The following is a 468,296-nucleotide window of genomic DNA, read 5'->3' on the forward strand; positions in this document are numbered from 1 at the left end:
GGGGAACTTCGACGAAGTTGGAGGGCTCGCTCCGGTCAAATCCACTCGCCTCACCTCCACGTTGGGGCCCCTGGGACTCTGTACACCACGGTACAGAGTGCGAAAGAGCGAGTGGTGAAGAAATAGGACCTGGCAATCGAAGATCGATAGGACGTTCGTCAAGATTATTCGTTCTTCGCGCTATTGATTTCTTCTGGAGAACAATCGGAAGACGACGCTCCCAATTGTAAGTTTACATAAGTAATAGAAAGTCACAATGGCGTTCCCGTGGGCTTCGATGATCGATGTAAGTTTTGGACATCGAACCAGACCTAACCCAAACCTCAATGATCGATGCAAGCAAGTTTTGGGCATACGGGAGTGCGCAGGTCAGTTCGATTTCGTTCGAGGTGGCCAGAGTCGAGGACTCGTAGAGAGGAGCTCTTGCAGGGGGAAAGGGGGGGGGGCGAAGAGAGAGAAAAAACGGTAAAATGTCACTGTTCCCTAATTACGCGAAGTAACTAGCCTGCGTGGTGGCCGCGTGGACAGAGAGAGGGACACGAGGTAAAGACGGAAAAGAAGAGAGGGAGAGGCACGGAAACATCGTGGCTCGAAGAAGCGAGAGATCCACCTCGGATGGAGCCACGGGTACCGCTAGATCCCGCGTCCAATCGGGGGCCGCGTTTACGCGAACGCGACCAATGGTACGTCGTGTTTGACCGGCAAGCAGACGCGACCACCACCCGACCAGCTCGGTTTATAAAGTCAGCCCGATGCGCCGCCTCGAAGACAGACCCGTGCCGACAGTCCAGCCATCAGGAGCGTTGTTTTGTTTTTTTTTTTTCTACGTCTTCCGGCCGAGAGAAGTGTTCCGTCGCGTGTGATCGCGGTGGACGAATCGGTGAACGTTTCTCGGTATTCTCTGTCCACCGTCTCTGTCCCTCCCGATTTCCGGTACCGTATCGAATCCCCGAAGTTCGCCAAGTTCCGCAGCCGGGAAACGTGGTGATAACAGCGAGTGATTAGAGGAACGGAAGAGCCCGGGAAACTCTTTACCAAGTGGATAAATCCAACCAAGGTACGTGCGATGCGAAAAGTGCTCGAACGAAGATTCTCAGACCGATCGAAGGAACAGTGTCAAAGTCCCGCCGCGAGTTCCTCGGGTGAGATCGATTAACGGTCCCGCGAAGATGTCGAGAAAGTGATAAGACCGTGGCGGACGTCGCCGCGATGAGAATCCTCCGATGTCTGTCGAAGTTATCGCGACGTCGATCCGCGGAGGAGACGATTTCAGGTACCGTAGGTCGACCTTGCGGAGAGTAGATCGAGGATCGATCGCCCCTGGACGAATAAAAGTCGCGGGACGATCGGTGCATACCAAAGTGGCCGCCATTCCCACGGTGAGAGTCGAGCAAACGCGGTTCAAAGTCAGGGCCGTAGCCGGCGTTGAGCAACAACCGAGGCCCGTAATATCGAACAAACGCGAAGCCGCGCGTAAAACCGAAACGCGTTTCTCTCGGCTGAGCTCGTTTCGCCTGGCCGCCGGAGCTAAATTGCCACCCTAAACCCATCCAACGAAATTGCCACCGATGGCGAACGTTCCCCAGCGAGGCTAGACCGGGAGAACCAGATACTCCGGTAAAACTGCGCCGTTATCGTCCAACGATTCCATAGACCAGCGAAGACGTACTCGGCCACCGAATCGTTCGTATTCCGCGTGGACGATCTCGCGGACGCCCATCGAATACATATTCATGCTGGTACCGCGTCTCGACCATCGAGTCCGTCGACCTTCCGAATAATGTGTGGGCCACATAGCGCACGGACACCGTGTATCCGTCTACGGAGACAATAGAACCTCTTGTACTTTGAACAGGGCACGTTGGACTATGGGATATGGGACATAAGAGACGTAGGAAATACCAATCGATGGGCACAGGTCGTTCCTCGAATCCATCGATCACAGATTCATCGAAACGTGGACGATTAGAATTGCTAGTAAATAATAATCACAAATTCTGTAACTTTGAATATGGAATCTGTCACGAATCGACACGTTCCATAAATCTGATGTCAAGCTTGCCTGTCGAGAAAGTTATGGAAGTTCTATTACTCGTAACTTAAGAAATCTCTGTTAATTTAGAATATTTCGAAACGTGTTCTCGCGAATCCCACGTCTTCGAGACGTTTGATTATCATTGTATCGCGCGTAGTACGATATTGCGTATATCTGTCGTCGTAACGACGAGTCGGGAGTACGGTACGAGGCGTTTAAAAGCGGAAGCTGATTCTGTCGCGAACAGGTGGCCGCTGGCTCGTTTTCCAGTGTCGAAGTACGCTGGAGGCCGGTGAGTTCAATGCCAGAGAAGCGGTAACGTCTTCCGACACTCGTCGCGTCGTCGCTATTCCGCGTGTTATTTCACGAGCATTACGAATCGTTCGCTCCAGGAAGCGCTCGTGTACGAACGAGGTTAACGTTCCCAATTATCGACACGATTTCTAACTATCGTCGCTTCGAATCATCTCGAATCGAAAATAGTTATTTTCAGTACGATATTAATTAGGAATAAAATGTACTCGACGAAGTATCAATCTACCACGCGAAACCTGTTAAGGGTTAATAAAAGGATAAGATCAGCTACAGTGTATCTTCCCTGCCATAATCGAAAACGAAACGTCGTCAATACCAATTTCTCCATTCAATTAGCAACATATCTAGATAATAGTTGCCGTATCGATAACTGGTCGGGTTACAAATTAACCTATAATTATTTCGAGCCTCTTAAACGAAATAAGAGCCGCGCCGAACAATATGATGTCGATAATTAATCGCGAAGCATTCGATCTTCATTGAATGCTCGTGTTTCTCTAAATACACCGCGATCTAGATGCTTGTTTCATGGTCGATGCGTCGAGCGAACAATGGCGTCCGAAACGGCGTTATCGGAAAAGAATTTGCCGTAGTTCGCAGGGGAGGTTCAACAACCATTAAATCATCGGGCCTGTTCGTATATTTAATTGCGTAATTCGTGTACGCCTAATTACGTTTGTGTCACGCACGTCTTGCGCCGCGCGAAAGGGTTTCCGATTAAAATCTGAAAACAGCAAAAATAGCCTGGCTATCGTGTACGTATTCAGTAGGCGTTACGCGATTCCTGTAGGTACGCGTAGGAAGGGTACATAAAAGATGAACTGTTCGCATCGTACAACGTTACACTGTAGTTTTAATTTTATGCGTTACGAGGGTCGCGCGGAAAGCTGATTCGATCTGTTCTCTCGTTAAAACCGAGAGTTCGTAAAACTGTGAAGCTGAAAATCATTGTTGTACGCCGAGTTAATTGTACACGTGTCGTTTATCGTGGTAGAGATACTCCTCGTCGTGGTTGATTCGCAAAAATATCGGTGAATCGTGACCCTAAGACGCAGCGTCTCGTTTCCAAAGGATGTATCCGCGGGATCTAGTCGCGGACGATATAAGCCTCGTATTCCATACCCGCGTGCAAGCCCACCACGCCGTGACGACGAGCTCTCTTCTCCATCGCCGGCACCATCATCATCATCACCATCATCATCCTCATCATCATCAGCCCGATCGTCGTCGTCATCGTTCCTACGCTTTTCTTCGAACAGCCTGGCTTTTTGCTTTATCGTCTGTACGAATCGTTGCGTTACCAGGGGGGAACAAGGTTGAACGAACTTAAAAACTTTAATTGAAAACCTTCTCCTTCTTCGACGCTTTCGTTCTCGCTCGCGAAACCGGCCGGGGCGCCTCCGTTTACTCGGAAACCTTCCTTTCGCGATGCCGAGTTCGGGATTCTAGATTAATAAATGGCTAGTCTAATATAAATCCCGCGTTTCCTTCGCGTTCTCCAACATGGCCGCGGCAAAGGCTATTAGATTTCGCTAACAAAAAGTCTTTTAGGCGTTATACATTCCCAAAATCTTACGACGAGGAAGCCTCCGATCCAAAAACGGGAGAATAATCATCTTTTTCGCGATGTCGAGCACAGTTTCAAGGCCAAGATAGCACAGTACCTGTCTTCCAAACGCATTAAGCCATAAAGCTGTAGATGCAGTCGATAAGAAATGACAGGATCGCAGGATCTAACGATTTGCAATGGGCCTCATCGACGCGGTAATAATTCCGTCGTTAAGTGGTATTATCCGTTCGCGAGCGCAGAAGAAAGTTGTTCGTCAACGATCCCCGAAGGTGGCAAACGAACGTTTACTCATTTCGCCGCGGATCTGCCATTCGACATGGCGCACTCTTCTCTTTCCTCCTGTCCGTGTCTTCTCTTTTTCCGTGGAGTTGCAGCCGCGACCTGCCCCACTATCTCGCGTTCAGCCGATGGTGGATCTTCCAGGCGCCGCCTGGCCGTTGACCCCGGGGCTGCCTACGGCCCTGACCAACACTCCGCACGGCTCGCGCGCTTCTTCCATCTTACCAACAGGCTCCGACCAGCTAGATCACTCCTCGACCCGCTCCCGAGAGACTTTGGAATTTTATCCGCCGGAATCTTTTCCGTTAATTAACGTTTCTCCACCGTACACCCCCCTCTGGGCCCGCGAGATCCTCCATAGTGACCTCGTCAACAAACTAGACGCTTATTAACACTACCAGAGAAATCATCTTTGGGCAAAACGTGACAATTTAACCCTTAAGTGGACCCTCAATCTCAACTGAATTATTTTACGTAATAGAGCATTTAAAAAATAATGAAATGAGGGTTACATAAATTTTCAAATAATTACATTTACATGTATTAAATAATTGTTAGTTTAAACTTACGGAGGCCCCAATAATCCACTTAAGGGTTAAGCTCCCGAGTTACGCGTTGCATTTTGTTTTGTTTTTTAAACCTCTCGCTAGTGTCTCTGGCTGGCAGAAATTCAGTGTGCACGCGATTGCAAATTAAATCGGAAGGCGAGGATTTAACGAGTCTATTTTAAGCCCCGTCGGTGTTTCGAGAATCTTGAAAAATTCTATTGTTCTCGCGTCAGGTAGATACACACCGTGTCGTGAGCAAGCTTCAAGAAGGATTTTATTAAAATTGAAAACGTCGAGTTCACTGCTCGTTCTTCCGCGTTAACGATTTCGTTTTGGGCCCTGTAATTTAATCCGTACCGGAATTATGGCCTCGGTTGTCGTAACCAATTACGTCTAATTGGAAGCGAATAATGTTACTCTTCTATTCTAATTACGCGTTATTTGAATTTGAGATTTATCGCGCGATCGCTGGTTTCGTTACTGCATTTTATTCTTTTTCGAGGAAGAATTCCCGCTCGTCGCGCTTTTGAAATTAATATCATATTTTCTCGAGAGTCACTGGCGAAGATTTTTAAGTAGAAGCACAGGATTCCTAAGAGTTAATTAGAACATTTCGCGGATTTTTAAAAGCAGTTACTCGGTAAGACTTGAACGTCCAACCGGGGAACAACGACCATCGTCCGTCTCGACTATCTAGTAACAGTCATCCTTGCTGAATCGCCATCTGTGCTGCACCCGGCGAGCAAAGACGAATGTAGACCGCATAACGGACGTCGCATTCACAAATGACGTCCATTGAAATCTCGTTAATAAACGACTCGTTTGCGAGCGATAAACGATTCCCCATTTGCAAACAATGAAGACGGAAACGTCATTATCGTGGTCGGTCGAAACCAGTACCGGTGGCAGGCGAATTACGGTTGCATCGGTTTTCATTTATGGCAATATTGACCTGTTAAAAGATCTTGAGCCTCGAAGCAGCGTCGAGGAATTTTGTCGAATTGAGGGGTTGAGGCGCGTATGTTTCGAAAAGTGCGTTTGTTTGAATCGTCGATCGATTGGCAGTCTGGTTGAACCGAGTGCCGACACGTTCGCGGAAGACGGACGTTCGCTGCGAAGGTATTTAAGGTGTTTCATTATGACTAACGATATCCTCGAACGCGTACCAGCTATTATCTCTTCCGCCCTTAATCAGTAACGCTCAATTTCTAACTCGTAATTTGCGCTGCTGTGTGTACACGGTCGAAAGGAAGAGGCGGCGGGTCGGGAAGAAAAGTAAAAAGGATGAGAAACGAAGGGGAAACCAATTACTCGAGGCAAACAATTATCTTTAAACCCTTTGGCGCCCGTCGAGCGAACGAAGATATCAAATTCGATAGGAAACGCGAGGAGGACGCGAGGGAAGTCGATCGTAATGCATCGATGTATCGAGGTGCGTAAAGGCGAACGAACTCGACGGAGAGGAGGCGAAACAGTAGGGGGACGGGGGAGGAGGAACGACAGGAGCTCATTATCGAACACTTAGCACGTTTTAAAGCTACTTCCTGGCCATACCGCGCAGATACGCGCATCTCTTTGAATTCACGCTCGGGGCTTAATGATTTCGCGTTATCGCGCCGCGTTTCCTCGCGATTACAGCCCACGGACTCGAAAATAAAACGAGATCTCCGCGAGCAGAGGGGAAATCGCGCATTATTATTTAAGCGATCGTCCGGATCTCTCGTCGACTGTTTTTTCTTCGTCGGCGCCGGGGATGGATCGTTTAATAGAACGCGGCCGCAATAAATTTTAATTCGTTTGAAATTAAGAGTTGAACTAAGGCGCGGTGCAATAAATTTTAATTTCTTCGTCTTGAAATTAAAAGTAACGCGTTTCCTCGTGCGTGGGAACGGTTGGGATGGATTCAGGGCAGTTAGGGCGCTAATAAAACGTAGGGAAGCCTTGAATGGATTTGCCTTGATAACATTGAAATACCAGCTGTTGCAATTAGTACAGAGAGTTTTTCTTCTCTATCGATCTTCTATCTTCGTTTAATTTTAGAGGCTCGATCGTCCTTCCCTTGAGACAATTCCCAAAAGAAGAAGTGGAATGTGCAATTTGCGTCCCGTTTCTGATCGGTGTGCGAGCTCCTATGCGTTATATTACTTTCAAATGCACCGCTATCTAGTTGGCATACTTGCATATGGTTTTTATACGCCATATTAGTCAGCATTGTACGTTCGCAGTTGGAGTAGAAAACACGTTTGCTCCGACGTGTATCCGTTAGAATCTGGCTTAACACGTTTGACTTTCAATAATTCGATCTTGCCTACTTCCAGTTCTTACTTCGGGGATAACCATTATAGACTGTAAGATCGAATTAATAATGGAAGGAGTAAGAATGTTCCAAAGTACCCTAAAATGGTACTCCAAGCTTCGTGCGTCGATCTCAGGCCCCGAATTAAGAAACAGCTCGTATAATTTTACGAGAATTACCGAGAAAAAATCCCATCTTCTCGGAGAGTCTTCCGGTGGATCGTAAGGGCCGATACAGGAGGTCAGGAGCAATTTAGGCCCGATATTCAATTTACCATGTTGCATGGGTGAACCCGGCGGAAAGGCCATCCGTGATCCGTTTAACCGGTCGTAATGAGCCGGTGCCGTTGGATCATCGATCTCGATCGCGGAGAATCGCCGGTAGGTAGTCGGCATTAAGAACATCGGCGCGTATAAATCACGAATCTGCCCCCTTTTGACCGCGCAACGTCGGAAGGGGAGGACGCGAAGTTGGCCTGGATCCGCGATGGATCCCGAGATCGCGTCGCTTGCAAATTGATCGATTAACGGTACGGCGATCGACGCTGCATCCGTCGCGGAAAATCAGGTCGTGCTCGGCATTCTCGATCGAAAACCAGGAAAAAGAGATCGACGATCTCGTGGCGACGTATGCCGATTAATAAACGTTCGAGTAATAAATGACGCGACTAAACGTAAACATCGGGACCAGTATCGATAAACTGTTCGCGTTCTAGAATCGCGCGACAGTTTCAAGCTTCCGGCGAGTTTCAAGACACGGCTCCACCCTCGGCGACTTTTTCGTGGCCCGAATATATCTCGATAAAACGGTTCTACCGGTCTTCGATCCGGTTCTCGGGTCGTCCTCGCATTTCGATGGTCCGTTTGCTCCACTGCGCTGAAAACACACTTCAACGCGTGCAACCAGTTCTTCCTGTTCACCAAATATTTTTCGACCTCCAAACGCCTATCGTCAGCTATCTAATACCATGATGTATGGATCTACAAAAAAGTAGATAGCACTCCGAGACTATAAATCCATATCATTAAATTCAACGAGTGTTCGGTCGATGGTGGCGCAATAAAATGAGTTTACGATCGATTAAATCGGTTTTGTCGCGAGAGGATTTACTTTCTCGCCGCCATTCTGTATTCTGTTTAAAGTATTTAATATTTGGCGTACGAGGGGTGCAAGCTAGCATATTGCAACAAATAATAATGATTATGGATGTATTGACCTGGTTGCTCAGCACGTTGGAATACCTCGGAGCGACGAGACCAAGAATATCCGTTGGTAAATCGATTCGATTCAGTTCCCTGGAACGCTGAGCGCTCCGAGACCGTTTCGAGCAGCCCGTTAGAAGGCCGGCCATCGAAACCGTGTCGTTCGCGGAAGGAACGCCGGAAAAAAACCACCCGGTTCCTTCTCAGCGATCACGCTTGCTCATTAACTGCAAGCGTGGCAGGAAGAACTTCTGTCTCGAGTCTCCTGCGAATTAACTACCAACGACTGTCCAATGTCTAGGCTAGCGAGTCCATGTTTGCTCAAATCTGTAGATCCTAACGCGATTCGTCACGGTCTACGAGACGATAGATCCTTGGAAACTCTACTTTCAACCACCTGCTCTCCTCCTTTCAGATCCCTTAGGCTTGCTTTCATCTCGAAGCACTGTACATCTTAAGCCCTTTGAAACACAAGATATTATTGTTTTAAAGCGATTATACAGGACAAAATACATAAGCAAGGAATGTAAACAAAGATATGTTTACTTGGAATATTTAAGAAACTCGAGTTAGTGATAGATGATCGAAGAAAAGTCTCTGAGTGCAAAGGGTTAATTTAGATAGCTAGATGCATTAGCAGGTGAACAATCTTTCGTAATTTTGCAATTTACAACGAATAATTTTGCTTTATTTGGTGGGTAGTCGAATAGAGAAAATTGGTTAGTTGTTTAGCGTGTAACCGTGAAGGGTTAAATGTGGCTCAGAAGCGCGATGGCGGAAAAGTCGTGCGTCGACCGGTTGAACCCACGGGATTCTTCCGTATTAGGTTTATCCGCGGATCGGCCTCTCGGCCCATAAACGGCGAATCAGTAATGGAGGGAAGGAGTAACGGGAGGGAACGGACACGGGCGCGCGATTCGAGCGGCCGCGAGCTGATATCGCCAGGCGTGTGCATCTGCGCACCGAACGGTAATCGCGTTTTTTGCGGAATTAACGTCGTCGATCGCGATACCCGGAGCTCGCGTGGGCGTGAAAACGCCACGCTTCCGAAACTCTTTCCTCCTTTATCGCCCGAGTTCCCGTTACGGAATCTCGGGCAATATTTGAGATTTATTTTTTTAAAAACCACCCAACGCATCAATCTCCTGGACGTTGCTTCAAAGGCAAAAACGTTTAGGAGGATTGAATTATGCCTCGCAAGAAACGCGCGCTCTCCGACCGTAAAGTCGAAAGAAAAACATGTTACACGCGCTGGAACACGAGAAAGAACCACGCGTCGAAGAGTAGAAGACAGCATAGGCGACTGATCTCCATTTATATTAAATAGACTGCTTGTAACTTGGGTGTACACAGTAGAAACAGTGCACGGACCTGTTGCAAGTAAATATTAAAAATGTCTCTAACCGGAATAGAGGTTAATCGGTGTTCAGAGCCGAGTCGTAATGGCGGCAGTAAATCGACGGACGAGGGTGGCAAAGGCTCGCGATCCGTGCTTTGACGGTATGTTAAGTAGCCTGGGCGATCGTTACGGCGTCGTAAACGTACGGAAAAGGCAGTTGCAAGAGAGAGGACGTGTGGGGGGAAAGCAAACAGGGACGCGCGACTCGATGGGCGAGAGGGAATATTGGCCGCTGGAGTTTGTGGACCGCGCAACGGTAACCTCGCTCGCTCCTCTTCGGCGCCGTGAATCGCGTTGCGTCCGAACACCGTTACACTTATGAGCACGGACTCCATAAAACGCTACGACCTTAGTTATCGGAGTGGCTGCGAGGCCACGGCCGAGAACGACGCCCACCGCTCGCCTTTATTTCCACCGGTTCGCTCGACACGACTTCTCAAACCCTCCTCGTCCAATTCCCGTTAACTTATCCGCGAGTCCCGATTATTTCTGCAAGCTCATTCCCATCGAAACCACATCTGTTGACATCGACAGACTATATTCCATAACGTAATGCACGAGTTTTTAGCCATCCAACGAGTGACGACTCTTAAAATTGAACTATTCGTAAGCTGAAATAGATGGAATCCTTCATTGACATTAAATTGTACATTTTCGTTATTTCACGTTTTTCCCCGTTACACTCTCGTCCATTCTCCCTTAGATTAAGCTCATCTTATAATAAATGTAAGCAGACAAACATAACATATCTTAATTTCTTATCGTTTTATGCCCAATACAGATAGAATCAGTTTCAGTTGTTACTCGATGCCCGTCGTTTAGGGGGTTAAAGTTGGTATATCGTGATCGTACGACTCTGTTTAATCACGGAGGATCGATAATAACGCGAAGATGTACGACCTCGGCAGATTTACGGTTTCCTCCTGATAACTCGATCTCTTCGAGTAAACGTATCGTCACGATTTTTCGTCGTCGATCGCGAACGATCATCGTGGCTTCCTGGTTGCAGCAACGGTGCTTCTGTTTCCGCGCGTTCGCGGCATTCACGGTGATATAAATATTAAGCGATCGCGAATGGCGAACCGTCTCGTTCCGACTGGTGAATTACGCCTGGAACGTCCATTAACGGTACACGGGTATGGATACGCGATAGTCGTGGGATCGCGATCGCGAATCTCGATCGCTTGGCCACGAATGCCTCCGTAGAGTCTACTTTCAAAGAGCCATATCTGCAAAACGTTCGATAGATCGAATTTCGAAAGGATCTTCACTCTTACTGCAAGAGAATTTCATTTCATTGTAGAGCCAGAAAAGAATTAAATTGATACTGCGGTGAAAATGGCGCCAACCATTCTCGCGACGAGACCAAGGTAAACGGATCTCGAGGTTTACCGCGACTCAGTCGCAAATTACACTTTCCCGTTTTTCGAGAAGGCAAACAAGCAAAATTAAATGCAATCCAACGAAATTATCAAAGCCAAAACTTTCCCCCGAAACTCCGTGATTAAATAATCATTTTCCACGGGAGGTTTGTCGATTAAATTTTGCTTCTTACCGTGTATTGCGATCTAGGCCCTCCCCCCCGGGGACGAGGTTAACGCACGATCGCGTTTCCGAACGAAGCATCCGCGCGAAACGATGGCAATCAGCGGTGTCAGGTGTGCGCGCGATTCCATGAAGAGGAGGCTTAATTAACAGGACTGGCTCGGTAACTGTATCAATTAGAGACACGACGCGGTCGATTGTTCCGTCCTGCGGGAATATTTCGTGATTTACGAGCGTCCGGGACCGTTAGCCTTCCTCTCTTGGCGACCGAACGAATCCGCGAACCGAGAGCGAAACGAGCAGGGAACGAGGGTGAATCGTCGATTCCGATTCCGCGGGGTTCGCCTAACTGTACGCTATAACTGTGGCACAAGGTGAGCAATCTTTGTCGGCTGTTAACGCGATTTTAACGACACAGCCAGACGAACCGTTATCGAGCGAATGGATCCCTGAGAATCGGCTGCCCCGAACAGCTATATTGTTCTTTATTTACCTTGCATTACGCACTTTCATATCGTGTCGCGTTGCACCTAACCCGGGGAGAACGAGTTTCAGGCTTAAAAGGTCAATCGTGCACCCTTTTATCCCTCTCGACCTAGTAACTGTCTGACCTAAACTTTGATTTTAGACTATTGTAAACCACGTGAACGTTCGTTGATTTCTTTCGCGTTTCAATTATTTTAGCACAGCGTATTCTTCGTGAAACGTACTGGTAATTCTGGTTCTTAGGGATCGTCGAAGAAACCGGAGAGAAGCAACCAATTTTAGTTCGAATCGGCCATCGTTCTTTATCCCAGCGAGGTTCCCGCTCTTCTCTTTTCTCTAGTCTTTACGAGCAGCTCCACCCACCGTCTAGAGGCTGTTTATCATCCCCTGGAACTTTTATCGACCTTATTCTCATTAGGAATAAAAAAAGAAACACCGCCGACCCCGCAACGTGTAATTTAGGCCCGATCGAATCTGCGGAACACAGCCGCCAACCTGTTCTATGCATCTTCCAGAGGCCATTCTCGCCAGGGCACCGCTGGATCGTTTGGAATTTTATGGTCGACCATCGAAATATGGACCGAACTCCTGGGTCCTTCGGGTACCATTAATATTCAACGAACGCTGTCGAAACATTTCACTCGAGAACCCTTTCACGATCGACTCGCGTCCAGAAAACATGCACTGTCGTTCGTTTCGCGGTATAGAAAGCATATTTTTATCAATCGATAGGGTTAGCGTGACGAATTACTCTGGGAATAAGATGATCGATCGCGTGTTTAATGTGATAGTCGATGAAACTTGCACGGATCGAAATGATCGACGACTCGGACACGCTCGTATGAAAGTAAAAAGTAAAGAGTAAATAGACTTAGGCCGCTCAGGATTAGAAATCGACGGTATGTTTTACGATTAACGGTAAATCGCGTATCAAATCGAACGACCGATCAGAAGTGGTCAATGAAACGCGCGCCGCGACTAGTTCGGTGGCTCGGATGGCCAATTTAAACCGTTGCTTGGTCAACTTTTGTCCGTCCCCATTTCTGCCTGACCCTGAGCAAGGTTCAAGGTGAAACTTCGGGTCGAAAACGGAACGTGGACTCGTTTACGTGCAACCTACAATCCTACCCAGCCATCGAGGCTAGATTACAGATTCGAGATTTCACGTTACAAATCTCGTAAATATTATTCTAATTGAAAGAAAAAGGTTTCGAGTACATCGAGTACTGTTGTTTCAAAGTTACAAACATTCTCCTTGCTGTCGAAAGTATATTTATCCGCCAAAGCGTTAAATGCAATAATTCTTAACAATTTTAGACACCTGCCAAGCGTTTCAGGGCTGTAGTATTTTCCAGTAACGTCGATCGGAGATTTTCCAAAGGTTAAGGGCCACGATCATCCGTGCTACCACGTTCCTTTCTCCGGATATCGTGGTCCGTGGTCCGTAATTATGAGATCTCGAGATCGGGAAGCTTCCTTCCGGGGGATAAAAATGGCTGGATGAAATCGTCGGGCCCGCTGCCGGTTTCCCCCAGCCTTGAGCGGGTCTCAGGTTCGCGTCACGTCTCAGATTGCCAGGACGGGACCGCGCTTCGTTCCGCATCCACGCGAGGCCCGCGTTATTATAATAATTTCCGCCACTTCTCATCGCATCTCGCGATTCTTTCGCGAGATCGTACGTTCCTGCCCGGGGGAACAAAGAAGGGACCCGTCGTCCACGGGGATCCGACGAACTTGACGCCGAGATTGCCTGTCTACCCTCCTGCATCCTCGACCACCCAGCCGGAGCAATCTATTAGCTCTTATCTACGGGATTGTGTTCGGGGAACGTTGTTTTCGCTAAAAACGACGGGGATAATTGTTCGCCGCGAACACGATCCGCTGGAATTCTTTAAACGTGGCTAGATTTCATTAATAAAAGCAGAAACGCTCTTCGTCGGTGATTTGCCCCGCCATTCGATCTTTCGCGCCACTTCCCCTGGGGCCCTAATTACCTACTGTTGACTGCTACGCGTCCTCGATCATTCGTCAACCTCGATGGCGGATCTAGAACTCGAGGCTCGCAAAGTAGTGCAATGAAAATCTCAGACTTTGACCTCTCGACATTCTCACATTCTTCGATCAAAATATTATATTTAAAATTACTATTATTTAGACTATTATTTGAGAGCCCCGATTGCCAAAGATTCCTCGACCCATCGTCGAGTCTGTTTATTTAAAAAACTAACGCTCGTCTATTTGCCCGGTTGGAGTGGCTCGAGGACGATATATCGTTTCCTCGGGAGCAAAGAACGCATCGGAGAAGAAGCGTTCCAGCGAGACTGCCGGTTCCGTCTGCGCGTAACGGTAAATTCTGGTCGAAAAGAGGTCGAAAGCGTTCGAAAAATTTCGGGGTTACGCAATCGCCCTGGGTACTCCGGCGATTAATCGTTTCGTGAACACCCATTCCGGTGTCCCCTGTGACTCATGATACTCGTGAACCGGCGTATCTCATTTCCGTGCTCCTTGAGCCGGCGCGTACCGTTACTCCCTCGTTTAGGCTCTTTCGTCGGAATTCTATTCTTTCGTCTTCGATTCGAGGAAAGATCTCGGTCAGCCCGTGGGACGATCATAATCCACGGATGTTATCGTTCCGAAACGAACCGTATCTGACTATTGTGATCTTGAGAACGCTCTTCGCCTTCGTGCTCGCGTGTTTCCCTATTAATTCGTTCGAGACAGGTTACGTAGTTATTCTTAATTAATCACAAAGATAAGAGAATTTACTAGGGAATTTTTTCCCCCCTCGGTTGGAGACGAGTCAAGGTCGTTTCAAGGTCATCAGGCTCGTGAAACAAGTACGACGACCCATAGTTGGTCGTCCAAACTGTCTAAAGAGTAGAGTGATGGTTTAGAAATTAGCGTCTCTCCAAAAATTGATGGCTTCGAACAGCCATAGGTAAATCTAGGACATCGTCGATGACTTTTACATACGAATTTAGGTTGTCAAATGGCGCCCAGGGGCACGGTGCCGCCATCGCGTTACAATCAAATCTTAATAAGCGCCTCTATGCGAATACAACAGAGTTAACCTTAATATTTCCACGCGTCAAGCAACGAGGCTATCTCGTAATCCTCGGATAATTACGCGCGTACAGGCTCGATAATGTACAGTTCTCCAGCATTAATGGCGTCTATGACCTGGGTGCGACCCGCGACGATCAGTTTGTCTTACTCCCCAGCGCGTCATTAATATCTCCAACATCGCGAATAAATTGCTAGGTTCCATCAACCGTGGACGTCACGATCTCTAAAAATTCGCGTATCTCGAAACATTATATGACTCTTCCACTCGACGTATGCAATATGCAATCACCGCGTTAACCGATGGACAAAATTTAATCTCAAGTACAAACCAATTCCCCTCTTTTTAACCCTTTGAATACGGTCGATTTTCACGCAAGCACATAGCTTATGGGCGCTTTTAGTAGTCAAAGGATTAATTTGATACACCTTCAAATCCATTTTCTTTTTACAATCGTTAACTTAAGAGGGGTACTATATTCCGCGATTACCATATCCTGGAGCCTCGCGCTCCTAATCGCGTTAAGCGATAGTTGGCGCTTCTGGCGAAGTTCCTAGGAACAGAGAAGCTTCCTCGAACCTCTCACTTATCGTGGGAGAGATAGAAGGTGACGTCTTGTTCCCCGGTGGCGGGTACGCGCGAAAGAAAGCGTGTTAATCTGGTAAACGTTGAGCCACGGTACCGTTCTAACGGGTCGCGAGTCGGTAGGCGCGTCACGTCGATGGGCGCGCGCCAGAAAAACGGCAACCGGCGTTGTCCTGGCGGTAAAAATCGCGCGAGGACGTATATCCTTGGGCGCAATAATGGCACCGGTGTCCCCTTTGATCCGCTCGACGACCAAGGAACATCAAAGGAGCCAGGCTCCGCTCGTTTTTTATCGAATTCTAACCGTAGGGATCCGTCGATGCTCGTTTAACGAAGCAATTAGACGATTCGAGTGGATCTGGTGGACGCGCACCGACGGAAACGGAGCTGGACACGAGCGATACCACGCATTATTCATTCCTCCTGCTGCAGCTACGTTTGCACGGAGGTCTCGTTTACGTCCGCGACGAGGAAGTCCCTGGAAATTCATTACCCGCCGAGGCTACCGAGGTTGATGAATCTTTCGAGTTTCCTCGACTCCGAGGAATCTGGGTAGCCGAGTCTGCCGGAGCAGGTTTCACTCGGGGGACAGAACCTTCACCGTGTCTCGGTCCACTGAACCGTGGAATTTACAAGACGTCCCAGCTTGCTTTTCCGATCCCTTTGTCCCTGTAACCCTTGGCATACCAAGATCTCTCGGGGTCGTTTACTAAAATGGACGATAAGACACTTTATTTATGTAACGAAGACACGATACTCTCTCGTTTCACTGCCAAACACGAACACTGAGCTATGGCACACGTTCTTTTCCAAGAAAACGTTCACTATCGTATCTTCTCAACACATTTTCACGTCGTCCCGCGAACGCTGGGCGATATTAACGGTGAGATTAAAAGCAGCAGAAAAAATTAAACGTCACGGAGTCCGGGACAAATGGTGGATCGAGGGAGATGGGCGACCGCAGGCTGTCGGGATCTTTAATTAAGCAACACGCTGTACAATTCCGCGGGCAGACCTTCTAATTTAGTATTCGACGGGCAGGAAGGCGGAAAGGGTTGCCGAGGGAGAGAGTACGGAGCTGATGGAGGATCGGTTGGTTATTTGCAGCTGGCGGAGGCACGAAACGCGCCTGCGGATTGATTACAAGGTATGCGGCCGTGCAGCAGTAGCGAACCGCAGCTGCATCTGGCGTAGGAACGACAGAGCAGGAGGAATCGGGGCAATCGTGGTCGCTGGATGGCGGTACTGCGCGCAATTTGCCGCTGCGTTTAAAAGATCGCGTTACCCGCCTTCCCAACGGAATGGCCAGATTCCTTCCTCCCGTTTATATTCGAGAAAAACAATACAGAAACAAATAGTGCCGGAGATACTCGCGAAACGGATTTTATTTTCAACTGCTCCAAGTTACGGATCGATGGAGTTGCGTAACGTTATTATCGCGAGAGCGAGAAACCTTTCCAAGCGTTTTTACGATTGCCCGCGGCGCATGCACCAATAATAAAAAAAAGGAAATCGTGCGTATCTTCCGCAGCCGATAAACTTCGTTTTTTAATGCTCCCCGAAGGAAATAATCGAGCCGCGTTAAATATCTGACGGTTGGGAAATAATCTGTTCGACAGCTGCGTTTTCTAATAACCGGAGCGCCTCCGTCGAGATCGTTGATTGAATTCTTGTTGACATTGTTGACCGGAAACCGGTATGCGACCGGTATGCGGCTTTAGACTCTTCCTCGAAACGTTCGCTCTCCATTTGCCTCGCTTTTTCTGACGATCGAGACTAATAGAATCGTTCCTCCGACCGCAGAAGCAAACTGAAAAGAACGAGGGGAATTTCTATTTCGATGGTGTGGAAAATCTGGTAACTCTCAGATAAAATCCAATTACGGGTATCCCCTTTCCAAGATCACCGTAACATCGAAGTAATTGCGAAACGCGATCGTTGTAATTGATTTGCCGTTGGTAAACGCGCAATTAAAGTTAAGCCCATCGGAACTAGAAGTACCTAAGCGCGAGAGTAGAAGTCGAGATCGGTTCTACGATCGGCGCATCCGCCTTTCGTGCGACACGCACGCGTCAACGGCGTCCAGAAAGTTGCGTGTTCAGCCTCTGCCTCCTGTTCATGCGAGCTTCGTCAACCGGTGCAGAACCCTATTAACTCCAAATGATTTCTCATTACACGGGGCGTCGAGTCGAGCACGGGCCCCGGCCCAGTCGAGATTGAGTCGTTTCTTTTCGTCTCGCGAACGAGTCGCTCGAGGTTAGCTTCGTCTTCCTTTCTTCGCGCGACGACCCGATACCAGCACGAACATTCAAGAGGAAACGGCCAATTTCGCGTAAACGGCTCTCTACCCCTTCAATACCGTTCGCGTAATTTTAATATCGGATAACGTTTCGCTTAAACTTGGGCCCCAATATCGGGGGAGAACCTCCCAGCTAACTAGCATCGTCGATTTTAATCTCCGGACTCCGCGACTCGTCCCTCCTCGAGCTCTTATTTATTTATTTATCGCGTTTATCGTAAAGCAAAGTATAATCCCTGGCAAACCCTCTCCTTTTCTTATAACGCAAAGCCTTGTGAGACGTATGCAAACGGAAACAACAGTGTAACAAAGACACGACTTAACCCTTAAGTGGATTAATTCACTTACCAATTTGGTAGCAATGAACATCAAGTAAAATAACTCGGTTGAGATTGAGAGTCCACTTAAGAGTTAGAGACTAATATTCCATCTCAGAGGAGTGTATATGTGGTCGATGGACTGCTTGCGAGAAAGGTACGGTCGAGCGTCTCCCTCTGCCGGCCATTGCGGGTAGCGTGGCCGCAAAAAGGGGTTTACAACCGACCAGACATTAATCGTTCGCGCTGTCGTGGAATTATAATAGAGAGAAGGAGAAGGTAGGCTACGTAGATGTATGTAATCTCGCCTTGGGGCTTGATGATAGAGTCTCGTTCACGCTTTCGCAAACCCGAGAATGATACCGTGATCGCGTGGCGATTCTGCGGCTTTCGCGTTACGTAAACGCGATCGCGATTACCTCGAACACTCGTAAGCGCGGTGAAAGTGCATCTTCTCTACCTTCCACCCGACATTGACCCGCTTTTTCAGCGACCGTGAAACAGACCCCGGGAACTTTCTTTCCGAGGAACGCACGCGGTTTTGCGGGACGATCCTGAAAGCTTCCAGATCACCAGAGCTCCTCCTTTGCATCGTCATAGACAAAATTTGAAACGGATCGGAGACGCTTGACCAGCTCGATAACGAAACGTTTAATTCTCTGATGGAAATCTTAATCTGAATTTGACGTTAACAGATCTTTTACCGATCTCCGTAGAAGCCTGCCTCGATCGCTAGGGCATTGTGTACTCAATCGACGCGTACGTATCGCGATGATCGTTCGTGTCGGCGGAGTGGATCGCAAAAGGGTACTCGAATCGTCGGGGCGATCGCGTCGTCGGTCGTTCCATCGATCCTTAGATCCCCCGGGCGCTATGCCCGGCAGCCGCGTCTGTGAAATAAATTTCATCGATCGCGGATCGAAAGGGGGTAACAGGCACGCCGGAATGCAACGTTAACTCGCTTCGCTACCGACTTAATGGTCATTATCCTTCCGCGAATCCGTAATTGCGCGAGTTAATAAACGAGTTGGCTACCGATCGGACTGCCCGCGAGGTCGTCCCGGAGTCTAATCGAGGATTCTAACATCGCCAGGAACTGGACTGCCCGGGAAACATTCTGCAGCGCTCAGAGAAATCCCTCGAGCATGACTAACCCATCGACGCTCCCGTATATTCCACGGCGCGGGATCGATCCACGTTCGTCCGCGATCGCTTAACATGAATTATGCAAATTCCCGCGGCTCGCCAGCAAATCAGCGGAAAACAAGCCCCCGAAGAAAATTGCACGGCTAAGGGATAAATAACACGGGGAGCCCGGGAGACCTGGTTATTTGTTATCGAGCGTCCAAGATCTATCGAATCGCAGTCGTTCCATTACTGGGGATCGATTCGATTCGAAACTAACGCGTGCAATTAAACGGCCACTGAAACCTATTATGAGAGAACCCGTGGAATTCTTTTTCAATTACCAATTCGATACGCTCGGGGTTTAGATATTGGACGCGTTACAGGTTATTACACAGCTTTTAGCGTATGTGTACCTAGTTTAGAGTCCGTAGAAATTTCTCCGAAGCGTCCCCCGAGTCGCATAATTTCCCGGGCCCTCGTTAAATCGTTGCGCCCACGAGGCAGGCGTAGGGGGGAGATCCAACCCCAGGGATCATTAGTTTCGAATCTCCGCCGGTGGCAGAGGCTGGAATGGCGAATTTAAAAGAAATCCCCCGGACAAGCGGTTTCGTGTAACCGAGATCCACGGATCCTCCTCCTCCTCGAGCTCTGGTCTTCTTCCTCCAACCCCTTTCACCGCCACCCGCGCATCCTTGTCACGAAGCTCGGTGTTGCGGTAGATCGTGTCCTTGGGCGGTACATCTCCAGTTCTCTTCCTCGGAGTCCTTTTTCCCTCCTCGTCTGTTTCTCCTCTCCTCTCTGTCTCGCGGCTCGCCTATTCCTGGCCACTCCATTTGCATCGGGCCAACAAGAAGAAGACAAAGGGAACGTGGGTGGGGGAAAACCGGAGGCCGCGGAGATCCGCTTAGACGGTCGGAAAAATCGCGGAACACGAAAGCGAGCCGCTCGTGCATCGAGGGAAGAAGACAAAATGTCGCGGGGGACGGTTTTACATGGCCGTGGCTACGTAATATCTCCTCGTCGGCATGCAGCCTAGACCGGATGCTGCGTGGCGATCGTTTCGCGGCGAAACTCGTGTCTTGAATTTGCAACCGGTGGTCTCTTGCGCGTTCCCCAGCCATCTGATAAGACGCGGACCCACGGATGCCCGGTCGTTTGCTTTTTTACGCCGGATGCTTCGTGTTCCTCTTCCTTTTGCCCCCCGGAATAATCCGTGGATCGATCATGCAGGCAATAACCAACCAACTTTTTGCCGTTCGTTTCCACGCGCTGAAATCCCGACGTCCCCGGTGGTATCTCCGATAGCGCCATTTTATTACACGGAAATTTTTTATTCAAATCCACGAGTCCTATCTAGATTTATTTCCCTCGACGTTTCATTCGGTCGAAGATCGAATCTAAAGTTTCCACGCGTTGCACCGTAATGGCGGAACTGGAACCAGCACCCCCGATGCGCGCGACGTCGCGACACTTTTATCGCGTGTAACTCTGGCATAGTCGCGTTAGATCGTCGCGACAGGCAACCAGCGGTCGTCCTGGCGAGTCTACGTATCGCGACCAGCAGCCCTTCCTCCTCGCGACTCGCTTTGCGGTTCCTCGACCGGAGACACTGCGCGCCATTGTGTTTCCACGAGCTTCCGCGATTCTTCGGGACGCCGCGTAACGGGGCCTCGTGTTCCTGGACGGTTACAAAGTGAACAGTAATGTTCGACAAACTCCTGTTACGCTTCCTACGGCGTATCTAGCGTGTTCCTTCCGACCGCGACAAGGTCGGCTAATGGTACCCAATGGAAATCCTCGTTTCGCGCCAGGTTGCCTCGGAATAAAACGTTCTTACGAAATTAAATCGTAGCAATTTATGCACCGTAATCACCAGCGAAAAAATATGCCTCGTCCGTGTTCGTATTATTTCTTTCTGAACCGCGGGTACCATTATTCATGGAATACTTGTTCCCCAAAGGTTTTTTCCCCCGGGGATAATGATGAGTAACGTATGTGCGTTGCTCTTTAACGTGACAGCTCGTTGGTCAGTTTTTTCCATAGTTAAATGATAACTGCAACGAAAGATAATTTCAAGCACGACGATCTGTAATTTTCTGCCATCGTTTTCGACGTAATTGCATTCCAACCGCCACGCCATGGATGCAAAAACCAACGTACACGCGCGCTTAATGTCGTCGGCGGATCGCCCCTCGAAAAGTAACACAAAGTCTGTACGCTGGTCACGATATTAAATATAGAACCGTAGGCTTATTTCCAATAACGATGGTTTATTTTTAAAATTGAATTTCGTGCTAATAATACTGTAGATCGCGCGGCGATATGATGTGCAATTTATTTAAATCGCCGTTTAAAAAAGCAAATTGTCGCGTGCACTTTACCGTATTAAGTTCCCGTGGATGCACGATGGCCGCCGCGTAACTCGAGCGTTCGTTAAAGATGCAACGGGTTCCCAAGTACTCGTCGCAATTTGTTTGTCTCTCGGTGGCATTAAGTGGTGCCTACGGCGAGATACCTGCCCATCGGCTGTTCCTTAAAGGCTACTTTGTTGGATGGACGCCGTTCGGGGCCACTTTCGTCTTTCCAGCAGTCGCGTAAACGCTGTAATTCCATCGAAAAGAATGGTCCCGCGTCTCCGGAGCTGGACTACCGTAACCGCGGACCGAACTTCTCTCGAAAGAAACTGGCAATTTGCCACGCCCTCGAACGGAAATAATCCAGTTGTTTCGTCGTTCCGTCGGGGGAAAAGAATTTTTAAACATCGCCACGTCGAACCCTCGTATCGCGGCATCCTTGTGGAATGTATACGAGAATAAAAAATTTAACAAAAACTTCTCCGTCGCATTTAGACACTTCGTCTGGATCTTATTAACATCGATTAACTTTCGTAACTATTTATTTTGAAATTATTAGCGTCAATAGAATTCCAAGATGGCGAAAGCGCGTCAAGGGGATGGGATCGGTAGTAATAACTCGTCGTTCGGCGCAACGATCCCACAGTTGGGAGTCGTGGCTCGATTTTCTCGGAAAGGAGCATCGTAGGTCTTGGTCGAACGCCGACACGATTTTTGCAATCTGTCATTCTTCCGGTGCAACGAGGCGTAACGGGTTCGCGGAGCATCGAAGAAAGACTTCTGGTCGTTTTCCTGGAATCTGGTTGAACCAGGGCACCGTGAAGGGTTCCGCCGAAAGAATGTTCATCCTTGGAAGTTTTTTGCGGTCTTTCTTGCCCGATTACGGGGCGCGGATCATCCGGAGTTCGCCTTGGGAATTGTGTTCGTCGTCCGACAAGAAGTACCTCGCGCGGTTTTCGCCATTTTAAAAATTCGAAACAACGAATTAATTCGGAAATTAGAGTTTAGAATAACGCCAGGGGGTGTGGGAGTTATTTCTACGGTTGATATTGCTCAGCAGTGGACGAAAACGCTTCCGAGGATGCGCCGTCTGGTCTGAGCGGACGTCGTCCGTGGCGATGATTAAATTTGCATGAAAAACGAAGACGACGCGTAGACAGGCGGACGTCTCCGCGTCCCGCGGATGTTGCAACAACGTGGCGGCACGGAGAGGAGCTGACAGGCCGGAATAGAGTTCTCATTCTTGCTTTTAGTGCTCTAACGGACCGTCCGTTTCGAAGAGGATCTTCCTTCCACGTTGGATCGCCGCGAGCCGCTTCCAATTAAAGTATTCTCCCGCTAACGATCCGGTGCGTCCGGAATAAATCGAACGAACGTCGATTAAGACCGTAATTAACCGATCTGGGCAGGCTTGTTTATCGGATCCGCGCGAATCGCGATAGAGCGCGTATCAGATACGCAAACATCGCGAAACTGAGTAAGATCTGTGCCCCTCGATCGATCGCGCGCCTCCAGGGAGCTAATCCGTGGATCTTGGGTAAATTTCGTGACGCTGATCGAGGTTGAGAGGTCGTACGCCGGTGGTCTCTCCTAGATCGTCGCGATAGCTAGAGGAAACAGAAGGATCGATGCGTGTTCTGGTTGCCAGCAGAAGGGGTATAATCATATTTCTTGCATCCTCCCTTTCGTCCTTCGATTTCTTCCTTCGGTCGTTCGTCTGCTCTTCGGAGACGACGACGTTGCAGCCGCTAATTACTTTGGGAGGATTTATCGAGATCGGTCCGCGGGACTATGTTCCTACGGCGGATCGATCGTTATCGTACGTCTGGGTCCACCGACCCTCGACTTTCTTATTCGGACAGGGATGAACTCGTTCCTGCGCGAAACCACTCCGAGCACAATAATTAAGGCTCGTTTACGCGGATGACTTTATCGCTCGACGGACCGTACAGCGTCCGTAGTTAGTTACTCGTTCGAATTAGCCGTTCGATGGACGTTGCGTGCTCTGTCAACGCCGAAGAGGCCAGATAACTGAACCGTCTATCCGCTTCTACTGAAACAGCCAGATGAAATTCAATCGGTCTTATCTCTCCTCGAAGGCTGCGTTTATATCGCAGAGGTGGAACAGCGAGAGCAATCGAGACGCGGAGTGAGTCGTTGGATATATTTTATTTAATTTATTCGTTCTTAGATCTACTTGCAGGCATCCAGAGATGCGCCAAATAGATACCTCGACAAAGAAGTCGTTGGAAGCCTTGCAAATTTAGTAGCCTATATTTTCCGTTGATATTTAGAGAGCAACTAAACAACGTTTCGTTTAGATCGAACAATATTAGTAGGAGGGATCGGGAGTTTGCAGGGTCGGTACGAACTTTACGGAATTTTATGACGTTACCTGACGCCGAGAATGGGTACCGTTTCGCTGCAAAGTTGGCTGTTTAGCGCCTAGAGTGCGCTGACCACTCATTTAAGATTTATATTATTTAATATAAATATAATCGAACCCTTACGAAACAAATATTCGTCGATATTAACAAGGAAGTTCCAACGAGAAAGAAACGAACGAGCTCTGGTTTGCTATCGTATAAATTACAGATTCATCGGTTCGTAGATGTTGGTTTGCTAGGTTCAGCCAGAAGTGGAACGACTTCGAGACGGAGAAACTGCTGTTTCTCACGGAAGGCGAACCCAGATTCCGCGCGGAATCCGTGGTTTATGCGATCGACTGAAAAATGGCTACGCGCGGTCATCGAGGATCCTCGATGGCCTGCAGAAACGAGATCCATTCCGCGCGATCGGTCTCGGACGCCGATTTACGTGCCTCCGTTGTTTATGAATCTCTTATTCTCCGTAGGGAGCCTCTCGTACCCGAGCTTGCTACATTTCCTTCTGCTTCTTCGTCTCATTACTTATGAATCTGCTCGACTACCGTTCGCCACCGCGGAGACGCGCTCGTAAATCAGATTCTTCAAGTTCACCGTTGCGGGTGAACGCGCCACGATAACCTGCTCAATGCCCAGTCTTACTCTGGATCGATCTCGATACTTATTTAGGATGTAGGAAGTACACAGAGTCGCTAGAAACTGTCGAGTAAAACGAGCGATCCTTACTTTATATCAGGTTAATCCAAATTAGAAAATGATCCACGTAGAACCTCCAGAATACTTGCAGATAAAAAGTGTAATTTTACGGATATAAACACGGAATAAATCCCATTGGAAATAAATAAATAAAGAACCGAGGTTTTACCGTTCGACCAACACGTGGGACTCGCCCCTAGCCGGAGGATGAATTTATTTCTCACGACCGGTTGCGTGGGACTAATCTTTACGCTCGTGCAAACGTTTCCACCACCCCCGAAGGTGATCGATCGATCAGGAACACGGAGGCGCTGTCGCGATGGGAAGCATCGCGTGAAACTGGCCCCAGAGCCGAACGAGTCCCGTGGATCCTTGGTCCCTTGGCCTCTGTATCGCGGGAGATCGGGCCTCGCGCTCTTAAAATATGCAAATCACAATCGCTCTGCCGGAAATAATAGGTGGAGCGAAATTAGCCGACGGAAACGATACTATCTCGTCTGCTTAATCTGCCACGGAATCTTTTCCTCCGCGAGGATTCCTCTGGAGCTTTTCTCCTTGGGGCACCCACTCCGTTCGGTGCCCCCGTTTGATTCCGAAAACCATAAACCACAACGCTGGTCCTCTTGGACGTAGGATTAGTCCACGAATTAAAAATGTTTATTCGTCGCGTGGAATTTGGCCTACCTGTGCACGAACGCCTGGCGTTACCTTTTGTGACGATATTGTGGGATCGAGACCCCCTCCAAGAATGAAACAACGGGACAGGAATTGTTCGTACCCTTTCCCTCCACCCCTACGATATTCACCGTTTTTAATTTGGGATCAAGGCTGTAAACTTCGCATTATCCCTAAATTCTTGCGCGTTTATGGCTAACCCATGCGGGTCCACTGTGTTCCAGTACAATACTGGCCCAATTCCATATCGATAAATACGCGTGAAAGTGTTTCTACAAAAGAATTTCACCGTAGAATATTCCCCTAAAGGTTCCTGAAAAATATAACTTTGATCTTTCGAAATCAATTTTGAGAATATTATTCGATTCGTGCGTTGCGTCGTGGATTTTTTCAGGAAGCTACGATGTCACCCAAACGGGGCCCAATTTTCCTACGGTCTTCCGCGCCACGTGCACGTACCAAGATGCCCCGGGAATTTCCCACTGCTATCCCACGAAATGACCATTCCTCGACTTCTGGTTGCAAGCTTTTAAGGTGGCCCTCCTCCTGTGAGGTCAAGTTCAGATCCGTTGGAGTTCCATTGAAAAATTAAAATATATACAAACCTATAACACATCAAATGGAGTACCTGCACCGTTTCTATGCAATTATGATGCAGTCATCCGGAAATAAAATTTGCCCAAACTTATCCATGTCCTGGTAACGCGTCGAGAGCACGTGTCCCTCGTATCTTGGACTCGTGACGGTCCTGAATCGGCAATCTAAGCGCGTCCCTTCTGAATCGGCGTATCGACCGATTGATATACGAGGCGGTATCGATGGGATCGGGAAAAGGGTCGAACGGACGTCTGCGAGGACTCGTTAGCGAGTAGCCAGGACGCGGCTTGGACAGGACTCGCGGCGCCGCGGCGTGTTGGTCGCGGAGAAGGCTACGAGGGAGCGTAGCCATTAATCCAAGGCACGGTGACGTTCCAAGGAGCATAAATCTGCATGTTCCGGTAGCGGTGCGCGCGCAGGACCATCCCGCCGCGTCCGGGATCCGCGATCGCGATCGCGATCATACGCTCCCCCGAGCGTATCTCGCCGAGAGGATCCCCGCGGATTTATTCTGTTGACCCCGCCGCGAATATCGTTCGAATTACGCGCATGGGAACGCGAGGAACGCGCTCGAAAATCCTCGAAAGCCGTGGGTGAGCAATTTACTCGGACACCGTACGTCACCGTTAACCCGACGCGTAATTTCTCGGTAATCATCGTCGCGGATAACCGTCGATCGACACACTTTTCGTCGCTACGATTACACGAGGAACGGGCACGGAACACTTAGGATCAATTTGAAGTCAGAGACCCCCGAGCCTATCCACCGTGCGTTGTTCCGTGAGAAATGCTGCGTCAACGCTGCTTCCCTACTTTGCATCTCGATACTAAAACAACGAATTCTCAAGTTGAAACGAGAGATTTCTGTCTGGTAAAAAGTTTCACCGTCTCGACTCGTTCGAGTTTCAAACGCAACACATTATAATTTCAAATTTCGAGAAGAGCTATTCGAGTTATTGCTTAAGTGTCGCTCGACGCGGAACAAACGAAGCGTGTTATAGGGGGGGGCATATGTGTCCGGAACGCGTCCGTTTTCAAGGGACGCCGGTCCCGGCGATCTGATAATTGATTCTTCACGGGGCCCCGTGAAGATCCCATCGCGTAATTGCGCGTACGAATCGCCATTAGTGCTCGGCCATAATCCGATCGTGACTTTGTAATTAACCACCGCCCGTGGAATCCGCCGGATTCGAATAAGTACGGGTAATCCACGTTTATCTCCTCTAATGATTAACAATTTACCGGGATCGGTTTCATTAAAACGACGCCGGGACACTTGCGTCTCCGCGAAGACGTTACGGGAGCCATTAACTTCGAATCGGTTTTATTGGAACTGCTTAAACGGTTCTTTAGAAACGATGGTTCTAAGAAAAATGAAGTCTTTCGTCGAACGATCGAACGTATCGATGATTATTTTCCGCAAATCAATTACAAATGATAATCAAAATGCAATCAATTACCGGAGCGGTGGCTGTTCGTGGCCTTCTGCGTTCAATTCCACGCGTTTCCAAGCTGTTCCATCTCCTTCGCTCGTCATTATGATGCAATGAAACAGGTTCTCCTACGATCATCACGGTTACATTTATCAAAGTTCTGTCCAGGCGCCGACGAAAGTCATTCGCCGCGTAATGCAGCCTGGAAATTGGATCGCCAGCTTCCGTGTGACTCGAAGGTGTAATGGACGAGCGCGTAACACGGCATTCCGAGCGTGTCGTGATTTTTCAACTCGCCCCGGAGTCTTCGAACGAAGCTGCAGGGACTCCATTGGCTCAACGACGCGTTTACAGTGGTCGTTAACACGTTCGCTATCCCCCGTTCCTAGAACGCGAACGAAACGCCCTGAGAGGCGATGAGACTTTCGTAGCAATAAATATCCCGCCACGATTTGCGTTGCTTCTCTACAGATACCAGCATCAATCATCCGAATATTCTTTTATTTCAACAGATTTGTGATTCTCAAAATGAACATCACTCTTTTAAACAAAAATCTTTCACCCGTCACTGGCTCCTAGGAAGATCCACGGGAATAACATTCATTATTTCATCCAATGTCGACGAAATGCAACGAAAAAAATATATTTGCATCTCGAAATGTTAAAGAATATACGTGGAAAGTTACTTACGCTGTAAAAAAATTGTCAAACATTGCTTGTCGTTTTGTCCTCTCAGGGCGTTTCGTTCGCTATCCCCAGTTCCTAGAACGCGAACGAAACGCCCTGAGAGGCGATGAGACTTTCGTAGCAATAAATATCCCGCCACGATTTGCGTTGCTTTTCTACAGATACCAGCATCAATCATCCGAATATTCTTTTATTTCAACAGATTTATGATTCTCAAAATGAACATCACTCTTTTAAACAAATATCTTTCACCCGTCACTGGCTCCTAGGAAGATCCACGGGAATAACATTCATTATTTCATCCAATGTCGACGAAACGCAACGAAAAAAATATATTTGCATCTCGAAATGTTAAAGAATATACGTGGAAAGTTACTTACGCTGTAAAAAAATTGTCAAACATTGCTTGTCGTTTTGTCCTCTCAGGGCGTTTCGTTCGCTATCCCCCGTTCCTAGAACGCGAACGAAACGCCCTGAGAGGCGATGAGACTTTCGTAGCAATAAATATCCCGCCACGATTTGCGTTGCTTCTCTACAGATACCAGCATCAATCATCCGAATATTCTTTTATTTCAACAGATTTATGATTCTCAAAATGAACATCACTCTTTTAAACAAATATCTTTCACCCGTCACTGGCTCCTAGGAAGATCCACGGGAATAACATTCATTATTTCATCCAATGTCGACGAAACGCAACGAAAAAAATATATTTGCATCTCGAAATGTTAAAGAATATGTAAAAAAATTGTCAAACATCGGTTGTCGTTTTGTCATTTTACACGAGTCTTCTGACCCACATGTGGATCGGAAGGCAGCGTTGTTGGGCTGTTATCCGGCGATATCGTCGACGGAAGAACGCGTACATAATTAAATCGGCGCACGGTACGTTCGTTAAGCGATCGCCAGGTAGCATTTAATTGCCCGTCGCGGTCCTCGCTGGAGGCTTTTTCGTCGACGGGCGGAAAATCGTGGTCACCGTTTCTCGCGGACCCTATAAATCACTTCCGACGCGGGGCTGTTTAATATTGATGATCCGATCGGTTCCTGGCCTCCGCGTCGTCGAGGCCTCGGATCTCTGAAACCAGTTCGTTACCGGCGAACGAGTTAATAAGGATAGGATTCGCCCGTGGCGATCTCGTCGACGAGTCCCAAGGATGCGGGGGAACGCCTCCGCTAAACCGGAGCGCATTTGTTACGAGATCATTGTGCCTAGTCACGACCACGGGAACGAGAGCCAAGACAAATGGAAATCCGTGGCGAGCCGGGACCAGAGTCGACCGTGATTCACGAAGCGATTTCGAGCTCGTGGATAGCCTCGACGATAGTCCCGTGGATCTCGACCTTTCATAAAGGGGATAATTAAGTGGCCCCGGGGGCCTCGGGCCTCCGGATATCGCTTACGTTCGCTCCAAAAGAATCGTAACGTCGTAGGCGACGTCGACGATGTATCATTCAGGCGTTGGCACCGCTCTTCGAAACGGTAGCCAGCCTATTTGCTCGAAATAGGTTGATCCGAATAATAATAATAGCTTTATGAAGACGTCGTAGCGCGGAGGTACCTCGAATTGTTCCCGATTACCGAGGCTCGCGTCCCCGTTGAATCGGCAAGCGACGAGGAGTTTCTCATGGCTCGATTCGCAGGATGTTGGAGGAGATCGCGTTATTAAAAACTGTGGCTTCTAATAAAAAGGTGGCGGCGCGCGAGGGCTCCGGAAGCGGCGTAGTTCGCGGAACGAAGCACCGGAAGCCACGATCCCCGCCGGCCGTAGCCTTGAACAACCGTGGAACGTCTCTCGTGGAACTCGTCGGGTTACCACGCGAGGTATCGCGTTAGGGGACCGGTTGTGACGTAAATCCCGGGTTTCCTGCGCCCGTGACCACGCCGAGCACAATGGCGGACAAGAAATTCGCACGTGTGCCGCGTTTGGACGTCTCACGACCGCTTTACGCGGATTTACGCGGCGCAAAAACGTACATATGTTTTATCGTATTTGGTAGAGGAAGCAGTAGTTGCAATACCAGTTCGTTGGAAACACAGAAGGAGCCGACAACCAGAGGAAAATTATTGTATTCTAAACGAAACAAGTTCCTTGTTGTTTAGAATTACCATCGCAGCGTACGAGTACGAGTAACTGTGATTGTACAAATTCTTCCAGGGTCGTGAACGAACCATAATTAATCACGGTCGAGCACCCCCAACCGTTTCTGGCCTTTCTCCCCTGTGAAGATTTTCACGCGGAGGAAGCGTGAGCGTCCACACGTGTTCGTGGAAATCCCAGACGCGTCACGTGACGCACCCACGACGTGTAGGCACGAAAACGCGAAGAAAGTAACATAACTTCGAACGGTATCGCGACGACGAAGCGTTCGACCATAGGTCACCGAAACGAACGCAAAAGGAAGAGAAACATTTCTGGCCACACGTTATATTTTCGGTAAAGAATTTTTTTTCTCGAATGTGGATAGGATTTCGGGGGTGTGTGTATTCACCAAATATGATTGTAATTGATCCCCGGAACTGAAAATAATTTTTTTAGAACGATTCGAAATTTTTTTTTATCGTCGACAAATTTAGGCTACCCCCTGTCGATTTTTCTTAAAAATTCGTTTTTGCTTTTTAATAATTTTGTTTGACGTCCTACAGAAAAGTTGTCTAATACTTTTTTGTAGATATCCATGAGCTCTACTTTAGAAAAAAGTTTCATTGAAATATATTCACTATTGTAGGAGTTATGGCTGTTCGAAGATTGGACCATTTTTATGGGGTTTTCTCATTTTGCGGGGTCAAGAATCAACTTCTCGAATATTTTTATAATTTCTACATATTCTCCACCAAAATACACGTCGTTTGCTTTTTTAAACATTAAAATCGTCCAATCCGTTCAGAAGTTATGACGTTTTAAAGATTCGCATGAAAATTCGGGCAGAGATTTCTCGCCTAAAATTATGTTTTCAGTGAGGAATTTTTTTCTCGAAAGTGGATAGGATTTCGGGGATATGTGTAATGACCAAAAATTATTGTAATCGACTCCTGCAACCAAAAATAATTTTTTTAGAACGATTTGAAATCCTTTTTTTTCGTCAAAAAATTTAGGCACCTACCCCCTGTCGATTTTTCTTAAAAATTCATTTTTGATATTTAGTCATTTTGTTTGACGCCCTACAGAAAAGTTGTCTAATACTTTTTTGTAGGTACCCATGAGCTCTACTTCAGAAAAAAGTTTCATTGAAATATATTCACAATTGTAGGAGTTATAGCAATTTGAAAATTGGACCATTTTTATGGGGTTTTTCTCATTTTGCGGGGTCAAGGACCAACTTTTCGAATATTTTTACGATTTCTACATATTCTACACTAAAATACGCGTCGTTTGCTTTTTTAAACATTAAAATCGTCCAATCCGTTCGGGAGTTATGACATTTTAAAGATTTGCATGAAATTTCAGGGAAGCATTTCTGGCCTCATATTAGATTTTTGTTTAGGAATTTTTTTCTCGAAAGTGCGTAGGATTTCGGGGGTATGTCTAATGACCAAAAATGGTTGTAATCGACCCCAGCAGCTAAGAATAATTTTTTTAGAACGATTTGAAATCCTTTTTTTTCGTCGAAAAATTTAGGCACCTACCCCCTGTCGATTTTTCTTAAAAATTCGTTTTTCATTTTTAGTCATTTTGTTTGACGCCCTACAGAAAAGTTGTCTAATACTTTTTTGTAGGTACCCATGAGCTCTACTTCAGAAAAAAGTTTCATTGAAATATATTCACAATTATAGGAGTTATGGCTGTTTGAAAATTGGACCATTTTTATGGGGTTTTTCTCATTTTGCGGGGTCAAGGATCAACTTTTCGAATATTTTTGCGATTTCTACATATTCTACACTAAAATACGCGTAGTTTGCTTTTTTAAACATTAAAATCGTCCAATCCGTTCAGAAGTTATGATGTTTTAAAGATTCGCATGAAATTTTCGACGAGTATTTCTGGCCTCACATCAGATTTTCAGTAAGGAATTTTTTTCTCGAAAGTGGATAGGATTTCGGGGGTATGTCTAATGACCAAAAATGGTTGTAATTGACCTCCGCAGCTAAGAATAATTTTTTTAGAACGATTTGAAATTTTTTAATTTTGTCGAAGAATTTTCAGTTGGGTATGGGAATCAGATCGGTCCACGAAAGCCCATAAATTGTAAGGGTCTACTCGTATACCTCGTAGTTCGACATTCCGAGAAAACTGCAGTTTTCTCAGGTAACACTCTCGACCCCGCCGGAAGAGGTCCGCGGTTCTTCTCCCCCGTTTCTTTCGCCCCGAGAGCATTAATCTTCGTAGCAGTGCATCAACCCGTCCGCCAAGTGAACCAAAGCGAATTCCTCGTTGTTAGCGGCTGCTCACGCGCGACCGCGACTTTGCGGGGGCGAGTTCGACGCGCGTTCGCTTCCATTAGAGTCGAGTTTGCGAGTAACTTACGATTTGTCCCGCAGAACCACCGGTCAACATCGTTCTGGACCACTGTATCCAACTGGTGAACCAGCATCGACTCCTATAATTTAGTTATTTGTCAAGCTCCTGACCCTTGAATTCTAGATTTATCATCGATATTCCAATCATGGATCTGACGTTACTCTATTACTATTAGGTGCTATAAAAATTGTTCATACTCCCGAGGAACGGAGGCGTCGTAAACCAAAGGATCCCACAGAACTCGTCAACACCTTTTGTTTGTAATACCTCGCACCTGCTACGGTACTTGAGTACCGTTGGCTTTGTCTCGCGTGGTAATTAATTATTTCCTACCATCAACGCATCCCTAAGAACGTTTTAGAGGCTAATAACTCAGCTGTTTCGATGCTTGTTGATTTATGGCTGAAAATATCCACGAAGACCGAGTACTAAAATAATAGAAATTATATACGAACCGATTACCGGCAATATCGTCGGTATTCGTCGATATCGACGATTCGATCGATCGTTTGCTGGTCGATTTTAGAATCTCGCCTAGGTCGCGGAGCAATTCGAAGCTCGTTGATATCCCCGTCCGCGGGGAGGTCCGGGATAGGCGTTCTGGCGAGAGATGGGGGAGAAGGCGGGGGCACAGGCTGAACCTCTGACCTCGGTACGAGCCACGACAAAGCTCTCTTCCTCTGTTACACGGTCCTCGGTTGCTACAGGCTCGATGACCTCGAACCAAGGCTACAAAACGCCGCAGCCTAGACCATCCTCCGGAGGTCTGACGCTCCGTTATTGCATTACGTTAATTTCAACCGGGCAATCTCGCGTCATTTACCTGCTGCCGCAATTACCGAGGGTGTACGTACGTCGCACGACCTGGAACGTGCTCCCGGAGTCCCTCGATTCCCTGACCTGAGCGGAACATCTTCCAAACAACGCCATCTTAAGTACGTACACTATGTTTCTCCAACTGGAACTAACGTGAATCGAGTACGTCTGAGGTTGGATTTTAATCTGTTAATCCGGAACAAAATGCAAAGGTTTTCGACTATTCTTAAGGCAGAGCCTGTGCAATTTAACTCTTCCAGACTGTATAATCCTCCGGAAACACGGACGAGACAAGCTGCTCGGCACAGCGAGCGACCAAGATAAACTGTTTAGCCCCATAATCTCTCGGTTCGCTAAACAAATATACAGGGTTATTCTAATAACTGGGCCACAGCCCTGTCCCGAATAAAGACAGACGAGAATTCTGACGGATAATTTCGTACGTTAGACTGGTTTGTTTCACGGTGGAAAGATTCGCGGAAGCGACAATCGGTGCATGGAAAAGGCAAATGGTCGATGGGAGTAACGGGGCGATCTCGAGGCTGGTTTACGCGGGTGCGAGCGGGTCTCCGGAGGATCGTGGCGAAATGTCGATCCTTACACGGGCAGCATACTTCGGGCTGAATCGCTCAATCGACCGCGGGGAAAAACGGACGAGGCAGAACGAGGAGGAAACGATCGATCGTAAATAGGTTTCGTCGGGAAGAGAGGCGGCTCGGGGCGCGGGGAACAGCGGGGTGAAGAAATCGGGAGGTGGCAGCTGTGGAAACGGGGCAAAAACCGAGGAAAAGAAGAGATCCAGGAAGCGGTCGGACGGAGAAACACGAGCAAAAGGCACGCGGGAAGACGGTGACTTGCGTGCTTCCAGCTTGCACGAGCGAATTACTTCGCTGGACGCCGACGAGATCTCTCGAGCGACTTCCACGAGGTCGTCTTTTAGCACTTTCATGGACGGGGCTCGCGCGATCGCACCGTCAAAGATTTATTCCGCCGTGGATTGATTCACGGACACCTTATGCGGCTCGCGCTAACGATTTATGGCGAGCCTGAGTCCCCCGTACGTTATTAATTCCGCGGAACGACTTTTGAAATCGAATCTGGGAAACAAACGCGTCCTAAAATGGCAGTGGCAATTATACAGCGGTGTTAACGTCTATGAGGGCGGCCATTTTCTTAGGTACTGGTCATATTGGGTTAGGTCTGGGTTGGGACTGCATTCGAGGCTCGTGAAAATATTTAAACTGCGTTATTATACCGTTACACTATCTAAAATATAGAACAATAGCATATTACGATAATATTTTACTCTATAGAATGTACAATATACGTGAACGTTACTGATGGTTATTCTGCGGTAGGAGGGATGATAACATAATAAATAACCCCTCGTACGTGCGCTGTTTCCTCACCGACACCATCTTCCTCGTAAGCCTTAACTCGTAAAAAAGGGGAAAAATTGTTGAGATAGTTAGGAAATAATGATAGTGATTTTCTGTTCTTCCTCCTAAAAGGTCAGTTTTTTCTAGAGCTAGTTTCTTCGCCCTGACACGTTCTCGGCTCGCGCGGATCTCCGGTTGAAAAACCGTTTTAGATGCGCGAACACATTTCATTACTCGTGCCGGTTACGCGCGCGTCAAGCGTGCGTGCACGCGAAATTCATTAAGGGGGTAGTCGAGCCTCGGAATCTTAAATATCGACCTTTCTCTGACCTTACGTTTACTGGGAAGCAAATAACCGTAATCGTTTCGATGTTCCAATGTTTAATGGTCATTGAATTTAATCCCCTACCCTACAATTACGAGTCTGAAAGTTTCACAATTATGAAATCAACGCGTGTTTACATTCACGAGGTATTCGTAGAACAAATCTATTCTTTTAAATTTAAATAAAATTAAATAGTATACGTTTGGAAAATTGCATTAAATCGTATGTCAAGGGGTTAACGTTCATGAGTTAGAAAGTTATTGTTGGAAATAATTGTCTATATTTCGAATATAATATCGACACACTTGGTTAACAACACTCGACTAATGGCGGTCTTTACATACGCGTAGTCAGAGACACATCGCAACACAAAGAAAAAAAAAACATACATACATTCCGATGTGAGATGTCGCGATTTGGGTAATAATTCGTCGATGTATCAGTGGATAAACTAGATTTCCATATAATATCCAACAGTTATGTTGCTATTTTATTTGAGAAATCATATTGGGGAATGGGGATCGTACGTCCATGATAATGGAATATCGCGCACGTTCGAGCGACCGTGGCGAAAGGGTTGGACGTAAGAATCGTGTCCAGGCGAGATCGAAGGACAACGAGGGGTCAAGCCGTATCTAATTAAGTTTCTAACCGAGATCCTTTGCTTCTGTTGCAGATGGGCTCCTCCGCGATCGGCACGATGGCGACCATAGTCGCGAGCGTGACGCTCCTGACCTTGGTCACCGTCTCCCAAGCTGCTCTGGGTGAGTACGATCTCTCGATGGACGACGACCAACGGAAAACAGCCTCCTCGAATCGACTTTCAAACAGTTGGAAAGCGAACTCGAGAGGGGAAGAGAATTTCCTAGAGACGCGGGGATGCTGACTATCTTTAAGGAGCCTGGTGTTTCCCGTTTCAGCCAGGACAGCGTTCGAGAAGCTGACGGACTACGATTATCGCGGAACGACTTATTACAGCGTGAGGAACCTGTCGTTGTACGAGTGCCAGGGATGGTGCAGGGAGGAGGCGGAGTGTCAGGCGGCGGCCTTCTCGTTCGTGGTGAATCCTCTGGCGCCGATGCAGGACACCCTCTGCCAACTCCAGAACGAGACAGCGGCCACGAATCCTGCTGCGCAGCCCCAGAGGGCCGCGAACATGTACTACATGACGAAGCTTCAGATCAGATCGGGTGAGACCCGTTAAAACAACGTTAAAAAAGGACAGGAATCTACGCTTTCTTTAAAATATTCTCGGGAGAAAGAAGTCTAATAACGTCGGGTTAATATTTAAATTTTTCTAGAAACCCATCGTACCGGTATATTTATCGCTCTCGAACGTCAGAATATTTTATGCCGCGAGCAGATGCACGCACGGGTGATTTCAATTATAAATTAATTGACCTGCCCGTCCGGAGAATGATTTATCAGTCCTTAGGATATTGTCGTTGCATCCGTAGACTTTATAGGCTCGATCGTAAATAAATTTACGTCGCGATCGGAAGGGGATGCTCGAGAAGCGTCGGATCGGAGTAATGGGTGTTAATGAATACACAATCAGTCCACGGACGGAACTTCGTTATTGCGATATTCGATCGCGAGATAGCGGACGCCGTTTGTTAGCGGGTTTTTTTTTTAAGAGTAATTCCCGCGCACCTGTCCAGGATGGTTCGTCCTTCGAGGGCTCGAACGACCCCGGCATAATCGAGGCACCAGCACGACTTCGTTAATGAACGTTAATACCCTCGCACCTCCCGCGCCACCGTCGCAAACAGGACAGAAACCCTTCCGTGGAACAATGGCGGCGAAAGAAAAATCCCGCAATAAGCGGGAGGACCTTTGGGGAACGGGAAGGTGCGATAATCCAGGTTTAGACGCTGGTGGCGAAGTCGACCGGGAGCAGGTAGGTGTGCAAATAAACCGGAGAAGCCGGTAGCTTCTGGTCGAGAGGAAGGTTGTTTGACCACGTTGCATTGTGACCGAGTTTGATGATAACCTGCAAACAGCGATTGAATTTTCCCTCTCGAGTGGCCAGGGAATTTCTATCCGCGCTTTGGAAGCTGCTATAACTGGTTGGAAACTTGGAGAATATCGTCCTATGTAATTATGATTTATTTAAGATTGCTTCGAAGAGTACAATTTATTAAATTTGATATTCGAAATAGCCTTTCTCCCGCAATTTTAACGTTTGTCGAGGGCCGTGGGTTAAGCAGGCGGTCCTGAACGCTTCAAAATTTTCGAATCGACAAAGTGCCACCTTTTGTGACAAGTTTCGCGCGATGGCATCAGGCCTGAGCACAAAGAGGCCTCCCTTCCGAGGGCAGATTTTCACGCGGACAAGAAAGTCTACAAATTTGCCAAGGGGGGACACCAGCGGGTTGGTGTCAAACAATGGGATCTACTGGTACCTTTGAAACGGCGCGAAGGATGCTTTAAGCACGGTCGTCGGCGGTAAACAGGTATCTGCAGGCGTGTCGGAGGTGTCGAAAAGATCCCAAGGGGGTCTAAGAAACCCCTAATATTGGTTTAACGAGCCTGCTGGTGCCTTCGACCCTTAGGAGTGTCTCGGGGCTGGTCGTAAAACCCGCTCGAACAGCCCGCAAACACCTCCGGGGGACTCTTCGCCCCGAAAGGACCACGAAGGACTTCGAGGAAGGTCTCCATTTCCCTGAAACGAGCGTTTGCCTCTCCGCCAGGCGCCTCCAGGACGTCCAGATGGGACACCGGTCGGGATAACGCGTTTGGATTCGTTCCTCGACTTTGGGGAAATTAAAACGACGTGATTCGCGTTGACCTCCCGCCGGTCTTTTTCGTCACACCTGCTTGTTAGGGTCAACTGAAATTAATTTGCCTTGCTAACATTCCAGAATCAATTGTTTCGTGCAATATATGGCAGTCGAAGCGTCGATGGAAAGAGTTGGAATGGCGGATGGCAGCGGTGCAAACACCGAAAATCCTCCTTTTCTTAAAATAACCATCGGGAAACGATAGAGGCTCCGTCATCGAGGTGCCGACTCGTTAAGAATTCGCACGGGCAGAGAGCGTTTAAAAGTTGGCTCGTCCCGAAATTTACGTAACCGAACCCCCCCCCCCCCCCTCCCCGCGTGGTTCCATCGTTTAATTTGAGCAATAAAACGGCCCGTGACGATGATTAATTTTAGCCCGTTCCGCGTGAGTCACGGATGACAGGGTTCAACGTCGGTTCACTGCCAACTAAAACATTTCCAGCGAAATCGCGAACCCCTCGCCGTCCCTCAGGATCGCCGTCGCGGGCTCCAGGACGTCTAAGAATAGTCCCTGTCCGAGAGGAGCTGGTTTATTTTTAAAGACACCCGGTGCACGGTTCTCGAAACGCCTCTGGAGCCCGGACCAGTCTTCGAATCTTCGTGTTTTCGAGGGTTGCAGAAAATCCGGGGAGGGATCGTTCCCCGTGGAGGCGGATGCCAACGTTTTCGAGGCAAAATGGTCGGTGGCATTGTATCGGCGGGTATTTCGGTGGTCGTCAATCCGTCGGGCGCGATCAGGAATTCGCACGGTCGCGGTGAATCATCCGTGTCGTAGTCACGCGTCGGTTCGTTGGCACCGTCCCGTTCTTCGTCGTCGACATTAGCGCCGGTTTCGAGGGCGGAACAAAAGAAATTGGAGCGCGCGCCGAAATATACGATCTGCTAAAATCGTGGGTCTAAGATCTGGACACCTACGGCGCGGCCAAGGACGCCGCCCCCTGCTCGGAACAAAGTAATAATAAATTCATTCGGGGGCTCGAAACGGACGAAAGCTGCTTTAGCAAACTTCCAACGTGTCGATAAACGCGTATTTTATTTCCATTTTTGAAGGATTTCAAGATCGGGGTGTCGAGTATTCGTATCGTACGAAATCCTATTCTTCTAAAGTACAAATTACCATCGAGTGTTTCTACGTGTTATTCTGCAAAACATTGTCGAGGACGTCCCTAGACTGAAGAAGCTAATAAAGTTGCTCGAAAGTTTTTGAGGAATTTTGTGTTATTTCGGCGAGCGTCGGTCCAAGGTTTGGGGCATAAATTTTACCGTGGCCTGTACGATCCCGTTCCTCTGCCAAAAAGTCGTGCGTCAGAGATCGGATCTAGCGGCAGCGGTCGATCTCGGGGGATGCCAAGTCACATGGCCGCGTCCGCTCGTGATTTCGGCATCGCCTCGAGCAGTTTTCCCCGTGCTCGTCTCGCGTTGCGTTCGCGTGACCGACCAACCGTGGAATTCGCCACACTTCCTCGGATATCTGCCGGATATATAACTGTTTCTCGATCGTCGAGATCCATGCCTCGGCCGTATCGCGAATGCTGACCTTCTTTTTTCGTCTTTCACGCCGCCATGGCCACCGATCCCTCCCATTTATCCCGGAGAGCCGATGAACGCCATTAAGCACGCGTTACAAGTCGAATTAAACTCCCTGCCTGAGATCGATCCTGACAATAAAGTTCCAACTATCGTTGGGGAACTCCCTTCTGCTCGATCTATGCACCAAACTTATTAAAACAATTTATCTTACGTAATAACTCGGGATCACAACACAAGATTTTCGAAGCCCTTAAATTCGTTAGAATAGCAGTACAGATGATAATATTATTTGCTTCCTGTGATTTACCTACGTTTTGAGATATCAAACTGTTACACCAGCGTTCAAGCCCGATAAGATCAGATTCTAAGGTCTAATATCGCGAGAAATATCGCGAACAAAGAATCCATGCGATAATTCTGTGGTACAGACGATGCGTTATTTATTCTGGAAATTTCAGTAACTATTTAACTATAGATACTTCCACGCATTCTCGCGTTATCCGATGTTAAATAATTTCGAGGAGCACCGTGCGATCAGCTTTATCAAACGCCTTTGTAAAATCAGTACAGATAGCATCTGCGTAATATCCTTAATCTAAAGATACGTAGTGAGAAAACAATGTGTGATTCGAGGCTACTAATCTACTAGTAACAAAGCCACATTGTTCGTCGCGTGCTACATTCGATAGACAAGACACTTTGCGAGCGCATATTTGTGCCTTTAAATTCCTCGGGCGTTTCAAATTTTATTTACGCTTGGAAAGATACGGGAGATAAAAATTCGATTCGATTCTACGTTAGTACGCGTAAACGGAGAAACGATCTTGGATACTACCGTTAAATCGCGATAGTTGGATTGTCGTCGTCCCTTGAAAGACATTTTGATTACTGGATATGGTCAACCATGCGAAGCAAATGAGTCGAAGCATGTACCTTGCCATCTATTGGCTTCTTCGGGCTGAACAAATATGCGATGATATTCGAACTTAGACGTAAACTTATTAACCGGTAGACCGTGCAATCGTAACAGCCCACGTGCGCGTTTTACACGCGAATAAACAGTGTTTAATAAATCTTGGCTCCCCAGTAAATGCGAATATCATAGTCTATAGTAATTTAAACACCTCGAATGGTGTAAAATCCAATAATATTCACCTCTACGTCGAATAATATTGAAAAATATGGACTAGTAAAAATGAAAATTCTTTTCGAGGGTCGAGAAGCGATCCTTACGTTTATAGATACGATGGGATAAATAGAAACGAGGTTACGAAGAGCGATAGATAGTAAGTTCTTTGGTAACGCGGTGAATAATGGTATTGCTGTTCTCCTATAATAGAATTGCACATAATGCACGCCTCAGTGGCTCTGATAATCCGGAAAGTAAGTCGATTTTATCGCAAAATGAGTTAGCCGCGTTGCCAATGCGATTAAAACAACTGAAATTACGATAGAGCGCACGGTGGTGCGTATCGGTATGGAATAGTTGCGGAAATATCTGACGTGCATATTGAAATTTATGCGACATTAAATATCGGAGGAATTCAGGGCCTCAAATAACAAACGCAAGGTCGGAAATTCTTCTTCCATTGCTAGGAAATTCCTAATAAATATGAAGATTTATTTCTAAATAATTAGAAAGGATCGAGTGACCCGTTCGCCACGTCCAAGGTACGCCATTGTTGGCTCGAGACGTTAACGGATAAAAAAGCTGAGAGCAACGAGGAATATGTTTATCGTCTAGATGCCAAATTGCACGGCAACGACACCGACGTTGTATCGAATATCTCGTGCGTGCTGGCACAGGTGTCGGCGTCTGAAATTCATATCGCATAAATAAGTATTACGTAATCGAAAGCACTCCCTGCAGCCTGTGCACGCTTCGTCAGGTGTGCAACCGTCGCGTCTGCGGTCAGGCGTATCCACGTGTCCCTGCCTCTCTGTAAACAAAAATCCCTCGCGCGTCATAAAATTATACAACTCGATGAGGTGATCGGTCATCCACCAAAGTTCAATTTCGAACCAATTACGATGACGTGCGTTCGATTAATTGCAGAGGATCGAATCGCTCTTTCTTCCGCTAGAAAATTTTATCAAAGCTCCCAATCCATTCCCAGATATTTCGTTAGGAAACGAGGATGGCGATAAAATAGATTTGCATCGAAAGAATATTATTTCCGACCATTTATCAACGTAGTTTCGGGGGTCGTTTTTCAGAGAACGTTTGCCTGCGCCCGTGGTCCTTCGAGCGGGTCCCGAACAAGATGATCCGTGGCCTGGACAACGCGTTGATTTACACGTCGACGAAGGAGGCCTGTCTCGCGGCTTGTCTGAACGAGCACCGTTTCACCTGCCGTTCCGTCGAGTACAATTACGTAACCCTGCAGTGTCACCTGAGCGACTCTGATCGAAGAACCACCGGCCAGTACGTGCAGTTCGTGGACGCCCAGGGCGTCGATTACTTCGAAAATCTCTGTCTGAAAGGTATGGCGGACGAACAGGTATCAGAATCTCTTAATTTTTTATGCGATCGTCCAGAGATCGGGGGTATCCAACGACGAGAGATGGCCAGAGGCGCTCTAAGGGGTAAAATCTTTCAGGAAAAGAGGCGTGCAAGTCACAGAGGATCTTCCAGATGCCGAGGATCGGCGTGGCCGACGACAAGGTTGCGCAATACGCGGGTTTGCACTACTACACCGACAAGGAGCTCCAGGTTCAGAGCGAGTCCGCGTGCAGATTGGCCTGCGAGATCGAGAACGAGTTCCTCTGCAGATCCTTCCTCTATCGCGGCGCCCCTCAGGGATCGGCTTACAACTGCCAGCTGTTCCATCTGGATCACTGGACTCTTCCCGATGGACCCTCGACGTACCTAAACGCCGAACGACCTTTGATAGACAACGGGGAGCGGGTTGGAACTTACTTCGAGAACTACTGCGAAAGTGAGGACCCCCAAACCTCATAAATCTCTCGTTCTGACCAGCGTTGGGTAACTAATATTCGTTTGCAGAGGGTTCAGGGCCCATCGCCGATCCGCTTCCGATCGTCTTCGAGACCACGGAGGACCCCACGATCAACAACCTCACGAGAAACGACATTAATTGCGACAAAACTGGCACCTGCTACGATGGTACGTTCGCTAGATCGCATCAGGTAGACGTTTAGCGAGTAGATCGTAACAGGAGATTGTTACAGTGTCTGTGGACTGCAAGGACACGCGTATCGCGGTTCAGGTACGCACGAACAAGCCCTTCAATGGCCGGATCTACGCCCTCGGGCGATCGGAGACCTGCAACATCGACGTGATCAACAGCGATCTCTTCAGGCTCGATCTGACCATGAGCGGGCAGGACTGCAACACTCAGAGCGTGGTAAGCGATCCCCAGGGCCATTCTCTTCGTACCATGTTCCATTCCACGATCGTCCACTCGAGACCTCGATTCTCCGTTGAAACACTTTGTTTACCATAGCAGCGTGACGGTTTTCAGACTGGGATCTACTCGAACACCGTCGTCCTGCAACACCATTCCGTGGTAATGACCAAGGCCGACAAGATCTACAAGGTGAAGTGCACCTACGACATGTCCTCCAAGAACATCACCTTTGGGATGATGCCCATCAGGGACCCGGAAATGATCAGCATCACCAGCGCGCCGGAAGCCCCTCCTCCGAGGATCCGCATCCTCGACAGCAGGTCCAGGGAAGTCGAGACTGTCCGCATCGGAGACAAACTCACCTTCAGAATCGAAATCCCGGAAGACAGTGAGTTCCGTTGTTCGCGACTGTACTTTCAGTCGATATGAAGAGGAAGGAAAGGGTGAAACTGACGTGGAGGATCCATTGTCAAACCTTAAACTAACTCGCCTTCCTTCTCCATATTGATTACTCGCGCCATCGAAGAAATAATAATTATCTGCTTGATCCCTAGCTCCTTATGGCATCTTCGCTCGCAGCTGCGTGGCCATGGCAAAGGACTCGAAGAGCACGTTCCAGATCATCGACGACGAAGGGTCAGTGACTTATTTTAGACAAACTACAGCGGTTCAGAATAAATAAATAACGATTGAATGTTCAGGTGCCCGGTCGATCCGTCGATCTTCCCCAGCTTCACGCCAGACGGAAACGCTCTGCAGTCTGTGTACGAGGCGTTCAGATTCACCGAATCATACGGGGTGATCTTCCAGTGTAACGTTAAATACTGTCTGGGACCTTGCGAGCCGGTAATCCAACGAATTTGATAGACAGAATCGCCATGAATCTTTATTTCTTTGGCAAGATACGAAGGGGTTGGTTGATTCCAGGCTGTCTGCGAATGGGGTCGCGAATCTGTGGAGTCGTGGGGTAAGAGGCGTCGAAGGAGCCTCGCGAACGCCACGGAGGAGAAGTCGGAGGACATGACGCTGTCGCAGGAGATCCTGGTCCTCGACTTTGGCGACGAGAAGCAGTCGGAGTTCTTGAAGAGCGACGCCAGCATAGACTTCAACGAAGCAGGTAATTGCAAAGACAACACAGAGTCAACAGTCACTCGTCCCTGCATACTTAAGCAATCAAAATGACTCCTGGACAGCTTCTATTCCTCTAGATATCATTTCTGTAAGTTTTCTCGTATGTTACGAAATCTATTGCAGACAAAACGGTGACCATAGTGGAGCCCTGTCCGACCAAGACTTCGGTGCTGGTGTTGGGCGTAACGTGCGCCCTGTTGGTTCTGATCTACATCTCCACGATCTTTTGCTACTACATGAAGAAGTGGCTGTCGCCTCGTAAAATGATGCCGTGAAACCTCGTCTCGGGAACCTCGGGGACGGGTGGTGGGAGGAGGAGGAGGATCGCGATGGAAAACAACTCCGTGTAAAGTGCTAATTCGCCGACTCGCGTGACGCTTTGTACGCGTTACGAGACCACTCGCGTAACCAACTAACCCGGGAAACACACGCGTTCGCGTGGAAAAATCGCAGGACCCGGTTCCGGGTGGATTTTTCCGCGCGAACGGCCTCGCGCGTTCGCCCCTTCGAACGCAACGATTTCGGGTTAAGTAATCGTCGCGTTTCGAAACGCGTGCAACGCGTAGAGCAATTGATTCGTTAAATTTTACTCGGAGAGAAAAGAAAAGGTAAAAACGGTGCGTTTAAAAATGGCGTACGTTTGGGTAAGTCGCAAGAGTCGCTTGTGCAACGCTCTCGAAGAGACGTGTTTTCATCGATGATATTAAAGATGGCACTCATTATAGAACACTTTAAATATAATTTCACGCGGACATGCGACCATCAATGGTCGCGGGTGATCACGAGGCTTGCCTGATTGCGCAACGCCTCGCGACGGGGGAAATAGTTTTAAAACGCGTTTACAGCCGCGGATCGACTCCGCGGAAGGTGGATAAATGGTTAATACACACGGTCGGTTTCAGATAATCTTTTACAGGACAGAGCTCTACGCTTTACGCATTTTTTTTACGTCCGATTCATTCCATTCCTTTATACATAATATTTATCGCGCATATCGGATCTTATAGATCGCATAATGGGACGAAGATCGCAGGGATCTTGCGTGCAATATTTCGTGGCGAGTCGAGGAACACGAGTCTTCGCGTGGACGACGGAAACGATCGAAGTCTACGCGAGATCGTTCGTCGTCCGGCCGAACGAGAAAATTGTTCCTCGATCCGCGGATTATTAAGTTCTTGTCTCCACAAGACGACCAGGGACACCCTGACGACAAACGTTGTAATAAGTACACTTTATTTAAGGTCATCTTAGACACAGCTAACCGTCTTATCCCTCAAGGGCTATTTCTGATCGGGTTGCAAAGAGTATTTAGCAACCGACGACTTCGCGGTCCGCGTCGTCGGTGAACGGAACGCACGACACGGCCCTGGCCACCTTTTCGTTTCACGGAAATCGACTTGTAACCCGTATCAAGACTAGCGATATTTAAAGGTTCACGCTTCACTAACGTCTCTAACGATACAACGTAGCGTTTAAGGTAGGAAATAAGCGGAGCATGTAAGCATAGATAAAAGGAGAACGAGGGAACGAGCGAAAGAGGGAGAGCATTTCCCGATCAGGCGACGAGCAGTCTCGATCTAGAGGCGACCGGTGCTTTTATCGAACGTTCGAAAAGCCTCGCTTCGACGAACGATTCGATCTTTTCGCAGATACGATCGCCGGCGCAAAGTCCAACGAGAGATATCCGCGACTGAAACAACGCTGGAAGGTTAACGCGCCAAGTCTACCATGAATTGACCGCGAAATTGAAATCGGTGAAAGTGCCAGTCGCTCGACTCTGGCTGCCAGAAAAGTCTCCCTTTCGCGACTCTTTGATGCTAGAGTACTTCGATTCTCGATACCGAGCCACGAACGCAAAGAACTGCAAACGTGTTCGATCACACGATCGGCGACGCGACGTCGAAATGACGCGTCTTAGACGAATACCTTTATCCTGTGTCCGACTGAATACTTTTCGCGACAATAGTTGTTTGCAATTTAAGAAAATAAATAGATCTCTGCGTTAAATCGGCGGGATGTCGTCGGTCGAAGGTCGAGTCCACTCGAGACGTTGAATCGAAGTACGAGAAAGGAGCTGCGGTCAGGAACACGACTATAAATTACGCAAACTGTGTTGGTCGCTTTATTTCTACGAGTGTAGCTATCATCTACTTAATTAACCCTCGCATAGGCGAAGACTGGGCCTTTCCGGACCCAACCTTAACGTTCGAAACGAGTCAAATTTAGAATAATATAAATCTTGTCGATAGAATAATGGCGATATTGATCGAACGACGAGTAGAGTAGCGAAGCAAACTTCTACAGTCTCGGTAGATTGAATAAATATCATTGCAACAGCCATAAAATTCTTTAATTTCTTCTATAAAGAGTCGGGAATGACCCAGTCTGAGCCCTCAGCGATCCGCCGTCCAAGGGTTAACGCGTCGAGTGCCACTAAAAATAATTACACCATTGAAATACTAAATATTTCTAATATTGCGCGCGACGCGTTAAACGGGCGAAAAGGAAGCAATATTATGGAATAAATCTAGACATTTTCCGTCGAACGTGCCTAACTGCATACTTTGATATGGCGATTAAAGTGGATTTTGGAAAGAGCCACCCCGTCGAGGGTAGAAACGAACAAAGCAAGTGTATATATATTATTGGATCGTAGTATTGAAACGGAGACACGCATACACGCATCAATATCACATGTATTTGTACTCTATTTAAGTACGCGAATGTTTTAATAATTAAACGAAGAACAATTTCGAAAGTACTTTCCTCCCTTTTCTTCTTTACCTCGAAAACAGTTCTATCCGACTGTGTTTGCGCATAAACGTCATCGACTCGTGATTAATCGATCCGCGCGTGCAATCGCGTGTTAAAGATGCACGTGTGAGTGCATTTATTATTGCGACAAGTATTAATATGAATCACTTGATGCACGGCTTACTTAGTAGAGAGAACAGTCAGTTGACATTAGATACAAATAATTGCAGCAACGTCGTTTTAAAAATAGTCGACTGGTTGCATCCGACGTCCGAAAATATACTCTTTTAAGTCCGTCTTAATCATCGTCGTAAAAACATCGATCGGATCGATAAAGATAAACGTATGTTTGCTCGAAATATACGGGACCGATAAAAAAAGTTGGGAATCGAGTTGCAATTGACGCGTGACTCGACGATGCATTCTAGATTTCTGGGGAACCGTGTATCGGCGACGAGTCATCATGCTTTTAACGAGGTTTCAAAGGCTAGCAATAATCGATAAGAAATTTAACGAGCTTAACTTCTCTCGACCCACGAAGACAACGGTTATCTAGACGATAAATATTTTCAAGCATTCGTCAAAGGAGGTTTTGCAATAGCGATGAGACGACCGAGGCGAATATCTTTGGCCGCGTTTCATTTCAGTCGGCGTGTCTAGACTAAATTCTTATTCGATGCAACCTTCGCGATTCGAGGAAACCGCGTATCGTTCGACAGAATCGTAGTCTTTTTGCGTTTCCATCGTTATTTTTCGTACGCGACTAAGACAGGGGTCAACGTTACGCGATAAAACTATTACCAACGATTAAGTACGGTTATCAATCGCGTTCCTCATTTCTTTCTTAAGATTTACAACTGTCGTTCTAACGAAGAATAATTCGCATGAATATTCAACGCGACCGGGAGTTACATAAATCAATAGCGTCGATGAATCGTGAGGAGAAAAAAAGACTCGGTGCAAAAAGTCGGATCAGAAATAGCGTTTGAGCGTCGATAAAGCGAATCGCGGATAACACGGCGGTTTTTAGCGGCCCTTTAATTTTTTACCGCTCGGTCGATAAAGCGAATCGCGGCCACCGGCGTGTACGTCGAGGTCAGACGCTAGACCCGTAACGATTTCGTGCTCGAATTCAAGGTTTCCGCGTAAACGAGACACGGCACGATGGTAGCAGTCGTTTCGAGTCATCGTCATCTGCGTCGTCGTTGTCTTTCATCGTCGTCGTGCCAAAGGCGAACGCATGGCAACCTCGTCAACCTCGATACGCCTTCGCCAATGATAAGATAAAAAGGTTAGCTTGTGTATGTTCTCTGGTAGAGACGCGACGTGGGCGTTGTTGCATTTCGCTTTGCTGGTGTGCACTTCGTTCCTCGCGTTCGTTCGCGATAACGTTTCTTCTGTTTCTACGCCTTCTTTTCCCCCCCTCATTGCCCCGCGTTCGTATCGCGAAAGAAACGCTCGAAGGGGCGATCGCCACAGCGACGGAATCGAACGAAATTTCGGTGGAACGAACCGTTTCGTGCTGCGAGGTTAGCCACGAGCTCGCAGGTATGCGCAGGTATGCGCGAGTAGGCGCCATCGTGCGACCGCCCACGGAGAAGGTATATTTCTGTATTCGTACGTGGGCAAACGAGCGATGCGACCAACTGTGACGCTTAACCTACGTATATTGCACGATCAGGACTGAGTCGGGTCTCTGGTAAGTCGTCGGGGACGCCGTCTGTCTCCTAAAATTTTAAAACGATCGCGGTGAAGCGCACCGCCACAAAGGAGACGCTAATCTACGCGTCGATAGCTACAAACAACGACTGGAAATTCTAACCGTTCGTTTTAATTTGTGTAGCAACCGGTCCACTTGGGTCGGTGGACGTTCAAAAGTCAGTGTAATACCAGAATCCTTACGCAGTCACTGATCCGCTACTGTTTATGCATGCGATTAGATTTGAAACTGTACAGGCACACACGCACAGGAACGTGTGCAATGCGAACACTACCACGCACCAACGGAGCCGTATACGTGCGCTGGTGCACGTGTGGCGCTCTCCCAGTTAGCATGTACGTAAATAAACTTAGGTTATAAACTCGAGCCTACGATTTCAGCGAGCGTGGCTGTTTACTTCGAACAAAAGGATACCCATCTTTCCGCGGCGGCCACGAAGCCGCGTTGCGATCTCTTATTTTTCTCGATGAATTTATTTTTTAGGTTAGAATAGCATATGGTAGAATATCTATTTAATCGACCGTACGAACGTACCTATGGATACGATTCGATTGGCTGTAACGGTAAGCATAAAGTGTACTGTTCGAAGTAATTCAGTGACTACATATGCATATCGTTTAGCGAACGAAAATATGTACGCGAATAAGGTGCGTTCGTTCGAGTACAGTAATAAAGCAAGCTTTGACAGACGTATGGTTGGATGGAACGCGCATGGCAAACCTATAGCGCGGGTTGGACAGGAGCCAACTGCACGAAAACTTGAACAATTTCAGTCCCAGTCCCGACAAGATTCGATCAATCGCCCCCACAAAGCGAGCATAGTAGGCGACTGGCTGTCTCGTACGGCGAAGAACCCTCGAACGTTGCCTCCATACTGGAGAGAAGTTTTAAACTCGAGGCGGAAAAGGACGGCTAGAAGAAGGACCGTCTAATGCACTTTTTGCCAGGAATCACGCCCGCTGACGGCCCTTTTCTTTCACGCTCGCATTCTCACGTGGCTCTTACCGCACGAGTAAGGTAGGTAAGGGCCACAAGTAGTATGGCATAGGACTTAAAGGTGAGGAGGTGTCGCAAGTCGTGGCTCTGGTAAATAGGAGCACGGTGTCTCGCTTGCACTCAAACGGGCCGACTCTGTCCCTCGACTTTACGCGGTGTACCCAGCACACAAATACGTGAAAAGAGAGCAAGGAAAGCGAAGGCTACGAAGCCGAAACGAACGAACAAGAAGGAGAAAGAGAATGGTCGGCATACATCATTTGGGCGCCGAGAAGTCTGGCGCGACCAGGCCAAGCCAAGCCAGGCCAGGCCAGAGGCGCGTCTCTGGTTACGCGACCATTTGGGGCGCCAAGCATGGAACGCCGGGACGTGGAGAGGAGCGAAGAGAGGCGCAGATAGAAGGGAAAACCATAGGAGGGCAAAGAGAGACAGAAAGAGGGGTCTACGGTGAGACGTAGGTAGGCGTCCGAGGCATCGTTGAGCGAAACGGGGAATCGCGTAGGGTGGTGTAGAGGAAGGAAAGGTGAAAGAGAGGGAGGGAGGGAAGGAGGGGAGGGGAGGGAGAGATCAACGAAGGGGCCCCTGCAGCTACATTCCAGCAGGACGCGAGTTTTCAAACATGGCTACCCACGTGAATGTAGGTCCACGACCGATCCTATGACACGCACACAATCAGCCTTACGAGCTACAAGATCTCTGCTCGAACGATTTCCTCCCATAGCGCGCTCTTTCCCCCTAACGTCTGCTCCGTCACACGCTTATACAGACACACCAACCCACGGAATCCCCTTGCCCCTGTACACCATCGGGTTCTTGGTCTCCTCTCCCCCCGCGGCAACCCGGACGGCCTGGCCGACCGAGCTGGCGACACCCTGTCTGGCAAGACCGGCCGGCGGACAAAGGAGGGGGAGCCTGGTCGCTGTGTTGCCACGTCCTCGGACTTCGGGCTGCGCCTACCTTCGGCCCCAAGGACAAATCCGATGAACGTGCCAGCCGTCGTGGCGTACTTAGGCGACTGCCGGTCTGCTACCGCCGCGACGCTTTCCACACGATATGCTTCGTACCGATATTATTCTCGACCGCTACCGTTACCCCCCGTGCTCCCGTTTACGCGAAACTCCGATAACGATCGAATAGGATCGGTAGGATCGATCGTTACACAAGTCGAATGCGTACGTCAAAGTCGAAACGAAACCCGACTGTTTCGAACGGAGGCGCGAAATGCCTGAACGATGAGTCGTATCTATAGAACTATGCGAAGGTCGAATCGTGCTCGGAGGCAGGTACCTCTCATCGCGATATTGCTGGTCGCGTCGGATGTGTTTAGAAGGGACTCGGAGTCGGCGTGATCGACAGAGCGAGAATAGCCAGCGAGATTCTTAGAAATGCAGTAGGGTGCTCCTTCGAGGAACCGCAGGAGAATCGGTCGGGTCTCGCCGTTTCTGCTGGTGGCGCGAATCGTGGAAATTTACGAGGCCTCGCTCGTTTCTTTTTACACCGACCTATCTCGCTCGCTCCCGTTCGTCAAAGTATGTACTAACGCACGGTTTGCGTCATTGCTCGCAGGTCTCTCCGCGTCCGTATACACATACGTTGGCGGCCTACGTGCGAGCGAGCGAGCGACATGGCAACCGCGCGAAAAGCTAAACATATTAACTGTCGGCTCACGCCACAAAAACAACATGATCTCATTCCACGACGTATATGCAAGAAACTCGCGATTCGCATGCACGCCTGGAAACCTCATCCACCGATAACTCCGAGGGGATAGGCAGCAGGCGGCGGCGCAAGAAGCGAAAATAAGAGAGTGCACGGAAAGTAAAGAGAATAACTGACCAGCAATGACTCGTAACGGTAAGCCGGCAGAATGCTGGTAATAACCGGTAAGAACAATGCAGATCGCATTACCCTACCGAGTTATAATAGGGACGACTCCAACCCTAACGAGACTACCATTACCGGTAAGCCGACACGGCTACGGCCGTTTTTCCTGGAAGGCAAAATCCCCTTGCCCGCCCGGCCTTTCCCCTTATTCGAGTGCCAATAAAACTTCCTAGACGACAGTCGTCGGTGTTGGCGCTCGGTACGGCGAGCTTTCAAGAATCGTATACCGTATGCGAAGCCTGACGTAGGTCTTGAACGATTTAACCTAGATAACGCGCCTAATCTCGGCGAACGAGAAAACATCGTAACCCGAGCCCGCCGCGAACCATTCTTACGATACTCTTTCGATCGCGATTGCAACAAAATTTGCTTAGCATATGCGAGCGTAGAGCTGCTGCGAGGAGACGAGAAAAGGCACGGCCGTGCCGAGGAGAAAGGCGAGCAAAAATCGAGGCTCCATGCTGGCTGGTACGGCTCGTAGCAGCAGCAGCAGCAGCAGCAGCAGCAGCAGCAGCGAGAAGCGAACGGGCAGGCAGACAGGCAGTCGGACGAGCACGGCAGACAACATGGCGCCGAGAGCGTCGTCACGCCGGCGTGACGTTTCCCGCGCGCGTCATTAACGGAAGTGAGCACACAAAATGGCGGAGTTTTATGGCGCTGAGGTGTGAAAGGGAGGCTCTCCTTCGCGGACAGAGAGAGTGAGAAAAGAGCCGAGGGGGGGCGTGGGGCGGGTGGGGCGCCTACGTGCACGGGTAGTCAGGCGGGATGACGAGAACGTAGAAAGAGAGGAGTTGGTAGTTGGTGGAGGTTAGGTCGGTTAGGCGTAAAGAAAGAAGAATGACTGGTGGCCGGCGGCGGTGGACTCTAGCGCCTGTGCTGCCCGAGTGGGATGTTGGGTATGCGCGAGGGCCGCTTGCTGGATAGAGAGAAAAAGATAGAACATTGAGAGAGTGGAGGGGGAAGCACGATGAGAGACCGGGAGTGCGGCAAAGAGACGCGCGAGGCGTCGAGGGGCTTCTAGAACAAGCGAGAGGTACCGTTGGAGCGAAAGAGCGAGAACCGAACGCGGAGGGGAAGGTGGGGAAGGGAAAGAGACCGCTCAGTGGGAAGCAGCCGCAGTCCTCGCCCAGTGGTGGGGATGAAAATTAGTTACGGCATCCACCAAGAGACCTAAAAGGAACTCCGTGCGCGGCGCGGCCAGGCAAGCACTTCGTGCAATGTTACGCGTTAAGGTACCCCCGTGCGTCGTTGGCAGTGCCCGGTTACGAAGTTCATCGTCGTTATTGTCGCCGTCGTTCTCGTCTCCGGTGTTTGACGCGTGACGGTCATCGACGTCACGCTGAGAAAAAAAGTTCGTTCGTTCGGTGGGTGCGTGAAACGACACGTTATGGCTCACGGTGTGAGCGAAGTGCTCGGTGAGGGGAACTCGGTGAAAATGGTGCATCAAAAGCAGCAGTCGGTGGTGCATCAGCCGCCGCAACAACAACAACAACAAAACGGCACGAGGAAATCGGTCGGAGTGATGGGCAGCAGACGCATATTCGCGCCGGCCTTCAAGCTCAAGGTTCTCGATTCCTACAGAAATGACATCGACTGTCGCGGCAACCAGCGGGCCACCGCGCGGAAATACGGTATCCATCGCCGTCAGATACAAAAGTGGTTACAGTGCGAGGATAATCTGAGAAACAGTTGCGCCGAGAGTGGAAACACGGGAGTCGTATCGTCGTCGGTGATTCCTTCCGCGGGTGTTTCCAAGCCGGACGGTACCGTGACGGAAGCCACGGGGCCTGCCGTGACTCCAGCAGCGCCGGCCTTGAACCTCAGCCTCGCCAGACTGCACGGCGACGAGCTGGCTACGCAGCAAGGGCCCCCACCTCTTCTTCCTCATCCTCATGGTGGTTCACCCTCTTCGCCCCAATATGCCGGTCAATCCACCACGGTCGCCTCGGTTTTGCCCGTTCGAATCGGTTATCAAGAATACTCCGGTAATCAGGAGACGCCGGCGCATCATCTTCGTCGCGAGGTGGACGATCGCGCCCAGGTAACGGACTCTGTTCGCGATTACGCGGAAACACGCGTGGATCAGGAACAACAGGCGAGCTACTACGTTCTAAACGCGGACGGTCAACGAGAGATCGAGACCTCCGTGTCGTTCGACGGTCGAAACGAGGCGAAGGTGTACCAAACGCTCACGAGTTATCGCGTGTCTCCTCATCAGGCGCACCGATACAAGGAGAACGAAATAATCGGTGCGATGGTTCATCACCAGCAGCAGTCCAATCGTCATCGATCGCATCAGAATTACGGGGACGTGGATTCTTCCGTGGACGGGAAATCGTCGTACGGTTTGCTACTAGCGCCGTCGATGATAAAGACGGAACGAGCGAGCCCAGACTCGGCGGCGACGCCAGGGCCGTGCGAGTCTACGTGTTCCCCCGGTGCCACCAGAGTCCCACTCTCGCCCGATTCGCATCGCACAACCAGCACCAGCAGCACCAGCTCCACGATGTCCGTTCACTTCGATTCCCCGCGGGCGTCCGCGAGTCCCTGCTCGCGCGTGCACGTGCACGAACACGCACACGCGTCACCGACACCGGATTCCGAGAAGCCGATCCGACAGTCCACGGAGACAACGGCCCATATCGAAGAGAAGGGAACGGAGGAGGAGGAGGAGGTTGCAGAGGAGGCAGCAGAAATCGGCAGGGCGGTGGTCAAGGAAGAATTGCACATAGAGGAGGAGGAAACGATCGACGAGGGAAGAGAGGCCGACGCATCCTCGTACGTCGATTATCAACGACCACCTGCCGACCTGCGTCCGGCGAGCCCGGCGCACGATCGAGAAGGATATTCCTTGCCCTCGAGCCCTCGAGGGCCCGCCAGTTCCGGGAGATCCAGCACCAGTTGCTCGGACAGCGAGATGGACCCTCTCGATTGCTCTTCCGGCGGACACAATTCGTCCAACGATCTCGCTCGTCGACGGTCCTTCTCCCTGCGCTTCAAGCTCGACGTTCTCGACGCTTTTCACAGGGACGTCGGCGTGGCGGGCAATCAGCGCGCCACCGCGCGAAAGTTCGGCATAAATCGACGACAAGTACAGAAATGGCTGGGCCAGGAGACGGAGCTCCGTGGCGAGATCGCCGTTCGCGGGAACTCGCGGCAACGGCTGGGCCCTATCCAGGATGCCGCTTCCGGTGAGTCACCGGTCGATCTGAGGACGTCGAATTACGTTTCCAGCTTGTCCCACGATCGGATCGAACCCGAGTACAACCTATCGCCACCGCCTCTTTACTGTTGCGACGTGGGTTCCTCTTCCTCGCAGCATCTTCCGTACTACCACCACTCGATCGTCGTGGATCCGTCCTCGGAGAGCGAGCCAGCGACTTCTTGCAATCTCTCCTGCTGCATGGACATCCACGCGACGACACCGGCGTCCTCGTGCTACCAGGAAACGTCCTTAAGAGGATCTTGTTACTCGGAGCCGCAGAACAGGCTGTACTGTTATTCCCCCAGAGAGTACTCGTCCGAGATCGCCTCCGTGGAGGAATTCTCGACCTCCAAGAGACCGCACTGCACGCTATCGTGCTGCTACGAGCCTCTGCCCTCGCCGAAGAGGCTCTGCTTGGAAGCGGACGAGCCCATGGCGATCAGTCCCGTTTGCCAGGAACCGCCTCCCCAGGACACGCCGCTTTGCCTCGTGAAACCGAAGAGGCTCCACGACGGTGACCCCTCGAGAACGGAGCCAGTGACCAGCACCGTCCCGACGCCGCCAGCATCCGCTGCGCCCCCGCCCCCGGGACCAACCTCCAAGAAGGACGCCATCCTTTTCAAACCGTACCTGGACAATCCCGTGAGCAAGCCCGCCAAGGAGCACGCGATCCAGAGGGGTCTCTCGCCCCTCAGCAGCCAGAACGTAATCAACAACAACAACAACAACTGCCAAAGCATCTGCAATCTGAACGAAGGCAGGGGCCACGACTACGCCCTCGAGCTTAGTTTAAGACTGCCGGTATCCTGGAGGACTCATCCGAGTTCGTACACCGAGTTCCCGCAGGTCAGGAGCGCGTTCGTTAGGTATCCAGCGAGTCCTCATTACAGTTAATTCGAGAACAGTCGAATCGATCCTCGACGCGGCGAAACGGAAATCGTGGTATCGATTTGAGGGGAAACAAATTTTTTCTTCTTTTAAGATCTATGCTACTTTGAACACATTCGTCGAATTTAGATGCTGGATGATTTTAACGCGAGAACCGCGAGGAACAGGATTCGAAAGGATTCGGTCGAGGAAGGATCGATCGATACGTGATCCGCGGCACGTCGCGCGCCACGTAAGCGGTTCTTTTTTTATCGTTTCGGTGCCACGTTACACATCGCGATAAAGTCTTAACCGGCCATTGGTCGCTCTGTGAACGTGGAAGGAGATTATAGGCACCGTCGCGTCCTCGCTCGGCGTATTTTCCCTGCTCGTCCAGACCGTAGATCTTTTCCCCTCCACGAAAATCCGCGCTGATATCCGGCGAGACTCTTTTTCGCGCTATCCTATCGCCGAGATTACCGTTCAGCTCCTATCGGCTAGGCCGTTTAGAGGTCGCGTAGATTCTCGTTATTATTACGGAATTATGTCAGCAGCGACAGTAGATACCGATCACGTGGAAAAACTCTCCCGCGACGAGTTATGCAACGATCGAACGATACCGAAGTCGGGCAAATTATATTCTACGAGTGGAAACTTTTTAAAAATTCGCGGTCGATTCTTCTGCGAGCCGCCGTTTTCTTCTCGTTCCGTCTTCGTCGAGGATCGATCGTCGTCAGACGTCGTTTAATTGCTCAAAGAATTTCTTCCATGCGCGCACCTGTGTTGCACACACGGTGCGCAAGTATTACGACAGGGTTCCGTCTCCGTTTTCTTCTCTCTCATTTTTCTTTTCTTCTCCCCCGCCTTTCGACCGGCGCGCAGTTTTCCTCCGTCGTTTATTTCCCTTCCCGTTGGATCGATGGCTTGTAAATAGTTATGTAAATACGCAACGAGGGATCGACGATGGCGTAGGAGGATCGAGCCGATTTCGAGATGAAAATTACGATCGGTTCGTCGGTCCCCTCGCTCGCGACAATTTTGCAGAAAGAAACGGAACAACGACGAAGGATACTCGCCAGGGAAATCCGTCGCGATGGCTTCCGTTCGAAACCGCTCCGCGTGCCTTCTTTCCTACCGATTTTGGAGCGAAAATATATTTTGTACCGATCTGTGCGCTCCTCCGGACCGTCAACGATTCACGAGACTCCTTTCATGGCCGCTGAAAATCGTCGGGCCGGAGGAGAGCAAGAAATTGTTAGAGTCGAATAAATTTTATTTCGGGTGAATGAAATTTGTAATGCGATGAAAAAGCTAATTCTCAAGAGGCTGATTGTAGGGGGAGAATTTTAAAAAGACAACACACACACACACGAGAACGCTTCGAGATAACTCGCGTGCCTTATATTCGTTATTCGTAGACAGAGTTTCGCCTAATTCGGGTTTGAGAATCGTGAAAGTGTCTTATTTTCTGTTACGTCGACGATACAATTGTATAGAAAGAAAACCTCGAATTAGGCGAGTCGCCCTGGGCAAACGTAAAAGGGATATTCGTTCTTTTCGGGGTCATGCGATTTTTTAAGTAAAAGAGTACAAAGTATTTTAATCCACAGTTTTGCTTAATATTTACCCATCTTCCGGGAAGATTTACAAATTTTTATACGAGAAAAACATAGTACAACGGTAACGAATATCAATTTTTCAAAACATTTCTCAATTTTAAACACAAAATATTTTTATAATCCTAGTAGAAAATATTTTCTAAAATACTAATAACTTCGTTCGTATTTCGAATATCATTGTGAAATTAAACACGCATGTTCAAGATGCTATATACTTGCAAAATATCTATATAGAAACGAAGAAAATCGATTCGACCCCGGGGGGAAGAGAACGAGTGGCCCGTTAAGACTATAACGTAGAACGCAAAGTCGTTTAGAGATAGAATTTTTGATCAAGTGTTCTTAAATGTTATAAATTATTCGCGTGGCCGTTCTCGGGGTTTGTGGTATCGTCCCAGCGCGTACCGATTCTCCAGGCGATAACGCGTTCTCGTTTTTATCGTCGAACGACCTTCGCGTCGCCGCGACGCGATGACAATTTTCCGTGAATCCGTGACGTTGGAAAACGCTCCGGCGAAACTCTTATCTGGATAAAAAGTTTCGAACAACGGCGAACCGCGATGACACTCCGTTGCAAATAAAAGTTTTCGATTATGCAACGGAAACGTTTCGAAACCGGCGAGCAAAAATATCACCGATAGGGTCGGAATAAATCGTAGCTCGGCAATAAATTGCTGCTTATCAATTGTTCGAAGCATAATACCGGCCATCTCCGTTATCTACGCGTCGATTGGGAGCAAATAATCTCGTAGGTGGAGAACATCATCGACGACGGTTCGTCTGCGCGGCTGCCAAAGGGGACGACGTCCCCGTGGGAAATCGAAAATAGCGTTCCGCGAATTCTTGGACGGATCCGGCAATTGAGCTCGAAGAAGAGCAATTTTGTAAATGAGCCTCGCAGACGGACCGGTTACGTCAATGTTTCAATATTCAGGCCCAATCGAGCTCGTTCCAGGCGCGCGAACAATCTCACGCGCGTTGCGACAGCGTGTTTTATCGTCCTCGAGCGAAACGCGTTTACCTGAGATGGTCTTCGAATTACAGATGACGTACGAATACGTTCCATATTCTATAATTCTACTCGGGCCTTTATTAAAATTATCTAACGTTTTTCCAATTGGTTATTCGACACTTTCAACTGGACGAGAACGTTGTTCGAACTTCGCCTGAAGAATCGGGAAACGGGAAACACCGTATTATTATATACATATATATATATATATATTATAGCCTTGTCCGGCGTTGCGTCGATGGGGTCAAGGCGGCAATGTACAATAAAATGTAGCATAATCGTAAGCCATAATGAATTACATAATGCCATAAACGTTTTACATAATGAAAGAACCGTGGTGCGTCGAACCGTTCCCGACGAGAGTAGCGTGGCGGTGCGTGCTCGATAGCGCGAGAAATCTATGCGTGGCTGCGTAAGTGCGTGCGTGATTGCCGTGTGTTTCCGTGTGCACAGCCCACAAGAGTCTATTAAACGAGGCATAAAGCGTATATAAGCAATATATTTTTTAAGTGCGCGGAAAAGTGTGCGAACGTAGCGGCGTACCGGAGAGTGGGTTCTCGGGGACCACGGTGAAAAAAGAAGGGGGGGGGGCAGTTTCGTGGGCGAACCCCCGCGTTTTTTAAGTCCGTACACACGAGTGTAGGCAGACGTGTGCGTACGGGCACACACAAACACACACACACACAGAGAGACAGAGAAAGAATAATGTCGTAAGCATAATGCTCGTGTATCGTATGTGTACAAAGAAATTTATATGTATATATATATAGCGTTGAGTGCGAGAGAGAGAGAGAGTAAGAAAGAAAAATCAGAGCACGTATATATATAAATACATAATTATATATATATATATTATATTTTAATACGATCAAACTTGTATGTACCGACGAAGCGCCTCTTAACTCGCCCGGTGCCTTTTAAATCGCTCCGTGCCTTATAGTTTCGCACGAGGCGAAAAATCAAGGACCAAAGTGCCTCGCGTCCTTAGAACGAGCCACACGGTATTATTTAGTTTTCGAGTCCTCCGGCGACGTACATGCGTTTTCCCCGGCGGCTCTCTCGGCGAGGATACTGTTCTCGCGATAAGCGAACACCGGTGACTCGTCCAAGCGTGTAATAATAATAATAATAATCATCATCATCATCAGTATTCAAGATATATTCGGTTTTATTTATTGGTCGACGTAACGACCGCCGTTTCGAGACACGGTACGCTCTATATGTGTTTTTATCCACTGTTCGTCGAATAAAAACGATCGAAAAGAATTTGCGTACATCGAACCGACGTGTTTGCTTTCATTTTTTATTTTATTTTTCCCCCCCTCACGTTCCCCTTCGTTGCTCGATTTTTATCTGGCCGAGAAGATACGAAGTAACGCGAAGAAACGAGAATTTTTGCTCGGCTGCGAGTCGACGCAAGAATCCACGGGTGCCTGGAGGCGCGATAATCGAACAATCCGCTTATCTATTTTCTTTCCGTACGACCGAGGCTCCCCAGCGAGCGCGAACGGTGGCGAAAGCAACGATATTATTATTATTATTGATTCCGTTATGTACGAAGTCGAGCCGCGCGTGTTTCCTTTTCGACGGGAAAATTCGCTCGATTACCGACCATATCCGTTATTGTGATTCATCGAGAGGAAGACGGAGAATGAGAGGGAGAGACTGAACACTGAATACGACAGAGAGAAAGAGAGAGAGAGTGTGTGTGTGTGCGCGCGAGTGAGTGAATGATCGACGATTCCAACGTGCGGTGAGACAGACAGGCACCGTCGCGTCGACGAGTCGTTTTCTTTTGTACGCTCAGAGAAACGAGAAATAATTGTATTAAATATTGTATTATATACACACGCGTAGATTATACGAGATAGAACTTTAACGAATTTGAGAGAAAATATAAGAGACTATTTTAAAAGAATTCCCGTTCTCAGTACTTTCGTTCTGCAACCGTCCTTTTTCCAAGATGGCCGCCGCGACGTTTCCTTTCGAGCGACGTTGCTCGGCCAATTCCCATCCTTTCGTTACACGGGCTCTGTATCCCCGTAAATTTCGTACAGATTACAATTAAATTTCCATCGAGTGGCTTCGAGGCGCGAAAGCGCATGCAACGAAGTCACGCTCGCCTCGAGTTGCGCGCCAAAGCGTACGAGCACCACACTGTACATACATAAATTATCTACCTATAACAAATTCTAAGCCCTTCCTAAATAATTAACTAAATCGTGCGTGAAATTTGAGGAACGTCGGACGTTGTGCTACCGTTGAAAAAAAAATTCTCAAAGCGGAGTGAAACGTAAAATATTCAGACGCATTATCGGAAGTAGAGCCACAAGTTAGAACTTCCGTCGATCGATTTCGGATAATGGAGTATTTTACTGTATGCATTCAAGACGCGCGTGGCATGATAACGGCGTGGCTGATAATTTTAGGGAAACCGATAAGCTCGGACGAAGGCAGGATGCGCAATTGATTTTCATTCAAGTACTTTCTTCGATCCGAATATCGCGCGATCTGTCGATTCGGTCACCGATAACAGCCCACGGGACGAGGGAACGGCAGATAATAATATTTATTGCACAATTATTTCTCACGCTTTAACGAATAATTTATCGTACCCGCAACGACGAAAAGAAGCGGTCGCTTCCGTTCAGGGTATATTGCTATCGAGCGTGAAAGTTGAAAAAAAAAAGAAAAATGTCCGGCATCATCGACCATTGTATCAACGAGTGTTTTGCTTTCTTCGACTTTAATCTTATCCGATAAAATCTTCATCGAGACCTGTAAAAAACTAACGCTCTACCGTTACTAGAATCAGTAACGATTCGTGCCATCATGAATTGAATACCATGCACAGCAATTAATATAAAACAAAAGATTTGTAAACGCCTTCCTGAGTTTCCAAGAAAATTCTACAAATTTTTAATATATTAAAAGCTAGCGCGGGGATATTTTTTTATTTGATACTTCTGCTCGATTGGAAATTAATTCGTTATACCTAAATGCATAATTCCGTGACGGTGGTACGAGGGGCTGAAGTCATACGGGAGATAAGCAGAAGCCAAGTCAGAGTGACTGGTCTACCGAAAGCAGTCACGTCGGATGCACACACACACATTGCGGCTCGCAATCGATGCGAGCGACGCATTGTTTCCGTTATCGCGGTCGATTGGCAGTGGCCGCGGATCGACGATCGCTCACGTACTCGCTAAACTTTCTAAGCACGCAACCACGCGCTCGCCCGTGCTCTCCGCGCAGTTCCCGTCGACCACCGATGCACTTGCGTCGACAAATGACGTAAATTATGTTTATTAGCCTTAACGAGTATCCAACAAAGTTATCAGCCCTTCGAGTTTTCGGCCATTTTCCAATTTCACCGAGGCCACCGGGAAACAACGATAGGTTTCTCAACGAAGCACAAAAAATTAGAAAAGCCAGCGACATATTTTCATTACAGTTTCATTTCAATTTTGTTAGCGTCAATTAATCTGAACGTACACGTTACTTGCAAGTCTATATCGACCCTTCTATCATTTTATTTTATAGGACAATTTCTACCTGGGGGTTCAATAAAAGAACCGAAACGTTTGTGTAATAAAGAATATCTTGTACCTTCGTCAGAGGTACTTGCTCGTAAAAGGGGAAACCTTTCTAATCCCTACATGATTTTATTTCACAGTCTCGAGCCGTGAATCAAGGATTTGGTTCGTCCCAGTTTTAGCAATAAAACCATAGTCGAACTATGATCGATTGAATTTTTAAGTTTTATCTACTGTGCGTTCAAAGCACCGATGCAACTGAATGAAATCCAAATGAATTGCAATTTCTGTCGTCTGCTTTCGACGAACGGTGCGGCGCGTGCAGTTGCACACGTGCGTATGATGCAACATATTCTTACGTACCACGAGAGGTACGGTATGACTAACTAATTGAACCCTAACGAGCGACGATTACGCCGAAAGCATAATTAGCGACGCCTAACGAATTCCCAAACATCAATTAAAGAAAAAAAAAAGGAGGAAGTGCAAGGAAATAAATAATAAATAATACTATTTAACGAATTCGTTTTAAAATCGTGCAACGCCAGGAGAAAGTAGATTAAGAAAGCCGTTGATCCCTCGTCCGAGCCACTTCCTCCTCTGTAGATTTACGAAGAACTCCGAACGTTCTCGTACGCTACAGATACTCGAGTTATCGACGGTGGCAGCGCAGCTACACTGATTTATCGATATTTCCCTGCAATTCCTGTGAAAGATTATTAAATATCTTATCGTCCCGGTTACAGTCCGTGATGCGATCTCGGAATCTAATTAACTTGAAAACATTTCAGAATTGCAAAACAACAGGCATTTGCACAGTCATATATAACATGTTAATGGCAAATATTGTTTCGACGACGACGTATATTAAAAACTGAATGTTTGTCGAAAGTTCTCTACATTAAATGGTAATAACAACGCTGTACGTTTTTATTGAGGCCATCGCGTACGCGCAAAGCAGACCTTGAATCGAAGTATGACTGATGCAACGCTTCAATCAGAGCCAATAAATGTCACAGACTGGTGCAATGCAATTAGGAAAGGGTGCACTGGTACGTAAAAGCAAAAATTCGTAACGTCGAAAAATACGGCCAGTATTATCAATATACAGCAGTACGCTTGCAGAAACCGAGAAAGAGAGAGAGAGAGAGGTCTTTTATTAATACTATTTGCACTAAAGACGACAGAGTGACACGATATTAAAAATAACGTAATTCGCGTCCAAATTCCAAGGCGTCAAAGGACACTTGAAAATACGATACAAAAGAATGCGCTAAAAAAAGACGAAACAAATATGTAACAGAAGTAAAGGAAAATGGAAAGAACCAGTTAATCGCTACACGTTGAAAGTTTGCGTCCTGTTCGTGCCGCGCTGAATCCTTTGTTAAATTGTCCTTGTGTACGAGAATTAAAGAAACTATTGTCCGTGACGCGTGAAAAAAAAAACCTCGCGACAGAATTCCCCGCGTCTGGCGTCCTCAACCGGAAATTCGAAAAGGATACCAAAAAGTTCCTGGCCCGATTCCAACAGTCGAGCAGCGTGACTTCTGTTTGCGAGTCGAAGATCAGCGTAGCTACAAACACAGACGAGGTATACGAGTAGACCAATCACCTTATGGACTTTCGCGGCCGAATCTGACTGCCATACCGACCTGAAAATTCGGAGGTGATTTTAGAGGCCTCTTCTCATGGATGGCGATCAGTTGAGAAACTATTCACTGAATTAGTATTGATGGGCAGAAAGCTGTAGTGTGTGCGTAAATACATGTGAGTTGGCAGTGCAGTATTATCAGACGGCAAGCCTGTGGCCAAAGGAAACTGCCCCTCCACTTACACACACAATGCACAACCACCTTGTATATGAGTTCTGGCGTTTCGTATAGCTTCGGAGATTCGAGAAAGGCGGCGAATGTGAGTCTACCCTTCTTGCTCTCAACACAACTGAAATTCGACCTAGCATCACGGCATGCGATATCGAATCTCGACTGCCCAGGCATTTTTTACTTTCCGACCTATGTATGCGCATATAAGCAAAATACCATAATGTAAAAAAAATTTCAAAAATTTTTTTTACGGAAATACACGTTTCAAGACTCCCTAATCATATTTTAACTATTAAAAAAAAGACATTTTTTTACTATGCTTATGGACGTGCGTTCATATATTTATACTATTTATGCGATTGAGTCTAAACAACCGAATGAATTTCAATGTAATTTTAAATTTTAAAAATCTGAAAAAATTTGGAAATACTGTCCTATTTGTCCTCTTTGTTTAGCAATTTAAAAAAACGCTGATTCGTTGAAATCAATCATATTAAAATAAAAGACTGGAAAATTTTTCTTCTTTCAATGAAGGAAACTCTTTTACTTAATCTTTTTCGAAGGCGAAGGTGAAAAAGTCGATTTCGCCACGGCAACAATGGTTGGACGCGACGCATGGACGTTCCCCCGAAATAGGGGATCGGTTTTTGTTTTCTAAAAACGCGAGCGAGGCGATCGAAAACGCGAAACGCGTTAGTTGGATAGCGAAGAGAGTCGCGAGGTTCCGTATGAAATAAAAAGACACGACCCCTAGCAACAGCATGCGTGTTTTGTTTGCGCTACATAGTAGTCACCCAAAGGCTAAAGCTTGAAATTAAAATCAAAATAAAAATTAAATATACAATATAAAATTTTTCTATATTGCAGAAGATAGGGATAAATTATAGTTAATTGTATTATGTAAAATTTATTTCAAACACTTGAAAAATCACCTTCAGTCTTCTCCATTCATCATCAAGCCTTTCTTTTTTGAATGTAGATTAACTTGTTTTATTTCCAATTAATTTATATTTACAGGCATGTTTCTATAAATTTCAAATCCATTAATCAATTTGAATTTGTGATATTATGTCAGCCAGTTTCGAAAAAATGGTTTCAAGAAAAACGCATTTAAAATTTCTGATATGATTATTAACCGCTGGGTACTCTTCCCTTTAAATGACTATAACTTTGTTACTTCTACGAATTTTAATGAGTCTACGTTTATAATAATTGCTAAATAAGGAGGACGAGTTGCAAGCCAAAGATCAGTTGCAGGGTTTTTAAAAAAGACAGATTGGCATTTTTCTTCTCATTGTTTGCGGCGTGTTTGCGAGGGATGTGTCCGATATATACATATGGATATAATCAATTCATTTTCCTTCAATAATTCTCCATTGCAAAAATTCTACAGTATTCTTATATTTTTTTATATTTTAAAATTTTCCCATATTATTAGAAAGTAGGTATACGGCGAAAGCTATACAACCTTATACATATACAGGGTGTTCGGCCACCCCTGGGAAAAATTTTAATGGTGGATTCTAGAGGCCAAAATAAGACGAAAATCAAGAATATCAATTTATTGATGAAGGTTTCGTTAAACGGTTATTAACGTTTAAAGTTCCGACAGTACTGAATTTTTTTCTCAAAAATGCGCAAGATTTCGGGGGTATGTCTATTCACCAAAAATGATTGCAATTGATCCCCGGAACCGACAATAAATTTTTCAGAACGATTTGAAATTTTTTTTTTTCGTCGAAAAATTTAGGCACCTACCCCCTATCGATTTTTCTTAAAAATTCCTTTTTCATTTTTAGTATTTTTGTTTGACGCCCTACAGAAAAGTTGTCTAATACTTTTCTGTAGGTATCCATGAGCTCTACTTCAGAAAAAAGTTTCATTGAAATATATTCACTATCGTAGAAGTTATGGCCGTTTGAAAAGTGGACCATTTTTATGTGGTTTTTCTCATTTTAGAGGGTCAAGGAACAACTTTTTCATTACTGTTAGAATTTCTACATATTCTACACTAAAATACGCGTCGTTTGCTTTTTTAAACATTAAAATCGTTCAATCCGTTCAGAAGTTATGACGTTTTAAAGATTTGCATGAAAATTCGGGCAGACATTTCTGGCCAGAAATTATATTTTCGGTAAGGAATTTTTTTCTCGAAACTGAGTAGGATTTCGGGGGTATGTCTGTTGACCAAAAATGCTTGCAATTGACTCCTGCAACTAAAAATAATTTTTCCAAGACGAATCGAAAGTCTTTTTTTCGCCGAAAAATTTCAGCACCTATCCGATTTTTTTTCTCGAAAGTGGATAGGATATCGAAGACATGTGTATTCACCAAAAATTATTGCAATTGACCCCTGCAACTAAAAATAATTTTTCCAGAACGATTTGAAATTTTTGAATTTAATTGTTAATAACTTTTTAACGAAGCCTCCATTAACAAATTGGTATTTTTGATTTTTGTCTTATTTTGGTCTCTAGAATCCTCTATTAAAATTTTTCCCAGGGTTGGCCAAACACTCTGTATATAGTGCATGATCGCTTCGTATGGAAAGTCAATAAATCTTCAAAAAGCGTCCAGGTCCGATTTCGAGAAATGTAAGGTCTGTCAGTCACGATGGCTTTTGCCGTTTACTGACGATCCGAACGTGTGGCGATTGGCGATGCCAGGCCTGCTTTCGAGGAATGTAAGCGACGTCAGCGATGCAAGAGCGAGAAGGAAAGCGAGTATCAGCCTGTTCTTCTCGCCTCTTCCGAAACTTTACGAGCTCACGTATACGCAATTGGGCATAGTGTGCGAAAGTGGAATGAGGAGTTCCTGGGGCCCCCGATACGCGGTTTGATAATACTGATTTCGAGTCGCAAATACGTTTTTGCCGAGTTATTTTTTAAATAAATGATGTATTACAATTTAAAATAAAAAATAGAAGATTTGCGGTGTACGTATCAATGAGATACATTCTTAGATATTTTAATAATCTTGAAATTTTTAAATATCCTTAATCGATTGATTATTCCAATGAAATTAATCGATTAATGTCCAATTATGGACCGAACAGCTTTCATTTCGTTAAAAAATAATACAATTTCTGAAATTTCATTTTCTGTCTCACTTCCTCTTTTGTTCATTTCCAAATCTGTTGGTAACGTTGCGAGTGACACGGAAATGGTAATGGGGCTCTAGAGCCCCAGAGAATCGGGCCGAAAAAATACATTAGGTGATAGGTCTACTCGTATACCTCGTCGGTGCTACAAAGTCTCGAGTTTCGTTGATTATTCTCGCCGTGTGCTTCTTGTCCATCCGTCGATATCTGCTCGAATAGCGATTACGAATTGGCAGAGACGTTGGCGAAAACACAGGTGCGTATATATATATATATATATATATATTGTATATTTTATCGAACATCGAGGGGAAAGCTCTCCGTTCAAAAAAAGTCGAACAGCGACGATCGACTGGTGTCGATGCATCGCGTTAATTGACGCTAAACTATTTTTCTTCGAAAAATATCCGAGACACGGTTCGCTAAAGATTAAACGAAACGACACGAGATAGCGCGTGGAGTACGGAACAGACTCGCGTAATAATTTGCATCGCAGTGTCGAAATGATCGACGCATCAAACCGACAACTTGGCCTCGAGAGGCCCTCGAGTGCCACACTTTCGAAAGTCACTGGTTTTCGAGATAGCGGCTAATTATAAAAGGCATTCGCGTTTCGTCGAGGCAGGGAACGCGGGGCTCTATAGAGACGCGTGTCGAACAAAAAAAAATCAAACGGGAAAAAATCGTGATCCTCGAAAAATCACTGTTTACCGCGTTGTAAACGTCCAGGGCAGCGTTTATTTTTACCCTAGACGAACACCGTGATCCGTTCTCTCCCAACGTTTCTCTCAGACGTCCCCCAGTTGTGGTCAGAGATGCCAGATTCAGCACCCGGTGCCCTACTCACACATACCAGATCACGCGTACGTGAGCTCGTAGAGTTTCGGAAAGTCGACAAAGGCAAACTGACACATGCCCTCTTTCTCGATTATTCCGAAGCTGCCCGAAGTAATTTCGGACCGCCTCGTGGGAGTCGAGAGAGAAAGGCTCACATTTGCCTTCTCGCTCTTAACAACTGAAATCCTACCTCACGTCTACGACATACAATTCGGAATCTCGACTGCCCAGGTATTTTTACTTGCCTTTCCTAGAGCTCATTACTGAACTCTGCAAATTACTCCTGGCTTCTATTTGCCTCTGATGACCTCTGATGACCAGTGCTGACAAAAGTACAGAACTCCCGACAACTTTTGACACCATACAGCGATTGTTACTGACTGCTCCTGATTACTGCTTGCCTCTGCTGGACTCTGCTGACCATCGCTTGTATTTCTGACAACCTATAACGATTACTACTGACTTCTGCTAACCTCTGTTGATCTTTGCTGATCTCTGTCAGCGTGTGCTTGTCTCTGCTGAACTTCCCTGGCCTCTGCCGAACGCTACTGACCACTGCAGGTATTTCTGATAATCTATAACGATTAATACTTACTACTGCATGCCCCTACAAGTCTCTGCTTGCCTTTGCAGGTTTCTGCTTGCCTGTGCATGCCTTTGCTGGCCTCTGCTGAATACTGCTGACCACCCCTGATGCTTCTGACATCGTGTAACAATTACTACATGCTACTGTTCGCCCCTGCTGACCTCTGCTTGCCACTGCATGCCTCTGCTCGTCTCTGCTGACCGCTGCTGACCACCTCTGATGCTTCTGACAACATATAACGCTTACTACTTGCTACTATTCGCCCCTGGTGATCTCTGCTTGCCACTGCTGGCCTCTGCTGACCACCGCTTATATTTCTGGCAACGTACAACGATTACTACGACTCCTGCCTTCCTCTGTTAACCTCTGCCAGCGTCCCCTGACCTAAGCTGGCCTCTGCTGACCACCGTTTATATTTCTGGCAACGTACAACGATTACTACTGGCTACTACCACCTTCTGCTGACCTCTGCCAACATCTCCCGACGTCAGCTGACCATCGCTGACCATCGCTGACCACTGCTGACCGTTGCTGACAACTTGTGACATGATGTAATATAATATAATATGTTTATATGTATTAAAGTGTTGTATAATGTAAATCTATGGCAATAAATGATATAATTTCAAAGAATTCTATGTGTTCTCATCATTTTTACCCCTCTTTTCCTATCGAAATTATTCCCTTAGTTATAAGACACTCCGAATTTTTCCAGACACTTTTCAAGACACTTGGAATTCCTGGAACTTACCGGCGTCCCTGAAATTTCTCGGAATCCCTGAAATTTCCAAGAAACTTCAGGCAACGGCAAAAATTCCGGCCTGAATTTTTCGGCAAAAATTTTAAACAGCTATTACGTAATATTACGTAATATTACGTAACATTATGTAATATTACGTAATTTTTGCCGAAAAATTCCGGCCGCGAGAAATTTCAGAGAGCTATTACGTAATGTTACGTAATATTACATAATGTTACGTAATATTACGTAATTTTTGCCGAAAAATTCCGGCCGCGAGAAATTTTAGAGAGCTATTACGTAATGTTACGTAATATTACGTAATATTACGTAACGGCTTTTTAAAATTTTTGCCGAAAAATTCAGGCCGGAATTTTAGCCCCCGCCTGAAACTTCTTGGAAATTTCAGGGATTCCGAGAAGTTTCAGGGACGCCGGTAAGTTTCAGGGATCCGAGATTTTCAGGAATTCTTAGAAATGACGTCATTTCCAGGAATTCGCAGAAATTCCTGGCGGCGGGAAATTTGAAGAGGGACAGAGGGGTAAAAAATGATGAGAATACATGGATTTCTTTGAAATTATATCATTTATTGCCATAGATTTACATTATACAAAACTTTAATACATATAAACATATTATATTATATTACATCATGTCACAAGTTGTCAGCAACGGTCAGCAGTGGTCAGCGATGGTCAGCTGACATTGGGAGACGTTGGCAGAGGCCAGCTTAGGTCGGGAAATGCTGGCAGAGGTCAGCAGTAGCCAGTAGTAATCGTTGTACGTTGCCAGAAATATAAGCGGTGGTCAGCAGTGGTCAGCAGGGGTCAGCAGAGGCCATCGGAGGCCAGCAGAGGCATGCAGAGGCAAGCAGAGTCCAGCAGGGGCAGGCAGTAGCAAGTTGTAATCGTTATACGTTGTTAGAGGTATCAGGAGTGGTCAGTAGCGGTCAGCAGAGTCCAGCGGAGGCAGGCAGAAGTCAGTAGTAATCGTTATACGTTGTCAGAAATATAAGCAGTGGTCAGCAGAGGCCAGTAGAGGCTGGAAGAGGCTAACAGTAGCCAGTCGTAATCGTTATACGTTGTCAGAAGTAACAGGAGTGGTCAGTAGCGATCTGCAGAGTCCAGCGGAGGCAGACAGAAGTCAATAGTAATCGTTATACGTTGTCAGAAATTCCAGGAGTGGTCAGCAGCGGTCGGCAGAGGCCAGTGGAGATCTGTTGACGGGAGGTCGAATGTTAGTGACGGATAATGTCTTTTTTTTCAATAATTAAAATATGATCAGGGGGTCTTAAAACGTGTATTTCCATAAAATAAATTTTACAAAATTTTTTTCCATTATGGGTACTTTGCTTATGTGCGCCTACATAGGTCGGAAAGTAAAAATGCCTGGACAGTCGAGAATCTCGGCTCGAGATTCCAAATCGTATGGCGTAGACGGGAGGTCGGATTTCAGTTGTTAAGAGCGAGAAGGCAAATGTGAGCCTTTCTCTCTCGACTCTCACGAGGTGGTCCGAAATTACTTCGGGCAATTTCGGAGAATCGAGAAAGAGGGCATGCGTCATTTTGCCTTTGTCGGGTTTCCGAAACTCCACGAGCTCACGTACGCGTGATCTGACATAGTGTGAGAGAGCACCTTCGGTGCCTTTCTGGCATCTCTGGTTGTGATTTTTCTCTTCCCCCCCCCCCCCCCCCCCCTCGTTCGCCGTCTTTTGGTCGACGTCGTTTTTGGGCACGCGGAACGTTAATCTTCCTCGGTTGACGGTTTTCCCGGCTCGTCGACCGGAGGTGCATATCTTTACGATGATCGAAGGTCGCCCGATCCGCGGACTATAATCAGATAAAGAGGTTGCTTTAGATCGTAAAACGATACCAGCCGTTTCTGGTTACAGGTTCTGCAGTTAGAGCACGCTGGAGAAGCATAGTCGGTAGCGTAGCTGTAAATGACGGAGCGTTATGAACCGCCTGAAGCGAGAGTTGCACTGACCAAGGAAGAGATTCATAATCGATACCAAGACACGGCCCTGGTCATATTCAAAGTAAACGTTTGTACTTGAACGTAGCGTATTTAAGTAGATTAATATTAAACGTTAGTTCGTTTTAATCGATACCATCTTGAAAGCAACCATATTTATCGATAAGCAAATTGCGTTTTAAGAATACTGTGTCGTACTCTGTTTAATGCATTGTAAATCTCTCCCTTGCAGGAACAACAAAATAAAGGGGAAACCGTTAACTACCTGACTTTTGGTACCAGTCGAAGGACCATGGAATATAGTAGCTATGGAAATCAACCCGTTATTGTACGAAGACCGGCCGGATCGTTGGCGGTTCAAAACACCGAAGACTTGTCTTCGCAGATATTAAGGATATACAGAAAGCCTCGGGACAGTTGTGTAATAAATTAATGTATGATTTAATCGTTGCTTTCGGTCGTGAATTCAACACGATCGTGTTGTTTAAATGTATCGTTATTGTATTTGGCATTCTTGATATTTTTTACTTCGACGCATCGTACCGATTAATCGATCTATTTATCGAACCTCCCGCCATTGCCTTAGCTTGTTTCTGTTGCACATGCGCGCGTTACTTTTCTAATATTGATTACAATCTTGATTGATGTATTTACATACGTGTAATTGTTTAAATATTTATATAACTATATTTATACAATATATATTCTTTCGGATACATTCTCGATGATCGAATTACAACTTGTTCGACTGATAGCATACGTGGTCCGACATTTATCCGAGCTGTGTACAGGCCCATCACTACAGTTGAGATAAAGTTCAAGACACCGGCTTCGAGGTTATGATAAATTCGTGCGTTACGAGAATAAAAGCAACAACGTTCGCTAATGCAAGGAATTAACCGATGTTTCGTTCTTTAAATCAGAGAAACATGTACAATTTCATATAAAATAAATATGCAATAGAAGGTGGATCACGTTCGGAGAGCTAGTAAAAATCGGCAAAAAAAACAGAGCGCGAACTCAAGCTTTATCGAATTTTCAGATAATCGATTAACGTGTTGTTTCGATATGCGTTATGACACCAGAACTAAATGCAGAAAATTGTCAGGGTAGCTCAAATGTTCAGACATCCACTGAAGCGGCGTTTCCAAAGGTGGAACTATGCCATGGGTGAGCACAGTGACTGTAAAAAAATTATATATATTCTCTAATAAAACAGAATATTTCCTTAGTAAAAGAGAACATATATTTACTCTTTTCCTGGTTTGGAAACACTTCGTTCAATAAATGCCTTAGTGTTTTCCTCTGACCCTCTTCGTTGATAGGTTTCACAAGTTTCTGAATATATTTGTCCTCGCTTGTGTAACATCTAAATGGTATATATTTGAAACCTTCTTCGCTGTTGCTGGCCTCCATAAGTTTTCGATTCACAGACCAAAACTGATCGAATTTGTCATTGAGCAAACCAGACCACAGCTGATTGTGATCTTTCTTTTGCATACTGGACACAACTTGACTTCTGTGCTTCAATACATCAGCTTCTTTTATACAGGAGAGGAAATAGGACTCTGCTGCCTCTCTAAAAGATCAGTCTAATCGAATTCAATTGATTCATTGCCAGGAATAATTGAATTATGCCTTGATGTACGTACTTGTTTTGACAATGCATCAATACATTTTCTGGGAACCTTTCAAAGTGAACAACAATGTTCCATGGTAACTGAATGTCGTTAGAATAAATATCCATGAGTACACCGATCGGATAATGCCATTTTAGGGGAATTCCATTGAATTCTAGCCACATTTCGTGTTCCTGTTTAGTGTCGCTTTGCACATGTCGTATAAAATGCTTTCGTACCTTTCGCACGGAAAAAGCAATTTCAGACGAGGTAACATTCATTTACATCGAACACTATTGGACTTTTATTGATTTACCTTGTCTGTGCAGAGTGGAAAATAACTTAACCTAGGTACCATTAGATAAAACGGATCGGGTCCTTGCAATTCGCAAATTTCCTCGGAATCAAGTGTAAAACAAACGGGAATTTTGCCATCCCAAATTTCTCTGAGCACCTCCCTGTCATTTGCCATTATGCATACGAAGACAAGCAACGTTTGTTTCAATTCATTCGTGCCTGCGATGACACTTAGCTACCCCTACAGCAAAGAGGTTATATTTTTCGTCTGCTACAAAAACTTGTATATATATCTACGCGACAGAGCAGAGATGTAGACGGAGCCTCGGGTACACTGGGGGCACCTCATTCCACTTTCCCACAAGTGGAGAAATTATTAAATTCAATTTGAAAAATTAATAACAGTCCTATTTGCAAGTAACTCGGAACAATCGTGGTTCACGTACACATAGACACTTACGAATATGAAATCTGATAGGAAATGTTTTGTACGAATAAATTGTAACACAGTAATATAATTATTTGTACCGATATTACATTGTATATAAAGACTCAAATATAATCACGATGAGTAGATTTTCTGTGTCATTTTTATTATATAGCCACAAATGGGGTACACAAATAGGTGTTAGAACCAATGTATTTCTCCGACTCATTTCTCCTAGGCTATAGAGCTTCAATACCATTTCGGTATCATTCGCGACCTTACCAACGAGCTATAGAAAACGACCATAGCGCTTATTATGGTAGGAAATGAAATTAGAGGAATTCCATTATTCCTCTTCTTCTTCTTCATCGCCCTCTCCACCTCTTCTTCTTCATCGCCCTCTCCTCCTCTTCTTCTTCATCTTCCTCTCCTCCTGGTCTTTCTCTCCTGTTCTCCTGTTCTCCGACTTTTCTCGCAATTCCGGTTGAATATCTAATAAGTTTAGAGACTATTCTAATAACGGAGACTACTACGAGCAATTCGGGACGTTTGGATGACAATAATTAAAAATTACGTACCTCATTAGACGCGTAGCCTGTCATCACACCAAATTTCCGAAGGATGAGTGACGACCGCCGAGCAGACTAACCGTTGACCGTTACGAAGGAACGAGTGAAGGGTGGAGTGGGGTAGTCGAACGTCTTGACTCTCGATGTATATTTCCGAGGGAAAAATTAAACCTTATATTTTGAATAACATTGATGATATACATATTTACGATCTACGGCTGTAAAATAAATACAGAAAGATATCAGAGAAACAATTACTTAAAGATTATCGTTGTATTCTTGTGACGTCATAATGCAAGCTTCTCATTGGCTCCGCTTAATCGAATATCGACCTGTTATTGGATACATAAGTAACTAGATCGATTGAAATATATTAATTCTAATCATAGAAACATATGTGTTAATATTAATTTTCAATGCAAATTTTAATCAGTTCCTTATATAAATGTTCCTTTTGTGTATAGTATATTCTCCAAAATTGTTTATTTCAGTTTTCACTAGATCTACATAAAAGCCCATCGTGATTCGTTGTGCAAGCATAGATGTCAGCAGCAATAATTTTTTCGTAACACACGGATTAACGACACAGCAATGCATCGTGTAGAACGTGTAAAAAGCACAGTTTCCCGTGCCACGCGACCAAGGAGCCCAGCTCTAAGGTGAAATCGAGAAGCCGGCGAGCAAAGTTATAAACATGGACAGATCGAGTTTCCAAAGCACAAATGTCTCGAATCGCTGACCCTGGCTTACGAATGCTGGAATGGTAGGAATAAAATTATTTTTAAGAAATATTTTAGAATATACAAGAAATAGGTACAGACGAGTAATAGACTAGAACAGTCATTTAATCAAACGTTATGAACATTAATATTTTTGTGTATTCTATGCATAAACTACGAAATTCATATGAAAAGCATTGATTAATTTTTCGATCAAACATTAATATACTTACATGTTATTAAGTAGATATTTCGATCGACTTAATTACCCATAAACAGTATAATACATCGATATGTCATTTTTAAGAGACACTATCGAATATATCGAATATATCGATGTTCAAGCAGAGCCAATGAGAAGCTTGCATTATGACGTCACAAGAATATAACGATAATACATCATTAAGTAATTAATTGTTTCTCTGATATCTTTTTGTCTTTATTTTACAGCCGCAGATCCTAAATATGTACATCATCAATGTTATTCGAAATATAAGGCTTAATCTTTTCTTCGGAAACAAACACTGAAACTCGAGACGTTGGACCCCCCCTCCCCACCCTCCACTCGTTCCTTCGTAACGGTCAACGGTTAGTCTGCTCGGCGGTCGTCACTCGTCCTTTGGAAAATGGTGTTATGACAGGCTTCGCGTCTAATGAGGTATGTAATTTTTAATTATTGTCATCTGAAAGTCCCGAATCACTCGCAGTACTCTCTGTTACTCTTTGTTGGTGCTTTCATGTAATATTAACACGTATCTACTAGAAATTCTATCGGAATCGCGAGAAAAGTCGAGCCAGTTTCGCGCGTTTTCTTACATGTCTAATTGACATCAATTATGATATCTCTAAACGTAATCATCAACTCATAGACCATATTTCGGGTTCAGTCGATCTTTAATTAAGGTGTGAATGCATTTATTTTAACGCATTGAATCGTAATTTTTGTTTTATTTCTGTTACAGACTTTGCTGCTATTCGGCTGGAGGGGACGCTACCGGCATGCAATGGATGGACGCCATTTGCTTGCAAGCTACCGGCAAACAATGGATGGACGCCATTGATGCTTGGAAGTCGCAGATCGAGGAAATACGAAATTCAATATTGGTAAACTCAACTTCACTATAACATCTGATTATGTATCTATATTTGTTACATATTTTTGTGTTTTTATCGATGAAATTTAATACTAAATCGATAAATAGACAGATCTGTGTGTTTACTGAATTACTTTTTATTTCTAATCTCGAATTTTCATTTTATCTTTTAGAAATTTTGATGACCGCGCGCAATGCGGTCAGTAAATTCAGTGCTTTTGTCGTTTAGAGTTTCTTGTTTTTCGAAGCACAGTGACTTCGAGTAGATTATTGTTTCAATTTTAGGGACACGCGGAATTCGAGTCAGTGTGTATTGCGTTCTTGTGAATTTTGTTCAGAGCACCGGTGCTTTCTCTCCTTTATGAATCGCGATTCTAGAGTCAGTGCATCACTGAACAGTATTTGGCGATGTCTACGAGCAAAAAATGTAAGTATCTTTTTTATTTTAAAACAAAAAAATTGTTTGTTTTAAATTTTGCTACATTAAATTTCCAATATTAGCAAAAGTTTTTTATTAAAATTAAAGTTTCGATAATTTAAGAAATAGAGTGTTATATTTGCTGTTTCTTTTTTCAGGATCCTAACATCCCATCAACGTACCTACTTACGGATCCAGGAACCTCTTGATGACTTCGCTGATGACTCCTACTAACCAATCTAGTCGTGCGGGTGCTTGCACTCTACAATTGGTGAGTTGCATGCCAAATTTTATTCCTCTGGTCCCCAATCACGTCGTAGGACAAAAAGGTCCGAATCGACGCGGGTGACCAGTTGTATACGTGCTATCTTTGACGAATGCAGTGACTTGTACTTTTTTATTATTTAGTTCAGGCTAGGGCCTTCATGTATCCCGCGTGTTTTAATATGATAAATGCTGCATATTAAATGAATATTTGTATGTAACTGAGTAATGTTAAAACATGAATAGTAATTATAATGAAATTATATGCTTTTACTTTTTATTGCATTTACTATATAATGATGTTAGTATTGATATTATTATGTCAATACAAGTATTGAATATTGATCGTTTTTTATATTTTTCTTATTTCGCGTTAAAATATAATTTGATAAGTGTCTGTAGAAGATACTACAGTCTTTTGTTAGTCGTTTAAAAATATGATGTGGCATTTCATGTACAGGAAGGCATTTCGCGGCGGGTAGATTTCCAAGTTAAAGTAACATGCAATGTTTACTATTCTCATCTTTCAAATAAATCACTTTAACAACGAAATCGACCCAAGGGTAGTTAGATATTTTAATTAATAATTCAGTAAATGTATTTCAAATAATTATCTTAAATTTTCAAAGTAATTTATTTTGTCTCAAAGTCTTTTCTTCTAAATAATTAAATTTTAATCATAAAAATTTTCTGTAGTGCTAACATTTTTTAATATTAATATTAATACCAAATTTTTGCTCCTCATTTATTACAAATAAAAAGTCCATTCATTGCAACTGAGAATAAAATACGAAAAAACAAAAAAAATATTATATTGTCTCGTTATGATTTACTAATCAGTCTTTCTAGTCAGGATTTTCAGGTTATTTTTCCGTGTTCATTGCCTAATCTCACTCAAGTGCCTAGGTGCTACTTGGGTGAGCAAAGGCAATGGGTACGATGATTTAGACTGTAAGATTTGTAATAACAATTTATATGTATGCGGCTGACAATGCTAGTGTATCGTGCGCGACGTATTTCCATATGTGTGTGTGTGTGTGGTTAGGCTGTGGAAGTGCGTCGTTTCAAAAGATCATTATTTTGAAGTTTAAAATGTTGTAACACTAGATTTTAATAAATTGCAATAACAATGTTCTCTAATTACTATTTATTTGGCAATAGTTGATATTGCATACACGACAGTAATATTATAAAATGCTTAATAGATTAACTTCTGATTTTACATATATTATAATTTATTAAAAACTATATTACATATATTCAAACATTATACAGGGTGTTCGGTCACCCCTGGGAAAAATTTTAATAAAGGATTTTAGAGGCCAAAATAAGACGAAAATCAAGAATACCAATTTGTTGATGGAGGCTTCGTTAAAAAGTTATTAACAATTAAATTCAAAAATTTCAAATCCTTCTGAAAAAATTATTTTTATTTGCAGGGGTCAATTACAATCATTTTTGATCATTATATATACCCCCGAAATCCTACACATTTTCGAGAAAAAAATTCGAGTAAGTGCTGAAAGTTTTGGGTGAAAAAAAAGACTTTCGAATCGTCTTGGAAAAATTATTCCTAGTTGCAGGGGTCAATTGCAAGCATTTTTGGTCAATAGACATACCCCCGAAATCCTACTCAGTTTCGAGAAAAAAATTCCTTACCGAAAATATAATTTCTGGCCAGAAATGTCTGCCCGAATTTTCATGCGAATCTTTAAAACGTCATAACTTCTGAACGGATTGGACGATTTTAATGTTTAAAAAAGCAAACTACGCGTATTTTGGTGGAGAATACGTACAAATTGCAAAAATATTCGAAAAGTTGGTCCTTGACCCCGCAAAATGAGAAAAACCCCATAAACATGGTCCAATTTTCAAACAGCCATAACTCCTATAATTGTGAATATATTTCAATGAAACTTTTTTCTGAAGTAGAGCTCATGGGTGCCTACAAAAAAGTATTAGACAACTTTTCTGTAGGACGTCAAACAAAATTACTAAAAATGAAAAACGAATTTTTAAGAAAAATCGACGGGGGGTAGGTGCTTAAATTTTTCGACGAAAAAAAAAATTTTTAATTAATTCTAAAAAAATTATTTTCGGTTGCGGGGGTCAATTACAATCATTTTTGGTGAATAGACATACCCCCGAAATCCTACCCACTTTCTACAAAAAAATTCGAGATGTGAAATTTTTCGACGGAAAAAAAAAATTTCAAATCGTTTTGAAAAAATTATTTTCGGTTGCGGGAGTCAATTACAATCATTTTTGGTCAATAGACATACCCTCGAAATCTTACGCATTTTCACGAAAAAAATTCAGTAAGGTCGGAACTTTAAACGTTAATAACTGTTTAACGAAGCCTTCATCAACAAATTGGTATTCTTGATTTTCGTCTTATTTTGGCCTCTAGAATCCCCAATTAAAATTTTTCCCAGGGATGGCCGAACACCCTGTATAGTATGCATATAGTAGAGATACGCAATGAGCGCTAGTTTTTGTCAGCCGATTTCAGCAAATGGTACGTACCTTAGAGTGTGAATGTTTGCAATGTTCGGGTGTCGGAGGAACCCCGGGGCGTCCTCCCTAGTTTAGGTTGCGCCCGAACATTATGCATGAGAATCGTGGAGTGTTTGTTTTGGCGGGAATGTGTTTTGCTATTTTTTAAATATAGGTTTAGGTAGGTAGGTCACTTAACTTCTGGTGTGCGTGTTTAGATCTAAGTAGGTAGGGTCAGGGCAGGGCTGGCCACAGTCTTTTTCGGGTAGGCGCGTCTTCGCGTGGCAGTCCTGTACCTGTAGTTGGATTTCGAGAGTGGAAGAGTTAACCGATTCAAATGGTTTGCACCGTTTGTTTTGGTGTTACTTTCCATTCTTGGAATCGCTGCGACTTCAAAGTCGCTCTTCGCGTACGCGGCCGTGGTTAGCCCCTCACGAAACGCTCGTCCCGCTCGAGTTTCTTCGCAACTGTTCCGATAACGATTCGTAGAATTGTTGGAGGACTGTGTATTGCACGGAATCTCGAGCCTAGTATTAAGTTTCAGGCTTCGGCAGGACCGCCGAAGAAAGAAGAGACTCTCGGGAGTCGAAGGGGCCCTGACAAACTGTCGCAAGAATGGGCTGCAACGAATGGTTCTCCATCTTCATCTTCGGACGAGGATGGAGAATCATTATTTGGTTCTACTGTGTCACTGTATTCGTCTGTAATTGTAGTAGTAGTATTTGTTGTAGTATTTATAGTTTTTCAGATGGTATTTGTACCACAACGATCAGCTGTTTTGGAGAAATCGCGGTTTGCATTAGTGTTGCGAAATACAAATGATCGCGTTTGCTTCTAGGGTAGTGTTGCGACTAATAAAAATATGTCATGATTAATGTTAGAGTTGCGAATGCTAAGAATTTTTCGCGTTTGCTTTTTCAGGGTAGAGTTGCGTGTAAACTAATCGTGGTTTGCAGTAGCGTTGCGAAATATAAATATTACTCGCGTTGTAAATATGATAATATGAATTTGATCGCGATTGTTTTAGTGTTGCGATTATTTTTTCGCGTTTACTTTCCAGGGTAGTGGCCATCATCACAGACGAGTAATACGAGTAGACCTTACACCTTATGGACTTTCGTGGCCCAATCTGACTGCCATATCGACCTGAAAATTCGGAGGTGATTTTAGCGTCCTCTTCTGATGTATGGCAGTCAGTTGAGAAACTATTCACTGAATTAGTATTGATAGGCAAACAGCTGTAGTGTTGCGTAAATACATGTGAGTTGACTATGGAAGGGATTAAAATTCCTTACTGAATCTGTTGGTAACGTTGCGAATGACGCGAAAATGGTAATGGGGTTTCGAGACCCCATAAAAATGAGCCGAAAAAATACATTGGTTGAAAGATCTACTCGCATACCTCGTCTTTGACAATACTCTAGAATCTTTGATGAATCAATGAGAATCAAAAATAATCTAGCGAAGAAGCTCTATATTTATGATGACCCATGCAAAGCGGATCGCAGCCAATTTGCTAATATTATTTAGCTTTTAATTAATAATTGCATTACCCAGCTAAGAGCGATACAATTATTAATTAAACGCTAAATAATATTACCCAGGTCTCACCACGAGGAGGTTGCTGCGAGTGGAGACCCGAAGGGAGATAGGTGGAATCCAAGTTCCATCGATCTCCCTTTTACATCCTTAGAAACTAGTCATGCCAAGTAATTATTTTGTTTAAAAAGGGATGAAGCTAAATTATGGGAGACGCGACGCGACCGGATGCTGAACCGTGCAGCAGATCTTCGGATCGAATCGACACTACCCTTGGTAGATTGATTTCTATTTCTAGAAATCGATCTATCATTGGCAGGCGACTAGATCTTTCGGACAAACTGGACGGCCGATCACATGTTTCGTTCGACGAAACAGTGGTGACCGAAGCAAGAAACGAGAGAACGAGTCGAGAGAAGCTACTTGTTAAATAATTACTTGGCAATATTGGGAGACGCATACACTAGAGACTTAAAATTAACGTCGAAGCTAAAGTCTAGTCAAGTTGAAGCTAAAATTCGGACGATAGAAGGAAACAAAGTTCCTTGACTTAGTTGTACCAAACAATTATTTGGTTAAAAAGAGGGATGAAGCTAAATCGTGGGATACGCGACGCGACGCGATGCTGTACCGTGCAGCGGATCCGAGGATCGAACCTACTGCCCTTGCTAACTCGATCTCAACAAGAAAACAGAGAACTGCAACTCCGAATCGAGGTCTCCATTTCTCCAACGCAACCCGCCGGGAGCCCGAAGGACCCGACTTAGGCTGTCTGACAAAGAGAGAGTACCTGAGACAGAGTCGACTTCCGCTGGAAGGTATGCGTTTCCGCAGAATACGGAAACTCCACACCTTCCAGCGAAGTGCCGTTTTCCCTCAACCAAGCTTACCAAGGGAAGGCGATTAGATCTTTCGGACCAGATACACGGCCGATCACATGTTTCAATCGATGAAACAGCGGTGACCGAAGCTAGGAACGAGGGAACGAGAGAACGAGAAGCTACTTATTGAATAATTGCTTGGTAAGACGCGAAAATATGTACAATAAAGAAATCTTCGACGTTAATTTTAAGATTCGCGACGAAGCTTAAATCTAATAGACTTAGAATTATATGTCCCTCGGCGGATGTGGTGTACTCCCTCGATGTCCCTGCGAATAATCTGAAACTAAAATTGATACACATATTAGTGACATACGAAAGGAAATTTAATAAACACCATGCAAACTAGACAAAGCGATGGAATAATTTGTCGTGCTGATGTACCTAAGAGTGAGAATCTATAAGATTCTCGATGTTAGACCTACCTACGGAAATGTACAAGATTTACACATGATACAAACAAAGTATTCTACCTATACTTGCGTAACGAGAGTATAATATCGAAGTAAAATAGCAAATGATTCCAGAATTATCCGAAGAACCATACAAATTTCAAAGACGAACAGAAACAAAGATCGAAAACCCAACGCAGAATTGAAAATCCAACGATGAAATCAAAGAATGAAAATACCCAAGAATTAAACAAAATTTCTTAGCGAAATAGAACAAGAATAGAAACCTCATTCTAATTAGTGACATCGAAATTCATCAAATAATATACAAACAAAATACATAAAATAATATGCAAACAAAAATGGTACATGATCCAACACAATTATGCCAATTCAAAAAATAAGGCAGAAGTAGAAATAGAGGAGGAAAACATAATAATCAGAGAAAACCAGACAGTCAAAGAACATTGAATTATGACCAAACAAACAAAATAAACTGGTCAATTTTGTGATAATAATATAAATAAGTAAAGTGGGCTTACTACTTGTTGAGCATTAGTTACCATTACCAAGGAAACACCAAGGGTCCAGCTGTAACATAAGAAACGATTCGTAATTTAGCAAAACCGATGAACAGTTCCATAACGTTGAATTGGTATCAAACGACAAAATAGAAGTGGGGAGAGCAATTTTAAATAGTTCTTACCAGTGGTCATCACGGTCCGGCACTGGTCAGTAGTGGTCAGTAGTGGTCAGTAGTCGGATCTGCACTGGTCAGCACTGGTCAGTAGTGGTCAGTTCTGGTCAGTTCTGGTCAGTCCTGGTCAGTCCTGGTCAGCCCTGGTCACTCCTGGTCCCCAGTGGTCAGCACTCCACGAATGGCCTGGCTTTGGCCCGCGAGACCCGATCCCCCTGGATGCTCCAGGGGTACTGAAGAATTTGTCCAGCGGTAGTCTTCGAGAGGGGAAGTCGAAGAGTGGGGAGACAGTGTCAACGTGAAGAGTTAAGAACCGTTTGAACTAAAGAACAACGCTATTTCGATTGGTCCCACCTCTTGACCATTTCTGGATCTTCACTGGACCGCTGACCTTGATGTCCACCTCACTATTGACCACCAGTGACCATAAGCTAGTCATTGTTGATTATCGACCCATTAAAACTATTACGAAGATTAAAGTCTTCTTACGAGAATCCCCTTACAATATGATGCATGGTCTTTTTAACATTTTTTTCCACTTTGGAAGAGTGTATCTCATGTTATAAAACACTCATGGTACAGCGATAGCGTTCATCCCACTAGCGATAGGTCTATTCTTTACCTCGTTTATGTGTAATAGGTATGTATGGGTCGGAAAATAAAAATGCCTGGCCAGTTGAGACTCAAAATCGTATGCAGGTTGACGCAAATCGGATTTTAGCTGTTTTGAAAGGAAGAAAGACTTAAATTCGCCTTCTTTCTTGAATTCCCGAAGCTGTCCAAAGCACCTAAGCTCACGTACACATGGCTGTGAATTAGTGTGTGTAAATGGAGGAGTAAGCTTACTCTGGGCAGCGGTCTGCCGTCTGATAACACTGTTATGAATCAATTTTTAGATTTATCAAGACACATATGTGTAACCTCCGTATCTGTAGTATTACTCATTCTCTATTCGTTAATTTTTGTTAATACGTGTCTTTTTGTACATCAGTTCGAACAATTGCCATACCGAGCGAAAAATTCGGAGTCAGTTGAGAAACCATTCACTGAATTAGTATTGATGGGCAGACAGTTGTAACGTGTGCGTAAGTACATGTGAGTTGACTATGCAGGGATTGAAATTCATTTCTAAATCTGTTGGTAATGTTGCGAGTGACACGAAAATGGTAATGGGGCTCTAGAGTCCCAGAAAAATGGGCCGAAAAAATACATTGGGTGAAAGGTCTACTTGTATACCTTGTCTGTGGTACAACTTCAGTTCATTAAAAAATAATGGAATTCCTCTAATTTCATTTCCTACCATAATAAGCGCTATGGTCGTTTTCTATAGCCCGTTGGTAAGGTTGCGAATGACACCGAAATGGTAATAGGGTTCTATAGCCTAGGAGAAATGAGTCGGAGAAGTACATTGACTGTAACACCTATTTGTGTACCTCATCTGTGGCTACATAACAAAAATGACACAGAAAATCTACCCATTGTAATTATATTTGAATATCTTTATATGCAATGTAATATCGGTACAAGTAATTATATTACTGTGTTACAATTTATTCGTACAAAACATTTCCTATCAGATTTCATATTCTTAAGAAATATTTATTACATATTACAATTTATTTTATTCTTCTATCCTTTTATCCTGCACTGTATCAGTACATACGGTCAATAATACTTCAAGTTATCTCATTTACATAAACTATATGTAGAGTCACTTTTGTCTTAAAACTAAGTCATTAACGCATTGTTCATTACATGTTCAAATGGAGATGCTGAGCAGCGGCGATAATTTGACTCTTTTGTAACTCTAGTTTTTGCTCCTTCAACTTTAAAAGCCTTTTCTGAACCTCCAACTCATTCTGCCTCATTGCCATTTCCTCTTTGTGCCTTTTCTCTTTGTTCTTTTCCGCGATCGCGAAGTTCTTGGACATTTCGTCGAGAAATCTCTCGACAAGCATGGTCCATGTTTCCTTCAAGTCCGACTCGTCGTTTTTATTGTTCGACGAGTAATTCGGTGCAGCTGCCGCGAGAGGGTCTTCCAGTTGCTGACGATCGATGGTGTTGCTTTGTTGCTCCTCGGTCGCCGGTTTCGGTAAAATGAACGCGTACTTAGCGGCCTCAGTTGGCGACATATCGTTCTCTTCGAAATACATATGCCTGTTCTTTTCGTTAAAAATTTCGTCCAGTGCTCTTTTGTGCTCCCAGTGACCGTAATGCCTCATTCTACCGGGCTTCTTCAAGCGTTTGCGGAACACAAGATTCTTATACTTACGCTCGAGTACGCGCCATTTGTTTTCGCATTTCTGCGGACTGAAGTAGAACCCGTAGTTTTGCATTTGGTGCGAAATCATCTCGAACATTTCGCGCAGGCTTCTGATCTGCGTCGATTGCCCCACCATTGATCGATATTTTTTATATTGGCTAATGAGGCAAGCAGTGGCTTTGCTGGTCCATAAATTCAAAGCGGCACTGGACGGCATCGTGCCATTGTCGAAACCGGGAAAACCATTTTCGTGTTCTTCCTCGACGTAACACTGTATCGGCGGTTGTTCCACCTTGATTTCCATTTGTGAGTCGAGCATTCCCCCTTTTAAGAATACATTTACACGTTAAAGTGGTTCAAGCTTGTACTATGTGTTATCAAGGTCAAACGAATGAAAGGAGTCTTTTTATCGAAACGCTACGTGGTTCTGTGAATTTATTCGGGCAAGAGTTATCGACGGCGTTCGAAATTCCCGCGGAAACGGTCGGAGATTCGTCTAGACGCTTATCGCGTGCTTGTAGCGCTTACCGTGCAACCTTCGAAACATATAACGTGAACGTCGAGCGGTCAAAGTAGGAGAGAACTCAGGCAAAACGTAGCTCTATTATACGATCTGGCCATGTTTGAGAACAGTTTTTCTTACCTTTCTGCTCCGTAATATCTGCCATATTAGCGTGCACTCGTAACATAACCTCCGTTCCAATCTCCGAGAGAAGTCCAGCACGAGTGCCAATCTCGGTCGTGGCACGGTCTCACAGGAGGCCGAAAAACCAATGGAAACTAGTTTCTTCCAGTTTCTTTTAGTTCGAAACCGGTTTCTTTCTGGAACTGGTTCCGTACGCGTCGCGGACTGGCGGCCATATTACCTCGTGTCTCTTACGAACACCAACTGTATCTTACTCCGTGTGCGTACTACGTCGAATCGAGTATGCAGTACGTGTTTCGAACACATTCGACTACCAAACCAATACGCATACTTTTGGGGTTTATATTTTATCAGCTTCTATCTCCGTGTCCATCTGGAAAACATAATATTCTCACAATACTGCCTACACAAAATATATTATACAACAGAGAAACAATTTTTATTCTTTCGTAATAGATCGTCTACGTTCCGTCCACGTAACGATTAATCGACAGTATGGGCCGCGCATCGAAATATTATTTACGTTAATATCGAAGAGAAAGAACCGTTGCACAACTGACGAACTACTTTGCGCCAATTTGCAACCAAGTTTCGATCTATGAAAAAAAAAAATCATTAAAGCCGCATTCCAGATTTATCGATAACGCGAATATATTTCATTACTCGTTAGATCATGGTAAATAGTTGCATAAATCGTATGCGTTCCATCTAATGGTTCTTAGGCATTTCTACGATTCGATGAAGCTTACGATTCTCTGTGAATCGTTCCAAGCATCTTCTTTCGCTTTCATCGTATAAAACACGCTTCGTGTCATAATTAGTAATTAACTTTAGTTTCCCGTGTTATTAACATTCATACATATATGAATATTCGTGCACGCGCGGCTATCGCAAGCACGAGAACAGTTCGGTAAAACCTACGAGGAATTATAATTCCATCGAATCGTACCTTTCACCATTTTTGTCGATAATTATCGACCATTGCAGATCGTTCGGCGATAACGAGCGATCCGGTCGATATATTCGAGATCCGCTGTCGATCGTGGCGCAGTTACGCGATCTCTGTAAGGCATTGATCTCGATACAAAGGCTGCTCGATGATTTACTTTCCCTTCGAGAAGAATCGAGAAGCGCAACGCTCGAAGCTATGCTTTAATCGATCGATTGTTTCGCAATAGTTTCTGTCGCTCCTGGCAATCGATGAGGGATTTATCCTGATAACGCTTTTAATTCGATCCACGACGACCGCTTGTCTTCAGATAACACGAACTAATTCGATGTTCACGTTATGTTCGTAATTAATCTCCTATTCGTATTGATCGTTATTCGAACGACATCGAATTTATTCTTCGCCTTGCAAAGGCTACTGGAATAAAATTTTATTCGATTGAATCTCTATTGGAATGCTGTTCCAATAAGGATTTATACAATTCTAACTCTGCGTGTATCTGAAAGTAGGCATTCTAGCCTTGAGCGCGAAAATGACTAAGCACGACCCCGAAGGTCAATGTTTGTAGGAACGATCGAAGGTTCTTTGTTTCGTCTAGCGAATGTCAAAGTCGTCAGAAACGCGCTTCGGTACGAGTGCCGGGCACCGGAAGCGAACTATTTCACGAACCAGTCGGGACTGCATAACCTCGCGCGTGTATAAAACAGTCTATATAACGGAACAACAACCGCGTGCAAGCATTTCGCGTTTAGCGTGTAATGAACTAACAATCCGAGCCAGACTCGTGGGTCACGGAACACGAGGAAACGCCTCGGATGCTCGGAATTCCATGTTTTGGGTCATCGTTCGTTCCGATTCTCAGATCCGTCCTGTTTTTCTCGTACTCGTTATTATCGTCCGCCGGATGCGCTTCCCCCTCGCTCTAAACGTGCTCAACACGTGTTACATTTTTTTCATAGAGTCCGTTTAGCGATAAAGGGTACGGGGACGCGATAAATCGCGGCCCAAGCAACGGATCGTTCGACAATTTTTTTTTTTTTCAAACCCCCTTAAAGCCAGAAAGACGAAACGGAAAATTTCAGATTTTCTTACCGATTACACGGTCGAAATTATTTCTATAAGATTGGTTTCAAATTGATTTCCATTTTACTATAAGCGATTTCAGTAACAGATTGTTAGAAGTTGGTGACGCTTTTTTTTTTAAATTTGAACCGCGAGCAAACGCATACGGCGTACATCGCGACGGTTGGAAAATGTATGCAAGAAAACTATCAAGATGTGATTTACGAGAGGTCCGAGAGGTCTAAAGAAGCAAGACTGCACGCAGAGAAGGACAAGAGGTTCTAAATGAGTAGCTTTGAGAAGGAGGAAGGACTGCTTCGTGGTGCTGGAATAGGAGATTAATTACGGACAGCTCTTATTACTACCTGAAACTTTAAGTCGTCTGCCTAGACACCTCATTTTTCAAGCTGGTCCCATATTATTTTTCGTCTCGAACGGATGACCCAAAGTCGTACGCGAAAATCGTTTATTCTGCACCGAACGCCGCCATTTTTTAAAATTTATTTCCCTAGAGAATCTATATAAATAGCTTCCGGAAGCTAGATTTGAATCCAATCGAGAATTTCTAGAGCGTATTAGTTCCTGAGGTTTCGTTTGATAATCGGAGTAACAAAGCAGTATTATTTAACAGCTTGCAGATAGTATTTGAAAACATCGATAAAGATTGCACTGGAAAACTAATAAACAGTATCAGGGCCATTGAGAACGTCAGTTGTGTTCAACGACAGAATCGGTAAATAAAAAGAACGAGTCGTTAAACGGTAGAACCTCACCCTTCGTAGACGGTGGCCATCCCTTCGTATTTCGTATTTCCCGCTGCACAGGAAGCGAGGGTCTGATCGCGATATACCCTCGTAACAGGGAGCGTGCGATTTCGATATTAGTTTGTGGCATTCGATAGGAGCGGTTCGGTCCATGGCGTGACGTCAGGGTGGCGGATCGAGCAGTCGCAAAGGAAACGAGGGGCAAGGAGCGGCGTGGAGAGTGGAGAGGGTCGGCTCGGATGGGTTTTGGCGTGCGTGCAGCGCGAGGGGGCTGGTGCATAGGAGATGGGAGGGAGAGAGAGGATATCTCTCTCTCGAGCAGACAGGCAGGGGCAGGAGCGGAGTGCGAGCGAACGAGCGAGGACGGCCGTGCGCTCGCCTTTCGTCGGCGTTTCGTGTGGGTGCGCGGTGAGTGCGTGCGTGAGTGCGTGCTCACGGGTTGGTACTTTCGATTTCCAGCGATTGGCGAGCCTTTGCTTCGCCGGCCACCACGCTGCACCAGGAAGCGGACACGATAGTTAACCATGGAGTGAAATAGTACGCGCACGGTACGTCGAGAGTTACTGTGTTCCCGTCCTGTCAGTTCTGTGCGCGGTGTGTACGTTCGGATGCGTGTTCGGAACAGGTGCCTTTCTCGATTCTTCCCGGTTATTCGTTTTCGAAAGCATCGTCTCGTATCGATCCGCGGAACAACGACCGATCCGTCGCGTCGTTACGATCCCCGGCGACGACCGTTCAACGACCGTTCAACGACCACGGGCGTTCCGTGTCTCGTGAAGCACGAGGAACGAGATAAACGTGCCTCCTGTCAACCTCGTGCGCGCGCGATAACCGTATATGTCGCGTCTCGCGTACATCGATTTTTCAAGAATCGGTCGTCGGCTGGCCGTATCCGCGATCGCGGGATGAATTGTCGTGCGATCGCGATGGAAACCGTGCGTCGCGTCTAATCGTGAGATATATATACCCATCGACGGAATCTGCGAACGAACCGAGAGGGGAGAACCACTCGTGGAGAATCGGCCCCGCGTTTGCGAACGCGCCCATCGCGCGTCCAACATGGCTACCGCCAGCAACGCGACGACCAGCGCCGGCGAAACGGGCGGCAACAATGCCGTGCCCCAGTGGAAAAGGGACTTGATTCAACGGCGTAGACAACAGAGCAAGGTTCTAGCGAGCAACGGGGCGAGCGTGAAACTATGCACGGCGATGATCGGATCGTCCGCGACGACGGAATCCATCGATACGTATTGCGTTCAAGATCAATGCGCTGCCGGGAATCCGTTGTCCAGACCGCGATCGACGTCCATCGGAGAGGACAACATCGGTGTCAACAGTGTCGCGAATATCTCGTCCGGGAACGTTAACAGTGGTGGTGGAAACGCCATAGCCGGTGTCGTTGTGTCGTCTTCTCCGTTTTTCTCGAGAGGACCGGCCAGTGGCGCCACTGTCGCCAGCGGAACGACCGCCGCCAACAACCAAGCGCCGACAGTCGCGTGCAACATGCGTCTCGAGGCGGATCTATCGCTCTGCTCCGACTCGGAGGATGTCGCGAACGGCACGCTGAGCAAATCGTCGACAACGGACATGGAACGTAAATCGGAACACGGCGACGGATCCGAGAACGAGGACCCGAAGGGAATCGTCGACCCTCTGACCGGATGCGACGAGCACCGCACGGGATCGTCCACCTGTAGGACCGGCAACAACAACAACAAAGCGGAGAGGGACGTTCTCGCGGAACTGTCGCGAACCAAGGCGGAAATGTCGAGGAACCGAGCGGCCAGCGACGACGGGGAGAGCGACAGCTCGGAGGAGCTCCAGTACGGGCCGGGAATCGTGAACAAACTGAAAAGCAAGTACCTTAACCTCACTTTGAGAGAGATGAACAAAAGCCGCGCGACGGTGCAGCGTTTCCGGCGCGCGGCCAGCCTCGAGGATCTGCTGGATTGCGACGACGAGCCGGGCGAGAAGAGCGCGAGAAAGTACGCGAAAAGAGCGACGACCGGTGCCAGCGCGAAAACGGACAGGTACAGGAACGCCTCGCGGGGCAACGAATCGATGAAACGTGCCAGAAGCGTCGAGACTTTGATGAGGTGCAACGGCACCGAGGACCCGGGCAATGGCCGTTTGGCGGCGAACGGTTTGAAGCAAGAGCTGGCCAACGACCATATAATCCTGATAGATCGTACAACGGTGAAGATCGAGAGTCGATTGAACGAGCTGGACAGGCCAAAGCCAGTGAACAAGCCGAAGAGGATCAAACCGTTGCTGGCGGAGACCGAGAGGCCCCCGCCGGATCTAGTCAAGACCACCATGAGGATCTTCGAGGGCTCCGCGAAGAAGCTGAGACCGAGGGGCGAGGTAGCCGCCAAGGTAGCCACATTCAAGACCATAAACGACACCTTCAAGGCTCAGGCGCAGAAGAAGATCGTGGCGAAACCGCCGGTTCAGCCGAAGCCTTTCGTAAACGGGAACTCGAGGCCGGCTCCTGGCTCGCCTAAGAAGATCGTCCTGCCGCAGAAGCCTACCGCCGAGCTGATCGAGACTCAGCTGGGCCAGGAGGAGTACCACATCGACGGGGTGATCACGGATCCCATCGTGCAGTCGGTGTCGTCCGTAGTCAGCAAGTTTCAGCAGATCGAGAAGTCTCACTCGCCGTCGCCCTCGCCGGAGCCGTCCTTCAAACTCAAGTTCTCCCCAGTGGCCAGCCCGGAACCACCATTGAGCAAATTGAAATCCTCCCTCGAGATCAACGTCAAGTCACCGCCCGTGACGCCTGTCCTCTCCCCCAGAATAGCCTCCCCGAGGCTCCAGAGTCCGTCGTCGCCGATGAAGGACACCGGTTTCAGACAGTACGTGCACAGCCCTCCGTCGCCGATCAAGGACCCGCCCAGACGGAACTCCAGCCCCGTACACCACAAGCCACCCGCAAGTCCCAGCAGGGAGCTGCTCAAACAAATGTCCTCGCCGGAGACACCGAAGCCTCCGCGGCCACAGACGGAAGAGACGCCGACAACGATGAACAACGGCACCGAGCATCCTAGACAACAGTTGCCCGAGAGGGTGCCCAGCCCTACGAATCGAGACGCACCGGAGGAGTCAAAGTCCCTGCTGGAGGACCTCGCCCCCAGCGAAGAGAGTCAACCATCGGAGGAGGAGGTCGACGCGCCGAAAACCATCTCGAAAACGGCGCTGGAGAACATCGCGAGAACCGGGGTCACGATGCAGTTCAGCTTCAGCGACAAACCGAGTTTGGAGAAGAGTTACCTGCCCGGGTATAAGCAGAACGGTCAGAAGCCAACCGACGACCAGCAGCCGGATGCTCGTAACGAGACCAACTCCTCGGAGCCCAGAGGCAAGTCGTTTCTAGCCGGGGACGATTCGATGAACGTCGTTGCGGTGGACCAGGAGGCCGTGTCCAGGCTTCAGGAGAGGCTAGAGCCGGACAAGTGCGATAGGAAGATCGAGGACGCCAAGGAGGACGTCGAACCGAAGCCGATCGTCGAGAGCAACAAACCGATCGGGGCTATATGCAGCTTGGGGTTGATCAAGTCATCGACGACCGCCTCTTATCCGCAGATCAACGAGTCCAAGACGATAAGATGCCAGAAAACCAGCGAGTCGCCCCCTCAGAAGCAAATAGGCATCATCAGACCGCTGGTGTCCACCAAGACCCAGCATCTGCAGCAGAATTTGAGCAATCGAGAGTTGGAGAAGAATCTGATAAATCGCGTGAAGAGCATAGAGCAGCCCACCAAAGTGGTGGTCAGCCTGAAGAGCGCCGACGAGATTCAGCCCCCGAAGAAGACCGGCACAGGGGGCGGCGGACTGTGGGAAACGAAGCCGTGGAATCAGCAGAACAACACCATGGTGTTCAATTTCAGTAACCGGAAGGACGTGCCCGATTATATCGAGAACGACGGACTCATCATTAAGAGGAAACGGGAGAAGCCCAAAGTGAGTCATCGATTATTTTTAATCTTTTGGTTCTTGTTATTTATTACGGATCATCGCTCCGGCGCGATACGACGAATTCTTTCAGCCGAATTGCGACCCTCTCGCTGCTCCCACAGTATCTCGTACTGCGTAGTTCTTATTCGAACTCACCCTGTCGCGACGAAAGGGCTGAATCATAATGCGAGACTAGCCCTGCCTGGTAGGGTCGCACCGTATATTTTTGTTTCGTGTAGGGTGAGTCGGAGTTATGTAATTTTATACGTTCGTTGCTAACTTAGCGGAGGAAAACCAGCCTTGTAATTACCATAATTGGGGAGTACCTTGAAACATGTTAAATGTGAAAAATGGTAGGTTAAATTTGAGAGAAACGGGCTGTCAGGATTATTAACGATCAGCTGTTGGAGTAATAACGATTGCTTTATATATTACGAACGATCAACTACGTTGGTAGGGTAAATTTCGAGCAGATGTGTATCTCTACTTGGTGTGTAAAATCGCCCTAGCCAGACAAATTATAATAAAATAACTTTGCCGCGGTAGATTGAAGTATTAGGGCTTTGAATATAATCTGGTGGAAAGCCTGATCGTTCTTATGTCGATGGAATACGTAATTATTAACACGCTGGACGATTCTCATTCATGAAAACGTAAACAATTACGTGCTTCGCGGAATTCGTCGTTTCGCGCGTAACGATCTATATAGTACATTCTCGTGAGTTAGGATCAAATAATGTTTTAATTTCAGTCCTCTTGGGTACACAAATAAAAATGATTAATACCTAAAGCTATGCGGGTGTGTATTTTAGGAAGAATAGTAAAACGTTATCAGATACATGTAATATAAGTTACGTGTATCTCTAAATATGTTGATATTTTTAGATATTTTATCTCCCCAACTAATCTTGATCGATTCACTATCGACTGTATCTTTGACTTTCATATTTATCTAACTGCGTATTCTTCTATATACATTTCTAGATATTTACGCTTAAAATGTTCGTACCCAAGAGACCTCGAGTTAAAAAATACCGCGAATCTAATTTTCGAACGCTTCTTCGTCCAGGTGCTTCCTCGACAGTATAGTTTGAAAGTCCACCGATTACGTAAGACGGTCTTAACGCGTTGACTCCCTCGCCAGTTTTCAATTTCTAGAGATACCTCGTGCGATTCGTTGAAATTCCAGAAATATATTTCTGTTATTTTGCAAAAAAAAAGAGTATCAGGATTTGAAGTACCGGTCACCGGTGACCGCCGTGGCAGTTAACGCGTTGAATAGTAGCGAGAGAACGAAAACGGTCGCAGCAAGTCCCCCCATCTTGAGATGGAAACTTGGCAGTCCGTGATTTGGATGTAAGAAGTTCGCGAATCGATACGGTTCAATAGGGGCCTGGTACGAGGCAACTTTCTTTTTTGTAGGTATACATAATTCAAGCACATTTCACTTTCTTTAATATCGCGCGTTAAACAAAAGCGTCGTTGCTCGAATTGTACGTGCTCGGGCGCGGGCACACGCGGAATTTTAAACGACACCCGAGCATTCGAGGCACGCGGCCGCGTTTAAGCAACCTCGTGTACACCGACATTTATTTGTTTTCCATTCCATCGTCGACGCGTTTAAATCATCGTAAACTCGCTCGAACAGCTGATGTCCCAACCCGAACCGGTGACAAATCGCGTTCGATCGCTCGAGCAACTTTCAAAACAACCGGAGCAAAACCTATTCGCAGTTTGACAATTATCCACGTAAGCAGCGTCCAACGTGTCGTAAGTTTTATTTAATTGCATAGAATTACAGAGATACCGTATTTTTATAGAGTATTACGTTCGTCTCTCGCATTTCCTTTTCGCTCTGCATCTTTCGACTCTCGCTTTTCGAACTTTCATACATTTTCCGGTCTGTTCTTTTTTCGATCTGCCTCTCAAAGCGTTGGGATTATTCTCGTCGTAAGAACGCCATCGATAAAGCAGTCTTATAATTAGAAAATAGGAGTATTCGTACCCCTACAAGTTAAACGATTGGCATTTCTTAACGACAGACACTCGTTAGAATACCTTGAAACTGGTCCTGGGACGCAAGTTCAGGGTGAAACCGGAAGTGGCTGTCGTTCCGCGTAGGAACGCTAAAAATTGGGATCGCGATCGGGAAATTGAAGGTGACCGGGCTCACTTTCTCGTATTAGATAACCCCGGAACTCGGGGTTGTCCGGTCGAATACGGATCGTTGCACAATTACCTCGGGTCCCCCGTTATTTGCCAACGATTTGCCCCGACGCGAACGACGCTCCACGCGAATTTCTCGCTGCACGATCCTCGTCGGTGCTCGTTCGAGAAATTGACCCTACCTTATCTAATGGTCGTAACGGGGTTTGCGCGACTCGTTGGCAAAAATGAAGAATAACCACGGCGGACTCGATAAAAGACGACCGTTTAACGAACCGGAAACTGGAGCGTGCATCGAGACCGCGCGATCCTTTGCCGAACTGTACGAAACAAGCACAATGCCTAGTAGCGTTAGTCGATAACGTTATCCTTGTTCGCGTGCAACAGAGAATTCTCTCCGCGTGACACTTTCCTAAGCCCGTTCGATTAGCTGGAAAAGATTGCCCGTCCTTGGATCGCCTCGACGGCCTCCCGGAATCGCGAAGGCGACATGTTGTTTTGCACGACGCTGGAACGCTGTTCCCTTCCATCTTCGAGCCTTCGAGTTCCAGTTTTGCATTTGTTCGTTTCCTAGCTGATTCCTTATAAATTATTGCGTACACGTTCGATTCATTCCTCGCTCTGTACGAGTCGGTTTTTGCGAAAAGCGAGATAACGGGAGTATCTAAAATGTTTGTCATGTGCAACAACAGGTGGTAAGTTGCACGAAGAGAGGTTTGGACCGCAGGGAGGATGCGGCGATGCTTCCTATCAGGCATCTTTTATCCTCTGACGGATAACGGAAACAACTCGGGCCCAACAAAAGTACGTCTTCTCACGCGAAATGCCTTAGAGCAGATATCCGCAGCGATAGTCTAATCGCGTGAAAGGAAATCTCCGGGCGAATAACTCCACGCGTAGCCCATCAAAGTGCGATTAACATTTGCTTTGGATCCGGTTTCGATGTTCTTCTCGGACCTCGTTAGCACCGTTCGCTGGATCGACGTGTATCGTTTCTTGTCGCGAGTTAAAATTCTACCGATGGATCGGTGTCTTGGAGGAAGAAAAAAAAAGCGCGACCGAGAATCCGTACGACAAGAACGTAAAATACATTCCGAAAGAAACGGCAGCTGAATCGAGTGAAACGATCGAGGCTGTCGCGTTTCTATCCATCATTGCTGTACGACGAACCGACAGATGGCTATCGGGCTTTTTCCTCACTGGATACTCCATATTTCCGTTCTTGCTGCTCGCCTAGAACATATCGGCAATAGTATGCAGAGCAGGAAGAATAAATACGGAATTTTCACGGCGAATTAAGGAAACGTGCGTTCAACGACTCTTGAGACATTTTTCCAGAAGATTGCCGCTCGAAAGTGTGTTAAACGCACCAGACGCAATATCCGACGTTTTTTGTTATCGCAACGAGATGCAAATGGAGACAACTTGCCAAAGAATTTTATATTTATTTCCAATATATGATTATAAATTTGATCAACGAGTTTTAAAGAGATATGGAAAGGGACTCGGTCATCGATGCAAGGGCTCATTTACCATGATTGGCCATCGTATAATTTCGCAACCGAATACCTGGCAGCCGGGGAACGCGCGCGCCTATGCGATTAGGCGTTATCGCGAGATCTGAGGTCGCTTAATCTCTGTTTAATTGCTGGAGAGAAGGCACGACTGCGTCGGAAGCCAGCAGCAGCTGGGCGCAGCTCGCGTACACGCCAGAGCCTAGTGTTACATGGAATCCGATACACGCGACATGTCATCAATCGAATTACGCGTGTCCGCGCGAAATTTTATCTGCGTCGCCAGAGGTAAACGTACACGAGTAACCGTACACCGTACCGGCGACCAGAAAAATTACTTATTTTTAAAACGGCGTCCAGTCTCGAACAGCGAACTACGGTCGGCTGGCCGAGGATCCCAGTGGCCGTTAATCGGCTGATTTCATCGGACGTCCCGACCTTAGACTAATCCAATTGTTTTGGAGACGAACAGGGGCTTCTTAGACGCAAACGTCTCTGTGACGAAGCTGGTTAGAGTCAGCTCTGGACACTTTTGAAATTAGCGTAATAATTATTGCGATGTGTCGCCTGTACTGAGACGTTCAGATTCATTCAAATTAAATTTCCAACTAATTTCAAGTCAAAATCTATCTTTCGACACCTTCAGTTTTCTCAGTTTCTAATACCACGTACGAAAGAAGATGAGCTATCTTTCAGTTCCGGGATGTAATCGACTCTCAGTTCGACTTATTGATATCTAGACGATGCTATCGGTGTATCGTTAAGTATCGATTGGGTATCGATAATTAATAGTCTCGACTCTAGGAGGACCCGAGGTCGCCTCTTTGAAGAAGAACGGTCGTCGGTGGCGATCGTATCGCGCGCCACCGTCCGTCACGTTAATTAACCTTCGACGACCTCGTAATAATTACGCAATCCCGAGCGTTGTGTCCGTTCGGCAGCGTACGCGATTATCGCTAGCTTTGTAATTGAACGTCATAATCGGCCGAATTAATCGACGAAAATATTCGTCGGGCTCGTCCGCTCCGTAACGAGGTAAAAGGCCCCCTTCACCGGGCGATGCGCTCGCGGAATTAGGTCGTGGAACGATTCTCTATTCGGTAGACCGTCGTTCTCCTCTGCTTTTTTTCCTATACGACGAAAATACTTGCTGCGTTCGATACAACTTGCGTTGCCCTGCTCAAAATACGCTTTTTTCTGGCCATTTTACGAGCACACCTCGAAAGATGTCCATCGACGATATCCACGCGTGTCGTGTTCCATATCTCGCGATTCCACCCACACCCATTTACTCAAATGATGGAAGTTATAATTCAGGCCATTCTTTGTTTCCTAAGTTACAATCTGGCTTGTATCGCTGAAAATCCAGAAATCCTGATCGTCGAATTTTGGACTGCATTCAGGTTTTGTTCGGTATACCTTGAAACAACGGAAATAGGAGTAAAGACCGCGCGATACGACTCAGCCAAAGGAGAAAAAGGAAAACGAGAGAAAATTCCTGAGGCTTCCCTACTGGAATTCCTGGAGGTAGCCGACTGAAACGACGCTGGTTTCGTAATGCAGCCGGAAAGAAATTAATTGCGGTGCCGTAGCGTCAGCGGCGATATGTATTACGTCGATCGAAAGCATTCGTACACGTGGTCCTGACGCGCGAGTAATTAGGGGGGCAAACGAGCGTGTCCTAAGACAGTCGGATGTCTATCCCGATTATCATTCGATCGCAAATCACCCAACTACCACGTTTTGCCTCGGTAAATCCGCCATTAACGACGATAATATTGTATCCTTCCGCGCGGTTCCCGTCGTTATTCCTCTTTATTCGCCATAGAATCGTTCCTCGAAGATCCCCCGTGACGCCGTTATACTCGTAGATATTTTCAATTCCGCGTGTCGCATTTAAACGGTACACCAACGGTAAAAATCTTTCACAATCTTTTGAAAGTTTATCCCTGGGTGAAAGCAGAAATTACGTGGCGTCTCTACGCGTCTTAATTGCGCCGCGGAAGCGACGAAAATCGAGAATCCACTCGCCAAAAACCGCGCTGTTGCAAGCTGTTCGTTCTTCATTTTCATGGCTCGATAAGTACTGCACTCGGCTACCCTGTACATCTCTACTTCAATTATCTATAGGCTCTATGGGGTCGACAACGTACGGTGCCTCGCTTATTGCAAGGGTACCGATCAAATAGAGGGGTACGGTCGCTAAGCAACTAGAAAGGCTCAAAACGCTAAACATAAGGCCACAAGTGGTGGATATGTGTTATTTCTCATTAAACGAGTCGTATACTCTACGTTTGGTTAAAATTTCGTAACTCTTGGAATCTTGCTTCTAATATTCTGCTGGATGAGGTGGGAGAGGGACGTTAGGAACCCGATCGGGGCAAGACGAGTCTCGAAAGTTTCGTTCGCGCGATAATTGTGCAGGAATGTCGACGTTAACTCGTCCAGTGAGAGCGAGACTGGTCGAGGGCTCGTTTCCTTATTATTACTGTTATTGTTGTTGGTACAATAGGCCGATATCTCCGGCTTGGCGAACGCGCGACCAATGGACAGGACGCGGCCATACAAGGACGCGAATACCGGAAGGGAAGCTCTAATGGTTATGCATTATTGCGTAATTATTAAATGCGTTTCTTCGCTTTCTGTGTTATTACTGTTATCACGAATTCACTCGGCAATAAATGCTCGTAGCTGATGTAACTTGGCGCGCGCGTAACGACCAGAAAGGAAAACCGACCTCCACCATCCTCCCGCCTTTTCCTATCTTTCTTTCCAAGTGCTTTAAGTTCCCTGTCGGCGTCGAGCCTCTTTCTCGAGAACTTTAATCGAGGAAGTGCCTCCTTTCAGAGACCAGTTCAAGGGTCGTCAGACGTTCTCCGGAACTCTTACGAACCCGGAACTCGGAACCTTTCCTTCGCCTTTCTTTCGCTGGACGATTGTTCCGACGTATTACTCACCTGCAAACGCGTTATCTACAATCATAATATCGGTTATTTACGAGCCAAAAAGCGATATCGATCGTTGGTATCCAATAAATCAAACGGGGGATTATTTCTTTTATTATTTTGGTGCTTCGAAGGCATACCGATTTCTTGGATTTCGCAGTTTTAGAAATTAAACGAGTTAGTAAAAATGTCTCGAGAGCATATTTCATCGAGTCGGTGCAATTTCTATTATTGCAAGCCGAGTACGATCTCTTTGTTCAAATCTTGGCGCCATTAATCACACCTCCAGTTTGTCTTGTACAAATACACGGTGCATGTGTGATTACAGGTGTCGGGTTGTCAGCTTCTGGATTACATCTGTGTACATCTCAATCTTTACACGATTAAATCAACTTTTATTTTTCCTCGTTTGGCATCGAATCAACGTAATTAACGACGTATGTAATTCCATTCGTGTTCGACGTTGCAAGCATTAAAATAATTAACCTTGTTTGCATTATCGACTCGGTGTTACGTAATTGTTTTATACGCATTGAAAACGAAAAGACTCGTTACATCGAGGCTCTGGAGTCGAAGTTAGAAATACCAAAAGTCGAAATAATCCCACTGGTATTACGGAAGCAACGTATCGGAGTTCGAATAAGAATTCGAGTCGCGTCCCGTGGAATTCCAACGCGTTCGTCGTCGAGCGCCAAACATCGCGTCAACTATCACCGGACCGAGATAAACACGCAGCCCAGAGCTTTATCCTCGTACAAACACGCGTTCCTCGGCCAGGAAGTCATCGAAGTTTAGGGTATACCTAGTTGACTCAGTCTGTTTATCGATTGGTAATTAAGAACACAGACAACGCCTAGTGTCCCGATATTGGATATCGCCTGTGCGTCACGCCGTTCTCTATCCACGTGCTTCGCGTTCCCTTTTTTCATTTTTTTTTCTGCGGAATCGTTCGATAAAGAGTTTCTATGCGAGCGAAGCGGTACGAGCTGAATCACGCCAGGGAAAGGAATCGAACACGAGGCCCGCGAGTCGATCGAAGAACCACTGTTCTCTCGTTTCGTTAACAGGTTTACCGTATTACAAGTGTACTTGGGAGAAGTATAGTACAGTGAGGCAAAAACGAGTGGTGGAAAATGGCAGTGACCTTGGGTGTAACGTATTTTACGCGAAATTAAATTAAATACGCAGCTGGTGGTTCGTTACTCGGATCATTAATGGTAGATTTTGATTCAGAGTCGTAATTCAATCAGCATCGCCCGGAACGGAACGTCAATTGTAATTTGCGTAACCTTTCCCATTCGATGTTTCGAAACGTGGAATTAATCAATTAAGGGGGCACGGTCTTGCTTTCAGAATTCTTGTCGAAAGTTTCCAAGTCGCGTTCCCAATATAAATGCTCCAATTACGATTGCTTTCTTAATTGACAAAACCGAGTGCCCCGGAGTTTTAACGAACCTCGCATTCTGAAGGATTCGATACTGCACAGAGAAATACGGTCGATCGGGCTTGAAAGTTGTGGAATCCAAAGTTGTTGCAACGATTCGGTGATTTAAAGGGGCACAGCAGTCCGATATAAAGTTTTATCGTTGTAGTAATTTAAAATTTTACTCTTAGCATTTTATTACGGAGTAAATTTAATAGGATCGTAGACCCGGGTTATCGAAAGCTTGGATTGCAAGTACTCGATACGGGTGCGCTACTAAATGGAGTAAGATCCATTACGGGCGGCCCTGAATCGACCAAGACAGCTTTTCACTAGGGAAAACCACATTTGGCGGTTCGAGCTCTGGCAAGAGTATCGCTTAACAAACCTCTCGAGCGCGCCTCGAGCATCTCGCTATATTCCTTCCACCGACTGCACTGTAATCGAGTTTACTCCTCGAGAAGGTATCCTTGACCTTCTTTCCTTCGATAACTATTACCGTAGCCTGCCCCGTTCGCGTTCGCACGGAGACGTTTCTCGAGCATTCCTACGAATTTGCGACGCAATCTTCGGTGCCGTTTTCCAACCAGATGGCTATCTTATCTCCCTCGTCGACGATTCTCTATCGCGACCGATAACTCCTCGCGGAACGACTCGACCTCCAAACACCAATGGCGAATTTAGACTTTGCACTTTGGATGGCCATCCACGGATGATTCACGAATTTCTAGCGAAAGACGAGATCTGGGAGCTCATCGTTCGTTTCAGTTGAAATGTGTCCGTAGTGTAAATTTGCGTGTCTATACAACGATGATTCTTAAAATGAACACGTGATTCGTAAAGATGAGCGCGCGGAGCCCGGGGCGACGTTCATCTTAAGAATCATTACTGTACCGATCGTCTGGCGGTCACGGGAGGTCGTCGGTGCTTGGAGAAATTGCGAGGCAGAGGTTTAGATAGCCGATCAGCCGGCTAAGAAATGGCATTCGCGCACCGTGGCCGGGGTGACATTCCGTAAGATGCTATGGGAGTTTCTCGTATATGGCCGTCCTAGAGCCACGCGGGACGGGAGAAGCTGCGCGGAGGTCCGTTATCGTGCTCGCTCCTTGCGTCGGCCTTCTAAGGAGCATTGCGCTCTAACGATCGTGTCGCAACTGAATCAACCGCTACGATTTTTGGTATGTAGGCCGCGCGACCGTAGCCTCGTCTCCTTTCTTCGCGGTCTCCGCTTCTTCCGCCCCATCGCGAACAATGCATTCCCCTATAATTGATAACAGAGTCCTCCAACAGCCGCTGAAAACTCAATCTCTTCCTTTTGCAAACCACTACTCAAAGTCCATCCTCGCTTTACGCCAGCATACGGTTCTAATAATCAAGTCAATCTCGAAGCCATCTTCACGGAAATAATAGAATCGTAAACTCCATATTTTTAAAAACTAGACTTTGAAATACGGTCGGTCAGTTCCCTGGGGAAAAAGTGTATGTTTTCATCGAGAATTATCCCCGTGCTAATATTTGAAACATTTCAAGCAAATTGGTATTAAATTGGATGCAGCGGTAACATATACTCATAGCTTTCTACTTTGTTTTTTTGCACGACTGTTAATCGTACGAACGCTTTAGACATTTCCAAGCGCTTTCTCCGGTGTGCCTCGGTATTCTCACCTTGGCCCTCTTATGTTTAATTTATTTATTAACGACGTAGTTTCTGTATTCGCTCGCCTGCAGCTTGACGCTGTACGCGGCTGACCTTAAAATCTTTCGCAACGCCGAATCGCGACTTAATATCTCGACGCTCGTAACGCGATCTTGTAAATCCCGCCGATCGGGGCAAAAAGCCGCGCGTCGTTGAACGTCGATGGAAATGTCATGTTCTTCTACGCGTGGTAGAAAAGTTTCCACGTTTTTTTGCACCGTTAATCCCAGACATTCTCTAGGAAATTCGGCGGCGTGAATCATCGGCGCGGAACGACGAATCCACCCCCATCGCGGGAAATTAGCGACCGAGGCGGTTAGAATTTTTCGCCGACCGGCAAAACCGCTTAACCGAGGCTGATTCATACGATTTACTGCTGTCGCTGACTAAACGTGGCCGCGGTTGCAAAGCTCCGGAGGCGACTAAATTTGTCAAGACTGGCAACGAACGCGGAACAAAAAGAGGGCGTGGTTTATCGCGTAATTTCACGGATTTTTCCCATTCCTCGTGACGATCGTGTCCCGTAAACGATTCCGGCGGAAAAACAAAGGGGAGAAAGTTGCGCTTCGAGAAACCAACCGCGAAGATAAAATCGGTTTCGCATTGTCTCGAGATCTGTGCTGAACTTTGACCCGGGTCTTCGTCGACTCCTCCCGACACTCGCAAAATTCACCTGATCCGTTCAGGGGTTTACGAAACGTGTTTCGTCATTTTCTTTCGAGAACTCTTAATTTCCGTTATTATCCCTTTCGTCGGCGTCGTTTCATTTTCCTCTGTGTCATCATCGCATAATAAGGTGTCACGCGAGTCGTCTGCAGACTTGACTTCGCCAAGGACGGATCATTCGCGTTAATAAGCAGGATGAATGTATTAAAAAAATATACGATGCAGCTTGTCGTTTAAAGTTCAGCGGTGTTTTGAGAAATCGCGTCGCAGAAAAGATGCCAAAATATAAATAGGCAGATACGTTATCTGCTATGCTCTTTTTAGGCGATAAGAATTTCATTCGTAAACAAAAAAAATACCCGGTGAAATTTCGATAATTCTTCACTCGATACGCGGTACAGACGCGTGCAAACTTGGTCGAGAAATTAAATTACGTGTCATTCGGTATGCCGAATGAGAAGATATAAGAAGGACAAGCTTCCTCGCGCATTATCGTGTTTATGCGGTCATTTTTCTATCGTTTACCAGTCTTCCAAATAATTCGTGCGTCAAAACTGCCCTTCTTCGGATCGTTCTCTTTGAGAATTGTTAGACTTGCGGGAAGATATTATTTTCTAGACGCCCTGTATAGCTGTTCCCGCCTTATTCGAATCGATGCAAGACAAGGAACGGACGCATGCGGGCCTACGAACGACGCGTGCACACCTTCGCGGATGCAGGTGTATTCCGCGCGGAGTGCATTCGCATGCAATCGTTAGGCGACTGTCGTGGACTCTTCGAGGGTTCAAGGCCCAGACTGTAGGAGTGATACCTCGGTGCGCTCGGAATAATGGAAAGAAACGTCCTGGGAATTTCTCATGGTGTCAAGGACCTCGTCCTTAGGTTCATTGCCGCACGTTCCTTCGTCGCTGCCCTTAAATGGGCCCTCTACCCTGCAAGTTCAAACAAATCGATCCTTGCCTTTGCGTTCTCAATTCAAAAAACTGACGAGGTGTATTTTCTGGTACTCTCATTCTTCAGGGAAGAATTAATTATTATTAATTTGGTGCTGAATTTTAATTCTGAATTGCACATTGGTAACGTGTTTTAACTCCTCGCCAGCGGTTATTTTGCGTCCAGAAACGACTAGACTCCGTTCGATCGTAGGATAACTTACGCTATAATCTATGTATTTTCAACGAATAATATTTACGACTCGAAAAGTGATAACGCTGGCAATTTCTGACCCGATTCCGTCAAAGTGGGCGAGTCCGGTCAGGGGATTAACACGATACTCGGAGTCGCGGAGATTTAGGGCCGTAAATCAGCCGTCTGGCCAGCAAATTGGAAACGTCGCGGTTAGGAGAATTAACCGCAACTCGAGGTGTTAGGTTTATTTACCGATCCGGCGGGTTAATTCCAAGTTGTCCGGGGCTAATCCGCCTACCTGTTTCAACGTTACGCGAGATTACACGGTAAACGCCGCGCGAGCGATTTTTCTCACGGCAGGCGTTATCTCCGCGGAATCGTTTGCATAATATGGCCGACATAACAAAGAAAGAGAGATTAATCGCGCCGGTAGAAGCGGAAATATTGAATTACTTTCTTCTCACGGGCGCCGTCGATAAATATTTATTACCATCGCGACGATACGACGTCGGATAAATTATCTCGCGGCGTGATTTATCGAGCACACCCGGTCGATTTAATATCGCCGATCCGCTCCCGTGGCCGCGTGAAAACCGGCAGAGTCTCCGTCGGCTTGTTTTCAAAATCAACGACTCGTTCGACGACCGTACGTGTTTCGTACGATGATCAATAACGCGTCCAGCTAGCGATCGATGTATCCTCGTCCCAGTGCGTCCCAGGCACGTTACATTCAAATCCAGACGTATTGCGTTACGCGGCCCCGATCTCTGCTCGTCCGTAATGCGGCTTCCTCGCGTTATGATCCGTGACCGCATTTTTTCCTTAGATCGTCGCTGAGCCCGAATTCTCGTCGCGCCGGAGAGAAACGAACCGCCGTGAAAAAGGAAGCCCGTCGCGAACGATAAAAGTCACTTTCGAAAATCCGACCGCCGGGCCGGAAGTGGACCGGAAATCGATCGCCAGCCGTTCGATTTCACGCGTGACTATTCCACCAATTCCCGATCGGCCGGAGAAATTGCGGGGAAACCGTAAACGCGTCTCGATCCACCGATCGATTGCACAATATAACGTACGAGGGAAAATATTTTATAATACAACTTAACAGATAGATTTCCTGCGTATTCTAGTTGGTCGTATCGGGATTGGATTAAAAAAACATGCGTGCAGAAGACGCGTTCGTGTAGCTTCTCATCGAGCTCGGTTTCCGAATCGACAGGATGTTCATTCACGAAATAATTGAAAGGCGGTGGTATTCGAGGACGCGTGTCGTCCCCTAACCACATATTCGACATCCAATGTCTCGAGGTTTGTCTTCGATCGTGCGTGAAACGATTCTTTCGAGTCACGCGAATTTTCGCCTAGTCTATCCTGTTTCTCGAGGACTTGCAGTGAACCGGTTTGTTTACAGATTACTTGAGAACATCAAAGTATAGAAAATACGCCTTTTCTTTCACCTATCGTAAAAGATTATTGGTTCAGAGGATATTTCGATTTTAATATCGATGACGCGAATCGCGGACGAGCACGTGGACGTCGCGTTTAGCGCGCGAACACGCACGCGAAATCCTTGGCGAGGAGTCGCGGCCTCGCGATAATGGACGGCAGTTTTTCCGCGTGAGAATCAATAGTCCGTGACGAATGAATTTTTCGTGGTTCGAGCGAATAATCGAGGAGGAACGCGGCGCGGTCACGCGTTTCCACGGAACTCGGTCGACGGGACTCGAAAGCCGCCTCGCCGGATTCCACGCGTATGACGTTCCGATTTCAACAATTTTTTTCTTTTCCCGTTTGGCAGGTCGGCGATGGAGGCATCATAGTACTCGGCGCCACGTTGGACGCCTCGACGACCGACGACGCGGAATGGGAGCTCGCCGGTGGCCCACCCTCGCCATGTGACGTGTCGTTTTTCAACGACAACGTTCTCATCAATGGGCGCAGCAACCTCTCGAGGACGCCTCGAAATCACAAGGTAAGCTCTCCGCCTTCCACGATTCGAAATAAAAAATTGCTCCATGTACGAAGGACTAATCTGAATTATTGTTACGAAGAATCAAGAAGTAGCTGAATTGGGACCAGTGTTGGGACCTGATTCGATGGAATACTTACAGAATCGTTTAACGATAGATAGAAGATCCTCAAATCTCTGCGACGATCGATCGCGTTAATCAAGCGTTATCTAACACGTGACAAAGTAAACGAGCCATGTAAAAGTCGTGAAAACGTGGTGAAACCTTTCACGTTAGGTTTTTCGTTGCTCGTAACGCGATAACGCGAGATCTCGCGAACCGGGAACAGCCTCGCTATCTAATCTAATCGGTTGCAGTTCGCCGTGGAATCTCGCGCCGCGGGAGCTTTGTTAAGTGGAAAATGAAGCTAATACCGCCGGTAACCAAGGCCCTTCTTCGTGGGAATGCACTTTCCCCCCTGTGAAAGAGACTGTAAAATATTCAAGGGCGGTCGGCGCTCGCCTTTCAGCCTTTTTCCCTTGGGTCGTTCGTTATTTCGAGTCTCCTTTCATCCAAGGAATTTTCGATGCACATTTTGTCCTCGAACGAAAAGGCACGAGATGGGATTAACCCTCGCGTTCGACCAGCGGGCACGTATCGTCGTAGATCAGCCCGGATTACGATTTGAAAGACTTAGATCCGTGTTCGGTTCGAAAGAAGAACGATAATTCCTCTGCGGAGTCGTAGATAGGAAACGGAAACGTTTCTGGTGTTTGTTTGCGACGAACACGAACCGTACATAAATAACAAAACTTGTGTAACTACTAGTCGCCGTGATAAGCTATCTGTGCGTCGTTTTGCCAAGTAGTTGTGCTCAGTCATCTTTGATTATATGCAGTTAACGCTTCGCGTACCGAACTACGCGTATTTTTGCTGTTATCCTTCGTATCAGTTTGTCGGACAAACTGTTACAAACTGTTTGCAGGAATTTTCAATTGGAGTCAGAAGTCGTTTGCTCGTAGTTTCTATTTAAGGGGTTTGAAACATTGGGATCTTTTTCGGAATATATTTGCACGGTCCCAGAAGTTCAACGTACCCGAAAACTTGCTATTAACGAGATTCGGTGGAACAGGTATGCATCCCCGGAGGCACGTTTTGCGTACGGTGCTCGAAAGCGGATTAAACGATACTCTCCTTTCGAACTATAGATAAACGTTCTAAATAATTAATGTGCTATAACAGTGTACAAGGCGCGTCATTAATTTTCACGGCTCAACTTCTCCCACGAGCCGCTATTACGGATAATGTTGCTCTCGAAGATCAATTTGCCTCGACTCCGTTAATTAAGCCGATCGACTTTTAAAACGTCACCGGGGACCTCTTAATTTCGCTATAGTCGAGACTACGAGGCGTCTCAGAAAACGCTCTGGTACGCTAAAAAAATTCTCCGCTTAGAAAATCGCGATTAGCAGGATTGGATCTACGATCAAGCGTCGGATCCAATTTTTCAAAATTAAATTCCTCGCGTATGAGTGACGCGTGAAAGTCGAGCGTTAATAAAGACGAACGTTTGATCCGTCCATTAACGAAGCTAAAAAGAAAGATTAAGTCCATTACTTCTGCGATCCATCAATTCTGACTCGTTAAGTACATGTAATATTGGAGCAGAGTCGTGACTCAAGTAGGACATATTATATAATAATTCATATGATGCAAATGTTAGAAATGTATACTGGACTCTCTCCAACGTTACTTCATACTTGGAGCACGCAGGAAACCGACCGATAGAAACGTATTCTAAACGAGGTTTTATGGAGTGGTTTGATCCTACGGCGAAATACCTGTTTTTGAGAAAGTACACCGACGATTATTCAACGCGAACGGGATAATAGTGTCAATGAGCGCGGATCGCGTGTCCCGATTCTACGGCTGGAGGCCGCCTAATTTCCCATTATGCGAACGGAGGCGATAAAGGTTGCCTGGAGCGTCGATAATCGTCCCCGTTAAAAGATCGAAACACTCGGACGAGCGACTTTCTCACGGGCCCGAGCTTACGCGGATTCCCGTGACGACAGAACGACCAAGGCTCACCCGTTACCGATGCCGATTTGCAAAGTAAAAGTAGACGCGCGAACCGCAGCAACGATTTTCGAGCAGCTTGTCGGAGGAGTTAATCTACCGTGGTTCATGGGAACGCGGCAAAACGACCGATTCAGCTCCACGCGCCTCCCTAAACGGCGGAACGATATCTCTTTCGCGCGAAAAACGCTCGACGGTGGTCGCTTCCGGGTTCGACGGATATTTTTCTCGGTTTACGCAAGAAGCCGCGCGACGAAAGGTCGTGGGTGAAACGATCGTCGCGTTTGTTTTCTTTTTTTTTCTTTTGTTTACGAGTCAACAAAACCCCCGGGGACAAGCAACGACGCGTTTACGACGGTCCCTCGATGGAACAAGAGATTGTTTCGAGCGCTAACGAACCGTTCACGAAAGTAATATAACAATAAGCGGAGAAGTAAGCTATAAAAAATTAATGACGGTAATTACAGAGGTTCTGATCGAATCGGCGGAACGATTCAGAACGGCTATATCATTGCCGTATAAAGCAACGATGATTGCCCCGAGATTTCTAACCGGGTAACGTTAAATTCAATTCGTGGTAGAATGGCCGTATACGCGATCTTGTAAAGGAAATGTTTGATAACGTCTGAAATAGAACAAGTAACACAGTTAGAATTTGTTTGTCGTATATCTGGAGTGTGTTCAATTTAGAAAAAGAAGCGTTTTTCGTATAGAATCGCTCTTTATCGCTACTTCCGGTTGCGTCGACCTCGGTTGATATTCTCTGTCGTGTAACGCGAATGGAAAACTTCAGAGGCACGCGCATATTTTTTTAAAATGTTCTGCTTGCTCGATTCTTCGATCGAGTAAATCGCTACGCAAATTTCTTGGTATTCGAGTAAAGTTTTAGCAGTTTTTGGCAGGGAACGACACGCCTCGCGCGTGTCACCGTCCGGATTCGTCTTTATTTCAGTGCCCAATTAGCGGCGCAAACCCTAACCTTTAATAACGTTGCGCAACGTGCGATGCGAAAAATCGAAACCGGTAAAAGGTGGAATTTACATATTCGAAAGTTCCGTGGTACGGGAGAAGCGATTCCAGGGAAAACGACGCGAGGTATTCCGTTCTACAAGCGTCATGGTTACTTATTGTCCGGCGATCGATCTTCGAGAGGGACCGAGAGAATCGATATCTCCCGGAGTCGATTGTTCGCCGATGCGTCGTATTTCCTTCGGATTTACTTCGGTCGACCGTATCGGATCGATAGAAACGCTGGACAGACTATTATACGACGCGGAATTCCGTGACTGGAATTATCGTCGAATAATTCTCTGGATAGAAAATGCGGGCGTTGTTCCTCGCTCGACGAGGCGTAGTCGACCATTCGGGCTCGCTAATGCGATCGTTGTCCTACTAATTCCTTCCTCGATCGGACCACCTCTGTCTGGGCGAATTTGGTTCACGAACCCGGATAATTGAATGGCCCGAGACCCAATTTCGTTACAGTTATCCGGGGAATTGTTCGCGAACTCGGTTCTCAGCCTTAATAGCGGACGAACGTTGTAAATGTTTAACAAACTCGACCCAGCCCGGATAACTGAATGACTCGAGACTCAATTTCGGCCATAATAACGAAAAAAAAAACTAGGAAAGAAGATTGGTCGCGAGCCTAAGGAGAGTCAGGCTCGAATACCATTGCCTTAAAGCGTCGTTGGCCGAAAGTAAAGGCTGCGAGTACCCAGCCATAAAAGTAAGCATTTATAAGCGTAAAGTTTATCTTCCCGACGCGAAAGTACGCGTTTCCGTGCGCGTTCGCTTAGAAATTTCTCGGCCTCGAGGAGGGGCCGCACGGTCGCTTCCACGCTATATATTTTAATTTTATTGAAGGTAAAGGAATTTCTAACGGTGAAAAATTGCGCGGTTGAAAACGCCGGGGACGACGAGAGGATCGTTGCTCAACCCATTTGCATCGGAGGGAAAATAACAAAAATTGCTTCGACGCCGACTCGTTGCTTAACCGTCTGACACGTTCGTGCGCTCGAACGTTTTTCACGGCGCGTTTTCGCGGAAAAGGAATTTTTTGCGACGAAAACGACGCGATCCGGACGTGCCCGGGATTCAAACAGGATTTCCATTAAGTGTGACGCGCACGAAACGTCGGAAAATAAAACTGTTTTTAAAAATCATATCTGTGTCGAGTAAAAATTTTTTGCACAGAAACTGCAACGCCTTTCGCAGTCAAATTAACGAGGTTTATACTCTCCTTTGAAACACCGCCGCCTTTAAAGTCGATCGTTTAATTATCCTAATATAATTTGATTTATCTACGTGAAAAAGTATTTTTCTATTACAAAAAACTAAACGATAAAACCTTGGATTGTACCGTTTACCAGGAATAAATTCCTCGAACGCGGGTATTTACCATCGGGGAAAAAATTCAACCGACCCGTTAACGCATAAAGAAGGAAACTTTCGTCCGTGGATTTTTGTCGTCTCGCAATCTACGCGAGTTGCAGCATAGACAATTTGTTCTTTACGATTCGCCTTGGCCCGCGCGCATATTGTACGGTTTTGCCTCGCAAATAATCGGTTTTATAGCCGATACCTGTCTCGGCCGGAGTCGTTGAACAATAAACCTCACGTGTCTGGCTGGTTTCTGGCGCGCAGCCTAGCTAGGAAGACGGGAGGAGAACAAAGGGAACGCTCGTGCGAAATTCTGTGACCCTGTTCCTGCTCGAATATTTCAGCGTGCCGTAGATTTCTCTCCTGAAATCGAAGACGCTCGAACAATAACGACGCGAGCGTCTCGCGGGAACAGAATTTCGCTGGTCGCGTAACACCGGAACGAGCGTGTAAACACACGCGCGTCAGAGGCATGAAATTCGACGAGCAACCGAGAAGATCGTCGAATAAATTCGCTTCGAGTACAGTTAATTTCCGAAGAGCCCCCGTAACAGCTTCATCGCGATGTTCCTCCTCCGGAGGCTCTTTAACGATCTTGTTAGGGATCGTTACGATCGTAATAGGTCGCGATAAACTTACGTTGATTTGTAGATTTGTTTCTCAACGATAGGGGCCCCGAGATACGCGGAATCGGCAATAATCGTAATAATTACCGTTCCCCTTACGTAACCCGATTTTAGCTTATTAACATTCCGGGTACGCGTGCTAAATACCGAGGATTCCAATTATTTTCTACTCGATGCTCGATGGGATAACGCGTACGAAAACTAAATCGATTATCCCGATCGAGTTCGATGGAGTCGTAATCGGGTATCGCGAAGATAAACGGTACGATAAGGGATTCAAATTTAATCGTGTTTCGTTAATGGTGAGTTAGGACGTCGAGGTTGTATCGAGATTGTGGGATCGGCTATAAATCGAGGGACTAGGGACGATAAGAGTTAGGCGTATTGTAGCAAATTGTAACGGATCGTGGAGTGTGGACGATAGATGTGCTCCCAGAGTTGACTCGGTGTAACGGGTACTTGAAATGGAAGTACATTTACGTACGGTGATGTTCCGCGAGCTATTTACCACGTGTTTACTCCAAGCACGCACGCGATAAACAGAGAAGAGTTGAATGTTAAACGGATAAATAATTGCTCTCGGGGCGACACGACTCGACGACACGATACAAATTCCATTAATTAAGTTTTACTTTTCGAACAACTTATTTCAAACCGAGGACGCGATATACTTTTTGTTTTTTAACGTTTAAGTTTCCTTATCTCTTTGTAATACCTGTCGGGTGTTTTTGTAATTATTTCTCGTTGTATCTTAACAAGATGTCCGTCCATGTTCTTTAGATTGTCAAGAATAACATTATTAGTAATTTGAAATAGAATACAATTATATTTATCGTTGAACGTGTTTGAGCAGTTTTACATTTCCCAGCGGGGGCATATAATTTAAATAATTTGAGGACGTCGAAGCTCTTTTTCCAATGGCAACGCAAGCGTGAATTCTTGTTCGTCGACGCCGTTCTCTAATAATAATAATAGCCATTTGCGACAGGTATCGGGCGTCGAGCAGGTGTAAAGACATTAGGAAAGACATTGCGCGTAACATCTGATAATTCGAACAATCGCGAGCCTAACTCGCGTAGTCGATCGCGCCTCAAGGCTGCGGTCTTCGAATTTTACGAACAGTCGACCGACTGACACCAATCTTTCATTTGCATCGCACGAGGATAATGTAAAATCTGCCAATTATTATATCGTTATGTTTCTATGAATCAAAGAGTTAAAAAATTGATCCCACGAATCCAAACATAAATCATTAAAATCTGTTTACCAGCGACTGCACTAAAATGTTAATAAATCCCCACTCTTGCGCAAGCGTGCATAATTTTTCGTACGTTTCCTCTTATTGTCGAAGCCTTCTCCGGTCCTATAAATAGAAATATCTCCAAAAAACGATTGGAGACTTAAAATTTTCTTGTCCGACCACCGAAGCCTAATTTATGAAATTTTAAAGCAATTCCGCGTGGTATCTGGCGTATTAATCACGGTTGCAAAATATTTGACGGTTAATGCGTCTGAATTTCTTCGCGACGATTTATTCCTTGAACTTATCTGGCTTAAAAACGTCTTCGGAGTCGAAAAATATGATTTTACTGATAACCGGTGTTCTCGAAGCTTCGAAGACGTCGAGGCGCAGAAAGTCTGGGCTCGTAAATGTCTCCGGAGTTAATCCCCTTTAGAAAACAGTTCGTCCATAGAGTTTGCATGGCAGAAGAAGCGAAGGTCGACTCCGGGGAATAATTAACGCGGAATTCGCAGAAGCGACGATAACGAGGCGTCGTGACGACGACTGGAGTCGATTGCGTAATTGCCTCGCGCGAAACAAAAGCGTGCGCGCGGTTTTCTTCTAAATGATCGTTACGTTGGGCGATGATGCGACGCCCGTAACCGCTGAATTAGCGAACGTCATGCTACCGATGTACTGGTCGCGAATGTGATGACAGTCGTCAGCGATTCGGTAATTATCGTTCGGTCACCTGTCCTTGGCCGAAACTGGGTCGAGAATTTGAAATTTTCACACCTCGTGATCGTGTCTCGTCATCGTTTCGAAAATAAGTATTTGAAAGACATCGATCGTTTGCTTTTCTTTAAGTTTTTAGCCTTTGTGGAAGGGCAATATTCGAATTCGAATAAATATAAAAATGGCGTATCGGAAGAACGAGTATCCAATGGTGTGCGTCGAGGCGCCATTGCCACCTCCGTGTCCGCCCGCGGCATCTAAAAATAACCAGAGATTTATAAAGAGCGTCGTCTATTGGTAGACGCACCATTTTGTCCCACAGACGTGTAACTAATAAATAAGTCTGTCTTGTAAGTCAGGCGTACGCTCGCGCTACCATAGATCGAGGCTAGCGGTTAGGCTGTTCTAAAATATCGCCGTGACGGTACTCCGTGGCAGCCGCATATTCATTCTGTTAGGCCAATGGCACGGTCGGGTAGAAGACGAATAAAAACCGGGATCCAGATGAAAATTAAAAACTGAACTCGAAAGAAATATAAATTGTATCGGCTAAAACATGATTTTAAGTATAAATAATCGAGAGAACAAAAGATCTACCGACCGGTTGAGCAGGTCCAGGATATACCCTGCTCCGATTGGCGCTAACGAACAGATTGCGAATTCATTTACGGTTAAACTCCCTGATTTGTTGCTACGCGTTGCTTTATAATGTTCTTCATTATTCGATGGCTTGCTGCCTCGATTAAGGGGGGATTCTCGCGCAACAGCTCCGAAGGTATCTCGTATTTATGATTTTTTTTTTTTTTTTAATCATCATTAACTCGGATTATAAATTTCTCCGAGGCATCCTCGTCGGGTATCGATAGGTTTCACTAATGCGTTTATCGATTGGTAGCCTAATAATCGTCGTTCCGTTGATTCCAGTAATGGCGGCGGAGGCTCCTCCGTCGGGTTTTAGTTCGTTCGCGTGACTATCGTGGCCATCGACCCCCCCTCGGTGCCGTCACCTCTCGCAATAATTGCGAAATCGCTTCGTTCCCGAGAAAATTGCCTGCTCGGTGTAATTCTCTTTCTTGATTGTAACACGGTTGCGGGCCGCGGGAGAAAATACCGGGAGCCGATTCTAATTCTCCGGAGCGAAAAGTCCGTCGAGTTTTCTTCTCTCTCTTGGCCGGTCTCGCCGCGAAGGAACGCGCTCACGACCGGCAAAAAGTGAATTTGAATTTCTAATTTCGCTTCGTTACGGAAAAATCAGCGGGTAATTGCGGCCGCGGACCGTTACTCTCTTGTCGAAAAGCGCGCCGCGCAGGGTGGCTGATTTATCGTGGCCATCGTGCCGTATTTCCTGCGCCTCTTAACGCCGCGTTTCCAAGGTCGTACGAAGGTCACGGTTTCTGGAACGTCGTTGAACCCGAATACCGATTCCACGGTTGGGCGCCACCGTTCAACCGTGGACTCGGTATTCGGGAAAAGCTAACGGCCCTTTCGATTGAAAGATAATGCAATCGTGGTTTCATTTCGACCACGTTTGTTGACATTACCTACGAGATAAAATATATAAACGACCGCGAGGATAGCACGGTGCTTGCTCCGAGATTGTCGACAGTTTGTGGTTCGTTGGAACAACCATGGTCCCGCGGGAAGAAGCCTGATACTAATGGCGTCGTGTCGCAAGATCTCGGTGTCTGCGTTTCTCCTAATAATCTTATCGTTGAACTTCGATCTTAACGAATAGTTTCCACCGTCTTGTTAACGCTAGATTTACGGAACCCGTCTTACAAAATGATTTCCCAACTGTCTCTCGTCCGGGATCACGTTTAACAGATCCTTCGAATCTTCGCTTAGACGCGAATTAATGCTGATAAACGAGTAATTGGAGATTGGAAAGATTAATAACGCCGAGATCGATGCAGTCCGGTCAACGAAGATTTCAACGAACGGAACGAGTGACCCAGGCCGCCCGCGTGGACGCTGAAAAATTTGAATACCAGACGGCTTTCCATTAAATTGAATCGAAGAACGGTTCACCCCCCGATGGCGGGCTTTAATCTTGTCAGCGAGAAGAAGATTACGGGTTTCGCGGGACGTAACGGATGGGTTCGCGTCTAGTTTTTACCGCGTTGAACAAGCTTTATGCGTCCATTTAACGCCGTCGCTGCGGCGAGACACGCGGGTGGTTCGAGGGACTAGGGCGTCGCGACGATAAATTCCTGGACGCTTTTATACTGCCTACCGTACAGGCTGGAACGACTCCCCGACACCGAGAAAAAGCCACTGCGCGGCAAGTCTCGTTTCCCCTCTGCGAAATCGTGTTTCAAAGGCCCCAGGTAACCCCGGGTTCACGGCTCGTGTCGTTAAACTTTATGCTAAACGTTCTGGACTTATTGTCCGTGGACGCGTTTCAAACGTCTGGCCATCTTTCGCGTAATACGCGAGTCTCCTCGACGATCGTGCGATTAAATAAACTGGTCGCGACGTGGACTCGTTTATTTCACACAAATACAATCTCTGGTATTTCTATAATATTATCATCGAAACTCCCGCCACATAGAAATTTCGTCAGTCTTCGAAGTTAGCGCTGGGGATAAATATCACGGGACCAATTATGGTCGCGAAGGCCAACGGGAGTTTTGCAATTGTCGCGGTTGGAATTTCGGAAAGCGACCGCATTCTGAGCGTAACGCATAAATGCGGGGAGACCCGTTTAATTTTCTGCGTTTCTACAAATATTTGAAATAAATACCTACAGAAAAGTATTAGACAATATTTCGACGAATGAAAAACGAATTTTTAACAAAAATAGACAGGAGATAGCTGCCTAAATTTTTCGGCGAAATTAAAAAATTTCAAATCCTCCTGAAAAAATTATTTTTAGTTGCAGGGGTCAATTTCAGTCATTTTTGGTCAATAGACATACCCCCGAAATCCTACTCAGTTTCGAGAAAAAAATTCCCACCGAAAATCTAATTTATGGCCAGAAATGTCTGCCGGAATTTTCATGCGAATCTTCAAAACGTCATAACATTTGAACGGATTGGACGATTTTAATGTTTAAAAAAGCAAACTACGCGTATTTTGGTCAAGAATATGTAGAAATTGCAAAAATATTCGAAAAATTGCTCCTTGACCCCGCAAAATGAGAAAAACCCCATAAAAATGGTCCGATTTTCAAACAGCCATAACTCCTACAATTGTGAATATATTTCAATGAAACTTTTTTCTGAAGTAGAGCTCATGGGTACCTACAAAAAAGTATTAGACAACTTTTCTGTAGGGCTTTAAATAAAATTATCAAAAATCAAAAACGAATTTTCAAGAAAAATCGACAGGGGGTAGGTGCCTAAATCTTTCAGCGAAAAAAAAATATTTCAAATCATTCTGGAAAAATTATTTTCGGTTGCAGGGGTCGATTACAATCATTTTTTATTATTACACATATCCACGAAATTCTACGCGTTTCCGAGAAAAAAATTCCTAAACAAAAATCTAATATGAGGCCAGAAATGCTTCCCTGAAATTTCATGCGAATCTTTAAAATGTCATAACTCCCGAATGGATTGGACGATTTTAATGTTTAAAAAAGCAAACTACGCGTATTTTAGTCAAGAATATGTAGAAATTGCAAAAATATTCGAAAACTTGCTCCTTGACCCCGTAAACTTAGAAAAACCCCATAAAAGTGGTTCAATTTTCAAACAGCCATAACTCCTACAATAGTGAATATATTTCAATGAAACTTTTTTCTGAAATAGAGCTCATGGGTACCTACAAAAAAGTATTAGATAACTTTTCTGTAGGGTGTCAAACAAAATTACTAGAAATGAAAAATGAATTTTTAAGGAAAATCGACAGGGGGGGCTGTCTAAATTTTTCGGCGAAATTGAAAAGTTTCGAATCGTTCTAAAAAAATTATTTTCAGTTGCGGGGATCAAATACAATCATTTTTGGTGAATAGACATACCCTCGAAATCCTGCGCATTTTCGAAAAAAAAATTCGAGAAGGTGAGAAATTTTTCGACGAAATTAAAAAATTTCAAATCCTTCTGAAAAAATTAGTTTTAGTTGCAGGAGTCAATTTCAGTCATTTTTGGTTAATAGACATACCCCCAAAATCCTACGCACTTTCGAGAAAAAAATTCAGGAAGGTGGACAAATTTTTCGACGAAATTAAAAAATTTCAAATCCTTCTGAAAAAATTATTTTTACTTGCAGGGGTCAATTTCAGTCATTTTTCGTAAATACACATACCCCCGAAATTCTACGCACCTTCGAAAAAAAAATTCTTTGATGTTGCGAGTGACACGAAAATGGTAATGGGGCTCTAGAGCCTCAGATAAATGGGCTAAAAAAGTACATTGGATGTAAGGTCTACTCGTATACCTCGTCTATATCAGAGGCGATCAAGGTCAGCGTTTCCGGAAGTAAATTAATTAATGGCACCAGTTAATTACCAGCCACCATTCGTCTCGGGTCATCAGCAACGAAGAACTTGCATTCTACATACAACCGTCTGTTTTTAGAAACGGCTTAACAACTTGGCAAGTTCGCGGAACAGCCTTTCCTGGAAAGAAATTTCATCGACGCTAGTTCGCGAGTTAACGATCGTTAGGTACGGCCTGGTCGACGAAGAAATTTCTATACACTTGGACGCGGTACGCGACAAACCGAGTTCGTCGTTGATAATTCGAACGTTCGAAACGGAATAAGTTCGCAGCCGTAAAAGACGGTAGGAAAGGCTTTGTTGGGCGCGAAATTCGCACCGATAAACGGTGTATGGAGGCGAGCAGTGTTGGCCAGAGGCAAATATCAAGATGGAAAGTTGTGCGTCGTAGGACTCGCGAGGACGAGCGTGCGACGAGTGTCAAATCGTTCCCCGAACCAGGATGCATGGAAACCATCGGGACCTGCTCTCATTGGCCGACGGTATATTGATTTTCACGGAGAAAACGGCGAACCGGACTACCCTCGAAAGAGAGTAAACCTTTTGTGTCGCTTGCGTGCTTTCTCGGCTGTAAAATCAACATCGACCGCTCGCAACTAACGGAGTTTCCGCGCGAATTTTACACGTGCTCGACGACGCACCTTTACGGGAACGCACCAGAGCCATTCGTGCATTCGACAAAAGAAAAACGGAGTTACCGACTCGACAGGATGGATTTCTTAGCGAAAGTTCGACGCTACGAATCGATTCGTTTCGAAAAACGATCGAGCCACGATACCGGCCGTAATGAATTTTCAAGACGAGTAATCTATTCGACTCGCCTTTCTTCTCCGCCTCGGAGTGCCGGAGGGTCGAGGAAGAAAGAGAGACGATCCTCGAAGTTTCAGTGCCGAGGTACCGCAGGATAATTGCTAACTCCTCAGCGGATAGAAAGCCACGCATATTAGTATCTTGCCTTTTTAAAATGGTTTCACCTTTCCTACGAGCCGTTGAAATGGGTTGCAGTCCACTCTAACGCAATTAGAATAATCGATTTTACCATTCGGGGCAACGTCTCTCGATCAATCAACGCGTTAATGTCGATCTCATCCTTTAATCTCTTTAAAAGGTTTCGTATCGAAAAACAATGTTCTAAAATGTACACCAAATATAGTATAAATTACTGTGAAAGTAAATCGAAACAGACGGTCGATACTATCGTCCACCTGGTTCGATTAAATATTATCGATAGCGGTCTAGCTTGTTTCGAACGATCTTCGAGCGGAAAGTCAGGTTTGTTCGCGGTGCGATTTAGCGCGAAACCGTACGCTATTGTCACGTTTCTTCGAGCGAAAATGCTGATTGAGATTTATGGGACACGAGGGTCTTAGAAAGTAGCGTGCTTGAACGATTGACCGTAACCACATTTCGTTCGCGTAAGTTCAAGACTCCCGCCACAGGGGCGGGCATTTTAATCTTATTTTTATTCAAATCTCTGATTCATACACAGCTGCGAAGCTCGCGAATATCGCTGATATCACAGTTTCCGTGTTATCAGAACTGTTTCTTTTGTCCCCGAAGAGACGTCGAAACCGAATACATACAATTAACCGAGGCGGAGTGGTCAACGCGTCTAGTTGAAATAAATACCGGTACTGTTACCTCGTCGTACACAAAGGCTTTAAGGATTTATTCGCACTAGCGGTCTAATCGCGTTACGATTCCGGTCGCGGTGCGCTCAGATGTTATCCAACGCCGCGAACCTGTGAAATAACCCATGATCGAACCGTGACCGGACTGCGTTTGCAAGTTTCAAAGAAACGAAGATCGATGCGGCACTCCCGCGTAACTGCAATTCCAAATCACCGAAGCGAAATCCCAGTTGCGTCCAACAAGGGAAAGGAACCGACTCGTCAATGAGCTTTTGCGCTGGAAACGAGGGTTCGGAATGCTCTAACCAGTGACTATTCTGAGATTATTCTGTAACGCGCAGCGGTTGTTCCCAAGTTAGGAAAACATAACATTCTATCAAAGTACGATTTGAGCAAAGGAAAAGATTTTAATCTTGTAAATTATTATCGATCTTAACTATCGAGTTTCGTCGTTCCGTAAAGCTCGCTGGTTTTCTTGCGTGGGTGAAATTGTTTGGTTCCCGCGGTTGGAAATATCAGATCTTGCCGATGACTCCCCCTCCCCGATGACAACAGATGCAGGATGAACAGCGAACGGCAAGTTCCAGCGGCTCTCTAGAAAAAGAATTGCTTTCTCTTTTGATCATGTTCGTCGACAAGGAGCGAACGAGGAGGCGATGTCCTCGCTCGCAGTCGAAAAAGCATCCAGTGTGACGGGTTACTGTTATTCGAGGCTGCATGCCGTCGCCGTTGTTTGTTCTTCCCGTGTCTTATTTGTACCTGGCCACGCGTGTTCCGCGATACACCACGGAGAACATGTGGCTCCTTCCGCCGTACGCCTAACTGCCTCGTCAACAATGGTCGCGTGCCGCGAACCTATTCGATCGCTCCCGAACTTGTTCGTTTCCCGACACAATTTCCGCCACGAACACCGACTCGAAACCATTGCTAAATGTTACATAATCCGTAATTTGTTTAGCTTCATCGCATTATTAACAGAAAACAAGAGGGTTTGAAAATGGGAATAGGTCACAAGTTGAAAAGGAAAACTCAATACTGAATTATTCGTACATTTAATTATGTTCAACAATTCGATAATTAATTATTGTGGTACGTTGCGATTGTTTCAGCATCGAATACAGTTTGACGACACAGCAACCCGAACCTTCGAGTATCCCAGCGAGGGATCGATGCTGGAGGGCGAGAGCAGCGTGGACGACGAAACTTCCGGTTCCGTCGAGCAATCAGCTCCGATTAGCAATAAAACGTCCTCGAGCAGCTCGCCGACAAGCATGCCGACCCTTCTCGGTAATTTTAATCGTTATTTCTCGCTACCAGCAGCGTAAATCGCGTATCTTTTTATTAGTACTCGAACAATAGACGCGAATCGCTCTTATCGATACCATCTAAAAGATACCTTTTCGTCTTGTTTCCGGTCTTTTACAGAGGCAACGATCGCGCAACACGTTCTGTCCCGCGCAAAAACCTATAATCGATTGCAGCTTCTTTTGAACGTCGAGCCTGGCAAAGAGTCGCTAGTGTAGATTAGATGGATCCTAGAAACGCTTTTAATCCTTGCTGCATCCACCGAGTATCCTATTCCTTTCGAAGCTGGCGATAGAGTACATCTACATAAGGTCGAATCGATTCTAACCCCTTCCAATAGAAGTAACAAGCTCTGGTACCGTTCTGTGGCGACACTTCCCGCACTCGCCAGCAGAGGGACGCTCAACCCTGGTACCTCTCTCACAAGTACTCGACCGATCACCTATTCCTATGTACACTCTCCTCGATCATTGAATGCTATCTCGCTTACTCACTTCCTCCATACCGTAAGCCGTCGCAGATAAAAACTTTGTTCCATAATTGTTGCTAAGGGCAAAACTTCATTTGACCTCCAAGTGCACACGATATTCTAAAGCTCCAATTGTCGTCGTAGTATGTTCGCATTCGTCTCTTCAAAACGTGATTGTACTTCCGGGGTGCTTTGTGTTGTTGACTTCCTATTGTCTGGCTAGCATAAACAGGAATCGAAGAACAGTTAACTTTCTTTTCCGTTGGAACATTCTGTTGGTTAGATTTAAATTGAAACTTAAATTGAGACTGTTTCGACTCCTGGCATAGGCGGCGTAGTGTGCTGAAAGCTAGTGCTTGTTCCCCGCAGGTGGTGGCGGCCTAGCCAGTTATACACCCAGCAAGGTGGATTTGACGTCCGAGGGTTTCGAGCTGGGGGTAACGAGAGCCGTGTCCTCGAGTTCGACGCCGACGTCGACGTCGACGACACCGAGCCAACCGGAGAACGAGATCACCGAGGTCGACTATCTGAAACCAGCTCAGGACGCGGGGGCATGGGGTTCCGAAACTACTGGTGATCTCCTCTACTGACGAGGCCAAAGTTCGAGGGAAGACGCGTGATGCACGCGAGAAGCTCAAAACGCGAGGGCTCTTTTAGTAGAGCCACGGGAATCCCGAAGTTCCGTGAACTGAGAAAAGACTAATTACAAAGTATTCCACTACACTCCCTCATCCTCTTTTTTCGCAAACACGAAAGAACGAGCAAACGGTCCACCGAAGAGACGACCGGAACAATAGTTTCTTCGCTCGAAATAAGTCTTTTGTTTTTTTTTTTTTTTTAAAGAACGCATCGTCGCGAGACGCGTTCACGATCGCGGAGGAAGAATCAAAAGCGCGCGAAAACACTTGGTTCGCGAACGCGTCGAGACGGAGGCGAAGTTTTTTCATAGGTGATTAAGCGAAGGAAAAGAAACGAAACGGATAAACAGTATCATTCCAAGCATATGCATTTACTTTGTATTACTACGATAACGAAGCGAACAGACTTTCCTGAATAACGAGTAATTTAAAACTGCCAAGGTATGTCAGTGCTTTTCTTTCTCTTTTTTTTTTTTTTTTTGTGCGTGTTTTTCGTTTATTTGAGCACTCAAAACGGAGAGCCCCGGTGATCTGTTTCTAGGGCGGAGGGGAACAAACAGAAAGGATATAAACGAAAGCATATCACCTTTTTGGCGCATTTTTATAACAAACAGAGAGAAGTCGACGATGGAACTGAACGTTTTTGTAACCTTTTTGAGATTACTTTAATGCTAAGCCGTTAACGCATATGCGAGTTGCCAGTCAAAGGTCAGAAATTTATGCAAGATTTTTTTAGAAAAGATATACAAAAGAAAAAAAAAAATCACGATCCTGCGTATGGGAAATAATCGATCGATGAAAAATGAAGTGAACGGAAACGGTCGAGTTTAGATTTGTAAAAGTTTTTGCCAAAGTAGAACGTAAGTCTACTTAGTATACTTAATGTATATGTACAATAAGTCAAGGTTTCAGTCCAGGGATAATTGTAACAATTGTAAATTCCAAAAATTCATTATTTATACTGAGAGTATGTTAAAACCATACTAATATTTCTTACGGATGCTCAAGGTTCGTTCATACTTCAGTGTAGATATACATATATATATGTACGATCTTGGTTCGTTGAGTTTATTTCTCATTTTGTTTCTTACATTCGGACGAGGACCAAAAAAAAAAAAGAAAATAACAAACTATTGTCAATTGTTTCTTTGGTAAACTATATTCATTCGTTAACGATAAATGTTAATTTTAAGCGAAATCAAATTTTGTACATACTAAATTATTGTCGGTCCCGAAGTTCTTCGTCATGGAGTTGCTTCGTTCAAAGAATTCGATGGAACACGGAAATTCAATTACTTCGGGACCGAATCTACGTGTACTTTTTGTTTCTTTTTGTTGTCCGTAATTACGTTTGTGGCAGTAACACGCTTCGAAAATTCCGATTATTATGTTGAATCGCGTTTAAGAGTATGATTGTGGCAGTATGGGTAATTCGATTAGGATTTAATCGCGTGATCGCGGACTGATTCAAGGAAAAAACGTGCGATACGATAATAATAATGATTAAGGTGCATTTATACGCCGAACCAATTGCTGTGTTCTAATTTCCGTCGCTGTATTTAGATGCTATTTCCGGCTATTACTCGCGCGTACCGCGATACAATGTCGCTTTTCGTTTTAATTCCACGTTATCGTTCGATCGATGCTTGATGGGTCTGTGTCACAGCGTTTGCATTTTACACTGTGATATTTTTATTATTTTTTTTTTTCCTAGTATCGATATATAATTGCTTCCCAATTTTTTAAGGAACCAGTACCGTGTCGACCGCTCAGTTTGTATTTCTACAGTACTACGTACGGAGCAAACGAGATTACGATCATAGAACATTCCGAGATTTCAAACGTCGTACCGTTTATTTTTTATTCCCATCTGTCGATCGTTCAAGTATCGATGTAATCTCGCTGCTCCGGTTGAGGGAACTCCGTATTAATTGTAAATTATCGCTGTACAGTATGGAAAGGCATCGTCATACGAGAAAGGATTAAAAAGAAAATAGTATTACGCTCTAAGATTATTATTGTCACTATTCTCATTATTATTATTCTTATTATTATTATTGTTATTATTATCCGAAGCTTGAATCCACATTACCTTATCGAGTATACTTACCAGTTAGAAGTATCGTGTGATGTATCGTCTGTGTGTTACAAAGTATTCAAGTAATAAAATGAAACAATTACGCCCGAATTATCGTCGAGCCTATCTTCCCACGTGTCTTGTCAAGCACTCGATTAAGAAGTAAGAATGTACTATCAAAATTATTCTTATTTATTTAAATAAATATATACAGTTTACCAAACAAATCACATTTCGGTTCAAGGTACGGTCCATGCAACAAGTACACAATTATGCATCCTTGAGAACAAAAAGTTTCTGTTATTTGTATATAGACGTATAATATTCTTCTTCCAAATCGTACAAATCGGCAGCCATATCGTCCCTCAATGATGCTAATTTCTGATCGCATTCCGCTTGTTTCGTCCTAAACAGTTTGCTGTTTTGTGCTATCGCTTCGTTTACGGAGGGAAAGTCGTTCAGTATCAGGTATTGTTTTATATCGGAAACAAGTTTCATTAAAGATTCTCCTGCACGTACGATATTCGCTGCTCTTACGTGCATTTCGTACGTATCCTGTTCGCACTGTGTCATCCGAGACAATTGCGAGTCGCTTTCTCCTTTGGCTAGTTTTATGATTTCTGGAATTACAAGGAACAATTTACAACGAACGCATTTATTACGCGTAATTGTACGTTGTAACGCGGTTTCACTTTCGTCTTAAAAATTGGATAAATACTTGGCGCCGCGTAAAAAGTGAGGTTAGGGAACCTACCTTCGAAATTCTCCAGCATCGACTTCACGTCGTCTTTTAATCTCGTCGTGTAAGATTTTAATAAAGCTTCTTTGCTTTGTGGCAATGCTCGTTGTGCTGCCATGATTTTGGAAAAATAAGCACTGTTTCTTCATAAAAACGTACCAATTGCACTATCAAAACATGGGACCCAACATGTACCGCTTTATGACAGAACCACCAAAGAAGTATACAATAGGCCGGGCATTCGATAAAAGGTTCTATTTCACGAAGTAAAGTGTAACTTGTACGGAATAAAAGATATCAGACTTGATTCGTTTCACAGACTTTGCGTGTTGTGTTAGATGAATCGTTTCAGTCAGTATTCGTAAGATTCGTGACTAAGTAACAATTACACAAATGTCCACAACCTACTCATAATTCGAGACTGTCTTTTATTCTCCTTACAACACATTTCGTGATAGTTTCGTGCCATATAAAGGCAAATTTAACCCTTCAACACAGTATATACGGCTCTAATTGTCGCACACTGAAACCTGGTCTAAACTTTGTAATAGGTTATGAATCCATTAAGCAGATTATTTATCAAATACTAATTGTTTCATTTTAGCACGCTTGTGTATACATTGTTCGAATGAAATATGCAAAATAATGGTACTAATTTTGTTTCATAAAAGTTTGTTCGTTCGATTGATAATTCATCAAAGACATATCGTGGAACCACTAAAGCCGCGTATTCATCGTACTCGTTGTTTGTTTTTTCTTCTGACTTTATACGCAACGAGCGACTGGCAATTGCGCGGGAACTGAAAACGCGGCTTAACAGTTTGAAAGCGAAATGGAACTTCCATCTAGCGGCGAACGAATCGAATTACGTTAAAAGATAAAAAATAAAGTTTAATAATACGTATTAGGTAAATGTTAGTAATTATTTTGACTAATACACTCGTATGTCAGTAATTTAAATAGACAACATGCGAAAGCATATTCAATTACTTACCTTTATTTTAATATTTTCACATTAAAACGGTGGACGTGCATATTTAAAAATTGTACCAGGGTAATAATAGTAATTTGATTCGTTCGTAATAATTATTTATCTATTATAACGGTGTTCGGATACATGCTGGTCATATATCCGAACGGGTGGATTTCCGAGAATGCGATTTTATCGACCGAACAGGGGAGGACACGCGCATCGCCCGATTCAAAACCACTTTTAATCGCCACGGCAAAGATTGATCGACGACCTTCGAACAATACTCGAAAACCTGAAATTCGATAGTTGGCGTGTCGGTTGGACACGAACGAAGCACTAGATTAGATAAGGTCGGATCGATACGGAGTCTTTCAAAATGCATTGTACAGTCTCGAAGGCTTTCTCTTTTAAAACGATCAACTTAAAAGCGCACGTTCGTCGCACGAGCGGCGGCCATTGAAACAAATCGATTCGATGCGCGCAAAGTCGATTTTCAAAAAGGAGTGCGATATATTTTGGATACGTATCCTCAGGAGAGATATCGTTCGTTCTCAAATTGTGGCGTGCGTTTCGAGACACCCTGTATATTGATTTTTCAGTCGAAACCTAGGGGACGGAGCCGCCACATCCCCACTACGATTCTTGGTAGCCGGGATGAAATCAATAGGAAGCTCGCGCGAACGCGCTCCGTCCTCGTTGAATCCATTCGCACGCTAAATTCGCGGGGTGTCGAGCGCGCGAGGAGGAGCGTAGAAACCCGGTGAACGATGGAGAACGCGGAGACGCGGTTTTGAACGTCGCGGATCCTCGTCGAGGGTTAACGAAAGCGGGATCCGTTGCCCGTCCAGTCCGTCGTGCTCTCGACTCGGGGTAATCGTCGTTCCCATGAATTAGTGATCGTGACTCGGTAAAGTGACCAGCGATCGACGACGATGGCTGCGAGTCACGTAAGGAAAGTACGATTCTCAGCGTTGCGGCGCTGGGGTGTGTCGTAGGCCGACAAGGAAATAGACAAATTTTGTCCGAGGCCTTCTACGCAGGTACGCGAAAGAATCTCTCGAGCAGCGCGATGCTAGAGCTTCTAATAATAATTCTAACGTCGACGGGCGCGATCGAGGGTTCGTTACCTCCCGACGACGCGGACAATGTGTTGCACATCGGTGGCATATTCCCGATAGCGGGGGAGGGTGGGTGGCAAGGTGGTCAGGTGAGTAATGATCGTCCGTTAAATGTTGATAAGATGATCGACGGTATCGCTCGTCTTTCCTCTTTTCAAGAAAACGATGCCATGTCGCGAATCAATTTTTCTCAACCGAGTTTCAGACTGGGTAGAAACTTATTCCTTATTTAACAGGCTTGCATGCCAGCCGTAAACCTGGCCTTGGACGATGTTAATCGCGAGAAGAACCTGTTACCTGGCTTCATTCTTAAGCTCCACTCGAACGATAGCGAGGTACTCCCGACTCGACGAAAAATTAACGATAGATTTATCGATCGCACATAGTGTTATCGAAACTCTATAAATCTAGCGTTGATAAAGTTTTTAAAGGTTGTAAATTTCTTTCAGTGCGAGCCAGGACTCGGTGCCTCGGTGATGTACAATTTACTGTACTACAATCCGCACAAATTGATGCTGTTGGCCGGGTGTAGTACAGTTTGCACGACCGTCGCCGAGGCGGCGAAAATGTGGAACCTGGTGGTGGTGAGTAAGATTACTTGATTACTCTCCGTTTCGAAGATGGACGAAGTCTAACTGGGATGTTTTCAGCTATGCTACGGTGCATCGTCGCCAGCGTTGTCCGATAGAAATAGGTTCCCTACCCTCTTTAGGACGCACCCGTCGGCCACGGTGCACAACCCCACGAGAATCAAACTGTTGCAAAAGTTCGGCTGGTCTCGAGTGGCGATCCTGCAGCAAGCCGAAGAAGTGTTCATATCGGTAAGGTTACGTTAGATCAAACTGTCGGTTTAGATCCCCGTTTTTTTCCACGAAAAATTCTTCGACAGACCGTAGAAGATTTAGAGGCGCGCTGCAAGGAGGCAGGGATAGAAATAGTGACCCGTCAGAGCTTCCTGTCGGATCCGTCGGACGCTGTGAGGAACCTGCGTCGCCAGGACGCGAGGATCATCGTCGGCCTGTTCTACGTGGTGGCGGCGAGGAGGGTCCTCTGCGAGCTCTACCACCAGAACCTCTACGGCAAGAGTTACGTGTGGTTCTTCATCGGATGGTACGAGGACAATTGGTTCGAAGTGAACCTGGACAAGGAGGGGATCACCTGCACGAAGGACCAGATGAGACTGGCCGCGGAAGGACATTTGACGACGGAGGCTCTCATGTGGAATCAAAATAACGACACGACGATCAGCGGGATGACGTCCGAGGACTTCAGACAGAGGTTGAACAAAATGCTCAAAGAAGACGGCTACGATATCGATAACAACCGGTATCCCGAAGGATACCAGGAGGCGCCTCTCGCGTACGACGCGGTTTGGTCCGTCGCGTTAGGTACGAAAGGAATTCGAGGCTTTCGGGCGCGGGCTACGTCAGGGTTCAAAATGATTTTGACGAACAAAGACGCATCTCACACCCGAGAGCCTCGACTAGGTATCGAAGACCCTCGGTTAAGTAGGATTCAATCGCTCGATTACGTTCCTACCAGCTTTCAACAAGACAATGGAGAAGCTGAGCAAGCAAGGGAAGAGTCTGAAGAACTTCACCTACGTCGACAAGGAGATTGCGGACGAAATTTATTCCGCGGTCAATTCCACTCAATTCCTGGGCGTCTCGGTACGTGTCGCGAATAAATAGAAAGGAAGCTTTATTTCGAGTGGCGGATCTCTGATCGATTTTATGCGCTCTAGGGATACGTTGCGTTCAGCTCGCAAGGTGACAGAATTGCGTTGACCCAAATCGAGCAAGTAATCGATGGAAAGTACGTAAAGTTGGGATACTACGACACGCAAAGCGACAATCTGACCTGGAGGAACATGGAAAGATGGATAGGCGGCAAGATTCCGCAGGACAGAACCATCGTGAGGACCGTATTGAGGACCGTCTCTCTGACTCTGTTCATATGCATGGGGACTATATCATCGTTGGGGATCGTCATCGCCTTTGGACTGATCATTTTTAATATCTGGAACAGGCACAGAAGGTACGTTAATTTTTCTGTGGACAGTTACCAGCTGGATCGTTGGAAAAGTTGCGACGCAACTTGATGGAGAATAATTTTCCAGCGTGATCATGTCGTCCCATCCTGTGTGCAACACGATAATGCTCGTGGGGGTGATAGCGTGCTTCGTCTCGGTGTTCCTTTTGGGCATCGACGGTAGATTCGTGTCCGAGTGGGAGTATCCGGCGGTCTGCCAAGCCAGAGCCTGGATGCTGTCCACAGGGTTCACGCTGGCGTTCGGCGCCATGTTTAGCAAAGTGTGGCGGGTCCACAGACTCACGACGAAAACGAAAGCCGACCAGGCGAAGGTGAGGTAAACGGACGGCCCAGGTCGTTCGATTTTTATCGCTTTAGCTAAGTCGATTCGACGATTAACCACGTGGCAACTGTTTCTAGTCTCTCACACGCAGTCTGCACCGCCCCTGCATGGTTCGCAGATCCTGCTCGTACGACCCTGGTCTTTAACGTATTCTCGGTTCTTTTTAGTTGTTCATGGCTAAACAAAAAGTTTCGTCCATACAGAAGAAAATCCAACCGTGGAAGCTATATACGATGGTAAGTGGATTGTTGGCGCTGGACATTGTGCTACTAGTCTCCTGGCAGGTGCTCGATCCTCTGCAGAGGAAGATCGAGACTTTCCCGTTGGAGTCGTCACCGTTTGGCGACGACGACGCGCGGATCAGGCCCGAATTGGAGCATTGCGAGAGCATCCACAATAACGTTTGGCTCGGTGAGTTTCGCGTAGTTCTTGAAGCTAGTCGGTCAAAAATAAAGAAATTCTCCCCCCTTCTTTCAGGTTTGATTTACAGTTACAAGGGGATCATCCTGGTGTTCGGGTTGTTCCTGGCTTACGAGACGAGGAGCATCAAAGTTAAACAGATCAATGATTCCAGATACGTCGGGATGTCGATATACAACGTGGTGATCCTATGTGTGATCACAGCGCCCGTGACGATGGTAATCGCGAGCCAGCAGGACGCCAGCTTCGCGTTCGTCGCGCTCGCCATAATTTTCTGCTGCTTCCTCAGCATGGCGTTGATCTTCGTGCCCAAAATGATCGAAGTGATCAGGCATCCTAAAGACAAGGCCGAGTCCAAGTACAATCCGGACGTGGGCGTGTCCAAGGAGGACGAGGAGAAGTACCAGAAGCTCCTCAGCGAGAACGACGAGCTTCAGAAGCTCATCGCAGCGGTGAGGGGGTTTCTCGATCTTCCATAAATTATTATTTAAAACGTTTATAGGGAAAGAAAAATGTCACGGGGCGATGTTGAACGGTTTAGAGCATGTTTTGATATTAATTTTCCATCGCTGCACCTAACGAAAGATTAGGAGTTTGCAGAGTGTTCTGTTTTCCAGAAAGAGGAGAAGATCAAAATCCTGAAGCAGAGGCTGGCCGAGCGGGACGCATCCAAGGGCGATGGCATGAACGTCCCCAAGGACTCACTGATCGTGGCCGATTTCGTGACCGGCGAGGGGACCTCGGACAGCGCAATCGGTGGGGGCATTTCTGTTTATACACGATCATCTCGAGCTTCTGCCTCCGACTTTGAGTTCTCGGAGTCGTACTTGTAGAACCCCGTGAGCCGGGAATCGTTACTAATTTAAGCAACCTTGGGACCTAACACGGACAAGCTACGTCGCTTCTTTCTTACGAATATCGGTTTTACGAACAGCCTCTGGAATCTCACACGCAAATTTCTATTTTCACCGAGCCCGCGCGATACGGTTTTCTCGATCAGGGTCCTTTTACCAAACGCAGGTTTCGGTAAAATGGCCGAATCGTTCCAAGTATCGTACGAAGGGGCTGCAACGCGACCATATCCGGGGTGGTCGCGCCGAACGACACTAAGTCGCGCACTTTTTAAATCAAACTACCAAAACGAAACGACGCAACGTTGTTCCGAGGAACGGCTTCGTTTCGAAGGTTTCGTCGTAGTCGGTACGGCTCTGTGTTAATGTATTCGGTGTCTAAACGTATAAATGTCCTTGAATGTATGTGTATACTAATACGTGTGCGTATGCGTAGAGAAAATCGTTAACTAAATGTGAGCAGTAGAGTGTCTCGACACGAAGATCGACCCAGGAAACCCCGCGGTACCGCACGTTTATCAGTTGAATCGCGGATCGAAAGCTGGCCTACGAATATTGCGCCCCGGTTTACAACGACAATTTTCGTTACCTCGAGAGTTTATCGCACAGTTACGCTAAATCGCCGATTAACGAGATTATATTATACGATATATTTGTACAGAGAAATTTTATCGGATTCTACACGAAGTCGCGAGTAGGCGGAGTTTGCGCGAGAACGAATCAATTACGCGAACATTGAACACGGACCAAATGCCACGTGAAACGTTTACTGTCATTGGTTTTTAAATATTTTACGAAAAACGTCGAGATCCAATGCAAGAGGGAAACATTTCCATTTTTAAACATTTCGAATCGTTACAGTTCCACGCGAGGTGTAACGCAAAAGGTGTTGCATAAAGTTTTGCCGCTCGCGATTCGCTTCGTCCAAGCGTGCAACAAAAGACACCACGAACGTTCATTTCGTCTCAGGCCTAGAGGTCTTTCTTTCCCCCATCCCCCATTTACTGTTCACGCATGGTTTCCAGCAATTGCAGTTAAATCTCGTTAGACGACAACCACCTGGTCGTTTCCGAATCTGCGAATCGATGTGAACCTCATGAAGTCTGCTCCCAAATTGTACGGAACTCTCCGCAACGGTACGCGAGATTGGCGATTATCGCGTACAGGTGACGTTCGAGCGCGGGCAAACGAGATTCGTAACGTGCTAACGAGATTTAAACGCTTTCAACTGTTGCGCCATTCATAAATAATTTGGGAGTCTTGATGAGGTAGACCAACGCGATTAGGACCACCGGGACCACGCTCGAATCTAACAGACCGTGCGTCCTCGCGATTCGAAATCAAACTAGGACGAAAAAACACTGCTCGAGCCGATCGAAGTAATTATTTATGAATGGTAAAAAAAACAACAAATTTTTGAACGCTTGTTTCGCATAATATCCGAAGGATTATCGCTTTTTCAATTCTTCTTTCTAGAAACGGACCAGGTCGGCTGAAAACACAAGAGTCCCGTCGATTAGGACGACGAAAGCAATATACATGTGTGAACGGGCTAAACGCTCACGACAAAGCTCTATTTGTCTATCTGTCTTACTTCTTTATTCTAAAACTAGCATTAAATGTACACGCGTGCAATCTACCACGGAACATCGGACTCTCAATTTTCTAACCAGAAGGAAACGTCGGGTGATTCCCAGGGATATTGTTTTAAAAGTATTGCGGGCGGACTTTGGAATCGGCTGGTGTCGCGTCTTAGTCAAAACACAAGACACCGTATCAAAAAAGAAATATTTCTGAAGTAATTTTCGTTCGGATCACGGAGTTCAACTTTTTCTAAAAACGTTAGACAAATCGAGACGTCGAGCTCGAGAACTGCTTTACATTATTCAGGAGAAGATAATGTGATTTGACTGCAATTCAAACTTTATCAGTATACAAGATGATTTATGTATGTGTATAACGTAGATTGGATAAGCCACGGAGCACAAGTTTTTCGTACGTGCATTTCAATTTCGCCACTCTACGTGTACATGGTGTTTAGGAAGACTCTACGAATGTTTTTGTTGAAATTGTTTCTAGCATAATTCATCATCGTCGCGTTCATCCACGGTATTTTTTACTGTACTTCTTCGATCGACTGTCGCGCGCACAGCGCCTGACTAAAATTGCTATACGATATACATATATATATATATAGTCTTATCGAACTGTTAAAGAAAGTATCATATATATGTACGTTAGAATATGGAGATATATTTATTTTTAAGTTTTTAAATTATAAAATTCGTTAAAAATTCATATATTGTATCTGTTATTAAAAACCCTGCGTTTATCGGTGTCCCGCTCTCGTATCCCTTGTATCGATATCGAGAAATCGAGCGACCGCAATTAAATCGATTAAATTTTGCAAGTTTCAAACCTCTCCCTTTATTTGAAATATCAAACACAAAGAATTCTTTAAAGAAAATCATATATTTGATACATCGTAGATGCATATGGCGATTACGAATATATGTAGTACAAATGAATATACGATTGTATTAAAAAAAATAGTCGAATAAACTCAGTTACAATTTAACAGCGAGGTTGTAACGTGTATTGTGGAAACTTGAAAATTTCAAATGCTCTGCGACGTCACGTGACGCGAGTTTAGCGCAAAAGCGGGAATTTGCGTTCGTGGCGCATGTCAGCCGCCATGTTCGCTGCACTGTCGTTTATACAAAATTATAAGGCGCGCGCGGTAAATTGTGTTTTCGACGTGTGTGGAATTTGGTTAAATTACAGAGATGTCATTTGGTACGGGATTCGGAGTGGCGACTTCGACGCCTGCTCCTGCCTTTAGTTTTGGTTCCACGGCGTCTACTGCTGCGACGCCAGTAAAAGCGGGTATGTCGACTTCTTTTAGGTTATGTTACATTTCGAATATCCACCTGCTACATGTGACTCTTTAAGAAATTTTCTCGATCGTGATGCTCATTTTGTATTGTGTCGATACAAACGTTATCGCGTACTTTGTATTTGTTATGGGAGATATCGTTGTAAATATTTGTGGAACGTCAGTTCGACCAGATACTCCAATTTCTAATACGCAGTTTCACCTTGATCCGCGTTTAAAATACACTTTACACCCACATACATAATCATATCGCGATCTGCTATATCTTAGACAGTATCTTCTTTGATAAAAAGAATTTCCAGACTCTATGTAGACTTATAAAGATCAATATGCTTTAATCTCTCAACGAACCAAGACTAGTTTTGTTAGTACTATCTGACATTTTATCTAGTAGAGGTTGATTTATACCAGAACATCCTGGTTCACATTCTTTGTCACCTTTCCCAAAGAAATTTCTTCTTCTTTTTGATCTAGCTATGAGACAGGCTGTGATACAGCACATAAACAATATAACCACCAGGGCACTTAATAAAGCAACTAAAACCGACGAATGGCTTTCAGATTCACCATTAGACTTATTAGTTGTTTCTGAAGATGCCATGACAGCTTCTGCATATCGAGATGTAGTCAATAGATCAAGTTTAGAAGTTACAAATTTTGCTTTTGGAGTTGTATCTTCTAAATAATACATTTCATTTGGAATTTTACCTAATGTTGTAATCATAACTTCTGCTGTAGCATCCTTAAAAGAAGTTATTACAGTAGAATTGATTGTATTAAAATGATGTGTTTAATCTATTGTAACCTATTAAATATCTTTGCAAAATATACCCCAATCGCTACATCCGTTGTACCCATTACGTGTAGAAGTTCTGTAGCAGTTTCTTCGGGTTGTTTGGCATGCCGGATAACTAACTTACTGCCGGACATTGTACTTATCTTCAACAACTTGCGTGCAAGTTGACCGTACTTGTTATTCTGTTAAATTTCCTACATATAATTTAAAGTTTCCAATTCTTGTAAACAAATATAATAAACTTACCTCATTATACTGATCTATGTATGACATGATTTTAAATTTTTGTATTAGGTAATGCACAATAATGTATAATTTAAAATATTTCAGAAAATTTGTAGGTATGGAAACCCTTCGTATATTATAATATTGCTAAAGTATTTAACGTACTCACGACGCGCGCAATTAATAAATTCCACGAATAAAATGCAAATTATTGTCGCGACCGTACGCAAGACATTTCTGTCATTTACTAATTTCCCTGTTCGCGGCATTTTCAGATCGGTGGAAACAAAAACTAATTTTTGTGACACAACATTGCACAGTTTCACTTTATACGTGCATTATTTCATAGTGTCCCCGTACGAATCATAAGTATATTCTTACATTGTAATAAATAAAGTACGAACAAACTTGTTAATATTTATTTCCTGTAAATACAAATATTTAGATCGTTTAAAAACTGATTTTAGCAGGATTTGGAACGCCATCTTTTGGATTTAGTACGCCGGCGACTTCGGCTCCGAGCCTTTTTGGTTCGTCCTCGACTCCAGCAGCCGGGGCATTCGGAACTGCTACTGGATTCGGTACACCGGCTGCTACTGGTTTTGGTACTACCGCGACGACAGGTTTCGGTGCAACGCCTGCATTTGGTACGACTCCTACCAGTGGATTCGGATCCACTCCAGCCTTTGGTACTACACCCGCTGCAACGAACACCGGATTTGGCACAGCCTCCACTTTTGGCGGCGCGCCTACTTCCACAACAGGTTTCGGTGGATTTGGCACCACTGGAACCACGTCTTCTTTAGCTTTCGGTGGTTTCAGTGGATTTGGATCCGCGACTACCTCGACACCCTCCTTTTTCGGAGGATTCGGTACTACAAGCACACCGTCTACCGGTTTTGGTACATCCACTGGGTTCGGTGGGTTTGGAACCAAACCAACATCCACAGCCACAACCACTGGTTTTGGTGGTTTTGGTACAGGTCAGTTCCGATAGAACGACGTCCTTTTTTTAAATAATAACGGCGTTGATGGACGTTAAATTGTTCATCCAGGTTCAGGATTTGCTGGCTTTGGAACTGGGTTAGCGCAACCTCAACAGCAACAGTTCCAACAGCAACAGCAACAGTTTCAACAGCAGCAGCAATTGCAACAACAAACTGCTAATACTATATCAGAAGCGCTATATAATGCCGTTTTTAATTGTCAATTGTACAGCGATGAACGCGACAATATCATTGCTAGATGGAATCTCCTACAATCGCTTTGGGGTACAGGGAAAGCTTACTATTCTATGAACATGCCCGCTATTGATCTTACTCAAGAAAACCCACTATGTAGATTTAAGGCTATCGGGTACAGTCGTATGCCCGAAGCCGACAACAACGACGGACTGGTTGTACTTTGTTTTAATAAAAAGAAAAAAGATATCAAAGAGGGCGAGATACAGTTGATCGGTTTTATGAACAATATCTTAGGGAATAAGCCCAACTTAACGTTGACGGTGGACAATATAAAAGCTGTCGGCGAAGAAAAGAGTCAGGTGACCATCATTGTTACCGAAAAGGGAATCACTGGGGCCCCGAGAAAAATTCCCGCCAACGAGTTGGTCGCGTATTTATCGCAACCGATGCAAAAGCAACAATTGGTACAAAATGGCGTGGAAGATATATTACCTCTAGTAAAACTAGATCCCGCTCAACTCAAAGAATATTTAGACAATCCACCGTGTTCCATCGATCCTAGATTATGGAAGCAGGCTCAGTTGGATAATCCTAATCCGGAACTTTACATACCAGTGCCAATGATTGGGTTTCAACAAGTGAAACACAGATTAAAGTGTCAAGAAGAAGAAACGACCAGGCACAGAAACTTCTTAGATATGGCGGCGGAAGAAATACAGAAACTACAGAGACAACACACGGCGATACAAGCTAGACTTAAAGAGCATAGGAGAACCTTATTGGAACTTCAACACAGGGTATTGCAAGTAAGTATATTTCCATGATCTCGTTCCTTCGATCGTTGTCTCTAGTCGCGTCTACATATTTTTACGCCTGTATTTCTGGTGTAAGGTATTGGTGCGCCAAGAAATTACGCGGAAGGTTGGGTTATCTCTACAACCGGAGGAAGAAGTTCTGACGCGTAGGTTCGAAGCTATGCACTCGCAAATTAGCGCGCCGACTCAATTTAAAGGTAGAATTAGCGAAATGCTTTCTCAGTTGAGAATGAGAAGTCACGTAGATCCTCAAAATCAGGAGAGATACGCGATGGATCCTATAGCACAGGACGATATAAAAGGGGTACGCAAGAAACGATATTTCTGAAATAAATATACCTATCAAAAAGCACAACTATATCTTTTGTTTTTATTTGTTTCAGTACCTCTCGATGGAACAACAGGGCATGGCACAACTTATAGCAACGATAAACGCTGATCTAGAAAGTTTGAAAATCATTAAAGACGGCATGTCGGACCTTTTAATTAGTCATAGTATATCGTGAAATTTATATTTAGTTCCGTAAATTATTAACGTTTTTTTCTTTCTTTTTTATCAAAATTTTTACTACGATACGCGTACCGGCGCTGACTGTAATAGAATCGCGAGAACTAAAAACGAGGCATGGACCGTAACAAGAGAATTTTTGCACCCTTGATATTTGGTGATATATTTATTATTTTTGTCCGTTTCAAATCTATCGATGTTTGTGTTCTACTATTATAGATCGTACGCGTATCGACGGAAGACTTGATTTGCCTCGGTAATAATTTTGTTCTCACGTTACACGGTTGTTAATGACAAAGCGATTGCCTTTTCCAGTGGAAGAAAATGTCGAGACGCGTTTATATTTCAGGTACCGAAGAAGAAAAATAAATAGGTATTCGTTACATACAGAGAAAAATAAATCATTTTTACATAAATAATGTGCTTTATTGAATCGTTTCATGTCATCGAACACACTCTTCTCATCAGAAACGCACATACTTTCCTCCATACGTCTTAACTTTTTGGATGACTATATCTTATACATAATATATCTTTATATACATATTATACATAGGCGTTTAGCATAAAATACCGGGATACTTTCGACCGCGTTTGATATTTCGAAGGCGTTATTATACAAAGGTTTTCCTATCGTAACGTTACGCTGGGCTTGCATGCGACATATTCGACCATTTTGGTCGAATATGTACAGGCACATTGATAATCGATTAATCGAATAACCTGTAAATCTAGATCCGAGACTCTTTAATCAAGTCACCAACGAATTAAGATTGAGCAAATCTCGTTCGGTGTTAAACTGTTTCTTCGACGGCTATTATAACGTTCTACGATATATTTGGTTTCGCACTCTAATCAAAACTGACAACTTTCTCGCTAAGATCAATCTCTCTTCTCACCGGTACACGTTTCATCGATGTCGATCTCCATTATCCACTTTGGTCCTAAGAAATTAGTGAGTAACGATCGAGTAAATTTTGTATCGAAAAATACGGGTTCCCAAACATTCCATGCATCCTCGACAATCGCTTCGACAAAAGACTCGAATCGCGGGATGCATAAACCAACCGTGGCCCGGGCAGAATTTCACGCAATTCGCGAACGCTCGAAGTCGCCCCGTCGCGTGTTTCGTCGGAACGTTTCCAGATTTAACAAATATTTTCGGTCGCGTGCCGAGAAAGAGGTCAACTCGAGGACGACCACGAGAACGTTTAACGCAGGCCACGGCGGGTAGCTTGAGCTAGCCACCGTCGGAATCTGAAAAATAAAATCCACGATTTCCGGAACGAGGACGTTTCGTTACTTGTTGACCGTCAGGTCCAGAGGAAGATCTTGCTCCATTTCGACGACGTTCTCGTTCTTAACACGAAGGTCTTGTCCGCAGGTGTTGTTCGTGTCCACGATGTTGCCCCACACGTTCTGCAACCCGTACTGCAGATCCACCGAGCCGAGTAGGTGTCTGAACAGAGGATTCTGCGCCTTGAGTATCAAGTCGGAGAGGATCTTGGTCTTCTCCAGGATGTTGTCGTTGCTGTGCACGCAACACTTGCGACGGCAACAGCAGTCGGTAGTGTCGTTGCATACGTCCTCCTTGATCGGCGTTTGCTCGACCTCCATCTTGATATCGTCCGCCCGTTTTATCACAGAGTTCCTCACCGGCTCGCAAACTGACGCATTTTCTTTTTTGCAGGGCGTGCTGTTGACGATCGACTCGATGTTCCTGTAATCGACCGTGCAGGCTTTGCTCTGGTGCTCGACGGGTTCCTCGGTCTTGATGGGCGTCGACTGCATCCCGATGCGTGGCGGCAGGGAGTCAGGAACGTGGCGAGGACTAGTTTGCGGCGATCCTACCGACTGGCTCTCGCCGATAATCGCGTTATTCGATAGGTACATGGGATTCGCTCGAATCTTGTCCGCCATTATATAATTCTCGTCGTAGATCCTCGGATGGATCTTGACGTCCTGTTCGTACGGTTTTCTCGGCATGATCTGGTCCTGTTCTTTGCGTTGTTCTTGCAGATTGTACATGTTGTTCCACTCGACGAAACTCTTCTGCTCCTCGAAGCTGTAGCTGATTTTGGGGCTCGAGCCGGATATGCTGCTCTCGATGCTGCTGTCCTTCTTGTCCGACTCCGAGTGAGTACTGCTGTTCTGCTTCTCCGGCGAGACGGCGTCGAACCTCGCCTTCTCCTGGGAGTTGTTCTCGTCGAAGCTCTTCTCCTGGACCTTGTCGTTATTATTTACGTAGTGTCTGTAAGTCTTGACGTGTTTGCGCAGAGACGAGGGATCGGTGTACCTCTTCGGACAGCCTGGAACCTTGCAGCAATACGGTTTGTCCACGGCGTGGGTCCTGGTGTGCTTGAACCTGTCCGAGGAGTTTGAGTAAGCCTTGTTGCAACCTTCCACGGGGCAGACGTACGGCCGCTCGCCCGTGTGAGAACGAGCATGGATCTTCAGGTTCTCTGCCCGGCTGAAACTCTTGTCGCATTGGAAACAGTGATGCGGTTTCTCGTTCGTGTGCGTCCGGACGTGGACCAGCATCTTGTATCTACGGGGGAAGAGAAAGCAAGGTGAGACTGAGTATTATTATCCAATAGTATCTATATAATTATGATGGGGACATAATCGGTGAGACGATTCTTTAGGGTAGCGGTTTTCAAACTTTTCCAAGGACAGTCTCCCCGAGGAAAAGCAGACGGATTGACACAGACGGAAGCAGACTACTATAATTGTGCTCACCTAGCATTAAATCCACGTTCGCCTCTCGCGCATCCTTCCCAGCCGCAATAAAATAGTCCTCGTGGTCCTGGCGCAGCGTGGAGTCGCGCGACGTGTCCTGCCAGTTGTTCCAAGGACGTGAACCATCGACCACAATTTAGCCATCTGCAATCACAACGATACAAGTTAGTCCCCGAAAGTACAATTATTTCGATCTAATACAAATTCGTGAAATTTTTCATGGTACTTATTCTTGCTCAACGCAGTGTTAAGGGTATTGATCTTCGATCGTGCGATCGTTCCGATCAACGTGGTCGTCAATGAGATCGCGATCGTTTAAAGCCAATATCTCGAATCTTTCTCTCATTCTCTCGCGGTCAATTATTGATCTATTTATACCATTTATTTCCCCTGTCGCTCATTTACCGAGAAATTCTAAATATAACCGACACGCGCGACGGGACGATTGTTGCATATTGATCGATCGACGAGTCCTCGCGTGCGCATCCTTGCCCGAAACTTCACAAATCGAATCGTGAAACCAATGGCTGTGAAGGTTCTCGTTCGTTTAGGAATTATCTCGATTCTTCCTTTTTCCTGCATTCAGGGTTAAACGTAGCCCCGTAACGATCGAACGGCTCGTCGTCACGCGAACCAGGCTCGCTCGGCGCGGACAGTGGTGGCCAGCTACTTAAAAATACTGATATTTTGCGAATCGAAGGTATCCAAAGGGGAATAAACGTGCCAAGTAAAGAATTAACGTCAGGTGACGCGACAGCATAGGTGTTAAGTAGCTGACCATCACTGGTAAATACAGCGTCGATGCACTGTATGATCTATCGACGCGCGATTTGCGTCAAGAACGTCCGTTCGACCGACCAATTGATACCAATTCCGATGATTGTGCAATTGGCGTCGCTTGACACCAGTTGCTATTCCAGTCAACGGCATCGCGATCCACGAATCGACGTTCACGAACAGCTCGTCACAGGGGTCGCGGATCAAGGTAACGCCTCGGCGTTTTATCGACGATCCGTTCGATACGACCCCCTGTCGAATCATAATAGAACGTTGTTTTCATACTCTTATCGTTTAACATAGCTTCCGTCTATTACGTTTCCGTAACGCGTGCAACCAAAGATCCCCGGAGTCGCGTTCCTGGATCCGTAATTCGACCAAGTACGAGCGGATCGTACGCGTATTCCGGTTTTCTCGACGATAAGAGAACGTATCCCGGAGCGCACGAGGCGGACTCGTGCAAAGCACGCGCGCGTAACGAGTTCTTGTCGCGCGCGATAAACGATCGCATCTCTGCAGCCACGCTCAGTGGGCCAATCGCATGCCACAACGCGAATGAAAGCTATTTTTAATATGCTGAAAATTAATATTTTTCAACGTCGTCCTCGAAATAATTTCTCACAAACCAAACGGTAAACGATGGAATTAAGTAAAAGCAAATAGCGACGTTAAACTCTTGGTATCTCGAGATGCAAGAATGGACTTTTTTTTAATTTTAGTCCATTCATGGACACGCCATGTCTCGAAACAGAGCGTGACGGTCCCTTTGCCACCCACGGGGTTATCGAAACGTGACTCGCTTCCGTGATCGTAAATATTTGTACGTGCTCTGGCGAAACCCGAGATTCGTCTCTCTTTTTCGCGCAAACTCTGAATCAGCGACGAAGAAGGCCAAGGGTATCGAGGGTTCGTTGACTCACTGCGAAGTCGACGTTGAATTTCGCGCGTTCGTCCCGAACGGATCGTCTGGAAACGCGGCGGGTGGGACAGTCTACGACGCAGTAACTTTAGAATCTTGGTTGGACGCGGCGGAGCCGCTGCGCGTTTCCCGATATCGCGACGGATGCGGCAAACTGGTTGCAACCGGAATACGCCTCGTGACGCGATTTCGCGAGCCCTCGCGCGCGCCGGAGATAAATTAGCGTCACTTAGGCGACTCGCGCGAGGCGCTTCCGGAAGCGCGTTCGCGACCTCCTCAATATCTCGCGCGTACCAGTGGTTCTCTCCAAAAACTATTATAATATCGACTCTGGTTCCACGCGATTGTAGAAGAACTAAAATTTTCATATCGGTTTCTAAAACAATCCGGATATTGTATTTGTAACTCGCAAAAGAGCGAGTTCGAGGAAGACGTGATATTGGTGGGGGCGTAGTGATAATTCGAGGATCTGCTTACTAGTTTTTTCGAAACGGAACAACCAGTTTTTACGACAGAATTCGATAGAGGTTTATCTCGTAGATAACGGTTCCCGAGATACCCGACTCTCCGAGGCGACGTTGAAATATCGTCTTCTGTTTGTTTACATCCGAGGCCATAACACGCAGTCCTCTTCCACGAAGAGGTTCAAAGATTACGATTATTAATACTTCGGTACAGTGGTGGGCAACGGGTTGTCCGAGGATTAATTGGTTTAGTGAAAAGTCGAACGATTCGATCAGGAATGTAGTTGCTAATGAACTTTGTAAAGAAAAGAAGGAAAAGTTGCAAATTACCTGCATTTCAATTGGGCGTTTTCCCCGCGCCGGATGGAGCCGAGTTCCAAGCTGGAACTGGAGGCGTCGGAGTCGCTGTGTGCAGGACTCGGTGGACCACCGTTCGCCAGGCCACCCGGGGTGACGGCTAGTCCTGGCAACGCGACCGACGGAGATGTTGCTCCCAGTTCCTCCTCGACCGGCATCCTTCGCGGCCAAACCGGAAGGTCCAGCGTCGGCTGCTGATGCAGGCTGAGACTCCCGTAGTAGCTGGAGTTCGGGCTGGTCGAATAACCGGAAATCGGGCTGTAAAAACCCGGGACCGCTCCTAGCAGGGTGCCCGGGTAACGAGCGGCGCCGTACGGACCAACGTGGCTTGGCATTCTACCCGGAACGTGAACGATCATCTTTATTCCCGTTGTTCGTTTCTTTTTAGGCTAATTCGACCAAAGACGCGCAAATTTCGCCCGCGATCCTCTTAATTGGACGCTAGTTTTAATTAGCCCGTTTAATACCCCGATAATAGAATCGTGGAAACTCGGTGGCCGTGTTTCTCCACCGGCGTGGTAAAGAGAAAGAGGAATTTACGAGCGGATTTCGTGTTCCCTGTACCCCGATCGTATCGCTGAAAGGTTTAAAGCCTTGCTCGGCGCGCGTTCTTCGTCCGCTTATGAAATCTCGGAGGTTTTTGGTTATTTTCATAAATTTTTAGTTGGGATGTCTGGTGATTCGGTTTCATTCGCGGCGTCGATTCGAACCCTTCGTCTCCTCTTCTCGCGTCCTCTGGCTGTGTACGACGCGAGACAATCGATTCACGCATCGGCGAGGATCGCGAACAAGACGTTCCAGGTCTTGCCAGCGCAGGAGTCGATATCCTTTTCGTTTTCTCGATCTTCCCCCGGTAATCCCTGAGCACCGGTAGCAACAAGTCGCCCACGGTAACACAGCACGCTCACATACACACAATCGCCCCCAGCGCGCGCACCCTTTTGTCACTCAAAGTCCGAGTCCGTATCGTCAGATGTATTTGAACCGGTTCGACTTGAGTATACGGTAGCTCAGGAACTGTTTGCTGTACTCGATCGAGAACATAACTAGGCTGGTCAGCGACAAATTCATCAAACACGGGCACTCTCTTGTCGAATTCCTTTGCGCCGTGATCGTTCGGCGTGCGTCCTTTCCCTCGTAAAGTCCCGACCACCCTCTTTAACGATTAAGGGGAACGCCGATACGAGCCCGAACAGATCGTTTACAACCGATGCTAGATCGCCGCGGTCTCCATTTTTCCGCGTTTATCGTGTTCCTCGATCTCCGCGGCGTCGAGCGTCGCTCGAACCTTATCTGTGACGCGTCGACGATCGGAGTTCACCCTCGAGGGACGTCTATGGCGTATCTCGGTGGTCAACTACCGTTCTCGATTATCGCTGCTCGCCGCGGGACGCTCGTCGGAATTCAACGATGGATCGAATCGAAGCGCCGGGAGGAACAGTCTGCGCGCGAAAACACTAGCGACGAACGTTCAACTAATGTCAACGACGACTCCGCGTGGCCTTATATATAACCGTCCTATCGTCGCCGATTACGCCCCGCGTACCTCCTTGTCGTCCCACTAATACACCGACGCTGATAACGCGTAATCTCGTCGCTCCTCGTAGACGATGCGTCAGTGGACGAACGATCCAACAACTCTCGCGACCTACCGATCCGTTCAAAACCTGCGGTCGCCAGTCGCCTTATCGCGACCAAAACGCCGATCCGCGCGTGCCGGAATCCGCGATCATCCGCGTCATCGAGTCACGAAATACGCGCGAAACTGTTCCCCTGACGTGGATTTCTTGGAATTTTTGCTAAAAAACGATGGGTGAAATTCCTCCACAGCGATTCTGGATCGCTGGTATCAGAGACTCGACAAACTCAATCTCTGAAAGTAGATTCCGAAAAGACTCTAATATTAAGTGGACAGAGTTATTGTAAAATAGAATTACATTCCCAACGGGTTAATTATTGACACGTTGCCTGACTTGGTGGTCATCGGTGACCGATGCTTCGAGCTTACGTCGTTTCTTTCAAATACTCATAAATTTTACGATAAAATTAGTCATTAGAAACGACGTGAAATATCGTTAAACTATTAAATATCTCTGTCTTTCCCTGTTTAATCAAGCATTGACGACATTCCTAGATATGGAAAACAGATGTGGCAGTCGACTCGTTAAGAAAAATGGTCGTCTCGTGTTTAATAACTGACTCATTGGAATATTCATGGAAAAAACAGGTCAACAGTGTTGTGCTCGCATTGACGTTACGTTTAACTTCACTGAAATATATTTAAGAAATTTTCTGAAGCTAACCACAATTCTAACCTACGTTTGATAACCCTCGAGTGTTTAGTCTAAACTTCAACTTCTGTGTTTCCTACCAAGCAACGATCTTCGATAGAATTTTTAACATCGGAGACTTCTAGTTGTTCGAAAGAGGTCAACATTTATATAATATCGAAGCGAACGCTAAATCGGTAAACTAAAATACCTAGCATCGATTTTGATTGCTCCACCTTCTTTTGTCTTCGCAATTTATCTTTGTTTCGTGCAACGACTTTGAACTACCCTGTACAGTCTAGACGAGATTAAACGTTCGTAGGACTTTTTCCATGCATCGTGCTCCAGATTCACCTCTGGAAGGCATGAGAAGGATCGATCCCGATTCGTCCGGTTTCGCTTTCACTCCGATCAAGCAACTTCGCGATAACGTTTCACAAATAGTTTCGAATCGTTTGACCAGCGTCTGGTTTGCAACTTCTACGATTACTTATCTCTGACGCGCGTGCGCTCGAGATCGTTTCGACGGTCCCCAGTCCCCGTCACGACTAGAATCCCGGTAGCAGCTTCCGAACCGATGCGGTCCTCGATCGCCCGGAACATTATCGTCCACCGAAAAGAATGAAAAGAATGAGACATCATAGTCGTTTGGCCCCCCGGCGAGCGTCGTGACGCGTCGAATTCGGAGTTTACGAGCGTCACGGTACTCCCACGAAAATCGTAGCTGCCTCGGGACCGACTTATCGCCATCTTCTCGGAGGGCAAAGTAGTGAAATTTGATCGTCGTTATCCTCTGCGGCTCGCTCGACATTCTATAGGGTTTTCTAACGGGAGCATTAGGACTTATAACCATCATGGCCGCCATATTGGTCACTCGTATTTATGAATCGTCGTCGATATTTTTCGAAACGAAGGTGTCTAATTAGCTTTCAAATAATTGGAAATCGTTCAAAAAGCCTGGGATTAATTATTCTAGTTCCGTAGCGTGGTAAATCCTGAGTGACGTGGCGGTCGAAGCGTTAAGATCCGCCTTATCGAGGAATTCAACCGACAGATGCGAGACGAAACGCAACAATATTGTTGTTCCGAGCAAAAAAATGACTCGTTACACAAAATATCGTCTCTTTTTAATGCGCTGGAAGCCTCCGAAAGATGAGTGATTCTGGCCCCTTTTTATCTCCGAGAGACCTTGATCGGGGCGAGCGCGAGGACGCGTGGTGGGGATAACTTTGCGACACGACGCGAGACAGCGGCGTATCAAGGACAAGTGAGGTGCACGATGCTTGTCGTTACGTCACAGGGTCCTGGTTCCGATTGGTCGAACCGATGGTTCGGATTTGTACAATTGGGGAGTCGGAGTGCTCTCGCGTCCGTGACGTAATCGGAGACTCAAAACGAGGAGAATTTCTCGGAGAATATTGCACTTGTTCCCGACCCCCAAGCGACCGACACGACGCGATTCTCGACAGAGAACAAAGTCCCGCGTATCTTTGGAGACTCTGTCGCGTTATCGCGGTTGCATTAGCACGCTGGCGCGAATCGATGCTCGCGAGCAGAGTCAACACGGCTGGAATAATTACCATCGAGAGACTTTGGCGTCGCTACGAGGACGCTGGTCCACCGTGGGTGGGCCCCCCGGGCACGGGAAGTCCGGTTTCGAAACGTCACCGGACCAAGGTGACCAATGGCCGCTCCCGCGATCGAACCTTCGCGGGCGATAATCGCCGATGGGAGATTAGCGACAGTCTGGATCTGATTTACGATGGTTGCGTATCACACGATCGAATCTCCTTGATTAAAATTAACGCTCGTGGGCTCGAGTGTCCACGTGGTGATGGGGGGGCAACGTTATGTCGAAGGCACGCCGAAAAATCGGAACGTTCTCTTGGAAAGATACGTCGCTCTTCCGAGAATTTTCTAATTTAAAACGGTGGCTCTCGAACTCGTGACGCAGTTTTCAATTCTGAATAATTCAAGTAATTGACGTAACGAGTGTTCGATCCCCCCTTCGAACCACACGAACGAGGAAAATTTGTTTTGAATGGAAGAAATGCAACTAGTAAGAAACGACGGAAAAACGTTTGTTTATGTTTACATAAGGCGAAATGTCAAAGACGAAAGTTGCTTACGGAATGATACAACGTTGTGCAATGCAAAAGTAAGACGTATCGAGGCGTAATTCGTACGTACGGTACGCGATAATTAGCATCGCATAAAAACACGTCCAAAGATAAAGACTATGTAGCCCGATCAACTTTTACAATGTTTTATCGCAAAACACATATCAGGGATGCCTATGAACGTTCAGGTTGTTCTCTCCTAAACGCGGGAAGCAAATAAATTTTTGGCGAGACTTTTATTTTTGTCGCAAAGTCTCCGTTTTGTTTATCGAAGAATATGTAAATGACAAACTCCGTACACGATAAAAATTGAGCAAACAGCTTACAAAAAGAATAACGCGTCTACCGCCACTGTTCTCTAACCTATGTGAGATTTAAAAAAATTAATCCCAATAGAATCAACGCGTTTTGAATTGTTATACTCAATTGTTTGGAAGCAAATGGATATTTTTTTCGGTAATTGTATCGATTGCAGATCGAACGACTTTGCTCCCGACGCGGTTCGATTATTTAGCGCGTCCAATAATTGGCCTTGACTTTATTCCGGCTCGCAGACATTCGATCGTCGATCGAGGAGCCTTGCAAAAAGATCAATAGGCGATCATCGGTAGCCGCGTGTCCAATCGTCGGGGCTCGATCCAATGTTCTCCAATCGGAGCGCTTCTCGGTCTTTTTCCACGTCGACTGCGACGTTTAAGCCGAAAATATCTGCGCTCGAAGAAAAAAGAGCGATTAACGATAGTATGCCAAGGTTACGATTACGAGAATCGATGCTTCCAGTGGACGACAACCGTCTTATTTTTACACTAGCCGAATTATTCTATCAGTGATCGTCGATCTTCCAGCCTATGGGAGTTGGTTATGTAAATATCACGAGGCTTCCATCGATCGCAATAGAAAAAGTTGTATAATTTTCTGCGAAAAAATTACGAAAGAAGACTGGAAATTACGCGTTTTACGGTAGAATGATCCCTTAGAAGGAAAGTCTTGCTGAAAGCATCGTTCTGCGCAGCTGGATACATTTTCAGTATCAAAGTTCACGATAGGGAATGAAATGAATTGAACGATAAAGTCAATTTTTCTTTTTCCCACATCGAGTTGACTCGTGATCGTCGGGTTGACGACCATTGTTCTACATTGTCCCGGATGGAAATAAAAAAAATTCTTGTACTCGAGCAATCGGGGCTTCTACTTCCCTCGTAAGATACCGAAGAAAAATTTCCATTAGGATGACGATTATTTAAATAATTACTACAATTTTTTTTTAAGTTTCTACGCGCGATCTTTGAAGTTCCCGGTATTTCTGATAGATGACGAGTAAAGTCGAAAACTGCGTTTCATCTATATAAATTCGTGCGAACGAAAAATTGCTTTTCGACGGTCCTCCTCTCTAGGAGGTAGCTGATTGGAGAGGAAAGACGCTTCCTCCGGACGTAACAGGTGCTCCGTCAGGCTGTAGACATCTGGATAAATGGGCTCGTCTCGGCGAACGAGCCTTCACTCGTCGTTTGCCCTACAATTGAGGCGTCGAGTGTATTAACGACGAACTACAAAGACACGATTACAGAAAACCGCGTTTAAACATTTTTCATAAATCCAGAACCTTGAAATATCTTTACACGTTTCCACGCTTTTCTTCGAAGACATTGAATAATATCCACTCTCTATTTTTATTTCCCGAGACGATCGACGTTTCGTCACCGGAATGCAAAACAAACCATCAATCTAATCTCGACAGGAGACGGAGTTTCGTTCGTCTGAATGGCAACGGTAAACAACAAGCTCGCGCAGAAATTAAGATCTACCTGTTGCTATCAGCGTCAGTGGTTCTCAGTTCTTCTTTTAGAAATACGTCGCCGCGTGACTCTTTCCCCCCCGTTCGCGTCGCTCCGCCTAATCGTCGTTTCCGCTTACTTTTTCCTGCAACTTATCGGCTTGCGCCTCGCGGATAAAGTTTCCGATAATCAGAAGTGCCTTCGTAATCCCGATAAACGTCGCGGAAACGACAACGATTTTTATTGCGTGTGATTTTTCCGATTCCGCGAATCGTGCCAACTCGACGTTCGCGAAAACGAAAGCAACGATACGAGCGTTGCACGACACGGTGAGCACCAGCGTATTCACGCGTCGTTCTTGTGACATTTCGATAAGACGATCGAGGGGGTCTGCTCGGGACGGGGATACGAATAAATTTTAACGGCGCTCTGCTGTTATTTTCTGCCGTTATCAATCCGCGATGTCGCTGATAGATCCGGTTCTTAACGTGCCCCTCGGACCAAGCTGGTTTTTTTCTGTCCTCGTCAGAGATACGCGTGGCCTGGCGATTTACGAGCGTGTCGTCCCTCAAATTAGACCGATCCGAGGCCAATTATCGCGAATTACGTAAGGGGGGCCATATTGTAAACGAACTAGACCAGAACGGCGCTCGCTGGAAGATTAAGGAACGATCAAAGAGGCATTAGAGGGTCGGTATAATAAGGCGACGCAGAATAGAGGCGCACGGTATCCTTGTGGCGACACGGCAGATGCCAGACGGAAGATAGACGTTTAAAAAAATAAAGGATTTCCCGAGGAACACGGTCGCCATTGTCTCCCCGTCTTAACTCGAAGATGATCAACCACCGGAGTCTCGTCCTGCTCGCTCGAAGATAAAGATACCATCGTTCAGATTTTCCCCGGTTCCCGTGGCCACCTGATCGAACTTTCCGCTCTGTCGATCCTCATTTTCCTGTACCAAAGACGAAGATCCCTCCACGCGTTTCAACTGTCGGTGAGTCAGATACAAAACAATGATTTTACTTTAAAACTAGCTCTAAATTCTTTCCTTGACCCCTACATACGTACTAACGATTATAATATAATCTCAGGCTTAATAAATTATCTTAATACGCGTAAAAATTCGAATGCCCGGGTCTCGCGTTCGTATTTCTATCAAGATCGTTCGAAAGACTGCGTTAGAGAATGGGCCCCGGGTCGATCGGTGGAACCGCGATGCTGCCTCCCGTGTTCGAGTACCCCCAGCGGCCCTACCCCGAAGATATATTAATGAATATGGTACCAACAGCTTTCACTCCTCCCTTTCTTCTGGTGCGTTCCCACCCCCCGTCTCGCATGACACCCCACGAACCGAACTGCCGGCGTCGGCTCGCTTTGATCTCGTGGAACGCGGCGAACAGGTAGAGGCGACCGAGAAGAGGACGAGAACGGACGGGAAGGCAGGAGGAGAAAGACGAATAACCGGAGACGGAGATTCCACGACGACCAATGAGAGATCCAAGCCCGGCTCTAAACTCGAGAAAATATGTTCGGAGTTTTTAGATTGAGATCCGGCAGAGATAGCCCTTTCCCTCTTGCTCGATCTCCGTCTCGGTTCCTCTTCACCTGCTCGCGGTGCCCTCCATGGAACGCCGAAAGAGGTTTCTCGCCCCCTCTCTCGACCCCTCGCCACCTAGCATCTCCGATCTTTCATTTAGATTTGATTTCGGTATACCTTGGCCGGAGTGTCGTCGCGCTGGGATTTTTCCAGGACCCCACTCGCCAACGAGTCGCTCGTTTTCGGTAGCCCAAGTCGTTTCTTTTATTTCGTTAACCCCTTCGCCACTAGGACGACCGCGTCTTCCGTGAAACGGAATAGATTCGAGTCACGTGACAATCGTATTAAGGAGTTTACTAGTTTGGATAATCCAGGTTTTGCTTTGGAAGAAATGGCTAATCGAGAACGTAGACGGAGGGGGAGAACGTGGAGCAACCCCCCGAGGTTCAGGAACCTCCAAGAATTTACACGGCACCCGGTGCGCCGTTCGTCGTCTGAAAGTTTGAACGAGACGACCGGAGAGTCGCGTATATAGAACGCGTGGCGCTTTGCGTGTGGCTGCCACTACAGAAATACCCTGCGAAACGAGGGTGCACGATCCTCGGGCTCGTCGAGTGCGCAGCGGGGGTTGAAATTCCCGCGGTTCGTGCGCGGCACCGCGTCATCTAGCGTAGACGTTCTCGACGCGCATTTTTATTCGATCGCGCTGTCGGGGGGCCGGCAGCGTCGTGGTTCTGCTCCTTTTTTACCCCCGTCGCCTCGACGGTAACCGATACGCGCGAGCCTCGAGTGCCGTGAGAGAAACAGACTCCAGAGGGAAGACCGACCGGTGTCTTTCGCGAAACCCGGCACGACGAATTCCCTCGAAACCCCCGCGGCTCCCTTCGATGACCCTCCAAACCTACTTCGATTCCTCTCTTCGCCCGCGAACTTTCGCCTCCGAGCTCTACGGATTCTTTCCCACAATTCTCACAAAGCAATCTCCAAGTGGACCTAACCCGTCGACAACCCTCGAGTGTCACAGCCGTCTTGACTTGGTAGTTCCAGGGTTAATAAAAGAAATCTGCGATCGCGAGAACCCTCGTAATCGCGAAAGATAGTTGGCGGCGACCTTGCGGGGTAACGCGATAGCGGCGGCGAGGTCGCTGCTGGGGATGAACGACGCGTATCCTTGGATGATTTATCACGTTTCAGGAGGGAATATTAATATCGGCATGGCGTGCGCCTCCGGTCCTTTTCCAGCCACCGCGACCGTCCTCGATCGCACACCGAGCGACGAGGATCGTATGTGTGCGTCCCGATCTCGATGCAGGCACGCACACCGATCCGATAGGTATTACGAACGGGACAGAGGATGGCTACCGGTCACAGCAGGAGAGCACGCCGGGGGTCCTCTACCTCTCCGCCGACTCGAACCTTGCTACCGAGAAAGAAGCAAACTTTCGTTTCTCTCCTCTCCTCTTCCTCGTCTTCTTCTTCTTCTTCTTGTCTTGGTCCCGGTTCGCGTTCCTCGTGCTCGCCCGCCACCGGCGGCGCTACCGTCTCCGCTGATTCGTCCAGTTCGCGCAGTCACGTGACCAATTTATAAAGAACGCGGCGCCCAACATCGCGTCACTCGTCCGCCGCACTTCGTCCCGACAGTTACTGCTTCGCAGTTCCCCGATACTAGATTTACGAAAATCCACTGCAGATTTTTAGCGAAAATTTTCACAATTAGATCAATCAAATCCTGTAATTTTAAATATGAAGTCTCAATAATCGATTAGGATTAAAAGAGAGTTTGCCTAGCGAGATAATAAATAAGCCGTGTGCAATTTTAATCTGTATGATTTGCAGAAATGCACGCATTGTATGATCGCGGTTGATCGCCTTCGGGGAAAATTGCGAAAGCAACGATCTATCTTATCGTTTTCTCTATGTACACACAACAAAGCGGTAATGATTCCTTGTTTGCCGTGTTCGATCGTTTACCGAGGTATCTGGAGTGCTCGATCGAAAGATAAGGCTTTATTTTTCTGGAACAGCGTGCATTTGCGTTGCGGCCGAGACGATCGACGCGAGATAAAATGCGACATGGAAATCGACCGGTGTCCCGTCCAAACTGCGGACAATGTCGATCGGGAAAACGTAGATACTCTGAACGTTACTTTGTTCTCCAAAGATAAATGAAAACCGCTCCGCGTCGGTGTTTCCGATCTCGCGGTTCGACGGGGCGTTCTTCTAACGAGCTTCTCGGAAATCATGCTGACCTTTCCAGGTCTCAGATTATTACGAGATTGCAAGAAATCGTTTACGATACGCGAGCGTGACGCTCGCGAGGCACCGCAAGCAACACGCTCGACCGTTAGATTTTCTCACGCGCGATGGCTTCTGTGTTAAATATCGCGCGTGAACCGAATCGCATTATCGGAACGCTTTGCTCCGACATCGACGCGAACGTGGCCAATGATTTCTATGTCGGGATCGTAAAACCGCGTAATACTTTCGTCTCCCTTTTACGTAACAGTTCGAGCAACTGTGGCTATGTAACACTTTTAGGTGATCTTTCGAGAGATCCTAGTTACGGCTTATTACGACTCACGTAACGTTATTTGTATAAAACATTATAATATTTCGTCTCAAGTTTCGAGCGTGTTTTCTCGATTCGAAGATCGAGAGCAGAGACCGGAGGAAAAAGATCGTACTCGATCACGTGACGGGTCCCGATGTACAGGGTCGATGCAGGAAGGAGAAGAAGCGTAGGACCCCGCGGCGGGAGGTTTTAATCTTCAATTCCGAAAATCAACGTAATGTATTCCTCCCCGAGGGGCCCGTCCAGTTCCCGACTTAGATCAGGGAGGGGAGAAATAGGAGGTAGACGAGCGCAACCTGTAATTTCAACGCGAGCGGACTAAGTCGCCGGTAATATGGGAACCGAGAGCTGGTATAACGGCTCATTTCCATAATTCGTTCTTTAAGCATCATTTTTAATAGGCCCCTGGCGCCGACCGAACGGACCCGGTTCACCGTCGTCGGCTTGGGGTCCACCAGACCCCCGTCGAGACTACACGGTGTCACTTAAACTTCCGTTGCCCTTTATCGCGACCCCGGTGACGTCTTCATTACGCGTTTAATATCCTCGATCAGCTCGCGGCACGCCAGCAGGAAGTTGTAAACCTCCTCGCCGTCGTAACCACGTGGCCGGTTAACGGTTCGCCAATAGGTTATTGCCGATTCGTTAATTTTCTCTAAGCATTGCGAATACTCGAGGATATTCTCGCGCGTAACCTCGCGGTAACGAGAAAGCAAATCATTGGAACTCGTGTTTCTAAATAGTAAGTTGTTTATTAACGATTAGAAAAGTGGAACGCTCTGCTATTAAGTACGACTCGATCGAGCATATTTATCGTTGCATTAGAATGTACTGTTTGGTTCCACGCGTATAATTGGCAAATACTGTTTTGGTGATTTACGGAGCCGCGTTCCGTAGTTTTCAAAATAGAGCCCGGTCGTCGAAAATATTCTGTCCGCCGGGAACGTTGGTCGACGATCCGGGGGAGGGCGAGAGTTTTACCTTGTCCCAACCTGACGGGACCCCTTGGATGGTTCACGAGGTCAAAAATAAACAGGCCGCCGGGCGAAGTTTTACTTTCCTCAAACACGTTTCGGGGCCCTCTGTTCCTCCGGGCCGCTATGACGCGCCCTTCGCACGTTTCTCGATTTCTGGAAGGAACGCGGCCCCGCGCGAGCCTCGATAGGAAGGAAAATATTTGCGGACTTTCCCCTTGTTTGTCCACTGTCGTCGCGCAGAAATTCCACGACGCCGGTCGCCACAGAGACGCACGAAAATTTCCGCGAACGGACCGAACATCTGGCAAAAGAGAATCGCGGACCCCCGAAAATAATATTTTATTTAATCATTAAACGAACAGAGACAATCTTAAGACGCCGATAGATGAGACGTTGAACTACTACGCAATTTATAATATAGTAAAATAATATGTTCGAGTCCTCGGTTTCTGTAATACCAGGAGGATCGAGAGCAGGAAGAGCGCGTTTCTGGGAATCGACTCGGACCTTCGATCGGCCATATGGGTCCGAGGGCAGTCGCGGTTCTTTAATCTCGGTTCCCCGCCCCGCCGGGGCCTGGATAATTAATCACGAATTTCACACCTCGATTCGACCGCGTGAAAGAAAGGAAACCGTCGAGGATTCACGGACGTTTCTTTCTACGCGGTCCCGAACAATGAATGGAACGCGCGGTCGCGTCGGGGGGAAACGTTCCGTGGCGTTCAACAACCGTGGAAGTTCGGTGCCGGTGAAACGAATCGCTAAACTGGGCTGCATTGACAAATGATTCGAACGGTTTCGTAGCCACGAAACCGAAGGACCTCCCACGTCGTGCGAGAGCGAGCTCGACCCGAGTAGAGCTTTCGGTGGTTCCTCTCCCGTCTTTCCTTTTCTCCTTTTTACTTTACGGCCTCAAGGTTGCGGACGTTCCCGGATGACACGGTCCTCCCGGATTAAAAATAGCCCCGGCGACGAACTCGGACTCCTCGTCTCGCTATTCCCGCCTCGTTCCGCGCACGAATAGAAGACCCGTGTACGCGATATCTGTAAATTTCGCGCGATCCGAACAGGGGAAACCCGGGAGCAGGAATTCATAAATTCGCGCGACACGCCGGGGACTCCTTAGATCCTCGCAGCCTCTCCTTAGGGGTCCCTGCGGATGAGCTATCTCCTACCACTGTTTCCATCGGACGCCTACGGAGAGCAATCCTTCGACTCGCGGTGTCCAAAGAAACGTAACAGCGCTTGTAACTAGCAAGGATTTATCGAACCTGAATCGATACGGAGATTTCAATTCAATAAATTTAGAGGAACCACGAAAGCAAAGCTATCGTTTTGTCTCTGATTTGTTAGACTCTGTCTCCCGCGGCCATGTTGGAAACATCGCGTTATCGACGAGGCACAGCGTGATTTATGTGGGTTTATTAGGGAATATAAAACAACGAACACCAGATTACCTTTCGTAGTATTCATTTTATTTAAACTCCATCGTACATATTAATGGTAGCATTAGCCTAGAAACAAATTCCAATCTGCCTGGCACCTCGGATCGCGAATCCCAGTTTCGATCAGCTCGACGATGAGAACGGCGTGCCGTAAAGAGGTCGCACGCCAGCTGGCAAGGTATCCGTAACCAGATGGGCTTCTTCTCGTTCACCGGGTGCACGTTTCGACCGCGGCGATTTTTCGAGAGCGTTTCGTGCGAATCGGAGAGTTCGATGCGCGACGAGGATTGAACGCAGACGCGGTCCGGGCTCCGCAGGGGGTCGGTGTGCGTAGCGAGGGACGAACCAGGACGCCGGTTGCGAAGCATGCGAGTGCATCGAGTATACCGGGACATAGAACTGGCCGAAGTTGCTCGATGCTTATGGCGCTTCACGTGGGACGACTCGCCGCGACGCAAGACACCGTGGCGCGCCACACACAACGCGACACCTCGGCTCCGACTCGAGGACTCCACGAGGACCACACACGAAGGACGCCCCCTCCCTTTTGGTCTTTCTCTCTCCGAGCAACTTGGCCTTCCTCGTTCCTCCTCCTTCCGCGCGAAACTTACGAAAAAAAAAGAGGAGAAAAGGAGGACCAGAGGAGGGAAGGACGACGGCAAAAAACGAGGAATCGCTTAACCGCCATTAAACGCATTCTGGAAGCAGCGTCGCTCGTTACGAAATCGGTCGCGACATTGGGCGTCGACCGCTACGGAGAACACCATTTCCAGGTGAGACGGTCCTTCCAACGACGCACGGAGCTTCGAGACCGCCGTTTCCTGACAGCCTCTCCCACTCTGGATCCCGTTCGCTCTCTCGATCCTCTTCTCGGTTTCCTCGTTTCGTCACGACGTGCTTTATGGCCCCTGTTTTTCTCGACTATCCTTGCTTGTTCGGCGTAACCGAAAATCGTGTTCGTTATTCGTGCCGGTCTCGTAAATTCGACCTCGTTACTCCACCGTTTCGACGTTCTGGCTGGCTGAATACACGCCAGATTATTCTTCGACTCTGTTACCTTGTTTACAAGGTCCTTTTTGCCCCAAAGTCTTCCGTTTGCCTGCCCTCGCGTACCAATAATTCTGCAATTATCAGGGCCCGTCTAAATCTTTCCGTGTCCTCTCTACCCAAGTTTCCTCTCGTTATACGATCGCTATTTTAATATTTTTACGCTTCTTTCGACACGCTGAGGAGCATGTATGGGGGCTTGGATGGATTTCGTTTTCATTTTCCAATTTGGCGAGTCGATTAAAGCGAGTAAAAATGCAACCCATGCTGCTCCTCGCCGGGTTAAACGGAGGTCGACAAAGGAGAGATACCGTTTCACCGATTCGTAGAGTTCAACCGGTCGGGCCAATTTCCTTGCCAGATGGTACGCGTAACGCTCGACGCCGAAATTACGTGCTCGCAAGTACTGGGTCGTTCGAAAAGTAATACTCGAGTCGGTGTACACCGTTTCTCATATATCAGGTAGCTACGTCCACCGCCAGCAATTTCAACTTTTTTTTAGCCCCGAACAATGTTAGTTTAGAGACTCGAAAAAGCGAAGGAACCGTAGGTTCGAACGCGTTTCCTGAACACTTGCTATGTTGGCAAAATAGAGTCGATGGGGGGCAGAGGACAGCGTGTTGCTGGTAGAGATCGAAGAGACGAGGCACGGAACAGGCTTCCCCCGTAAGATTTATGCGGGTTAAAAAGGTCGTCGCCTAGCAGCGGCTCTCCTGGCGGGGGGTTTCCCGCATTGTTGCTAATTGCGCGTCTCGACGGTGAAAACGTCGGCTCTGTGGTGGTCCATTATGCCTCGAGACTATAGAGAGCTTCGCCGGGCGTCAATGACAACGCTCTACGGCCACCTACGACAGAGGAACCAGCCGCCATCCTCGAAGGTCGTCCCGTAAACGCTCGACAAAGGAGCTTCTCGACCGCCGCGGACTTGGTTTTTGCGGGACGAAGAAAAGAGGAAAGGCCCCAGTCGCGAAAACACGTCATTGTTCGGTTTATGGTGTATTTTGGCAGTTTTATGAACTCCCGGAACTCTGTGCTCACCGCAAAACCAGTACCTAGAACTCGAATAATGCTTCACCCCTTTGTCGAGACGCGACATCTTGGCCCAGGTGAAATTGCTTCCGTATTCTTCAAGATTTTATCTTCGATATCCCTGTACTGTCAGTCGTTCTAGGGTTCTTCAATTTCTCTCTTGCAAATAGCTCAGAAAACTGGCGTAGAATGGAAATTGTATTGTTTCGTCTGTTCCAAACCGCCGCCATTCGAGGGTCGACCGACAAACTCCGTAACAGAGGTAAACGATCGAAAAACATTTTCCTGTTTTCTGGATCGTCCGATCACCGGAAAGAAGAAAGGTCGGTTGGCACATTGTTTCGTTCACGGTGTGTTTCACGACCTCCGGCCGCCGCGAAGGCCACTGCAGGCCGAAACTGCATATTCGAGCGCAATCGACGCAGACAGCGCGCAAAAAGTCACTGGAACGCAGGATGCGCCGCGCGCAATCGCTACTCCGAATCAAACAAACCGTGGGCAGACCGATTCCGGCGGTGAATTTCATTTGCATCACGCGATTCGGAAAGGAATCCTCCTTCGATTTTATCTTACATCGCGATACGACGGAATTTGTAAACCAGCAATTACCCAGATAACCGTTTCAATAAGGAGCAACCCCCTCCACTTACGCGGTATATTGTCCAGTTATGTTTCGCCTCTTACGATCTCTCTCGCCCACTCGATCACGGTACTAGTTTCTAAAGGTGTAGATTAAAAAAATTCGACGCAAGTTGCTGGTGAATGGTAGTTAGATGTAACTTGGAATATGGAAACTCGAAGAATACTGCGTTTCCAAATGATATACAAAAGGTGAGCCTCGTAGTCTCCTTGTTAGAGATAGACGGGGCCCCAGGGTACCTGGAGAATGATCCGTAGGAAGCAAAGTATGCGTAGGCAGCCCCATTATTAAACGGGGAAAGACCGCGAGGACCGAGGATCCCCGTGACAAAAGAAACCGTTAAAACATCGTCACTCTCCTCACGACTCCGCCAGCACCGGTTAGCCAGAAGTTCGTGGATTCCCACGTGGGACGCGAGTCGAAGGATGCGGGCCGAAAATATGCAAATTTATATGCGCGTACCGGGACACGATTCCTCATCCTGCCCGACTGGCTGCCTGCTTTACCCACTTGCACGAACCCCGGAACACCTATGCCGAAGAGAAAGAGAGAGAAAGAGCACTCGTCTTTCCATCGAGTCATTACCATACGTGACCATAAATGAAACCTGTCTCCTCCAACCCCCCGTAACAATGGAACAATCACGGCGAAACACAAAAGGGCTCCTATGAGTCTACGTGGACATACATATGCATCCTCCGGGACCCAACTTTCCTTCGATTCCCTTTCCACGCGCTCCGTTATCCTGCCTTCGAGAGGAGCGAACTCCTGCCAACGGTCCTGCGACAGGATACCGGTTCCTCCTGTATTCCGGAGCGGGACGATTCGTCCTGTCGGGGACACGTGAGGTGTCCTTTTGTCTAGCGGAGATTAGGCCCGTGAAACTGACTCCCGAAAGGACGGATCTAACGGTCCGAGCGGGTCTAACTTCGCAGCCGATCAACTTCCTCGATCCGTTCGTTTTTTCTGCGACCGGCCAACGGATCCGAAGACTGGACTCGGATAAAGTACGTTAGACGATTTTTCTGACGGACATCGGTCCGTGGAAAGGCTTTGCGAGCTTCTGGCCAACGGTCGACGGGCCCAGGATCGCGTCCGGGTCTGGAAAAGTACGTTGAAAAATGCTCCAGGCGTCCTAGGTCTCCTGGATCTTCCGTTTCACGGTTCGTTTCCTCCTCGAAAGAAACGACTGATCCGGACTTTTTCACACAGCGAATCGCCCGTTCCGCAGGCTGCAGGTGTCGAACGATCCTTGGTCGGTTTCCGGTGCGTCTGTTACGGAGGAGGTCGCGGAAAAAAAGTACGTTACAGGAGCTCGGATCGATCCCCGCCCTTTCGTCGTTTTCCTCCTGGTCCTCGACTCGAACGCGCACGGTCCCCGGGACTCCCACACTTTTCAACGCACCGATTCTTACGCAATTCCATTGAACATCCCTGCGGGTCATATTGTTGCGCCGATGCAACGAATCGGGCCCGGGTCCTCCTCTATCCTCCTACCTGACCCAAGATAATCCCATCCTGGGAGCATGGGGGCATTATCCCGGGATACTTTGTCCCCCCCATGGACTCGAAAATACGCGCGCTATATAAGGGTGGGTATCCGTCCTCCTGCCCCGTCGACCGATTTTTCTCTTTCATCCGTCCTTTCGCCCGTCATTGTCGCCCCGTAGCGAATCTCACGACGCGACCACGATCTTTCTCACCCCCTATTTTTCTCGCGCTGGAACACGAGGGGGAAGATCGTCTCCTTTTCGGATTCGGGTGAATGGTCCCAACCGGGGTTGCACGGACGTTGCAGCGGACTTTTCAGAAACGGAATTTCGATACGCGATAAACCGCGGTTCCCCCAGATGCCGCCAACCTAAATATTTATCAACGTTATTCGATTATCTTGGAATTGTAAGGATATATCTGGCCTGATTAACACGTGCACGATACTTTTGAATCGTAAGGAAATATCCGACACTCGACCTGATTAGCACGTGTGCAGAAATGGCGTATCGCGGACGGTCGTTTATTCGGCGGTTCGCTTTCAGGTCGCCGCCGGGATTCCCGTGAATGTTTACGCTTACCCCGTGGTCTCGCAAAGCGACCGAATCGTTCTAGAGATTAAGAAGAGAAGAATAAAACCCTTAAGCCGTGGATCGTTCAGTCCATTAATTCCTTACAAACGATTTATCAATTATTTGCAGTTTTCTAATTCTAGAAAAGCAATACGAAGGAACAAATAACGACGAGGTTCGCATATAGAAGCGATGTTAATGGATTCGATTCTTATTATATCTTCTTGAAAGCGAGGTTCAGCGTGGTTATTAGATCTGAGAAAATCGTGGGGCGTATAACCGGGCCGGGACGCAGTGTTTTCAAACTGATTAATACGCGGGGGAGATTCTAGATCACGATCAAACGCGTAGGCGCTGCGGCTCGTATATCTTTGGGCCGCTTGGGTCTTTCCGTCTTCGGTCTCGGTCGTTTCTTTCCTCTTGTCTTATCTCGAGGAGCGCCGAGGGCGAGGCCGGAGGGGTCCTTGTCAATCTTCATTAATTAAAGCGGGGACACGATCGGGTCCAGACCTTCGTTCGTTCCCGTGGTCTTTAAAATCTAATCCGAGATATCCGACTCTCCACGATTTTATTCCTTTTTCTGTCGAGAGGAGCATCGCGTCGCGGTAAAACCGAATCCAACGACGGGATCCCTTCGAAGCAAATCCCCCCCTTTCCCTGGTTTTTAATTCGTACGACTGCCTCGGGAGTATTTATTCGCAGGCGATAAATTAAGCACCGCGTTGGAAGGCGAGCGAGTATTATAATTTGCGCGTCTCTGGTCGATTTTTGCTGGTACCGCGAAACATTTTAAAGGCGATTCGTCCTTCGGAACCTTTCTCACGTCCGCGAGAGTTTAGGAAACTGGTTTGAAAGGTCCTTCGAAGCTGTCGTTTCGTAGAACCTGCGGGAGATCGATAGCTCCTCCCGAAAATTCGATCGCGATAAACTCCGTGGATCATTTTTAGAGCATCGGAACAACGGACAGATCGAGGCCGAGAAACGACAGCCTCGATGATCTCGATCGGGGGCTCGATCCTCGGGAACTTTGTCGAGTTGTCCACCGTGCGGGACAAAACGATCGAACACTGTGTATTTCGTATAAAACGTATGAAAAAGTGGTACGAATATGTTGCGGTGCCTCCTTACTAATATATATCATTATAAATTAGCAACTGACAGGTAATTCGAAAATCGCGAAACATTCCAACGTGTCCCATCGTTTGGCCTAACGTCAACTTCTGCTTACATTTTTTTCCTCCTTCCCCGAACACCGTATAAACACGAGATTCGGCGTGTTTATTCACCGGGAAGTGTTCGATGTACAGAGTGTGCAAAATGTACAGTTCCATCGTTTTGTCCCGCACCGTTCGACGAGAGCCCTTAAGGCCCCTGCGAGAGAAGAATCGCGGTCCAAGGTTGAGAACACGCGAATTCGGAATATTTGCACGTTACGCAATATCGTGCAACGTGCTCGTTTGAATACGACGAAAACGGAAGTCGGGTAACCCAACCTTCGCGCGGTATCTACAAACGGGACGAGTGTTCGAAAAAGTTCCGTCACCTCGAGCCGCGACCTCGAATCGCCGGAAAAGGAGGCGCGCGTGCGCATCCCGCGAACAAGAAGTGTGGAAAATCGTGGAAACTCACCAACGACGAGTCGACCGGTTCGCCGGTATTCCCAGGCTGACGAATCCGCGTCCCAAGCCCGAGCAGCAGCGAGACCGTGGCGAAAAATCCCTCGGCCAGTCGAGTGGCTAACGTCACCGTCCGAAACAGGAAGTCACTCGAGTCGCGGTAATCGTCGACGATAAACTGATCGGGTTACACGGCACACCGGTCACCGTCGACGACGTCTCGCGGCCACCACGTGTTCCGAGTGCTGAAACTTGGTCGCGAGTGTCCGGGTAAACGGCGGATTTCACGGCTCGCCTCGGAGAACACGTGCTTGCGCGACCGCGCGACCGTACGAGCTGGCGAGAAGAAACGACGAGAAAAATAAAAAGGGACGATGACAAGAGGAGGAAGAAGGAGGAAACGGGGGAAAGAAGAGCGCGACGGGCGTGAGTCACGGGCGAGTCAAAGTCTCTGAATCGAACCGCCAGTTTCCAAGGATGCTCGGTTCGAACTGAGAGCACCAAGAGGTTCCTCGCGAGTCCCTGCCTCGGGTGTGGGTTTTCGGTTCGTTTTTCCCTTTTTTCCCTCCGTCTCTGTCTTCCTGCGCTCTCGATCCGTCTCTCTCTCTCCACGTGGGTCTCGTGGGTTCCCCGTCTCTCTCTCGATCGCGGTCTCGCTCCTTCCTGTCGCCTCGATCTTCGTCCCTCTCGCGGGCTCTCTCTCGTCAGGGCCGACGATGGTGCGGCGTTTGTGGGCCCCCAGGGCCCCTGGGAGGCGGTCGTCCAGCCGCGAGGAGTGGGGAGGCCCCTAACCTAACCTAACCCGGACCAAACAGCCCCCACCACCTCACACCCTCAACCCTTATCCCCTCCGCCCTTCTCGCGAGGCTCTTTCTCCTCTCTTTCTCCTCTGTTTCTGCTTCTCTCACGATGGCTTAGATCCCACCGAAAGCCGAGGCGTTTCTACGTGTGTCGCGTGTACCGATCGCGATCGCGTCTCGCTTTGCCGATGCGCGGTGCAGCTGCGACGACGGGACCACCTCTTCTTCTTCTTCCTCTTCTTCTGCTCCTTCACCGACGATGAATCATTTCGCGGCCGGAACCATTTTTCGTGACCCGAACGCCCCCGGGAACCGAGAACGTGGCAATCACGCGCAATTAATAGAAACGCCTCGCACCGGACTGGTCCCTGGAACGAGAACAGAAGAAACGTTGCGCTGCGCTAAACGCCCGACTGTCAACGGTCCGCGGAACGCAAAAAGTCGTCGTTGACCCTGCCTACGGTAAAGCTACCGCTCGTTTCTACTCTTTTCACCGTCCTGCAACCTGTAACTTCCGCTTCGTTCGATTCTTTCGACTCGAGTTCTCTGCCAGAAGCGTCGACTAGAAAAAATACATCCATTCTTTCACCTTTCAACCGCTTAAATAAACGTTCTCCCAGACGCGAATAGAAATCCTTCCTCTTCGAGACCATATTTGGATACATTTTCTCGGGCGTCCGTGTAAAATATCTGTCGTCGAACGCGATGCTGTCTTACGGACAGTCGAGTTGCGAAGCATACCTCCAGTGAAGCAGGGTTAAAGTCCGCCGAATCTATTTACATGAATTCCAAGTTCACCGGTCATTGTCGCGGACCTACCGCGAGGCAATCGTTCGATAGTGAACGCCGTAGCGCTATGCTCGCCAGACTCCGTTCCATCCAGTCGACTTTATCGCTATTATTATTATAATACGCGTTCATCGCTCTTCGCGGATCAGTGTTCGTATTTTCTTGAAATTTGAAAATTGTTCCACGACCATTTTACCCAACAATTTTTTAATAACAGGGAATTCGATAAAAATGAGAATATAGAGCTTGTTTGTCCTCTTTGTGGACAAATAAAAAAAAATGGTGACCTTTAAAAATTGTTCGTACGAAGATTAATCGAAGCGAACGCTGCGTGTTCGCGCATACACTATCGTTCAAAAGTATTTTATCGCCCCATCAAGCACGATAAAAGTTTCCTTTTATTCGCTGAAAGAATCGAGTCCACGAACTCCTATTCTTACTACAAATATTTATATCTGCGAAGGCAGCAATCGTCTCAAAAATAATTCCTTCTTACTTATCGAACGCACATTCTTATACTCCGAATCTCTTGAAAAGAAACTCTTACTCTTTCGAGCGATCGAATACTTTTGAACGGTACTGTAGTTCAATTTTTGCGCAGCAGTTCTGCACGATGATAAATGAACTCTATGATCACTAAGTAACTGAATGTGACAGCATGTATTTTTAACCCGTTGCTAATAACTCGAATACATTTGTCATTGCTCGGAACTGCTATGCAAAATTAAGCTACAGCGCCGCTCAAAAGCGTTTTTCCGTTCCACGTACGATTCGTAAACGAGTGAATGGAACGATGCAGGAACGTGAAATTATCGGTGAGCGTTCGATAGTTCGGAATAGATTATCCAACGACCGGTTAAAAAGCGAGGCGATATGAAAGATTGGTACGAAAGAGAATAACGAGGGTTTAATTCGGGGGCGGCGGATGGTCGAAAAACGGGCGGCCATTGTCCGGTAGAGCTACTCGATTCCCCGGACGAAACGTAGACGGCCGCGTTCGCGGAGTCGCGGCGAAAGAGTTATTGCGGTTGCGCGTTCTTTTTCGAACGCGGTAGTAATATATTCGTACGAACCGGGAGCTTGGCTCGCACGGAGTGGCTCGCGCACGCACACGGGGATTATTCGCCTCGGACGTCTCCAGAGGAGAGGTCGCCGGGAGAGAGGAAGGAGCAGCAGGAATAAGAAAGCTCCGAGGGACTCCCACAGGGCAACCCACACGATCGAAGCGAAGGGACATCGCCTTCTTGCGTTCGTTTCGAACGTGATCGTGTGCGTGCGCGTGCGCAATACGGCGTGTATCGCACACGCGGACCGTAACGGAATCGGAGGAAATTTTATTCCGTCGCCGAGTGACGGATGAGCGCCTCGCCGGACTTTGTATGCGCCACGGAGATTTTTGTTCGACGGTGTCCCCACGGCGGCAATTTGAATGAGAATTTTAACGAACGACCGCGGGCCCGATCACTCGGAAATGGGACCCACGAGTCGCTGAATTCGACCGAAAACGTAAGCACCGTGACAGATTTGCCGGTCGAGTTTTTGGCGTTGCCTCCTATGCTCGCCACTAGAGGGGTTCGCGTTCTCACAAGCGCTCGACCGATCCCTCGGTTGCTATATATGTATAGGGTGTTCGGTCATCCCTCGGAAAAATTTTAATGGGGGATTCTAGAGGCCAAAATATGACGAAAATCAAGAATACCAATTTGTTCACGGAGGCTTCGTTAAAAAGATATTGACAATTCAATTCAAAAATTTCAAATCGTTCTGGAAAAATTATTTTCGGTTGCGGGGGTCAATTACAATCATTTTTGGTGAATACACATACCTACGAAATCCTACCCACTTTTGAGAAAAAATTCGAGTAGGTACTGAAATTTTTAGACGAAATTAAAAAATTATATTTAGTTACAGTGGGTAATTACAATCATTTTTGGTCATTATACATACCCCCGAAATCCTACGCATTTTCGAGAAAAAAATTGTTTACCGAAGATATAATTTCTGGCCAGAAATATCTGCCCGAATTTTCATGCGAATCTTTAAAACGTCATAACTTCTGAACGGATTGGACGATTTTAATGTTTAAAAAAGCAAACTATGCGTATTTTAGTGTAGAATATGTAGAAATTCTAAAAATATTCATAAAGTTGTTCCTTGACCCCGTAAAGTTAGAAAAACCCCATGAAAATGGTCCAATTTTCAAACAGCCATAACTCCTACAATTCTGAATATATTTCAATGAAACTTTTTTCTGAAGTAGAGCTCATGGGTACCTACAAAAAAGTATTAAACAACTTTTCTATGGGATGTCAAGCGAAATTATTAAAAATGAAAAACGAATTTTTAAGGAAAATCGACAGGGGGTAGCTGCCTAAATTTTTCGGCGAAATTGAAAAGTTTCAAATCATTCTAAAAAAATTATTTTCAGTTGCGGGGGTCAAATACAATCATTTTTGGTGAATAGACATACCCTCGAAATTCTGTGCATTTTCGAGAAAAAAATTCGAGGTGAGAAATTTTTCAACAAAATTAAAAAATTTCAAATCTTTCTAAAAAAATTATTTTCGGTTGCAGGGGTCAAGTATAATCATTTTTGGTCATTACACATACCCTCGAAATTCTACTCAGTTTCGAGGAAAAAATTCCTTACCGAAAATCTACTGTGAGGTCTGAAATGCTTCCCTGAAATGTCATGCGAATCTTTAAAACATCATAACTTCTGAACGGATTGGACGATTTTAATGTTTAAAAAAGCAAACTACGCGTATTTTAGTGTAGAATATGTAAAAATTCTAAAAATAAACGAAAAGTTGGTCCTTAACCCCGCAAAATGAAGAAAACCTCATAAAAATGGTCTAATTTTCAAACTGCTATAACTCCTACAATAGTGAATATATTTGAATGAAACTTTTTTCTGAAGTAGAGCCCATGGGTACCTACAAAAAAATGTGATACAACTTTTTTGTAGGGCGTCAAACAAAATTATTAAAAATCAAAAACGAATTTTTAAGAAAAATTGACAGGGGGTAGGTGCCTAAATCTTTCGACGAAAAAAAAAATTTCAAATCGTTCTGGAAACATTATTTTCGATTGTGGAGGTCAATTACAATCATTTTTGGTGAATAAACATACCCCCGAAATCCTGCGCATTTTCGAGAAAAAAATTCAATACTGGTGAAACTTTAAACGTTAATAACTTTTTAACAAAGCCTCAGTCAAGAAATTGATATTCTTGATTTTCGTCTTATTTTGGCCTCTAGAATCCCCCATTAAAATTTCTCGACGACTTTCCAATATACCAGTCGTCTAAGGCAGGGCCTGCTAGGAAGCCTTACTGACGAGTCCACCGGCAGGCCCGGATGAAACGCGCCTCCTTTCCTCTTCTGTCCTCCTACGATTCTCCAGAGTTCCCACATCGCAGCGTCACAAGTTAAAATTCAAATCGACGCCAATTTGCCGCCGCGTTTTCGAAACGATCGCGATCCAAGAATCGATCAGTCAGCTCTACTGGTCTCTTCCGGCGAGGAAACGTTGGCTCGTTTCTCTTGGGCCGCGTTTCTGCGGACGAGATCTCGTTCGATCGGGCCCCGCGGGGCCCCAAGTCGATTTACGCGGTCGATAATGGTACCGTTAGTCCCCGTCGTCCGTGCCCCCCTCTTCCTCGTACCCTTCGCGTGCAGCGCGCCTCGCGTCTCGGTAGCGCGACTATTTGTTTATTTTAATTCGATCCGAGAGTCACGGCGCAGCGTTCTGGATCGATCCCAGGCATCGATTCGCCTGGTCGATCGGGGAGAGCTCTCCCTTTTTATACGGTCGCGCATTTGTCATTCGCGAACCAACGACGATCGCGGTACCGGAGATTTATTCCGTCTCGAGGCTCGTTTCACGGCGCGGCGCATCCGCGCTGACGAAACCGAAATTTATTTCTCGACTTTCGCTGTCCGTGGAACGCCGTAAATTATCGGCCGGCCGCCGCGTATCTCCGACCACGCCTGGGAAGCTAATCTTTATTCAATAGTCCAGAGATGGTGCAGATCGACGACTAGGACAATCCGAGAGCCGCTTGGGGCGCGGCTGTGTCCTCTTCGTTGGAGACAACGCGACGTGGTTGTCTCAGGTTTTGTAGCGCAACCTTTATCGTTGGAGCGATAATAGATTTCAGTCGCAATCGATAGAAATTTTAGTAACGTTAGCTTATAACCTGTTTCCAAATTATTATAAGAGGGGGCAGGTAATCGAGAAGTTCATCCAGAAAAAATCGGCTCGAATTCAGCCCGGTCTCGGTTTGTATAAATGATCCTTGATACGAAGATCACGAACCCGAGCTCTCCCACCTCAGTGCACGATTACAGAGGGACAGGGGGAGGGATGAAGGGCTCGGAATAACTAGCCGTCTCATCGTTACCCCAGTCACAAAGGTACGAGTCTCTGAAACCCCCCGTTTTCTCTCGGGGTTCTTTTCTGCTATGACTCGTCCAGGAACAGATCCCGAATACGTACCATATACAGAGTGTTCGGCCACAAAATTTGAATGGGAGATTCTAGAGGCCAAGATAAGATGAAAATCAAGAATACCAATTTGTTGATTGAGGCTTCCTTAAAAAGTTAACGTTTAAAGTTTCATACCGACCGGAAAATTTGTCGGCGAAAAAAAAAATTCTAATCGTTCTAAAAAAATTATTCTTGGTTGCAGAAGTCAGTTACCATCATTTTCGATCAATAGACATAACCTTGAAATCCTACGCATTTTCGAGAAAAAAATTCCTTACCGAAAATCAAATTTCTGACCAAAAATGTCTGCCCGAATTTTCATGCGAATCTTCAAAACGTCATAACTTCTGAACGGATTGGACGATTTTAATGTTTAAAAAAGCAAACTACGCGTATTTTGGTGGAGAATATGTAGAAATTGCAAAAATATTCGAAAAGTTGGTCCTTCACCCCGCAAAATGAAGAAAACCTCATAAAAATGGTCTAATTTTCAAACTGCTATAACTCCTACAATAGTGAATATATTTGAATGAAACTTTTTTCTGAAGTAGAGCTCATGGGTATCTACAAAAAAGTATTAGACAACTCTTCTGTAGGACGTCAAACAAAATTACTAGAAATGAAAAAGGAATTTTTAAGAAAAATCGACAGGGGGTAGCTGCCTAAATTTTTCGGCGAAATTGAAAAGTTTCAAATCGTTCTGGAAAAATTATTTTCGGTTGCGGGGGTCAATTACAAGCATTTTTGGTCAACAGACATACCCCCAAAATTTTACTCAGTTTCGAGAAAAAAATTCCTTATCGAAAATCTAATTTCTGACCAAAAATGTCTGCCCGAATTTTCATGCGAATCTTCAAAACGTCATAACTTCTGAACGGATTGGACGATTTTAATGTTTAAAAAAGCAAACTACGCGTATTTTAGTGTAGAATATGTACAAATTGCAAAAATATTCGAAAAGTTGGTCCTTAACCCCGCAAAATGGAGAAAACCTCATAAAAATGGTCTAATTTTCAAACTGCTATAACTCCTACAATAGTGAATATATTTTAATGAAACTTTTTTCTGAAGTAGAGCTCATGGGTATCTACAAAAAAGTATTAGACAACTTTTCTATAGGACGTCAAACAAAAGTACTAAAAATGAAAAACGAATTTTTAAGAAAAATCGACAGGGGGTAGCTGTCTAAATTTTTCGGCGAAATTGAAAAGTTTCAAATCGTTCTGAAAAAATTATTTTTAGCTTCAGGGATGAATTATAATCATTTCTGATGAATACACTTACCCTCGAAATCCTACGTAGTTTTGAGAAAAAAAATCGTGTACATGGACAAATTTCATTAATAATTTTTTAACGAAGCTTCAATCAACAAATTAACATTCTTGATTTTCGACTTATTTTGGCCTCTAGAATCTCTCATTATAATTTTTTCCAAGGGTGATCGAACATCCTGTATAAGATTCTTTCAAGTATGTGCACATTGAATAACATTGAGCCATTCTTTTAATACCTTACGAAAATCGATAGCTTTCGTTTTTGTTTCGATCCCATACTGGCCAAATTGACTTCTTTTATCAACATACCGTTGCATAGAAACGCAGCGATGGTTGTTCTACAATTGAATTTCCTGGGCGAAAGAAACACTGCGCAGCTGTCTAGGTAGAACGTTCGTTCGATGCACATGGTGCCTACAGTTCTTATGTTCCGCATGTTTTTATGATAATTATCTTCCTTCGTGCAATTCCTGTATCGAAAGGAGGGATTAAATACCTGTTTGAACAAAAATATAGAAAGGTTAGTCGTAAATTAAACATACGCGTACTTGAAAGTACCAGAAACAGGATCCAAACCCAGCTTCATCTTTGAGATTTGTAGCGATAATTCATCAAGCATGCATCAGAGAAACCGTAACCTCGAATCGATAAGCCGTCTGCCCCCAAAAACCGGGCACCATTAACTTTAGTACCTCACCACCATCGACTGTGCGAAAGCGGATCAAAAAGTGTATGTCACACCTTGGGGACCACTCCTTGTGAATATTTTCATAACAGTCAGGAACTAATTATTACTCATAAATGTATTAATCATAACAGTCACAATCCCTGCATTGCAGGAACTTCGGATGATTGAATCGTAAAGTACAGTTCGCGGAAAGTCTGTCAATCTATTAAGCAATCTCGTACTCTTTTACTCTTAATAGCTATCTAACTACTAGCTAGAGCTTTTCAATTGTTTTTTAATCGGCCATATACGGAATTGACAGGAAGCGTTAATGTCCAGTCGTCAAACCGGGTTACCGTTTCTTGTCTAGAGGGATTCGTTCGCGAACGATCTCGAAGATAGTCGCCCGCCGTGTCGCTAAAAATTTGGAAAGACCTACCGCAGCAAATCGAGTTAATTACGCGAGTTGCGGCGTGCTGCGATTGGTGGACGAGCGGACTCGACCACGGTGGTCCCAATTAGGTCAGTCGAGACGCCGAAAAAGGACTCGCGTTACCGTCCTCCGGGACTGTGACGAACCAATTGACGATCGGTCAACGGTATCGGTTCACCAGATTTTCTGACTTCGGTCAACTTTGAACCTCTCAAAATATTCTTGTTAACAAAACGTCCTCTTGCTTGGAATCCATTCGAGCGAAGATGCTTGGGACTTGAAAATTATTTTTAAAACATTTACCAGTCGGGAATGATCGAGTTAGGGTTCTCGATTGCAAATACGTTCGCGGGAAGAGTATCGTGGAACTCGGGCGGAGCGTACCGTAGCAGCGTGTGGGACAAGACGCGCCACGGAGGCTGCTGGCTCTGCTGGGGGCGGCTTCTTGCTCCTTTGCTTCTTCCCCTCGTCTTAATTTTTTTTTTTTTCATCCCGCTGTTCCGTCTTTCTCTCGCGTCTCTTCCCTCTGTGAGCCCTCTTCGCCTCGAATGAATAAAGCAACGAAAGAGCACGCCGGACTCTCGAGATGCCCGTGAAATGATCGATTTAGGTAGCCTGAACTCTTTCACCCGGCTCACGAACGCGCCGCGATACGTGCGGAGGATTAAGGACAGAGAAAGCACGAAGGAGCTTCCTCGGAATCGTCGATCGATCGGGAACTCGCGGTAGAAGTTTTGTTCGCAGCAGCTGCTCGATTAATGTTTATCTGGAATTAATCGGGGCGCGATTATGGCCCTGGTTTTCCTTAAAAAGCAATAACGTCTTATCGATCCCTGATTCCGTTTTCTCCTTGCGTTGTAAACTCGTGACGTATCTTTCGTTTTCGGCCCGGTTTTCGACCAGGAAGTGCAAGTACTCCTAAATTCGAAAGTACAAAGTCTAATCGTAGCGTCGATTCTTGGCTTTGCGAATGATCGATGTTAAAGATAGAGTGACAAATTTAGCAATCGATAGGCTAGGAAAGAATCTGAATCTGTCCTTCTAAAGTGTGCCGCGAGGTCGAGAGAATATTAACCATCTCCCCACGAAGCGTACCGTAAGCTTAAAAAGGTTAAGAATGATCAGATTAGAGAAAGGAACTCGGCTCGAGCGGAGCATAGCCAGGCGTGGGACAGGACGAGCCACGGAGGCTGCGTGCTCTGCTGGGGGCGGCTCACTCATCTCTCCCCCCTCCAGGTTCCTCTGTCTCTCCCCCTCCGTGGCCGTCCCTCTGGGCCTGATCGTCGAGCGGCAGTTCCCCCACCCGAACGGCTTTCTCGTGGTCCTCGTGGACGTTCACTCGGGCCCAGGACTCGCGTTGCCTCCAGGAAAGGAGTCTCCTGGTGTGCGTGCGGCCGAGAGGAGGGAGCAACAGGTGGACGAGCACGTACGTGAACCGAATAATAGGGCCGAGTCGCGCAACTTGTGCCTTTCGACGATTTATCGATCGATGCCACGATTAATTCGACATTGCTCTCGGTTTCTGCGGAGACGGCCCTGACGCGCCGATCGAGAACGATCCCGAACGGCATAGTCATCTCTCCTCGCGTCTAATGGACTCGGACAACCGCGGCGAATTTAATCAGTCGACTCGTCCCACTCCGCGTATCCGGTAGCGATCTTTATTTAAATATTAACCGCGTTATTATTCTCGCTATTTATAAACGACGTCCCTGAAAAAGCTTCTCCGTGTCAGCTTGGATTTTACGAGCCACGAAACGATCTATTCCTATGCGATCAACAACTCCACTGTTCCAAATTTACTTATGGAAGCTGCTGGCACATTTTTCAAATTCACGAGTACTAGTTTCGTTCTAAGGCTTTTTCCAGTGCCTAGCAGTGAACATTACCCGGTAGAAATGCGACACGCAACGGAGCATCTGCGACGTTTGATATCGCGCAAATAAATTACGAGAAACTTTACCGTCTCTCGGCGTCGCTTCGAGATTCGTTGGCGATATCGTCGAAACTCCGGCAATCGTTGCGTTTAATTGCAAGCAACAATCGCTTTAAACTGCGTCGCCTCCGACCGGTAAATCGATACACTTGTCGAACGACATCAATTTACTTTCGATGTCTCGCGACTATCGACGCGAATTTATCGTAAACGACGCGGGAACGGTGTACTTAACAGCGGAGGCGAAACTCGCGCTGTTACGCGACACCTTTCCTTTACCGTTATTTCTACCTTTCCTTTCCGTGTTTTTTTTTTTTTTCTTACGTTTCTTTCGTTTTGGAAAAAACGTTGTACCGCACGCGTGGGTGCGCGCGAAGACGCGAACACCGCGTATCCTTTTCGAGATTCTATTCGAGGAGACTGATCCTGAATAGGGATCCCAAGGGCGCCTACGTAATCCCACCCGCCATTGTACGGTGACGCCAACCAGTTCCCTTCCAGAGGCTCTTTTTCACGGTCTTCCCGTCGGGTTGCCGCAAACTCGAACGCAAACGCCGCACCCGTCGGCTGCATCCTGAAATTTTGTCGCGTTTTACCAAAAGATCTGTTAGATTGAACTTTAAAGGATTCGAGCACCATCGGTAGAAATAATCGTGTTAAATTGCTTGCTAACAGAAAAAGTTTTCAGTTGAAAAGATGACATAAAAATGTCTGTCACCGTTCGTGCACCTTGGAGTCGTCAAATTTTATGGACTCGGCGAGGCGATCCCGCAGTTTTAGTGTCGTCTTAAAAAGACACCATTTGCATTTTTCTTTAACGATCCCCGCTACAAACCGAATAATTATATAGGTCGCGTGGATGAAACGTTTCTGCGAATTTTGCATTAAAAAATGAAATACCGTCCCGCCGTCGATCGGTGCCAATTTTCTGTCACACGAGTAGGAATATCGCAATATCGTTTGATGCGCGACACCTGTTCCGGTGAGCTTCTCGAACCTGCCTCGTTTGTTTTCCTCGATATTCACCGGGATCCTCTCTCTTTCTCTCGTCTGCGTTCGCAAGTCGACGATAACCAGTTTGTTTCAATTATAAAAAGCGTTCTCAGGGTCAAGGAAGCGCGATGGTGTAACACGTTTCGAACGTCTCCCTCGCCTTTTTTCTTCTCGTTACGATCGATTCCTTTCGCGGGCGACGCTTTCTTTTATTCGCCCGGGTCCTCTTACCTGTCATCGAACGCGATCGACGATTACTCGGTAAACGTATCCGTCGAATTTGTTTACAGTTATCACCTGCCACGATGCAAACAAGATAACCGAACCGTCTTTAAATAAAGAGTCCACGGGCAAAAGGGAGCGGGAGATTTCAATTTCTACGAACACTTTCTCGTATACGTAATAATAAAACTTATATTTGGGAACGCGTCTGTCTTCCATTAAAAAGAAGTTAGAGGAACGTGTTTAGGAATCGAACGGTCCCAATTTCCCGGAGCTCGTGGAAAGCCGGTTCCCGTAATGACAGTCCTCCTTCGACCGCAGAGCAGAGCAGAAGGAAAAATAAAGAGTATAATTGTACGTCAAAACAATGGTCGAAAAAGGGCTGTGTATACTTGTAAATGCGATCTGGCCGGTCGGCGATTATCAAAGACCGGTGTCCCGAAGGTCCAAGCCCTTTACCAGTCATGCTGAAGACGGGAGCCCTGCTAGATCCTATCGCGTACCCTTCTAATGCACTCCCTTTCCCCTCTTTGTCTCTGTTCGTTTGCCCTTTCTCCCTTTAACAGGCCGCTCCCTACCGATCGCGTTATTTCGTTCCACCGATTCGTCCGGGCCTTCCATCAACCGCAGGATTGCCGGGGACAATCGACGGCCCTGGCCTTCCGTGGCTCCTCCATCCGGAGGAAGAACATATTGGCGCCAGGTAGTTAACCATCTGATCTTGGATCTTACGCAGTCGGAGGCTGAGGTCGTTTTTTCGGTAAAACCCGGTCTTGCTAAAAATGCCGAGTTGATCACCTTCGATCCTCCGCCGCCATTTTTGGCTTCCTCGTTCGCTGACTCTGAAATCGCTGGTGGACAGAGTGGCAAGCGGGAATTATTTTTTCAAGAATTACGTCGACGATACATCCATTTGTTTATAATTACTCTATTCTAGCTAATCGTGATAACGTGAAAACGATTTCCAGGAATATCAACAACTTGTTTATACACTCTCTAGCGAAATGGCCAGTTTCAGTATACGATTATTGGCGTTGAATACCAACAAACTGTTGGAGTAATCACGTTGCATGGGAATCACACATCGAATTTTTCCGTCTTGGAAATTCATATTCCTCGAACTGTTTCCTTCGCCAACAGAATACAGTCCAAGTCAAGAAGTATCGCAAATAATTTTATTAATTAAATCGTACAGATACACGTAGATAAAGATTTATTTGAAATTGCTCGAACGATCCTCGACTCCGACAGCGTCGATGACACCTGCAATAGAATTGTATCTGGCCTGGAACGACTGTCAATAGGTATATTTAGCTAACATCGACGACAGCTCGTTTCGAAACCCGTTCGAGAATCTACACCTATCGGAATTAACGAGTACGTACGTCGATGGATCGATCCTATCGCCAGCGAGGACATAATTGACCCACGCCTCGCGGATCGCGGTCGACAATGAGGCCGACGAAACGACGAGCGTTAAAAGTAATTGCATAATAGTAGACCGGATTGCATAAAGGCTCGCGAGGCGACCGACGATTTCTCCGATCGACGCGCGACGCGATTCGTTTCGCGGTTAACCTTTAACGCGAATTCCGCTGAAGTTATCGATAGTTTTTCCCGCTGGCTTGTCCTCCTTCTTCCTCCGTCTCCGTCTCTCCGGCGACGGTCCTCGTCGAGAAAGTGCAAAGAAACGCGTCGCGTTCCTCGGGGTAAAATTCACAGGGACACCGATGTTTTCTAGCTTTTATGTACTATTCGCCTTACGTAACCGGCGCGGGGACATTAAACGCGACGATCTTTCATAATTTGCATACCGTAACGAAGCTAGAAAAAGACAGACGTTACGATTTAAGGTTATTGTCAGTATCGACGGTTCCCCAGCTGACGGACGTCTGCATTCCGCGCGGATATCTGCTTGAACTTTGACGAATAAATACTACGAAGACGTTGGGAGGGTACTATTATTGATACAACATACTCGTTACGCGAATAAACAAAACGATTCTGTTTGATTTCCTTTCTTAAATCGAAGTAGTCGAAAGTATTCGAGGGAAGACCGCTCGTTGGCCGTTGCCGTGAAACTACCGAAACGCAAGGTGGTCAGAGGGGGGAATCTGTGAAACTTAACGGTCGAAGACGGACAGAACAAGTGCACGCACTTGTGGGAAGAAGGCCAGGGGTGTTCCCTGCGCACGTTGCGGCGTATAGGGTGCCCCCGGCACGAAGGTGGCGGCGGTTCCTTCGTGGCCGTCGAATTAATAGGCCATCTGCCGTTTCTTGCCAGCTCCTTCGAGGAAGTCAATGTTTAGGAAGTTCATGGGAAGCGGCGACAACGGAAAGCCCCATAAACGGCGGAGGACATGGGAACGAGCGTTCGCAAGGAAGTCGTACGGTCCTACGCGCGACCTCCCCCCCTCCTTACCACCTCTCTCCAGACGGGGGAAAAGGCGTAGGTGCGAACCGGTGACCACCAGGAAATAGACGCGAGTAGATACTCCCTCGAGATTCCTTTTCCGGGGCCCCAGACTCCCACAGTGGACGCTTCGAGCGAACTCTTTGACTCTTTTGGTCCTACGTTCGGAGCAAAGACCCGTGACTCTACCAATTTCTCGAATTCCTCCTAAATACTTCGCTTCGGGCACGATTCTCGAAGGAATGCAGAAGAATCGATCTTTTTACCCGTGAAATTAGCCCTCGATTGTTAGGAACCGCAACGAGCTTGGCGTCGACCGCGCGAAAGCCGCGATGTGGGAACGGCCTTTATCGTCGGATAAGCGGACGTTTATTAACTCCCGGAGAAAAGGTTCGACTTCCATTTAAAACCGTTTCTGCTCGAACGGGACGCAAAAAGAGACGAAGAACGCGGGGCACCCGGGGACTCCGACACGCAACTCCGAAGGGGGCTCGGTGCATTCAGTGGCCGCGATTGCGTAACAGATAAGTTTCGGAGCGATACACCGTGGGGCCAGAAACCGCAACCGGGGGGGAAAAAGGCTTCCAGGATCGGCGATCGACGCGTTTTCTCATCCCTGCGCGCGGCTTCGTCCTTCGCGACGTCCACGGAAGACTCACGGCATGGGAAAGAATGTCGTTGATCGAGTACGTGCACGCGCGCCCAGAGCGTCCAGGGCCTTTTCGCGCCGCGAAACCGGTCATAAATTCATCAACGTGCTCGCGCGAGACGCGTATTTCATTGAACGCGACGACGCTAACGGGACTGCCGACGATAGACGCTCTCGGGGGTGCCTTTCTTCCTGGGCGATTGTCAAAAAATGATTCCTCCATTACGATTTATTTTCTAGCAAACGTGCTTGCTCTTAGCAGGTATATTTGTAGAATCGTGTACAGGTCCAGGAGGTAAGGACGTCAGGGATGGTTACAGGTGTGTGATCAGATTCAATGGTTCGGGCACATTAAACTTAACGATAGAAACTATATTATTTAATGTTGCGATAATCTATTTTAAAGTACATGAAAGACATAAGCGACTTCTCTCGATCAAAGTTCGACGCAGCGTCTTTCTGCTCTGCAAGTCGAACCCTCTGGACTCCGGGGATAAAGAAATGGCTTTCCTCCGGCTGGAATTCTGAACGACGCGTCCGTAGGAAAGCGCGATCCGGGTAAATTAGCAGGTCGTAAAGCCGCCGGACGGACAATTTTCGTTGTCGCCGGACGAGATGTAAATCGAAAAGGATAAGCAGCGGGGTGCTGTTCGGGGCGTTGGTTTCGATTGGTCGGTCGGCACGGCGAGAACCCGTTGCCACGAGAACAAGATTAATAAATCCGTAGGGACCTGCAGCTCGCGCGCGCCTGGTAACAATAACGAAACACCTTTTATGCACGCGTGGATTCCACCTCCTCGTCCTCCTCCTCCGCAGGGCCAGCGGCGCATCTACCGCAACTACCAACCCATCGCCTCCTGTCTCGCTCCGTCCAGCAGCGCAAGCTTCTTCGCATTCACCTGCTGCTATTCGAAGATCAGCTGCCCTAACCGCCACCTTGGCAGCACCTTGCCGCATCGCTATCCTCCTTCACCTCCGTCGGCCTTCTTCCACCGCGTCTTCGCTCGCTTCTTCTTCCGTCGGTTCCCCGGGCCCCGGGTACTTGGCCTTCCTTCTCCATTCGTCGCCCGTTTCTGCCTCCTCCTCCTCCTCCTCCCCGGTGTCTTCTCTTCCTCTTCGTGACCGTCTCGAGCCGACCACATGCCCCCGCACACACGGCCGGGATTTTTTCGAAAAAAACCCAGCTGCGCCGCTCTTTTATGGGGGTCCGTTGACTGCTCTCTCGTCCCAGCGCAGCTTGCGCGCTTCTGACTGCGTTTCGCCTCGCCACGGCTTGACCTTGCCTGTAATTAGCCGACGCTTAGCCCTCGCGAACGCGGGGGAGTCGGGAGGGGCCCGGCTCCTTGATCGAAGACGCAATTACTCGCGGGCGTATTGGTTTAATCTCGGAACGTATCTCGATACGCGTCGGACCACCGCGCGACGTCGTTTTTCCGCCGATCGGTTCGCGTTGCGCAACGCGACTACAGACTGGTTATAAATTGGCACGCTTTAGGCGGCTCTGTAACATTGTCGAAAAAGATGGAATGGCACCTGTGTTGGTTCTTTGTCAGGGTTTCCTCATCGGGCAGCAGGTGACCGACGACGGACAATGAGCCGCGGCGTCGTTCGATTCGCGTGCAACGGACGTTTATGCCGCGCGGCGGTCGCGTTCCTGCGCACCGGGACGGTAATTCGGGCCCCGTCCAAAGAAAACCCACGGAATTTCGCTGGAGCACGCGCCCGTTCCGTAATCGTACCACCTTTTTAGCCCTCGGCCGATGCCCATTCGCGTCGGTGGCTCGAACGGGCCCGTAGATCCGATCTTCGCGCTCCTTACGGAATCGACAATTAGCGACCAGGCGAAAATCGACCGCTTTCACGACCGTTTGCCCACGACTTCATTAAACGTTAAGTGCCACGCGCGTTTTACGCAGACGATAGCGGAACTGGACTATATATTTCCGTCGTAAAACGCTCCTTGTAATTTACGCGCGACAGGGTACGCGACAACGACGGAACAGAGGGTACCAGGAACGTTCGATAATAATGATATTGTAGCCTCGATCGACGACTGCACGCGAAACGCATAATAAGCGTCGGGACGATATTTTTTATGCGCGCGTCAGTCCGGTATCGATAACTCCCGTAATTTCGAGTCCAACAGTATTTCGTAATTAAGCACTGGGCGATTATTATTTTTTGCTACCCGCGGATTTTTTTTTATACTCGTAAACCGTAGAAATTACGGCGCACGACTTTAGGGCAAAAGTAATTTGATCTTCTCGCTGTGGGCTAATAAAAATTAATGGAGAAGGTATCGAGCACTTGGAATGCGGAATATAAAATTTTTTTATCGAAACTGTCCACGTTTCGTGAAAAGTCATTCTCAGTTTTGAACTTCGGTCGGCGTCTCCTTTCGGTCCGCGCTTTCCCATGCGAATTTTTGCTCGTCTAACTGTTCGAGGAAGACCCGGTTAGCGAATTCCTGGTCGTTGGAGCGAACGGGGCCCGGTGAAGCGGAATGGATCCCGAGGTGGCGTCAGCGACAATAATGAAATTCAAACACGACCTTACCAAGCGTATCAATTACGCGTCCACCCCCAGCGTCTCTGGTCGGCGTCTTGAAAACGGTTGGCGCCCCTCGACTTTCCCACGCATCGCCGACGAGACGACTTTCGTCGCGGCCGACTCCTTCCGGGCCCTTGCCCAGCACGAGACTCTCCAACGTTTATTAAAAGTCGAGGTTTCCCGCCGCATCTAGACGAAACGCGGACGTCGCTCGAAATGAAATTCTTGCGTAGCAATTAACCGATCGCGGATGGAGCGGCCATTTAAATTGGATCTCGTCGCCGGGGAGAACCATTTATCGGTTTAATTGCTCCGTTCTCGCGATCTTCGTTCGGTTACCGGACCCACGGTTATCCAGAATTTCCACAGACTTACAGCAATATTCTTCTGTCGTTCTTGTTTTAAAAATTCGTGAGAATCGGTAGGATGGCTTTGCAATCACCGGTGCAGGTTAATATCGAGAATAATAGTGATCTGTAACGGTCGAGCGCTCCCCGCGTAAGATCTAAGCGGCCGACGTAACCGTCACGATCGAACCCTCGCTTCTCGATCCCCGAGAGACAGAGAGACAGAGGGGGAGGCGGGCTCGAAAAAGGATCGGTCTGTGTGTGCCCCTCGCGGAAAAAAAGACGAGTCCACCACTGTGGGAGATCGCGTACGCAGGGTGCAGGCCGGTCGAGGAGTCGTGAGAGGAAGCTCGCCCGGTAAGAGAAGGACGAGCAGAATCACCTGCGGTGCACCTGCTGTGCAGGGGGCTCCTTCGGTCCCGTATTAAAAGTGTATCAGGCCTTCCTCCTCCTCATCCTTCTTCTTTTACTCGCTCTTCGTCCTGATCCTCGCGATCCTCCCGTCTTCGTACTGTTAAATTCCAAACTTCAACTTCCCGTGGATCCTCCCCCTTCCTACAGAGATTCCTCCTCTTCTCAAAGCTTCTTCAACGTCCTCGAAAACACCAGATTCTTTTAGCCTACGCTTTTAACCCCTTCGCAATCGCAATTCTATTCACTCGTCATCGAGTCCTGTGTATCAAAATCGACTTTTCCATTCGCGAGATATTCGTAAAACAAATCTATTCTTTTTCGTGACAAATTTAAACAAAATTAAATAGTACACGTTCAAAAAATTACATTAAATCGTGCGTCAAGGGGTTAATATTAATTCTATCTTCTCGTACGTCTACGCAACCGAAATTTTGCTACCAAATTTTACGTATATAAAGGCGCTGTAATACTGACGATATTAATCTTCCGTTTCAGGGAGCTGCTCATCCATGGTTCTCGATTAGGAAATACCTGACGGCCATCCAGAGGATAATTGATCCTCGAAGCGACTGCTCTTCGGGTGGAAACGGTCTAAGAATGGGCGCGCCTGCGTTCCGCGGCCGGAAACCACGGGTCATTACGGCCCGCTTTCGACGGCGTCCTCGTCGAGAACAGCGCTAACACGGGAACCGGATTTTTTGCATTAATCTGGTCCCGTCCGTTTTTTAAGATCTGACGCGGGACGGGCTGTCAATCGGCGGAATGGACCGAAACGAAGCCGTGGATAACTCGAACGGTAATTGCACTATCATTGGTATGATCGGGCATTTTGGAATGCGCTCCGGACTCGTTCGTGCCATCGAGAGCAAGTACAGGGTTGCTTCTTTGATTCGAAGTTGGTCCAAGTATAATTGCCCCGTGCGGTTGCCAACGACTTCGACTTCGATCGACGAAAATCGACTACGGATGTAATAATGCAGATAAAAATTTATTTGCGGTCGTAGCATTTGATATTCCCTTACATTGTGCATGCAAAGCAGAGACGACCGCACGATTACGGTTCGAGTTCAGCGAAGGTTCAACGATCTATCGACGAATCCTCTCCGCGGTCTCCGATCTACAGCTTCGGGGAACCTTGGAAACGTCGCTAATAAACGTAGCGATAACGAATAAAACTTGACCGTGGCGAGATCCTTGCCGTGTAACTGATAATATGGAAATTTTCCGAGTACTCGTTGTTGGACGTAACACCATTGTTAGTAAATACTTTAGATAATATCCAAAGGTCCCCTTTGATTGAAAATTTAGCTATTCCAGAATCAATGACCAACTATATTATAGTTAGCGAAAGACTGTGATTTGCTACAGCCGATTAGCGACGCAACACCGTTAGAATCTGCGGACCGTTTCCAATCGATACCACTCCCCGTTCGGAGTTCGTCCAACCGTTTTAGAAACAAAGGTAAATTGTTTGAAAAATAGCGCGTGTCGCGTCCACCGTAGAAGGTCGGTGCGTATTTCCTTCTAACGGACGGGCCTAGAAGTCGAATACGGTAAGACGCCGCGGACGCATTTGTTTCACGGCGGCCAGCAGGAGCAGCAACGGCCAACAGGTGTATAGCAGGTGCACACCCTGAGCGGCTTCGAGAGTGCCGTGGAGAGCTAAAAAGTTTCACGTCCACCTGAAGGTCCCACACGAGAAACCGGGCGACTTTCAACCGTCGTTTTCTTCGAGCGCCACCACCACCACCCCTCGGCTCCCACCCCACGTAGCTGGCCCACGCTCGGCGTGCACACAGGAACGGGCCCGTCCTCCGTCTTCCCGCGACAGCACAATGCCATACGGCAAGAAAGAAACAGTCGGTAGACCCGGCTGGAATATTTCCGAGCCGGCGAACCCGCTGCCTCCTGCGTCAACCGCGACGACAGCCTCGTCCTCTTCGTCTTTTAAACGCTTCTCGACGTCCTGGAATCGTCGGGACCCGCACCTCTCGGGACCAAACGCGAATCCCTCTGATCGTACCTCATACGGGCGCCGAAAAACGACCCAAAAGACACGGACCCCGGGAATCTTAATCGACGTCCCACGTTTAGAAACCAAATAACGATTCTAAAGTCCTCCCAGCGACGATTACACCTTGATAGATCATTCCTCGTACCCTGGGGCTGGAAATAAAACGGAAATCGCATTGAGGGGGGCTTCGTTTTCGAGAAAATTCAATTTAAATGTCGCTTGTACTTACACCTTGCAAATTTACTACTACAGTTCTTTCGACGAACATTTAAATCGCGAAATGTAGGGGAAAGTAGGTGAAAGAATAGAAGCGGTGAGAGGGCGGAGAAGAAAGGTGTACGAAAAGAGCGCGCGAACACAAAGCGTCGAAGCACCTGCGTCTCATTATCGATCATCTATCGAAGAGGGCCTCCAGTCGGAGCTACCCTCGGGAATCACTATGTGCCGGTACGTTTCCGACCGTTGAGAATCCACCCTGTGTCGTGGCCGCTGTCAGGTGCTTCTTCCTGGACGGCAAGTGCAGGCGGCGCAAGTGTTTTCTCGATTTAATGACACGTTGTCCCACACACACGCGCACCTCACGACTCGTGCCTTTCTTCTTTCGCGGTCTTCCCGGATTTCCGTTCGTCGTTCCGTTGCACGGCGTCTCCAACGCCCCCCGGTATACAAATTCTGCGTAGGAAGTTGCAAATATATTTTTTTAAAGACGTTCTAATCTATACAAAATGGCTGACCGATTGTACGCGTTTTGTAAATACCGGAACTAAAAATTTGCATTGTACGATAGAATACTCCAACGAACTTTAACCCTTTGCACCTGGAGACTTTTCTTCGACCACTTACTAACTCAAACACACATTAAAACAATATTATCGTGTCCATTCAGAGGGGCCAATCGAGTGCAAAGGGTTAACTTTCGACCTAAAGATTGCAAACGTCTCGTCGCGAGGTGCCATTTGGCGCAGTCTAATATTCCAAAGGCCACTGATTGTATATCGTCCGGGGAATGCGTGGAGGAACGTGTCCGGTTTTGACGAATGGCGGTTCGTAGCTGATAATTGATCGCGTCGACCGGAATGGTAACGGACGACGATGATAAAGTTGTCCCGTATCGCGTCGATAAACCCGCGTTTGCGAGTTTTTACGTATCAAAGTTCAATTGAGTTAACGATCGCACCTGTACGTTCCTTTCTCCTCGCGCTAGAACGCGGCGAATGGCAGCTGGGAACGAGCGCGTGTCGCACACGGTACGCCAGTGTGTACGTACAGGTGGGACGGAGCCATCATCCTTCTCTTCGGGCAGCCCGCTCGATCTTCCCGTCCTTATCATAAATTTTCTCTCGTTTCCTGGGCCCCCGACAACGGCCACGAACTCGAGAGGACCGCTGGACCGCCGTACAAATTAGAAGCGCGGCGTCCGCCGACTGACGGCCGTAACGGGCCCCTTTTTCGGGCCCGCAATACTCGCAGAACGCGACGTCTTCGTTATCCTGACGCGAGACTGTTCGCGCAGATGTCGCGGGGCACTGATTTCCGTCCCCCTTCAAGGTGCACGCGACGCAAAGACACCGTCTTGGTACCAGGCAATATTTTATTCGAACGATAATATCCAAGGAATCGTTCAAGTTACGATCGAAAGAAGACTAAACGGCGAACCCTGATCGCGTGACGCCATCTTGGTACCCAATCACATTTTATTCCGTAGATCACTGCTGATCTAAGCAAAATTTTACGACGATGTGGAAGTCTCGAGCTCGTTAACCCTTAAATTTATACGATCCTCCATTACTTTTTAGATACTTTAAAGAAAAGTTGATTTCCATTTACCAATTTGGTAAAAATAAACATTAAGTAGAATAATTCAGATGAGATTGAGAGTCCACTTAAGGGTTAAACGACGAAGTAAATTACGCGGCAGCTGCACCCGGAGCTGAATAACGAGTCTTCCCGAAGTTTTTCATTAGAAGATGCGCCCCCCGGGTGGCGTATTCGGTTTGGAGGCCTCGTAAGCGCGCGTTTCGCCGCGGATGGCCCGCTCGAAGATCGAGATAATTACAGGGAGGAACAGTCGTTCGTGGTTCGTGGCGCGTCCAAGTCGAATCGAGGAGCACCGATTGGTGGCTGGTTCGATGCAACAACGTCCCTTTAAACTGTCCCGTGTCGCACGATGCCGCTCTGCTCAACACTTTTTTACCATCTGCCCCTTGTCGGGCATATGTTGCGGGGATAACATCGAAAATGATCCGAAACAGGTAGAGGAGCCTCTAAGTCTCGACACTCGCTACCCGTCTGTCGGCGGTCACCTGTTGATTTCCTTTAAATCAAAATAATACACGTGGCTTTCCACGGTTCCTCGGTAACCGGTACTCCTGGGCTTTCCTTCGTGAGAAGCGTGAACGTCACCCACCATGGGAACGGTCCATTCCGATATTCAAACGTCGATCTTTTTACTTCGAATAGGAAACAAATGGGCGTCGAGAAATTTATCTAAAACGTGAGGGACAGGAGGGAAAATCAAATATCAAAGGGCTGGAAAAGACTATCGAGACTCGATTTAACTTAGTGCCGCATCAAAATTGTATACTCGAAACTCTATCATTTCGTATTCCGTTTCCAAACGATGCAACGACGTGTTCTCGTTTCACCGACGTGTCTCGATGCATAAAACCACGTACTTTGCTCGCCGGAAACTGACCTACAAATGCCGAGCGAGGATCCAAAGACATCTTGCATGACAACTAACGATGAAAAGATAAAGCACACGAGTTCCGTTACTCCTGTGTTCGGATGATCAATGTTTTACTGTATATTTCGTGTCCTCCATTGTCGGGACTAATAAGGACGCGTCCGTGTTGCAATAACGAACAGCTTTCCCCGTACTAAATTTGATTCACCGTCACGGGGTCGATATTGTTTCGTACTGGTCGCATTTGGTTTACCAAATGGTTGGTAATCCGGTAAATTTCGTGGAAGTTTAGACCGCATAGAGCCCGGAGCCGCTTTCTCTCAAAGATCTCGGACTCACGCGAACACCGGGCTCACGCGACTTCCGTTTTCTCGGTTTCGTCCATATGGCGCGACGGAATCGCGCCGTGATTCCAACCCTTCCGTTTCCGGTGTATCGGCGATTTCCATGCGCGGCCACGATAGGCGATTGTGCCCTGAATGGCGGGGGTCAAACCCCCCGAGGGCGAATCGAGGGGGCACTGAAAGCATCAAAGCTTGCTAGACTTGATTTATGAACGAAAATCTCGAGTAAACGCCCGTTTCCGCGCTCCGCCGGGCGTGAAATGACTTTGGGCGAGTACCGCCGCGAGCGTGGCGACCTCGTCGCGACGGCGAGTCGGCCGTGCGTGCAGTTCCGGTACCGCGGAGACCGGAAATGGCGGCTCATACACACCGCGGTGACGTTCCTGTCGCGTCCATCGCTCGTTCTGACCCCGTTTTCACTCCCGACGACAGAAAACTGCTCGATATTTCCCTTCCCCTTCGATAAATAAATCCTATTCTTGCTCTACGATCAACCAATTTGTTGATATACAAAATAGCGTAGAGGCACTAGGATTAATTTTAGCGTCTGGCAAGGTATTGCTTGCGATTGTATTATAATATATTATCTCAAGATCGAATATAATTAGACCGATATGACACGTGCATTGCTTGACGCCATTATACAGGGTGTTCGAAGACGAAAATCGAGAATACCAATTTGTTGATGGAGGCTTCGTTTAAAAGTTATTAACAATTAAATTCAAAAATTTCAAATCGTTCTGGAAAAATTATTTTCGGTTGCGGGGGTCAATTACAATCACTTTTGGTCATTACACATACCCTCGAAATCCTACGCACTTTCGAGAAAAAAATTCGAGAAAGTACTGAAATTTTTCGACGAAATTAAAAAATTTCAAATCATACTAAAAAAATTATTTTCGGTTACGGGGGTCAATTACAATCATTTTTGGTGAACAGACATACCCCCGAAATCCTGGGCATTTTCGAGAAAAAAATTCAGTACGGGCGGAACTTTAAGCGTTAATAATGTTTAAACAAAGCCTCCATCAACAAATTGGTATTCTTGATTTTCGTCTTATTTTGGCCTCTAGAATCTCCCATTAAAATTTTTCCCAGGGGTGGCCGAACACCCCGTATATTGCCCGAAATACGTATCCGATTCGATCATGTATCGCCATATACTGATAATTTTTGTATCTGATCGTACAGGACGGTTGAAATATTCGAACGTATACGGATCGAAGGGATATTTCATACGTTACAAGGTAGTAGAAGGACGCGAGAAAATACGATGGGACGGAAGTAGATAAGGGAAACCAGTAATGGAAGAGATAATGATACCATAGGACTTGGTACGAATCGGTAGGCGTAGCCAAAAACGGAGTTTCTTCGGCGCTAAGACCTTCCTTCGGGATCGAGAGTCGATATCGTTTGCTATTGCGCAAGCGACGTTCCGTTTTCTTTTACGTCGCAAGCAACACCTGTCAATTGTTCTTCCCATCGGAAACACATTCTTCGCTACGCCTACCAATTCGTAACACCGGCTTTATCGTTCTCTATAGTATAATTATCTTTTCCCATTACAGGTGTCCTCATCTATTTCCGCTCGCATCGCATTATTTTGCAAGACAATTTACACGTTCGCGTCTTTCTGCCTCCATATAAGCATCGCGTAATCGATGCGTCGATAAAACACCGTCGATTTTTCCCTATCGAATGCTCCGACGTCGTTGCGTAATTCGTCGACGATCAAGTCGTAGCTTATTTTCGTATCCTCGCCTTTTTCCCAAAAGTCACGAGTCGCAGCATGGATCCCGTATCTAATAAAAACGTAAACGTGGAATTAAAAGAAAAGATGGCGCGTAGACGCGTGAAGCATTTTCTCATTACACTAGGAATTCATGAAATTGGAAATAATGAAAGGAGACGATTCAAAGCGACTGATTTTACAGAGAATCGTGCATCGTATAAACGAATGCGTGAATACAGGGATTCGAATTTCGATCCCAGCCGGAAACTCGATCCTGTCACGATCGAGGAGTTCGATGGGCGCGGCCATTGACTCCGAAAACATCGGGAATTACAGCGAGGAACGTCGAAAATTATGGTTGCCGCGTAGAGACCACGCCAACAGATACCGCGCGTCCGACAGGATTCCTGGCCTCTCCGTTTCGGCGTGTTAATTAACCGCTGCTTCCCTCGAATCTCCAAGAAGATGGCCTCCCCTTTCTTCTTCCGTCGAACATCATAGATTCCCGTCGTTTATTCCCAGCCGTCGCGCTGCCCGCCGTCGAGACTTACGTAAAGATAGCTGCGAGTCATTTACCGAGGTCGAAGGTTGCCGCATAACCTAAGCTTTTATTGCAGTCGACATCGTCGCGGATGAAATGCCTTTTATACCCGGCGATAGTTCCTCCTCATCTCTCGCTGGCCCCGCTTTTATCGCGAAAACGAGGACGAAACGAGGTCAAAAACGGGATAGGATGGAAGAAGAGACCAAGACTATACCAAGCTACTATCCAGTGATGACTTGATGGCTAGGCGCGCTGATTGGCCGTAATAGCGACGCCTGCTCTCACACGTATTGTCATTATTGGCTGAGCCGCTCGCAACTACAATTCCATCGCGTGACAAAGGACGTGAACGCGAACAAGACTGAGAGGCACTGGCGTAACCGTACGCTCAAAATACTAGCCGTGAATAGGAGAAAAATGTATCTCTCGTGGTTATGGAGACCCTACTGCTATGCAGCGTAATGTCAGAGAAGCGTAACGCCGCGAAGACCTTCTCTCCTTGCCCTTGCCCCGTTTAGTTTGCGGGTGCCTAGCCAACAAGTTTCTCACTGGATAGTACACTGTTACATCCGAGTGTGTTTCATATGGGGAAAGAATCTTGTAGTCGAAAGGGAGGATCCGTGGAGCATTTCGTGAAGGGGCGTTGAGAAATGCTAATCCAGACGATGATCTTGCGTTCTCTGACCTTAACGTCTCCAACCTGCTCGCCTCCTACTTTAAATAGCCAATGGCTTGCTTTCGTCTTAAACGATAGAAGAGGACTCCGAATCGGTTTTCCAAAGCTCACGGAGACCGATAAACGAATGAAATTTTGCGAGAACAGGCCACGATAGCTTATCGATTTCTGATCCCCGAAAATGCTGGGGATTTCAGGCGACTATAATGGAAAGGTGTTATCGCCAGCTCGAAAAAGATCGAAAGTGTCTTGAACCCACGATAAAACTGGCTCGTACTCGTTCCCTCGCGGTCGTTCGCTAATTAACTTCGGCACCGACTCCGATTCGGTTTTGTTGCGCGCAGATTAGCACGACGCTCTCGAAAGATAGCAACTGCTTCTCCGCGGAGTCCTCTTTTGTCTCCCGATACCAACCGTTCTCCTTCTTCTTATTGATCCGCGATTACCAGATCGTTTTTCCCCCCTTCTTTCCTTGACCGTTTATCGCCCTGGAGACGCTCGCCGATCGCGAACCGCCTCCAAGAATAAACCCGTCGAATCGACGACCCCAGATTAATTCCCCATTGGCGCGTGGGAATTCTTGTTTTCCTCGGCAATCGAACATCTTGATTCCCGCGGCGAACAGTTTTATATAAATAGCCTTTCGAAACGACGCAACGGCGAATCTTGTACGTACATATGCAGAAACTTAGCTGAGACTCTCGAAGCCAGGGATATTATTTGATCGTGGGTGGTCGGGTTGCATTATACTTGCTAATAATCGTTTTAATTTTCACCCCCTATCGGGAGGCTGGCTGGTCTCCGGGCGGTGTTTGCAACGCAAATTTATCGCGGCCTCCCGTTTATCGGGTCAGCCTCTGTCGGAGAAGACGCGCAGTCTTACACACGTGCCACCGAGTGCAGCTGTGCGCAAAATTTATGGTGTATATCGGCTAGCAGTTAGCAATTTCTACGTAACGCGCGCTAGTTATTACCGGACCGACCGATAACGAATACCAACCGCCGGAGAAAAAGGTGAAACCGATAGGGAGGCCGTTATCGAGCGACCAACGCCGATTCTTTCGCCTTAGAAAGTAAATAATCGCGCTCGAGCTCCGCCGATTGGTCCAGTCGAGCGACAAACGATTTTTCCGCCGGTCAGATTACGCGAGGACGCGCGCCATCTTAGATTATGCTCGATCTTTGCTCGAGAATTTCATTTAATTTTAATACCAGGAAACGTGGCCACTTCCTAAATCGCATTTTGTGATTGTATTTGGCGAGATCCGATCCAGGACAATTAAAAATTTCAAATCGTTTTGGAAAAATTATTTTCGGTTTCGAGGGTCAATTACAATAATTTTTGGTGAATAGACATACCCCTGAAATCCTACCCACTTTCTAGAAAAAAATTCGAGAAGGTGTGAAATTTTTCGACGGAGAAAAAAAATTTCAAATCGTTTTGGAAAAATTATTTTCGGTTGCGAGGGTCAATTACAATCATTTTTGGTCATTACACATACCCCCGAAATCCTACCCACTTTCTAGAAAAAAATTCGAGAAGGTGTGAAATTTTTCGACGGAGAAAAAAAATTTCAAATCGTTTTGGAAAAATTATTTTCGGTTGCAGGGGTCAATTACAATCATTTTAGGTGAATAGACATATCTCCGAAATCCTACCCATTTTCTAGAAAAAAATTCGAGAAGGTGTGAATTTTTTCGACGGGAAAGAAAAATTTCAAATCGTTTTGGAAAAATTATTTTCGATTGCAGGGGTCAATTACAATCATTTTTGGTCATTACACATACCCCCGAAATCCTACCCACTTTCTAGAAAAAAATTCGAGAAGGTGTGAAATTTTTCGACGGAGAAAAAAAATTTCAAATCGTTTTGGAAAAATTATTTTCGATTGCAGGGGTCAATTACAATCATTTTTGGTCATTACACATACCCCCGAAATCCTACCCACTTTCTAGAAAAAAATTCGAGAAGGTGTGAAATTTTTCGACGGAGAAAAAAAATTTCAAATCGTTTTGGAAAAATTATTTTCGGTTTCGGGGGTCAATTACAATCATTTTTTGTGAATAGACATATCCCCGAAATCCTACCCACTTTCTAAAAAAAAATTCGAGAAGGTGTGAAATTTTTCAATAAAAAAAAAAATTTCAAATCGTTTTGGAAAAATTATTTTCGGTTTCGGGGGTCAATTACAATCATTTTAGGTGAATAGACATATCTCCGAAATCCTACCCATTTTCTAGAAAAAAATTCGAGAAGGTGTGAATTTTTTCGACGGGAAAGAAAAATTTCAAATCGTTTTGGAAAAATTATTTTCGATTGCAGGGGTCAATTACAATCATTTTTGGTGAATAGATACCCTCGAAATCCTGCGTATTTTCGAGAAAAAAATTCAGTAAGTGCGGAACTTTAAGCGTTAATAACTTTTTAACAAAGCCTCAGTCAAGAAATTGATATTCTTGATTTTCGTCTTATTTTGGCCTCTAGAATCCCCCATTCAAATTTTTCTCAGGGGTGGCTGAACACCCTGTATAGTCGAATTACGACTAATAGCCGTCTAATTGACGTCACGGTTCGAGCATGGGTGTCTAAGCAGACGGAACGATACGACTGGATGACCATTATCGTCGACGAGGGAGAAAGAGTATGACTGTTTCTTTCTGCCCTCTCAAAGTTCAAAGGTTCGACCGATAATACGTTCGCTAGCCTGACATCCAAGCTTAACAGATAAGAAATCAGCCTTGGTTGTTTTTCGTTTTATGCGAGCGCGTGTCTTGGATACTTTCACGCGTTATCTCGTTTCCTTTTCTGCCAGTCGATCGTCGATGATCCGATCGCGAAGCAAACCTGGATGAAGCTTATGCTTTGCTTAAATAATTGTAAAAGATTTCCTGTGGATAAGAACTTGGACGATAAGTAATAAACACTTACATAGTAACACAAAAAAAAGAACAGGGAAAAAGGAATATTTCTATTTACTACCGATTATATAAATACTTGTTAACTATTTCAGCATTCGTTACCAAATTCTAGCTTATTTCCGTGTGGAAATTTACGCGCGTATTCCACAGGATAATGAAATGGTATAACCATCTAGCGGTGACTGTACTGTACTCCAAACTCATGTTTCCTCGGTTGTAAATAGAGATCTCAGGCTTACAGACTGAGTTTATAGATCTAAGTACAAATATTATATAATTGCAATAGTAATATGCAAGATCGGGTTTGGCAGATTTCAAATTTAACAAGATTATTTTTATGTTAGAAAAGGATGCACCGCTGCAAGAGAGATTCCACTGCCATCTATACACAGAACGTCCAAGTTTATCGAGAAATAGTGCATAGTACACCAAACATATGTATAGATGACGGCGCAATCTCAATCTTGCAGCGATCCGGTGTGGACAAGATGGAAGAGACTTATCGAAACGATTTTTATTTTCTCGGTATACGACCACTTTATTCTTCTTTGTACATTTTTACATTTATCGTAACCGATCGCCACGGAGTAAGCGAATCTTTCGAGATAACAAAACAGTATGAATCTTCCTAAAACTAGGTTTACCAACTAATGATCTTAAAACTAACTATCCTATGGCTAGAAACTATACCTAACTTAAATACCCTAGGGCATATAGGGAGTTTTTCTCCGCAAGTGTCTTGGCGCCACATTACGGTTGCACCGCTGCGGATCGTCGATGCGCGCGAGTTCTGTTTTCTCGACCGTCGAGCCAAAACTGTCGTAATCGTTGCTTCGTTTTATATTTCTTGAATCTGGAATTTTCTAGACATGCTAAATTAAAGGTCGGCGGTGTAGAGACAAATTATTAAATCGGAACAATGACTTGAAAGTTGCAATTTAGTATTGCAATTTCAAAGCGTGTCCAAGAATATCTCTGGCCGCGAGGACTCGACAAAGAAATGTACCGCGTGTGCTATACATATACTCGTACATCATGTTACAGAGCGCAAAAACACGCTGGTTTCTGGTTTTATTGTTAAAACGTTGCATCGCGATCGCTGCTGCACAGCGTCGGGGATTACATTCGCTATGTGTTCTGCCTCGTGCTCCTAATGACTCAATTTATTAAGCGGCGATTCAAAAGCTCGCCTCCCTAGGCTTCGTCGCATTGATATTGCACCTTCAAAAGATCATGCAACGCGCAACCCTCGACAGAGATTTATGACGGTTAAACGCAATTTCATTATTCTATCTTATCGGATTAACAGAGATCGCGCCTTTTTCTTTTTCTTTCAAAGCTTTCGTTTTATTTATGGCCGCACGCAGACGGTGATCGTAAATTATTAAGACCCACAACGGAAACATAATAGCGGCATAATCGAAGCCAAATTGTTCCACGGCTCCAAGTACAGCTTGAGAATTTTCCTAAGAACGCGCAGTGTCTTTTTCGGCAAACAAATTCCGAGACTTTGTCACTCGTAAAAGTCGAAGCCGCGTACGCCGAATCGAGAGCAACAGGCTGCCGGTCGGGGAAAGTCGACTCGAAATTCAATCGAGCCAGTGAATCGTATAATTTTCTGCAATTAACATTCTCCGTACAAAGCTATTCAATTCGTACCGCGATTAATCGAAACACCGTGAGAAAAAGTCCCGTGGAAAGTGAAATGGGGGGGTTCGATGACTACGGAACAATTCCCCGCGTTGCGTTCGTTCGATAGAGAGGTTTCCACGCTTTGGTAGAAGCGGGAATCATTTTGCTTCTCAAGTAGAGCAAATTGCATCGAACTTCCTACTTTTGCCGTCGACGTAATCACGCCGGGCTTCGTTGTTACGGTTTTACGGTGCCGACGGTGCTTTTTATCCCGGAGAATTCATTACGTAAACGTTACGGACCGAAGTTTGACAGTGCATCGAAGCTGGGAAACTCTGTTCGATCGCGCTTGGTCACGGCGATATTGCTATTGCATCTCGATTCCGTACTGGACTGCCTTGGTGTCACCTTACATCATCCAGTGCATGACGATTATAGGTTTGGAATTTTGAAAAATTCATTCCTGTTACGCAGCTTCGAACAGGTAGCCACTGTTTTTCCTGCCTCTCTAACGCATTTCACTTACCTTTTCACGAGCCAGGAAACGTCGGAAATTTACGTTCCTACGATATTTCTATATGTAGTTTCCTCGAAAGAATATTAACCCTTCGTTGAAATAAAGGGAGGAAAAGATTCTGGACTCGATGTTTCCCTCGTTCGAGGGTCAAGGTGTATTTTCTATCAGCGAACGCGCGCTCGAAGAAACGACAAAGGGCGAACAATTTTACAAACGGTCGCGAGGGCTTTTCGGGAAAAAATCGGTGAAACCGGTTACACCCGATCGTTGAAGTATCAGTGGTCACCGACGACACGTACGTGGTGCATATGACACGCGCACAGGTAGGAGTTAAGATGCGAGCACGTTGGGTAGTAGTGCGTTAGGCGGGGTGCGCCGGTTCGGTTGGTACGGGTGTGAGCACGGCGGGTAATAGCGCGGAGGCGGCCAGTCGTCCAGTCGAGCCGCGACCACCGAGCGGTGAGCGTATCTTTCGTACTTTGTCTTCCGCTTCGACGGGGAAAGAAAGTCACGGAGAAGCAGGGAGAAAAAATAATAGGAAAGGGATTCGAAATTGTCACTGTACCCGATTATGTATTTCCGTTCGAGCGTGCAGGGCTGTGGTGCTATAGCTGGCTGCGCGAAGGTCTGTCTACGTTTCGCCGAAGTCTCGCGTGCACAGAAGTAAACAGAGGGTGAACGAGGACACGCGATTCGTCGGTGCGTGTCCACGCACGCGTACACGTTCCATGCGATACGTTTATACGCAATGTGCATTCTAGCGATCGTACGATTCGTTTCGCGCGACCCGACTTTCACGAGTTTGGTAATTCGGGGATAACACGGTCGCATCCGTCGTCGTCGGACATTCGGTGTAGACCTGGAGACGATACCGGATCCATCGGCTGGAAGTTCGTAATAAAAAAAAAGAAGGGAAACGAGTACGTCGTAGCTGTATATCGAACGCATCCTTGAGCACGGTGGTCGAAAAGGGAAAGACGGGAGCGGATCGGTTACCAGCTCTGTCGATAACGCACGGTCCGTGTCTCGGTTGGTACGCGAGCGACAGTCGCGAAAACGGTCGTGTTTTTGCATCTGCCGGGCGACGTCTCCGGAATTATATGCACCGCGTCCCTGGTCTGCATCGCGTTTTGCAGCACGTTGTGGGCCCCGAAGGCTCTGTCTAAGTAACAGTACTTCCTCGCGCTCGCTGGAACAAGCCTCTCTCCGAAGAACGGGACCCACACTCCACGAGTCCGCTCTCCACACGCTCCTCCGGCCCCTCCGTCGTCGCTCGGCCGAACACTCTCTTTCTGTGTGCGTTTCCCCTCTCCTTCTATCGTGTCCGAAGTAGTCTGGCCGGTCGAGCACGGGGAGTCTCGTGGAACCAGTCCTCGTACGGTGGACCTCTCGGTTGGGACCTGGCGAAGAGTGGTGGTCGCTGATTCTCGGTGTAAACCGGCACCTTTTGCACCTGCCGCGAGATTCCAAGTTTTTCGGCTTTCCAAACCCCCAAGTCGTTCTGCTCTACGTATTACGCGGACCGTTCCGAGAAGCGCTCGCCTGGATTTACGTCGTGGTTGTTTTCCATCGTGCCGCGAGCCTCGAATCGATTTCTCGCGAACCGGGGCCCGCCGCGTGTTTATCGCGTAAACCAGTCCTGCCGGTCGGAAGGACGCATCGGTCATTCGTTAAGTGGCACGCTTTTGCGTTCGGGGCAGAAGCTTTTCGAGCTCGATACCGGCAGGAATCGAGGACAACGATCCAAGCGTCGGGGCGAAACGAGAATTTCGACGATAATAACAAACCGATCCCGTACACCGTCGCGCGAACGTCGTGATGCTCGCGTCACTCGATTTGTCGCGATCTAGTTTTCGGAGGACACCGAGGTGTAAAGACGAAAACGATTTCGCGAGTGGCGAGGACAGTTGTCAGTGAATCAGTCGAGTCGGTGACACGTGCCAGTTTCGATCGGAACCATCTTCTCCGGGGCCAATGCCAGTCGTCGAAGCATGCATCGTGAAAATAAAATGAACGACAGAGTCGGGTGTTTCGACGGTGCGGAAGAGTTCGTCGCTGACGCCACGGTCGCAGGATCGTCTGGTTGGTGAGAGAGAGGTTATGTGGCTCTCTCCGTGCTCGACCTAACCTCCAAGTGTCTCGGTCGCGAGTCCCACTAATCTAATTCGTGCGTCTTATCGTTGCGCACTCGATGGAAGTGCAATCAGCCTTTGCGCCGTGTAACGTGTAACTGTCCGGTGTCGATTTGGTAAATCTGGGAACGAGAACGATCGACGGAAGGTTTCGATCCGTCCTCGTCGAATCCGGAGAAGTTGTTACGAGTGATCGATGCAGTTTGTGGTCTCGTCGGTCGTTTCGATCACCGTCGTTATTCGATTCTCGCGAGGGTAACGTAGCAAAGTGGCTTTTTCCGCGTTGTGCGTGCCTAGCTGTGCCCCCGTGTGTGCTGTCTTTTATTTTATTCATCGATACGGCGAGGTGTGTGCTCGGAACGCCTAAACGAACCGATGGATCGACGCTGAGGGGGACCTTCGTTCGAAGAATTTGCGGGGAAACAGCCAGAAATGAAGACCACACAACGCGCTCTAAGGTAATACCACTGCGAATGTTCCTCGAGGAGGATCACGCTATGTATCTAGTTACGCTTTACGTTCTCTTGTACAGTTAACGATAACAGTACGCGTCGTAGTTCGCAATAAAAGCTCGTTCGTTTAACGAGGAACGTAACGAGCCGCATTTGTTCGGGCCGCTGAAAAGTTACGGCGCGTTAATGCTCTAACGGGCATATATAGAAACATTCTCCAACGATCTGTTACGGGACCATTTCCCTCGGCGTTCGCGTTAATCTTTTATTTCTTTCCCGCGCGAACACGCGCCGCGGCGGACATATTGTTTCCCGACAGGGAGCAAGAAAAATGTTGCCATAGAATCCGTCGTGAAAGAGGCTACGCGTGTCGTAGGTATGCTACACACGACGGGAAAGCAGCTGGTTTCCAGTACAATTTCTTTTGCCTTTTCCACGCCGCGGACGAGACACCTCATTTATTAAGAATGTCTGTAGGTGGCGGTAGTCACCGTTGACATTTGCATCATTTTGTAACCTCTCCGGGATACTTTTTCCATGGGTTCGTCGGCGCACGTAGATGCAATTACAGGGGCGTGTAGCGTCCTGCGTCTTCGAAAGGATTCCGTCAACGGGTTTTGTTTTCGTTCTATTCGGGCTTCGTTAGAAAGAGTACCGACGAATGATTAATGCGATCGTTTCGTAAGAACCGTCCGGGCTCGCTTCTTTTGGTTAGCAGCGAACCGCGAGCCGCGTTCAATCACAGGATTAACTCCGCCATCTGCTCGTAGCTCGCGCGCGGGTCCATTGATAAATTAACAGGTAGCCGGGTTACAATCGAAAGCCAATTACGTCGGTGCGTCTTCGTTAGGGCGTGGAACGGTTCGCGGGGCCTCGTAAAAGCTTTGAAAGGGTATAGCCGAATAAGGGGGTCAAATGTGCCCCCAAACCGAATTGAACGAATGATAGGTCATTCGATAGCTTATCCAAAAAAAACCATGTGTGCAAATTTTTAACTTGAAATCTCGACCGTGGGGGTAGTAATGGGGTGAAAACGAAAATCATGTTTTTCAACAATTTCTCTTAACCTATTGAGTAAAAAAATGTAAAAAAATTCAGAGACACTTCGGGTACTGGGACACATATTTTGGGAGATTTTCAGATTTTTTGATCGAAGAACCAGGTAGTAAAAAATAAAAAACCGCAAAAAATGCCGAAAAATGCCAATTACGTATCGAAGGAGGCCCGGAACTACTTTTATACTTTTACAGTAAACACGTATTGCTATTACTATTATTCTCAATTTTTTTCAGATTTTTCATTTTGGTGCGCCGCAGTGAAAAAAAATAAAAACCGATTTTTTCCTCATTTTCTGCATATTAGAGTAACTTACACGTTGAATTTTTATGCATTCTTCGATATACGAGTGTTTTGTACACTGTTTAATGTTTCTACACTAAGCAGAATTACATAACAATTGAAAGAAATAAAATAAACCAACCGTTGAGCGCAACATATCCTAAAAAATCAACGATGTTTTCAACAGGGTCGTTGGCGTAGCGTTAGAGTGTCCGACTGTGGAATCGCTGGAAGTTTTTTTACCGTAGGTTCGAGTCTCTCTTTGGGACTTAGAATTTTTTTTTATTCGTTATTTTTTTTTCCAAATTCTAACTATATAACAATGGTTTATATTTATTTATAAATATTCTAAAGGCATTTTACAAATATTTTAACCTGAAATATGTATAAATATAATTTTGGAGCGATTTTTGCATAGGATGATTTTCTTATCTCCACATCATTTAAAAATAACTTCAAAAAAATTAAGGATACATATTGTTAAACTATAGCAATATTTAATATACTGTTAAAATCCAAAGTGATTTGAGAATTCGGTTTATGACACAGTTTTCTGGTATATTGTAGTTATTAGGAATCGTTTTTTTCGTAAGATTATTTTTCGTTATTAGTCACTCTTTAGCAAGTTACTCTGTAGCAAACATTCATATTTATCAAAGAAAGAGAAAAAAAAGGAAAGATCTGCTTGATCGAAGGGGGAGAAGAAGTAATAGTAAGCCAGTATAGAATCTTCTGTTCTAATCCATTCACAATAGTCAAAGGTAAGAGATTTGAAAACTAACATTTCACATTAATTTCAGTTTAAGAGATGTTAAACAATAATCGTGGTTGGCAAAAAAAATAAGGACGCAAAGACGCTCCAAAATTATATTTATACATATTTCAGGTTAAAATATTTGTAAAATGCCTTTAGAATATTTATAAATAAATATAAACCATTGTTATATAGTTAGAATTTGGAAAAAAAAATAACGAATAAAAAAAAATTCTAAGTCCCAAAGAGAGACTCGAACCTACGGTAAAAAAACTTCCAGCGATTCCACAGTCGGACACTCTAACGTTACGCCAACGACCCTGTTGAAAACATCGTTGATTTTTTAGGATATGTTGCGCTCAACGGTTGGTTTATTTTATTTCTTTCAATTGTTATGTAATTCTGCTTAGTGTAGAAACATTAAACAGTGTACAAAACACTCGTATATCGAAGAATGCATAAAAATTCAACGTGTAAGTTACTCTAATATGCAGAAAATGAGGAAAAAATCGGTTTTTATTTTTTTTCACTGCGGCGCACCAAAATGAAAAATCTGAAAAAAATTGAGAATAATAGTAATAGCAATACGTGTTTACTGTAAAAGTATAAAAGTAGTTCCGGGCCTCCTTCGATACGTAATTGGCATTTTTCGGCATTTTTTGCGGTTTTTTATTTTTTACTACCTGGTTCTTCGATCAAAAAATCTGAAAATCTCCCAAAATATGTGTCCCAGTACCCGAAGTGTCTCTGAATTTTTTTACATTTTTTTACTCAATAGGTTAAGAGAAATTGTTGAAAAACATGATTTTCGTTTTCACCCCATTACTACCCTCACGGTCGAGATTTCAAGTTAAAAATTTGCACACATGGTTTTTTTTGGATAAGCTATCGAATGACCCATCATTCGTTCAATTCGGTTTGGGGGCACATTTGACCCCCTTATTCGGCTATACCCTTTGCGTCGAATCGTTAAACCCGCTATTCTGGCGCGGCGAGCGAGGCCGACCGCGATCCGATTTTTCGCCGCTTCGGGAAAAAGGAATAACCGACGGTTCGCGTGCGCGAACGTAATAACGTTCGTTCATCGGTGTAGAAAGGCAGATAAGATAGGATAGGAGCGTGCAGGCGGCTATGTAAATGCTATGCCTCGAGTATTGTGTGCGGAGGCTTTGCATTGAAAATGTCAGGTGCTCGCCGGCTGACGACTCGGCTCGACGCGACGCAACACGACACGACTCGTCGATCGTCGTCGGCTCCGCGTCGCGGTTGCAGCCTGCGAAACACCTGCGCGGACAAATTGAAATGCTAATTTCGAAGCTTCCACCGCGGAGTTCCCGTTGTTTCGGCTCGACCCCCCTTTGTCTCTCGTACCGATTTTTCGCCGCGCGCTCGTTGGAATATAAAAACAAAAACCCCCGATAAAAATTCGTCGCGAGGACGCTTCGCCATTTTTTACCTCCCGGCGAAGCGTGGCTATCGGTTAAAATTTGACACCACCGTTATTGTTACCCCCCTTTTAGATTTTTGTGGCATTTTTTGATTTATATGTAAAAAAGCTTTACGGTATACAGGGTATTCGGCCATTCGTGGAAAAAATTTACACGAGCGATTCTAGAGGCCAAAATAAGGTGAAAATCAAGAATACCAAATTGTTGACGGAGGCTTCATTATGAGGTTATAGAAACATTTACGCCCATATGGTATATTTTAGGTTAGGAATTTTTTTCTCGAAAGTACGTAGAACTTCGGGGGTATGTGTATTCATAAAAAATGATTGCAATTGGTCCCTGCAACCGAAAATAATTTTTCCAGAACGATTTGATATTTTTGGTTTTGGCCGAAAAATTTGTCCACCTTCTGGAATTTTTTTCTCGAAAGTGCGTAGGATTTCGGGGTTATGTGTATTCATAAAAAATGATTGTAGGTGGTCCCTGCAACCGAAAATAATTTTTCCAGAACGATTTCAAATTTCTTGTTTTTAGGCACCTAACAACTGCAGATTTTTCTTAAAAATTCCTTTTTCATTTTTAGTAATTTTGTTTGACGCCCTACAGAAAAGTTGTCTAATACTTTTTTGTAGGTACCCATGAGCTCTACTTCAGAAAAAAGTTTCATTGAAATATATTCACTATTATAGGAGTTATGGCTGTTTGAAAATTGGACCATTTTTATGGGGTTTTTCTCATTTTGCGGTGTCAGGGACCAACTTTTCGAATATTTTTGCGATTTGTACATATTCTCCATCAGAATACGCGTAGTTTGCTTTTTTAAACATTAAAATCGTCCAATCCGTTCAGACGTTATGACGTTTTAAATATTCGCATGAAATTTCCGAGGAGTATTTCTAGCCTCACATTAGATTTTCAGTAAGGAATTTTTTTCTCGAAAGTGGATAGGATTTCGGGGTTATGTCTAATGACCAAAAATGGTTGTAATCGACCCCCGCAGCTAACAATAATTTTTTTAGAACGATTTGAAATCTTTTTTTTTCGTCGAAAAATTTAGGCACCCCTGTCGATTTTTCTTAAAAATTCCTCTCTCATTTTTAGTAATTTTGTTTGACGCCCTACAGAAAAGTTGTCTAATACTTTTTTGTAGGTACCCATGAGCTCTACTTCAGAAAAAAGTTTCATTGAAATATATTCGCTATTATAGGAATTATGGCTGTTTGAAAATTAGACCATTTTTATGGGGTTTTTCTCATTTTGCGGTGTCAGGGACCAACTTTTCGAATATTTTTGCGATTCGTACATATTTTCCACCAAAATACGCGTAGTTTTCTTTTTTAAACATCAAAATCCTCCAATCCGTTCAGAAGTTATGACGTTTTGAAGATTCGCATGAAAATTCGGGCAGACATTTGTGGCCAGAAATTAAATTTTCGGTAAGGAATTTTTTTCTCGAAAGTGGGTAGGATTTCGGGGGTATGTCTATTCACCAAAAATGATTGCAATTGATCCCTATAACTCAAAATAATTTTTCCAGAAGGATTCGAAATTTTTTAATTTCGCCGAAAAATTTGTCCATCTTCCTGATTTTTTTTCTCGAAAGTGCGTAGGATTTCGTGGTTATGTCTATTCATCAAAAATGGTTGTAATTGACCCCCACAACTGAAAATAATTTTTCTAGAAGGATTGGAAATTTTTTAATTTCGTTGAAAAATTTGTCCTCCTTCCGGAATTTTTTTCTCGAAAGTGCGTAGGATTTCGTGATTATGTGTATTGACCAATAATGATTGCAATTGACCTCTGCAACTGAAAATAATTTTTGCAGAAGGATTGGAAATTTTTTAATTTCGTCGAAAAATTTGTCCATCTTCCTGAATTTTTTTCTCGAAAGTGCGTAGGATTTCGTGGTTACGTGTATTGACCAAAATTGATTGCAATTGATCCCTGCAACCAAAAATAATTTTTTCAGAACGATTTGAAAAATGTTTTTACGCCAGAGGATTTCAGTATCTACCTGAATTTTTTTCTCGGAAGGGAGTAGGATTTCGGGGGTGCATGTAGTCACCAAAAATGATTGTGATTGACCTCCGTACCCAAAAATAATTTTTTTAGAACGATTTGAAATTTTTTAATAACTTTGTAATAAAGCCTCATTCACGAAATTGATGTTCTTGATTTTCTTCTTATTTTGGCCTCCAGAATCTCCCATTAAAATGTTTCCCAAGGGTGGCCGAACACTCTGTATGTACACGGTGCCTTTTCCCCGTCGCCCAAACTTGTCCGCGTAACGTTTCATCGGGCGAGGAGCAACCTTTCTCCGGACGAAAGATTAAATTCCCGAGGCACGCAGTGGCTGGACGCTCGTTTAGAAACAATAACAGTATCGCGACCGGGTCTTTGCATACGAAAGAGGCCGGTTATCGCAAACGATCCGAAAGTGGGACTCCCCCGAAAAAGGGAATAGAAAGCGGGGGAAAAATATCGGATGAGAATGCAGAAGCGGACCGACGATCGCGTCGACTCGGTGAACGTCCACTTTCGTAAAGAAAATCTCGCTAATAGGTTACGGAGCGGTTTAAACATTGATTTTCTAGATCTCGATGCAAAATCGAAGAGAACTCGCCGTCGAACAGGACGTGAGCGGTTATCGGGCGTGAATCTCGAGACGTGTAAATTCCGCCTTCCGAATAAATTATCGGACTCGCACGCGAATCTTGATTACCTAATTACGCGTTGTACGTGCACGGACGCGGTGTATTCGGTGGAACCTCGATAATTGCACGCGTGACTTGTTCGTTGCGTGGCGTTGACAAGTGGAATGAGCGGTCGCTTAGCAACAAGTGAAAGTGGAAGTCTTCCGTTTCAGATAGAGGCAGATCGTTGCTGAGACAACGACGATTGCGTAACACGGTGTTTTTCAAAATTAGGGGCGTGGCCAGTCGGGAGGGTGTCACGTTGGGATTAGAGGTGTAAATGAGAATAATTTGAACGTGGAAAGGGGTTGACTCCCAAGTTTGGAAACCACTGGCATAAAAAGGTCGGGGAAACCACAGACAGTTGGGGTACGTAGCGTAAGTGGGGTTCCTTTTCATCGGACCGGTTGTCTCGATAATTGCGTGAGTCTCTATACCTGCAGGGATTTGTCAGATTGTTTGTCCTGTTTACGTCAGCTGCGTTTAAATGCCTTCTCGAGCTCATTACGCAAATTCCCGTTATTTAAACCTACGCAGCGCGCCTCGAGATACGAAATAGGCGACCATTTTACACGGGTTTCCAAGGTTACTAGCAATTATCGCGATTGCTTAGATTTTCTTAACGCCGACCGTGCGTTTTTTCAGACTAAAATTCTGTACCTCGTTTCCGCCAAATGAATTTTTCGGGCACGTTCCCCATATTTGCTCTTTTTGTTTCGTTAATTAGTACGAAATGCAAGCATTAATTTTATCGATAACGTTCTCGAAAAATGCGTGATTATTAAACCGTGAATTTTATGCGCTCGCTGAGTGTACCAATGCGAAAAATATTCATACCGTATGCAGAATATTTTATTCGTACTAATAAAATACACTCTGCATATTTGCTCTATTAGCGTACGCCATAATTGCGTAAAATTAACAGTTTATTGGTAATGTATTTTTAATGAAATATTCGTAGAAATTACAGATAGTATCCATGTAAAGTGCGTTGCATATTAAATTAGATTCTTGATTAAGAGGACAGTAATTAAGGTGTTAGTGATTCCGTCGGATATATAAATACAAACGCAGGGTTTTGAAAGTCGCGATGTTTCTTTTTAATTGATAGCTCGGGTCACGGTAATTAGGATTTCTCTTTCGTGGTATTTTCTTTCGTTTGTCGAAATCCGTTGGCGTTAATTAATTGGAGGATATTCGTAGCCAATTGTCGGATTTTGCCACGGTTGATTGTCTTAACCAGGTGGCAGGAAATTGCAGCGAATTTGTTCCCTTCTCGAGATCATATTCGCCGATGAGGGGCCGATTAAAATTAAGCATCCGCGTCTAATGAACGCGGGAATCTGGCCCATTGTGGAATCCGTTGAGCGGCGCCTGGGAAAGAACTTTCTTTTTCCTCGTTTCGCGAAAAAGAAGCTTCGACTGTTCGTGACACGACTCCTTCGATCCTCCTCCCTCTCTGTTTTTCCTCCCCCCCCCCGGCCCCCTCGTTCGGCCCCTCTTTCTGTTTCCTTTGTGTTCTCTCTTCGGACGAGGCTCTAATTAAAGCATTTCAATTAAGGAGATCAACCGGCCATTGTGCCTCTCGAGCGACTCGATTCGATGAATTTTCCCTCGACGTCTCTTCGGGGCCTGGGAAAGTCGTCCTTGATGCGATTAATTGCAGAAAGCGGATTTCTCTCGCTCCCTCCTTCTCCTTGCGCCGCTCCTCTCGTTCCCTCCGCGGCCATCGCGAGGAGAAACAACCGAGTTTCTTCTTTCTTCGTTAACTCTTAATTGATCGAACTTTGTTGCACATTCTTGCACGTAGAACAGCCACTCTTGTCTAATTTTATTCCCCATCGGTCGCGGCCCTGACTCGTTCCGCGGAATATTTCCGTCCGCCCCTTTCGCCGAATTAGCGCCGTAAGGTCGCCGGAAAGTCGAGCAATTTCTGACCCCAAGGGCGAAACATTTCAATTCTTACTACCACGTTAACGCTTTGAATCAAGCTTTATGGAAGTTATTATGTTAAATCTAGTAGCATTTTTTCTATTTTCACAATAAGCGTTGGCGAAAAATCGTCTTTAAAGTACTATCGATCGTAAAATTGCTTTACGTCCGCGGTCGGCGACACGGTATCAAAGTGCAAACTGGTTCTGGGCACCATAATGAGTTGCACGGGGTACGAAAGAGTCAGGATCACCGTTGTTCGGTCCGTTAATCCTAAATCATAGGCGCTCTCGGGCAAATCTCATTAATCCAAGTATTTCCACGTGGCACGATGAAGGAGAGTTAAGGGCCATAACACGCGCAAGTTATTGCGCGCGTTACTTTGAACGTTGCGCCGTGCATTACATTTTACTGCGACCCGTTGCCGCTCTCGTCATATATTATTTAAAGAAAATCCGACAACAGTTTGCACGGAAATTATCCAGCGGATGACAGTTACTTTCGTTTGTCAACGGCCAAACGAAATTTTTCGCCGAAAAATTTACGCATTTAACCCCTGTCGATTTTTCTTAAAAATTCGTTTTTGATTTTTAATCAATTTGTTTGACGTTGTACGGAAATATTGTCCAATACTTATTTGTAGGTATCCATGAGCTCTACTTCCCCCCAAAATTTCAGTGAAATATATTCACTATTGTAGGAGTTATGGACGTTTGAAAATTGAACAATTTTTATGGGGTTTTTCTTTGTTTACGGGGTTAGGAACCAACTTTTCGAATATTTTTGGAATTTCTACATATTCTTCACCAAAATACGCGTAGTTTGTTTTTTTAAACATTAAAATCGTCCAATCCGTTCAGAAGTTATGACGTTTTAAACAAATGTATGAAATTACAGGGGAATCATTCATTCATGGTTGGTCATATTTTTAATAATGAATTTTTTTCTCGAAAGTGGATAGGATTTTGGGGGTATGTCTATTCACTAAAAATGATTGTAATCGATCACTGAAACTAAAAATAATTTTTTCAAAGCGATACGAAATTTTTTCTTGTCGTCGAAAAATTTTAGCAGCTACCCCTTGTCGATTTTCCTTAAAGATTCGTTTTTAATTTTTAGTAATTTTGTTTAACACTTTATAGAAAAGTTGTCTAATACTTTTTTGTAGGTACCCATGAGCTCTACTTCAGAAAAAAGTTTTATTGAAATATATTCACTATTGTAGGAGTTATGGTTGATTGAAAATTGGATCATTTTTATGGGGTTTATCTAACTTTACGGGGTAAAGGAACAACTTTTCGAATATTTTTAGAATTTCTACATATTCTACACTAAAATACGCGTCGTTTGCCTTTTTAAACATTAAAATCGGCCAATCCGTTCAGAAGTTATGATGTTTTAAAGATTCGTATAAGATTTCAGGGAAGCATATTTGGTCTCACATTAGATTTTTGTTTAGGAATTTTTTTCTCGAAAGTGCGTAAGATTTCGGGGGTATGTCTATTCACCAAAAATGATTATAATTGATCCCTGCAACTAAAAATAATTTTTTTAGAACGATTAGAAATTTTTTAATTTCACCAAATAATTTGTCCACCTACTCGAATTTTTTTCTCGAAAGTGGATAGGATTTCGAGGTTATGTCTATTGACCAAAAATGATGGTAACTGACTCCTGCAACCAAGAATAATTTTTTTAGAACGATTAGAAATTTTTTAATTTCACCAAATAATTTGTCCACCTACTCGAATTTTTTTCTCGAAAGTGGACAGGATTTCGAGGTTATGTCTATTGACCAAAAATGATGGTAACTGACTCCTGCAACCAAGAATAATTTTTTTAGAACGATTAGAAATTTTTTAATTTCACCAAATAATTTGTCCACCTACACGAATTTTTTTCTCGAAAGTGGATAGGATTTCGAGGTTATGTCTATTGACCAAAAATGATGGTAACTGACTCCTGCAACCAAAAATAATTTTTTTAGAACGATTAGAAATTTTTTAATTTCACCAAATTATTTGTCCACCTACTCGAATTTTTTTCTCGAAAGTGGATAGGATTTCGAGGTTATGTCTATTGACCAAAAATGATGGTAACTGACTTCTGCAACCAAGAATAATTTTTTTAGAACGATTAGAAATTTTTTAATTTCACCAAATAATTTGTCCACCTACTCGAATTTTTTTCTCGAAAGTGGATAGGATTTCGAGGTTATGTCTATTGACCAAAAATGATGGTAACTGACTTCTGCAACCAAGAATAATTTTTTTAAAACGATTAGAAATTTTTTAATTTCACCAAAAAAGTCCGCTTTCTTGAATTTTTTTCTCAAAAGTGGATAGGATTTCAGGGGCATGTCTATTGACCAAAAATGGTCGTAATTGGCCCCCGCAACTAAAAATAATTTTGCACGCCCCTCGTATTCTGGCTGTCGAACGCTAACCTGTTGCTTCGCGTAGAGGCCTTCCACGTTTAATTTGTGTACCGTCTTCTGTTATTTATACCTCCTCTAACGACTATATTATAATTTACGCCCTGAACGAACGTAAGAAGGTTACGTTTTTCCAGTCGAAAGAAGCTATTACCGCTTTCGGATCGAAGTCGAATTCGTTTCGCGGCGATTTCCGGCGGATAAAAGGCAGGATGCCCAAGGCGCGATAACATTGTGTCCAGGTTGTTCGAAAACCACGGACCTTCCAACTCTGTTTCGCATATGAATTCGTGCGTGAGTCATAAGTGATTCACCTCGTCGAGGGAACCTGTTAGCAGAGAAATCACGTACGTGCTACGAGGTTGTTCGTACGTAGTCGGGGTCGAAACAATCGTGTCTTCGATGCGTTTGCAGTTGTCTCCGGGTGTCGTTCGCACGTCGAGAGACTCGAATTTCCTTAGTTATTGCAAAGTCTTTGCTTCACGACGTTTGATTACAGTTTCTTTGTTCGTTTCGTAGTTCTATAAAGCGGCAGACAAAGTTTACGGACCATTTAATCGTAAAATGGAGCACGAAGAAAATCCAGAAGGCATCGCGTCTATCCTCGCGATGAGAGGTCAAGAATTGTTTCTGTTTAGTGTCATCGGCGACGATAAACGCCGAACAATGCGTTCGAATTCGACGCTTCGTCGAGCAGAAAACTCGGTGGAAAATGGCTGCGCGCGGATAAAAGACTCGCAGCGGGCGTTGATTGGAAGTTGGATCGAACGTATCCCAAGGAACGAACATTCTACGGAGGAAGGAAGGCTTGATCGAGCGTAATTTCCGTTCGATCCAACTTTCATGCAGTTTGCGCAAATTTAACTAATAGATAATTCAGCATTGGCGTCGAACTCGCGTCGAAACGATCGTATTGCGTTAGATTCCGAAATTTTGTAAATATGACACGGTTTTATAGAATCACTCGGCCCCGGAGGGATTCGTTAGGGGAGCCTCGTCGACGCAGTATCGTTGCATTGTTCGCGAGAACGTTTTCTGCTATCGATTTTCACGGTCTTCTACTGCCTCGCGTAAAAATGCCTCGGAAAAGCCGCCCGGGGGCTAAGAAACTCTCGAATCTTTCGCTGTAATTAGAAACATGGAACCGTTCGACCGAAAGAATGCGTCGTTAATTCTGATTAAAACGGAATCGTTCCGCAGTCGATCGGATAATGGCGAGACAGTTTCATAATCCGATGGGCTAACCCGATACCGTACTAATAAGATACGTCTGATTAGGCGTCGAACGAGGGAAACGGTTCGTTAAGATGATCCGCTGTGTTCGTTATGGGTAGCGTCCATTGGAATTGTAATCAACGCGGGAAGTTCGATATGCGTCGCGATTATATCGTTCGATAGCCAATCAGGTCCGTGAAATCCTAACGGATACACTTTCAGCGTGTGAAATTCGTTCCTATGCGGGATTCTGTCTGGAAAATGTTAGAGAAATGGAGTAACTTATTTCTCAGGCACTGGATGTCTGGTCATCGTCTGCTGAGAAGCAATAAATGAGTTCGTTGCATTACATCGTCAACTGTAAAACGGAACAGTCCTGTTCAGCCATTTTTTACTTTTACATAAATTTCCATTTTTGTTCGTCCATTGTATCTGAGTGTATTATTTCGTATACAGTTCATTATTTCTTATCCCGACCTCATCAACAGAAAAATTCTTTCGAACTTTAAAAAGAATCGACGAGGTCTTCGAGTAGCCGTGTTACAATAGTTCCCTTGCTAACGAGGGATCAGTATAACGATATAACGTTATATGCATATAAAAATTGCACGCCGCGGGGACTGGTCGGATTTCAGAAAGTTGGCTAATAAGATTACGTGTTTACCGGTTTAGGAAGGCATCGGCTGGCCAGAAAAAGCCGCGGCGCGAAATTACGTCGTCGTGAAATAACCGTTTCGACGCGAAAGCGCCGCCAGGACGCTTCCTGTTTCTCCTTTTTCGTCCTTGGGGCCCGCTGATCCGTGACGGGCGGCGATTTCAGCGGCGATCCCGCGATATCCTCGACGTGGAGAAGTCTTTCGCAGGACACGCGGCGTGAAACCGCGTCCTCCGCCTCTCACAGGTGCCCCTCGGACTCGAGGCCCGACCACTTCCGTTTCGGAGGACGCTGGCTCCATTTTACAAGCATTCCTCCACCCACGTCGCCGTCGGTTCCTCTCAAGTCGCGGCACAAATGTAAATATACATTCTGGGAAACACGTGTTTGGACTTGATATACTCTGTAAATTCTTAACAAAGCTTTGCTTTCCTAATTTTTGTAAAATACAGCGTGTTCGACCACCCCTGGGAAAAATTTTAATGGGGGATTTTAGAGGTCAAAATAAGACGAAAATCAAGAACATCAATTTCTTGATGGAGGCTTCGTTAAAAAGTTATTTACAATTAAATTCAAAAATTTCAAATCGTTCTGGAAAAATTATTTTTTGTTGTAAGGGTCAATTACAATCATTTTTGGTGAATAGACATAACCTCGAAATCCTAACCATTTTCGAGAAAAAAATTCGAGTATGTGGACAAATTTTTTGACAAAATTGAAAACTTTCGAATCGTTTTAGAAAAATTATTTTCGATTGCAGGGCTCAATTACAATCATTTTGTGTGAATACACATACCCCTGAAATCCTACCCATTTTCGAGAAAAAAATTCAAGAAAGTAATGAAATTTTTAGACGAAATTAAAAAATTTCAAATCATACTAAAAAAATTATTTTCGATTGTGGGGGTCAATTACAATCATTTTTGGTGAATAGACATACCCCCGAAATTCTATCCATTTTCTAGAAAAAAATTCGAGAATCAATCCAACGCCAACCAGACGCACGTTTGCGTTTCCGACGACATTCTTTGCATCGATTAAATTTAAGTATCGATTAGGGCCAGCATAACTTTATTTACACAAGGTGAAGTAACATTCGATTCGAGAAGAAAAACTTTTCAATGGATTCCGACATATACTATCCATCAACATTTGTTCTCCCCATTGTAAAATAGCAACAACAATAGAGTCAAACGGATCCCAGAGACGTATCCGTGCACTTGTACAGTCACGTTTTAATGCCGTGTCCAGCCTTGACACAGTCACACGCCGACACAATAAAAGTTACGTGGCCAATCGAACGTTATAATCGTCAGATTTTTCCATTCGATTCGACTCCACGAGCTTTCTCGCGATAGTTCTGTTTTTCGATTCTGCGACGTTACCGTCGAATCATCCTTTATGAATTCGTAACGCTTATCTTGCAATCTCAGATAGGAGTTTTTAGAAACGATCAAGCTAAGTGGATAATTCCGGTGTTTGTAAAAGTATCGACCATTTTTCTACCATTTTTCCACAACATCGTCCAATAATCTTGTTTGCCTTTGATACGATATCGCATTCCGCGAAACTTCCGCTTTTTTGTGCGTATTTCTGATATTACTCGCTCTCCGCGTTACTAAAGGTTTCTAATTTTGATAAATAAGCCAGTACCATGAGCCAGACATTTCTAGAAAATCCACGTACACGGTGGAAAATTGATCGGGAGCCGATTTGTTGCTGATCCCGGAGCGCAAGGATTTTTCCCCCGGCTTTTCGAAATCCATTGTTTCCATTTACCTTCCGTTCCCCTTTTTGCCAACGTAATGCTCGAAAGCACAAGCGGAAATTTTCACCCTTTCATCCGTGGGTGAAAATTTCAGAGATTCCAATACGTTCTTTCGGTGCAATTCTGGTGATATTCGCTGCCGGATCCGGCTGTGCGTGTGGATGTGTGTGGAAACCGTGAAATTTCGCGATGACGTCAATCAACGTCGATCGATTCCCGGAGCTTCGGCCAAGTATCGCCCGGCGCGAAACGTTGATCGTCGATTCGTCTCGCGATTCAGATTCCGGGGGCTTGGTGATCGATTCTTCGAGTACCCAACGCGACCAATCCAATCACGTAGTCATTAATCGATAATCAATTTTTCCATATATTATATTCAGGCGTTGAACAGGTTTCGAAACAAATTATCATTGTATTCTAAATTATTTGTAATTTTTTTAGAGATTACTTTGTGGGATTTAAAAAATTGCTTTTTTTTTGCGTTTTCTTTTAGTATGTAGTCTCGAAAATATATCTATCAAATATTAAATTAAAATCAATATAATATAATAAAATTATGCAAAATATCAACATCAAATTTATGCAGTATCTTTAGAACTGGTCGCAATACTTTTTCTTTTATTAACAAAAAAGCAACCGAATATATGAAAATACTCTGCAATTGTGCCATTTTTCGTTCTTTTGAGAAGATCCTAGTTTATCCATTTTATCTATATCAAGAATATCTTTGATTTCTAGATTACGGATAGCCTGTTCGCAAAATATTACCTACGCAGTCGTGCGCTATTCGTTGATAAAAACTTAATGTTCGTTGTTCAACAAAAACTGCGTAATCAATAGACTACATGCGTTGCAAAAATTCGTAAATATAGTTAAATATGTAATAAATATATCCACAAAACCCGGAAGTAATCGCTCTTTAATAGCCCGCACAATAAATTCACAAAGAAGCATGTATTTTCCTTGCCAACAAAGTAGAATGGCCACTTAAAGAGTAAAATTCTGAAATAGGGGTATTTTCCACCCCGTTAGGTACGGATATCAACCCATAAAAATTGCCCCAAATGTATTCCCGACGCTCTATCCGCGCGCGCGGAATCGTAGATCGACGATTAACGATCCTCGATCCCCGCGGCGACTGTTCGACGAAAAGAGCGTCAGACGGTAAATCGGATTAAATCGAATTTGCGATATTCGGAATGTCATTGGGAATTACGCGTCGCCAGCCGGTCGGTAGGGCTTCCCGTAATCCACGTATCGGGTGTACGTTTAGTACGCGCGAAAAATTGAACGCGAGCGGCACATGTGCGACTTCGTGCCCCGTCGATCTCGCATCGGGGACCGTAGGGGATCCTTCCGCGTGCCGGAAATTAGGTATATCCGTGTCGCGAGACACCGGAATGCCGTGCTCGATCTCTGGGTATCCGTCGAGCTTCGTCCGGTTCAAGGAACAACTTTTTCCTCGGACTTCCGTCGCCGTGCACCGCGTGTGTTTCTCTCGGAAGTCGTTGCTCCAAATTGCTGGCACATCGGTTTTCGATAATGAACTTTCGCCAGCGTTTCAAAGGTTCCTCCAGCCCGTTCTTTGTCTCCGATTTCGATCAAGATTCCATTAACTATTTTAAACATCTTGTTTTCGTTCAAAATCGTGTCAACCATGAGTGTCGTGCCAGTCGATGCGTTAATTGAGCTATCGGGGACATCGAGAGGACCCACGGTCTACATAGAGTCCCATCACTGTTTCGCAGATCCCGAATTCGAGATCTCCGGAGGTCCCAGGGATCGTAAAAAATGAAGCAGGTAGTCGGGAGTGTTCAGCTCGGCAGTAATTACCGGTCGATCGCGAGGTCGGCCGCCGAGGAACCGTCGTTTCCTTCGGAGCCTTTTGTTTCGAGTCCCAATCCTAGACTACGATTATATGCATATGTGTAGAAGGCGATTAGGGGCATCCCGGGGCCCCGAGCAGCCACGTTTCGGCGAGATCAATCGCTGGAGGCTCGCGAATTTCTTTTTGCCCTGTCCGCCCCCTCGTCTTTTCGTTCCAGCCGAGGGTCCATGGCCTACAGGGCGTTGCAACTTCGAACTCGCGTCCGAACTTCCTTCCCGACGACAGAAATATTCAATAATTCAGTGTACCTGTTGGTTTCGCAGCACACGCCGTAAAAATGAGATTTTACGCAAAAAAAATCATTTTTTAGCAAGCTATTTCGCCGAAACGTTCCGAGCGCTGTTCGTGCCCTCCATTTTGAGCCGCTTTGTTCTTTCCCGTTTCTATTAACCGTGTTCACGACGCTAGGGCCGTTTCGCGAGGGGCAATACTGTCCCGCATATTTAACGATCGGTTCTGAAACGGTATGCGCGCCGGTTTAACGATCCACGAAATTACGAAACGTCGCTCGTTAAACGCTGAAAAGCCGATCCGCGACCGTCGTCCATTCCTTCAAAATTTGACATTTACGAACTTTGGTGTCCGGTCGGTTTCGGGCGCGAAAACTTGCACGAGCAACCGCTGCAACCTAAATTCCTAACGAATCAGCGATCGTTCGATTAGATTTTTGCGTGTACAGAGTCAATGCAAGTATTCGAAATCCATACATTGTACCGTAATTTACAAAATTAAGGGGGGAGTCTCATGTGAGACTTCAAAAATATCAATTCTTTTTTTTTATTCCATTTTTTGAGAGTATACACCCCTAGGAAAAATTTTAATGGAGGATTCTAGAGGCCAGAATAAGGCGAAAATCAAGAATACCAATTTGTTGATGGAGGATGTTCCGCCCGTACTGAATTTTTTTTTTGAAAATGCGTAGGATTTCGGGGGTATGTCTATTCACCAAAAATAATTGTAATTGATTCCTGCAACCAAGAATAATTTTTGCAGAACGATTTGAAATATTTTAATTTCGACGAAAAATTTGTCCACCTTCCTGAATTTTTTTCTCGAAAGTGCGTAGGATTTCGGGAGTATGTCTATTCACAAAAAATAATTGTAATTGACCCCTGCAACCGAGAATAATTTTTCCAGAATGATTTGAAACTTTTCAATTGTCAGGGTAACAGACAGTTATGATCAGACATTATATTTCCAGTAATGAATTTTTTTCTCGAAAATTGTTAGGATTTCGAGGGTATGTCTATTCACCAAAAATGATTGTAATCAACCCCCGCAACTAAATATAATTTTTTCAAAATGGTTTGAAATTGTTTAATTTAATGTATAATTAATTTAATTTTAGCGCCCATCTGAATTTCTTTCTCGACAGTGGGTAGGATTTCAGGGGTATGTATATTCACAAAAAATGATTGTAATTGACCCCCGCAATCGAAAATAATTTTTTCAGAATGATTTGAAATTTTTCAAATTAATTTTTTAATTTTTTTGACGAAGCCTCAGTCAAGAAATTGCTATTCTTGATTTTCGTCCTATTTTGGCCTCTAGAATCTCGCATTAAAATTTTTCCCAGTGGTGGTCGAACACTCTGTATATATCTTAGTAATAGTAGGGAAGAAGGGCCTTAGACCTAGTGTCTAACGAGCCTTGTAACTAACTCAGGATGACTCATCGATGTTTGTCCTATCATAACGTCAGATGTGACATTTCCTTAAAAAAAAAATAGTTCAATATTCTATCATTCACACGAGACTCCCCCCTCAAACGCGTACTTGGGGGGACAACTGTGAGAAAGAGACGTGTCTTGGAATAACGTACCTGGAGAGCTCGATTATCGAGCAACTACGATTTCTATTATTGGCGCAAGGGTTGATATCTTGGGTGTCCAGGAAAGGTTTCGCGAGGCGCGCGTGCGCGTTAAGATTTAATTAACTCTGTACCGGGGGTAACGAGACGCAGTCGCATCCACGAGCCCCTGGAAATAATAACGAGGCGAGCGTGGCAACCTCGCCATGGTCGAACGGCCATACGTTGCCACCGGCAATTAATAATGGAGCAACCTGGCAGCCGTGTAACTCGTGCGATATATAATATATACTCGGGGTTAAGTGGAACGGCGGAATTGACTCGCGATCAGCTGCCTTTGAATTTCGTTTTAACGCCGTGTCGAGGCAAACGTAAAAAATACGCCGGACAAATCGGCGATGGACGGGCGCCGGACGTAGGCGAACGATCCCCTCGATCCGTGGACCGCAAACACTCGGGACCGTGTCTATCCCATAGACGCATTAGGCTCCGCGGCATAAATGCACGCGCGATTCGCTCGCGGCTGATTGGTTTACCACCTGCGGCTACTTGACTCTTTGCGCCTAGAATGGCCTTTAACGTTTCCCTCTCGTATCTCCCCTCCCCCACGACCGGTCGACTTCTTTCCTTCCTACGCCCTCGGAAGTCGTTCGATGGACAGCGATATCTCGATATTGAATCGATTAATTTCAGGGTCGAGCGCCCTCGCGCTCATTGATTTCCTCCGGGGCCGCTCGCCTCCGAGCCAAGCTTTTTGCAAACGCTCTTATCGGTCCCGCGATGTTTTCGATACTTAATGACCCGGTTCGCGGCGATATTTCTTCGTTAGAACACGACGTGTCCGCCTGACAATCTCCGTTGTTGTGTTCTCTACCCTTCACCTTGCAACTGTACCTTGCAACGATCGTTACGCGTACAGTTACTCGTATTCGTACGCTACAAATGAATCACGAACGTTTTCGAAACTATTGCACATAGGTGGTGGAATAAAAGAATTTGTTTGATATTACTTTTAACTAAGTTTTAATGTTATTAGAAACACTTGGAAGGCGCGTATGCGCGATTTGAAAGAAACATACAGAATGAGAAAGGTCAGTGAGGAAAAATTCGTCCCATACCCTCAGACCCAATTGTCCTATTGTTTGTCCAAACAAGCCAAGGGAGGGACACAGCTGCACCCTCTTGACTTGTATCTCGAAACGCGAAACGCAACACACGCGGCTGTGGTTTTTGTCAGGGATAGAAACCTTTCTCTTTTGGAAGAGAAAAGTCAACAGAAACTGATATATAACTAAGTTTTAATGTTATTAGAAACACTTGGAAGGCACGTATGCGCGGTTTGAAAGAAACATACAGAATGAGAAAGGTCAGTGAGGAAAAATTCGTCCCGTACCCTCAAACCCAATTGTCCTATTCTTTGTCTAAACAAACCAAGGTAGGGACAGAGCTGCACCCTCTTGACTTGTATCTCGAAACGCGAAACGCAACACACGCGTCGATGGTTTTTGTCAGGGATAGAAACCTTTCTCTTTTGGAAGAGAAAAGTCAACAGAAACTGATATATAACTAAGTTTTAATGTTATTAGAAACACTTGGAATGCATGTCTGCACGGTTTGAAAGAAACATACAGAATGAGAAAGGTCAGTGAGGAAAAATTCGTCCCGTATCCTCAAACCCAATTGTCCTATTCTTTGTCTAAACAAACCAAGGTAGGGACAGAGCTGCACCCTCTTGACTTGTATCTCGAAACGCGAAACGCAACACACGCGTCGATGGTTTTTGTCAGGGATAGAAACCTTTCTCTTTTGGAAGAGAAAAGTCAACAGAAACTGATATATAACTAAGTTTTAATGTTATTAGAAACACTTGGAATGCATGTCTGCACGGTTTGAAAGAAACATACAGAATGAGAAAGGTCAAAAAGGAAAAATTCGTCCCGTACCCTCAAACCCAATTGTCCTATTCTTTGTTCAAACAAGCCAAGGGAGGGACACAGCTGCACTCTCTTGACTTGTATCTCGAAACGCGAAACGCAACACACGCGTCGATGGTTTTTGTCACGGATAGAAAACATTCTCTTTTGGAAGAGAAAAACCAACAGTAACTGATACAAATCCATTTTTTGTGTCTGCAGAAGGTAGAAATTGAGTAAAGCGAACAGAGTCGTTCGTATACAGGGTATTCGGCCACCCCTGGGAAAAATTTTAATGGTTCCAGAGGCCAAAATAAGACGAAAATCAAGAATATCAATTTCTTGACTGAGGCTTCCTGAAAAAGTTATTACAATTAAATTAAAAAATTTTAAATCGTTCTGGAAAAATTATTTTCGGTTGCTGGGGTTAATTACAATCATTTTTGGTGTATAGACATATCCTCGAAATCCTAACCATTTTCGAGAAAAAAATTCGTTACTGGAAATATAATGTCTGATCATAACTGTCTGTTACCCTGAAAATTGAAAAGTTTCAAATCGTTCTGGAAAAATTATTTTCGGTTGTGAGAGTCAATTACAATCATTTTTGGTGAATACACATACCTCCGAAATCCTTACCACTTTCGAGAAAAAAATTCGAGAAGGTGTGAAATTTTTCGACGGGGGGAAAAAAATTTCAAATCACTTTGGAAAAATTATTTTCGGTTGCGGGGGTCAATTACAATCATTTTTGGTCATTACATATACCTCCCAAAACCTAACCACTTTCCAGAAAAAAAATCGGTTAGGTGCTGAAATTTTTCGATGGAAAAAAAAATTTTTCAAATCGTTCTAAAAAAATTATTTTCGATCCCGGGGGTAAATTACAATCATTTTTGTTCATTACATACACCCTTGAAATCCTACGAATTTCCGAGAAAAAAAATTCCTTACCGAAAATCTAATTAGGTGCCTAAATTTTTCGACGAAAAAAAAAATTTCAAATCGTTTTGGAAAAATTATTTTCGGTTGCGGGGGTCAATTACAATCATTTTTGGTCATTACATATACCTCCCAAAACCTAACCACTTTCCAGAAAAAAAATCGGTTATGTGCTGAAATTTTTCGATGGAAAAAAAAATTTTTCAAATCGTTCTAAAAAAATTATTTTCGATTCCGGGGGTAAATTACAATCATTTTTGGTTATTACATACACCCTTGAAATCCTACGAATTTTCGAGAAAAAAAATTCCTTACCGAAAATCTAATTAGGTGCCTAAATTTTTCGACGAAAAAAAAAATGTCAAATCGTTTTGAAAAAATTATTTCCTGTTGCGGGGGTCAATTACAATCACTTTCGGTGAATAGACATATCCCCGAAATCCTGCGCATTTTCGAGAAAAAAATTCGAAACGGTCGGAACTTTAAACGTCAATAACTGTTTAACGGAGCCTCCATTGATGAATTGATATTCTTGATATTCGTCTTGTTTTGGCCTCTAGAATCTCCCATTAAAATTTTTCCCATGGGTGGTCGAACACCCTGTATATCTCGAAACGCGAAACGCAACACGCTCGTCGATGGTTTTCGTCACGGAAAGAAAACTTTCTCTTTTGGAAGAGAAGAACCAACAGAAACTGATACAAATCCATTTTTTGTGTCCGCGGAAGGTAGAAGCCGAGTAAAGCGAACAGAGTCCTTCGTACCCGGAATAATGGGCGAGAGTAAACGTTAATATCCTCGGAAAATGTATGGAAGAAGCTATCCCGCGAAAGTAAAAAGCAGAATAATCTCGAGGACGATTTAAGTGTCCGTTCGTTCTGCTTGTTTCTGCGATCGTCCGTTAAAAGATTGCTCGTAAGTCGGGCGTCGTAATCGAGCGAGAGAGAAAATGTAGTTGGATTCAGGCGTTAGGCATTTTCCGGTTTGGTGGTTTCTGCGGTACGCTTGAAATCGTTCGAGCTCCCTGTAAATTCTCGTCAACGTTCCCCCGGACCGCGCCGGTTATAAAGAGTTTACGCGTATCCAGAACGAGCGTCCGTGACTGCATGAAAAATTTATATTGGAGGTTCGATCGCGACCGCTGGGTTCCCGAGGATAAGCTACCGGAACATGCACAATGGAACCGGAATAGGGAAACGAGGAAAACGCGTGTCTGGAATTTATGGGGCTTTTCCATGGCGGAGAACAAATTTTCGAGCCCGGCCTTGCGCCCATTTTTCGCGGTCCTCCGGGTACGCGTATTCCCCGGACTTTCGACGACAAATCTCGCGGCGGTCGTCCTTTTTTCGATAACTTCGAAAAGTTCTCGAGGAAAGGTTCGGGAAGAACAATAAATTCTGTTCCGCGTCGATGGCACCGGCAATCTCGACGGCTCTCTCTCTCTCTCTCTCTCGCCGGAGTTTTATTCCCGTTTCAGCGACAGTTCGCGTACTTGGAATGCGTTTGTGCAGGGGAGCTCCTGGGACGCTCGGCGGCCAAGTGAAACCAGAAAACTGCGCCAGCCAGCTTCGCTTTCGAGTGGAATCGATACGTCGACATTTCGCCTGGCTAAAGTCCCCTTTCTCTGCGCCGCCTCTCCGCCTTTATAGTCTTTAACGCGACTCCACTGAAAATAGGCAGACCCGGTTCCGTTGGAACGTCGTTTCATCCCTCGAAATCCCCGCGATACGGGAGAGAACGATTCGGATTGGAAAGTTCGTCGATTTGGAATCGATTCGACCGGTCAAAGTCCAGCGATCGCTAATATACGATATTAATAGAATATCAAAAAAGATATCCGTACACCGATGGGTGTCGATCGTCGATCGATGCGTCGTTAAAAAGCAAACAGAACCCGTCGCCGAGCTGCGGTATCCGACGCACGCGGAAATCGACGATCGAAAAACCGAACAAAACGCGGCGCGCGTCGCGCCGGACGGAATGCAATCGTTTTCAGGAAATCGCGTTACGCGGGAGGCATACTTTTCACACGCATCGGTGGACGCAGGAAACGCCAAACGTTTTTCGCATCGATGCTCGACCTCCGCCGCCATTATCCGCAAATTCGACAGAAGCACCTATTCCATTAGGCCAGATTAACCCCGCGCCCTTTCCAGCGTGCAAAAATTATTCGATAACAAAATGTGACGCTTTATTTTTCTCAGCGCGTAGATTCAATTTCGCGAGTATCTACATACAGGGTGTTCGACCACCCCTGGGAAAAATTTTAATGGGAGATTCAGGAGACCAAAATAAGACGAAAATCAAGCATAGCAATTTCTTGACTGAGGCTTCGTTAAAAAAATTAAAAAATGAATTTAAAAAATTTCAAATCATTCTGGAAAAATTATTTTCGGTTGCAGGGGTCGATTACAATCATTTTTTATTATTACACATATCCACGAAATTCTACGCGTTTCCGAGAAAAAAATTCCTAATCAAAAATATAATTTATGGCCAGAAATGCTTCCCGTAAATTTCATGCGAATCTTTAAAATCTCATAACTTCTGAACGGATTGGACGATTTTAATGTTCAAAAAGCCAAACGCCGCGTATTTTTGCGTAGAATATGTAGAAATTCTAAAAATATTCGAAAAGTTGGTCCTTGACCCCGCAAAATGAGAAAAACCCCATAAAAATGGTCCAATTTTCAAACAGCCATAACTCCTACAATAGTGAATATATTTCAATGAAACTTTTTTCTGAAGTAGAGCCCATGGGTACCTACAAAAACGTATTAAACAACTTTTCTGTAGAGCATCGAACAAAATTATTAAAAATGAAAAACGAATTTTTAAAGAAAATCGACAGGGGGTAGGTGCCTAAATCTTTCGACGAAAAAAAAAAATGTCAAATCCTTCTGGAAAAATTATTTTCGGTTATAAAGGTAAATTACAATCATTTTTTATCAATAGACATATCCTCAAAATCCTACTCACTTTCTAGAAAAAAATTCGAGAAGATGTGGAACTTTTCGACAAAGTTGAACAATTTCAAATCGTTCTGGAAAAATTATTTTTAATTGCAGGGGACAATTATAATAATTTCTGGTTATTGGACATACCATCGAAATCCTGCCCACTTTCTAGAAAAAAATTCGAGAAGATGTGGAACTTTTCGACAAAGTTGAAAAATTTCAAATCGTTCTGGAAAAATTATTTTCGGTTATAAAGGTAAATTACAATCATTTTTTATCAATAGACATATCCCCAAAATCCTACTCACTTTCTAGAAAAAAATTCGAGAAGATGTGGAACTTTTCGACAAAGTTGAACAATTTCAAATCGTTCTGGAAAAATTATTTTCGATTGCAGGGGACAATTACAATCATTTCTGGTCATTGGGCATACCATCGAAATCCTGCCCACTTTCTAGAAAAAAATTCGAGAAGATGTGGAACTTTTCGACAAAATTGAAAAATTTCAAATCGTTCTGGAAAAATTATTTTTAGTTGCGGGGGTCAATTACAATCATTTTTGGTGATTACACATACCCCCGAAATCCTATCCACTTTCTAGAAAAAAATTCAAGAAGATGTGGAACTTTTCGACAAAGTTGAAAAATTTCAAATCGTTCTGGAAAAATTATTTTCGATTGCAGGGGACAATTATAATAATTTCTGGTTATTGGACATACCATCGAAATCCTGCCCACTTTCTAGAAAAAAATTCGAGAAGATGTGGAACTTTTCGACAAAATTGAAAAATTTCAAATCGTTCTGGAAAAATTATTTTTAGTTGCAGGGGTCAATTACAATCATTTTTTGTGAATAGACATACCCCCGAAATCCTACCCACTTTCTAGAAAAAAATTCGAAAAGATGTGAAATTTTTTGACGGGAAAAAAAAATTTCAAATCGTTTTGGAAAAATTATTGTCGGTTGCGGGGGTCAATTACAATAATTTTTGATGAATAAACCTACCCCCGAAATCCTACCCATTTTCTAGAAAAAAATTCATTACTGTCGGAACTTTAAACTTTAATAACTTTTTAACAAAGCCTCCATCGACAAATTGGTATTCTTGATTTTCGTCCTATTTTGGCTTCTAGAATCTCTCATTATAATTTTTCCCAGGGGTGGCCGAACTCCCTGTATATTCCGACCGGCCATCTTCTATTTTACGCAGACTGGTTATTGTGCCAGTATCGTTACAAAGAATTTAAACTTTTTCCTTTGGTTTTCGCGAGTCCATTAGCCACTTAAAACTTTACCTATGGTCCCGATTACGCTCCTCGTAGCGATATCCCATCGTCCCAACAGTCGCCGCTCACGCGATCTTCATCCTCTCCCCAGAATTATCTTCAGTTTAGCCTCGCGGAAAGATAAATTAACAGATGCGTGGCAATCATTCCGCAAGAACTAAAAGCCGTGTTTAAGTTTTTGCAACAATGTTCTCTTAAAGAGACCCACTGTGCATTTATCGGGGCGATCCGCCGTTCTGCTAACTGCAATAATTTTTGCCCCGTGTCTTCTGCGCAAAGCTGGCGTTTCAGGTGCATTCGAGTTCCAGGAGATCCTCCTCGACGGAGAGGATCGTAGGAACAGATCCCCCCGAAGCCAGAGAATCCCGTGGTAGGTGCCTCGAGGCAAGAACGTCGCGGGGCCTAGGGTTTCGCGAGCGTGGAGGGATCATCTACAATTTAAATACGCAGACTCTCCCACGTGTAGACATATCCGCGTGCCTTTGCAAACTTCTTCGGTGCTTCTTCCTCATTTGCCAGGATCCCCCTCGGTACACGCGGCAGATTCGTGTGCCGATTCGCGTTTCCTCGTCACACGATTACGATTCCGCGAAATCACGATTCCCCGACCACCCCGATTTATGGACGTATTCAAACGAGGGTGGATTTTACAACGCGCGCGAACGAACGAGACACCGCGATACGGTCGAGTTAATGCGAGTCGCTTAGGTATCCGGTGATTTGCTCAAACACTTTATCGCTCGTTTTATATCCGCTCTTTCAATTTGCTCCTCGCCGTTCGAGCAGCAGTCTCGGTTTCAACGTATTCGTCGCCGACCCTTCGGGGTTGTTCGTTAAATAACGCCGTATTGCGTCTCTGCGGTCTACGTCGAGGAAATCAACGTTGCGTGGCAGGCGAGTTCCTCTCGATGGAACCTTCTCGAAAACAACACGAACAACAGGATCCCGTTGTTGCCGGCGGGTGGAGTCGAAGGTCGATTTTAATGGGCTTAGCCGCGGCAGTAGTGCACGTAAGAATGATATACAACCAAGAGGAATTGCTTTTAATTGCTCTTCGGCATCCGTGACCATACAGAGACCGTTTCTTCTTCTTCTTATATTCCTCTTCTGCTGTCTCGATTCTTTTCCTCCTTCTCTCGTGTCTCGCCGTGTCTCGATCAAAGCGGCCGGGCAACGCATTAATCTACGTCTATCTATAAATTCCGACCGATCGTCGTTCGCGAGAGGAAATAATAATAGCTCGTTATTTAACGGGTCTCCTTTGCCTGCGCTCGCGAACCGAGCACGACTTCGGCGCGGCCTATTCGATTCAAGTTTTAGCTGCATTTTCTTCCGAGCGCAAAGAAAAATGTAACGACGCGCCGTAAAGGAAACGCGGTGAAACCAGTAGGGGGAATGTTTTCTCGCGTACGCGTAAAAAGATCTTAACGGTTAAAAAGTGGCGTGGGTCAGGTGATTCCGTGGCGCAGCGGGATGGGCATTGCTATACGCCGCCTCCCTGGGAGCGCCACGGAGCATCGTGACATTCGATGTCACGGAATTAAACGTCGTGACTCGGTGTCGCGCGAAAACCTCCACGCTTGATTTTCTCGCGGCGGGCATTTCCATCGAGAGTCAGGCGCACGATGATCCATCGATCCCCCGGTCGAGCGTCCCGTCGACTACGATCGTCGAACGAGCGTGCACGAGCAAAACGAACGAGCGACAATGTCTTGTTCGCTCGGGAGGCCCCGCGTCGGATGGGCGTAGAAGACAGCTTCGAAGTTTCCTCCTTGGCGAGCCATCATTTTTTCACCGTACTGGAATTTCTCTAATCCCGCGTTCCCGTACACGACATTGTCGAGATCACGGCGAATCTCCGATTTCACGAGCCAGCGTGCAGTTTGACGCGACGTTGTTAAAATAGGCTCTCGGCTCGAGCCGTAAACGCTAGAATCCTGCGGAATCGCGATACCTCCGGGGGCTTAACGTTACGATTTTACCAGAGGCTCAACGGACGTGATAAATTAATTATTAGCTTGAAACACTCGTGCTCCGTTTGCTTATCATTTCGTTGATCGAACCCTTGGCGCAAAATATAGAGTGTTCGGTCAACCCTGGGAAAAATTGTAACGAGAGATTCTGGGGGCCAAAATAAGACGAAAATCAAGAATATCAATTTGTCGATCGAGGCTTCGATAAAAAGTTATTAACGATTAAAGTTCTCTTAGTGACGTATCGACAGCCATACAGTTTTGTGAGTGAGAACCACTGTCACGCGCACGCAGCTGTTCGCAGACTGAACTATAAACGTTAATAACTTTTTAACGAAGCCTCCATCGACAAATTGGTATTCTTGATTTTCGTCTTATTTTGGTCTCTAGAATCTCCCATTAAAATTTTTTCAACACCCTGTACAATCAGGTTGTATCTAGAACGTGAAAAGAAAAATCGTCGAAATTGGGAGCTCCAGATGGTTCGAATGTTGGGTAAGCGACGTGGTTAGGATGCAAGCTTTGGGGATTGAGGCTGAAAGGTTCGAACTCAAAGCTGCCTCGAGGCTTCTACGTGGCTAGTTTGATGCAACTACAGTTCGCCGACCAGAGCGGTAAAGGATTAATCTCGAGGGTTAATCTCCGATAATATGCGGTACGCGCGGCGAGGAATTTATAATCGACCGTCGCGATAGCTCGACACCGTTAAACAACAACCGTGGCCGGCCAGTTCCGCGTGAATCAGATTACTTTAGGCCTCCTTTGACTTTGATAGCTGGTCAAACTATGTATATCCGAGGGAATAGTGTTCCAATGTAAGTGGCCGGTCGAATGGTATGCGCGTTTGATTTACATGTAAACGCGAGCTTGCTGGAAATGGGTTTCGTAAAAGGAAGCACCGTAGGATCGCGATAGGACGCTATGAAAGAGGCTACCATCGCAATAAGCGCCGGCCAAACGATATTGTCCGCGATCCTGCGTTCGATGTTCGCGATCGACGTCGATTCTCGCCCGCTGCTCGATCTCCCCGAGCGTATTCCGCTTTAATAGATCCGCGTATTCCCGGCCTATCGCGCGCGTACACCGCGTTAAGCTACTCCGTTGACGATGTCTCCTTTCCGGACGCAACTCGCCAGTCCTGGAGGCCATTTTTACGCCTATCGTTTCGGGTACATTATCAAAATATCGCGACGCTCTTCCAGACTTTATGGAATATGTATTTATGCAAACAGACTTCGCTTCCATATAGAAAGTTACTCCGTTCGGACAGTTTATTTAGAAATTTCGCGGTAGAACACTAGCCAGAACGCGATCGCTCAAACTCACAAGGGGAGGCCACGATCTGTCAACCAGGGATTTGAATCAAATTTGGTAGAGTTTTAGGGGCTGATGTTTAAATCTAATCTGTAAAATACTAGACGTTTTTTTTTTTAAATTGTAGATCTCGACGAGAGGAACACAAAGATTCAATAGATTTTTGTCGTACCATCAATAGTTTAGCCAGAGATTTGAGTTTTTTGTCACGGGATAAATGCATATGTACTTTTTTTCGCTTATTTTTTAATTAAAATTTTTAATATCATGAAAAAAGTTGGCTGTTACAAATAAATAACATACTGTTATAGTTATAAATGTTTATTTTCACATATATTTACATCTCACTTATAAATAAATATAAAAAGTAGATAATCATTTCATACGAGTTTGACAACACATTGTACGATTTTTATCGTAAAAGCAAGAAAAACAAAATTCATACACCAAACACAGGTTTTTCATGATCTGAAGGGTTTAAACGCATACCATGCTTATGTAATCATGTCGATAAAAATTGGAGAGAATCGTCAGACTAAATGGGCTCTACCGCTATAGTTGGAAAACGGTCCAGGTCCAAATCTAGAAAATAAACTATCGATATACAAAGTTGCACCGTTTGGACAATTTATTTAGAAATTCCACGTTTATCAAAGTCGTCGAGCTTAGGGTAAAACCGACCTCCGAGGCGATGGAAGGCACGAAGAGCCTATATAATAGTTTACGAACGAATCTAAAATTTATATTGGTTATTCGGGAGTAAAGTTTGCCCGACCGCGAGCTTCTGCGACTGGTGGTTGGCGTATGTTTGCACGAGGATGAGAGAAGGAAGAGAAAAAGATGCGGAACCGACGACGAACGAAGGAAAGTTTTTATTTCTCGGAACGGTCGCGTCCGGAATGGAATTATCAGGCATCCGTGTCGCGGCGAACGGCGTTGTAAACGCGAATTCAAGGTCCCACTGCGTCGAGAAAATCTTGTAAGCCCATTCTCGAGCAGCGACGCGTCGCACGGCGAACGACCGGTGCTCCCGTTTGTCGCTCATGAATAAATTCAAGCGATGGAAAGCGATAACTTTTCCAAACAGCGCCGAACGATCCGCGCCAAACTTTCTACAGTCGCGAATTTTACATTTTAATAATTATTTTCGTCCACGGACGAGCACTGGCGTGGAAATTGCTCGATACGTAGCTCTTAGTAAATTGTGGTGGTCACTGGTGACCGGGAGCAATATTTTTTCGTGTCAGATACGTTGGGTACAGCGTTAAGAAAGCGTAGATACAATTTTTAAGCCCGAAATTACCGAGCAAGTGGCAGTTTTGGCGACTTACGAGGGACGGGAGGGGGCAGAGCAAACCGGAAGCGGTTGGGCAGGAAGCACGCGCGACCTTGCGCGGCGTTCGTTGCTATCGATCTGCGACGCACTTGACTCGTTTCCCAGGCGAGAGTGAAAGCGACCGGGAAAGATGGGAAAAGCTCGAACGACCGGAAGAACTTGCACCGGGGACGAGAAACGCGTGCAAGCGCGATCGTGACCTTACAGCGACACGCGAGGATAACGAGCCCCTGCGGAGAAAATAGGCTTCCTCCTAAGGGACGATGCTACCGATTATTAAACTCAGAATCGATTTCGTACATTAACCGGACTATTCCAAACGACGCGAGAGAAAATTGCCTTCTCGCGATATTATCAGGCGTGTGAAACGCTACTAAGAGCTACGCCAAGAAAAAGGATAGACAGATCGAGAAATTTCGCGTCTCAGTTTCGTTTCGAAAGGTGGCGATAACAATAAAATACCCAGCCTTTTTCCGACCTCGTTTCAGAGCCCCTTTCGCATTCCATTCGTCCTCTCGTTCCTTTATCTCGCGGCCATTTTTAGCGTCCGCCTTGCTATCTTCCCTTTACGAGAGACCTCGTTATTGTTTTCCACGTTTCTCCGCCCCGGATCCATATTCGCGACGTTTATTCCGAGATCTCGGTCGACGCATCGACCCCCTACCCTCCGCCCCCTGGTCCTCTAGGAATCCTCTTTCTTCCGTGGCGGTTTTTGCTCTCGTCCCCCGGGTACGGCCGACAGCGATTTTATGCAATTTCTTGTTTGACTCTCGCCGCCGAGCGAGGCAGCGGGCAGTAATCGTTTTACGATTCTCGCAAATGAGTTCTCCAAAGTCGCAGAGGGCCCCCCTCCCCCCCGCGGCGTCCCTGTCCCTTATATCTTCTCGCTGTCCTTCGCTTTCTCCGGCTTCCTGCGCCCTTTGTTCCTGTCGAGCCACCCGACGCCGTTTTCACGGCATTTCCATCCCCTTTCTCCGAACCGTGTGTACAATCACCCTTTTTACTTATTCACTCGCTCGACGCGACAGAAATTTCGAATCAAAATAGCCAATAAATCAGCATGTAACGAGTACTCTCGCTGCACCTTCCAGGGAACACGATCGATCCCTGGATCGAGTAACCTGCACTTAAACGGGGATCTTCCGGCGGAGGGCTATCGAATAGAGACGTTGTCTCGCGTCGCGTCGATTTACCGTTCATTTTTGTCGAGCGTAAATAATCGCGAAGGAATTTTGGGTAGCCATCTTGTACTTTTTCACTCCGGTTCCGGTGGTTCCCCGTTCCCTCGAACCTGCCAATGGCCGACATCCTTCGTTTCCTCGGCATTCGTCGCGTCCTCTTCTTCCCCGTCGATCCCGTCTATTTGCCGAGGCCGGTTTCTTCCTCGCGTTTCCTTTCTTTCTCGTCATCCTGACATAACTTACCGATGCCTCGCCATTACCGTAACTTACTGCGATCCCCCATCCCCCTCTCCTCGTTTTCTCCCTTTGCTTTCCCGCCCGGTCGATCTTCTCGCCTCCCTTGCCCTCGCCTTGACTTTCGCGTCTATTTTAAACGTCTCGCCCTCCACGGTGGTCGGCCAATAAAAGATTTCACGACCCTGTTCGATTTATGAACGCGACCGTTCCTCAAAGGACAGGAAGCTCCGGACGATCTTCCGTCGACTCGACTGCGTCCTTGAATATTTCCCAACGCGACGCGAGGAAAGCGCGAACGTCACATGCTCCGCACGCTTTTCGACCTCCCGGCCGCTCACAAAGCGCCAGACAAGATTTCGGAGCATTGTCCTCTCGGGTCAGGGGCCAGGATTTCTCAGCCAAAGGCCACGTGTCTAAAATAAGCTATTTCAGAGGCTCTTCTGGGTGTCCTCGTACGAAATATTTCCACCCAATCTTTGGTACGCATGGTGTTGGGAATTCCAACATTTATACACCTCATTTAGTTTAATATTAGTTTAACGCTAGGTTTACGAACACTCGTTGACAGTTGCATTAAAATGCAGTTTTTCTTTTAATTAGAGGATACATCCATATCGTTACATCAATTCAATTCAACATAAATTGCTAACAAATAATATTTATGAGTCCTATAACGTTAAGTTTAGAATCTGAATGCGTCAAATTGACGCGTACCGTAAACCTAGTGTTAAATTACTTGATTAGCAATTTGGCAAGTACCTTATGGTACAAAGCAAATTGACGTACTCTTAAGCCGTTAAGCACCGAACTCTACCACCCTCAGTGAGTGGGATTTCGAATGTCTGAGGACTGATTGGCTACATAGAATCTCCATATATTTTGAAATAGGTATAAAATCGTGGGGCATAACATTGACCAAGTTAGTCCTAGACCCCCAAAAGGCCTTCGACACCGTCTGACACAATGGCCTTCTTCTTAAACCCCACCAAATTAACCTCAACACACATCTAATTAAAATAGTCTACAGCTACCTCACCGACAGGTACATTAAAGTCTCTCACAACGGCTCCCTCTCCTCTCTCAGACTACTACATACAGGGGTACCACAGGGATCAGTCCTAGGTTCCATCCTATTCGATACAGGGTGTTCGGCCACGCCTGGGAAAAATTTTAATAGGGGATTTTAGAGGCTAAAATAAGACGAAAATCAAGAATACCAATTTGTTGATGAAGGCTTTGTTGAACAGTTATTAACGTTTAAAGTTCCGACCGTACTAAATTTTTTTCTCGAAAATGCGCAAGATTTCGAGGGTATGTCTGTTGACCAAAAATGCTTGCAATTGAACCCCGGAACCGAAAACAATTTTTTTAGAATTAATTAAAAATTTTTTTTTTCGTCGAAAAATTTAAGCGCCAACCCCCTGTCGATTTTTCTTAAAAATTCCTTTTTCGTTTTTAGTAATTTTGTTTGACACCCTACAGAAAAGTTGTCTAATACTTTTTTGTAGGTACCCATGAGCTCTACTTCAGAAAAAAGTTTCATCGAAATATATTCACAATTGTAGGAGTTATGGCTGTTTGAAAATTGGACCATTTTTATGGGGTTTTTCTCATTTTGCGGGGTCAAGGACCAACTTTTCGAATATTTTTAGAATTTCTACATATTCTCCATCAAAATACGCGGCGTTTGGCTTTTTGAACATTAAAATCGTCCAATCCGTTCAGAAGTTATGACGTTTTAAAGATTCGCATGAAAATTCGGGCAGATATTTCTGGCTAGAAATTATATTTTCGGTAAGGAATTTTTTTCTCGAAACTGAGTAGGATTTCGGGGGTATGTCTGTTGACCAAAAATGCTTGCAATTGACCCCTGCAACTAAAAATAATTTTTTCAAAACGATTTGAAATTCTTTTTTTCCATCGAAAAATTTCACACCTCGAATTTTTTCCTAGAAAGTGGGTAGGATTTCGGAAGTATGTGTATTCACCAAAAATGATTGTAATTGACCCCCGCAACCGAAAATAATTTTTGCAGAACGATTTGAAATTTTTGAATTTAATTGTTAATAACTTTTTAACGAAGCCTCCGTCAAGAAATTGGTATTCTTGATTTTCGTCTTATTTTGGCCTCTAGAATGCTCTATTAAAATTTTTCCCAGGGGTGGCCGAACACCCCGCAGTCTACTCCTCTGAAACTGACAGTAAATCCCACTAAAACAGAAGCTACTATCTTCACTCCCAAAAGACTCCACAATCCCGACACTCTCACAATAAATAACCACCCCATTAACTGGTCCACTAAAGCAAAATACCTGGGCATCCGGTTCGACAACAAACTAAAATGGCAGTTCAACACCAAAGACGGGGCTCGCAAAGGCATCGGAGTACTCTGCACACTATACCCATTTCTAGCACGAAATAGTCCACTTCCATCAGACTTAAAAATCCGGCTCTACAAAAGCCGCAGCAACAACACACATATCCAAAATCCAAATCGTACAACACATCATACTAAATAAAACGCGCTACCATACAATTGCTTCGTTGCATGATGAAGCTGACTGGCGTAGCCTAAGTTACTAACTCCCAGCATCCAAACCCCCTAGCGACCCTAGGGAATTATGACCCCGAAGATATACCACTAAAGATACGAATACAAACTGCCAGACTAATCATCAACTAACCAACCACAGCACTCGTCGCATGATGCATGTAAACGAGCTCTAACCCAAGGAAAACCACAATAACACATCTACATAAACGTTACAGACACTAACAAAGACTTTAAGTGCAGGTTATAGGGCTCCATGAACTTGTGGGAGTCTACTCATGGTCTTATGGTTGCGTTTGTTTGGGAACACGAGGGAACTTCTCCAATGTTTTACACGTGATCGATGTAAAATTGACTGCAGGAGGCGATGTGGGCGGGCAATTCGGTCAAAAGGCGACGGAAAGTGTGGGGCAATGATACTTCGCTCCAGTTCCCCCGGTGTATAGTCGCGATAAGCTGGTCAGCCGGTCGAAACGGACCTTTTCAGAAGGCAATCAACGGGGGACTTTCCGATCGAGCGTAACGAGACGAAACGCGACAGAGCGGCAGAAGCGGAAAGTAAAAGTCGGCGATGTTCCGAGCCGATCGCGGATGCGATATAGTGAAAGACTCGCGCGAGAGAGCATTGATCCGAAAATGGCGGTTAATTGTCGCGCTTTCTCGCGTCACCGTGAAGGTTTCACCGATGAATTCCCTCGAAACCGCGACGAACGGGTTCGATCTCGGCCGCTTTTGCTAGGACGTTTCGTCACGTGATTTTTAAGAGTGCCACAGTACGAAATTGCATTTCTTCCGTAACAATTCGCTTTGGTACGAGCTTGAGCTGTCTTCGAACGTAATAGAAGTGACCAATATGGCGAATGCATCGGCAGACGAGTCTGCGAGTCTCGCTCCGGCGCAACCGATTGCGAATGCGGTCGGAGTCGACCTTTATCGTCCTTCGCCTTACGAAATAATCACTCGCGCGGGAGGATTAATCGTCCTCACCTTCGATCGCCCCTCCTCGTCCCGCGCGAAGGTCCCGATTGGTCGAGATCGGTCTCCGCGGCGGCGTACCGATCCGTGGCACGAACGATTTCATACGTTCACCTTTTCCTCGGCAAATGCCAAGTCCTCGAGAACGTGTTCTGCCTCTAATGCTGATATACCACTGCGTGCATAGACTATAGCGACCGCGAGATCGAGACAGGGACAGCGGAATGGTGGAAGAAAGACGGTCGATCGTATTTTTCCATCCCCGCTGCGCGCCGCGATTAATTATGCTGGAAATCCGATTCAATCTGGCCGTTTCTCTTCGTCCGCGGAAGCTTCGCAAGCTCCCGCTGCTTCGGCCCTCCTTTGCCGCGGGTTTCCCGCTGGCTTTAATGTATTCGCGCGTCGTTTACGCAAGGTGCGCGAGAAAGTCGTCGGTCGTGCCTCGAAAGGCACGAATTTCGGTAAATAAATCGGTTGCATTGCACGACGGACCAGCGTCGCGCGTGTGAACGGCGCTTAATCGAGCTTCGCGCGGAAATATTGGCCGCTCAAGGTCGCTGGACGCGCCTACCCCCACCGTGCAGCGCTCTACTTCCCCCACTCTGGGTCTATCGTGTTCGTCGGGCCCCAAAGAGAGATTTACGTCGTATTTTATCTTTACGTTAATTTATTTACATTGTGTTAACGACCTCGTCGACCGAATGGCCTCGTTAGTTCGACGAGGACGAACTTACGGGGATGGCCTAGTATTTCCTGAACAATTCCCCGGATCGCTCATTGTCAGCGATACCAGCCGCACAGAATGGAGTTCCCAGAGTCGATACATCGTTAATTCTTGGTCGCGTGCGCCGTGGATCGCGAACTGGGTCGGTGGATCGGCGAAGTTAGCCGCCAATTCGCTCGGGATTAATCCTCGAAGTTGTTTCGCAACCCAGAGACGAGAGTTTAAGCGTCGAAGTCTTCGATAATGCAGAAATTAAATCGGGGCCGAAACGTTACTTTTTTCAGTAAGCAAAATGGACTCGCTAAGATGGCCGCCGAGACCTTCGAATTCAACGGAAATTAAATGGCGCCACGGTCTTCGCCGCCGGATTTATGGACGCGAAATTGTTCGATTTCTTTTACAAGGGAACGACTAACCCCTTATAGGGGTTGGAAAGATTTATCGTTTGCTCGTTAAGGCCAATAAACCTAGTAACTTTTTAGATCAGAACAAGCGTGGAAACATATTATTATTTTCGAATCTGTTTTCTGCGGCGTGTCGGAGCACAATGTAAGGGCGATATAAATTCCAAGAGGGTACCTTTGTCGTCGGCGAGAGTGCGGCCATTTCGACGTTAATGCGCCGTTAAACTCGACCGAGGCTTTGCATCGCTTAATATGGGTAATAAAGCTCTCGTTGCGGGCAAATTTGATTATTGCTAATTCCGCGATTCTTCATAGTATTATTTTAACGAGCTCGCCGTTCGGGGATTTGCGTCGTTACCTCTCGAAAAGTACTCTTTTTTCGCGTCGTCGAAGCTCCCATCGGGGATGGCGCGGGTCGAGGACAGAGGCGACGACGTTACTCGACCCGCTCGAGGCGGCTTTTTCGTAATTGAATATTTCTCGCGCGAACGGACGAGGCGCGAGGATGACGTACGCGCGGGGTTTAACGAGGAGAGAAAAACGGGCAGCTCGCGCCAAGTATCGTTTGTACGTCGCGGCGTCGTGGCGCGAGTAATTGCCTGGAATACAAAACGAACAGCCAAAGAATCTTCCCGCGCGGCGCCCCTCGCCAAATGTTCACTTAGAATCCATTAGTCGGGCGAAATATACCGTTCGCCGATCGATGGTAGCTTTTCCAATCGGAAACAAAAACAAAACGTCCGTCGTTTTCGTTCCACGATCTTCCAATTAGGTTCCAATCGATTATTTAACACTTTGACTACCACGTCATATACGGGTGACATGATTTACCATTATGATACTAATATGTTGGAAATCCTATAAAAAAAGCTTACAATGGCATAAAATCAAAATTTCACATGTGCAGAATATTATACGGCGTTGATCTGGCAGTGAACGTGTTAATAGAAAACCTGTAGGAAAAATAGACGTTATACTGCACGGTTGTTATTGTGCAACGGTGCCTTCGGCAATAGCGTTTCATTCATAAACATAAGCATACAAGGAAGAGAGTTTGGTCGGTGGCTAAGATGCATAGGCAGGCATAGTGGTGCGGGCCTGAAGGGTTAATGAGCTATAGCCCTTCCCGTCCACTCGTAAACCCGCGCCGTGGCAAAGGTCTCTGCCTGCCGGCTGATTCCGTGGCTACAATATGTATTCCGTTTGGTTAGACCGCGTAGCTGTGACTTAGTTCGGAGAGGGCTGCTTTGCCGCTCGCCTGGTCTCCAATTACGCGTCTTCGATCGCGGTCTGATACGCCGCAGTCTTCCCAAAGGGGTATTTCTCTAATAATATGCTCGCCGGAGTCGTTAGTTCCTTTAAGGGAAGGTTCTGATTTAACCCTTCCTTCCAGCCAGTTCATTAACACGCTATCCTCGTGATCAGCGATGTTTCATCTTCGTGGCTCCGTAGAGGAAAGAATTTTCACAAATTTTTCGCTCCAAATTCCCCTTTGCGGATCCTATTCGCCTTTCCAGGATGCAGTGGGTCGTATCGTCTCGGTTCCGCGTCGGGTGCAAGGACCAAAAGGACGCTCGGTCGGTGATATAGTCCTGAGGACTCGCGCAGCGTCTCACGCGAACGTCGAAGGTCCGCCGATAGGCTGGTTTCCGTCTCCTTCCTGTATCTTCGTTCTCCGTCGCTGTCGCTTTACCGGGTGAACGTCGTCCTTGCATTGAAAAAGCAGCAAGGTCGTCGAGGACTTATATAGCTCGATCCGACGGAGCCACGGTTCGAAGCCCTCGCCGAGGCAGAGTCCTGCACGGCGTCCTTTTCGATTCTCCCTCTCGGTTCGCTTCTCCTCTCTCGTTGATCCTTTTTCTCCGCTCTCCCGTACACCGAAGGTGTCCTGCCTCCGTAACTCTCCAGCACCGAGCAAACTGTGCATTACTTATCTTCGCGGCTCTAGACGCTCCCACACGAAGCACGGACCCCTGATATACGAGAGTAGCGACGAAATCGTCGTCGCCGGGTAACCGGAGAGAGATAAAACGTCCGAGCAGTCGCCGGGGAACGACGCGATTCGTTACGCTCGTGTTGCTTTTCGACGACGATTTTTGTGTCGCCGGGTAACGAGACGTTTTACGATACCGTGCACGACCCCCGATCGAATTATTACCGAGGATCTCTGGTGCCTTCTGACCCTCTACCGATCGGGCATCTCAAGATATTCGAATCTCGATCTAACGTGCAAAAAAGCTAGATGTATAGTACGGGCCACGATACAGCGAGGTCACAAACTCGAGTAGGCGTCACAGTTTACACGTTTCCGCTCCCGAAACAAGTGAATTGACGGAAATACACGAGTCTTTAATAGCTAATTTACCTGCTTATGATATATGCATGTAGAAAATGAAAAAAGGTAGTGTAATTACGACCTCGCTATATCGCTGTACTTGGACTTGCAGAGGTTCTCGAATCGACGTAATTCGACTGTATTTCATAATCGTATTTTGATCGAGGTCCCATGAAATTGAGATAGAGAAACGATCGTTCGATCCCGGCTAGAGATGCTCCAAGGAACGGGCGATTGGCGCCTGTAAAATAATCTGTCGCAAATTTCTTGGCGCTTCCCGGTGGATTACGATCACCGTCGGTCATTCGATACGTTTTCTTGCGTTGGTTCTTGCCCGTTCGCCGATGCTTGTTCCCGGCGGTTGCCTTCCGAGCCGATTTTTCCGGAGACACGCGGATCGTTCCGAGTCTGGCGCGAATACCGCTGCGAGGATTCCACGGGATTTATGCTGGCGCGTCCGTTTTACTCGTCTTCGTTTCCTACTCGAGCTCGTTTCAGCGACGGGTTGATCGTATCTGTCGTTCCTAGCGTTACTAGCTTTGAATTACGACCGCGGTTATGATCATCCGCCTTCTTTTCCCGGTTCTGACCAGGAACTGCACGACGAACTGCTCCGATCGATCGTCTTTTTCCAAGGGAAGTCACCGGACGCAGCCCTCATCGATTTCGTATTTACCAGGGTCGTAAATCGCGTACAGAGCACACGATTTCCTAACCGTCGGAAGCTGATACTTTTTTTTTTATTTTAGCTTGTATCGGAGCAAGTTCGATTTCTGTGCCTCTCGCGCACCGTGCCTAGGCGAACGAAGCACCATTTATTATCCCGTGCGGCGAATTCGAAATAGCTTCGAAAGTGTCGCGCATAATAACGCGATACGCGAGCCGAGTCGTTGATTAACGGACTAATTGACCTCGTGAGGAGCAGTTCCCCATCCGGGCACCGCGAATAATCGCTGGGAAGATTCCCGGGGCCACCTTTCGAACGGATTTCCCAGTCGATGGCAAGATCTTTCGATGTTATTCGGTACAACTTGGTCGACGTTCGTCCGGATTTTAATTTCATCCTGATTAGATTTACGTAATCGGTAATGAAAGAGCGGCGCGCTACGCGAAGGCCTTGGCCAGTGATTAGAGACCATTAGTCCCGAGATACGATGCGCTCTGTCGGTGAGATCATTAATAATTTAGTGTTGCAAAACGGGAACCCGACGATCCTCACCCTTTCACCTTGCTTTCTCTACCTGTGTATACAATATTCAAAATTAGTTATGACAGAGAACAAGAATTGAAACACGTCTACCTATGCGCGTTATTTCAATCATACAGGATGTTCGGCCAACCCTGGGAATAATTTTAATGGGGGATTCTAGAGGCCAAAACAAGACGAAAATCAAGAATATCAATTTGTTGATGGAGGCTTCGTTAAAAAGTTATTCACGTTTAAAGTTTCGCCTGTACTGAATTTTTTTCTAGAAAGAGGGTAGGATTTCGGGGGTAGGTCTATTCACCAAAAATTATTGTAATTGACCCCTGCAACTGAAAATATTTTTTCGAAAACGATTTGAAATTTTTCTTTTCCGTCAAAAAATTTCACACTTCCTCGAATTTTTTTCTTGAAAGTGGGTAGGATTTCGGGGGTATGTCTATTCACCAAAAATTATTGTAATTGAACCCCATAATTGAAAATAATTTTTCTATAACGATTCGAAATTTATTAATTTTGTCGAAAAATTTCACTTTCTCGAATTTTTTTTCTAGAAATTGGGTAGGATTTCGAGGGTATATCTAATGACCAGAAATTATTGTAATTGACCCCCGCAACCGGAAATAATTTTTTCTGAACGATTTGAAATTTTTCTTTTTCGTCGAAAAATTTCAACAGCTACCACCTGTCGATTTTTCTTAAAAATACGTTTTCCATTTTTAATAAATTTGGTTGGCACTGCGCAGAAAAATTGTCTAATACACTTTTGTAGGTACCCATGTGCTCTGCTTCAGAAAAAAGTTTCACTGAAATATATTCACTATTGTAGGAGTTATGGCTGTTTGAAAATTGGGCCAGTTTTAGGGGGGTTATCTCACTTTACGGGGTTAAGGAACAACTTCTCCAACATTTTCATAATCTCTACATATTCTCCACTAAAATACGCGTTGTTTGCTTTTTTAAACATTAAAATCCTTCAATCCGTTCAGAAGTGATGACATTTTAAAGATACGCGCGAAATTTTGGAGCGACATGACTGCCCTGAAATTATATTTTCGGTAAGGAATTTTTTTCTCGAAAACACGTAGGAATTCGGGGATATGTCTACTGACCAAAAATGATTGTAATTGACCCCTGCGACTGAAAATAATTTTTCCAGAACGATTTGAAATTTTTTTTTTTCGCCGAAAAATTTCATCAGCTACCCCCTGTCGATTTTTCTTTAAAATTTGTTTTTCATTTTTGATACATTTGTTTGACGCTCTTCAAAAAAGTTGTCTAATACTTTTTTGTAGGTGCCCATGTGCTCTGCTTCAGAAAAAAGTTTCACTGAAATATATTCACTATTGTAGGAGTTATGGCTGTTTGAAAATTGGGCCAGTTTTAGGGGAGTTATCTCACTTTACGGGGTTAAGGAACAACTTTTCGAATATTTTTAGAATGTCTACATATTCTCCATTAAAATACGCGTTGTTTGCCTTTTTGAACATTAAAATCGTCCAATCCGTTCAGAAGTTATGACGTTTTAAATATTCGTACGAAATTTTCGAGTGACGTTTCTGGCCTGAAATTATATTTTCGGTAAGGAATTTTTTCCTCGAAAACACGTAGGAATTCGGGGGTATGTCTATTGACCAAAAATGCTTGCAATTGATCCCTGCAACTGAAAATAATTTTTCTATAACGATTTGAAATTTTATAATTTTGTCGAAAAATTTCACACATTCTCGAATTTTTTTCTTGAAAGTGGGTAGGATTTCGAGGGTATATCTAATGACCAAAAATGCTTGCAATTGATCCCTGCAATTGAAAATAATTTTTCTATAACGATTTGAAATTTTTTAATTTTGTCGAAAAATTTCACTTTCTCGAATTTTTTTCTTGAAAGTGGGTAGGATTTCGAGGGTATATCTAATGACCAGAAATTATTGTAATTGTCCCCTGCGATTGAAAATAATTTTTCTATAACGATTTGAAATTTTTTAATTTTGTCGAAAAATTTCACACATTCTCGAATTTTTTTCTTGAAAGTGGGTAGGATTTCGAGGGTATGTCTAATGACCAGAAATTATTGTAATTGTCCCCTGCGATTGAAAATAATTTTTCTATAACGATTTGAAATTTTTTAATTTTGTCGAAAAATTTCACACATTCTCGAATTTTTTTCTTGAAAGTGGGTAGGATTTCGAGGGTATATCTAATGACCAGAAATTATTGTAATTGTCCCCTGCGACTGAAAATAATTTTTCCAGAACGATTTGAAATCTTTCTGTTTTCGCCGAAAAATTACAGCAGTTTGTCGAACAACTTGTATATAGAGTTTTCCTTTGATATCCGGAGCCATCCTTTGCCGCGTTTCTTTCTATTTTCGGATCTCGCCACCCCTCCTGGTTGCCTCGTTTTCGGGTCGTCTTTGTTCCCGTCCCCGTTTCGCGTGTGCTCTTTTTGGAACTGTCGTCGTCTGGAAACGGGAGTCAAGGGCGACAGACCAGAAGGCGCCTGGGGTTGGCTCCACGGGTGCACACACAATCGATATAGCCACTAAAGTTCATGGCGCAGCAACCACCAACCACCACCCACCGCCATTACCTTCCCGCGGTTCTCGCCGGCTTGCTTTCATTCCCTGCGAGATTCCTCTTTTCTTTTATTTCTGCACGCCTCGCGTGACCTTACCTACCCACACGTTCGCGCGTGCTTCTTCCATCGCCGTCTCAACCTTGAATTTCCTTTCGTACCCTAATCACCCCCGCCTTTTTCTACCGCTCGAACGTTTCACGGATTCGCGTACCGCAACTTCCTGCAATTGCAACGCCATTCTGATATCGGTTTCGTGCCGGGATCGTTCGATTATGGCTTCCCCTTCGCGTTCGAAGTTTCAATTCTATTAATTCTCGTCGCACGGATTCCTCGAGTATAATTACGTTTCGTTCGGTGCATTAAATGTAAACGAGCATCGCATAATACCGCGTAAATTGTTTAGAGCAATAAACGGGCCGCTTGTTCTACATAGTCGAACAGACTCGGGGATGTTTAGCGGAGAATAGAGGTTACGGGGCTGCAGGCACTTACCCCTATTAACCGCCCACCGAGCGCTTAAATTAATTGGTCTCTTCCGGTCAGGAGTTCGGTCCCGTTTACACAACGGCGACGCGACGAACAGATAAACGATGCCCCCGGTTCGTTTACACCGAATTATCGTCCTCCATATCTCGTCGCTTCTTCAGCCAAGGTTCTTCGAAGATGCAGAAATCCGCAAGCTCTCGTTGCGTGCTCGCGTTCGATCGCTTTGGATCGCTGTCGCGCAGCGAGTTGAACGCGATGGCGAAATCAGGCATTCGAAGATTACGCGTGTTGCAATTTTCGTGGAAGCACACGCGCGACTCAGTGTCAATATTTCCCCACCGGAATGTGGTCTCGCAGATTTCGAAGCGTAAAAGCAACTTCGCCAGAGATACGCGCGTAATTCCTTTAAACTTTTTGTCTTCGCATACCAAACGCTCCACCTTAGGAAGCTACCGAACAGTTCATCCCCTTCATCGTTAAAGCAAACAAATAAACGAATAAACGAGAGAACGGCGGACGAATCCCGGAACCGTTATCAGCGTGGGCGTGACAGTTTGTTGTTCCAGCATCTCGATTTCCATTTCACGGTTCGAGCGGCGTTTCGAGGGCCCCGGGCTACGAGCAACAGAGTAGCCGCCATTATTTTCGGACGCGGTTACCGCGCTCCGCGTTAATTAGTTAATTAATTAGACGGTTTTGCTCGGCCGGCGGCGAAAGTTTCGGTATCGCGCGCGGGGGGAAAAAGCGTTGTTCTGCGTTTTCTTTCCGCGCGAGGGGATTACAGGCTCGCGCGGAAAGCGACAACGCGCGATCCGGTCGACGGGGAGGTGGAGGGATCCCGGCAACACCAGGTAGAATGTTCGTCGTTGCACACACCGGCGAGATACGAGGTTCGGATAAGACTTAAGGGAACTAATCCGGGCTTATCTGCCGTGATAGATTATGTATTTGCCGCGCGGACGATAAATCGCTGGCGCGAGACTTCGGAGTCGAGGCCGTCCGCATCTTCCGGAAATGAAAAATGTTTAACGACGCCTTCGCTCCCCTGATATCTCCTCGGGCCGCGTAGAAAGAGTAACGAAGAATTAACGTCGCTATCAACCGCGCGGGACGCGTTACTGCTTCCTGGTTCGCGGAAAAATATGGGACGCTCGGCGTGTTTTTAAGTTTTCGCGAATGGTACTCGGTTGCATGGAGGCCATTTTTTTATTCGCCAACCGCCTGGTGATCGATTACTGGATCGATCATCTTGGATCGAGGAGTATTGGAATTGGGTGAAAAAGCAGTATATTCTCTTTTATAACTAAAAGTGAGACTATTGCAAGGTTCGGAGGGAGGTCACGACCTGCAAACCTGGGATTTGAACCAGATTTGACGGAGTTGAACGTAATCTGTAAAATACTAGACTTTTATGGCCAGCCATTTTTGAAAAGAATGACTAAGTTTAAAATTTCGAAGTTGCCGGATCGAATTCCTTTTTTTTTAAATTGTAGATCTCGAGGAGAGGAACACAAAGATTCAATAGATTTTTGGCATACCATCGATAGTTTAGCCAGAGATTTGGGTTTTTTGTAACGGGATAAATGCATATGTATTGTATAGTTTGTGTGGAGTCGCCTCCCATGCTCGCCACCAGAGGGGTCGCGCTCTCACAAGCGCTCGACCGACCCCTCGATTGCTATATACTATACATTAGGCCCCTAGATTCGATAGTGCCAAAACGGTCTTCGTATGCAAACAGTGCTTCTCACTGTTAGATTCAGTTTCGTAAATGATTATTAATAATCCAACAAGGAGGATGTGTTGGATGACCAACCTCTTTATCAATGTATGGCTCATCACCTTTTAGTCGCCTAGATTACAAGCCCTTATGGCCAAAGTCTATCATTGTTCATTTTGTCAACAAGGGTAGAGTTCACCTAGGTCAGTCATCTTCATGTCCTCTTCCTTTCTTTAGCTTTAGTATACAGGGTGTTCGGCCACCCCTGGGAAATATTTTAATGACGGATTCTAGAGGCTAAAATTAGACGAAAATCAAGAATATCAATTTCTTGACTGAGGCTTCGTTAAAAAGTTATTAACAATTAAATTTAAAAATTTCAAATCGTTTTGGAAAAATTATTTTCAATTGCAGGGATCAATTGCAATCATTTTTTATGAATATACATACCCCCGAATTCCTATTCACTTTCGAGAAAAAAAATCAAGATGTAAAATTTTTCGACGGAAAATAAAAATTTCAAATCGTTTTGAAAAAATTATTTTCGGTTGCGGGGGTCAATTACAATAATTTCTGGTCATTAGACATACTCTCGAAATTCTACCCACTTTCAAGAAAAAAATTCGAGAATGTGTGAAATTTTTCGACAAAATTAAAAAATTTCAAATCGTTATAGAAAAATTATTTTCAGTTGCAGGGATCAATTGCAAGCATTTTTGGTCAATAGACATACCCCCGAATTCCTACGTGTTTTCAAGGAAAAAATTCCTTACTGAAAATCTTATTAGATGCCTAAATTTTTCGATGAAAAAAAAACAATTTCAAATCGTTTTGGAAAAATTATTTTCAGTTGCAGGGATCAATTGCAAGCATTTTTGGTCAATAGACATACCCCCGAATTCCTACGTGTTTTCAAGGAAAAAATTCCTTACCGAAAATATAATTTCAGACCAAACGTGTCACTTCAAAATTTCGTGCGTATCTTTAAAATGTCATAACTTCTGATTGGATTGAAGGATTTTAATGTTTAAGAAGGCAAACAATGCGTATTTTAGTGGAAAATATGTAGAAATCGCAAAAATATTCGAAAAGTTGATCTTCGACTCTGTAAAATGAGAAAACCCCCTAAAACTGGTCCAATTTTCAAACAGTCATAACTCCTGCAATTGTGAATATATTTCAATGAAACTTTTTTCTGAACTAGAGCTCATAGGTACCTACAAAAAAGTATTAGACAACTTTTCTGTAGAGCGTCAAACAAAATTATCGAAAATCTAGGTGCCTAAATTTTTCGACGGAAAAAAAAAATTTCAAATCATTGTGAAAAAATTATTTTCAGTTGCGGGAGTTAATTACAATAATTTTTGGTCAATAAACACACCCCCGAAATCCTGCGCATTTTCGAGAAAAAAATTCAGTACGCGCGGAACTTTAAACGTTAATAACTTTTTAACGAAGCCTCCATCAACAAATTGATATTCTTGATTTTCGTCTTGTTTTGGCCTCTAGAATCTCTCATTACAATTTTTCCCAGGGGTGGCCGAATACCCTGTATAAGATTTAGGAAGTATGCAAGAACGATTATTACGTTCTTGACTGTTCGTTTGAAATATTCAACCTGGACTTCAACAGATGAAGTTCGTGGCTATGGAGGAAAGGTCCCCGGGGTTAAGCGACGATGTCGTCGAATCTACGCGTCGTGGGTAACGCTGGACCTTCCGGGACAACGGGGTTCGTTCGTGAATTTCAATTACGACGAAAGCATCGCTAGAAACACGACGCGTGTAATCGAAAGTCCGCGGGCTCGCTGGTAAACGCACGCACACGGCGCGTACACAGCGGCCCCCGCGAGCGTTTCCGTTGCGTTCACCAATTAGATAGTAACGCGTAGATAGCGGCGTTAATCCCGGCGCGGTATAGGAAAAAGCCGAATAATTAATTGCACGGCAGCGCGGATATATCATCCCACGCTTTTTCCAGTATCATTGTACGCCACGAGTAGATATATATTTATATATATATATATATATATATAAATACACGTGGTCGGCGTGTATCGGTTTCGCGATGGATAAAGAAAATATAGGGACAGCTCGCGGAGCCGGGAAAATTTATTGCTATCTCTGTTTCTTCTTTTTGAATCGTGTCGGTGGAAGCGCCGCCGGAGAATGCCTCTTGGAAAAGTCTAACGCGAGAGGAGGTACCGCAGGAAGAGAAAGGGAGAGAGAGAGAGGAGCGAATGCAACGTCCAGACCCTGGTACCAATAATGATGGTAACAATGTTGACCTCGTAGGTCGGCAGACACACCCTTGCAATATACTCGTTTCTCCTCTCGCTCGTTCCTCGGTCGTTTCTTTTCCATCCCGGCTCCATCCTCGTTTCGCGTATTCTCGTTCCTCGTCGACGGAACAGCCGCTGGAAACCCCATGGGTTCTATAATAAGACGTATTCTACGGTACACCGTCTGGTACTGCGCGTGTACCTGATTCCATGATTGGTCCATACCCCGCAATCAGCCCTCATACGTGATCTATCCTCGTTTCTTTATCCTTTCGCTTCCCTCGGTATCCCGTCATTTTTCCCGAACCGTCTTCCGCGTGTCCGCTCCTCCAAACCGCGACGAAAGGGAAACCCGACCGTAGAAGGGAATTCCACCCGCCATTTTTAGAAACAGATAATCTTTGTTTCAAGGAACTCGGGGCCTCGCAGGCGCCACCATGTTGCTTTCGACTCCGTTAACACTAGATTTACGGCCATTGATCGCACGTATATTTATCGATACCTTAAAATACGATTTCTCTTTTACTTAGAATATCAAATTCAACATGAGTTGTTGAAAAGTAATATTCACGCGTTCTGCAATTTTAAATATGAAATCTGACATCCGTCAAACTGACCACTTCCGTAAATCTAGTGTTAATTAAAGTACAAGTCGGGTCTTACCCCCCAAGGGAGTCTTTGGCGCGTCCGCAGCTTCGTGTGAACGACGAGAAAGAGAACGAAAGGAGAGCTTCTTCCATTTTTCGCGAAACTGTGCCGCGCTGGTGGGACGAGATAACCTAATTTAAACTTGGAGTTTTTAATAAAGTTCCACTCGTAGTGGAAATTACAGCGATTCGACGGGATTCCTCGCGACCGCCGGCCAAAGGTGTGAAAAATGCGAGGTCGACTGAATTCTTAATTTTCAATTAGCCGTCGAAACGGCACAGAATGCAAAGGGGACGTCGAAAAAACATTTTAATAGCACGATTCGGTCGAAGGGAGGTTACTGGCTAAAAGGAGCACGGTTTTATGGAGTCGAAAGTGGATGCATTGGACCGAGCCCGCGTAAATCCCACGTAGATTCGCAACGTTGCTTCCGCCTAGCTTCACCGTCGACCCACGGTGGATAAAAATAGCATTTGCGCCCTGAATATTCTAGTAATAACTTCCTGTGAAAAGAGGAAAGGCGAAAACGAGGGTAGCCTGGTTCAAAAGCTCGAATTTCTAGATTTGCAATACAAGCTTGCGCGCACGATAATTAGAACTTTGAAGAGAAACTCTATCAAAGTATTTTAATTTATTTCATTTCCACGGTCTCCGGTTGCTGCGAACCCAACGTACATAGAATTCTTCTAATTCTACAAGCTATCGGTCGGAAGACTAGTCCTCGTTAAAACAGTCTGCTCGAAACGTTTTAACGAGGTATGGCGAATTTGTACCCGGAATCGGCTCCGCGAATGGACGGGATATGCTCAAAGGGGTCGAAACAGTTATGGAACTTGTCGAGAGATCCCGTTGAAGCGATTGAGACGAAACTTTTATTGTAAAAGTTCCCACATTATAAGTTTTGGCGGGAACAGACAAATACAAGTTTCAGTTTGAATGAAATTTGTAAGAAGGGTAAAAGTTCTCGCGTGGAACAAGAGCAAACATTATCCCCGTCCGTAGGACTTAAATCCTGGCCAGAGAATGCAAATGGCGTCGTCCTTGTCGGTGTTCGAGAGTGTTTTTCAAACGCGGATGAGGTAGCCACGAACGGCTGGCATTATTTGTGCTCTGATAGCGGGGAAAATACGCGGGCCAAACGTTATTAATAGTCGTTAATTGCGATGAATAATCGAGCGTGGAACAGGAAGAAGGCGGTCCGAGCGGACGGGGGGGTGCAAGACGTAGCCTGACGAACGATCGGTTATAGTTATCGTGACGTTTCGTCGTCCAATTAGCAAGCCGATAGCCATCGAACGAGTCCTTAATAAACCCTGAAACACTCGTTTTTCTTCTGGGATCGAGATGAACCGCCATCGATCACCGGGCCGTACGTCGTCCGGATAATCGTTCTTCGGCTGCTCCAGAGTCCTCGACTTCTTCTCTGCTCCCCTGTTCGCGAGTCGGGCCGTGGAAAATAGCGCTCGAGAAACGTCGATCCCGGTGCTTAACGCGCGTAATGCGGACCGCGAACCGTTTTGCAGCCGCTAATGAAAGCGCATTACAAAGGTGATAATTGCACGGTCCGTTGCGTATGTTTACGACGCCTCGCGTCGAGGAAGTCGAGTGACTAACGATAATTAACCGTTCGTACGGCTCCGGGCGCGTTTAGAAACATTCTCCGAACCGTCCATTTCTCAACGAAATCTTTACTCGAACGATCGTTCCGATGAACGTCCGTTCGAGTCGTTTCTTTTTGAACCGATGCAATTTTATTCAAAGATGTCAGAAAAAATAGCACGGAGAGGATATCGAGCGTGTAAATGGCGTTCTGTCGCCGTCCGTCGCGCTAGCGTGAGCGGCTTAATGTGTCATTCACGATACGAGTCGGTTATAGACGTTGGGAAACCGTACAGTACATTGTAAGTTGCAGCTTTACGATTTCGTCGTCGGAGGTTGTTTTAAAATTGTGTCTCAACGTTTCCGTTACACGAAGAAATTAGCAGAGTAGGTGAGTGTGTTCGCAAGGCTACGCATTTGGGAGTCTGTGCCAGAAACTCGGTTGTTCGAACCTTCGACCCTTCGAGGCGGTTTGCAGTTCGTTTCCACGAGATTCTAGGCCTGACTGTACCGATTTTTCGTTGCGCCGGCCCATCGACAGGTTTGAGATCTCAATGCAGCCGCCTCTAGATTCGCTGTCGCTGAACACCGGTCATAAATAACCGGGGGACTCGTGTTCGATCGGTTCCTGTATTACTCGAGCACGCCAGGCACTGGCGTGTTAAATCTCCTTCTCTTTATTATTATCTTGTCCCTTCAGCCGCGGCGCGCACACGCGCGCGCCGACTCCTGCCGCCAGAGATAAACTGGATAAGCCTGATAGCGTTCAACAACGTCGCGATTCTATCTCACGGAGTCGTTGTTCCGGTTGGCGATTTTTATCCGGCCCCGGAAACCTCCCTTCGACCACACGAGTACGGGGAACCCCTGAATCGTTATGCATTTTGTCTCCTTACCGAGGTGTTTCCACAATTACATTTGCCATTTTGTTCCGTTCAACATTGCGAGTATTGGCTTTTCTCTTCCAAAAGAGAAAGCTTTCTTTCCGTGACAAAAACCATCGACGCGTGTGTTTCGTTGAGAATCGTAGGAGAGTAGAAAAGAAAGGGGGCGCGTTTCGTTCGGGCCTTTCAAAAGATATTGGGAAGTTTTCTCCTTTTTTATCTCGTTTTGATCCTTCTGCAGTACCCTGGCCTGGAGCCCTGCAATCTGCACTTAAAGTGTTTTTTAGTGTCTGTAACGATCATGTAAATATGTTATTGTGGTTTTCCTTGGGTTAGAGCTCGAGGGAAAAGTTTCAGAAACCTCGTTTACTGTATTCGTATCTTTAAAGGTATATCTTCGGGGTCTTAATTCCCTAGGGATATTGGGAAGTCGTTCGAGCGCTTGTGAGAACGCGACGGTCCCTCTGGCGGCGAGTATGGTAAGTGACGCCACAATTTCTTTCAAACCGTGCAGACCGTGCCTTCCAAGTGTTCCTAATAAAGCTTAGTTAAAAGTAATATCGAATAAATTGTTTTTTGTTCTATCATCTATTTCCAATAGCGAGGAAACGAGTTAAATTGCTACCAAGAAACGCAATACATATTGAAATGGGACAGCGGTTGTGGAAGTGTTGGATCGGTGAGTTAATTGGATCTCGATGGCCGTTCGGAGACCTCTGGCGGAGCGACACTTTCGCGTATTTAAATGTTGCGCCGTTGGCCGTTTCTTCCCGGCGAGACGGGCGTTAATTACACCGGGTGCCGGAGCGCGAAACGCATCGAGGGAAATCGACGCTATCGCCCCGAGACGTTAAAAGAGAACGCGGCTTAATTGCGATCGCGATAGGTTTGTACGCGGAGCGCGCGACCGACTAGAAAACGACCGGGCTCTTTCTTCTCTGCTCTCTTCATTATTCAACCCTTTGAGGTCTTACGACTGTACATAGGATTCTTTTCCCTGGCGTTGCGTCCATTTTCTCCTGACCCTCGGGCGGTCCTCCGGGTTTACTATGCAACGACGGCCATAATTGCGCTCGTAAATAAATAAGAACGGCTCGGGTAGAAAAAGACCCAATACTTTGTTTGTAATTATTGGAATTTGGTGAAAAAGCAGTAGTCTCTCATAACTAAAAGTGAAACTTTATTGTATGGTTCGGGAGAACGTCTTTACACATTTAAAACTGAACGAGAAGTGAAGCGACGCTTAGATCTAAAGGAAAATCTGGCGTCCACTTAAAGAAGGAAAGAAACCATTGCCTGCACCATGTTTATTTCCCTGGCCCTCGACGACAAAACAGTCCCAGGCCCCTAGTAAGAATACGGTCTTCGTATGCAGACAATGGACAGTGTTTCTCACTGTTGGATTCAGTTTTGTATAGCACGGGCCACGATATAGCGAGGTCGTAAACTCGAGTAGGTGTCAAAACAAGTGAATTGACAGAAATACGGGCCTTAGACTGTTTTATCTAGTATCGCCATTTTTAGAAGTATCGTAAAAGGTATAGGTCTTACCCAAGTCTTCGATATCTTAAAAGATAGTGCAGTTACGGATACAGAAAGACACCCTCAAGCAAGGTGTCATGTACTGCCCTAAGCGTCGCAGCAGTAGTCAGTCCCAACCGTCAAGAGTTTAGTTTACGACCTCGCTACATCGTAACCCGGACTATAAATGATTGTTAATAATCCAACAGTGCTTAACCCTTCGATGCGAGTGGAGGAAATATAGAAAAGACATTTTTGGAGAAAAGGTTCGACGGAACGGAAGCTCGAATCGTCCCCGAGAAAGTGTACGATACCGCAGCTGCGGTTTAGACTTTCGTGGACGTCGACCGGGCAACTTCGACTTTCACGAAAGGACACCGGGGGGGATCCCTTGTTTCTTTGTGCCCCCGGAACGAGGACGAGGGATTTTTCGATCGATTTGGATCGCGCTCGGGCCGAGAAAGCCGATGTCCGGCTGCGGCGCGACTTCCGGAAGGCAGGCCGCAACCGGACCGTGCGAATCCCCTTTGTTACTCGCACGTGCGTGCCCCGCACCGACGTGTAAGTAGCATAAGTACTCCGCGGCTGCTTTGCAACGCCGCCAGTTCGTGTTTGCGTGCCGACGAAACCCCTCATTACTCGGTCGAAAACGATTCTCGCGAGAACAACCGGATACTTTTTCCCGCGGCGCTTCGAAATTCGACCGTGGCGCGATATAAAATAATTCGAGACGAACAAAGTACGTCCTTCTATCCGTAGTACTTCGACGCGCTATTGCACTGCAATCTCTAAGTGGGCCTCGCGAGGGTGTGCAAGGCTGAAGGTTTCAAGCGTGTAAGGCGAGGGTCTGAAAGGCATAGTCCGGTCGTAAACTAAACTCTTGAGGGTGTCTTTCTGAATGTCTTTCTTTGTCCGTGACTGCACTATCTTTTAAGGTAAATTAAGATGTCACGATACCTCTAAAAATGGCGACACTAGATAAAACAGTCTAAGGCTCTCAGCTGCTCGTATGTCAATTCGCTTATTTCGGGAGCTGAAACGTGTAAACATTGACTCCTACTCGAGTTTATCGGGATTATTTCTGGGGCTATTCGAGTTTTGAGGGAACAGAGTACGCCGGGGCCTCGATAAAAGGTAGATCTACGCGGTGGAAAGAAGCGTAGGAGTCGGTGAAGGAGACAGACGTTGCGACACCCGTGGTCTACATTCGTCCCGATAGTTCAAGAGTGCAGATCGTTCCCTCTTCCTCTTTCGCTGTATCTGTCGGTCGGCTCGTTTCTCTTCCTTCTGCCTTTCTCTCTCTCTGTCCGCTCGAGTATCTGCCGTCTCCGTTGTTCGGTTCTCCCTATCTCTAAAACGAGATATAGTTTAGATCGTTACGCGCCGTGGCTTTCACTTTTCCTGCCGCTCGAACACCCACTCTCTAGCGCCGTGCTGTGGGAGAGAACGAACCGCGATCCGCGGTCGCTGCAATTGCAACTGCAACTGCAACGCCAAGCTGTCTTTGGTCCCTGCGGGTCGCCGCTGTCTCCTCGAATCTCCGTTTATTTCTCGCTCGCTTCCTCCCCACGTTTTCTTACGCTCCTCCCGGCGCGCTGGCAGCTTTACGCTCGACCGGTATTCATCGTTGTTTATTTATTCGAGGGGAACTACTCCCATCGCTTGTATAATAGACCGTTTCATTGAAACGTTTGCCCCCCGCGGGTCCACGGAATATTTCGAATATTCAAATCGATTTCCAAGAGGGCGAATCCGGGGCACAATGTTGGAATCCGGCTGGTCGAGTAATGCCCTTTTCGTATTATAAGAGTTTATTCATTTACATTGAACTCGCACCGTACTCAATTATAAAGAATAACGGAATTTGCAATGGAGTTCGACTCTTCGATAAGGCGTCAACACCCGCAGACTTCTTGGGCAACTCTGAGACGAAAAATAAAATAAGACGAAAATCAAGAATACCAATTTCTTGATGGAGGCTTCGTTAAAAAGTTATTAACGTTTAAAGTTCCGCCCGTACAGAATTTTTTTCTAGAAAGAGGGTAGGATTTCGGGAGTAGGTCTATTCACCAAAAATTATTGTAATTGAACCCCACAACTGAAAATAATTTTTCTATAACGATTCGAAATTTTTTAATTTTGTCGAAAAATTACAAACATTCTTGAATTTTTTTCTTGAAAGTGGGTAGGATTTCGAGGGTATGTCTAATGACTAGAAATTATTGTAATTGAACCCCACAATTGAAAATAATTTTTCTATAACGATTTGAAATTTTTTAATTTTGTCGAAAAATTTCACTTTCTCGAATTTTTTTCTTGAAAGTGGGTAGGATTTCGAGGGTATATCTAATGACCAGAAATTATTGTAATTGACCCTCGCAACCGAAAATAATTTTTCCAAAACGATTTGAAATTTTTTTTTCCCGTCGAAAAATTCCACACTTTTTCGATTTTTTTTTCTAGAAAGTGGGTAGGATTTCGGGGGTATGTCTATTCACCAAAAATGATTGTAATTGACCCCCAAAACCGAAAATAATTTTTCCAGAACGATTTGAAATTTTTGAATTTAATTGTTAATAACTTCTTAACGAAGCCGTCATCAACAAATTGGTATTCTTGATTTTCGTCTAATTTTAGCCTCTAGAATCTGTCATTAAAATTTTTCCCTGTATATTATAAGCAGGTAAATTAAGATATTGAAGACTCGAGTAAGACCTTTACCTCTAAAAATGGCGACGCTAGATCAAACAGTCCAAGGCCCTTAGCTGATCGTATTTCTGTCAATTCACTTGTTTTGTTATATCGTAGCCCGGCTTATGCCTCGTCGATTATCGGAGAATCCCACCGAACGTTCGACTCACCCCCCAAAAACGTCCGTGATAATTAAATCGTTAGATTAAGCCGATTTGGGTATCGCGACTGTGGGGGTGTTCGTGTAATCCCACAGTCGGTTCTTGTAGCAAAGAGGAAATCGAAGCCGCGACGAGACACGAACGACGCGGTCTGATTAATTTTTAAAACGATCCCCGGCACGCTCGATCTTCGCGAATCAAAAGGAGAGCAAGTCCCGTTCTTCTTCGCTGAATATTAGAATACAATGAATATTTAGTCAACGATTCACCCGTCTGTGCACTTTTTAGATTTTCCTGATAGTTGCAAATGGTTAAGAATGACCGAATGGTGTACAACTTTCATGCATTCGAGTCGATTTACTCCGTATATTCCATTTTAAACGTTTCTGTCCATCGTAGGCCCCGCGTCCTCGACCTTTTCATTTTTCGAACGAACTATGATGCGTTCCGCGGCCGTATCGTCGCCACGAGCTTTTTGCACATCGCGTTATGACCCAGTTTGGACTTGTGAAACATCGCTATAAAAACCGGGGCGCAGATAAATATCCTGCGGAGTAAAAACCCACGATTCACCGAACAAAATGACTATAAAAAGACTTCGTTGTGATCGATTGACGGGGATGAACGAACATGTGACCTTGAGTGACCTTGAATAATTATAGTCACTGAATTCCCAATGAAAGGGACTATCATTGTAGGTGTTTCGAAAAGGGCGATCCCATTAAAAAAAAATGACTTTTGGCAATTTTGTCAAGACATTTGACGTATCTTTGAAAACAAAGATATTTCAACGTTGGGTGACCCACCCTGTATACTGACGAACGAGCATATAATAATGTGCTTTGGAATTTATCCAATACTCAAACTACAGACAGCGACGGTGGACCAAATGGCACGTTTCGATCGACCATTTATTTCCATCCAAGCGAAAATACACGAGTTTCACGGTCAAGGCGTTGGCGTCCGACGAGATTCGTCTGGAACGAAAATTTCTGGCGCAGCATCCTGAGACAAAGGCTCCAAGTTGGAAGTTCCAAGGATCCGGGACTCGTTGGTGGGAAAGTAGGTTTCGGGGAAGTCCGTGGCGCGGCGCGTTCGATAACGGAGCTGCATTATCCGTGGCGTGCTTAAAAGTCGCGGGACGAGAATCGACGGTGGATAAGGGACGCGCCTCCCGGGGTTATTGGATAAACGGAGAGTAAAGGGATAAGAAGGGACGCGAGAACGCCCACGACAGGCTCACGCTTAAAGGGACCCATTCGGTTTAGGATTTCGAAATCGCTCGCCGGGCTCGCGGGCATCGATAGCGCCGAAAGAACGTCGTATCGTTTTAATTTCTTTAGGAAAGGGGCGATCGAAAGCGCCCGTCGAGCCTTGGAAATTTTGCAAAGGACAAGGCGGCTCGCGGAATAAAATACGGTACGAAAATAGTGACGCGCTTTCACCCTTATCGCGCGATCGAGGCGCGTACAATGGCTGGACGATGAATTACGCTCGGCAGTAACGCGTAATACCAAGAAATAACGCGGGGGTCGGCTCGTAGGCTGGTCGTAAATAATAATAGAGTTAATGTTCCGTCCGGCTAGCCATGGACGATTTATCAAAGCGAGCACACGCGCGTACAGGCCACGGCGTAGCCGCGCGGTAAAGACGAGAACCGCGCGATAAATCCCGTATTTCGAGGCTGACATTGCCGCGAACAGGAACGGGGCGTAATCCCCTCCGGGGGGAAACGGATCGAAAAACGTACCGTTGAATAATCAAACGGGTCGGCAATTAAAGTATCATCGTCTTCCCTGCCGGAGCGAGCGCGATCTTAAATTTTGCATCCGCCTCGGACGGGATCAGTGGGTCAAGGTCGACGACAACCGTTTATTCGCGCCACGGGCTTTCGAGTCGATATCATTTACTCTCGAATCGAACCTCCGACAGTCGAGTGCCCGTCGAGGTCGACGCGGCTGTAACACCTGGACAGTCTCGCGGCTCCGAGAATAGAAAACCGAAAGGGAGACTGATAATCGAAATTTATTTCGAACGCGCTCGAACATCGATCCTCCGTGCTCGAAGCGAATTAGATTTGTTGTTGGATGACCGATAGGCCAAACATCGATAAGTCATCGTCTGTTAGTCACTAGGTCTGAGGGTCCTCCGCCCCTGCTATTGCCAAGACATATACAGGGTGTTCGGCCACACCTGGGAAAAATTTTAATGGGAGATTCTGGAGGCCAAAATAAGACGAAAATTAAGAATATCCATTTTTTTGACTGAGGCTTCATTAACCTCATTTCTTTATTGGATTTGATGCTAAAAATGCAGTTTTTGTTAATTACAATGTTGTATCCAACGTATGATTTGAAGGAAAACAAATATTATCATCCCTTAAACCGTTGGATTAAACACATATCGTTTTTCAAAGCAGTCAGATTTAGGCATGAACGTTAAGGGGTTAAAAAGTTATTAAAAAATTTCAAATCATTCTGAAAAAATTAGTTTTCGTTGCGGGAGTCGATTACGATCATTTCTGGTGAATACACATACCCCTGAAATCCTACTCACTTTCGAGAAAAAAATTCGAGTAGGTATTAAAATTTTTAGACGAAATTAATAAATTTCAAATCCTTCTGGAAAAATTATTTTTAGTTGCAGGGGTAAATTACAATCCTTTTTGGTCAATAGACATACTCCCGAAATCTTACGCACTTTCGAGAAAAAAATTCCTAAACGAAAATATAATATATGGCCAGAAATGTTCCCCGAAAATTCCACGCGAATCTTTAAAACGTCATAACTTCTGAATGGATTGGACGATTTTAATGTTCAAAAAGCCAAACGCCGCGTATTTTAGCGTAGAATATGTAACAATTATAAAACTATTGGAAAGGTTGTTCCTTGGCCCCGTAATGTTAGGGAAACCCCATAAAAATGGTCCAATTTTCAAACAGCCATAACTCCTACAATAGTGAATATATTTGAATGAAACTTTTTTCTAAAGTAGAGTTCATGGATACCTACAAAAAAGTATTAAACAACTTTTCTGTGCAGTGCCAACCAAATTTATTAAAAATGGAAAACGTATTTTTAAGTAAAATCGACAGGGGGTACTTTTTCGACAAAAAAGAAAAATTTCAAATCGTTCTGGAAAAATTATTTTTGGTTACAGGGGTAAATTACAATCATTTTTGGTGAATAGACATACCCTCGAAATCCTACCCACTTTCAAGAAAAAAATTCGAGAAAGTGAAATTTTTCGACGAAATTAAAATATTTCAAATCGTTCTGAAAAAAATATCGTTAGCTTTGGGGGTTAATTACAATCATTTTTGGTGAATAGACATACCCCCGAAATCTTGCGCATTTTCGAGAAAAAAATTCAGTACTGGCGGAACTTTCAACGTTAATAACTTTTTAACGAAGTCTCCATCGATAAATTGGTATTCTTGATTTTCAGAATTTTTCTCAGGCATGGCCGGACACCCTGTATACACGTAGCAAATGAAAAAAGGTAGTGCAGTTACGGTCACGGAAAGACACCCTCAAGCAAGATGTCATCTACGACCCTAAAAGTGTCGCAGCAGTAGTCGGTCTCAATCCCCAAGAGTTTAGTTTACGACCTTACTATATCGTGGCCCGGACTATACCAGGGATTAAAGTAGCCTCCGTTATAGTAAGAAGATTACACGGGAGTTTAATTGTCTGAAAACTTGTGAAAAATAGCATTCCAAGTAACGTCCAAGGGTCTTAAAGAGTCTGAAAGTTTAAGGAAGGTCGACGTTTAAAACGCCGAGGCTCGACAACCCCTTAACGAGTCGGGAAACGGAAACCCGTCCCGGAACAGATCCGGGAACAGGTTTTCTCGCGGTGGACGTAATCGAAATGGCCGCGACGCATCTGCATACTGAGCTCGAGCGTGTAGCGCCCGGACGAAATCAATTATACAGAGTGGCGTCGTAACCCGCGGGTATCGCGTCGGCTGGACGAACCCCGGGACCCAGGGAACGACGAACCAAGTATCGGGTAAACATATGCTTCCTTCGGCCTTGTTTCCAAGGTACGCGTTCCTCAGCTTCGGGGATGCTTCTGGCCAACCGCGCTCAACTTGCCACATTCCACTCAAACTTCCTGCGCCAGCTGGCAAATATCGTGGAACTTCGTCCACTCTGTCGAGGGTTAAGATCGTTGGAACAACTGGCAAAGGCACTTAATCAATAGCGAACTCTGAGTCCATTTTGAAATCGGTAGAAATATATAAAACTTTATTTCGTGTCTAGGGGTAGCGTTACGATTACAATGTTCTCGTTATTATAATTGTAGCGCCACCCTCGAGGAGGATCATTGGCCAAAACGTACGTATCTCTGGAATTTAATTGCCCCTCGGACCAACCACCCCATTATTCCTCTAATTGCATCCTCGAGCACAAAGAACGAAGCAAAGATACGTTATCCAACCGTAATTCGCTAGTATTTATCGAACGTATTATTTGTTTATTCCCCGAGGAGAATTACGATAACGTTGTATAACCGATAATTGGTTTCTTTCCCTTGAATAATAATTCTGCTCGTAACTGGAACGTCGACAATGGAGGGCTCCTTAACAAGCTCGATAAAATTTAAATTGATAGAAGAATTCTTTTGCTTAGGATTTCTATCCAAGTCGACACGGTCGATGCAATTATTTTCAAATTACCAGCGAAATAAAAGCGTAAGGCTCGCGATTAAATGGCGTACCCGGAGACCTATCCAGTTCCCAAGCGTGTTTCGCGATTCTTTCGAGATCGGTTTCGTGATCCCTGAAAGCAACGTGGAGAGTTTCTTCGCTCGCGGAAAGGTCGATGGAAACGGAAACGTTGGGTTTAATCGCTCGCAAATGGTTGTCGCGGGGCGTTCCGGTTCTTTCTTCTCCTTTCGAGAGGCTACCGGGAGCGGTGGAAAAAGGATCTAGAAAGTCGAGCGCGACAGCACGATCCATCGAGCCCCGTCCGATCTTCGATGGAGAAATTTTACGCTCCGTTAGCTCGGACGCGGCTGCAGCCCGCCGCCCGGATAAGTGATTTTGAATTGTAAATGAGACCGGCGGCGAATTAATCCCGGGACTGCGATTATTGGAGCAAAAAATCGTTTACGCCGCTCCACGGCCTGTTGCGTGTCCTCGCCCACGTTCCGTTATTCTAATCGTTTGCATTCTCATCCCGACACATTTCTAATAACAAACAAAACGACTTTTGGTACGCAACTACTATCTGAAACGAGTCACTGTATTTCAAGACGAATGCGATCTGTTCCTCTGCTGGAATAATCTTTCTTTTTCGGGTTTTATCTCCTACTTCCTGGTCAGTCTTTGATGCGTCCTGGTGTTTTTAGGATCCAGGGAGCTGTTTTCCTGAATTTACATGGAATAGTTGGTGTTGATACAATCACAGTGAAACTATCGTACATTCTTCCATAGAATGGATTTGGAAACTTGGGTTTTTTTAGCTTGTAGGTGGGATTATTCGGAGTGGACATTTTGGCTGCGTATTTCCTTTTTTGTTCTAATGATGGTTCCTTTGATTCAAACAATATGCTATTTACTGGGCGAGTCCTGTAGCTTCCAGTGGCTATTCTTAGAGCGGCGTTATGAATTGAGTCGATTGTTTTCAGGGGTATTGGGGTGGAATAATCTTATTCCTCCTTTTCGACTCGCTTTTTCACGAGGAATCGTCTTGATACGAATGTAACGGGACTGTTTATTTATCGTGGACGTCATGTCGTATTTACGAGCCCAACTACGGTCGATATAGTTTCGAATTGTGTTTGCAAATGGGGTTTCTTTTGCCCGCGGAATAATCGAACCCCTGTGGGAGCCAACGCACCGATTAACCAGTTTCGCTCCGCGGAGGAAGAGGAAGCCGATCGTCGGGGCGATTTTCAAGCGGCGAAAAAAAGATAATCGATTCTGGCCGGAGCCACGCGATGCGAGCCGGCTTTCGCGTGAGCTGAAATCCTCGTTCCCGGCCGCGTCAGCGGAGAAAACGGAAAAAGGCAAAGGGACACGCAACGTTCGGTTAATGGCGGTCCCAGCCGCATCGACGATGAGCCTCGAAACAATACGAGGAAAGTACCGGGACGCTTGGCGCGATCGTTGGTCTTCCGGCAAGTTTTTGTCCGCGGCTCGTTTCAGAATTTAAAACGACCCTCCGACAACTCGACCAACGGAGGGGGGAGGAAAAAAACGAGGGACAAGAGGCGAAAGATATCTCTCGATTGTCTTCCGCTCTTCCTCGTTCGACAGGAATTATCGTGCCTCGCGGAAGAAACGCGTTCGAAATATCGGATTCCGGGTTTCTTAGATCCAACAATGGTTCGTTCGAGTGTTAGTCCAGTTGATAAAAGATTGCGTCAGAGGGGTTGCGCTCTTCCTAAAAATATCCCGTCTAAGGCCTTACTGATGAGCCCTCCTACGATTCTCACGAGTTCCCACACCCCATTGGCGACCCGGACGGTGAATAGGACAATTAGGAAGTCGGTCGAGCGCTTGCGAGAGCGAGATCCCTCTGATGGCGAGCACGGGAGGCGACGCCACAGGGTATTCGAGTGTCTCGCGGTGACTTTGGAGTTCGTCGGTGATAACTCGCAAGAGGGCTCGAGTTTCGGTTCGTGACTCGAGCCGCCTCGAACCTATTTGAATCCCGTGGCTGTAGCCAGGTCCGAAAAGTCGTGAGAATGTACCTTCCCGGTGAGAGAGAGCCGCGTCTCGGTTAGGCAAGAAACCCGATGGACTGGTTCTTCCGTTTGTTTTTTATCCTGGCCGGGTCTCTTTCACGAGAGGCGGTCTGTTTATTCGAATTTTAATAGGGCCCCTTTTGTTCCTCCCCCTTTCTTGTTCCTGGTAGACACCTTACCGTGCACCGGAGGACCCTCGACGTACCCCGAGGACCTCGCGCGTCTCTCGGAAACCGTTTCTCCGCCGAGGACATCTTCATCGTCGACCAAACCAATTTTCCCCCTCGTAATTGGGAATATCTTCGAACTCGGGGGATGTATGAATTGTTACCTGTTGGCAGGGACCATTACTGCAAAGATGGGAAGTACAGAGTCCTCTAGTTTAGGAGTTTAGATTAGTAAGGGATGTAATCTCTAAAGAAATCGCCTCATCCGGCGTTCCTCAGGGGTCTCATTTGTGTACTTTATTATTCATCTTATTTATTAACGATATTACCGTGGTTTTCAACAATTGTCGCTTTCTACTATTTGTGGATGACGTTAAAATGTTTGTTGATATTAAATCTCCTGATGATGCAATCAGACTGCAGCAAAATGTTACAAATCTCAACTGGTGCGAGACCAATCGTTTGAGTTTAATAAAAAGAATATTAAAGAGTACCTTCGTTATACACTGTTACTCAGTTAATGGTACTTTCTGGTAGTTGCCAGTAGCATAAGAGATCTTGAAGTTACATTCACTTCTGACTTTTCGTTCGCTAGTCATATTAAACACACATTATTAGGGAGTATTGTTGTCTGGGCTGTCATTTCTTCGGCCTCTTTTTGTGATTTTTTTTTTTAACGATAGGTAGGTTGTTTTGTAATAAAATTTTGCAGATATATTTATTTGTCTTATAGGTATGTATAGTATTTTTTTCATCAAAAAATATTAAAAATTGCGAGAGTTATAGCTTCTTGTTTAAAAAAACGCATTTAAACTGTCTTACATGATATTTCAAGATCTAGCAGATCGATCGACTTCAAATTTGGAGAGAATATTCAGCAGACGCGCCTTTATAGCTGGAACTGGAGATTTAAAAAAATATTGAGTTTTACTATTTTTTTTGATACGCTAAAGACAAACGAACGATTAACAAATAGAAATTCGAAACTTGAAGCGTTGCCATTTCTTTATTTATCAGGATTTCGACTTCTCCTTAGTTCCTGCTATAACTACAACCTTCCTTATGAAGATACTTGAATCTCCTTTGTTTCAAATTATCTGGAATCCTGGAAGCCATTGGAGCACCTTTTTCAAAAGAGCCATTAAATAAGAAGTTACAATTCCCACGATTTTTAGTATTTTTCCATGAAAAAAATATTGTACATGCTTATAAGATGAATGAATATATCTACAAAGTCTCAATGCAAAACAGCCTATCTATCATTAAAAAAAAAAATCACAAAAAGGGCCGTGAAATTGACAGTCTAGACAGCAATACGTCCTTAAAAGAATGTCAACACATTTCAGGAATCCTAACACATTGAATATCTTCTTCAATGCTCCAGTTCTTCCAAACCTCGAATATTGTTCCCCTATCTGAAAGAATTCATCACAAATTCCTACGGATCGTCTCCTATAAGATGGGCTGCCCCATTCCAAATACTTGTCATCGATATGACGTAATTTTGTCGGGATTAGGGTCTCTTACGCTTGAACAACGTAGAACTATGCATGATATGTTGTTCATAAAATTATCAATAACTATGTAAATTGTCCCGAAATCTTACAATTAATTAAATTTAATGCTCTGGCGAGAATTATTCCATATTCCAACATTCAAACGACATTGTACATACAATAATTGTATTAACCCCTTAACGCTCATATTTCTCCAAGAATGATCAGTTTTCTGTATTGGACTTGTTTCTAAGCTAAAATGCGGTTTTCGTTAATTACAATGTTGTACTTAACGTATCATTTGAAGGAAAACAATTATTGTTAACCTTTAAATTAAACAAATATCTTTTTTCAAAGCAGTCAAACTCGGGCATGAGCGTTAAGGGGTTAAACGTGTCCTTGTCCAAGCTAACCAGTTTAAAAACATGTCGCTAGTACACACTGTATCTCATACATGCGCAATTAATGGGACATTTGCACATATTATGTAACAGTATTATATCAAAGGGTGCAATAACCCGTAAATAAATAATAAATAACAAATAATAATAAAAATTGAAGATTATGCGTTTTGTATAGCTTTGTACAGCGAAGAGACGCGTTATGCCAGTGGCGTAGGATCGAGCGTCGGCGTATCGACAGTCGGTACACGTCCCATTAAATATACTCGCGTACTACTGTACATATACGATCGCGGATTGAACGTCGCATAAATACGAGGAAGCCCGCGACGCTATATCCACCTGCAAGGAGGTCGAGAGCACAATGGGCTAGAGAGACGCTTCAAAAGCGGCCAAATAAAATCCCGGCGTTAATGCAGCTAAACAATCCCCGGAGACGGACGAAAGGAAACCAGCACGCGAGAAACGCCGACAAAGTGCGATTCTATCTGACGGGGGGAAAAAACCGATCGTCGAAAGAAAGTCGAATGGAAATTCGTTGCTGTTTCGTGCCGAGGAATAATTCGCCGAGAAATCCGAGTCACGCTTTGCGTCCGGACTAATCGGCCCGTTCCGTTACCATTTAATCGAAACCAGTCATTGTTTTAACCCTCTGCGCTCGACCTACTTTCGGCGACGTCGAACCCATTAACCCTTCCATCCTGAAATTATTCGAACGTCACCGGGAATATTAATAATAGGAGCCCCATTGTCGGATAAATAGAGATCCGTGTTGTTTTCGAATTATTGTCTCCGGTTCGCGCATGGGGAAAAGATTTGCGTGCTACTGGCCTGTGACGATCCGTTCCAAAGAATTATGGCGCTGCTTTGGCTGCGGTTAGGAACTCGTGAGAATCGTAGGAGGACAGAAAAAGGACCTGCCTTAAGGTGGTATTGCTGTCTAGACTGTCAGTTTCACGGCCCTTTTTGTGATTTTTTTTTTAATGATAGATAGGCTGTTTTGCACTGAGACTTTGTAGATACATTTATTCATCTTCTAAGCATGTACAGTATTTTTTTCATGGAAAAATATTAAAAATCGTGGGAATTGTAACTTCTTATTTAATGGCTCTTTTGGAAAAAGTGCTCCAATGGTTGTAGTTATAGCAGGAACCAGGGAGAAGTCGAAATCCTGATAAATAAAGAAATGGCGACGTTTCAAGTTTCGAATTTCTATTTGTTAATCGTTCTTTTGTCTTTAGCGTATCGAAAAAAATAGTAAAACTCAATATTTTATTAAATCTCTAGTTCCAGCTATAAAGGCGTGTCTGCTGAATATTCTCTCCAAATTTGAAGTCGATCGGTCTGCTAGATCCTGAAATATCATGTAAGCCAGTTTAAATGCGTTTTTTTAAACAAAAAGCTATAACTCTCGCAATTTTTAATATTTTTTTATGAAAAAAATACTGTACATACCTATAAGACGAATAAATATATCTGCAAAATATCACTGCAAAACAATCTACCTATCGTTAAAAAAAAAATCACAAAAAAAGGCAATACACCCTTAAACGACTGGGATATTGGGAAGTCGATCGAGCGCTTGTGAGAGCGGCGGTCCCTCTGGTGGCGAGCATGAGAGACGCCGCAGAATTTTTTGATCTTTGTCGAGAGTCCTATTCGATATTTTGTTATAAACAATGATCGTGTTTTCTCAATTTTCGATCAAGTTCTGTGGCATTTGTTTTATACCAGAGCTATTAAAAGTTGCGAAGAATTTTCGGTTCAGAGTGTAATTATTGGACTCTTGATCGATCGGAGAGTAAACGTGCACGCATAGCTGCGTTGCACGAGCAAACTATTAAACGTATCGTTAAGAAAAGACGAAGACCATAAATTTTAAGAATTCTGAGGAGTCTCGAAACGATGACAGTTTGACAACGTTTGCGTTGGAAGTTCCATCGCTGTTTAGCTTGTCCGCGATGTTGATGGAAGTTTTCCAGGTGAATTTCCTGCTTCCACTAAAGAGGTAGTTTCGATGGAAGGATTAAACTCTGTACGAAAATATGTCTGTCGAGATCCTGTCGAGCTGTTCCCAGAGGTTCTTTGGTGGATCGGATGTCAAGGAAGCGAGGTGGTTCCGGTTCAGACACGCGGAGGAGGAGGAAAGAAGCGGATATCCGTGGCGGGGGGGTGGGTTTCCCGTTCGGGTCGTTTCGATCCTGGGGCAGGAAGAGATACGACACCGTGGAAGGATGAGAAACGAGTGGCGAACGAACGTTATTGCGCTTCGAGAGGCCACGGGGCAGACCGCATCGGGAAGAAAAGTGAATTGTATTTGCTGTCCAGACTTCCATCTTATAAAGTAGCGGCCATCTTGATAGCAAAAAATAAATCTCTAGGGGCAACCAACGATATAAAGCACCGAAACGTAACGCTGAGCGATCAATCGTGGCCCCCGTTGGTGGCTCTAATTGCAAAAACGAAGATTGAATTAAAATATTAAAGGGAGGGTTATTTTTGTATACTGTTACACTTCTGTTCGTAATCGATTCGTTTCTTCGACTGTCTAAATATATATATATGAGTCAAGTAGGTTACGTTGACCAACTTTTAATATATTTATAATCGCATGCATGGAGGTTACTGATCATCTTCTAAGTATCATCGATTTCACTCGATGCAACGGTTCGTCCGTATGCGTGACCCGAATCGCCCAATAACGAGATATAATATTTAAATATTAATGCACCGACCGATACTCTCCGCTATTCAAATACGGCGAATATATGAATAATTTCTTTCTGGAATAATATTCGAAATTCGTTGACTCGGAGTACCTGCAAAATATTCGAGTATTAAATTATTCGAATGGTCCCAGAAATCGTAAGCACGTCGCTTCTTCTCGTCCTTTATTAAATTTCTACGGCCATTTTGCCGCGTCCCTGGTTGGGGCAAAATTCGATTAAAATATCGTAGACTCGTCGAACTATTAATTTTAATATCTAGAACGTGTACCCCAAACTTGAAAATAAAAAATTCTCAGGTTAAACTCGTACCTGGTCAAAGGTCAGACTCGTTCTCGAGAGACCAGTTCGAGGGTTAGACTTTCTCTTTGTAAAACTGGTCCAGTTTGTTTACTGCCTCTAAACTTGGAGTCCTTCCTTCAAAACGATCTCGAGCGATGGTTCCAGGCAGTTTCTTGATTATGCAACATCGCGGAACCTGATGCAACAGGCTCGTCGACCACACGGCTCGTGGGTCGTGTCGCGAGACCGTGACGCGGAGGAACGAAACAAAATCACTACCTACGGGCTCTGTCTTCTGTTCGATGCTATCTAATAAAGGTATTTCGATCGCGAATTAACTGTTCCGTATTCGTTGAATTTGTCCTGCATTTGTTCGATGCACGGTCGATAGGTTTTCCTAGTCAATTTCGTTGGACGTTTGAGAAAATCGGTCTCTGGAGTCGCCTCCCATGATCGCCACCAGAGGGGTTCGCGTTCTCACAAGCGCTCGATCGACCTCTCGGTTGCTATACAGGGTGTTTAGCCACCCCTGGGAAAATATTAATGGGAGATTCTGGAGGCCAAAATAAGACGAAAATCAAGAATACCAATTTGTCGATGGAGGCTTCGTTAAGAAGTTATTAACGTTTAAAGTTCCGCCAATACTGAAATTTTTTCTCGAAGAAGGGTAGGATTTCGGAGGTATATCTATTCACCAAAAATGATTGCAATTGGTCCCCGCAGTCGAAAATAATTTTTTTAGAATGATTTGAAATTTTTTTTATTCGCCAAAAAATTTCAGCAGTTACCCCCCTGTTGATTTTTCTTTAAAATTTGTTTTTCATTTTTAACAAATTTGTTTCAAGCTCTACAGAAAAGTTGTCTAATACTTTTTTGTAGGTACCCATGGGCTCTGCTTCGGAAAAAAGTTTCATTGAAATATATTCACTATTGTAGGAGTTATGGCTGTTTGAAAATTGGACCATTTTTATGAGGTTTTTCTCATTTTGCGGGGTCAAGGACCAACTTTTCGAATATTTTTAGAATTTCTATATATTCTACATTAAAATACGCGTTGTTTGCTTTTTTAAACGTTAAAATCGTCCAATCCGTTCAAAAGTTATGATGTTTTAAAGATTCGCATGAAAATTCGGGCAGAGATTTCTGGCCTGAAATTATGTTTTCGGTGAGGAATTTTTTTCTCGAAAGTGGGTAGGATTTCGAGGGTATGTCTATTGACCAAAAATTATTATAATTGGTCCCTGCAATCAAAAATAAATTTTTTAGAACGATTTAAAATTTTTTAATTTTGTTGAAAAATTTCACACCTTGTCGAATTTTTTTCTCCAAACTGGGTAGGATTTCCGGGGTATATCTATTCATCAAAAATGATTATAATCGACCCTTGCAACTGAAAATAATTTTTTTAGTACGATGTGTAATTTTTTTTATTCGCCGAAAAATTTCAGCTGCTACCCCTTGTCGATTTTTCTTAAAAATTAGATTTTGATTTCTAGTAATTTTATTTGACACCCTACAGAAAAGTTGTGTAATACTTTTTTGTAGGTACTCATGAGCTCTGCTTCGGAAAAAAGTTTCATTGAAATATATTCACTATTGTAGGAGTTATGGCTGTTTGAAAATTGGACCATTTTTATTGGGTTTTTCTCATTTTACGTGGTCAAGGATCAACTTTTCGAATATTTTTGCGATTTGTACATATTCTCCACCAAAATACGCGTAGTTTGCTTTTTTAAACATTACAATCCTTCAATTCGTTCAGAAGTTATGATGTTTTAAAGATTCGCATGAAATTTACGGGAAGCATTTTTGGCCTGAAATTATATTTTCGATTAGGAATTTTTTCCTCGAAAACATGTAGGAATTCGGGGGTATCTGTAATGACCAAAAATGATTGTAATTGACCCTTGCAACCGAAAATAATTTTTCCAAAACGATTTGAAATTTTTTAATTTAATTTTGAATAACTTTTTAACGAAGCCTCCATCGACAAATTGGTATTCTTGATTTTCGTCTTATTTTGGCCTCTAGAATCACCCATTAAAATTTTTCCCAGGGTTAGCCGAACACCCTGTATAGCAACTGAGGGGTCGGTCGGGCGCTTGTGAGAGAACGAGCCCTCTGGCGGCGAGCATGGGAGGCGACGCCACAGGTCCATAAATCGGAGTTCCCTTTTCCGTTGCGTGTGGGCTTACGATATGACACGATTGGGTGGGGAAGCAAAGAGCAGAGCAGAGGAGGGAGAGAGTGGAACAGAAGTCGAGGGAGGCAATTTGTGCCAGCAACATGCTCCGAGTTATTACAGAGTTATTACCTTGTTCCGACCAATACGAGCGCACTCGAATTTCTACCGCATCGTTCCGAAAAAGGGAAGCAAGGAGAAAGTGTCAGTGGGTTAAGGTCGCCGATCCACATCCGCGTAGGCGTCCTCTCGATTTCCATGAATATTTACGAAGCCGACTTTCAGTCCTGGTCCGAGAAAAAAAGCTCCACCGACGCCGGAATTCGAAATATTAGCCGTATAAGGAAAGTCAATTATTCGACGACGTGATATAACGGAATTTGGGTACGAGATCCGTGTCTAGCGAACCTACAACCGACCACGTAACAGTACGCAACACAGAGGGGGTCAATTATGTCGTAATCCAGCCCTGTTTCCGGAAATAAAACGCATTTACATATCGTGGACCTCGACGATGGAATAATTCGGTGGCGCGAAAGAGCCTTGGGAGGGATTAACAATTTTTAACTTTGCTTTTAGCGTTTTTTAACGAAGGTTAACACTTGTACCATAGTAGCTTCCCCTTGCAAGACAGACTTCCGGTCAGCTACTCCGTTGCTACTGTGCCATCATTACTTTATTGCTTTAACAGCCACTCCACTAATTCTAGTATTTAGCTAGCTAACGAACCGCGTTCTTGTATGGCCGAGGTCGCGAGGCAGCACACGGTGAAGTCGTAAAATCTATTATTAAAAGGTCATTACGTTCCTATTTAATACTGATTTTTCATTATCAACTGTAATGGAGGCGCGGGTTTCGCTGTGATCGTCATTTTCAAGAGCTATCCGATTTAAATAATAATAGTTGAATTGTCGAAAAGAAAAGCTCCCGCAAATTTATCGAGCAATGAAATTAGCAGTTAGAAAATGGCGGGGAATCGAGTGTCGCGGCGCCATTTGTTTCCTTTGGCGCGTCGTTCGATTCAGCGAGGAGCCGTCGCTGACTGCGGCCGCTTCCAGGCCGGAAGTTGGATCCTGGAAACCAGGACAACGGTGTCTCCTCGTATCTCCGTGCCTTATTGTCTTTGGTCACGTGAAACTGCGTACGGCAGGCCGGTCGGGTAATTTCAATTACGACGACCCATTTAATTGCCGACATAGGAGCCGTGGGACGACGGGGGACTCTCCGTTCAGGGGACGATATTACACACCCACGACTTTTCCTTCGGCGTAGGCAACCAACCACACACCGTTCACGCTTTTCACCTTTTCCACGTTTCTCCGAACGAACGATTTGTTCACCGCGCGCGTAACGGATCCGTTGGCGCAACAGTTGTTTCCCAGAAACTCGCATTCTGCGCGAATAATAATTACCATTGTGACGAAATCGCGATTACTCGCGCACCGGATAAGCGTAGGATGAGAACGACCTCCATTAATTAACCCACTGTGTTTGGGTCAACCTTTCGGAATTGAACGTTTCCCGTATTATCAAATAGATCAGAACTGTTACCAATACCAAAATGGAGGCCACTGTTCCTCCGGGTCTTCCGGAGGCTCTAAAAATTTTCTTGGATCGCCAGTGTTTAGGACTGTTCAGCATTTGGAAAATGAGAATTATAATTGTACCATCGCAGAGTGGTCTCAAATCCCGAAAAGCTGGCTATAATATGAAAAAGATCTTCAGTTTTGATAAAAATTTGTAGGTTGAGGTTTTCGAGGTCGACGACTTCAATATAGCTCACATGTATGCGAAAGAAATCACCAGAAATTTGATACATAGTAGTTTCCGAGGTTGCTGATTACGAATTAAAGGGAAATTTCAAATAAATAATCAATTATATTTATTAAATAAAATTACTCCAAAACATCTTACAAAAACAGCCATAACTCCTATACTGGTGAATATATTTCAATGGAACTTTTTTCTAAAGTAGAGCTCATGGGTAACTACAAAAAAGTATTAGACAACTTTTCTGTAGGTCGTCAAATAAAATTAGTAAAAATGAAAAACGAATTTTTAAGAAAAATCGACAGGGGGTAGCTGCTTTCGGCGAAAATAAAAATTTCAAATTGTTCTGGAAAAATTATTTTCAATTACAGGGGTCAATTACAATAATTTTTGGTGAACAGACACACCCCCAAATTCCTACGCGTTTTCGAGAAAAAAATTCGAGAATGTGTGAAATTTTTCGACAAAATTCAAAAATTTCAAATCGTTCTGGAAAAATTATTTTCGATTGCGGGAATCAATTACAATAATTTTTGGTGAACAGACATACCCCCGAAATCCTACGCATTTTCGAGAAAAAAATTCAGTGAGGGTGAAACTTTATACGTTAATAACTTTTTAACGAAGCGTCCACCAACAAATCTTAAATTTTAACGAAATTCGTTTTCATTTCATTTTCCCTACCCTCATCGTTAAACTGACAATTCCAACAGGTCGAACCACCACAGCGAAAAATTATGTTTTGGAGTTTTGTCCGCGATTTTGCTATTTGGGACCACTGTGCATCGTACCGAACAAAAAGGAACCCAATGGCCTCTATCGATTGTTGCTTAGATTAAAATGTGAGGTTGTCGAGTAGCATTGTGCGTTCGGAAAGTAAGGACAGGGGTCTCTCGAGCTGGCTGCATCGAGTCGAAGGACACCGGCGGCTAGAAACTCCGTAGTTTCGAGATGTAATTCAGCGTGATTCGATATCGACAGTAGTTCGAGTTTCATTTCACCGCAGACTCCGTGTATCGCGTTGTTTCCCAGCGGTTCGCCTCGCGGAGCTCTGCACGCCACGTTGATTAATATTGTCAACGGGCACGTTCGAGCGAAACGAAACAACCCGCGACTCTGTTATCGACAGCCGGAATGTTCGTTACCGAGCTGGATATTATCGGATATTAACGATGGTTACGACGCCTGCGGAAAGAAAACTAAAACGAGGTAATTGCAACCGGGACATGCAACCCGACGCGTTCTCCGCGTCGCTCGTCGGGCCGGAACGTGAGATAAAATTATTAGCTTCCTGCCCCGTTATCGTTTCATTAAGCTGCTCGAGCACTCGCGAGCCTGGAAAACGTTTACGGGACGAGTAATTGAATCTGTCCGTCGCCGGGCCACCGGTGAAATTCGCGCAATTAGGTGGCGGTAAACGGTCTAACGTCGTTAAACTTTAAGCTACGAACGAAACAGAGAGCCAAAGGACCTCCGGTGACGTTACGGATTTTCGTTAAATATTTTACGCCCCGTTACTGGACGCAAACGCTAACAAAGTAAAGTCAAAGAATGACTTATTTTAAATCCATAGTAACCCGTTTACTTCCACCTGCACGCCGAGTGAATGCAAAATCGCGCGAAAAAGTCTGACGTCCTCGAGGTCGAGTATACGTTTGAAGGCGACACAAAGTCTGTTAGGCTCCTCTGGTGAAGCTGAAGCGTCTTCCTTCCCATCCTCTCGGACGAATAATGAAAACCTTCGACGTTTACACTACGGGACCTCGAGTGTGCTGCTCCGCGTTTCGCAGCTATTATCGGGGAAAGTTGCAACTGCCACCTGTTACGAACGTCCTGGGAGCGAATATTGTTTCGTCGACGGTAGCCCGATCGGGTATCGATCCGCGAGCATAATTGCCCGCGTTTAACTCGTCAAATGACCAATCTTTCTTTTTTTCTTTAACGAGGCAACGTACTTCTAATTTTTACATTATATGTACAGAAACTTGCGTTTTGATCTTTATTCGTGAGATGTTCTTTTCTTTTATGTGAAAAAATTTTTTAATATTCATCGGCAAGAAGATAAAACACCCCTGAAAACGAATTTTGTTCCAAGTCGATACCGTAGTTAGTTCTAGAGAAAAGAACTATTTAAGAAAAAGTGCTGCCTAGTAATTACGCAAACATCCTGTATTTAAATTCATTTTCAATTAAATAAACAATTTATGGTCCAGTTTTATCGTACACTAGTCGTACGATCAATAGGAATTGCTGAAACTTCTTTGGGTATGTAGCGTCAAAGTAAATATCAAAATAAACATAGAAGATAGCAAAAATTGTAGTAGGTGATATGATCATTAGGTAAAGGATGAAAAACCCTTTAAAATGAGCGTTTGTACGAGTCGATAGCTTCATTAGTTCCGGAGATATAGCGATTTTAATTTCAAGTCGATGCGATGGCTAGTTTCGGAGATAGGGTTTGTTTACGTTTCGTTGTGCGCTCGCGAGTTCATTGATTCGCGCGCGCGTAGATAGCAAACAGTGCGTAGTAAATTCTTGGAAATACTACGCCGAAACTAGGTCACGAGAGTCACGTACGCGGGGTAGGTCAGCATCAAGCACGTGCGACAAGGAGGTCCGACTCCGCTAGACGAAGACAGAGATAGTCGAATTAAGAAAAATTACCATTTACATAAATTACGATATCTCCGAAACGGAAAGTCGGATCGACAAAAACAAAAAACCATTTTAAAGGGGAGGCTTTGCCGCTTCTAACAATGCATTGATAATTAATAAAACACTAATAGTTTCGGAACTGCACGCATATAAAGTTTTTAGTATTTTCAATACGCGTTAATAGGCTTTCATAAGGCGGAGAGTCAGACGTAGCGGAATTTTAAAAATTACGATTGTCTTTACACGATGATAACTCCGAAACGGAAAGTCGGATCGACAAAAACCAAAAACCATTTTAAAGGGGAGGCTTTGCCGCTTCTAACAGTGGTTCAATTATTAATAAAACACTAGTAGTTTCGGAACTGCACGTGTCTAAAGTTTTTAGTATTTTTCATGCGCGTTAATAGCCTTTTCTAAGGCCGAGAGCGGAATTTTAAAAATTACCTTTTACATAAATTACGATATCTCGAAAACGGTAAGTCGGATCGACAAAAACCAAAAACCATTTTAAAGGGGAGGCTTTGCCGCTTCTAATAATGCCTCGATAATTAATAAAACACTAATAGTTTCGAATCTAAACGCGTCTAAAGTTTAACTATTTTTAATACGCATTGTTAGACTGTTCTAGGACAGTGGGAACTGTAAATTCTCTCCTTTCGTCTTTACTATACATATATTTCCTATTTACATCGAAAGCTAACCAGAATTTGGTACCAAATGTCCAGTTTTTTACAAAAAAAACATAAATCATTCAACCGGTCGTGGTAGGCAAGACGGACTACATATTTTTCTCAGAAAATAAACAATAAGATTAGAAGTGAATATTGTAAAATTCATTGCACGTATACTATAAGAAAAGTCGTCAAGTTAAATGGCACTAAAATAATATTGTGTGTTAGATATTCTAAACGAAATTTTAAAAACGGTCATTTGACCAGTCGCGGTAGGTTTAGTGTTAAAACGGTTCGCTGGAACTTCGTGCAACGCGCGCGGTTTCGAACGCGGCCAATCGAAACGAAAGGGTCGGAAATTTATTAACAGGTTACGAGCTACCAATTCTCCCCGGGCCGTTCGATACAGGAACACGAAACTGGAAGCTACGAACGACTGTGCGTGAAAATCCTGTTTGAAAGTGAAAATAATCGCGTTTAAGTGTTAGTATGCGATTAAAAGAAACAATAGTCGCGTTTGCCCGTGTTCTAACGTGATCGTAAGCGAAAATAATCACGTTTAATACGCGATTGTACGCAACATTACCGAGAGTGGCGAGGGAAACTTGGTCCCACCGGCGCTCGAGCGTGCCCTGATTTCGGTTTCTCGATTAAACGGTACGCTCGCGGTGTGTTTCGTCGGATCTCTCGAATACCGGAGAACTGAAAATATAATGCGTCGCGTAAAAACTGTATCTCCCGGAAAGCTTTCTTTTTAAGGAAGGATGGGATAACTGGAGCGTTGCGCGGCACGACGCGGCCGATGTTTTAATTGCGCGAAACGCCGAACCAGCGAGCAGAAAACTGGCACGCAAGCATTTTCGTTTAATTCGCGCGCGGTTGTTCGTCGTGGAAAATGTTGGAGATTCGTTGAGCGATCCATACACTCTCAATTATCGCTGGGTAGAATGGAAGAACGATCGTTCGTAAACGAAAAAAGAGGAGAATTATATTGCCCTTTCAGGGTTAATTACCAATCAAAAGAACGGACAACGTCGAAACGGAAAGGGAAACGTTGTACCGGCGATTTTCGGGAAACGTTCGCCCGGAATTCGAGTTTTAATTGGTTCGTTACTGGGAGGCGACCGTGCAAAAAGGAAAGGTGAAACGCTAACAGGGAGGAAATAAGAAACGATGAATGAAAACGAGGCGGCCGTGAATGGAGGACGAAGCGAATGAGTTCTTCCCGGCGCGGAATCACCGAGCGCCTCCATCTCGCGAGACGCGCGTAAATTGCGTCGTTATGGATCCACGTGCGCGATCCACGATTATCAGCGATGTCGCGGGGCTAACGAGAAACCGATCCCGTATCGATTAATCTCGTCAATGCAGGATATAATGGACGACGGACAATCGATTAGTATCGTTGATTAATACGTCGTTGATAACGGACGGTCGATTAGCCGTTGATTAAGCGCTCGGCTAATCCGAGGCTCGTGTGCTTCGAACGCCTCGTGAATCGAGAATCCTCCTTGTCGAATACGTCCGATACCGCGTGGCAAATTACTATGATCCTAGATTATACGCGATGCGATCTTGTTTTGGACAGACATATGGCGATTCGGGTCTCTTTAATGCGATTACGCTGTACAATGGGCGTTTGGGACCATTGTATTGGAGCTGTGAGATGCATCTTGGACAGAGATGAGACGATTTGACCTCTTGGCTATAAGTTGACCATGTCTAATGCCACATTAAAACCATCACGAAGTCACAAGATGATCCACGAACTTTTTAAGCCACTTCGAAAGGCTGTATTTTGTGTTATAATCGATGAACAGGACGATTCGAGACTCTTTAATGCGATTACGCTTTACAATATGTGTTTGGGATCATTGTATTGGAATTATGAGAAGCATTTTGGACAGAGACGAGACAATTTGGCCTCTTGGCTGTAAGCTGACCATCGATGACCATTGTTGACCATCTCCAATGCCCCATTGAAACCATCGCGAAGTCACAAGTTGATCTACAAACTTTTTAACGTGTGGTTCCACTTCGAAAGGCTGTATTTTATGTTATAATCGATGGTCAGGACGATTCGAGACTCTTTTATGCGATTACGCTTTACAATGGGCGTTTGGGACGCTTTTAATAGAACTTCTATCACTTCTTTATGGCCATTGTCAGCAGTCCAATCCATCATTATCTTGTACATTAACATCGATTCCATTTTTATCCAATAGGGCTTCTACTATCTCTTTATGGCCAATTCCAACAGCCCAATGTAAAGGAATATTTCCATAATTATTTTTTGCATCAACATCTGCTCCTTTTCCCAATAGGGCTTCTACTACCATTTATGGCAAATTCCAACCAAAATATAAGAGAGATGAAAATGAGGTTAAAGGATATTATGCAGCTTTAGTATTGGAGCTATGAGATGCATCTTGGACAGAGACGAGACGATTTGGCCTCTTGACTATAAACTGACCATCGATGACCATTGTTGACCATTTCCAATGCCCCATTAAAAGCATCCCAAAGTCACAAATTGATCCACAAACTTTTTAACGTGTTGTTCCACTTCGAAAGGCTGCATTTTATGTTATAATCGATGATCAGAACGATTCGGGACTCTTTTATACGATTACGCTTATTTGGAGCTATGAGATTCAGGCGATTTGGCCCCTTGGCTATAAGCTGACCATCGATGACCATTGTTGACCATCTCCAATGCCCCATTAAAACCATCACGAAGTCACAAGTTGATCTACAAACTTTTTAACGTGTTGTTCCACTTTGAAAGGCTGTATTTTATGTTATAATCAATTACTAGAACGATTCGGGACTCTTTAATGCGATTATGCTTTACAATAGGCGTTTGGAACCATTGTACAAGACCTATGAGATGCATCTTGGACATAGACGAGTCGATTTGGCCTCTTGGCTATAAGTTGACCATCGATGACCATAGTTGACCATCTCCAATGCTCCATTAAAACCATCGCGAAGTCACAAATTGATCCACGAACTTTTTAACGTGTTGTTCCACTTCGAAAGGCTGTATTTTATGTTATAATCGATTGCTAGAACGATTCGAGACTCTTTCATACAATTACGCTTATTTGGAGCTAGGAGATTCAGGCGATTTGGCCTCTTGGCTATAAGCTGACCATCGATGACCATTGTTGACCATTTCCAATGCTCCATTAAAACCATCCCAAAGTCACAAATTGATCCACGAACTTTTTAACGTGTTGTTCCACTTTGAAAGGCTGTATTTTATGTTATAATCGATTGCTAAAACGATTCGAGACTCCTTTATGCAATTACACTTATTTGGAACTATGAGATTCAGGCGATTTGGCCTCTTGGCTATAAGCTGACCATCGATGACCATTGTTGACCATTTCCAATGCTCCATTAAAACCATCCCAAAGTCACAAATTGATCCACGAACTTTTTAACGTGTTGTTCCACTTCGAAAGGGTGTATTTTATGTTATAATCAATTGCTAGATCGATTCGGGACTCGTTTATACAATTACGCTTATTTGGAGCTAGGAGATTCAGGCGTTTTGGCCTCTTGGCTATAAGCTGACCATCGATGACCATTGTTGACCATCTCCAATGCTCCATTAAAACCATCACGAAGCTGCAAATTGATCCACGAACTTTTTAACGTGTTGTTCCACTTCGAAAGGCTGTATTTTATGTTATAATCGATGGCCAGGGACTTCGAAACGTAAAAGTTTACGCTCCTCGTTTCAGTTTCGATCGTTCGGAGGCAAAATGGAGGTTTGTCCCTCGAACTGCGAGGAACGCCGGGGTTTAGAGGATCGCGCGGTCGCCAAGACAGAGCGGCGCGTTCGGTGTCGTAAAATTGACGTGTGCCTGGCAAAGTGGGTCGTAAACTTGGGAGCAATTCCACGAGCAGACGGCGACGGTGCACCGTTGTCGAAGTTGGAGGGTTCGACGGTCACTCCGGCCTCTATTAATTTACATGCGATGGCTATCGACGGTTTTAACGCGGCGCGCGGGAAAGCGCGATCGACAGATAACGAGGGGGATCGAGCTTTATGGACGCCTTTAAGGTCCTTTGTCGGGTTCCCGGGTCTCCTTCCTTGAAAATCGTGCGCCGTTGCATAATTTAACGACGACCTGGGAAGTCGTCTTCCAAAAAATTACGAGCAGTTCCTTGGCCGTCGTTCGCCGTTACTCGAGAAACACGCGCCATATTTTGCCTCTTTCGGTATTCCCGTACTTTCCTCATTCAATTTGTATTCATACTCTGCATTTCGAGAGGAACATTTTTACCAGCGCCGTTCGGAGATTCGTACGGTAAGTTTCTGTCGCGCTGCAATTTTTATTCGATGTTAGCTTACGCGCAATGAGATCGTGCTTGTTCGTTGGAAAATAAATAGTCAAATTTTCGTCCAACGTGATTTAAATAAATTTCGTTCGCGTTCGAGAACACCGCATACCGGCAATTGTTTCCCCTGAAAAGTCCAAACGATCCATTTTGTTGCGTACTGTCGACGGCGGTGTCCTTTGAGTCTTTTTCCGTACGAGACGTTCCTACGTTCGAATTACGGCGACGCACGTTTCTAACGCCGGTTTTCATGCCTGTTTCAGGAGCAATTTACCTCGCTGTTAGGCACGAATTCGACGCAGCGCGGGAAATTGCTCTTCTTCGCGTTCGGTTAATGCTGATGGTCGGCCACTGCCTTTTTCCTGCCATTTTCAACAGTTTTTAGCCGACTGCAAACTACTTTCCGACTTGATAGTCGAGGCCATCTCGTACGAAATATCTGCCCTGATCCGATCGTGGCACTCGAGTCAAGCGAAGTTTCCATTAAAACGTACTTTCGATAAAACTCCCACACGAGCATAAGGAAGATCCCGAGCAGATCTTTCGGGCGTAAAAGCAGTGCAGACGTTACGAAAGGATGGAACGCTGGAAGATCGAGTATCGAATTCCAGTCGGACGTTTATTAATTACCCGCGAACCTGTATACGGTTTAATTACCGTTGGCCCATATTTTACACGCTTGAGAAATCTCACAGTCCATTAAAATCGAGGATTCTCGCATTTGTGATCGAAACAACTTCATTTCCCGTCACTTTCGATTCCGTCGCGGTTGCTCAACGTGCACCGATATTTTTATCCCGATTGGAAATCGTAGCGATCGGAGGAGCCATCAGCATCCCTTCTGCGATTGCAATCGCTTTAGGCTGGTATTCGATCGAGCTTCGTTCTAAATTATTTACGCCATTAACAGGGCAACCGACGAGGTCGAGCCGATCTAAAGCTGCGTCTCCACTGCTATGCACGGCTACGCGACAAAACTATTTCTTTCTCATTCGATTAATAGTGAAACGCAAAATCTCTTTCGTAAACGATGTTGATTTTTCTCATAACAATTTTTTTATTCAATAAAAAATTAAGATCACCTTGATTTTTTTAGTAAAATTGAATTGTTTTTTTTTCATAAACCGATGCATCTTTGTATCCTTTTGAAAAAAGTATTAGAGGCTTTAGGTCGAAAATTTAATAGTTTAAAAGTTATTAGTTTAGTCCCGAACTCCCATATAGAGGGTGTTCAGCCACCTCTGAATGAAATTTTAATGGGAGATTCTAGAGGTCAAAATGAGACGAAAATCAAGAATACCAATTTGTTGATAGAGGCTTCGTTAAAAAGTTATTAACAATTAGATTCCAAAATTTCAAATCGTTTTGGAAAAATTATTTTCGATTGCAAGGGTCAATTACAATCATTTTTGGTCATTACATATACCCCCGAAATCCTACGCATTTTCGAGAAAAAAATTCCTTACCGAAAATCTAATTTCAGGTCAGAAATCGTTCCCCGAAATTTCGTGCGAATCTTTAAAACATCATAACTCCTGAACGGATTGGACGATTTTAATTTTCAAAAACGCAAACGACGCGTATTTAGATGAAGAATATGTAGAAATTGCAAAAATATTCGGAAAGTTGGTCCTTGACCCCGTAAACTGAGAAAAACCCAATAAAAATGGTCCAATTTTCAAACAGCCATAACTCCTACAATAGTGAATATATTTCAATGAAACTTTTTTCCGAAGCAGAGCTCATGAGTACCTACAAAAAAGTATTACACAACTTTTCTATAGGGTGTCAAACAAAATTACTAGAAATCAAAATCTAATTTTTAAGAAAAATCGACAGGGGGTAGTTGCCTAAATTTTTCGGCGAATAAAAAAAATTTCAAATCGTTCTAAAAAAATTATTTTCAGTTGCAAGGGTCGATTATAATCATTTTTTATGAATAGATATACCCCGGAAATCCTACCCAGTTTGGAGAAAAAAATTCGAGAAGGTGTGAAATTTTTCAACAAAATTAAACAATTTTAAATCGTTCTAAAGAAATTATTTTCGTTTGCAGGGATCAAGTACAATCATTTTTGGTCATTACACATACCCTCGAATTCCTACCCAGTTTCGAGGAAAAAACTCCTTACCGAAAATCTAATGTGAGGTCAGAAATGCTTCCCTGAAATCTCATGTGAATCTTTAAAACACCATAACTTCTGAACGGATTGGACGATTTTAATGTTCAAAAAGCCAAACGCCACGTATTTTTATGTAGAATATGTAGAAATTCTAAAAATATTCGAAAAGTTGGTCCTTGACCCCGTAAACTGAGAAAAATCCAATAAAAATGGTCCAATTTTCAAACAGCCATAACTCCTATAATAGCGAATATATTTCAATGAAACTTTTTTCTGAAGTAGAGCTCATAGGTACCTACAAAAAAGTATTAAACAACTTTTCCGTAGGACGTCAAGCGAAATTATTAAAAATCAAAAACGAATTTTTAAGGAAAATCGACAGGGGGTAGGTGCTTAAATTTTTCGGCGAAATTGAAAAGTTTCAAATCATTCTAAAAAAATTATTTTCGGCTGCGGGGGCCAATTGCAATAATTTTTTGTCAATAGACATACCCCCGAAATCCTACCCACTTTCGAGGAAAAAATTCAGTATTGGATTCATCATCAACAAATTGGTATTCTTGATTTTCGTCTTATTTTGGCCTCTAAAATCTCTCATTAATATTTTTCCAACACCCTGTATAGTCCGGGCTACGATATAGCGAGGTCGAAAACTCGAATAGGTGTCTACGTTTACATGTTTCAGATTCCAAAACAAGGAAATTGACAGAAATACGAGTAGCTAAGGTCCTTCGACTATGATCAGAGCTTAATTTGGTCAGGTCAGAAATTAATTTATTTTTGAATTTAAGCAACTGCAATTTCCTGTCAATTAGATACGAACTAACTTCAATAGGAAACATTGTTTTGTCAGTTCATCGAAAGGGGCTGAAAAATCATGGGGACTAGTTCATATGCCTCACCCTGTATAATAATAGACGAATCGCGTCTTCAATCAGATACGAATACTGACTCTGATTCAAATGTAGGCATAATATAATATACAATTGATTTAAAAAATATATTTAATGAAAAAATTCAAATAAGCGTTAACTTTTTATTCTTTAACCCTATATTCTATGTACTCCAGTGATCAATTCGATGTTTTCAAGCATTCTCGATAAACTGACAAGAAATTTTCCAACAAAAGTCACTCGGTAATTATGTGACAACAAATGGTAAACGAAAAAATTGGGAAAAATCTTTTTATTCATTATAGAATTAAGATCACCTTAATTTTTCTAATAAAATTGTATCTTTGTATCTCGATGATGGTTTTGGAACGAAATTGACATGAATCGTTGTACGTTGAGGAATCAACAGACTACTTGACTGCACTCTGCATTTTTTTTGTTTGTTTTTTGGGAATACGGAAGCAACAAAAGTTAATTGCCGGTCTTGGCACGATCTTTTTTGATAGACGATGATAGACTCTTTAGAGTGTTTGGCTTTGCCGAAAAGTACTTTGGGTGTCGATCGGCCGTGCTAGACGACAAATGCCGACGCAGTGGAGACGCAGCTTAAGGTTTCTCGACACTAGGTCGACCCTCTAGGTCGGTCGTTACGGTAAATCCTGGCACGACGAGAACACACCAGGACGCGAGGAACCCGTCGACGTCGGGGAATAAAAAGGAAACGGGAATAGGAAGGGGACGGTCGACACGAGGTCGTAAATGCGAAACGTAGAGACACGACCGATAATGCGAGCGCATAATGGCCGCCCTTGGCTCTTCCTAGTTAGATAAGGGCCTAAGTGACCGCGACCAGCACGACTTATCGTGAATTATTATATGTGCCTTGACCCAACTGCATTTTTAGGCTCCCGAGCCATTTCCCTTTCTGGCGGATGACCTTTACACTCGGATCCTGCAGCATCGTTGCACCCCTCACCGTTGAATCATTTATGCCGACCAACCTTTTGTTTAAGGGGAGGTTTACCGTCGAGATGCATGAAAAATGAAGTTTCGGACATTTTAAATAAAAATAAAATAAATTTTTGAATATAGGTTTCAACGTATTCTTGTATAATTAGAAATTAAATTTCAATTTTTTTATGAAAAGAGAGTAAATTTCTAAAGATATACGAAATTTTAAGGGTTGATAATAACGTAGAAATATGTTGCTTTTCTAATCCCCTCTATTGGAAAAAATCAATACGCTCTTTCGAGACTGTTTATTTATAACAACGTTGCAATCTATTGCACGTAAAGTTTGTGGAATTTAAACGCTTCGGGGAACGTTTCCTGTTGGTTTTGCCGCAGATATGGCACCGATCCGAATTTTTATGGACGTCTTCTGCCACCCAAGCGCCGTGGCAATTCGTCAGACGTTGGGAATCGTCGAGGCTAGAATGTTGCAAGGGCGTGTACGATAATTTTACGATAACTGCGCAATTATTCACAGCGTGCGAGCTTTTGCGCCGAACCCGGCGTCCTCGGTGCCGTTAATAACGAAAATATTACTTCACCCGTGGCAATCGATCGAGGATCAACCTCTATGGTCGATAATGACGGTACTTAGTAGCCATCCGTGAGACGAAACTGCGTAATTCCGATCGTCCGCCGCGGCGGTAAACGCGAAACGTTCCTCTCGTGCGTATCCACGCCGAATTACGAGGGCTCGATCACGCGTTTAATTAAAATACCCAGGGCCGTTTCCAAAAATTTAGCCGCTAGGAAAAAATTCCAACACTCGTTGCTTTTAAAAAGGAGTACCAAGCGTTGCGGATCGCGGAATCCGTTGGATCCAATTACGATCCAACGTCGGGCTCGCGTCTTTTTGAGATAAATTAATAAATAATTGTATCGTTTAAAAAAAATGACTATGGTCGGAAGTGCCCAACCTTACGAAGCTCAAGTTTCAAGTTTGAAGACGCTACATTGTTTAGTATTTGTTTGACAGCCATTGACCAGTTAACTGTGTCGCGAAAATCGATCGATGACGAGTATAGTCGTCAAGCATAGAGTAAGTGTCGCTGTTAAAATATCGCATCAAAAAGATAGGTTTATTTTATAAAACTCGTCATGACGCAAAATCCTGCCACTTTTCCATGACGAGTACAGAGATGTCAGACGAAGCGCCACATTTTCCTTCTCGCTCTTGAACAACTGAAATCCGACCTCCCGTCTATGGCATACGATTTGGAATCTCGACTGGCCAGGTATTTTTACTTGCCTTTCCTAGAGATCATTACTGAACTATGCAAATTACTCCTGGTTTCTATTTGCCTCTGAAGACCTCTGATGACCAGTGCTGACAAAAGTAGAGAACTCCTGACAACTTTCGACACCATACAGCGACTGTTACTGACTGCTCCTGATTGCTGCTTGCCTCTGCTGGACTCTGCTGACCATCGCTTATATTTCTGACAACCTACAACGATTACTACTGACTTCTGCTAACCTCTGTTGGTCTTTGCTGATCTCTGTCAGCGTGTGCTTGTCTCTGCTGAACTTTCCTGGCCTCTGCCGAACGCTACTGACCACTGCAGGTATTTCTGATAATGTATAACGATTAATACTTACTACTGCATGCCCCTACAAGCCTCTGCTTGCCTTTGCAGGTTTCTGCTTGCCTGTGCATGCCTTTGCTGGCCTCTGCTGAACACTGCTGACCACCCCTGATGCTTCTGACATCGTATAACAATTACTACATGCTACTGTTCGCCCCTGCTGATCTCTGCTTGCCACTGCATGCCTCTGCTCGTCTCTGCTGACCGCTGCTGACCACCTCTGATGCTTTTGACAACATATAACGCTTACTACTTGCTACTATTCGCCCCTGGTGATCTCTGCTTGCCACTGCTGGACTCTGCTGACCACCGCTTATATTTCTGGCAACGTACAACGACTACTACGACTCCTGCCCTCCTCTGTTAACCTCTGCCAGCGTCCCCTGGCCTCTGCTGACCACCGTTTATGTTTCTGACAACGTACAACGATTACTACTGGCTACTACCACCCTCTGCAGACCTCTGCCAACATCTCTCGACGTCAGACGACCATCGCTGACCATCGCTGACCATTGCTGACCGTCGCTGACAAATTGTGACACGATGTAATATAGTATAAAATGTTTATATGTATTAAAGTGTTGTATAATGTAAATCTTTGGTAATAAATGATATAATTTCAAAGAATTCTATCTGTTCTTATCATTTTTACCCTTCTTTTCCTATCGAGATCATTCCCTTAGTTTTAAGACACTCCGAATCTTTTCCAGACATTTTTCAAGAGACTCGGAATCCCTGGAACTTACCGGCGTCCCTGAAATTTCTCGGAATCCCTGAAATTTCCAAGAAGCTTCAGGCAACGTCAAAAATTCCTGCCTGAATTTTTCGGCAAAAATTTTTAACCGCTATTACGTAATATTACGTAATATTACGTAACATTACGTAACATTACGTAATTTTGCCGAAAAATTCTGGCCGGAGAAATTTTAAAGAGCTATTACGTAATATTACGTAATGTTACGTAATGTTACGTAATATTACGTAATTGCTGCCGAAAAATTCCGGCCGCGTGAAATTTTCAAGAGCTATTACGTAATGTTACGTAATATTACATAATGTTACGTAATATTACGTAATTGTTGCCGAAAAATTCCGGCCGCGAGAAATTTTCAAGAGCTATTACGTAATGTTACGTAATATTACATAATGTTACGTAATATTACGTAATTGTTGCCGAAAAATTCCGGCCGCGAGAAATTTTCAAGAGCTATTACGTAATGTTACGTAATATTACGTAATTCAGGAATTCTTAGAAATGACGTCATTTCCAGGAATTCGCAGAAATTCCTGGCGGCGGGAAGTTTGGAGAGGGAAAGAGGGGTAAAAAATGATGTGAATACATAGAATTCTTTGAAATTATATCATTTATTGCCATAGATTTACATTATACAACATTTTAGTACATATAAACATATTATATTATATTATATCATGTCACAAGTTGTCAGCAACGGTCAGCAGTGGTCAGCGATGGTCAGCTGATGTCGGTAGATGTCGGGAGATGTCGAGAGATGTCGGAAGATGTTGGCAGGGGTCAGCAGAGGCTGGCAGTAGCCTGTAGTAATCGTTGTACGTTGCCAGAAATATAAGCGGTGGTCAGCAGTGGTCAGCAGCGGTCAGCAGAGGCCAACGGAGGCCAGCAGAGGCATGCAGAGGCAAGTAGAGTCCAGCAGGGGCAAGCAGTAACAAGTAGTAATCGTTATACGTTGTCGGAAGCATCAGGGGTGGTCAGCTGTGGTCAGCAGAGGCTAGCAGTGGCAAGCAGAGTCCAGCAGGGGCAGGCAGTAGCAAGTTGTAATCGTTATACGTTGTCAGAAGTATCAGGAGTGGTCAGCAGCGGTCAGCAGAGGCCAGCGGAGGCTGGCAGACGACAGTAGTAATCGTCATACGTTGTCAGAAATATTAGCGGTGGTCAGCAGAGGTCAGCAGAGGCTGGGAGAGGCTAACAGTAGCAAGTTGTAATCGTTATACGTTGTCAGAAGTATCAGGAGTGGTCAGTAGTGATCAGCAGAGGCCAGCGGAGGCAGGCAGAAGTCAGTAGTAATCGTCATACGTTGTCAGAAATATTAGAGGTGGTCAGTAGAGGCTAGCAGAGGCCAGCGAAGGCCTGTAAGAAAATGCAAAAGTACATGTAGTCGTACCTTGTATCTCGTACTTTTCACCTTGTACTTCAGGTAAAAAGGGGTATAACTGGATAAAACAGTTTTATGATATTACCTAGAAACTCAAGTTAGCCACCAGTAGAGGCATGTAGAGATAAGCAGTAGTCAGCAGAGGCCAGCGGAGGCTGGCAGAAGTCAGTAGTAATCGTTATACGTTGTCAGAAATATAAACGGAGGTCAGCAGGGGCGAACAGTAGCAAGTAGTAAGCGTTATACATTGTCAGAAGCATCAGGAGTGGTCAGCAGAGGCATGCAAAGGCAAGCAGTAGCCAGTATTAATCGTTATACATTGTCAGAACTACCTGCCGTGGTCAGCAGAGACAAGCATACGCTGGCAGAGATCAGCAAAGACCAACAGAGGCTTGCAGATGTCAGCAGTAATCGTTATACGTTATCAGAAATAGAAGCGGTGGTCAGCAGAGGCCAGTAAAGGCATGCACAGGCATGCAGTAATCAGGAGCAGTCAGTAACAGTCGCTATATGGTGTCAAAAGTTGTCAGGAGTTCTCTACTTTTGTCAGCACTGGTCATCAGAGGCCATCAGAGGCAAATAGAAACCAGGACTGATTTGCAAGGTTCAGTAATTGCGGTGGACCTGCAGTTAAATTCATTCTGTTATTTATTTATACTCAATTGTATTAATAATGTACATACATATGTACGCTGATACATAGGAACAATAAAAAAAAATTTTATGTCGTTGACGTAAGGTCGGATTTCAGTTGTTCAAGAGCGAGGAGGCAAATGTGAGCCTTCCTCTCTAACTCCCATGAGACGGTCCGAAATAACTTCGGGCAGCTTCGGAGAATCGAGAAAGAGTGCATGCGTCATTTTGCCTTTGTCGGGTTTCCGAAACTCCACGAGCTCACGTACGCGTGATCTGACATAGTGTGGGAGAGCATCTTCGGTGCCTTTCTGGCATCTCTGGACGAGTATACTCGTCAAACACAGCTAACTGGTTAATAGTGAACGCTCTCAGTGCATTTGTAAACATGGGAAAGAATTGGTCATCGTTATGTGATAGAATATTTTCATTTGAAAGGTCTCAATCCAACCAATATCAAAATTAAGCTAGATTCTACTCTAGGAGAGTCTGCTCCTTCATTTACAACAATAAAATATTGGGTGGCAGAATTTAAACGGGACGAAGACAGAATGTTTCTCCACCATCGATCTCTCCTTCGATTTCAACGCCAAGAAAGGCATTATTCCTCCCTCGTTCGATTTATTTTCCATAAAGGAATCATCGAGACGATAGACTTCGATCGGTCAAATAATTTGAATAATAAGATCCAGAAGGTCAAGAAGTCGGGGTGAAAAAGTTGGGAAACAGCGCATTAAGCTAAAATTACGCCTGGCCCTGCCCGTGGCGATGTAGGGCCCGAGACACGCGATTTTCACCCGAGGGGCCCGGAGCGTCTCGCGCGTGAGAATATATCTGCGGGGCTGAATCGACCGAGACGATCGCCGTGCGTCCCGGTCTCTTGCATAATGTACCGGTCCACGGCCGAGCAAAAAAATACGCAAACGAGCGCCGGCTGTCCGCGCGAAGACGCGTCTCGTCCTGACGTAATAATAAACGACGCTCCACTGCGCCGACCGCATTCACGGGACGCGGAGCGTTGAATCCTTGATCGCCCGACTCGTCCCACATCTCTTCCTCTACGCGCCAGCCTCCATTTTTAATCCCTCGAGGGTCCTCCGCGTTGAACGTTACCCTTTCTTTGCTGTTCCGTGTTTCAAAAATATAGAGTCGTCCACGGTTTAGCTGTGGGACGACGACGAAGGGACCTTCGGTAGCAATTTTGGTATAATTTAGAGGGTCGAGTCCTTTTGCATCGAAGGATCCTCTTGAATTTTCCCGTGTCTCGACGAGGGATGGCGTTCGGTAGTTGCCAGACGCTAACTTTAGCTCTTCGCAAGGATGGTGGATTCGCCGCGTCCGGTTGAAATTTATGCGCGTCAGTGTCGCGCGTTTTTCTGCCACCCCGGCCCTCCCACTCGCCCTTTATATCAAAGCGTGCGAATCGGCTCGTGTGGGTGTGCAGCGTTTTCCCCTTGGACACTGAGAGTCCCCCACGAGCCAAGGAACAAGGAGTTCCAGCGGATCAACAAAGACCAGAGAGTAATGTTCCGAGCGAGCGCAGACGGCTTTACGTTTGTCGCCGCGACGATCTTCACCCTTTCGTCTGCGTTTAATGCGCCGAAGAATGGTCTTCTTTGAGGAGTACCCGCAGGACTCGTCCTTTGTCGCGGATACGGAAACCGTCTGCTCTTTGCGACTCGCGACCAAAGGGAAATTACATTTCCACTCTTTCGTCGTTCTCTCCGTGGTTCGACCGGACGGAAAGAAAACGGTGGCAACCCTCGTGTAACGCCGATTCTGTTTCTATTCATCGACTGTTAACACTTTTACAAGAAGTTTTCGTAACCTACGTCGCCCGGAAACTGAAGTTAGGTGGCCTCCAAACAACGTAACTACGGTTGATCTTCCGGTGTGTTCCGGAAATTACGGAGCCCCGAGGTGTCTGGAGATCTCGCACAACTTCATTCGAGGCTTCTCGGCCATCGTACGGTCCAGCAAGCGCGCGAACGCACGCGTCCACCGTGCCCCGCCGCTCTTCGTGTAGGAGTAGAAAGTTGCTATTGTGCCGGGATCTGGTTTTATATAAATAGCTGCACTCTCGGGGCTCGATCCGTGGCTTGAATTTCCGCCGAATAATGAAGCAATAACACGCTCCGCGCCGAAGTCTTGCTCTCGGTTTTTCGACAAAGCGATTTGGGGGAGACGCGGCCATCTTTGTCGTTCCTCCGACGATTCTTCCGAGTTCTCTCGGTTCGAACGTTCGCGAATCGATAATTAAACCGTCGACTTTGTTTCAAAGACTTTTCTTAAATATGCGTTTGAGAGTCTAGGAATGGAGAAGGAAGCTGCGGGGCCAAAATGGCGTCGATTCCTCGAGCCCCCGTGACCCAGAGTGCCAGTTCGTCCAGAAACGGAACGGCTGTTTAAGATTCAGACGCGTCCGTGGTTTATCGTCGTTGCGTTCGAGACTTTACGCGTTTGCCACGGCTTTGGCAGAAGTAACGGCTTGTCAACCGATGACCCGTGCTCTCGTTGAGCGCGGAGAGTCCTCGAAACGTGCAAAGCATTTCCGTGGAACGGTACGCAGGGCAATATCGGCGAGTCGAGTGTTTTCCAAACAAGAAACGCGCCGCCCGAAATGGAGGCCGCGCGTTTCTGAAGTTCGCGAAAGACACATTGCGCTTCGAACCAGACGTTAGCCATGAACAGTAGCCTAGAAGACTAGCTTTCTCGTCCATTGTTCCTCCGACAATTTTTTAAGAATTAATTTTGGGTAGTCTAGAATTGAGCTGTTTATTTTGAAAGTAAATATATACCTTAATAATTACATCTTTTCATTCTGAAGCAACTTGTTAATATATTTAAAATCATTAAGATTTTGTAACACGAAAATTTGCTAACGAAGCGATGAAAAAGTTTATTTGGAAAGTGGCGTGAGTCCCATTGTGAGAGTTTCAAATGGGAAAATTATCCCTGCTGAAGTATTCCAAAACAATGATTGCCACTGTGCAAAGAAATAAATTTTCGATAGATTTTAATAAACAAAATATAGTACTTTACGCAACGAAGACCGAACAACTTTAATAATATCAAGTTGGCACTCACAAACCTAAAATACAATGACTTAATGGATTTATTACATCCCTCCCTTATACACAAACTGGAGAAGACTGGATAATAATTAATAAAAGAATACTAATTTTAATGTAAAAATTATTTAACGAAGAATAAAAGTTGAATATTTTTTTGATTATATAACGTAAAAGTGTATACATTTATTTCTATTTCAAGGGAAATTTACTCTTCCTATGGACTTGTGCTTTCTTAATCGATTTTGAAAGTGGCGTAAGTCCAGTCATATTATTTCTTAAATAATGTTAATTATGCTAATTGAGATAATAAAGACACCCTTAGAAACCCAAAAACATTATTCTACTATGTCATCTGTTACCTATATTTTTAATTCAACGCAAATCCTTCAATATCTCGATTCGAACAGAAATGGACTCACGCCACTTTCAAAATAAACGTCTCAATTAGTAAATTGGGAGCATAGCTTTGGTTAGCGTTTTCTCGTCATTTGAGGAGGAAGAATTTTTCGTTGGAACGAAACTCGAGAGTTGAATTTGTTGCTATAAATAACGCAGAAATTGGCGAGGGGAAGAGCCGAGTACCGGTCTTGGGATATCTAGTCGTGGTTTCAGCTCACGACGCGGCGCAAAACCGCTGCTCGATCGTCCAAGTAATCTGTTGGAAGCGTGTCGTACGCTCGATTTCCCTTTCAGATCGGCGATCGTATATCTCTGGGGCCCCGAAGCGTGATTAGAATCGTAAAATCGACGTGTATCGCGACGGCCGACCGCCACGGAGCGGCTACCCCAGTTTATGGACGGTCGCTGGTCGATGGTCGCTGGTTTCGCGCCGTACCCCTACCTTATCGCTTCTACACGCGTGTCGCGCGTTACCGGTTCTCCGTTTCCACCGCACAACACGGCCCCGTTATTTCGTCATGGATTCAGATACACGAGAAACACGCCGTTTCTTAACACTTTAACGTTCCAATGCCGAAGCTCGATACTGTAAGAATCAGGAAAAGTAAAGTGGGCGTTTTCAAAATAAAACTTAGTCCTTTATTTCGTCCGTTCCAGGCGATGGACGCTACAAGAATGCGTTCTTTCTAGTCTGAGGCGAATGCCTTCGCCAGGGTGACCGTTTGTTTCTTTATGACACCCCTTAAGGAACTTTTCCTTGAGAGGGGTCGTACGTTGACAAAACGCACGTGGCCCGTCTTAGCCACTCGCTTAGTTCGATTTCCTAACAATACCGATCGAAACGACTCGATGGTACCTTCGTTTCGTGCATGTTAGAAATTTGAATAGAACTTTAAAAATTTCAGGACGTTCTCTCCAAGGTTCTGGGGTAAGTCAAGAGGTCAAACTTAGTCCAGAAGGCACCCTTACCTTCATCACTCCGTGGCTAGATCCTCGAGGAACAGAGTTCCTGTTCTTTAAAGCAAAACAATCAATCCTATGATTAGCTACCAGTCATCGACAGGCATTTGGATTGTATCCTTGCAAACATCCCTCTTGAGCCACGCGCAGACTAAGTCTCTATCGTAAATCGAAAACGAGATATCGTCGAGTTAATTGCCCTCGACGTCCCTTAAAATAAGCTGTCGCTAACATGCAACTGCCTCTCGAGAACCAAAATTTCATTCAGAATGGTTGTCTGAAGTTTCCAAATTTCTTGATTAGTAGCTAGATGTTTTACGTTGAGGAAGATATCCTTAGATTCGCATCGCCACGAGAAATTCCCCATTTTCTCGTGCCCGTCCAAAAATGGCAAATCCCTCGGAGAAGTACACGTAATCGAGAAACAAACCAGACGCGTTGCTTAATGGTGTTTCTTCGTTAAAGCCGTTTACTTAAAATACTCGTCGTTTTTCGTCGATCTTTCTGTTACCAGAAATATAAAATAGAATATTTTGGCAGGATCGAGAGATGGTCCAGGCAAATAATTAACGGCGTCTTTCCCTCCGCGTTGCTTAGTTTTAATTACTTCCCGGTATGATCCAGCGGCAGTTTCCACGGAAAGTCGGCCAGCGATCGCGATTGTCGGAGTTGGTCTCGGGACAAAAGCGGCCAAGGCGGCGCGCGTCGTTAATTGCGGTTTCGTTTCGAATCGCGGATAAAGGGCGGCCGGGGAAGGACGCGAAAGACGAAGGGTGGGGAATTAATTTCCTTAACGAGCGAGCCGGGCCTCGCGATTAAACGCGACGTTGGCCGGCGATATTTCTGCCCGGAATAAATTACGGCGTCGCGGCGGGGATTAGATCGAGCGCGAAGAAAAAGCGGGGCAAAAAGGAGGATAGAGGAAACGACCGATAAAAATGGCCAAGTTCTTCGCGTCTAAGGAATCCCGCTTGGCAAGGTCGGGAAACGGCCTAGCCGCCGGCTATGGCACTCTTTCGCGTTCGTATTGGTGCGCGAACGTGCGTTTATTTCCGCGTGCGCTCGCGCGAGAAGGATGATCGTCGCCTCGCTCTACTTCGATCGCCGATCGATCCAACCATTAACGACGCGCACCGTTTTCCGTTCGATTCGCGACCATTTTCGCCAGCCTTCTTCAATTCTCTTTGCAGTAACGACACGAGCAATATTACTTTTATTTTGTTCTGAATTTGAGAGGGCTTCGCGGATCGTCTACCAAAGCAGTCAAAATGGCCCATTCGTAGTTTCTAGCAAGACTCGTGCAAAATTTATTCGACTGAATTCTTGAAAGTTTACCGTAATTTTCTATGAAAGAACGAATTAACGTTTATTTCCATTGCATCGTATATTTTTTCGTGTATCTATCGTTTTAATTTCTTTGGTGCGAATAAATTCACTATAATTGTTGATAGTTTTGGTGTTAAACGATCTAGATGGACAAATTTCTTAAGAAACGTGTTCATGAATTTTGCGTCGCTGATTTTTATACATATTTACGGTTTTTAACGATAATATAAACGCATTGTAATATAATAATAATGATGATGATGATATTCTATTTCTTTTTTTAACCATTCCGCAGTGTTATTCAAGAACCTCTTTTTTATGTGGTTACATCTTGTCTATCTTTCAGAAAGTTTATACCAAAAATTTGTAATTTTATTTCTAACAATTTTCAATATTTTTTCTTCAACATTTTCGACATTAAAATAATTAACAATGTATGAATACAAAATGTATGAATAAAAACTACAGGGGAATTTTTCTCTCGAAAGTGGGTAGGATTTCGGGAGTATGTCTGTTCACCAAAAATTATTGTAACTGACCCCCGCAACCGAAAATAATTTTTCCGGATCGATTTGAAATTTGTTAATTTTGTCGAAAAATTTTATACCTTCTCGAATTTTTTTCTCGAAACTGAGTAGGATTTCGGGGGTATGTCTATTCACCAAAAATGATTGTAATTGACCCCCGCAACCGAATATGATTTTTCCAGAACGATTTGAAATTTTTTAATTTTGTCGAAAAATTTGTCCACTTTACTGAATTTTTTGCTCGAAAATGCGTAGGATTTCGGGGATATGTCTATTCACCAAAAATGATTGTAATTGACCCCTGCAACCAAAAATAATTTTTACAGAACGATTTGAAACTTTTCAATTCTGTCGAAAAACTTTACACCTTCTCGAATTTGTTTCTAGAAAGTGGGTAGAATTTCCAGGGTATGTATAATGATAAAAAATGATTGTAATTAACCCTCGCAACCGAAAATAATTTTTCCGTTAATTATTTGAACTTTTTAAATTTAATTTTTTATTAACTTTTTAACGAAGCCTCAATCAACAAATTGATATTCTTGATTTTCGTCTTATTTTGGCCTCTAGAATCTCCCATTACAATTTTTCCCAGGGGTGAATTTGATAAAAGTGAAATTCTACAATTCGAATAGAATCAAATAGAGAGTTTGGAGAAGTTCTGCGACAAATCGTGGACAATTTGAGGGGTTTGGTCTGGCAGTGAACGAGTAGCTCTACAAAAATCGAATCAAAGTTTAATGGCCGTAAGGGAAATGGAAATGAAATTAGGGGAGGAACCGATCTCGATATTGCCCGCCACACTGGCCGTATTTCCGTTCGAGTAATTCCTTCGTCCGATCGTTACCACCCAGTCGCAGAATGCGACTCGGCTACTTCCCCGGGATTATGTAAGATTATTGGAATGCACGTGTAACCGGATAACGAAGTCGATCTGGAAACGCGGCTGCGTTTATCTCGATCCAGCGACGTTCTTATTCCTCGCCATTGTTTCCCATCGTTATTACGGAGGACAAAGTGGCCGTCTTTTTAGACTGGTCTACGCGTCCTCAGTCTTTGCTTTTCTTGTTCGTAAAATCGTATTCGAGACGCGTAGGCCGCCGGATCTACATTTTCTACGCTCGCAAACGTTACTCAGCGTCGGATTTATCATCTGTGTTGAGCGCAGGTCGCAAAGTTCTCTAGGCCAGGCTTTCTAGGAAATATACAAGCCACCGGTTGACTCGTGGACTTCTTTACAGCCGCGACTCGGTGGTCGTGCTTAATTTCCCGGAAAATTAACACGACGCACGGTGAATTTCATAGATCTAGGTGGACAAAATGAAAATAAACCCTCTAAAATAGACCCACGTAACTTTCAGGTCACATCATAACATATCTACATTTTACCAAACAATTTTAATGTTTTCACAAGAGGACGGATACGTCTTAATTATACAGGGTGTTCGACCCCTGGGAAAAATTTTAATGGGAGATTCTAGAGACCAACGATGAAAATCAAGAATATCAATTTCTTGACTGAGGCTTCATTAAAAAGTTGTTAAGAAATTTCAAATCATTCTGAAAAAATTATTTTCGGTTTCGAGGATCAATTACAATCATTTTTGGTGAATAGACATACCTCTGAAATCCTAACCACTTTCGAGGAAAAAATTCGAATAGGTATTGAAATTTTTACACGAAAATAAAAAATTTCAAATCATGCTAAAAAAATTATAGTTAGTTACAGGGGTCAATTACAAGCATTTTTGGTCAATAGACATACCCCCGAATTCCTACGCGTTTTCGAGAAAAAAATTCCTTACCGAAAATATAATTTCTGACCAGAAATGTCACTCCATAATTTCATGCGAATCTTTAAATGGTCATAACTTCTGAACGGATTGACGGATTTTAATGTTTAAAAAAGCAAACTACGCGTATTTTGACGGAGAATATGTACAAATTGCAAAAATATTCGAAAAGTTGTTCCTTGTCCCCGCAAAATGAGAAAAACCCCATAAAAATGGACCAATTTTCAAACAGCCATAACTCCTATAATAGTGAATATATTTCAATGAAACTTTTTTCTGAAGTAGAGTTCATGGGTACCTACAAAAAAGTATTAGGCAACTTTTCTATAGGGCATTAAACAAAATTACTAAAAATCAAAAACGAATTTTTAACAAAAATCATCAGGGGGTAGATGCCTAAATTTTTCGGCGAAATTGAAAAGTTCCAAATCATTCTGAAAAAAATTATTTTCGGTTTCGAGGATCAATTACAATCATTTCTGGTGAATAGACTAACCCCAGAAATCCTACACATTTTCGAGAAAAAAATTCAGCACGGACGGAACTTTAAACGCTAATAACTTTTTAACGAAGCCTCAATCAACAAAATGATATTCTTGATTTTCGTCTTATTTTGGCCTCTAGAATCTCCCATTAAAATTTTTCCCAGGGATAGCCGAACGCCCTCTATATCTTAGAGATCCCTTCTCTATGAGATCTGTTTCTGAACTGTGCTTATCTTCGTATGATAAACACCATGAGTTCGTAGAACCCATAGTCAAGACTAAAACGAAACTCTAAGACATATACAATCATCACTGGAGATAATTTCTGTAACATCGTGAGACGGTTAGGAAATCCAACAGATTCTAAGTACTATTTGTATACTCTCGATACAGTGTACGACGGGTGTGCTGATAATTAGCAACCGCTGGATCGCCCGTGGCGCACAGCTGCGTTTCGTTTGTATTGCCATTCCCAAAGGAACTTCTCGTTATCGCCCCTACACCGCAAACGCGCGTAGTTTCCGACATTCCCGAAGTTCCTCGACGATCCCGGAACAACCGACGCCATTTCGGAGCTCTCGCGGCTCCGAACTGTTTATTAACGTCGCTCGTAACGTTTTCGACGCTGATGCAACGGGGACGATTCGGAATTAACGCGGCCGTAATGGATGCACGGTGCTCGAAACATATCCCGCGGGGGGAGGAAGCGGTTAGTTAGTTATGTTTGTAAATTATACATTCGTGGGCGTTCGTGCCGCGTTCCGCGCCGATTCATCGATGCACGGGCGCCCACAGACCTCGAAACATCGTTCCATCGAGTGCTGCAATCGCGTCGGAACATTATGGAACAGCCACGAAGTCTCGTTCGATATTACAATTTCCGATAATCCGGTCGAGTGTCGTTTAGAAATTATACTAGACGACAGTTAAGAGCAAAACTGAACACACATACGGAATGTTTGCGTTTGCATGTTGGATACAAAAGAAAAGTACAATGTTTTAACTGTCCAAAAAATTTTCAACGATCTTAATATCCTTATTACTCCGATACATACAAATTCTTTTCGTGTAGGTGGTTAGAACTATTATTGTTACGAACTGTAAACACAATTTTTGTAAACGATTGGAGCATCGAGTGTCGTCATTTCTATTCTCCCGCGCCACGATAACGATAAAGAGATTAAAGTATGTTTGAATCAAACAGAGATTACATCTAAGACGAGTGTTTGGAGCCTTAATTCGTAGCATTGCGAAATTTTCCACGATGGCGGGAAACAACGGCGTTTCCCGGAAACCCGATAAAATCGGGCTGGGTCCCGCTCGCGGAAGAAAGCGCCGAATAATTGGCACGGTAACGAAGGAAATTAAGGCGGCGCTCGGTCTCCGGGGTTCGCTCCGATATTTCCAGCCATCGGAGGGTTTCATTTGCAAGGAAACGCGAACTCCAGATCGCGTTTCGCGACGTCGATGCATCTGAAACACGGCCCCGTTTCGTCGTTGTTTCCAGCCCGAGTATAGAATCGCGTGAAAACCGAGAGTTTTCTCGTCTTTCATTACGTAGGAGTTCGCGTCTCGCGTTGATTCCCATTTATTTCTGGCTGGCATTGTGAAAGATTTCACGCTGAACGGCTTTTATTGGCTCTCGTGGTGTCCGGTGTCTGACGGTGTTTATCGGAAACTGTTGTTCCGTTGTTTGGAATAAGGCGAGAGAAATCGAAAGAGACGCTGCTTCGAGCTGGGAGAACGGACATCGACGCCCTCGATTTTCTAACTCTCCGAGCTATTTTAATCGACGAACAACGATATTTTGGGTACTTTAAACTTATGTCTGTTTCCAAGCTCCTCTTTCCTAGCAGCAGAATGGAAGTCTTCGAAACCTCGGCACCGAAACCGTCGAAATCCCTAAAAGGGAATTGCTAACGAGGAATCGAATGCTCGCGAAACTTACGAAATCTCGTTCCAAGTGCGCTGTCAGTCGTCGATCGGAAACGAAGATTTCCGTGGAAACTCGGAGGGGCTCGTTTCTCGAGAAGTTCTCAGGGCTAATTGCCTCCGATCTTCCCTGGAAACGTCTTCCCTCGACGTGCACCTTCTATCATAAATCTTCATTGGAGAGGTGTCGTTAGCCTCTGAAACGAAACGCGATGATTAATCGCGACGGACGTCGTTCGTTACGTCCCACAGATACGCACGCGGCGAGAACAGTGATTTCCAAATTTGTAAATAAGAATAGAGCTCGATTATAAAAGACACGAATGACTTTGTGGCGCTGCTTCACTGCGGTTAGAAACTCGTGAGAATCGTAGGAAGGCAGAAAACGAAGTTCTAGCGGGTCCTGCCTTAGACGACTGGGATATTGAGAAGTCTTTTTTTTTTTTTCTATGTCGTTCTCCTGATTCTTCTGCAGTACCCTGAGCTGGAGCCCTACAACCTGCTCTTAAAGTGTTTGTTAGTAGTGTCTGTAATGTTTATGTAGATGCGTTTCAAAAACCTCGTTTACAAGATATTGGAAAGTCAGTCGAGGAATGTATACAGGGTATTCGGCCACACCTGGGAAAAATTTTAATGCGAGATTCTAGAGGCCAAAATAAGACGAAAATTAAGAATATCAATTCTTTGACTGAGGCTTCGTTGAAAAGTTATAAAAAAATTTCAAATCATTCTGAAAAAATTAGTTTTCGTTGCGGGAGTCGATTACAATCATTTCTGGTAAATACACATACCCCTGAAATCCTACCCACTTTCGAGAAAAAAATTCGAGTAGATACTAAAATTTTTAGACGAAATTAAAAAATTTCAAATCATTCGGGAAAAATTATTTTTAGTTGCAGGAGTCAATTACAATCATTTTTGGTCAATAGACATACTACCGAAATCTTACGCACTTCCGAGAAAAAAATTCTTAAACGAAAATATAATGTATGACCAGAAATGTTCCTAGAAAATTCCACGCGAATATTTAAAACGTCATAACTTCTGAACGGATTGGACGATTTTAATGTTCAAAAAGCCAAACGACGCGTATTTTAATGGAGAATATGTAGAATTTCTAAAAATACTCGATAAGTTGATTCTTGACTCCGTAAATTGAGAAAACCCCCATAAAAATGGTCCAATTTTCAAACAGCCATAACTCCTACAATAGTGAATATATTTCAATGAAACTTTTTTCTGAAGTAGAGTTCATGGATACCTACAGAAAAGTATTAGACAACTTTTCTGTAGGGCGTCAAACAAATTTATTAAAAATGGAAAACGAATTTTTAAGAAAAATCGACAAGGGCTAGCTGCTGAAATTTTTCGACGAAAAAGAAAAATTTCAAATCGTTCTACAAAAATTATTTTTGGTTGGCAGGGGTAAATTATAATCATTTTTGGTGAATAAACATACTCCCGAAATCCTACCTATTTGCAAGAAAAAAATTCTAATAGGTGTGAAATTTTTCGACAAAGTTAAAAAATTTCAAATCGTTCTCGAAAAATTATTTTCGATCGCAGGGGTCAATTACAATCGTTTTTGGTAAACAGACATACCCCCGAAATTCTACGCATTTTTGAGAAAAAAATTAATTGCTGAAAATATAATGTCTGACCATAACTGTCTCTTACCTTGATAATTAAAAAATTTCAAATCGTTCTGGAAAAATTATTTTCGTTTGCGGGGGTCAATTACAATCATTTTTGGTTATTAGACATACACTTGAAATCCTACTCATTTTCGAGAAAAAAATTCAGTACGTGCGGAACTCTAAACGTTAATAACTTTTTAACGAAGCCTCCATCAACAAATTAATATTCTTGATTTTCGTCTTATTTTGGCCTCTAGAATCTCTCATTAAAATGTTTCCCAGGAATAGCCAAACAGTCTGTATATAGCAACCGAGTCGAGCGCTTGTGAGAGCGCGAATCCCTCTGGTGGCGAGCATGAGAGGCAACGCCACAACTGCAGTACCAAACTCCTCGTCCATGAAAACGAAACTTAACATTCAAGAATCCTATCTAGATTCGCTTTCTTCAACATCTGATCTTAAGAATCAACTTGTTCAGCTCCCCCGTGAAAAACAACCCATATGTGGGTGACGTGGCGACTGTGTTAATCGTCGTGGCGATCGGTGATGTCGCCGTGGCACCGTCGGTTTTTCTCGACCGCATAAAGTCTCCAGAAACGAGCGGGTCTCGTGTCCGTGAATCCGGCGAACAACTTTATTATTCCGATTCGCGGAGGATCCGCGCGTTGTTCCGTTCCTCTTTCAGGAACAGGATTTCCCCATAGGGAACCGAAAATGCGACACGGTCGCGTGATTAAGAAAAGAGCAGAGCGTTGTTTATGGCGCGGCGTGCAAACGACTGTTCGGGCCCGTGTAACGCGCGACTAGCACGAGCTAGATGAGGATCTGGAAGCGTGTCAGGGTCGTTCCACGGCCTCCTTGTCGCGAATCTTGATATTCCCTGAGAAACTCGTCGGCCATCTTTTATTCCGACATTTATTTGCGCGACAACGTCCCTCGAGATCGAGATCGATGTTGGGCCACCTAGTACCGATCCCGACCTAAAGGCTTGTAAAATTATTTTCTGCTTCCTCGAGGAATGTAAATTACGCAATTTTATTGTGTCGTTGCGGTGTGGAAACTCGTGAGAATCGTAGGAGGGTAGAAAAGGAAAAGAGACTAGTTTTCTAGCAGGCCCTGCCTTAGACGATTGGGTTATTGGGAAGTCGATCGAGCGCTTGTGAGAGCGCGACCCCTCTGGTGGCGAGCATGGGAAGCAGCGTCATATTATGCTACGTACATCTACGATTTGTAAGACAAAAAACTGTTTCGGCAGACGAGTAACACCTCCAGCCGGTTACATTTGTTCTCCGCCGGCGACACTCTCCATTTATTATACTCCCGATGACAACGTCCTTTTTCTTTTTGGTTTCAGGTGAGTCCAGGTGAATCATGGAGGCCCGCGACGGCAGGTGTAAGTAATTCAGAGTCACTTTTGATCTTTTCTGCGTCGACTAGATCTGATTAATGGGGTCTTTGTCCACGCCTCTAACAAAGGAATATTCGCCGATAGCGACGAAACTTTTCCAATTGTAGCACGTACAGGGCGAAGTGCCGTGAATGGCCCTCGAATTAACTTTTAACAGCCATTTCGGTGGCGAGTTAGGTGTATGGTACGACGAAACCGAGTTCCTTTGTTCGACGAACCTCGGGGGCTCTCGATTTAGTCAATCGTAGAGGCTCGAAAGACCTACATCAATTCATTCGAAATAGAATCGATATGGAAGCATAAATTTCTGCGCTCCATAACAGTTCCGTGGAACCAGTTTCGATCATATTGCGAAACAGTTATTTTCGTTTCGATGCCTGGTATCGAATAACGGTTTGAACGCGAATGGTTGAACCGCGTGGGTTAAAGAGAACCTAGAAACAGTTTAATTTCGCAGAATGGTCGGAGTAGGCGCGCACGGTGGTAAACAGTCGATTGATCGCGCCTACGCCCGTGCATCGAGGCTCGGTTTTTTCCGTTGCACAACTTGGCGCGCATAACGGGCAGGAAACTACGGAGAGCGTGCACGCCCGGAAACGTTGATGCGCTCAATGCCTCCCTTCCGGTAGCGCACCGTCGTCATCGCGGTCGAAACGAACCGACGGCCGACACCGACCACCACGACGCCGGGCGTCGCCGGTACCATCACCGGCGTCCGCCCTCCTGGCCGCTAGATGGCGATAGCAGTCGGTGAACCGAAACTTTTAACCCCTTTACCTTGCTCCGATCCTCCATTTTTGGTACCCGCGGAGCCACACGGCCGCCATTAAGCCTTTGGTCAAACTTCAATTTTTATTCGATTTTTGGAACATTTACGTCGAAATTACATTCATAATTCTGCTCGTACATTGACTAATATCACATGTAAAACTGAGAAAAGATTCCTACTATAAATACAGTTCCGACAGGACGATCGATGAAAAGTTGTTGGAACAAAATTTTAACAAACCTTTTTAGCTAACTTCTTTTTTCGTCTGCTTTCCACGGAACCGAGATCCGATCGCGTCTGTTTCGTCAAAAAAGAGAAAAAAACGATGGCTGAGTGGATTAAAATTAAAAACGCGGAGGACAACAGGCAAGAAAAACGGTTCGGGCCGGTGCTTGAGGCTCGAAGTGCTTTGGAAATTAGGGCCGACTTCATCGGCGTAATGCACTCCGCTTTGCTTGGCAAATTTCATTTAGCAAGTGGTGCGCACCGTAGACGCAGTTCCGCGCGCTAGGAACAACCGTCTTAGTTAAACAATGCCGGGAATTTGCGAACTGTGCTGTTTGCTCCGTGGCGCGTAACCTTGTGGATTACAGTTCGACAGGAATTTCAAATTAATAATCAATCGAGTTACCAAGAAAGCATGCTCTGCAATGTTCAGTTCGCTTCGTTGATTCGAGTCACCCAAAAGTTCGCCGTCGCAGAAGGGATAAAAAAAAGAATTCCGTCGAAGGGAACTGGTTTCAAAATGAAGTTACGCGTGTCTTCTACCGTGGAACTTAAAAATATAGGGCCAAAATATAGCGAGATCGTAAACTAAACTCTCGAGGGTTAAGACCGACTACTACTGCGGCATTTAGAGACGTACATGACATATTTCTTGAGGGTGCCTTTCTGAATGTTTTTCTGTGCCCGTAACTGCACTATCTTTTTTCATTTTCTATATGCATATACAGGATGTTCACCCATCCCTGGGAAAAATTTTAATGGGAGATTCTGGAGGCCAAAATAAGACGAAAATCAAGAATACCAATTTGTTGATGGTGGATTCGTTAAGAAGTTATTAACGTTTAAAGTTCCGCCAGTACTGAATTTTTTTCTCGAAAGTGAGTAGAATTTCGGGTGTATGTCTATTCACCAAAAATGATTGTAATTGACCCCCGCAACCGAATATAATTTTTCCAGAACGATTTGAAACTTTTCAATTTCGCCGAAAAATTTAGGCATCTACCACCTATCGATTTTTCTTAAATATTCGTTTTTGATTTTTAGTAATTTCGTTTGACGTCCTACGGAAAAGTTGTTTAATACTTTTTTGAAGATACAAGTATGCTCTACTTCAGAAAAAAGTTTCATCGAAATATATTCACTATTATAGGAGTTATGGCTGTCTAAAAATTGGACCATTTTTATGGAGTTTTTCTCATTTTAGGGGGTCAAGGAACAACTTTTCCAATATTTTTAAAATTTCTACATATTCTACACTAAAATACGCATCGTTTGCCTTTTTGAACATTAAAATCGTCCAATCCGTTCAGAAGTTATGGTGTTTTAAAGTGAAACACGACCATAGGTGGGTTAATTACGATATTAGGATCGCGTATTTGCACTTTTCCTCGTCATTGTGCGGCAGAAGAAAACCCGTCGCCCTTATTTCTCGCGGACAAACACGCGTCGGTGACGTGGCACACAACGGAATATTAATTACGGGACGTGGTCCATTAATTGTTATGTCGGCGCATCCGTTTCCTGGGCCGTTCCCGATTCCCCTTTTCGTCGGCCATCGCAAACAAAGGCCGAATAATTTGTCGATATTCACAGGAAAAACACTATTTCGTCTCCATTCCTGGGAAAAAATATCGAATATACCGTATTGTTTTAATTGCCGACGTGAACCAAAGTTCGACCCGCGTCTCTGTTTATCCACCCCCGCTTCGAGCCGTATTTGTAATTCGACGTGATGGTAAATTCGTTGTCGTTCGTTGTACGATATATTATCAACTATGAGGGCATTACGGACTGTCCACAAACGCTGACATTTCGTTCGATCGATCCTAATTCCCCTCTTGCGCTTTGCAAGGGAATTTTCAATTTCAATAATTGTCCATTCCGCTGCACGTTCGTTCGTTGCCTTTCAAACACTAGACTCGCTCGAACCGCCGCGCGTGCAACATTTTCAGATATATTTCAACGCAATTTTCAGGAATTCCTACCGAAAGCGTATACTTCAAAATATAAATAACGATCGTCGAATAAAATCAACGATACGAGCGAAAAAATACCAGAACTCTAGGTTGAGAAATATCATTGCTTTCGTTTGGGTTCCAGCAGCCGCGTATGATCGAAAGCTTTTCCCCTCCTTAGAGGCGCGCAAATATTTTCACAAAGAATGTAATTTCGTCGGCGCTGTTGTCTGCCCGCTTGGCGAATCGTCGCTTCTAATTTCTGTTCGTGACGGTGAATTAAATTTGTCGAGGTTCGCGATGGGCACACTTTTAAATTGCGCTACGTCCCCGGCAATTTTCTCTTTCGACGAGATCCGCGAAACGGCCGCGCCGTGATGCGCGCTCCGCGGTTATGCAAACCTGTCAGTCACTCGGGCTCGTTGATTCGTGTACACAGAGGAACGTTTGCTTATCCAATCTCGCGGAACATGCGGTATTTTCGATTCCATTAGCTGAAAACACAAAATTAGCCTCTCCGGATCCACCGACCGTCGAAATTTAACGACGTTCTATGAATAACGCAAAATTAACTCTGTGAAAGAGAATCTATCTATGCAGGACAATTCTACGCGAAAAAATTAGTCGAAAGTGTGGTGTAAAATTTGTTCGAACGGTGCTTTGTTCTCGAGATAATTGGGCTTGAATTTTTGGAGGGCACGTGGTTCTGTTTGGCGACGTCTGACCATTGCTCGCTGTATCTACTTGTATCGATGATCGTACTCCAAGAGTTTTGTATAAAATAATTCTAAAATACCTCGTTTTTTACGCAGTATTTTTGATTAGCTAAAAATACAAAATTACCCTCTCCGAATTTTAACGATGTTCGATGAATAACGCAAAATTAACTCTGTGAAAGAGAATCTATCTATGCAGGACAATTCTACGCGAAAAAATTAGTCGAAAATGTGGTGTAAAATTTGTTCGAACGGTGCTTTGTTCTCGAAATAATTGGGCTTGAATTTTTGGAGGGCACGTGATTCTGTTTGGTGACGTCTGACCATTGCTCGCTGTATCTACTTGCATCGATGATCGTACGTCAAGAGTTTGGTATAAAATAATTCTAAAATACCTCGTCCTTTACACAATATTTCGATTAACTGAAAACACAAAATTATCCTCTCCGAATTTTAACGATGTTCGATGAATAACGCAAAATTAACTCTATGAAGGAGAATTCTACGTGAAAAAATTAGTCGAAAATGTGGTATGAAATTTGTTCGATCGATGCTTTGTTCTCGAGATAATTGGGCTTGAATTTTTGGAGGGCACGTGGTTCTGTTTGGCGACGTCTGACCATTGCTCGATGTATCTACTTGCATCGGTGATCGTACGCCAAGAGTTTGGTACAAAATGATTCTAAAATGCCTCGTCTAATGTTACAACTATATTTTACTGATTATAAATGGTGGAAAAAGCATCACATAGATATAGATTTACAAATATTTCGTCGCCAAGTTACTGTGAGCTTACGAAATGTTCCAAACAGTACCACCCAGGCAAGTATACGAGATTCTCAGCGTCGCCTAGTGAATTGTTATTGTTATAGTTATTGTTATCGTTATCGTTATCGTTGTCTGATACTTGCGTGCGACTGTTTACGTTTCACTGTTGCATTTAAGCAGATTAGAATCGTGCTAACGTACTCATGTGTATACACAATAACTAGGACTAACAAAGACGAAGTCGAGATACAATATTTATTCAAATCAAATGAAATATCCTCCATTATTTAAAAAAAAGGGGACAATTACCGAGATTTATAGAATAGAACAAAAGTTTGAATCCAAACAGTTTTCACAAGTATTCCTCCGGCAGTAATAAAGTTTTGCCCTAAGAAAGTCGTAGAGCCCGGGGCAAGGGCCGAGTAAAATTAGTTCGAGGTTGTAATAGCTGTTTATTTGATCGCGTAGATATTTATAAACGAAGATGGCAAACGTCGGTGAACTTCCCACGAGCTTCCAGCGTGTTTGCGTATTGCATCCATTAAGGATAAGATCGTAATTATGCCCAGTCGTACTGGCGATGCAGCTTAATTCGCGAGAAGCCAATCAGAGTTAACATCGAACCTTTTGTAATAAAATTCGAGCCCCGGAAATCGTTCGAACGAGGCACGAGAGAATTGTGCAAAGAGCATCGGTATGCCCGAGGTCGCATAAAATCGACAGTAACGGAGCTTATGGATCCTAAACTTTTTATTGATTTATTAATGGCTCCGAAGACGCGGTGGAAAAAAGGCGAGCCAAGTATTAAACGTTACACCGACTTCGCTTACGTTTATCGATGCTGGCGAGAGAAACGTCGTTCGAGGTTGTTGACTCTGTATCAGGTTTCGAGCGTATGTAAATCGGATCGGAGCGTTTCAGCATCGGTTTCAGAGCCGACTCTAATCAACGATTTTAAATCGACGGCGTGTTTGCGCGGAAAATACTGTTCACAAGATCGTCGACGCTCGAGAAAAATAGTATACATTAGTTCCAAGTGATTTCTTTACAGAAATACAGGAGCAAAACTGAATATACATTTTAACAAAAATAATTTTTTATTCAATATTTGCATGTAGAATACAAAAGAAGCAAAATAGTTGGTATTGTCTGCAATCTTTTGGCTTTTCAAACCAAATTTAACATTTACGATATCATTAATATTTCGCTTCTAGTTTATTTATATATTTCAGATTTTGGTACATTTAATATTTCTTAATATTATGTGAAACTTTAAACGTTAATAACTTTTTAACAAAGCCTCAATCAACGAATTAGTATTCTTGATTTTCGTCTTATTTTGGCCTCTAGAATCCCCCATTAAAATTTTCCCCAGGGGTGGCGTTATGAAATTATTATCTAAAGATATAAAGAACAATATCATTTTCCAATTAAAATTGAGTTTATCGACGGAAGTGATTGCTAGAAAATTTGCTGTTAATACATGAAATACGGAGAAAATGCAACGAAGTCTAGATACATTTGAAGTAATAAGAGAAGATTGACAAGATACGTTACTTCAAAAATTGCAACGACAGCATCAATGACTGCAAAGCTATTAGAAAGCGATGTTAGAAAGAAAATTAGTAAGTAGACAGCTCGAAGGCCATTAAAAGAAGCCAATTTTACAGCAATCGAGAAGAAAAAGAAACCTGCCCTATCGAGAAGAAAGTTCAATAAACATATTAAATCAATGATCAAGGTTAAAGGTTTACGAATGAAATATTAAGTGTACCAAAATTCGAAATGTTTACTCAAAATTAGTCGCGGTGCAAAACCCCTTTACAGGAAAGAAAATCGTACGAAACGAAAGGAATAATGGTACCGCAAATGTTAAATTTGTTTTGAAAAGCCAGAAAATGTTCGATAATACTAAGTATTTTGTCTTCTTTGTACTCTACATGCAAATATTGAATAAAAAATTATCTCTGTCAAACTGTCGTGTGTTCAGTTTTGCTCGTTACTGTAGAACCGAGAACATGAATATTAATAGCGTATTCGCTACAAACGAAAGAAAGCTCGTTTCTCATGAATTGTACAAGTCCACATAGTTTACTAAAAGTTGCCGAGTGCCTCGCGTGTCTGATCAAGCAAAGCTTTCGTCCTTAAACAAAAATGACGATTAGGCGTGACGCTAGAGGAGCGTGTTCGCGATTTAATCGTACATACGTGTTCCCGTTTTCTTCGTCAAACACCGCGAACGAACCTGCGTGCATAGTGGAAAAGGTTTCCCCTGATTTACGAGCTCGCGGTCGCATCTAGCGAGCCATAAATCACCGCGGTATCAGCGATCCCCGAAGACATTAACGATTTCGAGTGCGATTCTCGCGCGACGAGCCTCGTCAAAGGCACGACTTAGATCGCGATCAAAGCCCCGTCAAATCGGGACGAGAGACGGTTGATTGATAACCGCTGTCGAACGTGGCAAATACGAACGTTTAATCGGGGAAAATTCCTCGACACCACGGATGGAAGACACTCGAATATCGACGTTCCCGTTCGTCAGCCTCGGCGAAGTTCGACGCTCCGCGAGGCAGGGGCAGTCGACGCCAAATTACGACATCCGAGCATCGATCTCAGCCACCTGAGAAAGGTTTCGCGATCATCCTTTCTACGTTTCGAATCCCTCTTCCATTTACTTTCCCATCGTGGACGCAACACGGACGGATCTTACATCGACGTTGCTAAATTTCGATTTTAATTAGCGTACGAGACTCGGGACGTAGGGAAACGTTGGGTGTGGTCAGGCAACAGGATTGATCGCTGAAAATTGTAGAAATTGCGCGAAGGAGACGCGGAAGTAGCGGAGAAAAATCGTGGGAAGGGAAGAAGCTGAACTGGAGGGAACGAGGGAGCGTGGTTCATAGCAATTAATCAAGTTCTCATGATGGTTGGTGTACCTTTTGATTTATGGCCAGTCGGGCTTGACGTGTCTCTGGGTTTTTGCGTGCAATTTTAACTGTTTCGAAAACGTTACCGAGAGTTAACTATGCGTTCGAATGAATGGAAATGTGTGGAGAAAAAAATTCGAACTATAGTCCGGAACATGAAAAAAGAGTCGAGGATGAAATAGACGCTGAAGTACGGAGGTCGTTAACATTATTGCATACTGTAGTTACAAGTTCATCGTATTACCAATGAAGCTGTACAGTGAAAACTTAAGGTTTCCTGAGACGTCCAGTCGAATCGAAAGAAGCCAGTGAATATGCATATTGATACGTTATGATTTGATGGTATCGTCAGCTGTTCGGCCAGAATTCGCGATTTAATAATTTAATTTTTAATAGTTTTTACCGACACGGTTCTCCGCAGCTTTTTCAAGAAATGTCTTTGAATGCTTCGCGGGAAATTCAATTACTTTGGCCGGGACTTTACGAATGGCTTATTCTGCGCCATCGTCGATTTCAACCGTGGCTCTTTCTTTGAGACTGAACGTTCCGCGATCTCCGCAATACGTGATTCATAACTTCCCTCCCCTGTATACCGCTCGTTTCTTTCGTTTTTCCGCGTATTTACCTCTCACGGCCTGAGAAAACCTCGGATCGTTCTGACTTTACGGCCACCCATGTCCATTCAGGGTTCTCCGCCTCGTTGGAGATATTATTTCTCGTGCAATATTTTAAAATAATCAGCAACTATGTCTTAAATGCGATAATAGTACGAGGGTGGTTCCAAAAGTACCTGGCCTGAGGTATAGATGGCGGTTATTGTTTAAAAAACTCAAGTTTCAAGTTTGAAGACGCTACATTGTTTAGTATTTGTTTGACAGCCATTAACCAGTTAAGTGTGTTTGACGACTATATCCGTCATGCGTAAAATTTTGTTGCAATTCGATATTTAAATTGTAATTCTGGCGAAAACTGAATTATATTTGTAAATTTCAATATGTTTAAAATTTTTAGAGGCCAGGACGAAATGAAACAAACAAATGAAAATTATAAATAGAGTTGGATTCATAACTTCCTGAGAGCTAACTCATAAGCAGTGCAGTTACCCTGGATCTTTAATTATCCTAATTTTCATTTTGATGTATCAAAACCAAACAAAAATCGTCTTTAATAAGGTCGTCTTTTTGAACCAATATTTCAACAGCGTCACTTACTCTGGGTTTGACGATTATACTCGTCATCGCTTGATTATCGCGATACACACTGGTGGGCGCTTTGCAAAGAGATTGCCACAGTTAACTGGTTAATTGCGTTTAAACCGTTATTGCGATGACCAAAATCCAGGAGTTAAAGTTCGAATTGCTCCCTCGCGCACCCCATTCGCTAGATTTAGCCCCCTCGGAATATTTTCTCCTTCAAAGCTCGGTGGTAAAAGATTTTCCAATAATGAAGAGGTGGAGTCTGCGGTTAATGACTATTTTGAGGAGCTCGATGTAAACAGCGCTGGGGAAAGTGTACCCAGCTAAAAGGAGATTATGTTGAAAAATAAAGAGATATTTGTTCCCCTTGTGTTTTATTTGTTACGTCGAGTACTTCTGGAACCACCCTCGTACTTTACAGAGAAGATTGCCGACGTCCACGTAAATTTACAAGCGTGCAAAGGTAGAAACAAGATGGTAAGGGAGTGTTTGGAGGAATTTGAATAAGGATACTCGAGGCACGAACCTTCGATCGTGGAAGCACGTTCCTCCTGCGCTGACACGATGCTTTTTCGACCGGTCGAAAATATTTCATGTCCTCGTGGCTGTTCGTAGGATGCACGACCACGAGAATGGCTTCTCGAGGAGGAAGCGAGCACCGTCGTTCACGGCGTAGAAATCTCTGATGGCGTTCGCTATTCCCTTGCACGTCGTTATGCTTCCGCGTTTCGAGTAAATATTTCGTGCTAGCCGGACGCCTAGCGAAACGACACGCGGGGGCGTAAAAATAAAAGCGTCGTTTTACGACTCGTTTCGCGTCAGACCATCCCCATGTTTGTCCCGTCGAAGCCCCAGATTCTCGACGACGATAATCGGGAACAACGGTCGGTAATTAAGTGTCGCTTTGGTCGTCATTTTCTGTCGTCCGCCATCGAGTTAACCTAACGTAATGGCGCTCGAGGGCGCGAAAATGGCGGATCCTTGGACCGAATTATTTCGAAAGAATTCAACGCGAACAGTTTCCCGTTTTCACGGATACAATGCAACTTCGCCCTTTCAGTGGAGAGAAGCAAAAAATGTAGATCGTTACTTTCGAGTAACAAGCGGTGTAAAAGTGGTATACTCTCATCAGCAGAGGTGCATTCAAACATAAAGTGTAATCTGTGGAAAAGTTGGAAGCTCGGTGGAGACTCGATTATCCGTGGTAATGGGAATAAAGCTGCCAAGGGCGAAAATGTTTCGCGGGACGAAGAAAGGAAAATATAAATTACCGAACAAAATGGCTTTCGATTTGATCATTTTAGATAAGGATAATGGTCCGAACGTTGGCAACCGTTAAAGTATATGCAACAAAAGGCACTCCACCGAAACGAAACTGTATCTTCCACGGTTCTAAATAGTTTTACACCGAAACAATTTCGTGTATTTCTTAAATACAGTTCCGAACAAGAAAGAAAAGATTTACCCGTTAGCGTGCAACGAAGAGGACTAAAAATTGATTCTTTTCTTTCGTTATCGGGATTCTTGCACCGATCGGAAGCCTCGTCGAATTCCTGGCTGATCTTTTTACGAGGTTCGCGATCGGCGTGGAAAATGAGCGGCGCTGTCGGCCATAAATAGTCGAAAAGTGGCGCGCGTCGATACGAAAAACTGATTTACATAACATTGCGCGTGTCGAGGATGTTTATCGATCAGCTGCCAACACCGGGAACACGTTCACGGTGTCTGATAGTCGCATCGAGTATGCACACGCATGTCACGCGTGATCGACATTCTCGAAATTACGATCGGAATACCAGGAATCCCTTTCTTGCGAATGTCGGCGCTCGAAATCCTCTTAAAGCGCCACCGTTTTGGCGTCCGCGACGCGACTTCCAAACGAGCGCCCGACGAGACACTCCACTTGGTTCGTCGATATTTTCTTTCCTAGAAAAAGCATTCGACGTCCGAAGCGACAGGAAACCGTAGGGCAGGCCACGAATGTCAACCGGACCAGAATAATCCCGCCATGATGGATTAAAACGGGACCATAACGAAGGGAACCTAACCCGAACCATCCGTTTAAAATAAAATGTTGGTTTTGTTTGGCAAACAAGCGTTGGCTTGCAATATTTACGTATTTTTTATTTCGAACAGAATGCTCTAGAAAATCCAACGGCCGCAGTGTATTTATCGCTGGATGATTTTCATCCGAATTCATTATAAAAGCACAATAACAGGGCGTATCGGCTGTCGCGATATTTGAGACGATTCGTGCAGTTGAACGGAAAAACTTTTCGAACGTAAATTCGCTGGCAGCGGGGAATATATGGATGTAAAAAAAAAGACCAAAATATCCTGTTTCCATAAAACAATCTCATGTTCTTTAAATAGCGAAATTCGGTAATGGAATATCGTGCGTCGTTTAAATTATCTGATTCGAAGAGTAATTTAATTTGTCCTGAAAGCACGGTCCTGGTGGTCACGAGATGTCCCGCTCGATCCTCGACCTCTCTACGGTTCGTTAGAAAAGCTCTGAAAATTCCGATCGTGTAACAGAAAATAATTCGTCTCGATCGTTATTTTTCTCTTATTGCGAAAATCGCCACGAACAGTGAAGCACGTTGCACTCAAATAGCAATAACTCAGAAACTAAACAAGATGTAAACAATTTGTAAGAAAAGTTAGCTACGCGGGGGATTATGACAATTGCAGTGCTGTCAACACACAACTAAAAAAGTTCGGTTATTTGTTTAACACTAAACCTACCGCGACCGGTCAAATGACCGTTTTTAAAATTTCGTTTAGAATTTCTAACACACAATATTATTTTAGCGCCATTTAACTTCACGATTTTTCTTATTTTACAATATCCACTTCTAATCTTATTGTTTATTTTCTGAGAAAAATATGTAGTCTGTCTTGCCTACCACGACCGGTCATCCGACCGGTTGAACGATTTATGGTTTTTTGTAAAAAAACTGGACATTTGGTACCAAATTCTGGTTAGCTTTCGATGTAAATAGGAAATATATTTATAGTAAAGACGAAAGGAGAGAATTTACAGTTCCCACTGTCTTAGAACAGTCTAACAATGCGTATTAAAAATAGTTAAACTTTAGACGCGTTTAGTTTCGAAATTATTAGTGTTTTATTAATTATCGAGGCATTATTAGAAGCGGCAAAACCTCCCCTTTAAAATGGTTTTTGGTTTTTGTCGATCCGACTTTCCGTTTTCGAGATATCGTAATTTATATAAAAGGTAATTTTTAAAATTCCGCTCTCGGCCTTAGAAAAAGCTATTAATGCGCATTAAAAATACTAAAATCTTTAGACTCGTGCAGTTCCGAAACTACTAGTGTTTTATTAATAATTGAACCACTGTTAGAAGCGGCAAAGCCTCCCCTTTAAAATGGCTTTTGGTTTTTCTCGATCCGACTTTCCGTTTCGGAGTTATCATCGTGTAAAGACAATCGTAATTTTTAAAATTTCGCTACGTCTGACTCTCCGCCTTATGAAAGCCGATTAACGCGTATTAAAAATACTAAAAACTTTAGACGCGTGCAGTTCCGAAGCTATTAGTGTTTTATTAATTATCGAAGCATTGTTAGAAGCGGCAAAGCCTCTCCTTTAAAATGGTTTTTTGTTTTTGTCGATCCGACTTACCGTTTCGGAGATATCGTAATTTATGTAAATGGTAATTTTTCTTAATTCGACTATCTCTGTCTTCGTCTAGCGGAGTCGGACCTCCTTGTCGCACGTGCTTGGTGCTGACCTACCCCGCGTACGTGACTCTCGTGACCTAGTTTCGGCGTAGTATTTCCAAGAATTTACTACGCACTGTTTGCTATCTACGCGAGCGCGAATCAATGAACTCGCGAGCGCACAACAAAACGTAAACAAACCCTATCTCCGAAACTAGCCACCGTATCGACTTGAAATTAAAATCTCCATATCTCCGGAACTAATGAAGCTATCGACTCGTACAAACGCTCATTTTAAAGGGCTTTTCATCCTTTACCTAATGATCATATCACCTACTACAATTTTTGCTATCTTCTATGTTTATTTTGATATTTACTTTGACGCTACATACCCAAAGAAGTTTCAGTAATTTCTACTGATCGTACGACTAGTGTACGATAAAACTGGACCATAAATTGTTTATTTAATTGAAAATGAATTTAAATACAGGATGTTTGCGTAATTACTAGGCAGCACTTTTTCTTAAATAGTTCTTTTCTCTAGAACTAACTACGGTATCGACTTGAAACAAAATTCGTTTTCAAGGGTGTTTTATCTTCTTGCCGATGAATATTAAAAAATTTTTTCACATAAAAGAAAAGAACATCTTACGAATAAACATCAAAACACAAGTTTCTATACATAGAATGTAAAAATTAGAAGTATGTTGCCTCGTAAAAGAGAAAAAGAAAGATTGGTCATTTGACCGGTCATGGCAGGAATGGGTATATATGCAGTGCCGGTAGGTTTAGTGTTAACAGACCTCGTATGCTAAATTACCAAGTTCAGTTCAACTATAGCGATGATCAATTTACGACCCACGCTGTGTTGACCAGCGAACCAAGAAATAAAACCGTGGAGCATCCATGCGGGACTCGAATAGCTCGAAAGGATCCGCAACGGTCGATCGAACGGCCTGGTTGGCCTAAGCGATAACGGGGAGTTTCGCTTATTAGGTTGGTAGACACGGCGTCGATGGTAAATTGCGCGTTCCGTTGCAGGATCTCGTGATAGTCACGTCGTTTCCAATCGCGCCGTTTCCCTACAACTTTAACGAGAACAGTCTTGTAAACGACCCCTAATTTCACCGCTTGGATCGCGTTAATGATCCGACTCGCGAGAACGAGCCGGATAATCGCGAGTCACGTCAACGGAGATCGATCCAAGGAAGTCTCCGGAAATCTGTTTCTCCTCGAGTAAAATCATTCGAGCATCCCTCCTTCACGTTTGTTAATTTTAATTCGAGAATTGTCAGACGGTTCCTTAATTATCCGATCCTCGCGACGACGACGGAGGGTGCGGTATCTACGCGAAGCCACCTAATCGATTCGATGTACAATGATCTCTCGTTAACGTTCGCTAGCTAGGCGGTTGTTAATTGCTAACTGTTATCTCTATTAAGCTTGAACGCATCGAGGGCGAAAATGAGAAATCAAAGTATGCCCAAGCTATCGACTTCTGAAGTGTCAATAATAGAAATGGACGTTCGAAAGTTAATATTTGAGCGGGAACTTGCCAGGAGGACACGAGGAAGTATTAAATTCTGCTTTAAGCTTGGAAAACGATCGCCCAAATACTTGAAATCCCGAAGACTCATGGCGATAATTGGTGAAGACTCGAAGAGTTTAAACGGCCGAAAAGCAACCAGAAGAATTCGGATTCTTCGAAGTCGACGGGCAGGTAATAACTCGCGCGGGTATGAACTCGGTGCAATCGGCTAGAATATAAAAATGCAAATTGTGGTGGGAGAATTTGGCTTCGACGAAGGTCCGGTTCGCGAAGTTTTAACTAAAACAGAAGATTTACGCTCGATTCGTATCGTAGTTGTTGTTTAATGACCGGGAAACAGCACACATGAAACACTGGAAGGAAGAGAAGTATATTTGTATTTCCGTTGCAAACGTCTGAACGAAAGAAACTATCGTTTAAAACTTGTAAAAACGTCAAGAAAATACGTTCCCTCGCATTTATCCTATAAAATATTCTTGAATCGTGTTTTGAATCGCACAGATTCGATACTGTTGGCGAATATTGTTTATCACAAGGACTCGTGGCACGTTTGCGCTTGACTCATTAATCTTCCCGTGCGTTTGGTGGCACGTTGCATCGTTGGCTGTTATAATTCGCCGTGAAATATTTCACGCGATATTTTGTCCCGTGTTATTTTCGCGGTGTTTTACCGTGCAATAACGTTGTTTTGACGGAACAATATCCCTCGTTAATCGTTAACGAACGCTCGGTGGGAAGATCGAACGCCTCGCCAGAAATCGTAAATCAAATCGCGCTGTGAATCTTGGTCGAATCGTTTCTGCGTACGGTGGCGAGTTTGGTGGCCATTGTGGCAGAGCGATGACACTGTAGAGCAGTAGGACCCGCGAAATATTTGCATTTTGTGCATCGATTCGCTGGGGAGCCATAGATCTACTCAGAGTCTGATAGCCAACGGGACTACAATTTCCATTAACGATGCTGTAAGCATCCGTTGGTCATTTTCGTTAAACTTTCAACGGGAATATTTTACATTTAGTATTCTAGAGAGTACGAGAAAGAAATTCCGTGGGGAATGCCAAGCTAAACGGACCTTACGCGCCAAGTCTGTTCGCCAGAGTATTTGCTACCCCGTTAGGTCGGACGGTGGTCGATTAATTTCGTGTCACTTGGCAAAATTTAATTCATATTCCCTTTCATCGAGTTCCAAAGTTACGGCAGCTCGTTTCGAATGTGGGAATTCTTTGAACAAGCCTGAGCGTCAAACAGAGTTTCGCGATATTACCTTTTTCTCTTCGCGGAACGAAAAGTTCGAAATATGGGGCGAAATATTTCACAACGAATAAAAATTCTAGCCGTTAAGTCGAACGAACGTTGGCTTTATTCGTAATTTATTAGACGAATATAATATTCCCCGTCTACGAGATGTATGCATTGTGCTTCAATCGCGGGTACCTCGACTCCCGAGCCGCGTTTAATTCATGGTCGCTGGGGAGTTTCGGTCCGTTGTTCCGTTTTCAAGGAGAGGAAACGCAGTTTGGCAGCCGCTCCATCGCCGTCGACGAAGCTGATAGCTTCTCGAGGAAATGAAAATGTGACGACGATGCAGATGGATATTATCGACAGTGGTCTCATTATTGGCCCAACGCGTTCGTCTAACGAAATATTTTTGTCGATGCGAGAAGACGGACGTTGAAGGGGACAAAGATTCGAGCATCCGTGACTGCACTCAGAAATTTTGTCCGAGGGACCGGATTCACCGCTCGTGGAATTTTCATTCTCCTTTGAAACAAGGCGAAGTTGCTTCCTCGACGATGAGACACGTTCGTGGAACGCGCGGGATGTTGAGATCATCGAGGGTGAAAGGCGCGAAGGAACGAGAATGGTGACCGGGAAATGGAACGACCAGCTGCCTGAGATGCCATTTTTCTTATCTTTCCGCAAGAAATCTCCCGTTTGTTTGGACGCAGACTTCATCCGGTACAACCACAAACGTTCAACGATAGCTTTTGGCGAAGCAACTCGTACCAAATGGTCGTTTAAACTAAGATCTTCCCTCCGCCCAAGGGACCGTGGGATTCGAGAGGATCTTGAAAGTTAAAAGTTCCTTCGAGTTCGCGATGCACGCGTCGGGACGTCGAGAAATCACGAAGACGGGAGCGTCCACCCGCTGGAATTTCGATTATTCACGAGGGCCACGAAGGAGGAACGAAACGGAAATGGCGGGAGACCGGGGCAAATCTCAGACGGCCAAGAACTTTTCGGGAGGATGATGCGCGCAGCTTGGCTGGTGAATTTTTTATAAAAGACGCGGCATGGCGGGCTGTTGCGTTCCGAGGTGCCCTCGCAAAAAGAACACGAGCCGCGAACGTGACGTAAATTCGAATGACTGAGGGGCTTGTTCTTCGCGTGTAACCGGCGATCGTGCGCGCGTCTAGACGAGGAGGTGTAAATCGAGGCGCGAGAAGAAGAGGAAATTGAACGGGGCAGCTGCGATAAGATTACGGGGCCCGCGAACGTGACGAACCAGCTCGGGAAAATGGAGGAAAGTTCTCGCGGATACTGTCGACTTTGATGAACTTCCGGCCGCCGGGCGAAAACTTGCCCACGCGTACGCCGAAGAAAGGACACGTTTTCTAATCGGAAACTCCCGGAACGCCGACCAGGAAGCTCATTCTGACGCTAGATTTACGAAAGTCGTCGATTTCACGGATCTCAGATTTCATTTTCAGGGTCATGGAACTCGTACATATCATTTGTTAGCCATTCGGTAACAGGAATATGCAGGGTGTTTTTAGAGGTAAAAATTAGACGAAAATCAAGACGAAAAATTATTTTCGGTTGCAGGGATCAATTTCAATAATTTTTGGTGAATAGACATACCCTCGAAATCCTATCCATTTTCGAGAAAAAAATTCCGTAGGTGGACAAATTTTTTGGCGAAAGAAAAAAATTGAATCGTTCTAAAAAAATTATTTTCAGTGGCAGGAGTCGATTGCAATCATTTTTGGTTATTACACATACCTACGAAATCCTATGCACTTTCGAGAAAAAAATTCGAATAGATATTGAAATTTTTACACGAAAATAAAAACTTTCAAATCATACTAAAAAAATTATATTTAGTTACAGGGGTCAATTACAAGCATTTTTGTTCAATAGACATACCCCCGAAATCCTAACCATTTTCGAGAAAAAAATTCGAGCATGTGAATAAATTTTTTGACAAAATTGAAAACTTTCGAATCGTTTTCGAAAAATTACTTTCGATTGCATGGGTCAATTACAATCATTTTTGGTGAATAGACATACCCTCGAAATCCTACACGTTTTCGAGAAAAAAATTCAGGAAAGTGAACAATCTTTTCGGCGAAAATGGAAAGTTTCAAATCATTCTGAAAAAATTATTGTTGGTTACTGGGGTCAATTGCAATCATTTTTGGTGAATACACATACCCCCCAAATCCTGCGCACTTTCGAGAAAAAAATTCATTACCGAAAATATAATGTCCGACTATGAATGAATAATTCCCCTGAAATTTCATGAGTTTGTTTAAAAGATCATAACTTCTGAGCGGATTGGAGGATTTTAAACTTTTAAAATGCAAACAATGCGTACTATTTGGGCTCTAAAGTCCCATAAAAATGGGTCGAAAAAATACATTAGATATAAGGTCTGTTCATATAGCTTGTGGTTTTCACTCACAAAACCGTAAGGCTGTCGATAATCCATTTTCTGTTTGTTCCACGCTAGTTGCAAGCACCTCGTTGCCACGATCACGATCACCAACGCGAAATTGCATCTTCCTGCGGGGAATTTAATTGCGAGCTGTGTACGCTTCCGTTAATTCGCCAATCGGACATCGGTGGCTTCTATTAATATTCTCTGGTCGGAGTATGCGAGAAACTACCCTAGTTTCCGTCAGTCCTCGCCTCTAACGATTGCACCTCCCTCGAGATTTTCTGTTTCCCGTGAATTGGGAATTCCTGAAATACAGATTACGAACATCTCATCTAGTATTACGTGTGTTTGTTGCGTTAATAACATTGTTGGTAAATTACGTGGAACAATCTAACATTCCATTGTCTGGTTTTCGGGTAAAATTCTTCCACTGCAAATGTATTATGCTTTCCGGGTGATGATGATCCCGTTCCTTTGCGCCACAACTATCTCTTATCTCTCATCTGTCCTTCTGTTCCTTCGCCGGTTCGCTTCTTCTTGTCCTTCTTCAATCTCGTCCAATTCGCCCTCGTTTTTCCGCGGATCCACACTCTCTAGCAAATCTCTATAGCATACTCTATCTGTATTATCCATTGTGTTATCCTTTCTCGCATCTTTCATTATACTTGCGCCCTTCTCTTTTTCATCAAACTTCACACTTCTAGAAGTAACTATTTTTTTATCTTCAGGATCATATATTCTATATGGTCTATTATCTTGGTATAACCTCCAACACGAATACACCATCCTTTTCTATAGCTTCTGCAATTAATTCTCCTCTATTCCCTAAAATTTTCGCATAATTTTTATCAAATACCACCTTATGTCCCCACTCATTCAATTGGCTGACAGATTCTAAATTGGAATGCAATGTTGGCACATACAATATATTTCTAATGCAAATGTCTCTATTTCCTTCTCTGGTGTGTACCCTTATTCTAATATCCCCCTTCGCTTGAGACTCCATATACTTATCACCATCTGCTAACCATATCTTAACTCTATAATCTCTTATATCAATCACTCTGTCCACGCATGCAGTCATATGTGATGTCGAACCAGAGTCTAACACACCTCCACACCGTTATTACCTTGGGTTCCAAGTTTTGTGTCCATTGCACTCTCACACTGCACTCTGCTGTTCATTTCTGTCCTGAGCCCTCCTCTTCTATAGTTGTTCCTGCTGTTGACCATTCCACGGTTGGAGCTTCTCCCTGGTTTGTGATTATGGTGATCAGTCGTTATTCTATCCCTCCTGCTATAGCAATCTCTTGCCTTATGACCCTGTCTTCCACAAATGAAACAGGCTCCTGGTCTTCCTCTGTTATTATTGCACCGAGTTGCCCAATAAGCATTTTCTGTCCTATCCGTTCCATTGGCAGCTGTTGCACGGTCTTCTTCCTCTGTCAATGCTCTCTTTATATCATCCAAATCAATGTCTCTTTGGGTCCTCAATACCACTGCAGTCTTCTCAAATTTCAGATGTATTCCTCGCACCACATGATAACTTACTTCCCTGGACTCAATGGGGCAGCCTATCGTCGCACTTTTTGAGGTTATATTCCTTGCTCTTGTTATATACTCTGTGGCCGATTCTTGTCCATTCATCTTAATGTTTTTCAATTCTAGACCTATATCAATTTTCTTATCTTGCACATTACCTTTGTGGATTTTCCTTAGTCTTTCCCAGATTACCTTTGCTCTGGTTTCGTTCAAGAATTGTCCAGCTTGCTCATCCGACAGTGTGGTAATAATTAACCCAAATGCTTCATCATTTTTGGTTTCCCATTTCTGCCTTCTTTTCGCCGCCGCGGATTCAGGATTTTCTATCACCTCCTGATAAAGCTTCTTTGCTCTAAGTATCGCTCGCACTTTTAGTACCCATACGTAATAGTTCCGTTCACTCAACGCGTCTATATTTCTGCCGTAAATACTCGACTCAGCCATTGCACTTAACTTTGCCATGTGCTTTTTCTAACCTCAATCTTCTCCTTCAATTTCACTTCCTCGAACCACGCTCTCTTACCAAATATTATACTTTCCAGGTGATGGGTAACACTGAACACTCATTCTTTCCTTCCATTTTGATATATATATTTGTAATTATTATAGTATAAAACACTATGAACTACACTTACCCAACAATCCCGCATTCTTGTTCACTCCCTCAACATTTCTCCATTTCGTTTGTCGCTCGAGCGCACGCGCAATAAGCCGGGAGGCCCTACATAACAAAATGGAGCGTCCGCTAAACTTTGGTATCTCGAGTTTATTGTAATGAAAGCAGATTAAAAACTAACGTTGACAAAACTAAGTTAAACGAAATCGTAGAACGTTAGACGCAACTTTGGGGAGTAGTTTCTCAAGGAACGTCGCCCAACTCTACGTTTCGACTTTTGAAAATTTCCTACTCGACAGCCACCGGTTTCATTCGTGTTTACGTGACTCTTAAATTACGGAGAGATACGGAATAATATTTGTACTGCTTCCAGAGGCTCGCAAATCAAAAGGGGAAAATAGAAAATAGAGCAATCCCTTGAAACGATTTGGTAGGTGAGTCTCGATTTCGAATCATCGAGCTTTCTTCAAAATTCTTATTCGATTCCTTCCAGTAAATTCCCCGGTCGACGCCGCAAAGCGGATCGACCTTAATCGAATGCCGAATTCAAATCCACCAAACTTCTGGATAAAATTTGCTTTCGATTAGCGGACGGATTTTATTGGGATCCCCGATAAATGGAATATTTTGATCCCTTTCCGCGGAATTTCTTTCCATCGGAAAACCTGGTATCCAGCTTCAAGGTCCTAATAAGTAGCGATTTCAATTTGTTTCCTCCGATGACGAATTTGTGCAAATACCGACCGAGTAAATTAAAGTATGCCAGAGTTTCGTTAGAATAGACGAACATGCTCGTACAATCGACGCGTTTCTCTGCACGTTGGTCGTCCAGGACGAAAGTTAGGAAATTACCAGAGGGTACTGTTAAGCGGTTTGTTGAAACTCCCGTAGTTTCGGTGTACGTTGTTGGCGAAGGGTCTGGACCAGCGTCCAACGATTTATTTCTGTTCTGACGGTCCGTGTCGGTCTCGTAATTAGAGTATTATATAGTATGTCGCCGGGACGATGAGCTCGGATCCTAAACGCGAACGATTATTAAGTGTGGGGATGTCAACACAGCCTTCTTTTCGCGTAAGCACAGCACGTTGCACTCCCTTATGCAGGAACGCGAAATTACTGAGCGGAAAAAACGCCTAGCCGCATCTAATTGTTCAGTTTCCGCTCCTTTGTTTCCCCGGATTTTACCAACCACGTTGGGATCCTCGACCTCTGGCCTATATTTCAATTTTTATCTTCTCGCTTCTCTCCAGACGCGCGGAAATGTTATGCTCGGGGCACCAGAGCCAATTTACACTTTGATTTACACCTGACCTTCCTTTTACACGGTTTCCATTAATATGATTTATTAACAGATCCACGATCTTTTTTCCAACGTCTTTCCAGAGTGAAAGAATTTGAATTTCCGTCGAAATACGACGTTTTCTGTAGCTTCTTTGGCAGTTGCAGGAAGGACTTTTCTAGATACGTTCTCGTTTCCGACTGTTATTGATCAATGTTTAGTACGTTTACATTTTTCCTCTTCTGTAGAAGCACTCGATGGGATATACATTCGAGTGGATAGTAAGGTCATTCGTTTTATTTTCTGCAACGTGTCTCCTATGACTGAAACAAGATTGACGAGTCCCAGGTATCCGACCCTACTTGGCAAAACCACCTCCGAACGAGTGGAATGCAGGTACAACGGTTTAGTTTTAGCAACTTCTCAGCGGATGCCCCGTCGTGTATAATTTATTGGACATTTCGGTGTTGGTACTGCGATAATATTTATACGGCTTGATGGAGTTGTGAAATACACGCGAAATTAATACGGCGCTAGTTTAAATTCTCCTTGAAGCATAAACCATACATACTCGGTTAAAAATAACTTCAGTTTCAGTGGAAGGAGGATAGCCAGGACGGAGGTAAGCGAAAACATATTCGTCATCACGACGAGCATACGTTTTACTTTAAGAGCATAGTATGTTACTTCGACGAATAACAACTCCATTCTACATTTAGAAATTCCCATTTCGTACTTCATATCAAGCTTCCAACATATACAGGGTGATCGGCCAACCCTGGGAAAAATTTTAATGGGAAATTCTAGACTCCAAAACAAGACGAAAATCAAGAATTTCAATTTCTTGACTGAGGCTTTGTTAAAAAGTTATTAACGTTTAAAGTTTCACTCGTACTGAATTTTTTTCTAGAAAGTGGGTAGGATTTCGGGGGTAGGTCTATTCACCAAAAATTACTGTAATTGACCCCCGCAACTGAAAATAATTTTTTCAGAATGATTTGAAATTTTTTTTCCCCCACAAAAAATTTCAGCAGCTATCCCTTGTCGATTTTCCTTAAAAATTCGTTTTTCATTTTTAATAAATTTGTTTGACGCTCTACAGAAAAGTTGTCTAATACTTTTTTGTAGGTACCCATGAGCTCTACTTTAGAAAAAAGTTTCATTAAAATATATTCACTATTGTAGGAGTTATGGTTGATTGAAAATTGGACCATTTTTATGGGGTTTTTCTAACTTTACGGGGTCAAGGAACAACTTTTGGAATATTTTTAGAATTTCTACATATTCTACACTAAAATACGCGTCGTTTGCCTTTTTGAACATTAAAATCGTCCAATCCGTTCAGAAGTTATGATGTTTTAAAGATACGCATGATATTTCTGGGAAACATTTCTGGTCACACATTATATTTTCGATTAGGAATTTTTTCCTCGAAAACGCGTAGGAATTCGGGGGTATGTCTATTGACCAAAAATGCTTGTAATTGATCCCTGTAACTAAATATATTTTTTTTAGTATGATTTGAAAATTTTTATTTTCGTCGAAAAATTTCAATACCTACTCAAATTTTTTTCTCGGAAGTGGGTTGGATTTCAGGAGTATGTGTATCCACCAAAAATGATTGAAATTGAACCCCACAATCAAAAATAATTTTTCCAGAACGATTTGAAATGTTATAATTTAATTTTTTAATAACTTTTCAATGAAGTCAAGAAATTGATATTCTTGGTTTTCGTCTTATTTTGACCTCTAGGTGTTATCCCGTTAAAATTTTTGCCAGGTGTTCCCGAACACCCTGTATTTTTGCAGAAATTTTGATCAGAAGGAACAGGAGAGTTTAGTTCCTCAAATACTGAGAACCGTCGTCGAGTCGCAATCGGCGCACGTTTATCTATCGAATATCTTTTTATTCCTCGTTATCGAGAACAGCTACTAACACAGATAGCGCTTTGCATAACGGAGAAAAATATTTCGAAAAATCTGCTCGCAAGGTCTAATAAATCGTGTTTTACGTTTATGCCCTCGTCCTCGACATCGTTAACTTTTCCACGAGAATCGTTTCGTCTCGAAACTCGGTCTGACCTATTTCCAGCGTTCCTTCGCGTCCATAGGCGCCATCCTTGATTTACGTTCGCGCGTAACACATAACGCGGTAATGTCGTTGCCAATTATCCAGAGTTAATGACGCCGTTGCTATTGTATCCCCTAAATTCCAGCCCCACGACTGCATCGTCCACCATATTATAGCGACCACGAATTTCGCGAGGTCCAAATCCACGGGCGACGAGTTTTCAAGGCACGCCGCTTTTCAGAAATTGCAACCTCCACGTAGGTTCCGGTTTAATACCCATTTCAATCACCGGTCCGTCCATAAAACCCAGCTTTTCCGCGAATACCCTTTCCGTTTATTAAATTTAGTCCGCCATGTTCGCTAGAGACCTTGATGTACATTACGTAAATTATTTTCCTGATTGTATATTCTGTTTAAAGAATCGTAATCAAACGAATTACAATAGACAAAGTTCCTCGAGATGCATGATTATTATAAAATGAAGGCTGGCGAAAGGTTGGGAGACGCTGCTGTTATTACGTTTGCGATCGCAGATATCGATACTCGTGAAGGGAAAGCGAGGAGGCACTCTGTTTCGCCCGTTCCCCGAGGTTTGAATGGAAACCGGAAACTCTGTGGCTCCTCCGTTGACCGGTGGCGGGATCCAATGGTTCGGTGGGTCGATTCCGTTGTCCAGGGAATCGCGATCTGGCGCCGCCGCCTATTATTACGACACGTGGCCGATTCGGGGAAGCATGTTGCACGACGCGAGCCGACGAGCTGCGCGAATTCCGGCTGCAGTTGCGTTTCGCGCGTCCCTAGCTACGGACGCGATCCCATCTGCGCCGTTTGCAAACCGTCTGCCCGCGCAGCTTTAATCGCCCGCCGCCAGCTCCACGGATTTACTTCGCTTTCGAGCGTCTGCGCGGCACATCCGCTGCCCTTCGCTTCCTAGCCACGCGAATTCGAAACGCGGCGAACCTGGAGTCGCTCACACGATATCCACAGCACGACGACGCCGTCCAAGATCTCGCTCGCCATTCGTCTCTCTTCGCGTGTTCCGGTTTCCAGTGTCCAGTGAAGAGAACAGACGTTCACTTTTTAAATACCAGTGTTTATCGTGAGTGTTCATAGAAAAACATTATCCGTGCACCGAAGAGTTTACCGAACACATTTATTATTTATCATTCGGTTGCCCCGCCGCGACTGGTGTCCAGTGAAGTGAATCGAGAAGACGCTTTCCTGGTATTTGTCGATCGCTCTTTGGGATCTGGAGTTGCATTCTCAAGCGTTCGTTCAGCGAAGAACGCTATGATATTTCGTCCGACCGACGTCGAGTTCGCGCGAATTTCTGGTCAGTTTCTTCGAGAACATTTCTCGGTGCTTGGACAAGCAATAAAATGGACAGTCTCTTGCGGAAGCTCGAATTGTCGACGAGTCGATGCACAGTCGTTCGCGAACCGTCGAATTAGAAAATTCCACGCGCCTCCGCGGTTCGTTTCGTTGGAAACGCGTGTTGCATACCCGAGTTAGTGCCTGATTCGCGGCTCCACACTATTCGTCGATCTATTTTAAACTTTCTCGCAGTCTAAACTGGCAGAACATTGTTTTAAGAAGCGACTGCTTTTCGTTCCGTTGAAATTAATCGTGCAATTATTGGCGAACGTTTTTTCGTACGATAGTTGTGAAACACAGAGAAGGCAGTCGTGCGTCTTTTATTATTCTTTTCCCGTCAGGATGTAAAGACGGATGTGCAACGCGCAATATCGATGCTTTCGCGGCCCGCAGTTCTGACAGTTATTATTGATTGAGATTTCCAGGTGTACGCCGTGTCCTTTGGAGGAATTGTTCCGACGTTTCGCGACTAGCTTCTGCAGAAGTCAAACGACAAGTTGATAAATTGTGGAAACGTCGGAATATTTCCTACAGAGAAGACCAGTACACAGTGTTCCCGTAGATTTCTTCTTGCGTCGATAATGCGTATAAATTGTCCTTCTGTCGGACGCGATGATCCTGGAACAGTGGACGGATCTTCCTTTCTTGTCTGGTGGATCGACGCTATATTTTAATATTAGCATATCTATGCGTTATAAATGAGTTCTTGATCCCCCGGTTTATACACAAAATGAACGAACTGCAAACAGTTTGATCTATGACTCGAAGAAGCGTTCCTCTCGCGTTGAAGCTCTGAGAAATTATGGCCTACACACATTGATCGATGAACCAACATAACATACTGCAATTTTCTTGTTTCCAAATAGCGCGAACAGCGATTAAATCATTTTTCTATTTTCGTAATTCCTTTTAAAAAATGGGACTTTACAAGTGAATTTTACCGATACCTTTCCTAAAAACGTGTGTCGACAACTGTGGAAGTAATCGTGTTTTAACTAGAGCTGTACTTCAAGCACGATGCGGCAATAACAGTATCGTTAATAGAATTATTTTCTCGTATCCTGATAGCCCCGTAACTCGTGGCGAGTTTCGTCTGTCAGAATCAATCTGTTGTCGCGCTGTAACAGCTACAACGAGGGGCTTTTGCTATTTCAAGGAACATTTAACATCGCGAGAAATGACCGGAACTCCATCCAACGAAAAAACATAATTTATGACGCTTGTTACAGCGTTCGTCTAAGCCACTTGGATCGAGATGTATCGCAGCTTTTGGCACCGTGCCTCGACTACAGTCATTAAAAAGGACGTTGCGACGAACGTCAGCTATAATCTATCTAAAAAAAGTAATAAAATAGAAAATCGACCGTATCTCTACTAACTTCCGAGTTAAAAGTTCAATTACGAAAATGAATAAACGAGCAAACTCTAGTTTCGTGTAGACTGCATATTTCACTGTCCAAATTTCCGACCCTTCAAATACAAAAGTGATCAGGCGTGAAATGGTCTGCAGTCGACTCGATATTTTGCTGATCAATCTCGTCATTGACCGCAGGGAATTCCAGAAATTCCTGCCCCCAAACGTCAAATTCGAACAGCCCGCGCGACGTCTCGATTTATTTGTTCGGAAACGGGAGTTCGAAAATTGAAACGTCCAATTCTGCAACTTTTTGAAGGCCCCCAACGTTGAACAAAGCGAATCAAGAAGTCGTTTCCATCTCGTCGCCGATCGTCGAATCGACTTTGACCAGCCTGACCCGTGTTCGGTTCATTTCTTCGAGAACGCGACTTGCATTTCCAAGTTGAAGCATCCGTTTCGTCGTCCCCTTCCTTCTGCAAAGGGACGCGAAAATCTAGTTCCCACGATATATCGTCCGCGAAGCTCGTCGAACCGTCGAAGTTTTTAAAATTCCGGAATCGTTTCGAAAACGGAGCACCCCTCGAAGTTCGATCGATGAAACGAACGGGCAGAAGTCGAATTCGCTTCAGCAGTCGAGTATTCGACCGACTACTTCTCGATTCGTTTCTTTGAAAACACGAGTTGGATTCCGCTTTGGATGGCCATTCTGTGGCTCCTTCTAGAGCTATCGTTCCAGAAAGTGACCAGAAAAGTCAGTTTCGCTATATCTTAACGGTCGATCTCGTCGTCAAAGGGTCGAAACTCCCGGGATTCGCTCGCTGGACCGAATTCACTTTGAACGTCGAGCGTTCGCCCAACTTCCCCGTTTTATTGAGAAGGCCAGCCGCGTTTTCTAATTGGAGTGACCGTTCCCCGGGCCCCTCGAGATCTCGAGCCTCGTAAAGTGATCCAAGAAGTAACGTCGCGTGACAAAGTCGTTGGACGGTCGAAATGTCTAGAATTCGTTCGTGGATCGTCGAGCGTTCGCTGCAATTCCAAATTCCAGCGACCACTCCCGTGTCCAGTGAAGTGATCCCAGAAGCAACATCGCCTATCGAGCTTACCGAACGATCGAAGCTCCCAGTATTCGCGAACTGGAACATCCCCCCGAGAAAAACAATGGTCGAAAGTTGTGGCGTGCGTGACCGTTTCGAGGACGCGCGTTCAGTGAACCGTTTGGCCCGGAGGTCGAAGAGGAGACGCGGAGCAGACAAGATGGAGGACGTCCCGGGGGACCAGCGAACCAACAGATGAGTATCCCTTCGGTGGATCAGCCGTGGATCGCGTGCATGGTCGTTTGGCGTAAACGGAGGCACAAACGGAATTCACGAGCGGTGTGAAAGAGCACGAGTGTGTTGATAAACGCGGCGGCAAGGGGGTGGTGGAGGGAGGGGGAGGGCGAGCGTTCAGGCCGTATCGGAGTTGCGCATGGAACGGGACTGAAGCCGCCGAATGCAACGTTCGACCATGCTTTATCGTCGCGAGATAACGGTACAATACCGAGGTGCGATGCCTGAACGGAAAGAGAAAGCAGACGTGAGAGAAAAACCGGCCCGTAGAATGGAGTCCATTGGCACGAAGCCGAGAGTCTCGGACCGTCTCGAGGGAACAGCACCCGCAACGCACACCGGACGCACGCGAGCTTCGATTTCGAACTCTTCACCGTCTCACGCGTCTCACCGTTTATCGAAAACGCATCGATCGAGGCCCGTAAAACCGAACGATCCTTGGCACGGAACCCCTTCGATGCCTCGTTTCGTTATCTTCTGTTTAGCGACGGGACCCTCGCTTTTTGCGCCATTGCGCCTCGTGGACTCGGAAACCGGAAAGACGGCGACGCAGGCAGAATGCAATTGGTTTTATCGGGAATATCGACTCCGTCACTTTTGCCCGGTAATATGGATCGCGCGATTATTTTTACATTTCTATAGAGTGTCTGACGAAGAAAGTCCTGGGGGTTTAAGACGACTCGAGGGAATACGAGGTCGAAGGAGTTAAAAGCAAGGATTACTTAAAATGTCGAGTGCTAATTCAATTAAGTCAATGAGTCGGTTGACGAATTAATGAGGCCGCTGACGGACCCCGCGCGGTCGTCTGAGGGTTAATTGCACCCCGAACTTATCGGAAACTGCAAGCAGCGATGGCGACGCTCGACGATCAATCCGAACTGCGATCATAATTAGCTCTTTCTAAGGTTAGAGTTTCGCGAATTTTTCAGTGTCGATCGTTATTAACGTTAATAACCGTAAACCAAAAGTGGAAAGTTTACACGAACACGGTGAATCATTACAGTTACCATTAATACAGTCGCATTGTTCCTGAAATTGCGCCGCGTTATCCGCGAATTTGATAAAACCAAAAGGTCGTTAATAATTTGATCTCGTAGAAAGGGTCGAAAGAGGAGGGGCGAAAAGTTTACAAAGCACAAGCGTGGAGAGTAATTTATTTGGTCGACGTTCCGGCACTCATCCTCGGAGCCCCCTTCGAGTATAAAATTAATTAAACAGAGAGTCGAGTTATTAACCAAACTACAGCTATTATTAGCATAAGGCCAATTAGTATCGGACAGAATTTAAATCGAATCGGCAATATCAATTCCAATAATCGCTATATCGAGTATTCCCTTGGACCGTTGCGCCATTGTACAATATTTTTTACTTTTCCGTCGCTCTGGCTCCTTTCTAACTTGTTTACTCGAACCGCGCCACTTGATTGATGCCTCTGTAATTACGTTCAGCCTTGTTTTTAATTAATTTTGTACTCGAAGTCTCCAAGGAAGAGACCCGGGGACGTCGAGTAAATAAATTACGCTCGACGCGACTCCACAATTTTCGCTCGCTCCCATACATTATTATGGGCTAGCTTCCTGCCACGCGTCCGTCATAAATATGTAAATAAAACAAATATTTACCGCTCGCGCATCGTCCGGTTCCCCGCGGCTCGCTTTCGGTCCGTTCACTAATTAATTTATTAATATCGATTCCACGCGCTCGACAACTAAATTTCGCGTCGATCGGTCCCGTCGCTAGATTATTTTCACATTCCGCTAATTTCTCGCGAATCGCGCACGCCTGGCGTTCGCATCTCAGCGTTTTCTGTCTCTCGCTTATTCGCCCAACGGCGATATCGCGCCGACCGGGCCCTGAGCTTCTGCACTTTTTTTCGCTTTTCGCGCTCCTTTGTGCTTCCGTCTCTTCATTCACCCTCTCGTTGCCTCGAGAGAATACAAACGTCGTTTAAAACTGCTCGAGCGAATAACTCGCTGGCTTCTGGCGATATAAAAAGAATTCGTTAGACCAATCTTGCCTGGTCTCGTGGGGCAGACTTAATCCGATGCGAGAAACCGTCCAGGATTAGCTTCTCTTCCTTCGAATGGACCCCTTTCTTTTCACTCGTTCATTTATCAACTCCACACTTCTAACGCTATAACAGCTTGTTTTTCGAAATCCAAACGCGCTACGTTTGGTAACTTCTGCCACTCGAGTAACACACGATCCATTACAATTTACTCTCTCTATTATACCGAATCGATGTCTGATAACGTCCCCCGTCGAGAGCAAAATTGGTCTCTCATTTTCCCTTCGTTAAAAGCGCGCAAGTTATTCGAACGGTCCGTTTTAAGTGGATAATCGTCCCCCTATCCGTGGAGGTGTTCCGTTTCTCGTTGATTCTCTTTTCATGGACGAGGGCGCCGCGCGGTCACCAAAGATCCCGCGAACTTCCAGCGGCCGAACCGAGCGCTCGATAGGATCGTTTGTCGAAACTCGGACCGCGACGGAGCACGGACGACGCGTCATTCTCCTTTTTCGTTCGCGCAGGATGCGAGTCGGTTCACCTCCGGACCACGTCGCCGGGACACCGGTTCTAGCTCGAGCAAAGGTAATCCTCTCCCGCTATCGATTCCGTCAGCCGGCAAGAGGGCAAAGGCTTTCGTCGAGTCCGCGAAAGGAAGCCAACCAGGTCTCCTCTACCGGTGTTTTCCACTCCTTTATCCGTCCGTACGACGATCAGCCCGCGGCGTGGATAATTGCAAAACCCTGTACGAGAGGACGTACGTTCCCGCGCGCGTCCACCGCGCTCGTTTTGCATCCAAAACCGCCCGCGTTCCGACCTCCATTAATCTCCCGTGGCTGTTGCACGCCCCCCACGGAAAAATCACCGGACAAGAGCGTTTAACGCGCTCCTGGCCTTGAGCGAATTCACCGTTAATTAACACACGGTTCCGCGAAAAACAGACCCCGATTACCGGGTAACGAGTTTACACCTACAATGGACCGAACAACCACTCTAACTTGGAGAGGGAAAAATCACTGGAAAGGGATTTCGTTCGTATTTAGGCACCACTTGGATATTCCGTTGGTCGTATCGGTACGAGTGACCCGGTTGAGTACGTGCCACTGGACGATCCTTGGCCGGAGACGAAACGTTTGTCGCGCATACATGTTTGCAAATCGGTCCGGAACGAATGCAATTCATAAAAATGTAAAGTAGAGGAGAATCTGGGAGACTACGACTTCGAAATTGTTATTAAAAATTCCTGGAGCGCAACCGCGTCTTCTATATATAGGGTGTTCGGTCAATTATGGGAAAAATTTGAATGGGAGATTCTGGAGGCCAAAATAAGGCGAAAATCAAGAATATCAATTTCTTGATTGAGACTTCGTTGAAAAGTTATTAAAAAATTTGGAATCATTCTAAAAAAAATATCTTTGACTGCAGGGGTTAATTACAATCATTTTTGGTGAATAGCCATACCCCCGAAATCCTACCCACTTTCGGAAAAAAAATTCGAACCGTACTGAAATTTTTAGACGAAGTTAAAAAATTTCAAATCATTCTAAAAAAAATATTTTTGACTGCAGGGGTGAATTACAATCATTTTTGGTGAATATCCATGCCCTCGAAATCCTAACCATTTTCGAGAAAAAAATTCAGTAAATGGACAAATTTTTTGACAAAATTGAAAACTTTCGAATCAGTTTAGAAAAAATATTTTTAACTACAGGGATCAATTACAAGCATTTTTGTTCAATAGACATACCCCCGAAATCCAACACGTTTTCGAGAAAAAAATTCCTAATCGAAAATATAATGTCCGGCCAGGAATGTTGCCTGGAAATTTCATGCGAATCTTTAAAACATCATAACTTCTGAACGCATTGGACGATTTTAATGTTCAAAGAGGCAAACGACGCGTATTTTAGTCTAGAATATGTAGAAATTTTAAAAATATTCCAAAAGTTGTTCTTTGACCCCGTAAAGTTAGAAAAACCCCATAAAAATGGTCCAATATTCAATCAACCATAACTCCTACAATAGTGAATATATTTCAATGAAACTTTTTTCTGAAGTAGAGCTTATGGGTACCTATAAAAAAGTATTAGACAAAATTTCCATACAGCATCAAACAAATTTATTAAAAATGAAAAACGAATTTTTAAGCAAAATCGACAGGAGGTAGGAGCCTAAATTTTTCGACGAAAAAAAAAATTTCAAATCTTTCTAAAAAAAATATTTTTGACTGCAGGGGTTAATCACAATCATTTTTGGTGAATAGCCATACCCTCGAAATCCTAAGCATTTTCGAGAAAAAAATTCAGTAAATGGACAAATTTTTTGACAAAATTGAAAACTTTCGAATCACTTTAGAAAAAATATTTTTAACTACAGGGGTCAATTACAAGCATTTTTGTTCAATAGACATACCCCCGAAATCCTACGCACTTTCGAGAAAAAAATTCCTAATCGAAAATATAATGTCCGGCCAGGAATGTTGCCTGGAAATTTCATGCGAATCTTTAAAACATCATAACTTCTGAACGGATTGGACGATTTTAATGTTCAAAGAGGCAAACGACGCGTATTTTAGTGTAGAATATGTAGAAATTCAAAATATTCCAAAAGTTGTTCCTTGACCCCGTAAAGTTAGAAAAACCCCATAAAAATGGTCCAATTTTCAATCAAGCATAACTCCTACAATAGTGAATATATTTCAATGAAACTTTTTTCTGAAGTAGAGCTTATGGGTACCTATAAAAAAGTATTAGACAAAATTTCCGTGCAGCGTCAAACAAATTTATTAAAAATGAAAAACGAATTTTTAAGCAAAATCGACAAGGGGTAGCTGCTGAAATTTTTTTGGGGGGGAAAAAAAATTTCAAATCATTCTGAAAAAATTATTTTTAGTTGCGGGGATCAATTACAGTAATTTTTCGTGAATAGACCTACCCCCAAAATCCTAACCATTTTCGAGAAAAAAATTCGAGTGAGTGAACAAATTTTTTGACAAAATTGAAAACTTTCGAATCGTTTTAGAAAAATTATTTTCGATTACAGGGGTCAACTACAATCATTTTTGCTCAATAGACATACTTCCCAAATCCTGCGCATTTTCGAGAAAAAAATTCAGTACTGGCGGAACTTTAAACGTTAATAACTTTGTAACGAAGCCTCCATCAACAAATTAGTATTTTGTCCTCTAGAATCTCCCATTAAAATTGTTCCCAGGGGGTGGCCAAACACCCTGTATATTCAATGAGCCCCCTTTTTTGGAAGCTTCGAAGAAAAACGAAACAGTTGTCTGTTGCAAGCGTTGAAATTTAACGAGCAAAAGAATTAATTTTCTTTTTGTGTCTACCGCAGTGACGCTAAAATTTGTCCCGGAAATGCAACGTTTAACGACACCCGCGGGCAGGCTCGCGTGAAAAATAACAACGAAATATTTCGCGTTTTCCTCGGACCCTTGCGTAGCTCAGATTGAAACTGGAAACAATGGACGCGAAATAAAGGCGGGAGTTATGTTTATTAAGATGTTCTCGACGACGAGATCTCTCATCCCGAGGCCCCCGTGGAGTCTGGCTGTCGCCTGGGTATTGTAAACACGACGAGTGTCCCTCAAACGTTCAACTTATGTGTTTTCGTTGGCAAATATTTGCGTCGATTTTGGAGGGCAATTCGAGCACGAAACGAGAGTGTCTGAAGCGTCGCGGGTTCAAAGGTGGAAACGCCACGCGTACGCGAGCACTCCTGTTCGAAAGGCTGTCTAAAATGTCTCTCGTCGAAGTTTGCAAACGTCTGCGCATTGTCTTCGAGATCTCCTCAATTCCGAACATCGTTCACCTTTGTACAAGGAGAGGAAATATTAACAAACAACGAATAGGACGTTCGACCGGTTTTTCGACGTTGCTCGAACCTCGGTGTCTTCGTCTCGAAGAAACTTCTGCGAGATCTATGAACTGATCTCGACTCCTCGTCGAGCCCGTAGATAAATCTTCCGATTCTTTCGCGACGACCTTCGAAATTGGCTCTGAAAAATAGCCTGTATTAACGAATCGAATCGCACCAGGGGGTTGGGAGCCTGTCAAGCTCCGAAGAGCCAGAATTCTATGGGAAAGATATAGAACAGAAGAGAAACTGAAATTTATGTTTGTTTCAATTAGATGTTATTGCGTAGAACCGGCGCGAGTTGCACACCTTTAATATTCGAAAGAGGCGCAAAGAGGCGATTGAAATAAATCGACGCCGTATTAATTCGAAGAGTGGCAGGTCGCCAACCTCTGGTTTATAACGAGCGGAGAAAGAACGCCTGGCGTCGGCGTTTCGACGGAAGAAAAGATGCGCGATTAACGGGAGGACCCGGGCGTCTGATGGAATTAGAGGCGCAGAGAGTGTGGGTGGGAACAGTCGAGAGGAGTGGTAGAGTGGAATAGGTGTCGTCGCGAAGCCGAACAAGATAAGTACCCCCGAGGTCCGCAAAGGCAACGAAAGGTCGGCGAGAGAGAATATCCGCGAAGGGTAAATCCTTAACTGGTCAGAGACCTCGAGTGCCCGTGGAGCTCGTTCCCCGGCGAAGGGTCACCCCGAAACATCCGTCGAACAGCGTTTGATGTTTTTAATCTCTGCAAATAATTTTTCAGCGTCGCAACTTTTCCTTTGGTCTGCAAATTCCCTGGCGCGGGAATCCGGGCATGATGTTTTATTCAATTGCACGAGCACGCGGCCACATAGCAACCGTTGCGGCAAAATGGTTAATTGGGATTCGTAATCGATACTCGACGATAAATCTTCGGGTCTCGCCTCGTCGCTCGAGAAGTTCGTTCACCCACGTCCAACCATTTTCTCGACGGGTAGATGTAATTCTCTTCTGTAGGAGGCTAACGGGTCCCGTTTCATAGCGGAAAAGTGAAAGCGGCGAAGGGATGACAAGGCCAAGCAGGTCAGGTCATCGAATAACGAGCCTCGCGGCCAAACAGCGAAAAGATTGACACGGACACCCCTGGGAAAATTTTAATAGATGATTCTAGAGGCCAAAATAAGACGAAAATCAAGAATAGCAATTTGTTGATGGAGGCTTCGTTAAAAAGTTATTAGCGTTTAAAGTCCCGTCTGTAGAACGGCAACGTGAGAACAGCTGCGCACGCGCGATAGTGGCTCTCACTCAGGAAACTGTAAGGCTGTCGATACGTCAGTGAGTAGAGTCTCTCATGCTGAGTGAGAACCACTATCACGTGCACATGGCTGTTCGCAGATTACCGTTCTACAGGCGGAACTTTAAACGTTAATAACTTCTTAAAGAAGCCTCAATCAACAAATTGGTATTCTTGATTTTCGTCTTATTTTGGCCTCTAGAATCACGCATTAAAATTTTTCCAAGGAGGGGGTCGAATACCCTGTATATCACAGTTATTAACTCCTTAACGCTCATATTTTTCGGGTTAACCAAGAATGATCAGTTTTCTTTATTGGATTTCTTTCTAAAAATGCAGTTTTTGTTAATTACAATGTTGCATCTAACGTATAATTTGAAGGAAAACAAATATTATCATCGCTTAAATATCGTTTTTCAAAGCAGTCAGACTCGGGCATGAACGTTAAGGGGTTAAGAGTGGGAGGTGTTTTATTTTAGACCCCCCACACTTCCGCTTTTTTTTCCTTCCCCTCCTGAACGCGTTTCGATACACATAGGGGAGGGGTGACGTTCGAAATTGCCCGTCAATCCGCGATGTATTTTAATGAAAATGGTCGTTATTAATTTAACGAGCAGTCCCGGGGAAATCAGATGCCAGGAAAATTCGAAACGCGAGCTTTTTAACGCCACTGGGTCGCGTATATGATCAAGCGTTATTGATTTCCCGTGTATCCGCGTACGGGAGGGGGGTTGTAATTGATAGATCGTGCTCGAAATGTATATGGCTCGGGGGTGTGTGTGCTTCCCGTAAAACTGTCCTCGCGGTTAGGTTATGCGACCTACGAAACGGATTACCCGTGAACGGATTCGAGTTTGAAACGGAAAAACGATTTCCTGGGGAAGAGGACCCTCCCTTTGACTCCCAGATTGTTTATTTCCATCGCTGTTAGGATAGACCTTCGCTCCGTTTAACCTGAAATTTATTTTATCGTTTCGGTGGTCGAATATTTCCTGGGGAACTTGTTGGATCTTTTCCCGATGCTGGCGGATTTAAACCCGTTAAAATGCAGTTTTTCTTGCAATTAGGATATGTATTCGTTCAACGTAGTCCTGGTGACTCGAAATTGTCACAATACACGGTCGACGGAGTGTTTCAGAGAAATAATACACTTTAATAATTGCAATGACGTATTTCTGATCGATTTCGTGGCGATCGGCGATGACTGCATTATGATTAACGCTGGTGCCCGGCTGGTGTAATTGCAAAATTCTGTCGGAAACGGTGTATGGAACGATTGATACTTTTATTGCGAATCGGGGGGAAGCGCACCAGTCGATTGACAATGACGTTGGTCGCTCGACGGAAATTACTGTGATAAAAAATGGCTTACCCGGGTCGGCTGTACAGCGATACCGCACGGATTAATAATTCACAGCAGCAGGCCGGTTAATTTGCCAAATTGATTCGCAAAGTTAATAACCTCGAAAGGAAATCTCTTTCACTGGATACGCTTTCGAGGGGCTGATCGACCTTTTACAGGGAGTTAATTATAATTGCTTGCACGGAACAAATAATCCACGGCGTTTATATTTATAAATACAAATAGCCAAGATAGCCTCAACATGTACTTGACTGCACTTATTTCTAAATATAATCCTCGACAATGCAGCCTTTCCTTTTTATCTGATTCAGAAATCCCTTTAATACGTTGCTTTAGAGAAGTATATTAATTCAGCGCACGGTATTTCAGCACGTTTTCACGCAACCGTGGCCGATCTTATCGCTCGCTACCGGCCAAAGAGTTTGCCTCTGTAATAATGAAATTCTTCAAGTACGTAGCCGTATTCTTTAATTTTTGACGCTGGCGTCAATGCAACGGGGACAATGTTTCGTCCTGAATCAATATACATTCACCCCCTCTTTTCCAGAAACTCCGCTCCGCCGTGGAATGTTATTGGCAAATTTCGTTCTGAGAGCTCGGGACGACGAGACGCTTAAATCAGGAATTCTTAACGATGGGCCACTCTAATTTCTCGAGGGGCGACAGAGGATGCGAACAAAATACCTAAAAATTTATTATCATTGATAAAAATTCGTAGCGAGGAACAAACGTTCGATTCAATTTTAATGTTTCGTGCAATGCATTTTTCAGAATTGAATCGATCCTACGAAAGCCTGGTGCTCTGTTATTTTTACCAAAGGCAATCACGAGTGGTTCAGGGCGGGGGCCACAGAGATAAATAAGAGGACCGTCGTGCCATTGAAAATTACGATCGAACATCAAACGACCGGAAAAATCATACGCGAAATTCCCTCTCTTCCGTTCGTCGTCGGCTATGCTCGATAACTCGTGAGCAAACACCCTACAAGCGTCGTTCTGACGAATCGATCTCTCGAAATTCGACAAATACATAGCTCGACGATCAAATTTGGGGACCGTCGACCGGACGGAGATCCATACGATATCAGATTCGAATCATACGGGGACAAATAGGAGACTGGGATTTCAATATTTATAACAAACGCGATGTTGATTTAAAGCCCTCTGTGAACTGTGTACCATTTATCGAAAATCCTCGTTGACAAACTTCGTCGGGAAAACGTGCGATCCTGATGAACAAGACTTTTCGTACAACGTGTGTCAGTAATAAATACAGTCTATTGTTCACGCATATTATAAAAGAATACATATTAAATCTACACACTGTTCCCATATACAGGGTGTTCGACCACTCCTGGGAAAAATTTTAATGGAGGATTCTAGAGGCCAAAATAGGACGAAAATCAAGAATATCAATTTCTTAATTGAGGCTTTGTTAAAAAGTTATTAAAAAAATTAAATTAAAAAATTTCAAATCATTCTGAAAAAATTATGTTGGGTTGCGAGGGTCAATTATAAGCATTTTTGGTCAATACACATACCCCTGAAATCCTACCCACTTTTGAGAAAAAAATTCAAGTAGGTACTGAAATTTTTAGACAAAATCAAAAAATTTCAAATGATCCTAAAAAAATTATATTTAGTTACAGGGAGCAATTACAATCGTTTTTGGTCATTATACATACCCTCGAAATCCTATCCACTTTTGAGAAAAAAATTCGAAAAGGTGTGAAATTTTTCGATAAAATTCAAAAATTTCAAATCGTTCTGGAAAAATTATTTTCGGTTGCGGGGGTCAATTACAATCATTTTTGGTCATCACACATACCCTCGAATTCCTACGCACTTTCGAGAAAAAAATTCCTTACCGAAAATCTAAATAAATTTTTCGACGAAAAAAAAAATTTTCAAATCGTTTTGGAAAAATTATTTTCGGTTGCGGAGGTCAATTACAATCATTTTTGGTGAATAGACATACCCCCGAAATCTTGCGCATTTTCGAGAAAAAAAATCAGTTCGGGCGGAACTATGAACGTTAATAACTTTTTAACGAAGCCTCCATCAAGAAATTGGTATTCTTGATTTTCGTCTTATTTTGGCTTCTAGAATCCCCCCATTAAAATTTTTCCCAGGTGTGGCCGTACACCCTGTATTTTTCGCCCTCAGGATCGCCTAAAAGCCACGAGAGTGCCGTAAAATCCAGTGCCTTCGTTTAAACCGTTCGCGTAAAAGTAAATCGAGGATGCGAAATGAAATTTTCTCGCGCTTGGCGTCGATTTCGTGCAAATCGGTCTCGAAACGTTCGACGAACACGCAACGGGGAACAATTTCGATAATGCGCCCGACCATTACACACTGTTTCTACTCGCAGCGGCGTTTTGAAACGTGGACTACGACCGCCATTATCTCTTGGAACTGGTCCGAAGTACATAGTTAGAAGATCGACGGGAAAAGAGATAATGCCATACCGCCATCAATGTTTACATACACCGAAGCAAGTGGAAACAGCGAGTAATGGTCAGACGCGTTAACCAAGGGTTCTTTGCCTGTAAAAACCACCACTTTACGTTCGAATTAATAGAAATAGGCGAGTGTGTTAGGTTTTCTACTAAAAACCAAGTACAAAAATTAATCTCGTTTACTTCTTATACTATTCCCACGTAAGATTCGGTTTCCTGTTTATACAAAGATGCAACGCCACAGTTCGTTAGCTCAGTTTTTCTGTTCGATTGCAGTTCAGTTCTTTTGCAAAACTCATACTGAAGTGTCTCTTCTAAAGCGTAGTAAAGTGTAACGATTATTGGAAAGCTGAATCTGAGTATTTTATTTAATAAACCAATTTCTAATAGTGTAAACCCATGTTATCTACAAATCTCGGGTGTCGAGGGCCCGGGGACGCTTTCAAAAAACAATTATACACCGCTGTTTCACCGGACCCGAGTAAGACAAATATCCCCCCGATCCGTTTTAGCCGTCCAAAGCAATTCCCCGAACAGTTCGAAGCAAAAACAATGCGCGCGTCCATTGAAACGAGATAGCGGACGGCGCTTTTAGAACGATTTGTCAAGGCCGTCGAAGTTGGCAAATACGACGTCCCATTAAGAGATCTCTGCATCGTTCCGGCTGTGATTTATTTCGACAACCGCGTCCTCGTGCCCGAAAACTCGAGGGAGGGGGGACGTTCGCGAAGTCAAAGTCGGTCGGAGGACGATCGAGAACCGGTGACCGAGAACCAGGTCAATCGGAACGATAAATAAGCCATTCTGTAGCGTCTTGCGGTGCGTCTCGAAGGCGATCGTTGCGGGCCAACCTCTGTAATCATGTTAATCGCAATCGCAACCGGGAGCCTTTTTACGAGCCATTCGCGGGAATAACGAACGACGCGCGCGTTTCCGGCACTACGGTGCCGGCAGCGTGCTCGGAATTATGCGAAATTGGCCTGCGCCCGCAATTCGTTGACGATCGACCGCTCGTTAAAACTGACGGCGTGCTCTTTCGCGAATAGTAACATTGTAAGCATTGAAAATTGCCGGTTATCGAAGACGTTATCGGGGATGAGCGACAGTCGATCGCGAGACCTCCCCCTTTGAGCGGATCGAACCGTTCTCGGAAACTCGGTTACGGATATTTAGACGGACGGATCGATCGGTTACGATCACGTTTCATCGAGCAATTTTCCACGAAGTTTTCGTCTCTCGTGCGAGTTATCGTAACGAAACTCGTAGCTTACCAGACTTTCCAAAAGCGTACGTCGCCGGTGTATAATTATACTAACGACATCGTCTTCCAACTTACGTTAATATCTCCGTATCGGTGAAGTTTGGTAAACGAACGGGGGAGTTGTAGCTGTCGATCGGCTTTGTTAACGCTTTTCACGAACGGCGAAGGGAATAATTAATTCCAAAGCTGAAACACGATAGACTTGATTTGTTCGTGGTACGTTCAGTTCTATAGTCTAGCGTCTGTAGTTCGAGTTTGACGAGAGACGAAAAGTTTTCTAAGCGAGGATGCAGGGAATTCATAGAGGGGAAAGTTGAATGGCCTGTTTCGAGCCATCTTTCGACGATACAATTTTTTTGTTGGGCGCAACGGTAGCTGCAGTATTCCCATTGCCCCTCGGTTAGCGGTTTCTTCGGACTCGCGTTCTGTCGACGATCGATCTCTGCTCCTCGTACATTCTGCATTCGATCGATGCGAGGGTCGTCGCGTGGATACCGGCCGCCATTGTGCAAACTTTCATAAGGCCGCTGCTAGAAAATACTTACCAAAAGTAGATTCGACAATCGCGTTGCATTTGTCATACGAATAGAGTGTCCCCAACATTATTTTTCATCATAATCCACTTGGCACGCGGTTCCACGAGCTTTCTTGCGCCGTCCAGGAAAGACCTGTGGCGCCGCGTAGGAGGGCAGAAAAGGAAAGGGGTTTTAGTTTTTAGTTCGTTGGCGAACCAGATTGCCCAGGTATTTTACTTTTGTGGACCAGTTAATGGGGTGGTTATTTATTGTGGGTATGTCGGGGTTGTGGAGTCTTTTGGGAGTGAAGATAATTGCTTCTGTTTTGGTGGGATTTCCATGTGGAGGTGAATCGTAGGATGTGATCAAGGTGGTTTTGAGTGCACTTGATTGCCTGGTTGATTTGCCGGATATTGGGAAGTCGGTAGTGGAATGTATATACAGCGCGTTCGGCCAGCCCTGGGGAACATTTTAATGGGAGGTTCTAGAGGCCAAAATACGAAGAAAATCAAGAATACCAATTTGTCGATGGAGGCTTCGTTAAAAAGTTATTAACGTTCAAAGTTCCGCCCGTACTGAATTTTTTTCTCGAAAATACGCAAGATTTCGGAGGTATGTCTATTGACCAAAAATGATTGTAATTGACCCTCGCAACCGAAAATAATTTTTCCAAAACGATTTGAAATTTTTTTCCCCCCGACGAAAAATTTCACACCTTCTCGAATTTTTTTCTAGAAAGTGGGTAGAATTTCGAAGGTATGTATAATGACGAAAAACGATTGTAATCGCCCCTTGTAACTAAATATAATTTTTTTAGAACGATTTGAAAAATTTCTTTTTCGTCGAAAAATTTCAACACCTACCCGATTTTTTTTCTCGTAAGTGGATAGGATTTCGAAGACATGTGTAATCACCAAAAATGATTGTAATTAACCCTCGCAACCGAAAATAATTTTTCCAGAACGATTTGAAATTGTTGAATTTAATTGTTAATAACTTTTTAACGAAGCCTCCATCGACAATATGGTATTCTTGATTTTTGCCTTATTTTGCCCGAAAATATCAGGAGTAAACGGGACGTGATCTTTCGCTGCCACAAAATTTTTAATTGGATCACCAATCTTCCATCCTATACTCCCGGAGAATTATTAGTTATTATAACCATTATTCTTGGATTCATTTAATTTCTAATCAATGGAGTTGTTAGTATTCAGACCTTGGCAACGCCAAACAGTAACAGTTCCCACGGCAGATACAGCCATTCGAGTAATTACGAACTATAGCGTGTACGCCACGTTGACATTGAAGACTGAGAGCTTGTTTAAGCCCTGTCAAAGACAGCTGCGATATTGGGCGAAACGTCGGTGAACAGTTCCCCGTCGAAACGCGCCGTTTGCACCTGGACAATTTGTCCATTTCCTTGCTCATAAACGGGAACGAACCTTTCGGTGCCGACGAATGCACCTTTACGGTCGTGTGCTTTTTTTTCCATACAACTGTCGTAATTAACTCTGCACGAGCCTGACATACGACTCCTGGGATACGCACTGATGAGCTGGGAACCAGCAAACGTAAAATACGATGACCTCGATCCGGCCAGCCAATTTTAACTGTGTTCCGAAGACAATGGCCCCTATATTCTCGAGTTTCAAAGATTGTAGAAGTTTCATGAGAAGCAGACGCATGGAAAATATCTACGAGGTGTGTAAATTAAGTAATGAGACTGACTTTTTAAAATTTTTTTATTCGAATAGAATTCCAATTCGATATTGTCTTCCTCGAAATAACTTCCTTGGGAAACTACACAGCGCTGGAGACGACTCTTCCAATTCTCATATCAGTGCTGGAACTCTGATACTGGTATAGCCTTCGGCTGGTCGGATACAGTCGCTTTAATGTATTCGAGTGTCCCAAAATGTCGTCCCTTGAGGTGATTTTTCAATCTTAGAAAGAAGAAAAATCACAAGGACTTAAGTCAGACGAATGAAGAGACTGAGGAGCCACAGGAATGTTTTTACTGGCCAAAAACCCCTTTACTGAAATTGCTGTGTGACAAGGCGCATTGTCGTGATGCAACACCCTTTCTCGAAGTTTTTTTAGAAACTTTCGGTGAAAGTGTTGATTGACCGTTTGGCTTTGAGGCACAAACTGTTTGTGGACAATTTCCTGGTTATCGAAAAAGCAAATCAGCATGACTTTTGACTCACTTTTAGAGCGCACTAGAAAGAACAGTTTTACGAATACAATTGCTACGGACCACCAAATGACTCTAGCGGGTACAAACTTGTATCAAATGTGTATCACACGTTCACCTATCGTCTCTCCAAATACCACGTCCCAAATGTTAACAGATCGAACGCTAATTAATTTACACACCTCGTATATCTCAGATTGTACAAAATTAATTTCAAGTTAGAATGTATGGACGCGTGCGTGAACGTTTGCAGAAGTTCGAAGGGAAGTAGAACGATAGAAAAAGGGTTGAAAAGAAAGTTAACGAGCGACAGGGGTGAAACGGAAGATCCTCGACCGCTCGCAGACGCGTTTCGAGCGTTCGACGCGTTATTATTTCCGGTAGAGAGCACGAAGGCCAAAATTATGCAAAACCCGAGGCGGTTGAATAGCCTCGATGTTGTAATTTATTGGACCGACAGCTGGTTATTTTCGGTCGAACGTTAGCGTGCACATCATCGTGAAATTGCATTCCTCGGTTCCTCGACTGGCTCTCAGACGCCGCTGACAGCGATGGATATTATAATGTTGGACTATCTAGGACGAAACATAATTTCCATCCGTTGTTCCCGTCACCCCCTCTTTTCCACGAGAAACTGCGAGAGTACCATCGCCGCCGGGTAACTTCGAAAAGCGCCGCGGCAGCGTTTCAAACAAGCTTTTTCAGCCGAACAAAGCACTTTTCGTACGCTTTGAAATTTTTACTCCGCGGCTCCCGACGTCCATTGCCGCTCCAATTACAAAGTAACTTGCGTCACGTCAGATTTCCAACTGTTTTCTTTTTTTTTCTTCGCCTTTCCGGTCGTTGAAAAGTCCCTCCGGGATTTATTTTCTCGCCTCCCCCACTCGACCGACAAACTACGCGATCAAGGGCTCGAGACAATTAGCGAATTGATCATTCCCCCGACGGAACTTTATTGTTCCGGGAAACACTCGGTATTTAGAAAGCCACTCCGCGGTCTTCTCGGTCGTTGCGAAGATTTAAGTGCAGCTGCCGTAGTCGGACGGTGGACTAATGCAGCCAAACGAGAGAACACAAGACGACCATTCCTCATGCAGCCTGAAACTATAATTTTTACGAGCACCGGTATTTCATCCGCGTTAATCGGCCCGTTTCCGCGGATATTCCCTTAAGTGTTTATTCCTGTACCCCGGCCACTTATATTTAACGTTTCGGGCTAGTCTGAGAATTATTCGTCGTCCAGGCGATCGTTAATACGCGAACACTAAACCTACCGGCACTGTGACCAATCTTTTTTCTCTTTTACGAGGCAACATACTTCTAATTTTTACATTATATGTACAGAAACTTGCGTTTTGATCTTTATTCGTGAGATGTTCTTTTCTTTTATGTGAAAAAATTTTTTAATATTCATCGGAAAGAAGATAAAACACCCTTGAAAACGAATTTTGTTCCAAGTCGATACCGTAGTTAGTTCTAGAGAAAAGAACTATTTAAGAAAAAGTGCTGCCTAGTAATTACGCAAACATCCTGTATTTAAATTCATTTTCAATTAAATAAACAATTTATGGTCCAGTTTTATCGTACACTAGTCGTACGATCAATAGGAATTGCTGAAACTTCTTTGGGTATGTAGCGTCAAAGTAAATATCAAAATAAACATAGAAGATAGCAAAAATTGTAGTAGGTGATATGATCATTAGGTAAAGGATGAAAAGCCCTTTAAAATGAGCGTTTGTACGAGTCGATAGCTTCATTAGTTCCGGAGATATGGAGATTTTAATTTCAAGTCGATGCGGTGGCTAGTTTCGGAGATAGGGTTTGTTTACGTTTCGTTGTGCTCTCGCGAGTTCATTGATTCGCGCGCGCGTAGATAGCAAACAGTGCGTAGTAAATTCTTGGAAATACTACGCCGAAACTAGGTCACGAGAGTCACGTACGCGGGGTAGGTCAGCACCAAGCACGTGCGACAAGGAGGTCCGACTCCGCTAGACGAAGACAGAGATAGTCGAATTAAGAAAAATTACCATTTACATAAATTACGATATCTCCGAAACGGTAAGTCGGATCGACAAAAACAAAAAACCATTTTAAAGGGGAGGCTTTGCCGCTTCTAACAATGCTTCGATAATTAATAAAACACTAATAGTTTCGGAACTGCACGCGTCTAAATTTTTTAGTATTTTTAATACGCGTTAATCGGCTTTCATAAGGCGGAGAGTCAGACGTAGCGAAATTTTAAAAATTACGATTGTCTTTACACGATGATAACTCCGAAACGGAAAGTCGGATCGACAAAAACAAAAAGCCATTTTAAAGGGGAGGCTTTGCCGCTTCTAACAGTGGTTCAATTATTAATAAAACACTAGTAGTTTCGGAACTGCACGAGTCTAAAGATTTTAGTATTTTTAATGCGCGTTAATAGCCTTTTCTAAGGCCGAGAACGGAATTTTAAAAATTACCTTTTACATAAATTACGATATCTCGAAAACGGAAAGTCGGATCGACAAAAACAAAAAACCATTTTAAAGGGGAGGCTTTGCCGCTTCTAACAATGCCTCGATAATTAATAAAACACTAGTAATTTCAAAACTAAACGCGTCTAAAGTTTAACTATTTTTAATACGCATTGTTAGACTGTTCTAAGACAGTGGGAACTGTAAATTCTCTCCTTTCGTCTTTACTATACGTATATTTCCTATTTACATCGGAAGCTAACCAGAATTTGGTACCAATATCCAGTTTTTTACAAAGAAACATAAATCGTTCAACCGGTCGTGGTAGGCAAGACAGACTACATATTTTTCTCAGCAAATAAACAATAAGATTAGAAATGAATATTGTAAAATTCATTGCACGTATACTATAAGAAAAGTCGTGAAGTTACATGGCGCTAAAATAATATTGTGTGTTAGAAATTCTAAACGAAATTTTAAAAACGGTCATTTGACAAAAAAAAACAGCAAAGGAAGGGGGATCCCTTCACGAAAACTGCTCCCGGTCAAAAACTATGTGGTTCGTGGCTGAATTTCGCCACCGCTTTCGACCAAGCTTTTTGTTGGATATTATATGGAAATCTAGTTTGTCGACTGATATATCAACGAATTATTACCCAAATCGCGACGTTTTTTCTTCTTTGTATTGCGATGAGCCATGCTTGGGCGGACGCTCAACGTGTATAAAGACAGCCATTAGTCGAGTTTTGTTAACCAAAGTGTGTCGATATTATATTCGAAATATAGACAATTATTTGTGGCATAAATCCCTGTGCACTAAACAATCCAACACTTTTTATTAGTCGATGAGGAAAAAAATCGATGAGCATGATTTAGGCGACCCTGTTCGCGTCAGGCAACCCTGGGCGTATTTCTTGGTAGCTCGTAAGACGGATAGCTCCTTTCACGATTGTAACAACTGCGCATTGCGGAGACCTGGTCGCGTTCTGAAATTGTCTCGTGAAATTTGCCGCGTTTGCGACATCCGGACGTTCTCCTCGATCTCAATTAACGCGTGTTACGTGCCGCGTAGGGAAGGCTAATATTAGAGCCACGGAGCAGCGAAGTGTACGATTTTCACGAGGGTTTCCCAACATCGCAAAAGTCAGCGAAGAACTTTGGAAAATTTAGGAATTTTCTTCGTCTCGCGGAATATTCGAAGATCGCGTATTAAATTATCGAGGTAATTCGCCCGGAAAGCCGGGGGAGGAAGGATCCAATAGTAAGTACCCTTTCTTGCGCCTCTTTCGTAAAGTGGTCTGATCGATTGCTGCCGCCAATACGCTTCGAGAGTCAGGGATGAAGGATTCCCCCCTCCTCGAGCAGGAAAGAGGCTTCACCGACAAATGTCTACATTCGTGGGTGTCAATAAACCCTCTTTTACCTTTTATTAATGCTCCACGATTGGGGAACAGACTGAAATACTACGAAACTTCACTCCGAGCCCCCGTTTTTCTCTAGTTCCAGCCGTAGCTATCGAGTATAGTTTCTCTGTAGCTCGTATAGTTTGCGTTGCAAAAAATACTGTGCACAATGCTCGTCATTTTTTGTCATTATGAGAACTTCAATAAAGTGAAAAATTAAGTTAATAAATTTTTGTTATAAACAAATTGTATTTTGTTAAATTTTTTAACACCATGTTATTGTATATAAGAAACCATTAACCTCGCCCATTAACAATTTTTTCGTATGTCTTTCCGTTTTCGAGATAGCCGTTTCGAGCCAAAACTTCAAGGGGTGGTTCCACCCCTTAAACTCGAGTTACCGCAGCTAAAAAAAAACACGTGTCGATTATTTTTGGCTGCTTTACAAGTGTACGAAGTTTCATCAAAATCGAAGCCGGTCCGTTCGCGAAGGTTCCTTGTAAGTAAAAGTCGACCGACTCTGTTTAGTCATCAAGCAGAGTTGTTGCAAATGTTCGTGCATACGTTATGGTCGATGTATGGGGTTGCGGTATCAGTCGGTCGTTATCGCGATCTCGATGCAAAGAACCCTCCGTAGCTACCAGAGGGGCCCCTATTTGACAGCACCTGAGCGTAATTCCTGGGTGAACGTTTGCCCAGGTTCGCTGGTGTCTGCTTGTACGTGCGTCCCGCAGCTGGGAACACGCGCAGGTTTCGATGCAGTAACGAGGTACGAGGAATACGCGTAGCTCGCGGTATCAGCTCCCTTTGCTCGCCGAACGACGAGGACTGCGCAAGAAACAGCCTGACTCGGCATTGTCAACGGATAATTGAGAGGAATTTCGAGGAGTCGTAACGCGTATGGCTGACGGACTCGTAAACCAGCACGGGAAATCACGCGATGCACGCGACCACCGTGGACAGTTCCAGGCGAGAATTATGACGTCGTCGAGGGCTAGGGCTGCTGAGAAACGACTTTGTTTGTTCGGGGCCCTTGCTGTTAATGGTTTTCGACGACCCGGGCGTCGCGTTAAATGGGTCGCTCCGTGCGCTCGCTTCCAGAAAATTTGCATTTGGTACGAAGGGAAAGAAGTTCTTTTGTCGAAATCGTTTGTACCGTAGTTGGAGCAGAAATTCAAAAAGATTTGGAGAACCAGCGAAAAATGGAATTTAGATTCGCTTATTACGGTTGGTATTATTTTGCGTATAGTACCTGAACTGAGCAGCGAATATCGCGGATTATGGTTATGGGGAACAAAGAATATTGGATACATGGATATTGGGAATATTGGTTTACATTCGAAACTCTGGTAGTAAAGAATTCTGATAATGGGATTGAAAATAACATTCAGAGGTATGTTCCCCAAAGGCGAGCCTTTTTGGCGAGCGTTCAAGGCAACTGTCGCTCGTATGAAAGAGGGATTATTGATGATGCGTATTTGAGAATGTTCGAAATTGTTCGCGTTGCATTTCGTAGCTTATGCGTTTTTCGTCTACTTTTCGTCTACTTTTTAACCCCCTTAACGTTCATGCCCGAGTCTGACTGCTTTGAAAAATGATATTTGTTTAATCTAGTGGTTTAAAGGATGATAATATTTGTTTTCTTTCAAATTACACCGCATTTTTAGAAACAAATCCAATAAAGAAAACTGATCTTGGTTAACCCGAAAAATACATATATCGGAAACAGAAGAGTAGTTTGCGTAGGTAAACGCCTGTTAATGAAAGGGGGAACGAATCCTGTCTGGAGATGCATTTTTAAGAATTTATTTCTGAAAAACGGGGAGTTCTCCTGATTGCGTTCCGTGGCTATTCCGAGCGTCCACCCTCGCTCGTTTAAAAGGAAAAATAACCAAAAGACTCGGGGCTTCCCTACAGTAAAAAGTAAAAATTCCCCGGGTCAACTAATCCCGCCATGTCGTAACTTTGTTTCCTTAAAAGCCAGCTTGCTAAGTCCAGTGTTTAGCTGGTTAATGACCCGCGTGGCACCGAGTAAAATTAGATCTATCCACATGAGAGTCTTTCGTAGAGAAAATTTATTTGTTCGATGATTCTACGTCCTGTGTCTCGAATTTAGCCATTTAAATTTGAAACCCTGCCAAAAGAATCTCAAAGAATCACCTCCGTGGAAGCGTCGAGGGTCTCCAGCGCGACCGTTGGATCGTCCCTGGAGTCAGAATTCGGGCGAAAGCAGTTAGCGTCTTCGAGGAAGCGATAAAATGTCGAACTTTGTTCCGTCGAGATCCATGGAGGCGCGGAGAAACCGGGTGTTCTCGATCGCGAAAGCTACGGAAGTTTCGCCAGACATTCGATACGCTCGGTTTGCCGCGACGAAAGCGCGCGATCGCGATCGATCCTTGCGGTTCATCTTATGTTTCATCACGGCGATCCTGGAATGAACTCGAAACCAGCTGAAACTCGCTTTCGAACGACAGAAATCTATGAACAAATCAGACGGAACTTTGAAAATGTTGCTACCGCGAGCGCGACTAATTCTGAATGATAGAAACACTTCCGAAAGTATAGGAATCGATATCGTGTCCGGTACGGAAGGAAGAAAATCCAAGATGTAAGGTATGTCAGCGTAATTAAAAGTTTCTCAAAGAATCAGAGCGAACGATGCTTCTGTAGAATGTTTGCGAAAGCTTACAAGTTGGACAAAACGTTGCATTGTGCTGTCCCGAATACCTGTCCGAGATCGACACGGAGGATGAATTGGGATTAAAAATCTCATCGTCGAGGATTTGGGGGATCTTCTATGCGAGCCACGTATACGTCGGGAAGAACGTGGTATTCTTCGAAGAAATTTTTACGTGGACGGAATTTGGCGCTTTCGTACCAACGTGGACGAGCTCCGAAAAAGTACCTTTCCCGATCTGGAATCGTAACGAAGCGTGGTAAAACCTATGCCAATTCGTGATAGCAACAGCACGAAATCATTCGGTGAGAAATTCTGAATGCTGAAACTACCAAATCGTTTTCCCCAGTGGGAATCCTCTTAGAATTCTTTCAAGTATAATGTCGCGTCGAATTTACGAGCATGGAGATTGCACCTTTCGCGATCTCGCTACGGTCATTGCCAATATTTACGAAGATATAAACTATAATATAATTCGAAATCTCGTTGGAGGCATGCCAAACAGAATTTCTCTGCCAATTAATCGCTTAGAACTCCATTTCGAGTCAACTTTATTGCATTTAATGCATTTAGAATTTTGTCTAACGTGTGATGTCTTCAGAAAAGGTGGCACGCCATAACTAAACTCACTGTCACTTTTTATATTATAAAACGAAAAATTCGGAGGGTAGTCTCACCTCTAGTGAGTGAACTCTATTTATCGTTAAGTCGAAGTCTCGTAAAAATCCGGATGGAACTCGGTTGTTCCAAGTTCTTTTCTTCGGCCTTTTTTTGTGATTTTTTTTTTAACGACAGGTAGGTTGTTTTGTAGTGACATTTTGCAGATATATTTATTCATCTTATAGGTATGTACAGTATTTTTTTCATCAAAAAATATTAAAAATTGCGAGAGTTATAGCTTCTTGTTTTAAAAAACGCATTTAAACTGGCTTACGTGATATTTCAAGATCTAGCAAACCGATTGACTTCAAATTTGAAGAGAATATTCAGCAGACGCGCCCTTATAGCTGGAACAAGAGATTTAAAAAAATATTGAGTTTTACTATTTTTTTCGATACGCTAAAGACAAAAGAACGATTAACAAATAGAAATTCGAAACTTGAAGCGTCGCCATTTCTTTATTTATCAGGATTTTGACTTCTCCCTAGTTCCTGCTATAACTACAACCTTCCTTATGAGGATACTTTAACCCCCTCTGTTTCAAATTATCTGGAATCCCGGAAGCCATTGGAGCACCTTTTCCAAAAGAGCAATTAAATAAGAAGTTATAATTCCCATGATTTTTAATATTTTTCCATGAAAAAAATATCGTACATGCTTAGAAGATGAATGAATATATCTACAAAGTCTCAGTACAAAACAGCCTATCTATCATTAAAAAAAAAATCACACAAAGGGCCGTGAAATTGACAATCTAGATTCTCTGGAACTATTCCTTGGAAAAGCGTCTGGTCCGTTGAAAGGAGGGTTGTTTACGGAGTTGCAGATTCCATTGATAACGCCGCTATACTCGATTCTATAGACACTCGGGGGAGTCTTGTTAGCACAGGGAATACCCCTGAGAAATTTAGGCAGATAATCGTGCCGCTCAGTAATTTAACACGCTCGGTGTCGATCTTCGCTAAGCAGTGTATTCACCTCGAATCTCGTAAATGATACGTGCGTCGACCACAGCCTTGCAAAGCAATGGAAAAGCCACAAAGAACCTTCGACGGTACAGTTTTCAATGTTCCAGCTACATTGTTCGAGGGTGGAGATTCGCGAACCGTGAACGAGAAATACGCCTGACTCGACGCGAAATACGACTTAATATCGCCGATGTAAATTCAAACGAACCGTATCGAATGCACGGGCGACACGCGCGAACGCTCGTACACTTTATTCGCGGTCGGTTCATATTCGAGATTTACGCGCTCGAGCCGCTCCGCGATTTCGAGACTCGAGAATCGACGCGCATGGATCTCGACCGCGAAGGGGGGAGGAAAGGGTAACGATTTCATTTACAATTTCAGAGCACGAATTTGCATAACACAGCTGCACTGTGTTTATGGAAACCGCTGCTTTTTCTGCACGCTACCCCGGCACGTCTGTTCGCTAATTAAGTCGAGATAAATTATGCATGAGTCACGGAGTGACTCACCCCCGTTCCGTTTGATGTTTCCCTTCCGCTCCTCGATCGATTCGCGACCGTCCAGCGACCGAGTATTTCGCACGATGCTCCTCCAAGGCGTCGCGACGCTCGAGAAAAATTACTCGACCGCTGTCGTGTTTATTCATCCTCCCTCCTTTTACGCTTTATTTCCATATTTACGAGAGACGACGCTGGGCCAAACTTGCACTTGTTTACCGATCGGTTTACCGAGAGAACTTCCTCGAAGTGCACTTAAGCGGTACCAAAATGGCCGCTAAATGGCTGCCTCGACGAACAGAGCAATCGACGGTTAACGCAAGGCGATGGAAGAGCAGTGGTCTTTTCCTCGGTTTGGATCGATCGGTGCCTGTAGTGTCTCGCTGTAAGGCGAAATATCGGTACCATGGAAACGATGCGCAATTTGTAATCGCGTGTAACTACATACGTCAATTTTACCGTCTCTGTGTTTTGGATGGAACAAACCAATGAATAAAATTAAGCTTCGTCTTGCAGGATAACCAGTCGACGTCTAAATTACTGTGCATACCGTGGAATGTGGCACGCGATAGATAATAGAGCGAAGAAAGGGTACTAAAATATATTTAACCCCTTAAAGACCCCTGGGAAGAATTTTAATGGGGGATTCTAGAGGCCAAAATAAGACGAAAATCAAGAATATCAATTTCTTGACTGAGGCTTCGTTAAAAAGTTATTAACAATTCAATTCAAAAATTTCAAATCGTTCTGGAAAAATTATTTTCGGTTGCGAGGGTCAATTACAATCATTTTTGGTGATTAGACATACTTCCGAAATCCTACCCACTTTCGAGATAAAAATTCGAGTAAGTGCTGAAAGTATTGGGTGAAAAAAAAGACTTTCGAATAGTCTTGGAAAAATTATTTTTAGTTGTAGGAATCGATTGTAAGCATTTTTGGTCAACAGACATACCCCAGAAATCCTACTCAGTTTCGAGAAAAAAATTCCTCACCGAAAACATAATTTCAGGCCAGAAATGTCTGCTCGAATTTTCATGCGAATCTTTAAAGCGTCATAACTTCTGAACGGATTGGTCGATTTTAATGTTTAAAAAAGCAAACTACGCGTATTTTGATGGAGAATATGTACAAATCGTAAATATATTCGAAAAGTTGTTCCTTGACCCCGCAAAATGAGAAAAACCCCGTAAAAATGGTCTAATTTTCAAACAGCCATAACTCCTACAATTGTGAATATATTTCAATGAAACTTTTTTCTGAAGTAGAGCACATACGTACCTACAAAAAAGTATTAAACAATTTTTCTGTAGGGTGTCAAACAAAATTACTAAAAATGAAAATCGAATTTTTAAGAAAAATCGACAGGCGTAGGTGCCTAAATTTTTCGGCGAAAAAAAATTTTTTCAAATCGTTCTAAAAAAATTATTTTCGGTTGCTGGAGTCGATTACAATCATTTTTGGTCATTACACATACCCCCGAAATCCTACTCAGTTTCGAGAAAAAAATTCCTTAATGAAAATATAATTTCTGTCCAGAAATGTCTGCTCGAATTTTCATGCGAATCTTTAAAACGTCATAACTTCTAAACGGATTGGACGATTTTAATGTTCAAAAAAGCAAACTACGCGTATTTTGATGGAGAATATGTACAAATCGCAAAAATATTCGAAAAGTTGTTCTTTGATCCCGCAAAATGAGAAAAACCCCATAAAAATGGTCCAATTTTCAAACAGCCATAACTCTTACAATAGTGAATATATTTCGATGAAACTTTTTTCTGAAGTAGAGCCCACGGGTACCTACAAAAAAGTACTAGACAAATTTTCTGTAGAGCGTCAAACAAATTTATTAAAAATGAAAAACAAATTTTTAAGAAAAATCGACAGGTGGTAGCTGCCTAAATTTTTCGGCAAAAAAAAATTTTTTCAAATCGTTCTAAAAAAATTATTTTCGGTTGCAGGAGTCGATTACAATCATTTTTGGTCATTACACATACCCCCGAAATCCTACGCACTTTCGAGAAAAAAATTCAATACGGGCGGAACTTTAAACGTTAATAACTTTTTAACGATGCCTCCATCAACAAATTAGTATTCTTGATTTTCGTCTTATTTTAGCCTCTAGAATCTCTCATTAAAATTTTTCCCAAGGGTGGCAGAACACCCTGTATATTTCACAATAGATGCAATCGTGATATGTCACGCCTGACTGCCTACTTATACCTGCATACATTTCGTCGACTGTCAACTGTCTCGCTACCTTATTCTATCCCATGGTCGGTAACCACCATGTCTACCTTACCGCGTTGGAATTTTTTTATTCGCTCGAACTAAATAGACCAGTATTTCTCTGAGATTTAAGATTTAGCTGATCGATTAGAATTCTCAGCGGGGGTCGAACGTATTCCGAAAGTTTAATCCCGAAGGTGAGAGGACGATCTCGACATTCCCCTGGCGCGATAAATTTACGACATCGGTGCTCTGGTCGGTTAGAGCCATAAGATACCGTGTCCGCGGGCGTTGTAGCGTGGATTCGCAGAGCCTCGATAGTCGCTCGCGAATCTCGTTGCATTCCGTTGAACAAGAGGTAACCCGGTGAAATTGGAAGTGGAAAGTCCCGAGACGCGGACAAATTGCTGGTAAAAGACCCGACAATTACATAAGAGATAAAGCATGGGCAGTCGGTAGTTAGGGTACACCGTGCAAGCGGAGTACCTTCTTATCGAGTCGGTTATCTCGATAATTGCGGGAATCGCGAGCTCGATTTTCTTCCAAACCCCGTGGAGGTTCCGCTGTATTGTTTACAGAGATTCTGTGCACCGCTGTAATTTAATAACGTCCCCGGGAACGCGCAGAGAATTCTGTCGTCGGGCGATCCTCATCAACCGCAGAGGGTTTCCCTTCGCAAACATTCCCCATACGCGGGGCAACCTGGGCTAACAGAGTGTACCTAGAGAGAAACGGAAATAAAAATTGCACATTACGCTCTCAATGTTGAGTAACGAGAAATGGAAGTTTAACACTAGATTTACGGAAGCCGTCGATTTGACGGATGTCACAACTTACGTTGAATTTGTTTAATGCAATGGCATGAGTGCATATTCCAATTAAAAGAAAAATCGTATTTTAAGGTAACCGTCAACATGAAAGGTATTAATAAATATACGTGCGATCAATGGCCGTAAATCTAGTGTTAATAATCAGAGGAGAATTTAAAAGGAGGATCTAAAAGTCGAACCAATTCTTTATAAGAGTCGTTCGGAATAAATGCTCTGGTATGTTGCCCTAACTTCCCTCGCGTGTCCTTCCTGGCCTCGAACGAACCGCCTAAGCTCCTTTTGCCGGATAGATCGCGCGACATCGACCCAATATCGACCCTCCACGCTTCCAAAGAGAGTAATCTAAAAGAGAGACTGATGGTCCGTAATTCTGATTGCAGCTTCGACGAGACGTCGATGGACAGCTGTCCATTGTCGGCGATCACCGAGGGAAGGACGAGCGATCCGTCGAAGGACTGCATCGAGACGGAAGTGACGTCGCTGGAGGAGGCCAAGTCGGTGATAGCGGCTCTGCGAGCGAGGCAAAGGGCACAGGCGCATCAGATGCTTGCCTGGCGAAGGACCCTGAAATTGCAGGTAAGCTACGCCGTTGTTAACGAACGTGGGGTCGAAGCAGACATATCTATAATTACCGAGGCCGGCTCGGAGTCGATTAAAACCATTATCTGGTAAAACTTTGAAGAGGAGTCCGCGTGCTTCCGGCACAGGCCAGACGGTATTCGTGACCCTCGTCGATTCCGTTTCTGGCTTCGCGTGACTACGATCTACGACTCAACGTGGCGGTTGCAGTAGCGAAAAATGCCCTGCTTCGAAATTCAGCGAGGGTCTGCAACGTACGGATACGCGTTGATTTAGTGGCGTGCCACGACAATAACGCGGGCATTCGTATTCATTATTGAGATTAAAGCATGTACAATTAAATAATAATGTTTGCATGCTTATAACGAAGCATAGAGACAGTTGCTTTTCAGAGACACAGAGTATAACTCAGCTAAATATCAAATGCTGTCGCCTCTATTGAATATCATTCGAATATACCAGTATTCTTCGCGTAATAGTTAGAAGAACGAATAAATAGTCGTCAAAACTGATTTAGTGGCATACTAGGGCAATAAGAAACGCATTCGTATTCATTATTGAGATTAAAACACGTACAATTACGCGAAATAGTAACGTTTATATGCTTATAACAAAGCACAGAGGTATTTGCTTTACAGAGACATAGAGTATCACACCTACTCTATTGGTATCATCAGAATGCACTAGTTTTCTTCCTCTTAATGAAAACTGAATTAGTAGATACTAGGTCAATAATACAGCCATTCGTGTTCATTATTGAGATTAAAGCACGTACAATTACGCGAAATAATAACGTTTACATGCTTATAACAAAGGAAAAAGACAGTTGCTTTTCGGAGACACAGAGTAAAACTCAGCTAAATATCAAATGCTGTCGCCTCTATTGAATTTGAGTCATCAGAATGCACCAGTATTCTTCGCGTTATATTTAGAAGAACGAGTAAATCGCCGTAAAAACTGAATTAGTGGTATACTACAGCAATTACACACGCTTACGCTACAGTTGGAAGACCTAACCCAAACTAAAAAACTAGGGGTCAGTTGAACTAATGGAATCGGTAAAGTTAGCAGACGTAGAGAAGTCTTTCTTCCCTTGCGTGATGTATATGCTGTCATTGACTATTTTATCCGATGCGCAAAGAAACTATTTTAAATTCGCAGCCATTAGCTCGGTGTCACCCACGAAGAATAACTTTTCTTTCGTGGGTGACACCGATTACCAGGTCTCACCACGTGGAGGTTGCTGCGAGTGGAGACCCGAAGGGAGATAGATGGAATCAAAGTACCATCGATCTCCCTTTTACATTTTTAGAAGCTAAATTACTAAACTAGAGAGATGGAAGGAAGCAATGTTCCTTCGATCTTCTAGTTTAGTTGTACCAAGTAATTATTTTATTGAAAAAGGAGTGAAGCTAAATTATGGGAGACGCGACGCGACGCGATGCTGAACCGTGCAGCAGATCTTCGGATCGAATCGACACTACCCTTGATAGATTGATTTCTATTTCTAGAAATCGATCTATCATTGGCAGGCGATTAGATCTTTCGGACAAACTGGACGGCCGATCACATGTTTTGTTCGACGAAACAGTGGTGACCGAAGCGAGAAACGAGAGAACGAATCGAGAGAAGCTACTTGTTAAATAATTACTTGGCAATATTGGGAGACGCGTACACTAGGGACTTAAAATTAACGTCGAAGCTAAAGTCTAGTCAAGTTGAAGCTAAAATTCGGACGATAGAAGGAAACAAAGTTCCTTGACTTAGTTGTATCAAGCAATTATTTGGTTAAAAAGAGGGATGAAGCTAAATCGTGGGATACGCGACGCGACGCGATGCTGTACCGTGCAGCGGATCCGAGGATCGAACCTACTGCCCTTGCTAACTCGATCTCAACAAGAAAACAGAGAACTGCAACTCCGAATCGAGGTCTCCATTTCTCCAACGCAACCCGCCGGGAGCCCGAAGGACCCGACTTAGGCTGTCTGACAAAGAGAGAGTACCTGAGACAGAGTCGACTTCCGCTGGAAGGTATGCGTTTCCGCAGAATACGGAAACTCCACACCTTCCAGCGAAGTGCCGTTTTCCCTCAATCAAGCTTACCAAGAGAAGGCGATTAGATCTTTGGGACCAGATACACGGCCGATCACATGTTTCAATCGATGAAACAGCGGTGACCGAAGCTAGGAACGAGGGAACGAGCGAGAGAGAAGCTACTTATTGAATAATTGCTTGGTACGAGATAGAGAAATAATAAAGGAATCTTCGACGTTAATTTTAAGATTCGCGACGAAGCTTAAATCTAATAAACTTAGAGTTATATGTCCCTCGGCGGTTGTAGCGTCTTCCCTCGATGTCCTTGCAATTAATCTGTAATTGATCTGACCAAAAACAGAAACACATACCTATATTAGTATCATATTAAAGAAACTAAGTGAAGTAGTGAAGTACCTAAAGAATACCTAAAGAAATGTACAAAATAGACACATAATGAGACACTGAAAATGGTAATAAATCAAAAATCAAATTATTCGCCAACACACGAAATGAAAATTCTGATTAATCAGAAAATAATGACGATCTATTCTCATTAGGTGAAATTCTCACACATGTAGCAAAAACGTCGAAACAATTTCACAGATAACGTCAAAAAGAAAGTACCGGACAATTGACAAAGTATCTCAGTGAAATGTTACGAGAATTTGACCAATAACACAAGACTGAAAATCTTATTCCCATCGATGTCATGAAAATTCACGAAATATTGTAGGAACAAATATGAGGATGAACCAACACGGTAGTTCAGTACCATTTTCACTTGATGTTATGAATGTCAAACCAATCATACCGATTCGAAAAATAATGCAAAAGTCGAAAAGGACGAAAGAATCATCCATAATAATTAAATGAAACCGAATAGACAGACAAAATCCAATTGACACCGTACAATCAAATAAAAGAAACAAACCAATTTGGGATGATACATATAAACGAGTGGAATGGACTTACTAATACATATAAATGAGTGGAATGGACTTACAACTTGTTGACACATAGTAACACGCGATATTTCAGCACTGGTCAGTAGTGGTCAGTAGTGGTCAGTAACGGTCAGTAGTGGTCAGTAGTCGTTCCAGTCCTGGTCAGTAGTGGTCAGCTGGTCAACAGTGGTCAGCGGAGGTCACTAGTGGTCAGCAGCACCCATCAGCTCACTTGTGGCCATGCGTACACCCCCGAAACCGCGACGAGACTGAAGTATTCGTTCGGAGTAGACCTAGAGGTACCGCTGTCGAAGATGAAGGGTGGGGAGACCGAAAGTCCAAGCCACTGTCGAAGTTAACGGCTAAGATCGCCTGATCTACAGAACTCTTTCGATTGGTCCTACTTCTTGCCTATTCCTGGGTCTTCACTGGACCACTGACCTTGATGCCAACCCCGTTGTTGACCATCGATGACCATAAGCTAATCATTGTCCACCATCGAATAACCGATGGAATAACCAATAACCCATTAAAACCATCATAAAGTCGAAGGTTAATGCCCTGTTAAAAGGATCCCTTTACAAATTTGATACAAGGTCTTCACTGGACCACTGACCTTGATGCCAACCCCGTTGTTGACCATCGAATAACCGATGGAATAACCAATAACCCATTAAAACCATCACAAAGTCGAAGGTTAATGCCTTCTTACAAGGATCCTCTTACAAATTTGATGCAGGATCTTTTTACCTGTTTGATCCACTTTGATGAGACTGTATTCTATGTTGTAAGACACGCATCTCGTCTCTAGATAATTACCTGGGCCGATGCAGCCTGAAATCTAAGCGTAATTATGATCAAAGACGGATACCGGTTGACACAATCTGCGAACTGCATTACTCTCGGAAACTTATGCTCTGCGAAACAACGTGTTTTAATGAAAAGGATGGAGAAATAGTTTGGCGATCTTGAAACGTTGAAGGGAAAAGTTTAATTAGATTTTAACGGGAGTCTGGCCAGAATTTCTGATCCAAATGATTCGACTTCTGTCGGCTAGATAACTTTTCGACCAAGAAGGCACATCTTACGTCGACGAGTTTCCATTCGTTTCCATTCGTTTCGCGAATGATTTTCAACCGTTTGGTGACCGCAACGAAAATTATTTGGCATACAGTAACGCGTGTGGTTTTATTTTCAGGTCGATGGAGATATTTTCTATCGATTTAAATTTAGAACTTACCGGTGCGCCAAATTCTCGAGCTTTTCCGGCCCGTACTCGATTCCCCATTCCCCGGGTACGACTGATCGATGTTTCGGCGCCAGATACATCCTGGAACGCTCGCTGTCGCGTGATTAAATGCACCGCGACATTAATAAATGCTCACGAACACGTTCACTAACCCGAATTTTGGGGGAAGACAATGCACCGAATTACGTAGCCCCGCTCAAGTGCATTCGAACGATGCACTCTGCATGAGCTCCAACTAAAAACGAGAACAGAAGATGTACACGTTCGAGTGGTCCTATAATCGAAATTCCACGTTAAAAATATTAGTTGCATCCCTCGAATTGTTTTATTAATTTGAACATGTGCGAAGCGTCGAGTCTAAAAGCAGGGAGCTTTAACCAGATTGAATAGTACAGAATCGAGCAGATAGGCAAAAGTGTTTCGTATCCGCCGAATAAAATATATTATAAAATATATCCCAGCTCTCCTATCGACCATGAAAGGCCATACATTTGGCATTCGCTAATGAAGCAATTACGAAATGCCTATACATTCTATATCCTCGATCAAATCCGTATAAACGGATCCTGCAGAGCTTTCGAACAACGCGCAAACGCTGAAAGCATCGGATTACAAACGAGCCACAAATCAGCGAGGTACTCGACGGTGGAATACTTTTTCAAATACATTCAGCATATCCTCCCTATACACTCGAGGACGTCCATTAATAACCACCGACGAGATTTGCGGTTTCCGTTAATTAATTTATCGATTTGGTAAACGGTGGGTGCGGTGGGCCAGCGAAAACAGCAACTCTGGGAGAACAAAACGCGGAGGAACGGTTAAACGGAGAAAAAGACTCGGTGCAAAGCTGTCTGAGCGGTCGAGGTGACAAACACGGTGCCATAAATCCAAGGATTTGATGTCTAAGGACACGATTTAGGGACCGACTGGTCCGTAAAACCGAGAAACGTCTGGCTGGAATAGCAGCGTTTTTCGTCGACTCGTCTTGACCAATTTTCAAATTTCCGATTTTCCTCCATCTGTTCGCCTCAGATGCGAATTTCTTAAGCATTTTTATACTTGGCAAGCTTTCCATTCGATCGAATTATATATAGAACGAGTTCCTTTATTAATTTAATCGTTAACAGTAAACCTACCAGCACTTCATGTATACCCATTCCTAGTAAGACTGGTCAAATGACTTTCTTTCTCTCTTTTACGAGCAACGTACTTATAATTTGTGCATTATATGTATAGAAACTTGTGTTTTGATGTTTATTCGTAAGATATCCTTATTTATGTTAAAAAAATTTTTAATTTTCATCGGATAGAAGATAAAACGAATTTCGTTCCAAGTCGATACCGTAGTTAGTTCTAGAGAAAACACTTATTTAAGAAAAAGTACTGGCTAGTAATTACGCAAACATCCTGTATTTAAATTAATTGTCAATTAAATAAACAATTTATAATCTAGTTTTATCGTACACTAGTCGTACGATCAGTAGGAATTGCTGAAACTTCGTTGGGTATGTAGCGTCAAAGTAAATGTGAAAATAAACATAGAGGACAGTAAAAATTATAGTAGCTAGTACTGTCATTAGATAGAGGATGAAATGCCCTTTAAAACGAGCGTTCGAACGGGTGGATAGCTTTATTAGTTCCGGAGATATAGCGATTTCAGTTTCAAGTCGATGCGGTGGCTAGTTCCGGAGATAGAAGCGTCCGAAGCGTTTGTTTACGTTTCATTGAGATCAATGAACACGCACGCGTGAAAATAGTAAATAGTGCGTAGTAAATTCTTGGAAATACTACGACTTCCTAGTCACGTGACTGTCTCGACTCACGCGCGACAAAGAGGTCCAGCGCGACGCGTCAGACGGAGACAAAGATAGTCAAATTAAGAAAAATACCCCTTTACATAAATTACGATATCTCGAAAACGAAAAGTCGGATCGACAAAAACCAAAAGCCATTTTAAAGAGGAAGCTTTGTCGCTGCCAACGGTGCCTCAATCATGAAGAAAATATTAATAGTTTCGGAACTGCACGTAATTAAAGTTTTAGTATTTTTAATGGGCGTTAATAGCCTTTTCTAAGGCGGAGAGCGGAATTTAAGAAATTACCTTTTACATAAATTACGATATCTCGAAAACGGAAAGTCGGATCGACATAAACCAAAAGCCATATTAAAGGGGAGGCTTTGCCGCTTCTAATAGTGGTTCAATTATTAATAAAACACTAGTAGTTTCGGAACTGCACGTAATTAAAGTTTTAGTATTTTTAATGGGCGTTAATAGCCTTTTCTAAGGCGGAGAGCGGAATTTAAGAAATTACCTTTTACATAAATTACGATATCTCGAAAACGGAAAGTCGGATCGACAAAAACCAAAAGCCATATTAAAGGGGAGGCTTTGCCGCTTCTAATAGTGGTTCAATTATTAATAAAACACTAGTAGTTTCGGAACTGCACGTAATTAAAGTTTTAGTATTTTTAATGGGCGTTAATAGCCTTTTCTAAGGCGGAGAGCGGAATTTAAGAAATTACCTTTTACATAAATTACGATATCTCGAAAACGGAAAGTCGGATCGACAAAAACCAAAAACCATTTTAAAGGAGAAGCTTTGCCGCTGCCAACAGTGGCTCAATTATTAAAAAACAGTAGTAGTTTCGGAACTGCACGCGTCTAAAGTTTAACTATTTTTAATATGCGTTGTTAGTCTGTTCTAGGACAGTGGAAACTAAAAATTCTTTCCTTTCGTCTTACATTGGAAATTAACCAGAATTTGGTACCAAATTTTGTCCAGTTTTTTACAAAAAACCATAAATCGTTCAACCGGTCAGACTACATATTTTTCTCAGAAAACAAACAATAAGATTAGAAGTGAATATAGTAAAATTCATTGTACGTATGCTATAAGAAAAATCGTGAAGTTAAATGGCGCTAAAATAATATTGTGTGTTGGAAATTCTCAACGAAATTTTAAAAACGATCATTTGACCGGTCGCGGTAGGTTTAGTGTTAAACTTGATTTCGCTTGTTTATTTAGCGACTACATTCCCCGGGTTAATTCGAGCGCGGCAGTTAAGTGGTTTGCGTAATCCGTTGAAACTAATTATGTACTAATAAACTATCGAGTAACGAGGGAGTGTTTAATCAATTAAAAGCGTTGCAGGAGAATTCGACTAAACGGTATTCGAACGAGCCTGGGGCAAAAGTTACTGTAAAAATGATTCCAAAAACTGGTTCGTCGTCGAATTCAGGAGGACATTGGTATCGACATTCTTGTATTGTGCCAAGCACACCCACGTTTAAACTTTGATAATCCTTGCGATGGACTTTATATTCAACGATGTTCCGTGATACGCTTATTGAATACGGAATTGTCTCCCTTAACTGAATCCCTCCGGCTGGCACTTTGAAGAGTTTAATATTGAAGACGTTAAAGGGACTTGGCTGGTATAGATAAGTTGAACTCAGGTTCCGGTGCTGCAGCCACCAACCACCAGATGACTAAAGCCTGTTTAATATTAATGCGAGGCGATAGCTCTGGAAACAAGATGTCCATCGTAGACGGTGGAAAAAGAAAAAGGCGAAATGCCTGGCTCGTGTTCGTTGTCACGTTTCATTCAAATCGCCGAAGCTGTGGAACCTGGCGCTCGTTTCTCGATCAACCAGTTTGTTCCTTGTCTGATCGCCCTCTCGCGCGATGGAATAAATTCACGCTCTCGTATTCGAGTTGCGCGCGGCGTTCGAGCATTTAAGTCCGACCGTAATTTCGCGCGATACATTTTGCCCACCTTGTTTCATTGGATAAAAATTAATTACTAGGCGCGTTCCGAGCAGCTCGATGAAGCAATCCTCGTGGCTGGGATCTCGAGTTTTCGAATTACACGCTCTAGGCAAACACAGAAGCTCGTTACCGACGCGAGTTGTCGATGATTTGTATCGTTACAGGCAGTCAGCACGCGACAGTCACGTGCTCGAGATCCTCGAGAGACCGACGTCCCGATAAACAGCGCGAGAAGCGTTTAATTACGGCATAATGGCCCGTTATTAGATGCAACGACCCGCTCGCGTGAGGGACGTGCGAACGAGGCCTAACGGAAGTTGTTCACGACTGGAAATGGTTGTGTTGTCTGCGTCACGCTTTCTCGCAGCGAGCAATCGAAAGCTCCCACCCAGTGGCTTACATCGAACCAGACGATTTGACTTCGCTCCTGGACCGAACACTTTTACTTTCCACACCTGTACAGGGCTACTCTCGGGTTCGCAAACATTGAAGAAATTGCAAAACTGGTGATTTTGACTGAGGATTTCTGATGCGATATTTATGAAAGATATTGGAATAGGTAGGGGGTTATGGGACGTATGATTTAATTGAAACAACAATAATTAGTGGTAAAATTATTAATGCTCTTTATTTAATACGTTAAGGTATATCTTAGAGTTCCGTACCGTTCTCTAAGAGATTCGTTACTGGACTGTGACTTCACCCGCAGAAGAAAGGCGAAAGTGAAGCACAGTTCGCCCTTGCGACGAACTCTTATCTTCGTATAATAAACACCATGAGTTCGTAGAAAGTCCAGACATGTACAATCGTCACTGGAGATGATTTTTGTAACATAGTAGTTAAGAAATCCAACAAAAGGGTTGTCGCGTCGCCTCCCATGCTCGCCACTAGAGGGACCGCGCTCTCACAAGCGCTCGAATACTGGGAAATATCTTCCTCGAAAACAGCTTCAGGGTTAAGCTCGGATTATGTCACGCCCGTACGTATAAAACAAGAAAGGGAGATGCCTGGAAGAAATAAGGAAGCAGGATTCGCGAACGTTAAGCTGTATACATAATTGTCGTAAAAGTTTATGACGCAAGCGGAGCGTGCGATAGAAGGGCAAGATGGCGGTAGAATTGGACTGCAGAGCTGCGCGGCGACCGACATATTTGCAGAACGCGACGCGTATCCGGCCTGTTTTGCATGAACCACGATCTTCCTTCCTTCCCATCCGCCGAAGAAGGACTCCATTATTCTTGGCATTGTCTCGCGTAAATGGCAGCCCCGTAAAATGGCCACGCGACGGCCACTCTGCATTCTTTCACGGCGCGGGCGCATGGTCGCGTTTCTTATGCACGGCTCGTAGAAAAAGGTACACGGAACGGTCCTCTCAGCCTCGATCGGACAACATATTCCACGGAGACGGAGTTTCTCGTCCCTCTTCGCCCCGTCCCGCGCATAATAATCGCCCGGAATTTATACAGGACAAAGAAACGCTTCTCGCGACGTCGAATATCCCCGTATGACCGAGCACAGCTGGAAAAGCAACGTCAAAGACACGCTGCGAGTAATTCTACTGTTCCTGTATCCTCTCTTCTGGGCTCCCGACAATTCCCTCAAACGAGATACCTCGCAACAGATTGGTTACTTGACACACTTCGCGGCTTATGCGGGTTTTCAGGCTGGCTGGTCTCCGCGTCGCTTCCGGGAAGCTCCAGCAGCGGCCATTTGCTTTCTCGCGCGTTGATAAATAACGCTGATTCTTTAGAAACCCCGAAGTCTCCTTCATCCACGGCTTTATCCCAGTTATTAATGTCTGCAGGCTTTGTACTCCGCAATAACTTGCTTGCACATCGAATTCATCTTCGAACTGGACAAGATTTTTTATAAAATTCTGGTTAGCTTACGATGTAAATGTATAGCAAAGGTGAAAGGAGAGAATCTTCAGCTACCACTGTCTCAGAACAGTCTAAGAACGTGTATTAAAAATTGTTGAACTTTAGACGCGTGCAGTTCCAAAACTATTAGTGTTTTGTCCATTATTAAGTTACTGTTAGCGGCGGTAAACCTTCCTCTTTAAAATGGCTTTTGGTTTTTGTCGATCGGACTTTCCGTTTCCGAGATATCGTAAGCTATGTAAAAGGTAATTTTTCTTAATCCGAGTCTCTCTGTCTCCGTCTAGCGCGTCGGACCTCTCGCTCGCACGTGCATCGACTGTCGTGACCCAGTTCCGCGTGGAGTTTCCAAGAATTTACCACGCGTACTATTTACGCACGCGCGGTCATTGACCTCACGCCAATAAACATAAACAAACGCTTTGGTCCCTCGTATCTCCGTAATTAGCCACCGCATCCACTTGAAACTAAAATCCTCATATCTCCGGAACTAATTACGCTATCGACTCGTACAAACGCACGTTTTAAAGGGCATTTCATCCTCTATCCTATGACTGTACCAACTATTACAATTTACACCGTCTTCTATGTTTATTTTGTAATCTAATTTTACTTTATACATCCAAAGAAGTTAACCCGATTATACGACTGGTATGCTATAAAACTGGATTATAAATTGTTTATTTAATCGAAAATTAATTTAAATTTGTATACAGGATAGTTTGTAAATTTTCTGTATGAAGTACCAAGTATGTACATTTAGAGTAAAACTACGGGTTCAGGCCCACTATACATGCATTAATGTCCAGTGTGAACTTGCCCGCATTGTAGCCGGATCGAAACATTTATCTAGCATGCGACGAAGTTGCCAACTTAAACGATTATCCTAGTCCTCGGTGACGGTTCTGCTGTTGACGACGAGCGATCTGGGCATCACGGCGATATCACACCCACCATCCAGACGTCTGAGAGTTATTGGGAAAGTTACGGGTTCTAAATTCTGGAGCATCCTTGCGCCTTGGTCGTAGCCCGCCATAACTGGAAACCATAAAAAGGAGACGATCACGGTTTATCGACCCGAGGAAGGAATTATTCATTTAGCGGTGACAGAGAAAACAAAGACCAAACCTCACAATGGAACATTAAAATAACCGAACTTTGGACTATTGTATTTTGTCGATACCGTTGTTTTTAAGCGCTGCTCGAAATGTTGCGCTCAAATCGAGCTTGAAATTGCGACAGCCGTTCGCCGTCAATTTGGTCCGTAGATTATTTACGTCGTTCGATTGCTTTTGGTTCGTTTAATTGCGTTCGAAACGCACTCGGTCTAATTGAAACGGAAGAGCAACATACGCAATAAAGCGGTTTGCCAGTACAGTCCGTGCCAAGAATGCGGCGCGCACAAACCCACCCAGTTCTCCTAATTAATTCCAAATTACGGCGAAGATGCATTACAGTCAGGTCGTGGGTGCAGCGGCGCACGTATGGCTTCTCGCCTATCGACGCGATCTTTCGGCTAATTACCCGCGCGTATCTCGCGAGGCCGCAAATTTATGCGACCGTAACGTGGTAACGGCCTCGTGCCCATTCACGAAATATTCCTTTACGAGTCTTTTCATCCGCGAGATAAAAAAGCTTCCACGAAAATCCCGCCGCACGGATAATTTCTATACGCCGTGGCTATTGATAACGAGTCACCGTGATTAATCGTCGCCGGGGTAGTTAAACGCCACGGGATGAGTAATGTTTAGCCTTTGAAAACAACGCATTCTTTAATAATTGAATAAACCAGTTTTTATCGTCTCGAAACTATGTAAAAAGTCGTCTTTCGAATCTGGATGGTTAAGATGTTTTACCAGTATAATTACCAGGATAAAGTGATGGTTTTTAGAAAACGTTTGGCGGGACTTGTCTCCAAAGCTGTACGTGTTAGTAAATAGAGAGTTTTCCGAAGTTGTAAGTTTGTTTATAGGATAATGGGATCGTTTCAGGAGGACTTGGTGGCCCGACTGACGAGGGAAAAGGCCGAGCAGCTCCATACGTTATCCTCGCAACTGCTGTTGTTCGAGTCGAGGCTCTGCCGGAAACAGAAGGAGATCGAGGCCAGCCTGGCGCAACGAGAGTCCATTATTCTCAGGCAACAGAGGGTGATTCGGCAATTGCAGAGCAGATTGGCGGAAAGGAACACCGGCACAAGGGACTCGCCACCTTGCGACGCCCTCGATAGATTGGACAGCCTGGGGGACAGCGACAGCGCCGTCGTCCTCGAGGAAGCCGCCGACGACCTCGCTCCGCCAAGGTATTCGGACTTTTCTTCATATTTCCTTCGTCTGACTCCAATTTAATCTTCTATCGGTGTGTTCAATTTTGGAATATAATAAAAAATATTTCTTAACCAGTTTAGTGCCAGGATTTTTTGTCATGACGAGTTTTATAAAACAAACCTATCTCTTTGATGCAATATTTTAACAGCGACACTTACTCTGTGCTTGACGACTATTCTCCTCATCGATCGATTTTCGTGACACACAGAAATTTCACATTCGATACCAGAGAACTGTTCTCGAGTAATAAAATAAGCTTTATCGTTTATTTATCAGTTTTTAATTACTATCGAACTCGAGAAGACCATTTGCAGCTAGCTTTCCTCGCTCAGGCTACTTACAAAACACTGTTCAGGTTGTTAAATATTTAAGAACCCCTTAATCCCCGGCTACAAAGAAGACTACCTTATCCTTAATATTTCATCGAAACGAATTCAGACCACTTTGGCTTCCACGGCGTGTAAGTCTGACGACGATTTTAAAAGCCTTCGAGGCAAGGAACGGATCCATAGGGTGTTTCGTAGACACTGGAATATCTCTGTTGCCTTTAACGATAAGAAAAGTTCGTAATGGAGGCTCGTTAATTCTGAAAAGAAAAGTATAATTACCTATGGTTCCCAACTTTCTCGAGCAACTTGGAATCGTTTCGATCGATTTTGGTGAAACATCGATGGCGATGATACTTCGAAATCTAGAACGTAGGAAGGAAGCGTACGGGGGTGGCCCTCGAAAATTATGGCGTTCATACTAAGCTCCGGGCTTTCAACTCTATCCCGGCGTAATGGAAGTAGAGGTTTGTATCAGGTTTGAGCCGAAACACCGGAGTGATCCAAATTTACTTCGCGCAGGTCCTATAGATAATGAAGTTTGCTTTGCCGCGTTACCTTTGTAGAGATGTTTATGCAGCGGATTATTCTCTACGATGCACCGAGAGATATAGGGAACTATAAACTTGGGATAATCTTCCAACAATCCCTCGGAATTCCTATTAAACGACGAACTTTCTGTCGTAGAGATCGTTCGCGTCGTACGCAGCGAATGCCAAGTCTTCGCCAAAATCTTCGTAGATTAGTTTGGCTCATTCACATTACATTCGAAGCAACTATTGTCCGCGAATTAAGACGTCGAGCATCGCGCTTTTGTTATTATACAAATTCGAGACACCATCCGGGTTCATTCACCTATGCCCCAGGACCTCTCAGAGATCGATAAAGGTTCACTCGCCATTCAGAAGCCACCACATCTGTTTAGGGACCCTCGGTTCATTAAGAAAAACTCGTTTTCGTCTGATAAATAATATATTGGATAGAGAAACTAGGTCCTCCATTTTTGTGTTTAGGCTTGTCTTCGATATTTTTCTTAATATTGCACATGCAACATTATTAGAGAATTTGTTCAGCTACTCGTGATTTTACAAACGATCGACGATTATGGCCAGCCACATGTTCCGATTAACGTGGCTGTCAGATTTATTTATCATTCGGCCAATTGCCAAGAACAAGGACTCGGTTTCCAATTGATTTGTTTCGCTATTTCCCGTATTTCTCTGTTCCTTAGCTTCCTCCGTCCCATCGATCGTTCCTTTCCCCCCTTTCACATTTATTACTTGTCCTATCTTCAGTTTCCGCCCATCTACACCCATTCCATTAAAACATTCTGGCACACATTCCGGTGTATCCTTTCGTTCGGACATACATTCCACACCTTCCCTTCATTCTGATCCTAGCTGCGTACTATTTTCTGCCAGACTTTTCCCTTTAGTCTATTTTCTTCGCTAATCTCTTCGCTTATTCCATTTCCATACCATGTCTTCTTAAGAATCTAATTTCCACATTTTTCGTTCCCCGGATCCTCCCCCTTAGTTTCCTCCACTGATTAAGTCACTCTTATTGCTTGTTTTTCTCTGGAGTTTCCTCCATTTCCTTACTCGTTAAATATTTTATTCATCCTAGAAAACAAACCCTTAGGATAAAGTTACATCGAAAAATTTTAATAGGAGATTCTAGAGGCCAAAATAAGACGAAAATCAAGAATATCGATTATTTGTTTGAGGCTTCGTTAAAAAGATATTAACAATTAAATTCGAAAATTTCAAATCATTCTGAAAAAATTATTTTTGGTTGCGGGGCTGAATTACAATCATTTTTGATGAATACACATATCCCTGAAATCCTACCTACTTTTGAGAACAAAAATTCGAATAGGTATTGAAATTTTTAGACGAAATTAAAACATTTCAAATCGTTCTAAAAAAATTATATTTAATTACAAGGGTCAATTACGAGCATTTTTGTTCATTACACATACCCTCGAAATCCTACCTACTTTTGAGAAAAAAATTCGAATAGGTATTGAAATTTTTAGACGAAATTAAAAAATTTCAAATGATCCTAAAAAAATTATATTTAGTTACAGGGGGCAATTATAATTGTTTTTGGTCATTAGACACACCCTCGAAATTCTACCCACTTTCGAGAAAAAAATTCGAGAAGGTATTGAAATTTTTCGACAAAATCAAAAAATTTCTAATCGTTCTAAAAAAATTATATTTAATTACAGGGGTCAATTACAAGCATTTTTTATCGTTACACATATCCCCGAAATCCTACGCACTTTCGAGAAAAAAATTCAGTACGAACAGAACTTCAAACGTTAATATTTTTTTAACGAAGCTTCCATCAACAAATTAGTATTCTTGATTTTCGTCTTATTTGGACCTCTAGAATCTCCCATTAAAGTTTTCCCCAGGGGTGGCCGAACACCCTGTATAACAATAGGAAAAAAGGTTTGGATATTATTTTAAATGAAACCACGCATTATAATACCAAAAACAAATTTATTCCAAAGAATGTGACAGAGATAAATCGTGTACTTTTTCCACAATAGATTCGTCCGTTCCTCCAGCCCCAGATCTCAAGTACCGTATGCCATGACCAGCATTATCAGGCGGCCAAAAAACTACAGCGTGCTCTCTCGAAGTGATCTTTAAAATTCCTCTTCGCCAATCCCCCCGTATTTGCTCTCGAGTATTGCGTTTGCATCCTCTGACAGGTGTTTTATTCGTCTTGCAGCTTTAATACTAATATTCCCTCGCTTCCTCGATGTCAGACGTTTTCCACCGCCATTTTGCAAGTCATCCTCTTCCTCTGACCAGTCTGGAATATCAGTACTCTAGATTTATCCGTGTTAAGATGAATCTAAAGTACTGATATTTAAGCTACTTCTCGACCAGGTTGTCCAATCTCTCCATCTCGAATTTTTTATCCTCCTCTGCCTTCGCTAGCACCACCATGTTGCCAGCGTATCCTTCTTTCTTCTGCATTAATTCCACTTCTCCGCGATCCTTTCTGCGATTATCTTTCTATATCCGCTATTAGTATTCCGAGGATAGCAGGATTAAGTGGCATCCCTGGCTCGCCTCCTCGATCGTCCATAATTTTTCCGATTGTCCATTTTCCTCTGATCCGTTTTCTGATCTCCCTCAGCGTATTCCTGCCGGCTTTCCGATCGATAAAGAAACAGTGCGTAGTTTGCCATTATTTTCCAATATCAACCATCGTGTCTCCTCGCGAAGCGCGAAACTTTAACGCGTTATCGTTTAAAAACGCGAAGGGCCGGCGTCAAATTGCTTTTAAACTTTGTTGAGGGTTGCAACATGCAACTTCGCTCCCGTGAAATATGATCGTCGATCTCTGTGGCACGTTTCCAACTTAGTGCTTTACGGTGCCTAATGCATCTTCCACGAGTTCCGACTGAGAACAAAAACAAAGGAATCGTATAGAGCGAGTAACAGCTGATCAGATTTTCGTGCAATCGGTTTCGTTTACAGAATCAGTCTCTGGTAATCTCTTGGCAATCTATGATCAGTGGATAGCCTCGAAGTCGAGCTAGGAATCTTCTTTAAAAATATTGTCTCGTTGGGTTTCAGGTTCCGTTCGAACATCACCGACGTGACGGTGATCCGATCGGTGTCGGACGCGGTGGAACCGTCGAGCAAATACTCGTCGATGCGACGGTGCAACGGATTTCTTAGGAGGCCGGAAATCCTAGAGACGGTGTACTCGGTGGAGGAGGACGGCGACAGCGAGAACAATCAGGACCCGTCCGAGTCGACGGAGAACTCCGAGTGCGAGGAAAGACGAACGAAGAACTTGGGGAACGGAAAGGGCAGGCTTCAAGATCTCTACGGTAGCTTCGAGAGACTCGCACAGGAGGCGGATTCTCCACCCAGCGAGAGGCCGAGGGATGAAAGCCAGCAGGCGCAAGTAAGCAGCCTTCTATCCTCGACCCTCCTACAAACAAGACACGCAATTAATTAATCATCCTGCTCGATAATAGATGAGTCTTCCGTTGCATTTTTCCTTTTGATTCCGTACGACAGTGTCTCGATGCAACTGTTCCGGTGCACGCTTTCAGTAACGTTGAGGGTCCTTTTCAAGACAATGTTATCCAGCTGCGAAAGGATTCTTCTGAATTTTGGATATGTTTCGAAGGAACAAAAAATAAGATATACATACGTATTTTTTATATTTATATTTAGGTTTTCATATTTAGGGGGTGAAACGAGCCCCTAAAGTTTCAGCTACAATAGGCTATCTCAAAAATGATCAGATAGAAGAAAACTTCTTAACACTTTGACTGCCACGTCACCCATATGTGGATGACAGAATTTACCACTATAATACTAGAAAAATTAATTCTTAAGTAAGACGTCGGGAAGAACAAATTTGGATCGAATTTGTGAATTTTAGCGAGCTTACAAAAATAAATAGTGAAACAAATTTTAGGTTACGTAGCTTACAATGGTCTAAAATCAAAATTTTACTTTTGCAGAATATTATACGGTTTTGATCTGGCAGTGAACGTGTTAAGGAAAAGTTTCATGGTTTTTTATGTACATATAAATGCTGGTCATAAATTTTGTAAGAAATAATTTGTTTATAACATTATTATTATGCGTATTTTCTAGAAAAAAATTCGAGAATGGATGAAATTTTTCGACAAAATTAAAAAATTTCAAATCGTTCTGAAAAAATTATTTTCGGTTGCAGGAGTCGATTATAATCGTTTTTGATCATTACACATACCCCCGAAATCCTACGCACTTTCGAGAAAAAAATTCCTCACCGAAAACATAATTTCAGGCCAGAAATCTCTGCCCGAATTTTCATGCGAATCTTTAAAACATCATAACTTTTGAACGGATTGGACGATTTTAATGTTCAAAAAAGCAAACGACGCGTATTTTAGTGTAGAATATATAGAAATTATAAAAATATTCGAAAAGTTGCTGCTTAACCCCGTAAAGTTAGGAAAACCCCATAAAAATGGTCCAATCTTCGAACAGCCATAACTCCTACAATAGTGAATATATTTCAATGAAACTTTTTTCTAAAGTAGAGCTCATGGGTACCTACAAAAAAGTATTAGACAACTTTTCTGTAGGGCGTCAAACAAAATTACTAAAAATGAAAAAGGAATTTTTAAGAAAAATCGACAGGGGATAGGTGCTGAAATTTTTCAGCGAAAAGAAATTTTTTCAAATCGTTCTAAAAAAATTATTTTCGGTTGCAGGAGTCGATTACAATAATTTTTGGTCATTACACATACCCCCGAAATCCTACACATTTTCAAGAAAAAAATTCAGTACGGGCGGAACTTTAAACGTTAATAACTTTTTAACGAAGCCTCCATCAACAAATTAGTATTCTTAATTTTCGTGTTATTTTGGCCTCTAGAATCCCCCATTCAAATTTTTGCCAGGTGTGGCCAAACACCCAGTATATAACAATCGAGGAATTGGTCGAGCGCTTGTGAGAACACAGCCCCTCTGATGGCGATCATGGGAGGCGATTCTACATACGTATATCTTATTTTTCGGCCCTTTAAAACATATCCAAAATTCAGAACAATCGTAGGCGGACACCTAAAAAGCATTCCTTGTCAGAAACAGAAATGAATTCTGCATTTTCCTCGATAACAAACACACAACAATCGCTAGTAGATCAAATAGCGTTTACATCGATTAGTAAATAACGTTCCTACGCTTTGGTCGGTTGCAGGTCACGTACAACAGGGTAATGAGCAATCACAGATCAGTCACGAAGCCGAAAGACGTGAAGTACAAGAGGATAAACAAAGCGAAGTCGAAGAGCCTGGAGGAGCTGAGGGGACGTCTGAGGAATTGGGTCGAGAAGGGGAACAAGATCGCTATATCGTTGGATCAGTCTTACGCCTGAGCGAGCCCGTACCTCCTGAAAGTATATTGTAGGAATTTATTTGTTATATTTTTTTTTTTTTTGCGTTCGAATCCGGCGATCACGATCGACCAACGCTGATTATAAACTGCTTCGCTCTTGCGCGGGACGGGATCGTCGTCGCGGCGGTGTATTTAATTGAAATTCTCATCGCTCCATGTGATATTTACTGTAGTGTCTCGAGAATAAAATTAGAAGGAAACCTCACGCAATCGCGCGTTACGCGTGGACGATTTTCAGCCACTTGTGATATATATAATGATTCTATTGTAATACGAGCACGGTTGTTATTAGTGATAGTAATTGTCGCGATCGAAGATGGCGCGAAACGTGGTGGCCAGGGGCACGAGGAGGGGGGACGCGGAGGACGATCGAGGGAATCCCCAGCGGCGTGGACAGCGTGAAATCTTCGCTAGATTGTTTCCTGTCCTCGTGCCCGTCTCTGCCTTACGCGCGAGCGTAACTCAGCGTCGATCACGAAACCGCGTTGCCAAATTGTACAATCAACATTTCTGTCGCGTTTCTCGCCACGAGCATTCGTGTTATTTTCTCTAATACGGCGAGTTACGCGGTAATATATATATATATACCGTTTCTCTCTTGTTTCCATCTCGACGCCATGTTTGCGCGCACGCGATGGCACCCAGAGCTTTACCGTTTCCATGGTTCCCATTTTGTCAATTACGACCGTTACACGATCGATGGTCGATCGACGCAACGCTCAGTGTCCGAGTGAAGTGTGTACAACGTATGTAAAATGGGGAAAGATCTTATGTGCGCTGTCGCATCGTCGAACAGGACTCAGCTCAATTTTTCTGAACGCTATATACAAACCGACCCGGGGACCGTTCAAACGGGAACATACAAATGTCTCGGTTGCATATGAACACACGACGGAATTATTTCAGGGAACTGTGCATAACTTCTTGAAGATTTACCTTGTAAAATGGTACTTGTTTGGATGACTGTTGAGGATAGCGACGGAATCCCTTTTACTTCCTATTAGTTTTTACGGTACGCTTTTCTAAATTGCGAAGATAAGTATTAAAATTATAAACAATGCTCTGTGATCAACATAAACTTCTATACAGGGTGTTCTTCCACCACTGGGAAAAATTTTAACGGGAGATTCTAGAGGCCGAAATAAGACGAAAATCAAGAATATCAATTTCTTGATTGAGGCTTCCTTAAAAAGTTATTAAAAAGATACATTAAATTTCAAATCGTTCTGGGAAAATTATTTTCGGTTGCAGGGGTTAATTATAATCATTTTTGGTTAATAGACATACCCTCGAAATCCTACTCACTTTCGAGAAAAAAATTCGAGGTGTGAAACTTTTCGACAAAATTGAAAAATGTCAAATCATTCTAAAAAAATTATTTTCGGTTACGGGGGTCAATTATAATCATTTTTGGTGAATAGACCTACCTTCGAAATCCTACGTACTTTCGAGAAAAAAATTCATTACCGAAAATATACTATGTGGCCGGAAATATATCTATAACTTTTTAACGAAGCCTCCATCAACAAATTAGTATCCTTCATTTTCGTCTTATTTTGGCCTCTAGAATCTCCCGTTAAAATGTTTCCCAGGAATAACCCAACACGTATATCTCTATAAGATTTACAATGCTCGTACGTAAGAGTAATTTTAACCAAATATTTTAAGTGTCAATGAGATATTTAATTATCGTACAGTTGAATTTTAAATTAACCCTTTCTCCCAGTCGAAACTAATGGAATAATTTGTCGCCATCCGTAATGGTTTCTGAAAGACGCAGTGCGGCTCATCCTGAATAGTTATAAGCAACTGAAATATTTAAGCGGTCCTGTTTAAACGGTCCATCCTGCGTGTAATCGCTCCGTGTAAATCTTTTCGCCGCCTACGCGCTTCTCTACGCGCGAAAGAAAAATGTCCTCGATGCATCAAATGCGAAACGCTATCCTTTCGAGCGTGTTCTTTCCTATAACGTTCAACGGACACATCACGCGCGTTCTTCGTCGCAGAGGAACGTGTCACTCTTCACTTTTCTATCGAGATTCTGTTGCGTACTTGCTCACCGATTCGTCTGGACTAATCGGAGCAACTAACATTTTACAGCAAAGCTGCGAACCCTCGCCCAAGCGACCGCCGGCGAAATCTTCCATTCAGACTAATGGAAATTATTTATTTCAGAGTTTTGTTTTCTATTATAAAACAATCGCATTAGAAGCACGTTCCGTGCATTGAATTAATTTATTTAAACAGTTGCAAAAACCTTCGATCGTTCATTTTACGTGACTAACGGTTTGGTCAGAGTGTTATTGTTCCGGCTAGCCCAGTGGAATGAACATCCGAACTGGAGATAATCAATATTTATATATACGATGCATTTATAGAATATTCAATAACGCGGATTATTTTTCGAAATTTACAAGAGTCTCTTCCGATGCAATTACATTTATTCGCGGGACACGAGTCACTCAGTAGCGTAACGATATTTTTCGATCGTTCTACACGTCGTGTACGATAATGTACGTGCACGAGCGTACTCTTTTATTTATCGGTACGAGAGAGAGAGAGAGTGTGTGTGTTTGTGTGTGTGTGTGTGAGAGAGAGAGGAAGATATGCATAATTCCGCACGCGTCGTTTAATTTTTCGCGTCGTTCTATCGGGGCGAGGAAAATTCTTCTTGCGGGTACCTGTTCTTAATTTTAAAACTACGATAGAACGTTTTCTATTTCCGCGTTCCGTTCGAGGTGAATGGTTTTCGATTCCTGATGCGCGCGTTCTCGAATGGAAAATGGTACAAGGAAGCTATCGACAATCCCCACTTTTTGAAATAAAACAGAGTAACGAGAAAACATATATTATATTTAAACAACAACAACAAGAAAATAGAAAAAAGAAAAAAAACAACTGGCAAGTTCTTTTGTAAATAAGACGAAAGAAACCCGTATGTAATATTTTAACTAAGTTAAGGAATCCTCGAAATTCTGCAAGATTATCATGTAGATAGGTCGCGTTAGCGAGAATAATAAATTTTAACGATAGAGAATCGAGTTTTATGTTCCTGTAGGCTGCATAACAGCCACCGAGAGATCTCGTGCATAATATATTTGCACGCTTATAAATGCATATACTTATAAATAAAAGTGCATATAAATATATAAATATATATATATATAAATATATATATATATATGTGTGTATATATATGTATATGAAATATTATATGAAAAAAATGTGTACTTGAGTCTACTATCGATGATGAAACGGAAGAACGAGCATCGTGAACGACACGCGCGAATCGTTATGGAGTCCCGATCGCATCGGTTCGCATCTGTGCAAGTATACACGTGACAGACGCCGCGAATTGGCGCGCAAAGAAAGTCGATCGTTATTTTAATTTATGTAAAACATTGTAACGTGTATACCGTCGCTTTCTTAGGAAATTAGTAGACTGCTACCGATATCAATAATTACTGCATTATTATTTTAATTATTATTAAATCTTAAATAAATTATAATGCTAACCTGTCGCGTGGCTCATTCCCCTTTTCGAGTTTCAGGCACCGCGAATACTAGAAATTCTCGACTCCATAATCGTCACAGACGTCGACAGATCTCTACTTAGTAAACTTAGTGTAGATATAAATTATCATTCAAAGTCTCCAATTTGGTTTGTTTTGAACAATTGGATTAAAATATCAATATAAAACTAATAAAGGACTAATGTCTGGATTTTATGTAGACTCGCATCCGACTGATGTGGAACATGAAGAAAAGAAGTATCAAGATATCGAGAAACCATTCGTCGATGTTGTAAGTCATAAATCTGGGCTACGGAATGAAGTCTTGAGGATCGAAGATTGAGAACTTAAGAGTTAAGTACGTCGTGTCACGACAATATTTAGAATACATTGCCCTAATGTATTAAGCTGATCTTAGGCAAATCGGTTAAGATTGTACGCAGTTTGCCGCCAAATCGAACTAGGGACGTTTCAAGAGCAACAAAGAAATGCTCACGACACGCCATCTTTCTCGATTCACCGAAGCTGTCCGATGTGCGGAATTCGCGAATAATCACTCGTGCATTAGTTTGTGTAAGCAGAGATGCAATTTTCACGTCTATATTTCCTTAAAACGACAAAAATTAAAGTAAATAGAGAGAATGTTGATATTCCCATAGTATTGTTACCTGATTGGCTCGTTTCGAAAGGCTCGAGCCAATCGGGAACTCGTGGATCGCGGCTCATCAAAACAAAACAACATGGCCGCTACTACGCACAACGGAGTGTTAACCGGAATGCGTTGTTGAAGACTGATCGGCAATTACAAAAAAGTATTATTAATTTTCGTTACTGACATGATCATCGTGGTATTCCACATACTTTATCTTCTCGGAAAGTTTGTGTATCAAAATTACGGTGTCAAGAAACAAAAGGCTGTGGATGATGCCGTGATGGATCCAGAGAAACCATTCGAAATTTCTGAGAGAATTTATCTGATGGTTGACCCTGAAGCACCTCAGTATGACGACAACAAGAAACCTATAAGATTCTTCCCGCCTGCGTACGTGCAAAGATACACTGCCGTGAGTGATGTACTCAACAGTTCAAAGTATCGAGGAACATTACGCAAGGTACCTTAGTTCACCATTACTATCCTTCGCCGATTAGATTGCCGCGCAGATACTTTTTGTTATCGATAACATTTCGAATTCGCGAATTTTGTTATCGTTTCCAAATGTTCAGGAATCATTTGTGTACAAAGCATATAATTTTATCGATTGCACAAGATGTTTTGTGAAAAACCGTAAAAAACTTTGCCACTTATTAACGCTAGGTTTACGAAATACGTCAATTTGGCGCATTAAAATTCTAAATCTAATGTTACAGAACTCATAAATATTATGTGTTAGCAATTTATGTTGGATTTAATTGATGTAATGATATGAATATATACTCTAATTAAAAGAACAATTGCATTTTAATGTAACTGTTAACAGAGCGAATTACAATAAAAATATGAGCAACGAGTGTCCGTAAACCTAGTGTTAAGGTCGTTCCGATTGTATCATAGTGGAAATCAGATTTCGATCTGTATAGTCTGTATTGTTTTCGTAAAAATTTTTTTCATATAGGTCGTTGACTTTGGATGCGCAGATCTTAATTTTTTGGTCTATCTAAAGAATACCGATGGTATAGAGGAAGTGCTATGTGTAGATATTGACAGATCATTGTTAGAAGCACACGAAGATAAGAGTGTTCCATTGATCTCTGAATATGTACATACCAGGACATCACCCCTTGTAATCGAAGTATGCGAAGGTAGTGTTACTCATAATGACAAAAAATTAGAAAAGACAGATGCTGTGATTTGTATAGAATTGTGAGTCACTATTTTAACATAGAAAAGTTATTATATTATTGGCTTTAGTTTTCTATTTGAAAACTAAAGTAGAAATATTTTTCTATGGAAGGTACAACAAATATATTGATGCTTCAGGATCGAGCATTTGTATCCAGATACTTTAAACGACCTTCCTTACAATATTTTTGGGTTTATAAAGCCGAAGGTGGCAATTATAACAACACCAAACGCTGATTTCAATGTACTGTTTCCAAATTTTTCTGGATTCAGACATCATGATCATAAGTTTGAATGGACTAGGCAACAGTTTCAAGATTGGTAAATAGTAATTAGTTGCATCTGAGAACTTTAGGTATAGAAGACTATATTAAATATATAATTTTATTAACAGGGCTGAAAATATCGTTTTAAGATACCCAGATTACGTAGTAACTTTCCATGGTGTTTGTAAAGGGCCAGATGGTACAGAACACTTAGGATGTTGTACTCAAATGGCAGTATTTCATCGCCTTAGCGAAAAAGATAGCTGTAATTTAGGCATAGAAGGTTTATTTAAAACTGTTGCCAGACACGAGTATCCATTTCACGTGGATAATCGTTCGGACGAACAAAAGATCCTTGATGAGGCCACATATTATATACGACACTTATCGTTTCAAGATTGTAACATGGACGAAGAGGTGCCATTGAAAAAATTATGGGAAATGTTAAAATCATTTCACATTTCAATAGATATATTAAGAACAATCTTAGAAGAAGCTGGTTGGTCAGTTGTAAACCGTGAATTTGGACCAGTTATACAAGTGCCGCCGCATTCCACATTTTCCGATTACAATAACGTAGAAAACGAACTTTGGTCTAATGATTCTTCTGTCACGGGCGAAGATGACTGGGACAGAGACCCCGGTCCGCCTGAAAACTCTTCCAGACTTTGGGAAGAAAATCTGTCTTCGGAAGATTGGAATAACGAGAACTGGGACGAAGAACCAAGTATTATTATCCCACAGAATAATTCTGTCGCGGAAAACAATACATATCTTTTCGATGGAGAGAACATGTTACTAGATAATATCACAGACACGACGAAAGATTTTGAGATTTTAGAAAAATATATCGAAACCAGTAGCAGAAGAAATCTAGATGCAAAACCCTCGCTTTCAAGTAAGGTTGATCGTATGAGCATAGACGATTCAAACGATTTATCGTTGGACCATAACGTTCCACCAGATTTAAATCAATCGGTGGTGTTGTCTGATGCTTCTCTTGGTATGAATTTGGAAGACACGAAAGATTCGTCTATCGATTTGAGCGCGCAAGACGGCGCAGTGTCAAAGACCGCACAAAAACTCAATCGTATGTTAGATTTTCAGGAACACATGTCCGTTTCGCGCGCGTCTACTTCACCCGAGCCATACCTCTTGCAAACTGTTAAAATGGGCCAACATTTAAAGGACGATAGTCTATGTAACGAAAGCATGAGCGGTTACTGGATGTTAAACAACACGCTCGATCAATCAGACGCATCGAAAGATACGATTTCGGATGCAAATGATGATAAAGGTAATATAAAAGATGTTTCTAATAGCTTATGTAGCATATATTTAAATACGTCGTATAAAAAAAGCGAAGATTCTGATTCTAAGAATGTAAATAGTAACGCAGACGCAAGTGGGAGGTGTTCCAGTACGGATCGAACGCAAAGTGTTCAAGAAGACGGTAACATTCCAAGAGAAGATAGAGTACTATTAAACAACAGCATGTCTTTTAATAGTGTTACGATAGATAGTCAGCCACAATTTACGAGTTCTCCGAAAATCGATGTAAAGGTAAATACCACAGGTAAAAAGCGAAGGTCCCTTGATCATAGCGAACAAAGGAACAATAGCAATTCGTTAAGCACATTCAAGCAACTTCAACTAACAAGACTTAGTAGCAATAATTCATTAGAGGGTATTAACGACGCGTCTTTGCAAAGTAATACCGATGTCGATGTATGTGCAATGTCAACCGTTAGCTGTAACGCAATAAATATGCGATGCAACGAAAAACAGAATCCTGTGTACGGGATAGATCGCGGGAACGATGTGGTGGATCATTCTAACGACAGTACGCTTACCGATAGCGACGCGTCAACGTTAACTTGTTCGTTCAACGATGACAAACAAACGTCGAAACAGCTATATTTAACGGAGTCTCGTAGTAAGGACGGAAGCGCAATGTTTACTACGATCGAACAAAACGAAACTGCTGCAATAAACCCAAATGATATTCAATCGATAAATTGTGATACGAAATTTCAGTTGGCCGAGCAAGAAGTAATCGCTCGACCAGAAACCAGCGTTGAGTTAGTTCGCGGAGGCGACGGCGCAAAGACTGAAACGAAATTTGTATCGCAAAAGGATATTCGTGAGCCTGTAGATAGTACCAAAATTTCTTGCAACCATGCCAAAGATGTTAGCAATTTAAAGAGTATAATTCTTGTGTCTAACGCTTACGACGAAGATGCAAGCCGCGTTCAATCTACGTCAGTATCGAAACACGATGAACCAGCCGAGCGTAGCGTAAAAGATCGTGAATTGAAATGCAAAGATGCGAGTCCTAACGATTTAGAGATACTGGAGAACATCGAGGCAAAACCTTCCTCGCCGGAAGCTGTGGAAACGCCGCCAAACAGCAGGTCCCCCGAAGTAATGGACTCCGGATACCCAAACTCTGCCTCCGCTCAAGATATGACGCCGGAATATGACTTATCGAGCATAGCGCAAGATCACATATCCGATTCCGAACCACCGAGTATAGCAGAAGCGCCGAGACTCGGAGTCCTCGAACCGGTTGAGGTTGAAAATGGCGATCTGGTGAACAACAACAGAGACGGCGAGGGCAATAACATGATAGCTGTGGAATTAAACGACGAATTAGAAGACCTGTTGTTGATCGACGTGCTAGAAAACGATCTCGAAAACGAGAACGACATTTACGCGATGGAAAATGATTTTCCAATCTGGTTGTTAAGAATCCTCGACATGGCCAACCCTATCGACGTTGAAATGCAAATCAGGGATCGTAGAGAAGCGAGGTTTCCAGATGGGATACATAGTAATTGATCATTCTTGCTAGTATTTTTAATATATCTAACTCTGTTAGGACACTGACATTGTATTTAATTTTCTGTACAAGTAGGAGGCGACGTCAGGTACGCCAACGCAGAGCACGACGAAGGCTTCGATAGTAGTTCCGAAGAAGGAGATATCGATTTAGAAAACAATGAGATAGAAGTCGAGAACAACAGTGACGACGGATAGCGAAAACGGTTCGCGCAGTGATAGCGGAAGCGATCGGTGGACTACAGGTGACACGTGATACTATTGAAATAATTATTATCTAGATGATTCCACATATCGTACTCATGTTTACGAGTCTGCGAATAGCAATGTGAGAGTAATACTTTGTGGACAGTATTTATTTACTATTTTTCACATTCTGTTCGTTACATGAACGTGTTTTTTGTTTTGTTTCTTTAATACGTAAACTCCAGTATACTATTACGAAGAGCAATGATTGAGTATTATCGTAAGTATTGCGAAGCATTGCAAAGTCGAGAAAAAGATATTTTTTTTTTCTACTTTTTGTTTTTCAAAAGGAATGAATTGTTTTTTTTTTTTTTTTAATCTTCTTTTATTTCTGTACTTTTCTCGTTGAGGTTGTCTTTGCATCCCATCTATCGATGAATTAACGTCTCTGGTAAAATCGAAACTGTGTTTCAGTACCAATAATACCTGTACGCGGTTGTATACTATTAATAAGATCCGCTTGTTACCACTCGAAGCATTAAGGTGTCGAATTTGAAAAAGATATATACATATATTTTCTTACGATTTTCAAGACTTCCTCGTCATGTTGTTTACTTAAGCATCGTAAGATTTGTGAGGTGCTGTTTTACCTGTGTGTATGGCTTACGAAGTTTATCGATACGTTACGTTTTTTCGTATGTTCGCCCAATTACCCCTATTTAAATAAACTATTACATTAATTTATGATGAAGGTTTTGCATTGTACGTTGGAAAATCTATCTAAGACTGAAACTCTGCATATCGTTCCGTTTCCACGGTACACCGAACTTGGACAAATAAAATAAATGTATCTTCCAAATCGAACAGGGTTGTTCCGAATGTGTTCTTAACCTAAAGATGTCCAGGCGCCGAATTAGACAGATACGATATTCTTCTTTATTTCAATAATAGTGGAATGACATTACAAGGTGTACAGTGATATATACGTAGTAATTCTAAATCATTTACATGACCTGTTAGTAATTTATCCGTATAGATATATTCTTTTTAGTATTTACAGAAAAGTATATCGTTTGTTTCGTATAAGATGCAGGACTATTGCTTAACTATTGTATGAATTTCTAGAGCGATCGTAATTTTCACTCTCGATCCTGTATATATTATTCGACAAATATTATTTAAACGAGAATCCAATTAAATATCAAAAATAAATTATGGAAAAAAAAAAATTATCGTCGCCACGTCTCTTCCGTAAACATTACGATGAAAGATAATGGCATAACATATATGAAACCGCTGACATTGTGGACCATACAAGACGGTTCACGTTGCCAGCAATTCGAAAGAAATTAACGCGCGTAGCTTCGTCGAACAAATGGCACTAATTGCTAATTTATAACCTAAAAATGTGCTTTCGAGCATTCACGGGTGTTTTTTTTCTTTTTTCGTTCTTCGCGTAACAAAAGTGTGTTCATGGAGTATCCAATTAAGTTCCGATCACGATTAGTGCCTTAATGTAATTTATGGCCCTCCGTCGAAACGCAAATGGCAAGTTAAATGTGCTTTCGAGTATCTTCAAATCTCGTTAATTCACATAACCAAAGTTCGCGGAAGAACGAGTGACAAAAAGATATGTATGTTTCGTGTGACAAAAGACGATTACGTGTCTTACGTTACGTTACTTCGTACCCGTTGTTACCATATCTATAAAACATCGATTAATCGTTTGTTATCAACGTTGTGAGATAGCGAGAGAATTTGTATAAAAATTAAACGGAAATGTTTCCTCTGTTCTCGTGAGCTCGTTAATGGCTAAACGTTACTCGTGGCGATTTAAAGAGTTAGTTCAAGGCGTCTTGGAAACGTCTTTTTTTAATCTGGCTTGAAGTATCAGGGGTACTCGAATAAAGAAAAAAAGAAAACGTACTCGCGTTACATTGGAATGTCGCAATGAATCGGTACAAAAAAGTAAATGAAACTGCAGACGCCTCGCGACCCATCAAACATGGAATCCCCGATTTCTGCAGCCTGTCGTGTTCGTTAAGTGCCTGAGAGTATCGTGTATGTACAGTGTAGAATTCTATAGCACTTCTATCGTTCACATCTTAGACTAGTTTCATACAAAACGTAGTGTACTTATCGCTAACGTCTATCGTGTGATTTCCTTCGTGTTATCGTAATGTGTCCTACTTGCATAATCGATAGGACTCCCTAAAACTTCGCTGAAGCGCAAAAGAAATAAACAAAAACTTTTTCTTTAACGATAACGACCAACTTCCGCGCCGCGAAAGTTCTGGTAAAAATGAGTATATTCGAAAAGTAACAAAATCTTGAACAAGACGTATCTCAAAATCGAATATCAGTGTCGTTAGGATAAAGCTGCCTTTGCTAAAAGCACGCGTCGCACGGCGGTGCACCTTGGTGATCCGACGATAAGTATGTCGAGCACGCGTGTTCTTAACGGATCAAGTATAATTACTCTACGTGTTTGTCGTGGATGTAAATTGCTTATTCGGTTTCGCGTCTGAAATAAGTCACCTGTAAAGTACGACGTTCTCCCGCCATATTCTGCCTGGTTAAAAATAACCGTTACTTTGAAACGTAGACCCAGCCTGTCTTTTTAATATCATGGTCATGAGTTTGCCCTTCCGATTCAACGTACGTTTTATCGCGTACCCGTAAGTACACGTACGCGCTCGAATCGAGGGACTTGCTGCATCACACAACTTTCTTTAGATTTTCGCGAGTCTCGCGACTGCGGGAATGTATCAAGTGATGCATTTCGCCTACGGGCGCGCTGTCCCGCCTTAAATCCTTCATCAATGAAGGAGGCGCCATAGCTTCCCTCTTATTCGCCGCTTCTTTTATGCTGGACAGAGTTTTGCTCAGCCACGGCCAGCTGTTTCTTGCCGCTTGCAATTCAGAGGCAGTCGCGTGCAACTGATGCGTCAAATCCTGTGAAACGAGGTCGAACATGTAATCAGAGCTTCCATAGAAAATCACTGCGTACTAGGTATGCTTAAAATTGATGGTCCGAGCTTTAGGTACATACAGCACTCGCCAAAAGAAGCAAAAAAGTTGAGGACATAGTTTTATTAAATGAGATGTATTTTCGTATAGAACAGAAGTTCTAGTTTGGATCATCAATACAGGGTGTTTGGCTACCTTTAGGAAAAATTTTAGTGGGAGATTCTAGGGACCAAAACAAGACGAAAATCAAGAATACCAATTTGTTCATCGAGGCTTCGTTAATAACTTTTTAATGAAACCTCTATCGACAAATTGGTATTCTTGATTTTCGTCTTGTTTTGGCTTCTAGAATCTCCCATTAAAATGGCCAAACACACATATATAAGCATACCTTGTACTAATAGGACATTTGCGTACCTGGTTTCTGCATTCGGCCTCGACGTGGGCCAGCTTCGTTTGGGCCAGTTCTAGTTCCAATTCGCGTACCCTCTCCTGTACTCTGTGCAGCATAGGATCTATCCGGTTCTCCAGAGGATGTGAAATGTCTGCCAGTATGTTGGACGAGTCCGCAATGAAACTTCTACATTGATCGCACTTTGAGACCTTGGACTGTAAAGTACAGTATTTTTGTTCCATGAAAACTTCGTATGAGAGTTTAGGGGCTCGAAGTTAGGGTTCACTGCTTACCCGTAATTCGCTGAGCGTTGTTTTCGCAGCGTTATAGTCATCCTCCAAACGTTGGCAGATCTGAAAGTAGCTTTATGAGATAAAGTAATTCAATTACGCGAGAACAACTGTTTATCCGTGTATACCTGTTTGTAATCAGCAATAATTACGGTACTGCGTCGACTCTCCGCGTCTGCTCTGGCTACTTCTCGTTGTAGCATCTCTTTAACTTGAACGAGCTCGGCTTCTAATCTCTGTTTCTCCTCCTCGTTCCTGGCTACCGTGCCCCGTAGTTGTTCCACCTCGTTACTGTACTCATCCGCGTTCTCTTGTGCTTCTATATGATAAACACATATATTACGCATTAATATTCAGTTTGCATCAAGATACAGCACGACATAAACAAAGTAAAATGTATAAAACAGGTTTATATAATCGTGTGTATCTATACCAACTGCATAGAAATGATTGCATTAGTATCGTTACTTTATTGAATAGAATATTATGATGTTTCAAGATACGCAACAATTCTAGTGGTACTTGCTTACTCTTTATCGATGCCTTTACAGTATGGCTCATCGTGACGACAATGAAATGTTAAAAACGGATAACATCAACGTTACTGGCGAACGTGCGATATCTTATGAAAGCAGATACCAATGTCCCACCACGCACTCCCTTTGTGCAAAACATACCATGGCCAATTTTAAACTGCTGGCACAGCTGTTTAGATACGTTTGTTACCTGCTACAGCGTACAAATGTGTATGTAACAGGCGCTGATAAATGAAATTTGAACACGTTCGGATTACGAGAAAGTGGCCGTGCGACGTAAATATAAATTGATTCGTTACTAAACAACGATGTAAATTACCAGCTAACGCTGAAACGTTTCTGTACAATTCCCGCCAGTCCCGACAGCCATTCTAAACAAACTCCCTTTATCAAGCATTTGGATAATATTTGCGTTTATGTGGAAACAGTGTTAGCCCCCCCGATAGAAACTTTTTGGAAATCCTTACAAAACAGTTAGTAGTTAGTAAAATGAAAAAAAAAATAAAAAAAAAAAAAAGCTATAAGCGTTTCGTACTTTCGTACAACTACCGTATTTGCATGCATTTTCAACTGAAGCAAGGAAGTAAAACCAAAGAGTATCGAGGGACAGGGTTGAACACAGGTAAATTGACAAAAACTGAAAAACGATATTCTAAACGGACGATTTATTTCCAATAAAGAAATAATAAATAATCTTGGGTATATGTATATATAAAAAAAAAAAGTCAATACAAGACAGTGTACAAAGCAATGTGCGGCCGAGTAGGCAAGAAAATATTTTATTATACACACAACATAGAATCATATAGGAATTTACAAATATTACAAAATAAATAAGTTCAATAAAGAAATCTGATCGAGAACAAAGATATACACTGAACGCAACGTTCAGAAGGTGATGCTTTTTGTCTAGAACAAAAAGCGATGCTATTAATTCTATGCTAAGTTAGCAGTTGCGACAACTTAAGCGTAACACAACCAATCAACGAAAAGAATTGCATTTATTCTATACGGTGAGTATTTGTACAATAACAGCTCTGAGACTTCAGCTAATTGAGTTTAAACCGATGAATGTTTTCTTATTGGTTGCAATTGCTACGTCTAGTTGCAATAAATACTTTTCCTGTTTAACGAGGCTTAAGAGAAATGAACACCGGTAAAAATACACGACGATAACACAAAAATATATATATATATATGTTAATATTCGTCAATTGGTTGAAATCTCATACTCGTACACGGTTATCACTGAATTCGCGGTTTTATCAGCACCGTATGCACCGCATGTGTCACCGCTAAGACTAACAATGTCCAAGAAATGACGAAATTAATCGTAAGAGATCGAATGAAATATATCACGTGCGAAGGCAAAAATAAATTTGCTCGGTAGCACATAAAATAATGTGTAGAAAACTTTATCAATCACTATCGAATAATGTTGAATTTCATTCAGTGGTGTTACCAATAATATAATAATTTCATTCTTTTTTCATTTTATTGCAAATTACATTCTGCTATAGAATTCCAACATTCGCAAAATGTTCAGAATTTTATAGCGGTCAACCACCACCTGTATTGTGCAATAAATTATTTCTCAACTACAGAGTAAACTAATTCATTTGTATACTGAATGATTTTCGCGAAGGTAAATTATGGTTGTTCCTTCGTGAGACTAGAAAGACACAATTTATGCTTTGTTATACAAGCACAAAATCGTGTCATGCATACAAACTACATAACAAAAACTAGCAACGCATTTGCTGAAATAAATGTAATGCGTACTCTTCTTCATTATTTAATAGTCAGTAAATGGTTACGACTTAATTGAAAAAGCAATCGGGACGAATCGAAACCGTAAGTTATTTGGTATATTCTGCTTTCTATCCGCGAACGGATCGCGTGAGTTAACTCCCAGTAAAAGCACACAATGTCGAGAGAGTAAGTGTTCGGTCGAGTTCGGTGTTTACAAACTTGAGATTCAAAAACAGCAAACGAAGCTTTGATCGCGTGAAGCTTCAGTGTAACATAAATAAATTTACAACCACCTGACAATGTCTTCACGTTCTTATGCAAACTGCACATGCACTTAAGACAATACTGCCCTCCGTGGTGTCAAAGGATTTTTCAGATGTACAGCGGCATTAGTGAGTGTGTGTTCAAACATAAAATATGAAGTTACCTTTTAACGTTATAAATTCTGCTTCATATTTCTTCAGTTTCTTTAACGTAACCGAGCAGGCTAACTTCATAACGTAGCGCGACACTTCTTCATTGCGACAACGTTTCGGCAAATGCACCCGAAAGTATTTCAATATACTCTCAAAATCCAACTGAAGCAGTTCCTTTTTGCATAACTAAAGAAAACAGTTTCTTTTTCCAGTTGCATTTTCTATGCAAAAAAAAATAATAAATTACGGATATATGTTCGAAGGCTTACCATTAACAACGCCAGAGCGACTTGAAACAACGTATCGAGTCCTTGCAAAAAGAAGACGTCCAGAATGTGGAAAACGAGATAAAGTGGAAATCTGGCTGTAAACAAAGTTAAAAACCATTGTGCAGCGAACATGTGTGTTTCCACGCCACGGTCACAGAAATGTTTGTACAGTTCTGGCAATTGATCCTAAAAAATCGATAGTGGTTACAAGTTACCGAATACCGTAATTACACAGCATCGAATGGGGAACGTGTTGCCTACCTCTATTAATCTGTTAAGCTGATAAAATCGCATATGGAGATTGTCGAATCTATCCTTATACAAATCTCTTAAACCGTAGTCGTACATTAATTTAACCAAGACACAGAAAGCTTGTTCTTCCGGCATCTACAAGAAACACTTAACGTTTTTCTTGTCTTTCAACGCCCTAATGTATTGTGACTATAGGTATGTTCCCTACAAACGTAACAAACTAGATGACAATAACTTACGTGAAGTAGTAGACTAGCAACTAAAAAGCTAAGTCCCTGACAATATCCGACTTCTTCGTCGTACACCGCGTACGCTTTACTTATTCTGTACAAAGAATCTTGTCCTAAACCGCCAGTTTCTTTGAAATAGTCGTGGGCAGGAAATGTTCTATTAATGTCTCTTAAAATAACGCTCTCGCAACTGCTTTCCTATAGATGCGCCATTAACACGATTATTATATTAAAATATACTTACTACTTCGTACATTATTTCAACTTACCTTGGTAATTAAAGTTCTATATTTATCCATCATTTCTTTCGAATTATCGCAATTGCTCAAACGTTGCCATACTTCGCCGCGCAGAGCTTCCGGAATGCCTTGTTTCGTAAGCTTTATAAGAAGCTTTGGGCGTTGTTCGTTAACTAACCAACTAACCAGAACTTCTGCCCAATTAGCTAGTTCATCTGCAGAACAATCCTTCGACACTTCACCTGTACCGCTTAACATTGGTTCATCTCCATCTATGTAACATTGTAAAGGTACAATTAGTGCACTCATAATTTCTGTCTGTTAACACGTTCGCTGCCGAGCCTTCGTGTCAGCCCCTTCTCTGCACGTGGCGCTGTTTTCCATGCTTACAAGTTTTTGCTTTTCCCTGTGAACCAAGCGAAATACCATCAACACTGGGACATTTTGCCGATACACTTACGACTTTTACAGTGAGAAATTAAAATATTCGAAAATAAAACGACGACAGCGTGTGCGGACACAGCAGCGAACATGTTAACATAGATACAAGAAATTTGAAACTTTTTTTTAAACCTGAATCTATTTCTTCTTTGGGCGTGAGAGTATCGATACTAGTTAACGACGGTGATCGAATCAGTGATGCTAAATTCAGAGCAAGGTTCAATCTGTTTCTGTCTAACTCTCCCGAGGTTTCTATACTTTGTACTTCGTAATGAACTTCCGTCCCATCCCCGGATATTATCTAGAAGTTAATAATTTAGATACGTAGAGCAGACACCGTTCGTACGAATGCGAAACTATCGTGTATCTTCTTACTTCTTTTGAATTGAGATAAAATTGTTGTACAAGGCTTCGTTTGTTAAAGTACCAAAACCTCTCATTCTGTGGAAACACTTTAACCGACGTCTCTATTATAAATCTCACGGGTTCCCGAATACAATGTATTACTAAATCGACGGCAACTGTTATGAAAATCTTCCCTTCCCTGGGAGTCTCTACATTAAGTGTTTCCAAAGCTGGATCTGCGGGATCCCAAAGCCCACACATATTGTAACACTGTTTATCTTGTACTAATGGGCCAGCATTGATTTGCTGAAAACATTTCAATGTTAAAAACCACGTTAAAAAACTACAATGTATTTTTATATTACCATTTCAAGCAGTCTCATATCGCTGTGTTTAACGTTGCGACCGGGGCTAACAAGAACACCGAAGCACCTTTCAAGTTCAAGCGTAATTCCGCCTTCCTTACTAGATACTTGCTGAATACTTAAACATACTTGTTTAGGTATATTACTTCGGAGTTTAAAACAATTTCTGTCCTTAGGGACTGTACTGAAGCTCCCTTTTCCATCTTCCTCCTTTATTTCCATCGTCACTTCGAAAATAAATACTCGAGAATTCGTTTTTTCGCTTCCATTGTTAAAGCCATTAAAATCGCTCCCTGTTAAAGAATTAGTCATCGATCGCGGTATTCTGTGAAACGCTTTGGAAAAACAAGCAGAGACTTGTCCCACCTGTAATAGATTAAAACCACCGTATGTTGATTGCATTTTGAAACGACCATCGTTTAGATTACAAGTTAAACATACCGCTTCCGGTATGTCACATCGAAAAACATGACACTGATAAATGGCAGATTCCAATGTGTCCCCATGAGACCATGTAAAAGCAAAACAAGCCGCGCACGCTCCAGTATTTTCACCGCGAGCATAAAACAAAATTCGTTGCACCTCGTAACGTGCAATTGGCTGTTGTGTACCAGCATCGTACAAACTGTATCACACAAAGCAATGACACTTAATGCATTACAATTATTCAACAATTTGCGTTAGTTTTCGATAATTATACATACACAACAGAACCTTGAGAACTACTAGGTACAGAAACAGATACTTTGATTCCTAAATTAAGGGACTGTTCTTCATTTAGTATGTTCATGTTGAGCTGTATTTCACACTCTGATTTTGGTGCATTTATTGCTGTTGATCCCAAGTAAGTCACACCATTGAAAATAGTACACTCTTGTTGGACATGAGCTAAGGATTTTTTCATTGTAGTGTAAATAGCAGTTTGAGTCTGTCTTTTGTAGTTAGAGTTTAGTTTTTTAAAGGAAAAAATAGCAGTAATCTATACCTTCATCGATAAAATCTTCTGGTTTCATAATGTCTTGTTTCTCAGATGAAACTATACAAGAACTTGTATCGTAAAATTTACTGAATCCCACATTTTTTGTCTTTGGTTGATTTTGTTGTACGCTGCTTACAATTTTATACTCGTTACTTTCCATTTTTGAGTCTTCTGATAACACCTATGATTTTTATCAGTTGCTTAAACATTTACCAACACATAATTAACAATGAAGATAAAAAAGATTAGAGCCTCTGCAATCATCAGCGGGAGTAATGTATGCAAACCTCGCGAAGATTCTTTTGAAGATCTTCCAGGTTACCGTTATTAGCAATTTTTAACATTGGTAATTCAAGTACAGCTTGTTGTTGTTTTCCATTGCCTCTGTCGTTTACAAACACATATTCGTCGCTTGTTGCCACTGATTCCATTGACTTAACACTCATACTATCCTCCATAACTATATCTATAATACACACGTGTGAATATTATCTATTAATTATATGCATGTACAAAGCTTCGTGTATTTACCTTGGATACAATAAATAATTATAATACAAACTAAATATTAGATACATAAAGAAACAAGCATCCGATCGATGTTACACGTAACTGTACTATAAACATAATGATAAAACTAACGAAGCTCTTTGCACGCACCAAAGATACGCAACATTTGCATTCTATTTATGGAATAACAGAGAATCAAAGGAGGAATGTATTTCTCACGAGTGATTGCACTTTGCATGCTATATCTGTAACGTATAATTTAATCGTTTATTTTTAGTAGCCTCGCAGTACCATTTGAGTAACGAATTCGATGCAAAACAATGGGGAGAAGGATTTCAACTGTTTATTCCCTAAAAGATCGAGCGTCACCCTCGCGATTTATCAGCATGAATTCGTTGGGACTCGATTGGAGAACGATTCGGCAGGCTCGCAGCCGGAATGCAAAGCAAGGATTCGCGCGTGCCAAAGTTTGACACAACGTCGCGTCGTTGAAAAGCATACTAACTCGAATTCATAATGTCGAATCGCCAGTCGTACGTTTCGGTCAATCATCTGAAATTCATTCTCGACCGGACCGAGAATCGTGCCTTCGGTTTTCCCTGTCGTTACGATTTAATTTTTATTCGCTCGCTTTTAGCTGCACCCCCAGCGAATAACAGGGATTACCCTCACGATGAATCCAAAATTTTGCGGTGACACCGGTGCCTCTCCTCGCGTTACCGTTCATCAAAACCACGGACACACCCCACACTTCGATCCTTCCACCGATCTAACAACGTTCGTACGATCTTTAACGAAGCACCCGTGAACGTTTACATGATTTCACTCATCGTGGAAACGATCCCGTTTGACAGAAAAGACAACCTTGACGTCGGCCATTCGAGCACTAAAGTCCCGGAAGTCTGCTTCGCCACAACGAATTGCGGACAAACCGTCTCGAAGCGCGCAACAACTTCGAATCCGCTTCGACGATTCGACGTTTCGTCGTGCGATCTTGTATTTATTTATAAGCGATAGTACTCCCGTCGTTCACGAGCATGACATAACGATTAGCGATGGGATCAAACGTATCGCAAGTGCATATGTAGTATCGAACCTTCGCGAGACACGTTCGAATCCTGTCCCGAGTCCTTCGACAAAACAACAGCAGTACTTGTAAATGGAATCAGACCCTAACGGAATACGATCGAACCTTGTGCAAGCACCGGGGAATATATTAATAATATGTACTTCTAAGTCTGATCATAATCTAACCAAGCCAAATCGAAGCCAGCGTCGCGACACGTTTTCATTTGGTTACTCTATTGAACAGTTCGCGCGGTAAATTTTATAGTGTTTCTACTTCCGTTGCTAATTTATGATTTGTGTAGATCGGTGTAGCACGCTACTGACCGTCGACGTTAATTATTCTGTAATTATGAACGTGACGTAAGTCATAAATATTTCGTTTCTAGATACTTGGATTTTCGCATTCAAACGTGTTCCTATTATGGAAGAAAATGTTTCATGTAATATATGTATTTAACATGAAATTTATATGTTGTATAATTTTATGAATAGCTACTACATTTAACACGTTAACATTTGTCTAAATTGCAATGTGGAACGTACAAATATTCAGGGTGTCGTTATTGTATACATCATTTTCGAGTATTCATAACATTCAGAAGTTTACAGATCATTTACAATAGGCCTTTCAAAGAAATATGTTCGAAGTGCCGATCATATGTTAACGAAGGCAATTGTAAATTATAATATAATTTTAGCCTTTCCTTTTTCGGCGAAGACTCTGAAACACGAAGAATTCGTCATATTTCCGTAGTTGACTAATAAATAATAAGATCAATGCCATGAAATTATGGTTCATCATCATAATAGTAATTGGGTCTTTTACCCTACTAGATTCTAATGAGATACTTCTTAAATGACAAATTTTAGTAATAGAATCGAAGGGTGGCCATCTTTACAAAGGAAAAAATATAAAACACAGGACGCTGCAGTTTCCGTTTAGTAGCTAAATATAGTAAATTCGATCCGACAAGAAAGCTGTGACCGGTTTATATTTATTTCGTACGTTTTCTTTTCAAACAGCTATTGCTATTGGAAAAGTCATAGTTATCGGAGATACTATAGTCGTTCCATGCTAGTAACAGTAAGCTCTAAAGTTTCTTAGGAACAACATAATAACGACCAATCAGAGAACGCATCTCGTTCATTGCGCGCCAATCTTGGAACCAATAAAATGGTGGCTGAAATGGAGCCTGTGCGGAACCGTCGATAGGTGGCGTAGCGACGCTGCACAGCAAGCTACAATCAAGACGCGTCAGTTCACAGACGACCTCCGTTCCGTCGAATGTGAGCGGAAGTTCTTTTTGTCCGTACAAAATTTTCGGGTTCTCGCATCGGATACACGTCGTTGAAATTCGCGATTTCCGAAGGGCGAGCTGGTGATCATGAAAAGTGTGAGAATGTGCGAGGTCGGCTAGCATCGGCGGGAAATTAAGAGCAAGTCGTAAACGAGTGAGTACAATTCAGCCAGAATTCACGACTTTTTTCCTTCGCTTCTTTTTCGGAGGCGGGCGTCGCGTGTCGTCATTGATAATCTCGCGATCGTGTCCGTGATCTCGTTCAGACCGTGGGTCGCCTTGTCCTTTCAGTTCCCCGTGAAATTTGACAGACTTGGTAGCCACGGACTCGTCCACTAGCTCGAAACGTCAACCGCGAGACGGGATGAGAGGTTATAAAGTCAAGGCGGAAATTGTCCTGCACCTGCCATTACGAGACGATAGTTTTGTATTTCTGCGAACCATCGAATCGCTGACTCTCGAAGCGTTCCTCGTCTCTCGGCGTGTCTCGTGTTCGCGTAGTGTGCCTCGGAACAGTGCGCGATCGTTCGAAAAAGTATCGTGACGTTACGACGCGCTCCTTCGAGTGCTCTGTTTGCATATAGCTTTGGAAAGCAAAAAAAAAAATAAAAAAAGTTGCGGTGCACGTAAACTAACAACAAATACGCGATACAGCGATCGTTGCATTTCAGTCGTTGATGAAGTTGCTTTACTCGAGGGGAGGAGTTGCAACGAGTGTCGTTGCGGAATTTTTATCGATGAGCCCGAAAATTGGTGTCCCCGAATATGTCATAGCAATGGACGGAACCGATGGAAACGATATATCGCGCGGTTTATCCTCGTGTAATTTTATCTTCGAAGAAGCTCAATGTCAATTCGAAAATGTCATCGCGATTATTCACGCGTCATTTCTAGCCGACCACGTTCCTTGTTGGTCTAGGCCCGAAATAAATAACAGACGGTTTTTGAACGTCCCGGACGATCGTCGTTTCGCGGTTTTTTGCGTGTACTCGTTCAGAGGTTATTCGCGACAGAATACGTATGTATGTACATACGTTAAACCATCTCCGTGGAGTTAATAAAGAAGCGACACAAAATGAATCGAATTCTTATTTATCAGCAGAATTACGATAACGTTGAAAAACTTTTGACTCTTCGATCCTTCCTATATAAGTTTCTCTCATTTTTATTTCATATAGTTACTATAACCTTTGTATGTATTTCACGTCTCATAAGGCATATACAGAGTGTTTATCGTAACGATATTAACAATTTCTTAACCTAAAATAACTTTGAGAGAAGTTGCGGTGGAAATTAACCAATTTTTAACCGTCGACAAGTTACCAAACAAATTATTCATTATTTTTGTTTTTAGAGGTTAGAAACGGTTGTCGATCACCCTGTACGAAGCACAGCACACGTGATAGGTGGTTTATTCAAATGAAATGCATCGATGGAAATGCGCGCATTTACGTCGTTAACATTCTTGTACCCTTCCTTGCTTTTAATTAAAATCGTTGGTGTCGAAGACGGTGTAACCCCTCAAATATTTCGATGCTGAAAGCGTCTGTTATACAGAGTGTTCGGCCACCCCTGGGAAAAATTTCAATAGCGGATTCTAGAGACCAAAATAAGACGAAAATGAAGAATACCAATTTGTCGATAGAGGCTTCGTTAAAAAATTATTAACGTTTAAAGTTCCGCCCATACTGAATTTTTTTCTCGAAAATGCGCAAGATTTCGAGGGTATGTCCATTCACCAAAAATTATTGTAATTAACCCCCGCAATTGAAAATAATTTTTCCAAAACAATTTGAAATCTTTTTTTTTCGCCAAAAATTTAGGCATCCAATAAGATTTTTAGTAAGGAATTTTTTTCTCGAAAGTGCGTAAAATTTGGAGGGTATGTGTAATGACAAAAAATGCTTGTAATTAACCCCCGCAATTGAAAATAATTTTTCCAAAACGATTTGAAATCTTTTTTCTTCGCCAAAAATTTAGGCATCCAATAAGATTTTCAGTAAAGAATTTTTTTCTCGAAAGTGCATAGGATTTCGAGGATATCTGTAATGACCAAAAATGATTGTAATTTACCCCCGCAACTGAAAATAATTTTTCCAAAACGATTTGAAATTTTTTTTTCCGTCGAAAAATTTCACACTTTCGATTTTTTTTCTAGAAAGTGAGTAGGATTTCGAAGGTATGTGTATTCTCTAAAAATGCTTGTAATTAACCCCCGCAATTGAAAATAATTTTTCCAGAACGATTTGAAATTTTTGAATTTAATTGTTAATAACTTTTTAACGAAGCCTCCATCGACAAATTGGTATTCTTGATTTTCGTCTTATTTTGGCCTCTAGAATCCCTCATTAAAATTTTTCCCAGGGGTGGCTGAACACCCTGTACACACAGGATGTTCTCGGAAGTTGAAAAATCGTAGACTGGGAAACAGTGCCTGTAAAGAGTTGGGAAATTCATCGATTTGCTCGTAAGCCGTTGTTTTGCGCCTTCCATTCGCGTAATTGCGAAGCATTACCCTCCGTGTCTTCGATAAAACTATGGACAACCGAGTTCGTTTAACTCTGCTGGGATCGACCTCTAGTTTCTACAGGGTGCTCGATCAGCAACGATGCATCGAGCCATTTTTTTATACCATGTTCTTTTATGTTTTTTTCATAGCAGAAGTAACTTATTCGTTCTTTCGTGTGTTCCACGGGAACGAATGGTCGCAAATGCACTTTATCTTTTAGGTAACCCGATAAGAAATAGTTCGTAGGATTTAGTATCTAATTGAATCTTGTTGATCATTAGAGCATCTGCCTTTGAAAGGTCGAGCGTTGTTGATCTCTGACATGGCTTGCGTTCGCAAACGCTTGCGATTTATCACACGAAAAATGTCGAATATCTCGCAAGATATTGATTTTTTTTTAAACTTTCCATGTAAAAGAAAGTGTATTATTTTAAAGACTTATTTATTATTTTTAATAGTAGTTTATCCAACTCAAGTAGACTCGTACGTGGATGCTGTCGACTTGTTTAACAGCGCGTAACTGTTCTTAGGGTTAGATAAACGAAAAGTAAACATTTTATGTTATCAGTACGATCGTGTTCACGTGCCGTAACGAGTGTTTGTAAACAACTTCATTAACTCTGATATTTTATCGATACACAACAATAATTACGAGTTATAAAGAAAACTGTAAAACGTGGTACGTTATTTAAAATGTAACAGAATTTTTTGTCCCGTCTTTGAACATTTCGAAGACGTAGCTTCGATTGCGTAAAATTTTCAGAAAGATCCAGAGCAAATTGCGTAAGTCGACTCGCTTGTACACAATCTCGTTTCACTGTCGCAGAGAACTGACGATGCATTCTAAGAAGCTGCATCGAACAATAGGTAACGAGCGTAGATGACGACATTTCGTTATCGCTATCAATTAATATAGTTAACGAAGATTCAATTATTCCTCCGGTCTTATCTACGTGACTAATCGATAGGTGATTTCGATTATAACGATCTCGACGATCGAAACTTTCGTCATTCGGAACGCTAACCTCGAAATTTATTGTACACAAAGTAACGATAAGAGATCGCCAATTATCAAAAGCGCAGACCAGTCTCGGGGGGCAAGTCTAAAAAGTGGAATAATTAAAAGTAAACTAGATACGTCGGTTAACGCAACAAAATGTTTGCTCGTAATTATTGCATTTTTTAAATCACCGGGGACCGGAGGCAACCTGCAACGAATCATTTCCAAACACTCTCGCTACTGTAAACACTTATCTTATCGTTTTAAATTACAAACTTCCCCTTCCACTCGCCGTGTCTAGTATAAATATCCTAAACGTTGCTTATACCCGTCAGTATAATTTTCTATTCCGGAGAGAAAAACTGTGCTTGTTTCGTGTTTCGTGTTTTTTAAGCACTGACCGTTTGTTTGCGCGTTGGCTTAATTTCGGTGGATCGCGTTACATTTGCTCGTCCCAGTCTGCTCCCGTTTCGTGCACGAAGAACACTGAAAGCGTTGAATCGAACGCAGCTGCCTTTGTGCATCCATTCGACTTCCAACGCGCGTAAGTTTCTCCACATCGATAACGTTATCAGAAACAAATTACCGTATGCTTTGCACTTTTCCCCGAGTTTTATGCAACGTCCGGTTTACTGAACTTACCGATAATCCCTCGTTATCGGGCCACTTGATTTTTCTGTTAAATCAAATTTAATTCATATGCGTTCGACGTACGTTGCCATTGTTTTCGTCGCGGTAGAAACAAGTTTGTGCAACGAGAGTATTGTCTGCCTTGTAGCAAGATTGGAAACAGGTGTGACAATGTCGATAAGCGTGTCCAATCGTAGGAAATTTCATACAGATAATAGACGATAGTTCATTGTGAAATATTTCATCGTCGCCCTTGAAATTTAATTCTCATTTCACCGTGCTAAGAATTTTCACCATCTCTGCCTGAATATGCGTACAATCGAGGACAGAATTGAGTGTGTAGGAGCGGAAATAATTATTGTGCAAATTAAAATAAGAAACGGACCAGTTTGAACAGTGGATATTATTTACTGAACTTTCTGAACTGATCACCCTTGGGAAAAATTTTAATGGGAGATTCTAGAGGCCAAAGTAGGATGAAAATCAAGAATATCCATTTCTTGATTGACGCTTCGTTAAAAAGTTATTAAAAATTAAATTGAAAAGTTTCAAATCATTCTGGAAAAAATATTTTTAGTTGTGGAGGTCGATTACAAGCATTTTTGGTGAATAGACATACCACCGAAATCCTACTCACTTTCGAGAAAAAAATTCAGTAGGTGGAGAAATTTTTCGGAAAAATTAAAAAGTTTCAAATCATTCTGGAAAAAATATTTTTAGTTGCGGGGGTCGATTACAAGCATTTTTGGTCAATAGACATACCACCGAAATCCTACGCATTTTCGAGAAAAAAATTCAGTAGGTGGAGAAATTTTTCGGAAAAATTAAAAAGTTTCAACTCATTCTGGAAAAAATATTTTTAGTTGCGGGTGTCGATTACAAGCATTTTTGGTGAATAGGCATACCCTCAAAATCCTACGCACTTTCGAGAAAAAAATTCCTAAAGAAAAATCTAACGTCAGGCCAGAAATGGTACCTCGACATTTCATTCAAATCTTTGAAATATCATAACTCCTGAACGGATTGGAGGATTTTAATGTTCAAAAAGCCAAACGCCGCGTATTTTAGTGTAGAATATGTAGCAATTATAAAAATATTTGAAAAGTTGTTCCTTGACCCCGTAATGTTAGAAAAACCCCATAAAAATGGTCCAATTTTCAAACAGCCATAACTCCTACAATTGTGAATATATTTCAATGAAACTTTTTTCTGAAGTAGAGCTCATGGGTACCTACAAATAAGTATTAGACAACTTTTCTATAGGGCGTCAAACAAAATTAGTAAAAATTAGAAACGAATTTTTAAGATAAATCGGCAGGGAGTAGGTGCCTAAATCTTTCGGCGAAAAGAAATTTTTTCAAATCGTTCTAAAAAAATTATTTTCGGTTGCAGGAGTCGAATACAATCATTTTTGGTCATTACACATACCCCCGAAATCCTACTCAGTTTCGAGAAAAAAATTCCTTACCGAAAATGTAATGTGAGGTCAGAAATGCTTCCCTGAAATCTCATGCGAATCTTTAAAACGTCATAACTTCTGAACGGATTGGACGATTTTAATGTTTAAAAAAGCAAACTATGCGTATTTTGATGGAGAATATGTACAAATCGTAAAAATGTTCGAAAAGTTGGTCCTTGACCCCGCAAAATGAGAAAAACCCCATAAAAATGGTCCAATTTTCAAACAGCCATAACTCCTACAATTGTGAATATATTTCAATGAAACTTTTTTCTGAAGTAGAGCTCATGGGTACCTACAAAAAAGTATTAGACAACTTTTCTGTAGGGCGTCAAACAAAATTACTAAAAATGTAAAAGGAATTTTTAAGAAAAATCTACAAGGGGGTAGGTGCCTAAATTTTTCGACGAAAAAAAAAAAATTTCAAATCGTTATAAAAAAATTATTTTCGTTTATAGGTGTCGGTTACAATCATTTTTGGTGAATACACGTACCACCGAAATCCTATGCAATTTCGAGCAAAAAATTCAGGAAGATGGACAAATTTCTCGATAAAATTAAAATATTTCGAATCGTTCTGGAAAAATTATTTTCGGTTGCGGGGGTCAATTACAATAATTTTTGGTGAATAGACATACCCCTGAAATCCTACGCATTTTCGAAAAAAAAAATTCAGTACGTGGGGATCGTTAAACGTTAATAACTTTTTAACGAAGCCTTCATCGACAAATTAGTATTCTTAATTTTCGTCTTATTTTGGCCCCTAGAATCTCGCATTAAAATTTTTCCCAAGGGTGGCTGGACATCCTGTATAGGCGTGTATACAGGGTGTAAAATCGAAGGCGGCGGGACGCTAGAGTCACGGACTGTCCATAGAAGCGCTAGACTAGCAGACTTTTGCTTTTACACCGTGTACAGTGTGTAGTAGACGGAGCATTTTGTGTCAATGATCGGGCGATTCATGAAAGAGTAGTCGAGGGCTGTTAATAATTCGTTCACAGAGTGCAACGCGCTTCTAGAGTCACCGTACTCGCGTCGATGGCTACGGTCACCTACTTTACGACTCGAAACATGACACCAGGAAGACCGCGATCGTTTTCGCTTTGCTCGTATTTCCAGCCACAATTAGCGTTTCCAAAACAATTGACGTTTGCGCCGTTTACTCTCTCTCGGGTTGAAAGTTGCAGTTCTAATGCAACTTTCAAAGTCGCGTGACGACCGGTGGAATTCACTACGCGGCTATAGAGGATTGTTTTGACACCAAAGACACGGAAATAGGGTTGACCAGGGTGGAACGTAATATTGTAAGAATCGTTACAATTATGGAAATTATTAAAATTACGATATTCGTAACATTTGACATATTTACGTTTGAATATCATTGTTTTTATATCCATATTTTTATTTGATATTGCGTCACGCTAATAGCGATTGTTACTTAGTAAATAATAGCCTGCGGATGTTTATGCATGTGAGATATGTAAAGAACACGTGGCATTTGTGTACTTAAATTATTCATATTCGCACGAAAAATATGTTAAATATGCAGAATGTCATCTAACCTATTTATAATGTAATTCCGAAATAGTATTCTTTTTAATTTTTTCAAAACGGTAAAAAGCTCCTCTTAAAAGTACCATCTATAACGATGAACAAAACATAGTACTCGTAGTTTTATTCACTTCCGTTTCCCATAACTCTTTCGTTTTCCCCTTCCCGTTTACGCTTAAGAGCATTATGACGCGCCCGTCTTATTTTTGAGTCAGACTCTAGGCCTGCTAGTTTAGATTTACGTTCTGAAACAGCTGTTGCCGGGAGCGTCGTTAGTTCACGGTGTGGGCATAATCGATCGTGAAAATGTTCGAATAAAATCGTCGAGCTCCGTTCGTAAATCGAGATCGTCTAAAAATGTTAACGCGTGATCGATGTATATTTTAAATACGCCAGTCACGTATACAGGGTGTTCGGCCAACCTTGGGAAAAATTTTAATAGAGGATTCTAGAGGCCAAAATAAGACGAAAACCAAGAATACCAATTTGTTGATGAAGGCTTCGTTAAAGAGTTATTAACAATTAAATTCAAAAATTTCAAATCGTTCTGGAAAAATTATTTTTAGTTACAGGAGGCAATTGCAAGCATTTTTAGTGAATAGACATACCCCCGAAATCCTATCCACTTTCGAGAAAAAAATTCGAGTAAGAGCTGAAAGTTATGGATGAAAAAAAAGACTTTCGAATCGTCCTGGAAAAATTATTTTTAGTTGCAGGGGTCAATTGCAAGCATTTTTGGTCAACAGACATACCCCCGAAATCCTGCTCAGTTTCGAGAAAAAAATTCCTTACCGAAAATCTAATTTCTTGCCAGAAATGTCTGCCCGAATTTTCATGTGAATCTTTAAAACATCATAACTTTTGAACGGATTGGAGGATTTTAATGTTCAAAAAGCCAAACGCCGCGTATTTTAGTGTAGAATATCTAGCAATTATAAAAATATTTGAAAAGTTGTTCCTTGACCCCGTAATGTTAGAAAAACCCCATAAAAATGGTCCAATTTTCAAACAGCCATAACTCCTACAATTGTGAATATATTTCAATGAAACTTTTTTCTGAAGTAGAGCTCATGGGTACCTACAAATAAGTATTAGACAACTTTTCTATAGGGCGTCAAACAAAATTAGTAAAAATTAGAAACGAATTTTTAAGATAAATCGACAGGGAGTAGGTGCTAAATTTTTCAGCGAAAAAAAATTTTTTCAAATCGTTCTAAAAAAATTATTTTCGGTTGCAGGTGTCGATTACAATAATTTTTGGTCATTACACATACCCCCGAAATCCTAACCATTTTCGAGAAAAAAATTCGAGCATGTGGACAAATTTTTTGACAAAATTGAAAACTTTCGAATCGTTTTAAAAAAATTACTTTCGATTGCATGGGTCAATTACAATCATTTTTGGTGAATAGACATACCCTCGAAATCCTACACGTTTTCGAGAAAAAAATTCAGGAAAGTGAACAATCTTTTCAGCGAAAATGTAAAGTTTCAAATCATTCTGAAAAAATTATTTTCGGTTGCAGGTGTCGATTACAATAATTTTTGGTCATTACACATACCCCCGAAATCCTACCCAGTTTCGAGAAAAAAATTCCTCACTGAAAACATAATTTCAGGCCAGAAATCTCTGCCCGAATTTTCATGTGAATCTTTAAAACATCATAACTTTTGAACGCATTGGACGATTTTAATGTTTAAAAAAGCAAACTACGCGTATTTTGATGGAGAATATGTACAAATCGCAAAAATATTCGAAAAGTTGATGCTTGACACCGCAAAATGAGAAAAACTCCATAAAAATGGTCCAATCTTCAAACAGCCATAACTCCTGCTATAATGAGTATATTTCAATGAAACTTTTTTGTAAAGTAGAGCTCATGGGTACCTACAAAAAAGTATTAAACAACTTTTCTGTGCAGTGCCAACCAAATTTATTAAAAATGGAAAACATATTTTTAAGAAAAATCGACAGGTTGCTGAAATTTTTCGACGAAAAAAAAAAAATTTTTAATTAATTCTGAAAAAATTATTTTCAGTTGCGTAGGTCAATTGCAATCATTTTTGGTCAATAGACATACCCCCGAAATCTTGCGCATTTTCGAGAAAAAAATTCAGTAAGTGCGGAACTTTAAGCGTTAATAACTTTTTAACGAAGCCTCCATCAACAAATTGGTATTCTTGATTTTCGTCTTATTTTGGCCTCTAGAATCCCCCATTAAAATTTTTCCCATGGGTAGCCGAACATCCTGTATACAGCGGGGAACGAGTGGGTCGCGATGTAAAGTCAAAGTTCGTTCCGTTCGTCGAAAAAATGGCGAAACGAAACGGTAACTCGATAGCGCCATCTGTTACGGGAGCCTAACCAGATGGGACCAGAAACAGTATATCGCTCTCGATCGTCTCGCTTTTTCTGCAGCTCTCATGAAAGTTTCCAGACCCGCGCGCGGCCTATATTACATACAAGTTTCTCAAAGACGTAAACATCGCGTTACGTGAAACGTTCGAGGTTCTCCAGTTTTTGTTACTGAAACGCCTCTTTAATTTCCAGTTCTCGACGGCGAGGATGGCGTGCAAAAGTAATTGCTGCTTTTGATCGCTGGGGACAGAGAGAGAGAGAGAGAGGATCGCGGAAGACACATCACGTCCGTGCTGCGAGTAGTGGAACGATGTCGGCGAAGCTTCGGACGAGATCTGTTCTGCGGGCTTCGAAGCGTTCGACCTCGTAGCTGGAGTCGGCGATTTTACGGAACACAGATCCGAAGAAACTCGCCGTTGAAGGATCGACGACTTGGAACCCGGGACCGCCGTTCCTGGACCGGCAGAGAACAGAAGAAACACACGGGAACGAGAAACGAAGAAACCGACGTTCGTTGGAATTGCCTTAAGTAAATATAGAAACGCGAAGCAGAGTATTTTGATAAACGTTTGGTGGGACGATTCGTCGCTAGAGTCGGCGTTGATGGTCGCATTCGACGCGGAATCCTCGCTGTTTGGCGTCGACGGTGCTTTCTCGATCGAAGCTGGAGGTGAACCGTGAAAACCGCGTTCTCGAGTCCTTTTTCCCCCCTCCGCCGGAGTTAGCTTATTGTGCCCCGCGAGCGTGTGAAACGCGATCAAAGTGAAGTGTCCCGGTCTCGGTGAGATGGCCTTCATGATGAAGAAGAAGAAGTACAAATTCTCGGTGGTGGTGGACCTGGAGGAGCTCACCGCGGTCCCGTTCGTCAACGCGGTTCTGTTCGCGAAGCTGCGGCTCCTCGACGGCGGTTCCTTCGTCGATCATTCAACGAGGTAAGCCACTTTTACGAGACTTTTCGATAATTTGAAGGAGTCGTCAATTTCAACGACCTTGACACGTTTCGTCAAGGTCGTGATTGTAAACAACTTTCCCCCCGGTGCATGTTATATCCCCGGTTACGGTTCTTCGGAACAGATATTACTTTACAGAGGGAATGACCCCTTAAGAGTTACGACTGCAGACGCACGATATTATTGTCCAAGGGGTCCACCCGAACTCGTCCTTGGGCTCCGACGATACTTTCCCGGGCGACATTCTCGAGACTTTGGTTTCTTTGTTCCGTAGATTCGTGGAACGAGAGTTCGTCGGTAAACCACGAGCACGAGAGTATATTTAGCACGGTGAATTTTTTAATTCCCATTAACGACGATCGCGTGTCTATACGCCCCTACGGCTCGTTAGTGTTACCTTTTAAATCGCACACGGTGTACGTACCATCCGCTATGATATGCCTGATACAGAACGTTCGTTTTCATGAGAACGAAAGTTTCGCCGATCGTTCCACGTCGATTCTCCATTTTTCTGCGTTCAATTTCATTTTTAGAAAGTCCGTTCCTTTATCCGTCGACGCTCTCGAGCGTTTTGTTAGAGATATAGTTTTTGGTCCCGTTTTCCGTTTAAAAATAAGTTCGCGGATCTATATTGCGCGGGGTGGTTAATGCAACTTAAAGCAATTGACCTCGATATGAAAGTACCTCCATATAATTTAACGACACCATCTTGAATCTCTTAAGAACGCGATCATAGCGTACTCGACCCACTCATAACACGGATATCCATACAGACTTAATAAACTTGGACGACCCTCGTACAGCACGAACGTTTGTATCGCGCGTACAAGCTCGTACGATCTTAATTCTTGTAAATTACTGAATAACGTTACCAACATTACGAACACTAGAAAAAAAAGTAAGTACTTCTTTTGTACGTTTTCAGCAGGTTTCCCGTTGCTTGTACTTTCAAATGCTTAGTATACTCGGGAATGAGCATTAAGCGGTTAAGCGCGCAGCGGTTTACGACACTCGATGTTATAAACGTCGGATCCGTGTTTAGTACAAAGAACGATAGAAGCGTACGTTGAATTATTAAGCTCCTGTTGAAAGTACGTCCCAGAAAGTGCATGGGAAGCTCGTTTAAACTTGGATTTTACGTCGGCCGGGATCGTCCGTGAATGAAACATGCGCGGTCGACGAAAATTAATTGTTCCTAGCAAGCAGATATTATGAAAGTCTGTAACGAGGTCCCGCGTAGTTGCAACTTTTATATTCCGAGCTACAAAATACTGTTTTCAAGGCCAGTGGAGTGGCTCATGCTACTCTTTCGGTGGAGTGAAAGTGTCGATTCAGATTCGTCGTTTCAGCGTCGATATAGTCTACTACGTATTCCCACTATTCTAACATTGGTCATAGAATGAATTCTTCCAGTAACAAATTTGTGTACGTCCAAAAACTTTAGAAAACGAAACAAGTTTAATTATTATCGATATTAAATACAGGTGACACTAACATGGTAGATAGGTTCCTAGAAAATGCCGTGTTGTGTGAAACCGTGTTATACAGGGTGTTCGGCCACCCCTGGGAAAAATTTTAATGGGGGATTCAAGGGGCCAAAATAAGACGAAAATCAAGAATATCAATTTCTTGATTGAGGCTTCGTTAAAAAGTTATTAAAATATTAAATTAAAAAATTTCAAATCATTCTGAAAAAATTATTTACGGTTGCGGGGGTCGATTATAAGAATTTTTGGTGAATAGGCATACCCTCGAAATCCTATCCACTTTCGAGAAAAAAATTCGAGGTGTGAAATTTTTCGACAAAATTGAAAACTTTCAAATCGTTCTGGAAAAAATATTGTTAGTTGCAGGAGTCGATTGTAAGCATTTTTGGTGAATAGGCATACACCCGAAATCCTGCGCATTTTCGAGAAAAAAAATTCCTAAACGAAAATCTAATGTGAGGCCACAGAAATGGTACCTCGAAATTTCATTCAAGTCTTTGAAACATCATAATTCCTGAACGGATTGGACGATTTTAATGTTTAAAAAAGCAAACTACGCGTATTTTGGGGGAGAATATGTATAAATCACAAAAATATTCGAAAAGTTGTTCCTTGACTCTGTAAAGTTAGAAAAACCTCATAAAAATGGTCCAATTTCCAAACAGCCATAACTCCTACAATAGTGAATATATTTCAATGAAACTTTTTTTTGAAGTAGAGCTCATATGTACCTACAAAAAAGTATTGGACAATATTTCCGTACAACGTCAAACAAATCGATTAAAAATCGAAAACGGATTTTTAAGAAAAATCGACAGGGTGCCCAAATTTTTCGGCGAAAAGAATTATTTAATAATTTAGTTTTTAAATATGTTTAACAAAAATCATATTATCCAGTGCTGTAGAAGCACAGCGTTGCACAAAGGTTTTCGCAATTTTCTTATCGCGTTAAAGCGAAACCGCGTTATAAGATGCCGTGTTGTAGGAGAGTTCTCGCAATTCATGAATCACGTTATATCGAAACCGTGTTGTAGGAGGGCTACCTGTATTTTTTAGTATCGTATGAATCGTGTATTTAGAATTTAGTACCGTTGGTTCCCAGAGACCGGAGTCACCTAAACGTAACAAATATGGCGTCGATTCCGAAGAACCGGCATCGCGTTTGACGTATTAATACCGCTGTCGGTCAGTACCGTTGGCGAAATCTGTGTCGGTCATTTCAATGGGACCCGTCGTTAAAGGGTCAACACGTATACACGGTGTCTGGATAGTTTTGCTCGCGACTGTACTTACGTATTCGATTCGCGAAGCGCGCTCGACTCGTGCACGCGCTATAAACGCACGTGTCGCGTGCCAACCGCAAACGCTCGAGCGTATATATTTTCTCCCCTCTTACCCCGTTCGTGGGAACGCCATTTCCCGGAAATTCTCTAATATTCTCAGAAGCCAAGCGTCATCGCGAAACCTCCGCGCGAAAGCAATCGAAATCTTCCGTCATCCGGTTGTCGCACCGGCGACAGTAATAAATTTCTAGCTGGCGAAAAGCTCGAGCTTTTCCAAGAAATCGCTCTGTCTCGTATTTCGTTCCCGTTCGATGGAAAACTATTTCAAATCGTTACGCGGAATCGATAAAATGTTTCTCGCTGTTTCCGCGAAATGTGCTCGGGGTAATGACAATAATAATAGCACGTCCTTATTGCCACGTGCAGAGTTAATATTTTCATATTAACTTCATATGTTAACTTAAGTGGGACTTGCATTTATTTACGATAAAAAATAAAACAAACGCGAAGCGTCGCAGACCGGCGCGAGGTCTATTTGCGTTACAAATATGAGCGCGCTTCAGGGTTAAATAGATCGATTGTTCTAGCCATTCTTGCGTATAAAAGTATCAGAAGTAGAAGTATTGTTCTCGGGACTCGTACGCGGAAAAAAACAACGTGTCGTCGAACAATCCAACGATTAACCAACTGTTGCTCTTCAACACACCTAACCAGATGCCAATGCGTAGTTACAGGTACGTCCGTTGGAAATTTATCGACACCTTTGTGCCCTTGACTCCTTCGAAAATGATTGATCGCCTATGCGCCTGAATTTAGCCTTTCAATTTTCATTCTCGTCTCCGCTGGAACCTTTTAAAAGATGACGCTTCAAAGCTGTACAAGTTTTCGCTATTCTCGATTTTCGTTTCAGGCAAAATTTCTTTAAAGTTATATGAAAAGGTATCGTTTTACTATTTTTAAATTAATATCAATATTCAACGCTTCGTAATCGTACGCAATCGATTGCATTCTATATTTCGTGGTCGATCGATATATCCAGCAGCGATGTATCGCGAGGTGTACGAGTCGTCGTTATTTGCATCGAGCTGCGTTACGTACGATATCGTGCTTCCTTCAACGAACAGAATATAACGTTCCCGCACGTGTGCGGGTTGCACGCGACATAAATTCCGACCGCGGATCGTAAACCATTTCGATCATGGCGCGTTCGACCGGACGTGTCTCGGTTAAAGGAGATAGCCTTTTACTTTTATTTATTCATTTCAGCGGGACAACCCTGTAGAACAGTGTAGCACACTATACCGCAATCAATAATAGATGCGAACGGGTTCGTTGAACCGATAAAAGTGTCTCGAAAGTATGGAACACAATTTGCTTTCTTCAACGACATAATTGGATTGTAAATCGTACGTGGTAGGTATAGTCGCGACGACCATTTTGCATTTTAACCTTTCTTCTTGTTCGCGATTATTCGATATTTTTAATTGCACGAAAGATCAGCACGGTTAGAGATGAAAAGTTCTCGAACTTCTCGTACGGTATCGAGTTTATCTGGAATCCTTTGGCACGGGATTAAATGGGCGCGGGACGTCGGTCCCGTGAGAAGAAGAAAATCAGTGAGGGAAATGAGTCACGTACGCGGTATATTGTTCTCTCGTAAAAGTGTTCGGACCATCTTCCTCGTCGTTTCCTTCGCCGTTAGTAAGGGAATACCCGGAAGCTCTCTGGACCGGTGCCAAAGCGAACGGGGGTCCCCGATGGCCAGCGGGCTTCGTGATTTTATTATTTCGCGAAACTTCTCGATTTACACTACGATAAGTAATACGAGTACCAACGTCCCCCAGGGAGAATAAAAAGAGACGTGCTTCGTCGCGAGAAGTTATCTGTCGCTGGAACAGAATTATATACTACGAGGTGCGTTAAAAAAATTCTTTTCACCGACTGTATCCGTCGGACACGGACGATATAAATCGACCGTTAGTCCACTGTATTAGGTCAAATATTCGAATGGTAAACCCGGCCCTACTTCCAATCGGGAGAACACGTGTGGTGTCGCTAGCGTCGCTCCGCCAATCGTAGCCGTGCGTGCGCCGAGACCTCGCGACATCTTTTTTATTTCGTGTTGTAGGAGAGACGGGTCGTCCGGCGTTGTCGTAAAAAACTAACGTACACCGCAAGTTTGATGAACGACAGATAGGAACGTGCGCGTGGAATCGTCCTGTTATCGAGCGTCTCGCGAACTACGCCCTTTATATACAGCCGTACGAAAGCTTCCGCCCCTAGGCGTCTAATTACGCTGGTCCGACCGCGAGCTTTTTCGACCGATAAGTTTAATCACAGGCCCGCCAACCGGTCAACGCATAATTAGTTGCTTCCTGGTCGCTTGGTACCCGCGTATGATATTCCTTTGCTTTCCTGTCGTCGAAATAAACGATTCTTATACCTTGACCCTTTGACGTACGGTAATTGATTTTTAGGTTAAGATTCGTCGACTCGAGAGAAATTATTTAAAGAACAAAAATACCAATGCCTCCGCGATGTTTTGCGTATTTATTTTGGACGCAATAAATTTGATATTGGAATTTAATTCGACCGACCACACTCTTGCAAAAATTGCAAAGCGATTTTCATTAACGTTTCGTTCCTAACCTAGAATTCGTAACCTGATTTTTTAAAGAGACATCGCGAGCAAAAGTTAGTATACGATTGAATTTGTGCTCGTTATTCGCGGGTACAATTTGCCCAACTACGGCCATGGGAAGTTTCCACGAGAGTTTCCCGCGTCGACGAGGTACGACCTTCGAGGGAAGGACCTTCAATGGCGGGGCAACTGGGTTACAAGGAAACAAGGCCGGGATATTGGAGTTGCGAAGGGACAATCGGATCACGGTGATTGCATCGTCGTATGAAAATGGAAAAACAAGATAGAAAAGAGAACGAGACTATGGGGTTATATTGCGTAATGTCTCTTTTCGCCAATCGAACGAGCCGAAACTCTTGTTTTCATTTACTCCAGCGTAATGGAATATTGTTACGCAACCCGAGGCAGACGGTCCATGTCCGAACGAACGATTATCTCCCCTTTTTGCGCGTTTAGTAATATAGAAAATAACACTAGCATTATTATTATACAGGGTGTTCGGCCACATCTGGAGAAATTTTAATGGGAGACTTCTAGCCATACATTATATTTTAGGTTAGGAATTTTTTTCTCGAAAGTGAGTAGGATTTCAGGGGTATGTCTATTCACCAAAAATGATTGTAATTGACCCCCGTAACTAAATTAATTTTTCGAGAATGATTCAAAATTTTTCATTTTCCTCGAAAAATTTGTCCACCTTCCTGAATTTTTTTCTCGAAAATGCGTAGAATTTCGGGATTATGTCTATTCACCAAAAATGATTGCAATTGAACTCTGAAAGTAAAAATAATTTTTCCAGAAAGATTTGAAACTTTTTAATTTAATCGAAAAATTTGTCGATCTTCCTGAATTTTTTTCTCGAAACTGCGTACAATTTCGGGGGTATGTCTATTCACCAAAAATGATTGCAATTGACCCCTGCAACTAAAAATAATTTTTCCAGAAAGATTTGAAACTTTTTAATTTAATCGAAAAATTTGTCGACCTTCCTGAATTTTTTTCTCGAAAATGCATAGGATTTCGGGAGTATTTCTATTCACCAAAAATGATTGCAATTGTCCCCTGCAACTAAAAATAATTTTTTCAGACCGGTTAGAAAGTTTTTAATTTCGTCGAAAACTTTGTCCACCTTCCAGAATTTTTTTCTCGAAAATGCATAGGATTTCGGTGTTGTGCCCATTCACCAAAAATGATTGCAATTGACCCTTGCAACTAAAAATAATTTTTCCAGACCGATTAGAAAGTTTTTAATTTAATCGAAAAATTTGTCGACCTTCCTGAATTTTTTTCTCGAAACTGCGTACAATTTCGGTGGTATGTCTATTCACCAAAAATGATTGCAATTGTCCCCTGCAACTAAAAATAATTTTTTCAGACCGATTAGAAAGTTTTTAATTTCGTCGAAAACTTTGTCCACCTTCCAGAATTTTTTTCTCGAAAATGCATAGAATTTTGGTGTTATGCCTATTCACCAAAAATGATTGCAATTGACCCCTGCAACTAAAAATAATTTTTTCAGACCTATTAGAAAGTTTTTAATTTCGTCGAAAACTTTGTCCATCTTCCAGAATTTTTTTCTCGAAAATGCATAGGATTTCGGTGTTGTGCCTATTCACCAAAAATGATTGCAATTGACCCCTGCAACTAAAAATAATTTTTTCAGACCGGTTAGAAAGTTTTTAATTTCGTCGAAAACTTTGTCCATCTTCCAGAATTTTTTTCTCGAAAATGCATAGGATTTCGGTGTTGTGCCTATTCACCAAAAATGATTGCAATTGACCCCTGCAACTAAAAATAATTTTTTCAGACCGATTAGAAATTTTTCATTTTCCTCGAAAACTTTGTCCACCTTCCAGAATTTTTTTCTCGAAAATGCATAGGATTTCGGTGTTGTGCCCATTCACCAAAAATGATTGCAATTGACCCCTGCAACTAAAAATAATTTTTTCAGACCGATTAGAAAGTTTTTAATTTCGTCGAAAAATTTGTCCCATTAAAATTTTACGATGCCGAACACCCTGTATATTGCGTAACGTCAACGGACCCGAAGGCTGGCTTCGTAACTTGACATTAATACGACGCGATTCCGCGCTCATGACATAAAATCGTATGCTAATTGCTTTCGAATCGAGGATAGAGTATCGAAGGAGAAATCGATGTTGCCCGCGTAGAAATTAGCAGAGGAAATAATACGATTAAGAGGTTCGCGTGTGTCGTAACTTGATTTATAACCACGACAGCGAAACGTCAGTGTTTCTCAGGCGCTCGTAATTATTAGCAAATAGTTCGCGATGGAAAATTTCCCCTTTTTAGGGTAAAATTAATTGGTTCGTTTCTTTGGTAATTCGGTAGTCCCGAGGAATGACCGTAACTCCGTGTCGGGGGGTTTCGTGGCAGCAAATCGCGGGCACGCAGGGAAAAAGTTAAATAAAAAAAGTCGATGAATAAAAGATAAGATGGCCACGGGTGAAAGCAAAGAAGAATGAGAGATTACGGGGCTCCGAGGGGGTGGGAGTTGTAATATCGGGAAGAAAGATGGGAAAATGAGGCTTGGAATTTCGAAGTATGGCGGAGTGGAGTTGGAATAGATAACTGTGAACGAGTAGGATGAGAGTTAGCGGAGAGATATGAAAGATTGGCGCGGATAAGATTGGCGAGCCAAGGAGGGACGGAACCGGTGTTAAGAGTTTCATAGACGAGGCAGTGAAGATGGAAGATCCGTCTCTGCTTAGCGTCGAGCCCAGCCAGACTTTTCAAAGACGTGATCGAATTTACGATTGTGTAGAAACGCGGGTGCGGGAGTTTTACGACGCGAGGGATGGAAAGACAAGGGCCATAATACAAAAGGGATTTAGGAACGGGTAGAAAATAATGTTGCGAATATTGTGCACGATTAACGCGTGGACGTTGAATAATGAGCCCAAGGATAGAGGAACGAGGTCGTAAAAAAGAGATAATGGTGGATCGCGAATGTCGATGAAAATAACGCTGGAATTGCGTAAGGTATGGGCGAATCTGTGACTAGGCGAACGGTGAAAATGTAATTTTGCAACCAGCGGATCAAGGCTTTCGAGGAATCCAGCGATGTAACAAGTGTTACATGGCGAGAAACGAGGATGCGCGAGAGTGTGGTGGTCGAGCATGCTAAATGCCTGACGAAAACCAGACCGAATGTCCGACGAAGCATTAGCTACGTGGATAAACCATTGAAGCCGAGTGTGGTAGAGTGGTATGAAGTGCTTTGAATATCCGGGTGGTCCGTGCAGATTAATAACTTCCAGAAGAGCGGGGTTCGTTTTGCCAATAGGTGGACACTGACCAGAATTAATGAAATGGCGGCTTCTAAATGATTCTAGTTCGGGCCGCATAGGGGTCGCGCTGGTCGCTAAAAGCGTTTCCAAAGAAGTCGACGAAATCGTTGCAGCTAGTGTGGATGGATTTCTATGCTGTCTCGCGCTCGTGAAAACGTAAAGTCATCCTGGAGAAACACGATTCGTTCGGATCTATGTCAGTGAGAACGATATAAGTTTCTACGAGATTTCTCTCCGGTATTCTTGACACTTGTGCCCTTCCTGAGATCGATCATACATGCATGGGGTTTTTGTTCGCGCCATTAACCTTGGCAATACCTTTTTACGGACTACCCTAAGGGAAAACAAACGTTATACCCGTTAAATAAAAATCAGGAACATCAATATGTACAAAATGGTGGTATACTTAGCAACGTCTAATTTCACCAGAATTTTCGAGCAATTATTTTAGCGGTAATTATAAAGTAACAACGTGGCGAGCATAAATTCTTAGCGACCTCAAATGGTCGAAAATGATCGCGGAGAGAGTCGCGATCTTTAGTTCCGTTTGATTGCACAAAGCGTGGCATAAATTGCGATACAACGAAAAACGGGGCTAATTGCTGGCGTTTCAGCGAAACTTTGAACTTGAATATCGAGGGCACTTGCTCCCGGCCGAGGAATTTCCGTTCAACTTCTCTCGCTAGTAACGTACGGCGATAAATCTTATCCTTCGTTGAAGAAGATGTTAAAATAGTCTACGGCCAGATGTTTGTAAATACGGGATCCACGCGATCGAGGAATTTGAAATATCTCGCCAAGTATTCCCTTTACGAATGTCCTTCCCCATACCTTTTCTACTATAATAGAAAATACAGGGTGTTCGGCCACCCGTGGGAAAAATTTTAATAGGGGATTCTAGAGGCCAAAATAAGACGAAAATCAAGAATACCAATTTGTCGATGGAGGCTTCGTTAAAAAGTTATTAACGTTTAAAGTTCTGCTCGTACTGAATTTTTTTCTCGAAAATGCGCAAGATTTCGGGGGTATGTCTGTTCACCAAAAATGATTGTAATTGACCCCCACAACCGAAAATAATTTTTGCAAAACGATTTGAAATTTTTATTTTCCGTCGAAAAATTTCACATATTCTCGAATTTTTTATACGAAAGTGGGTAGGATTTCGAGGGTATGTATGATAATAAAAAATGATTGTAATTGACCCCCACAATCGAAAATAATTTTTCCAGAACAATTTGAAATTCTTTTTTTTTTCGCCGAAAAATTTAGAATTAGATTTTCGGTAAGGAATTTTTTTCTCGAAAGTGCGTAGGATTTCGGAGGTATGTGTAATGACCAAAAATGATTGTAATTGGCCCCTGCAACCGAAGATAATTTTTTTAGTATGATTTGAAATTCTTTAATTTCGTCTAAAAATTTCAGTACTTTCTCGAATTTTTTTCTCGAAACTGAGTAGGATTTCAGGGGTACGTGTATTCACCAAAAATGATTGTAATTGGCCCCTGCAAACGAAAATAATTTTTTCAAAACGATTTGAAATTTTTATTTTCCGTCGAAAAATTTCACATATTCTCGAATTTTTTATACGAAAGTGGGTAGGATTTCGAGGGTATGTATGATAATAAAAAATGATTGTAATTGACCCCCACAATCGAAAATAATTTTTCCAGAACGATTTGAAATTCTTTTTTTTTCGCCGAAAAATTTAGAATTAGATTTTCGGTAAGGAATTTTTTTCTCGAAAGTGCGTAGGATTTCGGAGGTATGTGTAATGACCAAAAATGATTGTAATTGGCCCCTGCAACCGAAGATAATTTTTTTAGTATGATTTGAAATTCTTTAATTTCGTCTAAAAATTTCAGTACTTTCTCGAATTTTTTTCTCGAAACTGAGTAGGATTTCAGGGGTACGTGTATTCACCAAAAATGATTGTAATTGGCCCCTGCAAACGAAAATAATTTTTCCAGAACGATTTGAAATTTTTGAATTTAATTGTTAATAACTTTTTAACGAAGCCTCCATCGACAAATTGGTATTCTTGATTTTCGTCTGATTTTGGCCTCTAGAAATACCCATTAAAATTTTCCCCAGGGTTACTCGAATACCCTGTATAATACTATTAGGCGAAGAGACGTCTTCAAAATTTTATAAGATTTGAGACGATGTACAAAAAGAAAAATGATTTCAAAAGGTAGTATCAATATTGTGTATCTTCGTTGAGGAAAGTGGTACAGCTTGACCCAGTTGCTGGAATCACCGTGTGTGCGAGGATTGTTTCCCCGCCAGAGTGGAAATTCGTTAAAGAAAATCCGTAGAATCTTCGGAACGGAATCTCTGCTCGTATCGTAATTTTCGTCGCGTTGCAATTCCCCGATGCGACCGACTGGAACCCGTGTTCGTTGCAGGGAATTTTAATCACGCACACACGCGATTACGAAACTGGTTTATCGAGGCGGTCGCGAGATGCATGTCGCACGATCATCGCCAGGGGAAATACAGTACGATAAATTAATTAGACGCGAGCATCGGGGGCCGATTCATCCACCGGGAGCTCTGTGCATCCCGTTTGCGATCAGTCCTCCTAATAAGCATTTCGATTTAACTCTTCCGTTCTCGAAACACCAGAAAGTCGAGACCATAACGCGTTTGGAATTAATTTTCTTTCATTCTCACATCAAATTTTCCCAACTCCGTGTCCCGACAGACGAGTTATTTCTAGACGAAATAACGAATTTGGGTGGGGAACTAAAGGGTTAACCCGAAATCCAGGGCGTCGATTCGCTGGCGACTCTGCCTTGAACCATGACCTTCCGTGGCATCGCTGGAACGCCGAATAAGGGACTCGAAATAAAGCGCGTCTCGTCACGAGAGCCTCCGATGCGCCGACGTGCCCCGGAGATCGCATCGGTTAGATTAGTATGCAAATTGGGGAGAACCAGAAGCCCCCCAGCCCCGGAGGGACGGTTGATACGAAACGGTTTGGGTCGCGTGGGAGAAAACGCGAAAGAAAGTTCTCCGGACGCGCGCAAGGGGGTAGTGGAAAGCAAGGAAACCGGAGACTTTTTCGCGAAAGGAGCACACACAGTTCGTTGAACGAGCGCGCCAAAGAAGCGTCGAATTAGAAATCGGCCGTTTCTCGATCGCGCAGAGGGTCCTCGAGCTGCTGAAAACTCGAAAAGTGGCGAATACGGTCAAATAGGACAAATCGATCTCCTCGCTAACGCGTTCACTGTCCGGTCTCTTAACGGCGTATCCAAAAGCGTGGCGCTGTGACCCGTATACGGATCACGGACAGCGAACGTGTGTCCGCGGTGTTTATATTTTTAACGAGTAAATAATCGCGAAGTTCGTGGAAAGTTTCACGTCGCGGCGATGAAAAGCGACAGTGGGAAGCGGTCGCTAGAGAGTAAACGCGATTCTCCGCGTGCCGTTAGCGCTTAGAAAGTACCGTTGATTCTCGTCCTGATTCACGAGGCGCGAAAATCGCCGTCGGAAGTAGGGAGACGTTCCCGGTCGGTGGTAAAAAAACGAGAGTCGGATCGAACCGGGGGAACCCGTGTGTCGTGGGCGCTGGTGAAGCGAAAAAGAGGGTGGTAGAGAGGGATAGAGAAGGCGAGAAGAAGAGGGCAGAACGATAATGGACAATGTCCTGTCGTCCGGTGTCCCGGGCAATGTGGAAGCAGAGTGGCCAATGCGGAGGACCTGACACCGCTTCAATGTGTCGTGATGAGGAAACACCCGATTACAACGCTCCGGGCTACCGAGCTGCAGAATATTTTTGCGTGTATCCACGGGAACGATTACGTCGATACCACGCTCGCCATCGGATCGTATAACCGTGCACATATTTGCCCGAGAAGAAGTGGGTTAGGGCACGAGCCGCCGCGCGTTAGGGTCGCCGAGAGACGTCGAGGGATCCTGCGTGCAAACCAGAAGCTTTTTACCCCTGATTTCTATCGAGTCGAGCCGAGGGGTCGCGTTACACGAGTGTCTTCGAAACACGATACCGACGATTTAATCGTTTGCACGCACCTACTACGGCTGCTCGGCGATCGTTGTTTGCTTTGGGATTTTCTAACGTTCGTTATCTTGTGTGGTCAGAGATACGGGCAAAAATCTTCTATCAACGCACGCTACTTGGATCTATTTTATTTAGCCTTCCTACTATCTCTCGTGGCAATTATGTAACGGGAACGAATAAAGCTCTCTTTCGTGGCGCTGCGTGGAATCGATTACAATGCGGCTACGGCACGTCCTCAACGAAATGCATAAGAATCACCAGCTCCTCTTTCCACCCCGCGTTTGATAAAATTGAATGATCGAACGTGACGCTGGAAACGGTGGAAAAATACACTATAGGAATTAGCGTATCGCAATAGTATTCTATATTTCGATAAAGAAGCCCAGAATCAACTGCAACGATTTCCACCGGTCGCGTTGAAATTCAGAAGTTGAAATCGAAGTTGAACTATCACGGAGCGATAGTGCTCGCGTTTTGCAGGTTTATCACGTGCGAATTTAACGTCGGAACGTTCGTAGAATCGTTCGACGGTGCTGCAGCTGGCTGCGAATCGATGAAAATTCGTTTCGAACGTAACAGACCAGCGGGATCCGTTTAATTCAATTCCGCGGCAGAAAAAACGTTTCACAAATATCTTTCTGCCGGTTCCTATCGGTTAACCTGTTGACACGTTCGCTATCGCGCGACGCATGATTTTCTATTTCATCTTCGTACACTCTATGTGCGATTATAACAGACATCCATCGAGACAAAAATTATATCAAACGATTTTCTCCGGAGAAATTTTTATACAGGGTGTTCGGCCACCCTTGGGAAAAATTTTAATGGGGACTTCTAGAGGCTAAAATAAGACGAAAATCAAGAATACCAATTTGTCAATAGAGGCTTCGTTAAGAAGTTATTAACAATTAAATTCAAAAATTTCAAATCATTCTGAAAAAATTATTTTCGGTTGTGGGGGTCAATTACAATCATTTTCGGTGAATACGTATACCTTCGAAATCCTACCCACTTTCTAGAAAAAAATTCAAAGTGTAAAATTTTTCGACGGAAAATAAAAATTTCAAATCGTTTTGAAAAAATTATTTTCGGTTGCGGGGGTCAATTACAATCATTTTTGGTCATTACACATACCCTCGAAATCCTACGCACTTTCGAGAAAAAAATTCTTTACCGAAAATCTAATTCTAAATTTTTCGGCGAAAAAAGAAAGAATTTCAAATCGTTCTGGAAAAATTATTTTCTGTTACGGGGGTCAATTGCAATAATTTTTGGTGAACACACATACTCCCAAAATCTTGTGCATTTTCGAGAAAAAAATTCTGTACTGGCGGAACTTTAAACGTCGAAGCCTCCATCGACAAATTGGTATTCTTCATTTTCGTCTTATTTTGGCGTCTCTAATCCCCCATTAAAATGTTTCCCTGTATATCGACGTGCGAGATTCGACCCCGTGGCGAAGTTCATCCTCGAATTATCTAATGTGCGCGAGGCCCGGTGGCCGAGGGGTGACATTAATCATAATGATCGTAACAATCAACACCGGTAACTATCGTTGACACTGTCCTCAGGAAGTCACGTGTCCGGAGCGAGCGTCGTCGTCGACGAAAAGGAGCCGTTTGGTGCGTGGGTGGTCCGGTTCGATCGTTTGAAATTGCGCCACGCTCGCGTCTGCGCGAACAGCCGAGCTTTTCTCCCTCGTGTGCTCTTCCATTCAGCTTTGCCGCCGAGTCTATCGACGATAGGAAAAAAAGCATGGGCGGGACACACGGTTAGCCCACATTTCTCGACCGTTTCACGAACCGACGCTGGAGTTTCCAAGCGAATCCGTGTCTGTTGGTGTGTGTGTGCTCGGGTGGCCGAGTTGGCAGGATACTTTATCGGCGGACCTCGATCGATCCGCGTTCGCCCCGAAGACTGGAGAACGAAGAACAGTTGGCCGTGGAACCAGCTCGATCTTCTTCTTTTTTCCCCACCGAGAACGTTTATCGGAATTTTCGTGTTAAACTTGATTTCTTGGCGCGACCGTGGAACCCCTGCAATTAACACGCACGGCTACCGTGAATGAATCGTCTATAAGTGTCGCTGAAATCCATTCCATAACCGTCACGTAGCTATGCCCGCCACGCTTCTCGGAACTGTTGCCTCGAAACGATCCGCGTCGCTATTTTCGATGCGCGACCAGCGTCGTCGGATTACTAAACGAGCCGTCCAGCCGGAGACGTAAAAGGTTTATCTCGCTCGTTCTCGCCGTTTCCAACTTGCTTTTTTAAGATCGTTAACCGTTATAATCTCTTCGTCGAGGTATTTTTCGAACGAGTGGCTTCCGCGGCATCTCGAGAACGAGGAACGGGAGACGAAAGCAGGAGGCGTTCGGTTCGAAACGAAGCGCGCGAGAAACGGAAAAAGCTCCTGAAACCGGGGAATGCCGAGCGTTCCACTCGTGAAAGAGAATGTTTAACGTTCCCGGGATACTTGGTAAGCTACCAAGTACACTCGCGTGAAACTGAAATTTTCTACGGGTCTGGATTGATTCCAGAAAGAACGCGATTCAATTTCTCTGCTTTTCCACCGATTTTGCCCGAGCGTCGGGGACGCCACTGTTTATTCGTTTACTTTTTACTGTTTCATGATAGAGTGCACATTTCAGTTGTGTGTTCCGTTCGAAAGCAAAGTCTACAGGATTCACAAAATCTGATTTTCCTTCTGTGTACCCACTTTTGTACCAAGCATGAGATAGATGCTCTTGGTGTGAAAAAGCATTTTATTTAAAACCTTTTTTTTTCATGAATATCACTTCCGCGACAAATTTGAATATTAAGTGAATCATTTTATAAACTTCATACATCTTGCAAAAAATTCAGGTGATAAATTTATACTATGTATACATACATTTGAAATATAATTGCTCCAATCATGTTAGTAGTACCGGAGATTAATTTATATTTATTATATTCCTTACCATATGTATCGCATATTAATACGTAAATACTAAAGTAATTTTTATTAATATTGCAAGCTATAAATAACTTTACTGGTGCCTAGTATACATAGTAAACGCCAGATATTATAATGAACATTAACTAACCCTGGGAAAAATTTTAATGGGAGATTCTAGAGGCCAAAATAAGAGGAAAATCAAGAATACCAATTTGTTGGTGGAAGCTTCGTTAAAAAGTTATTAACGTTTAAAATTCCGCCTGTGAAACGACGATCTGCGAACAGCTGCGTGCTTTGAACTTTAAACGTTAATAACTTTTTAACGAAGCCTCGATCAACAAATTGGCATTCTTGATTTTCGTTTTGTTTTGGCCTCTAGAATCTCCCATTAAAATTTTTCCCTGTACAATATTGAAATACGCAAAACTGTAAGAGGCAAACATACTATGTGATATATCAATGAATTCAGAAAAAAATTATGTTCTTTTCTGTCATTACATAAATTGTGATTGCTTTTAAAATAATGTTATAAACAAATTATTTGTTACAAAATTATGATCAGAAACTTTTCTTTAAATAGTTTTCTTCTATCTATGATAGTTTTTGAGACAGCCTATTGTAACTGAAACTTCAGGGGGTCGTTTCATCCCTTAAACATGAAAAAATACGTATATCTTATTTTTGACACCTAAAAAACATTCCTCTGGCACGGTCTCGGCCCAAGAATGATCAGCTTTCTTTATCGGATTCGTTTTTAGTCTGCCGGGCGATGTGTACTTTGGGTTCTTTTCGTCCCTTTGTCCTCCCGTCTGTCGTGGACGTCATCTCGTCGCGATTCGTATTTCGTTGGCTGGGCGTAAATACTCAGGCGCGAGGAGCTTCGAGGCAGAACTTGTTACCCCACTTTTTCCTCCTCGGCTCTCTTTCACGTTCCCTTTTCACCGTGTCTTATTCTTTCCACCGCCGAGGCCGCGATCCTCCTCGGCTTTTCTAGCCATTTTCCGTGGCTCGCGGCCCTGGAAATTCGTCGAGCCGACAGCCGGAGGAGGAAGTCGACGCTCGTTTCTTCCCGTTCGGGCCTCGTCGTCCGTCCAGAACACGCTCCAGCCCAGGAAACGCTCGTTCGCCTTTGAAAGTCGTAACTTCGTAATACGGAAGTAGACCAGACGTTAATTTTACAGCGGTTATTTCGTTGCTTCGATACGCGCAGCCACGGTGTCTGTTCAGTTTCTAAGGAAAGCTGTCGAAAATATGTATACAAGGTATGGAAACCATCTTTTCGGTTAAGAAAAATTAACGACCGTGTCCTTGGCTTATAAAACGATTTCTGTCTCGAGCTGAAAACTAAACGAGTTATCCAGGTGACCTGTCTTAAATGCTCCATCTTGTACACACGGTCCACTCGTGCGCACCGGGAAAACGACGATTCGCGTAGCGTTTTTGGGTCAATCGTATACGGTTCATTGAACGTATCGTAGTTCCTTCTGCCTATTTTCTCCTTTTTTAAAATCCGTGCTCGTTGCTCGCCCGCCAAGGTTAACCCTCTGTCCTACGAATTTATTTTATCTCGCGAAAAAAAATCATTCCTTTTGTGATTCATTTTAGCCGGCGAAGAAAGTCGATACGACCTTAAATAAATTTAGTTAGCGCACGAATTCGAAGATCGGCCGCGTCCGTCGTTGAAAAACGGCTTCTCGAAAGTGCTCGCTTCGTTGGAGGATCCTCGTGTCGCCTGAATATTCATCGGATCCGTCGCTACGCGTTCGAGACCCCGCAGCCAAGCACCATCCAATTCCTCCGTTGAGCTTAATTTGTTGCGTTAGAAGACGCAATTAAGACAATCGGCGCCTACCGGATCTAGGAAACATCGACTTTTCGACTTCGTGAAAATGTTTTTTTCTAACGATTAAACTCCGCAAATATTTTAGGACCAGGAACCGTGGGAACTACGTACGTCGGTAGTTTGACGCATCAGGGTCGTGGGCGCAGCTCGCAACAGTGCAATGCCAAATAATTGCAGGGTCAGAGGGATTTTCAGTGTCGGTCGTATTCGACCTTGGCCGTTTCGCCTCTGCTCCCGGACATTCGCGAGCGTCGTCCACGCGCCACGGAAACCGTCCTTGGAGAACTCGAAATTTCCCTCGTCGATTGATTCGCTCCGGTCTTTCGCATCTCGCGTCCGGAAACGACGTTCAAATCGCCATTGTGACGCAGAAAAATCGAGTTCGTCGCGACACAATTTGCAGCGATAGTAAAATCACATACGCGGAAAGAAAGGGTCGTTTTGCAAGCAACCCCTTCTCGTAAGGGTGTAACGCTCCGCGCCAGGGCCCGGTGCCAAGCGACCATTTGGACCAGCATCGATTGCTTGACCTTGACCGATACTTGCATCTCCTGGTGGCCTTCGACGCTCGCGCTACTTCGAGAGATACAAATTTGCTTTGGAATCGCTTTTCATGGATCGCGTCTGAGATATTTTTTTTATCCGCGAAAGTGTATTCTGTCGCGACTAACGTACATATTTTTTAAAAACATTGTACGATTATTCTCGTTTACAGGGTGTTACCCCTGGGAAAAATTTTAATGAGAGATTCTAGAGGCCAAAATAAGACGAAAATCAAGAATACTAATTTGTTGATGGAAGCTTCGTTAAAAAGTTATTAACGTTCAAAGTTCAAAACACGCTGCTGTTCGCAGATCGTCGTTTCACAGGCGGAACTTTAAACGTTAATAACTTTTTAACGAAGGCTCGATCAAGAAATTGGTATTCTTAATTTTCGTCTTATTTTGGCCCCTAGAATCGCCCATTAAAATTTTTCCCAGGTGTGGCCGAATACTTTGTAAAGTTCCGTCCGTACTAAATTTTTTCTCGAAAGTGAGTACGATTTTAGGGGTATGTCTATTCATCAAAAATAATTGTAATTGACCCCCGCAACCAAAAATAATTTTTGCAAAACGATTTGAAATTTTTTAATTTCGTCGAAAAATTTGTCCACCTTCTCGAATTTTTATCTCGAAAGTGCGTAGGATTTCGGGGGTATGTCTATTCATCAAAAATGATGGTAACGGACCCCCGAAACCGAAAATAATTTTTTCAGAATCATTTGAAATTTTTTAATTTCGTCGAAAAATTTGTCCACCTTCTCGAATTTTTATCTCGAAAGTACGTAAGATTTTGGGGGTATGTCTATTCACCAAAAATGATGGTAATGGACCCCTGCAACTGAAAATAATTTTTTCAGAACGATTCGAAATTTTTTAATTTCGTCGAAAAATTTGTCCACCTTCCTGAATTTTTTTCTCGAAAATGCATAGAATTTTGGTGTTATGCCTATTCACCAAAAATGATTGTAATTGACCCCTGCAACTAAAAATAATTTTTCCAGAAAGATTTGAAACTTTTCATTTTCGTCGAAAAATTTGTCCATTTTCCTGAATTTTTTTCTCGAAAGTGAGTAGGATTTCGGGGGTATGCCTATTCATCAAAAATAATTGTAATTGACCCCCGCAACCGAAAATAATTTTTCCAGAACGATTTGAAATTTTTTAATTTAATTTTGGAATAACTTTTTAACGAAGCCTCAGTCAAGAAATTGATATGCTTGATTTTCGTCTTATTTTGGTTTCTAGAATTTCCCATTAAAATTTTTCCCAGTATAAAATATGGCACCTATAATTGTCTTCTCACCTGCAAGGAATTCGTATTCGAATACTCGATGCACAACATATAGTACGTGATACGTCGCTAGGCAACGTAATCATGTCGCGGTGGGCCGCCATTTTCTCTAATTGATATTTCTGCGAACGTTATTTAACTCGATTTCCGATACACACGGAACACTGTTAAACGATCCAACTGTGCTAGTATATTTTATAAATTGAATTATCGTGTTACGCTCAGAAGAGAAAGATAAATACGATGATTTAATTTTTACAAATTTAACATCATCGAGTAATTGAATTCAACGATTTACGAACTTCATCAGGACTGATCACCTTCGATGATTTTAAATAATAAACTTGGCTAGAATAAACAGATTAGATAAGATCGTCGACCTAGTCCTACATTCTATGGTATCAACTGTGACTGGTGCTATCGTCGTATATAAATGTTTCGTTACGAACATAACCTCAATATATGAAAATAGGGTTTTATACTTCTCCGGATAAAGGTCGTATGTTAAAAGCGTTCGAACTTTGTGTCGGCAAAGGGTTAAAGGACGAAGGAAAAATACGAGGAACGGGGTGAACGTCTAATAAAAAAATAACTTTTTAATAAAGCTCTTCCGCAGCTGTGTTTACGTAACGTTGCTCCGTGATACATATTGGCAAAGTTCGATCGCCGGACGCTGTAGACGGCTCAAAGAAGTCGGCCGACAATCGTGTTTTCGTTTTTGATAGACGGGGCCGACGGTTTGTTTCAGTTTCAATTTCCTCGTACAGTCCTCCGCTGATTTGAAGTCTCGCGGAAGGAATGCTGGAGAAGTAGAAGGGGTACACGTATTCCCACGTACACATTGCTCTCTAGCTCGCTATTCACACACGTGTGGACTGCCTGAGAGCAAGAGAGCGAGATAGATAAATGGGCGGTCCGACTCCCTTCGTCCCTGTGCCGTCCCGCGAGACTTCAAGTCAGCGGTGCACTGTACGGGGAGGGGGAGTAAATATCGGGCTTCGACAACGGTTTCTGGCGCAATTTATCGCTCGTCCGCGCGTCGTCTCGTTTTCGTGGCGATCGTGTCGGTCGATAGGAGAGATGACTCGTCTCGAAATCTCTTTGAGAGCCACGGCGACCCGGTGTGCTAGACATTGTTTAGTCGACAGTCGAGAAACTTATTGATTAGTACGACACGCACACGCACACGCAGCGCTGCACACCGTTCAGCTTGGTTTGAAGCGTCGGTGTTGGTCGCGCACATGCTACCTCCCCCCTCTTCTTCCTTCCTTTCGTTTAACTCTCGTGCATCCCTCTTCGCCACGCGTAACCCGCCCAGACGGTAGATAACGAGTTTTCTTCGACGAAAAAACTTTTCAATAACGATCTCCGCTGGGGAAAGTCGCATCATCTTTGTTGAGTCTGGAACGCGAGACTGACAAGGTCAACGAGGCGCGACGCAGATGTTTTTATCACCTTTCGAACAGCGGTAGAGGTTAGGTTTGGCCAAACTTCATTTTACGACATCTAGAGACGCTCGGTGGCAACCTGTTTCCGTCGCGCGAGACGATAAGTCTCTTTTAATACTTTTGTATCTACAAAAGAGTCTCCTGACATTTTAATCAGTAAAAACCTTGCGGCTGTCGGGGTACGGTAAGAATCTCGAGGAAGACGTAGCCTCGTTACGGTTTCCACGGTTCTTCGCGTCACAATCTTTCTCGGTGGCAATTTACTTCCGTTCGTCACCCGAAGTATTCGCTGATCGATAACCCCTATCTTTTTGCTGGTCGTTCTCCGTTCGTTTCCATGAATCGACCGTGGAACGCGTGTTTCTTTTTTTTTTTTGTTTTATTGGGACGAGTTTTAAAGTGCAAGGTAAGTTTAACAATGAATTAAAGATACTTTTCTATTTTTCCGTGCGTGTGCATTTTCTTTTCATTCCCCCCATTCCGTACGTGCATAATCTTCCCTGAAACGCAAATTGTTAAAACCGCGTTCTTAGTGACAAATGTCACGGTATTAAATTGCGTGAAAATGTCACACTTTAAATGCATCGCCTTTAATGTCAGCTGAACACGCACCTGTAGGAACTCTTTATCGAAGAAAGAACCAAGGGCTGAGCGACGTTTGCTGGACACGGCGTCGAACAAACGTGCACCGATTCTAAGAGTTCCGTTTTTGGTTCGTTTCCGTGAAATAAACGAGAGAGAGGCGCACTTCAGGGAATTGCGAGCTCTCTTGGCAGCGTTTCGCTTTAACGGAATTGCAGCGCTTCTGGGACGGTTCTGCGAGGTGTTTCCTCGCGTACTGGACGTGCCACGTCTCGTAAAAAAAAAAAAAAAAGAGATATTTTTAGTTCGTCGATCAGTGGGACGCCCAGGGGACGCGCAAGGGAGCAATTGCACCCTCCGTGTCACGAGCACGATTTGAAAACGAATATTACCGAACGGCACGAGCAAAAAGAATTTCACTTCCACTCGATATTGGCAATATAACATTTCATTCGTTCGAGACTTTTTATTTTTTAAAGGCAAAGAAAACATCGCGAAAGAGAGGGAATAAACGATGGATAAAACCGACTCGACCGTATTCTATCTTTTGATTCGCGGTGAACATTCGAGGAACGTCAATTACGCTGCGGGGCTGTAACCACGACGCGGTTTCGATTACCTCTCGTCGCGTTTCAAAGCGCGTTTCGTATCGAGCGGGATTCGCCGTGGAAACGCGACTCGCGGGAAACCGGTATTTAAATGAAAACGAGAAGCTATTTTCGGTTTCGCGTGTTTGCGAGGCTATTCTCATATCTCGTATTCTTGTCCTTCCTTCTTCGCGGCTATGCGCGGACCCCGAGCGTTTGGAAAGATTTAGCCGAACGATACCAGGCGAGCGATCTTTGAACCTGAGTATTTTTAGAGGACGCGAAAAAGACGAATCTTGCCATTTTTAGATTTACGGGCCACCGTCACCCTTTCGAAACGCTTGGACGTTACGATTTAATTATTTATTCCTTTAACAGTGATTATTGCCATTAAAATTTAGCGTGTACTATCGAACAATTATTTAATATTACTTCAATACAATTTACATATGACAAGGTATCAAATATGGCCCCTACAGTAGTATCGTGCTCGCGACTAAGTCCGTCGCATTGATAGGGTTAAAGGTTATGTATCTTTTTCGTTCGAGGGCTTGGGTGGACCACAGTTTGAGAAACACTGGTCCACAGCAAGGGTCCTCAAGCTCCGCAACGGATCAGCAATATTCTGCGTGGCTGCACTTCGGCCAAAAATAACAAGTGCTTTCCCACCAACTGCAACAAGTCTTTCTTTTGTGCATGTGTTTGCCGTCGTATCAACCGTGCCTAGGTGATTGATAACGACTATACTTTATACTCTGTAGAGAGTCAAAGCCAAGGCCAATCGGCAATTGGTCCAACGGTACTTGGATTCGAAGCTGCAACATAAATCAAGTCGGATACAGGGTTGATATTCTTTATTAACAATTTGATTTTATTACACAGAATTCGTACAAAATCTCTTTTTCAATTCCTCTTAAAAATCGAACCACAAAAGGAGTGTTTTGTCTGGTCTAATACTCGTTCAAGATGGCGGCATTGCGTGAAACTGACGTGATATTCTCGAAGACAGTTCTCTTTCAATTTTGGTCAATATTTCTTTGTTACTCTGAATGGATGGCAATTTCTGGCCCGAGTATCGACGAGAAAAGTCGCAAGAAGTCCGGTTTGCGTCATCGCGTCGTTAATTATTTGGTCGCTGCGGCGCGTTGCGTCGGCGTTGATGTTATTGTAATTAATTTGCACGCGTTATTTATCGTTTTACGCGGCAGACAGGTTCGTTGTTAATTCGTTCTACCAGATCTCTCACCCACACGCCAAAACTCGACGCGCGTCGTTGGAACGATTTTCCATGGAGAACTTTTCTTCTCGTCACGTCGAGCTCGTGACTGCACTTGTTGCACTTTTCTGGCCGTACCATGTAGCTCCAAGTCGTTGCAGCGTCGTCAACTTTTTTCGGATTAATCCTAAGGTAGATTCGCAAAGAAATAACTAGAGCGTTTTATTATCATTGAAAATCAAAGTTAAGCTTAACGATATCGGTCTTAATCGGTCGAATACGATCAGAACGCCGCTTTATCAGTTCGATTGTTGCTCGTCGATTCTTAGAAGCAGAACAGTACTTTGCTTTTCGCCGAACGATGGACAACGACGAGCGCAAGATAAGTTACAGACAGACGTATCGTTAAGCTCGATTGATTTTCTCAATTACAATTGTCATCTGATATTTGGGAGCTGGTAAATCGTCGCGTAAAAGTTTATCGCGTCGAGACGATCGGAACCGTTTGCTGGCCGTAATTTAATTTTTTGACAATGGAGGTCACGGATGACGCGTTTCACGAAAAGCGTTTAATTAATTCTACCGCGCGATGAGCGTATCGGCGCGTTCGAGTTTCGTTTTATCGAGGTTGCGTAACGTATTACGTCCACTTCGTCGCGGACACGTAACGAAACGTATTCGAACAGGTTCTTTACCCTCGACACCTTTCGCTCGGCCAGGTTAAAAGCGAGATCTGTGCTTCTCCGTTGGAGATCTCCGAGTAAGAGTGCTTCTCTATTTTAATTTATTGGCTAGAAACGTACACTCCACTATTCGCGAATAAAATTCGACGAAGTCGCGAAAAAACTGAAAAATTAATTAATCGAGAAACGCACGAGCACAACGAGCGAACCGTGCGCGTAAATAGCGATACGAGGATGGCGTACGGCATTTGGGGAGTTTTTTTTTTTACTCGTTCGCCTTTATTTCTTTTTATTTCAACGATCCATCGTCGAAGCCGCGTTTTTGTTCGTTCTTTCCGCTCCTTTTTCGAGCCAGCGCGCGACCCAATTCTCTCGATGCTCGTTTCTCATCGTGATTTCTCCTTGGCGCATTTTCCTACCCATACCGTCGCACACGCATAACGATCGCTTCGATTCATTCTCTCCTCATTTGTTTATACTCCTTCTACGGCCAAGAACCCTCCAGGAGACAATAGTACCTTTTAATCCTCCTATCATACATATTAAACCATTGACTGCGGCGCGTTCTAACCTAGAACAACATGAAACATCGATGCGTAATGTTACACCAGGTTGATAAAACAATAAATGCGTTGTAATAAAGAAGCTTTATTGATCGTATACGTATATAGGATGTTTATTTGACAAATACAGGGTGTTTGGCCACCCCTGGGAAATATTTTAATGGAGGATTCTAGAGGCCAAAATAAGATGAAAATCAAGAATACTAATTTGTTGGTGGAGATTTCGTTAAAAAATTATTAACGTTTAAAGTTTCGCCCGTATTGAATTTTTTTCTAGAAAATGCGCAAAATTTCGGGGGTATGTCTGTTCACCAAAAATGATTGTAATTGACCCCCACAACCGAAAATAATTTTTCCAAAACGATTTGAAATTTTTTTTTTTCGTCAAAAAATTTCAAACCTCGAATTTTTTTCTCGAAAGTGGGTAGGATTTCAGGGGTATGTCTATTCACCAAAAATGATTGTAATTGACCCCTGCAACCGAAAATAATTTTTTTAGAACGATTCGAAAATTTTTTTTTTCGCCGAAAAATTTAGGCACCTACCCCCTGTCGATTTTTCTTAAAAATTCGTTTTTGATTTTTAGTAATTTTATTTGCCGCCCTACAGAAAAGTTGTGTAATACTTTTTTGTAGGCACCCATGAGCTCTACTTCAGAAAAAAGTTTCATTGAAATATATTCACAATTGTAGGAGTTACGGCTGTTTGAAAATTGGACCAGTTTTATTGGGTTTTTCTCAGTTTACGGGGTCAAGGATCAACTTTTCGAATATTTTTGGAATTTCTACATATTCTCCACCAAAATACGCGTAGTTTGCGTTTTTGAAAATTAAAATCGTCCAATCCGTTCAGGAGTTACGACGTTTTAAAGAATCGCATGAAAATTCGGGCAGACATTTCTGGCCAGAAATTATATGTTTGGTAAGGAATTTTTTTCTCGAAACTGAGTAGGATTTCGGGGGTATGTGTAATGACCAAAAATGCTTGCAATTGACCCCTGCAACTAAAAATAATTTTTCCAGGACGATTCGAAAGTCTTTTTTTTCACCCATAACTTTCAGCTCTTACTCGAATTTTTTTCTCGAAACTGGGTAGGATTTCGGGGGTATGTGTAATGACCAAAAATGATTGTAATTGACCACTGCAACTGAAAATAATTTTTTTAGAACGATTCGAATAAATTTCTTTTCGCCGAAAAATTTAGGCACCTACCCTCTGTCGATTTTTCTTAAAAATTAGATTTTGATTTCTAGTCATTTTATTTGACACCCTACAGAAAAGTTGTGTAATACTTTTTTGTAGGTACTCATGAGCTCTATTTCAGAAAAAAGTTTCATTGAAATATATTCACTATTGTAGGAGTTATGCCTGTTTGAAAATTGGACCAGTTTTATTGGGTTTTTCTCAGTTTACGGGGTCAAGGATCAACTTTTCGAATATTTTTGCAATTTCTACATATTCTCCATCAAAATACGCGTAGTTTGCTTTTTTAAACATTAAAATCGTCCAATCCGTTCAGGAGTTATGACGTTTTAAAGATTCGCACGAAATTTTGGGGTAACATTTCTGGCCAGAAATTATATTTTCGGTGAGGAATTTTTTTCTCGAAAATGGTTAGGATTTCGGGGGTATGTGTAATGACCAAAAATGATTGCGATCGACTCTTGCAAACGAAAAAAATTTTTTTAAATGATTTGAAAAATTTTTTTTTCTGCCAAAAAATTTCAACACCTACCCGATTTTTTTTCTCGAAATTGGGTAGGATTTCGGGGATATATCTATTCACCAAAAATGCTTATAATTGACCCCTACAACCAAAAATAATTTTTCCAGAACGATTTGAAATTTTTGAATTTAATTGTTAACTTTTTAACGGAACCTCCATCAACAAATTGGTATTCTTGATTTTCGTCTTATTTTGGCCTCTAGAATCCCCCATTAAAATTTTTCCCAGGGGTGGCTGAACACTCTGTACACACATAAATGTACCAACGCAGGAACGGTGTAGCTTTCCGTGAGCGAGCTCTGGGATATTCGAAAGTACGTATTTGTACGATCGCGAGCGTGTGTAAATAGTCGGTACTAACGGATCCCAGAAAAATACTCTCTGCTCGCCAATTGGCTCGGAATCGAGTCGAAGGAATCCCCTTTGCACGTGTCCACTCGTTCCCGCGCGAACGATGACGATCGCCGTTAAATAGCCACTGACACCAGCAGACCTTACGTAGGTTGCACTCTGGTGCCGCGAACTGATGCACAGTTTGTTTACGGACTTGACACATCGTGTTGGAATTTTCTGCAAACAATTGCACTTTTATGTGCCGCAGATGTTCGTCGATCGACTATGACCTCATCGATAATAAAAAAAGGTGATCATCGTGGTCACCGTTTGCTCTTGAACCGTTGGAAGTGGAACGGTTTCGAGCGACGAGCCACGCTCCGGGGTCTCGATTATAAGTAAATATGATTCTAACGCGGATTGACGCAAGAAGCGAGGCACTATCCGCGTATCGGTAATGGCGAAATTTGCGCTCCGACTTTGGAACGGTTAATTAACGAGTGGAAAGTAGATCAGCGCCGAGGTTCGCGGACGGTTTATTCCGTTTCGACGAAAACGCACGGATAAATTAGACGACGGCTTGGCTATGCGTAACGAGATAATCGGCTACGATCGTTATGGCGACATTTTATTCGAATGGGTTTCGGTCGATTGCTCTGTTCAACTCGGTTCATTAATTATGCGTGTCGTGGTCAGCGTCGAGAGTTTGTTTAAATCTCGGCTGGAAATTGGGCCAGTTGTACACCATTGCGCCACGGGGTCTCCTTTAGACGCTGTACCGTTCGCGTTGCGCTCGACACTCGAAAGCACTTAAGGCAATCTGTACCCGTTTCTCGCCGCGAACGTTTCGACTTCGACGGTGTCGAAGGATTCCAGTCGAATCCGAAACCGTCGTCGTGTCGAAATTTTTCCGTTGCATCCAGTCTTTTCGGGGAATTCCAGCGAAACGAATACCCCCAGACGCAACAATGATGCCCTCGGCGTGCCAGACGTTGATGGTCGATAGCGCTGGTGTCGCGTTACAAGAGTTCTGCTGCAGCCTTAATGTGGAAGGGTTCGTTCTGGGAGGTAGAGGTTGTTTTCGTTTGAGCCGTAACGAACAATAATACCACTGTCGTCTTACTAAAAAAGAGATTAAATTCTTTGCGCGTGCGTCAGCATTTCCCTAGCAAAAGTTCACGTTAAATCAGTTTGCAAGATAACTGTACTTAAGAGTTAGACGTCGTTACGCGAACTACGGTATGTTTCAACGTTTGACGTTTAAGAGACCGTTGGAAGTTTCCAGATGGACGTTAATTCGATCGTTTGTAGGTTAAACAAGCCATAACTCCCTTCAATTCGTGGTCGAATGGCGGCGTATCGTTAGCCCGATTGTATAACATATCCACGCGCGGGACCGTAACGCTAATTATAGAATTATAATCGCTCTTGTACAGGCCAATGGGGAATCGAACGTTCCTGCATTTCCCGTTGTTTGATTGATTGCTCCTATCGCGAATCTAGCATGCATATTTTTACTCTTCGAGCGTAATACGTTGCAGACTTTAAGAACCGAGGATGAGCTCGCGTATCGCAGTATTCAACTATGCAATTAGTCAGATACAGGGTGTTCAGCCACCCCTGGGAAAAATTTTAATGGGAGGGATTCTAGAGGCCAAAATAAGACGAAAATCAAGAACACCAATTTGTTGATGGAGGCTTCGTTAAAAAGTTATTAAAAATTAAATTCAAAAATTTCAAATCGTTCTGGAAAAATTATTTTTGGTTGTAGGGATCAATTATAAGCATTTTTCGTGAATAGACGTATCCCTGAAATCCTACCCAATTTCGAGAAAAAAAATCGGGCAGGTGTTGAAATTTTTTGGCAGAAAAAAAAATTTTTCAAATCGTTTAAAAAAAATTTGTTTCGTTTGCAAGAGTCGATCGCAATCATTTTTGGTCATTACACATACCCCCGAAATCCTACTCAGTTTCGAGAAAAAAATTCGAGAATGTGTGAAATTTTTCGAAGAAATTAAAAAATTTCGAATCATTCTGAAAAAATTATTTTCGGTTGCAGGGATCAATTACAATCATTTTTGGTCATTACACATACCCCCGAAATCCTACTCAGTTTCGAGAAAAAAATTCCTTACCGAAAATATAATTTCTGGCCAGAAATGTCTGCTCGAATTTTTATGCAAATCTTTAAAACGTCGTAACTTCGTAACGGATTGGACGATTTTAATGTTTAAAAAAGCAAACTACGCGTATTTTGGTGGAGAATATGTAGAAATTGCAAAAATATTCGAAAAGTTGATCCTTAACTCTGTAAAGTTTGAAAAACCCAATAAAACTGGTCCAATTTTCAAACAGGCATAACTCCTACAATAATGAATATATTTCAATGAAACTTTTTTCTGAAGTAGAGCTCATGGGTGCCTACAAAAAAGTATTAGACAACTTTTCTGTAGGGCGCCAAACAAAATTATTAAAAATGAAAAAGAAATTTTTAAGAAAAATCGACAGTGCCTAAATTTTTCGGCGAAAAAAATTTTTTTCGAATCGTTCTAAAAAAATTATTTTCGGTTGCAAGGGTTAATTACAATCATTTTTGGTGAATAGACATACCCCCGAAATCCTACTCATTTCCTAGAAAAAAATTCGAGAATGTGTAAAATTTTTCGAAGAAATTAAAAAATTTCGAATCGTTCTGAAAAAATTATTTTCGGTTGCAGGGGTCAATTACAATCATTTTTGGTCATTACACATACCCTCGAAATCATACCCACTTTCTAGATAAAAATTCGAGGTGTGAAATTTTTCGACGGAAAATAAAAATTTCAAATCGTTTTGGAAAAATTATTTTCGGTTGCAGGGGTCAATTACAATCATTTTTGGTGAATAGACATACCCCCGAAATCCTACTCATTTCCTAGAAAAAAATTCGAGAATGTGTGAAATTTTTCGAAGAAATTAAAAAATTTCGAATCATTCTGAAAAAATTATTTTCGGTTGGAGGGGTTTATTACAATAATTTTTGGTCATTACACATACCCTCGAAATCTTACCCACTTTCTAGATAAAAATTCGAGAATGTGTGAAATTTTTCGACGGAAAATAAAAATTTCAAATCGTTTTGGAAAAATTATTTTCGGTTGCAGGGGTCAATTACAATCATTTTTGGTGAATAGACATACCCCCGAAATCCTACTCATTTCCTAGAAAAAAATTCGAGAATGTGTGAAATTTTTCGAAGAAATTAAAAAATTTCGAATCATTCTGAAAAAATTATTTTCGGTTGGAGGGGTTTATTACAATAATTTTTGGTCATTACACATACCCTCGAAATCTTACCCACTTTCTAGATAAAAATTCGAGAATGTGTGAAATTTTTCGACGGAAAATAAAAATTTCAAATCGTTTTGGAAAAATTATTTTCGGTTGCAGGGGTCAATTACAATCATTTTTGGTGAATAGACATACCCCCGAAATCCTACTCATTTCCTAGAAAAAAATTCGAGAATGTGTGAAATTTTTCGAAGAAATTAAAAAATTTCAAATCGTTTTGGAAAAATTATTTTCGGTTGCAGGGGTCAATTACAATCATTTTTGGTCATTACACATACCCCCGAAATCTTGCGCATTTTCGAGAAAAAAATTCATTACTGACGGAACTTTAAACGTTAATAACTTTTTAACGAAGCTTCCATCAAGAAATTGGTATTCTTGATTTTCGTCTTATTTTGGCCTCTAGAATCCCCCATTAAAATTTTTCCCATGTGTGGCCGAACACCCTGTATAGTAGATATAATAAATCCACCATCTTATTTGAACAATGTGCAGAAGAGCTATTAGGTAACAATGTTGCAGGTATTGTCTATTTACATATCTATTCCTTTATTACAAACCTGTTTAAAACATTAAGCATGTGTGCGTATTGTGCCTTCTCAGCGAGCTATTTGTTACTTTTGTTCGAAGTACGACAAGGAGCATTGTCTTATTGTGGAATATAGCCTCCATACTTCTGCTCGAACAAGTTGTGCATTGATAACGTCAGAACTTGTTGCAACATGTTTGTAATACTTTGTCTACGGTTCTGTACTCGTTTCATTTCTCTTACTTTTTATGTCAATTAATATTTAATAATTTTCTCTATTTTTTTAAAGTTTTGTGTCTCGTCTAAACTTCACCCAGAACCGTGATAACCGTACTCAGCCACCGATGTAACTGCGTTCAGGCACTCTTTCGTCAGCGTGCAATTTAAAATTTGTTCCGACCGCTGAACACTACGTAGAAAATAGGCAACGTTACGCAACGATTGAATCATACTTAGCGCGAGAATCTTCCATTTTCCGCGCGGAAATTGCAATTGAATCGGCAGATTTCTTTTCTCGCCACTCCCGATCGCTAATAATCTTCACCTTCGCAAGGTTGACCAATCCTCCGCGCGATGCGTGTCGTATTATTCTCGAATCGTCGAATTTCCTTTCCCGACCGTGTACAATATTATTTGCGAAAAATAATCCTATTATCTCTCCGTGTTGCTTCGTAAAGACGGGATTGGGTAGAGCAAAGTGCCTTGACCCGTCGAACAATACGAAGGGGTTAATATGGATTACGGCTAAACGTATTTTCTCGTCCAAGAATTACGGTTTCATTGTTAGTATGGATTTTCTTTTCCTCTGTGGAAAAGAATTCTGATTTACTAGTTCCTCCCGATCTGGATACGTTTTAATCCCCTGGACCTCGTGTTCGTTGGGTCAGGAAGCTAAATAATTCGCGTCGAACCGAGCGAAGACGTGCAAACGGTTCACCGACGACGAATAATCGATCGAGCCTTCGACTCGAGAGCGGGTCCTTCGTAAAAATTGAATATCCAGTCTAGACGCCCGAAGGCAAACTTGTTTATACCGTCGTTTGTTTGCAAAGCGTCTGTTGCCGGGCGTGCGCGCGCAGCTTTTCGTGCGGCAACGACACTTGGCGAAACCGCAGTGTATTTCCATTTTAATAGCATTTGCACACAGTTTCGGGGGAACGCGCGCAGCAACATCGTGCGCGCTCCACTTTCCGCGAGCGCCGGGGGGACGTTTTCGTTATTCTCGTTGGAACGAAGTTCGACGCGGTTGAAATTGTCGGGAGAAGAACGAAAGCCGGATTAACCCCTTGTATTTTTACCGTTTCGTAGCCGCGTTTGCTGGAAAACAGCTACCTCGCTCGTTAAACTGGCGAAGAGATTATTGGGCTCGCCTCGAAACAGAAAATATTCGCGATGTCGAGGGTCCGTCGTTAAAGGAGCATTCTGAAAAATAGATCAGGTGTTTCTTTTTCGAGTAATCTTGAAAATACCGAGGTGAAACCGTCCGTGGAAATATCACGAAACGAACCTCTCCGCGTACAATTTTGATAATTTTGTTATTCGTTTTATGTTGCAGGTTTGGCCCCATTATCTTATTACATTTGGCTTTCGTTTGATTGGACCACGGCGGGATGGACAGAATCTTCTATGGCAAGTCGCCCATAAAAGGTTGCCCATGTCTGTTATGTAAAGAAACAAACGTTTCATTATAATTTATCACGTCGAGTAGAAGCGTTCTCGTTTTGAAAAACAGTTTACCGGCTGTGTGCACCGGGGACATAAAAGGAGTAGAAGAAGCAAAGCAAACGTTACGACGTTAATAATCACGCACGCAGCAATGTCGCGGCAACACGTGGGACGTTTCGGTGTTGCGTATTTGCGCGTGATAGATGCATATCACCTTGAGATGCGTCGCGAAAGAATATAAAAGCGTCGTATCTGAAGCACATAAAGTAAAATATTATAAACTGTTCTTAAAAATTCTTTTTTTATTTTTAGTAATTTTGTTTGACGCCCTATAGAAAAGTTGTCTAATACTTTTTTGTAGGTACCCATTAGCCCTACTTTAGAAAAAAGTTTCATTGAAATACATTCACTATTGTGGGAGTTATGGCCATTTGAAAATTGGACCATTTTTATGTGTGGTTTTTCTCACTTTACGGAGTTCAGGACCAACTTTTCGAATATTATTGGAATTTCTACATATTCTCCACTAAAATATGCGTTGTTTGCCTTTTTAAACATTAAAATCGCCCAATCCGTTCAGAAGTTATGATGTTTTAATGATTCGCATGAAATTTCGAGGTACCATTTCTGGCCTCACATTAGATTTTTGTTTAGGAATTTTTTTCTCGAAAGTGGATAGGATTTCGGGAATATGTCTATTCACCAAAAATGCTTATAATCGACCCCTGCAACTGAAAATATTTTTTTTTTAAAACGATTTGAAATTTTTCAATTTTGTCGAAAAGTTTCACACCTTCTTGAATTTTTTTCTCGAAAGTGGGTAGGATTTGGAGGGTATGTCTATTGACCAAAAATGATTGTAATTGACCTCTACAGCCAAAAATATTTTTTTCAGAATGATTTGAAATTTTTTAATAACCTTTTAACGAAGCCTCAATCAAGAAATTGATATTCTTGATTTTCGTCTTATTTTGGCCCCTAGAATCTCCCATTAAAATTTTTCCCAGGGTTGACCGAACACTCTGTATATAGCAACCGAGAAGTCGATCGAGCGCTTGTGAGAGCACGATCCCTCTGGTGGCGAGCATGGGAGGCGACGCCACAAAACCTAGAATAATTTTATTTATTATTTCTGAATTTGTATTCCAACTTATCTCTTGGAACACTATTAGTAGTCCAAAAAATGACTGACGTTATCTAATCTGTAATACCATAAATAATACAGGCTTAATCATCAACAACATTTATGGACGAATCGTATTTTTGACATTTTTGTCTCAACTTGTGGTCTACAATTTCTATATTAAAAGGGGGGAGGGTAGAAGGCGTAAAGGCGAACCTGTTCAGCCTCGATTAGAATGTCACCGGGCGTTTTTGGCATTGGTCCCAAAGTCAACGTCTGATTTGTATTGCTTTCGCATCGCGGCTTGTTCGCCGGTAATTTATACGCGGCTAGTCGATTATCCCATTCGAACGTGTTTCGTTCTCGCTTCCCTTCACACTCCGTGCCAAATGTGCGGCTTTCTAATAAATTTCTACCAGGAACGACGATTCCTAGCGCGAGAGAGGAGCCCTTGCACCGGATCCTGGTTAACATTTTCTCGATCGTCGCTTTTGGTTCTGTTTCGTGGCACTTCCTGGGACGATCGCGTACGCGTTCTATTCGTCATTGTTACGTATTCGTAATCGACGTTGCGCAAGTCGAGCAGACCAGAAGAGGCTGAATTTCGCCCCGGAAGCGACGGGCCGCGGCGAAACGATCCGCTCGGAACCGCGCGCGTGCGTTCCAACGACTCCTCACCGGAAGAAACGTCCCGGGACTTTCTAGTCGTTTCTCGTATCCATCGTGTGGAAACCTAAAATTTTTAAAACTATATACGTTCGTGACTTAACGGGAAACCGTTTTAATCATCCATCCGCCATGGAAATACGCTTTACGAAGTTTGTCGTCGCGAAAGTTGAGCGCCCATAAGTGGGAAACAAATATTGGCTACTTCAGAAATAGATTAAATTCAAGGTACATCATCCGATCTAATAGCAAACTAATCTATTCTTATCGTTATCATTCGACGTCCAACTGTGGATTCGCGAACTCGATCGTCTCCTAAATCGGATGCATTTTCATGCATTAATACTTTTGCTTAAGGAACGACATTTTTTGTTATCGTCGACGGTTTTGACCGAGAAAATATACAGGGTGTTTGACCAACCGTGGGAAAAATTTTAATGCGGGATTCTAGAGGCCAAAATAAGATGAAAATCAATAATACTAATTTGTTGATGGAGATTTCGTTAAAAAGTTATTAACGTTTAAAGTTCCGTTAGTACTGAATTTTTTCCTCGAAAATGCGCAAGATTTCGGGATTATGTGTATTCAACAAAAATGATTGTAATCGACCCCCGCAAATGAAAATAATTTTTCCAAAACGATTTGAAATTTTTTTTTTCCGTCGAAAAATTTCACATATTCCCGAATTTTTTTTACTGAAAGTGGGTAGGATTTCGAGGGTATGTATAATGGTAAAAAATGATTGTAATTGACCCCCACAACCGAAAATAATTTTTCCAGAACGATTTGAAATTTTTTTTCATCGAAAAATTTAGGCATCTAATTAGATTTTTAGTAAGGAAATTTTTTCTCGAAAATGCGCAAGATTTCGGGGGTATGTCTAATCACTAAAAATGCTTACAATTGGCCCCTGTAGCTACATATAATTTTTTTAATATGATTTGAAATTTTTTAATTTCGTCTAAAATTTTCAGTACTTTCTGGAATTTTTTTCTCGAAAGTGGGTAGGATTTCGAAGGTATGTGTATTCACCAAAAATGGTCGTAATCGACCCCCGCAACCGAAAATAATTTTTTCAGAACGATTTGAAATTTTTCTTTTTTCGTCGAAAAATTTAGGCACCTAATTAGATTTTTAGTATGGAATTTTTTTCTCGAAAATGCGCAGGATTTCGGGGGTATGTCTAATCACTATAAATGCTTACAATTGGCCCCTGTAGCTACATATAATTTTTTTAGTATGATTTGACATTTTTTAATTTCGTCTAAAAATTTCAGTACTTTCTCGAATTTTTTTCTCGAAAGTGGGTAGGAATTCGAAGGTATATGTATTCACCAAAAATGGTCGTAATTGACCCCCGCAACCGAAAATAATTTTTCCAGAACGATTTGAAATTTTTTTTCGTCGAAAAATTTAGGCATCTAATTAGATTTTTAGTAAGGAATTTTTTTCTCGAAAATGCGCAGGATTTCGGGGGTATGTCTAATCACTAAAAACGCTTACAATTGGCCCCTGTAGCTACATATAATTTTTTTAGTATGATTTGAAATTTTTTAATTTCGTCTAAAAATTTCAGTACTTTCTCGAATTTTTTTCTCGAAAGTGGGTAGGATTTCGAAGGTATATGTATTCACCAAAAATGGTTGTAATCGACTCCCACAACCGAAAATAATTTTTTCAGAACGATTTGAAATTTTTGAATTTAATTGTTAATAACTTTTTAACGAAGCCTCCATGAACAAATTGGTATTCTTGATTTTCGTCTTATTTCGGCCTCTAGAATCCCCCATTAAAATTTTTCCCAGGGGTGGCCGAACACCCTGTATACGGGATAGCCCCAAGATTCGTCGAGTTGTCGCAAAGCGTGTAAGTGTCGTGAGAAAGATTCGTGTTGGTCGTGCGAACCAAGGGAACAACAATGTCTCACACGGATCAATTGTTACGTTACATTAATAACACATAACAGTCGCGACGGTGGCGGACGTACCTTAAGTGATGGTAATTATCGTTCGTTCGGCGTCGAGACATCGGTCGTATTCGAACAATGCGGCTCGCGACCGTCGTTACCGATAATTAGCCCGGCGATAGCGGCTGATAACGTTCTCGGAAAACGCGTGCGTCCTCGGCAATAACCTCGTTTCTCGTTATCGTATCAAAAGTCGGACGTCGTAAATAATCGGTGGAATAAATCTGATACGTATTGCCGCGACGTGATTGCACGTGGGGGGGTTTGTTTCGAAGAGGTCCGATAAATTATGCCGCGAGGATAGACAGGAAGGACAGCTGTGCAACGCTGATGCACGCGTTTTAGCGTCGAGGCACGAATGCTTTTAATTAGCGCCGTTTAACCTTTGAAGCTTGCTACTAGAAGCACGCAACACCGCCCTTTGTCGTCTGCGAGCTCCTCCAATATTTATATACGGTAAAACCGTGATTAAACGGATCTCGAATTTAAATGAGAGAAATCCCGTACCTTTGCATTCATATGCTGTTTTGTTCTTTCCCTTTTTAAAATTGCAACTCCCTCGATTATCTAACAGGAGTTGGTTGCATATTTTAGTCGTAAAACTGGGGCTACGAGTAAATTACAAATACGCGTATCGTAATTGTCTCGTGAACACTTGTTGAATTATTAACTTTGCTACCACATCTAGCGCTAAGAACCACTGGCCTGAGCGTTTCGAAATCCCGAGAGACGCTGGTTCGCGCGCCTTGGACGCGGTAAGGTCTCGGTTAATTGTCGTCTTATAATTAGCGTCGTCTTATTATTAGTGCGTACACGTGTTCAACGGCGGCGGAAGCGAACACCAAAGGCCGCGTATCTTCTCCTCCATTGTCCCGCTTCTTCAGCTGCGCGCTACTGCTACGGTCTTCCGTGACGGCGTTTCCTTTCGGCGATTCAAACGCGTGCGATTCGATTGAAGTCAACTCGATAATCGTCCTCCTCGACGAGCCGACTCGAATTCTTCCGGCTCACCGTCGATCTCGGCCACGATTCTTGATCCCCGGTAACCGCGGACCCTCTGTCGATCCTCTTCAGGCAGACGCGGAGGATTCGCATCGTTTCCTGACCTTTTGCTCCTCGGTCCTCGGGTTTCGACGCGACAATGGCCGCTAAATTTTTAGCAATTGGGGTTACATTAGGACATTAGGGTTAATCGCGGTAAAATTTGACACCTTCGATCGGCTCAAACCGTATCGGAAGAACTAGAACCAATATTTTAATTTAACTTTTATTTTCGAAATTAGGGCCATAATGGAGAATCGGCTGGGGTCGATCGATATTCGTTTCTTCCATGGATTGGATTATTAGTTATTTCTTTCGCGCGCCAGCGGCGTGAAATTGATTTTCGAGAGCGAGACGAGCCCCGAAGATCTCATTACGGGGTTGCTCTCGAGTTTGATTCCCAAGATGTCGTTCGAAATCGAGTCCGCTCCTTGTTCGAACCGTGGCGTGGAAAACTGGTCGGCCCGGAATCGCGCGCCACTTACGTGACACCGCTCGATATTTGCCTCCTCGACTGCACTCGATTAGGAATTCTTTGCTGCGACACGCGAAATCGGCGAGTTTCTCGCGTCAGGTGCGTTTCCAAGGATTTCCTTGCGACACCGACCTATGTTCGGTCATAGGTCCTGTTCCTGGAAGAATTGCATCAGGCTATGACCGCAAATCGGGATCCAGAGCTTCCCCATTTGCAAAAGTACATAGACAATAACATCAAATTCGATGCTGCTCGCGATTGAGGAAATAGGTACATTTTTCGACGAAAAAAAAAATTTCGAATCGTTTCAAAAAAATTATATTCAGCTGCGGGGGTCCATTATCGTCATTTTTGGTGAATAGGCATACCCTCGAAATCTTATGCGCTTTCGAGAAAAAAATTCAGGAAGGTGGACAAATTTTTCGACGAAATTAAAATATTTCGAATCGTTCTGAAAAAATTATATTCAGCTGCGGGGGTCCATTATCATCATTTTTGGTGAATAGACATACCCCCGAAATCCTATCCGCTTTCGAGAAAAAAATTCAGAAAGGTGGACAAATTTTTCGACGAAATTAAAATATTTCGAATCGTTCTGAAAAAATTATATTCAGCTGCGGGGGTCCATTAGCATCCTTTTTTGTGAATAGACATACCCCCGAAATTCAATCCACTTTTGAGAAAAAAATTCGAGAAGATGGACAAATTTTTCGACGAAATTAAAAAATTTAGAATCGTTCTGGAAAAATTATTTTCAGTTGCAGGGGTCCATTACCATCATTTTTGGTGAATAGACATACCCCCAAAATCTTACGTAATTTCGAGATAAAAATTCAGGAAGATGGACAAATTTTTCGACGAAAATAAAAAATTTCGAATCGTTCTGAAAAAATTATTTTCAGTTGCAGGAGTCCATTACCATCATTTTTGGTGAATAGACATACCCCCGAAATCCTACGCACTTTCGAGATAAAAATTCGAGAAGGTGGACAAATTTTTCGACGAAATTAAAAAATTTAGAATCGTTCTGAAAAAATTATTTTCAGTTGCGGGGGTCCATTACCATCATTTTTGGTGAATAGGCATACCCCCGAAATCCTACGTACTTTCGAGATAAAAATTCGAGAAGGTGGACAAATTTTTCGACGAAATTAAAAAATTTCAAATGATTCTGAAAAAATTATTTTCGGTTTCGGGGGTCCATTACCATCATTTTTGATGAGTAGACATACCCCCGAAATCCTATCCATTTTCGAGAAAAAAATTCGAGAAGGTGGACACATTTTTCGACAAAAATAAAAAATTTTGAATCGTTTTAAAAAAATTATTTTCAGTTGCGGGGGTCAATTACAATCATTATTGGTGAATAGACATACCCCCGAAATCCTATCCGCTTTCGAAAAAAAAATTCAGGAAGATGGACAAATTTTTCGACGAAAATAAAAAATTTCGAATTGTTTCAAAAAAATTATTTTCAGTTGCGGGGGTCCATTAGCATAATTTTTGGTGAATAGACATACCCTCGAAATCTTATGCGCTTTCGAGAAAAAAATTCAGGAAGATAGACAAATTTTTCGACGAAAATAAAAAATTTCGAATTGTTTTAAAAAAATTATTTTCGGTTGTGGGGTTCCATTACCATCATTTTTGGTGAATAGACATACCCTCGAAATCTTACGTACTTTCGAGAAAAAAATTCAGGAAGGTGGACAAATTTTTCGACGAAATTAAAATATCTCCAATCGTTCTGGAAAAATTATTTTCAGTTGCAGGGGTCCATTACCATCATTTTTGGTGAATAGACATACCTCCGAATCCTATCCACTTTCGAGAAAAAAATTCAGGAAGATGCCTAAATTTTTTGGCGAAAAAATAAAATTTCGAATCGTTCTAAAAAGATTATTTTCGATTGCGAAGGTCAGTTACAATCATTATTGGTGAATAGACATACCTCCGAAATCCTACGCACTTTCGAGAAAAAAATTCCTAACCTAAAATATAATGTGAGGTTAGAAATGTATCCGGCAATAAATCGGGATCCAGGGCTTCCCATTTGCAAAAGTACATAGACAATAACCTCAAACTCGATACTGCTCTCAATGTAGGGACTTTTTTCTTTCTAGATTAATATCGAGACGTTAAAACGGTCACTGAATATCGTGTTGGATCTTCGACGCGTGTTATCGCTCCTCGTCGTGCGTCTTCTCGCACGGGCGAGCATCGATTACGAGGAATGATATAATACTGACATAATCACTCGCAGACGTGGTTGCTAGGTTCACGGTCAGTCTGCTCTCTGCAAGTCGCGGCATATAATATTACATTTCCTTCTCGATCGAAACGTGGATTAGTGAGAAAAGCAAAATAAAGCAGGCATTTCTTTCGAGATCCATACAATGTTTAAATGAAAATATCTCTGAAAGGAAAGCCCTACGAGGCTCCTCTGTAACGCTGCACGTGCACTACAATTTCCACATGCTGTTCTAAAAGCGATTTCCACATCCGTGCGTTTCCCTTGGGTTGCCGACCCTACGAGATCGTCCATGCGTCGTAAATTCTTTTTCGGCGTGTTTTCGATCATCCTCTAACATTCCGTGAATAAGACCAACAAACACGAACCGTCTGTGCAAACAGTCTGCTTTATTATGGGGCCGTGCGTTTCGCGGAACACGTGACGCAACGCCTGTCCGCGTCGGCAACCAGTTCTTTACGTTTCTCGGGCATTATCTCGTTCGTAGATATCGTTGGAGCACGAGATTGATTTCAACCCGATAAAAATTGATTATCGCGACGATTAGAAAAAGCAGAGGTGTTTCGTGGCATTGCAAAGTGGAAACAAATCGAAAGGATAATCACAGAAACGGTCAACGGTGTAAATGGTCGAGGAAAAACGAGAGATCTACCGAAAAACCATATCCCAATCGATTAGAGTCGTACAGGCGTGGCATAGACGGTGAGAATAAATCACTGTACGATGTTTTCACTCGGTTTAGACTTCTCGGTTGTTTCACGCCGGAAATTCGTTGCTCGAAGGAGGAGGAGGTGTTTCTCGAAATTTCCAATATGGCGTCGACGAAGTTGCGCAACCGACAGGTGAATCCCCGATACATTACAGCGTCGAGTTTACAGTTAGTCGCATTATTCCAAGTACAGAACGGTTTTCGCCGGAGCACGTTCGTCGTCGATCAGCTTTCAAAGTCAAGTTGTCGCGTCCAGCTATCGATGTAATGGAACACTTTCTAGATAATGCATATTTGTTCTCGCAACACTAACCGGAAACGCGCCATCTCGACAACGGCGTTCAATTCATTTATGTTCTCCGTCGTTTCCGCGTTACGAATATCGAATATCATCGCTATTAAAATTTTTTTTTAAACACATCTGATACACGGCGTGACTTTCGTTGGATGCATTCCAGCCTTTACGATCGTCGCTCGCGGCTGTAATCTTTCTCATCCAATTAATATTGTTTACGCGCACGATACTTTTTGCCCTCTGCAACGACTCGAGAAAAAACTCGTTTTCAGTAGCAAATCGCGCGCGGGAATTCGGTCCATTAAATTCGTTTCGCTCGACCGACGCGGCACCCAAATATCTAGCTTGTCGACCGCAAGCTTGCGTAAATGTCACGAAACAGCACCGTTCAGTGGCATAACAATCTCGTAAGTCACGAAGCGACCACCATCGATCACAGCCTTGATTTTATCCATTTCTGCCGGTGATAGATGGTCCACCACCAAGTGTACATTTCACATCAGAATGTTCCTTTATCTTTTGCAATTCTGCATTTTTCGAAGCTGAGGAAATCTTTTTATTACCGAGTTTCAAAAAGTTCACAGTCTTATCTCGTCACGAGATTAACATCGCGCGGTTTACACGCTGCTGTGCATTTCTTAAAATTCTTTTTCTCTTTATTTAACGACTTTATTCGCCAGATAAAAACGAAAAAAAAGCAAACTGTGCATAAAGGAACTATGTCAAGCTGTGCGAAGAGGCGAGTTTCAGCGAATAAGGCTGTTTCACAACCTAACCTCAAATACTACCTAATATAAACATCATCCATGTTTTTAACCGTCGAGTATTCATTAAATAATAAATGCTAAATCTATTCGTTGATTAGGGATTATTTAGGTGTTTCCAATAAAAAATGCAACGGGCATGCTAATTGGAATATCTGGCGGGGCCGAAACAAGTGTCCCGATAGTCTCGGGGATTAAAAATAAAGAAAACGGGCTCGACTTCGAGGTAAGCCGGTAATTATCATACATTAGCTGGTTATCGCCGGCAGAAGCGGCACTTAAACTTTCCTTTCAACGGAGGCGGTCCTCGCGTCCGGAGGCTTTTCGTTCGGCAGCGTTCGCGTCGGGCCGCCTTAAAGTCTCTTCTCGACTTTGCACGGAATTCTTCGCGGTAGACCCGTTAATCGTCGCGATAAACTCGCTAACCAGTGACAGTGTCTGCGTTCACGAGGCGTAGTGACAAACTGTCCGTGTCATTAGTTAACGGGCCGTGCCGTTCAGCGAGTCTCGGTGCACAGAATTTACCGCTTTGAGGTTACGTAACTGCCACGTTAGCGCGTTCGATGGATCGGCTATCCCGTGATCGAGACGTGAACTTGAGACGTTTCCTTCGGTCAATACGAAATCAGGACGCTTTGCGCGTTTACTTTCTTGCAGCTGTTACTAATTTCAAACTCTTCACAAATCGAAATATGACTAGCGTCGCCTCAAATGCTTGCCACCAGAGGGGTCGCGCTCGACCGAGCCCTCGGTTGCTATATACACGGTATTCGATCACACGTGGGAAAAATTTTAATGGAGGATTCTAGAGGCCAAAATAAGACGACAATCAAGAATACCAATTTGTTGATGGAGGCTTCGTTAAAAAGTTATTAACAATTAAATTCAAAAATCTCAAATCGTTCTGGAAAAATTATTTTCGGTTACGGGGGTCAATTACAATCATTTTTGGTCATTACACATACCCTCGAAATCCTACGCACTTTCGAGAAAAAAATTCGAGAAAGTACTGAAATTTTTCGACGAAATTAAAAAATTTCAAATCATACTAAAAAAATTATTTTCGGTTGCAGGGGCCAATTGTAAGCATTTTTAGTGATTAGACATACCCCCGAAATTCTGCGCATTTTCGAGAAAAAAATTCCTTACTAAAAATCTAATTAGGTGCCTAAATTTTTCGATGAAAAAAAATTTCAAATCGTTCTGGAAAAATTATTTTCAGTTATGGGGGTCAATTACAATCATTTTTTATCATTATACATACCCTCGAAATCCTACCCACTTTCGTAAAAAAAATTCGAGAATATGTGAAATTTTTCGGCGGAAAAAAAAAATTTCAAATCGTTTTGGAAAAATTATTTTCGGTTACGGGGGTCAATTACAATCATTTTTGATCATTACACATACCCTCGAAATCCTACGCACTTTCGAGAAAAAAATTCGAGAAAGTACTGAAATTTTTCGACGAAATTAAAAAATTTCAAATCATACTAAAAAAATTATTTTCGGTTGCAGGGGCCAATTGTAAGCATTTTTAGTGATTAGACATACCCCCGAAATCCTGCGCATTTTCGAGAAAAAAATTCCTTACTAAAAATCTAATTAGGTGCCTAAATTTTTCGATGAAAAAAAATTTCAAATCGTTCTGGAAAAATTATTTTCAGTTGTGGGGGTCAATTACAATCATTTTTTATCATTATACATACCCTCGAAATCCTACCCACTTTCGTAAGAAAAATTCGAGAATATGTGAAATTTTTCGACGGAAAAAAAAAATTTCAAATCGTTTTGGAAAAATTATTTTCGGTTACGGGGGTCAATTACAATCATTTTTGGTCATTACACATACCCTCGAAATCCTACGCACTTTCGAGAAAAAAATTCGAGAAAGTACTGAAATTTTTAGACGAAATTAAACAATTTCAAATCATACTAAAACAATTATTTTCGGTTGTGGGGGTCAATTACAACCATTTTTTATCATTATACATACCCTCGAAATCCTACCCACTTTCGTAAAAAAAATTCGAGAATATGTGAAATTTTTCGACGGAAAAAAAAAATTTCAAATCGTTTTGGAAAAATTATTTTCGGTTGCGGGGGCCACTTACAATCATTTTTGGTGAATAGACATACCCCCGAAATCTTGCGCATTTTCGAGAAAAAAATTCAGTACGAGCGGAACTTTAAACGTTAATAACTTTTTAACAAAACCTCCATCAACAAATCGGTATTCTTGATTTTCGTCTTATTTTGGCCTCTAGAATCCCCCATTAAAATTTTTCCCAGGGGTGGCTGAACACCCTGTGTATACATTCTTCGAACGATTTCCCAATATCTCAGTTGTCTAAAGCAGGACCTGCTAGAAACGTGCCCCCTCCTTTCCTTTTCTGTTCTCCTACGATTCTCTCTAGTTCCTTCCCGCAGCAAATCAGCGCCACAAATATCTAAAATTTTACCCGCGTGCGTTCCTCGTAGATTAATAATTAAATTCCGTTGCTTCGTAGACGGAAGCATGAAATTCTCGATATTGGTAATCGTCGTGAATCCCGATATCCGCGTCGCGGGGAAACGATCGATCGTTTAAGTTCGGCGCCGTTGGATACGGTCGTTAGACTTCCGGTTCGAGAGGACGGGATTTACGGTTGGATAAGGTTCGGACATTAATTTATTAGGTCGTGTTACGGGTACGATAACGTCAAATAATTTCATGAGACGGCCGAAGGAGGCTCTGTGTGCAATCGAAGGCAGTAATTAAGTACGTTGAAATATCGCGCAATTGTGCCGCGCGTCACGGCGAAGGTTCACGTGCAAGGTGAATCTAAAATAGTTGAGATTTTACCGTTCCCAGTCACGGGTTTCTATCGATTCGTTTCTCCGACGATTAGGAAGGACGTTAAACGCGCGTGGTAATGAAACGAAAATAGCCACGATTCGAGATTGGGTCTAATATTAACGTTCGTCGAGATTTTGTTATGAATAAATAAGCGTTAGTTTCGCTGCATCATTATTAATTCCACGTTCGTTAAATGTGAATCGTGGACAGCGGAAGTTTTGGTTAATTCTTGAGGTTAAGTTCGTAAGGACATGATCCAATATGGCGGAACGATAGAGATCTCCACAGTCGGTTGGCACAACTTGTTAAGTAAATAGAAAGGTTAGACCCAGTGCGCTGTAATGGAAACGCGATCGATTCTGATAATAGGTGACACCACCTGGCGAACGTTGTTATCACGACCAGGCGTGAAAGTACGCCGAGAATCGGTGCACGCGTTCGGTTGTAGGAGAAGCAAGGTGCACACACGCGGGCTGACTAGGCCTACGTTTTCATCTGAACCGGATTGCGAAACCGCGAATGACACACAATCCGGACAGCCTTGGAGCAGCCTTGCCCACGGCTAATGCAATTCTCGCAGTCGTTCGTGATCCGTAGATTATACCGGGTGATGCTGGGTGAAAGTCGCGCCGCGCTGGACAACAATATCGGCGCCATGGCTGATTCGGCGAAATCGTCACGCCAGCAGAAGCTCCGCGCGGATCATCGAAACGCGTCTCTGCCTGTCAGAGAATTTTTTATGGTTAAATATTATAATTAACCTATTTATTTTAGCGACCCATATCTCGAGACTCGAAAAAACTAACCTCAAACATTGTTTAGACCGATAACGTTAAGTACTTAAACCTGTATAACACAGACGGTAAATAAAGTGGAATTAGATATAATAACCAAATAAAAAATACTATCGATAACTGTCGAAAAGCGTAAGTGTATAGAATTAACAAGTATAGGTTAGGTACAAAGGATATGTTGTTATTAATCTAATAATAGAAGAATTCATCAAGATTGCGAGTAATGGCGAACAGATGATTATTCAAATGCTATTTCTCTGTACATTTGGACGAATAACTGCGCTTCATGCTTCTGCATGTAAATCTGTCTGCACCAAAGCGGTGACTATAATCAGCTTAATAGGTCTCCATGGATAGCGCTTAATCGTGGCAAGGACGCGGCTCTCATTGTCTGCGAATTGATTTCACGAAATACTTTAATCCCGTGGAAGGGTGAAATGTCAGGCGTGCGTGGGCGACCGGGGGACCCTTTGTTTGGCCAAGCTTTCAAATCATTTTACGATTACAACGGGAGAAGCGTGTTTGCTACGGAATAACCTGTGTCTGTTTATTCAACACTCGAGACGTGTAACCATCTACTCGCGTATCTGTAAAAGATCGTCGATTATCCGAACTAATAGGGAGACAAACTCGTTCTGATAATCGGAAATTTGTAAAACAATCGTTCGTACCAAAAATTTAACGATTAGTGCAGATGTTAGAAAATTGGATTTCGGCCATACGAGGTTTCAAGACTACCGAGTGCAGTGTCGTTGCTCTAAATACGTCAACGTCGACGAATGTGGCGCGCCGCGACGCCGAAAAAAAGGTGACGCTGCTTGTCCAACGAGTGTTCGCTCGGTGGAAACAAAAAACAGACTCCGGGCCCTGGTTATCTCTTTAAAACCAACCGTTGCCTGTCACGAAAGCTCCGGTTAGAATTACAATAATCTTCCAATTATCCGCTGCACCCTGTTATTCGGAATATTCTGAATTACTATAATAGTAGGTGCCTAAATTCGGCGAAAAAAAAAATATTTCGAATCGTTCTACAAAAATTATTTTCGGTTGTAAGGGTCAGTTACAATCATTTTTCGTAAATAGACATACCCATGAAATCCTACGCATTTTCGAGAAAAAAATTCAAAAAGGTGGACAAACTTTCTAACGAAATTAAAAACTTTCAAATCCTTTTTGAAAAAATATTTTTAGTTGCAGGGATCAATTGCAATCATTTTTGTTGAATACACATACCTCCGAAATCTTACGTGCTTTCGAGAAAAAAATTCAGGAAGGTGGACAAATTTTTCGACAAAATTAAAATATTTCGAATCGTTCTGGAAAAATTGTTTTCGATTGCAGGGGTCAATTGCAATCATTTTTGGTGAATAGACATATCCCCGAAATCCTACGCACTTTCGAGAAAAAAATTCGGGAAGATGGACAAATTTTTACGAAAATAAAAAATTTCGAATCGTTTCAAAAAAATTATTTTCAGTTGCGGGGGTCCATTAGCATCATTTTTGTTGAATACACATACCTCCGAAATCTTACGTGCTTTCGAGAAAAAAATTCAGGAAGGTGGACAAATTTTTCGACAAAATTAAAATATTTCGAATCGTTCTGGAAAAATTGTTTTCGATTGCAGGGGTCAATTGCAATCATTTTTGGTGAATAGACATATCCCCGAAATCCTACGCACTTTCAAGAAAAAAATTCAGGAAGTTGGACAAATTTTTCGACGAAAATAAAAAATTTCGAATCGTTCTAAAAAAATTATTTTTAGTTGCGAGGATCAATTACAATCATTTTTGGTGAATAGTCATATCCCCGAAATCTTACGCACTTTTGAGAAAAAAATTCGGGAAGATGGACAAATTTTTCGTCGAAAATAAAAAATTTCGAATCATTTTGAAAAAATTATTTTCAGTTGCGGAGGTCCATTACCATCATTTTTGGTGAATAGACATACCCTTGAAATTCTACGCACTTTCGAGAAAAAAATTCAGAAAGGTGGTGAAATTTTTTGACGAAATTAAAATATTTCGAATCGTTCTAAAAAAATTATTTTCGGTTGTAGGGGTCAGTTAAAATCATTTTTGGTGAATAGACATATCCCCGAATTCCTACGCACTTTCGAGAAAAAAATTCGGGAAGATGGACAAATTTTTCGACGAAATTAAAAAATTTCGAATCGTTCTAAAAAAATTATTTTTAGTTGCGAGGATCAATTACAATCATTTTTGGTGGATACACATAACCCTGAAATCCTACACGCGTTCGAGAAAGAAATTCCTAACCTAAAATATAATGTATGGCCAGAAGTGTAATTTCATTTTCTGTCTCACTTCTTCTTGTCTTTATTTCTGTAACCTGTATTTCTCTAACTCGTCAATTATGTATTGGTAAAACCGTGGGGCTTCGTGAAATATTCGACGCAAAGAGATTGTCCTAGATCTATTCAGACAGTTTCGAAAGCTTTTGCGCGAAAGGGGAGTGAAGATATCGGGTGAAATTCAACAGCTCCTAAGAAGAAAGCACGACGTAACGAAGCAGCACGTAGATTCCTAGCAGTGGCAAAGACCTGTTGACATTCTACACTGATGGCAGTCGTGTGGCAATTGTCGTAGGCTAGGATCAACGATCAAATTACAGAGCACGGTGGTTGAATTTAATCATCGCCGTTCCGAGTCGTTCCCGCGTGAAATTCGTTCAGGCTACGGTCCTCTCGGGGTCTTTCCGTCGCGAAAAGAAGCCCCGCCTCTTAAGCTGCGGTAATTAGAAGTTCGCAGTCGGAGACACGCCACTTTCTTAACGGCTGTCGTTGACAAACGATTACGATCATCCGGGTACGGGGAGTTTAATTCGCGAAACGGATAAAGCGAACGACCGACAATTTTCCTTCCCGTAAATTGAATGCGAGACAAGATGAAAACTCTGATTCGTTTTACGCAAATGGATTCCTGGACAAAGTTTCCGTCGACGGTAATCGACGTGCTCGACGATCTCGGGGATTCCCAAGATGGTTCGGGAATTGTCCAACGAGATATTACTGATAATTTTAATTTTTTATATTTATTATAACAAATTGATTGTGTGCAGACAAACACCCTAAGTGTCCATAATAGCCATTCGTAGAGTTAGAAATCAATAATCTTATAATCTAGACTTTAACGGAGCTCGAAATGTCGTCAATATGGCCGACTTGAGAAACTGATCGTTAAGCTCGTAGCGATAACTTTGTGCAATTTCCACTGTCGAGGGAACACAGTGGCCAGATGTTTAGGATTTTCGACCACCGCAATGCCAATATCATTTTACGGCCGCCTCGTGTGCACTCGCAGTGGCTATCGTCGGACACGCGCGCAAACACGTTAATCGTGCTTCCGGTTGTCTCGATACCCTGGATACGCGTGCCTTTTATCGACGAATCGATAGCTTTTGGCGCGTGCTTTTTGTTGTGCGACCGTTGCCACGAGACGCGCAGCCCTTGATAAAACACGAGACACCACACTCGCTGAAATTCCGTGACAAAGATCCGTACGTAATCGCGTATATTCGACTAAAATGCATCTGCTTTCTCCTGAAAAACTGCTTAAATCTAACTATCGAGAGTGTCTCTCGAGGCTAAAGTCGAGTCCTAGCCGGACATTCCGAGGTGTCATATTACAACTCCCAACGTTCGCGAAGCTTCTGTTTACGTCTCGGTGGCAAAGTGGTTCTCAATGTCGAAAGAAGCCAGTCAAACATTTTTATTCTTTGTTCCCAGTATCGTGTCGTTGATTGCAAACGCGTGGGGAGGGTTTGGAAATTCGTTCGTCGAGAATCCAAATTTTCGGACACATCGAGAGACACGTTGTCCTGGTTTCCCACGGTAATTGGGCTTGTCCCGGTCGGCTGGACAACAGTTTGTCCTTGGCCCTCCGTAATCCGCCGTGTAGATCCTGCGTATCGACGGGCCGCCTCGCGGGGAATGTGTTGACGCCAGGGTTTTCGTTTAAACGCCCCCGTCCTGCTTTCACGAGCCGCCACAATATCCACCGGTTACGTCCGGATAATCAAATTCTTTGGCCGGGTAATGGCTGCATACGTGTGTCACGAGAGAGCGTGTTACGCCATCCGCGAAAAAGAATCGATCGCCGCCGTAATCGAATCGCCTGACTGCCCTTGAACTCGTTTGGGATCTTCTGACAAAACTTTGTCGTCCCTTCGCTCTTTTTACAAAGAGCATTGCTCGCTGCGTTGATCCTTCGATCGATTCTAACAATTTATGTCGCATTTATTTAACGTAGCTAATTATAAGTAATTTATTTAATGTCCCCGATTTTATAAATGTTCTCAAAATAGAAATTTTTACGTATATTTTTAGATACCGAGTTAAATAAAAGGTACAGGAACGAAGTACAGTTTTTTTTTTATCGAAGTTGAGGTCGGCGTCGCGAGAAATTCGAGCGAGCAAATGGAAGATACGATGGAATTAGGGTCGGCCGGAATTGCAGACACACAGTTACACGTCGGGGTTCCATGCAACGACGCTTCTTTCTCATTGACGCCCCTAGGGGGCGTAGGTTGGTCTCGTTACATCGATATTCACGGGTTCTCGCGAACGTGTCTCCCTCCATTCGTCGATAATTCGTCGACCCGGTGCGTCGTCACGAATCCTTTTTCTCTCGTTGGCCGAGATACGCCGGAAATACCGACTTCTTTCGTCGCGCGCGAAGATCAAAGCCGACCATTCCGCTAAAGGGAGAGGAAAAATTCTGCGCCTGATTCGCTCTGGGTTCCAGTCTTCGTTAAAACGCGTGGCGACCAAAAATTATAGGGGTGAAAAAAAGAAGGCTGTGGACTGTGTATCTTTCGAAGTTTCCTTGGAATCCGTTGGCCCAGTTTCTCTCCATTCGCTACCTGCAAACTCATTTGCAATTCCTATTTTCTGGACGGACGTTGAAGTTAATTAACCTTGAACGTTTGTTACAACGAAACTTCGTACAAGCGAACCTCGGTTAATTACTTTTTGAAATATCCGGTCGTTAATAATACTCTTCTCTTTTTTGATCTTAACCCATTTCTGTCTCGAATTCATTAATTTTTGCGCAGGTACATATTTTAGCCAAAACATTGGGCGCAACAGGATCAGTGGAACGCGTTTATGGACAAAAATATATTGAAAATTTATCGTAGATTATACAGGGTGTTCGGCCGCCTCAGGGAAAAATTTTAATGGGAGATTCTAGAGGCCAAAATAAGACGAAAATCAAGAATACTAATTTGTTGATGGAGGCTTCGTTAAAAAGTTATTAACGTTTAAAGTTTCGCCCTTACTGAATTTTTATCTCGAAAATGCGCAAGATTTCGAGGGTATGTCTATTCACCAAAAATGATTGTAATTGACCCCTGCAACCGAAAATAATTTTTCCAAAACGATTTGAAATTTTTATTTTCCGTCGAAAAATTTCACACCTTCTCGAATTTTTTTTACGAAAGTGAGTAGGATTTCGAGGGTATGTATAATAACCAAAAATGATCGTAATTGACCCCCGCAACCGAAAATAATTTTTCCAGAAAAAAGATTTGAAATTTTTTTTTGTCAGTCACCTAATTAGATTTTTGGTAAGAAATTTTTTTCTCGAAAGTGTGTAGGATTTCGGGGGTATATGTAATGACAAAAAATGATTGTAATTGGCCCCTGCAACCGAAAATATTTTTTTTAGTATGATTTGAAATTTTTTAATTTCGTCGAAAAATTTCAGTACTTTCTCGAATTTTTTTCTCGAAAGTGCGTAGGATTTCGAGGGTATGTGTAATGACCAAAAATGATTGTAATTGACCCCCGTAACCGAAAATAATTTTTCCAGAACGATTTGAGATTTTTGAATTTAATTGTTAATAACTTTTAAACGAAGCCTCCATCAACAAATTGATATTCTTGATTTTCGTCTTATTTTGGCCTCCAGAATCTCCCATTAAAATTTCTCCCAGGGTTGGCCGAGCACCCTGTATATGAATTGTATTTTATGCATGACCAACAGTCGATGAGTATGAAATATAAATTTGCGACAGTCAGAATGCCAAATGGAATTACCGAGAAGCTTGTATAGAAAGTCACAAGGTCTAAAAGTTTCGAGGATCAATAACCGCTGAAAAATGAAATTCCTGGCACAACGACGAAAGCAACCACGCTTGAATTCTTATCGGATATCATCCCAGCCGCATGATTCATCGCGTCCCATCCTCGTGACCCACTGTCCGACCTTTAATCGAGCCGGCAGGATGCTTCTTCGATTAAAACTTTTCCAAGAAAAATCACCGCCCGGTCGTGTTCGCTTAATTTCATCTTCGCTGAAACTCGACGGAAATTTGCTCCGCGAAGAAAACGGTTTCTTTGTAAAAGTATTTCCCGGCAATGGGGCACTGTTAAAGATTAGTTACCCTTTGCTTGCTCTAAGAATTGTTCGTCGGATCGAAGAGTTTAATTATTTGTCAAAGTTGCACTTCGGTTTAGTTTTAATTAATCTCGAATACAGACACGGTAAGTCGAGTCATTTATTTTTATATTTGTACAGCATAAAACTCGTTAGTTAGCGTCGAAAAAGCTTCCCGCGAATTCGTACAACTCGATCGTGCGCGACTCTGGAATTCTTTCAGCTTCGTGTACGATGCATTTAATGGGTAATCTCATTGTAGATAGAAATAACCGCGTGACTTTTCGACTCGTCGATGCATGCATCCAGGTATAATACCGCTAAGCTGTCCTAATCTTGTTAACGAACCAAGCACTGGGGAAAACATGCGCTTGATCATGATTTAAAAGCAACAGTAATCACGATTCCTGCGATTCTAAAAAAAAAGTGCTACGGGACACGATCTTTCTTACTGGGATTCGAAGAACATAACCTATAAATAGGTACTGAAGTGACCAAGCGTGTGGATTTAAACGAAAAAGTAGTCCCGTGTAATACGAGACCTCCTTTCTGGGACGAGTGTTTTTATTATTCCGTGGTTCTTCGCCCAGCGTTTTGTACTTGGAAATTCTTTGGTCTTCCCGCAAGGTCGATACTGCGGCACTCCATGTTGAGAAGGGTGCGTGCTGTGATGACATTTACGACCACCGGAGGTGTCAAGTGGATCGGAAAATCCACGAAAACCCTTCAAGATTTATTTAGACCCCGAACATCGTGTCGCGGATCGAAACCTTCGTTTCCAGAGTCCGCTAAAAAATTGCCGCGTAAACAAAGGCGAGGAACGCTGTTCGACCTCTGTAGGTCAACGAATGAAAGAGTAGGCGAGCAGACGGCCGGTGTACGCGTCTGAAATTCACTATGGGTGGCATAAACAATGACAACGTATAATTCGGCCCTTTGTACGATTCGATACGCGACGCGTGCGTGATCGACGAACGGATGCCCCCTTGCCGGAAGCAAAGTACTCTGAATATTCATATAAACGGTTCATCGATACGACACGGTGGACAAAAAAAAAAAAAACCTGTTAGATCAAACGGCGTCGCTCGGAACGCGTGAGTCATTCTCGCCCCTCGTCGGATTTCTTGCTTCCGCGAAGACAATATTCTAGTTCTGTGGTTTTTAATCTGGGGTCGAGGACCTCACGGAGGTCACAGATATAATGGCGGACGTGTTACGTTCCGAGTCAAGTTTATGTCCTCGTAAAAGTCTTCCGTGCGTTTAGCGAGATTATTAAGGCATCTTATTTTTTCCGGGAAGGGGATTGCAGTGGTTCGCAAAGTTAGATAGTACGTTTGAGATCTTTTTATTGAGATTTGATATAGACGTCGTCTCGTTACAGAACGTTTTCTCACGCGTGTTGTTTTCTTTTTCTCTCCAGGGACGAGGTGCAGGAGCATACGGTCAGGTGGAATGCCAGATTCGAGTTTCTGTGCAAGATGAGTGCCAACGCGTCCACCGGAGTCCTCGATCCGTGCATCTTGAGGATATCCGTGAGAAAGGTAGCCCCGTTGCAGCTTCCAGCGTCACTCGACTCTGTTCCCTTCTCTAACCAACGATCCGTTTTCCAGGAATTGAAGGGAGGCAGGTCCTTCCAGAAGCTCGGCTTCACCGACCTGAACCTCGCCGAATTCGCAGGAGCTGGACTCTGCAGAACGAGGTGCCTTCTGGAAGGTTACGACGCGAGACATCGACAGGACAACTCCATGCTACGCGTTGCCATTAAGATGAACATGTTGTCGGGAGACATTTTGTTCAAAGTGTGAGTATTCGTTGAAAGCCTCGTTTTTTTGAACATTGAACCTTGGATTGAACGCAACCTATTTTCTAGACCCTCCCCGTCGTTGAAGCAGACGCAACTAGCGGTGCCCGGCGGTCCAGGTATTCCCGGTGTGACAGCCGACGAAGTGGCCGCGTCGGAGATGTGCACCAACCGAGAGGACTATGTTTCCAGCGGGTCGTTGGCTGGGAGCATAGCCAGCGCCAGTAGCGGTTTCGGCAGTCTTCCCAAAAAGAGGCCTGCCCTCTTTTCCTCGGGTAACGTCTTACGTTCTCTGCTTCGAAGCTGATCATCTGATCGTTTCGCTTAACACCGAGTCTGATGGAACGTTATTCTTGCAGAGCTCCTTAGCGGGGCGGAGTCGTACGATCCCATGACCTTGAGCGAGATCGTACCATCAGCTCTTCCAGTGGAGACTCTGGCTGAAGCGCACACGGAGTCGGGACATTCCCGCAACAGCAGCAACACCAGCCAGCTGAGCAAAGGCTCGGGCTACGGGTCGCTGAATTCACACAGTCAGCACAGTAGGCAGAGCAGTAGTGGTGACAGTGGCCACATTAGGTAAAGCCACCGTGCCTCCTGGGTACACGGGACTTATAAGAGAACTGTTTCACGCAGTAAAGAAACCGAACTCTCCGAACTTGTTAGCCAAACCGAACTAAGAGAGATCAAAGAACGTCAGTCAGTTTGAAACAGTAGCCCGAAACCGTCCTAAACTACCGTGTCCAGAGTTCTCTTCTCGGTACTTCCAGTAACACAGAACATTTCGAGTACTCTCGCGACTCCATTAATCGCTTGTTATCTCGCCGTTCGAAGAGTGCTTCATTCTGTCGAGCTCTCTCAATTAAGAATGATCGGTAACCTTCTCTAACTTTCACGGTTTCGCTTAGACGATAGGCGAGCATGGTGTTCTATATGGGATTTTCATGGAGGAGACTCGGTAACAAGAATACAGTTGCTTGAACGACCGGCTCAATAATCGCGAGATAACCGAGCAGAAGACGCAGCGGACGATCGTCGTGACGTTCGTGCTCTTAACAATCGCACTAACAACTTCTCGAATCGCCATTTTACACATTAATCGGTCGCGTTCACTATCTCGCTGCGAAAACTCTGCGCTTGACTCTGTATCTTGCCATAGTCTCTCTTCTGTAGGGTTTCCAAGGTTTCAATGGCCAAACTTTATCGGTATACTCTATAGGAATAAATGTAAAAAGAATATTACGCGAACATCTCGGTGATTTATTTAGTCCCATAGGAGCACACAGGCAAAATTTGGTTATTAAAACCTGGGATACCCGCAGAATCTCGCCTAACAAAAACAAAAGGTACACACACGCTCGCGTTTAACCATTCGCTACGCTGCACAACTCTACAACTATACTATCGCGGATCCAACCCGCGTTCGACAAACCGCTGTTAACGAGAAAGCATCAGGATTGCCCGAGGAAAACTTATTTTTTTAACCACTTGTATTTTTTTTTTTAATCCTTGACTAGAGACTCTGGATTCTCTCTTCCCACGCGTATACAAGAGCGTATCCCGTACCGCGATGCACGGCTTCTCAGCCGGAGAAGAACCTCTGGACAAAAATTTATTGGTATTGACGATGATCGATACCCATACTGTTTTTGTCCGATGGCCACAAATGGCTGACAGGCCGCGCGTCCCGTTACAGGCCACGCTCCCGTACATAATTTTGTTTTCTTTTCCACCCTTTGCATTGTCCCCTCTTCCGTATTTACGGGCGTGTCGCCAAATACGCGAGTTTATTATAATTTTTGCATGCTTGAATATTTGTGTTGTGATCTTTATAGGTCACCCTCCTGGCCGGTATGGGCTCCGCGCATCCCCAACCCTTCCCAGAATCTGTCCGCCAGCCAGCAACCCCACAGACCCGAGACTTGTCTCGAAACCACCGAGTCCCCTTCCACGTCTTCCCTGATGCTGTTGGATCCACGTAACCGGTTCTGGTCCGCGTCGAGTCCACTCTCGTCCCGCGATGGAAAGTCCGACGTGCGTAATTCGACCAGGGCGAGAACGAGTGTCGCGGCCGTACGTATGGCGTCCAACGACCAGGACGACGATCGAACGTCGTCGCGTAGAAACGGTGTCGCGAACAGCGCCGGTCGTCTCGACGACACCGGCGACATCCACGACGATCACGCCGGTGTGTTCAGGGTGCCCGGTCCCCAGGACGTGCCGCGACACTCGCGCAAGAATTACGAGAGGAACAGCTTCGAGGCGCGAAACGAGCTTAACGCCACGCGGTCGACGTCCAAGGACAGAAACGGGCAACAACCGAACAGTAGCGTCGCGATCGCGCCGGTCGCAAAGCCGAGAATCGGTCAGCCAGGTTGGAGAAGCATATCGAAGACCTGCGACTGCATCGAGAAGGGCAAGACCAGCCCGGTTTTGCGACTGGTAGATCAGGCCAGGGCTGTATCCTCCCCAGATCCTCTTCATAGGCCCGATAACCCCAGAGCCTCGCTACGTTCCGCGACGACCGCTCAAACCCTCAGGTAGGTTTCACTCATCAACGAACTTACTCTTTTACGAGTCTTTTTCGCTACGTTCCTCGCCCCCTCTGGTCTTGTCAGGGTGCCCCACTAGAAATTACTAACTAAGAGTCGTTCAGCTGTTTGTACTTTACGATTTGGTGACCGTTGCATACGGTTTCTTAAGTACACGGTTCGTAGAATAAGAGTTAAGTTTTAAGATATTTTAGTCCTTTCACGTATTGAGGAGTACCTACTGTATCTAGCAAATTGTTACTGTATTGTATTTGTTCTTAAATTTCTTGAGACTTGAAATTTAAATGTACACCAACGCTCGAAAATATTATTACCCTAGTATGTTCGAAGTTGAGTTTCATGAGCAATGTTTCTCTGTATTTGAAATAGATGTGGTCTGTTTCCAGTGGGGCACCTTGTATTCCCATCTTCGAGGTGATTTTGTGCGTACGATTCCGCCGAAGTTATACTTTATTCCTTGTTAACGTTCGCCATTGCTTCGATGGGCTCCTCGATATCGCATTGTATCCCGTAGGTTACGTTAAAATCGTTGATAAATGATAAATCGGTAAATAAATAACGTTTCCTCTCTCTGTGTTTCAGCGGGGAACCACTTGCTTCCTTTGCGTTGTCCCTTTGTTTTGTTTTATATTCCGTTAGGAACACACGATCTTCTTCTTTGTAATATAATGCTTACAGAGACCTGTTCGATCAAGAATTCCGTAACCTCGGTTATTTTCGAACATTAGCGATCAAACATGTCAAATTCTCACCGCTACACAACACACTAGCTTGCGAGATTACCGCTTCGCTTCCGTTAACCACGAGTCTACTAGAGATGCTAAATTCCACACGATTCGCGATCGTCTACGACGCGTTTCATTCCTCACGGAAACCACGTCAAAGAGAATTGCTTGTCGGTGGCTAACGATCGTTCAAAAGAGTCTGAATCCGTTGTTTCCTAGCTACACCCTGCGCCTTGTTCGTGGAAGCTTTGTTGCGTTCGTGGAAACCGCGATTAGTTGATCCGTCGTCGCTGCATACCAGTAAGGTATCGCGTTAAGGTCCAACTTAAGGGCAACTGTATTTAACACGTAACACGTATACTTAAGGAAGGATGTAATTCGTTAAGATGCAGGTCGATGGGGCTCCAGAGTTGGCGCCAAGGGTCCAAGCGCTGCCAACTTGTTCTTTCGATAATAGAATAATTAGTAATTGGTAAAATAAAGAAATAGTTTTTGAAAGAATTTCATAATAATATACATATAGTCGAATCTGAACACTGTTTTATTTGAATAAAATTCTGCCAATTTCTGCCCACAGAAATTCAACGACGAATCAGAGGAACTCGGTTTACAGAAAGAAACGTAGCAAATCTGCAATTAAGAATGAATTAGAGTTGGCGCGAAGTGGACCCATTGGAGTCAGCGCTCCAATTTCGAAATTTGCGTTTCCATAGCGCCTGTGCAATTTCTTGCCAGCCAACCGGAGGCAGTGTTTGTTTTAAAAAGTTCACTTGATGAAATATTAACGGAATACATCCGGAAACGGGTCAGTGGCGAGAAGGGAGACGCGTGGAGGGTGACTCTAGAATACAGTTAATATATTATGGAGGTGGAGAGAGGATGTATTTCGCATGACGCTTTCACAGCCGCTGATTTTAATCCGTTTATGCCTGCACAGACTGAACACGGAGGAAATACGAGGGTCTCCAGTTCAATAAAATATGATAGGAGAAATTGATGGAACTGGTCGCGGAACAAAGTCAATTTACTGTACATCAAACCGTACACTACCGGTCATAAGTTATTTTAGAACACTCGATGGAAATGTTAATATTCGGATAATACTAAATCCGTGAAAAGATGTCTTATCTCTTCCTGACTCGTCTGTCGAACGGTGGCTTGTTAAAAAAATCTGTGAGACACTTTGCCATTTGGTATTAGGTTCAATGGCACTGCAGGAAGCTACGAAGAATGCATCCGAGCGATATTCACGATATAAACAAATACCATTCCTCGTCCATAGATTGCATTTTTATGATAGTAGCCATTAGTTTCGAATCCTGACCATAGTTGAAACGATAATAGTTGAGGGCACGTTCGTAAAACTCTGATCGTTATATCTGAATTTCATCTAGAAGCATTCTCTGTAGCTCTCCGAGTATAGCAACCCAAATCCTTGCTTCCGGCAACCGAACTGTCGAAGCAGTCTTGCGACTTACATCCTAGATCCAGAGATGAGCAAACTTTTTATCCAGATGAAAATTTGTGTAACTGTTTTGTTATTTAACAGCTTCAAACTGGAGTTTTTATTCCAATTGTTGGGAACGAAAGTTTTGCCGTCTCTGGTTCGAAAGTGGTTGAACGGATCGTAGGGAAACGAGAATGAAACGAAGAGCGCAGAAGAGAGGAGGTGTAGCTTTGCTTCCAGTTTGGATGGCTTTGTGAATCCTTGCAGGGGTATTGGCGGAGGCCACCGGAAGTTGCTGGACGGGACGGGGGGCAAGCTGGCTACGGTCGCCACCAGCCCAGCGGACTCCGAGGAGTCCTCCTTAGGGGTACCGGAAGTCGCTCCACCGAGCTCCCAGCACCGAAACAGCATAACCCCACCGTCAGTCCATGCTTTCGTCTCTTAATCTGTCCTTCGTTTGTGTGTCTGTCTCTCTTAGTGTTTTCTTTAGCTTTTGCCCTTTTCCACGGAGACACGTGAATCGAACGATGGACGGAAACGGTACGCGTCGGTCGACGTCGACACCTTGCGGACTATTGCGTTTTAAATTAAAAAATGTAAATTCGAATTAGGATAAACGGAATGACTAAATAACGAGTCGAGGATTTACGAGTTGTTATCACGCTAAGAAAAAGAAGGAAAAAATTAATATTGATAGTAAGAAAAAGTACTTGCTTGATTATTTTGTTAATGATCGAAAGGTCAGAGTAATAAATAATTATGGAGGCAAGATAACCTTTGTACGGGTTAGAAAAATGTTCGTCACATACCATTAATCATGTTTTATTTTATTTAGTGAAAAAAGCTGAAGTCAATTATCATCAGAAATTGTAAATAAATATTGAAATATGGTTTGGATTAAAAGTCCTAGATAATTAATGATGCTTGCATTAAGGAATGAAACAGGTTTCGGATTTACGAGTTATTATTACGGGATGACAAAAAATTAGAGGTTAGAGGGTTGCGGTAAAATGATAAGAAGTAAATTTCTAGATCGAATTAGAATGCAGTTGTCTATACGAATTAGATTACATAGTTTTATTGGCTTACTATGAATCCACCGACCATATTTAGCGTTTCATGTTGAAAGAATTATTCATAAAACGAACAGAAGATATTTTTACATTGTATTTCAACTTGCATCGATCATACGTCATTCTAAAGTGTGCATATACTCGGTGATTCTTAGAACGGAGAATTATTAATAATCTGTCCGTAAGGTGGTAACTGTCCGACAAATTCCAACGACGAGTGCTAATTGACGAAATGATAATGAACGTATAAAAACTATGTCAATGTTTGCCCAAAGGCTTTCAGGAATCTCAGAGTCCTCCATGTCTCCGTGTGCAAGGTTCGCTGCAATTTATGTCTGCGAAATCGTTGACCGTTTTAACCAGACGGCCAAAGAGAAACGTGATTAATAACCCTAATGGAGTATTAAATGTTCCCTGGAATGAACATGCTGTCTAATAGAGCAGTCCCTAGAGGTAAAAGATCGATTCAAGAACACCATAATTAGTAACATTTTATTGTATACACAGGATGTTCGGTCACCCGTGGGAAAAATTTTAATGGGGGATTCTAGAGGCCAAAATAAGACGAAAATCAAGAATACCAATTTGTCGATGGAGGATTCGTTAAAAAGTTCTTAACGTTTAAAGTTCCGTCAGTAATGAATTTTTTTCTTGAAAATGCGCAAGATTTCGGGGGTAGGTCTATTCACCAAAAATTATTGTAATTGACCCCTGCAACCGAAAATAATTTTTCCAAAACGATTTGAAATTTTTGTTTTTTGTCAATCTTTTAATTAGATTTTTGGTAAGGAATTTTTTCCTCGGAAGTGCGTAGGATATCGGGGGTAGGTCTATTCACTAAAAATTATTGTAATTGACCCCTGCAACCGAAAATAATTTTTCCAGAACGTCTTGAAATTTTCCAATTTAATTGTTAATAACTTTTTAACGAAGCCTCAGTCAAGAAATTGGTATTCTTGATTTTCGTCTTATTTTGGCCTCTAAAATCCCCCATTAAAATTTTTCCCAGGGTTGGCCAAACACCCTTGTATACATTTGTTCAAGTACAAGTGTTTAGATGTGATTTTAATATATTTCATTTTGCAGAAACGAGTTCACAGGGGAACGTATAAAAAAGAAGGCTGAAAAGTACACATTCTTCCAGTTTCTGTTTTCTATAAGTGAAATAATTTTTAAAGTACTTTATTATTATTCTATAGAAGACTGAAAGAATGTACGTTCCTCAGCTTCGAATTCTTTTTTGTAACGTGAAATATATTAAATTCGAAGCGTATAAATTAATACGTCTACTTGTAATAATTGGTTTTTTAAAATCTATGGGGACTGGTCTACAAAATCCTTCCATCGACGAACGCTTTTGCAATCGACGTCAGTGCGAAACGTGACTAACGTCGTGATTGGAAATTTATTTTTTACGATGTTGTTGTGCACAGCTGACTAAACAATCAGGATTTATTATTTATTACGGTTTATACAACGTCATGTAACTTTTTGCGTTCGCGTTTCTTTTCCCAGTGTTGGATTTCCATATTCACGATTCCGCGAACGGCTAGCACGTTCCTTATCGAATACACTGTAACAGTGCAAGCGGTCAGAGTCTACTTTATAGTTCTCGTACTGTCCATGTAAATTGATAAACAGTTTTTTTGTTTTTACCTAGTCGTTCGTGGAAACTTCCTGCAATCGTGCCGCGGTACGCGTTTCTGTTAGAAATGGAACTTGGACCGGGCCTGTCGAAAATTAGCTCTTGGTGCCAAATATCGTATGGATCCATCGTTCGACAATTTACGCTGAATTTTATTAATATAACAATACGAATATATCGACTTCGATAAAACAGGTCTGGTACGATTCCTCGGCTCGATTCATGGCGCACGATCATTATTAATCGCAGCTGCACCGTTGCATGGGAATCACATGACCCCAGAAAAGAAGCTCGCTGCTTTTTGCGCACATTCTTTCGCTTGATCCTCGTCCCAGAACGCGTATGTATCCACGGCGCTTAAATCATCTCGAACAGCGTGCGTCGAGGACTCTACACGCTTACGACCCCCTTTACGTTCGTATCGTTCGCGTTCGAGCACCAAGACGCGCTCCTTTCGTCATCTCTTTATGTTTTGTACCCTGTTCTTTTTACTCCGTTTGCTTCGAACGTGCTCGTGTTTGCACGCGGTGTGTCGCCCAGAGTTTGCCGATGGACTTTCTCGATTCTCCCGGCGTCGCGAGGCCCGGGCACTGGCACGAAATTTATTCACCGATCGTCGTTACGTGCGGTGTGCTTACGTTTCCAGTAATCACGGCTCGTTTGAACGGCCAACCGTTGATCCCCCATGGTTTTTTCGCCGCTCGTGCGTCAGCCGGGAACGCTATTCAAGGGTACCCTGTTTTTCGCGCCAGTGCTCGGACAAACAGACGTTGTTAACGATCGTGGACGAAACCTCGGCGATTATTACGGTCCATCGTTTTGTTTTCGCAGAAATCCATCCGGCGGCTCCGGTCTCAGCGAGACGGGATCTTTGGACCGGGCAAAGGCCGCGCTGGAGCGCAGGAAAAAGGCCGAGGACGGCACGGGGAACCCCGTGCTCTGCAGGGTCGAGGTCACCAGGCCGAATCCGGACTCCCTCATCGACGAGCTAATCAAAGCAACGAATTTGGAGCAGACGGATCTCGAGAGCTCCGAGAGTACGTTTCATCCACACCTTCCGCTCTCTGGTTACGCCATCCTATTAGAATTACTATAATATGTACGAATAAAAAACTGAAAACACCCGTCTATGACATATTTTCAAAGTCACTGAAACGGTAGAGGCGGGACCAACCGCGTCCGTGCGGTTACCTAATAGCAAAAACGTTACGTAATTTTTAACAACTCGGTCCAAGCGAAACGTTTGATGTGATTGCGCTGTTACAGCGACGGGGCTTCAGCTGTTCATCGCGAAAGACGGGACGACAGCGCTCGGTAGCCACGAGGTGAAGAGTCAGATGCCCGCGGGTGTGTTCAAGCAGGTGGTGATGGAGGAGAACAATAGGTAACACGAAGCTATCGTGACGAGGAGGCAGTACGCAAGACAAGCCAGCGCCACGTTCTCGTTGGCCCTGGTGCCAGAGCTCGTCTACGAGGCCAGCGAGCCCCGGTAGTTACGAGGAACAGCGATTACGATGTATGCCGGACGAGGGAATCGTCGAGACGGAGAACACCGACGAAACGCGACGCGAATGCTACACCCCCGACGCCCGTTGCCCCCGAAATTATCGTTTGTTTAGTTTCGTAGCCGACTCCCCGACGTTACGGTGCTTCGCGGCTTCCGGAGTCGCGTTAAAACCGATCACCGATTCCCATCAATTCATTTTTCTTCTTCTTAAAGATCCTTCGCCGCCTAGAAGCTTGGGAACACTTCCTGTTTGCGTGGATTGCCGGGAAAGGCGAGTACACCACGGTACAAAAAGATAGCACAGATTAAGATTTCCGTAATTCTGATTTATTGCAACCGAAATTTGTCCCTGCTCATTATTTCAGAATATATTTATTAACGGATACATGTAAAATGAACTTTATCCATCTAATTTTATTTAAATTGTACTTTTGCCAAAATCTAGCGGGACAAAATGATAGCACATAGAAACTTAAAATGTTAACAAATCTATGAACGATATTTTCTATTTAGTAGTTCGTTGCACCTCCTTTAGAGTTTACAGTGTTAAGTTTTTCCACTCCTGAATACACTTAAATCCATAACAGTCTTAAATTGCCTATCATTCTTATTCAATAATGTTGAAATCTTGCTGGCCAGTCTAGAATTTGTATCTTTTTTGCGGTATGAACTGCGGTGTTATCATGCTGGAAAATAACTTTATCTATTCAATTTTTCACTAATAAAGTGTATGTCCATGTTCCCATAATATCCAATACCGGACCAAATCATCAGCCGCCATTTGTCGACGGCTCAGACTTTGTTGCTTCGTCCTTAAATCATGATAATAATAATTCAGGCCATCCTGACCTTTCGCCATTTTTCCCTCATATGTATATGTTTCTCCGCGAATCGCAGACGATTAGCTTTATGTTGCTTATTCAACCGCGGTTTCTTTTGCAATTTTTTTCTTGCTGAATGTTTGCACTTTTTTAAAACGCGTCTCACGTTCTTCGCGTTAGCGTCTATACCAACATTGTGTGCAATTTGTCTCGCAGTCATCTTTGAATTTAGTATTGCCCGTTTATTTTTCTTTTCCCATCATTTTCTGGATCTTTTAACAAATTCTGTTTGTAACTTTTGATATTTGGGCCACTGAATACCGCTTATCCTTTAATTTCAGTATGCACTGAGGTTCTTTCCTCTGCCCATTTTCATTAATATATTGCCTCTTGTAACAAAAATTAAATAACAGAGTCTTACTACGCACTTTAATAATTATGATTCACGTTCGACCTTTGTTACTCCGTAGCTCATATACAGCTGAGAAATGTAGATTTTGTACTTGTGCTGTCATTTTGTTCCGCTTGCATACCACAATATTTACGTTTTCATTTGCAGAATTCATGCGTAATAACATAAAATTTGTGTTTCAATCAATTTTTAATACGAAACTGTAAAAATGTAAGACGTGCTATCTTTTTGTCTCGGAGTGTATGATCGAGCACTGCTCAGATAACTGCACTGTGCAGTTAGGCATTAGTTCCAAGAATTGTGAGGATAAATATTTTCTTAAAGTGTATTGATAGACCAAGTGTCGAGATGTGCAAAAAGATTTTCTGGAACAGGTTCTGATGCAATTATGTTGTTTTGACTTCTCGCAGTGTTTACCAGAATGACAACAGTTGTACTGTGTAATTTATAGCGACACGCTGCTCGAAATAATTACAGCATCACCTTCTAAGTGACTCGGAGGTTCGTTAACATTCCATATGGTAGAACCTTGATCGTTGACAAGTGGATGGGTCGCTTATTCCATATGAAAATAACAGGTAATAGTAACTACAATTTAATGCAAACTGTTTTATAAACGGAAGTTTGTATTCGTTAATTGCGTTGATACTTGTATATTAAACTTTTGTAGCATTTCAATATTACTTAGCCAGACGCGCGGTAAAAATATTATCGCTTAAAATACACGGAATATCGAAACGCGATTGCCTGATAATTTCGAGCAGCGTCTCTAAACAGTTTTAACCAAAATTGAAAAGACCAAACGTAAGCATCCGTGAACCTTTTTCTATTTGATCTGGTTGAATAATCCTTACGTACATTTACATTCGACTAAAAGTTTACACAGTTGAATAGCAAAGGCTTGTCAAACATATTCTCAAAGCTGCGAATAATCTCCTTAACAATATATTAATTAACATTTCCAACATCCAAGAAAGGTGGTAACCAACTTCGATCATTCAGAAAATTTTTTATACAGGGTGTTCATCTCCTGGGAAAAATTTTAATGGGAGATTCTAGGGGCCAAAATAAAACGAAAATCAAGAATACCAATTTGTTGATGGAGACTTCGTTAAAAAGTTATTAACAATTGAATTAAAATATTTCGAATCGTTTTAAAAAAATTATTTTCAGTTGCGGAGGTCCATTACCATCATTTTTGGTGAACAGACATACCCTCGAAATTTTACGCATTTTCGAGAAAAAAATTCGAGAAAGTGGACAAATTTTTCAACGAAATTAAAATATTTCGAATCGTTCTGAAAAAATTATTTTCGATTGCGGGGGTCAGTTACAATCATTTTTGGTCATTACACATACCCTCAAAATCCTACGCACTTTCGGGAAAAAAATTCCTTACCGAAAATCTAATTAAAAGACTGACAAAAAAAAAAAATTTCAAATCGATCTAGAAAAATTATTTTCGGTCGCGGGGGTCAATTACAATCATTTTTGGTCATTACACATATCCCCGAAATCTTACCCACTTTCTAGATAAAAATTCGAGAATATGTGAAATTTTTCAACGGAAAAAAAAACTTTCGAATCGTTTTGGAAAAATTATTTTCGGTTGTGGGGGTCAATTACAATCATTTTTGGTGAATAGACATACCCCCGAAATCTTGCGCATTTTCGAGAAAAAAATTCAGAATGGGCGGAATTTTAAATATTAATAACTTTTTAACGAAGCCTCCATCGACAAATTGGTATTCTTGATTTTCGTCTTATTTTGGCCCCTAGAATCTCCCATTAAAATATTTCCCTGGGGTGACTGAACACTCTATATAAATATTCCCTTAAAAACTCGTCTTTTCCGGAGCAAATTCGAGTTGACTCTGTTCAGTTTCCAAGACGGTGATCGAACGTTGAACGGACGCGAAGTCCGAAACGATAGGCGGGGGAAGGGGTGGTAGGACGCCTCTAAGAAGAGGAACGAGCGCCGGGGTCGCGTTCGCAAACGAGGACTCGAAAGCCGCGCGTATTTTCTTCCGTTGAAGTCGAAGCACAATGATTCCCCCGCGAGCGTGCTTCGAGCGAGGCGAGACATTAGTCGATAAAATATTTTAGAGACTACGGTGTTCTGCTAAGCGCGCGTAGCTGTACAAAGAGAGCGAAGCGAGAAATACAAAAGTCGCGAGAAGCCACTACGCGAGCAGAGCTGGGCAGAAATCCTTGTTCCAACGATAGACAACCAACAGAACATGTAGCAATTTATTGGCGACCTGACAACATTTTTAATTTCATTTCACTTTATTGGAAATTCGTATCCGGACAAGAGTTCTGCCCGTCCGTGGTCGCGAGTGCCCAGCGATATCAGGATGTTAAAAATTGTTGCTTCGCGTCGTAAATATTAACTAATTCGTCGAACAGCGTGCGCGCAACGACGCTTCTATTTCTGCCTGTGTTCACGGTTCCTTTGTCGTCCGCGGAACGATCAGTAGTTACTAATAGCGTGGACTTCGACGTTCATTTTCGACGCCTCGACGAACGGATCGAGGACGGCCCCGTTTGAAAGCGACCATGCGAGTCGCCCAAAGGCGTCGAGCGTTACGTACAAAAAAAAAAAAGAAAAATAAGAACTAAAGCGATTTGATTTCGTCTCGCGTTCGCTATCGTTTAAGGTACAATTTAATGTACAGGATGTCACGCGAGAAACGGAGCACCGCTCGTCTCCGGATCCATAGAAATTTATTTACTTCGGGCAATCGTGTCTATATAATAACGTTTATCGTTTGGAACTACATCGAAGAGCGAAGGGGGCAACTGAGTACTCCGTTTCCGTCGCGACATCTTCCGTAAACGTATACAGATATGTTAACTAACTCGGTTCTTCTCTTCGCTCGCGAACCGCGCGGACACGCGTCGATGTCTCCGGCGTTTACGAAGACGTATTTATTTTTATTCTCGGATTTACGCCCTCCCACTTTATAGTATTCCGTGTAATATATTGTCGCGCGCGGTCCCCGGCGACGTGCCCCCCGGGGACCCCGATTACGTATTTTTTTAGATTTTACGCTGCTGTTGTTTCGTTCGCGGATCAGTTTTTAAGAGGAAAGAACGTCGCGCCGCGTCGAGGAGATGTCGAACTGTTGCGTATCGTGCCCCCTAACCGCGGGTAACTGCGATTCCAATTCGCTTTGACACTCTTCGAGTCGGTGGAACGAGGTTCGGCCCCAACAAACAGTGCCACATTATTTAATTCTCGAGGCTGGACGTTTTCCGTGATATTACTCTCTAATTATTACACTCTAAATCTCTCTCTTTCTCGCCCGACACCTTCTCCGCTCGTCGCCCAAAACAAAACGGGACAAGGCTCGCCTTCGATTTTTCGTTCCGGTGCAATCGGCGTCTGCATTAGCGATTCGTTGTATATATAGCCGTTAGTAATTGTTACGTAGGTAAATGGCTGGTGTTATTCGCGTGTAGCGAGTAGAAGAGATACAGCGAACTCGATAGAAAACGAGGCGAGAAAGCTAGGACACCGTTCGAGCGTCGATAATCAACAGGGGGGATAATTTTCTATATGTTTCGGGACGTTGTGGTTCAAACAAAATCAATTGGCTGGTCAAGGCCACTCGCCACACTCTAGATTAATCGCTGTAGACGCGACTTCCTCTTTGTTACTTTGTAGAGTAGGGTTGCGACTCTTTTTAAGGGGGTGTTCTAGACAATTTTTTATCGGATTTCGTCCCATGGTTTTGGACTATATTTAACCCCTTAACGCTCATATTTTTCGAGTTAACCACGAGTGATCAGTTTTCTTTATTGGATTTGTTTCTAAAAATGCGGTTTTTGTTAATTACAATGTTGCATCTAACGTATAATTTGAAGGAAAACAAATGTTATCGTTCCTTAAAACGTTAGATTAACTAGGTTTACGGACACTCGTTGCACATTTTTTTATTGTAATTCGCTACGTTGACAGTTGCATTAAAATGCAGTTTTTCTTTTAATTAGAGCATACATCCATATCATTACATCAATTCAATTCAACATAAATTACTAACAAATAATATTTATGAGTCCTATAACGTTAATGGAGTATTGCTGTCTAGGCTGTCATTTCTTCGGCCTTTTTTTGTGATTTTTTTTTTAACGACAGGTAGGTTCTTTTGCAGTGACATTTTGCAGATATATTTATTCGTCTTACAGGTATGTATAGTATTTTTTTCATAAAAAAATATTAAAAATTGCGAGAGTTATAGCTTCTTGTTTTAAAAAACGCATTTAAACTGGCTTACGTGATATCTCAAGATCTAGCAAACCGATTGACTTCAAATTTGGACAGAATATTCAGCAGACGCGCCTTTATAGCTGGAACTAGAGATTCAAAAAAAATATTGAGTTTTACTATTTTTTTCGATACGCTAAAGACAAAAGGACGCGTCGCCATTTCTTTATTTATCAGGATTTTGACTTCTCCCTAGTTCCTGCTATAACTACAACCTTCCTTATGAAGATACTTTAACCCCCGCTGTTTCAAATTATCTGGAATCCTGGAAGCCAATTGGAGCACCTTTTCCAAAAGAGCCATTAAATAAGAAGTTATAATTCCCACGATTTTTAATATTTTTCCATGAAAAAAATATTGTACATGCTTATAAGATGAATGAATATATCTACAAAGTCTCAGTACAAAACAGCCTATCTATCATTAAAAAAAAAATCACAAAAAGGGCCGTGAAATTGACAGTCTAGATACCTCCTTAAGTTTAGAATCTGAATGCGTCAAATCGACGCGTACCGTAAACCTAGTGTTAAACATCGTTTTTCAAAGCAGTTAAACTCGAGCATGAACGTGGTCATGGTTTGTTAAAATTGTACAAAAATTTTTACAGCGCTTCAATGCTTGATTATCGATTTTTTGTTTTCGTTAGTCGTCGTTTGTTCCGAACGTGTAAAGAGTGACTCAAAATACATTTCACGCGCGCTCCGAGTCCCGGTGTAACTTTCGAAATCGGTCGAGCGTGGCCTCGGGGAGTTCGATGTATCTCTTCTACCCACGATACCGTAATTCTTTCCCCCCCGATCACTCTCTCGAGTCATCTGTAACCGCGCCAGCGTACCGAAAAGCGCCGCCGCTGAGCAAACTAAAAACCTAAGCGAAAGAAACGGCAGAGCGAGAAGACGGGGAACCGTTCTGTATATACATATAGGTGTGCCTGAAACTTTGAGGGGAGCGGCGAATACTTCCAGCGGCGCAAGGACGCCGTGCGAAACGGTGTAAAGATATATATATATATATATAAAAAAAAAGAAAAAAAAAAAGAAACCAAGTCTTTAGGAAACGAAAAAACGAAAAAGAACGAGCGTTACTCTCTTCCTGGATCCTTGCGACCAGCCCTCGATTCCACGTAGACTAAACGAAATGACGCAAAACGCAAAAAAAAAAAAAAAAGCCAAAAAAGAAAAGTGTGAAGCTCTAGTAATCGTGTGCACAAATCTGCTTTCGCCCTGAACTTCCCGGACGATTCGGTGATTTCCCCAACGTTGGAGGTTCGCTTCCGGTCCTGTTACATACCGCCACTGAACTGTAAGATATTCCCAGATTTCTGGTGGTTTTTATTTTTTAAGTCGAGGATTCGTAGAAAGATTTTGTATATTAAAAAGTATACAGAGCAACTCTTTCGTGGTAACGTATAAGAAATTGACTCGTATTTATGCTGTTTTGCAATAATGTTAGTAGGTTATATTGTTAAATAATAAATACTGCGAACGAAATACGTTCACCGAGTTCTGTGAGATGTTTTATAATTTTGTGAGTGGCTTACGGTTTCGTTGCGGTGTGTATGCAACAGAGAACAGTATTCGCGAGGTTCGTTTATGGTTGTTTACGATTCCCTAGTTCCATTCCCCCTTCTTGGACGTACGAGGCTCTCGCGGACAGCGGTAATTATTTTCAGGCGACGACCGTTTTCGAACGCTAGACCTTAGGAGAGAGACTTTATTCAATGACGTGGATCGCACAATCGACGGAGCAACGGACGAAACGATCGATAGATCCTGTGACGGTCCGATCGTACCCGTTCTCCCCCTACAGCAGTGTTTTCCAAAGCAGGGGGCGTCACGAAATGCAAACGAGGCGCGAGAAAAAAAAATGTTTAACGCAGAAAAATGTGGATAATTTAAACGTCTATATATTTGTATTAATATATTGATCATCGGAGTTGAACAGTTGTAGGAGTATACTTTTCTTATATCATTTAAACCTCTTCAGGGACGAATCGGTTTCTATAAAATTGAGTAAAATTGTTACACATGGGAATTTCATTTATAATTAATCTACGTGCATCCGCTGTCCTTGAAGAGGTTACATATACCACTTATTTCATTTAACATCTGCCTCCATCCCTCAATTTTTAGTTCAAGATAATTTTAAATATTCACGAGCTTTTGTTTTGTATCGCATTTGTTTGCAATGCATAGTGTTTTATAAACGTGTGAATAATGTTATACAGGGTGTTCGACCAGCCCTGAGAAAAATTTTAATGGGGGATTCTAGAGGCCCAAATAAGATGAAAATTAAGAATACAAATTTGTTGATGGAGTTATTAACAATTAAATTCAAAAATTTCAAATTGTTTTGGAAAAATTATTTTCGGTTGTAAGGGTCAATTTCAATCATTTTTGGTGATTACACATACCTCCGAAATCCTACCCAATTTCGAGAAAAAAAATCGGGTAGTTGCCTAAATTTTTCGACGAAAAAAAAAAATTTTAAATCGTACTGGAAAAATTATTATCGGTTACAATGGTCAATTGCAATCATTTTTGGTGAATAGACATACCCCCGAAATCCTATCCACTTTCGAGAAAAAAATTCCGAAAGGTGTGAAATTTTTCGACGGGAAATAAAAATTTCAAATCGTTTTGGAAAAATTATTTTTAGTTGCAGGGGTCAATTGCAAGCATTTTTGGTCAACAGACATAACCCCGAAATCCTACTCAGTTTCGAGAAAAAAATTCCTTACCGAAAATATAATTTCTGGCCAGAAATGTCTGCCCGAATTTTCATGCGAATCTTTAAAACGTCATAACTTCTGAACGGATTGGACGATTTTAATGTTTAAAAAAGCAAACTACGCGTATTTTGGCGGAGAATATGTACAAATCACAAAAATATTCGAAAAGTTGGTCCTTGAGCCCGCAAAATGAGAAAAACCCCATAAAAATGGTCGAATATTCAAACAGCCATAATTCCCACAATTGTGAATATATTTCAATGAAACTTTTTTCTGAAGTAGAGCTCATGGGTACCTACAAAAAAGTATTAGAGAACTTTTCTGTAGGGCGTCAAATAAAATTACTACAAATGAAAAAGGAATTTTTAAGAAAAATCGACAGGGGGGGGGGGTGCCTAAATTTTTCGACGAAAAAAAAAAATTTCAAATCGTTCTGAAAAAATTATTTTCGGTTGCGGGGGTCAATTACAATCATTTTTGGTGAATAGACATACCCCCGAAATCCTGCCCACTTTCTAGAAAAAAATTCGAGAATGTGTGAAATTTTTCGACGGAAAAAAAAAATTTCAAATCCTTCTAAAAAAATTATTTTCGGTTGCAGGCGTCAATTATAATCATTTTTGGTGAATAGACATACCCTCAAAATCTTGCGCATTTTCGAGAAAAAAATTCAGAACGGGCGGAATTTTAAACATTAATAACTATTTAACGAAGCCTCCATGAACAAATTGGTATTCTTGATTTTCGTCTTATTTTGGCCTCTAGAATCCCCCATTAAAATGTTTAGTCAGTCAAAATTAATTGAAACTATTTAATTCCGAATTAAGTAAACCAGATGCTACAGAAATTCTTTACGTATGAATTTCAGACGGAGGAATTCTTTGTTCTAAAATTCTTCAGCGAACATCAAGGACAGTTCTACTATGAAACTAATGAAGCTTCATCTTCAGGCCCCCAATGTTCCCCCAAAGTTCCTTATTAATCTTTTAATTTAGCTCTTTAGAAGTATAGGAGAGACAAAAGCATTTATCGTTATGGCCGCCATGATTTTTCCGGTACTTCCATGACAATAAATTGCAATATTAAAATAGTTTAATATTCCTTTTTTTTTTTTTTTTAACGTGTTCGCGAGGCCTCGACCTTTTCCCCTTTCCCCTATCTCCTTCGATGAATATTAACGTTGTGATATTTTACAATATTGTAACGATTGCTCGTTATCGCCTCTGTGTATTAAAAATTGTATTACGAACGATTCACTATGATTTTTTAAACTGGCTTTCTAGAACGCATAA

The 468,296-nt window shown here is 43.7% G+C and overlaps 15 protein-coding genes across 29 annotated transcripts; 9 read left to right on the forward strand and 6 right to left on the reverse strand.

Moving 5' to 3' along the window:
• Positions 1 to 282: 282 nt before the first annotated feature.
• Positions 283 to 46,366, forward strand: Tyn (trynity). Its single transcript, XM_076770818.1, has 12 exons — positions 283 to 1,057; positions 35,551 to 35,638; positions 35,795 to 36,064; positions 41,405 to 41,671; positions 41,788 to 42,126; positions 42,195 to 42,314; positions 42,380 to 42,555; positions 42,673 to 42,946; positions 43,113 to 43,194; positions 43,260 to 43,404; positions 43,486 to 43,675; positions 43,813 to 46,366. Exons 2-12 carry the CDS (start codon positions 35,551 to 35,553, stop codon positions 43,962 to 43,964), a joined length of 2,103 nt encoding a protein of 700 aa, XP_076626933.1. The 5' UTR covers positions 283 to 1,057; the 3' UTR covers positions 43,965 to 46,366.
• A 1,191-nt stretch (positions 46,367 to 47,557) lies between these two features.
• On the forward strand, positions 47,558 to 70,828 carry LOC143344669 (uncharacterized protein BRD3OS). Of its 4 annotated transcripts, none has more exons than XM_076770936.1 (3): positions 47,558 to 47,734; positions 70,259 to 70,411; positions 70,574 to 70,828. In XM_076770936.1, exons 2-3 carry the CDS (start codon positions 70,310 to 70,312, stop codon positions 70,772 to 70,774), a joined length of 303 nt encoding a protein of 100 aa, XP_076627051.1. In that variant the 5' UTR covers positions 47,558 to 47,734; positions 70,259 to 70,309; the 3' UTR covers positions 70,775 to 70,828. The 4 variants fall into 4 exon arrangements, with proteins under 4 accessions (XP_076627051.1, XP_076627052.1, XP_076627054.1 ...); XM_076770937.1 differs by lacking the exon at positions 47,558 to 47,734 and adding an exon at positions 66,325 to 66,461; XM_076770938.1 differs by lacking the exon at positions 47,558 to 47,734 and adding an exon at positions 70,089 to 70,154.
• Positions 51,895 to 59,645, forward strand: LOC143344482 (uncharacterized). The gene has a single exon (XM_076770583.1). It carries the CDS (start codon positions 52,431 to 52,433, stop codon positions 55,140 to 55,142), a length of 2,712 nt encoding a protein of 903 aa, XP_076626698.1. The 5' UTR covers positions 51,895 to 52,430; the 3' UTR covers positions 55,143 to 59,645.
• A 154-nt stretch (positions 70,829 to 70,982) lies between the features above and the next one.
• Atg5 (autophagy protein 5) lies at positions 70,983 to 72,675 on the reverse strand. Its single transcript, XM_076770935.1, has 4 exons — positions 72,277 to 72,675; positions 71,994 to 72,199; positions 71,595 to 71,920; positions 70,983 to 71,524 (listed from the first exon to the last, which is right to left on the reverse strand). The coding sequence occupies exons 1-4, from the start codon at positions 72,430 to 72,432 to the stop codon at positions 71,415 to 71,417; spliced, it is 798 nt and encodes a 265-aa protein (XP_076627050.1). The 5' UTR covers positions 72,433 to 72,675; the 3' UTR covers positions 70,983 to 71,414.
• A 10,590-nt stretch (positions 72,676 to 83,265) lies between these two features.
• Positions 83,266 to 85,704, reverse strand: LOC143344334 (uncharacterized). The gene is made up of 3 exons (XM_076770308.1): positions 85,612 to 85,704; positions 84,660 to 85,065; positions 83,266 to 84,340 (listed from the first exon to the last, which is right to left on the reverse strand). Exons 2-3 carry the CDS (start codon positions 84,703 to 84,705, stop codon positions 83,505 to 83,507), a joined length of 882 nt encoding a protein of 293 aa, XP_076626423.1. The 5' UTR covers positions 84,706 to 85,065; positions 85,612 to 85,704; the 3' UTR covers positions 83,266 to 83,504.
• A 2,006-nt stretch (positions 85,705 to 87,710) lies between these two features.
• On the forward strand, positions 87,711 to 121,533 carry Bif (protein phosphatase 1-binding protein bifocal). 3 transcript variants are annotated; one of them, XR_013080096.1, is made up of 5 exons: positions 87,713 to 91,397; positions 104,725 to 104,898; positions 119,101 to 119,278; positions 120,135 to 120,844; positions 120,945 to 121,533. XR_013080096.1 is itself a non-coding variant. In XM_076770307.1 (4 exons), exons 1-4 carry the CDS (start codon positions 88,497 to 88,499, stop codon positions 119,512 to 119,514), a joined length of 3,351 nt encoding a protein of 1,116 aa, XP_076626422.1. In that variant the 5' UTR covers positions 87,711 to 88,496; the 3' UTR covers positions 119,515 to 120,269. The 3 variants fall into 3 exon arrangements, 2 of the variants coding, with proteins under 2 accessions (XP_076626422.1, XP_076626420.1); XM_076770307.1 differs by lacking the exon at positions 120,945 to 121,533 and having other exon boundaries at positions 87,711 to 91,397; positions 119,417 to 120,269; XM_076770305.1 differs by having other exon boundaries at positions 120,135 to 121,533.
• A 797-nt stretch (positions 121,534 to 122,330) lies between these two features.
• Positions 122,331 to 124,012, reverse strand: LOC143344335 (mediator of RNA polymerase II transcription subunit 22). Its single transcript, XM_076770309.1, has 2 exons — positions 123,235 to 124,012; positions 122,331 to 123,100 (listed from the first exon to the last, which is right to left on the reverse strand). The coding sequence occupies exons 1-2, from the start codon at positions 123,335 to 123,337 to the stop codon at positions 122,781 to 122,783; spliced, it is 423 nt and encodes a 140-aa protein (XP_076626424.1). The 5' UTR covers positions 123,338 to 124,012; the 3' UTR covers positions 122,331 to 122,780.
• Positions 124,013 to 124,784: 772 nt separating this feature from the next.
• Gaba-b-r1 (gamma-aminobutyric acid type B receptor subunit 1) lies at positions 124,785 to 131,253 on the forward strand. Of its 3 annotated transcripts, XM_076770586.1 has the most exons (12): positions 124,788 to 125,399; positions 125,547 to 125,645; positions 125,760 to 125,894; positions 125,961 to 126,131; positions 126,200 to 126,698; positions 126,853 to 126,980; positions 127,055 to 127,347; positions 127,430 to 127,673; positions 127,852 to 128,095; positions 128,162 to 128,556; positions 128,722 to 128,860; positions 130,432 to 131,253. In XM_076770586.1, the coding sequence occupies exons 1-12, from the start codon at positions 125,262 to 125,264 to the stop codon at positions 130,449 to 130,451; spliced, it is 2,505 nt and encodes an 834-aa protein (XP_076626701.1). In that variant the 5' UTR covers positions 124,788 to 125,261; the 3' UTR covers positions 130,452 to 131,253. The 3 variants fall into 3 exon arrangements, with proteins under 3 accessions (XP_076626700.1, XP_076626699.1, XP_076626701.1); XM_076770585.1 differs by having other exon boundaries at positions 124,785 to 125,399; positions 127,888 to 128,095; positions 128,722 to 131,253; XM_076770584.1 differs by having other exon boundaries at positions 124,786 to 125,399; positions 128,722 to 131,253.
• A 388-nt stretch (positions 131,254 to 131,641) lies between these two features.
• Nup54 (nuclear pore complex protein Nup54) lies at positions 131,642 to 135,447 on the forward strand. 2 transcript variants are annotated; one of them, XM_076770242.1, is made up of 5 exons: positions 131,642 to 131,841; positions 133,340 to 133,855; positions 133,928 to 134,862; positions 134,948 to 135,175; positions 135,255 to 135,447. In XM_076770242.1, exons 1-5 carry the CDS (start codon positions 131,742 to 131,744, stop codon positions 135,375 to 135,377), a joined length of 1,902 nt encoding a protein of 633 aa, XP_076626357.1. In that variant the 5' UTR covers positions 131,642 to 131,741; the 3' UTR covers positions 135,378 to 135,447. The 2 variants fall into 2 exon arrangements, with proteins under 2 accessions (XP_076626357.1, XP_076626358.1); XM_076770243.1 differs by having other exon boundaries at positions 133,343 to 133,855.
• Positions 131,852 to 132,920, reverse strand: LOC143344498 (uncharacterized). The gene is made up of 3 exons (XM_076770611.1): positions 132,894 to 132,920; positions 132,683 to 132,829; positions 131,852 to 132,593 (listed from the first exon to the last, which is right to left on the reverse strand). The coding sequence occupies exons 1-3, from the start codon at positions 132,918 to 132,920 to the stop codon at positions 132,186 to 132,188; spliced, it is 582 nt and encodes a 193-aa protein (XP_076626726.1). The 3' UTR covers positions 131,852 to 132,185.
• A 336-nt stretch (positions 135,448 to 135,783) lies between the features above and the next one.
• Positions 135,784 to 142,097, reverse strand: LOC143344313 (uncharacterized). Its single transcript, XM_076770244.1, has 3 exons — positions 140,609 to 142,097; positions 138,119 to 138,262; positions 135,784 to 137,927 (listed from the first exon to the last, which is right to left on the reverse strand). Exons 1-3 carry the CDS (start codon positions 140,992 to 140,994, stop codon positions 136,679 to 136,681), a joined length of 1,779 nt encoding a protein of 592 aa, XP_076626359.1. The 5' UTR covers positions 140,995 to 142,097; the 3' UTR covers positions 135,784 to 136,678.
• A 49,099-nt stretch (positions 142,098 to 191,196) lies between these two features.
• On the forward strand, positions 191,197 to 368,736 carry LOC143344464 (uncharacterized). 3 transcript variants are annotated; one of them, XM_076770552.1, is made up of 6 exons: positions 316,298 to 316,692; positions 319,245 to 322,117; positions 346,560 to 346,755; positions 358,630 to 358,937; positions 362,891 to 363,227; positions 365,025 to 368,736. In XM_076770552.1, exons 3-6 carry the CDS (start codon positions 346,576 to 346,578, stop codon positions 365,199 to 365,201), a joined length of 1,002 nt encoding a protein of 333 aa, XP_076626667.1. In that variant the 5' UTR covers positions 316,298 to 316,692; positions 319,245 to 322,117; positions 346,560 to 346,575; the 3' UTR covers positions 365,202 to 368,736. The 3 variants fall into 3 exon arrangements, with proteins under 3 accessions (XP_076626666.1, XP_076626667.1, XP_076626668.1); XM_076770553.1 differs by having other exon boundaries at positions 319,264 to 322,117; XM_076770551.1 differs by lacking the exons at positions 316,298 to 316,692; positions 319,245 to 322,117 and adding an exon at positions 191,197 to 193,359.
• Positions 368,737 to 369,478: 742 nt separating this feature from the next.
• Hen1 (Hen1 methyltransferase) lies at positions 369,479 to 375,095 on the forward strand. Of its 3 annotated transcripts, none has more exons than XM_076770128.1 (5): positions 369,479 to 369,845; positions 370,347 to 370,594; positions 370,712 to 370,894; positions 370,968 to 373,672; positions 373,754 to 375,095. In XM_076770128.1, exons 1-5 carry the CDS (start codon positions 369,570 to 369,572, stop codon positions 373,876 to 373,878), a joined length of 3,537 nt encoding a protein of 1,178 aa, XP_076626243.1. In that variant the 5' UTR covers positions 369,479 to 369,569; the 3' UTR covers positions 373,879 to 375,095. The 3 variants fall into 3 exon arrangements, with proteins under 3 accessions (XP_076626243.1, XP_076626244.1, XP_076626245.1); XM_076770129.1 differs by having other exon boundaries at positions 373,757 to 375,095; XM_076770130.1 differs by lacking the exon at positions 369,479 to 369,845 and having other exon boundaries at positions 370,402 to 370,533.
• Gapcena (GTPase activating protein and centrosome-associated) lies at positions 374,780 to 384,902 on the reverse strand. Its single transcript, XM_076770131.1, has 17 exons — positions 384,360 to 384,902; positions 383,632 to 383,810; positions 383,351 to 383,525; positions 383,070 to 383,253; positions 382,807 to 382,990; positions 382,366 to 382,731; positions 382,031 to 382,306; positions 381,788 to 381,956; positions 381,245 to 381,486; positions 380,985 to 381,173; positions 380,755 to 380,880; positions 380,494 to 380,679; positions 380,236 to 380,410; positions 377,649 to 377,839; positions 377,524 to 377,583; positions 377,254 to 377,445; positions 374,780 to 376,821 (listed from the first exon to the last, which is right to left on the reverse strand). Exons 1-17 carry the CDS (start codon positions 384,367 to 384,369, stop codon positions 376,585 to 376,587), a joined length of 3,141 nt encoding a protein of 1,046 aa, XP_076626246.1. The 5' UTR covers positions 384,370 to 384,902; the 3' UTR covers positions 374,780 to 376,584.
• A 1,249-nt stretch (positions 384,903 to 386,151) lies between these two features.
• Positions 386,152 to 465,278, forward strand: LOC143344679 (uncharacterized). 3 transcript variants are annotated; one of them, XM_076770951.1, is made up of 10 exons: positions 386,152 to 386,374; positions 395,921 to 396,660; positions 449,441 to 449,561; positions 449,631 to 449,821; positions 449,891 to 450,096; positions 450,181 to 450,400; positions 451,657 to 452,361; positions 454,813 to 454,965; positions 458,095 to 458,300; positions 458,530 to 465,278. In XM_076770951.1, the coding sequence occupies exons 2-10, from the start codon at positions 396,515 to 396,517 to the stop codon at positions 458,649 to 458,651; spliced, it is 2,070 nt and encodes a 689-aa protein (XP_076627066.1). In that variant the 5' UTR covers positions 386,152 to 386,374; positions 395,921 to 396,514; the 3' UTR covers positions 458,652 to 465,278. The 3 variants fall into 3 exon arrangements, with proteins under 3 accessions (XP_076627066.1, XP_076627069.1, XP_076627068.1); XM_076770953.1 differs by lacking the exon at positions 386,152 to 386,374 and adding an exon at positions 390,132 to 390,273; XM_076770954.1 differs by lacking the exon at positions 454,813 to 454,965 and having other exon boundaries at positions 386,153 to 386,374.
• The last annotated feature ends 3,018 nt before the right edge of the window (positions 465,279 to 468,296 follow it).

The sequence above is a fragment of the Colletes latitarsis genome, chromosome 8 (assembly GCF_051014445.1).
Source record: "Colletes latitarsis isolate SP2378_abdomen chromosome 8, iyColLati1, whole genome shotgun sequence".
Classification (NCBI taxonomy): Eukaryota; Metazoa; Arthropoda; class Insecta; order Hymenoptera; family Colletidae; genus Colletes; species Colletes latitarsis.

Bases quoted from the DNA above. Each gene is read 5' to 3' on its own strand.
- LOC143344498 (XM_076770611.1), bottom strand. From the start codon at position 132,920: ATGTCATACATAGATCAGTATAATGAG. The intron at 132,830-132,893 runs GTAAGTTTATTA...GAAATTTAACAG, and splicing joins ACATAGATCAGTATAATGAG to AATAACAAGTACGGTCAACT. The intron at 132,594-132,682 runs GTATATTTTGCA...ACTTCTTTTAAG, and splicing joins CAACGGATGTAGCGATTGGG to GATGCTACAGCAGAAGTTAT.
- LOC143344464 (XM_076770551.1), top strand. From the start codon at position 193,334: ATGAAGACCACACAACGCGCTCTAAG. The intron at 346,756-358,629 runs GTAAGCTACGCC...GGATCGTTTCAG, and splicing joins GAAGGACCCTGAAATTGCAG to GAGGACTTGGTGGCCCGACT. The intron at 358,938-362,890 runs GTATTCGGACTT...GTTGGGTTTCAG, and splicing joins GACGACCTCGCTCCGCCAAG to GTTCCGTTCGAACATCACCG.
- Bif (XM_076770305.1), top strand. From the start codon at position 88,497: ATGGCTACCGCCAGCAACGCGACGACCAGCGCCGGCGAAACGGGCGGC. The intron at 91,398-104,724 runs GTGAGTCATCGA...CCCGTTTGGCAG, and splicing joins GGAAACGGGAGAAGCCCAAA to GTCGGCGATGGAGGCATCAT. The intron at 119,279-120,134 runs GTAATTTTAATC...TGTTCCCCGCAG, and splicing joins AAGCATGCCGACCCTTCTCG to GTGGTGGCGGCCTAGCCAGT.
- Nup54 (XM_076770242.1), top strand. From the start codon at position 131,742: ATGTCATTTGGTACGGGATTCGGAGTGGCGACTTCGACGCCTGCTCCT. The intron at 133,856-133,927 runs GTCAGTTCCGAT...TTGTTCATCCAG, and splicing joins TTTTGGTGGTTTTGGTACAG to GTTCAGGATTTGCTGGCTTT. The intron at 134,863-134,947 runs GTAAGTATATTT...TTCTGGTGTAAG, and splicing joins TTCAACACAGGGTATTGCAA to GTATTGGTGCGCCAAGAAAT.
- LOC143344313 (XM_076770244.1), bottom strand. From the start codon at position 140,994: ATGATCGTTCACGTTCCGGGTAGAATGCCAAGCCACGTTGGTCCGTAC. The intron at 138,263-140,608 runs GTAATTTGCAAC...TTGTGATTGCAG, and splicing joins AACGCCCAATTGAAATGCAG to ATGGCTAAATTGTGGTCGAT. The intron at 137,928-138,118 runs GTGAGCACAATT...CTTCCCCCGTAG, and splicing joins GAACGTGGATTTAATGCTAG to ATACAAGATGCTGGTCCACG.
- Hen1 (XM_076770128.1), top strand. From the start codon at position 369,570: ATGATCATCGTGGTATTCCACATACTTTATCTTCTCGGAAAGTTTGTG. The intron at 370,595-370,711 runs GTGAGTCACTAT...TTGATGCTTCAG, and splicing joins GCTGTGATTTGTATAGAATT to GATCGAGCATTTGTATCCAG. The intron at 370,895-370,967 runs GTAAATAGTAAT...TTTTATTAACAG, and splicing joins AGGCAACAGTTTCAAGATTG to GGCTGAAAATATCGTTTTAA.
- Tyn (XM_076770818.1), top strand. From the start codon at position 35,551: ATGGGCTCCTCCGCGATCGGCACGATGGCGACCATAGTCGCGAGCGTG. The intron at 43,405-43,485 runs GTAATCCAACGA...GGTTGATTCCAG, and splicing joins GTCTGGGACCTTGCGAGCCG to GCTGTCTGCGAATGGGGTCG. The intron at 43,676-43,812 runs GTAATTGCAAAG...AATCTATTGCAG, and splicing joins CATAGACTTCAACGAAGCAG to ACAAAACGGTGACCATAGTG.
- LOC143344669 (XM_076770936.1), top strand. From the start codon at position 70,310: ATGACGGAGCGTTATGAACCGCCTGAAGCGAGAGTTGCACTGACCAAG. The intron at 70,412-70,573 runs GTTTGTACTTGA...TCTCCCTTGCAG, and splicing joins TGGTCATATTCAAAGTAAAC to GAACAACAAAATAAAGGGGA.
- LOC143344335 (XM_076770309.1), bottom strand. From the start codon at position 123,337: ATGGCAGCACAACGAGCATTGCCACAAAGCAAAGAAGCTTTATTAAAA. The intron at 123,101-123,234 runs GTAGGTTCCCTA...TTGTAATTCCAG, and splicing joins GATGCTGGAGAATTTCGAAG to AAATCATAAAACTAGCCAAA.
- LOC143344482 (XM_076770583.1), top strand. From the start codon at position 52,431: ATGGCTCACGGTGTGAGCGAAGTGCTCGGTGAGGGGAACTCGGTGAAA.
- Gapcena (XM_076770131.1), bottom strand. The intron at 382,991-383,069 runs GTATGTATAATT...TGTGTGATACAG, and splicing joins AGTTCTCAAGGTTCTGTTGT to TTTGTACGATGCTGGTACAC. The intron at 381,487-381,787 runs GTTTAAAAAAAA...AATGTTACATAG, and splicing joins CAAAGAAGAAATAGATTCAG to ATGGAGATGAACCAATGTTA.
- LOC143344679 (XM_076770951.1), top strand. From the start codon at position 396,515: ATGGCCTTCATGATGAAGAAGAAGAAGTACAAATTCTCGGTGGTGGTG. The intron at 449,562-449,630 runs GTAGCCCCGTTG...TCCGTTTTCCAG, and splicing joins TGAGGATATCCGTGAGAAAG to GAATTGAAGGGAGGCAGGTC. The intron at 450,401-451,656 runs GTAAAGCCACCG...TGATCTTTATAG, and splicing joins GGTGACAGTGGCCACATTAG to GTCACCCTCCTGGCCGGTAT.
- Gaba-b-r1 (XM_076770584.1), top strand. From the start codon at position 125,262: ATGCTAGAGCTTCTAATAATAATTCTAACGTCGACGGGCGCGATCGAG. The intron at 125,895-125,960 runs GTGAGTAAGATT...GGATGTTTTCAG, and splicing joins AAATGTGGAACCTGGTGGTG to CTATGCTACGGTGCATCGTC. The intron at 127,348-127,429 runs GTACGTTAATTT...ATAATTTTCCAG, and splicing joins ATCTGGAACAGGCACAGAAG to CGTGATCATGTCGTCCCATC.
- LOC143344334 (XM_076770308.1), bottom strand. From the start codon at position 84,705: ATGTTACGAGTGCACGCTAATATGGCAGATATTACGGAGCAGAAAG. The intron at 84,341-84,659 runs GTAAGAAAAACT...TATTCTTAAAAG, and splicing joins AGATATTACGGAGCAGAAAG to GGGGAATGCTCGACTCACAA.
- Atg5 (XM_076770935.1), bottom strand. From the start codon at position 72,432: ATGGCAAATGACAGGGAGGTGCTCAGAGAAATTTGGGATGGCAAAATT. The intron at 72,200-72,276 runs GTAAATCAATAA...TCCGTGCGAAAG, and splicing joins TTCCACTCTGCACAGACAAG to GTACGAAAGCATTTTATACG. The intron at 71,525-71,594 runs GTAAATATATGT...ATTTTTTTACAG, and splicing joins GTTTCCAAACCAGGAAAAGA to TCACTGTGCTCACCCATGGC.